The sequence below is a fragment of the Elephas maximus genome, chromosome 15 (assembly GCF_024166365.1).
Source record: "Elephas maximus indicus isolate mEleMax1 chromosome 15, mEleMax1 primary haplotype, whole genome shotgun sequence".
In the NCBI taxonomy this organism is placed as follows: domain Eukaryota; kingdom Metazoa; phylum Chordata; class Mammalia; order Proboscidea; family Elephantidae; genus Elephas; species Elephas maximus.
In genome coordinates, this window is record NC_064833.1 from 60,605,327 (window position 1) to 61,182,042 (window position 576,716).

The 576,716-nt window shown below is 40.2% G+C and overlaps 2 protein-coding genes and 1 long non-coding RNA gene across 4 annotated transcripts; 1 reads left to right on the top strand and 2 right to left on the bottom strand.

The window, feature by feature from the left end:
- Positions 1–81,114: 81,114 nt before the first annotated feature.
- Positions 81,115–90,480, bottom strand: LOC126058975 (uncharacterized). Its single transcript, XR_007513333.1, has 3 exons — positions 90,250–90,480; positions 82,532–82,650; positions 81,115–82,403 (listed from the first exon to the last, which is right to left on the bottom strand). It is a non-coding gene; the product is annotated as an uncharacterized LOC126058975 (long non-coding RNA).
- ZNF704 (zinc finger protein 704) lies at positions 89,100–390,974 on the top strand. Its single transcript, XM_049854450.1, has 9 exons — positions 89,100–89,830; positions 165,807–166,048; positions 318,861–318,964; positions 323,908–324,140; positions 360,041–360,141; positions 365,467–365,734; positions 368,498–368,602; positions 376,189–376,286; positions 377,749–390,974. Exons 1-9 carry the CDS (start codon positions 89,348–89,350, stop codon positions 377,858–377,860), a joined length of 1,746 nt encoding a protein of 581 aa, XP_049710407.1. The 5' UTR covers positions 89,100–89,347; the 3' UTR covers positions 377,861–390,974.
- Positions 390,975–530,058: 139,084 nt separating this feature from the next.
- ZBTB10 (zinc finger and BTB domain containing 10) lies at positions 530,059–569,090 on the bottom strand. Of its 2 annotated transcripts, none has more exons than XM_049853990.1 (6): positions 568,870–569,090; positions 556,554–557,442; positions 540,475–540,573; positions 535,658–535,834; positions 535,282–535,454; positions 530,059–534,998 (listed from the first exon to the last, which is right to left on the bottom strand). In XM_049853990.1, exons 1-6 carry the CDS (start codon positions 568,963–568,965, stop codon positions 534,693–534,695), a joined length of 1,740 nt encoding a protein of 579 aa, XP_049709947.1. In that variant the 5' UTR covers positions 568,966–569,090; the 3' UTR covers positions 530,059–534,692. The 2 variants fall into 2 exon arrangements, with proteins under 2 accessions (XP_049709947.1, XP_049709946.1); XM_049853989.1 differs by lacking the exon at positions 568,870–569,090 and adding an exon at positions 566,994–568,041.
- Between the last annotated feature and the right edge of the window lie 7,626 nt (positions 569,091–576,716).

Consider the following 576,716-nt stretch of genomic DNA (forward strand, 5'->3'; position numbering starts at 1 on the left):
ATATTAAATATTTACGCACCCAATGACAGGGCTGCAAGATACATAAATCAAATTTTAACAGAATTGAAAAGTGAGATAGACACCTCCACATTTATAGTAGGAGACTTCAACACACCACTTTCAGAGGAAAGGACATCCAGTAAGAAGCTCAATAGAGACACGGAAGACCTACTTACAACAATCAACCAACTTGACCTCATTGACTTATACAGAACTCTCCACCCAACTGCTGCAAAGTATACTTTTTTTTCTAGTGCACATGGAACATTCTCTAGAATAGACCACATATTAGGTCATAAAACAAATCTTTGCAGAATCCAAAACATCGAAATATTACAAAGCATCTTCTCAGACCACAAGGCAATGAAGCTAGAATTCAATAACAGAAAAACTAGGGAAAAGAAATCAAATACTTGGAAAATGAACAATACCCTCCTGGAAAAAGACTGGGTTATAGAAGACATCAAGGAGGGAATAAGGAAATTCTTAGAAAGCAACGAGAATGAAAATACTTCCTATCAAAACCTCTGGGACACAGCAAAAGCAGTGCTCAGAGGCCAATTTATATCGATAAATGCACACATACAAAAAGAAGAAAGAGCCAAAATCAGAGAACTGTCCCGACAACTTGAACAAATAGAAAGTGAGCAACAAAAGAACCCATCAGGCACCAGAAGAAAACAAATAATAAAAATTAGAGCTGAACTAAATGAATTAGAAAACAGAAAAACAATTGAAAGAATTAACAAAGCCAAAAGCTGGTTCTTTGAAAAAATTCACAAAATTGATAAACCATTGGCTAGACTGACTAAAGAAATACAGGAAAGGAAACAAATAACCTGAATAAGAAACGAGAAAGACCACATCACAACAGAGCCAAATGAAATTAAAAGAATCATTTCAGATTACTACGTAAAATTGTACTCTAACAAATTTGAAAACCTAGAAGAAATGGATAAATTCTTGGAACAATACTACCTACCTAAACTAACACATTCAGAAGTAGAACAACTAAATAGACCCATAACAAAAAAAGAGATTGAAACGGCAATCAAAAAACTTCCAACAAAAAAAAGTCCTGGCCCAGACGGCTTCACTGCAGAGTTCTACCAAACCTTCAGAGAAGACTTAACACCATTACTATTGAAGGTATTTCAAAGCATAGAAAAAGACGGAATACTACCCAACTCATTCTATGAAGCTACCATCTCCCTGATACCAAAACCAGGTAAAGACATTACAAAAAAAGAAAATTTTAGACCTATATCCCTCATGAGCATAGATGCAAAAATCCTCAACAAAATTCTAGCCAATAGAATCCAACAACACATCAAAAAAATAATTCACCCTGATCAAGTGGGATTTATACCAGGTATGCAAGGCTGGTTTAATATCAGAAAAACCATTAATGTAATCCATCACATAAATAAAACAAAAGATAAAAACCACATGATCTTATCAATAGATGCAGAAAAGGCATTTGACAAAGTTCAACACCCATTTATGATAAAAACTCTTACCAAAATAGGAATTGAAGGAAAATTCCTGAACATAATAAAGGGCATCTATGCAAAGCCAACAGCCAATATCACTCTAAATGGAGAGAACCTGAAAGCATTTCCCTTGAGAACGGGAACCAGACAAGGATGCCCTTTATCACCACTCTTATTCAACATCGTACTTGAAGTCCTAGCCAGGGCAATTAGGCTAGACAAAGAAATAAAGCGTATCCAGATTGGTAAGGAGGAAGTAAAGCTATCACTATTTGCAGATGACATGATCGTATACATGGAAAACCCTAAGGAATCCTCCAGAAAACTACTGAAACTAATAGAAGAGTTTGGCAGAGTCTCAGGTTATAAAATAAACATACAAAAATCACTTGGATTCCTCTACATCAACAAAAAGAACACCGAAGAGGAAATAACCAAATCAATACCATTCACAGTAGCCCCCAAGAAGATAAAATACTTAGGAATAAATCTTACCAAGGATGTAAAAGACCTATACAAAGAAAACTATAAAACTCTGCTACAAGAAATTCAAAAGGACATACTTAAGTGGAAAAACATACCCTGCTCATGGATAGGAAGACTTAACATAGTAAAAATGTCTATTCTACCAAAAGCCATCTATACATATAACGCACTTCCAATCCAAATACCAATGTCATATTTTAAGGGGATAGAGAAACAAATCACTAATTTCATATGGAAGGGAAAGAACCCCTGGATAAGCAAAGCATTACTGAAAAAGAAGAAGAAAGTGGGAGGCCTCACTCTACCTGATTTCAGAGCCTATTATACAGCTACAGTAGTCAAAACATCCTGGTACTGGTACAACAACAGGCACATAGACCAATGGAACAGAATTGAGAACCCAGATATAAATCCATCCACGTATGAGCAGCTGATATTTGACAAAGGACCAGTGTCAGTCAATTGGGGAAATGATAGTCTTTTTAACAAATGGTGCTGGCATAACTGGATATCCATTTGCAAAAGAATGAAACAGGACCCATACCTCACACCATGCACAAAAACTAACTCCAAGTGGATCAAAGACCTAAACATAAAGACTAAAATGATAAAGATCATGGAAGAAAAAATAGGATCAACCCTAGGAGCCCTAATACAGGGCATAAACAGAATACAAAACATTACCAAAAATGATGAAGAGAAACCAGATAACTGGGAGCTCCTAAAAATCAAACACCTATGCTCATCTAAAGACTTCACCAAAAGAGTAAAAAGACCACCTACAGACTGGGAAAGAATATTCAGCTATGACATCTCAGACCAGCACCTGATCTCTAAAATCTACATGATTCTGTCAAAACTCAACCACAAAAAGACAAACAACCCAATCAAGAAGTGGGCAAAGGATATGAACACACATTTCCCTAAAGAAGATATTCAGGCAGCCAACAGATACATGAGAAAATGCTCCTGATCATTAGCCATTAGAGAAATGCAAATTAAAACTACGATGAGATTCCATCTCACACCAACTAGACTGGCATCAATCCAAAAAACACAAAATAATAAATGTTGGAGAGGCTATGGAGAGATTGGAACTCTCATACACTGCTGGTGGGATTGTAAAATGGTACAACCACTTTGGAAATCCATCTGGTGTTATCTTAAACAGTTAGAAATAGAACTGCCATACAACCCAGAAATCCCACTCCTCGGAATATACCCTAGAGATACAAGAGCCTTCACACAAACAGATATATGCACACCCATGTTTATTGCAGCTCTGTTTACAATAGCAAAAAGCTGGAAGCAACCAAGATGTCCGTCAACGGATGAATGGGTAAATAAATTGTGGTATATTCACACAATGGAATACTACGCATCGATAAAGAACAGTGATGAATCTCTGAAACATTTCATAACATGGAGGAATCTGGAAGGCATTATGCTGAGCGAAATGAGTCAGTTGCAAAAGGACAAATATTGTATAAGACCACTATTATAAGATCTTGAGAAATAGAAAAAACGGAGAAGAACACATACTTTCATGGTTACAAAGGGGGGAGGGAGGGAGGGAGGAAGAGGGCTTTTTATTGATCAATCTGTAGATAAGAACTGCTTTGGGTGAAGGGAAAGACAACACTCAATACAAGGAAGGTCAGCCTAATTGGACTGGACTAAAAGCAAAGAGGTTTCCGGGATAAAACGAAAGCTTCAAAGGTCAGCGGAGCAGGGGCTGGGGTCTGGGGAACTTGGTTTGAGGGGACTTCTAAGTCAATGGGCAAAATAATTCTATTATGAAAACATTCTGCATCCCACTTTGAATTGTGGCGCCTGGGGTTCTAAATGCGAACAAGCGGCCATCTAAGATACATCAATTGGTCTCAATCCACCTGGAGCAAAGGCAAAGGAAGAACACCAAGGTCACACGACAACTAAGAACCCAAGAGACAGAAAGGGCCACATGAACCAGAGACCTACATTATCCTGAGACCAGAAGAACTAGTTGGTGCCCGGCCACAATCGATGTCTGCCCTGTCAGGGAGCACAACAGACAACTCCTGAGGGAGCAGGAGACCAATACAGACCCCAAATTCTCATGAAAAAACCATACCTAATGGTATGACTGCGACTAGAGGAATCCCAGAGACAATGCTCCCCAGAACTTCTGATGGCACAGGACAGGAACCATCCCCGAAGACAAATCATCAGGCATGAAAAGGACTGGTCAGTGGAGGGGAGAGAGATGCTGATGAAGAGTGAGCTAATTAAATCAGGTGGACACTGGAGAGTGTGTTGGCAACTCTTGACTGGAGGGGGGATGGGAAGATAGAGAGAGAGGGAAGATGGCAAAATTGGCACGAAACGAGAGACTGAAAGGGCTGACTCAATAGGGGGAGAGCAAGTGGGAGAAGGGAGTAAGATGTATGTAAACTTCTATGTGACAGACTGATTGGAATGGTAAATGTTCACTTGAAGCTTAATAAAAATTAATCTGAAAAAAAAAAACCCAAACCAAATCCATTGCTGTCGAGTAAATTCCAACTCACAGAGACCTCATAGGACAGAGTAGAATTGCCCCATACGGTTTCCAAGGAGTGGCTGGTGGATTCAAACTGCCAACTTTTCAGTTCGCAGCCAATCTCTTAACCACTGTGCCACTATAAACCACTGCCCTTTTTATTATTAAGGGCTTCAGGCTGAAGCATATTGTGTTTGGACTAGAGGGTGCTGAGACTGGAGCCAGGGAGGTCAGTTCAGGTGTGATGAGGGCTTGGTCAGGGCAGTGGGGATAGGAAAAAAGACACTAAATCTGGACATAAGTAAGTGGTAAAACTGAAGAGATTTGGCAACTGATTAGATATAGAGGGCTGACAGGATAGGAAGGAAAAGACCACTTGGGTTTCTGGATAGATGGTATCATTAATGAGCTACAGATGTAAAAGGAGAATTCTTGAAGGGAGGGAGATAAGGAATTCAATTTGGGCTTCAAACACCCACCTCTCCATTTCCACAACTACTAATGTAATCTTTTCCTATTTCCTTTTTTTTTTTTTTTTCATGGTTATTCAATAATATGGCTTTGAGTTTCTTAGTAAAAGATAATATCTAAAATCATGATATGGAAGAGAAAAGAAAGAAGTAAGCTCTCCAATTACAATAAATTGCAAAACTGTGGAGTTTCCATTGAGATATGATGAACCAGACATGAGCCAAATCAGTAGATCCCTCCATGTAATGACTTTCAAGCAATGGTCTTACAGAACACCCACACATTATCTTCCATTGTGTTAGTTTCCGTTAGTTCCAGCACCAATGACTAGGGTTCTGTTCTCTTGTGAGCATAGCTGATGTTGGATGATGCAGACACCTTGGAAGAAGCTACAGTCACTTGAACGAAGATTAGCTTAATAACTGAATAGAGAGTCAATAAAGTAGACAGCTGCTAAGCAATTAAAGGGAAGAAAGAATACACAGGGAATTAAACTCTCTAATGACCAATCCAATGACATCTAATTAGCATTTTTTTCATCACCTGTCTTTTCAGTTTGTCTTACTGTGATGACTTGCGTGTTGCTGTGATGCTGGAAGCTATGCAGCTGGTACTTCACATACCAGCAGGGTCTCCCATGGTGGACAGGTTTCAGCAGAGCTTCCAGACTAAGACAAACTAGGAAGAAAGGCCTGGTGATCTACTTCTGAAAATTAACCAGTGAAAACCCTATGGATCACAACAGAATAAGGTCCAAAATAGGGCTGGAAGACAAGCTCCACAATAGCCACAGCAACGAACTCAAACATGCAAGGTGGCAATGGGACCAGGCAACGTTTTGTTCAGTTACATATAAGGTCACCATGAGTTGGAGCCAACTGGATGGCAACTGACAATAACAAGCATTTTTTTAAAATGAGGTAAAAATTTTCCCACAAAAAATGCATTCCCTATTATCTCCTCTTCTCCAGTACTCATGACTTATAGGGAAGACTCTGAAAATGAAGTATTTTTAGTTCATAGATTTTTGTCATCAGTTACAATTATTGCCAGTGTTATTTTTCTAAATCATCTTCAATCCTCTGATGATATTTTCCTTCATTCATTTTTATAACTAGTTGGATAGTCAGTTCCCCTGAATTGTCCCCAATACCTGTCACTTGCTTACCATATATATCTTGTTATATAAAAAAAAATATATAGGGAAGGTTAAAACCAACCAATTGACTGTTACCTTAGAAAAATGTTAAATATTCATATCCTTTGGCATCAGTGGTTTCCCACTGAGTCCTGAAATAAAGCAATCATGTGTATTCCAGGCACCTCTTTGACTGTCTTTCCTAAACCAAATTCTGCCTCTTGGCACTAATAAATGGGAGTGTCTGCCTTTGCAATGCCCTACAAGCTTCAGATTCTTATAACCAGGCAGTAAAGATTTCAGCTAAGGTCACACTCTTTTGAAACTTAAAACTGCTCCCCTATAAAGTGGGAAGTTCAAGGTTGTTCCGCTCCTTTCTAAATCACCCATCTCACTTTCCTTTTGGCTCCCAGACCCCACCTTTACATTTGCCTCCAAATCATTCTCACAAAGCATTTATGAAGGTAGGGCCTATGGTTGAACATCGAGCATGTCAATTTAACTGCAGGTGCCCAATGCCAACTTTCTTCCTCAGGAACAGGCTCCCCATCTCTGCACTTGAACATGCAGAGCAACTCTGTTCTCAGTCCTGATGGGCTCCAGACTTTCCAGTACATATCCTGAGACTCGTTAACAGGCTCTTCAGATACAAAGATCATCTGCCCCAGGTCTCCTTCTTTGCAGCAAGCAAAGGAGCAGCAAACAGTAGCTTTAAAGTTGCTTCTTTTCCACAAAATGGCCTGATGTAGACCTCTGTCTATAAAGTAGCCACATCAAAGTAAGTCATTTAAACAACCCACTGAAACTGGCTTTGTTTCACAGCCTTTGGTGTCAAAGAACTGGTTTCAAATCCCAACAATGCTTAGAAAAAAATAAAATCCAGACTTTACCTCATGGCCTCAGTAATAAATACCTTTTTAAATTCTGTGATGCACAGATGAGCCTCTAGGGACCTCCTCACTTTCCCCTGTCCACAACCCACGACCAACTTCATGCTAGGTTCCTTTCAATCATTCATTTACCAAATGATTATTGAGCACTGAATGTGCAGGAACCGTATTTCCCACCTAAAAAGAGTCAGCCTACAGTTGTAGAGAAGTGGAGATCAGTGTCAGATTCTAAGTCTGCTTCTTAGACACCAAATGCCATTCTGCATGTCTGGGTCTGAGGATAAAGTGAGATTTCCACCACCGTCAGCTTATTCTAGAGTCTGGGTTACCCCCATGGCCACCCTTCAGGCTTCACATGCAGAACGTTAGCGCTGGAAGGAGTCTCTGAGCCCATCTAATTCATCTGCTTCATTTTGCAGATGAAGACGCAGGGGCCTAGAAAGGCCAAGCCATCTACCTCCAGGGTGTCATTCAGGAAATCATCAGGGTACACGTGTGTCATGGATTGAATTATGTCCCCCCAAAAATGTGTGTATTAACTTGGTTAGGCCATGATTCCCAGTGTTCTGTGATTGTCCTCCATTTTGTGATTGTAACTTTATGTTAAGGAGGAGTAGTGTGGAATTTTCACACCCTTACAAGGTCACATCCCTGATCCAATGTAAAGGGAGTTTCCCTGACGTGTGGCCTGTACCACCTTTTATCACTCAAGAGATAAAAGGAAAGGGAAACAAGCAGAGAGCTGGGGACCTCATACCACCAAGAAAGCAGCACCAGGAGCAGAGCACGTCCTTTGGACCTGTGGTCCCTGCACCTGAGAAGCTCCTTGACCAGGAGAAGATTGAGGACAAGGACCTTCCTCCAGAGCCAACAGAGAGAAAAAGCCGTGCCCTGGAGCTGACACCCTAAATTTGGGCTTTTAGCCTACTTTACCGTGAGGAAATAAATTTCTCTTTGTTAAAGCCATCCACTTGTGGTATTTCTGTTATAGCAGCCTTGGATAACTAAGGCAACATGCCTGAGAAGAAACTGAAGAAGTGGCCATCTAGAGGGGGCAGTGTGGGGAATGGAATGTCCACAGGCTTTGGAGTCAAAGACCTGATTTCAAATCCCAACAATGCCCCTTGCACACCACTTCACCTTCGTCAGCTTAACTAGCCATTCTGGGTGTCTCAGTTTACTCGTCTGTAAAAATGGGACAATTCTTGCCTCAGAGGATTGCATGAAGTAACGTATGAAAGCATATGTTATGAAATGTAGCATACGGAAAGCTCCTGACTCACTCTTCTCAGCACGTTTAGTTTTCTTTGTCTTTCCTTCTTCCACTGGGATAAAGAAGAGATGACGATTAATCACCACGATTACTCTTTTAATGTCCTTTTCTCCTTCCCCTGCCCAGGCATGCACACAATCATGCATGCATGTATACACACACACACACACACACAAAACGTCAGCGGTTGACTCCATCCCTGTAGGGTGTACAGTCTGGTCTGCTTGTCTGCACTAACGGTGGGCTCTCTGCTAACTTCTGGATCTGCTTTGGGTTCCCAACAACCGCCTGCCACGTGACACCCTCCTTGCTGGCACCTGCAGGGCCTGAGAGAAAATATAAAACCAGACACCACACCAGAGACACTTCCTGTCTGCCTTTAATTAATTTCTTTGTTTCACTTGAAAAGACATCTTTAGTTGTCTAATCCACGCTGTGTTTTGGCTGAAGTACAAGGCTCTAATTCAGCTGTAGAAAGTGGCTAAATTCTAATTTAGCGATTGAGAGGTGAGAAAATGGGCCCCCTTCTCCTGGGGATTTAAGGCAGGAGCAGAATGGTGAGTGTTTATACTTTTGAACCCATCAGCCAGGATTTGGAGGGATTAAAGTTTCACCACTTCTGGGTACTTGAGTCGTTAAGAAATATTTAGAAAACAAACTGCCAGAACGCGATAATAAAATACTCCCTGCTCAATTTAGAACCACTGATCTGATTTATGGTGTTTTTAGTTTAGATTAAACAATGCTAGTCATGATGAGAAACGCCACATTAGTGACTTCAGTAAGATGGATCTCTCTGAGAGTCACTAGGGAAATCTTATAAACAGCTGTCAAAAGCCAAGAAGGGGCTTGACCCTTCGACAGATAGAGCAGTCATTTGGTAAGCATTCAATAAATGTTTGTCAAATGAATAAATATCTGGAAAAATATATATGGCCTTGCCACATTACATGTATATACTCATGATTCCTGCTGTTAAAAGCTCGAGTTAAGATTACCTAGTCTCTATAACTTGTTAATTGCCATTGAGTTGATTCCAACTCATGGCAACACCATGTTCCTGGGTGGCACAAACACTTAAGTGCTCAGCTACTAGCTGAAAGATTGGTGGTTCGAACCCACCCAGAGGTACTTCAGAAGCCAGGCCTGACGATCTGCTTCCAAAAGGTCTCAGCCTTGAACACCCAATGAAAGAGTTCTACTCTGTACACATGGGGTTGCCATGACTCCGTAACCTAAGGCGCTGATTTCTAACCTGTACATCAACTAAACTAAAAACCAAAACTCATTGTCGTCTAGTCAGTTCTGACTCATGGCAGCCCCATATGTTACAGAGTAGGACTGCTCCATAGGTTTTTCTTGGCTGTAATCTTTATGGAAGCAAAACACCAAGCCTTTCTTCCACAGTGCCACTGGGTGGGTTTGAACTGCCAACCTTCAGATTATTAGTCATGTGCAGACCATTTGTGCCACCCAGGGACCTTGTACATCAACTAGTACCCAATTATCTCCCAAACATGCTAGTGGCCCTTTCCCTTAGCGGGAACTGTCGCAGAGCCTGGAAGTGGTGAAGGAGACAGCCTATTCTTTCCCTTGCCTTACTCCACACCCTCTTTTCTTGCTCCCACCCCTGCTTGCCACTTTAGGCCCCTCCAGGGCCTGGAGAGAGTGAAAGCACAAAAATGGAGGATAAAAAAAGAAAAGTTTTTTTAGTCCCTTCCAGTCACGAAAGGCATTCAAATGCTGACTCTCCTGGGGAAAAATCAGTGGGGCCTTCAGAGATGGCCACGGTGGATGTCTGCAGTGCACCTGTCACTGACACAGGTACACTCTGCAGTGAAGCTTGCCACCTGCCTCAGCTCCTACCCCCAATGCTCTCCCACAGTCTCGTACTGCGTGGGTGAGGGCCCCATTCCTAGGTCTCTTGGGCTGGCTCCTTTCAAGACAGTGCACTTTGGTGCCTTCTCAGGGTAACACTGGGCCTGCAGGCCCTCACACATCCCTGCCCCACTAAATACAGCCGCCACCCCTCTCCTCACCCTGCTGTCCCAAGCATCTCCCACCAGCCTCCCAGGTTCAGGCTGCTCAAGGCAAGAACCAGGCATTAGTCTCTGGTCCGACGTCAGCTCCTCCCAAGAACTCACTGTCCCTACCCTACGCCCCCCGCAGTGGCACTGTTGAGATGAGTGAGAATCTGCAGCTCAGCCCGCTTCCAGCCACGGAGGAAAATGCCAGCCCACCCTTGTCACAGGCCCTGACAATCTCTTCTCGGGACTGTCTTCTTCCGCAAGCTTGGGGAGAGGGGTGAATATCCCCTGCAAAACACACAGGAGGGTAAGAGAAAAACCAAGGCACTAGGCTCCTATGGATTACTTACAAAGTTCCTTAATGAATTCAGACCCAACCTTCTCTTTTGTAAACTGCTGGGCATGACAGGCACTGGGCTGGATTTGCTCTCCTTGGTGGTACAAACAGTTAAGTGCTCAACTACTAGCAGAAAGGTTGGCAGTTCGAACCCACCCAGTGGCAGGCCTGGCAACCTGCTTCTGAAACCCCTTCTGCACACATGGGGTCGCCATGAATCAGAATCGACTCAATGACTGCATCTAACAGCAGCAAAAAAAGTTCTGTGTGTATTTGCTTTTAGCACCTCTTCAGCTTTGAAGCCTGTCTTAGTTTCCTGTTGATGGCTGTTACAAATTACCAGAAACCTAGTGGCTTAAAATAACACAAACGTATTCTCTTATGGCTCTGGAGGTCAGAAGTCCAAAATAGGTCTTATGAGGCTAAAATCAAGGTGTTGACAGGGTTGGGGGGGCCCCGCATCTTGGGGACAAGTACAGAATTGAATTTATCTAGGCTGGCCCTCAGAATCCTGGTGGCGCAGTGGTTAAGAGCTACAGCTGCTAACCAAAAGGTCGATAGTTTGAATCCACCAGCTGCTCCTTGGAAACTCTACAGGGCGGTTCTACTCTGTCCTACAGGGTCACTATGAGTCAGAATCGACTCAATGGCATGGGTTAGGCTGGCCGCTTGCTTCCTTTGCTTCCCCTACGTACGTCTGTGATTGTCCCCTACTCTCGGCCAAACAGAAATGCACATGGAGTAGCCCCTTAAAAGCCAGACCTTTAACCCCCAAGTGGCTGGATTTCTTCTTGTTTTCTCACTCTGGACCAATATGATGGTGAAATTTAGCACTAGTGACTATCTTCTCCTATGCACGGTCCTGTTAATAGTAAGCAGACACTTCCAGAGAACAAAGCAGTCAATGTAGCTAATCTCTGCCACTGAGTGCGGACTAGGAGAACTACTGCACACACACAAGGATGGGACTGAACCAGATAATGCATTATGATCAAATATCACTGCTACAAATGCAGCGTCTCCCGACGCAACGGGTTCCTACAGGCTGTTATCCACTCGTGTTCTGTCTGTTCACATGGCCTTGGCTGAGAAGCAGTCAGAAGCTGTGTCTGCAATACGAAGACAAATTAGAAATTGGCTGACAAGTTCTACCTGGGCTGCCTTGAGGTTGGCATTTAGAGTTTGTAGTGAGCCAGGATGTTATTATCAGAATGGCAATCTCAAAAGAATCAATGGGACTCTTAAAGTCTCAGGTTCTAATTCACCCTGGCAATTCAGATTTAATCATCAGTTAAAGCTGATATGGTATATCTCCCATGGGGTAAAATAACAGACATACATGTAGCCAAGAGTAGCCAAAGCAGTCAGACAAAAAAAAGTCAAGCCAGTTAGATTCGAAAAGGAGTCCGTCGGAGGCACACATGGCTAATCACTTGACTACTAACCAAAAGGTTAGTGGTTCAAACCCACCCAGAGGTACTTCAGAGGAAAAGCTTCGAGATCTGCTTCTAAATGGTCATAGCCTTGAAAACCCTGTGGAACAGTTCTAATCCACACACATGGGGTCGCCATGACTTGGAATCAACTCGACTGCAACTAGTTTGGTTTTTCGCTTATGGGGTTAGAAGACACCTGTAATTTTTTGGCTACCAACCAACCACCCACCCGCCACCACCACCATCACCACCACCACACACACACTTATTGGAATCCTGTTCTTCCTCCTGGGAGGTTTTTTATTGTGAGTAGCGGGCTGGATAGAAGGCGAAGCTTAGATGGACAGATTCTTCCCCTCCACCTGAGGAAGTAGGTACATGACCAGATCTTGATCAATCAGATGCTTGCTCCCAGGATTTTGAATCTCCAGCAAAGATGGAGGGAACAATTTGAGGTCAGGTTCTTTGCAGAAGCAGGGGCTGCACAGATTTCCAGACATTTCTACAGTGTTGCCTTGTCTGCACTTCCAGCTCTGAGACCCCAGCTCCCTTGCTTCCTGAGAAGCCTTCCAGCCCAGACATCTGGCCTCCCAGACAGTCTCTGAGCCCCCGATATCCTTCCAAGGCAGAGTCAGATTCTGATGATCGGTACCAGGAGTCCCGCTAATTAACCCCTTCTCGTTGTTAGCTGCTGTGAAGTGGGCTTCTGACTTATGACAACAGAACAAAATGCTGCCTGGTCCTGCACCATCCCCATGATGGGCTCTGGATCAGACTGTTGTGATCCATAGGGTTTTCACTGGCTGATTTTCAGAAGTAGATCAACAGGCCTTTCTTCTTTGTCTGTCTTAGTCTGGAAACTGTGCTGAAACCTGTTCAGCATCATAGCAACACGCAAGCCTCCACTGACAGACAGGTGGTGGCTGGACATGAGGTACCTTGGCCCAGAATCGACCCTGAGTCTGCAGTATGGAAAGCAAGAATTATCCCACTGAACTACCAATGGCCCCTAATCTACCCCTACCTAAGGAAACATTTTTCAGTCCATTCTTCCCATGCACAAGATGAAGAAGTGAAGCTAAAACCTGCTGTGTTCCTTCTGAAAACCCAAAAACCAAACCCATTGTCTTTGAGTGGATGCCAACTAACAGCAACCCTATAAGACAGAGTAGAACTGCCCTGGAGGGTTTCCAAGGCTGTAATATTTATGGAAGCAGACTGCCACATCTTTCTCCCAAGGAGCACCTGGCAGGTTCGAACTGCCAGCCTTTAGATTAGCAGCCGAGTGCTTAACCACTGTGCCACCAGAGGTCCATCTTCTGAAAACACCCCCTGAGAATTTCACAGAGTCCTAGCTCTTGGGATTTACGGAGTTGTTCATATTTTATACACTGAAATAGAGTTTTCCTCTATTTATTCTTTTGTAGTTTGGGATGGTAAATTTGATGGCACTTAACATCAGCCCTGTTTATGTTGGCAGAGACTTTTTCAGTCATGTGTTAGTTTGTCTCTGAGTTGCAATCCAGGCAAAGTGGTGTAGAGTTTACAGTTTACTTTACCTAAAGAATTTGGTCTTTGTTCTTAGTTCCCGAGAGATAACCTCTAAAACCTTGCAATCTCCCCAGTGATTAAAATGTCTTTGTTATCTAAGAGGGCTACAGGCTTGATAGGCTATGATAATGAGATGACTGGGGTAGAGGCTGGAGAGGCCAGGAAAACTCACTGAGTGATATCAGCTGAATTCTGGGACAGGCGGCATGATTCAATCAATCATACCTACACAGTGAGGTGCCAATAAAGGGTCTGGACACAGAAGCTCCATGGGCTTCCTGGTTGGTGAAAGACATCAGTGCATGTGGGAGGGTAGCACATCCCTTTTTGGGATGTGAAAGCTTCAAATTGGGAACCTCCCAGGCCTGGCCCTATGTGTCTCTTCATTTGTATCCTTTTTGCTACAATAAAACTGTAATTGTAAGTATAATGCTTTCTTTGAGTTCTGTGAATCATTCTAGCAAATTATTGAACCCACAGAAGTAGTGGAAGCCAGCAAGCAGGGGACGGATTTTCCAATAGGCAAGGTAAGCACGGTGCTTACCTGCTTACCAGATCATTTGTAGCGAACATTTTTCACCATATCAAAGATTCTGCTTCTAGATATATACCTGGCATCTTTCTCCCAACTCCACAGCACCTTCCTACAGAATCGAAGCCTCTTTTCAAATTTACAATCCCTGATGGGGCGGGTGACCCAGTAAGCAAGGAAAGCGCAGGCTGCGCTTACTAATCAGTAGTGACGAATTTCACGTGGACTTCACGTTATCTTTGATGTGATGAAACCCATGTGAAATTGTTCACTACAGATGATCCGGTAAGCAAGGTGCTTACCTTGCTTACTGGATAACCCAAACCTTCCAGCAGGTCCGAAGTGGGAGGGGGCGGCCTGGGGACTCCCCACATTTGTGGCTGGCATCCTGAAAGTGTAGTGGGAAAACCCCAGCAGGCCAGAAGTGGAGGTGTCATGGAGACCCTGAGCTTACAGCTGGCATCTGAAGTGTTGGCAGATGTGACTGACTGAAGGACTGTACCCTTTATCTTGTGAGGTCTGACCTAGCTCCAGGGGATGGGGTCAGAGAGCGAAGTGCTGCGTGTGCAGCTGGTGTCCCAGTAGATTGAGAGTAATTTGATCTAATCAGGTGCAACCCATCTCCTTTTCACGGAATCAGAGAATTGAGTAGGAAGAAAACTTAGAGATGATTTAGTGCAAGCAACACAGTCATTTTACAAACTAAGAGCACATTTCTTCTTAGGAAAAGTAAGGAAACTCCTTATGAAGACTTGTCCTTTGCTCCAAAGTTATTCATGCTTTAAGCCTAGATTTAAAAAAAAAAAAAAAAAAAAATTCCTTTTCTCTGTACTATGGAGTGTGTCTCATACTTCATAAGATTAAGGTTTTCTAAGAGTACTATGGGGTGTGTCTCATACTTCATAAGATTAAGGTTTTCTAGGGTTAAATTACCTACAGTGTGTGCCTCCAGGCCTCACCATTTTTCACTTAATTACTGAAATGGTCTCTTAATTGGACTTTTTACTTACAGCCTCTGTACCCCCCACCTCCATCCGACCCTACTCCCCCCATCCGCCACCTCCAGCCCAACCTGCACACAGCATAACCATAGTAGTGACTCCTCTAAGTGCCAGACTGATCAGGTTGCTCCTTTCTTGGCTACTGCAGTAGCTTTCCCTCTGTGTAGGCAGAATATGCCTCCCAAGATGTCCATGTCCTAATATTACATGGCAAGGAGGCATTCGAGTTACAGATGGAATTAAGTTTGATAGTCAGCTGACCTGGAGATGGGGAGTTTAGCCTGGATTTTCCAGGTGGGCCCACTGTAATCACAAGGACCCTAATAAGTGAAAGAGGGAGGTGCCAGCGTCAGAGAGGGTTTTGATGATGCTGCACTGCTGGCTTTAAAGATGGAGGAAGGGGGTCACAGGACAAGGAATGCTGGCAGCCTCTAGAAGCTAGAAGAGGCCCGGAAACACATTCTCACTTAGAGCCTCCAGAAAGGAATACAGGCTTTCCAACACCTTAATTTTAACCCAGTGAGGCCTGTTTTAGACCCTGGCCTCCAGAACTGTAAGCTAATAGGCTTGTGTTGTTCGAAGCCCTTAAGCGTGTGGTAATTTGTTACGGCGCAATAGAAAACACATATACCTCCACATACAAGGCCTTCAATTATGAAACTTTGCTTAACGTTGCAGTCTCAGCTGCCCCCACTTCTCCTCCCCTGCCTGTCTCAGGCACACTGGAGCTGTGCTGGGGTAGTTCCCCAGGCCACCACACATACTTCAGTTCCTCCCCTGGGAGTGCCTTCCCCCCTTATCTCACCTACACAATTCCCCTTCATCCAATGGGACTCAAGCCAGACATCACCTGTAGGTCCAAGCCTAGGCTTGCTAATTCCACAGTACCCTATGCTGACCTCCATTTTGGCATTCATCACCCTGTGTGATATGTGAAGGAACCCTGGTGGCACAGTGGTTAAAGCACTCGGCTGCCAACCAAAACGTTGGCAGTTTAATCTACCAGCTGATCCTCAGGAGAAAGATGTGGCAGTCAGTGTCCATACAGATTACAGCATTGGAAACCCTATGGGGTAGTTCTACTCTGTCCTATAGGTTCCCTGTGAGTTGGAATTGACTGGACAGCAGTGGGGTTTTTTTTTTTTTTGTTTCTTTTTCGTATGATATGTGGATTGACCCAGTGGTTGCAACAATGGGCTCAAACATACCTACTATTGTGAGGATAGCAAAGGACTGAGTAACATTTCATTGTGTTATACATGGGGTTGCTACGAGTTGGCATCGACTTGACAGCACTTAACAATAGCATAACATGATATTTGGCTATTTTCTACTACCCTCAGTGCAACTGTGAGATCAGACCCAAGTCATAGTACAACAAATGATTGTTAAATGCATGATTTCCAACATAAACTCCAAGAAGATTGATATTGTGGTTTGTTTTATTTGCTGCTGAATCCCCAGTACCTGAAATAATGCCTGGTACATAATAGGTTCTTCAGTAAATATTTGTCAAATTGATGAATGAATGAACATTCATTCAGATCAAGTCTGAGCATAGTGTCTGACATGAAGTTAACGTGACCAGAGAAAACAGGGAGGTTTCCCACCCAGTGCTCTCAGAGAAGCTCCTTCCCAGACAGGTGGAAAACTGACCAGCAGATCTTAAGTTCTAAGACTGCCAAATCGCCTTAAATCTTATTCTGATGAACCCTCTCCAGAACAGCAAATACGCATACTTCCCAACACAGTTAATGAAGATAGGAAATACCTGGTACGGAGTAAGTACTTAATAATTGTTTTAATGAATCAATAAATGGATGAGTTATACAGACATTTTACCTCTGTGAAGTTTCCCTTTTTCTTTCTTGATTTCTGATCAATGGGTGGTGCTGCTGTACCTTCTGTGCTTATCCATAGATCTCCTTTGGACCCTAATGACCTGCTTCTCTTGTGCAAAGTACGTCATTTAATATCCTACTTGATCCAGTCTTGGTCTGGGAAGCTACACTGTCAGCGGTTCATCTCCTTTTTCTTCCTGCAGATATAGCCAAGCTGGAACTAAGTTCTCCCTTGTGCCCTAAGGCAAATGCATGAAAGCTAAGCTTATCTGAGAAGTTTTAAAAAATCCAAGTTGAAATTTGTATCTATTTTCTATTTACCCTGGCACTAAAGGCTTCCAAGATTTCCAGGCACCTATAAAGGTATGATTTTTCATAAAACCCCAGTGAGTTTTATTTCAACAGGTTGTTCTTGTCTAACATCCTCCCTACTACAATTTATATCACTCCCAACAGTGAAAATCAGAGTTGTTCTATTGTATCAGGGATTTCTGTAGCTCTTTCAGGTCTAGGGTAATATAATCCTTCATTCTATTCCTGGATTTCTTCAAAAACAAAACAAAGGAACCCTCATATTCTAGTCATCTCTGCCTCTCCTTGGTCACCAGCTTGGAATATTTCCTTTGCAATACATTGGAATCCTTTCCTAATGGATTTCCACCAGTTGTCGTCCAATCGATTCTGACCCATGGTGACTCCATGTGTGTCAGAGTAGAACTATGCTTCATAGAGTTTTCAATGGCTGATTTTTTGGAAGTAGATTGCCAGGTTTGTCTTCTGAGGCACATCTGGATGGAACTTGAACTGCCAGCCTTTTGATTAGAAATCAAGCACAGTAACCCTTCGTATGACCCAAGCACTCCCCCTAGTGGATTAGTAGAGTTCTATTCCTGCTGCTCTATTAAGGTAGTAGCCCTGGTGGCGCAGTGGTTAAGAGCTACGGCTGTCAACCAAAAAGGTCAGCAGTTCAAATCTATCAGCCGCTCCTTGGAAACCCTATGGGGCAGTTCTACTTTGTCCTATAGGGTCGCTTTGAGTCGGAACCACCTCGACGGCCATGGGTATGGGTTATCTAAGGAGTCCTAGTGGTGCAGTGGTTAACAGCTCAGCTGCTAATGGAAAGGTCGGTGATTTGAACCCACTAGCTGCTCCATGGACGAAAAATGTAGCAGTCTGCTTCCATAAAGATTATAGCCTTGGAAACCCTGTGGGGTAGTTCTACCCTGTCCTATAGGGTTGCCATGAGTCGGAATTGACTTAACAACAAAGGGTTTGAGATTTTTTTTGGATCTAAAGTTATGCTAAAATATGTGAGATCTGCCTAAAAGTATATATTATTCTAATAAACTTGTCTAACCAAAGTGAGAGAATTGAAATGTAAAGTGAAGTTTGGATCATGCTACTATTGTAAGAGAAAGATGAGTATCTTGGGGCCACAGCTCCTGGGCTAGAATCTACTTCTTAGATTACCTCCCAGCCATATTCTAAGCTGGTGACCATGGAGAGGCAGAGATAACTAGAAAATGAAGGTTTTGTTTTGTTTTAAAGAAATTCAGGAATAGAAGGAAGAATTTTATTACCCTAGACCTGGAAGGGCCACATGAGCATCAAAAGGCAGATCAGACAAAAAAAAAAAAAATGTTTTTTGAAAGCATGACTGAGGGTTATAAACCCTCAACCTTAATCCCGGAAAAGACAAAAGCAAGTTTCTGTGAGTGGAATGTTGGTGGTGGTGGTGGTGGTTGCCAGCAAGTTGATTCTGACTCATGGTGTCCCCACGTGTGCAGGGTAGACCTTCTCCGTAGGGTTTTCAGGACTATGACTTTTGGAAGCAAACTGCCAGGACTTTCTTCCTACGTACTTCTAAGCGAGTTCAAATTGCCAACCTTTCTGCTAGTAGTCAAGCATTTAACCGTTTGCACCACCCAGAGACTCCTGTGAGTAAAATACCAAGATAATATTATTTTTGCTTAGAATAATAATGAGGCTGCCAGGGTACCATCTAATCTGAACTCATAGGTAAATTCTGGAAAAACCAGAGAGAAAAGACCTCTGTATTCAATATTCAAAGAAAATATGTGTGGGCTTTGGTGTGTACCCCTAACCTTGCTTACATTGTAGCAAAGTAGTTTAGCAATTTCGACAGCTGGTGGAAGAGGTGTTTTATGCCAGATCTCATCGTCTTTATTCACTTTTTAATCAAAAAAAGTCACATCCTAACAATGTGCCGTGTGCTGAGCTGGGAGCTGGAAAAAGAATCCTGCAAAAAATAAAAAGGTTTTGCTCCCTAGGATAAAATTTTCAGAGAAGAAACACATGAGTCATTGGGGATTTTAAAAAGAAACACATAACATTTGAATATACAAAGATGAGAGAAAGACAGCCCAAGAACATAAAGCAAGAAAGCACGTGTCACTTAGGAGGAAGGATAACTAGCTCAGTTTTACTTGAAAAGGGAAACTGTGAAGGAGAAGTTGGTTCCACCTCCTAAAGGATTTTGAATGCTGGGCAAAGGTATTTGAATTCAATTCTGTAGTCCCTGTGGAACAAAGGAAAGTTATTGAGCAGTAGAACAAAACAATCAAAATTATGATTTAAGAAGTGCCACCTACCTGGCAGAGGAGTCCCAGTGGAATAAACGGTTAACTTGCTCAGCTACTAACTGAAAGGCTGGAGGTTCAAGTCCACCCAGAGGCACCTTGGAAGAAATGCCTGGCAATCTACTTCTGAAAGATCACAGCCATTGAAAACCCTATGGAACAAGTTCTACTCTGACACACATGGGGTCACCATGAGTCAGAATCGACTCAGCAGCAACTGGTTTTGGCTTCCTTGGTAGAAGTTTGTAAAATGGTCTAAGAGGAAGAGAAAGGTGGATTTGGTAAGGGACAAGGTAAGAGGTAATGAAAACCTAAAGTGGCGTGGGCAGAGAGAAGCAAGAGAAAGGAACCAAAGTGAGTAGGGTGACGGGCGTTGGACCAATGAAATCTAGCAAATCACAGCTATGCATTTGGCTGAGAAAGGCAGATTCTCCTTTCACATACAAACAGTGCAAGAAAAGAGGATGGAGCCCTCCCAGATTGCTCAGTTAATTAACTGGAGTTAACAGGAGACTCACACCGTGTTCTCCCTCAACAACGCAGCATCAAAATATCAGCAGTAACTGGTTTAAAAGTTCCCCGACTATATATGCCTAACCCATTAGACACTATTCTTGAGCTAAATCCTGGTATTTCGTGTGCCAAAATATTGCAAAACCAGAGCTTAAACTGGAAGGAGGCTGGAAAACCAGGAGTCACAGCTTTATAATGCTTTAGAACAGAGGAAAAAGCCATGGAACATGACCCCCTTCGGCGAATCTGGAAAGAAAGAAGATCACAAACTCTACTATTGTGGCAAAACTGAACAGCATTTTGTTATAAGAAACTTGTAGCCACCAGCTACACATTTAAGGGACTTTAGGGTTTTTTGATAGTTTGTTTTCTCTGAAAACTAGCCCCTCTAGGTTGATGGCCCCCCCTCCATCTTGTCCCCTATAATCTAACCCATGTCCACAAGCACATTTTTATAGATGTGTGAAGAAATTCTGCAGTACAATTTATGGATAGCTGAGTGAAATCACAAGTGACACATTTTTCAGAAAGCGCTTAAAGTGTGTTCTTGCCTCTTAGAGGCATTTCTTCGTTTTAGGTCCCCGGGGTCATCTAAGTCCTGACCTCCAGTGGGTGGGCTGTCCTCCTCATTCTTCATAATTCCCACTTCTTGGACCAGATCTAATTTCTCTGCTACCCCCCGCCCCGTGCCCCTCATGCCCTGAGGCACTGGAGTCTTTTCCTGGCAAAGGTCCAAGTCAAAACTGCTCTGGCTTCAAGTTATGGTTGCCATCCTAGCAGCTCTGTCCACACGCATTTCCAAAAATTATTTCTTCCACATGTAAATTCTTAATCCTGATTAGTTGCCCCTCTGCTGTGGCATTTCCATCATTATCTCTTGGCAGCTCTTCACCTCCCTACAGCCAAGCTCTTCTTCTTTACCATTCTCTTTCCTCTCCTCCTCCTCCTCCCTCTCCTTCTTCCTCAAGTTGTTTTAATCAGCCATTCCCTTACCCTCTTCACTCTGAAAGATTAAACCCATCTTCTTTAAGCTTCAGGAATAGAAAACAAATTTTACTTCACATGCCAAATTTCATACATGTTGGTACCATGGCCCTAAAATGAGAAGGACAGTGAGGCCAAATTTGTGCTCAACAAGAAAGAATATTCTGACCCATCAGTGATGTCTGGTATGGACATGAAGGTTGAAGGGGCTACACATGTGTCAGAATTGCATGGTTATTCTAACGTCATACTGCCACAGACCCTGGACAAGTATTATTGGACCTCCTTGTCTCACCGTGCCACCCTAGGCTGGGGTCAGGTTTAAATCTACAGAGGTTAATTGGATATAAGTGTGTTTTTGTTAGTTATCATGAGCAACACAAGCTATATAAATTACTCCCAGAAAGGGAGTATCGAAGACTGAATGGAAGCTCATACCTGAGGTAAACAATGAGGTTTATCATGCTATAAACAGTCTCTTCTTTCTGCTTCTGTAGCCCTGGAAGGGAAAACAAGAAGCTCAACCCAACAGGGTAGTTCCCACAAGGTCAGCGATGGTGAAGGGAAGTCTCTTCAGAGGGCTGTGCGAAGTGGGGTGCCAAGCTGGGTGAACCCAGGGAAGTTAGCCAGAAAAAGAAGTCCAAGTCATCAGACAAGGAGGGTGTAAAATGAATGGTAGTAATTTGAAACTGGAAAGTGAAGCCAAAGGCTGCAAATGCAGAGAAGACATTAGGACTTTATGCCAGAATTGGAAATGCCATTCTAAGAGGCAAGGGCAGAAAATACGTACTTTGCCTTTATGCCGATGGACACATAGAAGGCAGAGTCTCTAACAGACTTCTCTCCTGGCTGGGAGTGAGGTTACCTGACTTCTGTTCTCAAGAGAGGCACCAGCTAGCTCTACCAACCAATCGTTATCGAGCTGGTCCCAGTTCATGGTGATCCCATGTGTGTCAGAATAGAACTGTACTCCACAGGGTTTTAAATGGCTGATTTTGTGGACGTATATTGCCAGGCCTTTCTTCTGAGGCACCTATGAGTGGACTCAAACCTCCAACCTTTTGGTTAGCAGCCCAGCGCTTTAACCATTTACACTACCCAGGGATTCCTAAAATAAGACCACTCTTAGTAGGAAGCGAAGATTGGGAAGAGAAGAGAGTGGAGATATGGAAGCTCAGTCTGAGACCAACAGTCGAGGTGGAAGGATGGGGCTCTCGAATGCAACCTGGGGAAGGAACAGTCAGGTTTCTCTTCTGCTCTGCTTCTCTGGGCCTTGTGCCAAAGTCTTAGGAAGCAAGGCTGTGATGAGGAACAAAACACATTTTTAAAGTGCGCTTTTAAGGAACAAAGAGCACAAAGTAGCACTGTTCTGTGACCTTGGCAACAGAAAAATGCAGACGAGTAAAATGTTTGCTTCTACTTCATGCAAGGGAGAGAAAAAGGATGCAAAAATAGGTGCGACTTCACCTGGTTCGGAAGTAGCAAAGGAAGCCACCACAGAGTCCTGGTGGAGCCCAACCAAAAGTTGGAGGGGACCCTCGGGTCACCTGAGAGCCCCGTGGGAGCTCCTGGAAAAGGCTGTGGCACAAGAAATGGCAGCTCTTATGAGGTGGAAGAAGAGGTCGTTATGGCTGCCATAGAGCATGAGGGAGCCACCCCACAATCTCACGGTCATAGAAAGCGGGTTGTGGTTTCAGAAGCTGTACAGTGTGGTTGTACTGTAGCTCTAACTTTGTGAGGGAAACAGAAATGCTCAGAGAGGTGGCTCTGAGTCATACAGTTCGTCAAGACCATAATTTGAACTCAGTTCCACCTACCTCAAAGCCATTCCTACTAACAAAACAATGTATTCTTCTCTTTAGACAGTAAGATTATACATGGTTTTAATTTTCTTTCTTTCTCTTTCTTTTTTTTTGCTTATTTTTCCCTAAAGTTTCTACAATGACATGTGTTACTTTCTCAATTAAAAAAAAGTAAGATTCTCTAAATAATAAAATTCACACAAAAGTTCTTTTGTATAAAAACAATATATAATTTTTAACCTTTGGCATTTTATCTCTCTTGATACCAGTATAACAGCTGAAATTGGTTAGTCATTTATAAGCTTAGTATATATACATAGTTTACTCATTCTTTTACTATTTGGCAGGGTAGGGGGGGCGTTAAATACAAAATAAATGCAGAAATGATCACAAATTCAGAAAATTAAATTGGCTGGGTTTTACTAGTCTAGACTGACACAGTCTGTTTCCTGGAAATCTGTCTAAGCCTTCTGTCTTTTTTTTTTTTTTTTTTTTAACTGTTTGAGTAAAACACACACACACACACACACACAGACGGCTGCTATTCCTCTGCTGCACTGAGATACCGGAGGGATCTAGGACTCACCCCATTCCAGGGCAAACGCAACTGTGGATGGGCAAAGTCTTCACACTCAGAACATACCCACTGTGAGCCTAGTCAGAGACAAGGAGACAGAAGGTGAGGGCATGAGATGGTAGACTCAACCTGGCCCATTCAAATCTCTCGCCAGACCAGCAGCCTCTGTCTGTCAAGTTCCTTGAACTTTGAGTAACTGGCTGGGGCGCCAAGCAAAATGCTCAGCCAAGTATGGAGTAAAACTTCTTTGGTCCCTGAAGATCCAGCAAGGAATCAATGAGGAGGAGCCTGCCAATTTTCTGTCACTTGGAGAGTTTCCAAACCTAGGATCATGTTCAGGAACCAAAGTCCAAGAGACCTGTGTTTACAGAGAAAACAGGGCTCTTTTTCTGCTTTCAAAATACTTCTAAAATCGTGCCTGAAACGCTGTGAGGAAATAGCGTTATTTAGAATTTGTCAGGTCAGCACAAGCAGGCAGCTAGGGGAGGAAAGTGATCTTGTGACCTGACAAATTTTTCTTGCTTCCCTCTGCCTTTATTTGTGTTGGGGTGAATAATTTTGAACAACGTCCTCTGACTTGGAAGTTTTGAAACTTAATGGAATTCAAAGAGCAGTTGTTTGTCATTGTTTTTCATTTTGTTGTTGCTCCTCAGAGGTAACTTGGAGAGAAAAGAGTAAGGAGTTGAAAGATTGAATGCCCCACACTGATTTTTAAAGCCAAAGTTTAAGAAGAAATGTTAATTCATACGTAAACAGGGAATTTTGGCTATACCTGGGCAATTTCAATAAACTTTCTATTATGCCAGTACCTTCTTCAGAGTCCGTAGTAAAGGACTGGTTTATGGTTCCCTCTCACTACCTCATTTTTAAAAGGGCATAGTGTTGCTATGAGTTGGAATTGACTCGACAGCAATGGGTTTGGTTTTCTGGTTTACTCTATAAGTGACCCCTTTGATTGCACAAGGGATGAAACAACAGCTAGAAATAGCCTTCGAAAACATGATGATTCCACCAGAACAGGGGCTCAAATGACCTCATGGTAACCTTCGAAAGATTGAAAGCAGTAACTACAGAGTTGTTTTCTGAGAGGCTTTCTTTACTTTCTTAGATGAAAAAGCATCCATTTTTTTAAAAAAATTAGATGCTTAAAAATGACCAGGGCCGTTTGTAACTTCAGTCAGGGCTAATGGATTAAATGAAACTCTCACCTAGTTTATAATAAGAACTTAAATTTCCTGAAATTTTGTTGTAGAGGCAAAAAGAAAATATTCTACCATTTTCTGTTCCAATATCAACTATTTGAGAATTCAGAGAAGAACAAACAATCTTCTAAGTTACATAGACAGTGGTTACAGACCAGCACTGGCCAACAGAATTTCCATAACGATGGAAATGTTTAATTCTGCACTCCTGTTTCAGTAACCACTATACAAGTGGCTATTGAGCACTGGAAAGTTGGCTAGTGCAAGTGAGGAACTGGATTTTTAATTTTATTTCGTTTGAATTAATTCATTCACATTTAAATAGCCACATGTAACCAGCAGCTGCCATGTTGGATAGTGCAGTTCTAGAAGACATGAAACAGTGCAAGGGCTATAGAAGAACTTTACAGGATCCCAACAGTTTTGTACAGTAATTAGTATGGCTGGTATAATGGGCATTAATTTTACGGGTACCCTTATCTAAGCCCTGAAAACACAAGGTGTATTGGCCCTACGAGCAGAGAAGAGGTGAACACTAAGGCTGAAATGCCACTACCCAGAGACAAGTAACTGAGGAAGAGATGGGGCTGTGGCAGGCTCCAGAAGCTGTAGGCTTGACCACTACATTATACTTTCTGTTATACCTTGCTTCATGGCCTGTGTGGTCCTGCCCCAGAAACTAGCTCTTTCCCAGGTGATTAGTTCTGGGAATATTCCTCCATAGCATCTTACCCTCAGGTCATGAGAAAATAAGAGGAGGAGTTTTTGCCTCAACACCTTCTTCTATACCATACACGCATATGTAAAACATTCATCTTTAACATTTCTAAAAGTCTGGGTTGTTAGTTCTTAAATAGCAGCATCCCAAAACCCATAGCAGCGTAAGCTTTATTAAAGTACAGTATGGGTAGATCACTACGAAGTCCAATGACAGTCCTCCTCTCCAGTCCCTTCTTCACCCCGAGGTAAAGATATTCCTTCAGAGGCCCTTTTGCAGTCCTCTAGATGTTTCTATTCTCTGTGAAAAAAAGGTGGAACACACAGAGACAGCTCTGCAATAACAAGCAATATGAGCAGCACAATGCTACCACAACTATACAAAGCAAACAAGCTTCCCCAAGCGATTTCCCATTCCCAGTCATGCCCTCTCCACACCCATTTGCCAGAATGTCTCACAGGCATCCCAAACTGAAGATGATTTTTTTCCATGGTCTTCCTTACTTAGGAAGAGTCACTACTATGTGCTCAAGCCAGAAACCTGGGAGTCATCATTTTCTCCTTTTTCTCTCTCCATTCATAGTCAATCACTGTATTCTATTGGCTATCTCAGTTCCATTTGATGTTATCTCCATCTCCATCATCACCTTCCTCATATGGCTACTTCTAATTAGCCCCATCCCTCCGGTCCTGTATTCTCCAATAAGCTAGGGGCCTCTCTTTAAACCACAAATCACAGTATGCTGTCTTTGTTCAAATTCTGTATTTTACTTGTAATAAAATCTTTTAAAAACTATACATAGTCTATAAGGCCCTGCATGATCTAAATTCTGCTTAATTTCTAGCCTTATCTCATTCTCCTTTCTTCCTCACTCAAAATGCTCTGATCACATTGTCATTTTTTTTTTCTTGGTTAACAAATATCAAGCTCTTTCCTGCCTCAGGACCTTATCACATGCAGAACACTACTTAGAAACTTTATTTCTCTTGCTAACTCCTATTTCTTTAGCCCTTAAGTTCCAAGTCTCTTCCTCAAAAACAAATTCCTCCTTCTTCCTTTTTCCACTCTAAATTTGTTCTTCCTGTATATTATAGCATCGTGTAGTTAGTCTTCACACTAATTACCAAATTGTTTCTCCCATTAAACTGTAAAAATTGATAAAGACAGGAACCGTGTCTGTTTTGCCTGTTGCTGTCAAGTTGATTTTGACCCATAGCTATGCTATAGGACAGAGTAGAAGTGCTCCATAGTGTTTCCAAGGCTGTAATCTTTATGGAAGCAGACTGTCACATCTTTCTCCTCGGAGCAGCTGGCGGGCTACAACCACCAGCTTTTCAGTTAGTAGTCAAACACTTAACCATGGCATCACCAGGGCTCTACTATATCCTCCAATGCTTATCGCAGTGTCTGGCATTTATTAGGCCCTTAATTAATATAGCTGAAAATATGAATGAATTAAACGAATGCTAAATTTTTTTTTTTATTGGATGTATTTTTCTTAAATCAGTTAGTCTCAAGATCTTTTTAAGAATTCTCTTAACTTTGGAGGTTCCTTAGATATTCTGTGCCTCTATAGCTGTGGATATGTTTCAGCCCTGTTCTTTGGGGCAGCCTGGGGAGATGCAGAAGAGACTTCTCTGAAAGAAACAAAATATGTCACAGAGCCGTAGCTCCCTCCTGTGCAAACACAGAGAAAAAAACATTGCCACTGCTATGACAAATACTTTAACTCTTAATCTAAATCAAATTATTGCTTTGGGTGAGTTTATGCATATGCCTGAAGGAAGAGAGGAAACTAAAATTTACAGTTCTGCTATGTGGCCATCACTGCTCAAGGTGCTTTCACAGATGATATACTTTATTTCTGTCTTACAGCAACTCTGTTGTTATTGCCGGACATGAAATTAAGACAGAAAAATTAAGTTCCATGCCCAAGCTACAAAGTAGGAGTACCTGAACCTGAACCTGGATCTTTACTGAAGTGTAGATTGGGATGCTGTCTTCCGAAATGAAAATGCTGCTGAAAATGCTGGGCTATTTAACTTCTTGGTGAGTTGGCCAAGGCCACATTAGAAAAGTTTGACTGCATGCCTCAGAGTCAAACTCCTAGTTTCAGGCTAGAATTAAAGTAATTCACTGTGACCCTAATAATCCCCAGCATGTTTTCTCCTTTTCCAAATGGGCAACTGAGAGCTTGACTTAACTAACCCCATGATGAACCTGGAAGTTCTTCTTCTGCCTGCCTTTTCCTTTCCACATACCTCTGTTGATGACTTTGTTTTGATCTGATGCAAATAACTTTATTCTTTGCTTTGATCTGATGCTAATAACTTTGTTTTGTTCTGTCCAACCACCTGTGACTTACAATCCCCCACAGGGAGATTAAAGCCCAGATGTCTGACATGTATATCTTTAGCCTGATAAGGAGATGTCTAGCGTATGTCTCTTAAGTCTGATACAGTCTTTTGCCATTATCTTGTAATGAATAACTCCTCTGACCATGCCATCTGCAGACGACAAAGACATTTCTAACCCTTGTAAAAATCCTATATAAGCTCTAATGTAAAATTGCGTTTTGGGACTCCATAGAGACAGTCTTAGTTGCTGTCGAGGTCCCTTTAGTGGTCACCACCTAAATAATCTTTCTCACTCTTTCTGACTTGGAGTGTATGTCATTGGCTCCGGCTGCTCCAGAGCATAGACCCTAACCAGGTAACATTAACCATACGGCCTGAGCCAAGTTTCTTAACCTCTGTAAGACTTAGTGTTTTTGTTTATAAAACTGTGTCACGTGAATAGTAAGTGAGGGATCCATGTAAAGACTCTAACAGAGGGCTCAGCATAAATATAAGTGATGATGATGATCACTACGGGAAGGAATGGTGGATGTTCTTCTTGCCCCAAGCTCCTGCCGAGTGCTGCTCCTACCCATGGGCAAACCTATGCCTCCTCTGTACAGGGCAAGAGAATAAACATCCCTGTTCATTTGGAGAGACACCATCAGAGGTTTCTAAAGGGCAGCAGCACTCCCTGGAAATAAAATCAAACGGTCAACCTCATGTCAACGTTTGAACAAACGCAGGTCTGACTTCATTGCTAAATTCAAATAAAACAAGAAATCAGGTCCTAATTCAAGTCAGAAAATTTTTTAGGGAAATAAAGCAAATAGGTGCAGGTTGGGAGTTTTTGCTGAACTACCTTCTACATAATGAGCATTGGTGGTTCAGTGGTAGAATTCCCACCTCCCATGTGAAAACCAGGTTCAATTCCCAGACACTGCATCTCATGTACAGCCTCCACCTGTCTGTCAGTGGAGGCTTGCATGTTGCTGTAATGCTGTACAGGTTTTAGCAGAGATTCCACATTAAGGCAAATGAGGAAGAAAGGCTTGGTGATTTACAGGTAGTCCCCAACTTATGACTGTGGTGGATAAATTACATTTGTATGTGGCCTTTATAGCCATGGTCTTGTAATTCCCACCCAGGCAATTGTGCAATAGGGTATTTGTGGCAAACCAAAAGGATTGGTCAGTTTTGCCTTAAAAGAGAGCTAATTCCAGAGCAGGAGGAGGAACCCACCAATACCAAGGAGGGTGAGACCAGCAGGAGAGACTTGGCAGCAGGAGACAGCACAATGGACTTCCTGGCCCATGGAGAGAAAAAGCTGAGTGCCTTTTGGCAAACACTGAGGGCCAGGGAGAAGTGTGCCTGCAAGCACAGCTGGGAAGAGGCTATCCAGATGGAAGAACTATATATTGAGTGTTCCTGAGCCTGAATTATAACTGTTGCTTCCCTAATAAACCCCATAATCATGAGTGTGGTCTGTGAGTTCTGTGTGGCCATTGCAGTGAATTATGGAACCCAGTAGAGAAGCGGAGAGTGCTATGGGAGGGATGGTTGGTGTCAGAGTTGTTAAAGATGGTGGAGAGAGGAAGCATGTCTGACCTCTGCCTCATAGGAATCAGCCTTGGGCTGTTGATCTTGGTTCTCCTTTCCCCTTGTGGGGTTGGAGGAGGTCAGACACTGTCCCCATGCCATTTTTACAGTTGGCATCAGAAGCAGGATTCTTTGCAATGGCTCCAGACTCATAAAAGCATGGAACTTTGTAAGAAAAAGAATGAAGGGGCTTGGGAAGTAAAATTTTTGATTATTGGATTCTTGATTTGGTTGTTGTTACATGTAATGGCTGAAACACTGCGGCTGGAGAGGCCTGGTGCCAAAGCCAGGCCAGATAAGGTTATGCTGCAGCTGAGGGGAGAAAAGCCCCACCTGGAGTGGCCTGGAGCCAAAGCTAGGCCAGATAAGGAGGATGATTGATAGGGGGCCAGGGTCTTCTGGCTCCACCCAGCCAGAGGCCCAAGGTCATATGCACATGAATGGGAAGATAGTTAAGGTGTAGAAAAAACTAAACTGGAATGTTTTAAAAGTGTTATGTGTTTAGGATTGTGCATTTATCTGAATGTACTATGGATGTTGAATGTTTCTCCTACTTAGTGTTGTAAAACCGACCTAAATGTATGCTAGAAATGAATATTGGGTATTGTAGATCATAGGGAGTGTGTAACCCTGACTTCAGCCAATACCTGATTGATGTGCTAAAAAGGGAACTAGGATTTCTGGGAGAAACACGGGCTTTTTGTTTCAAGCTGGTAACCAAGTATAGACTGGGGGCTTAGGTTGAAAATCTGAGCCCCACCCAGATTTGCACTTGAAAGGACACGCAGAACCACTCAGAACTGCTGAGAGAACTGAAGATTTGCATTTTAAGGAAGAACTTACAGAAAAAAAATGGCGGTCTTGCTTTCTTAATTTTGATTAAGTGGTGTGCTGTTGGATGTATCAAGGCAGAAGTCAGTCCCCATCAGAAGGAACCCTCTTCCAGGACTGGAAGTTAAAGGGAGCCGAGTAGACAGCTTGGCCGGCTCTCTTGTGGTGACGAGCTGGCTTCACTCAGTGGAAGTGGGGGAAGTGCAGCAATGAAGAGATGGGCTGAGTTTGAACATGTTCCACTAGCACCCGTTGACTTAGCCCATGGGGGCTAGGGATGAAAGAGAGAGATGAAGGGCTGGCTGGCCAGAGGTAAAGGGAGTTGTGTGTGGACTCCTGAATTTATGGGCGAAACTCATTGACCCAGCCCAAGAGTGTGCAAAGGGGCTGTCTGAAAGTGATGGGAGGTGTGCCTGATCCCTGAGGCTGCCACCCATTGTGACCTAGCTTGGATGGCTATGGATGAGCTGACCAGAGCCTGACCAAATGAAGAGAAAGATGTTTGACACCGTGAGTTGGTGTAGATTTCTGCAATTTGATAGCTTGCTCTGGACTGGACTTTATGAACACAGGTGCTCACAGTTTCCAACCGAAACAAAAGATTCTTCAAGACCAAGGAACATGCTTATCTCCTCGGAGAACTGGTTTGATAGGGATGGGCAATTTAAACGTTGGCTGTGGGGGGGTGAGGGGGGAGATAGAGGCATGAAGTGGCTGGCTTACATGCTTTCACGAGTGTGCTTATATTAAACGAGGGAAACCTAACATTATGCTGATACCTCAAGAGACTCAGAGCAAGGGAATAATCTCCTCTCAGTTGAATTTTGTCAGACCACAGAGGGTGAAAACGAGATGACTATTGGAGAGCCTGACCAGATCAGTTGGAAACCGCGGCAGAACTGAATGTCTGATACCCAAGTAAACTCACCCTTTGGACTCTGCGCTATTGAAGGATTAATTGTTAATGACTGCTATGGACTGGTAACATGATTGGGAGGGGGAAGTTATCCTCCATAAATGAAAAAACCATGGTTAGAAAAGCCAGGGGGTGGCCTGTGGTAGATTAATTACTTTCGTGTGTGGCCTTTATAGCCATGGTCTTGTAACTCCCACTCAGGTGATGGTGTGATAGGGTAATTGTGGCCTACCAAGGTGACTGGCCAGTTTTGCCTTAAAAGAGAGGTAATTCCAGAGCAGGAGGAGGAGGCTCCCACCACAAGGAAGGTGAAACCAGCAGGAGAGAGAGACCCAGCGGCAGGAGAGAGAGACCCAGCGGCAGGAGAGAGAGACCCAGCGGCAGGAGAGAGAGACCCAGCGGCAGGAGACAGCATAGTAGGCTTCCTGGCCCATGGAGAGAGAAAGCGGAGTGCCTTTGGGCAGACAGTGCAAGCACAGCTAGGAAGAGGCTATCCGGATGGAAGAACTATATATTGAGTGTTCCCGAGTCTGAATGGTAACTGTTGCTTCCCTAATAAACCCCATAAACATGAGTATGGTCTGTGAGTTCTGTATGGCCCCTGTAATGAATAACTGAACCCAGCAGAGAAGTATAGAGTGCTGTGGGAGAGATGGTTGGTGTCAGAGCTGGTAAAGACAGTGGAAAGAGGAGCCATATCTGACCTCCACCTCATAGGAATCAGCCCTGGGCTGTTGATCTTGGTTCTCCTTCCCCCTTGTGGGGTTGAATGATGTCAGACACCTCCCCCATGCGATTTTTACACTGATCATCTATTTTTTTAATCTTATTAGTAACATGTACTACATACAATGTGAAAACATATCTGTAAATTTATATGTAATTTTTCTAACCCCCAAAGATCAGATTTATAAAGATACTGATAATAACAGGCAATAATAATGAAAACTAAAAAAAAAATGAAGTGTTTGACTTATGTCAGAACTGACTTACGACAGTCATAAGTAATTTCTTAGGGAAATTAAGCAGACAGGAACCCAGTTGTAAGTCGGGGACTACCAGTACTTCCAAAAGTCAGCACCAGCTAATGAAAACTCTATGGGTCACAACATTTTGATCTGCAACCCATCATGGGGATGACACAGGACCAAGCAGTGTTTGGTACCATTGTGTTTGGTGTCACTATGAGTTGGGGCTAACTTGACAACAGTTAACACCACCACCTTTTACAAAAGAAACCCCAGCCCAGTGACTTTACCCCCAGATACTCCTCCTGGGGTATGGCTGGGCTGGTCACTGTTTTGCTCCATTTGTTTGGTTGTTTTGACCATCACAAATTTCACACTTGCCTACCAGGGTTTTCTTGTATACATTTGTCTTAGTCATCTAGTGCCACTATAACAGAAATACCACAAGCGGATGGCTTCAACAAACAGAAGTTTATTCTCTCAACAGTCTAGAAGGCTAGAAGTCCAAATTCAGGGCATCAGCTCCAGGGGAAAGCTTTCTCCGTCAGTTCTGGAGAACGGTCCTTGTCAACAATCTTCCCCTGGTCTAGGAGCTTCTCTGCCCGGAAACCTTGGGTCCAAAGAACAAGCTATTCTCCTGGCTCTTGTTTCTCGGTGGTATGAGGTCCCTGTGTCTCTCTGCTTCCTTGTCTCTTTTATACCTTCTCATGAATTATGTGTGTATCAATTTGGCTGGCCATTAAGACAGGGAGCAAAGGCCCTGAGATCGGAGGGTGCCTGTTTAAGAAATAGGGAAGAGACTGGTGTGGTTAGAGGAGAAGCAAGTAAAAGAGAAAGAGGCTATACTCTCAGGGAAGTAATAGGGGGTTGAGTGTGGAACCTAGAGACTTAGTAAGACAGAGAACAGAGGGGCCCCCAAATCTGCAAAGTAACAAGAAATGGGCCAGGGCGCAGAAACAAAGCCATTCCCCAGAACAATGGGGCAGGGTATCTAAAAATAGCATGCAAACTTCTTTAAAGTTGCCTTTCAGAAGCAGCTGGAGAAAATGAGGCCCAGGGACATGCACAGAACATCCACCTGTGACCGCTGTGTGACCTTCCACCAGGGGCACTGAGGGGCTACAGCCCCAGCTGGGGAATCGAACCTGGGGAGCAAGAGACTGCACAGGCACAACACCCCAGAATAAGTCCTGCTACAAATCCCAGAGGCCTCCGGGACAGGAGCCATCTTGGAAAGCTGCAGCGCACGCACCTTAGTTAAAGTATCCCTGCCTGTGCCTATGAGTAAACGTGAATCTTTTCCAGCCCAAGAACTTCTAAAAACTCGGGCCCCTGTTTTGTCCTGTGAGATGAGGGTAAGCATTGCTCTAGGCCCTCCTCCTCTCCACTTGCAAGCCTCTCCAATAAAGCTTTGCTTGTGTAGAAAACTATGTGCCTTACCTGCTCATTCTTGACCGGTGAGAGGCAAGAACCTTATTCTGGTAACACCATGATTCTCAGTATTGTGTGATTTTTTTCTATACGTTATAAATCCTGCTTCTATGATGTTAATGAAGGAGGATGGGCAGCAGTTGTGTTAGTGAGATAGGACTCTATCTACAAAATTGGATTGTGTCTAGAGGCAATCTCTTGAGATATAAGAGAAACAAGCAGAGAGACACGGACCTCATACCACCAAGAAAGCAGTGCCGAGAGCAGAGTGCGTCCTTTGGACCCACGGTCCCTCTGAAGAGAAGCTCCTAGTCCAGGGGAAGATTGATGGGAAGGCTGACAGAGAAAGACTTCCCGTGGAGCTGGCACCCTGGATTTGGACTTTTAGCTTAATTTACTGTGAAGAAATAAATTTTGTTAAAGCCATCCACTTGTTCTATTTCTGTTATAGCAGCACTAGATAACTAAGGCATATCTCAAAAGAGATTGGTTTAAGACACAACCTAATCTTATAGATTGAGTCCCGCCTCATTAACACAACTGTTGCATGGCAAATTTTACACTTCCCAATCTGGGTTTCCTTGTTTGCACTGATCTTCAAGGATGAGTGTTAGCAGAAGCTATTGTGCCCAGCAGGAAGGGACTGCACTGGAGAACTGGAACCAGAGAGCTAAGTTCTAGTTACATCGCTTCAGCCTTACCAGGTCTCCATTTCCTTTATCTATAAATGCGGAAGTTGCTTTGAGTGACCCACTAGATTCCTCACAGAACTAACGGTCTGTGACTCTTACTGCTTAAGGACTACATTGTTATTTGCTGGGAATATAAATCATCCAACAAAATTTTTTTTTTTGGTGGCTCTGGAAAGTAGGTAGTCAGAGGTAAGGGAAGATGAATAAAGTAAAGGCAAACCTACAGTGATTTGGCAGGTAAGGGTTAATATATTCAAAATCCTGCCCTAACATTGGAAAAGGATGCCACAACATGATAATTTATTTACTTATAATAGAGAGCCAGATTAGTACAATCTGGGAATGGGTTAGCTGTTTAGGTTGTGATTACGGTTGCTGAAGAGAAAAAGCTTTAAATACTTTGGGGGAATCTAATTTGAAAGAAACAAATGGATTACATTTTCTAATTTAGCAGTCAGTTATGACTCATCCACCTCTTCCTGATCATGTGACCAGGATAGTAAACACAATATTGACAAGAAAATCTGGCCCTGGAGTTGGCAGATGCCAGCCCTCCTCATGCTGACGCAGCAGTGAAAATGTGCTTGTTTTCTTTTTCTTTGCGTAACAAAATGGCAGCCGCTGTACCAGTGTCTATTATTGTGTCCTACATGAAAGGTGAAATAGAGGGTCAGCAAAAAAGAGGAGGAGCCTAAACGAGATGGATTGACAGAGTGGCCACAACAACGGGCTCAAGCATAGCAATAATCATGAGGATGGCACAGGACTGGGCAGTGTTTCCGTACATAGGGTTGCTGTGAGTCGAAATTGACTTGAAAGCAAAAACAACACCACCATTTAAAAGGTTGATAGCTAATTCTTAATTTATGAACTGCAAACATTGTGGGGAACACTCATGCCTTTTATGACCTGCTTTTAGACAGGCCTGAGCCTACATGAATAGAGATAAAGAGGTGTTTGTCCTCTTCAGCTGGACTCCTGAGGTGATCTGCCCACTCTGGAAAATCTCCTTTCGCTTCTAGTTCCTATTCTAATTTATATTCTAGCGTTGCATCTTGCTGTCTGGGTGACCTAGGGAAAGTTACTTACCCTCTTTTACCCAGTTTCCTCACCTAAAATGAAGATAAAAATACATTCCTCTTACATGACTGTTGAATTCAAATAGTAATATTTTAGAATATTGACAAGCATGTTATCTGTCAGGTTAATATTCAAGAGACAGTAACTACTCCCACCATCATAGCTAACATTCATTGATGTAAGTTATAACTGGGAAAACAATACAAATACATCCTCATCAATGTAAGGGACAGGAATACACAGACAACACAAGGGAAAGGAACCCATGCAGAGAAAAACCACCCAGCTCCGGGCAGGGTGGCAGGCAGAGGACTTTTGAGACTCCAAGTAGAGGTTACTTAAGAAAATATGAAGCCACTTGCTGTTTTGAACAAAAAGACTCCTAGGGAAGTTGACTGTTGTCGTGTTTGAGCAATGACTTAGTAATGGTACACCAGCACTGGGGAAGCATCTGTCTTGGGCCAAATATCAAAGAACTCTAGGGGCCTTCCTGGTACCATACTGGTATGGCTGGTAGGCTCTTTGCTTTTTTAGTGGAATGAGAGAAAGAACTGGTTATAGAGTTGTAATTGTCAAGAGCATTATAAATTGAGGTATTTCTCTCCTCTTCCTCTTTCTTTCCCTCTCAGCCCCATCCTAGTAAGCCAACCTGCTACAAACTTGATTTCTGGAAACTGATGATTTATTTGTTTGTCTGGAACTCAAGAATTTGAAATCTTCCAAGAGTTTTCTAGTAAAATGAAATGCCACGGGAAGAGGTAACATTCAAGTCACAATGCTTTAAAGGAACTAAAAAATTTTAATGCGGTGCCCATATTTTTCAAATGTGAAAACTGAAATCCAAAAGGGTCTTGTGAAACCCAAAAGTCACTCCATGACCTCAGGGATTTCCTTAAAGCTACATAATGAAATGGTGGCAGAGATGGGAGAAGGACCCAGCTTTCCTCATGTCAAATATTCTTTCTGTTGTCTGTTCAGAGCCATTGGCAGCCATAAATATCTTTTAGGGGAGAGAAGTGCAAATTAGGTTATAAGACTGGTTTTCAGACTCTGTGTGGATCAGAGTAGCTGCTCTTTTATCTGATACACATATTTCTCCTACAGGACTCTGTTTCAAGAATATTCTGTGATTTAAAATATAGTTTTATGATATCCATTTACAACTATGAAGACCAGCTGGGCAAGAAGGAAACACAGAATATGTTGCTATTTGGGTTGTGGTAAAAGATGGAGAAAGAAATCCAGTCTCTGGGGAGGTGTTCTGGATTACTTTATGTCTCTGCTCCTAAATATGTGTTGAAATTCCAACCCCTGCACTTGTAAATATGACCCTGTTTGGAAATAAGGGGTTTTCTTTGTTATGTTAATGAGGCCAGACCAGAGTAGAGCAGGTCCTGAACCTAATCATTTCTAAGTTATGAAAAAGAGCAGAAAAGACATCGATACACACACAGGGAGGGCAACACCCCACATGAAGACAAATGTGTGGCAGATAGATTTATAATCCCAGGGACTCCAAGGGTTGCTGGCTACTAAAAGCTGAACTAGAAAAAGGATACTCCCTTTCCCCCCTTGTGAAGCCATACCATGAATTTAGACTTCTAGCCTCTTGAACTTAAAGAAAATAAATTTCTGTTTTTAAAGCCACTCACTTGTGGTATTTTTTGTTATGGCAGCAGTAGGAAACTAAGACAGGAAGGAGAAAAAGATTACCACCACGAGAGGTCCTAGCAGTGAGGGACCTTACCCATAGGACCCTTGAGGTTTTGGAGCAGAGGAGAAGTTAAGAAGAAAGGAGTGAGAAGAAGTAAAAAGAGGGCCACAAAAGATGTCCTTTGTTACATTTTTACTGTAAATTCATTAATATTTCAGTCTGGGTCCTTAATAGTGTGCAACAGAAATGCACTCTGGCTATTTTAAGCGAAATGGAATGTATTGTACAGATACCAGGAGCTCGGAGAATTAAGATCCCAGGCATGTTCTGCAACCTCTCTGAGCTCTCAGGGTCTACATTTATGGTAGTTGTTGTCCTTGCTGTGAAGACGGCTCTGACTCACGGTGCCCTTATGTGTAACAGAAATGTTGTCTGGTCCTGTGCCGCCTTCAGGACTGTTGGTGTGTTTCAGTCCACTGTTGTGACTACTGTGTCAACCCATTTCATTGAGTATTTTCCTCATTTTTGCTGACCCTCTACCAAACATAATGTACCTTTCTAGTGATTGGTTTCTTCCCAGGGGCAGATTATTCAATAAGCAAGTTAATCACGGGCTTACTTGTGCTTACTTACTAATCTTTAGTGAACTATTTCACATTTTTTCACCACATCAAAGATTCTGCTTCTAGGTACGGCTGGCATCTGTCTCTCTCCCAACCCCACAGCACCTTCCTACAGAATAAAAAAAAAAAAAAATTTTTTTTTTTTTTTGATTCTGTAGGAAAAAATTTACAATCCCTGACAGGGGCAGATGACTCAGTAAGGAAGGTAAGCACAGGCTTACTTGTGCTTACTTACTAATCTGTAGTGAAGAATTTGACATGAGTTTCACTTTGATATGGTGTCATCATCCTCACTACTAAGGAGCATCCTGGTTGTATTTCTTTTAAGACTGATTTGTTCATTCTTCTGGCAGTCCACAATATATTCAGTAGTCTTCATTAATACCACAATTCAAATGCATCAATTCTTCTTCTCTCTTCCTTTTTTGTCATCCAGCTTTCACATGCCTATGAGGCAACGGACAAGACCTTGGCTTGGGTCATATGTACGTTAGTCATCAAAGTGACATCTTTGCTTTTTAAAACTGTAAAGAGGTCTTTTGCAGCAGTTTGCCCAATGTAATACATCATTTCATTTCTTGGCTGCTACTTCCATGAACATTGATTGTTGATCCAAGTAGGATGAAATTGTTGACAACTTCAATTTTTTCTCCATCTATGGTATTACTTACCTCATTATATTATTAAGAAGACTAACTGGGAGAAGGCATGTACAAAGCACATGGAACAATGCCAGGCACATACTTAAAAAAACTCTCCATAAATGTCAGACATTAATGGTGATATTTATCCTCATTTTACACAATGCTACCTGCCCAACATGAAGAAATGGACTGTGCTACGTCCTATAGGGTTGCTATGAGTCAGAATCGACTCGACGGCAGTGGGTTGGTGGCTTACGCTCAACTCAGCACACTTCTCCCAATACTTGGTCAACTCACTGAGTTTAAGTTAGAAGGGATGACTGAAGACGCTGAAGTAGTCCTGCCACACCATGCACGAGTGGGACGAAAGACAAACAAAAAACAAAAGACAAGGCAAGAGAAGATTGGGAAGAAAAAAGGGCAGGAACTTTGCACATTGACATTTGATCATGGAAGATGGGCTCCCAAGTCACAGCCATGCTTCTGTTTTGGTTCCAGCATTTTCCACCAGACCTGGTGAACTAGAAGCTCTGTTAATGGGATTCCTTTTAATCTTGAGAGGAGAATATTTAATTGGTACTCTGTGTGTGAGGACTGCTAAATGAGTATTATATTGGGTGGACATCAGGTAAGATTTAAGGAAGGAGGGCCTGATTTTGGGAAAAGAGACTCTAGTGCAATGATTGGTGAATTGATTAGAGTTGTATATTGCTCAAGGAAAATCCTTTGTATTTTTGAGATGCCCTAAGTGCCTGGCACTTATGTATGAGAAAAAATAAAAACTGAGCGATTAAAGGAGTAGCAACCTTAAAAATAGCAAGATTACCAAACCCAACAGTTTGCACATTTTCAGGCTTTTAAGTAATGAGTGAAGGAGACGTTTAGAATTAGACAATTGAAAGAAGAGAAAAAAGTTCCAGGCGATGGTTAAATTACTAAACATATAACAAATTCAAAAGGGAGAACACAAAAAAAACATGTCATTTAGGAATACTTGGGTGTCTGTTGTCTTGAACATCTTTGAGATCAGCGAAGCAGAGATTCAAGGAGACAGCAGGGCTCAAAATCAACTCATCTCCATGAGCAGAATGATACTCAAAGAGGAATGGAGCAGAAGTCTTTGTTAATCATAATAAAGAATTTGCTGTATTCAAATGAAATAACAGCAAAGTGGAAGTATGCCAGGGCAATACCAGTTTTCCAAGCAGGAATAAAGGGAACGCTAGGAAATTACAGAGCCTTCATCTCAATGTCTGTAATTTGCAAAATAATGGAAACAATAGCAGGGTAAGTTTGCCAAATGCATTTACAAATGAGTATCATTCCCTTTAATCAAGCTAGAGATAACCAACAAGGCCGAGAAGAGGGTTGGGGGGTTATGAATCTCTCTCTCTCTTACTCTTTCTCTCTCTCTCTGATGGGGCTATGACACAATTAATAATTACGTATGGGTTATTGTACATTAATGTTCAGAATGTTTTACGTAGAAACTGTTTTTAACGGGCTCATTACTGAAGAAAGTAAGATAAAACTAAAGCAAAGAAAGAAACAAAGTCCTGTGTGCTGTCTGCATTATAGTGATGGGCTATTATGCATTCATTCTTTTTGCTTAAATCTAAACTGTGGCATGGAGATAAAGAGACTTTTTAAAAATCAAATAAACTATTCTCCTAGGATTGAATCGCAACCACCAGAGGTATATTTAATCCTAAACATCACAAGAGCAGGTTGTTCTCTGTCTGCTCTCTGAACCCATTCTAGTCTTTAACCACTCCTCCTTTAGCACCTTGTTTCTTACTGAGCAATTTAAGCCCATCTCCTATTGTGAAGGCATCGAACAATCAGACAAGGCACTCCTAATGCTGGAAAACATACATATTCATTTCACATATTCAGAGATTTTATTTATTTATTTTTTGCATTGTGGTGGTGGGAAGGGTAGTTGAGTCTTAGGGGAATAGGCTTCCTGTCATCTGACTGTTTTTTAAATCTGTGTGTTTGGTCACTACATAAGAACATGTAGATGAAAGATCACATACTAGTAAATAACATATGGGAAGTCTGGCCTGCCAAACCCTCTTCTCTGAGAACTCAGAGAGTTAGCCCCTAACACCATGTGTGATGCCCCTGTGTGATCCTCCCACCAAGTTGTGAGCCTCAGCTGACTCAGCAAGGAATCCACAAGGGAGGGGTATGGGTGTGGGGGGATGGTCACAGAGATTCTGGGCAGGATCCTCTGGGTCTTTGAACAGGGAGCTCAGGTAAGACCCAGTCTGGGTGTGCAGAGAGACTGAAAAGTAACACGGGCATGCAAAGGAGGCAGGGAAAGAATTTGAGGGAGTTTTAGTTAGGGGAGAAGGGAGAAAAGGTGGGGAGGATAGAGGGGAGAAAGAGAAAAGGGGGAAAGAGAAAGAGAGGAGGAGAGAGAGAGAAGGCGAGAGAGGGAAAGAAGGAGAGAAGGAGGAAAAGAAAGACAGAGGAAGAGAGAGACAGAGAGAGGCAGAGACGGAGAAACAGAAAGAGACAGAGAGACAGGGAGAAGGAGCGAGGAAAGAGACAAAGTAAGAGAGAGTGAGATAGAAACATTCTTGGACCCAGTTCCAGGTTTTGTTGAGGCCCAGCTGTACTTTCAGACTTCAGATTCCAAGTGTCCTCCTAAGGAATTCCCCCAGTTTACTTTAGCTCTTATCTATACAGCCGTGATTAAATAAAAAAAAAAAAAAAAATTCAAACCTGGTAATGCCACATTGGCTTTCTTTTAATCCCTTCCCCGCCACGTCTTTCTGGTCTCCTTCCCCCACCCCCACCCCGTGAAGCCTCCTTCACCTAGTGGTGTCTTCACCCACCACCACTCCAGTCCTAACTTCTTTTGTAACACACAGTGTTAACTTTACAAGTACTTACGTGATTCATTAACCACAGTCTCCTCAAAAATGTCTTGTTTGTAGCTATCCGTCATTGTAGGTCAAATGCTTAGCACAGCACCAAACACATAACGCACACTCAATAATTTGTTGAAGGAAGAAGGACAGGGAGGAACTATCAAAGTTGGCGATTATGCCATGGTTATGCTCAAGACTTTTTGTTAAATTCCCAAAATACCTTCCTTACCTCAACCCATGATTTACTTGACTGCTAACCTAAAGATTCGTAGTTCAAATCGACCAACAGCACCATAGAAGAAAGGCCAGGAGAACTGCTCCTGAAAAACTAGGCATTGAAAAACTTATGGAGCGCAGTTCTACTCTGCAACACGTAAGGTTGCCATGAGTCAGAATCAACTCAAAAGCAATGGGTTTTTTGTTTGTTTGTTTGTTTGGCTCCAGATTATGTTGCTGTCCACAGTTATAGGCAGAAGTCAAGCCCTCCTGGAGCATCCCTGGGGTGTTTAGGACATTGGACACAGGCGCATTGGAGACTAGAGTAAGAAAGGAAAGGGAGAGGGAGGAGGAGAGGCACCAAAGCAAGGCTTACTTATTAAAAAGAAAAAGGGAGTAAGGAAAGGAGTGAGGAAAGAAGGAAGGAAGGAAGGAAACTATCAAACAAGAAAATAAATTAAAAATTAATTAAACAAGCTCCAGAGACCTACCAAAAGAGAGGTAATTTTCCCTTCTGCTCCACCACGTCGAAATAGAGTGTGACATGGTCATCTTCTGGCAATTCTAGCCCAGTAAAAGAAGGTGAAGGAAGTACCCTCTACTTTCTATCAATCTATCAATAAGTCCCTGGAATGGCCCAAACTGCCACCTCTCCTGTGAAGCCCTCGTGATGCTTCACCTGAGACTGACAAAGCATGAGAAAGGACAGCAAGGTGTGCTACTCCTTTGCCGGTTACCAGTTGCTGTGGAAGTGACTGTGATTCCTGGCAACTCCAGGTGTGTCCCCACCCACACCCCCACCTCACCCCCATGGCTGATTTTTAGAAAACAGATTACCTTTCTTTCAAGGCGCCTCTGGGTGAAACTCAAACCTGCAAGCTTTCAGCTAACAGCAGAGCTCATTAACAATTTGCACCACCTAGGGACTTGGTGCTATTCCTACCTTCCTTTTAATTTAGTTCCTTGAATTGACTCATTGTATCTAGCTCATCCCTATCTCCTTCTCCCTCACAGAATGGGATTTTTGTGAGGTTTTTTTTTTTTTTTTTGGAAAGTCTCACTGGAGTAGTAAAAATTCTTAGATAACTGAATTGCTTTTCATCTTAGTAGATAAAGTTAGTATTTCCAAAGAAAAGATTAAATTGCTCAAGTGCCTCCTACTGTCTCCCCAGTGAAGATCTTAAAATTTTCAGTTTCTTGTTAGTGCCTTCGAGCTCCTTACTTCCCAAAAAGAACCACTTTCCCTTCCTGAACTTGATCTGTACCCTTCTGCTTTATCCATTTACTGTCTCTCTCCTCCAGGAAGTTTTCCTTTAATAAACTTAAACATACCTGAAATGGTAATGGCCGTCATTATAATCATGATGATTACATAACTCACTCTGTCTGTTGACCATCGTTGTTGTTAGGTGCCATTGAGTCAGTTCCAACTTATAGTGACAGAATGCACAAGAAAACAATACACTGTCCAGTCCTGCACCATCCTCACAATCGTTTGAGCCCCTTGTTGCAACTGCTATGTCAAGTCATCTCGTTGAGGGGCTTCCTCTTTTTCACTGACCCTCTACTTTAACAAGCATGATGTCTTCTCCAGGGACTGGTCTCTCCTGATAACATGTCCAAAGTATGTGTGACAAAGTCTCACCATCCTCCCTTCTAAGGAGCATTCTGGCTGTACTTCTTCCAAGACCAATTTTTTCGTTCTTCTGCCAGTCCATGGCATATTCCGTATTCTTTGCCAACACCATAATTCAAAGGTATCAATTCTTCTTCACTCTTCCTTATTCATTGTCCAGCTTTTGCATGCATACCAGGCAATTGAAAATACCATGGCCTGGGCCAGGTGCCCCTTAGTCCTCAAAGTGACGTCTTCGCTTTTTAACACTTTAAATAGGTCTTTTGCAGCAGCAGATTCGCCCAATGCAATGCATCCTTTGATTTCTTGGCCACTGCTTCCACAGGTATGGATTGTGGATCCAAGTAAAAGGAAATCCTTTACAACTTCAGTATTTTCTCCATGTATTGTGATGTTGCTTATTGGCCATCAGTGCTTGTTTAATTAGTTTGCAGTGTACCATTTAATGATTATAATAGTTTGTAAATATTCTTAATTGTTCTTATGTACTTGTTTCTTTATTCAGTACCTAAATTTAAGGAGAATATAGTTGTTAGTTGAGTGGGTTCCAAATCACGATTACCTTATGTATAACAGAATGAAACATTGCCTGGTTCTGTGACGTCATCGTGATCATTGGTATGTTTGAGTCCATTGTTGTAGACATGTATATATCCATGTACAATTTAATTAAATTTAAAAAGCATTTATTACACTGTATCATAAAGTATCTATCATAGTGCTTGGCTCATGGATAAGGGCATACTCTGTGTAGAAAATATAGTAACTACTGACATTTTTTAAAAATGTGACAACTCCCTGGTTTAGAAATATTTATACTGTATTTTTACGCAAATAACGTGCACATTCTAAGTTTGTTTGCCAACCACTCTCTCCCCTCTTGAGGTGTTCTTGTAAGCAAGTGATGTCAGTAAAAAAAAAAAAAAAATTAGCATAGTACTCTTACAAAAAATACTTCCAAGGGGGAAGGAGTGATTGGCAAACTTAGAATGTTTTTGTGTAAAAATACAGTAGACACCTAGTTCTTTAGGGAACAAATAAATGTGCGTCTGCCTGTGTAATATACATGTATATGCACATGCATATATGTATAAACACACATAGAAATAGTTATTTTAGCTTATTTATAAAAATATGTATGAATGTATAAAATGCACACCTATCTATATAAATAACTACAATGCATGAGTATAAGAACTACAGAAGGAGTTGGGAAAGCCTTCCCAAAAGTAGCACTTGAGCTGGGTATTGACAGATGAAGATCTCCCCAAGGAGCAAGTTCATTCTAGGCTAGGGAGTATCTGTATAAAGACAGAGGGAGATATAAAAAACTTGAGGTTCTGGGGAACAGGGAGGAGTTTGGCATGATTAACGATGTGAGATACATTTGATGACGGAAAGTCTATGAGATGGGCCTGAAAAGACAGACTGAAACCCATTTGTTGAGAAGTTTGTTCTTTATCCTACAGGCAATGGAGGGCCTTGGAGGGTTTCTAGACAGAGATGAGAAGAGAGAGAATATGTGGCTCAGCGAGACCTTGCCTGGCAGCAATTTGGAGAATGACTGGAGGGAATGTTTTGTGAAAATGTAGAGTCTTGTTGTGGTTTTAGTTGTCATCTAGTTGGCTCTGCCTCATAGAGACCATATGCCTAACTGAACAAAATGTTGCCCAGTCCTGAGAAACCTTCATGATAGTTTGTTCGTGTTTACTGCTGCAGCTATTGTGTTAATCTATTTCATTGAGGGTCTCCCTGATTTTCACCGACCCTCTACTTTACCAACCACGATGTCCTTTTCTAGTGACTGGCCTTTCCTACATAATGTGTCCAAAGTAAGAGAGTTGAGGTCTCACTGTCCTCACTTTTAAGGAGCATTCTGGTAGTAGAGCCTATCAGAGGAGCACTCTGGTACCAGAATCTAGGTGGATGATAATAGCCCAACTGAAGGCAGTGGCAACGTAGGGAGCAGAATAACAGAGAAGTGCATCTCAGAGGGGCATTGCAGAACGTTTAGGATTGGGCAAATGCGAAGGTATGGAGGAATTGAAAATGACTCCCCCAACAGTGAACAGTGGGCTGGGTGACAGAATTGCTTAACTTTTGTTATACATTGAATTGTGCCCTCCGAAAGTAGTATGTTGAAGTCCTAAGCCCCTGTAAATGTGACCTTGTTTGCAAATAGGGTCTTTAAAGATGTAATCAGTTCAACTGAGATGAGGTCATATAGGAGTAGGGTAGATCCTAATCCAATACGAGTGGTGTCTTCATAAAAGAGAAGAAACACACAGACAGAGACAGAAGGAAGACAGCCATGTGAAGACAGAACTTTGCAGCAACAGAAAGCTAAGATACGCCTGGGGCTAAATGAAGCTAGAAGAGACAAGAAACAATCTTCCCCTAGAGCCCTTAGAGAAAGTATAGCCCTGCTGATACCCTGATTCCCCACTGCTGGCCTCCAGAACTGAAAGACAAATTTCTGTTCTTATAAGCCACCCATTTTGTGGTATTTTTTTTTGTTATGGCAGCTCTAGGAAAATAATACAGCTTTTGAAGCAGTGGGTGGCTGAGTTTCTGCACCTGTTAATACAGAGGCTGCAGCCAGGTTTTGTGGGGCCTGAACTTAACCAACTTTGAGAGCTCACTTAGGAAAAATAAATGCAAAATAAGCTCAAAATCTGAGATTGGAGAAACCCTGACAGTATGGCCCCCAGACACTGTTTCAGCTCCGTAATGAGGTCACTCCTAAGGTTCATCCTTTAGACAAAGATTGAGCAGCTCATGGAACAAAACAAGACTAAAGGGGCACACCAGCCCTGGGGCGGGGACTGGAAGGCAGGAGGGAACAGGAAAGCTGGTAATAGGGATCCCAGGGTTAAGAAGGGAGAGTGTTGACGTGTCATGGAGTTGTTAATCAATGTCATAGAACATTGTATGTACAAACTGCTGAGAAACTAGTTTGTTCTCTAAACCTTTATCTAAAGTACAATTAAAAAAAAAAGCTCAAAGGTGAATATTGATTTAGAGTGAGAAAAGAAATCAAAACAGATTAAAAATAGGAAAAAGTTGACATATACCAACAAATTCAAAAGGTTGACATAATTTTGTTGTTTCCTCAATGAGATGAGTTGACACAGTGGCTGCAACAATGAGCTCAAGCATAACAACCATTGCAAGGATGGCGCAGAACTGGTCAGTGTTTCGGTCTGTTATACATAGGGTCGCTATGAGTCGGAATTGACTCAACAGCACCTAACAACAACATTACTAACTTTCTGACACACTCCTAAAATTCTTTTTCTTTCTGTTTTTTTCTGTATATTTCCCTTTTTTTTAATTGAGATAAAGTTCACATAACATAGACTTCACCATTTTAATGGAATGGGTACAATTCAGTGGTTTGTAGTATATTCACTATGTTGTGCCACCATCCCAACTAATTCCTGAATAATTCCATCAACTCTCCCCCTCAAAAAATCCCTTACCTATTATCGGTTAGTCCCAAATCCCACCCTCCTCCTCCTTCATCCCCTCAAACCACTAATCTATTTTCTATCTCTAAGGATTTGCCTATTCTGGATATTTCATGTAAATGTCATCATATAATATGTGACCTTTTCTGTCTGGATTCTTTTACTTAACACAATATTTTCGAGATTCAATTCATGTGGTAGCATGCATCATTACTTCATTTGTTTTTATGGCCGAATAATAATTCAAGTATGGGTATATCACATTTTTCAGATCTATTCATCAGTTAATGGCCATTTGGATTGTTCCCACTTTGGGCTATTAGGAATAAGGCTGCTAACATTGATGTACAAGATTTTGTTTGAACATCTGCTTTCGATTCTTTTGAACATGTAAGGTAGCCCCTGACTTACGACATATTTGAGTTACAATGAACCGCACTTACGACCATTCTTTTTTGTTGCTGTTGTTCATCTTATTATTGGTAGTATGTACTACATACGATGTTGCTATGCATAACTTGCTGATGTTATCATTCTCAGATGTTCACGCACAGATGTTCAATTTTGTGATTTACTCTTCAAAACACTACCAACACAGATTTGGTTTTCTAAACTAAAGCAGGGACTTCAGTTGCTTGAAATCATGGACACAACACTGATCATTTTGCTAAAGTCAACAGGCAGATTTGGGAAGCAGTGAGGCGTTACCACAAAATATATGAAGAAACAAAGAAAAGGAACACACAGACAACTCTCAAAAATTTCCTGGCTGGAAATGCTATCCCCATTCCCAGGGATAATCCAGATGATCCAGAACCTTCCACAAGTGGAGCTTTTACTGCAACTGACAAAATGCCAAAGTTGTGCAACTCTTCTTCATCATATGAGTAAATTTTTTGAGTTGTGTATTTTTTAAATATATGTATGTATTAAAATATATATGTAAGTTTATACATAATTTTTTAACCCTGAAATACAAATAAGATGCTGATAATAAAATGCAAAAATAATAGGAAAAATGAGGTATTCGAATTATATCAGAACCATCTTATGATGGAGTCATTGGCACAGAACCCCATCGTAAGTTGGGGACTACCTATATACCTATGAGTGGAATTGCTGGGTCATCTGGTAGTTCTTTGTTTAACTTCTTTTTATTGTTGTAAAAATATTGATAGCACAACATTTGCCAATTCAACATTTTTCATGTGCACAATTTATTGATATCAATTCCGTTAATCATGTTGTGCAATCATTACCAATAATCATTGCCAAATTTTCCATCGCCATGAACAGAAACTCACTGCTTCCTAAATAATGAATTCCCCCTTCCCCCTCCCACCCAGCCCTCATAACCCTTAATAAAACTTTGGTCTCTATACATTTGCCTATTCTAGATATTTAATATAAGTGAGACCACCCAATATTTCTCCTTTTGTGATTGACTGATTGTATTCAGTATAGTGTTTCCAAGGTTCACCTATGTTGTGATATTTATCAGGACTTTGTTTCTCTTAATGAATGAATAATAATCCATTGTATGTATATCTACATTTTGTTTATTGATTCATTTAGGCTATTTTTACCTCTTGGCTATTGTGGATGATGTTGCAATATTCATTGATCTACAGGTGTCTGTTTGTATCACTGTTGCTTTCAAGTCTTTTGGGTCTACGACTAGAATTATTGGGTCATATGGTTGTTCCCCCTGCCCCCCCGCCAGTGTATGTGATGTGGCATCTCATTACGGTCTTGATTGGCATTTCCTGAATGACTAATGATGTTGGGCATCTTATCATGTGCTTATTGAACATTTGTGTATCTTCGAAGACATACCTATTTAAAAGTTTACAGAGCAAACTAGCTTCTCATTAACAATACTTGTATTGTTTTGTGACACTAGTAGTCAACCCCACAACATGTCAACACTCTCCCCTTCTCCACCTTAGGTTCCCCACTACCAACTTTCCTGTCCCCTCCTGCCTTCTTGTCCTTGCCCCTGGGCTGGTATGCCCCTTTAGTCTCATTTTGTTTTATGGGCCTGTCTAATCTTTGGGTGAAGGGTGAACTTCACTATTGAGCTAAAATGGTGCCCAGGGGCCATACTCTCTGGGTTTCTCCAGTCTGTCAGACCAGTAAGTCTGGTCTTTTTTTGTGAGTTAGAATTTTGTTCTACATTTATCTCCAGCTCTGTCTGGTACCCTCTATTGTGATCACCGGGCACCATCTAGTTGTGTTGGACTCAGTTTGGTGGAGGCTATAATTTTTTTTTTTTTATGGTAGTTGTGCTCTGTTAGTCCTTTGGGCTGATCTTTCCCTTGTGTCTTTGGTTTTCTTCATTCTTCCTTGCTCCAGATGGGGTGACACAAGTGGAGTATCTTAGATGGCTCCTCAAAAGCTTTTAAAACCCTAGGCACTACTCACCAAAGTAGAATGTAGAACATTTTCTTTATACACTATATTATGCCAGTTGAGCTGATGTTCCCTGAGACCATGGTCCCCACAGCCCTCAGCCGAGTAATTTGATCCCTCAGGAAGTTTGGATGTGTCTATGGAGTTTCCATGACCTTGCCTTCGTCAAGTTGTGCTGGCTTTCCCAGTATGGTGTACTGTCTTACCCTTCACCAAAATTACTACTTATCTATTGTCTATTTAGTGTTTTTCCCTCCCCATCCATCCCCTCCCTCATAATCATCAAATATTGTTTCTTTTTGTGCGTAAATTGTGTGTCCTTGTACCAGTACCAGCCTGTTTTGACTACTGTAGCTGTATAGTAGGTTCTGAGGTCAGGTAGTACAAGTCCTCCTACTTTATTCTTCTTCTTCAATGGTATTTTACTTATCCGGAGCCTCTTCTCTTTCCATATAAAGTTAATGATTAGTTTTTCCATGTCTTTAAAGAATGCTCTTGGTATTTGAATCGGGATTGCATTGTATTTGTAGATTGCTTTGGATAGAAATTGACATTTTCACACCATTGAGTCTACCTATCCACAACCATGGTATGTTTTTCCATTTATGTAGATCTCTTTTGGTTTCTTGTAGTCGTGTTTTGTAGTTTTCTTTGTATAGGTCTTTTACATCCCTGGTTAGATTTATCCCTATGTATTTTTTTTTTTTTAGGGGCTATTATAAATGGTATTGTTTTCCTGATTTCCTTTTCGTCATTCTCTTTATTGGTGTATAGGAATCCAACTGATTTTTGTATGTTTATCTTATATCCTGCTGCTCCATTTAATCTTTTTATTAGTTCCAATAGTTTTCTCGTGGAGTCTTTTGGGTTTTCTACGTATAGTATCATATCATTGGCAAATTACTTCTTCATTACCAATTTGGATGCCCTTTATTTCTTTTTCTTGTCTTATTGCTCTAGATAGGACTTCCAGCACAATGTTAAATAGGAGTGGTGATAAAAGACATCCTTGTCTTGTTCCTGTTCTCAAGGGGAATGTTTTCAATCACTCTCTGTTAAGAATAATGTTGGCCATTAGTGTTGTACAGATGTCTTTTATTATGTTGAGGAATTTCCCTTCTATGCCTATTTTATTGACAGTTTTTATCAGGAATGGGTACTGGACTTTGTCAAATGCCTTTTCTGTATCAATTGTGATGATCATGTGATCCTTATATTTATGTGGTGGATTAAGTTGATTGATTTTTAATGTTGGACCGTCCCTGCATACCTGATATGAATACCACTTGGTTGTAGTGTATTATTTTTTTGATTTGATGCTAAATTCTATTGGCTACAATTTTGTTGAGAATTTTTGCATCTATATTCATAAGAGATATTGATCTCTAATTTTCTTTTTTTGTGGTGTCTTTACCTGGTTTTGGTATCAGGGTTATGCTGGCTTCATGGAATGAATTCTAAAGTATCACTTCCTTTTCTGTGCTCTGAAATAGTTTGAGTAATACTGGTGTAAGCTCCTCTTTGAATGTTTGGTAGAATTCTCCAGTGAAGCCATCTTGGCCAGGGCCTTTTTTTTGTTGGGAGTTTTTTTTTATTACCTTTTCAATCTCTTCTCTTGTTATGTGTCTGTTCAGATTTTCAACATCAGTTTGTATTTGTCTGGGTAGGTAGTGTGTTTCTAGAAATTTGTCTATTTTGTCTAGGTTTTCAAATTTGTTCAAGTATAGTTTTTCATAGTACTCTGTTATAATGCTTTATATTTCAGTTGTGTCTGTTGTAATGTTCCCTATTTCATTTCTTATTTGGTTTATTTGCATCCTCTCTTGTTCCTCTTTTGTCAATTTGGCCAGTGGGTTTTCGATTTTGTTGATCCTTTCAAAGAACCAACTTTTGGTATTGTTGATTCTATTTTTCTATTCTCTATTTCATTATTTCTGCTCCAATCTTTATTATTTCTTCTCGTAGCTGTGGGCTTCTTTTGCTGTTTCCTTTCTATTTGTTCAAGTTATGTAGCTAGTGTTTTGATTTTGTCCCTTTCTTCTTTTTTGATGTGTGCATTTATTGCTATAAATTGACCTCTGAGCTGTGCCTTTGCTATGTCCCAAAGGTTTTGGTATGATGTGCTTTCATTCTCATTTGATTCTAGGAATTTTTTTATTCCATCTTTGATTTCTTCTGTTACCCAGTGGTTTTTAAGCAGGGTGTTATTCAGTTTCTATGTATTTGATTTTTTTCCCTTGTTCTTCCTGTTGTTAATTTCTACTTTGATGGTGTTGTGATCAGAGAAGACACTTTGAATTATCTGTTTTGTAGTTTGCTGAGGGTTGCTTTGTGGCCTAAGCTGTGGTCTATTCTGGAGAACATTCCATGTGCATTGGAAAAGAACATGTGCTTTGCAGCTGTTGGGTGGCATGTTCTATATATGTTTATTAGGTCAAGTTGGCTGATTGTGGCCTTTAGATCTTCTGTATATATATTTTTAGTTTCTTTCTAGATGTTCTGTCCTTTACTGAGAGTGGTGTGTTGAAGTCTCTTACTATTATTGTGGAACTGTCAGTTTCTCTTTTCAGTGCTGTTAGAGTTTACGTATTTTGAAGGCCTGTCATTGGGTGCGTAGGTATTTATTATGGCTATGTCTTCATGATGGATTGTCCCTTTAATCATTACATAATGCTCTTCTTTGTCTTTTATGGTGTGTTTTGTTTTAAAGTCTGTTTTGCCTGAAACTAGTATTAGCACTCCTGCTCTTTTTTGGTGGCTGTTTGTTTGATATATTTTTTTCCATCATTTGATTCTTAATAAGTTTTTCTCTTTGCTTCTAAGGTGTGTCTCTTGTAAACAGCATGTTCATGGATCCTGTTTTTTTTTTTTAATCCATTCTGTCACTCTCTCTCTGTCGGCCATTTATGTTCAGTGCAATTATTGATAGGTGTGAGTTTATTGCTGTCATTTTATAGTGATTTTTTTTGTTGTACTGACGTTTTCTTTGTTCCTCTTACTCTCCTGTGCTGAATTCCTTTTGCTTGTGGTTTTTTTTTAATTTCTTGTTTTTGTAGCTTCTATACGTATTGAGACTTTGTTTTTCTTCTTTATTTTGGTGAGTAGATTTGTTAACTTTCTTTGTGGTTACCTTGAAATTTACCTGTATCTTTCTAGGTTTGAACCAGTCTTTTATTACTTGGTATCACCTTGACTTCCTCTCCATTTGAAAGTTCTATACCTACACTGTTTATTCCCTCTTTTATTGTTCTGACATTGTTGTCATTTGCAGATTAATCTCTCTGGTTCCTTGTCATAAATCTTTTAGTTTTGATTTCTCCTTGAGAGTTCATTACCTAGGCAGGTATCTGGCTGATTCAGTCTTGCATCCTAGATTCAGGCCATCGTCTGATGTTGTTAGCTCTCTAACCTAAGAACTCCCTTCTTGTAAGTTTGGTTTGGTTTTTACATATTCCCTTAATTTCTGTTTATCTAGAAATGTTCTAATTTCAGCATCATATTTGAGCAAGAGTTTTGCGAGCTATAGGATTCTTGGTTGGTAATTTTTTTCTTTCAGTGTTTTATATTTGTCATCCCATTGCCCTCTTGCCTACATGGTTTCTGCCAAGTAATCAGAGCTTCGCCTTATTGTTTCCCTGTGTATGTGACTTTTCGTTTTTCTTGAGCTACACTCAGGATTCTTTCTTTGTCTTTGATTTTAGTGAGTGTGATTATGATATGCCGTAGTGGTTTTCTTTTGGGATCTATCCTATATGGGTTTGTTGAGTTTCTTGGATGGTCAGCTTTTCATCTTTTATGATATTAGGGAAGGTTTCTGTCAGCAATTATTCAATGATCCTCTCTGTGTTTTCCATTTTGTCCCCTGTTCTGGAACTCTGATCACGTGTAGATTTTTGCTTTTGATTTTATTCCACATCATTCTCAGGGTTTCTTCATACTTTTCTCTGATTTTCCTCAAACAAAATGGTATCCAAGTATTTGTCTTCAATTTCACTGATCCTGTCTTCAGTTGTTTCAAACCTACTCATCAGACCTTCTATAACACTATCCATTTCAGAAAACCTGTTCTTTATCCTTTGGATTTTTAATTGCTGCTTTTGTATGATTTCTAGTTGTGAATTTATTTTGACATTTTGGTCCTGTACTATTTTTCCGAATTTCTTCCATTGTTTTTCTGTCTTTTCCATGATTTTTTTCTGTATTTTTCATGATTTTGTCTATTTTTCCACATTTTTGTCTGTTTTTTCCTTCAGCTCGTGAATAGCCCTGAATATTAGAGACTTGAATTCCCTACCAGGTCATTCCAGTGCCTTTTCTTCTACTGGAAGGTCACCTGGTGTTTTATTTTGGACACCTACTGGAAACATCCTGTCCTGTTTTGTTTGTTTGTTTCAGTAATTACTTTCTTTGTTTATTGATTGTAGATTTTTTTGTTTCATCCTGCTTTTTGTTTTATTTGGTTATGTCTGAGCAGGTTCGGCTGCATGGTCTTCTTTGTTTGCTTGTCTATGGGCATGATACTTCTTACTACCTTGTCCAATGGGCAGGGCCAGCCACTCAGCTATGGTGCAGTAGGGCAGATCCAGCAGAAGGGGAGGGCCTGGGATAAGTCATTTGTTGCACAGACTGGGACCAAACAGGGGGGCCGTGGGTCAGTGCAGGGCAGGTTCTGGTAGACCATGCCTGTGCTGCTTACGATGCTCAGCATACAGTGTAGATAGGCAGGCAGGAAAGAGTAGGTTGTGATGTGTGGAGCTAAGCAGGAGGCAGAAGGAAGAGGGAGGTTGTGATGTGTGAATCTAAGAGGTATGGGAAAGAAGAGAAGGAGGAGAGAGAAACAGGGGCCAAAAAAAGTGCTGAGGGAACTTGCCATTGGAGTGGTGCAGACCCAGGGAAGCCATGTGTCAGTGTTCTCTTTCCAGGCAGTGAGGCACAGCCCATCAAGAAGGGACAGATATTGCACCCACAGCTAGGTAGTTGGGAGAAAGGAAGGGAAGAAAGGGAGAGAGAGATAAACTAGATTTAAAAAAAAAGAGTGAGAGAGAGAGAGGCACACATATCCAGATGGTTGGGAGAACGGAATGGAGGGAATGTAGATAGAGAGAAGAAACTGAGAAAAAAAAAAAAAAAGATGTCAGGTGACTGGGAGGAAGGAAGATAGAGACAAGAAACTAAGAAAAAAAAAGCAGAAAGAAAGAAAAAATACCCCAAGGGAGCCCACCAGAAGTGGGTCCCCAGCCAAGCAGCACTGTACAGCCCGTCAAGAAGGAGCAGAGATAGCACATGGCACCAGGTGCTCAGGAGAAAAGAAGGGAAGGATGGTAGGGAGAGATTAAAAAAAGGAAAAAAAAAAAAAAAATCCCCAAGGGAGATCACTGGCTTGTCCTCACAGACCAGAGAAGAAGTTTCCAAACTGAGCAGCACTGCATAGCCTATCTAGAAGGAGCGGAGATAGCACACAGTGCCAGGTATTCAGGAGACAGGAAAAGAAGGAAGGTAGAGTGAGATGAGAAACTGAGACATGAAGAAAAACAAAAGGAAAAAAAATGCCCCCAGGGAGCCCACCAACATGGCAGCGCCGAATGGGGAAGTGGTTCCCCAGTCAAGCCGCACTTCACATCTTGTCAAGAGGGAGTGGAGGCGGCACACAGAAAGTAAGTGAGAGAGGTGAGAGAGAGACCGAAGAAAGCAAAAGCTGAAAAAAGGAATAACAGCAACAAAACAAATGGCACTGGAGCAGCCAGCCAGTGTGGATGGAGCCAATCCAAGCAGCAAGGAGCTGGCATGTCCTCAGCCAAGTGACCACAGCTCACCGGAAAGCAGCAGAGACCGAGCAGGGGGCCGAAGGGTGGTAGGTGGGAAAGCATGTATTGCTGGTTACCAGGTGCTCTCTCTCCTGCTGGGAGCTCCATGAAACTGCCTTTCATACTCCCTGTCTGCTGATCTCGGTGTCTGAGGAGTCTAAGATGGTGCCTCTGTGCCAAGTTAGGTGATAGGGGAACTCCACTCCATATCTCTCCTCACTCTCTGTTCTCTGTCAGTTTCTTATTCCATTCCGTGCTCAGTTGAGTTCTTTATCCCTTCATTCGACTCTTAGGGTTTCAGGATTGACGTTTGTCTCTGTTTTACTTAGCTATTCAAGTCTTTGCTGTGGAGGAATGGTGTGGTGCTTCTGTCTGTAGCTCCATGTTGGCTCCTTCCAAGATCTTTGACCACTTTTTAATTGGATTTTTTTTTTATTGTTAAGTTGTAAGAATTCTTTCTGTATTCCGGATACTAGAGTCTTAACAGATATATGCTTTGCAAATATTTTCTCCCGTTATGTGGATTGTCTTTTCACTTTCTTGAATGTGTCCTTTGAAGCACAAGAGTTTTAACTTTGATGAAGTCCAGTTTATTTACTTTACTTTTGTTGCTTGTTTTTGGTGTCATATCTAAGAAACACTTGCCTAATCTGAGGTCATGAAGATTTGTCCCTATGTTTTCCTTGTAGAGTTTCATAGTTATAGCTCTTACAAGTAAACTTTCAATCCATGTTGAGTTAATCTTTATATATACAGATTACGATGTCTGACTTACGATGTCTTTGAATTATGGCAAACTGCACTTAGGACTGTCTATTGTTGGTTTTCTTTTTTCTTTTTTTTTTGGTGCAACCTACTGTTAGTAATATGTACTATGTAAATGTTAAAATATATCTGTACATTTATATGTGAGGTTTCCAACCCCCAAAGACAAATGAAGATTGCATTTATAAAGATATTGATAATAAAAGGCAATAGTAATGAAAACTAAAAAAAAAAAGGTATTAGATTTATGTCAGAATTCATTTATGACAGAGTCATCAGAACAAAAACCCATCATAAGTTAGGGAGTACCAGTACTCTGAGCTAGCAGTCCAAATTATTCTTTTGCCTGCATATATTCTGTTGTCCCACCACCATTTGTTGAAAAGAACATTGGAATACCTTATCACCTTTGTCAAAAACTAATAAAAGTGGAAAAAAAAATATGAGTTTATTTCTGGACTATCAAGACTGTTCCATTGGTTTATAATGTGTTTCCTCATGCCAGTATCATACTTCCTTGATTACCACTGGGATGTACAATTCTTCCAAAATTGTTGTACTTGTTCGAGATTGTTATTTGGGATCCTTTGCATTTCCATATGAATTTTAGGATCGTGGTATCCATTTCTGCCAAACGAGAAAAGAAAAAAAAAGGCCATTAGAATTTTGATAGGGATTGCATTGATCCTATTGATTGCTTTGGGGACTGTTGCCATCTCAATGATAACCCATTGCTGTCCATTTGATTCTGACTCATAGCGACCCTATAGGACAGAGTAGAAATGCTCCATAGGGTTTCCAAGGAGCAGCTGGTAGATTTGAACTGCCAACCTTTTGGTTAGCAGTCAAGCTCTTAACGACTGCACTACCAGGGAGTGCTTAAATTCATGAACATGGGATTTTTTTTTATATTTGTTTACATCTTCTAAAATTTCTTTCAAAATTTTTGTCATTTTAATCCATAAGTCTTTTACTTCTTTGATTAACTTTATTACCAAGTGTTTTGTTCTTCTTGATGCTATTGTAAATGAACTATTTTTTAACTTTCATTTTTATATTGTTCATTGCAAGTATATAGAAATACAACTGATTTTGTGTATATTGATTTTGATTCCTGCAGCTTTGATGAAGTTATTTATTAGCTTGAATAGTTTTGTTTTTGTGTGGATTCGTTAGGACTCTATACATATGATCATGCCACCTGCTTAGAGAGACAGTTTTATTTCTTCCTATCCAGTTTTTTATTTCTCTTTATTACCTAATTGCCCTGATGAGAATTTCCAGTACAATGGTGAAATAGAAGTGGCCAGAGTGGATATTCATGCATTGTTTCTGATCTTAGGGGGAAAGCTTCAGTCTTTCACCATTAAGTATGCTAGCTGTGGGTTTTCCATGGATGACCTTTATCAGGATGAAGACGTTTCCTCTATTACTAATTTTTTTTCAATGTTTTTATCATGAAAGCGTAGTGGATTTTATTGAATGCTTTTTCTGAGTCTATTCAGACAATCATGTATGTTTTTCCCCCCTTTATTCTATTCATATAGTGTATTACATTGATTGATTTTCACATGTTAAACCAACCGTGCATTTCTAAGATAAATACCACTTGGTCGTGGAATATTATCGTTTCATATGCTGTTGAATTTGGTTTGCTAGTATTTTGTTGACGATTTTTGCATTCATATTCATAAGGGGCATTGGTTTGTAGTTTTCTTATGATGCCTTTTTTGGTTTTGGTACCTGTTGCCAAACTCATGGCAACCCTATAGGACACAGTAGAACTGTCCCATAGGATTTTCAAGTCTGCAATCTTTATGGAAGCAGACTGCCGTATCTTTTTCCCATCAAGCAGCTGGTGGGTTCGAACCGCTAACCTTTTGGTTAGCAGCTGATCATTTAACCACTGTGCCCCCAGGGTTCCTTCCTGGTTTTGGTATCAGGGTAACACTGCTTCATAAAATAACTGAGGAAGTGTTCCCTTCTCTACTTTGGAAAAGTTTAAGAAGGATTGGTGTTAATTTTTCTTTGAATGTTTGGTAGAATTCACCATTGAAGCCATCTAGTCCTGAATTTTTCTTCGTTGGTAGTTTTTTTGATGGACTCAATCACTTAATTTGTTATAGGTCTATTCAGATTTTGTATTTCTTCTTGAGTCAGTTTTGTTTGTTTGGATGTTTCTAGGAATTTATCCGTTTCATCTAAGTTATCTAATTTGTTGCCATACAATTGTTCATAGTATTCCCTAATAAATGAACTTTTATCTCTGAAAGTTTGGTAGTAATATAGGGTGCATTATTCCTGATTTTTAGGAATTTGAACCTTTTCTCTTTTTATCTTTATCAGTCTAGTTGAAGGATTACCAATCTTGGTGATATTTTCAATAAACAAACTTTTTGTTTCATTGATTTTTCTATTTTCTGTTTTGTTTATTTTAATTCTTTATTGTGTCATTCCTTCTGCTTGTTTTGGGTTTAGCTGACTCTTCTTTTTCTATTATCTTAAAGTGGGTGGCTAGACTATTGATTTAGGGTCTTTATTTTTTTTAATGTAGACATTTGCAGCTATAAACTTGTCTCTGAGCACTGCTTTAAGTGCATTCTATAAACTTTGGCATGTTGTGTTTTTGTTTTCATTCATCTCGTAGTATTTTCTAATTTTCCCTTGTGATTTTTTATTTAACCCATTTGTTGTTTAGGAGTATGTTGTTTAATTTTTCTTATTTGTGAATTTTCAAATTTCCTCTTGTTACTCTATTTATGTTTGGAGAATATACTTTGTATAATTTCTATCTTTTTAAATGTATTAAGCTTTGTTTTATGACCTAACATATGTTCTATCCTGGAGAATGCTCAATGAGCATAATGTTTTCAAGTCTCTCAATGTTGTAGCATGTTTCAGGACTTCATTTCTTTTTATGGCTGAGTAATATTCCATTGTATCTACATACCACTTTTTTTTTTTTAATCCATTCATCTGTTTACGAACATTTAGGTTGTTCCCACCTGGGTACTTTTGGGTAACTTCTTCATATGACAACAATTTTGTAATACAATTTTCCATTGAAAGAGTAGAATGATAATCCAGTCATTCCTTTAGTATGGTTGATAATTTTTCTTTACTGATGTTAAAAAATATACACAGCAAAGCATACTCCAATTCAAAAATTTCTGCATGTACGTTACAGTGATATTGATTACATTCTTCAAATTGTGCAATCTTCTCATCCTCCTTTTTCTGATTTGTTCCTCCCCTGTTGACAAAAGCTCATTTTCCCCTAAGCTTTCAATCTATCTTTTCCAGTTGCTGATACCAATTTGATCCCATATAGTAAGTTCTTTAAAAGAGTACAATGCTCACAACAGGAATTCTTTACTACTGAAGCTAGACTGTTGTTTCGCTTAAAGGGTTCAGGAGACATTTTTGGTTTATGGTTTCAGGGTTAAAGATGCTCTCAGGGCAGTAGTTTTAGGGGTTTATCCAGCCTCAGTGGCTCTAGAAAGTCTGGATCCTTGAGAATTTAAATTCTGATCCTAATTCTTCCCCCTTTTGATCAGGATTCTTCTTTAGAATTTTTAACCAAAAAGTCCAGTAATGATAACTGGGTACCATCCAGTTCTTCTGGTCTCATGGCAAAGAAGCAGTTGTTTGTGGAGGCAATTAACCACGCGTTCCATTTCCTCCTCCTATTCCTGACTTTCTTCCTCTGTTGCTCCAGGCAAATAGAGACCAATTGTTTTCCCTTGTATGGCCGCTTGCAAGATTTTAAGACCCCAGGCACTACGCAACAAACTAGGAGGTAGAAAAGAAACACTGAAAGCTATATTGGGCCAATTAACTGGGATGTGCCACGAAGCCATAACCCCAAACCCCCAAACTAACAAACCAAAACCCATGAGGTGTTTTGTTGTACATAAATAGCCTCAACAGCTACTTTTTTTTTTTAATATGGTTGATAATTTAAAAAAAATATTAGCAGTTTAGAAAAATTTCTTACACCTTATGAGCAATGCCACATCTATAATTTCCTCCAGTTTCTTACTCAGGCAGGGTCTCTTGCTGTAGCAAGCCTTCAGAAAACCTCAGCTCTTTGATCTTGTCTGGCATGGCCCTTTCAGCCAATTTACCTGCAGCTGGTCAGGCTCAGCCAGGCCCTTGCATTCCTTCCTCTTCCCATCTCCCTGCCTTCAGTGAGCTACTCCCACAGGACACCAGGAAACCTGAGTTTCTTGAGCAGGACACAGAGAATCCTCAGGTTCAGTTCCTTTTTCTGAGGGTCATAGATAGAGTCCAAATGTTCCCTGACAACCACCAGAGGCAGGCTGTCACAGGAGGCCAGGTAGACCTGTAGGTAGTACTGGCAGTCTGCCAATCCTGCCCATAACTCCAGGACAACCAGCAGGACATACCAAAATAGATACAAAAGTAAATATACAAACAACCCAAATATCCACCAAGTGATGAGTGGATAAGAAAAATGTGATATATCCATACCATGGACTATTATTCTGCCATAAAAAGGATTGAAGTTCTAATACATGCTACAACATGGATGAACTTTGACAAGGTTATGCTAAATGAAATTAGTCAGTTACAAAAGACCAGAATAGGCAAATCCATAGAGACAGAGAAAAGAGTAGTTGTGGCCTAGGGCTAGAGAGTAGAGACAGGAATGGGGAGTGACTATTAATTGGTGTGCTGTTTCTTTTTGGGTGAATGAAAGTGTTCTAAAATTAGATTATGGTAATGATTACACAACTCTGTGAATATACTAAAGAACAGTGAATTGTACAGTTTAAATGGATAAATTTTATGGTATATGTATTATAACTCAGTAAAGCTGATTTAAAAAAAAAAAAAGTGAATATACAGAGTGACCCCAGGTCAGAGCAGCCCTCCTGAACTCAAGCACATGCTACACTTACTGCTGCTTCTCCTTCTCTTGGGGGAGGGCGCTCAGCCTAGGGAGGGGCCTTAAAGTTTAAGCTATATCATCTTCTTGGAAGTCTGCCTTTGAATTTTTCTTTTATTGGTTGTTCATTATTTCAGGGTGCCAAAACATCTTCAAAACTAATATTGACAGACACATATTCAGTTAAATTAACATTCCCGTCTTCACTGACTCATTTGGTCTGAGCAACTCACAAGTCAAGGTAGAGAGGTGGGTGGAAAGGCCCAGGGAAATGAAACAAGGAGTGAAAGAATATACTGAAGTATGAGCAACAGCTCTTCAATTTAAAGCAACAAAAATCAATCAAACCAATCTTTTCTTTTTTTTCTTTTAACTATAGCCCTAAGACTGACAGTGACATTGGAGGAGTGGTAATCAGAAAATCAGAGTCAGCCTCAGAAACATTAGACTTAATGGACACCTTTGTAATCATATCTGAGGAATGCCTCTGTTCATGGAATTCTACCCGGACCCAACTCTGTAGCTTCAGAAATCTCCCTTGAACATGCACAGATATCTTTTCCTGATTCTTCCACAGTCATTTCCAGAACTGTTCCCATGCCTTTTGTCATGGATTGAATTGTGTCCCCCAAAAATGTATGTATCAATTTGGCTAGGCCATGATTCCCAGTATTGTGTGATTGTCCACCATTTTGTCATCTGATGTGATTTTCCTATGTGTAGTAAATCCTATCTCTATGATATTAATGAAATGGGATTAGTGGCAGTTATGTTAATGAGGCAGGACTCAATCTACAAGTTAGAGTGTGTCTTCAGCCAATCTCTTTCAAAATATAAAAGAAAGAAGTGAGCAGAGAGACATGGAGATCTCACTCCACCAAGAAAGTAGTGCCAGGAGAAGAGTGTGTCCTTTGGACCCAGAGTCCATGCACTGAGAAACTCCTAGTCCAGGGGAAGATTGACCTTCCTCCAGTGCTGACAGAAAGAAAAGGCCTTCTCCTGGAGCTGATGCCCTGAAATTGGATTTATAGCCTACTAGACTGTCAGAGAATGAGCTTCTGTTCATTGAAGCCATCCACTTGCAGTGTTTGTTATAACGTCACTAGATAACTAAAACACCATTCTTTGAGTAATTTTACTTTGGTTAACTTTTGGTTGAATCATGGAGACTTATAGTGGTAGGATATTCTGACAGTTTTGGTGAGTTCACATCTTGAACTGGGGAGCATATTTAGTCTTTTTCTCATGCATGATCCTGGAGTTTGGCAAGGCACGAAAAGGCCTGTCAAAGAGCTTGCCACTCATACGGATATCGTGTTGTGGCAAAACCTGCCAGCCAAACTCCAAGTCGGTTTCACCTTTTTATGCATTCATTGCCACCCATGTTGTTTCTCTGCCTCCTTTTAGGAATTCAGTTACACCCAGTTTCTTTCCTTCCTGAAAACCTGTTCTCAAGAACAAAATGATTAAACTTATTCGTATTGAGGTGCAAATGACTATCTCTAACCTCATTATTTCCTCAAAGGTATTTTCATTTCAGCAAGACTGAGTCTAAAGCTGAAGGATTGTGACACTGTAGATATCAGCACCACTGATCGAGGTGGGATTTTTTGTGGGGGTGGAGGGATGCTCTGAAGTCTTCCAAATGCTTTTGAAACTTGAAGAATTTTTTTTTTTTTTAAATGAGAATACCCACCCTAATCCATCTGTCTTTTGGATTTAGGTTTTCATGCACGAATTTTCTCGAAGTAGGCAGCAACCTGAATGTGGACGTGCTTTGAGCATCTCTCGCACAAAAATCGAACAAACAACATAGTGGAGACTATCTGTGTATTTGTGACAAAAAAAAAAAAAAAAAAGACCACCAAATCGAGTAAACTGCATTATGACATTTAATTCCTAGCTTTTCCTCTTGGACTAAATGAATCTATCATTTAACTATAGGGTCGCTATGAGTCAGAATCGACTGGATGGCAAATTTTTTTTTTTTTTTTAATCATTTAACTTGTTTCAGCCTGAAGGACAGGAAAACATAAGTTCCTTGACAGCAGAGGCAAAAAGCGCTGGAAATGACTCAGTGGACTATCACCAAAGTGCATGTCCACCTGAGCTAACAGGCCCGCTATTACAGCCTGGTGCATACTATTCACCTCCACGGCTGGAGCAGGGTCGTTGCTGGTACAAACATAATTTGCCACATTGTTTTCATGTGATCAGTTGGAAGCAGAGGGAGCTATCTCTAATGACAGGTCACAAACATTCACCACGCGGGCTCCTTTATGCCTGCCTTGGCGGGCTGGGCGCTGGCAGCCCTGCCAGTCAGGCTCTTGTTTTTGTTATGGAACAAAAGCCTCACTCCCAGCTGTGGCGCCAAAATCTAGCTCACACTGTACAAGTAACTGACAGCTCCAAAGCTTGGCAAAGGGGAGGCCAGAAACAGCTCCTCCAATAGCAGTTGCCTCTTTCTGTGAGCCAGGCATGTTTACAGGCAGCCTGCTGCCAGAGGGGAAAGAAGGGGAAGGAAGCGAGGGGGAAAACCAGGACATGGAGTTGGCTCGGAGTGGGTGTGTTCCCCAACAGAAAAGTGAAAGTGTACAAGGCTCACAGCTGAGCAAGATTCCACTTTGTAACCCAGAGCCTGTGGCTGAGATGCTGTGATTTTCTTTGGTCAACCCCAGCAGCCTGCAAGAAGCTTCTCTGACAACTTCCTCATGAGTTCATGTGTACAGTCTCAGTGATTACAGGGTGATGAAGCACCAGAATGTGTCCCTGCCACTTAAAAAAAAAAAAAAAAAAAAAATTTTTTTTTTTTTTTTAAACCCCTGGGTGGCACAAATGGTTAAATGCTGGACTAATAACTGAAAGGTTAGTGGTTTGAACTTACTCAGAGGCACCTCAGAAGGCAGGTCTGGCAATCTGCTTCTGCAAGGTCACAGCCTTAAAAGCCCTGTGGGGTGCAGTTCTACTCTACACACATGGGATCCCCAGAAGGGACTGATAGATAACCGTTTAAGTCCTCAACCCCCTACCAGATGCCTTGAAGTAACACAAGAGTGAGAGAAACTGAGCGTGTGGATGGCTGATATGTTAAGAGATGTTTGTATTGTTTCTTGTGCACCTTCAAAGTGAAATGTCATCATTACCGTCATCGTTTGTAGTTCGTTTCCCTAGAGTCAACTCCAACTTATGGCGACCCCACGTACAATAGAACAAAACCTTACCCAATCCTGTACCACCTTCTTCATCGTTGGTATGTCTGAGTCCATCGATGCGGCCATTGTGTCAGCTTGTCTCATTGAGGGTTTCCCTCACCTTCGCTGGCCCTTTACTTTACCATACACCATGTCCTTCTCCAGCAGTTTGTCCCTCCTGATTACCCAAAGTTATCGAGCTGAATGTTGGCAGGACTTTGACTTGCTTACCATCACCACTAAAGAAGACTTATTAAACACTGAGTTGTACTTGCTGCTACTGTGTATTGAACCAGGTAAGTGTAAAAAACTTGTCTGTGCCTTGAGTAACTAATATACAAACGTAGCAAGGAAAGTTCCAAGGGTGTAGTTTGCAACATGAACATGCAAAATCTATATCTGTTGCACTCCAGGCAAAATAAAACCAATTCATGCCTGGCCAGTGGATACTAGGAGCCTGAAAAGCATCTAACTTTGGGGGAAAATTAAATGGCTGAGTCTTGGATTCCTGGGTTGGAGCCAGCAGAGCTCAGAGGTGGAAGGCTAGCTCTGGAGCCCCACGGCCCGAGTGCCTCCACTGGGCTGCCATGAGTTGGTTCTCTGCTTTTGGACAAGGCATTTAACTTCTCTGAGCTTCTGTTTTTCTCATCAATAATATGGAGATGATACATCCAGACTTGCTCAGAATATTTAATGAGATAATTCACATAAGGTGTCTGGCATTTAGTAAGCATAAAGCAGACAAATGTAGTTATTTGATGCCAATATACAATGGAGAGTTTTCCAGAAATTATGGTATGGTGATAGAACACGTCCTTCCTCATGAAGAGAAAAGCATCTAAGACAATATTCCTGGCAGGCTGCAAGCCCTCAGTTCGTGCTAGTGATGATGATGATGATGAAATCAGACAAATCCTGGTTCTGCCAGTTGGCAGTTAGGTTTCTTAATCTCTCTGTGCCTTGGTTTCATCATTTGTAAAACGGATCTAATAACAGGACCTACCCCATAGTGCTATTGTGAGTTATCAAATAAGATAACTCATGTAAAAGCGTGGCACCTGGTGGGCCCTCAATAAATGATAGCTATTTATTGTTTTTGCTTTCAGCATCTGATGGATCATCATTCTAGAACTCATGGCTTGGTGGCAGACCACATTCTCCTCATGGTACAATTTAACTACAGGAGAATTAAGTTTTCCTTGGAAATGTGTGCCATCTTCTCTTCTGTGCCTCTCCTTTAAATCAGGGTCATCATCTCCTCTCTGGGCCCCTACTGTCCTCTTGCTGCCTGGCTGCTCAGGACTCTGCTTCTGACATCCACCAGGCCTGTCCTCACTGCAGCACTTTAAAAAGAAAAAGAAAGAAAACCTTTTATTTTGAGACAACTGTAGATTCACATGCAGTTGTAAGAAAAAATACAGAGAGATTCCATATACCCTATGACTAGTTTCCCTCAAAAGTAACATCTTAAATTAGTATAGTAGGGTATCACAACTAGGAGATGGAGATTGATTCAATCCGCCTTATTCAGATTTCACCAGTTTTACATGCACTGGGGTGTGTGTGTGTTTGTTTAATTATGTGACTTTATTACATGTGTACATTCGTGGTATCACCACCAGTCAAGATGCAGAATAGTTTTATCACAAGGATCCCTGTGTGCAGCACTTTTTACCCTACACCTTCCCTGATTCCACCCTCATCCATTTTGCCACAAAATTTCTTTCTCCTGATTTCGAAGACTTGCTAACGAGGGCTTAACCCATCACAAATAAATTCTGGCTAAGGTGTTGATGGATGCTATTATCCTTAGTTGCCCTCAAGCTGGCCCCTGACTGGTTGTGACCTCACACACAAAAGAAACAAAACACTGCCAGTCCTGCACTACCCTCATGATTGGTTGAGGATCAGACTGGTGTGATCCAGAGGGTTTTCATTGGCTGATTTTCAGTAGATCACCAGGCCTATTACCCAGGTTCCTGTTAGTCTGGAAGCTCCACTAAAGACTACACAGCATCACAACAACACCCAAACCTCCACTGACAAATAGGTGGTGTCTGCTCATGAGGTACACTGGCAGGGAATCCATGCTGGTCTCCTGTATGGAGGGTGAAAATTCTACCGCTGAACCATCAATGTCCTCACAACCCATTCCCACTGAGTCAAATCTGACTCATGGCAACTCCACGTGTGTCAGAGTAGAACTGTGTTCCATAGGGTTTTTAATGGCTGATTTTTTGGCAGTAGATTGCCAGGCCTTTCTTCTGAGGCACCTCTGGGTGGACTCAAACTTCCAACCTTTCTGTTAACAGTCAAGTGTGTTAACGATTGTGTCACCCAGGGACTCCATTGACAGAGAGTAACTGTTCAAGATAATTGTACCCTTGGAGAGAGCTTTAAAGATTTTACTTAGGGGGACTGAGCAGTAGGAGAACATTAGGGAGCAAGCAGAAGGAAATGGGGCTCAGAATTATCACCTCTTTAAATGTGCATGGAAAAAGGCGGGGGTGGGGAATAAACACGGAAGCCTCTTTTAGCACCAAAAGGGCTCCAGACTGACTCATCTAATTGGAAGTTAAAAAAAGAAAAAAGCAAAACAAAACAAAAAACCCACCAAAATACACACCTTTAAAATTAGAAACTTTTCAAAAACTTCTCCCCTTTACCCCACCTAGATCCATTGGAATACATAAGAAAAGTTGTGGTGCAGCTGAAGAACGGGTTCCCTTTCTGCTCCCTTTAAATAGCACAGGGTAGAGGTGAAACAGTGCCCAGGCTTGCCCTTATTGTAAGAGACTTGTTTGGTTTTCTGTAGCCAACCACAGCCTTTAGTGCTGAGGACCCTGGCGTATTTTACAGGGTACAGAGAGCACTTGGAGCCCTGATGGCACAGTGGTTGGTTAAGAGCTTGGCTGCTAACCAAAAAGGTCGACTGTTTGAATCCACCAGCTGCTCTTAAGAGACGCTATGGGACAGTTCTACTCTGTCCTGTCAGGTTGCTATGAAAAAAAAAAAAAATGAGTCAGAATCAATTCCACGGCAATGAGTTTGAGTTTTGTTTGTTTTTGGTAAAGAGCTCTTGCTCACAGGGGGACGAAAACCATTCTTTTTGCCAAATTTTGACATAAGTGGAGTATATAATGTCCCACAGACATTTTCCCCCCACACACTTTTGAGCACACAATCCTGGGCATGCCAAGAGAAAGCATTGGTCCTTAGACGGTTCAAGTCAGAAGATGACCCTTCTAGGGAGGAGCAGGTCTGAGGCACAAATCCTACTGGCTTTCTACTGTTACTGGCAATTAAAAAATGGGTGATAGACCTGGAAAGACAAAGGAATGAAGGAAGGACACTGCTGGAGAGGAAGTCTGTCACAGATGTTTCATATGTTCTGAAAGCGTGGCACTTGGACCAGCAGCACCAGTATCACCTTGTAACTTGTTAAGAGTGCAAATTTGAATTGAATCTGAAATTACTCCATTAGAAGTTACTCCCCTTCATGGTCTGGGGGAACATCTAGATCAATTGGCATAACATAGTTCATAAAGAAAATGTTCTACATTCTACTTTGGTAGGTGGCGTCTAGGGTCTTAAAAGCTTGTGAGCGGCCATCTAAGATACTCCACTGGTTTCACCCTGTCTGGAGCAAGTGAGAATGAAGAAAACCAAAGACAAGGGAAAGTTTAGTCCAAAGGGGTAATGGATCACAACTACCACAGTCTCCACCAGACTGAGTCCAGCACAACTAGATGGTGCCTGGCTACCACCACAGACTGCTCTGACAGGGATCACAGTAGAGGGTCCCAGAGAGAGCTGGAGAAAAATGTAGAACAAAATTCTAACTCACAAAAAACGACCAAACTTGTTGGTCTGATAGAGACTGGAGAAAACCCCAAGACTATGGCCTCTGCACACGCTTTTAACTCAGTAATGAAGTCACTCCTGAGGTTCACCGTCCACCCAAAGATGGGATAGGCCCATAAAACAAAATGAGACTAAATAGGCACACCAGCCCAGGGGCAAGGATTAGAAGGCAGGAGGGGACAGGAAAGCTGGTAATGGGGAATCCAAGGTCAAGAAGGGGAGAGTGTTGACATGTTGTGTTGACAATCAATGTCACAAAACAACGTGTGTATTAATTTTTTAATGAGAAACTAGTTTGCTCTGTAAACTTCCATCTAAAGTACAAAAAATAAATATTAAAAAAAAAGTCCTCCCCCCCCCCCGCCCGCCGCAGTCATTTAGGTCCTCAAGAATCCACAGGTAACCTACAAATACCCCTAGGAAAGGTAACCCACCAAGTTCAGTGCTTCTTAACTTAGTCTTCACTGGAACTACTTGGGGATCTTGTTAAAATTCGGATTCTAATTCAGTAGCCCTGGGGGAAGGAGAGACTGAGATTTTGCAGCTCTCAGAAGCTCCCAGGTGAAGTTGATGCTGCCAGCCTGCAGACACACTTTGAGTAGCAATGATCTAGCTCAGTGGGTCTCAATTTGTAGAGAACATCAGACTCTCGTGGGATCACCACGAGTCAGCAGCTAACAATAGCAACAGAATCATCTGGAGGGTTTGTTAACACACAGATTTCTGGGCCCCACCCTTTGAGTTTCTGATTCAGTATGTCAGGGGCCTGGTCAGAGATTTGGCATTTCTAACAGGTTCCCAGGTAATGTTGATATTGCTAGTCCATGGACTGCACTTTTAGAATCATTGCTGTGTATCAAATGCTTTCACCTTCATTTCTGTGCCAAAACCAAACCCACTGTCATCAAGTGGATTCCAACTCATAGTGACCCTATAGGACACAGTAGGGCTGTCTCATAGGGTTTCCAAAGCTGTAAATCTTTACAGAAGCAGACTGCCACATCTTTCTCCCGAGGAACAGCTGGTAGGTTCAAACTGCGGGCCTTGAGGTTAGCTGCTGAGTACTTTAACCACTGTACCACAGGCTCCTTCACTTGTATGCCAGAGAAACACTGGAGAATATCACGTAGTCCTGCAGAATGGAAACACTCAACCTTTCTTGGGAGCCAATTTCAGCTGCTCTTCCTTCAAGCCATGACTTGGACTGGACTTGCTACTTCCTCATTCATCTACGGGGCCAGTCCCAATTTCCACCACTCTCCTTAAACCCACCAGCATATCCTCTGCTCTTTCACAAAGAAAATAGAACACCTTGGGTTTGAACTGAATCAAATTCCTGTCTGTCCCCCTACAATCTGCATCTACACCCATTCTTAGAAGGCCCTTTCTCCTGCATTAGACAAATCAATGTTCTTTCTCCTATGCAAAGTCAATCTATCCACCTGAGCTCTGGATCTTATACTCCTTTTTCCTCACTTGGTTTAATGCTCTCTTGCCACTGCCTTTTTTAATAAAGAGACACACATATTCATTTTGGCTTGGGCCCCGCAAATTATGTGGCCGTGTGTGGCAGGGAATATCTACAGGCCTGAGAAACTCAAGCTGAATGCCATTCTAAAGATGGAAGCTCATATACTTAGGGCAACACTGGATTTTAGATTCTAGAAAACAGAAATCTCCTGGATAGGCAATGACTGAACTGATTATTTGCAAGGTATGTATAAGAGATACAGAGGACATTGAGAACAACAAGCTGAACATGACCTGAGATTGGGAGAGAGGTATATAAAGCTGGCAGGAAAATAGTATCACTAATAGGAATGAGGGATATCATAACTGATGTCAGATGGATCCTGGCTGAAAGCAGAGAATACCAGAAAGATGTTTACCTGTGTTTTACTGACTATGCAAAGGCATCTGACTGTGAGGATCATAACAACTTATGGATAACATTGAGAAGAATGGGAATTCCTGAGCACTTAATTGTGCTCATGAGGCACCTAAAGATCAAGAGGCAGTCATTAGAACAGAACATGGGGATACTGCATGGTTTAAAGTCAGGAAATGTGTCTATCAGGTTGTACCCTTTCATCACACTTATTAAATTTGTATGCTGAGCAAATAACCTGAGAAGCTGGACTATATGAAAAAGGATGGGGTATCAGGATTGGAGGAAGTCTCATTAATAACCGGCAATATGCGGATGACACAACCTTGCTTGCTGAAAGTGAAGAGGATTTGAAGCACATACTGATGAAGATCAAAAACCACAGCCTTCAGTATGGATTACACCTCAACATAAAGAAAACAAAAATCCTTACAACTGGGCCAATAAACGATATCATGATAAATGGGGAAAAGATTGAAGTTGTCAAGGATTTCATTTTACTTGAATTCAAAATCAACACCCATGGAAGCAGCAGTCAAGAACTCAAAGGATGTATTACATTGGCAAACCTGCTGCAAAAGACCTCTTTAATGTGTTAAAAAACAAAAATGTCACTTTGAGGACTAAGGCATGCCTGCCCCAAGCCATGGTATTTTCAACTGCCTTATATGCAAGCTGGACAATGAATAAGGAAGATGGAAGAAGAATTGATGCCTTTGGCAAAGAACGTTGAATATACCATGGACCACCAGAAGAATGAACAAATCTGTCTTTAGAGAAGTACAGCCAGAATGCTCCCTAAAAGCGAGAATGGTGAGACTTCATCTCATGTACTTTGGACATGTTATTGGGAGGGACCAGTCCCTGGAGAAGGGCATCATGGTTGGAAAAAGAGGAAGACCCTGAACAAGGTAGACAGACATAGTGGCTGCAACAATGGGTTCAAACCTAGCAGCGATTGTGAGGATGGCACAGGACCAGGTGGTATTTGGTTCTGTTGTACACAGGGTTGCTATGAGTCAGAACTGATTTAATAGCACCTAACAACAACAACAACAGTAGCAGCATAGGAGCCCTGGTGACACAGTTAAGCACTCAGCTGCTAACCAAAAGGTCGGTGGTTCAAACTCACCAGTTTTGTGGGAGAAAGATGTGGCAATATGTTTTCATAAAGATCAGAGCCCTGGAAACCCTGTGGAGTGGTTCTACTCTGTCCTATGTGGTCATTATGAGTTGACTCAAGGCCACACGCCAACAACAGAATAATATGGAAGTAGTGTTAAAAAGGAGTCCCTGGGTGGTACAAACGGTTAACATACTCAGTTTCTAACCAAAACGTTGCAGGCATCTTGGAAGAAAGACCTGGCAATCTACTTCTAAAAAATTAGCTACTGAAAACCCTATGAAGCACAATTCTACCGTGAGCTGGAACTGACGCTACAGCTACAGCAACTGATTGTTAGTTAGGATTTTTTTTTTTTAAGTCATGAAAAAGCGTGGGTGAAATGACAATGACACAGTGGTTGGAACTCTGTATTAAAGACCTAATGAAGAAGAATTTAGAAAATAACATTAAAGATCATTATATTTAAATCCAAGATCATAACTAGCTATTTCTTCTCTTCACTAAGAATTGAATAAGAAAAATAGTTCTACATTTCTGAAGGACACACTTAAGGTAAATAAACAGAACCTCTTGACTATGTGTGGATTATTATGTACAACATAGTAAATTAGCAAAGATCCGAGGCTGCTCGTAATTTTCTTGTGATGCACCCTACTTGTCCTCTGTTCCTCTTCATTTTTCTTGTCTCTTCTTAAGTTCTATAAAGGATCAAGTAACAAAAACATTTACACTAGGTTTTGTTTGAAATTTCAGTTTAGGCCAAGGTCTTAGAAGTTAGCTTTGCCTGCCATGTGGCAAGAGAGCGCCAGCCATCAGGTGGCAGTAATGGCTGTGACTGGGTGACTAAGTGGAGCCACCTTGGGACACTAGGAGAGTGGGGTTTCTATGCAGAAGGTGGTGGGACAAGTAGCTCCAGCCTTAGCTTTTACGGGGAGGACAAAAAAACATAGCAAGTTTCTCTGCATCCATGTTGAGAAAGAAATGGAAGATTACCAAGGCTGCTACTGCTCATCAGAAGGGCCCCTGATGGCGCAGTGGTTAACTGCTCAGCTGCTACCTGAAAGGCTGGCGGTGCCAACCCCCCAGCCGCTCTTTGGAAGAAAGATTGGCAGCCTGGGAAATTTAGGAGCACGGACCTGATTAAGACACTTGAAGGCCCTAAACACTGATGATCTTGGTGGCTCCTCCTCCACTTACTCACACATTCAAACAGGATATGTGAGTTATATAGGCTGGAGTTCCCATTGGCCATTTATCAAAGAGCATTGCTGGCCCTCCTGGCTGGAATTGCTGCATCAGCAGACGTAGATGTACAAGATGGTTCTCCCAAAATGGATTAGAGACCTGTTATCTATTCATGGAAACGCTGGTGACGTAGTGGTTAAGTGCTACAGCTGCTAACCAAAAGGTCAGCAGTTTGAATCCACCAGGAGCTCCTTGGAAACCCTGTGGGGCAGTTCTACTCTGTCCTGCAGGGTCACTATGAGTCAGAATTGACTCGACGGCAGTGGGTTATCTATTCATATAATCCACCCTTGCCCAGTAACCACTCGTATTGAATCCAGTTGCATATCAGGTGAAAGTAGCAAGAACTAGACTTGACAGCGCACCCCCACCTTTTGTTTATTAGAAAGGAATAGTATAGTTCCAAAGGACGCACCGAGATAAGGAGTTTCAATTACACCGGAGAGAACCGTAGGAAATATGTCAGCAAAAGTGTTGAAGTGGTAGGGGCCTCATAGCTGAAACAACCTTGCAAGTGGGCTTCCTCATGACCCTGTGTGAACTTTATTTCTGCTGACACATCCTCGTGCACTGGAGCTGGTATTGATTTCATTTAGTGTCCTACCAGTTGCCTTCCACTGTGGTGTTTGCTCGCTTTTCCTTGTGTGCTCTCCGCTTGGCATCTATGGGTCTTTGCTTTGGACAACTGGTGCCCCTGTTTTGTTGATTCCCTAATCACAAAAAAAACCTTTTTTTTTTTTTTTAATCACATGCTTACCTTGCTTACTGAGTAATCTGTCCTTGCCTATGGGGCAGTTCTACTCTATCCTATACGGTCTCTATGAGTCAGAATTGACTCCACAATGATGGGTTTTTTTTGGGGGGGGGAGGGTAATGCAATGGTTAAGTACTCAACTGCTAATGAAAAGGTCAGCAGCTCTACAGAAGAAAAGATGTAGCAATCTGCTTCCCTAAAGAGTACAGCCTTGGAAACCCTATGGGGCAGTTCTCTACTCTGCCCTCTAGGTTGCCATGACTTGGAATCTCCCCCACGGCAATGGGTGTTTTTTTGTTTTGTTTTGTTTTTTTCTGGTTTCTTTACTTCCCACCCAGCTGTCCCCCAAATATTCATGTCCCGGAGACCAGATTAACAGTTGTCATATCTACAATGTTTTTTAGGGAAAATTCTATACCCTAGTATGGTGAGCACTGAGGAATTTTTACACTATTTACAAAATTCTCTCTCATTTTCCCATCTTAACAGGCATAACAACAAAGAGAAACCTACAACTAACTTTTAAGGAATCACAGGAGCATTTAAGTCAGCATGTGCTGATGCCTTATTATGTTTTATGGCTTTCAAGACTGTCAATATGCTCCTAGGGTTAATTCAGGTACTTTCTCCCCTGGAATGGCTTGAGAATAAAACAACAAATACAGTGACTAAAATGGTATAAATAAAGATAGTACCAGAGGCAAAGGGGGTAGATTGGGAGCTTTTGAGGATTTACATCCTCGAGTCTGAAAATAGCGTAACTGTAAACTTGACGTAGGTGATACATAAGAATTATTAAATGTAAGCGAATAATTCTAAAACATTAGGTTTTTGAAATGAGGTGGTTAGGTGAGAAAAGCATAGTTACGGTAGCTTGGATTTATAGCAAAAAATCACAGCTATGATTTCTGTTTGTTAATTAGCTTAGTCAGGTTCATCTTAAAATGGCTCTGGAAAGTGAAAAGTGACCCTTGGAAGGTTTAATCCTGCACTGCCCCCTACAGTAGTCACCCGTCACATGTGGTTATTTACATTTAATTAAAATGAAATAGAGAATTTGGCTCCTCAGCCTCATGAGCCACGTTTCAATTGCCCCATAGCTACGTGGGTCTAGTGATTACCATATTGGACAGTGCAGATACAAGTCATTTCCATCATGGCAGGATATTCTACTGGACAGCACTGCACCAGCCATTTGTGTGCTCACATTTGTGTTAATGTTGAATACTTTAAGGAGGCTAGGTTTAGTATTTTGGAAAATATTGCCTGTTAGAGATATTATTATTATTCAAATTTAGAAATATTTTCTATCAGGATGAAAGAATGAACAAAGCGGAGTCCCTAGGTGGTGCAAATGGTTAAAGTGCTCTGCAGCTAACCAAAAGGTCAGATATTCGAGTCCACCCAGAGGTACCTCGGAAGAAAGGCCTGGCAGTCTGCTTTTGAAAAATCAGCCATTGAAAACCCTATGGAGCTACTCCTCACCCAGCTGCCATGTGGAGCACCCTTCTGCTCTGACACACATGGGGTTGCCATGAGTCAGAGTCGGCTCGACAGCAACTGGTTTTTATTAACTGAAATGTAGGCAGGAAGGCATGCAATCAATAACTAAGTGAATGAGAATCCCATCTGAAAATTAAATTTTAAGAATTCATTCCAGGAACTGCATATTCTGGAGTATAAGGAAATTATTATGTTAGATAAGCATATAAACAAAATAATGGTGATTGAAATGAAGCCATGCTACAAGAGGACTTAAAAAAGAAAACAGGAATTGAAGAAAAGTGATAAGGGATGAAATCTACCAGAGGTCATTAGTATAAACACTGGGAAAAAATAGTGATAAGAATTTGTAAATGAAACCAATGAAGAAAGGAAAAGAAAGCCCCCTGGTAAATCTAAAGCTTTTGGAAGGGAAAAAATTTTTTTTTTTGAAATTTAAAGACAAACAACAAAGCTATAAAAATATTTATAGAAAATATGAAGACAGGATTTTTAAATGTAGAGAGTTCACTCAAGTGGATAAGAAAAATGTGGACTCTATGAGCAAAGGATAAGAATGTGCAGAAGAGAATATAAAACTTGAACACATGGGGAAATACTTCTCTTTGTTAATGATCAAAGAAGTAAATTAAAACAAACTGAGATTTGATGGAACACTTATCAAGGTAGCAAAGGGAGGCAAAGATGGAAAGAGCAAGAAGAGATCAAAGAGGAGTGTTCAATGAAACCATCACTTTCACATGGGGGTCAGAGTGTAGCGATAGTACACTGTAGCAACTTTTTTAGGAAGCTGTCTAGTAAAATGTATCAAGAAAACGTGCACAACTTTGACCTCCACTGATACCACCTCTGCTGCTGATCTTGAGGAAAAAATCCAAAAAATGACTAGTGCTTTCTGTAAAACGTGGACAATACCCTATTTAAAGTAGCAAGAATGGTGGAATCATGGCATATCTGTTTGACAGAACATTCCAGAGTCAAAATTGATGCTATGAAGAGTTTTTACTCTTTATTGTTAAAATAACTATGTAATACAGGAATACATTTTTTTCTAAAAAAAGCCAAAAAAATATAGGAAATGGGAGGCCTCCTTTGCCTTTTCCCTTAATCCTGTTCACCTCCACAGAGGTTGGAAGGTATCCTTTGGACACTCCATCATCCATCTATCTTTCTATCTAAATCATACTACGTAGAGGGCACAGTGGTTAAGAGCTTGGCTGCTAGCCAAAAGGTCAGCAGTTCAAATCCACCAGGTACTCCTTGGAAGCCCTGTGGGTCAGTTCTACTCTGTGGTAGTCACTAGGAGTCAGAATCGACTCGGTGGCAACAGGGTTGGTTTTTTTTTTTCCAGAAGTATATCATATATTCTGTGGAGTTTTGATTTAAAAATTAATGGGCTCATGTTGTAAACACTATTTTATAAATTGCCTTTTTCATTTAAAAATATGAGCTCTTTGCTCCCCTTTTTTTTAGTTTAGGTTTTTTTTTGTGTGGTGAAAACACCACACACACGCATATATATATACACATGTGTATGTACACAAATATTGATATGGAAATTTTTTTGTTATTTATAAATTTGCCATTTCAACACTTTTTTTTTTTTACATTTACAATTCAGTGACATTAGTTATATTCATCATATTGTATAACCACGGCTCTTTCCCTCCTTACTACATAGCGATTTCCCTCACTCTTCAGCTGCTGCATAGTGGTCCACATGTCAAAGGGTCCTGTTTTTTTAGACCATACTCCTTTTGATGAATATTCACATTGTTTTCAATATGTTGTTATTAAAACCAATTCTGTAATGAGTACCCTTTCTGTGCTCCTTTAGGCCCATCTACCAATGTTTTTCTAGGATAGAAAGCCACAAGTGGAATTGCTGGCTTCAAATGGCAAATGCATTTTAAAATTATGATACGTACAGTTGAATTAGACTACAATACCTCTTTCCCCTTACTCTTGATAATACTGAGTATTATCAAAGCTTAAACATTTCTACCAGTATGATAAGTTAATATTATATCTAACTGTTTTAATACTGCTAAATTATTTGTATTTTTCTTGTTGGTTTATAGAGTTTCTGTATATATGCTAGATCCTTGGTTATATGTTGAAAATTTTTCTGCCAGTCTTTTACCCATATTAAAAATTTTTTTGGTGCCTTTTGTCATAAAGTTTAAAGGATTTTTTGTGGTCAAAAATATCACCCTTTTGCCTTGCATCCAACTTGCTCTCCTCTTTAAAATGGCTCTCCTTCTCCAGAGATAATAAACATATTTGTATATACTATCTTCTAATGTTTTCATTATTTTTTTCCTAATAGCTCTATAATCCATCTACAAGTTATATTGCCATGTGTGTGAGAGATGTTATATTAGCACTTAATATGCTTACATTATATAATTAGGTAAAATAATATAATAAAATAGCAAATCTAAAAAATAAAAAAAAATTTAATGATGCGTACAGAAGAAATTAAAATAAATATACCAAAACACTAACAGTGATTGCTTTGGGGTAGGGACTTAGATGTGAATATTTTTCCTTGTAATTGCTTGTATTTTGGCTTTAGACAGTATTTGTTTTATTTATAACATGTGGTGCCCTTTTATTTTCTTTACCTGCCCAGTACTGTAACCCTGTCTTTTCCATTTAACCCCATGGAAGTCCTCCAAGCACAGCATCCCTCACTTGACCATGAGCGTGGGCTTGTGATCTAGACTGGGCCACCCAGAGTCCTTCCCTAGGATATCTCTAAGTGCTGCTGGTGGCCTTGGTCACAGGCTGAAGCAAGTGTAGCCAGAGCTGCCTGTGAACCTTGTTCTAGCTGACCAGATAATGAAACAGGTGACAGGCAGAGAGAGAGAGAGAGAGAGAAACACAGAAGGACCACACATCACATGAGTCCCCAGATCTAGTTTTCCCCAATCTCAGGTCCATTTGTCGTTGAGTTATCCAAGCTGATAAATTCCCCTCCCCTCCCTTTTTTTCTTAAGTTAATGTAAGATTTCTGTTATTTGCTCCAAAAGTGTCCTGCATCAAAAAACCTATAGCAAAAGAAAGACAAGAAAAGCTTAAGAGATATGAAAATATCATTGGTAGGGAATTATTATACATCATAAATGGAGGCAATTCTTACTTCATGGAATCAGGGGCTTAACAAAAGTAACAAGCACCTAGGGGCAATCTCTAAATTGCTCCCACCCCAATTTCAAGAAAAATGGTCGCTAGTAGCAGCATCCTGTTAGCAGAAATGCCTTCCCCTTCCTGTCAGGTCTCGTGCTCCCTTGGACTTGTGCCCATTGCGGGGCAAGTGTCCCCCTCTGCTCCCTTCGCTATGAATCTGCATGGAAAAGGTTAATACAAAGAATATAACATAGCAACTGTTTGGTTTGTTACATTAGGGCATCTTATTACCAAAGAAATAACTAGCAAAATAAGATGGTAGCAAGCATATGCATAATTCCTGCATTTCCAACAAAGCAGGGAGGGCCCATGAAATTAAGAGTGATGCTGATAGGAACAAAAATGGCAGCCCTACTATGTAACACCTAGAATTGGCTTAGAAGAACCAAAACCAAACCAAACCCATTGCTGTCGAGTTGATTTTGACTCATAGTGGCCCTACAGGACAGAGAAGAATTGCCACATATGGTTTCCAAGGAGCACCTGGTGGAATGGAACTACAACCTTCAGGCTAGCAGCCGTAGCTCTTAACTACTACGCCACCAGGGTTTCCCGGCTTAGAAGAGGTGCCCGTAAATACATACACATATCTGCATACATTCATAGACATGCATATTAGACTGTACTTCCGGATTTTACTAATGGGTATTTGGCTTAATCTTAAAACATTCTTCAGGCCAATATCTTATATCGTGGAACTCAAGAGTTGAAAGACCTTAAAAGAGTGCAAGTCATTCATCTTAGACATGTGAGTCCTACAGAGGTCAGGTGACTTGCCGAGGGTCACATGGCTGGTAATTCCCAGAGAGGGTTTCAAACCCAAGTCCCTCAAGTGCCAGTAGGAAATGACTAAACTGATCAGAAAAAAGCAAAGACAAAATCACACACCCACTCACCAGAATAGCAAATATGTGTTACATAAAAAAGAAAGCAATTCTATCATTTTTATACACACTAAAAAAAAACCTCAAGCTTTGGGAAGTGTTATAAAGAACTATGTCAAAAGTACATTGTGTTGTTAAAGAGGGCTTAAGTTAACCACTCATAGAAGAAACACTGATTATCTGGGTAGGAATTTTTGCTTGACTTACACGGGCTCTCAGCCTAAAGATTGTAACAGATGAGAGGGCCTCTCAACTTTAATCTATTTTTCATATGTTGAAATGACAGGCGTCATAAGAAATCATTTTTAAGTTTCCCAGAAGTGTGGAAAAACTAACCTAGTCTTACTTTTATAACCTTTTTAAAGGGCAAACATTTTACTTTTAGTCTTAAAATAATTTTTAAATGGAGCTACCACACTCAAGGGATCCAACTATTTAATGTATTCAAGGACATAAAAGAGCTTTTACTGGTGGGTAAACATCTGGCGCACTTCTGCCCTGATTGTAGTTAAAAACAAAAAACCAAACCCAGTGCCGTCGAGTCGATTCCGACTCATAGCGACCCTAGAGGACAGAATAGAACTGCCCCGTAGAGTTTCCAAGGAGTGCCTGGCAGATTTGAACTGCCGATCTCTTGGTTAGCAGCTGTAGCATTTAACCACTACGCCACCAGGGTTCCCTGATTGGGGTTAGACTTCATGATTTTAGGAGCATGATACTTTTTCTGAAACCTGGTTTTAAGCAATTGAACATAATGCCAAACTGAGTCTAATTTTCTTGATACAGTTTCTCAGACACATGTAAAAAAAAAAAATGCCTTGGGTAACTTTGGGTTCAGAAATCAAAGATTTAAGAATCATTTACCATCAGAAGAGACCTGAGGTGGTCAGTTGCTCTGGATTAGGAAGTAACGCTTACTCCACAGCCCATTCTCATTCTGCTTAATCAATGCTTCTCAAACTATTCAGCCAAAGAGCCCCTGACAGAAAAGATTTCCTTCCAAGGGAAGAAGATAGAGCCTACCCACATGCCTGAAGCAGCCTACTATTAACAAGCTTAGAGCTTTATTTTAAATTTTCATTCAAATTTCACATTCTACTCTATACTGTTTTTATGTTTGTTTTAATATAAAGAAATATACACTTCTTTATATACATTTCTACCACCTCTTCTGCTTTATTTTTCCTCTATAGCACTTACTGCATCTATGAAATCATATATTTTACTTATTTTCCTTGGTTGTTGTTTACCTCCCTCCCTGGTGAGAGGAGGTACACCAAGTGCCGAGAAAAAGACTGGCACTTAGTAGGGCTCAATGACCCACTACTCAATAACCCTCAATAAATATATGTTGAGATAATTATTGTGTCTTAGTTTCTCAGCACTACTATAAGAGAAATAACACAAGTGAGTGCTTTTAAAGAACAGAAGTTTATTTTCACACAGTCCTGAAAGCTAAAAGGCCAAACCAGGGTGACGGCTGTGTGGATTTCTTCCTTGTTGGTAGCCCTGGACATTCCTTGGTGATCCTCACATGACATCTGTCTTCCTCAGTGTGCCCCTGTGCTTAACCTGCTTTTTTTTTTTTCCTAGTAACTCAAAGTGATTTAGGGCACACCCTACGCTGATATGGCCTCATTAACATAGCAAAGAAAACTCTATTCTCAAACGGGATCACATCCACAGGTACAGGGGTTAGGATTCCAACACAAATTTGGGGGGTGTCATGGGCTGAATTATGTCCCCCAAAAAAGTGTGTATCCATTTGGCTGGGACATGATTCCCAGTATTCTGCGGTTGTCCTCCATTTTGTGATTGTAATTTTATGTTAGAGGATGAGGGTGGGATTGTAACACCACCCTTACTCAGGTCACCTCCCCTATCCAAGGTAAAGGGAGTTTCCCTGGGGTGTGGCCTACACCACCTTTTATCTCTCAAGAGATAAAAGGAAGCAAACAGAGAGTTGGGGACCTCATACCACCAAGAAAGCGGCACCAGGAGCAGAGCGCGTCCTTTGGACACGGGGTCCCTGTGCCTGAGAAGCTCCTCGAGCAGGGAAAGCCCACCTCAAGAGCCAACAAAGAGAGAGAAAGCCTTCCCCTGGAGCCGACACTCTGAATTTGGACTTGGAACTTGCTAGACTGTGAGAAGATAGTCCACTTGTAATTCTGTTATGGCAACAGTAGATGCCTAAGACAGGCAGACACAATTCAATCCCTAACAGATAGAATGTTTAAATGATGATGTATTTAAACATGTTCTGTTGGCTGATGTGCCTTCCTTCCTGTGGCTGATAGGCACGCCTTCTCATCCTCAGTGGCAAGGATCCCTAGTTTGGGATGTCAACTCATTACATTCAGGAAACACAGTGGAAACAGCCTGCAATGAAAGACTCCTTTCACTTACTTGGTATTATGAAGCATTTCTTGACTTCTGAGCCCATATCATGAGCGCATTGTGTCACAAGCCCAGTATCATGAGATAGTTACGCCTGATGAACTAGGTAATTTGGTTTTATCTCCCACTAAATGTCCTCTGATGTCCTGAGACTTGTCTTCAGTGGCCTGCACTTGCCTGAATATTCTGTTCTCCCTGCCCATCTAGATCCTTCCCATTCTAAAAAGCCCAACCTGAGCCGAAGCTCTTATGGCACTAGCCTTCATTTAATGGTCCAGATACCACGGCCAGTCTTTTTCTGCCACCCAGAGGGCAGCCTCTCAGGCCCAGTGTGGCTAGGGAATAGAGTATATGGGCTTTGCTCAGGTAAGCCTGAGAGAAAGAAGAAGTTAATTTCCACACTGATTACCAAAACACAAGCTGATTTCAAAGAGTATACAGCAATTTTGAAAGAAGTACAACGGTGTAAATCAGTACAGTCTTCCACTAAACTACTAATACCAATCATTGATTGACATAACTCTGCCTTTCCTCTCAGTTCTCAGGAAAAGGTTTACTTTCTTTTCATCTATAGCAATTTCAGACATAAAAAGCTTTATCATTGGCCTGACTGCAACCGCTTGGTGAGATGTAGCTGGGCTTTAAAAGTATATTTTGCTAGTTATTACCAGTTCTGAGATTACTTTAAAGTAGCTGCCTTATTATTATCTGAGAGGATCCCAAACCACCTTGCTTATCTACTCTTTATCAATATATTCAGTGTAACAAGCTATTATGTAGACCTTACCTGGTGCCAGGCATTCTTCTAAGCTAATTATACATATTTACTTATTATCCTACAAAACAACTTTACTATTAGATACCAAACAAACCAAACCCATTGCCTTCAAGTAGATTTCAACTCACAGTGACTGCACAGGACAGAGCGGAACTGCCCCATAGGGTTTCCAAGGAGCGCCTGGTGGATTTGACCTGCTGACTTTTTAGTTTGCAGCTGTATCTCTTAACCACTATGCCACCAGGATCTCCTTATTATTAGATAGGTACAACTATTTATCTCTGGGCAACATTTTGTTTTGTTATACACAAGGTCATTATGAGTTGGAATCCACTTGATGGCAACTAACAGCAACCGACCAAACAACCTGTTGCCATGGAGTTAATTCCAACTCTTGACGGCCCTGTGTATTGCACAGTAGAACTGCTCCATAGGGTTTTCTTGGCTACAGTCTTTATGGAACCAGATCATTAAGTCTTTCTTCCATGACACTGCTGGGTGGGTTGCTGCCTATCTCTAAAATCATTTCCCAAACCAGCCAAGCTAATTTTCTTCAAATTGGGATGGAAGCACTTTTAGTGACCCTTCTCCATTTTTTTAATGAACACAAATTGACATTGATTCATTCCCTTATTGCCTGACCCCAGCTGTTCCCACTTTGATGGGACATACCCATCTCCTAAAATGCACAAAATGAACTTCATCGTGAAATATTTACAAACGAAAAGTTGAATAGGAAAATGGCATGATCAGAATGGGGTTTTAGAACCATTAATCTGATGGTGGTATTTGGGAGGTGGTGGGGAGGTGTGCTGGTGAGAAATTGGGTGTAGAAAGCTCTGTTGGAAACTTTCATATTTGTAGTCATGAAATACAGTAGGAGCTATTGGGAATGGAAAGGAAAGGGTGAATTCAAAAGGTATCTCAGATAGGGGAAGACCATGTTTGCAAGCAGCATATATAAAACAGGCTTGGGTTTGCAAATAGTTTCTAAACTCCATGAACCTACTGAAGACTGATAAAAGAAAATATAAAGAAATTTGGAATAAGCAAAAAAGATTCCCGGGTCTCTCCAGTTATCTGACTCTAGCCTTTCATTGTCTTTGAGATGTTTTACAACTCAGTGAATTACAGGTAACTGAGAGCAGTGCAAAATAATCCTTGTCCATACACATGCAAATGATTTACTTCTGGTGGAGGTTCCATAGACTTCCCTCTCAAAACCCACCACATGGATAAAAAAAGAAAAAGAGGAGAGGTGGGGCCAAGATGGCAGAGTAGTCAAATGCTTCCAGTGATCCCTCTTGCAACAAAGACCTGAAAAAGCAAGTAAAACCATTATATTTATGACAAGCTAGGAGCCCTGAACATCAAAGGCAAAGTTTGAAAACGGACTGAGTGGCAGGGAAGAGAGATGGTTCAGAAGTGGAGAGGAGCTGCCGGACCTGAATTGCTGGGAAACCTCAAGCACCACTCCCAGGAGCAACTGCTGCAGGCTGGTGGTAGCGTTCGGGCCGCATTTTCCTCAGGGAGAAACAGCCAGCCACACAGCCGACTCACACCTCTGGAACCAGAGAAGAACAGCGCTCTCAGCAAAAGCTAAGTACTTGCATATATTTTACTGCACCCCCAGCCCCCAAGCCAGCTTCAGTGGCTGTTGATTTCCCTGGGCCTGAGATACGCCCTGCTGAGTGCTCTGAGCCATTCTCCAGGCCTTGGAGAAGGAATAAATTCACAATTGGGGGAAAAGATAATCTGCCAGCTCCACTAACCTGGAGCGATCAGGACAGAAGCAGCTCCTGTCTAGGCATAAACCGTCCATGGACTTTGAATACCACCCTCGCATGAACCTGTGTGGGCCTATTTCAGGGAAATAGGCCCTTGTTGGCAGACTGCAACTGTTTCAGCTGTGCGGTGAAGAAGTGGGTGTTTGATGTTTGACACTGCTTTGCCTATTAAACAGGGTCCTCACCTACCCACATCAGGGGCCTAAGGACTGGTGGCTACACTCAGGTCACCCAGCCACCCATGACAGGGGTCCAAGGGTAACTGGTACCTCCCAGCCCTTATAACCAAAAGCATTGAGTGCCCAAGGTCCATCTGCAGAGCCCACCCACCTATGCTCTAGAGAACAGGGATGCGCGTTCCTCACAGACACTTGGGGGATGGTTGCCAGCCCCCTTCCTTGTTCAGAGCATGATCCCCTGTTGCAACCAGATACTGGTACCTACACCAATCACCCCTGCCCCTCTAAGACTATAGGACAGAGCCTGTACCACACACTTGATGACAAGCTACTAGGACACCTGAGCTGAATCCATACAAGAAGGGTGAATGGACTCCTAGGCTGATACACCTGATAACAGCTCTAGCCATCTAGCGACAGGACGTTAGAGCTTCAAAGGTGAAAATAATCAAGCTAGCTCACTTGAGCAACCTATTGGGCATATCAAAACAAAACAAAGAAGCTAGGATACAGTAAGCAAACATAAAATAAAATAATATAATAACTTATAAATGGCTTGGAGACAACAGTCAATATCAAACCACATAAAGAAGCAGACCATGATTGCTTCAACAAGCTCTCAAAGCAAAGAATCAATGGATCTTCTGGATGAAGGTGCCTTCCTGGAAATACCAGGTGCCGAATACAAAAGATTAATATACAGAACTCTTCAAGACATCAGAAACAAGAACAGGAAGGAGATAAGGGAATTTACAGAACAAGCCAAGGAACATACAGATAAAGCAGCTGAAGAAATTAAAAAAGTTATTCAAGGGCATAATGAAAAATTTAACAAGCTGCAAGAAACCATAGACAGCAATCAGAAATTCAGAAGATTAACAATAAAATTACAGTTAGACAACTCAATAGGAAGTCAGAGGACCAGAATTGAGCAAGCGGAAGGCAGAATTGGTGAGACTGAAGATTAAGGACTTGGCATCAATATATTAGAAGCAAAACCAGATAAAAAATTTTTTAAAAATGAAGAAAATCTAAGAATCATGTAGGACTCTATCAAGAGAAATAACCTACAACTGATTGGAGTACCAGTTCCACAACATAATAAAGGGCATTTCTACAAAGCCAACAGCCGACATCATCCTAAATGGAGAGAGTTTGAAAGCATTCCCCTTGAGATCAGCAACCAGACAAGGATGCCCTTTATCACTGCTCTTATTCAACATTGTGCTGGAGGTCCTAGCCAGAGCAATTAGGCTAGATAAAGAAATAAAGGGCATCCAGATTGGTAAGGAAGAAGTAAAAGTATCTCTATTTGCAGATGATATGATCTTATATACAGAAAACCCTAAGGAATCCTCCAGAAAACTACGGAAACTAATAGAAGAGTTCAGCAGAGTATCAGGATACAAGATAAACATACAAAAGTCAGTTGGATTCCTCTACACCAACAAAAAGAACATCAAAGAGGAAATCACCAAATCAATACCATTTACAATAGCCCCCAAGAAGATAAAATACTTAGGAATAAATCTTACCAGAGATGTAAAAGACCTATACAAAGAAAATTGCAAGACACTTCTGCAAGAAAACAAAAGAGGCCTACATAAGTGGAAAAACATACCTTGCTCATGGATAGGAAGATTTAACATTGTAAAAATGTCTATTCTATCAAAAGCAATCTATAGATACAGTGCAATTCCAATCCAAATTCCAAGGACATTTTTTAATGAGATAGAGAAACATATCACCAACTTCACATGCAAGGAAAAAATGCCCTGGATAAGTAAAGCATTACTGAAAAAGAAGAACAAAGTGGGAGGCTTCACTCTACCTGATTTTAGAACCTATTATACCGCCACAGTAGTGAAAAGAGCCTGGTACTGGTACAACAACAGATACATGGACCAATGGAACAGAATTGAGAATCCAGACATAAATCCATCCACATATGAGCAGTTGATATTTGACAAAGGCCCCGAAACAGTTAAATGGGGAAAAGACAGTCTTTTTAACAAATGGTGCTGGCATAACTGGATATGTATCTGCAAAAAAATGAAACAAAACCCATACCTCACACCAAGCACAAAAATGAACTCAAAATGGATCAAAGACCTAAATATAAATTCTAAAATGATAAAGATCATGGAAGAAAAAATAGGGACAATGTCAGGAGCCCTAATACATGGCATAAACAGTATACAAAACATTATTAAGGATGCAGAAGAAAAACTAGATAACTGGGAGCTTGGCCAAAGACTTCACCAAAAGAGTAAAAAGATTACCTATAGATTTGGAAAAAGTTTTTAGCTATGACATTTCTGATCAGCGCCTGATCTCTAAAATCTACATGATACTGCAAAAACTCAACTACAAAAAGACAACCCAATTAAAAAATGGACAAAGGATATGAACAGTTATTTCACTAAAGAAGACATTCAGGGTTCTAACAGATACATGAGGAAATGTTCATGATCATTAGCCATTAGAGAAATGCAAATCAAAACTATAATGAGATTACATCTCACTCCAACAAAAACCAAACCCACTGCCGTCGAGTCGATTCTGACTCGTAGTGACCCTATAGGACAGAGTAGAACTGCCCGACAGAGTTTCCAATGACCGCCTGGCGGATTTGAACTGCCGACCTCTTGGTTAGCAGCTGTAGCACTTAACCACTATGCCACCAGGGTTGCCAAAAAGCCCACTGCCATCAAGTGGATTCTGACTCATAGTGACCCTGTAGGACAGGGTAGAATTGCCCCATAGAGTTTCCAAGGAGCGGCTAGTGGATTCAAACTGCCAATCTCTTGGTTAGCAACCTAGCTCTTAACCACTGTGCCACCAGGGCTCCTTACTCCAACAAGGCTGGCATTAATCCAAAACACACAAAATAATAAATGTTGGAGAGGCTGTGGAAAGATTGGAACACTTATACACTGCTGGTGGAAATGTAAAATGGTACAACCACTTTGGAAATCATTTTGGCACTTCCTTAAAAAACTAGAAATAGAACTACCATACGATCCAGCAATCCTACTCCTTGGAATATAGCGTAGAGAAATAAGACCCTTTACACAAACAGATATAGGCACACCCATGTTCTTTGCAGCACTGTTTACAATAGCAAAAAGATGGAAGCGACCAAGGTGCCCATCAAAGGATAAATGGATAAATAAATTATGGTATATTCACACAATGGAATGGTACGCATCGATAAAGAACAGTGAGGAATCTGTGAAACATTTCATAACATGGAGGAACCTGGAAGGCATTATGCTGAGTGAAATTAGTCAGTTGCAAAAGGACAAATATTGTATAAGACCACTATTATAAGAACTTGAGGAATAGTTTAAACTGAGAAGAAAACGTTCTTTTGTGGTTACGAGAGGGGGGAGGGAGGGTGGGTGGGAGAGGGGTGTTCACTAATTAGATAGTAGATAAGAACTACTTTAGGTGAAGGGAAAGACAACACACAATACAGGGGAGGTCAGCACAACTGGACTAAACCAAAAGCAAAGAAGTTTCCTGAATAAACTGAATTCTTTGAAGGCCAGTGTAGCAGGGGCAGGGGTCTGGGAACCATGGTTTCAGGGGACATCTAAGTCAATTGGCATAATAAAATCTATTAAGAAAACATTCTGCGTCCCCCTTTGAAGAGTGGCGTCTGGGGTCTTAAACACCAGCAAGCAGCCATCTAGGATGCATCAATCGGTATCAACCCACTTGGATCAAAGGAGAATGAAGAACACCAAGGACACAAGGTAATTATGAGCCCAAGAGACAGAAAGGGCCACATGAACCTGAGATTACATCAGCCTGAGACCAGAAGAACTAGATGGTGCCTGGCTACAACTGATGACTGCTCTGATAGGGAACACAACAGAGAACCCCTGAGGCAGCAGGAGAGCAGTGGGATGCAGACCTCAAATTCTCATAAAAGACCAGACTTAATGGCCTGACTGAGACTAGAAGGACCCGAGAGGTCATGATCTCCAGAGCTTCTGTTAGCCCAAGACAGGACCCATTGCCAGAGCCAACTCTTCAGACAGAAATTGGACTGAACTGTGGTATAGAAAATGACACTGATGAGGAGTGAGCTTCTTGGATCAAGTAGACAGATGAGACTATGTGGGCATCTCCTGTCTGGAGAGGGAGATGAGAGGGCAGAGGGAGTCAGAAGCTGGGCGAATGGACACAAAAGCAGAGAGTGGAGGGAACGAGTGTGCTGCCTCATTAGGGGGAGAGCCAGTAGGAGTGTACAGCAAGGTGTATATAAATTTTTTATGAAGAGACTGACTTGATTTGTGAACTTTCACTTAAAGCACAATTTAAAGAAAAAAAAGTCATTCCTGAAAGAACGATGGATGGGACTAGTGGAGGAACTGCCTCTAGGGATATGGTACAGAAGGGAGTTAAAATACCACTATTTTGGGACTGAATGACTATAATGAGAGTAGCATTACCTGAAATAGGTATGTCAAGAAGGTAATCTGATTGAGGGAGAACAAAAAGTTGATTTAGAATTTTTGTCATCTTCCTGGTGGAAGTGTTCAACAGTTGGAGGGCACCACAGTGGAGCATTAAATGAGCCCCCATCAAGTGTCTAACAGGATAGCCAATTAACCAGTCGCCATGCAGTTGATTCTGACTCAGGGCAGCCCCATGTGTTTCAGAGTAGAAGTTTGATCAATAGGGTTTTTAATGGCTATGACCTTTTAGGAATACACTCCCAGGACTTTCTTCCAAGGTGCCTCTGGGTAGATTTGAACCACCAAACTTCTAGGTAGTAGCCAGCATTTAAATGTTTGTGCCCCTCATGGAATCCTGACTCATGGCAAACCCACGTGTTTTAGAGTATGCTACATCTCCGGCAAGAATTGTAATGAAATGGATCTGAGGGTAAGGGCAGTTTTATAGCGGCCTCAGGGTGGCCCAGGTATCTATCCCCCACAATCGTGGAATTTGGCATGTGATTTGAGTGTAAAGAGTATGAGCTACTGTATATCCTAATCCCAAACAGTAGCCAAATGACTTTCTTTGTCACACGCAAAAGTCCTTAGAAAGTGGCAAAGGCGTTAGGTCTCGGCAAATTGGCTATGTGCTTAATTTCCAGGCTTGGTCTTGCTTCATATTAATTAAAACAAACAAACAAACTCAAGCAATCTTGAACCTCTCCCTCCTGTTTGTCCCACGGCCTCAACAATGCCAGTACAGTCTACAGACTGAATGGTGAGAGCAGAAAGCCTCTTGGAATTTAGCTGTTATGATCAGGTACTCCAGCCAGAACTGTAGAAAAGAAAGCTGAAGGACTTACAGACTTAGCACAGTACTAGGGCTGCGGGTTTCTGGGTAGGGCTGCTCTACAGTTAGGGCCTAGAATGGTGTGGATGGGCCGTAGGCATGTTGAGAATTCCTCATGTTTCAAAGAGGCCGAGAGATTGGCACACCATCTCATGGAACAGTATTTCAAAGCCCAAAGACTGATGATTCCTATTAGGAACTGACCCTGAACCTCAGGTTGGTACACCCTTCCTGTCTCAGGGGAGCTCAAGGGTAGTCCGTACACATCGGTGACCATTAAGATGACTTGCTGCAAATCTCTTCGTTTAAACCAAGTCCTGATTTGACCGAACCCTAATTCTAGCAAAGCCTACCCTCCTTCCTAAGGGGATAAATCATCAATTGCGGATTAAGCATTTGCCCCAGCGGCTGGGCCAAGCGCTTTGAAGCGCGAGAATTTCGGAGGCTGTGGGTAGGAGAAACAAATCCAGTCCGGGTTTTGCCTGAACGGGCGGGGGGAGGACCGGAGGGCTGTGTGGAATGGCTCGCGAAGAGGGGGGCGGTGGTGACAAATACACAAAACAAACAGCTCGAGCCGAGGGAGGGCAGCTGTAGGCCCGGACCGCGCGGGCGCAGCGGGCCGGGAGAGGCGCGCGCGGGCCCGGCCGCCGGCCGCATGGAGCGCAGCGCGGCCCGCGGCTCCCGGGCGGCAGTGGCGGCGGCGGCGGCGGCGGCAGCGCGCCGCTCGCTCACACCCACCCCTGCCCGCGGCCGCCGCGCCGCCCCGCAGTAGCCGCCGGCCGCCGGCGTCTCCGCGGGCCGGTCCAGCGAAGGCGGCGCCCGCGCCTCTGCAGCCAGTGCCAGTTGCAAACCGGGAGAGGAGGCTCCTGCAGCCCCCTGTAGCCCCGCGCCCCGGGCGCCTGTGGCCAGAGCGGCCGCCCGAGAAGGAAGAGGAGGAGAAGGAGGTGACAAACTCTCCGGCTCCGCGCCGCGGCCGGCGGCCCCGCAGCCAGGCATGCAGGCGCGGCGTCTAGCCAAGCGCTCCAGCCTGGGCAGCCGCCGCGGGGGCGCCGCGCTGCAGTCCCCGGGGCCGGCGCCCGCGCCCGCCAAGGAAGTCGCCTTGCCCGGGCTCCCGTCCCCCGCCCCGGGCCGGGCCCCGGAGAGCTGGAGGCCGCCGCTGCCGCCGCCGCGCACCGCCGGGACCGGCCCCCCTCGGGCCGCTGGGGCCGCTGCTGCCTCCTCGCCGGTGCTCCTGCTTCTAGGGGAGGAAGACGAGGACGAGGAAGGCGGGGGCCGGCGGCGGCGGGGGCTCGGGCGGGTGGAGGAGAAGCCCCGAGGGGGCGCGGAGGAGGAGGATGACGACGAGGAAGACGAAGACGAGGAGGTGGTCGTCGAGGTGGTGGACGGCGATGACGACGACGAGGAAGGCGAGGAGCGCTTCGCGCCCCTCGGCCCCAGCCGCGCCGTCCCCAAGGGCCCAGCCCGGGGCGCGTTGAAGGTGCGTGCAGGGCGCGGTAGCGCGCGGGACCCGCCGGCCCGGGGAGGGGGACCGGCCCGGGCCCTGGCTCGAGACGTCGGCTCAGGCCGGGACTGGCGACCGGGAGGGGTGTGTCAGCGGTGTTGGCTGCAGCGCGGGTCAGGGCGAGGAAACTGTTGATTTGCTCGCGCCTCGGCCCCCTTCACCTTTCCGAGGCGGCTGTTCCCCTTTTCCTCAAAGGCCAGGTCGGGCTTGTTGGCTCCTGTGGGTCCAGGATAAGATCGGTTCTCCCTGGTGGGGTGGGGAAGTTGGAGATGGGACGAAGAAGACACAGGTTGGCGCCCCGTGGGGACGGGCGAGGTGGAGGAATGAGATTTTATTCCTCCCCAGAGACGCAGGAATGTTCCGTTTTGCTAATTTTGAGAGGTATCAAAGCTTACCGAAACTAACAAGCGGCTTCCCTTGTCAGTCTCCCAATCCCTTCTTCGTCCACGAAAGGTTGTTGATTAGTTTCAATCACATACACTTGTGAAGGAACCGGTAAACCCAGTACTGCAAAAACCAAGCCCTAGGTTCCTACATGCATTTTGCCATCAGCTTATGGCATTGCCCCTTTCCCTCCCTTGTTTAAACTCGACATTGTTTAGCCTTCTTCCTCCTTCATAACTGCAAAAGAGGGGAGAAACAAAACAAAACGGGGGGATCAGGAAAAGCGGGAGGGGGCGGGGCGGGGAGGGGGAGCTGGCATTTAAAATATATGCGTTTCTGCCGAGAATTCTAGCGAAGGCTCCCGTTGACTGTAACACCGAGAGAGCTTTCCGTTTGTGTATCTTCAGAAGATAAGGGGTTTATTATTACACAACTGACTGGTTGGGCTTTCAGGCCTGCGATTGGACAAAGCAAACCACGTTGAGGTTCATGCACTGTGTATGTTGCTAAGAAGTTTTGAGGGCAGCAAGTGGTAAGCGATGGAAGGACTGATTTTTCTTGAGTGGCTTTCAGAATCAAAACTGAATAACTACTTATTGTAGTTTTCAGAATACATGGAATTTCAGGAAGAAACATACATAAAACAAGTAGTAGATAGGGACTATTTAAAAATAATCTTTTGGGGCTTGCAAAAAAAAAAAAAAAACTCGTCAAAGCATGAAATTGCAGTTCCAAAGAAATGTTAAACATCAGCAGTTAGAGTAGACCCAGAGTGGATGTGGCACAGATTTCTTTCCTAGGCCACCCCGGAAATACCAGCACCAGGAGTGAGAAATAGTCATTTGGGATGATAGTTTTTGACAGCTGCTTGTTGGAATCCACCCCGTGACCACACTCATTACCATGGTCTGCTAAGAAGCCTGCATTATATGACTACAGGATATAGCTGTCCTTGGAATTAAGTCACATGGCATCAGTGACCCTGAGTAACAACAGTAGTGATTCCCTAGCACTTTTTTTTATCTAGAAATATTGAAAATACATCTTGTGGTTTGAATAGTGATTGCACGACTTGTGATAGAAAAATGAATAATTTGTGTTCTGTGATCAAGGAACATCTAATGTAGGAAAATAATCAAATCTGTAAAACTAGGATGTGATAATTCCCATTATAAAGAAATATTTTTCACAGCGCCAAACAAATTTGTTAGATTTCTTTAGAAATGTGCTTCATTTTCCAACACTTTGGTATGCCTACAACTTCTCAGAGACTTATGTATTGAATAGTTAGGGGTATAATTTGATCACTTTTTAACTGCTTTAAAGACATCTTGACACTGCATCTGAAGAGATTTTCCATGGAATATAGCAAGGTAATTTTTGTTATAATGCCTGTGAGAATGGCACCATCTTACGTGTTTATTTATTTAACAAATATTTATTGAGCACCTACTATTGCCAGATACTGTTCTAGAAGACAGCAGCGAACGCCTTTCAGATGCTCATATCTAGTAAGGGGAAACATGGCAATAATCAAACACCTAACTAAATAAGCATGACCCTTCAGACTGTGATATTATGCTACAAGGGAAATGCTGATGCCTTAGAGTTTAGGAGGAAGACCTCTCTGAGGTGACATTTGATCTAAGACATGCAGAGCGGAAAGAATATCTTTCCAGACAGAGGTAGGTAATAGCAACTGCAGAAACTCTTGAGATGGGAAGGAAAAAATGAGTGTACCTGGAACTTTGTAGGTATGAGATACGCCTGAGGGCAGCTGGGGTATTGAGCCTAGTGGGCCTTTTCTAAGTAGAGTGTGAAGTCTTTGGAAAGTTTTAAGCAATAAAGGCGTATAAGGTGGTTTGTATTTTTAAAAAGGTCATGCTGGATGGAGTACAGAGGACAGCATTAGAAGCAAGGAGTCCACTTAGGTGGTTGCTGTTATTGCAGTCCAGGTGCGAGATGGGGAGGACAGCTTGGACTAGTTTGCTGGGAGTTAGTAGGGTTAGAAAGTAGTGGACAAATTCTCCTAGAAGAACCCAGTGCAGTTCCTTTTAACGAGGACTTCCTCAACATGGCCACTTACTTCGCCAAGACGACAAGGAGAATCTCAAGAGCTTGTCTGCTGCTAGAAGATGGAGTCTCATAGAATGTAATGTAATCACAAGAGTAGCATACTATCACCTTTGCTATATATATTCTATGGGTTAGAGCAAGTCACACTTACAGGGAGAGATTATACAGGGGCATGGATACCAAGAGGTGAGGCTCACTGGGGGTCACCTTAGGGAGGAACTGAAGTTGTAAAGAGAAGAGGGGTAACTGCAGAAATAAAGTCCTTGGAAAAGCTATAGGGGCAGGGACCTGGAACCCAAGGAGAGGGGTTGGCCTTTGATAGAAAAGCAAGAGACCTTTTCCATTGACTTAGAAGGTGGGGAAAATGAGCCCAGACGTGGGTAGTTTTGTATATTGGTGGTGGTCAGATGAAGCAGTACTTGTCTGATGGCGCCTGTTTCCCCACATAGCAGGAGTGGAGATCATCAGCTGAGAGTGGTTTTAATTAAGGGCTGAAGGCATAAAGTAGAGTTTTCAGGGTGTGGGAGAGAAATTACCAGGGAAATGAAATAGAGTTTGTGGTTATACATTTACAGTGCAAGCAGTCTCTTTGTGTGATTTTCCCAACCTCGTTCCGTTGGCTCACGCACAGTCATAATAATAAAAATAACAGCGTTAATGTTTATTAAGTACTTGCTATGGATGGTACTAGTCTTAAGTGTATAATCTCATTTAAACTTCCCTACAGAAGCATTGGGCGGGCATGCTTCTTCTTATCCTCATTTTACAGAAGGGATAAGCAGCTGAACTTAAACACAGCTGTTAGGTGGTAGAGCAGGGTTGTGGGGCCTGGCAGTCTAACTCCAGAGCTAAACATTACACTATATTGCCTCTTGTAGAGAAAGCGGAGAGCTAGATCCAGCAGGGGTGGGGTTTAGCCAGGTGGGTGAGCAGTGGAAAGAAAGACAGGGACATTGTTGAGGGAGTTGGCATAGCTGTGACTATAATGATGGATTATGAGCCCTGGTGGTGCAATGGGTAAGCACTTGGCTGCTAACCGAAAGGTTGGTGGTTCAAACCCACCCAATGACCCTGTGGAACAACAGATTTGGTTATCTGCTTCTGTAAAGATTAATAAAGATTATAGCCAAGAAAACCGGATGAGGCAGTTCTGCCCTGTCACACACGGTTGTTATGAATCAGAATTGGCATGATGGCACCCCGCAATAACAACATCGGCCCTAAGAGAAGTGAGGACAGGAAGAGGGTGAGGGACTGTGAAAAAATCATAGGTCAGTGGATTAGAGAAATTGAAGAGTAAACCAATAAAATCATTATGAGAATGGGAAGGAGATGCATATTTGGAGTTCCAAGATAATGTTAATACAAATTAATATTTGCTCAATACTTATTATGAGCCAGGAACTCTGCTAAATGCTTTATAGGAAGGAGGATTTAATGAGAAATTACGACTTGGGAATCCACAGGGCTCCCTCATGCTCCGGCTGGGGAGACTTAGGGGTGATATTGCACGCTGGAGGCCTGTGGCCAGGTGGGGAGGCTGGGTTCACGTCTAGGCTGTCTGATGCTGTTGCCTGTGTTTTTTTTGTTGTTGTTTTAAATCACTGAACTGGAATCTCCTAAAATTTATTTCAGATTTATACTCCCATATATTTCTGGAAGGATTGGGATGGCTAAGGGAATAGAGGAATGGATCCTACTATCAGGTGTCGCTGAGTTGATTCCCACTCATGAACAACCCCATGTGTGTCAGAGTAGAACTGTGCTGAATAGAGTTGTTAATGGTTGGTTTTTTGGAAGTAGATTGCCAGGCCTTTCTGAGGAGGCTCTTGGACTCAAAATTCCAACCTTTCAATTAGCAGCTGAGCATGTTAACATTTGCACCACCCAGGAACCACAGAGACCCAACTAGGCATCTGAAATGTGTCACTTGATTACTATAATAGGTACTTATTTAGGCTTTAAATGAGACAGAGAAACTTTGTATTACATAGTTTTCAGTTTCTGGCCAAAGGAAACATACAAATTTATCTGCTAACCTCAGAGGCACTTGTGTAAGGAACATTAAGTAGCACAATATACGTTATCTTTCTCTGGGGTTTAATGAAAGAGAAAAACAAACAAACAAACAAACACAAGGACACTGCCAAACTTAGGAAGGATTTAATAAGTTGTTAGAAAGGCAAAACAATAGGGGGCCGAGATAACAAGGCCCAGGACTGTCCTGTGTGATGCTGTGGAAGAGTTGAGGGCTAAGAATCCAGCCAGATGGATCCTTTACTGGTGTAGCAAGTTGAGGAAAAAACCTGGGCACGGAAGACTGCCGGTAGTTCCATCAAGATTTCATCTATAGAAAAACTGCAGAAGAAAGGTTTTTAAATGAGATAATTTACATCTAGTACTGAATCATTATTAATCGAAAGGGAATCTGCTTCCTGAGTGTCAGCTCTCCAGGGAGAGTTAACACATCTATTAGACTATCTCTTGAATATCAGATGACTGTAAGCCTTTGGCACAGACTGTGTAGCAAACACTGAATTCCTGATTGAATTTGCTAGCGCTAATGCCAGTTGCAAATGGTCTGTGGTGTTGGCTCCAGTGAAAGGCATATGCTTAAGATACCAGACAAAGTTGTCATTCACTGAATCTTAGGCTGCCAGAGTTGGAAGGCAAACAGAGAGTATCTGGTAATCCAGTACCCTCATTTGACCAGCGAGGACACTGAATCTACGAGCGGTGAAATGTCTGTGCAGCCAGGGCTGCATAGTGAGTTAGGAGGGGCCTGGATTAGCGGCCTGGTCAGCCATCCCCAAGTTTTCGTCCTCCTTTCTGGGTTAGTTCCTCGTGCCCAGGCATGATCTGCATTCAGTCTCTTAGTGTTGTGGTAAAAAACCACAGTTTCCTGAAGTGATCTACCCCTCGCTGCTTATCGGCTTCTATTTTTGCAATGTTCCTTTTTCATAAAGTACTTCATGGGGAGGAAGCCTTACATGTGGCTGTGGTATGCTGGGCAGGACCCTCTGCGAATCCTGCTGAGACCAGTCACCCCTCCTTGTGGGGGGTGTGTGATCAGAGGATGATAACATATGGGAAATGTGGGAACCGAGTGTCCACGATCCCTGATGTGGCCCTCGTAGTAAACTGGCCAGAACAAACAAACTCACACCAGTTGCTGTCAAGTCGATTCTGACTCCTAGCGACCTCCTGTGTGTCAGAGTAGAACTGCGCTTCGTAGGGTTTTCAATGGATGATTTTTGGGAATTAGATCATCAGGCCTTTCTTGAGAGGAACCTCCAGGTGGATTTGAATCGCCAACCTTTTGGTTAGCAGCCAAGCACATTAACTGTTTGCACCATCCAGAGACTCTGCTCAGCTGCTAGAGATTAGCTGTTTGAGTCCACCCAGAGGTACCTGGGAAGAAAGGTCCAGTGACCTACTTTCAAAAAATCAGCTATCGAAAAATATATGGAGCATAGTTGTACTCTGACACACAGGGCTACCATGAGTCTAAATCAGCTTGACAGCAGCTGATTTAAAGACATAATACCCAACCCCTAGCTAGGGCCTCTCCTCCTTCACTAAAATCTTACCACTAGTTAGTCATGGAATACCCAGTAATACAAGTGTTAGAGAAAAGGAGAGAAAAAGTGAGAAATCAAGACCTACCCCGATTTAGCTAAGCGCCTCACATCCCCTTAGAAGAAGGCTCTGTGTGTGTGTGTGTGTGTGTGTGTATTTGACCTCTTAGAAGGTGGGACCCTATTCATTAGTAAAACTGTTCCAGTCAGATTGATGTGTCCTCCCAGCCTAGGAGGGGTTTGGGGAGGAGGAAGCCTTTTCCTCCCGCTGCAGTGTGCAACATCAGAACCTCTGATCTGCAGGAATAAACCGGCCTTGTCACAACAACTGAAAAGCCTGGTGGTGCAGTGGTTAAGCACTTGGTTGCTAACCAAAAGGTCGGCAGTTAGAACCCACCAGTCGCTCAGTGGGAGGAAGACGTGGCAGTCTGCTTCTAAAGGATTTACAGCCTTGGAAACCCCATGGGGCAGTTCTGCTCTGTCCTGTGGAGTCATTATGAGTTGGAATGGACTTGACAGCAACAGGTTATGGTTACGGGCCACAATAACTTGATGTAATATGTACTGAAGTCAAGGAAACTTGACCTTTTAGTTGACTGTGCAGTCTCATCATAAGGTAAAATGCATGGTTTTCATTAGACTTTCTAATATTTGGAGAACCTCACAGCCAACCTTCTGTCTTAACCAAATCTACAGTGTCAAAATAAAGGTAATTTTCTTTGGGTTTGCTGTTTGTCTTAGTTATCTAGTGCTGCTATAACAGAAATAACACAAGTGGATGGCTTTAACAAAGGGAAGTTTATTTTCTCACAGTAAAGTAGGCAAAAAGTCCAAATTCAGAGTGTCGGGTCCAGGGGAAGACTTTCTCTCTCTGTCAGCCTTCTCATCAATGTTCCCCCAGACTAGGAGCTTCTTCACACAGGGACCCTGGATCCAAGGGACACACTCTGCTCCCAGCACTGCTTTCTTGGTGGTATGAGGTCCCCTGTCTCTCTGCTTGCTTCTTTCTTTTATATCTCAAGAGATTGCCTCAAGACACAATCCAATCTTGTAGGATGAGTCCTGCCTTACCGACACAACTGCCACCCATCCTCCTTCATTAACATCATAGAGGCAGGATTTACAACATACAAGAAAATCATATAATACCGGGAATCATGGCCCAGCCAAATTGATACACACATTTTTGGGGGGACATAATTCAACCCATGACATTCCACCCTTTGGCCCCCCTAAAATCACATCCTTGCAATATGCAAAGCATATTCACCCCATCATGTCATAGCAAAAGTCTTAACTCCAAGTCCCAAATCCAAAAATTCCTCATCTGTGAAATCTAGGATACAAGTTATCTGCTTCGAAGGGCACAATGGCAGAACAGGCACAAGCTAGACATTTCCATTACAAATGGGAGAAACTGAAGGGAATGAAGGCATAGCAGACACCAAGCAAGTCAGCAGAATACATTATATTAGCCCTCAAAGCTTTGAAAATAATATTCTGTTCTCTGAGACAATTTACATAATGACCCTGCCCTCCGGACTGTAGGTATTGGCCATGGTCTCCAGGTTCTGAGTGGAGGCCCCTTGCCCCTGGGGTTCATTCAGCTCCGCCTCCAGGCCCACTGGGACAGAAACTCCTACCTAGGCTTTAGGCTCATGCACCATTCTCCTGGTCCATCTGAGTGGCAACTCCACCCTTATGAAACACCAGAGGCCATGGCTCCACCCTTTGAAACCCCTGAGGTCATGGCCATAGTTTTGAGATTATGGCAGTTCAGCTTCTTGTGTTCCTTATCTCTTTAGCTTCTGTTTCCTGGTTTCTTGGCCTCTCAGCTCTGGGGGCCCACGCCTATGTCTGTCATGCTGGGGCAAGTGTTACAAAGCTCAGTAGCTCCACCAATAAGTGCCCGGAGGCACCCCACTCTGCCGGGAAGCCTCCTACGCACAGGCATTCAGCTCTCTCGCTCCGCGGGTTGGCTCCAGCACTGTCTCCCGCTGGTCTCCTGGTTCTGCTGTTGCGGCTTTTCTGCCGCAGCAGGTTCTCTGCTGCATTAGTCCTCCGTTGTCGCAGCTCTATCCATTCACAGTTTCAAAACTCCTTCCACATTTTAGGTATCTGTTAGAGCAGCACCCCACTCTTGGTACCAAATTCTCTGTTATCTAGTGCCGCTGTAACAGAAATACCACAAGTGGATGGCTTTAACAGAGGGAAGTTTATTTTCTCACAGTAAAGTAGGCTAAAAGTCCAAATTCAGGGTGTCAGCTCCAGGGGAAGATTTTCTCTGTCAGCATTCTCATCAATGTTCCCGCAGACCAGGAGATTTTTCACGCAGGGACCCCAGGGTCCAAAGGACATGCTTTGCACCCAGCACTGCTTTCTTGGTGGTATGAGGTCCCCTGTCTCTCTGCTTGCTTCTTTCTTTTATATATCAAGAGATTGCCTCAAGAAACAATCCAATCTTGTAGATTGAGTCCTGCCTCACTAACACAACTGCTGCCCATCCTCCCTTGTTAACATCATAGAGGCAGGATTTACAACACAATACTGGGAATCCATGGCCCAGCCAAATTGATACACACATTTTTGGGGGGGGGGGGACACAGTTCAATCTGTGACACTGTTCATGTTTCTATCCATTCCCTCAGTCAGCAGGTCTTTTTTGAAAGCCACTGTTTGCTAGGTTCCTGGTATTCATGTGGGAAACAGCGGTGAATAAACCCTATTTCCACCTTTAGGGAGTTTACAGCCTAGCAAAATGCTGCCAAGTTGCTTATAAAGAGGTTGGAAACCCCTCTTCTTCATTATCCTTAAGATCAAAAATAGATAGGCCATGAGACCTTACTTGGCTACCACGATTTGGATTGTTATTTTCATACACACCCTAAAATAATTATAGCCAGATAATTCATGTGAAGTTTAGATGGTTTGTTTGGCCAGGAGGTAATTCCTGAATAGCTAGTCAAAGGGTGAGTTTAGATCACTGCCTTTGGCAAATAGCCTTAGTTACTTTTATCTACTGGATGAAATGGAACAGAATAGAACTCTGAAATATCTGTAGTGGAATTAGAGTGATTAAGCCTTTACTTCATTGAAGACAGTGCTTTGGAAAATTCAATACAACTTATGTTTAGGGAAAACAAGATTGAGTCTATGATTTTTTTATAATCTTTTAAAAATAATTTTTATTTTGCTTTAAGTGAAGGTTTACAAATCAAGTCAGTCTCTCACGCAAAAACGTATATATACCTTGCTACATACTCCTGATTAAAAAAAAAAATTGATTACTATCCCCCTAATGAGACAGCCCGCTCTGTCCCTCTGCTCTCTCTTTTCGTGTCCATTTCGCCAGCTTCTAACCCCCTCTACCCTCTCATCTCCCCTCCAGGCAGGAGATGCCAACGTAGTCTCAAGTGTCCACCTGATCCAAGAAGCTCACTCCTCACCAGCATCCCTCTCCAACTCATTGTCCAGTCCAATCCCTGTCTGAAGAGTTGGCTTCGGGAAAGGTTCCTGTCCTGGGCCAACAGAAGGTCTGGGGGGCCATGACCACTGGGGTCCTTCTAGTCTCAGTCAGACCATTCAGTCTGGTCTTTTTATGAGAATTTGAGGTCTGCATTCCACTGCTCTCCTGCTCCCTCAGGGCTTCTCTGTTGCGTTCCCTGTCAGTCATTGGTTGTAGCTGGGCACCATCTAGTTCTTCTGGTCTCAGGCTGATGTAATCTCGGGTTCATGTGGCCCTTTCTGTCTCTTGGGCTCATAATTACCTTGTGTCCTTGGTGTTCTTCATTCTTCTTTGATCCAAGAGGGTTGACACCAATTGATGCATCTTAGATGGCTGCTTGCTAGTGTTTAAGACCCCAAATGCCACTCTTCAAAGTGGGACCCAGAATGTTTTCTTAATAGATTTTATTATGCCAATTGACTTAGATGTCCCCTGAAACCTTGGTCCCCAGACCCCTGCCCCTGCTGCACTGGCCTTCGAAGCATTCAGCTTATTCAGGAAACTTCTTTGCTTTTGGTTTAGTCCAGTTGTGCCGACCTCCCCCGTATTGTGTGCTGTCTTTCCCTTCACCTAAAGTAGTTCTTATCTACTATCTAATTAGTAAATACCCCTCTCCCACCTACCCTCCCTCCCCCCTCTCGTAACCATGAAAGAATGTTTTCTTTTCAGTTTAAACTATTCCTCAAGTTCTTATAATAATGGTCTTATACAATATTTGTCCTTTTGCAACTGACTAACTTCACTCAGCATAATGCCTTCCAGGTTCCTCCATGTTATGAAATGTTTCACAGATTCCTGACTGTTCTTTATGGATGCACACTATTCCATTGTGTGAATATATCATTATTTATTTATCCATTCATCCGTCAATGGGCACCTTGGTTGCTACCATCTTTTTACTGTTGTAAACAGTGCTGCAATAAACATGGGTGTGCATATATCCATTCGAGTAAAGGCTCTTATTACTCTAGGATATGTCCCGAGGAGTGGGATTGCTGGATCGTATGGTAATTCTATTTCTAGCTTTTAAAGGAAATGCCAAATCGATTTCCAAAGTGGTTGTACCATTTTACATTCCCACCAGCAGTGTATAAGTGTTCCAGTCTCTCCACAGCCTCTCCAACATTTATTATTTTGTGTGTTTTGGATTAATGCCAACCTTGTTGGAGTGAGGTGAAATCTCATTGTAGTTTTGATCCGCATTTCTCTAATGGCTAATGATCATGAACATTTCCTCATGTATCTGTTAGCTACCTGAATGTCTTCTTTAGTGAAGTGTCTATTCATATCTTTTGCCCATTTTTTAATTGGGTTATTTGTCTTTTTGTAGCTGAGTTTTTGCAGTATCATATAGATTTTAGAGATCAGGCACTGATTGAAAATGTCATAGCTAAAAACTTTTTCCCAGTCTGTAGGTAGTCTTTTTACTCTTTTGGTGAAGTCTTTGGATGAGCATAGGTGTTTGATTTTTAGGAGCTCCCAGTTTTCTAGTTTTCCTTCTGCATTCTTAGTAATGTTTTGTATACTGTTAACGCCATGTATTAGGACTCCTAACATTGTCCCTATTTTTTCTTCCATGATCTTTATCGTTTTAGATTTTACACTTAGGTCTTTGATCTATTTTGAGCTCATTTTTGTGCATGGAGTGAGGTATGGGTCTTATTTCATTGTTTTGCAGATGGATATCCAGTTATGCCAGCACCATTTGTTAAAAAGACTGTCTTTTCCCCATTTAACTGTTTTGGGGCTTTTGTCAAATATCAGCTGCTTATATGTGGATGGATTTATGTCTGGATTCTCAATTTTGTTCCATTGGTCTATGTATCTGTTGTTGTACCAGTACCAGGATGTTTTGACTACTCTGGCTGTATAATAGGTTCTAAAATCAGGTAGAGTGAGGCCTCCCACTTGTTCTTCTTTTTCAGTAATGCCTTATTTATCTGGGGCCTTTTTCCCTTCCATATGAAGTTGTTGATATGTTTCTCCATCTCATTAAAGAATGTCTTTGGGATTTGGATCGGAATTCCATTAAATGTATAGATCCCTTTTGGTAGAATAGACATTTTTATAATGTTAAGTCTTCCTGTCCATGAACAAGGTATGTTTTTCTGCTTATGTAAGTCTCTTTTGGTTTCTTGCAGAAGTGTACTGTAGTTTTCTTTGTATAAGCCTTTTACATCTCTGGTAAGATTTATTCCTAAGTATTTTATCTTCTTGGGGGTTACTGTATTTGATATTGATTTGGTGATTTCCTCTTTGATGTTCTTTTTGTTGGTGTAGAGGAATCCAACTGATTTTTGTATTTTTTTATCTTATAGCCCGATACTCTGCTGAACTCTTCTATTAATTTCCGTAGTTTTCTGGAGGATTCCTTAGGGTTTTCTGTGTATAAGATCATGTTATCTACAAATAGAGATACTTTTACTTCTTCATTGCCAATCTGGATGCTCTTTATTTCTTTATCTAGCCGAATTGCTCTGGCTAGGACCTCCAACACAATGTTGAATAAGAGCAGTGATAAAGGGCATCCTTGTCTGGTTCCTGATCTCAGTGGGAATGCTTTCAGGCTCTATCCATTTAGGATGATGTCGGCTGTTGGCTTTATAGAAATGCCCTTTATTATGTTGAGGAATTTTCCTTGTATTCCTATTTTGCTGAGAATTTTTATCATGAATAGGTGTTGAACTTTGCCAAATGCTTTCTTCTGCATCAATTGATAAAATTGTGATTCTTGTCTTTTGTTTTATTTATGTGGTGGATTACATTAATTGTTTTTCTAATGTTGAACCATCCCTGCATACCTGGTAGGAATCCACGTGGTCATGGTGAATTATTTTTTTGATATGTTGTTGAATTCTGTTGGCTAGAATTTTGTCGAGGATTTTTGCATCTACGTTCAGGAGGGATAGAGGTCTATAATTTTCTTTTCTTGTGGTGTCTTTACCTGGTTTTGGTATCAGAGATATGGTGGCTTCATAGAATGAGTTTGGAAGTATTCTGTCCTTTTCTATGCTCTGAAATATCTTTAGTAGTAGTGGTGTTACCTCTTCTCTGAAAGTTCGGTAGAACTCTGCAGTGAAGTCTTTGGATGAGAATAGGTGTTTGATTTTTAGGAGATCCCAGTTATCTAGCTTTTCTTCTGCTTTTTTTTTTGTTGGGAGTTTTTCGATTACCTTTTCAATCTCTTCTTTTGTTATGGGTCTATTGAGTTGTTCTACCTCTGTTTGTGTTAGTTTAGGTAGGTAGTGTGTTTCTAGGAATTCATCCATTTCTTCTAAGTTTTCAAATTTGTTAGAGTACAATTTTTTGTAGTAATCTGATATGATTATTTTAATTTCAGTTGAGTCTGTTGTAATATCACCCATCTCATTTCTTGTTCAGGTCATTTGCTTCCTCTCCTGTTTTTCTTTTGTCAGTTTGGCCAGTGGGTTTATCAATTTTGTTGATTTTTTTTCAGAGAACTAGCTTTTGGTCTTATTAATTCTTGCAGTTGTTTTTCTGTTTTCTATTTAATTTAGCTCAGCTCTAATTTTTATTATTTGTTTTCTTCTGGTGGCTGTGGGTTTCTTTTGTTGCTCACTTTCTATTTGTTCAAGTTGTAGGGATTATTCTTTGATTTTGGCCCTTTCTTGTTTTTGGATTTGTGCGTTTATTGATATAAATTGGCTTCTGAGCACTGGTTTTACTGTGTCCCAAAGATTCTGATAGGAAGTGTTTTCATTCTCATTGGATTCTATGAATGGAATTCTTCTTTATTCCATCGTTATTGTCTTCTATAATCCAGTCTTTTTGAGCAGGGTATTGTTCAGTTTCCAAGTATTTGATTTCTTTTCCTTGCTTTTCCTGTTATTGATTTCTACTTTTATGGCCTTATGGTCAGAGAAGATGCTTTGTAATATTTCACTGTTTTGGGTTCTGCTAAGGCTTGCTTTATGACCTAATATGTGGTGTATTCTAGAGAATATGCCATGTGCACTAGAAAAGGAAATATACTTGGTTGCCGTTGTATGGAGTGTTCTTATATGTCTATGAGGTCAAGTTGGTTGGTTGTGGCATTAAATCTTCTGTGTCTTTATTGAGCTTCTTTCTGGATGTCCTGTCCTTCACCGAAAGTGGTGTTTTGAAGTCTTCTACCATTATTGTGGAGGTGTCTATCTCACTTTTCAATGCTGGTAGAGTTTGTTTCATGTATCTTGCAGCCCTGTCATTGGGTGCATAAATATTTAATATGGTTATATCTTCTTGGGGTATTGTCCGTTTAATCATTGTATTGTGTCCTTCCTTATCCTTTCTGATGGATTTAACTTTAAAGTCTATTTTGTCAGAAATTATATTGCCACTCCTGCTCTTTTTTAATTGTTGTTTGCTTGATATATTTTTTTCCATCCTTTGAGTTTTAGTTTGTTTGCGTCTCTAAATCTAAGGCGTGTCTCTTGTAGGCAGCATATAGACGGATCTTGTTTTTTAATCCATTCTGCACTCTCTGTCTCTTTATTGGTGCATTTAGTCCATTTACATTCAGGGTAATTATGGATAGGTATGAATTTAGTGCTATCGTTTTGATGTGTTTTTTTGTGTGTTGTTAACAGTTTCTTTTTCCCACTTAATTTTATGTGCTGAGTAGATTATCTTTATGTATGTCGTTTCCTCGTATTTGTTGTTGTTGATTTTGTTTTTGCTGAGTCTGTATTTTTCACTTGTATTTTATTTTGATGAGTAGGATAGTTTGCCTCATTTGTGGTTACCTTATTATTTACCCCTATTTTTCTAAATTTAAACCTAGCTTTTATTTCTTTGTATCGCTGTATCTTCCTCTCCATAAGGAGAGTGTATGATTACATTTCTTAGTCTCTCTTTATTATTTTAATGTTATCTTCTTTTATATAATAACATCGCTGTTTCCCTGTTTTTTTTTTTGTTGTTGTTTGTTTGTTTTAAATAATCTTGCTTTGTTTTTTTTGAATTTCGCTGTCTGGGTTGACTTCTGGTTGCTCTGCCCCGTATTCTAGTCTTGGGTTGATACCTGATATTATTGATTTTCTAACCAAAGAACTCCCGTTAGTATTTTCTTGTAGTTTTGGTTTGGTTTTTACGAATTCCCTCAACTTGTGTTTATCTGGAAATGTCTTAATTTCACCTTCATATTTAAGAGACAGTTTTGATGGATATACGATTCTTGGCTGGTAATTTTTTTCCTTCAATTTTTAAAATATGCCATCTCATTGCCTTCTTGCCTGCATGGTTTCTGCCGATTAGTCCGAGCTTATTCTTATTGGCTCTCCTTTGTTTATCCCTCGCTGCTCTTGCAATTCTCTATCTTTGGTTTTGCCAAGTTTGATTATAATATGTCTTGGTGACTTTCTTTTAAGATTTACCTTATGTGGAGTTTGAAGAGCATCTTGGATAGATAGCTTCTCATCTTTCATGATATCAGGGAGGTTTTCTGCCAACCAATCTTCAACAGTTCTCTCTGTGTTTTCTGTTATCCCTCCCTGTTCTGGTACTCCAGTCACTTGTAGGTTATTTCTCTTGATCAAGTCCCACATGATTCTTAAGGTTTCTTTATTTTTTTAATTCTTTTATCTGATTTTTTTCAAATATATTAGTGCCAAGTGATTTATCTCCGAGTTCAGAAATTCTAGCTTCTGCTTGCTCAGTTCTGCTCCTCTGACTTTCTGTTGAGTTATCTACTTCTGCAATTTTATTTTTAATCTTCTGAATTTCTGGTTGCTGTCTGTCTATGGGTTTTTCCATCATATTAAACTTTTCATTATGTTCCTGAATAATCTTTTTAATTTCTTCAGTTGCTTTATCTGTGTGTTCCTTGGCTGGTTCTGTGTATTGCCTCATTTCCTCCCTGATGTCTTGAAGGGTTCTGTATATTGAACTTTTGTATTCTGCCTCTGGTAATTCCAGGAATGCACTTTCATCTAGAAGATCCCTGGATTCTTTGTTTTGAGAGCTTGTTGAGGTGATCATGGTCTGTTTCTTTATGTGACTTGATATTGACTGTTGTCTCTAAGCCATCTCTAAGTTATTGTATTAGTTCATGCTTGCTTACTGTGTCACAGCTTCTTGCTTTGTTTTGTTTTGGTATACCCCTATGGGTTGCTTGAGTGAGCTAGCTTGATTATTTTTGCCTTTGGAGCTCTGATGTCCTGTCCCCAGATGGCTAGAGCTGTTATCAGGTACATCAGTCTAGGAGTCCATTCAGTCTTCTTATATGAATTCAGCTCAGGTTTCCAGGTAGCTGATCATCAAGCATGTGGTACAGGCCCTGTCCTACAGTTTTAGAGGGGCAGGGGTGATTGGTGTATATATCGGTATCTGGTTGCAGCAGGGGGTCATGCTCTGAACAAGGCAGGGGGCTGAGAACCGACCCCCGAGTTTCTCAGAGGAACGTGTGTCCCTCTTCCCTAGAGCATTCAGGTGGGTGGGTTTTGCAGACGGACCATGGGCACCCAGAATTTTTGGTTGTAAGGACTGGAAGGTACCAGTTATCTTTGGACCCCTGTTGTGGGTGGCTGGGTGACCTGAGTGAAGCTACCAGTCCTTAGGTCCGTGACGTGGGTAAATGAGGACCTTGTTTAATAGGCAAAGCAATGTGAAACGTGAAACACCCACCTCTCCACCGCACAGCTGAAACGGTTAGAGCCTGCCAACAAGGGCCTATTCTCCTGAAATAGGCCCACAGAGGTCCATGCAGAAGGGAAAGGTGCTCAAAGTCCATGGACTGTTTATGCCTGGACAAGAGCCACTTCTGTCCTGAGCTCCCCTGGTTAGTGGAGCTAGCAAATTATTTTTTCCCCCAATTGGAAATTTTTTTCCTTCTCCAAGGCCGGGAGGATGGCTCTAGGTGCTCAGCAGTGCATATCTCAGGCCCACAGAATTCAGCCGCTGAAGCCAGCTTTGGGGTGTGGGGGGCGTGGTAAAATATATGCAAGTACTTAGTTTTTGCCAAGAGCGCCGTTCTTCTCTGGTTCCAGACGTGTAAGTTGGCTGTGTGGCTGGCTGCTTCTCCCTGAGGAAACTGTGGCCAAAGGCTAGTACCAGCCTGCAGCTGCCGCTCCTAGAATGATACCTGAGGGCTTCCGGAGATTCAGGTCCAGTAACTCCACTCTGCTTCTGAACAGTCTCTTCCTCTTCCTGCCCCTCAGTTCATTTTCTAAGCTTGTCTTTGAAGCTCAGGGCTCTCAGCTTGCCACAGATGTACTCGTTTCACTTGTTTTTTGGGGTCTTTGTTGTAAAGAGGGCTCGCCGGAAGCATCTGTCTATTCCACAATCTTGGCCCCGCTTCCGAGTCTATGATTTTTGAAGGAGAGTCCGTAATTTTAAGGTAAGAACTTTGTTGTAATATACAGGGAGCATCATCTTGAAGTGCAGTTGTAAAAAGGCCCTGTCTGCACATTGCTCTGCACAGATTGACTTAGAATGTACTGTGTTGATGTTATACTTGACAGTTACCGGTGACACGCTGGCTTTTCTTATATTTGTGTCATAGTGGAAGGTTAAACAAAAGTAAAATCTTCATGATTTGGACTAATCAGGCAGTCTGAACCCACCAGCTGCTCCACGGGAGAATGATGTGGCAGTCTGCTTCTATAAAGATTACAGCCTCGGAAACCCATGATTCAGTTCTACTCTGTCCTACAGGGTCACTATGAGTTGGAATCCACTCTCCTGCAATGGATTGGTTTTGTAGAAATAAGTGAATGCCAAAAATGCTCCAATATTTTAAAGTAAATCCTTTCTTTTTTTAAAAAAAGAACATGAACCTTGAAATACCATTTGATTAAACCTGCGGACAGTAAAATTTCAGTCCGTTAATGTGACCTATGTTGTGGGCTTATTAATAAAATGGGAGAGAACAGACTTGAATCAAAGTAAGCGATCCCATCAGCTCCCTTCACTGCACACGCACTGTTATCTCCCTGTAGATTAAGAGGTGATACAGCATAGGCTCTGGGTTCAAATTCTGACTTCTCTACTTGCTAGTTGTGTGACCTTAGGCAAGTTGCTTAATGTTTTTATGCATCACTTTTATCAACTATAAAATTGGGGTAACATCATTGGCTGTTGTTATGGTTGGCAGTTTGCTTCCTTTGTTGTTTTGGAAAGACGGGTTTTTAAAAATCTTTGTTTGAAGATCCAGAATTCCCCTGTTATGTCGACTGTTACAACCTCCTCCTCAGTCCATGCTACCGAGGTGTTTCAGAGAGCCAGCTGCTTCCTCAAGTGACTTTGTTCATTGAAACTCTGGATGTTGCATCGTAATATGTGGTGAACTTTAATCTTCCCTCTCAGCCCAGGAAGCTGTGAGTCATTTGTCAATTTGTGCAAAGAAGACAGAGACGTTTTATCTCTCATGTTCATCAGCCTGTTCAGATCTATAGCTCTTGTAGTGGAGAATACCTGGCTACTGTCCAAAATGAGGAAGAAGACTTATGACACACACACTGAATATGTGTTGCTAAAAGCTGCTATGGAAAATACAGCAACGTCACTTTTCCAACACAACTGTAACTCACATGTGGCTGTGAGTCTCTGAGGCATGAGCTTACCTATTCCACCCTTCTCTGCCTTGATGTCCTGTTGTACTTTTGTTTGGGAGAAGTCGTTCTTTGGGTAGCTCAAAGTAGACCTCTATCCTCTTGTATCAGGTTGCCTTCTCCTATTAGGGAGATGTCCAGAAAGGAGGAAAAAGGACTGTGTGATTAAACAACTTTGGGAAATTCCAAGTTATATAAAGGTAAAAATATAAATACAGATTTTTTAAAATTATACAATATTTCAAACAGAGGAAGTTGGAAAGGAATATAACAAATACTCATATACCTATCAAGAAGTTGCTGACCATATGCCAAGGATCATATTGAATTTTTAAAAGGGTGAATATAGGTTGTGGCATTTTACATATTTATCTGACTACAGAGGCTTTTTTTTTGTGTGTACAGCAGTGGTACCCTGGGATACATTTTGGGAAATAGTGGTTTAAAATTGCTTTTCTATGTGGGGAGGCCATGGATTAGTAATTAAAACTGCATTACTAAATAAATAATCAAGCAAATTTTACAAGCACAGGAAAGGATTTGAAGCATTGTTAATGGGTTATATAGGAGTCCTGGTGGTGCAGTGGTTAAAGCACTAGACTGCTAACTGAAAGGTCAGCAGTTCACACCTACCAGCTATTCTGTGGGAGAAAGATGTGGCAGTTTGGTTTCATAAAGATTTACAGCCTTAGAAAACCTTTAGGGCACTTCTGCTTCATCCCACAGAGTCTCTGTGAGTCAGGATCAACTGGACGGCTATGGGTTTGGGTAGTGGGTTATACAAGCTTGGAAATATTTTTCTTCATAAAGGTGATATTTCTCCAGTATCAAGTTTCTTAAAAAAAGGAGTATTTCATGTGGTAAATTTTCACTTGTATATCTCTGAATACTATTCTTGGTGTGTGAAGCTTAAAAACTGGTAGAGAATACTACCTTTCTGAATAAATCAGGCTCTGTGATGGTCTGGTGGGGGATAGGAGGGTGTGAAGAGTGCTGTGGTAATAGAATTAAAAGGTACTGAGGGCACAGAACATCAGAATGTGTTTAAGACCAGGGAAATGTATTTAATAATCTTTTTTACACATTCTAAAAGAAGAAAGGGGGAAAATATTAAGACAGTCTGTTTAGACTTTTTAGAAAAAAAGTATAAATTTATTACTAGGATTGACACATTTTATGTCAACAACAGTATGACTGATGGAAATAAAGGGGTTAAGCACTGTGAACACTGAATATCTCGTATAAGGACCCTCTTTTGGGTATTGTTCAACCTTTAGTTCAGTGTTACCAGATATTTAACATGTTATAGTTTATAAACCAAAAAAACTCATTGCTGTCAAGTCGATTTGTTATAGTTTATAAAGGTCCCTTATAGCTAACCTTATTTAATCTTAATAATAATCTTGGGAGGTCAATACTATTATCCCCATTTTATACATGTGGAAAAAAGCCTCAGAGAAGAACAGTTTTTCTATAGAAAGAAATATGCATATAGTAAGGCAATTTTACACCACATGACATAGATATTTATCACATATTTCGGAAAACAGTTGGGACCGACAGATTTAAAAAATAATTGGGATTGGTACCTAAGCAACAATGGAAATTTAAGGAGAGAGGAGACTTTATTTTGGAGTAAACTATAAATTAAAACAATGTGAAATACAATTTTATATGTTGTTATAACCGCCTTCATATAGCTACATGGTTACAAGTCTGCTACCAGCACTTACTGAAGACCAAATCTCACTAATTTGCATTAATTTGGGTTAAGACCCAAAGCTTAATTTAAAGAACAACTTAAAAACTGTCTTTAAAAATATTTTCAATTAGCAGGTTTCCATACTTAACAACTCAAACTAGTCTAACAAAATATTGGGAAAACGGTGAAAATATTAGAATAAGGATTTTAGAACTTATAAAAATGTATGTGTTTGAATAGGGGGCACAGTTACAGATGCTTCCTAGACATAACCAAACAGCTCACAGGATTGGATTAAGGGGTGTGAAGGCTTGCGACCATAGTCTCACGGGACAACTTGATCAACTGGCATGACATAGTGTATGAAGATAATGTTCTACATCCGAGTTTGGAAATGACCATCTAAGATACAATTATTGGTCTCTACTCATCTGGCACAGAAGAGAATAAAAGAAACCAAAGACTCAGAGAAGAAACTAGTCCACAGAACTAATAGCCTGTATAAACCACAGCCTCATCTAGCCTGAGACCAGAAGAACTAGATGGTGCCTGGCTACCACTACCAGCCTTTCTGACCAGGGACACAATAGAAGGTCCTGGACAGAAAGAGAGAAAAATTTAGAACAAAACTCAAATTCTTAAAAAAGACCAGACTTACTGTACCGATAGAGACAAGAGGAACCCCCAAGACTGTCACCCTAAGATACCCTTTGAACTTGGAACTGAAGCCACTCCTAGTGGTCATCTTTCATCCAAACAATAGATTGGCTTATAAAATAATATCGCCTGTGAATTCTGTGCTCTCTTAAATACTGGACTTTATGAGACTAAGCAGTCAACATTTACCCTAAAACAAAGATGAGAAGCTAAGGAGGGGCAGGGAAGCTAGGTTAATGGCAACAATAACAACAAAAAAGAATGGAAATAAAATGTTGACACATTGTGAAAAAAGTAGCCAATGTCATGGAACAAGTTGTATAGTAATTGTTAAGTGGAAACCTAGTTTGCTATGTAAACTTTTACCTAAAACAAAAGAACATATTTAAAAAAAAAAAAGTGAATGAAAGAAAAATAGCTTTTTTTCATCCTTTGTAAATTGCAGTAAAAATTATCTCAGAAAAGTGGGAAAAGTGAATGACAGCCTATGTAAGCACTAAATTTTAGTATCCTAGGGTGGGAAAGAGGGAGGAGCCATTTTAAGGTTTGAAATGATCCAAGGTAGGGCTTAAGGAAAGCTAGAAGGGGCTATAGCTCCTGTTATAGTAGTGCTTGGTGGGTGTTTAAGAAGTTCTGCAAATATTGTTTTAGCCTTCTGTTGGGTGACAGCATTTCTTTTAGCTCTTGATTCTTATTCTAAAAGGGCTCTATATTTGAATACAGATTTTTGTCACTCAGATGTTTATTGCAATCTAGCATAGAGGTTATTTGGGAAAATTATCTTTACATTTAAAATTAGAATAGAAAAGATGTTTTCTGTTGGTAAACTGTGCGTATCTTTATGTGTTAAAATTGAGGTACCTTAAATATATTGGTTAAGTTCAGTGACAAGTTGATGTTTTGATTGTTTTTCAAAAATATTTTCTCATTTGGCTGCAATCTCATGGCTGTTTTGTTCAACAGATATTCACTGATCTCCTGCTCTTTACTGCCTCCAAGGACACGTGATAGAACAAGATGGGCAGGGTCCCTGCTCCATTCTAGTTGGGGAGACAGGCAGTAAAAGTTGTGAATGGAAGTATGTTACTGAGATGAGAATGCATGGAGGAAGAAAAGATTCAGGTTGGTAATAGGAATCGAGAGTTCTGTCCTACTGTACTAAATTTGAGAGCCATTAGACCTCCAAATGAAGATGTCAAGTAGGCTAGAGTTCAGTGGAGAACATAGAGCTGGAGATAGAAATCCAGAAGTCATGGGCATATGGGTAATATTGAAAGTGATGGGACTGGGTGAGAACACCCAGGGAAATAATGTAGGTAGAGAAAGGAAGGCACGTAGGATTGAGCTCTGAAGCACTTCAAATGTGATGTTCCATTTCTCAATCTTTCTCTCTCTCCTGATTTATTGTGATATAATTTACATACTGTGTAATTCTCCCTTTTAAAGCGTACAATTCAGTGGTTTTAGTATATTCACAGAGTTGTGCAACCATCACCACAATCTAATTTAAGAACGTTTTTGTCATTCCAAAAAGTATTAACCGTCATATATATCCTCCAATGCAACAGTACTAGTGTTTTCTTTATTTTTCAGTACCAATAAGTCTGATTCATTGTGTTTTATCAGGGGAAAAAAGCAGGGAGGGGGGAAGTGGGGAGATGGTTAACATGTGTTAGCAAACACTAGGGGAAGCAAATGAAAAGAAGACTCCAGTACAGCAAACTTGACCATTCAATTACATATACATGAGGGATGGAGTTACCACAGCCCATGAGGGTTTAGTCCATGCAGCTCAGGAATGAGGAGACTCATAGAAAGGACACAGACAGGTTCTTGTCCCCCTCCCCCTTCCTCCTTGTAAACAAGACAAAGTTTTGATTTCAAACGGTAAACATGGAGTTGAATTATATCCAGCCACATCCTGTTAAATAATCTTGTGTCTGTTTTGACATAAGTTTCTTGTATCAGCAGAAGAGTTCCAGAGTAACTTGGATAGACAGTTTTCTTTCCTTTGTCAGCCTTCCACTGCAAGTGTCTATGTAGAAGTTCTACCCCTAATCCCACTTCTCTCTGTCCTAGGAAGTAGTAAACAGGAAAAAAAAAAAAAAAAAGACCCACACAAATCGAGCAGTATGAGTGCTTGACATGAATTCAGTAAGGTATCAGCATGGGTTGGAGATGAGGGCTGGAGAGTTCCTAGTTTATTAAGGCTTTTCCTTAGAGCCCTGGTGGCACAGTGGTTAAGAGCTTGGCTGCTAACCAAAACATCAGCAGTTTGAATCCACCAACCGCTCCTTGGAAATCCTACAGGGCAGTTCCACTGTCTTATATAGCCACTATGAGTCAACATCGACTCGATGGCAACGGGTTTACTTAAAGTTTTTTTTTTTTTTTTTTTAAGGATTTGGAGTCATCCCAAGAATTATTTTTCAAACCATTTTGATAAAGGTGCTTTGATTGTTTAGCTTTCAAGAAAAGAAAAAGAAGTTTGTAAACAATAAATACCCTTAAAGTAACATGGATAAAGACCAATACATTATATTTGCATGAACTGGTCCATATAGCAGTCATCCAGTCAGCAATTTTTTAAAATTTTACAAAGCTCAGACAAATCCAAAAACTAGAGGGAGCATCATTTTGGGAAGATGATCTAGGATCAGGCACACATCACCCAGTGCCTTCTATTACATCAGCCCTATTTCAACACAAAGGCAGTGGTCAGCAAGGCAGGTTTACAGCGATCTCACACACTGTAAATGAAATCCGTCTTTTCTCCATTAGCCACCAAGGCACTGTTATCATCACTGCAGCAAGGGACACTGGCCCTAGCACCACTGTAAATGAGGCTCTCATTTACAAGTCCATCTGGAAGCTAAGCAGAAGTATGGTTTTTTGAAAGATGAATTATTCTGGTTTTTGCTCCAAGTATACATCCCCAGGCAGTGTGAGAGAAGTACAAAAATTTTCTTCTTAAAATCTTGCTTACCCAATTCTATCTTGAGATTTTTATGCATGCAAGCATACACACATGCACACACATACCCACACACCCTTTTATGCTCTATAGGCCTAACTTGAGCCTATGAAGAATGGTGGTTATATGGAAAGGGAGCCAGTGTCCCAGGATCAGAGGTTTTGATCAGGAATCCTTAACTATATACAGTCAGTCCTCATTATTCACAAATTCCTTATTTGAGAATTTTCCTACTTCCTAAAATTTATTTGTAACCCCCAAATCAATATTTGTGCCCCCCCTTTTTTTTAATAATAATTCCTGGACATGCGCAAAATGGTGAAACATTTGAGTTGCCCAAAATGCAAGTTCCTAGCTGAGGTTGAATGCTTTGTTTTCTTGTTTCAGCTCATACTATAAACAAGTGTTCTTTTTATGGTCTATTTAGTGCCACATTTTTTGCATTTTTATTAGTGATTTTGCTGTTTCAAATGACCCCCAAGTGTAGTGCTGAACTGCAGTCTAGTGTTCTTGAACGTAGGAAGACAGTGATGTGCCTTATGGAGGAAATTTGTTAAATAATCTTTGTTCAGGCATGAGTTTTAGTGCTCTTGGCCATGAGTTCAATATTAATGAATCAACAATATATATTAAATAAGGAGTCTTTAAACAGAAGCATGAATAAAACAAGGTCATATATTGATTGGTTGATGAAAATGTTGTGACCAGAGGTTTGCAGGAATCTAACCCTATATTACCCCTAGGGTTAGTGGTTCAGTACTTGCTAATTCAGTGTTCACAATGACTTTATAGAACATAAGTACTGAGAATAATGAATATCAACTGTGCACGTACAAGCCTTACCCACCTTATTTCTACTCTGACCCTTTCACCTATCCTACCTTCTGTTGACCTCTCTGATTCACCTTCCTATTCAGGCTCATTCCCAATCATCCAATGGAAGGAGGTAAAGTCAAAGTTGTTCTTTGGGAATAAAATTATTTCTGCTGTACAGACCTGGACCTGCTGTGGACTTATTCCTGAGATTGTGTATCTAGAACACGGTATAGGGATGAAGGCCTGGAAAACTAAAATATTCAAAATTACAAAATAAAAATATTTTAAGAAAAAAATAAAAAATTTAAGTATACAACAGGCATCATTTATACATAGCTATTTTTTTTTTTAATGCTGTTGACATCCTGGGAAGTATGACTCAGGTTAGAGCTGTCCAAGGGAGCAAAAAAAAAAAAAAAAAAAAAAAATCACAACAAGCCAGAATTTCATGGAAGTGAATCTAGGGGCAGCAGATCTATAGCCCTTTCCTCAACCCCCCTTTTACTGCTATCATAATCCATTTCTTAGGATAGTTCCTAGCACTTTGAACCAATAGTGGATTATGGAGGAGACAAGACAGGGAAAAAAAACACTGTCCTACCTTGAGGGAGTCCCTTCTACCCAAAGTAGTGACTTTTTGAGTCTATCGTTCTGTCTTATGCTTTATCTTTTCACTTTGGCGTAGAAACTATTATATATCCTTTATTTATGTACCTAATTAACAGAGCTTCAAAATAAACAAAAATTTACAGAACCAAAAGGGAATAATAGATAAATACACAACCAGCATTGGATATTTTATATTACTCTCTTAATTATTGATAATATTGGTAGACAAAAATAGAAAAAGTAAGTATATAGAACGTTTGAATAACACTTTCAACTAATTTAACCTAATTTGACATATATGGGGCACCACATCGAACAACTGTAAACATCCTTTTCAAATGCATGATGAACATTTATCTAGATAGACTCTATGGGGAGGGTGGGCAAGTTTCAGTAAATTTCAGAGGATTGAAATCATACAGCATATATTCTTCAATGACAGTGGAATAAAATTAGAAATCAGTAATAAAATGTTAACTGAAAAATTCCCAAATATTTGAAAAGTAATCAACATTCTTCCAGATAACCCATATAGAAGTTTGTGGAAGCTAAATCAATCAATTCTTAGAGAGAAATGCATTACTTTAAATCAGTGATCTAATATTCCTTTAGAGTCCCTGGATGGCACAAATGGTTAAGCCTTCGAGTACTAGCTGAAGAATTGTTGCTTTGAAACTACCCAGAGGGACCTCGGATAACAGGCCTGAAGATCTGCTTCTGAAAGGTCACGGCCTTAAAAACTATGCGGAACAGTTCTATTCTGCAGACATTGGGCCGTCTTGCCCTGAGTCAGAATTGACTTGACAGCAACTAAAAACAATAATAAAAATCTTCTATCAGAAGAGGCTAAAAAAAGAAAAAGGTAATAATAGAAACAGTGGAAAGTCAATGACATAGGAAAATGAACAATAGAGAAAAATCTATGAAACAAACACTTATTTTTTTAAAAAGATCAATAAAGTTGATAAACCCTTAGCTTAACTGATTTTAAAAACAGAAAGAGAAAGCACTCATAGCAACCCTATAGGACAGAGTAGAACTGCCCCATAGAGCTCCAAGGAGCACCTGGTGGACTAGAATTGCCAACCTTTTGGTTAACAACCATAGCTCTTAACCACTATACCACCAGGGTATTCTAAAAAAGATCAATAAAACTGATAAACTCTTAGCTAAACTAATTTTTAAAAAAGGAAGAGAAAGCACAAATTGCTACTATTAAAGAAAGGACATCACTACAGATCTTACAGGCTTTAAAAATATAATAAGGGCATATTATGAATAACCATATGATAGTTAATTAGACATGTTGGATGAAATAGGCAAATTCCTTGACAGAGAGTAAATTAACAAAACTGACCACAAGATGTATTGGGATATCTGAATAACCCACTCACTCTTAAAGAAATTGAATTTATAATTAAAAATTCTTGCATATAGGAAACGCCAGGCCTGGATGGCTTCACTGGTGAAATCTATCAAATACTCAAGGAAGAAAAAACACTAACTTGCAAAAACCTTTACCAAAAAGAGGAAGATGGAATCTTTCCAACAAATTTTATCAGGCCAACATAACCTAGATAGTAAAACCATACAATGACATCATAAGTAACACACATTATATATAGATTTTCATGTACCTATATGCAGAAATACTTAACAAAATATTAGCAAGTCAAATCTAGCCATATAAAAAGTGATAATACATTAAGACCAAGGTTTTTTTGTTTGTTTTCCTTCCAGGAATATAAGATTGACTAACTACTCAAAAATTAATCCTTGTAATTCAGTACATTAATAGATTGAATTAATACTGCATTCAATGGATGCAGTAAAAAAAGCTTTTGACAAAATTCAACACCCATTCATGATTAAAACAAAGCAAACAAACAAAAACTCAGCAAGTTAGAGTAGGAGGGAAGTTCCTCAAACTGATAAAGGGCATTCATAAGAAACCTACTTCTAACATCATCCTTAAAAGACCATTTCCCCAACTACTGCCTAGAACAAGGCATGGATGTTCACTATAACTCTTATTCAACATTGTGCTGAGGTTTTAGTCAGTGTGATAAGGTGACAAAAATAAATTAGAGTCATACAGATTAGAAAAGAACAAGTAAAGCTGTCTCTGTTTAGAGATGTCATGTTCCTATACAGAGAAAATCCTTAAGAATCAAGTCAACGAAACTACTAGAAAAATTAATGAATTTTGCAAGGTTGTAGTATATAACGCCAGTTTACAAAAATCAGTTGCATGTACTGCATTTGGAAAATGAAATTAAAAAAATAAACCATTTACAATAGAACAAAAACAACAACAAAACCTTTGGGGATACCATTAAGGAAAGGTGTTTTAAAAAAAAGGTGTGTGAAATATCTAAACTATTGATGAGAAAAATTAAAGAAGACCTAAATGAATACTGTGTTCTTCAACTGGAAAACACAATATTGTAAAGTGTCACTTCTCCCCAAATTGACTTATAGGTTTAACACGATCCAAATCAAAATCTCAGGATTTGTTGTAGAAATTGACACATTAATGCAAAATGTATATAAAACCAGCCAAACCAAGCCATTGCCATCAAGTCTATTCTGACTCATAGCGACCCTGTAGGACAGAGTAGAACTGCCCCATAGGGTTTCCAAGGAGCGCCTGGAGGGCTCGAAGTGCCAGCCTCTTGATTAGCAGCCATAATTCTTAATGACTATGCCACCAGCGTTTCCAGAATGTATACAGGAGTGCAAAATACATAAAGTAAAAACAATTTTGAAAAATAAGAAAATTGGACGACTTACTGATTTCAGGACCTACTATAAAGCCAAAGTAATCAAGATATTGTATCATTGGCATAAGGATAGACAGATTCATGCAACAGAATGTTGTTGTTAGGAGCTGTTGAGGAGGTTTTGATACATAGAGACCTTATGAACAACAGAACAGAACACTGCTGGTCCCTCCGCCATCCGCACGATTGTTGTTATGCTTGAACCTGTTGTTGCAGCCACTGTGTCAATCCATCTTGTTGAGAGTCTTCTCTTTTTTGCTGGCCCTCTACTTTACCAAGCATGATGTCTTCCTCCAGGGACTGATCCCTTCTTATAACGTGTTGAAAGTATGTAAGACAGAGTTTCATCCTTGCTTCCAAGGAGCATCCTGGCTGTACATCTTCCAAAACAGATTTGTTTGTTCTTCTGGTAGTCCATGGTATATTCAGTATTCTTCACCAATACCGTAATTCGAAGGCATCAATTCTTTGGTCTTATTTATTGTCCAGCTTTCAAATGCATATGAGGCTATTGAAAACTGCATGGCTTGGATCAGGTGTACCTTAGACCTTAAAATGGCATCTTTGCTTTTTAACACTTTAAAGAGGTCTTTTGAAGCAGATTTGCCCAAAGCAATGCTGTCATGGATTGAATTGTGTCCCCCAGAAATATGTGTCAACTTGGTTAGGCCATGATTCCCAGTATTGTGTGGTTGTCCTCCGTTTTGTTATTGTAATTTTATGTTGAGAAAATTGGGGTGGGATTGTAGCACCACTCTTACCCAGGTCACCTCCCTGATCCAAGGTAAAGGGAGTTTCACTGGGGTGTGGCCTGCACCTCAAGAGATAAAAGAAAAGGGGAGCAAGCAGAGAGTTGGGGACCTCGTATCACCAACAAAGCAGCACCAGGAGCAGAGCACGTGCTTTGGACCTGGGGTCCCTGTGCCTGAGAAGCTCCTTGACCAGGAGAAGATTGATGACAAGGAGCCTTCCCCTGGAGCTGACACCCTGAATTTGGACTTGTAATGTACTAGACTGCGAGTGAATAAATTTCTCTTTGTTAAAGCCATCCACTTGTGGTATTTCTGTTATAGCCACACTAGCTGACTAAGACAAATGCATCCTTTGATTTCTTGACTGCTGCTTCCATGGGCATTGATTGTGGATCCAAGTAATGTGAAACCTTGACAACTCCAGTCTTTTCTTTGTTTATCATGATATTGTTTATCGGTCCAGTTTTGAGGATTTTTGTTTTCTTTCTGTTGAAGTGTAATCCATACTGAAGGCTATAGTCTTTGTTCTTCACCAGTATTTCAAGCCCTCTTCAATTTCAGCAAGGAAGGTTGTGTCATGTGCATATCCCAAGTTGTTAACGAGTCATCCTCCAATCCTGATGCCGTGTTCTTCTTCATATAGTCCAGTTTCTCAGCTTATTTGCTCAGCATAGATTGACTAAGTATGGTGAAAGGGTATAACCCTGACACATATCTTTCTGACTTTAAAGCATGCATATCCCCTTGTTCTGTTTGAATGACTACCTCCTGATCTATGTACAGGTTCTTCATGAGCACGATTAATTATTCTGGAACTCCCATTCTTAACAATGTTATCAATAACTTGTTATAATCCACACAGTTGAATGCCTTTGCATAGTCAAAAAAATATAGGTAAACATCTTTCTGATATTCTCTGCTTTCAGCCGGCATCCATCTGACTTCAGCTATGATATCCCTGGATTCATGTCCTCTTCTGAATCCAGCTTGAATTTCTGACAGTTCCCTACTGATGTACTGCTGCACCTGCTTTTGAATGATCTTCAGCAGAATTTTACTTGTGTGTGATATTAATTAATGATATTGTTTGATAATTTCCCCATTCAATTGGATCACCTTTCTTTGGAATAGGCATAAATATGGATCTCTTCCTGTCAGTTGGCCAGGTAGCTCTCTCCCAAATTTCTTGGCAGAAGAAAGTGAGCACCTTCAACCCTGCATCCATTTGTTGAAACCTTTCAGTTGGTAGTCCATCAATTCCTGGAGTCTTGTTTTTCTCTAATGTCTTCAGTGTAGCTTGGACTTCTTCCTTCAGTACCATTGGTTCTTGGTGATATGCTGCCACCTGAAATGACTGAATGTCAACCAATTCTTTTTGGTACAGTGATTCTATACTCCTTCCATCTTCTTTTGATGCTTCATGCATGGTTGAATATTTTCCCGTAGAATCCTTCACTATGGCAACTCGAGGCTCGAATTTTTTCTTCAGTTCTTTTCAGCTTGAGAAATGCCTTGCATGTTCTTCCCTTTTGGTTTTCTAACTCCAGGTCTTTGCAACAGAATGGAAAGCCCCAAAATAGACACACACAGGTGTGGTTAGGTAAAGTTACCAAAGAAATTAGTGGGGAAGTCTTTTCAGCAAGTGGCCAGAAAGACTACCCACATGGAAGAAAAGAACACTTCCATCAACTTTCCCTATCTTACACCATACAAGAAAAATTAATTTTAAAAGAATCTTAGATATAAATATAATAGCTAAATCTATGAAGTGCCTGGAAGAAAACATAGTAGAATATCTTTGTAACCTTCAGGCAGGCAGAGATTTTTTAGACATGACCCAGAGAGGACTAATTATAAAAAAAGGAAATTGATAAAAAAAGGAAATTGATAGGCTATGAAAATAAAAACTTATGCTCATCAAAAGACACCATTAAGAAAATACGGTAATAAATAAATTTCCTTTGCCGCTGATTTTGTCTGAGAACATCCAAGCATTGCATTCATTGAGTGCCTACTCTGTGTCAGTCATTTTGTTGGGTTCAGGGAATATACTGTAGAACAAGAAAGATGTGGCCCTCATAGAACATTGAATCTAGCGGGAGAAATAATCAAAGAAATGAGCAATTACAATATGATAACTGCAAGGACAGTGAAAACACAAGACTTATTCTGGCTTTTATTTTACAAATGTAGAAACCTAGCAGTGGTTAATAATTTGCCCAAGGCTACATAACAAAGTTGCAAAGCCAGTCTAAACTCAAATTTGCTGACTCTTGTTCTCCATTTTTTTTTTTTTTTCCTTTGGTACCTGTTGTTCTAGGCAAGAGGAAGTGTGATTTTTAACTTAAGTGGCTAGTTTCAGGTAGAGGTTGGTATTCCAGTTTTAGTTTAGTATAAAGAGAAGTGGAATTGTAGCTATTTAAAGACATGTCATTTTAATGGTGCTGCCTTAAAAGCCTTGTTTGAAAAATAGTTTTTCAGAATATGATACTAACCTCAAAGGTAGGCAAGTTTCTCTAATTCTCTTCTCTTGCAAAGGTGTGGTGCCCAGCGAGCTGAAAATAGCCTTGCTCAGGCACTCCCTTTAATCTCATGCTTTGCTAAGTGTTTTATCCTTTAAAACAAAGTTGGTATAGTTGACAGGAAAGTCTCTGGGGAGTAGAAAAAGAATATAGGAGTAGGAGCATAGCATTCCAGAGAGAAGACTTTACTCTTTAAAGTAAATATGTAACAGAAAATGAATGCTCTCGTCGTTCTTCTTTTTACCCTTGGATTTGCGACAGCAACACACTGAATGTATCTTGCATTTTCACAGTGCTTTGCACTCTGTAGAGGCATCTCAGTATCTTAGGTATTCCTTGTAGTATCCTTGTCAGTGTTACTACAGTTTAATTGTGAGGAAACCACGGTCAGAGAGGTTAAGTGTCTAGCTCGAGATTACTAATAAGTTAATGACAGAGCAGGTTCTAGCATTTAGTTGTCTCCCTCTCTCTCTTTCTCAGAGTAGCTCATTCCTAATTTTCATAGCTGGCTCTACTTTCCATTCTTTCCCTTTTCTAATCTAATTCCCATGGTCATGATCCTGAGATGTTAAATCCTTACTTTCTGATTTTTTCCCTGTCTTTATCAAATCTGCCATATATTTATTTATAGGAGTTTTCATGTTCAAATCTTCTGTCGTGACTCTCATCTTCTGTTTACTCATGTCAAACTAGTAACACTCATCTCATTTCTCAGTGACATGCAGGCCTTCATCGTTGTCTCTCCCCCTCTCTCCCTGGCACAAAAAACACCCCATGATTCACATTTTCTCCATCATTTTAAGTGACACCAACACCCAATAAAGTACCTACACAGTAGGTGCTCAGTAAATGTTTGAATGAGTAATAAACAAAAGAATAAGTTAAGTATGTCATTTTACAAACACTCCCTGATGTTTTTCCTCTATTAACTTTCTGCCCTGTGTCTCATCTGTTATAAAGTCCTATTTTTTCCACTATGTGTTTTCATTCCTTTAGTGTCCACACTGCTTGCTTTTTTGCCTTGATTCCTTCCTTATTTAAGTCTGTTTTCCAGAGAACTGCTAAAGTAATCTTGGGTTTTACATAACTTATTATAGAAGCAATACATGTGAAACATTTTAATCTCCTGATAGGAAAAAAGAAGGACCTAATACCATCTAGAATTCCACTCATCTTTCGCAGAAAACCACCTTTCACCTTGCCATGTATTCCTTTCAGTCCCCAGGAGTGATGTTGCTTACTTGGCAAACAATTCTTTGTGACCCACCTTAAAAAATTAAGCTAAAAATGCTTGAGTAGCAAATAGATGCAAAATATGCTTGCTAATTCAGATCAGAAAACATTTATTTGTGCTGTGGTATGCAAAACGCTGTGCTGGGCACTTTGCTGTTGTTGTTGTGTGCCATCGAATTGGTTCCGACTCACAGCAACCCCATAGGGTTGTTTAGGTTTCAGCCTTTATGGAAGTATGTTGCCAGACCTTTCTCTTGTGGAGCCCCTGGGTGGGTTTGAACTACCAGCCTTTTGGTTAGCAGCTGAGCGCTTAGCCATTGTGCACCAGGGCTTCTTCCTGGACTTTTTTTTTTTTTTTTAATAATTTTTATCGTGCTTTAAGTGAAAGTTTACAAATCAAGTCAGTCTGTCACATGTAAGCTTATATACACCTTACTACATACTCCCATTTACTCTCCCCTTAATGAATCAGCCCACTCCCTTCTTCCAGTCTCTCCTTCCATGACCCTTTTGCCAGTTTCTAACCCTCTCTACCCTCCCATCTCCCCTCCAGACAGGAGATGCCAATACAGTCTCAAGTGTCCACCTGATACAAGTAGCTCACTCTTCATCAGCATCTCCTTCCAGCCCATTGTCCAGTCCCTTCCATGCCTGATGAGTTGTCTTCAGGAATGGTTCCTGTCCTGGGCCAACAGAAGGTTTGGAGACCATGACCACCAGGATTCTTCTAGTCTCAGTCAGACCATTAAGTCTGGTCTTTTTATGAGAATTTGGGGTTTGCATCCCACTGTTCTGCTCCCTCAGGGGTTCTCTGTTGTGCTCCCTGTCAGGGCAGTCATCGTTGTGGCTGGGCACCATCTAGTTCTTCTGGTCTCAGGATGATGTAAGTCTCTAGTTCATGTGGCCCCTTCTGTCTTGGGCTCATAGTTATCATGTGACCTTGGTGTTCTTCCTGGACTTTTAAAGGGCTCAAATATACAAATGATTGTTTCTTACTTCCTAGCAGTTGCCACTCCAGTAAGAAACACAAACCAACTTCCCTATTTTAAGGCTGAGTGCTGACAAATGTTATGTGGTTTCTTGGCCCACAATAAATGAACAGTTGGACATTATCAGGAAGCAGGTAAATCCAGCTACAATCAATATCCTAACAGCAGCAGTACATGAAACTGATGCGGAAGGAGGGAATGGAAAAGATATCTTAGAAAACTGTACAAGTGGACATATAAAATAAATTATAGCACTCTGGGTCCACAGAATGTAGTGGCAAGTGGCTCCTGAGGGCAAATCACTCTATTAGAGTTTAATAGCATTTCCACAGTGATGACCCTTTACTGTCAGTAGAAAGTTCATTATGCTCAATAATGAGACAGGAAAGCAACTAATACATTTTAATTTGCAACAAGAGGTATTCAAGTTTTATCAGTCAAAGGGATAAAAACTTCCTTTACTGAAAATGGATTCATGTGGCATATCTGCACTAATATTTATAGTATCACTATAGTTATCTTTACTACAAGTACAACAATATAGAAGCACATTTTCAAATAATTTCCTTTATTCCCAGTAGTTGGCTAAGAATTCTTATCATTGCATTCTCTGCCCTTCCTTTCTAGGTACAGATATTAAAAGTTCAAGCGATGAAATTATAGTCTTAGTGTCCCAAGTATGTTGGACAGTTAACATAAACTACATAGTATTATTAGATGTGTGTTTTTCAAAGGGTCTCTACTGGCTGAGGGCACTGGATTCCTTTCTTAGCTGTTGCTTTCTAACTGGGATTGCAGTCTAGATTTACTTACCAGAAAATTAAGTCCCACTCTTCATGTGGCTGCTAACATACAGGACCATGAAGGAGTATGGGTTTTCTCTCTCAGTCCTTGCTCTGTAAATGGGAGTCCAGAGAAGGCCCTGTCCAGGTCAGCTGGAAAATAAATAAATAAATAATGTTCCAGCTTTTCCCCAGACCAGGAAAGTAGACTTGCCCCTGTTTGCCAAAAACAAAATAATAACCCAGTCCAGCAGGCTGGTGGCTAGAGATGATCAGCTTATTTGAAGTAGGAATCAGGTCTATTCAACCTGTAACCCATTTCATGTCAGGCACTTGCCCATGGTCCCCACCTGAGGCATGCCCAGCAAGTAGGGAAAACAGACATGCAAGTCGGTATTTACAGTTCAGCCTTTGGAGTTCTATGATGACAAGCTCAAAAGTGTTCTGGGAACCCAGAAAAGAGAAAGTAAACTGCTTAGGGGAGTCCATGAAGGCTTTGGAGTAAATGATGTTAAAAGAGTCAAAGCTGAAAAGGAGATTGTAAAGTAGAGAATGTGGTGAACCACACTCGAGGTAAAAAATCAGATCAAAACAAAACAAAAATGCACGTAGCAAGTGCAGAGGCCTGGGGATGGAGAGGAGTCTGGTGAAAGGAAAGGATGACGGCGGTAGTGGGAGGCAGGCGTTAGTCTGGGACTGCATCAGGCTGGCTGTCTTTGCCGGTGTCCACACCTTGCCAGTGCCATGCCTTCCTGTAAGAAGCATTGGAAACAAATTTGGTGCTTTTCATCCCATGCATGTGTTACAAATGATTTTAAAGTGGTGTTCGTTAAATACAGAAAAAATTACTTATGAAAAGATCATGATAACCTGCTTGTTCTGGAAAAAAAAAGTGAAAACAGCTAAATTTCTATGTTGGAGGATACTAACAGAGCAGAAAAAAAAAAAATGACAAATTTCTGGTGACTATAATCTCATGTGGAAACCCTGGTGTCATAGCAGTTAAATGCTATGGCTGCTAACCAAAGGGTTGGCAGTTCAAATCCTCCAGGTGCTCCTTGGAAACTCTATGGGGCAGTTCTACTCTGTTCTATAGAGTCGCTATGAGTCGGAATCGACTCGACGGCACTGGGTTTGGTTTTTGGTTTGGTAATCTCATATCATGCATATGATATAAAGCAAATAACGAGGCTGTAATTTAAAAAGCAAACCACAATATAAAACGTTTAGGAGTGAACTTCTACATAGTACATGTACTTAAAAAAAAAATAAAAATAAAGGTACAAAACAGCACCATTATATTAAAATTGAGTGAAACCCTAAAAAAGTTACTCTTGCATATGAATACAGTAAAATCTTTGAGAAAAAACCTGATATGAAACATACAACAAATTTAATGAAACTCCAGTGCTAAGCTTACATAGTGCAGTAAAAGCAAATATGGGGGGGGAGTGGACAGCAGAAAAAGTGCATTCTAATATAAACATATTTCAGGTGTCTAAGCTACATAACAAGTTCCCCAAATATAAAACAAGCAAACAAATTTAAAAAAACCGTAAAGGTTTTAATCTTCATTCTCACATCTTAAAAGGCCATCATCTCTGAGCCAGGTGAACACAGCCTGAATCCGCCATACTGCTGAACCCAGGTCATGCTATGTATTTCTGGAACTCACTGCAGCAGAGATTGAGTCAGCCGTATGTGCAGAACGCAGCTCTCCAGTCTTATCCACTGCTTGTCACAAAGTTTATACTCTTAAACCAGAACTGAATTTATAGCGATGCCTTGAAGCTACGTTACAATAGTAGTCAATTTAAATCTGGATTATGAGGGAAAAAAACAGAAATCCCACCTCAGATTGGCTGTATTTGCTGCCTATGGCTTATTTCGGTGAAGAAAACATCCTGTAACCTTTGCTGGGATGTTTTTTGTTGCTGTGTTTGCCACTGAGGTGGGATGGTGGTGAGGGTATAACATAATAGTACGTGGTGACCATTAGTCGTACGTCTCCTTTGGTGGGCAACCTTCAATCCATAATATGGGATCCTAAGCATGGTATATATTTGGGGCTTAAGTCTATGCATCTGGATGAGAAGGCCCTTTCTTATGGGTTATTGCATATAAATGAGGTTACTTGCCTTGGACTTTTTCAGATGTTCAGTGGGATTGTGTGACAAACAGAAGTCTGATGCCTTTTTCTCTGCATTCTTACTATCTTTAAGTTAGAGCATATAATGCTTTGTACTTATTTCCTTTTAGTCTGTATGCCCTCAGCTAGATTTTTAGCAGCTTAAAGGTATCATAGTTGTGTTAATTCCTCATCGTGGGATAAAACAATAGTGATTTTTTTATTTTATTAAAGATTATGGTATAATGGAAAAGTCACTGTTTTGGGGAATATAAGTTTTAGAATAAGTTTGTGTCTACAAGAAAATTTGCTGGGATTTTGGTAGAAATTGCACTAAACTTATAGAATAGTTTGGGGAGAATTGACATCTTTATATTATGTTAAGTTTTCCAACGCATTCACACAAGTATCTCTGAATTTATTTAGGTCTTCTTTGATTTCTTTCATCAGGATTTTGTAATTTTCAGGGTATAGATCCTGTATATGTTTTATTTGGAGCTATTGTAAGTGATGTAGTTAGTTGCTGTTGCATTGATTTCTGACTCTTGGCAATGTGTGCAGAGTAGAACAGCTCCATAGGATTTTCTTGGCTATAATCTTTTTTTTTTTTAATTTAAAGTTTACAAATCGCCAGTCTCTCATACAAAAAGCCATACACATCCTGCCGTGCACCCCCAGCTGCTCTCCCGTTAATAAGACAGCACATCCCTCCTCTTTACCTTGTACTCCCCGTGTCCATTCAGCCAGCTCTTGTCCCCCTCTTCTCATCTCACCACCAGACAGGAGTTGCCTGTATAGTCTCATCGGTCTGCTTGAGCCACGAAGTTCACTCCTCACCAGCGTCATTGTCTGTCTTATAGTCCAGGCCAATCCCTGTCTGTAGAGTTGGTTTCGGGAATGATTCCAAGCTCGGGCTATCAAAGAGTCTGGGGACCATGACCATCAGGGTCCTCCAGTCTCAGTCAGACCATTAAGCCTGACCTTTTTACGAGAATTTGAGATCTGCATCCCACTGTTCTCCTGCTCCGTCAGGGATTCTCTGTTGTGTTCCATGTCAGGGCAGTGATTTGTGGTAGCCGGGCACCATCTAGTTCTTCTGGTCTCAGGCTGATGGAGTCTCTGGTTTATGTGGCCCTTTCTGTCTCTTGGGCTCATATTTACCTTGTGTCTTTGGTGTTCTTCATTCTCCTTTGCTCCAGGTGGGTTGAGACCAATTAATGCATCTTAGTGGCTGCTTGCTAGCATTTAAGACTTGCAGATACCTATCACCAAAGTAGAATGCAGAACGTTTTCTTAATACATTTTGTTATGCCAGTTGACCTAGATGTCCCCTGAAACCATGGTCCCTAGACCCCCATCCCTGCTACTCTGGCCTTCAAAGCTTTTGGTTATATTCAGGAATCTTGGCTATAATCTTAACAGAAGCACATCACCAGGGCTTTTCTTCCATGGCACCACTGGGTGGGTTGGAACCACCATCCTTTAGGGTAACAGTCAACCACAAACTGTGCATTACCCAGGGACCTTCTTGTAAGAAATATTATGTTTTTAATTTCAGTTTCCATGTGCTCATTGTTAGCATACAGAAATGCACTTGTTTTGCTTGTTGATCTTGTGTTCTGCAATCCTGCTGAACCAGGTATCTTTAAGGGGTCATTTTAGCTCTGAAATTCTAAAAGGATATTGACCAGTTATTCTTCATAGCTAATGCAGATGGAATGAATGGAAATTGGGTTAAATTTTCTTAGAGGGATTTAGTCCAACATTATAGAAGAACTTATTAATCAAAAACATGAACACTTCAGAAATCTCCTAGAAAAGACCTCCTTCTTTGAGAGCTCGGACAGTGCTATTATTAACTGTTTGACTTAGATTTTGTTTAGCTTTTCATGGAAGACATATTGCTTGGCTTTAGATGATGTATTTAGTCCCCTAGTAAACACCAAAAGTCTCCTAAATTCATTTTAAAATGAACTGGAAGGAACGATATCCTCAAAATAGAAAAATTAAGGTAGGTATGCATGTTGTATTAATATTAAATCTCTGGATTTTAAAAGTAGATTGATAAGTCTAGAATGTCTTTTAGTTCTTACTGTTCAAGATAAAATATCAATTGTATTTTGAAGTGTCTGCTTAGGGAATGAGTACTTAATGCTGGAAATTACATGCGAGATTCATTCAAGAGCTGCTGCTAAAAAACATCAGTTAAGAATATACAGGTATTAGTCAATGAATTGAATACATCAGCGATATCAGTGTGGCCCCGAATTACTTAGGCAGAGATGCGCATCTCCACAAAACTAAAAAGACTGATTTCATCGTGCAGGATCCATGAGCAGTATTTACTCATAAGAACCCAGGGTAGCTGTGTGGTCACTACTTCAAAATATTTGAGCATTAGAAACAATACTCAGCTGTATAGAAAAATACGCATTATTTATTTTACTTCTTTAGCATACAAGAAATTAGTAGTGCAGATAGTTTTGGGCATGGCAGAGGTACAGGCTACTGTTTTCCTTTAGCTGTTTTTATTAAAATCTTTAACTGAAGCACATGCTTCTTGGCCTCCTGCAGATAATGAATGTGGTGAGTCAGGAGCATCAGATAAGGTGCTGTGTTTGAATGTGGAAACTCTCTGACTGCTGGAGTGGTGCAAACAGTTGATATACTTGGCAGCTAACAGAAAGGTTGGAGGTTTGAGTCCATCCAGAGGTGCCTCTAGAGGAAAGGCCTGGCAATATACTTCTGAAAAATTAGCCATTGAAAACGCTGTGGAGTACAGTTCTGCTCAGACACACATGGAGTCAGAATTGTCTCAACAGCAACTGGTAGTTGTTATTATGTCATTTGGGGCCATTAGCACCTGCATTCAATGGCCCCAGGTTGCTGTAATTTTGCAGATTTTTTTTGTCTCCTGCATTTAGGGGTATTTGGGTGTGCCTCTTTTACCTTGAAATTTTTACTTCGTGTTATTGTTCTTAGGTGCTGTCAAGTCAGTTCCAACTCATAGTGACCCTATGTACAACAGAACGAAACACAGCCTGGTCCTGTGCCGTCCTCACAGTTGCTTGAGCACATTGTTCCATCTCATTAAGGGTCTTCCTCTTTTTTGCTGACCCTACCAAGCATGATGTCCTTCTCCAGGGACTGATCTAAATTCATGGTTCTGAGGATAGCTCCTTACCACTTATCTAACTGCAAAGTCTATGATCTTTAAGACAGATAGCCCCCTCACTGCTGAAAGACCTTTCAATTCTCAGCGATGTTTACAGAAGCATGTATCTACATGTGTGGAGTATTTTTCTCCTTAAAAGAAGAATGCAGAGGACTGTAGCATGCTAGCTCTTTGTGATGTGATGTAAGCCAGGCGATCAGTGTGAGAAAGGTAAATAGCACAAGGCACATCAGCATCACTTTTAATCAAATGCGGGAACTTCCTAAAAGTAGCCAGGACTTCTCTTATCAGCAGGGTCAGCTTCCTGTGTGAGGAAATTGAAGTGCAAGTGCAGGAAATGATCTGCATTAGATTTGGCATTGAACAGGCCCCACCAACAACTCTGTGTTTGTATGGAGGTCCACGTGGTACAGAATCACTGCAAAGTGAGGGAGGGTGTGGCATAAAATACCCACTGCTGTCAAGTTGATTCCAACTCATAGCAACCCTGTGGGACAGGGTAGAACTAACCCATAAGGTTTCCTAGGCTGTAATCTCTTTTTTTTTTTTTTAATATTTTATTGTGTTTTTGGTGAATGTTTACGCAGCAAGTTAGGTTCCCATTCGATGATTTCCACATAAATCGTTCAGTGACATTAGTTACGTTTTTAACAATGTGCCAGCATTCTCTTTAATTGTGTTCTGGTTGTTCAATTTCCCTGCCTCCTTATCTTTTCATCTTTGCTTTAGAGTAAATGTTGACCTTTTTGTCTCATACAGATGGTTTTTTAATAGGATCTCATGGGTAATATCCTTTATTTTGTGTGCCAATCTGCTATTCTGCCAAAAGGTGATCTCAGAGGATAGTTTCAGTTCAAGGTTTAAAGAGTCTCAGGGCGATACTCTCAGGGAGCCCCCTGGTCTCAACTGGCTCAGTTGCTTTGGACTTTTTTAAGAATTTGAATTTTGTTCTACATTTTTCTCCCATTCTATTGTGACCCTGGTCAGAAGGGTCAGTGGTGGTAGCTGGGCACCATTTAGTTCTTCTGGTCTCAGGGTGGATGAGGTTGTGGCTTGTCTAGGCTATCAGCCTTCTAGACTGAGATTTTGGTTGTCTTCTTACTCATTTGCTCCTGACAAGTAGAGACCAATTGTTGTATTTTAGATGGCTGCTTGCAAGCTTTTAAGACCCCAGATGCTACTCACTTCACTATGATGTAGAACTTGGACTTTGTGAACTATATTATTCCAATTGACTGAGTTGTCCCGTAAGACAATGGTACTAAGCTTTCAAACCTAAAAACCTATCTTGGAAGGTGTTTGGTTATGTCTGAGAAGTATCTGTAGTTGTATCTTCAGTGAATATATGTGCTTGTACACACGTATCTGTATTTACATGTATATATAGATACTTATATCTGTTCTCATATGTGTATATACCTGTACCTACCCATATAACCTGTATGCCTATACTCATCCATATGTGATCATATATACATTTTTTGGTCTTTGTTGGAGTCGTTGCCATCTTATACATGTCATGTTCCTTAGTACAGGCGTCCTTTTCTCGTGAGCATTTCTCAGCGACATCATTTACTTTGGTCATGCTGTGCTCACTGCACCCACATTCGGTGCCACTTTTCCCACAACCAAAATTAACAAGTATCTACAATCTAAAGTGTGCTTCCGCCACCACCCCCCGCCTGCCCTTCTCCCTGGTATACACCAAGGAACATTGGTCTCTTTATATATATGTATTCTTGTCTTATTATAAAAGAGGGATCATACAATATTTGCCCTTATGTGTGTTTGACTCATTTCACTTAGCATTAATGCCTTTCAGGTCCATCTATGTTCTAATATGTTTTGCAGACTCATCATTGTTCTTTATGGTTGCATAATATTCCATTGTATGTATGTACCACATTTTGTTTATCCATTCATCCATTGATGGGCACTTCAGTTTCCATTTTTTTGCTATTGTGAATACAGCTGTAACGAACATAGAAGAGCATATATCTGTTCATGACACTACTTTCAGGTCTCTAGGGTATATACCTAGGAATGGAATTGCTGGATCATAAGGTAGTTCTAGTTTTTTGAGGGAGCACCATACCATTTTCCATAGCAGCTATACCATTTTACAGTCCCATCTCCCCACATCTTTGCTGACATTGGTTGTTATCTACCCTAGGGTGTAATCTTCATGGAAGCAGACTGCCACTCTTTCTCCCATGGAGTGGGTCGTGGGGTCAAACCGTGGACCTTTAGGTTAGCGGCTGAGCATAGCAGCTGAGTGCGTAACGACTGCTCCGCCAGAGGTTCTTGGCATATACAGAAGAGCAATATGTTATTAAATAATATGTGTTATACTCTATATGTATAAGTTTTTCTTCTCATTCAAAAATTTATATATAAATTGTTTTGTGACATTGGTTGCAATCCCTGCAATGTGTCAGCACTCTCCCCCTTTCAGTTTCCACCCCAGGTTCCCCATATCCATTCGTCCAGTTTTCTGGTTCCTTCCTGCTGTCTTGTCTTTGGTTTGGGACAGGTGTTGCCCATTAGGTCTTATATACTTGATTGAACTAAGAAATATGTTCCTCATGTGTGTTACTGTTTTATAGGCCTGTCTAATCTTTGGGTGAAAGGTGGACTTCAGGATTGGTTTCAGTTATGAGATTGCAGGGTGTCCGAGGTCCATAGTCTCAGGAGTTCCTCCCATCTCTGTCAGACGAGTAAGTCTGGATTTTTTTTTGGTGAATTTGTATTTTTTTTTCTACATTTTTCTCCCGCTTTGTTTGGCACCCTCTGTTGTGATCTCTGTCAGAGCAGTCAGTAGTGGTAGCCAGGCACCATCTAGTTGTTTTGGACTCAGGCTGGTGAAAGCTGTGGTTGATATGGTCCATTAGTCCTTTCGACTAATATCTTCCTTGTATCTCTGTTTTTTTTTTTTTTCATTCTCCTTTGCTCCGAACATAATGGGACCAATAGATGTATTTTAGATGGCCACTCGTAAACTTTTAAGACCCCAGATGGTACTCACCAAAGTGGGAAGTAGGACATTTTATTTATGAACTATGTGGTGCCAGTTGACCTAGATGTACCCTGAGACCATGGTCCGTAGCCCTCAGCCCCAGTAACTTGTCCCTTAAGGTGTTTGGATGTATCTAGGAAGTTTCTATGGCTTTGCCTTAGTCAAGTTCTGCTGACTTCTCCTGAATTACGTGTTGTCTTTCCTTTTCCAAAGTTAACTAGTTAGTGATTTTCCCTCCCCACCCCACCACTCCTTCATAGCTATCAAAGGTTTTTTCTCTGTGTGTGAATCTTTCCTTGGGTTTTTATAATAGTAGTCTCATACATAGGGTCGCTATGAGTCGGAATCGACTTGATGGCACAGGTTTTGGGTAGTTCTTATACAATGTTTGTCCTTTTGTGATTGACTTATTTCACTCAGCAAAATGCCCTCCAGATTCACTCACATTGTGAGAAGTTTCATGGCTTCATCACTGTTCTTTATCATTGTGTGTATGTACCATAATTTATTTATCCATCCATTTGTTGCTGGATACTTAGGTTGTTTCTATCTTCTTGCTGTTGAGAATAGTGCTGCAGTGAACATGGGCTGTGCATATCTCTATTTATGCAATGGATCTTATTTCTCTAGGATATATTCCTGGGAGTGGGATTGCTAGATTGTATGGTATTTCTATTTCTAGCTTTTTAAGGAGGCGCCATATTGTTTTCCATAGTGGTTGTAGCATTTTACATTCCTACCAGCACAGCATAAGAGTTTCACCCTCCCTGAAACCTCTGCGACATTTGTTACTTTCTGTTTTTTTGATTAGTGACAGTAATGTCAGGGTGAGATGGTATCTCATTGTAGTTTTGATTTGCATTTCTCCAGTGTCTAATGACCATGAGCATTTCCTCATGTGTGTGTTAGCTGCCTGAATGTCTTTGGTGAAGTGTCTGTTCATATCTTTTTGCCCATTTTTTAATTGGATTGTCTTTCTGTTATTGAGGTATTGAAGTATTCTATAGATTTTAGAAATTAGATCCTTGTCAGATATGTCAAAGCCAAAAAAATTTTCCTAGTCTGTTGGTCTCTTTTTGCTCTATTGGTGAAAGTCTTTATATGAGCACAAGGGCTTAATTTTTAGGAGCTCCTGGTGATCTAGTTTAACTTCTGGTGTTTGTGCATTGTTAGTTATAGTTCATATTGTATTTATGCTGCGTATTAGGGCCCCTAGCATTATTCCTATTTTTTCTTCCATGATTATTATCATTTAGGTTTTATGATTAGGTCTTCGATTCATTTTGAGTTAGTTTTTGTGTATGGTGTGATGTATGGGTTCTGTTTCCTTTTTTTTTTTTTACAGATTGACATCCAGTTTTGCAAGCATCATTTATTAGAAAGATTGTCTTTTCCCCACTTAATGGCCTTTGTCCTTTGTCAAAGACCACCTGACCATACGTGGATTTACACCTAGGTTCTCGATTCTGCTCCATTGACCTGTGTATCTGTTGTTGTACCAGTACCAGTCTGTTTTGACTACTGTGGCTGTATATTAGGTTCTGAGATCAGGTAATGTGAGGTCTCCTACTTTGTTATTTTTCTTCAATAATACTTTCCTTATCCGGGACTTCTTTCCTTTCCATGTAAAATTGTTCATTAGTTTTTCCATCTTGTTAAAGAATGCTGTTGGTATTTGGATGGAAATTGCATTATATCTGTAGATCTCTTCGGGTAGCATCAGTATTTTCACAATGGTGAGTCTTCCTACCCACGTGCATGGTATGCTTTTCCATTTATGTAGGTCTCTTTGGGTTTCTTGCAACAGTGTTTTGTAGATTTCTTTGTATAGGTCTTTTACAACCCCGGTTACATTTAATCCTAAGTATTTTAATTTTTTAGGGGCTATTATAAATGGCTTTGTTTTCCTAATTTCCTTTTTGCAGTTCTCTTTGTTGGTGTATAGGAATCCAAATCATTTTTGTGTGTTCATCTTTTATCCTGCTACTCTAAGAAATCTTTCTATTAGTTCCAGTAGTTTCTTGTAGAATCTTTGGGGTTCTCTATGTGTAGGATCATATATATCATCTGCAAATAGGGATAGTTTTACTTCTTCCTTCCCATTTTGGATAACAGTTATTTCTTTTTCTTTCCTTATTGCTCTTGTTAGGACTTCAGCATAATGTTAAATAGAAGTGATGATAAGAGGCATCCTTGTCTTGTTCCCATTCTCAGGGGAACTGCTTTTTACCCTCTCTCTGTTAAGAATCTTGTCTGTTGGTTTTGTATAAACCAGAAAAACCAAACCCAGTACCATCGAGTCGATTCTGACTCATAGCGACCCTATAGGACAGAGTAGAACTGCCCCGTAGAGTTTCCAAGGAGTGCCTGGTGGATTGGAACTGCCGACCCTTTGGTTAGCAGCTGTAGCACTTAACCACTATGCCACCAGGGTTTCCTGGTTTTGTATAGATACCCTTTATTATGGTAAGGAATTTCCCTTTTCTTCCTTTTTTATTGAGAGTTTTTACCAGGAATAGGTGTTGGGCTTTATCAAATGCCTTTTCTGCGTGGATTGAGATTATCATGTGATTCTTTTCTTTTGTTCTATTTATGTGGTGGATTACGTTAGTTGATTTTCTAATGTTGAACCATCCTTATATACTTGGTATGAATCCCACTTGGTCATGGTGTTTTATCTTTTTGATATGATGCTGAATTCTATTGGTTAGAATTTTGTTGATAATTTTTGCATCTATATTCATGAGAGACATTGGTCTGTAATTTTCTTTTTTTTGTGGTGTCTTTACCTGGCTTTGATATTGGGGTTATGCTGGCTTCATACAATGAATTTGGGAGTATCCCTTCCTTGTCTATACTCTGAAATAGTTTGAGTAGTACTGATGTGAACTCTTTTCTGAATGTGTTTAGAATTCTCCACTGAAGCTGTCCACGCCAGGGCTTTTTCTTGGCGGAGAAAGGGAGTTTGTTTTGTTTTGTTTTTAACCCCTTCTGTCTCTTCTCTTGTTATGGGTCTGTTCAGATTTTCGATCTTAGTTTGTATTAGTTTAGGTAGGTAGTGTGTTTCCAGAAACTTGTCCATGTCCTGTTGCCTCCATAACAGATTACCACAAACTTGTTAGTTGCTGTCAAGTAGGCTCTGACTCATGGTGACCTTATGTATAACAGAATAAAACATTGCCCGGTCCTGCACCATCTTCATGATCATTGGTATATTTGAGTCCATTGTTGCGGCTCTTGTGTCAATTCATCTCAATTAGAGTTTTCCTTGTTTTTGCTGACCCTCTATTTTACCAAACATGATGTTCTTTTCTATTAGGTCTTCAATTGGTCTTTCCTGATGACTTGTACTAAAAGTTAGTGAGCCGAAATCTCATCATCTTCACTTCTAAGATGCATTCTGGTTGTATTTCTTCTAAGACTGATTTGTTCATTCTTCTAGCCGTTCATGGTATGTTCAGTACTCTTCATCAACACCACAATTCAAATGCATCAGTTCTTCTGTCTTCCTTATACACTGTCCACCTTTCACATGCATGAGGTCATCGAAAATACTTAGTGGCTTACAAAAAATACAAACTTACTCTCTTTCAGTTTTGGAGGCCATAAATCTGAAAGTGGCTTCTCTGGACTAAAGTTAAGGTGTCAGAAGGATGGTTCCTTTTGCAGGCTCTAGGGGAGAGACCCTTTCCTTGCCTTTTCTAGCTTCTAGTGGCTGTCTCTATTCCTTGGTTTGTAGCCTCTTCCTCCAACTTCAAAGTGCACCACTCCAGTCTCTTTACATTGATAATATAGCCTTCTCCTCTGCTATGAAACTGCCCTTTTATAAGGACATTACGATTACATTTAGGGCCTGCAAGGATAATCCAGGATAAGCTCCCCATCTCAAGATTCTTAATCACATCTGCAAAGTCATTTTGCTAAATAAGATAACTCACAGTTTCCAGGGATTTGGATGTGGATATCTGTTATGGATTGAATTGTGTCCCCCCTCCCCCCCCCAAAATATGTGTTGTAAATCCTCACCTCTATACCTGTGGCTAGAATCCCATTTGGAGGTGGATTGTCTTTGTTATGTTAATTAGGCAGGGTTCGGGTAGAGAATGTCTTGAGTCAATCTCTTACAAAATATAAAAGAAGCAGATTAGGCAAAAAGATATGGCGGAAGATAGACGCCAAGCCACATAAAGATCTCCAAGGAATCAAGAAACAGAAGCCGAAAAGACAAGGACCTTCCCTCAGAGCTGACAAAGAAAGTCTTTCCCTAGGGTTGGCACCCTGAATTCAGAATTCTAGCCTCTAAACTGTGAAAGTGGACCCCTGGTGATGCAGTGGTTAAGAGCTCGGCTGCTAACCAAAAGGTTGGCAGTTGGAATCCACTAACCACTCCTTGGAAACCCTATGGGGCAGTTCCATTCTGTCTTATAGGATTGCTATGAGTTGGAATCAACTTGATAGCAACAGGTTTGGTTTGGTTTGGGTGAACTGTAAGAAAATAAATTTCTGCTTGTTAAAGCCACCCACTTGTGGTATTTCTGTTATAACAGTACTAGATAACTAAGACAGTAGCTTTGGGGGCTAATATTTGGCTTACCACATCCCATATTCATTTGGTATTTCTGTTATAACAGTACTAGATAACTAAGACAGTAGCTTTGGGGGCTAATATTTGGCTTACCACATCCCATATTCATTTGGCCTCCTCCAATTCATTGTGTACAACGCAGCCAAAGTAAAAGACTAATCCAATCATGTTACCTCCCCAACCCTCACCCCCAGTTTAAACCCCATCTGTGGAATTCATGATCTTAAGATCAAGAACACAGTCTTTACTTTGTATGGCCCTACATAGTCTGGCCCCTTCTATGTCTTTGGATTCATCTCCTGTACCATACCACCCTCCACTCTGATCTCCACCCACGGTGGTTTTCTTTCAGGTTCTTAAACTTGCTGCGACCTCCTGTACCACTGGCTCTTCACTGAGTTAGCTCCACTGCTTTTCAGATCTCAACTCAATCATCACTTCTTCAGAGTTGACTTCTCAGATCCCTCTGTTTTCCCCTTCCTTTTTCCCCACCCAGCACCCCTCTATGCTTATAGCCTACCCATGTACCTCTCCATTAGAGCAGTTACAGTTGTAATATTGCATATATTTGTGTGACTCTTATTTATGCCCCTCCTATTTTTTTTATTTTTATCAACTGCAAGCTCCATGAGTGTAAGGACCTTTTTTGTGGTGTGATATACATACACACACATACATATGTATTTGTGTGTGTGTGTGTGTGGGTATATGTGTGTTGGTATGTGTATGTGTGTGTATGTATATATGTGTATGTTTGTATATGTGTGTATGTGTATCACATCCAAAAAAGATCTCTACACGTATATCTGTGTGTGTGTGTATATCAGCATTATCCCTTGTGCCCACAATACCTAATAAAATATTTGTTAAATGAATGACTACTTTTCAAACAGACACTCTTTTCAAAGGTTTACTAAAATATCTTTATTCCTTATTATTAATGAGAAAATGAGACTGGAATATGTGTGGGTTGGAATAAATATTCAAGCTTTAGAATTTTTATCTGCTTTGAAAGCTTTTATACAGCCTCTTTTATAAAGAGTTCCATGAAATGATCTTTAAATAAGAAAATTAAAAGGTATTTTAGTTAGAAATTAATGTATTAACATCTACTTAAAAATTGTGTGTTACACAGTGATACAGAAGGTGTTTATATAGTGTCTATCACTTGTCTGCTGTTTTCCTGGAAGAATGTACATGTTTCTGGCTGTAAACAATTTATTTGCCTTTTGAAGCTAGAGAATAAATGGTGGCTTATTCATATTTTACGTTCTTTTTGTAGAATATCCTTAAATAGCTAACACCAGAACAAAAGACTTAAGCGTTTTAAAACCTGAATGTATGACCTATGGCATTGAGAAACATGTTAATTATCTGCACTGTGCAGGGTCCTGTTATAAGTGCTGTTTGCTTTCCAGCCAAGTTTCATTCCTTACACTGGGTGAGGGGAAAGGACTAGAGGGCCAGGGCCCATGGTTGTGTTTGTAAGGAGAATGTTAGTAGAGAAGCCTGTAAAACTACTTATAAAATTCTACCCCCTAAAATTTTGCACTTTGAAAGTACTAAATTAAATAGCACCATCCTACCATATATAAATAATAATAAAGTTAGTCCATAAATCAAATATATGAGAAATCTTGGTGGAAAATAATTTTCTTCACATTATTTGCAGTGGCATATAGCCATAGATACATTTTAGCAACAGCCTAAATGAAGCAGTCTTTTGGCTCATTTCTTGAATTGAAGATGAAAGCAGGCTGTTAGCAGGTGAGAAGATTGAGCTGTATCTGGCTTACAGCATTGTTCTGGGTTTTTGTTAAGGTAGTCTGAGTCTAGGATCCCACGGACCTGAGGAAGATGGCTCCTGTGGCTGAATAAGCTCTGTGGGACACAGAATAAGGCGAGGAATGATGCACCATTACTGAGGACTTCCTCTCCCTGCTCCCTTATGCCTGCATCATCCGCTGTGATCCCTGTCTTCTATTCTTTTCTTGAGTCAGGTTAAAGCTCAGGAAGTGAGATGATATGGATGGTACTCAAAGAGACATTGATGGCACCACATCGGGCTCACTCCACGCAAAAGCTTTTAAGAACCTTTGGCTGCCCCTGGTGGCCCATGCCTGTTGTCTCTAAGCAGAGCCCTGCTCTCCCCCTATGGTGCCTCCTTTTGTGTATGTGTGTGTTTGTAATCTCTTTGCAAACAACCTGTGTCAGATTGCTGCAGTTCTTTGTCCTTCATTAACCATTGCATTGGATATCAGTCAGTCTCACAAACTAAATCTCAGGAAGGTATTGCCAGAAAGAAAGAACTAAAGTTCTTGCCTGTTTACCATGCATCAGGTACTTTACTAGATATTTCCCTTTGATCTCACCAACTAACCCATCATCTCTATTTTATAGACGAGGGCCATACCTTGAGGCACAGAATGGTTAAAAAGCTTCTCCCCAAATCAGTCACCCAGCAAGTGGCAAGGATGGGATTAGATTCTAGCTTTATGTAATTTCTGGCAAACATAGACTCCTTTTCTGAGATACTTATAGTTTAATTATGGCGTTGGCGAAGAATATTGAATATACCATAGACTGCCAGAAGAACGAACAAATCTGTCTTGGAAGAAGTACAGCCAGAATGCTCCTTAGAAGCACGGATGGTGAGACATCGTCTTATGTACTTTGGGAATATTATCAGGAGGGGCCAGTCCTTGGAGAAGGATATCATGCTTGGTAAAGGGGAGGGTCAGGGAGGGTCAGTGAAAAAGAGGAAGACCCTCAATGAGGTAAATTGACACAGTGGCTGCAACAATAGCTTCAAACCTAGCAACGATTGTGAGGATGGGCAGTGCTTTGTTCTCTTGTATATAGGGCTACTGTGAGTCAGAACTGACTACAAGAAGAATGGAAGTGATTAGATTAGCTAGAAGTTACTGCAGTAGTCCAAGCGAGAAAGGATGGTGACAATAGAAAAAGGGAGAAGTATGGTATTTTTATGCAAATGATAGACACCTTCTATTTTTGTTTGCCAACCACACCCTCCTCCCAGGAGATATTTTTGTAAGTGCCTCTATGCCAGTTTTGTTTTACACGTTACTGTAAAAAAATTACCATAGCGTGCTTAGGAAAATACATCACAGGGAAGGCACGGTTGGCAAACAAACATAGAAGGTGTTCAATATATGCGTAAAGAGATTCCAGGATATGTGTTGGAGATACCAAACAGAGGAGGCTACAAAGAGAAAATAAATTCAGAAACATGCTCATGTGGTAGATGCTGTAGATTGGGTCATTCAGTACCTTCTCCATCCCCTTCTATAGTATTTTCCTATGCTGCTGTGGTTAGAAAGCGGGGGGGGGGAAGTGGGAGGGGCAGGGGGGACTGCATTTCCCAGAATACCTTGCAGCTAGGATTCTGTGTATGACTTAGGTTTCACCAAGGCGATGCACACATGAGGTGTGACAAGAGGCCAAGAAAGACAGTGATGGGGTAGCCATGCGCAGACACAGTGGCAAGGGTTTCTGGTGCTGCAGGGACATCTGTGATGGAAGTTCTAGCTTTCAGTCCCTATTTTCATGGAAGCTGAGTAGGGGGAAGCAATGAAGTGACACCTTTGTTGGTTCAGATTTGTGATGTGTTTGGACTTTTTCCTGGCTACATCTAGTGGCCCTGTGGAACATCCCAGCCTGCATCTCTAGGCTTCTTGAAGATTCAATCAACTACCAATAACTCTTTTTCTGCTTAAACTAGCTAGTAGAGGATTTTATATATATATTTAGGGTCGCTATGAGTCGGAATCAACTCGACGGCACTGGGTATATATGTATATATAATTTATTTTTGCTGTTGTTGAGAATATACACAGCCGAACATACACAATTCAGCAATTTCTTCATGTACAATTAAGTGATGTTCAATGCATTATACTACTCCTTACTCACCAACTATCTCGTTATCCAACCTTTTGCATTTATGATAGTAGAAGAAAAATCTGCTATCCAACTATTTTGCTCATTAATAAGGAGCTAAGTCTAGAGGAGGAGGAGAAGGAGGAGAGTGGAGGGGGAAGTTTGTGACAGGGAAGCAGGCCACGTGGGCCACTGGCAGTTCCTATTATCTGGGTTGGGCAGAGGAGCTGGCCGGGCCTGCAGTGAGTACTGCAGAACTCAGGAAGCAGGGGCAACCAGGCCACAAGGAGGCGGTGGGATCTGTGGCCACAGGAGTTGATTGGGGAGCTCAGAAGTCTCTTTTTCCAAAGAGGCCTCTCTGCCACCTCTGCAGCCTCCTCCAGGCTCAGGTGGTGGCTGGGACTCAACCTGCCAGCAGTTCCGGAAGCTGTTCCCACCAAGGCCCGTCTGTGGGGCCAGTGGGCAGGTAGAGAGGTGAGGCACGCGGGTTTACGTGGAGGTCTGGAGTGCAGCCAGGTGATGATGAGCCCCTGCTCCTCCCCAAGCAGCAGGAAACCCCCAACTACCACCACCCCCCCAACCCCTGCAGGCTCTGTGGTGGTGGGGAAAGGGGGCCCACGGTGCCATGTATATCTTGAGACACTGGGTTGGGGGGACACCAACACTGAAGATGAGTCATGGCCCTGACTCTCTCATAAGACTGATTTTTGCATAATGACCTGATCTTTGGACCCTAACCAAGTTGACAAATGAGGAGTGGGTGTATTTAGGTTGTGCAACCATTCTTACCCTCCTTTTCCAAGTTGTTCATCCTCCATTAGCATATACTCACTGCCACTTAAGTTTCTTATCTAATCTTTCAAGTTGCTGTTGTCAGTTTGATCCCAGGTAGGTAGATCTTAAAAGAGCACAACACTCAAGTCAGACATTCTTTACTAGTTAAACTAAACAATTGTTTGGTTTTAAGAAGACTTCAGGGAATATTTTTGGTTTAAGGTTTAAAGATTACCTCGGGGCTTGATCCAACCTTCATGGCTCCAGGAAGTCAGAATTGCATGAGAATTTGAAATTCTGTTCTACATTTTCTCCCTTTTGATAAGGATTCTTCTATAGAATCTTTGGTAGAACTGTTCAGTCGCTAGAAAATTTCTGTTGTCTGCAAACAAGAATCGGGAATGGTACTGCTGTCATAAGCCAAGAAAAGATGATGCTTTAAGGAGACCAATTGCATTTGGTACTGTTGAGAATGAAAATTGAAAAGTTTATTAATGTTTATTAAATTTAGTGATATATAATCTACTTGTCACCCAGGTAAAAGCATTTTTTGTTTGTTTTGGTGAGAATAGAAAATCCTCAATGAGATGAATTGACACTGTGGCTGCAACAATGGGCTCAGACATAACAAAGATGGTGAGGATGGCGCAGGACCAGGCAGTGTCTTGTTCTGTTGTACATAGGGTCGCTATGAGTCGGAACCAACTCAATGGCCTCTAACAACAGCAACAACAGAAATAAATTTATAATAATTTGGAGAGTGAAAAGTAGGTAAGGAAGTAAAGACTGCTCACATAGACAACTCTATCGATAACTTGACTGTGAAAAGAATAGAATGGGGGGCAGTAGTTAAGCAGGATCAGGGGTCAAAGGAAGTTTTTTTTGGTTCTTAAGATAAGAGCTATGGGAGCACGTTTGAATGCTGATGGGATAGATCTAGTAGAAAGGGAGATGGAGGAAAGAGGGGGTGATGGGACAGGTCTGTGACACCTCGAGTGAACTATTTAACCTCTCTGTGCCTTAATTTCCTTATCTATAAAGCTTGGATAATGAGATATTCCTCATAGAATTTTCTGGGATTTAAGTGAGATAATATAAACAAAGTAAGGTTTAATGGGGTATCTTATGCTTTTTTTTTTTATGCTTAGTAAGGGCTTAACAAATTGTAGCCATGTTTATCATTACTGTCTTATATATGCGAGTGTTACAAATGTGGGGTATCAGTTACTTCTGTCTCCTAATATCACATCTTTTCCTTTCAGCTCTTACAGGCTGGCCCCATTGCCATATTATCTTCAAATATTCACATTCATTAAGTAAACATTTATCAAGTACCCAGTATGTGCCAGGTATGGATATATCAGATACCTGGGATGCAACATGGAGTAAAAATTTGTTCTCTGCCTTCAAGTAGCTTCTGGACTACTAGGGGAGAGAAATGGGTAAAGCATAAACAAATGCTTAGGGCTGGTTCTACATTGTATCTTTCAAAGTTCAGCCAGAGGAACAGAGACATTGGGAGATATGTGTGTGTATCTATTTATTTATTCATTTATATTTATGTTTATTATTGCTGGCTAAGCAAGCCTGAAGTCTACAGGCAGGAAGGATCACAAGCAAGCTGGAGCCCCACAAGCACCCTTATTTATCTTCAGATCTTCCTATACTCATTTATCCTGGGTTAGCCTAGTTCTCCTGTAGAATCATCCTATTTCTTAGGAAAGTCTCGATGCTGAGAGGGAAGTATCTCTCCCTCATAGTCCCATATACTCTCTTATACACCAGTTGGACCTTTGTTTTAAAGAGTTAAATTATGATGAGTAGATATACAAATTTATTCTAATATGTACTGCTTAACTTCCTGAATACACTCTGGCTGCATTTATTAACAGGTTTTATTTAGTCATCTGTGCAGCTAGTAAAACTAATTGGCTGCTTGGGAATTAAGAATACAATCCAAGGAAAAAAGTGAATTCATTAGTTTTCAACTTCAGTTTTCCGTTTCACCTGCTATTTACTGCCAAAAGGAGTGATACATCATATTTTTAAAATAAAATGTATGTTGACAGAAGAGCCCTTTAGCAATCAATATTCTTTTTTACTTAAAATCTGCTCTGAAAATTGGAGATGTTTTGTTAGACTGCGGCAACGAGTGATAAATTTGAAAAGAACTGTATTTATAGTTCTTATATTTTATTACCAAAGAAGTTAAAGGCACTGGTTTAGTCCAGCTCTTTCTGTTGCAAGAAGCTGAAATCAGCTTAGGTTTAGCAAAAAGACAGGAATGAAGGAAGAAGGGAAGGAAGAGGGGAGAGAGGAAGGGAGAGAAGGAAAGGTGGGGTGAGGTGGGTTGGGTGAGTACCCAAGTTCAAGGCATCCATGCACAGGACAGTGCCTGGAGCCAGGCTTCTCAGATGTAAACTCTGACCGGAACTCTGTCAGGAGATGAAGCATTTCTTCAGACTGCCTGAGGATACCTTGCTTCCTGTTTCTGCTTCTATCTGGTGTCTGCTCCACTGGCCTTGCTCTTCCCTGGTTTCCTCTGTGTCCTCATCTGCACATGGCCTGGCCTGGCCACCGCGCTGCCTCGGTTCCTGCTCTGTCACTGCCAGCCACCACACTAATTGACATCCGCCTCTAGATCCCTCAGTTCAGATTCTTGAAAGGAAAGATTCAGTTGGCCCTGTTTATGAACAGAGAAATAGTGCAATATCCTTTTCCAGAACTGATTTGTCTTTTTATTTATATGTGTCAGCACATTCTCCAGCTTACCAAAAAGTTGTGTTCTAACCATCTTTTTGAAATGTGTGGTGTGGCCAGAGGATCAAGTCTGGTTTGATTCCCAAGCCAGCTGCAAGTAATTGTTTAACTTGTCAAGAAAATGAACTCTAACATAACAGCCGCAATTCCGATGAATCTTGTTCCTCTGGCTGTGTGTGTTTATGCCTATGATTCAGGGCAGATGGACTCAGGGGAAGGAGCTCAGAGACCCTCAGTGGGGGAGCTGAGGGGCCTTTAGGGAGATGGGGATCAGCCCCAGGGGGCCTGTTGAAAAGGCCCTGTGAAGTTTGTGGTCCCCAGAGCAGCCCCTCTGTTAAGTGTGATAGGGCAGGGTAGGGCTTGGAGGAGGCGTGATGGTTGTGGTTGCATGCCAGCTTGGCTGGGTCATGATTCTCAGTGGTTTGTCAGTTATGTAATGATGCAGTTATTTTCCAATTTGTGATATAATGTAATCACCTCCATGAAGTGATCAGCCAATCAGTTGTAAGGGCAGTTTCTCTGGGGGCGTGGCCTGCATCTAATATATATGGATGTTCTGGCAAAGCTTGCTGGCTTTTGCTTGATCTGGTTCCTGCATCTGACTCGTCATCATCTGACCTCCAGTTCTTGGGACTTGAGCCAGTGGCCTGCTGTATTGCCTGCTGATCTTGGGATTCTTCAGCCTTCATAGCCTGTGATCCAGTAGCCTGATGTCTTACCTGCTAACCTTGGGTTCATCAGCCCCTGCAACTGTGTGAGTCAGGAGAAGCCTCCTGCCTGACACCTGACCTATGGACTTGGGACCATATGACCCATTTCCTTGAGATAAATCTCACTTTCTCTCTCTACATATATATAGGTATGTGTCTGGGAAACCCTGGTGGCATAGTGGCTAAGTGCTACGGCTGCTAACCAAAGGGTTGGCAGTTTGAATCCACCAGGTGCTCCTTGGAAACTCTATGGGGCAGTTCTGCTCTGTCCAATAGGGTTGCTATGAGGCAGAATTGGCTCCACGGCACTGGGTTTTTTTTAATGTATATATGTACATATGTATGTATTTATATATGCTTCACTGGTTTTGCTTCTCTGAAGAACCCAGTCTGAGACAGGAGGAGTATGTGGATTCCCTTGGGAGAAGCCCTAGTGGGAAAAGGTCAGAGATGGTGAAGGTTTCTTCTATGCCCAGTGACCCCATTTCCCTGGGCATGGCAGTGGCAGTCAGCGAGGCAGTGTGTGGCAGTTGCATGTATTGGTATGGACAAGTCTTTTATTGTTCAGCTGTTCCTCAGCAACACACCTGCCTGTACGCTTTCAGTACAGAGTAGAGAGTGCTTTGTGGCACAAACAGTTAAGCTCTGGACTACTAAGTGAAAGGTTGGTGGTTCGAAACTACCCAGAAACACCTTGGAAGAAAGGCCTGGTGATCTACACTGGAGCATAGTTTTAATCTATAACACATGAGATTGCCATTAGTCAGAATTGACTGAGAATCAATTCAATGGTAACTGGTTTGCTTTTTAAAAAAATTGTTTTATTTTTTGCTCCTTCAAAAATAAATTTAAACAAAAAAAAACTTTGAGTTGAGTCTGAATTCTATCTGCATAAAATTAAAAAAAAAAACTTTTTTTTTTTTGTATAAAATAGTCACTGTTAACTAAACATGGAAGAAATAAAGGTGGCGTATTATTATTGACTATTGTCATAGATCGAATTGTGTCCTCCCCAAAAATATCTGTCAACATGGCTAGGCCATGATTCCCAGTATTTGTGACTGATCACCATTTTGTCATCTGATGTGATTTTCCTAGGTGTTGCAATTCCCATGTCTGTGTCGTTAATGAGATTAGCAGCAGTTATGTTAATAAGACAGGACTCAATCTACAAGACTAGCTTGTGTCTTAAGCCATTCTGTTAGTAAGATGTAAAAGAGAGGAGTGAGTAGAGAGACTTGGGGATCTTATACCATCAAAAAAGTAATCCCAGGAGAAGAGCATGTCCTTTGGACCCAGGGTCCCTGCGCTGAGAAGCTCCTAGTCCTGAGGAAGACTGGTGATAAGGAATTTCCTCTAGAACTGACAGAGAAAGCCTTCCTGGGAGCAGATGTCCTGAATTTGGACTTCAAGCCTATTGGACTATGAGAAAACAGACTTCTGTTTGTTGAAGACATCTATTTGTGGTATTTCTATTATAGCAGCACTAGATAACTAAGACAACTATAAATATTAGAACTCATTGAGGGAGAGAATGGACCGGATTTACTGTGAGCAATAGACAGGTGGGAGGAAGTGCTTTCAGGCATAGCTGGGTACCGGCCTGTGATGTGCTCACGCTGGTCAGTGGTCTTCCCTGACACTTCACCCCATGTGATGGAATCTTCATTTTTCATGAGTTTGGAAATTTAGTAATTTTAAATATGACTTCCTTCTGAAAATATGATTTACTATATCTCTGCAAGTTTGTTTTAGATTAACCTGGTATTATTTATAGAACGAAGGTCTGTAATTCCTTAATTTGAACATTAAACCCTATTTTCTCCATTGATTTTGGAGAAGTGGAGAAAATCTGCATTTTTGGAGATAGAAGTTCTTCAGGAAATTAAGTAGAATATTTTTAAAGAAAAAAATTAAGGTGATGGTCGTTGGTAGTTACTGTTTACCAATTTCTTTTCCCAAATTCCACTGCAGTTCACCATTTACTTCTTAAGAAGCTTAGGAAATTTTTTTTTTAGATTTAAGGAATTCTGTGACCCCACACTTTGCAGCTCCAGGAATTTGACATCCGTCCTCCTTAGTAGGTGTATTATAACACATGTAGTCCTTCCTGAAAATTTGTTCATTTATTTTTTCCACAGATACTCGTTGAGGGCCCGCTATGGTTCAGACACCAAACAGGTGCCGATGATACATCAGTAAACAAAACAGTAACATACCTACCTTCATAGAGCTAGTATTCTGATGGAGGGGCCCAAACCATAAACATAATAAATAATACAGCATATGATTTATTGTAAGATGATAAGTGCTGTAGAAAACAACACTATAGAATCAGGTATACAGATGAGGAGTGCAAGGAGAGAATTGCAGTTTTAATAAGGTGATCAGTGTTGTCCTCATTGAGAAGGAGACACTCGAGCAAAGACTTGAAAGGGCGAGGAAGCAAACAATGTGGATATCTGTAGGAAGAGCATCCCAGGAAGAAGGGAGAGCCAGTGAAAAGGCCCTGAGACAGGTGTGCGTGCTTCGTGTTCAGGGCCAGTAAGTGTGAGGGTAGAGGTGAAAGTGAGGGAGAAAGTAGGAGAGGGAGAAAGATAGTGAGGGGAAAATTAGTAGGGCCTTGGAGGTCATTGTAAGGATGTTGGCTTTTATTCTATGTGAAATGGGAAGCCATTGGAGGGTTCTGAGCTGAGGAGGGACATTATCTGACTGGTTTTTAAGGGATTAATCTGGCTTCTATTAATGAGAAGGAACTGGGAGTTGGGGCAAAGATTGAAGCAGGGGTCCAGGTACGAAGCTATTTCACAAATCAAGGCGAGAGATGATAATAGCTTGACTGAGTGGTAACTGTGGAGGTGGTGAGAAGTTATTGATTCTGGATGTATTCTGAAGATAAAATCCACACAATTTTCTTATGAATTGCATGTGATTGGTTGAGTTAAACTTGGATTTATATAATCCAAATGGAATACTTATCCAATATAATAAGTTCAAATTCTATAGATTAAAATTAACTGATTTTCCATCTGTCTTTACATTTGGTTGGGAAAAAAAAAATCCAAGTGAACTTAGCTGAGCTTGACTTTAATATTGGACTTTACAGAAATGCATATTCCTATTCAAAACTTTTCAGAAAGGATTTTTTAGAAATGCCCACATTGTGTTCTCTCACTTGCATAATGTTAACAGAAGACTTGAAACTTGAGCCAAGGAGCCTTCCATTGAAGATTTTTACAATAATGTTCCATCTTACATGCACTGCAGACTAATTTGACATTAGGCAAGCCAAGTCATGATTTGTTGACGATTAACTGGTCAAGATATTAAAGATAAAACTTGCTGTAGTAAACCCAGCATTAATACCACCAATTGCTGAGATAGTGTAGTTGTATGGTTGGCATGTATGATGCCAACACCTAATGCAGGGCTTCCATACCATCTTGCTGAGTTTTACCTCTTGGCCCATCATCACCACCACCAAACCAGTCTGGTTTTTATCAGCCAGTTACTCTGTGTTGGTATAGAAAAATAATGTACTTAAGGAAAAAGTCACACACTTCCTTGGTTTCAGGGGGCTAAGGGAATAATATAAATCAGGAGCCTAGTAATTGGGAACAGTTGTTTTTAAAAGTGGTTCTGCTATAGCTATTTGTTAGAACTGGATAGATTTGCCACCAAACTTATTTTTCTGTGTACTTAGAATGAAATTTGAAGGGTTTAATTTGAAGTCAGGAGTAGGGTTCTGCTACTTTTGGATGTAGTTTTATCAGTTGATTGAAGATTCTGATCTTTCTTTGAGCATGACCCTTGGCAGTAATATTTCAAATTAATTAGGACCATCAGTTGTTCCTGTTATTAATCTAAACTTTGCTTTTACCTTTGTAATATTTTGTAAAGCTTGTGGTTCTGATTATGTGTTCCTTACTGTGGTTGCTCTGTCATTATCATCAGTCGCCAAATATTTAATGTGTATTTATTGTGGGTTATGAAAACAAGTTTTAAAAATAAATCCTAATGTGGGGAGACACAATCTGAAATAGGAAAAATTCTCTTATACAGATTGTCAGGTGTGACCTTGTGGTTTCTCTTGGGTGGATCAAAGGGTCTTAAGAGCTGCTCGTCCATGTGGACTACTTACTTGCCTCCTGTGGCTTGCTCTTCAAGAGCGGTTTTGGTGTGGCCTGAATTTCATATTATTTTCTGGAGTTTCCATACTATTTTTTTTTCACTATATAGAAAACCCCAGGAGGCAAGCGGGTTGGTATCTTAGGCTGGGCTCCCTAGAGAAGCAAAACCAGTAAGACGTATAAATATATATATAGAGATAGATTTATATCAAGGAAATGGCTCACGTGGTTGTAGAACCTGGAATGTCCCAAGTCTGTGGGCTTGGGATAGAGGCTTCTCCTGATTCATGTAGCCACAGAGGCTGGCAAACCCAGAATCTGCAGGTTGGAGAGCAGGGCCGTTGCTCGCAGGCTGTGAAGATTGACAAATCCCAAGATTGGCATCAAGACTGCAGGTAAGCTGCTAGCTCAAGTCCGAAGAACAGGAGGTTATATGAACGAGCAAAAGCCCTCAAGCCCTGCCAGAACTTCTTCCCAGATTCGATGCAGGCCACATGCCCAAGGAAACTCCCCTTCAACCTATTGACTGCTCACAGAGGATCCTGTAATGGGGGTAATCAGATATCAAATCTCAGCAGGGGAGTGACCCCAACCTCACACGACTGCCAAAACACTGAGAATCATGGCCCAGCCAAGTTGACACACAATCTTAACCATCACAGTTGGCTTTCTGCTGATTATTCCTTGAAACGCAATTAACCTCCAGAGCCAACTCCTCAAATCTGGGTTGCCATGAGTAGGTATGAGGACAGTTTCCAGTAGTGAGTGCTGACACGTGCTTTTTGGCATCTGATTACTGTAAATCCGCAGGGAGGGCATTAATGATTAAGGTGGCCTCAAGTACACTTAAGTGTAGACAGAAGGAAGGATTGGTCAAGTAAGTGGGCTAATGTCAGAAGCCACCCTGGTTCCCAATGTGCTGTTGGAATCCTATGGAAACCAGATGCTTTGTATTGAAAAAGACTGATGAGCCCTCAGTCCCTGTCTTAGAAAGTTGTGCAGATTTACAAAGGACACCATTTAGATAAATTTATGACTCAAATAATACTGCTAACTTCTTGTTTAGAAACTGTAATTTTCTGAAGTACATCATATTCTTAGACACACTTCTTATCTTCTTATTTTCCTAGAAAAACAAAAGCTGTTCATTGGAATAAAAAATCTGAGTTTTTTTTGTTAGTTGACTCCGTAACTGGGGTATTCTCATGATTGAACACTGAGCTTTGTTCCCTTGCAGGAAATTACACTGGGTAATGTGTGTGTCTGTGATGCATTAGATGAAGGCTGGGAAGGAAACATTCAATGGTAGTTATTACAGTATAACATGATGGAGAGGTCCTGATAATCAACGCAAGTAACAATGCCAGTGGATGTATTATTTTAAGTAATTCATTTTTCCTCTTTAATATATGCATATATGAATAACTGAAAAGCTGGTAGAAGAAAAAGTTATATAAATGAGACGTTCTTGACAAGCCTACTGATATACAAATTATATGGCTCTTCTCAGAATAACTTTATAGGTTTTAAAATATAAAACTATACATAGACATTATGAAAATTACAAACAAGATACAAACAAAACTTGCCTATAAATCTCCCTGCAGAGAAAATCATTGTTAACATTTTGGAATGTCCTTTCAGAATATTTTTTCTCCTTTTATATGTACACATTCCTCCCCGCCATGAAATCATAACTGCATATATTTATTTGTAACCTGCTTTTTTCAATTAATATTAAACATCCTTCTATGTCAATAAACATAGAGATATGCTTTTGCTTTTAACCACACATTTTATTTGTGCATTTTTAACCCAAACTTTTATTGATGGATACTTAGGTAATTTCCTTTTTTAAGTACTATAAGCAGTGCTGTGATAAGCATCAGTATACTTTTCTGAGACGTAAAATTGCTATGACAAGGGAAGTGTACAGTTAAATTTTGCTACATATTGCCAAGCCAGCCTCCTAAAATATGGGTACCCTTACCAACAGTGTTTGAGAGTACCAGTTTCCTCAGATGTTGACCAGCACAGAGCATTATGTTCTTTGTAATTTTTGTGACTCTCATAAACATATACAAAAAAACATATCTTTTGTTCCAATTTTTTATTTAAAAACCTTTAAAAAGTAAGAATTTCCCATAGTCTCACTACTTAAAAAGTTCCGTGTTTGTGTATGTATCAAATTATGTAAGAAAAGAAGCGAAAGAAACCTTTTGGTCCACCTAGACTTCTGTTCCATGGGTGTGCAGCCTTTTGGCAAACTACTTCATTTTTTAAATGTGGTGAAGCCATGCCTAACAGATTAGTCTGCTGCATACATGTTTCTCTTAATGAATCATGGACATATTCTGATGTCCTTTTTAGTGACCTCATGGTATGTCCACTGATGGGTGTTCTATACTTTGTTCTGCATTAAAGAAAATACGGGTTGTTTGTTCAGCAATTTCAACCTCCAGAAATTTTTCTTGCAAAAGTGCTTGCACAAGTACATGAAGGTATGTGCATGTATACACAAGGATGTTTATTGTAGCATTATTTTTAATAATGAGAAATTGAAAATTACCCCAATATCTATCAAGAAGAGATTGATTTAAAAATATCTCATGAAATGTTATACTATTAAAAAAAAAAAAGTAGTAGATTTACAACTAACATAAAAAGATGCCCATGATTTATTGTGAAGTGAAAAAAATAAGTGGCAGAATAACACACATAGTATTACCACATTTATGTTTAAAACTCCAAACTGTATATGCACAGAGTTAATGCATTTTAAGTAACCTGAAGTTTTGCAGTAAATTATTAAAAGTTGTCCTTCCTAGAGTGAAATAAGTCAATCAAAAAAAGACAAATATTGTAGGAGACCACTAGTGTAAAAATTCATCAGAAGGTTTACATACAAAAAGAAACAACCTTTGATGGTTACCAGGGAAGGAGGGGATGGGGATGGGAAAACACTAAATAGACAGTAGATAAGTGGTAACTTTGGTGAAGGGTAAGACAGTACAAAATACTGGGGAAGCCAGCACTTGTTCAAGGCAAGGTCATGGAATCATCCAAACTCCTTGAGGGACTGAATTACTGGGCTGAGGCCTGTGGGGACCATGGTCTCGGGGAACATCTAGCTCAATTGGTATAACATAGTTTATAAAGAAAATATTCTACGTTCTACTTTGGTGAGTAGCGTCTGGGGTCTTAAAAGCCTGTGAGCAGCCATGTAAGATACTCCACTGGTCTTACCCCTTCAGGAGCAAGGGAGAGTAGAGAAAACTAAAGATACAAGGGAAAGATTAGTCCCCAGGACTAATGGACCACAACTACCCCGGCCTCTACCAGACTGAGTCTAGTACAACTAGATGGTGCCCAGCTACCACCACTGACTGCTCTGACAGGAATCACATTAGAAGGTCCCAGACAGAGCTGGAGAAAAATGTAGAACAAAATTCTAACTCACAAAAAAAGACCAGACTTACTGGCCTGACAGAGACTGGAGAAACCCAAGAGTATGGCCCCTGGACACCCTTTTAGTTCAGTAATGAAGTCACTCCTGAGATTCACTTTTCATCCAAAGATTAGACAGGCCCATAAAAGAAAACAAGACTAAAGGGGCACACTAGCCCAGGGGCAAGGACTAGAAAGCAGGAGGAGACAGGAAAGCTGGTAATCGGGAATCCAAAGTCGAGAAGGGAGAGTGTTGACATATCGTAGGGTTGGTAACCAGTGTCATAAAACAATATGTGTACTAATTGTTTAATGAGAAGCTAGTTAGTTCTGTAAACCTTCATGTAAAGTACAAACAAAAGGAGGAAAAAAAAAAACTGTTAGCTAGTAAGCAAGTTCAGAAAGGTTGCAAGATACAAGATCAGTATATAAAAATTGGTTGTAACCCTCGTCTATTCCTGGTGGGAATGTAAAATGATACGGCCTCTGTGGAAAACAGTTTGGTGGTTCCTCAAAAAGTTGAACATAGAGCTACTATTAGACCAGCAATTCCACTCTTACCTGTATATCTAAGAGACTTCAAAGCAGCGGTGCAAACAGACATATGTACACGAATGTTTGTTGCAGCACTATTCACAATAGCCAAAAAGTAAAAACAATAGAAATGTCCATCAAAAGATGCCTGGATAAACAAAATGTGATGCCTCCCCACAGTGGAATCTTATGCAGCTGTAAAGAGAAAGGAATTTCTGATGCATGCCACCACAGGAGTGAACCTTGAGTGCTAAGTGAAGTAAGTCAGTCATAAAAAGACAAATACTGTATGACCACAGATATTAAATAAGCAAATATATAAACATGACAAAAATTCAAACCTGTTGCCAAGGAAATATATAGAAGCCAAATGTTTCCATGGTTACCAGTGAGGGGAGGGAGGGGGAAAGGCAGTTTTTGTTTTGGGGGCACTGAGTTTATGATAAAGGTGGTGAAATATTTTGGAAAAAGAGATGATGGTGGTACAAGATGAAAAATGTAATCAATGTCTTTGAATTCTAACTGTGGGGGTTGTTGTACTGGTGAATGTTTTGGTGTGTATATTTTCACTGCAATTAAAAAAAAAAAAGATTGCCCTCTCCAAGAGGGTGGAACTGGATAGGCAGGCTTGAGGAGGAATAGAAAGCTTTCCCCTTTTTATTTTATACACATTTTTATGGTTTTATGGAGATTTTAGCAACAAGCATGCATTTTGTAATAAACGAGCATTTAAAATGAAAAGTACATTTGAACTAAACAAAAACAGTGAAAAATAAAATGTTTCAGTGAGACTGGGCAATCTCCGGGATTCCTCTCTCTTAACAGTTTATGATTGGATGAAAACACAGTTAAAATAGAAAGTAATAAGTATTTCTTATAGATACCAAGCGTTTCATTCGTAATGTGCTAGAAGAGGGCTAACAGGAAAAGAGGAAGAGGAAGGGAGAGTAAATCAAGGTCAGAAAGAAGTTAGCCTAATGAGGCAATGGGTGCCATTGATCTGATTCTAAAGGAACACCAAACCAAAAGACAAGCCAGGTGCTGTGGATGATTCTGACTAATGGTGAGCCCATGTGTTTCAGAGTAGAGCTGTTCTTCATCGGGCTTCTAGAAGAACACAATAGAATTAAAAAAAAAAATTTTTTTTCTATTTAAGAGCAGGAACCACCAAACTGTTTTCCACAGAGGCTGTATCATTTTGCATAAGCCTTCTGTTTTCTAGACATTAATAGTTCCTCCTAATAAGATCCTTTGCCGTTCTGATCCCCTTATTGTGCTTATCCGGTTTGTCAGTATCCGTCTTGAAATGCAGCGACTGAAATCAAGTATTATTCCTCCACTTCCAATCTCATCAGTGCGAACTATCATCAGATTAGTTCTCCCTTCCTCAGCTGACACTTTTTTTCATCCAGACTAAGATTGTTCCTAAAACTCTGCCTTGATAGTCTCTCCTGAGACTTACTAGTCAACACTCTTGCTATTTTTCTTATTTGCCATAAAGGGCTTCTGGTTTGATAGTTTTATCTGGGTATCTTCTTCCTCAAATTTCAGGTTAAAGCCATTTTTTTAAGGTCAGTGAGTCTCTTGACAAATTCTTCTTGATCTCACAAGGTTCACATTATCTTTTAACAAGAGCCCATTATTCTGGTGTAGAGAATTAAGTCATTATTTTCTGACTTATTTAGCCAATTATTACCTTGCAGTATCTTCCTTTACCTTCTAAAGCTTCCAGTGGTAAAAGAAAAAAACAAAACCCTATGGGAAATTTCTAAATCCTTCCGTATTCCTGGATAAGTCTTTAAAGCTACTGGGGATAACAAGTAGTTATGTATCTATTTGCAGCTGGTGGTGGTAGGAAATTAGTAGACTTGGAAAATGACCCAGGCTCCAGGAAGACACACAACAGCCAACTTGTGAACAGCCACGTCAGCTCCACCCTGCTACTTGGTATCTCTTATGGGAGACTTCTCAGTCTCCTACCTATGCCTTATTCTCTTGCTTGTATTTATAAAGAACCCCTAAGTTGTGGGAAGCCATTCCTTCTTTGACAAGTCTCCATTTACCCCCCTAGATTTGAGCATCCTTACGTGTTACTAAGTTCTATACATGCTTTGTTCCCTCTAACTTTTCGCATTTACCAGCTTTAATCCTGGTGTTGATTTCTCTCCGTTCAGTCAGATTTTTTCCCCTTTCTGGCTGTCTTCTGTTGTTGAGCCCTCTGGCTACGTATGAGTTATGGTATCGTGTGATTTCTCAGATTGCCTCAACTTTTTCATTAACAAGAATATCAGCTCATATTTATGATTCACATAGTTAATTGATACCATCTTCAAGGACGGAAACGAATCTAGCCAAGTCCCTGCAGATCACCAGAGCAGCAGTTTCCTGTTACCATCAGGGTATCATGCAAATTGGGGAAAAATATTAAAAAAAAAGAAAAAAAACTCTTCTTCCAGTGGATCAATTGGGAAAATTCCCTTCTTCCGTGGGGTGAGGAAGCTTGGGGGCCTGGCTTGGGTGGGAATTGTAGCCCCGTCTCACAGCTTTGCAGGATACAACTGCACAACTGCTTGCAGCAGCCTATGTTTAAAAAAAAAAAAATAGATGCGCAGTCTTTGTGACTGCCTGTTTGTGGCACAGTTTCCCAGTTTCTGGTCTGAGGGTTCTTGGGATTACAGTTTCTACATGAGTTACTCCTGATTTAGTTCTTTCTTTCTTCCTTTAAAAACAAACAAAAACCAGCTCTACTGAGCTGTAATTTATATACCATAATGTTCATCCCATTGTAAGAATATAGTTCAGTGATTTTTGTAAATTTATAGTGTTCTGCAAACATCACCACAATATAGTTTTAGTACATCCCCGTTACCCCAGAAAGTTCCCTTGTGTCCTTTTGCAATCAATTCCTGCCCCCACTCCCAGCCTGGGGCAACCACTGATCTGCTTTCCGTCTCTATAGATTTGTCTGTTCTGGAAATGTCACGTAAATGGGAGCATATCTTCCTTTTGCTGTTATCCTCTGCTCATCTAACAGGGGTTCAAGCTTGTGCTCATTGGCATTAACTGTGTGTCGGTTCTGTCCCATCTAATGCTACTACCCACTCTTACTCATTTATTTCCTGTTATCTGCCTCAGTGTTCAAAATCCTCTACTATCTCCCATCGTAAAACATCCTCCCTTGTCCAGGACCTACCTCTAGCCAACACCTGTTTCTCTGGCCATTTCCTAGCACAGCTTCTCAAGAATTAACTTCATATACTTTCTCCTGTCCTATGAAATCTTTTGTTCATTTGTTTTTATTATCTTCTTAGTAAAATATTTGATATGAATAAAAGACCACAAGAAAGGGCATGTATTACATATGGGTAAGCTTTTAATCATAGTGATATAATTATTATCTCACCTGTTATCCACCAGCGCTACAAACCCAGGACTCGAAGTCTCTAAAATCTTCACTCATCTTTACAAATTTTTTGGTCGTCTTGGTCATTTCTGGTCACTTTAATTCTACTTTTAAATAAGGAGTCTGGGCTACCTTTCTCTAAAACCTATTAAAAACCCATTACAGAGCTAAAATTCTCTGATGGCTATTGAGAGATTAATTTTTTGTTTAAAATGTATTATAGAAGAGTTCTAGCTTGCAGTGTTGAGTAGTATAATTTATTATAAAGTTTTGGCTAAGAGCATGACATACAATTATAACGTAATTTCTCTAGGAAATTTATTCTACTTTGTATTAATTTGCTCTAGGTGCTATTTCCACCCCTAAAATTTTGAAGCTAAAAGCTAGACTGCCTGTCATGTTTTTCTCTCCTTTTAAACTTTAGATTGAATTCATTTAACCAGCCCAGTTGACCCCAAGGGAGAAAAGGATGTCAATTATTGTCCAGCTAATACGAATGAATATTTATATATTTAATGAATGTAATGTTTGACACTTAGAGACCAAAACCAATCCCACTGCCGCTGAGTCAATTCCAACTCACAGTGACCCAATAGGACAAAGTAGAACTGCCCCATAGAGTTTCTAAGGATCACCTGGTGGGTTCAAACTGCCAACCTTTTGGTTAGCAGCTGTAGCACTTAAGCACTACGCCACCAGGGTTTCTGACAGTTAGAGAGGAACTACTTAGGATCATCAAAACCAGCCCTTAGTTTTCTTCTTTTATGCCTGGTATTTATGGGTCACCTGTTGTAACATAGGCTGGGAGTGGGCTGCTACGGAAGTACAAAACACCTCCCTCTCACCTCCATGGAGTCTCTGGGTGGTACGGATGGTTAAGTGTTCAACTACTAGCTGAAATGTTGGCAGTTCAGACCCATCCAGAGATACCTTGGAAGACAAGCCTGATGATGTGCTTACCAAAGGTCACAGCTTTTAAAACCTTATGGAGCAGTTCTATTCTGCACACATGGGGTTGCCTTGAGTCAGAATCAACTCGGCGGCAACTAACAACAGCAACTCACCTCCATATCTAGGAAGAAAAAGTTGCATAGAATAATGATAAGCAATGGATACTTAAAGTATTTGTCGCCTCATTTGTCAGTTTTCCAAAGTACCTTTTTTTATAGAAAAATCATGGCATTTTGGAAGTTTCTTTATAGTGTGTATTCATTTCATTAAAACATAGCTCTTAAAAGCAGGCACTCATTTTTCTTGGAGCCTGAATTTATTTTATTAATGCAGTCTGAGAAATATGGTGAGTTTTTAATGAGTTATAAGTCAACCAAAAGTGGCTCCCCATTCTCCTGTGGAGCAGGGTGGAGATCTGACAGGAAGATCATGGGAAGAGGGTCCTCTGTCCTCCCTGACAAGTACAGGCCAAGGAGAACAGAGGACTCGATTTAGAGCTCCGTGTGTTTATGGAAAAGATGCATTCCAGCCTCATGGATTCCAAGGCACGAATCGTCTCTGCCTTTCTGGGCTCTGGAAAATCTACGTGGGCAGGCCCTGTGAGTCCAGTACACGTATTTCTCAGAGCTTTACTCTGAGAATTACTAGTAATTAATATCATATTTTGCCAGTTTCTGCTATCATCTAACACATGTTCTCATTTCATTCTGAAAATGCCCTAAGTTTGCAGCTTTAGCTTCTATACATATAAATCAAGTCAATCATTTACAGAAATTTAAAATTCTTTGTGATTTTTCTCCTACTTAAAAACAAAGAAGCATTTCTTTATTTAAGTGGGTAAATGAGAATTTATTGACTCCCCAACTTGACTCTGCAAGACGGAATGGATTGTCTTATAGACCTGGGAAATGTCTTATAGGTGTGTGCATTTTCAAACACCTGACACTGATTAATCTGCCTAGAGTTACCAGATGTTGTTGTTAGGTGCCGCCCGACTCACAGCGACTTTGTGTGTAATAGGATAAAATGTTGCCCGGTCCTGCGCCATCCTCACAGTTGCTGTGTTTGAACCTATTGTTGTAGCCACTGCCGGTTACCAGATAGGCTGATTCTTCTTTGTACATTTAGGACCTTAAGACAGAGTTTCCCTTGCAAAGCTGTCTCCAGGGCTTCGCTCTCACCCCTGCAAGCCCTGTGTTCATTCATGATCCAGAGCCTGCTCTGCCAGCTCAGCCTGGTGAGTCACCGAGGCTTGGGGCTTCCTGCTAGGGTGCTGGGAGCCTAGCTGGGCGCCAGGCCCCACTGAGGCGGAGGCTACAGGCCCAGTTGGGATGTACCAACAACATCTGGTAACTCTAGCCAGATTAATCAGTGTCAGGTGTTTGAAAATGCACACACCTATAAGACATTTCCCAGGTCTATAAGACAATCCATTCCCTCTTGCAGCCTCATGGATTTTGAGATGTTATTAACCTTGCTAACATTTCTTCCAAACACCCTCTCCAGTGCCTCTTTCCCTCCCCACCGCATCAGGGTCTCAGGCTGCATAGGAGCTGGGAACCTAGAACAGGCGCTCTATGTTTTGGTGCTGTCTGGTTGTCTACCCAGGGCCCATGACCATGGAGGTGACCTGTTCTTCACCGCAGCTGAATGTGCCCCTGCCAGCAGGAGGAAGCAGAGGGCTCACGGGGCAGCATGGCCCAGCTTCCTGGAGGCTGTCTGGAGACCCTCCTCGAGGGAAGGAACACTCCACAGCCCGTGGTACCATTCCAATCACCTGGTTCATGTGAAAAATAGTGGGATATTAGATTTCTTCTTATTTTTATTGTGCTTTAGGTGAAAGTTTACAGAGCAAATTAGTTTCTCATTCAACAATTTATATGCACAGATTGTTTTGTGACATAGGTCGCCATCCTCGTGATGTATCAACACTCACCCCTTCTCTACCTTGGTTTCCATGTTTCCATTCCTCCCGTTTTCTTGTCCTTCCCTTCCTTCTTGTCTTTGCTTTGGGGCAGGCGTTGCCCATTTGGTCTCATGTACATGATTGAACTAGGAAGCACATTCCTCACGTATGTTAATGTTTGTTTTATAGAACCATTTAATCTTTGGTTGAAGGGTGAACTTTGGGAGTGACTTCAGTTCTGAGTTAAAAGGGTGCCTGGGGGCCATAGTCTTGGGGTTCCTCCAGTCTCTGTCAGACCAGTAAGTCTGATCTTTTTTTGTTAATTTGAATTTTGTTCTACAATTTTCTCCCGCTCTGTCTGAGACCCTCTATTGTGATCCCTCTTACAATGGTTGGTGGTGGTAGCCAGGCACCATCTGGTTGTTCTGAGCTGAGGCTGGTAGAGGCTGTGGTAGCTGTGGTCTGGTAGTCCTTTGGATTAACATTTTCCTTATATCTTTGATTTTCTATGTTCTCCATTGCTCTGGACTGGGTGGGACCAGTAGATGTATCTTCTATGGCCGCTTGCAAGCTTTTAAGACCCCAGGTGCTACTCACCAAAGTCAGATGTAGAACATTTTCTTTATGAATTATGCCACCTGACCTACATGTCCCCCAAAGCCATTGTCTCCGTGCCTAAGCCCACTTCGGTTCCTCAAGGTGTCTGGATGTGTTTAGGAAGCTTCTGTGACTTTGCCTTGGTCACATTATGCTGACTTTCTGTATAATATGTACTCTTTCCTTCACCAAAGTTACCGCTTATCTATCTAGTTAGTGATTTTCCCTCCCCACAACTCGCCTCCTTCACAACCGTCAAAGATTGTTTCTTTCTGTGTGTAAACCTTTTCTTCAGTTTTTATAATAGTGGTTTCATACAGTATTTGTCCTTTTGTGATTGACTTATTTCACTCAGCATAAAGCCTTCCACGTTCGTCCATGTTGTGAGATGTTTCACAGATTCATTATTATTTCTTATCATTGGGTAGTATTCCATTGTGTGTACATACTGTAATTTGTTTAGCTATTCAGATGGGCACTTAAGTTGTTTCCATGTTTTTGCTATAGTGAGTAATGAAATAAACATGGGTATGCATACTATTCGTGTGACAGACCTTATTTCTCTAGGATATATTCCTAGGAGTGGGACTGCTGGATCGTATGGTATTTATATTTCTAGCTTCTTAAGGAAGTGCCATATTGTTTTCCGTAGTGGTTGTACCTTTTGAAATTCCCACCAGCAGAGCGTAAAAGTTCCAGTCTCCTTGCAGCCCCTCCAACATTTGTTATTTTCTGTTTCTTTGATTAGTGCCACTAATGTTGGGGTGAGATGGCATCTCATTGTAGTTTTGATGTGCATTTCTCCAGTGGCTAATGATCACGAGCATTTCTTCATGTGTCTGTTAGCTGCCGGAATGTCTTCTTTGGTAAAGTGTCTCCTGATATCCTTTGCTTATTTTTAAATTAGGTTATTTATCTTTTTATTGTTGCAGTGTTGAAACAATAAAATCTTAATAGATTTTAGACTTTAAACCCTTGCCGGATATATTGTAGCCAAAAATTTTTTCCCAGTCCGTAGGTTCTCTTTTTACTCTTTCGGTGAAGTCTTTTGAAGAGTATAAGTGTTTAATTTTTAGGAGATCCCATTTATCAAGTTTATCTTCTGGTCTTTGTGCATTATTCGTTACGATTTGTATCCTATTTATGCCATATATTAGGGTGCTTAGTGTCATACCTATTTTCTCTTCATGATCTTTATATTTTTAGGTTTTATATTTAGATCTTTGATTCATTTTGAATTAGTTTTTGTGTATGGTATGACGTATGGATCCTATTTCTTTTTTTTTTTTATGGATGGACATCCAGTTTTGCCAGTACCATTTGTTAAAGAGTGTCTTTTCCCCATTTAATGGACTTTGGGCCTTTGTCAAAGATCAGCTGACCGTAGGTGGATGGAATTATGTCTGGGTTCTCATTTCTGTTCCTTTGGTCTATGTGTCTGTCGTTCTGTCAGTACCAGGCTGTTTTGACTACCGTGGCTGTATAGTAGGTCCTGAGGTCAGGTAGTGTGAGGCTTCCTACTTTGTTCCTCTTTTTCGATAACACTTTACTGATCGTGGGCCTCTTTCCCTTCCATATAGAGTTAGTGATTAGTTTTTACTTCTCATTAAAGAATGCTGTTGGCATTTGGATCGGGATTGCATTATATCTGTGGATCACTTTGGGTAGAACTGATATTTCCACAATGTTGAAGAACTGATATTTCCACAATGTTGAGTCTTCCTATCTGTGGTATGTTTTTCCATTTATGTTGTTAGTTCTCTTTTGGTTTCTTGGAGTAGTGTTTTATAGTTTTCTTTGTATGGGTCTTTTATGTCCTTGTTTAGATTTATTCCTAAGTATTTTATTTTTTTTAGCCTACATGTTTTACCATAGCTTTTGGACAAAATAAAAGTTTTTATTATAAATGATATTGTTTTCTTGGTTTTCAAAGTCCTCTTTGTTGGTGTATAGCAATCCAACTGATTTTTGTATGTTGGTCTTGTACTCTGTTACTCTGCTTAATCTTTCTATTAGTTCCAGTAGTTTTCTTGTGAAATCTTGTGGGTTGTCTGTGTATAGGATCATATCATCTGCGAATAGGGGTAGTTTTGCTTCTTTCTTTCCAATTTGGATGCCCTTGCTTTTTCTTGCCTTATTGCTCTAGGTGGGCCTTATAATACAGTATTAAATAGGAGTAGTGATAAAGGGCATCCCTGTCTTGTTCCCATTCTCAGGGGGAATGCTTTTAGTCTCTCTGTTGAGAATGATGTTGGCTGTTGATTTTGTATAGATGCCCTTTATTATTGTCTTAGTTTCTAGTGCTGCTACAACAGAAATACCACAAGTGGTTGGCTTTAACAAAGAGAAATTTATTCTCTCACAATCTAATAGCCTAAAAGTTCGAATTCAGGGTGTCAGCTCCAGGGGAAAGCTTTCTTTCTCTGTTGGCTCTGGGGGAAGGTCCTTGACATCAGTCTTCTCCTGGTCTAGTAGCTTCTCCATATAGGAACCCCAGATCCAAAGGATGAGCTCTCTCCCGGCACTGCAGTCTTGGTGGTATGAGATCTCCCTATCTCTCTGCTCGCTTCTGTCTTTTATATCTCAAAAAGAGATTGGCTCAAGACACAGTCCAACCTTGTAGATTGAGTCCTGCCTCATTAACATAACCACCAATGATCCCATCTCATCAACATCATAGATATAGGATTTACAACGCATAGGAAAATCACATCGGATGACAAAATGATGGGCAATCACACAATACTGGAAATTATGGCCCAGCCAAGTTAACAGGTATTTTTGGGGAACACAATTCAATCCATGATATTCCACCCTTTGACCCCCCCAAACCCTTGTCCTTGCCACATGAAAACACATTTACCCCATCATGTTATAAGAGAAGTTTTCAATCAGTTCCAAGTCCAGAATTCAAAAATTTCTCTTCATCTGTAAAATCTGGAATATAAGTTATATGCTTCCAAAGTACAGTGGTGGAACAGGCACAAGCTAGACATTTCCTTACAAATGGGAGACATTGGAGGGAAAGAAGGGATAACAGGCACCAAGCAAGTCAGCAGAACACATTATATTAGCCTTTATGGCTTTGAAAATAATCCTCTGTTCTCTGAGACCATTTACACAATGGCCCTGCCATCCAGACTCTAGGTATTGGCCATACTCTCCGGATTCTGAGTGGAGGCCCCTTGGCCCTGGGCTTTAGTTTTACCAAGAAAGCCCACTGGAATGGCAACTGTTCCCTCAGCTTTAGGTACATTCTCCTAGAATATCTGAGTGGCGACTCCACCCTTAGAAATATCAGAGGCCATGGCTCCACCCTTTGAGACCCCAGAGATCATGGCGATACCTTTTCAGACCAAGGCAGATCTGCTTCCTATGTTCCTTGTCTCTTCAGCTTCTGCTTCCTGATTCCTTGGCCTCTGGGCCCCTCAGGACTCACCACCCATGTCTGCCCTGCTGGGGCAAGTATTCCAAAGCTCTTTAGCTACACCGATAAGTGCCTGGAGATACCCCACTCTTCCAGTAAACTTTGGCTGGAAGGCACTCAGCTCTCTTGCGCTGTGAGTCGGCAAACCTCGCTCTACTAATAAGTGCTCAGAGGCAACCTACTCTGCCGGAAAGCCTCCTGTGAAAAGGCACTCAGTTTTCTTGCTCCATGGGTCGGCTCCAGTGCCATCTTGCACTGGTCTCCTGGTTCTGCTGCTCCCAGTTCTCTGCTGCTGCTTCTCACCGTCTGTACTATCTCCAGTGTAACAGCTCTTCTCGTTTCCTTCTGAGTCCTCATCAGAATTGTCTGACATCCATAATTCCACCAACAGTCTCTTCAAGGCAACCACTTCCACATTTTGGGTATCCATTAGAGCAGCATGGAAACCCTGGTGGTGGTGTGGTTAAATGCTACGGCTGCTAACCAAAGAGTCGGCAGTTCAAATCTGCCAGGTGCTCTTTGGAAACTCTATGGGGCAGTTCTACTCTGTCCTATAGGGTCACTATGAGTCAGAATCAACTCGATGGCACTGGGTTTGGTTCTGGTTTGGTAGAGCAGCACGCCACTCCTAATACCAAATTCTGTCTTAGTTATTTAGTTCTGCTATAACAGAAATATCACAAGTGGATGGCTTTAACAAAGAGAAATTTGTTCTCTCTCAGTCTAATAGCCTAGAAGCCCAAATTCAGGGTACCAGCTCCAGGGGATGGCTTTCTCTCTCTTTTGGCACTGGGGGAAGGTCCTTGTCATCAATCGTCTCCTGGTCTAGGAGCTTCTTTGCACAGGAGCTCTAGGTTCAAAGGATGCACTCTGCTCCCAGTGCTACTTTCTTGGTAATATGAGGTCCTCCTGTCTCTGCTCACTTCTCTCTGTTATATCACAAAAGAGATTGGCTCAAGACACAATCCAGTCTTGTAGATTGAGTCCTGCCTCATTAACATAACTGCCTCTAATCCCATCTCATCAACATCATAGAGATAGGATTTACAACAAAGAGGAAAATCATATCAGATGACAAAATGGTAGACAATCACACAATACTGGGAATCATGGCCTAACCAAGTTGACAGATATTTTGGGGGGAGATACAATTCGATCCGTGACAATTATGTTGAGAAATTTCTCCTCTATTCCTATTTTTCCGAGAGCTTTTATCAGGAATGGGTGTTGGACTTTGTCAAATGCCTTTTCTGTATCAACTGAGATAATCATGTGGTTCTTTTCTTTTGTTCAGTTTGTGTGGTGAATTACGTTGATTGATTTTCTAATGTTGAGCCATCCTTGCCTACGTGGTATGAATCTCACTTGGTTCTGGTGTGTTATTATTATTATTATTGATATGATGCTGAACTCCATTGCCTAGAATTTTGTTGACAATTTTTGCCTTTATATTCATGAAAGATATTGTTCTGTAATTTTCTTTCTTTGTGGTATTTTGCCTGGCTTTCGTATTAGGGTTATGCTAGCTTGATAGAATAAATTTGGGAGTATTCTTCCTTTTCTATGCTCTGAAATAGTTTGAGTAGTACTGATGTGAGCTCTTCTCTGGATCATCATAAATGCATAATGTTGAATAACTAGACAGTCGCTAAGTGAGGAGTAGGTATAGTTTTCTGCAAATCTCATGTACGGTACCAATTACTTTCTAAAAATTTTTCTTTAACTTCAGTTTCCTCTTTCAGTTACCACAAATTCTGAATAGGATTTAATTCAGAAGATTTAATTTTATATTTGTCTTGAACCTTAATTATCATTGCATTTAGTTAAAAATGATAAGAAAATTAGTATGACTTCTTTATTATATGGCTTCAGAGGGGATGATATTAAGGCCTTAACTGAGGTCCCATTGCTGTCGAGTCGATTCTGACTCATGGCTACCCTATAGGACAGAGTAGAACTGCTCCATAAAGTTTCCAGGGAGCAGCTGGTGGATTTGAACTGCCAACCCTTTTGTTAGCAACTGAGCGCTTAACCACTGCACCACTGGGGCTACTTTAAAAAAAGAAAATATATATTATATATTGAGACAAACATTTGACTAGGTGATGCTAAATAAGCACCGTATGTACCTGTTCTGACTTACCTACAAATTTGACTTAAAGACAGACTTACGAACAGATCTCGTTTGTAACTTGGGAATTGTCTGTATAATTCTGAGTTCTCTTGTTATAAACGTAATCAGCATGAAAAATTTGAGAGTTTGTTTACTTGAGTTTTCTCAGTTCTAGAGGAGAGAACAAATGTTTTAAAATTTTCAATTCTTTTTAGAGGCTTTATACTTTTAAGTCTTCAAAGTTTTTGTGTAACTGAATGGCTTCTTTTGTGTCTGTGATGCCTCTTTGCTTTATGACAGATGTACCAACTGTGTATTACTTTGTAATGTTATTTTATCTCTGTGTTATGTGTTTCTCATTTAAACTATAAAATCTTCAAGAAGAACAGGGAAGGACAGTGTGATCTCTCCTCATAGCCATCTGCACATAACTGTGCTAAGTCAGAGTTTTGTATGTGTAAGAATTTTTCCATTTCTTTTTACAGGCAGGGAGCATTAAGCGGGACATGACCTTCACGTTTCAATCAGAGGACTTAAAACGTGACTCAAGTAAAAAAATGTCTCATCAACACTTGTTCCCCTTGGCCATGGAGGAAGATGTGAAAACAGCAGACACCAAAAAATCTAGCCGAGTCCTTGACCATGAAAAAGAAAACACTCGCTCCATCTGTCTTCTTGAGCAAAAACGAAAAGTTGTTTCTTCAAACATTGATGTTCCTCCAGCAAGGTAAGAGAAAACTAGACCGTGTATGTGTTTGTCGCCATAAGTGGGTGGAGAGCATGCAGAATCTTTGCCATACCTCTCTTCAGTATATAGACTAAAAAAAAAAAAAATTTTTTTTTTTTTTTTAAAGAGGGGTTTTTTTGGCCAAGAATTTTCTTCTGTTGCTTGTGTGAACTACAGCAGGTGGCTCTGCTTTCAGAGCTTTGAAGCTCCTGTAGTTGTAACTACTGTAGCTTTAGAAAAGAATGTTTTATTAGTTTTTGGTAAATGAATAATAAAGAGAAAGGAGATTTTTTAAAAAAGGAAGAAACATGAAATGTAGGACTGTACATAGCCACTTAAATGCAAGTATACTCAGGTCTTTCTGTCAGGGGTTGGCAAATACAACCTGCGGGTCAAATTTGATCTTTGGCCTGTTTTCGTATGGCCTGTGAGCTAAGAATGGCTTTATGCTTTTAAAAGATTTTCAAAAAATGAAAAAATATGCCACACAGACTCTAGGTGGCCTGTTGCTGTAAGTTGCTGTCGAGTCGAGTCGAGTCGACTCCAGCTCATGGAGCTCTTGTGTATAATAAAACAAAACATTGCTTTGTCCTGTGCCATCTTCATGCTTGTTGGTATGTGAGAGTCCATTGTTGAGGCTCTTGTGTCAGTGCGTCTCATTAAGCCTTTCCCTCGTTTTTGCCGACCCCCCCTTTACCAAACATGATGTCCTTTTCTAGTGATTGGTCTTTCCTAATGGCATGTCCAACGTAAGCAAGACCAAGTGTCAACATACTCACTTTTGTGGAGCAGTCTGGCTCTATTTCGTCCAAGACTGATTTGTTTGTTCTTCTGGCAGTCCACAGTACGTTCATTATTCTTCACCAACACCGTAATTCAAATGTGTCAGTTTTTCTTTGGTCTTCTTTTTTCATTGTTGAGGAGATTGAAAATACCATGGCTTGGGTCAATTGCACCTCAGTCATCAAGTGACATCTTTGCTTTTTAAGATTTGAAAGAGGTCTTTTGCAGCGGGTTTGCCTGATGCAATATGTTGTTTGATTTCTTGTCTGCTGCTTCCATGGGCGTTGAATGTGGATCTAAGTAGGATGAAATTGTTAACAACTTCAGTTTTTTCACTATTTATCACGATGTTGTTTATTGGCCCAGTAGGTGGTCTATGAAGCCTGAAATACTTAAACCTGACCCATGACAGACAAAGTTTGCTAATCCCTGGTTTATATCAAGGCAATCCTTTTTAAACAGATCTACCACAGAACTTGGCCAGGATAAAAGCTTATCTGAAATATCAACAGATTTTTATCACATTACAATTTTGTTTAAATATCATCCTGTAACAATATTATGGCAGCGTGACAATAGAATGGCAGAACATACATACTAGACCTTTTACATATTTTCTTGCTTATAATTTCTAACCTAAAATGTAAGCCCCATGCAGGCAGGGATTTTAGTTCATTTTGTTCGTGCTGTATCCCTAGCACTAGAACAGTGCTTGGTATTTTTGTTGCTGTCAGTTTCTGTTAAGTAAGCTCTGATTCATCACAACCTTACGTGTACAGAATAAAACATTTCGAGGTTCTACGTTTCTTTTTCACGCTTGGTAGATAATAAGGGCTCAATAAATATTTCCTGAATAAAGGATAGAAAAGAAATACTATAGCATGAAAGCTTGCTTACTTTGAATATTTTGTTACCAAAAATATTTATAATGAAAATTTATAAGCAATTGTTTGAGAAGTCCTGTATTTGCTGGAGCGTTTTCCAATAGCAAACTTGGGAAACAATAACATTGGAAAAGAAAGAAATTTTTCTTTTTCAGCTATTCATTTTTTGTAATCAGAATTTTATTTCTATATTAAATTAGAAGTATCATCTCTAGAAAATTACATATTATTCTACCCTGCTACCAAATTTGTCAGACTATCTAAAATTATAGGCCTTTTTGTTTTCCTTAACCTTTAATTGAAAATGTTCATATCTTCATTACTTCTGTTTAATGATTTAGAATTATTTGCTCTTCTAATTTTTTCATATAAAGTATGTTTTTTAGGACTAGTTCCTTTTGCTGGGGGCTTATTGCTGAAATATTATAAAATGTTTTATCATGCCCTGAACCTAGTAGACATCTCAGTACATATCTGTTGTTTGGTTGACCGATAAGCATACTGACACATTAACCATTTGGAATGTGAAGAACCATACTTTTATTTTCTTCCCAAGCTTGTAGGGCACTTCACAGAGTCGCACTTCACAGAGTCAGATAGTTCAATGCCAACTTGCAATTCTATAGTACGTACTTTACATGAAACTTTCAATAGACTATTTTATCTGTTAAAAGGCCTGAAAATAATCACTTCAAATTGCCATAGGTTGTTTTAGATACCATTATTCTGTAATTTCACCCCGCTCACAGTAGTTGCTGGGAATAACAATCAAAAGGGGAGGAATAAAAATGTTTTTGCTTTTCTAACTCTGGCACGTGAGATTTTTTTCTACCTTCTCAAATTCACCGATTGTACTTAAAAGAAACGAGTCAAGCCAGTGTTGTTGTGGTGTTCTTAAACAATGTGGGAAAATTAAGTTTTAAATCCATTAATGTATAGCAAAAGTTCTCCCCATGGCAAGGTATAATTCAGATTTGTTAATCTATTTGTTAATCCATTACTGATTAAAGCCTCCTTGTTTGAAGTCTCCACTAATACACTTGTTTTCATTGCTATAGTAAGAATTTTTTCATCAAAAATATGCCAGCAGTTGGTGAAATAAATTGCTCCTTTTTATATTAAAATCTTCAGAAATTATGGCATATAATCATCTAGCTCTCCATCTCTTTCTGGTCTATTTCCATTTATTGTTACCAAGTTATTTAATAAGTGTAAACTCTCCACTATCATCGAACTACATCAGTATCTTGTTTTAAAGAAACTCCTTACTTGACATGATAGGAAGAGATGGAATTTTTCTTTTGTTTAAGAAGAAATATATCTGTTGATAATATTTAAATAAGGAAGTTTGGGTAAATCTACAATATAGTGAAATAAATTGGAATAAGGAAATGTAGTCTGTATTTTTCTGCATGATTATTGCAATTTGTTCTCCTATATCCAGACTTTAAATATCGAACAGTTCTTAGAGAGGCAGGATAACCATTTTAGCGTATCACTGGTGTAGAGTTCCTCAACATTTTAAAATCAATTCCCCTATAATACCTTCTCACTTTGCCTTTTGCTTATTCCCACTACAGCCAAGAAGATTTTGTTGATTGTAAAATGGAACTTGGAAGTTTACTCTCTGTGGTTTGTGTAGTGAAGGCAATATTGTTGTCCCGTGCCATCGAGTCAGTTCCGACTCATAGCCACCCTATGCATAGCACAACGAGACACTGCCTGGTCCTGAGCCATCCTCACAATTGTTGCTGTGCTTGAGCCCGTTGTTGCAGCCACTGTGGCGATCTATCTTGTTGAGGATCTTTCTCTTTTTGGCTGACCCTCTACTTTACCAAGCATGATGTCCTTCTCCAGGGTCTGATCCCTCCTGACATGTCCAAAGGATGTGAGATTCTGTCTCACCATCCTTGCTTCCAAGGAGCATTCTGGTTGTACTTTTTCCAAGACAAATTTGTTTGTTCTTTTGGCAGTAAATGGTGTATTCAGTATGCTTGTCCACCATCACAATTCAAAGGCGTTACTTCTTCTTTGGTCTTCCTTATTCATTGTCCAGCTTTCACATGCATATGAGGCAATTGAAAAGACCATGGCTTGGGGCAGGCTCGCCTTATTCTTCAAGGTGACATTTTTGCTTTTTAACACTTTAAGGAGATCTTTTGCAGCAGATTTGCCCAATGCAATGTGTCTTTTGATTTCTTGACTGCTGCTTCCATGGGTATTGTGATGGTTAAGATTGTGTGTCACCTTGGCTGGGCTGTGATTCTCAGTGCTTATATGTGATCACTCCCTTGATTGAATATGCTGTGAGTAGCCAATCAGTTGAAAGGTAGTTTCCTTAGGGGTGTGGCCTGCATCCAAATATAAGCTGGTGTTCTGGTGTTTTTGCTCATTCTGGATCCCATGCTGCCTTCTGTTCATCTGACCTCTGGCTCTTGGGACTTGAGCTATCAGCTTATCTGCAGATCTTGAATTCATCAATCTTCACAGCCTGAGAGTGGGAGCCCCACACTCTGACCTGCCAGTATTGGGTTCACCAATCCCTTCAGCTACGTGAATTGAGAGAAGCCTCTATCCTGATACACAGACCTGGGACGTTTCAGTCTCTACAACTGTGTGAGCCGTTTCCTTGATATAAATCTATATATATATTTATACACTTTACTGGTTTTGCTTCTCTAGAGAACCCGGCCTAAGACAGGTATTGATTGTGGACCCAAGTAAAATGAAATCCTTGACAACCTTAATCTTTTCTCCATTTATCATGATGTTGCTTATTGGTCCGGTTGTGAGGATTTTTGTTTTCTTTATGTTGAGGTATAATCTATACTGAAGGCTGTGGTCTTTGGTCTTCATCAGTTAGTGCTTCAAGTCTTCTTCACTTTCAGCAAGCAAGGTTGTGTCGTCTGCATAATGCAGGTTGTTAATGAATGAAGGCAATAGTTATACTGAATATACTTTTTCATATCCCCAGAGAGGTCAGCACCTCTCCACCCCAACTAATCTATAGCGCACCATGGTTGAGCATCACTAATTTCATTTCCTTTGCCTCACTTCAACAGATGTGTATTGAGTACCTGCTCTGAACCCATTATTCAATAACGAAATGAATGAGATGGGGGTCTCAATCCTCCAGAAGCTCATAGTCTAATTTGAGACATAGACTCTTAAGTAGCTAATTTCAAGTTACAGTTCCTAATTTGTTCCCTTCTCAGTAGAACTGGATGGATTTGTAACTAAAGAAGCTCCCAGTATTAAGAAACCTATTAATTTGATAAATATGTTTAAATGCCCAATTTTCTTTTATTGGTAAGTTCTTCAAAAGAAGGGTAAATGGAACTAAGGAGGAGGAACTATATCTGAGATCTATATTACAAAGTCCCCACTTAGCCATTTTCTGAGAACCCCTTTAAAAGTTGTTAGTTTTGGAAAACTAAAAATTTAAGTAGTTAATACCGATGTGTTAGTCTGGGTCATCTGAGAAGCAGACGCTGAGACAGGATTAAACAAGCAAACATTGGGAGAAACAATTATAAGAGGAAAAGGGGAGGGAGCCAGGGAAGCTGGGAGAGATCAGACCCTTATGCAAATCTGAGCCCCAGGGAGGAAAAGAGGGAAGGTTGGATGGCCATACCTACCCTAGACCACTACAGTCTATGGAAGGTACTGCAGGCCCATCAGGAGTCTTCCAGCCGAGTCCTAGCCTCCTAGATCTGGCCTGCACTTGGTCATTGGTTGGGAATAGTGTGTGGGAATTGTGGTCTCAGACAAATGCATCAGAGGGTTTCAGAGACAGCAGCTGGGCCCTTGGTGGCTGCTTCCTATCCTTGGAGGTCTGTGAGACACATTTTCATGGCTGCCTCTGGCCCACCACATTAGTCTTTATGTATAAAAGTGCCATATGCAGTGTAGGTTTGATGTAGGGGCCTAATTTTCCTGCCCTTTGGGAGCTCTGAGATATCAGTGCAGACCAACTGGAATCTTAAGTTTTTTAAGAGGCCCCCAAAGCTTCCTATGAAAAATGGCAACTGATTATAGGTCAGGGTCCCAGGATTAATTCTTTTGAGTCATAAGGGAAAAGAAACCCAAGCTCTCTTCTCTGAGTTGCCTGGAGTTGGTAGGGACAAATCTTAACCTAGGAGAATCTATGTACTCTTGGGATATTATTTGATTGATTTTGGGAAGAATCAGTTATTCCTTTTTTTGGTGGAGGAAGGAGGAGGGTTAGTGCATTATACAGTGGAAGTACTCAAAATATTCCTGAAATTGTTGCAAGTGTTTCAGTGGAAGAAACTAGACAGAAAACAAGAGCAAAAGGTAACAAGAATGAGAGAAAGAAGGTAAGAAAGGTTTTTCTTTGAAGCTAAAGATCTAAAATTAACAAAAAGAAAAATTCTTCCCAACTTTAAGGACTGTTGGGGACCTGTAATTTGGGCTGGGGTTAATGAGAACTACAAGTGTCAGTGTCAACAATGGTGACCACAAAATCTTTAAAGGACTGAACTAGCTCTAGAGATTTCTCCACTTATTAATTTATTAATGCCTGGTTATAAAAGATAAAACATGCCCTCCTACAAAAGAGATTGTGAATTGAGAATACAAGTTATTAATTATAAATATGTAATCTTAAACATTCTTTGTTCTCTAGGAGAAAATACTGCTGAATTGATCCTTATGACAAGTTGAGGAAAACAGCCTTTAAATAAGGACGGGAATATAAAGAGTTTGGACTGTGAACTCTTGGAGAGTAGAGTCAGAGTGGAATTCCAATACTGTAGTTTGGCTTGAAAAATTAACAAGAGACTGAAGGTCAGTAACTGAGACAAAGGCCAGTCAGAGATTTCCTATGGGCAGAGCTCAGTGGTTCAGTAGCCAAGACTATAATTTCAGCCTCATGTGAAAAAAGCTGATGAGCCTGGGCCGAGATTAAAAGTGACTTAGGCTCAGCCTAGTGGTGGAAATTTGGGGAGGAAGAAAAAAAGATTTGAGACCCAGGCTAGAGAATTTACAGGCTGGCCAGGAATGTAAGTTGTCGGAGCAGTTGGAAGGAACCGATGAGTTCTTGGAATGTGTACCAAGCTGGCCAATGACATGAGACTTCTTTTGACTTGACTTGGTTGAATGTAGTTGGTAACACCAAGACCTTTCACAGTTCAAGAAATATTAGTTTACGTCTTTGAACTGACTGGGTGGGTAACTGGAGATGATGGAAAAACTATGTCAGAAAAGACAACCTAAAGGACTCAGGAGAGTCAGTTTAGGAGGAGAAATTTTCCATTTATTTTAACTGTAGGTGGTTGTAGGAAAGAGCTGGAAATGGTACTGGGTGTGGTATAGTTTTGGTTTAAGGTTTAAAGGTCTCCCAATCTCTTTTGGAAAATCAACTGGCTATATAAGTTCTGATACTGATCTATATGTCTATTTTTACACCAGTACATCACTTTCTTGATTGCTAATAGATACAGTAAGTCTAGAAATTACATAGTGTGAGTCCTCCAACTTTGTTCCTCTTTTCAGACTTTAACTGTTCTAGATCTGTTGGATTTCCATATAAATTTTAGATTATTTTACCAATTTCTACCCCCAAAAAAGCCTGTTGGAATTTTGATTGGTATTGCATTGCACCCGTCTTCAATTTGGGACGAATTGGTATTTAAAAATATTGAGTCTTCCAATCTATAAACATATGTCTTTCCATTTATTTAGGTCTTTACTTCCTCTCTGTAGTGTTTTGTAACTTTTCATTGCATACATAGGTCTTGCACTTATTTTGTTAAACTTATTCCTAAATATATTTTTAGAAACTAATGTAAATGGTATTTTAAATTTCAGTTTCAAAATCATTGCTGGTGAGAAATAAAATTGACTCTTGTGTTTTCACCATGTATCCTGAAACCTTGCTAAACTCTAGCAAGGTTGATGAATTCCTTGGGAAGTTCTACATAAATCATCACTTTACCTGCAAATTAAAACAACCCACTAATTTCCTTTCTCATTAGTATTTTCTTTAAGATTTATTTTTACTTTTTTGTAATGGCCTGGGCCTCCAGTGCAATACTGAATATAAGTGGCAAGAGTGGACATCCTTGCCTTGTAAGAATGATGATAGCTGTAGGTTTTTTTTTCTTAATGAAAGTGAGAAATTATGCTTTTATTTGTAATATGCTGAGAGGTTTATCATCAGTAGGTATTGTATATTGGAAGATATTTTTTCTGCATTCACATGATCGTATGCTCCTTTATTTTAATATATTGAATTACATTGATTGGTATTTGAACATTAAGTAAACTTTGGATTCCTGAGCTAAAATTCCCTTATATACTGAAGGGTTGATTTTCCTTAAAATTCTGTTAAGGATCCATTATTTCCATCCACTGATCTGTCATTTTATTTTCTTATAATCTATCTGGTTTCGGTGTCAGTTTAATGGTGATGTCATAAAATGAGTTGGGAAATATTCCCTCCTACTCTGTTTTCTGAGTTTGTTTTAGAACTAATCTTTCTCTTAAAAGATAGGTTCACCAGTGAAGCCATTTGGGCCTGGAGTTTTCTTTATCCAAGTGTTTTTAATCACAGATTCAATTTTTAAAATTGGTATAGGGCAGTTCTACTCTGTCCTATAGGGTCGCTATGAGTTGCAATTGACTCAGCAGCAACTGTTATTTATTTTGGTTGTTGTTTTGTTTTTGCTTTCTTCTTGAGTTGCTTTTTGTAATTTTATGTCTTTCAAAAATGTTATCTATTTTATTTAAGTTACCTGATGTGTTAGCATGAAGTTTTCATTATATTTCCTTATTTTTTTTAGTATCTGTAGGTTCTGTAGTAACATTTCCTGACTCATTTCTTTTATTGGTCATTGTGTCTTTTTTTTTTTTTTTCCCCCTGAACAGTCTGGCTAGGGGTTTATCAATTGTATGTCTCTTGACAAAGAGCCAACTTTTGTTTACATTTTTTTTCCCTATTGTTTATCCATTTTCTATTTCATCGAGTTCTTTTTATCTTATTTTCTTTCTTTACTTATTTTGAGTATAATTTCCTCTTCTTTTTCTAGCTGCTGAAGATAGAATTTTAGTTCATTGATTTTAGACCTTTATTATTATAAACATCTAAAGCTATACATTTTCTTGTAAGCGTTGTCTTACTTGCCCTTCCCATATTTTGTTAGGTTATTTTTTCATCTCATTCACTTTGAAATATTTTCTAATTTTCCTCCTGATTTCATTTCCCCCATTAATTTTTTAGAAGTATATTGTTTGATTTCCAAATATTTGAAGAAAAAAATAGTTCTCTTTTATTAATTTCTAGTTTAATTCTTCTGTATTCAGAGAATATATATTATTTCATCCCTTTTACATTCATTAAGACTTGTTTTATGGCTCAGAATATGGCCAAATTTGGTGAATGTTCCACATGCCCTTAAAAAGAATGTATATTGTGCTGTTGTTGGGTGATGTGTTCTGTAAATGTCAATTAGGTCAAGCTGGTTAATAGTGTTATTCAAGACTTCTGTATAGTTACTGAGTTTTTTGTCTGCTTGCTTACCGATTTTGCCTATATGTTTCTCTTTTCAGTTTTGTTAGGTTTTGCTTTATGAATTTTAGAATTGGTATGTGTTCTTGATGAATTGATCTCTTTATTATTATTATTATAAAATGTCCCCCTTTATCCTTGGTAATCTGATTTATTCTGAAGTCTGTCTTTTTCTGTTATTAATATAGCTGCCTTATCTGTCTTAATCTTAGTATTTGCCTGGTGTATCACTTTCTATCTTTTTATTTTTAACCTGTTTGTGTCCTTATATCTAACATTAGTTTCTTGTAGACAGAATAATTCAGCCTTGCTTGTTTTTTTCTTAATCCAATCAGACAATCACTGCCTTATAATTGGTGTATTTAGGCCATTTACATTTAATGTAGTTATTGATATGTTTCATATACATTTATTATCTTGTTATTTGGTTTCTTTTTCACTTCTGTTCTTTGCTCTTTTTCATCCCTCTTTTCTTGCCTTCTTTTGGGTTGAGTATTTTTATCTTTCATTTTACCTGGAAATCCTGGTGGTATAGTGGTTAAGAGCTACAGCTGCTAACTAAAAGGTCAGCAGTTCGAATCCACCAGGTACTCCTTGGAAACCTTGTAGGGCAGTTCTACTCTGTGCTACAGGGTTACTATGAGTCAGAATCAACATGAGGGCAACGAGTTTAGTTTTTTTTATTGTCATATTAGCTAAATTTGATTTTTTTTATAGTTGCTTTAGAGTTTACAGTATGATGCTTTACCTTGTTACACTTAACCCATTGCCATCAAGTCAATTCCAACTCAGAGTGACCCTATAGGATAGAGTACAACTGCCCCATAGGGTTTGAATCCATATGGTGGATTCAAAGTGCCAACCTTTTGGTTAACAGCCAAGCTCTTAACTACTGTGCCACCAGGGCTCCAACTTAAAGGGTGATACAAATAATATGATACCACTTTATATATAAGAACCTCACAATTGTACTCTTCCATTCCCCCTTCTGTCTTTTGTACCATTGTTGTCATATACTTTGCTTTTCTGTATGTTATAATACGCATATTACACTTATTTATTTTCCTTTATATAGGTATTTATCCATTTTAAAATATTTTTATGGAGGTATAATATACACATAATACAATTCATCTACTGAAATGTTTTTAGTATATTCGCAGAGTTGTGCAACCATCACCACAATCACTTTTAGAACATTTTCACCACCTCCCTGAAAACCTTCTTACCCATTAGCAGTCACTCCCCATTCTCCCCCAACCTTCCAGCCCTAGGCAACCACTAATCTATTTGGTATCGGCATAGATTTGTCTATTCTGCACTTTTCATGTAGATGGAATCATACAACATATGGTCTTTTGTGTCTGGCTTTTTTGAGTTAGCATAAGGTTTTCAAGGTTTGTCTACGTATATAGCATGTATCAGTAACTTATTTTTATTGCTGAATAATATTCCATTCTATTGTTATACTACACTTTATTTATCTAGTCATTAATTGATAAATATTTGGGTTGTTTCTACTTTGGGTCTGTTACGAATAGTGGTGCTGAGATTAATGGTAACCGCTCTTCCTTTCCTCTCTCCTCCTTCCTGTTTCTAAGGGTCTTAAACTGTTTAGAAAAAAGTTTCTTGCTTAACATTGTTGGACAATTAATGGGTACTTATTTCTCATTATAGACTCAGTAAAAACGTAATCATGACCTTCTGACTTTAACTCTATTAATTGGTTTATAACGAACAAAAACTAATTATATACTGTTCCATTAGTTTGTGGATGACATCTATTAAGAACTACATACACAGATAAATTTTTAGTGAATACAAATGGTGCCATGTTATTCAGTTCCAAAAAGACCAAGAAGATGATATAAATAAGAGCGATCTAGTGAAATGCCTACTCATGTTCCATCACAAGAAGGCCATTTTACTGTTTCACTTATCCAGCATATTTATTAACTAAATGGATTTTGTATGCCAGATATTGGAATACAGGGTAGAATAAATTAGACATAGTCCTTGTCCTCAAAGAATTGAGGAGAGATTCTAAACAGTAACACAAACGTAATTATAAATTCTAGTAATTTTAGCAGGTGGAACGTACAGGATATTATGAGGATCATCTGCGGAAGACTTACTTTAGATTGATGCATAGGGAAAAGCCTCTAATAGGAAAGGACATTTTAGCCAAGACCTGGAGGATGAGGAAGAGTTAGCCTCATTGACTTGGGAGAAAAACATTTTAGGTTGGTAGAGAGAACCATGAAAGTCCTGAGATAAGGAAAGAAGACCAGCATGGGGAACAACAAGAGATGAGATTAGAAAGGTGGACAAGAGCCAGATAATATTGAACTTTATAGATTATGTTAAAGATTCTTTAATTTTTTTTTAATTGAAAGTCAATAAGAAGCTTTTAAAGGATTTTAAGGAGGTGAATGACATGTGGCTTAGTTATCTAGTGCTGCTATAACAGGAATACCACAAGTGGATGGCTTTAACAAATAGAAATTTACTCTCTCACAGTCTAATAGGCTAGAAGTCTGAATTCAGGGCGCCAGCTCCAGGGGAAGGCTTTCTGTCTGTCTTGGTCATCTAGGGCTACTATAACAGAAATATGACAAGTGGATGGCTTTGACAAAGAGCAATTTATTCTCTCACAGTCTAGTAGGCTACAAGTCCAAATTCAGGGTGCTGGCTCCAGGGGAAGGCTTTCTCTGTCAGCTCTGGAGGGAGGTCCTCATCACCAGTCTTCCCTTGGTCTGGGAGCATCTCAGCACAGGAACCTCAGTTCCAAAGGACACACTCTGCTCCTGGCACTTCTTTCTTGGTGGTATGAGGTCCCCCTGTCTCTGCGCACTTCTCTCTTTTGTATCTCAGAAGAGTTTGGCTTGAGACTATCTAATCTTGTAGATCTCATCAGTATAAGTGCCACTAATCTATCTTATTACATCATAGTGATAGTATTTACAGCATATAGGAAAATCACATAAAATGGTGGACAATCATACAAGGGAATCATGACCTAGCCAAGTTGACAGATATTTTGGGGAGACACAGTTCAATCCATGACACTGTCTGTGTTGGTTCTGGAGGAAGATCCTTGTCATCAGTCTTCCCCTGGTCTAGTAGCTTCTCAGTGCAGGGACTCCAGGTCCAAAGGACACACTCTGCTCTTGACACTATTTTCTTGGTGGTATGCAGTCCCTTTTCTCTCTGCTTGATTCTTTCTTTTATATCTGAAAAGAGATTGACCCAACATACAACCTAATTGTGTAGATTGAGTCCTGCCTCATTAACATAACTACCTCTAATCCTACCTCATTAACATCATAGAGGCAGGATTTACAACACATAGGAAAATCACATCGGATCACAAAATGGTGGACAGTAACACAATACTGGAAATCATGGCCTCGCCAAATCGACATTCTTTTTTTTTGGAGGGGGGGCACACAATTCAATCCATAACAACATCATTTCATTTATGTTTTGAAAGATCACTCTGAGTGCTATGTGTAGAATGGTTTGGAAGAGGTCAAGAATGGAAGCAGGGAGACCAGTCCAGAAACTACTGCATTTTTCAGAGAAAAGAGATCATGGTAGCTAGGTCTAGGCTGCTCACAGTTGAGATGAAAAGAAGTGGACAGATTTGAGATATATTTTTGAGGTAGAACTGAGTTTCTTGAGTATAAGCAACAGAAAATATCTCTGGCTGATTTAATAAAGGATAGGAGTTTTTGAAAGACTGTTGAGTAGCTCACAGAGTTCTGGAAAGATTGGATAACCAGGCTCAGAAAATGGAAGGTGGGCAGCTAGAAACACAGCTGTATTTATTCATTCTACAGAATTAATGCCTGCAATTGGGCATTTTGGCTTCTGAAGTGAAAGATGTATATGTTAGGAAATTCTCCAGACATTGGATAGCCAAAAAAATTGACAAATGTCTTATAGTTCTGTTTCATAATTTTCCATTTTGCAAATGAGTAAACAAACTCACAAATGTTAAGTGACTCACTCAGGAGCAGATCTGAGACTTAAGAGGTAGGCTTCTGACCCCAAGTGATTTTTTGTTCCTTATCATTACCATTAGTGTTTATTGGAGAACATTAATTCACTTTTATTTACAACTGTGATGCCTTAAAATGCATTGATAGTTCTAATACTGCTTGCTCTCCAACCCCCTAAAAAGGTTCAACGATTAGGCAAACATTACTGGATAACTTGGATTATTAGAGTATGGTATTTGTTATTCTGTTTTTGCCAGACTTTTTTTTTTTTTTTTTGAGGTACTGATGCTTAAATTGGTTGGATTTCACCCAAACAGCAATTACAATTTGATTATGCAAAGTAGTAACTGTCTTCTAATTATAACTCTACAGCTAAAGAAAGCTATTAGCAAACCAATTGTAACAAGGAAAAAAGAAAAAAAATAATTGGCCAAAAAAATTTCTCAGATCTAACAGCAGTTTATTAGAATATTACAGATTGTTAGTTTGTGGTTGGAAGAAAAGGAACCATATGGTACTGTTTGTTTTTCAGGGTTTTAAAACATAGTGATGTCATATTTATCACTTGTTGGATAAAATAAAATCATCTCTTTATAGGATGCTGTCTTGAGAATTACATAATTTAAAAGAGCCTCAGAAATTTGCTGACCTTTGAGTTCAAGGTTAAGAAATTACCAGAGCTGCAAGCAATATCTCACATATACAATGGAATATTCTAAACTTAATTTGAATACTGTTTTCAATGGTAGTGTCTACATTTTTTCCTTTGTCTTTGATATAGTATATACCATTTATAGGAAAGCCTCCTGTGTCAATTTTGGAATTAAGTGACATAAGGCAGAAATGGTATCTTTATTTCCAAATCTCCAGGGTTCTAGCACTTGTTGGAGCAAATGTTTAATGTATTAAAAAAACAAAACAAAACAAAACTTCAGGCCATAAACTCTATAGCCGATTATGAGACTACTGGGGAAAAAAAGTAAAAGGTCAATCACCTTAAGCTTATGCAATATTTTCTATCTAAAAACAAATATATTGGGAGGGAAAATAAATATGAATACCTTATAATTTGTGAACTTTCCTTAACTGAAGCAATCTCCAAAAAGTAGCTCTAAAGACTTTAACCTTTTCCAGAAAACCTTTATTCAATTCCATCCATTCCCCCTGTTTCAGTGATTCAGGTTAGCAGCTAATGGTTGTCTCTGCTTTCTTTTCTCTTTACAGCAATTAGAATGATCTTTCTGAAGCACAAATACAATCATAGGGGTAGTGGGACAGAGAGAGGAAAATGATTAAAAAAACAGTTATAATTAATATTATGACTTGATGAAACAGATTGTATCATGGGTATACAATCAGATCCCATCTTGCCTAGGATTTAACTTCTGAAGTCAAAAAGCAGGTAGAGATAACATTACTGATTACAGTGTCTTAAATCACCTGTTAGCAGGTAGGAAAAATGGGATTGTTCCAAAATTCAATGTTCAGGAGTGCCATCATTCTGCTTCTGTCATGCCCTTGCCATAGGCTGCCTCTGCAGGGTTGGATTATGTTTAGATTAGATCCAACACCTTTTTTTTGTCTTTATAATAAAAACACCTGTTCAAAATTTAAACAGCAGTAGAAATAATTGGATTCCCACCCCTCACCTCCTCTTGCCAATATACTGTTTAATTACAGAAAGACAAATGATAGTTAAGCAGAATGTTGGTCATTTATTTGAACAGAATGACATTTGAGCAGCACTGTCCGATAGAAATTTAATGTGAACCACATATGTAAATTTCAAAATTTCTAATACCTGCGTTAAAGGAAAAAGAAACAGGTGAAATTAATTTTATGCTCTATTTCATTTAACCCAGTAGATCCCAAATATCATTATTAGAACCTGTAGTTAATATAAAAAGTTATTAGGTATTTTTGCATACTTTTTGCATACTAAGGCTTCGAAACCCGGTGTGTATTTTACTCAAACAGCACATCTCAGTTTGGACCAGGCACGTCTCCAGTGACCAGTAGCCACGTGTAGCTAGTGGTGACTGTACTGGACTGTGCAGCCCTTGAGTATAGCACAGGTTAGTGTTGCATTTCCAGCCCAACTTATTTATCCCGAAGGCAGTAGGTTCTCTTTTCTCCCCTCATCCAACACACTTGAAGAGATTGCCTCACGTCCACTGATAGAGGTAGAAGAAGAGTAGCTTTCTTTGGCAGTAACTGTCAAGGGTTAGTGAGGAAGGAAGGAGAAACCTGTAGGGAGGGAGACATTTCCAGCATGTGAGTCAGGAAATATTTAGTTGGAAAAAATCTGCAGCATAATTCCAGCATGTCCCCCCAGGGGAAAATGGCTCCCAGTTGTGATATGTTGTACAATTATAATTGTTATGGAAATGTCTAAATTCCGTCTAAAAAAAAAAGTTACATCAGTATAGTCACAGCTCTGCTTCTTTGAAAACATAAAAGCAGCTTTATTTCTAGAGTTCGAGAGAGCCTTTTTGGCTGTTACCAGACAGTCTGAAGTTCCCTATGATAGCTGTCCTTAGAATAGTTTAAACATGCTGAGTAAAATTTATGTTAGGTTTAGAAATGTAATAAATATATCAAATTTTATTTTATTTTTTTAAAAGACTCCTAAATACAAACAGAACCCGGTGGTGCAGTGGTTAAAAGCTACAGCTGCTAACCAGCAGTTAGAATCTACTAGCCCACTCCTTGGAAACTCTATGAGGCAGTTCTGCTGTGCCCCGTAGGGTCACAATGAGTCGGAATCGACTTGGCAATGGGTTTTTTTTTTTTTTTCCCCTTAAGTACAAATAGTTTATTTTGTCACTGAGGTAAACTGTTACTGATTCCTCTTTTAAATACTGATTTATGTTTATTCCCTTCTATAGATTCTGGGTGAGGAAGAATTAAGAGATATAAAAAAAGAGATATAAAGGCTGGAGAATTAGGGGCCTAACTTGGAATACTTTTGAAAACTAGTTTTTATCTGCTAAGTTATGGAGAGTATTAGGGTGATGTCATGGTTGGCACTCAGAATAAACATCTGGCATACTATGGGGGTGGGCTATAGAGAGAAAGTGTATATGAGCTTTGACACTGAAGACACATGTAGACATCTGAGAGAGATAATTGTGGAATCTGTAACCAGGACAAAAGCAGCAGGGTAGAAGGCTGGCTATCTATGCTATGTGAGGCCCTAGCTTGTAGAGCTTGGTGGGAATGGAGTAATGGGGAGCTGAGGAAGGATGAAGAGGGTTCTCAGAGTGGCTGCAGAAATTCTGATTTGAGCATTGGGATGGCAAAAGTGGGTGGTGATGCTGTTCAAGAAAATAAGTAATACAAAAGAAAGAGTTGATATGGATAGAGGGGAATAAGGGTTTGGTTTTATTCATGTTGAATTTACGGAGCTTTTAATAATAATAAAACTAACAAAGGCCTGCATGCTTTCAGCAAACTTTAAATGCACAGTAAGTATATTCATAAAGAGCTATATGTAGACCAATTTAAGAAGTCCTGGTTGCACAGTGGTTAAACACTTGGCTGTTAAATGAAAAGTCTGTGGTTCAAGTCCACCACACGGAGAGAAAGATGTGGCAGTCTGCTTCTGTAAAGATGGCAGCCTTGGAAACACTATGGGACTGTTCTACTCTGTCCTATAGGGTTAACGTGAATCAGAATTGACTCGATGGCAATGAGGTTTGGTAGACCGCCTTAAATAGCCAAGTGACAATCACAACATAAGTGCACTAGAAGTGCTTGCTATTTTAATAAATTTTGTTTTAAAGTAAATAACCACCTCTATACATCTTGCCACCACCCATCTGTCAGTTTGTTGTACTGTGGTGGCTCACGTGTTGCTATGATGCTGGAAGCTGTGCCACTGGTATTTCAAATACCAGCAGGGTTACCTGTGGTAGACAGATTTCAGCGAAGATTCCAGACTAAGACAGACTAGGAAGAAAGGCCTGACAGTTTACTTTAAAAAATTAGCCAGTGAAAATGCTGTGCATCACAACAGAATATTGTCTGATATAATGCTGGGACGATGAGTTTTTAGGTTGGAAGGCACTGAAAATACCTGGTGACCTCAACAGTAGACTCAGGCATACCAATGATCATGAAGATGGAACAGGACCAGGCAACATTTTGTTCTATTGTCCTTGTGGTTGCCATGAGTTGGAGCTTACTTGACAGCAACTAGCAACAACAACAACAATAAATCTTGATTTTTGTATATTGCCTTTTCTTGAGACAAGTTTTACTTGCACAGCTAAATTCCTGTATGATGAAAAGATTTTGATTACTTTCCCCCACTCAAGATTTGTTTTAACTGAGTTTGGCGTACATTTGTTTCTTCGATGGAGCTCACAAACTCAGCTTTCCTATCAGTCCCCCCAAAAAGCATTCAGTCACATATAGATTTGCCTAAATTTGCTGCTCCTTTCTAAAAATAACATCTTACAAGGTCATCTGCTATTTTCCACATCCAATTTGCTACCACATGTTAAAAAGAAGAAAGAGGTTTGTTTTCATCTACAGAATGTGTAGGTTTCACCAAATCTCAATAGAAACACGCATTTTTGTTTCATTGCATTGATTATGCCAGATAACACTATCTTTAATGCCACTTAGATGCCATCAGACTTTACCAAGTTCTTTAAAGTTCATTGAATAAAACACAAAACTGTATCCTAAGTACTGGTAATTGTGAACCGTTTTTTGGAGAAACTGTTCTCTCTAGTCACAGCTGATACAAACATTAACCATGTGGTTTTCAAACTATCACCTAAATTCTTTGCACATGGTATATAATTTCACAAGTACTAAGCAGGTAGTGTAAATGAGCATACAGAACTGTCAGTTTTGAACGTGCTAGACAGCTGCACAACATTTATAAGGCGGAACATGGCTTTTTGTCCGTACTGTGCTTCCTAACCTTAATAAAAAACATTATCCCACTCAGGGCTGTATTGAAGAATTGAGTTATCCTACATGTGTGCTTTTCAGAGCTAACAAGCTTCCCTTTTGATTCATTTCCAACAAATAAGCAATGCAGTCATGTTTTCCACATTTCTACCAGTGTGACAACTTGAAAACTAACATTGGCAGTTGAAGGGAAATGTTGCTACAAACCTAAAATGAGGTGATTTTGTGACTCACATGCAATGTGTTCAGCCTCAGATCCATCTTCACGTACAATTGATAATTATCCCTTTCTTTGTAGGCAACTTAAAACATAAATAAAATTTACAGCTTAAAAATAAACGCTGCTTTGTTTTCAGCAGAAATCACCTTGGGAAGCAGATAATTTTTAATAATAAGAGAGTCCTTGGCAAGTATGGTGTCCTGGTGGTACAGTGGTTAAGATCTCGGCTGCTAACCATAAGGTCAGCTGTTTGAATCCACCAGCAGCTCCTTGGAAACTCTATGGGGCAGTTCTACTCTGTCCTATAGGGTCACTATGAGTCAGAATTGCCTGAATGGCAACAGGTTTGGTTTGGTTTGGGGCAAGTATGTTTCTATAAAAAAACATAAAAAACTAGTGGAGACGAAGTAGCTCAGAGAATAGAACAGGCAGTTAGGAGGGAGGAATTCTGGAGTTCTGCTGTTCATGGATCTTAAAGAAGTCCCTTGACCTTCCCCCACGTATCTACAGGGCTGGGAACCTTACCTACCTTTTACTACATGGGAACCAAGCTCTCTGGTTGTGCCTTAGTTGCATGCCAGCTCTTCGTAGATTTTCCCTTCTGCCAGCACAGTTTGTCCACAGCTAGGGGAATAATCTGTTCAAGTATGAACCCATTTTGTGATTTTAAAATTGTCAACTTATTTTATTTTGCTCGCAAAGTTACTAAGTTAAATTGTCGATCTTTTTCTTAATCACAGTAAGAGGTATAAAAAGATAGGCCATTTCCCGTCATCAATGGATCTGACAATAGTGTACTATATTCACATCTAGACTTTATATAATTCAAGTGTTTTTCTATGCAAACAGAAAATGCATGAAACCAGAGCTAATACTTTCATAAACTAAGACTCCTTTCCATGCATTTATTTTTATTTATATAAGTAATTAAAAGTTTTTGTAGTACCTCCTCTCTCTCAACGTTTCCTTAGCCTATGTATTGCCTGCATTTTCTGCCCTAAGTATGGTGGTTCATCGCCCGTTGGCTAAAATTTGGGAGGGAGGTGATTATTAGAGATGTTTCCCGGTTGGTGCACCTCATGCGCAGCTACCACCTGTCTGTTAGTGGAGGTTTTCATGTTGCTATGATGCTGAACAGATTTCAGCAGAGCTTTTAGACTAAGACAGACTAGGAAGGTCTGGCAATCTGTTTCTGAAAATTAGCCAGTGAAAACCCTATGGATCACAGCAGTCCCATTTGTAATCAATCATGGGGATGTCGCAGGACTAGGCAGTGTTTCATTCTGTTGTGTATGGGTTCGCCATGAATCAGGTTGACTTGATGGCACTACCAACAGCAACATTAGAGATGTTTATTGACTGTCCATTTAGAAATAACCTTTGTTGTGTGCCGTCCCAAGGCCTATGCTACATGGAATTCAGTTAGGTTTTTTCTCATTCTTTAAAATACAATTTTCTTCCCTGGAATGGATGTTTTGTAGGAATCTGATGACATGATTCTTAGTCTATACCATTGGCTAAGAGGGCTTCCTGCCTGAGATCACTGTGGTAGACATTCATTACATAAATTGCAAAATCCACTTAATAGTGAGGAAGAGAAGCAGCTGCTAGCTGTGCCTCACTATCGCACAGGGTTACCTCTTAACCTCTGGGCAAGCAAGATGCCAGGGCAACACATCCTAATAAGAAACAAGACTGTATAGCTTTTCACTGGTGTGAGTGATGTTCAGGGTGCAGAATTTTCTGTATTGAGTGACTCTTTCTGTTGCCATGCTTGTAAACGGAGACATTATTATCTTGAAATTACGGTGCTTGCATTTCCTTCAGAATCATGCCCAGCTGAGCTGAGTCTAACGTTTACTTCCTTTGATCTCAAAAGAGACGCTAGACGAGTTTGCTCCAGCACATGCAGCAAAGATATAGAGCTTCGGCTTCAGTCATTCAGTTGATGTCATGGAAGACTGCGTGCAAAAATGAGAAGCTATTTCTTTGTGCATACATGGTGTCAGGCTGAGGACAATATGGCCCTGAACAGCAGTTGTCACATCTAGAAGTCACCCAGTGGCAAAGATGTTTGCCATGAAGGATGCAGCTCTGTCAGGTGTCGATCTTATTCTTTATTAGTCCTGGTCAAAACCAGACAAATACACTGCAGTGGCAAGGATATACCACTGGAGCAGGGGAGGTCCCTACTCTTGGTGATAGTGTTTTGGCTCCAGATTACCAAGCCCCAGTTTAGTCCTATTAAGCTTCAAAGGAGCCAGCTTTAATGGAAAAAAAAAAAATATTCCAAGAATAGAAATGAAAAACATTGAGTTTTTAGCAGGCTCTTCATTGTCCACGTGTATTGTTGCTTCATCTTTATTTTCCAGACTGAGTCATTTAATTGTGTTAATTACAATTGTCCACATTGAAAAAAATCAATGTTGATGTAAAATGGGATATTTTGTCCAGATGATACCTATAAGATTAGGTGTCAACACTGTATGTGCTGTGGATAGCGCTGAATACAATGGTCATTGTGTTATGCCAAAGCCAGGTTTTATTTCTCATAGAACGGAAGGAATTATGAGCATCTTGAAAATCATCTGGTCCATTGCCTTATTTAAAAGATGAAAAAGCTTGATTTAAAAAAAATTAGCTAAGAGTTTGGGTTTGATAATGGACTTAAACACTTTCTAAGAGCTGATTTTCAAATTTTAACACATTTTCATTTGTGAGGCAGCACTTAAAATTCATCATGCATGACTTTATTTGCTGATGTGCTAATAGTCTTCCTTCTTGTCAGAAAGGAAGAGATGCTACTTTCTGCTCCGTCCTATGAAACACACCACCTGCTTCACCAAGCTGGAATGTGGTATTTTTCCACTGAGGAGTGCACTTGTTTTTGCAGTTAGAACACAGCAATGCTGTTTGAAGACTACACTGGTGATGGCAAAGGATCAAAGGTGGGAGGCGATAGCAGGTGGCAGCTTAGGGGGTGATCAGTGTAACCAGTGTGGTGCATTGCTGTCTACAGACCCACAGGAGCAGAGTGAGAATTCTAGGGTAGGAGAGAAAAATTAAAAACCAAGGACAGGCATATTTTCATGTAAATCTGACCATTGTAAGAAAAAAAAAAACCACTATTACCATATTCAGAGTTATGATCAATCTTTTGGAAAATGAAACGCTTAATTCAATGGTTAAAACATTGAAAAAGTCTCTTTGTTTTCTTATTCCTCTAATTTTCTGACACTAAAAACAAATGAACAAATTAAAAGAACATTTAGCTAGAAAGAAAAAGATGATACAATGAGAGAGATGTTTTTTAGTTTTTAATATTCGTTTCTTGACTCTCTGAGTCTGTCACTATGTCTCATAGTTGAGTGAAATTACTTCCAAGTAACATTTTCTAGGGTATCTAAGAGTGGATGTTAGATCAAGGCTGGGTTCCCTGTGATTCCAGAATCCATAAGATAGTTGATGACTTGTCACCAAAGACCCTGAAGTTAAGTTGGTATTGGTTCCAGGTTGTGGTCTAGGGAATGCCACACAGTGTCTTAACAGAGAACAGGGATTTCTACTCAACGATCTGCAGCATCAGAAGCCAGAGGTACTAGAGATGACTTCTTAAAAGATAATGATAAGAGACAGCCCAAGATGGCGGCTTAGTCACTCACACCATGCTGTCCCCCTGCAGCAAAGAGCAGAGAAACCAAGTAGAACAGATACAGATGACAGTCTAGGAAGCCAGAACAGCAAATGGAAGGATAAAGAATTAGACCGAACATTGAAGGAAAGGAGAAACTGAGTGAAAACAGGGAATGAGGATACTTACAGACCATAGGCCCTTCTAGCTGGCCTGGTACAGCATGGCCATCTTGAAACAAAGCGAGCAGCATTTCTGGGTGAGGAGCATCGGAAGGCAACTTCATGGAATCCCCAGTAGGAGACAGAGATACTGTGTAGACAAACCCAGAGCTAAGCAAGGTGAGCAGAACATGAACTGGATCTAAGGAGGTAAAGTGCAGGAAGGTGAGTGAGAGCCCTATGGATCCAGGCAACCATAGAGCAGGGAAAAAAAAGCCAGAAAATAGGGATAGAAGTATTCGCCAGCAGTGGTCCCTGATCATTTGGGTGGGTTGGTACTGGCAGAGCGGAGGATCCTTGGAGTGGCAGCTAGAGAGTCCCCATCTGACAGGACTCTGGACAGTGCCACCCTTTGCGTTTGGTCAAGGCTGGGTCCTGATTGCAGGCTGCAACCTGGGAGAAGTGCCCTAGTGCCCATGCCAGAGACTGGGGAAACAAGCTCCTCCCCTCCTCCCTCCCACCTTTCCGGTGACCAGTGGTGTGACTCTACTCCCCCTGCCATGCCTGGTGATCTGTGGCATGTGCTCCCAGGCCATCAAACCTGCCACCAGAGGTTTGTGCCCTCTCTGCCCGCCCCGTGCCACCTGTACACCTAGTGATTGGCAGTGTGTGCTCCTGCTACCAGACTGGCAACCAGAGGTGTGAGACCCCACCCTCCCCCACCCTTACCTCCCTGCCTGCCTGGCGACCAGCAGTGCAAGTTCTTGTGCCCCTTGACCAGTGACCTGTGCATCCTCACCCCAACCACCTGACAACCTGCAGTGTGCACACACAGCACCCAACCCAGCAACTGGCAAGAATGCTCCCTGCACCCAAGCCCTGGCGACCAGCCAGACAAACACATCATCTCATCAACAGCGCCAATTACATCCTGACAGGCACCACCTGCACCTCTGCCAAACAATGAGGAGGAGATACCAGTGACCTCATCCAGCGTCACCCATCTCCAGTGTCCCACATCCCACACCCAAACAGTTCCTGCGGGCTGTTTGCACTTATCCTGAAACCCCTTAATACCCCACCACCTACTGAGATGCCAATTCATGCACACACAGCAGGCCTACCCCATACATTTGGGTAGCACTCCCTCGCAGTGGATACAGAGCATCCTGCTCTGACCTCCAGAGAACACACTAACTGCCAGCACCAATCCAGAAGGACCCCGTGGTCCCACGAGGACTGTGGAAGGACCCTGACCACTCAACACTTGTCACTCAATATCAAGGAAAGAACCTGCTCTCCCACCTCTGCTCAATCCAGTAAGGGAAGACATACGAGCCAAGCTACAGAGGCCTCACACGTGGGTGTAACCCACCATACCTACTAGCAAGAGGAAATCATGCCCAGCCAACAACCACCACCAAAGTCATGTGGAGACCAGAACCACAAAACAACATATGAGCCCCACTTGGTGCCATCTCTCTTAGCCTCAGGATTTATTTGGGAAGGTGACTGCAGGAAGGAGTGGTGAGTGAGTGATGGGGAGCCCGGTGAAAGGGGAAGATGAGAGAGTCGATAGAAGGATACACTGCCAAATAGGCCATGCCATGGGGAGATCTTGAGATGGTCTCTAAATTCAAGTGGGATATACTCAAGGTCATGTTTTGGCTCTTGTGGACTTGTTCTAATTTTCTTCAGCTTAAACTTGAGCTTGCGTATGAACAACTGATAATCTGTTCCTCAGTTGGCCTCCACCCTTCTTTTGACTGATGATATTGAGCTTTTCCATCATCTCATTCCACAGTTGAATTTGATTTGATTCCTGTGTATTTCATCTGGTGAAGTCCATATGTGTAGTCGCCATTTATGTTGTTGGAGAAGGGTATTTGTAATGAAAAAGTCATTGGCTTTGTAAGATTCTACCATGCGATCTCTGACATCATTTCTGTTACCAAGGCCATATTTTCCAGCTACTCTTCCTTCTTCTTTGTTTCCAACTTTTGCATTCCAATCAGCGGTAATTATCAAGGACTCCCATATGGGTATGACCATCATACCCACTAGTGAGAGGAAATCACACTCAGATAACAGCCGCCACCAAAATCACACATAGGCCAAAACCACAAAACAACTCAATACAAAGGAAGAAAGACACTCTAAAGAGAAAGAGAAGAAACAAAGCTCTGGATACATCAAAACAAAACAAAAAAAGATCAGCACAAGGCAGACATACATACAATCAATAAAGAAATATATAAATAAATTAATACCTTAATGCCTCAGAGAAAGCAGATGATAACAAATCATATGAAGAAACAGGATAAGATGGCTCAAACAACTGAGCAAAATAAAGGGGGAGAAAACCTTCTGGAGGAAAAAAAAGGGGAATAGAACTATCTGATAAGGAATTCAAAAGACACCTATAGGATCCTCAAAGAGGTCAAAGAAAATACAGACAAAACCCTAGAAGAATTCAGGAAAACAACACAAGAACAAAATGACAAAATAAATAGACAATTAGAAACCATACAAAACAACTAGAAATCCAGAAGATTAACAATAAAATATCAGAAATAACTCAATGGAAGGACATAGAAGTAGGATTGAATCAATGGAAGAAATAATTAGCAAAATAGAGGACAAATCCCTTAGTAGTAATTTGTTTGAGGAGCAATCAGAAAAAAAGAATGAAGAAAGCCTAAAGTTATGTGGGACACTATCAAGAGGAATAATTTACATGTAATAAGAATTACAGAAGAAGAGGAGAAAAAAAAGTACAGAAAGAATTTTTGAAGATTTATTGGTGGAAAACTTCTCTAATACAAGAAGGTTTCCATCCAAGAAGCTGAACAAACTCCATATAGGATAGACCCCAAAGGAAAGTCAACAAGACATATCATAATCAAACTTCCCAAAACCAAAGACAACTCTGAGAGCCCAAAACCCGTTGCTGTCAAGTCGATTCTGACTCATAGTGACCCTATAGGACAGAGTAGAACTGCCCCATAGGGTTTCCAAGGAGTGCCTAGTGGATTTGAACTGCCGACCTTTTGGTTAGCAGCTGAACTCTTAACCGCTATGCCACCAGGGTTTCCATTCCGAGAGCAGCTTGTGAAAAATGAAATATCACCTACAAAGGGGCACCAATAAGACTAAACTCTGATTTCTCAGCAGAAACCATGCAGGCAAGAAGCCAATGGAATGATATCTATAAAATGCTGAAAGAAAAGAATTGCTAACCAAGAATCATATATTCAGCAAAATTGTCTTTCAAGTATGATGGCAAAACTAGAACATTTGCAGATAAACAGAAATTAAAGGAATTTGTAAAAACCAGACCAACCTTACAAGAAATATTAAAAGGGAGTCCTTTGCACAGATAACCAATAACAGTAGACAACAACCTGAAATTAAGACACACGACAGCATCACCCAGATACCAATCCAGATAAAAGAATTCTTAAAGTTAAAATCTGCAAAACTGGAAACAAAACCAGAGAGGTCAATCTGTAAACAATGACAAGTTCAAAACAAAAAGGGGGAATAAATGGTGTCATTTACAGAACTTCCATATGGAGAGGAAGTCAAGGCAATATCAAGATATAACAGACTGTTTTAAACTGAGGATGCTAAAGGTAAATTTCAGGGTAACCACAAAGAAAATTAATAAAACTACTTACCAAAGTAAAGAAGAAGATAAAAAAGACTCAATAAAAGGCAATGATAATTCCATTAAGCACTATACCACTTGATTTTTCTACCCCCTTCTAATCACCATTACAGGAAATAGTGGAAAAATGAAGTGGTATAATGCAGTCCTCACACACCAGTCCACGATGGCGTTTTCAGCCTCATGGCTAGGCTTTTGCTTTAAGTCCTTTCCTACTTTTTTGGTGTTATGAAATCATTATGATAGATGATAGGTTAATTTTTAGATAAAATCAAATGTTAGCAACTCCATGTTGGTCTCCAAAAATTTTTTCTTAATTATTTTGAGTCTTGAAATCTCAAACTCTGGAAACTAGAGGAAAGAACTATCTCTAAAAGTCAAGATAAACTTAGATTCTTCCCCTCCAATGAACATGTAACCTTGGTAAATCACTTGACTTCCATTTTGTCATCTGTAAAATTAGGAACTTGAACCCATTGAGCTCTTAAATTTACTTCTGGCATGGTTAGTCAAGAAACATTAAGATTCATTATTAACCACCACTGACTATTCTGACAGGGATCACAATAGAGGGTCCTGGACAGAGCTGGAGAAAAATGTAGGACAAAATTCTAACTCAAAAAGAGAGATCAGACTTGTTGGCCTGACAGAGACTGGAGAAACCCTGAGAGTAAAGACTCCAGACACCCGTTCAGCTCAGTAATGAGGTCACTCCTGAGGTTCACTCTTCAGCCAAAGATTGAACAGGCCCATGGAACAAAACAAGACTAAAGGAACGTACCACTCCTGGGCAGGGACTGGAAGGCAAGAGGGAGCAGGAAAGCTGGTAATAGGGAACCCAAGATGGAGAAGGGAGAGCATTGACATGTTGTGGGGTTGTTAAACAATGTCATACATCAAAGGTGTGTACTGTTTGGTGAGAAACTAGTTTGTTCTTTAAACCTTCATCTAAAGTGCAATTTTAAAAAAAGAAAAGGTATAACCAAAAAAAAAAAAAAAAAAATCTTCATTAAGCATTTTTCTTTGTCTCAGGAGAAGTCAGCATGAAGTATAAACACTAAAAGATAAATCCAGTTCAACTCTAATTTATGATTTAGTTATTCCTTGCAACTTTTTTTTATATGTTATTAGATGCATACTAGAATTAAGAAGGTTAACAGTAATTTCCAAGTTCTATTTGTTTTCTAAATAAGAATCAGTTTTTGAAAAAAGCAAATGGTTATGGTTGTCCATTTAAATTTTGCAATAGCCCAAATCATTTGTTCTCGACAGATGATTAGTGTCATCATCAGCACCACCATGCCTCATTCTACCAGTAGGAGACATTTGGAAATGTCTAGGGGGGCAATTTTTGTTGTGTAAAAGAAAAAAGAAAAAAAAAAAAATGCCAGTACATCTTCACTGAGAAAACTTGGTTGTTGTCATATTTATCATAAAATGGCGGAATAACAGTTGAATATAATAATATTATTACATGAACTTCACAAGCACTATATATCAATAGTGTTATAAAACACTGAAGATAAAGTATAATCTGACCTCCAATGAGCCTTACTCTAAATCAGAACACTGCTCAGATGCAATCTTTTAAGGCATTTTATTTTATTTTTTAGCCTAACATTAATTTTTTTTTTTTTTTTTTAATGTAAAAGAGTATTTTCCATGTTCCAGTCAGTCCTGGATATATTTGGCTGATTGTTTGAAGAAACAAAATCTTCCTGCAGGCTTCGGTTATTAAAATAGAACCAGCCACCCACTCATTTTATTACATTCTGTGGAATGTTTTTGAATGACAGTCTTAAGTATTTTAATTGGTCTCCAACTGATTTATAACCCCTTGTTTTATGGTTCACATTTTATATCTCGAAATTACAAGTTACAGTGCCATTTTTATTCTGTGCCATTTAAACAGAGCAAACAGTATTTTTTTAAAAAAAAGAAAAGGCAAGTTCCATTGAGAAACCCAAGGGTCGTTCATTTGCATTGTCTCTTCATTTTAGGTGCTGGCATTTTCTCTCTGTCCCTCCTGAGTCTCCCTGCTGCTATTCTCGTATACATTCTCAGTATGTGTGTTAGGGGTCGGCGGAGGTCCTCCACAGCTGGATCCTCTCTGCTTCCAGGAGACAGGATATGTCAGTCATCTCCTGGTTTTGAACACAGACTTGCTCTTGTCAGTGTTTATACTCTGCACTACTATCTCCATGTGACGCTTCATATACCATATTTTTATGCTGCGGTGTTTTACTTTTGTTTCTGTAAACGTACATGAAAAAATTCCTCAACTTCTACTCATTAGACCATAGCGATTAGGCGGGGAAAACAATTCTTGAGTTTTTCCTTCACCTCTAAGCCTCAACTTTAGTTGTGATTTCATCATTTTACACATTTACAGTCAATGGTTCACTTATTCAGAATTACACATGTAGCTGGTGTGTACCCACCCACAGCTTTGTGTGTCCAAGCAGAAGACAATCGATCATTAACTGTGCATTTGTTTGCAAAGACCTTAGCAGTTTTACTCTTTGATCTCTTTTATCTAGGAGCTTTATTATGTTGTATAGCTTTTGCCCTGGGAATAACTTAAACATGTCAGGAAATTAAAATAACTTTTTAGTCTCTTACAAGTGTGACTTTTGTACCTCAAAAGATACCTTGCAGCCCAAAATAGTTAATAAATCTTCAGAAGAGTGTTTGTATACTGGTTGGCTGTCTTTTTTTTTTGTTTTAATGCGCTGTTTTCCTGGAAAGAGTTTTGAAATGTTGAGCTGCAAGATGAGCAGCAATTTCTTTGATAGCTTGATTTAATAATTTTCTTATGTAATTGTCACTAGAAGCAAACTGACTGATTACTATATGGGTATATTTCTTCAGAAGGCCAGTAGAACTGAAGAAACTCAACTTCCTGCCCTCAAGTTACTTCTATTCTTAAGAAACAGACCAGCCAGGCAAAAATGTCAAAACTCACCAAAGGAATATTGACGTTTCCTTAGCAATAATACATCGCTTTTCCTTTGTGGTGTGTTTGCATGTGTCTCCTTTATTTGTGTTTTCACTGCCTACCCCCTCTCATTTTTGTGACTTTGTTGCCTCTCAGTTTTGTCCAATTAATGTCAATTTTCTTATTATTTATACCAAGTATAGATTTTAGATGCTGTCTATGCAATGGTTTCTACCTCTTTTCAGCTCTTATTTATGTTGGCTTCACCACATTATTTGAAATTCTTCCATTTTCTTATTGGATACCATCCAGAGCATTTGGCAAGTAGGAATAAATCACTTTCCTTTCTTCCATTAATGAAGCGGTGACATTGCGTTGTCTTAGATAACCAATTGCTTTCTTCCTGCCAAATCACTCTTCTCAGTTTTCATCTTGCCACATAAATGGAAAACTTTTTTTTTTTTTTTACATAGAAGACAATTAATGAAAACAACGAATGAAGTCTCCTGAATTTATTGTGGCATTTTATATTGACACATCTTCCTTTGTTGACTATCCCTTTTTGTTTACTGTTCTTTTCCTCTTACCTATGCATTTAATTGTGTTCTTATTACACTGCTGTGCATAATCATTTTAAAGGATTTGTAAGTACAATTAAGCAGAAGGAAGAAAACAAAAAGCACCCCTAATCATTTGGTGATAAGACTATCATTAACACCTATATAGTGTTCCATTTATGCCTTTATTTACGTATATATAAAGCATGGAAACCCTGGTGGCATAGTGGTTAAGTGCTACGGCTGCTAACCAAAGGGTCGGCAGTTCGAATCCATCAGGCACTCCTTGGAAACTCTATGGGGCAGCTCTACTACGTTGCTATGAGTGAGAATTGACTTGACGGCACTGGGTTTGGTTTTTTTGGTTTTTTGGTATATAAAACATGTTTCTTCTAAATAATGGGATTACATGGTACATAATGTTTTGAACTTTTTAATATGTTTTAATACATTGTGAACATGTTTGGGGGAGCTCTGTGGCACAGTGGTTAAGCACTCAGTTGCTGGCTGTTCTGAAGGGAAATGCTGTTACAGTCTGTTTCAGTAAAGGTTACAGCCTTGGAAAACCTATGGGGCAGTTCTAATCTATCCTATACGGTTACTGTGAGTCAGAATCAACTGCATGGCAATGGGTTTGATTTTTTTTTTTTTTTTTTGGTGTCATTTTAAACATGTTTATATTAATAAATGTTTATCTACATTCATATACAGCATAATTTTTAATGAATGAATTGTATTTCTTCATATGTGTGTACTTTTTTACTCAACCAATACTCTATTAGACAGTTTTTTCATTTATTACTACAAATAGCACTGTAGTTAATGGACTTAGTTATCTGTTGCTGCATAGCAGATTACCCCCAAAACCTCCAGGCTTAAAACAACACACATTTATTTATCATCTCACGGTTTCTGTGGGTCAGGAATCTAGGCATGGCTTAGCTGAGTCCTCTGCTTCAGAGTCTCTTACAAGAGTACAGTCAAGGTTATCGGCCAGGGCGGGGGTCTCATTTGAAAGCTAACAAGGAAAGGATCCATTTTCAAACTCGTAATTGTTGCAGAGTTCATTTCCTTAAGGAGTGTTGGCTGGAGGCACCCCTCAGTTCCTTACCAAGTGGGCCTCCCCAGCGTGATATTTTGCTTCCGTAAAACTAGCAAGAGGAATCCTTTACTCCTGTTGGGTTAAAAGGTCTCATACATTTACTATGCCAGGGAGAGAGTCTCCTTCCAAGGTGGAAGTCAGAATATTAAATAGCCTAATTACAGAAATGACATCTCATTACCTTGGTTTATCCTTTTGGTTGGAAGCAAGTCACTAGGCCAGCCCACATTCAAGAGGAGGGTATTATGAAAGGGCATGAACACCAGGAGGCAGAATCATTGGGGGCCGTCTCAGAATATGCCTGCTATATTAACTATCTTATAGCTAGGCCTTGTGTCCATCCTTAACACATTTCCAAAAGAAAACCTGAGAAGATATATTTCTGGATTAAAGGGCATATACACTTTTTAGGGGTTTGATATCTGTTGCTCAATTGCTTTCTAGAAGTTGTTCCAGTTTCCATTCTCACCAGTGTTTACACTCTCACCAGCTCAGAGAACCTGAGAAGTTCTTTTCTCTCTCTTTCTAAAATCTTAATCATTCTAATTGGTGAAAATGGAACCACCTAGCAACTTTCCTTTGACTTTCATGGTGCAGTACCTTCCAATACTCCTACCCGCTGACCTTTTGTGTCTCTTTATTTACTCTTCTTTCTATCCCCACGAAGGATGTGCCCCCAAGGCTCTTATCTTAGTTTCCTAGTGCCGTTGTAACACAAATTCTGCAAATGGGTGGTTTTAAAGAGCACAAATTTATTTTCTCATCATTCTGGAGGCTAGAGGTCGAAATCAAAGTCTCAGCCATGTGGATTCCTTCCTTTTAAGTAGCTGAGGTGTTCCTTGGTCCTTGGCTGCTAGATAGTCCTGGCATGGCATCTGTCTTCCCCAGTATGTGTTTGCATCTGTGTTTAATCTACTCTTTTTAATAACTAAGAAGTAATTAGGTTTAGAACGTACCCTATACTGATATGGCTTTATTAACATAAAAAAGTAAACTATTTATAAACAGGATTACATCTACAAGTATGTGGTTGTTAGGTTCCATTGACTCATAGTGATCCCAGGAGACAGAGTAGAACTGCCCCATAGGGTTTTCTAGGCTATAAGCTTTACGGGAGCAGATCGCCAGGTCTTTTCTCCCAAAGAATGGCTGGGTAGGCTCGAACCAACAACCTTTCAGCTAGCAGCCGAGCGTTTAACTGTTGCATGACCAGGACTCCTTACATTTACAAGTATAGAGGTTAGGATTCTAACACGTATTTTCGGGGGTGGGGGCATAATTCAGTTTATAAATCTCTTCTTTCAGGCTTGTATTTTTCTTTTTCTAGTCATTCAGCAGCTATTGGAGGACTGACAGTGTGCTGCGCCTCCAGTGAGCTTACCCACTCTTTTGTTGTTGTTGTTGAGGATATACACAGCAAAACATACACCAATTCAACAGTTTCTACATGTACATTTCTGTGACATTGATTATGTTCTTCTAGTTTTGCATCCATTCTCACCCTCTCTTTCTGAGTTGTTCCTCCTTCATTAATATAAACTTACTGCCCCCTGAATTTCCTATCTACTCTTTTGAGTTGCTGTTATCAATTTAATCCCATAGAGATGGATTTTAAAAGAGCACAGTGCTCAAGGCAAATATTCCTTACTAGTTAAGCTAAACTATTGCTTGGTTTTAAGAAGAGTTCAGAGGATATTTTTGGTCTAAGGTTTAAAGATTATCTTAGGGAAATAGTTTCAGGGGTTCATCCAGCCTCCATGACTTCAGAAAGTCTGGAGTCCATGAGAATTTGAAATTCTATTCTGCATTTTGCCCCCTTTGATCAGAATTCTTTTGTAGAATCTTCAATCAAAATGTTCAGTAATGGTAGCTGAGCACTATCCAGTTCTTCTGGTCTCATGGCAAAGGAGGCAGTTGTTCATGGAGGCAATTAGTCAAACATTCCATTTCCTCCTCCTGTGTCTTACTCTTCTTCTCCCTCTGTTGCTGCAGGCAAATAGAGACCAGTAGCTGTACCTTGGATGGCCACTGGCAAGCTTTTAAGACCCCAAGCACTGTGCAGTTGACTAAGAGGTAGAATAGAAGCACTAATTGGTCATTAGGCCAGTTAACTGGGTTGTCATGGCCCATCAACAGATGAATGGATACACAAAATGTGGTATATACATACAATGAAGTACTACTCAGCCAGCAAGAGAAATGAAGTCTCAATACATGCTGCAATATGGATGGAGCTTGAAGACATTATACTGAGTAAAAGAAGTCAGTCACAAAAGGCAAATATTGTATGACCTCACTTATATAAAAGACAAGAAAAGGCAAATGTATAGAGATGAAAGTTTATTTGTGGTTACCAGGAGTGGGAAGAAGGTGGAAAGGGGGGTTAACGGTGATAGAAAAGGGCCTTTGTAGCAGATTTGCCCAATACAATATGTTGTTTGTTTATTTGACTGGTCCTTCTGTGGGCGTTGATTGTAGATCCAAGTAAAATGAAATCCTCGACACCTTCAATGTTTTCTTCACTTATCATGATGTTGCTTATTGGTCCAGTTATGAGGGTTTCTGTTTTCTTTATTGAGGTGTAATCCGTACTGAAGGCTGTAATTTTTGATCTTCATCAGTAAGTGCTTCAAGTCCTATTCACTTTTAGCAAGCAAGGTTTTTTTCAACTGCATATCTCAAGTTGTTGATGAGTCTTCCTCCAATCCTGATGCCGTGCTCTTCTTCATATAGTCCAGCTTCTCGAATTATTTGCTCTGCATTCAGATTGAATAAGTATGGTGAAAGGATACAAACCTGACACATACCCTTCTTGACTTTAAACCATGCAGTATTCCTTTCCTTACTAAAAAATCACATTGATTAAGGGTAGGGCTGCACAGCCAATATTGCAGTTGCTGTCAATAAGTTGTATGCCTGTATAAAGTTGAATCAGCAAAAGGTGTGTTAATATTACAATGACCAAAAAAAAAAAAAACTTCTGAGGTTGCTTATGTACATCCAAAAACCTCATGGGATTTGGTTTCTTGGTTTGGAGGGTCATGTGCTTCGATTGTAGGAGTGATTCCCCGGCTTCCCTTGGACTCTCCTCTCACAGTTCCAGCCACCTGCAGGTGTGTATGTGAAGGTCCTGGAAAATTTTCAAACTTAACCTGTCCAAATCTGAACCCATCACTTTCTTGCACCTTTCTTCCTACACACAAAACCTGCTTCCCCTCCTAGCTTTCCCTTGCTGACAGTGCTGCCACCATTCTTTCAGCCCAAATGACTACACACAGAGAGGGGGTAAGTTGGGCGAAGCCTCAGCACAGAGTAAGGAAGTGTTTCTGAGTGTGTAGGTAGGAGTCCCTTCTGAAGTAGTGGAGCTCAGTGAGTTATGTCCTCTGAGGAATCAGAATCTGCTTATAAGAATGTGATTCCTTATCCAGCTCATTCGGCATAACATAGTTTATAAAGAAAATGTTCTACATTCTACTTTGGTAAGTAGTGTCTGGGGTCTTAAATGCCTGTGAGTGGCCATCTAAGATACTCCACTGTTCTCGCCCCTTCAGGAGCAAGGGAGAATGAAGAAAACTGAAGATGCAAGGGAAAGATTAGTCCAAAGGACTAGTGGACCACAACTACCACAGCCTCCACCAGACTGAGTCCAGTACAACTAGATGGTACCTGGCTGCCACCACTGACTGCTCTGACAGGGATCACAATAGAGGGTCCCAGACAGAGCTGGAGAAAATTGTACAACGAAATTCTAACTCTCACACAAAAAACAATCAGACTTACTGGCCTGACAGAGACTGGAGAAACCTGAGACTATGGCCCCCGACACGCTTTTAGCTCAGGAATGAAGTCACTCCTGAAGTTCACTCCTCAGCCAAAGATTAGACAAGTCCATAAAACAAAACAAGACTAAACGGGCACACCAGCCCAGGGGCAAGGCTGGGAAAGGGAATCCAAGGCTGAGAAGGGAGAGTGTTGACATGTCATGGGGCTTTTAACCAATATTATAAAACAATATATGTACCAACTGTTTAATAAGAAACTAGTTTGTTCTGTAAACCTTCATCTAAAGTACAAGAAAAAAAAAAAAAAAAAGAATGTGGTTCCCATAGCCTGAGATTCAGCAGTTATGTCTCCACTAAGAATTATCCACATCCATGGGTGGCACAAACGACTCCTTAAATGTTTTCTCTTCTTATTTTTCTCTTTCTCCTTGTCGTTTGTCCCTGCTTGTCCCATGGCATCCTCCAATAATCTTAGTATCGTGCCCTCAAAGATTTTTTTCTCCCGCAAATTGCTCACTCTGCCTTTTGTGCCCCCACTTATGTCTGTACCATCATTTCACTCTGGGATTCCTGCTGTCAGTTTTCTTCTGTCTCTTAACACTGGCACTAGTTCATTGGACCCCTACCAGGGTGGGCTTGTATCATCATTATTTTCTTGCTTATCATTTCCTACCATTTGGAGTGGGGGAGAGTCTGTAAACTCATTTCATCTTTTTTTACGTATTTGAGTCGGAATCGACTCGACGGCACTGGGTATGTATTGAATGTGTATTTTATGTATGTGATTTTCCTGCAGCTTTCCAACATACCAACTCCACTATTCATCACTGTCCTTTGCCCTTGGCCATTTCTTCTTTCATCCCTTTCATGTTTTCCCTTCTAGAATGTTCATCTTCCTTCTCTCCACTGATCTATGTCCTTTCCCTTTCCAAGGGAGTTTCAACTCTGACTGCACATTAGAATCACTTGAGGTATTTTCTAAACAATATTTTACCTGGGCCCAATCCTACAACAGTTGAAACCTAAAGTCTTGGGTGGGGGCTCATGCATCTTTGTTTTTGTTTAAATTTCCCAGGTGATTCCAATGTACATTAAAGAGTTAAAACAACCTGGAAGGCATTATGCTGAGTGAAATTAGTCAGTTGTAAAAGGACAAATATTGTATCAGACCACTATTATAAGACCTTGAGAAATAGAGGGTGAGAGAGGGGTATATACTAATTAGATAGTAGATAAGAACTACTTTAGGTGAAGGGAAAGACAGCACACAATACAGGGGAGGTCAGCACAACTGGACTAAGCCAAAAGCAAAGAAGTTTCCTGAATAAACTGAATGCTTCGAAGGTCAGTGAAGCAGGGGCAGGGGTCTGGGGACCATGGTTTTAGGGGACATCTAAGTCAATTGGCATAATAAAATCTATTTAGAAAACATTCTGCATCCCACTTTGAAGAGTGACGTTTGGGGTCTTAAACGCTAGCAAGTGGCCATCTAGGATGCATGAATGAGTCTCAACCCACCTGGATCAAAGGAGAATGAAGAACACCAAGGACACAAAGTAATTACGAGCCCAAAAAACAGAAAGGGCTACATGAACCAGAGACTACATCATCCTGAGACCAGAAGAACTAGATGGTGCCTGGCCACAACCAATGACTGGCCTGACAGGGAACACAACAGAGAACCCCTGAGGGAGCAGGAGATCAGTGGGATGCAGACCCCAAATTCTCATAAAAAGACCCGACTTAATGGTCTGACTGAGACTAGAAGGACCCTGGCAGTCATGGTCTCCAAACCTTCTGTTGGCCCAGGACAGGAACGATTCCCGAAGACAACTCGTCAGACATGGATTGGACTGGACAATGGTTTGGAGAGGGATGCTGATGAGGAGTGAGCTACTCCATCAGGTGGACACTTGAGACTATGTTGGCATCTCCTGTCTGGAGGGAAGATAAGAGGGTAGAGGGGGTTAGAGGCAGGCAAAATGGTCACAGAAAGAGAGATTAGAAGGAGGGAGCCTACTGTCTCATTGGGGGGATAGAAATTGGGAGTATGTAGTAAGGTGTATGTAAGTTTTTATGTGAGAGACTGACTTAATTTGTAAACTTTCACTTAAAGCACAATAAAAATTATTTAAAAAAAAAAAAAAACAGCTTCCAGCTTATACAACCATTCTGGAAATGCTATGGCACCTATAACCACTTTCACACTGGTTTCTTTCCACCTCTTTTAACTTTATTTCCTAACCAAATTCTGAAGTGTGTACTGGCCAGTAAATATTGGTCAGATGATTGATTGGTAAGTCGCATAATTTTAATATACAAATAACACATCATTTATTTCTTCTTGACAACCTTTGTTGGGTCTGTAATCCCTATGCCCATCAGACGGAGACAGAAATGCAATGCTGAGATAAAGGCAGAAGCTTTAGGGATACTTGTAGTTGTTGTTAGGTGCCATTGAGTTGATTCCGACCATGGCAATCCTGTGCACAACAGACCAAAACACTGCCTGGTCCTATACCATCCTCACAATCATTGTCATGTTTGAGCCCATTGTTGCAGCCACAGTGTCAGTCCATCTCATTGAGGGTCTTTTTTACACCAACCCCCTGCTTTACCAAGCATAATGTCATTCTCCAGGGACTGTTCCCTCCTGATAATATGTCCAAAGTACCTAAAACAAAGTCACGCTATCCTTCTTTCTAAGGAGATTTCTGGCTGTATTTCTTCCAAGACAGATTTGTTCATTCTTCTGGAAATCCATGGTATATTCAATATTTTTTGCCAGCGCCGTAATTGAAAGGTGTCAATTCTTCCCGCGTCTTCCTTATTTGTTGTCCAGCTTTTGCATGCGTACGAGATGACTGAAAATACCATGGCTTGGGTCAGGCTTACCTTAGTCCTCAAAGTGACGTCTTTGCTTTTTAACACTTTCAAGAGGTCTTTTACAGCAGATTTGCCCAGTGCAATATGTCATTTGATTTCTTGACTGCTGCTTCAGTGGGCATTGATTGTGAATCCAAGTAAAATTAAATCCCTGACAACTTCAGTATTTTCTCTGCTTATCATGATATTGCTTGTTGGTCCAGTTGTGAAAATTTTTGTTTTCTTTGTGTTAAGATTTAATCCACACTGATGGCTGTAGTCTTTGATCTTCATCAGTAAGTGCTTCAAGTCCTTTTCACTTTCAGCAAGCAAGCTTGTTTCATCTGCGTAACGCAGGTTGTTAATAAGTCTTCTTCCAATCCTGATGCCATGTTCTTCTTAATATAGTAGTTTCTTGGATTATTTACTCAGCGTACAGGATGAATAAGGATGGTGAAAGGATACAACCCTGATGCACACCTTTTCTGACTTTAAACCACACAGTATCCCTTTGTTCTGTTCAAACAACTGCCTCTTGGTCTACGTACAGGTTGCGCATGAGCAAATTAAGTATTCTGAAATTCCCATTCTTCTCAATGTTATCCATAATTTGTTATGAGCCACACAGTCAAATGCCTTTGCACAGTCAATAAAACACAGACAAACACCTTTCTGGTATTTTCTGCTTTCAGCCAAGATGCATCTGATACCAGCAGTTACTTCATTTTATTCTTCCAGTATTTATTGTTGAAGCTGAACCACATGTTATTTTTTGTGTTTATAATCTTTGTAGGGTTCTTCATGTTTACCATCTTTTACAATCAATTTAATTTAGTCTACTATAATAGAAAAAAACCAAAAAACCCAGTGCCGTCGAGTCAATTCCAACTCATAGCGACCCTATAGGACAGAGTAGAACTGCCCCATAGAGTTTCCAAGGAGCCCCTGGCGGATTCGAACTGCTGACCCTTTGGTTAGCAGCCATAGCACTTAACCACTATGCCACTAGGGTTTCAGCCTATTATAATAGCTCATTTAAATTTAAGATATTTTCTATTTTTGCTGTTATATCATTTTAAAGATGGTAACTAAAGTTTGATGTGGGACTCAGTCATTGAATTGTCTTAGCTTGTTCTTCAATTACAAGGGCATACTTTTTTTTTTTTTTTTTAACACCATGCTGGGACACTCAAAAGTATTACATAATGCTAAACACTTGTGGAGCCTCAGAATGTCATGCCTGTTTTTAATCATTTCTTTGTTTTGAATCATCAGAAATGCTGTTTTCACAGAATCATTCTAGTTTATTTCTAATGAGCCTGATTTTGGAGTATGTTTACCTCTGGGTTCCTTTCATTTAGTATTATGCCATTGTATAGGAAACCTCACTAATTGAAATTAATGATACATATGATATTTAATTTTACTTTAATACTTCATAATGCTTTGACATACATTATCCCCCAAACAATGACAACTTCTATCTTGAAATTTTTTTTTACTGTAGTAAATATATATGTAACAAAACACTTGCCATACCAACATTCTTCACAAGTACAGTTCTTTGGCATTTACTTATGTTCGTCATACTGCTCAACTGTCCTCCTCAACCATTCCCAAATTTTTCCATCAGCCTTAACAGAAGTTTAGTGTCCCTTAAGCACTGAGTCCTCCTTTCCCCCTCCCTCCCACCTGCCTTTTATACACTTCCCTATTCTAGATACTTCATATAAGTGGGCTCATACAGTATTTGTCATTTTGTAACTGACTTATTTTACTCAGCATAACATCTTCAGGATTCATCCATGTTGTAGTATGTATCAGAACTTCATTTTTCCTTATGGCTTAATAATATACCATTGTATGTATATACCAGATTCACCTGCTGAGGGACACTTAGGTTGTTTCCATCTTTTGGCTGTTGTGGACAGTGCTATAATGGACATTGGTGCACAGGTTTCTGTTTGTGTTCCTGCCTTCACTTCTTTGGGGGTATATACCTAGGATTGGGGTTGCTGAGTCATATGGTCATACTCTGTTTAACTTTTTGAGAAATGGCCAAACTGTTTCCCATAGTGGCTGTGCCATTTTGCATTCCTACCAGCAATGGATGAGGGTGCCAGTTTCTCCACTTCTTTGCCAATACCTGCTATTTTTCTCTCTTTTTTTAAATCATAGCCACTCTAGTGGGAATAAAGTGGTATCATATTTTCCTAATGACTAATGAAGTTGAGCATCTTTTTGTTGGCCATTTATATGTCCTCTTTGGTGAAATATCTGTTCAAGTCCTTTGCCCAATTTTTAATTAGGTTGTTTGTCTTTTTGTTGTTAGGTTGTAGGAGTTCTTTATATATTCTGGATATCAAACCAGCTTTTAGGTTCTCTCTTCACATTGTTGATAAAGGCCTTTGATGTATAAGAGTTTTTTTTCTTTATTTTAATGAGGTTCTGTTGACTTATTTTATCTTTGACTGCTCATGTTTTTGGTGTCATTTAGAAACTAGATCCCAAAGCATTACACCTATGTTTACTTCTTTTAAGTGGGTATTTTTAAGTTAGTTAAGAGTGCTTAACACTGTGTGTATCAGTTAGAGTCAATCTGACAGCACATAGCAGAAACCTGACTAAACAGTGACTTAACCAAATTTGGTTCCCCCCACCTCATCTAATAAGCTTTAAAGAAGCCACCCTATAATGTAGACGGTAGCTCAGGATGTCATAGGAGGCCTATGCTCCTTTTGTCTTTTTGTCTTCATGCTTCACCTGCCTTCATAGGTGGCTGTCATCCTGTGGACTTCAGATCCCTTCTACTAGTTCTGCCATCACACTCATTTTTTTCCAGGCAGACACAAGATAAAAGCAAAGAGCAAAAGGTGGTTCAGTTGAGTTTGCCCTCTTTTAAAGAGCTTTCCCTGAATTCCCATCCTATGCCTTCTAATTATGTAATTACTGATTGGCTGGAACTATCACCTGGGTCCTTCTACAGCCTGAGAAATGTAATCATTAGCTGGAAACTTTACCATCCCAAGTAAACCAAGCTTTCTGTTAGTAAGAAAGAAAGGGATACTGATAGAGAATAGGCGCTACTGGTGTCTGCCATTCTATTCACTAATTTAGGTTTTTTTTTCCTGTTTCATTGTTACAAGTTATGAATTTTATGATTTTAGAAGAAAATGTTTATTAGCCAAAGATTAGCATTTACTAGATTTTTATATTTTTATAAATTATAAATGAGTTCAGTTCTAATGAGTGAAGTTTTACCCTGTTGGTTTTCCTTATTTTATGTTTATAAAAGTATTTAACTACTTCAATTGTTCCAATACTTTTTTGTTATGTCACTGCATATTGTGCAAAATTCTGGCTATTATCACATGTGATTTTACTAATAAAACTACAATATGTCATAAATTAATGCTGCCTGGTGTTTTGATTCTAAAATTTACAAATACACCTGAAATCCGGATAATATGGGAAAATAGTAACCTGCTGGATCACAATGGCTACAATGCGGCAAAAAAGAAAAGAAATGAACAAAACTGTTCCTCCTTCTTGTCAGAGTGGGTACTTTTGGGTGGAAATTTTATTGTAATTAATGTTTTATACAAGATAACTTTTTTCCCCAAAAAATACCTTTTATTAATTAAAAAAGCCAGATTATCAGGACAACAACAGCAATGTAAAAAGGAAGATTATTTTTTAAAGAAATAAATTGCTCTCCTCACAACATGCTGATGATGCTCGTTGGAAATTTTCAATCAAAAGCTCCACTGGGAACGAATGAACTTAGTTTTGTGCCACAGACCCAGAAGTAGGAAAGAGGGAGGGTGGAACTGAACTGTGATTATCATTACCAGAAAATATACTGGAAAGGGGTAAACACAGGGAACTAACATTTTGCCTTGCTGGTTTAAAAAAAGAAAAAAGCTGGAAGAATCAGCCATTCTTATTGACTCAGTTGAAATATAGTTTTCATTTAAGTCCCTGATGATTTCATTCTAATATGCTTGATAAGAATATACATGCAGGCTTAAAATGCAGTTACCCACTGCATGGCGGCATGGCTGTGTCTGCTGGGAGCTTAGTTTAGGAAGCTCTTTCATTTCCTAACTATTGTGAGGTTTTACATTCTCATTTTCCTGAGTAAGAATGTCTTGGTGACATGATCAGACCTTTAATACACATTTAATGAGAGTGAGGGTGTGTCAGTGCATGTATACACACGTGTCAATGTACATGTGCTGCCATGTGGATACATTTTTTTAGGAAAAGAAGAGGTAAAGAGAAAAGAAATCTGGCAGCATTTCTGAAAAAGGTGTTCAGAATTGCCTGATTTCCTTGGATGCTATCCCAGAAGCTTCTCATCAGGTGAACTAGCACACAGCATACAGCAGATGTAAAATAGCATTCAGAATCATTTCTCTGCGTGAGGTTACTGCAGTGGTTCAAATATTTGCCATAATCTTAGCAATTAAAGTTTATACTATCCACCTCTACTTCAGTCATACTTTATTCAATAAAAACAAGCCTGTTCTGTTCTCTAGTACATTTTACTTTTGCATTTAATAACTAATGGGGGCTTACTAAAAATTTGTTCTTTTTGCATAATAATAATAATCAGGAGTCATATTTATGCATTTCTTGATAGTAAATACTGGTTTTTTGGGATATAAGCACATGGGTTTAGAATATAAGACCATTTTCAAGAAGCAGCTCTTATTACAGTTTATAACTTTTTGCATTAGGAAGCTTGATTATCAGTGAGTCCAGTCTATGACACTGTAAGGGAATCTCACCTATAGCATCCAGGACAAGCCCAGGGTGATCTAGTCCCTAAGCACAGCTGTTCACAGTTCATGATTTTTCAAGACAAGCCCATTACCTTTTTTTTTTTTTTTTTAAAAAAAAGCTCCAAATTTACAGAGTTTTTCTTCACATTTACTTCAATTTTCTTCCATATAACTTACATGGCTGGCCCAGCCCTGTAAACACCAAATTATCTCTTCTATGGGACAGTTCTTCTAATATTTGAATATAAGTCTTATGTCCTTTCTAAATATTTTCTCCAGACTAAACATCCCTATGAAAATTTGAAGAAGGAGAAGAGTCCATGTGCAGTGTAGCAGGACATGTTTTAAGTGAAGGCTTGTTGGCCCCAGGCTGAGTCAGAAGCTCAATTTCATCAGAGTTGACCAGAGAGACAAATGCAACTCAGAACCTAGGAAGCTCACATGAGAAAGGGGTTCAAATCGAGATGCCATATTTATACATTTGTGTATATACAGAGGTTAGTGTACATGAATATATATTTTCACTTTTTTAGCTAGGAGGGCCTAGAAGCAACAACACTTTAGTAGCAACAAGCATACCCCCCACCCAGATTTTGGTTTCTAATACCATTCTCTAATAAAAGCAATCAGGATTCCTTGGAGAAATGGATGATTCTAGGACTGGGGCAGGAAATATTCAGAATACACTTGGAGCATCTTGTACTGCCAGAAAGTAAGGAAGTATTCAAAAACCCAAAACAACACAAAGTACGACGGTGGAGGTATGTTAGAGGAGCACAGGATCCAACTAGAAGAGCTCTAATGGCCAAAGCCGGAACAATTTAAGCAACAAAATTAAGTAACATTGAATTGTAACCCAAAGTATAAAATAAAATACCTCTAAATCCATACTGATATAAATAAATTATTTAATAAATTAAAAGGGGGAGAGAATAGATACCTTTCCTCTGCAGAAGAATTCCAAATAATTTATGTAGATATCTCCCTCTTCAAAAAGGTAGCGCATAACTCCCCAACCCTCTAAGTGTGGCCTGCACGGTGTGACTTCCTTCCAAAGAGCACAGTGTAGGAAGAGGAAAAAAGAGTAAACACTGCTTCAGCCAAGTAATTAAAGCCTACATTAACATTGATGAGTCATGTTGATTGTATGTATCCTTGATATGATGTGATGAAAGGGGCACTTTATCTGTGGGATCTCCCTCCAAAAAAACCATCACCCCAATCTAATCATGACATAAATGTCAGACATCCCAATTGAGGGACATTCTACAAAAAACCTGACCAGTACTCCTTAAAACTGTCAAGGTCATCAAAAACAAGGACAGTCTAAGAAACTTGCAGCCAAAGAAGAGCCTAAGGAGACATGATGACTAAATATAATGTGCCACCCTGGATGGTATCCTGGAATAGAAAAGGAGCATTAGGTAAAAAACTAAGGAAATATAACTAAAGTATGACTTCAGTGAATAATAATGTATCCATATTGGTTCATTAATTGTAACAAATGTACCATATTAATAGTAGGGGAAACTGGGTGTGAGGTACCCGGAAAAACTTTGTTTTATCTTCTCAAAATTTTTGTAAATCTAAAACTGTTCTAAACACTAAAGTTTATTTTGTAAAAAATAAATCCCCAAGAAAGATATGATTAAGAAATATATCCCTTTCCCTCCCTGTAGGCAAATTGAACAGAAGTCAGATTCTTGAAAGGTTAACCAGGTTGCTAAGAGAATAAGGAGTCAGAAAAAGAATGGACTTAAGTTTCACTATTTAAATGTATCAGGGCTTCAAACTCTAATAACTGAATGCTGTCATCCTTCTCAGCCATGCAAGCTTTGTCCCTGAGCAGTGCAAGACGGGTGTGGTAAATGTGTGCTTCTGTGACTCCTGTTTTTTTCTTAGTCTCTGGTAGATATACACACTTCTACCGATGCACACATTATGTTTAACCTGGGTAAATTCAGGTCTTGGTTCCAGGAGTCTATACGTATAAAAACTTTATACATTATGGCTCTGACCCATTAATGCTTTGATTTTGTAGTTTAGCTTTCAAAATATAACATTCTTCTTATTTCTAAGTACTTCCTCAAAAGTACTGCTGGCAACTCCAGCTCCTTTATATATCCTTAATAAAACATATTTTCAGGCTCTTTCTTACCCTAGTCCTCCACTCCTGTGACTAAACACCTTTCCTACTATTTTATTTTAATGTTTCTTTTAAAATGTAATGCCCAGAACTGTATGGAAGACGCTGTGTATCATCTGAACATTTCAGAGTAGAGTGGACTCTTATACTTCATCTGGACATTGTGGCATTTTGGCATTAATGCAGACAAAAATTATATTAAGTATTTCAGCAGCCCCATCTCACTAGCTGTTGTTGAGACTCTAGTCAAAAACATCCCCAAGGCCTTTGTCCTGGGAACTGCTGTATCACACAGCTGCTGGTAAATCCATCTCTCCTCCTACTTCTGCTTTTATAATTCAATCTCTTTAAATGTAAATGCAGACAATTACATTTGTCCTAGTTAAATTTCACCTTGTTATTTTGGGCCCAGAGTTCCAGCTTGTTCAGATCATATTGAATCTTGATTCTGTCTTGGATTTCTGTTATGTGTACTTGCCTATGTCTACGACCCAGGTAGAGGAGACTTGCAACTAAACTTATCCCAGCTGGGCTAACTTGAATTCTGAGGTACAGAGGAGAGCAGGAGTGATGATTGCTCAGGCATAGAGAAGGCAACCCACCATGCTGTGACAATTCTCTAGTATTTCTGGTAGCAGTTAACAATCCAACACTGTGAGATGTATAGAAAGTAATTTATTGCTGATTACATTTGCAGAACTGAAGTTTAACTTCAGTTAAACTAACTTATAAATTAGAGTAAATTTGACTATCATTCCTCCCACTGATATTCTCAGAGATAATATTTAAAAAATATATTTTATTGTATTTTTGGTGAAAGTATACACAGAAAACGGGTTCCTGTTTAACAATTTCTACACAAAATATTCAGTGACATTGGCTACATTCTTCACATTGTATCAATACTCTAGTTATTTCCATTCCAGTTGTTCCATTCCCATTAATTTACTCTCACTGCCCTCCAACCTTCTCATCTATGCTTTAGAGTAACTGTTTGGTCTCATAGAGTAACCATTTGGTCTCGTATAGATAATTTTTTAACAGAACACAGTACTGCAGGTTGACATTCTTTACTTTATGAGCTAGCCTGCTATTTAGTTAAAAGGTGACTTTAGGGGATAGTTTCGGTTCAAGGTTTAAAGAGTATCTCAGGGCGTAGTCTCAAGGATTCCTCCAGTCTCAGTGGGTCCAGTAAGTCTGGATTCTTTGACAATATGATTTTCCGTTCCACATCTTTCTCCCTTTCGTTCAGTATTCCTCTGTTGTGACCCTGATCAGAACATTTGGTAGTGGTAACCAGGCATCATCTAGCTGTTCTGGTCTCAAGGTAGAAGAGGCCACGGTTCATGGAGACAGTCCTATAGTCCTATAGACTGGTTCCTTCTCTGATTCTTGGGTTTGCTTCTTTCTCTTTTGCTCCAGATGAATAGAGACCAATGGTTCGATCTTAGATGGCTGCTTGCAGGCTTTTAAGACCCCAACCACTACTCACCAAACTAGGATATAAAACTTAAACACAATGAGCTATATTATGCCACTTGACTGAATTGTCCAACAAGACTGTGACCCTGAGACTTCCAACCAAGAAGACTAATCCCATGAGGTGATTCGTTGTATCTAAGAAATGTCAGCGCTCTGTAGCCCCTATTTGTTTATACACACACACACATACATGAGATATTCTTTAGTGATAGAAAAAGGGGCAGAATCAAACTGGTGGAAACCAGACTTTCTTTTCTTGACTTCAATCTGGAAACTGGGTTTGCTCATTACTACTCCAGAACAGTGGCTCTTAATTTACTTTTTAGCCTGCACCTGAAGAATCATGTTCCCATGAATGACAGTTCCCTAAGTACAGCTGCACATTGGGGGCCATTTCTTGTGAAGAGACTGCCAGTGTGCTAGGAATTATTCTGAGTGCATCAGATAGTCCTCCTCCTCTTTCTCTCCTGCTGGTTTACAACATGCCACTGGCTTGAAAATCTCAGTTCTAACGTTGAAAGCGGTGATTCTCGAACTGCAGCATGTTTAAGTGAGGGCTGCCAAATTGTGGACCGTGGATCAAATCTGGTTCGCTGCCTGTTTTTGTTCATTTTTAGGTAGCAGAAAAACCTCAAAAAATAATATTTTATGACACATAAAAATTATATGAAATTCAGAATCCATAATAAAGTCTAGGGACATGTTTCATTTATTTGTATGTATTGTCTGTGGCTGCTTTTGTGCTAAAACAGCAGACTTGAGTACTTGTTACAGACTTCAGGGCCCACAGAGCCTAAATCATTGACTACCTGGCCCTTTACAGAAAAAGTTTGCCTACTCCAGTGTTAAAGGATAACCTGGAGAGCTCACACCTGCATTACAGTCACCTGAGATTCTTTTGAAACTGTGGATTGAGGAGGCCCACCTCAGACCAAATTAATCAGAATCTCTGGAAATGGACCCAAGAATGTGTACTTTAAACAAACTCTTGAAGTTTACAGTTAGACAAACACTAAAACTAATGATGATGAGCTAAAGATATGGGAAAGGAAAAGATTTCTACCCTGCTTTTTCTGCGCAAATTTATTAATTATCATTTTATCCTATGTGTCACAATTTTTCTACAAACTGTATAAACTATCTTGATAAGTCTCTCAGCCCTCCTTCCAAATCAGCTCTTCCAAACTTTTCTATGGTAAAAATAATGTCTAAGTTTCTTAGGGCTACCACAACAAATTACCACAAACTGCATGTCTTAAAACAACAGAAATGTTTTTTCTCACAGTTCTGGAGGCTAGAAGTCCAAAGTCCAGTAAAGCCAAGCTTTCTCTGGGGGCTCTAGGGAAGGATCCATTCTTTGCCTCTTCCAGCTCCTAGTGGCTCTCTGCATTCCTTGACTTGTGACCACATCACTCCACTCTCTGCCTTTGTGGTCACATTGCTTCCTCCTGTGTGTCTCCTCTTGCATCTCAAATCTCCCTCTGCCTTTCTTTTATAAGGACACTTGCCATTGTATTTAGGACCCTGATCGTCTCATCTTAAGATCCTTAATTATGTTTATAAAGACCCTTTTTCCAGATAAGGTCACATTCATAGGTTCTTGAGATTAGGACACGGTCATATCTTTTGGGGGGCTACCATTTAACCCACTGAAGATGGCCATTCTTCTCCTTTTGACCCAGCAACCGATTAGTTCATAAGTCCTGAAGATTGTGTCCCTTTTTTTCCAGTCCAGCTGATACCATTTTAAACCCATTCTCTCTATAAGTATCCCTCACTTAGAAATTTCTGATGGTTTCCCATTCTTTGAAAAAATTAGAACATATTCCTAAGCCTGTAATTCAGGGCTCTCAGTGATAATGTTGCCAACTTATTTTCCATTCTCTTCTTCCCTACAAGTACATTACCCTCCAGCCAAACCATAACATTTGCAGTTATCTAAAATATAGGGTTGTCATGAGTTGGAATAGACTCAACAGCAGTGGGTATGGTTTTGTTTTTTAAACCCACACTGCCCCTTCCCTCTTCCTGAACTCATTCACGTTATTCCTTCCTCCTGGAAGATTGGCTGTTTCTCCATCCTTATCACCGTCACCCCTACCCTTGCATCACCTAAGACCCAAATGTCTTTCAGAGCCCATTTGAGGTACTACTTCCCCATGAGAGCTTCGCTGCTTCTTCCCTTTGGGTGTGCATCTCTGAAACTTCTGTACCTTTAGTGGTGTTTACTTTATGCTACCTCATGTCATAATGTCTGCACATCCGTTATTATGGCCATAGATGGTAAACTTCCTCAGTTCAGGAACTGTGAGAGACAGCATTGCCCAGTGGCTGAAAATGTGGGCTTTGCATCAGACTGACCCAGTCCTAACCCTTTACCAAGTGTCTCTGGGCAGGTTATTTAAGTCCACACTACAGTTTCCTTATCAAAATGGGGATAATGATAGTAACTTCTTCCTAGAGCCGTTGTGAGGATAAGATGAGATAATGTATGTAAAAAAAAAAAAATGTAAAGTGACTGGTATATATAGTAAGCACACAATAAATAATTAGCTATTATTTTTATGTCTTATTTGTCTCTATTTCCTGATGGCTAATAAAGGAATCCTTTAAGTAAGTCTAAATATGTATTTATAGAATGTAAACTAAAACCTGAGACCAAGCAGGAGGCCTTGGGTTTTCTGTTCAGATCCCATGTTTATCACCTGTAGGTATGACATGCCTTCAGTAAGAGCAAACATAAATAAATCAACTTTTCTGACTTTTGCTAGATGTGAGAATTCTGTTGTAATGTTCTTTTTGATACCATTTCTTTTCATCAAATGGGTAGTTGGTAGCTAAATATGATTTTCATATTTTAGTGATTTCTGTCATGGAGGCCTGGTGGTCTAGTGGTTAGAGCTTGGCTGCTAACCAAAAGGTCAGCAATTCAAATCCACCAGCCGCTCCTTGAAAACCCTACGGGGCAGTTCTACTCTGTCCTGTAGGGTCACTATGAGTCAGAATTGACTCCATAGCAATGGGTTTGGTTTTGTTTTTATTGTGCAAACTAGCTTTTAGCCAAACACTAAATCGGCCTCAGTAGCCAATGAGTGGAGGCAATTTTATGAAGTCCACTGGTAGGAGCAAGTTGAATGCCTGGTAAAAGGAAAATAACCATGTCCCTATGATACCTGACAGTAACTAGCAATTTATAGATTTCATTTCAGACTATGGCAATACTCATAAGAAAGAGTGTCGTTGTGGCAAATTCCATTAAAAATAGCCCTCACAATAGGTAAGTGGTAACTTTGGTAAAGAGCAAGACAGTACACAATACTGGGAAAGCCAGCACAAAAAATTAAAAAGAAAAAAAAAATAGCCCTCAAAGAGTTCACCTGCTTTATAATTTGAGACCCAACAAACTCTACTATGAACTGGGGGTTGAGACAGAGAGCACACGCTGTACTCAGTGGCCCAGGGAATGGAAAGGCGTAGAAGGTGGATAGTATTTAAGCTTCTTAATTCAGTTAGTGAACATGGTTCCAAAGATAATTTAAAGTGTGTTTGTCAAAACACGAGGACCTGGTGTTATGGTAAGGAGTTGTAAAGGAATGTGGGCAGATTAGAACCAGATTTTGAACAAACTTCAGAGGAGTTGCTATAATTATAGATGTTGGCAACACAGTTGGATTGCAATACCAGTTCCATCTGCATCAATGCAGAGGTAACAGTTTTATAAATTTAGGGACTTGATTAATCTGACGTTGGGTTCTGATATCAGGCTTTCTGGCCTCCCTCACAGGATTTTGCTCTTTGAATGCTCCAAGAGAGTTTACTGAGCAATCTTAGGTACATACAGCTTTTAGATATTGTTAAACTCCTTCCAGACATACGTAATATCCCCACCTAACAAATGGGTTGTGCTCATTTATGAATCATTTATTCTGGAACTCAATGCATATTTTCCCCCATGGAACCAAAGTTATTAAATTAGCTTCAAAGAATAAAAAAAAAAAGCTTAACACATAATGTAGCCAAAGGATAATACGTTAGCCATAAGAAGTATTTTTAAAAACATACTCTTCTAGTCTTTGTCACCCCCCTGCTACCCACAGGGAGCATCCTGAAGTCAGACCCCCCCTGCTAAGCATTCTGAAGTCAGACAGGCTGTCCACCCCCATAGAACCAGGAAAGGATAGCTGAGCAGGTAATCTGCATCTTTCTCTCCAAGACTGCTCTTATGTGTAGGTTTGGAAAATCTGTTCGGTTGAAAGCTGAAGCTCTTGGATAGGAATTGACCTCTCTGGGTTTTAGGGACACAATCAGATGGTACTGGTTTTTGTTTTTGTTTTTGTTGGAAGAAGTCAAGTTTGTTCCAGGGTCTCTAGTATGTGGGGTTTCTCATTCAACCCACATGTGACCTCTGGTGCCTAAAGAATAATGATTACAATGATTTAAAAGTAACTGTATCACATGTAGCACTCACTATACACCAAGCACCATTCCAAATGCTTATCTTAATTCATTTTATCTTTTTTTTTAATTTCCTGTTTTTTTTAAATAATTTTTATTGAGCTTTAAGTGAACGTTTACAAATCAAGTCAGTCTGTCACATATAAGCTTATATACACCTTACTCCATACTCCCGTTTACTGTCCCCCTAATGAGTCAGCCCTTCCAGTCTCTCCTTTCGTGACAATTTTGCCAGTTTCTAACCCTCTCTACCCTCCTATCTCCCCTCCAGACAGGAGATGCCAACACAGTCTCAAGTGTCCACCTGATACAAGTAGCTCACTCTTCGTCATCATCTCTCTCCAACCCATTGTCCCGTCATCATCTCTCTCCAACCCATTGTCCAGTCCCTTCCATGTCTGATGAGTTGTCTTCGGGAATGGTTCCTGTCCTGGTTCATGTGGCCCTTTCTGTCTCTTGGGTTCATAGTTATCATGTGATCTTGGTGTTCTTCATTCTCCTTTGATCCAGGTGGGTTGAGACCAATTGATGCATCTTAGATGGCCGCTTGTTAACATTTAAGACCCCAGACACCACATTTCAAAGTGGAATGCAGAATGTTTTCATAATAGTATTATTTTGCCAATTGACTTAGAAGTCCCCTTAAGCCATAGTCCCCAAACCCCCGCCCTTGCTCCGCTTACCTTTGAAGCATTCAGTTTATCCCGGAAATTTCTTTGCTTTTGGTCCAGTCCAGTTGAGCTGACCTTCCGTGTATTGAGTATTGTCCTTCCCTTCACCTAAAGTAGTTCTTATCTACTAACTAATCAGTAAATAACCCTCTCCCACCCTCCCTCCCTCCCCCCCTTGTAACCACAAAAGTATGTGTTCTTCTCAATTTATACTATTTCTCAAGATCTTATAATAGTGGTCTTATACAATATTTGTCCTTTTGCCTCTGACTAATTTCACTCAGCATAATGCCTTCCAGGTTCCTCCATGTTATGAAATGTTTCACGGATTCGTCACTGTTCTTTATCTATGCGTAGTATTCCATTGTGTGAATATACCACAATTTATTTAACCATTCATCCTTTGATGGACACCTTGGTTGTTTCCAGCTTTTTGCATTTTATCTTTACAACAACTTTATGAGATTGGTTATCCCAGTTTTACAGATGAGGAAACCTAGGCACTGGAGAAATTAAGAAATATGCTAAGATCAAACCAATAATAAAGCCATAATTCCAATCCAGGCCATTTAGTCCCTGAGTCCAGGCTTTACAAGATATTCTAGAATTTAGCAAAGTGACTGCAAATAAGATCAAATAAAAAAAAAAAAAAAACCAGCACCCTCTAGTTAGATAATATAATTTAATTAAAAAAAATTCTCAATACCAAAGCAATATAACTCGGAATACTGCTAATAAGAATTGTGTGATCTATATGAAGAATTTTTTTTTAATTTAGAGATACAAAAGATGATAAATAAGAGATGTATACTATTTTCTTTTAAATAATGAAAAAATGTCCTCATAAATTTATTTTCAGGTTCAGTGTAAGTTTTTTCCTGGGAATATTTTTACATTTTATTTACGTAATAAAATACTGATCAAAATTCCAATAGGATTTTGTAGATACAAGTGAGGAGAGGAAGAGATAAGGCTGGGACTTAAAAGGATTCCAAAATTTATTGAGAATAATACACAACTAAGGAAACTATGGAAACCCTGGTGGCATAGTGGTTAAGTGCTCTGGCTGCTAACCAAGAGGTCAGCATTTTGAATCTGCCAGTCACTCCTTGGAAATTCTATGGGGCAGTTCTACTCTGTCCTATAGGGTCGCTATGAGTCAGAATCGACTCGACGGCAGTGGGTTTCAGTGGGTAAGGAAACTCTCAGACAAATCCACATTAAAAGGCATCCCATGAAACAGCTGGCCTGGACTTTTAAAAAATATCATGAAAAACAAAAAGAGAAAGAGAGAGAGGGAGGGAAGAAAAAGCAGGGGACCTAGATTAAAACGACATGAAAACTAAATGTAATGAGTGATCCTCAATTTTTGTTTTGTTGTTGTTGTTGAGTGGGGGTAGCTGTAAATTCAGTTTGTGGAGCAGTTGAAAAAATTTGAATATTGACTGTATACTGGTTTATAGCATTGAGTGTAATGGTATTCTGGTTATAAAAGAGTGCCCTTTTTCTAAGAAATCCATACTAAAAGATTCAGGGATACAGTGTCATGATGTGTGCAGGCTGCTTTTCAATAATTTAGAAAATCATTGTGTATGTACAATTAGAGAGAGAGAAAAATAAAATGTGACAAAATGTTATTGGTGAATCAAGGTGAAGGATATACAGGTGTTTGAAGTACTTTTCATTCAGGTTTTCTATAGGTTTGAAAATTTTCAGAATAAAATGTTCGGGACACAAAGAATTCCAAACAGGAGAGAGAATGTTAAGGAAAAACTGAAAAATAATAATGAAAGCCACTGGCCCTGCCAGATTCAGTGTTCATTCAATAAGCAGTTATTATTCCAGGCACAGTTCAGTATTGCTGCACTTATTAAAACAGTGTGGTAATGGTATGAGGCTAAATAGAGATCAATGGACTGAAGTAGCCAGACAAAGGACATCACATAACTAAGAATTTCTTACACGATAAAGGAAGCATCAAAATCAATAGGGAAGGACAGGATTATTCATAAAATCATATGGGGGTCCACCAACAACCAGGAAAAAAAAGTATATGATTATATATGTATGCATATATACACATATGTGTATGGGTATATAGATGTGTGACCAAATATATACCCATATATACACATATAGGTATATATGTATATGCAGGTGTATGTATGCATGCATATATATTCGTATATATAATAAACTACGTAGGGGGCACAGTTATGGATACTTCTTAGACATAATTGCATACCTCACAACTTTGGTTTTCTGGGTTTGAAGGCTTAGGACCATAGTCTTGTGGGACAGCTTGGTCAATTGACGTAATATAGTCAAAGCTTATGTTCTACATTCTGCTTTGGTGAGTAGTGCCTGAGGTCTTAAAAGCTTGTGAGTGGCCATCTAAGACACAACTATTGGTCTGTCCTTGTCCAGAGCAAAAGAGAAGAAGGAAAGCAAAGACTCAGAAATTAGTCTACAGGACTAATAGTCTACAGGAACCGCAGCCTCATTCACCCTGACACAGGAAGAACTAGATGTGCCCGGCTACCACTACCAAATGTTCTGATCAGGGCCACCATAGATGAACCCTAAAAGAAAGGGACAAAAATGTGGAACAGAACTTCAAATTCTCAAAGAATCCAGACTTACTGGGCCTACCGAGACTGGACTGTTGCCCTGAGATACTCTTTAAACCTTGAACCGAAACTATCCCCTGAAGTCACTTTTAACTAAGTAACATGATAGCTCAAAAAGTAAAGAATGTCACCCTTGAGCAGTGAGCTCTGTTAAAAAAAATTATATGAGACTAAACGGTCAACAATTACCCTACAGCAAAGACGAGAAGGTAAGGGACAGGGAAACGCGATTACTGAAAACAGAATAACCAGAACAGAATTAGAATGTTGACACTTTGTGAAAAATGTAACCACTGAATAATTTGTATAAGACATTGTTAAATGGGAACCTGATTTGCTGTGTAACCTCTCACCAAAAACACAATAAGATATTATTTTTTAAAAAATCATATTGGGATCAGTTCTTAGCAATTTGCACACACTTTGCCCTTCCCTTCAAAATAAACACTGGACTAAATTATATGGTATTGGATAAAAAGTAAAAACATAAATATAAAAGTGATAAGAAATATAGCCTTATGGTGAATTACATCCTAAGCCTAGAATAAATTAAACAAGTTACAAAGAAAAGAATCAACAGTTTAACTATATGAAAATTAAAACTTTTTTACATTAAACAGCATTAAAATAATTATTTGCAAAAGCAATTTGCAAGTTAATGTATTTATTATTATAAAGAATTCATTCAATTGATAAGAAAATAACCCCCAAATTCCAGGGGATACATGGCAAAGGTCAACAACAGACAATTCACAAAAGAAATACAGCTGGTACACAACTGCTCATTCAATCATTGCAGATCAAACAATACTTCAACTCTAAAATCAACCTTTTTTCTTTTTTTAAACAGTGATTTGCTGGACAGGGCCAGAGGAGCTACCGTTCTCATAAATTTATTGGTGAAATTACAAAGCTGTACAACTCTGTTAGGAAACAATTTAACATCTCTTATTATTATTTTTTTTTTTATTATGAGTCATAAAAAATCACCCTACTATTGATTCAGTAATTCGACTGTGGGGATTCTAGCCTAAGTAAATAAACCAAAATAGTGGATAGGGTAAAAAGTATGTGCAAAAAAGATGTCACTTATGCTACTTTTATAAAAGTGAAGCATTGCAAGTGAGCTAAATGCTTAGCAATAATGGACTACTACAGGGAGTTATGGTACAGTGCCTAAGGGAATATTATGTAGCTGTGAAAAATAATGGCTATGAAGATTACATGAAAAATCATTTTGAAAAGGGAAGTTTAAAAAAGTTGAAAAATTATGTGCATATAATACAAACTATATTTTTAAAGCCAAGTTTATGAGCTACTCTACCATTAAGATAAATATTCATTTTCTTGCCCAAGCTTTTACCCTTTATATCTTTTTTCTCTCGAGGAAGAAAAATAACAATCCAATGCCGTTTGCTATCTAAGGCAACGTTTGTTTGTGTATTAGAGCAAACTTTCATTACCTGCCATTCCACTCTAGAATTGTCCAGAAAGATAAGTAATTATGTTGTTCTTGCTTTATAATTTTTTCAGTTTCCCACCCTCTCAGTTTCACTACACCCTGAGTGAATAAAGAAGATGATTAAGGAAAAATATCCTCAGCGAATGGCATATTTGGAATATTCAACTAAATAATGGTTACCATTCTAAAATTTTTACTTAGCGTAGATGTGGCCCCAGCTGAGTACAGATTGTACACATCCACCACTCTGGGCTATTACACACAGAAAAATAACTTTCTTGAAAATGTCTTTATAATTTAGTTCACCTTGAAGTACTCTGCAGTGCTTCTCAAATGGTACCGTGATAAACACAGCAAAGGCAGACCACTAGGATGGCCAGATCCTTAGCATTCATGCTTTTATCCTCCTGCAAATGGAAAAGTTAATATTTTAATTTAACAGCTATCATACGTCATGTAAATAGAGAATGAAACAAAAATCACAAAACCCGTAATCTTCCTTACATACATTATCAGTAAATGCTTTGCAGTTGAACTAAGCTAAATTTTGTCTTTATAAGCAAGATGGTTGATGCTCTGTAATTATGGTAAGAATATCAACTGATTTGTTGGGATCTGGTGTTTTTTTTTTTTTTTAACTTAAGGTGACAAAATAGTTTAAAAATGTAGCTAAGTGGGAAACTTCGGCTTCTGGGAAGATGGAGTGAACATACTTTTCCCTGTTCTTCCTACTTAAGTACAACTAAAACTCTGGATATTACATTTAATACCAACATAAATCTAATTGGTGGAGAGAAGAAAGCAGACTAGCTAGAGACCTTGGGACCCAAGGAATGACACAGTGGTGAGTTCCCTGGGTTTTTTTTTTTTTTTCCCTTGTATTTCTATATGCTAGCAAGAAACACATAGACACTGAAATTTAAAATGCAATATCATTTACAATGGCCCAAAGGAAAAATAATACTTAAGTGCAAATCTAGCAAAACATATATAGGCCTTGTATGCTGAAAACTACAAAACTGATGAAATAAAGAAGATCTAAATAAAAAATGGGGAGACATATGGATTCATGGATTGGAAGACTCAATATATTAATGATCTCAGTTCTCCCAAACTGATAACAGGTTTAACACAATTCCTATCAAAATCCCAGCAAGATTTTTTTTTTTTTTTGGGGGGGTGGATGTGGATATAGGTAAGATAATTCTCAAATTTGTATGGAAAGACAAAGGAACTAGAATGACTAAAAAAATTTTGAAAAAGAATAAAGTGGAAGGAATAAATTTCAAGATTTATTACATAGCATGTTGGAAACCCTGGTGGCGTAGTGGTTAAGAGTTCAGCTGCTAACCAAAAGGTTGGCGATTTGAATCCACCAGATGCTCCTTGGAAACCCTATTGGGCAGTTCTATGCTGTCCTATGGGGTCGCTATGAGTCAGAATCGACTCGACGGCAATGGATTTGGGTTTGTTTTTTTTTTTTAATAGTAATGCGGACTATGGAAAGGAGAGATTTTTTTTTGGAGAGATAGATACATAGATCAATGGACCAAAATAGAAGACCCAGGAAAGGGCACATACAAATATGTTTAACTGATTTTTGACAAAGGTGTAAAAGCAATTCAATGTAGGACAGATAACCTTTTCAACAAATGGTGGTGGAGCAATTGGACATCCATAGGTGCACACACACACACACACACACACACACACACACACACACAATAATAACCTCGACGTAAATCTCACATCCCTTATACAAAATTTAAAATGGATCACACAGTTAAGTGTAAAATGTGCATTTATAAAACTTTTAGAAAATCTTTGGTATCTAGGCCTGGGCACAGAGGTTTCAGTACACCAAAAATACAAACTGTAAAAGGAAAAATGGTAAATCAGACTTCAACAAAATTAAAAACTTTTGCTCTGAAAAAATATACTGCTAAACAAAAATCAGTTGGGTTTCTATATACCAGCAATGAGAAACCTGAAAGGGAAATTAGAGAAACAATTCCATTTACAGTAGACTCTAAGAGAATAAAATACCTAGGAATAAATTTCACCAGGCACAGAAAAGACTTATGCAATGAAAATTATAAAACACTGCTGAAAGAGATTAAAGACTGTGGTGTAATGAATCTCTTTTATGTGGCCTTTCTTGCCATGGTCTTGTAACTCTCACAAAATGATTGGCTGAGACTATGCAAATTGAGTGACTTATGGTCTACCAAGTGGATTGGTCAGTTCATAGTCCTGGGGCCATGACTTGAAATTGACAAAAAGTAGGCTTATATAAGAGTCCATGCAGAAGAGTCAAGTGGAGTGTGTCCTTTGGACCCAAGGTCTCTGTGCTGAGAACCTCCTAGACCCAGAAGAAAGAGCTGTAACAGAAGATGACAGGAGACAGCGAAAGACAGCAGTGGTGGGCTTGCCAGCCCATGGAGTGACAGACAGAGGCAATGGGCTTGCCAGCCCATGGAGTGAGAGTTGAGGCCTTCAGGCAGATCGCTTGCCAGTGAAGCTAAAAGAGCTGTAATATTTGCCCCATGCGGGGGTTGCCTCAGAGGATCCTGTGCAGGGGTCTTCCTGTAGCAGGGCAGAGCTGGATGCCTTTAAGCAGGAAGTTTGCCCACGGCGCTAAAAAAGCTGTAACGCTTGCCCATAAGGGCAGAGTCCTGAGTGTGCCCCATGCAGGGGCTGCACACGTCCCCCTCGTGGCTTAGAAGGGCCCTGCAGCAGTGGCTCTAGAGATCCTGTGTAAGGGTCTTCCCACCAGCAAGGCAAGGCCCAGCAGCAGAGCAGAAGCCTCTGAGCGGTGCAGGCCCCCAAGCAACGTGGTGGTATCCAGAGGCACTGGTGATGTGAACACAGCAGCTGCCTTGAACCGTGGGGTGCCTGCCCAGTGACATAAGAATGGACATGGGTAATTTGGGGAAGGAGCCCTGGTGGCGCAGTTGTTAAGAGCTCAGCTGCTAACCAAAAGGCCAGCAGTTCTGATCCACCAGCTGCTCCTTAGAAGCCCTATACGGCAGTTCTACCGTGTCCTACAGGGACACTATGAGTCAAAATCAACTCAAAGCAATGGGTTTGAGAAGGGAAGGAGAATTATGCACTAAGATTTTTACTTGTCTACACATTGTAGTAAACTAAAATGTTATCTAGTCTTATGACACAGGCTGTAGATTGTGTGCAGTATTGGTGCTTATCACAAGGTCTAGCTCATGTTAGTTTTCAATAAATATTTGTTCTATGGTTGGATGAACAGGTGATGTGCCAGTCAATGTTTAACCAACTCTCCAGAAGAAAAAAAGAGGCCCTGATTAGTAGCATTTGCCAATTTCCCTGGTATTAATAATCCCACCTGGTTGATTTCAAGCTACTAGCAAGGTGATAGGAGCCCTGGTGGCTCAGTGGTTAGGAACTCAGGCTGCTCACCAACAGGTCAGCAGTTCAAGTTCACCGGTTGCTCCTTGGAAATCCTATAGGGCAATTCTACTTTGTCCTATAGGGTGGCTGTGAGAATCGACTTGACGGCGATGGGTACCAAGGTGATACCTCTAAACACAGAGCTGGGAAGAGATGTGAACAACCACTCTCTGTGAGACAGAATAAACGGGCTGCAGCACCACTGGATGGAACTGGGTTGGATAGTGCATGATGCTAAGTGCCCATAGTTTTGATGTCAACTTTGTATGGTCCAGTTAAAATTACAGAGAAACTTGGGCCTCGGGTTATTCCCTAGTGCTATGAATTTATTAAAGTTGTTATATTGGCATAGGAGATCCAACGGGAAGCAGTAGTTGGCCCAAAGCAAATCCATGACCTTCACCTACAAAACAAAAAGAAAAAATGTATATATGGCTTCTTGGTGACTATCCATTGCAAACCATGTTGTGAAGGACAGACAGCGCCTTTATGTGGCACACTGAGCAAGGTGTTAATTCTGATTTTCTGGTGTCCAAATGATGATGAAAGCAGGCTAAACTTTCCTGCTTAGATTTTTTAATTTCTTTTTGGGGTGATTTACTTACGGGAGATGTACTGAAAAGGACAAATCATATAAAGCTTTACAAAGCATCACTTCTAACATCTGTATAATCACACTTACCCTCAGCCTGTTTTCAGTCTTGCTGAATGTTTCCGAAAACCATCTCATAGATGATATTTTCTCCTCACTGCATCCTTCAGCTACTACATAATGCACACTCAAAACTGTGTTGCAACACACATACCCTTGGGCCGCAATCTCTGCTTGCTTTGGCATGGCTGATTTGTTCCAAAGATACCTGTGCATGTGGGTTGCTATAGAGATTTCAAGTGTGCTAAACTGTCCAAGAAGACCTCAGGGAGGCCAGTTTAGTATCCTGTGAAGCACGGGTGATTAGTAGACCTAGGTATTCTGAAAATGTGTGCTTTAAGCGAAGGAATCCCCTCCCTAGGAAAGATGGTTTAATAACCCTGGTTTCAGAGAGTTTCAAGGAGAGGGTACTTTTGAAAGCAGCAGAAAGGCTGAGTAAGGAGACGTGTGAACATTTCTCTGTAAATGTCATTATAAAAAAACACCTGGGATATTGGTTAACTCATTAAGGTCTGTTTCTTTGGGGCGTTGGCTTTTAGCTACTCAGTAGTGGTAAATTTACAAAACTGATCTAGGAATTACATAAATCAAGGTCATTGCTTATACCAATATCAGAAATGAGACATGAGTGATTTTTCTTTCTACTTTTCTATATTCTATATTTAATGTGCACGTATTAGATTAATTAAAATAATACATGGTTAAAACAATGAGACTTTTTTTAAAACAAATTGTAATTGTTCTTATTATTTATGTAGCAAATATTGCAGTCGAAGTAAAACAGTTAAACTAAACCAGAGGGAAGAGAGTAAAAACAGTTCTTTTACTTAAATAAATACTGCTGACCATGTGATCCTCAATGTGGTTACAATCAGGATGAGTCATCTTATGGGTGACATCAAATACACTGTACTTAATATTTGTAAGTCATTTATTAATGAAGCTAATTACAACTCTTTGAAAGATGACTTATTTCAAAGGTCAAAATATTTAAATTAATTGCTGGGACCTAGAAGTAATGCCAGGGAACCCTGGTGATGCAACTGGTTAAGTGCTTGGCTGCTAACCAAAAGTTGGTGGTTTCAACCTACCCAATGACTCCGCAGGAGAAAGACCTAGTGATCTGCTCCCATAATGATAGCCAAGAAAACCCTATGGGGGACAGCTCTACTCTGTCATATGAGGTTGCTGTGAATCAAAATCAACTTGATGGCACCCAACAACAACAGAAGTAATGCCGAACGATGGACAGCACTCACTGGAATGGGTACCAGCATGGGCTAACATTCATCTTGGAAAGTAGCTTCACTTCTCTGGGTTGCCATTTCCTCACTGGTTAACGAGAGAGTCAGATTAAAATTGGGTAACCCCAATGTCCCCCCACTTTAACATTCTGTGATACAGCAATAAGCTGGGTGTGGTATGATTTAGCAATAGAAAAAACATTTTTGAAGAATTTTTAGACAAATATGAGGGACTCAAATTTTTCAAAACGTCAGTAACATAGATCAGGAAAGGACAATCTGAAATAGTGAAAAATCTTGACTGATACGTTAGCTAAGTCTGTTTTAATTGGAGGTGACTGAAACTGAGTTTATACTGTTTTGGGTCCCAAAGGAAGCTTCTAATAAGGCTTCTGTGACCCCAAGTAAAACAAGGATGCAGCTGGACCTTGAGAACTATAGCAGCAAGAACCGAAAGGAACAAGACTTTCCCTGTCTGTCTCTGCTTCTTTCTGGGAAGGGAATCACTGTGACCAGGGAAGTGGATCACGTAAGAAGAAGACACACTAGAATAACATATCTGGGGTTAGGAAAGTAGCGTTTTCTACTTTCCTAAGTAGAAAGGAAAGGATTGCTGTTGTTGTTAGTTGTCACTGAATTGGCTCTGACTCACAGTGACCTTATGTGTAACAGAACGAAACGTTGCCTGGCCCTGTGCCATCTTCCTCATCGTTGGTGTATGTGAGCCTATGATTGTGGCTGTTGTGTAGTGCCTTCTAACTTAGAGCGCCCATCTTCAGCACCGTATTGGACGAATTCTGGTGTGGTCCACAAGGTTTCATTGACTAATTTTTGGAAGTTGTCTTAGTCATCTAGTGCTGCTATAACAGAAATACCACAAGTGGATGGCTTTAACAAAGAGAAGTTTATTCTCTCTCAGTCCAGTAGGCTAGACGTCCAAATTCAGGGCCCTAGCTCCAGGGGGCGGGTTTCTCTCTCTGTCGGCTCTGGAGGAAGGTCCTTGTCATCAGTCTTCCCTTGATCTGGGAGCATCTTAGCGCAGGAACCTCAGGTCCAAAAGATGCAATCTGCTCCTGGCGCTGCTTCCTTGGAGGTATGAGGCCCCCCGTCTCTCTGTTCACTTCTCTCTTTTATATCTCAAAGATATTGGCTTAAGACACTGTCTAATCTTGTATATCTCATCAGTATAACTGCCACTAATCCATCTCATTTCATCATAGTGATAGGATTTACAACCCATAGGGAAATCACATAAAATGGTGAAAAATCACAGTATACCGAGGCTCACGGCTCAGCTAAGTTGACAGATATTTGGGGGGGGACACAGTTCAATCCATGACAGAAGTAGATTGCTAAGCCTTTCTTTCTAGTCTGTCTTAGTCTGGAAGCTCCGCTGAAACGTGTCCACCGTGGGTGAATCTACTGGTAGTTGAAATACTGGCGGCATAACTCCCAGCATCACAGTGACACGCAAGCACGGCAGTACAACAAACTACAAATGGGTGGTGGAAAAGAAAAGGATACACTTACTTAAAGAAGGAATGGAGTAGTAGTGAAACAAGAAAATGGTAAAGTTCACTAAACTTTGTAAAAAATCGTTAAATGAATATTTAATATTTATGTACATGCAGTAACTGCACTAATGAGCTATTGCTTGGTAAATGTAGCATGGCTTATTAATACTATGCTAGAATTTACCTGGCCCTTAGTAGGTGCTCAGTAAATAGTAACTATTATTTTTATGATCTAACCAGGGGAATAAAATCACAATTGGCGTTTCGGTATCAACTGTTTGATAAGACTGAAAAGGTCCATGACACAAAGAAATTAACTTTTTAACCCAGTGCATTAGTTATCTATTGCTGCATAACAAACTACTACAAATTTAGAGGCTTAAAGTGACATACATTTATTATCTCCCAGTTTCTGTGGGTCAGGAATCTGGGCATGGCTTAGCTCCAGGTCTCTATTACAAGGCTGCAATTGAAATGCCCATCAGAGATGCCGTCACATCTGGAAGCACAGCCGGGGAAGGACCCACTTTTAAGCTCACTTACGTGGTGGGTTGGCAGGATTCACTTCCTCTTGAGGTTGGTCTGAGGACCCCAGTTCCTAGCTGGCTATTGGCTGGAAGCACCGCTCAGATCCTTGCTACCTGGGCCTCACCAACATGGCAAATTGCATCATCAAAGCCAGCAAGGTGGAGAGTCTGGTAGCAAGACAGAAGTCACAATCTTATGTAGGCTAATCCTGGAAATAGCATCCCATATTACCTTTACCTTATTCTGTTAGTTACAAGCAAGTCACAGATCCCACCCACACTTACAGGAAGGGTTTACACAAGGGTGTGAGCACCAGGAAATGAGGTTCATTGCAGACCCTCTTAAAGTTTGTCTGCCACACCAATATCCTTTAATATGCACCACACTAAAGCTGATGTGTGGAGTGAGACATTTGACTAGTGAAAGAAATGGCTCTTTGTGGAAAAAATAGCCTGGAAAGAAAGCCTAGGCTTAGATCTAGTCTTATTCTAGAGTCCCTCAAAAGTCCATGGAGCTGAACATTTTCATTAACTGCTCAGATATCCGTAGTCCCTAATTAGTTACATTACAAGGTGTCTCACTCTTTGTGCGCCCAGCTTTCCTGCCTTGGTGCCTAGCTCATAACTGATTCCGAGTAAGTACTGAATGAATGAATGTGTACCAGTTTAGAGCATAAACTTTGGAGTCAGGAAAACCTAGGATCACATTTCTGCTCTGCCACTTTCTTGCTTTGGGACCTTGGACAGGTTACTCAAATTCCCTAAGCCTTGGTTTCTTCATGGGGGTAATACTACCATATCTTATTACATCTAAGACACCATGGATTTTAAGAAAACAGCATTGTTTTATGTGTCGCTAATAAAGAAAACTTATTGCCAGTTAAACTATAATTTAATTGAAGATACATCCTGATTTCAAATAATTCACATGTTAAAAAAGTGTGTCCTTTAGAATTGATGGAATGTGGTGGTGCCTACCTTATATGCTTTTTATGAAGTACTTTTGACCAAAGGTACTGGTCAAAATGAGAAAGTACTTTTCATACAGCAAGAGCCTAATAAGTAATAGCTATTTTATTATTATTAGGCATTATGGTCATCTTATAAGCTCCTAAAAAGAATCATTGTATTTTGTTTTCTTTTCTAATATCTTAAATCATGGTACAAAACATATCTACAAAGCCATTGTTGATTTTTGGAAAATAAGGAGTGGGCTATTAGCGAATTGGCTATCTCAGACCAGATGGTCTGTAATGAACGACCTGTGGCTCTGTCCAAAATGTTTAATAAGTGACACTTAACAAAGGCCTTTTGGTAATAAGTGTGCTTCCTGCACTTCATGTCTTAAACAAAGGCAGAATAAAGGCCCAGATTGTGCTTAGTAATTCAGCAGGTCGGGAGGCAGCATTTACTGCAGCTCTGCTCTGCTTGCCTGCTCCTGTGCTAACTGATTGTTTGGAGACTAGCTGAGCAATTGCTCCACAGTGAACTGAAGGAAGCCCTTTATGCACGAGGCAGCAATCCTTCAAAATCACAATGAAGATTAATTTGAAGCAATGTGATAGCGATATAAGTTGCTCTAAAGGCAAACACCACAGTATCTGAAGTCTGGAGAGAGAGGGTATCTGTTACATTGGCTGCAGATGTAAGAAGGAAAGCCCAGTACACTTCAGTTGTATGAAAGGACAACTGGCCACTCATTTGTCTCCTTGGACACCTTGGGAGACTTTCTGATACTTGTCCCATCATACCCCTCAGCATGCTGCTGTCCTTGCTGTTTAATTGTCTGTGTGTCCAGCTAGACTGTAAGCTCTGCCCTCAGTGACTATGTCAGTCCTGCTCCCCATTATATCCACAGTAATTAGCACTTGAAAGGTTCTAAAATCTTGTTGGATGACTGAGTGAATACTGTTTAAACTTACACAAAGAAATGAGTAATGTAGAGTGGTACCAAACATTATAGCAATTGGAATAGTGATCATTTTTATTCCATATGCAATTGTTACTATTTTGTATTCTGGTCTACCATTTCAGGTTGTTAATCCAAGTTCCTGGGACACAGATGTTATGACAACTGGAAGAGTATGTAGAGAGATTATTATAAACCACTTGTCCTTCAGTTTTACTCCATATTATGGGGCAGTATGTGAACCCCAGAGCCCTGGTGGTACAGTGGTTAAGAGCTTGGCTGCTAACCAAAAGCTCAGCAGTTTGAATCCACTAGCCACTCCTTGGAAACTCTATGAGGCAGCTCTACTTTGTCCTATAGGATCGCTATGAGTTGATTGACTTGTTGACAATGGGTTTATATGAACCCATTTATTCTTAAACATCTTCAGTGATGTTTATAGCCACGCGACAATGGGCAGGTAACTTAAGCTTGTAGTCTCAATTGCCCAATTTGTAAAATGGAAATAACCACAGTGTCTCCTAATGGGGGTGATGTGAGGACGAGATAAAATTGTATTTTAAAATAAGTGATACTATCCACGGTGTAGTAAACAGCTCACCTACCCATTGCCAGTGGAGTTAATTCTAACTCATAGCGACCCTACAGGACAGAGTAGAACTGCCCCATAGAGTCTTCAAGGAGTGCCTGGTAGATTCAAATTGCTGACCTTTTGGTTAGCAGCTGTAGCACTTAACCACTACACCACCAGAGTTTCCAGGAAACAGCTAGTAAATGGTAAATAACAATATCATCCTCATAGTGGAAACTCAGGTGTTTATATATCTGGGTGCAAAGAGACTTTGGGTGTTTTTAGGGGTAGTGAGAATATATAGTTCCCTTTAGTCTTTTTCTCCTAAGTCTGTCAAAGATTTATGTTTTGAATGTAGCCAAAACATGTTCTTTAGGGGTCCGCAGTGGTACTGTAGCTCTTCAGCTGTTTTTTCTGCTTCCATGTGTCTATAACATCCCTCAGGCCCAGTTACTCCCTGCCCTGATCCTGAATGCACACTAACCTTATGTTAGGAGTTCTGTAGGATGGCTGATTGACTCCCTGGTTGTTGGGCAGCCGAACACTCCAGTGTTGATATTAGAGCTCCAGGAATAGAATATGAAGAGTGTGAGATGACCAGTCAAACTGAGTTGGGAATGTTCTACTTTTGGATCAAGGTGGGGAAATTGCAACCCCAGTATCTGATAACGCTCATTTCAGTCAGCAACATGCTATTGCAGGGTTCTGTTGTCTTATGTGTTTCTTTTTTACCCCTGTAATATTTAATGTCTTGGGTCTCAGTTCTGGAAAATAGGGAAACTCACTCACAGAAGGCTGTGGTTCTCAACCCCGGCTGCACGCCAAAATCATCGGAACCGAGGGAAGCAATGGATTCTACCTGGAAGCAAGTCAGCCTGAATGTCTGGGGTGGGATCTAGAAGAGCACTCGGTATTGAGAACCACTGATTTAGAGATGCTGTAAGTCATTGTGCTTCTCAGCAGTCATGTCAGTTTTCCTAAACTGGACTCATACTGTTCTATTTTGTTTGCTTTGGGTTTCAGTAGAGCTGCTCAGAGATATTGTGGAAATCAATTGATTCCAATTTTCACCTGTGGTGGGACAGAACACAGTGTAAAGGAGTGTGTTGACTGAGTACCTTCTTGGTATCAGAATCTGTGCTGGACTTTCACCTAATTATTTTCTCCTAATTATTATTATAAGGAGCCTTGGTGACACAGTTAAGCACTCAGCTGCCAACTGAAAGGTCAGGGGTTCAAACCCACCGGCCACTCCGCAGGAGAAAGATGTGACAGTTTGCTTCTGTAAAGATTACAGCCTTGGAAACCCTATGGGCCATTTCTGTTCTGTCCTGTAGGGTCATTATGAGTCAGAATTGACTCAACAGCAGCAGGTTTTCATTATTATTTTTACTAATACTACTGTCTTAGTTTTCTAGTGCTGCTGTAACAAAAATACTACAAATGGATGGCTTCAACAAATGAGTTTATTCTCTCACAGTCTAGTAGGCTAGAAGTCTGAATTCTGGTCGTCAGCTCTAGGGGAAGGCTTTCTTTTCTGTTGGCTCTGGAGGAAGGTCCACGTTATCAGTCTTCCTGCGGTCTAGGAGCTTCTCTGCACAGGAATCCCAGGTCCAAAGGATGTGCTGTGCTCCTGGCACTGCTTTCCTGGTGGTATGAGGTCCCCATATCTCTCTGCTTGCTTTTCTGTGTTATATCTCAAAAGAGATTGACTTAAAACACAATTTTTTAGATTGAATCTTGCTTCATTAACATAACTTCCACTAATCCCACCTCATTAACATTATAGAGGTAGGATTTGCAACACATAGGAAAATCGCATCATTTGACAAAATGGTGGACAAGTCACATAACACTGGGAATCATGGACTAGGCAAGTTGACGCACATTTTTGGGTGACACAGTTCAATCCATAACAACAACTATATTGTTCAGGTTAGGCTAGGTTTCCTGTGGTAACAATCGACCCCAAAATCTTAGTAGATTTAAACAACAAAGGTTTATTTCTGGCTTATGCTTCATGTCCACAGAGGACTCAAGTAAACGTGGCAAGGAACAGACCATGGTCGTCGAAGCACCAGCGCTGAAGAAGTAACACGTGTCACTTTTGCTTGGGTTCCTTGGGCCTAAGCAAATCTCATGGCCGTGCCAAACTTCAGGGGAGCCGGGCTGTGCAGTCCCACCCTGGGCCTGGAAGGAAGGAGACTGGAATACTGGTGAACAGTCCTGAAGACCACAACATTAAGAATTTTTGTTTGTTTGGCAGCAAGTTAATTTTATTTGCATTTATCCATTTATGAAATCCCAAACTGGAATAGGCATTATATAAAATAATTCTGGACCTTTCAGAATTGTTAATACTTCATGTCTAGTGGATTTACTTTGTATACAAGTCATTTAATACTTTCAAGAAAACTTGTGGAGGGTTTTCTTTTTGGTTAAATATCTGTTTTAATTTTTAATACACTTTTCCCCCCTTCTATTACATTATTCTTTTATTATGATTATTGTACTTTAGATGAAGTTTTACAGAACAAACTAGCTTCTCATTAAACAATTAGTACACATTGTTTTGTGACATTAGTTACCAGCCCACAATGTGTCAACACCCCCCCTTCTCAACCTTGGGTTCCCTATTACCAGCTTTTCTGTTCCCTCCTGCCTTCTAGTCCTTGCCCCTGGGCTGGTGTGTCCATTTAGTCTCATTTTGTTTTATGGACCTGTCTAATCTTTGGCTAAAGGGTGAATCTCAGGAGTGATTTCATTACTGAGTTAAAAGGGTGCCTGGAGGCCATACTCTCAGGGTTTTTCCAGTCTGTCAGGCCAGTAGTAAGTCTGGTCTTTTTTTGTGAGTTAGAATTACGTTCTACATTTTTCTCCAGCTCTGCCCAGGACGCTCTATTGTGATCCCTGTCAGAGCAGTCAGTGGTGATAGCTGGGCACCATCTAGTTTTGCTGGACTCAGTCTGGTAGAGGCTGTGGTAGTTGTGGTCCATTAGTTCTTTGGACTAATCTTTCCCTTATGTCTTTGGTTTTCTTCATTCTCCCTTGTTCCAGATGGGGTGAGATCAGTGGAGTATCTTAGATGGCCACTCACAAGGTTTTAATACGCCAGATGCTACTCACCAAATTAGAATGTTAATACACTTTATTTTTAAGCAGTTTTAGTTTGCAACATTTATAAACCAATATTGATACATTATTATTAACTAAAGATTATAGTTTATATTAAACATTAGGGCTTTCTTTTTGCATTGTAAAGTCCTAGGGGTTTTGACAAATGCATAATGTTGTGTGTCCCTAATTACAATATCATACAGAAGAATTTCACTGGGAAACTCTGGTGGTGCTGTGGTTAAGTGCTATGACTGCTAACCAAAAGGTGGGCAGTTTGAATCCACCAGCCTCTCCTTGGAGAGCAGTTCTACTCTGTCCTGTACGGTGCCTGTGAGTCAGAATCGACTCAACAGCAGTGAGGAGGGGTAGTAGCAGTTTCACTGCTCCCAAAATGCTGTGTTTCATTCTTTCTCCCCTTCCCCTGGATTCCTGGATATCACTAATCTTTTCACTGTGTCTATTGTTTTGCCTTTTCCAGAATATCATATAATTGGAATCTTTTGTTTTAATTTGTTGTTAGAATATTTTTTACTACTTCTAGCATGGAAGAATGGCTGCACATCTGGAGATATGTTTATTCTTCTTTATATATTTGTAAGACTAGTTAGAAGTGACTATGTGAAGAAAAGACTGATCCAGACCACTAAGTGGCTTCCTGCTTGATGTTTCATTTATGGAAGATATTGGCTGTCATGTTACTAGTGTATGTATAAGCAGTCAGAGATATGACAGGGTATTGAACTAATAGAAATTTTGAAATTAGTCCAGTAAATATGATTGTAAGAAAAAACACTGGGAGACAAAATTTGGGAGAGTCCCTTTAGGTCTGGGAGTAGACGGGAGAGAGATTCATTTTGCTCACTTCTGATGTAGTTTGTAACAAGTATGTCAGACTTGCAGCTACTTGGTCAGGGTGTCTGTATCAAAGTCTCTGCCTGTGTCACTTTTCCTCCTGATGAAGAACCCTGATATTTCCAAATGCCTGGTATTCTTGCGGCAAAGCTGCAAAATGCCCTGGGGGGTTTCTAACTGGGTCTGCATCTGAGGGTCTGAGGGACCTGGTGATTTACAGTGTGTGTTCCTTTTCCATCAACTCTGTAGCTAGTTTTGGGATTTAATTTTTCTCAGTGGCTACCACAGGTTCAAGGAGCCCTGGTGAGGCAGCGGTTAAGCGTTCAGCTGCTAACAGAAACATTGGCAGTTCGAACCCAGTAGCCATACCATGGGAGAAAGATGTGGCAATCTGTTTCCATAAAAATTTATAGCCTTGGAAACCCTATGGGACAATTCTAATCTGTCCTACAGTGTCACTGAGTTGGAATCAACTCAACAGCAATGGGTTTTTACCACGTTTGGAGCCCCTGGGTGGTGCACACAGTTAACATGCTCTGCTACTAACCAAAACATTGGTAGTTCAAGTCTACCCAAAGGCATCTCAGAAGAAAGATCTGGCAATCTATTTCTGAAAAATCAGCCATGGAAAACCTGTGAAGCAAACACCAGAGAATAAACTAGATAACAGAGAGTTCCTAAAAATTAAACACTGACGCTCATCAAAGAGTAGAAAGAAAACCTACAGACTGGGAAAAAATTGGGGGGTATGACATATCCAACAAGGGTCTACTCTCTAGAATCTATAGAATACTTCAATACCTCAACAACAAAAAGACAATCCAATAAAAATGGGCAAAGAATATGAACAAATGCTTCACCAAAGAAGACATTCAGGCAGCTAACAGACACATGAGGAAATGCTCACAATCATTAGCCATTAGAGAAATACAAATCAAAACTATGATGAGATACCATCTCACCCCGACATTAGTTGCACTAATCAAAAAAGATAGAAAATAATAAATGTTGGAGAGGTTGTGGGGGAGATTGGAACTCTTATGTACTGCTGGTGGGAATGTAAAATGGTACAACCACTATGGAAAACAATATGGCGCCTCTTTAAAAAGTTATAAATACCATGTGATCCAGCAATCCCACTCCTAGGAATATATCCTAGAGAAATAAGAGTCACCACACGGGTAGACATATGCACTCCCATGTTTGTTGCAGCACTGTTCGCAGTAGCAAAAAGATGGAAACAACGTAAATGCCCACCTATAGAAGAATGGTACATACATACAATGGAATACTATGCAATGATAAAAAAATGACGAATCTGCAAAACATCTCACAACATGGATGAATCTGGAGGGCATTATGCTGAGTGAAATAAGCCAATCACAAAAGTACAAATATTGTATGAGACCACTGTTATAAAAACTCAAGGAAAGGTTTACACACAGAAAAAAGCAATCTTTGATGGTTACGAGGGAGGGGAGGAGTGGAAGTGAAATCACTAACCAGGTAGTAGACAAGTGTTAACTTGGATGAAGGGAAGACAGCACACAATATAGGGGAAATCAGCACAGCCTGACCAAGGCAAAGTCACAGAAGCTTCCTAGACACATCTAAACACCTTGAGGGAGTGACTGGGGCTGAGGGCTGGGAATCACAGTCTCAGGGGGCATCTAGGTCATTGGCATAACACAGTTCATAAAATGTTCTACATCCTACCTTGGTGAGTAGCATCTGGGGTCTTAAAAGCTTGTGCGCAGCCAACAAAAATATATCTCTTGGTCCCTTCATGTTCAGAGCAAAAGAGAATGAAGAAAATCAAAGACCCAAGGAAAATATTAGTCCAAAGAACTAATAGACCACATGAACCACAGCCCCTATCAGCCTGAGCTCAGAAGAACTAGATGATGCCCAGCTACCACCACCGACTGCTCTGACAGGGATCACAATAGAGGGTCCCAGGCAGAGCTGGAGAAAAATGTAGAACAAAATCCAAAGTCCCAAAAAAAGACCAGACTTGTCTGATGGGACTGGAGGAACCCCTGCAATTTTGGCCCCGGACAAACTGCTAACTCAGAAATGAAGCCACTCCTGTGGCCCACCTTTCAGCCAAAGATTAGACAGACCTATAAAACAAATAATAAGACATGTGAGGAACATGCTTCTTAGTTCAGTCAAGTATACAACACCAAATGGGCACCACCTACCCAAAAGCAAAGACAAGAAGGCAGGAAGAAACAGGAAAACGGAATGAATGGACACAGAGAGCCCAGGTAGAGGAAAGGGTGAGAGTGCTGACCCGGATCGGGGATTGCAACCAATGTCACCAAACCATTTGTGTATAAATTTTTTAATGAGAATCTCATTTGCACTGTAAACTTGCACCTAAAATAAATAAAATTAAAAAAGAAAAGAAAACGTATGGAGCACAGTTCTACTCTGACACGCACGGGGTTGCCATGAGTCAGAATCGATTTAATGGCAACTGAGTTTTTTTAACCACATGTTTGGAGAATCCAAAAGCTTCAACATGGATAATATTACTTTCAAGATTTCAAAACACTCTGTCCTTTTCAGGGAAATTTGCTTCATTGCTGCCTTAGCAAAATGTCTCCTTAGAGCATGGGACACATTTTAGTAATTAGAATCGAGGGAAGAAAAGCATTCTTCATGAGCCACATCCAGAGCTTCCTGCTTTTGAAGAAGGAGTGATGTTTGACACAGAAATCTATCAGTGAGGACAGCCACATTTAACTTTTGTTGTTTGGGTTCAGCACTGGAACCAAACCAGTTTTTCTTGTCCCTTTTTGTCTGAGTGGCAGAAAGCCCAGAAATATAAGTTTGTATGCCAGGAGATGACTCTAAATATAGTGCTGGGTGGGTAGGAAGATTGTTTCCTCGTGAGTGCAACTGGTGTGTGCTGAGTACTCCTCGCCACACTCCGGCAGGAAGGGGCACGTTTGGCTCTGCTACACCAAGAGCCACACACTCTCCTTCCATTGGAGGAGTTTAGAATCGCAAGCCTGGGCAGGCTCCCTTGGCACTCACATCTCTAGCCAAGATTTGCAGATCAAACAGTCACTACCTAGCTGGCTGTTTTCATGCTTTAGGATTTAGGAGTGTAATTAAATACATAACAACGGCCAGCTTTTAGACACTAGGAAGAATGCATTGTGTATGCCTTGTTTAAACATGGATTGTTTATAAAAGGTATAAAAACGTTGCTTTGTCTTGTGTTTGCTTGGAAATACAAGGGGATTTTGCTGGCTACCGTCTACCAGCCAGCTTTGAAACTTAAATACTTTTCATTTGTTCATCTGGCAGCTTTTTGGTCTTTCATACCTGTTTTTTACACGCTTGATGCAATTGAAAAGGAAATAGAGTTGGTGGGATTTTTAGAGGAGCTTGAAAACGCTCAGTGTAAAAGATTGGTTCCCCCACCCCCCACACACAAGCTTCTCCCAAAAGCTGAGCAGGCCAACACCAGGAAAAGCTTAGCTCAAAAACTCTTACTGTTCTCTTGCTCTCTGCAATTAAATGAACTATGCTTTTTGAAAGCTCAGCTTACAAATCAGATTGCCCCAAGGGGATGGAGAGAGCTGGTTTGATCATTGTTTTGGTCCAGTTACTTGATAAAGGTTTACTTTATCTCACTTTGTTTTTTATTTGTTTTTCCCCTTGGCAGTAGACATAAAATGACAGGTTGGCAGATTAATGTTGATTTGGTTTTTATGGTAAAAGCTTATGCCTAAGGAAATACTGCAGAGTAGCCAGTGCACGTTATATAATGTAATCATCTATGTCGAATGTATTAATGTTGAGTAATTAAACTCAGCATGTAGTTGGTTCTAAAACCCAGTGCTTTTTTTTTTTTTTAATAACTAGAAATCATTAACTCAATAACAAAGAAGCCATGGGAGAATTTCGTCTCAGGGGAATCCTGGCTGACAGCAGCCACACTGCCGAGCGGAGAGCGAAAGAGTGATCTAATGGTGACCAACTACATCAATAGTGATTTGTGTTACTTTTTTTTAAGACTTCTGAGTCCCTGGGTTATGCAGACAGTTAACATGCTGGGTTACTAAAGGTTGGATGTTTGAGGCTACCCAGAGGCTGCTAGGAAGAAAGGTCTGGAGATCTATGTCTGAGTAAATCATCCATTGAAAAACTTGGGGACACACATGGGGTCACCATGAGTTAGAGTCAACTTGATGGCAGCTGGTGTGGTTTTAAGACCACTCTTCAGTATCAAGCAGCTTCAACAACTCTCATGTGTACTTTTAGGTTCCACTGGTTGGGCAAATGCTTCTGAGAGAACGCTACTAGGAATTCATTCATATTTTTAGATGAACCTTTATTTTATCTATTTTATATATATCTTTCATATATATTTGGAAAATAGAAGTGCAGATATGTGGTAGACAGATCTCAGCCTCTAAAACAGCAATTGCCACATAATTGGCAGTCAATAAATATTTTTGACTAAAAATTAAGCATTATTCAGGCTATGAGGGGACCTGTGAACTCCTTCTAGGACAGAGTTCAAGTAGGACTCCTAAGGCCAGAAGGGTGGTTGCCAAAGAGTAAGAAGCAGTGATGCCAGGTCTGAGAGGACTGGATGGTGGCCTTCACCCAGCCCTTCCTTCCTGAGGCAGCTGCCTTCTATTATTGGTCAGCCTGCCTCTTCCAGGGAGTAAAGAATTCTTCATTCTTACTTCACCATACACACTTCTCCAGCTCATGTGAGAGGGGCTCTTTAGTAGACCCAGATCAGGATAATGGCCCAATTAAACTTTGTGTGGGGCCCATTTGTTTCTTGGTACATACTTGCCATTATAGGATGGGCCATCTCTATATCACAACTCCTCTCTTCTGACATTCCAGAAAGCCCCCCTGACTGTAATAAAGATGTTTCTGAAGATGGAGTATAAGTTTTGCATAAATCCTTGCCATTCATAGAAATATCGTTCTATTTAACCACTATCATAACCTACCAGGAGGGAAATGAACTGCTTTGAACATTTTTCAACATCTGTTTAAATAGTTCAAGGTTCATGTGATTGGAGCGGCTTTCATCACAATTGCTGATGCAATCAGAAGGGCCTTGAGACGGCCAGAGCGTGCACCGTGGAACGAGACTGTGCTGGATAGGCTGTGTTTCTCTAATGACATCCTTTATCCAAGCTCGTTTTCATGCCACAGTATTTGGAAAGAGTTTTAAGTGCTCAGAAAATAGTAATTTTCTAAGTCCTTGTCCTCGGCCCCATTTCCCACTTCTGTTTCTTCAGAGGTGTGAGTAATGCATAAAACAAAGCAGCAAATGTGTATCAGAAGTTTTCCAACAGTGTTAGTGTTTTCTGTACCACTTTGTAGTTCTATTTATGGTATAAGCTATGTTCAAGTCTCATAAATGAAGCCTTTCAATTAAATTAAAAAACATTCTTAAGTGTTCAGTGGGTTCCAGAATAGCAAGAAATCTTGGTTGTTTCCAAAGCCTGTTTCCTGCTTCGAGGCCAGCGTGGCCTACCACAGAGCACCACCGCAGACTGTGAATTTAGCACATCCCAGAAACTTGACTGGAAGTCAGAATTGGCCCCATATGATTAAAAACAATTTATTCAATTACTCACTTCCTGCAGGCAGAAAGCTAGAAGCACTGGGGTCTAGGAAACAGATGTGGAAAGCCCAGATTAAGCCCATGTGTTAGGAAGACAACATATTGTTAAAGACAAGTATAAACTGGATTCAGGTCTGTGCAACTATTTGCCATTTTAGTACTCTTGGCCTTAAAGTGGAAATAGTACTGCTTTTCATTATAAAGGGCTTTATGAATTAGCATTTCCTCAACTTGATTCTCATTTAATCTTAATAATATGGTCAGTTTGTGAATACACTGTGCCTCGTTTACTGCTTCAGATTGCATTTAAATGCTTTTCCCCGGAAGCCTTCTCTGACCAATTCCTGCCGCATAGGACTAGATTCGGTGCCCCTGTGGCACTAGGTCCTTACCTGTCTCACAGGACTTAGCACTCTCAGTTTGCCTGCTGCTGCCCTCATTGGACTTGTACAGCACTTGAAAGCAGAGGTTCTATCTATTTGACTTTTGTGTTCCCAGACTTAGCACAATACCCAGCACATGAGCAAAACCAGACCAAACCCATCGCTGTCATGCTGGTTCCAATTCATAGCAACCTATAGGACGGAGTAGAACTGCCCCATAGAGTTTCCAAGGAGCGCCTGGTAGATTCGAACTGCTGACCTTTTGGTTAGCAGGCATAGCACTTAACCACTACGCCACCAGGGTTTCCACCCAGCACATAGAAGGTACTAAATTGAATTGAATTGAATTGAATTATGGACAAGGAAACTGAAGTTCAGGAAAATTAAATATTTTGCCCAAGGTACTAGATAGTAAACTCCATGAGAGTAAGAAGCTGAATTCTCACATTCAGTATGGTACTCCCAACATCTAGACATATAGCTGCTACTACAAAGTTAGTGCTCAAAAATGCTGAATGAATGAATAAAACTGGTGAGTGGTAGAGCCAGGACAAATCTGCAGTAATACAGTCCTGTACTCTTTCTGTTATGTTCAAAGACATGAAAGGCAATTGGAGATATCATTTAATAAGCCCCTGCCATGTGCACAGAGTCCCTGGGTGGGGCAAACGGTTAACGCACTCAGCTGCTAACCAAAAGGTTAGAGGTTTGTGTCCACTGAAAGGTGCTTCAGAAGAAAGGCCTGGAGAACTATTTCTCAGAAAACCAGCCATTGAAAACCTAGGGAGCACGGTTCTACTCTGACACACATGGGATCACCATGAGTCAGTCAGCTCAGCAGCAACCTGTTCGGTTTGGGTTTATCATGTGCACAGTTCTGTGTAAGACACTTTTTCCTGCATGATCTCATTTAATCCTCACAGCAGTTCTGTGATCATTTGTGTTCAAGTCTTTTGTGAAGATATGTTTACATTTCTCTTGGCTAAATACCTAGGAATTTAGAGGAGATACTTAATTTTAGAAGAAACTGTCAGTTTTCCAAAGTGATTGCACTGTTTTACAGTCCTCACAACCATCCTGAGAAAGTCTGTGTTGTAAGGAAGTCAGAGTTGTACTAGGAAATTAAATCTTCCTTGCCTTGACAGAAATGTGCCTAATCAGCTTAGAGTACTCGAGGCTGTTTTGATGTCTTCTCTTATCTTCCTACAGGGCCTGCTTGTTCCTGTTTTGTACACTCTATCTGTCTTTAGCATCTGCCTGGTTCTGAGCTCATGTTCCACTTCATTTTGAAGCACAATGTTTTTGCAGCTGCAATTTGATTTGTAGAATTTGACTGTGCTAATGTACATGTACTGATGTTTTAGGATACGAGAGCACTTCTAAAATTGGAGAAAGAGGAATTGCAAAGTTACTTTTGAAAGGACGCACTTATACACTATAGGAATTCTTCCTGTTGTATGCATGCTTTCTAGGAGAACTGAGTCAATTTTATAGAGCATACTATTTATTATAAGTTCAGGTATACCCCTGATTTAAAACTTTGGTTGCAATAGATGGCCAGTCTGTTAGGATACTGGACATGGTCCACATACAGTTGATCATTCAGGAGAAAACCAAAGACATAACAGAAAAATTAGTCCAAAGGACTGATGGTCCACAAATATGCAGCCTCCACCAGACTGAGTCCAGCACAACTAGATGGTGCCCAGCTACCACCACCAACTTCTCTGACAGAGATCATAATAGACGGTCCCGGACAGAGCTGGAGAACAATGTAGAACAAAATTCTAACTCAAAAAAAAAAAAAAAAAAAAGAGAACATCTGGTCTGACAGACTGGAGAAACTCCAGGAGTATGGTCCCCAGATACCCTTTTAGCTCAGTAACAAGTCACTCCTGAGATTCACCCTTCAGCCAAACATTAGGCCCATAAAACAAAACAAGACTAAATGGGCACACCAGCCCAGGGACAAGGACTACAAGGCAGGAGGGGACAGGAAAGCTGGTAATAGGGAACCCAAGGTCAAGAAGGGGAGAATGTTGACACGTCATGGGGCTGGTAACCATGTCACAAAATAATATGTGTACTAATTGTTAATAATGAGAAGCTAGTTTATTCTGTAAACTTTCATCTAAAGTACAATAATTTAAAAAAAAAAAAAGAAAAAATATTATTTGATACTTTAAATAACATTTATGTGTAGACAATGATAAGTAGAATTTACCCTATTGGAATGGAGGTTTCTTGAATAAAAACTGTTTTGATTCCAAAAAAAAAGCAAATACTGAAAGAAAAAAAAAAAAAGTGTGGTAATTTAGAGACATTTAAGAAACAAAGATCATGTATAAACTAAGTATGCTTCATTCATTTACAGTGCTTTTAACAAACCATGATCTTCATCATTATTACTCATTTCCTTCCAAAAAAAAAAAAGATCATTCAAATTGTAAATGATTATTTTTCTAAACAACCGTAATACGTAGAATTCATCAATGCATGTAAGTGTTATTTCTGCTTGTTTATTTGTTTTTTATTGTTTTGATTTGGTTTTATAGCAATTTACTACATGGAAATAGGTCAGAAGTTGAGGAGCTAATGAGCTTTGAGAATCGATTGAAAATAAAGATGCATCTATTTATTCTGTAGTTTAAACAAACCATGTAATTAGCTACTTGAAATGTTTTTAATATTGGTTAGTTCATGTGTGTCTTCTCATTCCCTCTGGCTTCCCCAGTGGTAAGAGGTATGGTCCATTAGTTAAGCACATCATCTTGAGCAAAGATCACTCTTTCTCTGACTCTGCGCATAAATAAGTGTATTTGTGCCAGTCGAATGCATTTGTGGATTGTGATAAAAATGTCATGCACTCAATTGCAGCCAGATTAGATCATGACAAATGTAGCATGTTGCAAGGATGACAAGAAGATTTCTTGAAAGGATATTTGAAATTTCCCCATTATTCGAAAGTCCCTGAGCGCTTTGCTCTCATAAATGATTACACTCGGCAACAGGGGAGATCATACTTAATGATGTGATTAGCAGCTTGTGACATATTTGGCTTTGTGTTCCCTCGTGATTGAGTTACTCTCAAATAGTACCTTGGGGAGATACATTAACTCCTTCAGGACCCCTAGGATGTGATTCAGTGAAGTTCTTCTTTCAGTACTACATTAGTTTCTAGAACAACGCTGTCCAAAAAAAATAGTGCACACCACAAATGTGAGGCACGTATGTAATGTTAAATTGTCTAGTAGCCACATTTTAAAAGGTAAAAAAAAAAGAATGAAATTAATTTTAATAATGTATTTTATTTAACCTAGTATGTCCTAAATATTATTTCTGCATGTAATCGATATTAAAAAATATTTTTAAAATTTTTTAAATTTAAAAAAATTTTTAAATTTAAATTAAAAAAAAGTCTTCAACATCTGCTGTTTATTTAACACTTAGCAAAAAAAAAAAAAAAAAACCCAGTTGCTGTCAAGTTGATTCCGACTCATGGAGACCCCCTGTGTTTCAGAGTAGAACTGTGCCCCATGGCTGTGATCTTTCAGAAGCAGATTGCCAAGCCTTTCTTCTGAGGCTCCTCTGGATTGATTCAAACCGCCAACCTTTCGGTTGAGCGCCTAACCATTTGCACCACCCAAGGATTCTGAGCACATCTCAATTCAGATTAGCCACATTTCAGTGATGGCTAGTGGCTACTTTATTGGGCAGCAGAGGTCTAGAAGTGTCACCTTGTCCTGTAGCCTGAAAGCTACTCACTGGGTTTTGTCATGAAGATTCCTAACTTTTTTTCTTAATTTAGAACCACATTTCACTATCCTTAAGTTTATTGGAAAGGGAAATTTGACTGATTATCAAAGTTAAGACTTAATAAATTATCTGCATGTTAAACCCATTCATTATCTCATTTACCTTTCACAGTGACCCTATGAAGGCTGGCATCTGTATTCTTATTTAACATGAGGAAATTGAGGCACAGAGAGATTAATTCACCTGTTTCAGGTCACATAGGTTATAAGACGGCAGAGTCAAGATTCGGATCCGAGCTCACTGACCCAGTTTGAGCTCTCTGAGCTGAGAAAGGAAAGTGATGGTGGCAGAAACACTGAGCACATGTTGATGGTGCTGCTAAGCCACCGGGAACCCTCACAGATCTTAGAATGGAGGTGAACAGAGTGGCATCAGGCAGCTGCTAAGTCAGCTTGTGAACCAACCTGCTTTTCTGAATATACCCAGATGTATGCAACTCTTTTCCAGTCAACGTTTTAGTTCATATTTATTTAGTGGGCCATGTGAGGATATTTATCCACTAACATCAGAGAAATACATCCTTAGACATATTTGTAAATTTGCCTAAATTCATAAGGCCCGTATTGCTTGATGGGGAGAAGTCATTTTCTTTTTAGCAGGAGTATGAGTTGGGAGCTGGAACTGGGAGTCTCCCAGCTATAGACATAGGCAAGCAAGCTACCTTCCTCTCCTTCTTTGCTGCTCTCACAGGCAGTGCTTTTAATGGAAGAGAAGGAAACCATAATGGCTTCTTATCATACTTTCTAAAAGAAAGCTAAAGAGAAGGAAAATGTTTTGCAATTTATTAGATGACGTACTGTCTTCTGTTGGAGGGCTTTGCTAAGCCTCCCTGAGTTTGATAGCCTGCCGAGCTTATCAGAAGCCAGCCCTTTCCTTTGGGAGATGGTTTGGTTTCCTTTGTCCAATCTACATAGCAAGTAGGAGAAGGGGAGGAAGGGGCTTGGAGGCTCACTGCCTGCCTCTCCGTAGGGAGACAGAATGTTCCAATTAAACCAAAGTGTGGGACATCCACCTGAGCCATCTGGACATCTGCAGTATAAGAAAAAATGGAAAGAAAGGCTGTAATGGTTTTCCCTGGAATCTAGGCTTCCAAATGCCTAGGACTTGGAGAAAATGACTTATTGTGTATGACCCAGAAATACGGTTCTTAATCTTTGGTGGGATGAAACAGTCTATTACTTTAGAAATCCAAGAATTATACTCAGTGTCTGAGTGGATTTCTGGACTTGGTATTTGCTGAAATAACCCAAATTGTTATCTGCTCTTCAATCATAAGAACGCATGAAAGTAGGAATACGGAGAGCTTAAACTAACATTTCCTGCTTGTTCTACAGTTCCAGACTCTGAGCCCAGGCTCTGTTCAGTCATTCTGCTGTAGGCCCTGTCACACCTCAGCTCTGACCTCAGCATTAGGGATCGCTCACTTTTAGTATTCCATGACACACATTCAGAAGAGTGTGGAGAACTTGTGAGGAAAAAGAGTCATTTTCTTTTCAGCCAATAATTATTTGCTAAATGCCTGCGTACTACATGCTCAGGAGAGATGAAATACATAAGCTATGTTACTGCTCTCAAGGAGCCTGATTGCAGAAGTTGGATGTCCATCTGGGAAGCAAGCTACAACACAATACAATCAACCTTTGTATTATCCTTTTTAATAAGATATTGGGAATTTTATAGAATATTAAAAAATATATTTGAATGGTACCAACAGTTTCTTATTAGTACACAGTTTCAGTAAAAAGAATATAGACTCTGGAATCATTCAACCTCTTGTCAAAACCCAGGTCTTACTAGCTATATGACCTCAGACCTAACCTTTTTGAGCTATGGATATCTTATCTATAAAATAGGAATAGTGATAGTCCTTATAGGATTGTTATAAAAATTAAATAGTAGAATATATGTATGTGGTATTAAAATGTCCCCACAAATCCTCTTTACAGAAGAACCCTAAATAATATATGTACGTGCCCCTCCCTTTAGGAGGTGGAGCTTAAACTTCCCTCTCCATGAGTGTGATCTGGAAAGGAAAAATGCCAGCTTTACAGTTGGAGGAGCTTGGTAGATACCACCTTAACCAAATGATCAAAGTTAACAGCACCAGTGATCCATCATGTTGATATGCTATAAAGGGTACCTTGTGTCTTTCTTCTTTCCAAAAACCCAAAAACCCAGTCTAATCATGAGAAAATATATCAGACAAATTGAGGAAAATTTTACAAAGTACCTGAGCAGTACTTCTCAAAACTGTAAGGTCATGAAAAACAATGGAAAGACGGAGAAACTGTCACAGACCAGTGGAGACTAAGGAGACATGATAACTAAATGAAATGTGGTATCTTGGATTGGATCTTGGAAACAAAAAAAAAGGGTGTTGGTGAAAAATGGGTGAAATCTGAATAAAGTCTGAAGTTTAGTTAATAGTAATGGAATGCTGTGGCTTCTTAGGTTTGACATAGTACAGTAATGTAAAATGATAACATTTGGGGAAAACTAAAACTGAGTGAGGGCTCTACAGAAATTCTCTGTGTATTATCTTTGTAACTTTTCTGTAAATCTAAAATTCTTCCAAATATTAAGTTTATTTTTTAAAATGTCTCCAAAATCTTTGGTACACCTGACTTCAAAAGGTAGAATCTCATTGCCTTCCCCTTGGTGATTCACTTCTAATGAATAAAATGTGGCATGATGAACAATATGTGATTTCCGAGAATAGATCTTAAAAGGTGTATGACTTCCTCCTTGCTCTCTCTGTGATCACACGCTGTGGGGAAAGCCAGCTGCCATGTCAAGAAGTCACTCAAGGAACCCTGTGGCAAGGCCCCTATAGTGAGGAACTAAGACCTTCTGCAACCTGCCAGCAAGGAACTGAGACTTCCTACTAACAGCCACATCAGTGAACCTTCTGATAAAAGGATCCTCCAGCCCCAGTCAAGCCTTCAGATGATTGCAGCCCTGGCTGACATTTTGACTACAACCTCATGAGAGATCTTGAACCAGAACAAACAGCTAAGGAGCTCTATAATTCTTGACCCACAGAAACTGTGAGATAATAACTGTTTGCTGTTTTAAGCCACTAAGCTTTGGGCTAATTCGTTAGCAGCAATAGATAAACTAATAGAGTATGAAACATAGAATACTACCTGGTGCATATAAGTACTCAATAAGTTGCAGTTTATATTATTGTCCAAAACCGTTATTTTTCTTCCCCATCCAGTCTTGTCGCTTCTTCTCCACAGTGATTCTTAACCCCGGCTGCACATTAAAATCACCTGGTGAACTTTAAAAAAAAAAAAAAAACAATGCCCAAAGCCCTAAACCAGATCAATTAAACAAAAAAATTATGGGATGGGGCTCAAACATCAGTATTTTTGAAAGCTCCTTTAGTAATTTTTATGAGCAGCCAGAGTGAAGAACCACTGATATAGAATCACTCGAGTAACATTTTAATAAAGACTACTGAAATTATAAGACCTCTGAACTTAGGAGAAGAAAGTTATATTTCTTGCTGTTTCAGCAAAATATACTTTATGTGTTGGGGAAAAGGTGTTGTGGAAAAGAGATTCAAAAACTGTCTATTAAAATAGCATGTCCTTATAGCCTCCTTTGAAGGAAATGAAGCACCCTCTAACTAAAGGAGTTTATCAGCTGGTAGGCAGAGAGATCAAGGATAATTCTGTTGGCCTCACAGCAGCAAAGCAGGCTATTTGTGGATTGTATTCCAAAGGGTAATGAATGTTTTGCTTGGTTCATATACTGAACTGGAATTCCTTCCTTACTCTTTATATATTTTTTCTCTTTGTCAAGGATAAGCACCAAAGCATTTGCTGCATATGAGTCTAAGAGAATTCTCCACTTAAGGCATCTAGGTAAAAAAATTACTGATTTCCTTAAATAACCCTTATTTGACCCTCCCCCCAAAAATTCTGCATATTTCGTACTGAAAACAGGGAGCCCTGAAATAGATAACCTATAATTAACATAAAGAATTTGTCATTTCATCCCCTCACAAGGAAGGAAATAATCCATCTGTTGTGGCCAAAAGCCAGGCCTCTACCAAAACGAGTTCTGATCTTTGTATTTTGTCATCTGGGCAGTTTATTTGGCAAAGGAGTGAAGCAAATTGTAATTCCTGGGCTGAGCAGGCTCATCATGGTCCAGTAAATCTTCTTTACCTAGGTTTGGAAACTAGGTTGAATATATTTAAAATGCATTTGTTGGACATGGATTTTGTGTGTGACATTTTAGAAGATTCCAAAGGGGCTGTTCCTGCCTCATCAGGTTTGCAACATCATTGATAAAATGAAAAGCAGTATAGTAAACACTTCAAATTTTTGCATTATAAACTATGAGTAAAATATAATTTCAAATAAAAGAATGGCAAGCATGGATCAGATTTGACAGAGAAGATACACAGGAGAAGGTAGCCTTTGTGCCTCATAAATAAAGAGTGTTGGGTCCTTGATATTTGATGACCAAATCATGGGTATTGTTTGGATCGATAAAGAAAGAGAACATCTAAGTTAGAAGAGAATTGCAAAATCAAGAGTAAGCATCATGTGGGGAGTAGTGAAATGATTGGCCTAAATACAGTGGAGATTTATTTGAAAAGTAATAGGAAGTGATTTTGAATAAGTAGGTCAAGACCAAACGTTGGAGACCTCAAAGGCCAGGCTGAGGACCTGGAAGCCATTGAAGGTTCTTGTGTGGATTGAAATTAGTGGAGTGTTTATGGCGGGGGGGGGGGGGTGGTCTCTGGCTGTTGCAAATGGTTAACATGCTCAGCTGCTAACAGAAAGCTTGGATGTTTGAGTCTACCCAGAAGTGCTTTGGAAGAAAGACCTGGCAATCTACTTCTGAAAAACCAGCATTTTAAAACCCCATGGAGCACAGTTTTACTGTGACACGCATGGAGTCACGATGAGTCGGAGTCAACTCAGCAGCAACCGGTTTGGTTTTTGGTTACAGAGAGGAGGGGGCAAGGAGTAAGCAATTTTCAGGATAGCTTGGAAAGAGTAGAAAATTAGAAGGATAAATAAATCTGAGATGCGGTTGAGAAGAATTGAGAAACTTAGTAATTAACTGAAAATCTCCTCTTAGCGGCTGCGTCTCAGGCTGAGTACCAGCTTCAGGTGGCAGTGAGCAATGAATAGATAGTAATGGTGGTAAAAATACAATCAACAAATAACCTGCTTTGAAAATTTGAATCTCAAATCTGTAAATCAGGAATGTCTCCTGTAATTCAACTGGATACATCATAAAACTTAAAAGGGCAATGTGATAAAACATTCATGTTTCTAGTTTAGATAAATCCTAACTATTTCAACATGTCTATAACATATATTTTTTTTTATAACATATATTTAAAATATTCCTTTTAAAATCACTTAGTTACATCTAGGAGTTTGCTTCCTCCATTTCTAATAAAAAAAAAAAAAAGTACCTAAAAATTTGAGTTCTACAAGGCCATCAAAAGCCCTGTTCAGTTTTTTAGCTTCTCAGTTGCCTCTTCCAGGCAGCAGACATTCTAGTGGAAAAGTGGTCCCCCACAACAGGAGGCACACCTCTCTAAGTTTTCTTCTTTTGCCTTATCTTTCCTGTAAGTCTGCCTTGTTAGATCCTTGATGCCTCGTAGAATAGAGGAATACAATTTGGAGTCGAGAATCCACGAAAGTTGGAGGTGAGGCTGGTAAATGCCCCACACTTTGGATTGGGACACTGACGAGCTAAAGTAAAACTGAATTAGAAGTAGACCCACCCTCTCAGAGCCTGAAGCTTAACTTCAGATGGTTTTAGTCCATCAAATTAGATCAAGATGATCTCAGATTATGGGTTTCTAAACCTGCCAATAGGAGAGTAAACTCTGTCTCTCAAGGGAGACAATGCCATCAAGTCCTCAAATTTCTACACGTTTTCACAAACAATGCCTAGTACTCAAATAATAACAACCAATGTCGTGAGGAAATAAGACAACGTGAATGAAAAACAAGTAATGGGAACCATAATAAAGTTAGCAGACATAGACTTTTAACAGCTATGCTTAGTATATTCCAAAGATAAAAGACAAGACTGAAGATTTTAGAAGAGACATGGAAACTTTAAAAAAGAACCAACAGAAAAATCTGAGAACTGAAGTTAAAAACTTCCTGGATGGGTATCTTAGCTATTTATTGATGTTTGACAGATCACCCTAAAACTTAGTGGCTTAAAACAACATAATCATTTGCTATTTCTCGTGGTTTCTATGGGTCAAGAATTTGGGAGTAGCTTATTTGAGGCCTCTCATGGGAATGCCATCAGATACTGGCTGAGAAGACAGTCATCTGAAGACTTGGCTGGCTTGGAGCTATTTGACAGTGGTGCGCTCCATGGATGGCAAACTGGTACTGGCAAGTTGGTTCTTTTCAGTGTGGGCTATTCCAGGGTGCTGCTTGAGTGTCCTTGCAACATGGTGGCTGGTCTCCCTCAGAACTAGAGATCCAAGAGAGCAAGGCAGAAGCTGCAATGCCTTTGATGACCTAGCCTTGGAAGCCACACGTCATCATTTTGCTGTAGCCTGTTGGTCACACAGAGCAGCCCTGATTTAATGATCATGCAGGGTATGAAGACCAGGTGTGGAGGATCATTGGGGGTCAACTTAATAGCTGTCTCCCATAATGGCTTTAACTGTACATTAGAGATAGCAGAAGAGAGAATTTATAAACAGGAAAAGGAAATTAGTCAACAGAACAAAGCACAAAGCAAAAAAAAAAGGAAGGAAAGTTCAGAAGAGGGGATCTGTATAATGAGAGCTCCGGGGGAGAGAAGAGAAATATTTAAAGAAGAGAATGGCTGTGAATTTCCCAGAACTGATGAAAGATACCAAAGCACAAAATAAAGAATCCCTCTGATTTCCAAGCAGGGTTAAAGACAATGCAAAATCATAGTCTGCTCTATACTATGTTGTTGTTGTTAGGTGCCACCTAATCGATTCGGACTCATAGAAACGCCATGGGGCAGAGTAGAACTGCCCCATAGGGTTTTCTTGTCTATAATCTTTTTTTTTTTTTTTTCCCCTTCTGTGCAACCCACATTTAATGGAATTGAAATAATTAAACATCAAGCATTGGCAAAGCTACATTTGGTGGTCAGAGAAAAGGTGTTTGAGTCAGAGGGGAATTCAATAATGGGAAACCTCAAGTGACCATGGGGAAAGGGCCTCAAGTAATCAATCATGTTGGCAACCACCAACCTAGGTGAAATTCCTTGTCCAACTCATCACCAAGGAGGTCTAACCCTCCCCACCACCTCCCCACCTCAGCGGGGTTGAACCAGGCATTTTTAGCCTTCACAGGCATTTTTGCCAGGGGGAACACCATAGCACACTTATATTTTAGGAAAAGTGAGTTCTTTCTAAATTTTCAGCATTTCAAGGATCTAAAAATACTGGACACTGAGCAACTTCTGCCTTTAGTATCCATGCTCAGACACAAGAAAATGGTCAGGCTAAAGCAGGAAACCAAAGACTCAGAGAAGAAACTATTCTATAGGGCTAATATTGGCTATAATCTTTATGGAAGCAGATTGCCAGGTGTTTCTCTTGTGAAGCCATTGGGTGAGTTTGAACTGCCAACCTTTCAGTTAGCAGCTGAATGTTTAACCATTTGGGCCACCAGGGCTCCTTCTTCTACACTATATGTACATGTAATTGGTCTTTATTTAGTACCTTTAGCTTCTTTTTTGAAGAAATTGTTATTGGTTTGAACAAGGCCCTTCATTTTTATATTTTAGGAAAAGTCCTATGTTGCTGTGAGGTCAGATTTTTGCCTTGTTGTGTTTCATTCTTAGGTATTTCTAGTCCTCTGTTACTGTAACTGCCTTTGGACCAGACTGAAGCATTAAAAAAAAAAACATTGCTGTTGAGTTGATTCCAACTCATAAAGACCCTATAGGACAGAATAGAACTGCCCTGTAGGGTTTCCAAGGAGCGCCTGGTGAATTTGAACTGCCAACCTTTTGGTTAGCAGCCAAACTCTTAACCACTACACCACCAGGGTTTCCCCCTGAAGCATTAGAATAAGAGAAAACATTATAGCACAGAATAGAGCCCCGGTTAACTTGGTGTTATCTAGCTATCTAACATTCAACTATTACTAACCGGTACCTTCAGACATTTTTAAAAGGCAGTAATAATTGAAATTCATAAAGATGATTATCAAGTATTGAAATCCCATCAGAGTCTTTCTTTTAAAGTTATACTTATTACACTTTGAGATTAAATACATCCTTATGAGTTCTGATTTTTTTTAAACTTTCAAACTGATCATTTGTGTTGTTGTTAGGTGCTGTCAAGTTGGTTCCGACTCATAGCGACCCTATGTACAACAGAATGAAACACTTCCCAGTCCTGAGCCATCCTTACAATCGTTGTTATGTTTGAGCTCATTGTTGCAGCCACTGTGTCAATCTGCCTCGTTGAGGGTCTTTCTCTTTTCCGCTGACTCTGTACTCTGCCAAGCATGATGTCCTTCTCCAGGGACTGATCCCTTCTGACAACATGTCCAAAGTATGTAAGATGCAGTCTCGCCATCCTTGCCTCTAAGGAGCATTCTGGCTGCACTTCTTCCAAGACAGATTTATTCGTTCTTTTGGCAGTCCATGGTATATTCAATATTCTTCGCCAACACCACGATTCAAAGGCATCAGTTCTTCGGTCTTCCTTATTCCTTGTCTAGCTTTCAAATGCATATGATGCGACTGAAAATACCACAGCTTGGGTCAGGCGCACCTTAGTCTTCAAGGTGACATCTTTGCTCTTCAACACTTTAAAGAGGTCCTTTGCAGCAGATTTACCCAATGCAATGCATCTTTTGATTTCTTGACTGCTGCTTCCATGGCTGTTGATTGTGGATCCAAGTAAAATGAAATCCTTGGCAACTTCAGTCTTTTTCTCCATTTATCATGATGTTGCTCATTGGTCCAGTTGTGAGGATTTTTGTTTTCTTTATGTAAGAGGTGTAATCCATACTGAAGGCTGCGGTCTTTGATCTTCATTAGTAAGTGCTTCAAGTCCTCTTCACTTTGAGCAAGCAAGGTTGTGTCAACTGCATAACGCAGATTGTTGATGAGTCTTCCTCCAATCCTGATGCCCCGTTCTTCTTCATATACTCTAGCTTCTCAGATTATTTGCTCAGCATATAAATTGAATAGGTATGGTGAAAGAATACAACCCCGACGCACACCTTTCCTGACTTTAAACTAATCAGTATCCCCTTGTTCTGTCTGAACAACCGCCTCTTGATCTATGTAAAGGCTCCTCATGAGCACAATTTAAGTGTTCTGGAATTCTCATTCTTCACAATGTTACCCATAATTTGTTATGATCCACACAGTCGAATGCCTTTGCATAGTCAATAAAACACAGATAAACATCCTTCTGGTATTCTCTGCTTTCAGCCAGGATCCATCTGACATCAGCAATGATATCCCTGGTTCCACGTCCTCTTCTGAAACTGGCCTGAATTTCTGGCAGTTCCCTGTCGATACACTGCTGTAGCTGTTTTTGAATGATCTTCAGCAAAATTTTGCTTGCGTGTGATATTAATGATATTGTTCTATAATTTCCACATTCAGTTGGATCACCTTTCTTGGGAATAGGCATAAATACGGATCTCTTCCAGTTGGTTGGCCAGGAAGCTGTCTTCCATATTTCTTGGCATAGAGGAGTGAGCACCTCCAGCGCTGCATCTGCTTATCAAAACATCTCAATTGATATTCCATCAATTCCTAGAGTCTTGTTTTTGTCCAATGCCTTCAGAGCAGCTAGGACTTCTTCCTTCAGTACCATCGGTTCCCGATCATATACCACCTCTTGAAATGGCTGAACATCAACTAATTCTTTTTGGTATAGTGACTCTGTGTATTCCTTTTGATGCTTCCTGCGTCATTGAATTTTCCTCATAGAATCCTTCACTATTGCAACTTGAGGCTTGATTTTTTTTCTTCAGTTCTTTCCACTTGAGAAACACCAAGCATGTTCTTCCCTTTTGGTTTTCCATCTCCAGCTCTTTGCACATGTCATTATAATACTTTACTTTGTCTTCTCGAGACGCCCTTTGAAATCTTCTGTTCAGTTCTTATACTTCATCGATTCTTTCTTTTGCTTTAGCTGCTCAACATTTGAGAGCAAGTTTCACAGTCTCCTCTGACATCCATCTTAGTCTTTTATTTCTTTCCTGTCTTTTCAGTGACCCCTTGCTTTCTTCATGGATGATGTCCTTGATGTCATTCCACAACTTGTCTGGTCTTCGGTCACTAGTGTTCATTGTGTCAAATCTATTCTTCAGATGGTCTCTAAATTCAGGTGGGGATATACTCAAGGTCATACTCAAGTTGTTATTCCCAGCATAGTAGACTATATGATTGTCTGATTCACAATGGCCAATACCAACTCATTTCAGCTCACTAATGCCTAGGATATCGATGTTTATGGTTCCATTTCATTTTTGACGGTTTCCAATTTTCCTAGATTCATACTTCGTACATTCCAGGTTCCAATTATTAATGGATGTTTGCAGCTATTTCTTTTCATTTTGAGTCATGCCACATCAGCAAATGAAGGTCCCGAAAGCTTTACTCCATCCACGTCATTAAGGTCGACTCTACTTTGAGGCGGCGGCTCTTCCCCAGTCATCTTTTGAGTGTCTTCCAACCTGGGGGGCTCATCTTCCAGCACTATGATCATTTGTGTATAAACCAAAAAAAAAAACCAAACCCGTTGGGGTTGAGTCGATTCCGACTCATAGCAACCCTATAGGACAGAGTAGAACTGCCCCATAGAGTTTCCAAGGAGTGCCTGGTGCATTCAAACTGCCAACCTTTTGGTTAGGAGCTGTAGCATTGAACCGCTGTGCCACCAGGGTTCCCATTTGTGTATAGCATTGGTAATTGAGTATTTGAATAATCACGCTCCCGATTCCTTTGCCATGCTGTATCGGCAGGAGTGAACTTAATATGTACCTGATTCTTCTGTTTAGAAAAATTGCCAATTTTGCTTCTAGAAATTGTTTTTAAATGGCAAGCATTTAAATAATAATAATTAACAACAGGAATTCTGATTAACATCAAGCCTACCTAAATGTTGGCCGAAACCATGAAACAGTAGATGCTGTCCATTTAAGAGTTGGAATCTAGTTCTAGCTCATGACAGATAGGGATAGATGGCCACGCTAACCCACAAATGTTGATTGTGTAGCAGTCATAAGGAAGCAACTATCTTAAGTCAGATTGGGCTTACTCCCATTATTTCTTAGACTATTGGAAAATTATCAAATGAACTTGTTTCTCTTCAAATACAAGAGCATTTGAAATATGTCTTCAAGCTTCAGTTCCAGTTATCAAATTAGATGATCAGATTTGTTTTTCCAAGATTTTAAAAAATACTTTATTGTGTTTTAGGTGAAAGTTTACAGAGCAGATTAGTTTCCCATTCAACAAATTGTACACAAAGTGTTCCATGACATTGGTTGCAATCCCCACACTGTGTCAACACTCTCCCCATTTCCACCCTGGGTTCCCCATTTCCTTTTGTCTGGTTTTCCTACCCCTTCCTGCCTTCTCATCTTTACTTTTAGGCAAATGTTGCCCTTTTGGTCTTGTATAATTGTTTGTTCTACAGAGCACATTCTTTTCTGGTGTTAAATTATTTTAAATAATTTTGTTTGGCTGGAGCCCTAGTGGCATAGTGGTTAAGAGCTTGGCTGCTAACCCAAAGGTCAGCAGTTCAGATCTACCAGCTGCCCCTTGGAAACCCTATTGGGCAGTTCTCATCTGTCCTATGGGGTCAGTACGAGTCGAAATCGACTTGATGGCAACAGGTTTATTGCTTGGCTGGAAGGTGGTTTCCGGGAATGGTTGCAGTTCCAAGTCAGAGGAGTGTCTTAGGGCCACAGTCTCGGGGGTTCCTCCAGTCTTTATCAGGCCAGTAAGTCTTTTTTGTTTGTTTATGAATTTGATTTTTTGTTCCCCCACTGTGTCCAGGGCCCTCTATTGTGACTCCAGTCAGAGCAATTGGTAGTGGTAACTGGGCATCATCTAGTTTTTCTGGTCTGGGGGCTGGGTAGGCTGTGATGTATGTGGTCCGTTAGTCCTTTGGACTAATTGCTCCCTTGAGTCTTTGGTTTTCTTCACTCTCCTTTTCTCGAGCAAGAAACCACTAGTTGTATCTCAGTGTCTTTTCAAACTTTAATCAAGATTTTAGAGCATAAGGAGCTATGTCGTATTTTTCATTTCTTAGTTTGTAACAAGTTTAACTGGTAATGTTCTTATGATAGCCCACTTCATTACAGAGATTAGCCTCTCCCTAGTATAAACTACCCATCTTACTGTACCAGGGCAGAGTTCACAAGTAATTTTGTTTGCAAACCTCCAGTCTAAGTATGTGGGGAAGGAGATGCTCCCACAGTTGGAGAAAAAAATTCCAATCTTCCCTTATAAATTGAAATGTATTGTTACTCTTGGTAATTATTACACTTTATCATCTGGGAGTATAAGTAGCTAAATCTACAACTATTTGTGAAGGATTGCTAAACCAATATAGCAGGTGTTCAAATATTATCATGAAGTATGCAAGCATTTCCTGGACGCGTGTATGTTTCTCCTTTTTAGATGTAACAGAAGAAATGGTTTGTAGGGAATTATATTTTTATTCTGCTTCCTCATCATGTTACTGAAGTTTAAAGGTTCTTTCTTGGGGCCACCGTGGCATCACCCCAGGTATGTCCTGTTTCTGGCATCCTATGGCACAAATTTTGGTGCTGTTGATACCAAGCTGCGTAATTTGCTTACTAGGTGTTAGAACTGGGCTTGGACTTATTCTGTGGGCAGAAATCTTAGGCAGAGATAAGCAGCAGCCATACAGGTGATTCTCGGTGATAAGGACAATCAGAAATCTGATCCTGGCTCAAGGGGATTCCAGCAGTAATCAAAGTCTCTTCTCCATGGGTGAGATTTCATTACTCCTAATCAGCCCAGGCTTAATGAAATCTCACACATAGAGAACAGATTCTGTCTCCAACTGGAATCCCCCAGAGCCGCGATTATACTTCCGATCAGCACTACAGCTGACTTGAAGTGTTCAGTTACCTGCCAACCAGACTGCACTTCCCAGACTGGCAACTAGTGTTGAAACCAGAATGTTCAGGAAGAGGTGACTGGGAAGGAAATGGGTTCTGGTGGAAAATCTTCCCAAAAAAAATTCACAGAAAAATGATCGTTCCTGCTCAATCCAGTGAAACAGTGATTTCACTCTGTGACCCGAGAAGATGCTAGGCTTCAGGTATGGTGGCAGGGAGTCTAGGTCCCTATGCTTAGTCATTGTACTCTTTATTAAGCCTGTACTGCAGACTGCAAACTGTTCAGGGTTTTATTTGATCGTCACAACAGTACTCTGAGGAGTGTATTATCATCTTAGATAACAATGAGGCTCAGATAGCTTGAGTGAATTGTCGGAAATCATCCAGCTAGTGTGGCAGAGCTTGTACCCAAATCCAAATCCTCTGACCCTGGAGCCGCCCATTATGCTAAATTTCTCCTTTTGGAATTTCTCATCCCTCCTTTTTCTGTGCCCAGTTTTTCTTCCCATTCTTTCGTTCCATTCCCTTCATCCGCTTCTCTCCAAACCCCTGGTTCAACTGAAGAGTTAAACAAGTTATTTTGGAGTTAAGGGATGGGCTGGGGAAAACTGCAGGTGTATTCCATTTGTTCCCTTGTTTTCCTGTAAGTATTCTCACAAAGGCGACTTCTGTTCTTGCAAAGAAAAGAGAAGGAATCAGCATTTCATGACTGCCTCCTATTGCTGGGTGCTATGATGGCTGCTTTATGTCTCTCAGTTATATTTTCCTTACTCCCTCATTCCCATTTCACAGAGGAGGAAGCTGAGACTCAGGAGGATTAATAACTTGTCCAAAGTCACAAAGTAAGAGTAGGAGCAAGAATTTAAGCCCATAGCTGTTGACTCCAAATTCTGCATGTTTTACCCCAGCGTGCTGCTTTAGTATTAAAGAGACCTGCCCTTGAGCCCAGTGCTCAGAATTACTCTATGCCTTTTAACAATTTATTCCTTTTTCATTTTTGTCACCTTTGTAAGTTGGGGATAATGGTAGCTACTACATGGGATGGTTATTAAACGATTGAGCCATGTAACTTGCCTTGCAAAATGCCTAGCTCATGGTAGCTCCTTACTAAATACTACCCCCCACCCTTTTTTTAGTGTTTTTTTTTTTTTTTGCAAAATGTGGTATTTAATGAGGTGAGGAATAGCTGGCGTGGACAACATTCCAGCTTTGACTGTCGGTGATTTCTTGGTTAAAACAATCCTTCCTCCTATGTTTTATGTTGAGTTATTATTAGATACTGCTGTGTATCAGAGCTTGGCCAATTGCTGCTTTCTGTCCTCAGGTAAATGACTTCCTCTCTGGGTAAAGTGTGTGTGAGTGTGTATGAGTAAGGGTGGGGGTGTCATGCTCATCTTGTATGGTTGCAAGAGCTTAAATTAGATAATACATAAAAACATTAAACAGTTCCTATCATAAAATAAGAGCTAAATAAAGGATAATGATTTTGTTAGTATTTAGTATTACTGCTGTAGTTATGTCTTTAGACTCTTGGGCTAAAAGATTTTGAAGAAATTCAAAAGGAAACTGTCTCATGTGGATCTCATGCCTGTGGAATTAGACCCTGTTTTTGAAGAATGCTGGTGACCTTCACAGTCTGATAAGTTTAGTAATCAGTGACTTATTTACTGATAAGCCCTGTTTGCCTTTTGCACTGGAGCTGATACACATGTAGGCAGTGTGTTATATTTCCCACAACACTCTTGAATAAAATGCCATTTCCTCGGGAACAGCCAGAAATACCGAAGCTAATTTTTTCCTGTGCTCAGGAAAAGCAAGCCTGCGCTCCCACTGCAGTGGGCTGGAAGGAGCTCTCCAGAAACATTACGTCATCCTCATTTGCACTGCCAGGGGATGAGCTCATGGGGTGGGGTCTCGAGGGGCTACAGCTGTGCCAGCTCCTCACTGGTGATGAAGTGCGTCCTCCACGCTCCCCCCTCCCTTGCTACTCCCCACTATCCACCCGCTGCCTGCCTGCATCAGACAAGAGACACTGAATTATTTACAATTATTTACAACCTGAAGCCAACTCCTGCAAAATATAACCAGGCATCAGAAGGCAACAAAAAAGCGAATTGTGTGTTTGGGCTACTTTGTATGATTTTTAAAAAACAGTTGCAGAACTGCTGTTGTCAAGGAGAAGAGACTTCTGGTTCTTTTTACCTCTCCTCCTTTGTCTGAGAGCAGTATCTTTCCCCTTTTCTGCTTTAAGCAACAGCTTGATTGGTGGCTGAACCAGCGCTGGTCCTGAGCTGATCGTAAGTCTGGCCTGAGCCACGTGGCTGTGGCAAGGGAGAGATATGTCAGAGATTTTCCACATTTTTTCATCGTAATGTGTATTGGGACTATATTTATACTCTTAATAGTTCTATTTGGCAGTATAGGTAGTGGTTAAGGGTAATAGGGCCTTTCGAGTCAGGTAGCCTGGATCTGGAACCCAACATGGACATATTACCAACATTGAAGAATTATGTCACCCTCCCCCAACCTCAGTTTCTTTATCTGTAAAATGGGGATAATAATAAAGCCTAGTCAAAAGATTGTTGCGGACATTCAGTGAATATTGCATGGTAATCACTAAGCACACTGCCTGGCCCATAGAATGTACTCAATAAATATAAGTGATCATTAATAAGATAGACACACATGCTCAACTGCTTTATTAGCAGTTATAGAAAGAGAAAAATATGTATATGTAAATATAATTACATCCATTGGAAGAGGACATACAGGTATTATGTGATGTTTTCAGGGAAATTTTTCACTGATTTTTTAAAACAATATCACAAATATTACTGTTAATTTAATAAACATGGAAATTTTCAACACACACTGAAATAGAATCATATACTGAGTCCTCTAGATATCCACCACCCCGCTTCAGCAATTATCAACATTTCGCAGCTGGGTCTCATCTACTCTCCATCCTTTTTTAAGGTAGAATATTTAAAGGGCAATCCCAGACGTCATATTGTTATAACCATAATAGTTTAGTATGTATCTCTAACAGAAAAGGATTTTATTTTTAACTTAACCGTAGAAAAAAAATTTTTTTTTTTATTATGACACCCAGTAACATTAAAATAATTCCTATTGTCACCTAATATCCAGTCCATCTTTAAGTTTCCCCAACTGCTCAAAAATGTCTTTTTATACCTTTTTTGCAGAAATCACAGGTAGAAAATGTTCCTGAATGCATAGATGTTTTTTAAGGGACTTCTCAATCTGGCATGTGAATTCTTGCTTTTTTTAGAGGTGAATTTTAAGCTGATTAAAAAGCACATATATTGATAGTTGTACAGTAGGGAAAAAAAGCAAATTGTTACTTTGTCTTTTATCAGTTGTTTATCTGAATGATTTGTTTTTAAACTAAGAGCTGTTCTACTGGCTGGGGTAACTAACAGATATGCATTCATTTTTTAATCATTAATTTTCGACGTGTGATTCACTGGCCAATATTTTGATGTGCTCCTTATCTAAACCTGTGATTTAAAATCTTACTTAAACCCACACTTAGTCCATGAACAAGATCTTAATTTATTGACTCTCTCCCTGCCATAGATACTCATTAGCTTGTTTCATCTTACGTTTAATGTGTGTACATCACTACATACACTGGAAATTTGTTTAGAAAAATAGTGTTCAGTATTGCCAACAAGCTTCTCTTGGTTAAATGTCAACATTTAACTTTTGGAAAATTTATCTCTTTCCATTCGAGGACAAGCTGTGTGGCTACACATGTGTTTGGAATGCATATTATCAGTGTTAACAGTAATTCCCCAGGGAAGCATGAGTTATATCCCTGAGAATTTATGTGCACTGTACACTCTATTTTTCATACATGATATTGTCTCTTGTTTCATCGCTGAACATAAGTTCCCAGGATGACATCATATTCCTCTTTGACCAATCAAGGTCATTCGAAAGCCTCTGTGATCTGGCCCAGATTACTTTCCTAGCAATCTGTCCCATGACTTCCTCTTTTCCCCACTCCCCCATACACCTCAGACTCCAGCCATGGTGGACAATTTGACATTCTCTTTGAGCTTTTCCTTCCCTGCTTTTCTTGTTCTCAAGCTATTCCATATATCTGAGGTAGGCTTGCCAGATTTAGTAAATAAATATACAGAAGGCCCAATTAAATTTGAATATCAATAAACAGAATATTAATTTTTAGTATAAGTATGTCCAAAATATAGCATGAGATATGTTGTTAGGTGGCGCTGAGTTGGTTGCAACTCATAGCGACCCCGTGTACAACAGAACGAAACACTGCCTGGTTCTCCGCCATCCTCACAATCATTGCTATGTTTGAGCCCACTGTTGCAGCCACTGTGTCAATCCATTTCATTGTGAGTCTTCATCTTTTTCGCTGACCCTCTCTTTTACCAACCATGATGTCCTTCTCCAGGGACTGGTCGCTCCTGATAATATGTCCAAAGGACGTAAGATGAAGTCTCGCCATCCTCACTTCTAAGGAGCATTCTGGCTGTACTTCTTCCAAGACAAATATGTTTGTTTTTCTGGAAGTCCATGATATATTCAATATTCTTTGCCAACATCGTAATTCAAAGGCATCAATTCTTCTTCGATTTTCCTTATGCATTGTCCAGCTTTTGCATTTATATGAGATGACTGAAAATACCATGGTGTGGGTCAGGCACACCTTAGTTCCTAAATGTGACAACTTTGCTTTTTAAAATTTTAAAAAGGTCTTTTGCAGCATATTTGCCCAATGCAATCTGTCATTTGATTTCTTGACTGCTGCTCGCATGGGCATTGATTATGGATGTAAGTAAAATGAAATCCTTTCTCAATATTTTCTATGTTTATTATAATGTTGCTTATTGGTCCAGCTGTGAGGATTTTTGATTTATGTTGGAGTGTAATCCATACTGAAAGCTGTAGTCTTTGATCTTCTTTAGGAACTGCTTCGATTCCTCTTCACCTTCAGCAAGCAAGGTTGTGTCATCTGTATAACGCAGGTTGTTAATGAGTCTTTCACCAGTCTAGATACCGAGTTCTTCTTCATATAGTCCAGCTTCTCAGATTATTTGCTCAGCATGCAGATTGAATAAGTATGGTAAAACGATACAACCCTTGACACACACTTTTCCTCATTTTAAAGCATGCAGTACCCCCTTGTTTGGTTCAAAGGACTGCCCCTTGATCTACGTACAGGTAAGTGTTCTGGAATTCCCATTCTTTGCAATGTTATCCATAATTTGTTATGATTCACACAGTCGAATGCCTTTTCATAAACAATAAAACACAGGTAAACATCCTTCTGTTATTCTGTGCTTTCAGCCAAGATCCACCTGACATCAGCAGTGATATCTCTCATTCCATGTCTTCTTCTGAATCCGGCTTGTATTTCATGGCACGTACTTAAATAGTACTTAAATTCTATTTGTTGCTTATCTGAAATTCAAATTTAACTGGGCGTTCTGTATTATATCTGGAAACCCTAACCTAAGGTAACCCTTCATATCCTTTGTAGGCCAGCTTTTCTTCGAGAAAGCCTTCCCCATATGTCTTCCTTCTACCCTGCTACCAGCCCACTTTGCTGGACCCTCTACTAAAATATGTCAGCACCCTAACATTTTATGATTTGTACGTGTGTGTGTCTTCCCATCACCCTGTGAGCTTTTCAACACAGATATCATATCCTACTCCTAAAATTCAAAGATTTAGCATTTTTACCTGCATGCCCCCTCACCACTGCAGGGGACAGATATCACTAAATCATCACAGCAGTTGTCCCTAGTAAGCCTTATCATGGCCTCAGATTCTTCCCTAGAACCACCCTCCCGTGCCAACACCAAGTGAGTGGAGTTGATATTTGAAACGGAATCTTGTGGACAACCCTGTTATAGACACTATATGCTCCTCTCTGCTTTCCTTATAGCAAGGACCACTCAACCCCCACTCTCCGGGGCAGCCCTCTTTACTCTCTGAGACGTAGTCTGACGCTAGACAAATGCGACTCAGCATGTGTCTCAGCAAAATGGTTTTTATCTTTCCTTTCATTTTTTTGTTTGTTTGTTTTTAGTTTTCTTCATGCAAATCTATATAGCCTATATCCATAGTTACTGGTTGCTCATGGTGTACCAGGCACTGTAATAGGCAGTGGAGTTAAAGGGGTAAATAGAATTAAGTTTCTGACCATTGGGAACGCACAGCTCCTAGTCTAAAGGTAGACACACACACAGAAACTAATCATTATAGTCCATTTTAATAACTAGGTAGGTATTTTGGTAGATTTGGTTTATTTGACAAATATTTATTAAAAGCTCAGCCCCTGTGCAAGGCACTATTGTAGGCGGTGGGCATCCAGTGCACAAGGAAAGCCCGTGCCCTTCTGGAGCTCACATTCTGAAGGAGTGACCTCCTTGGTGGTTGTGAGGCAGAGGGCCAGGTAATCCTCCAAGATTTCTAACGAATAGGCTGAGTCCTGAAGTAGATTGAGAGTTTGCTAGACAGATGGAGGTAGGGAATGGGAACTCCAGGAAGAAAACTGGACATATGCGAAGGAATGGATGGTGGAAAAGCTCCAGAATGTAACCACTGTAGTTTCCACTGGATACTTTAAAAGCAATGCCACAACATGGATAGACTTGTTCATATCTGCTGCTATAAATCCAGTGCACTGAATAGTGCCTGGCCCAGGGGAAGCACTTAACAAATAGACAAATGTGTGAATGCAAACAAGCATGGGGCAATGAGAGAAGGGCTGAGTGAGGGGATGGGAGATATCACTCAAAAGGTCAACAGAAAACTGTCATGATGGACTTTATAATCCATGCTTCAGAATGTGACTTTAAGTTATAAACAGTGGAGAGCCACTGAAAACTTTTCACACCTTAAGTGGCATGATTTAATTTCATTCCTGGAAACATTACTTAGGAGGCTACTGTTTTGGGAGGAACGACTCAACAGGGAGGTATGAATTATACAGTAATTGTGAAAAATCAGAATCAGAAGGTGTGATGGTTAAGATTGTTTGTCAACTTGGCTGGGCCATGATTCTCAGTGTTTTGGCAGTTGTATAATGCGATCAGGTCCCTGCTGAAATTTAATATGTGATCACCCCCATGATAGAATCTGCTGAGTGATACTGGAGGGAGCGGGACCTGTGGCAGCTCACCGCCCCCTCAGCCTTCATTTCTCCACCTTCTGCTGCCTTCTTCCTTCCTGCTCACCAGGAAAAAGTTGTTGGCTTGTTCTGGATCCAGCAGCTGTCTCTTGTCTGACCTCTGGTTCTTGGGACTTGAGCTAGCAGCTTACGTGTCCATCTTGGGATTCCTTGGTCTTCACAGCCTGCGAGCAAGAGTCCTGTTCCCCAGCCTACCTATCTTGAGTTCACCAGCCCCTGCATCTATGTGAATCAGGAGAAACCTTGCGGTCTTGCCTGCCGACCTTCACAGCCTGTGAGCGGGAGCCCTGGTCTCCAACCTGCTCATCTTGGGTTCACCAGCTTCTGCAGCTCTGGGAATTGGGAAAGGCCTCTATCGTGATCCAAGGACTTGGGACGTTCCAACCCCTAAAATCTTGTGAGCTGTTTCCTTGATATAAATGTCTCTCTATATATTTATATATATATTTATACACGTTACTAGTTTTACTTCTCTAGAGAACCCAGCCTAAGACAGAAGGATTTTAGGGTTATTTCTCAAGTAAAATTAATGGAACTGTGGACTGATAGGGTACAGGAGTAAGGAAGAAGAAAGAGGCCTGCATGACTCCCAGGTTTCTGGGTGCAGGCCTGCAAAAATACAGCTTTAGAAGGTATGGACAGGAGAATGATTTGGAGAAATTATCCATGAGTATTGAGAGTTGGGTAGTGTAAATGGTTAATGCACAGGCACCTCAGAAGAAAGGCCTGGTGATCTACTTCTGAAAAATCAGCTGTTGAAAAGCCTATGGAGCACAATTCTACTCTGACACACATGGGGCCACCATGAGTTGGGGTTGACTTGACAGCAACAGGTTACTGAGAGTTCAATCCATGATAATGGATGAAACAGCCAGGGAGAGTGTATAAAATTAAAACAGAAGAGGGCACAGTTCAGTATCCTGGGAAATGCCATTTTGTAGGTACATATTTTTCATAAGTCAACTAAAGAAAAAAAAAATGGTTGAATCAGTTCAAACCCAGCATCAGCCTGGAAAAGGAGTACCACCAGTTGCCATCGAGTTGACTCCAAGGCATGGTGACCCCATACGAGTCAAAGTAGAACTATGCTCCATAGGGTTTTCAATGACTGGTTTTTCAGAAGTAGATCACCAGGCCTTTCTTCCTAGACACCTCTGGGTGGACTCCAGCCTCCAATATTTGGGTTAGCAGTCAAGCACCTTAACCGTTTGCACATCCAGAGACTTAGTGAGTCACCGATATGACTTTGCTATTCTAATCCAGAATGTTTTTATAAATGGGACTGTTTGATTTATTATAGACACCATCCTTGATTCCCTAAAAAAAAAAAAAAATTATCACCTTTCTGACAATGTCCTACACATTTCATCAGGCTTTGTTAAATAACAAATTGAATACAGTGGATAAAGTCCGTTAGTAATTGCATGGAAGAAAAAAAAACATGAAAATCCCAGCATCATAATTATTGATGATAATATTATTAAAAAGTAAATCCCTTATAAGAATCCTCAAAGCAGCACCATTTTTATAAACTTGCATAAATATAATGCAGTTCCACCTAAAAGGCTCGTAGCGGTTTTTGTAAGTATAAAAGCTGGTAATCAGTGTGTGAGTCACTACCAAAGAATGTTTCCCTCATTAATAACCAAATAATGAAGATAATGGTCTTCAAAACTTTAGAACGGTAGAACATCTGTTAACCAACTCCTTGGGTTAACCAGCGCTTTTCATTCTGATGCTTAAAACTCACAGCTGATTGGTACTCTCCACATCAGGGACCTTCAGAACTTTTTGCTCATGAATCTTCTACAAGAATTTTGAAAACTATGTACCCCCCTCACACGTTTTAAAGTTGACGTCTAAAATTTCTCATTGTAGCTTTAAATAGTTGCAAAGCATATGATATTGATATTTTAGTAAACTGTAGCATCTTTTTTTATCATGGTAAAAATATATATAACAAAATATTTGCCAATTCAACACTTTTTACACGTACAATTCAGTGACATTAATTCATCATGCTGTACAGCCATCAGCATTATATGTTTCCAAATTTTTCCATCACTGTAAACAGAAACTCAGTGCCCCCTAAGCAATGATTCCTTCTTCCCTCCTCCCTTCTGCCCCTGGTAACCACAAATAAAAATTTCGTCTCTATATATTTGCCTATTCTAGATATTTCATATAAATTGGATCATACAGTATCTGTCCTCTTGTCACTTATTTCACTTGGTATAATGTTTTCAAGGTTGATCCACATTGTAGAATGTTGTAACATCACTTTTAATAAGTATCTAATAGGATCTAAATACCATAGAGGTTTGAAACCCAGCATCATCCATTTTTTAAAATGCCGGAGTAAGTTCTTTTTTAACTGGCAGAAATTTTACTTGTCCTTTTCGTAACTCTATTTCCCATTCCACTTTCTGCACAGAACTCTATCTTAATATATTTGTGATTTAAAAGCTTTTATTGATCATCCTCCTGTACTTCTCTACAACAAAAATATATTTATAAATACAAATTCAAATATTTTACCTTTTCTGTGACCATATGATTCTGAGTGCTTAACATTCTTTTCTGGTATAAGTTATAATTGCTATTTCTAATAGTGCACATTTGGTGAACACAACATATATTCATTAAAAATTTCATACACAGGTGAACATAAATAAAATTTTATTAAAATCTATGTTAACAAGATAGAGGAGCTTTTAAAAATATACTTATATATGGATGAATACTATGTGTTACTGGAATGAGACAGTGTTCAGCATCAGTCTTACTTCTGCAGCTCTGTGAATTGGGAAAAGGAAGCGGGGGGAAGGTGTGACAGGAGCTGGTGAGCGGGTGTCAGGGGGACCTGGGGCATCGGTGGGCTGGGCTGTCTGCCCACGGCGGTGCAGTGTGGCCCGTTAGGGAGGCAGTGGATGGAGGTAGTGTATGGGGCAGAAGGGTGAGGGGTGGGTAAGTGTTTTTCTCTGGCGGTTGGGTCCTCTGTCTCCTTTTGGAGCTCTGTGAAGTTCCTACCCCTACTCCCTGCCTGGGGTTGTTGCTGGCTGTGTTCCAAGAAAGCGACACTCTACCGTGTTAGTTGGCAGGGGACCTCCACTCCATATCTCTCCTCTTCTCTGTTTTCCTTAGTTTCTTCTTCCATTCGGTGTTTGATCTAGTTCTTTATCCTTTCATTTGATGTACAGGGCTCCAGTATTGACGTTTGTATCTGTTTTACTTAGACTTTGGGGTCTTCGCTGCAGAGGGGGCGTCTGGCTAGGGCACCACATCGGCTCTGCCTCACGTGGCTGATTGTTTTGGGAAGTAGGTCACCAGGGCTTTCTTCTGAGGTGCCACTGGGTGAACTCAAACAGCCAAACTTTCAATTAACAGCCAAGTTCATTAACCATTTGTACCACCAAGGGACTCCTATCAAGTATCTACAACAAGCCAGACACTGTGTTAGGCTCTGGAGATAAAGCAGTGAGTAAGAAAGTGCTGCCTCCCTGATGGAGCTTATAGCCTCGAAGGGGGTGCAAGCAATTGAACCGCAATCACAATAGAGTGCGATAGTGACACAAGAGGGGTGGTGGTTGCACAATGTGAATGGTGCTTTTGTGAGTTGTAGTACTTGGCAAGCCTAGTTGGCGAACCATTGAAAATCGGCCTTTGTGCTGCCTACCCTGGCCACTGCCTGGCCCATAGGCATCTGATGCCTGGTTGGCTGATTAACTGATTTTACTAACTCCCTGGTTGACTGGCTAGATGACGGAAATTGATGGGAGTAACCATCAGGCAGTTGCTGATTACATTCTGAATGGCTGGCTGGCTGACTCCAGGGCTTTGTCCAGGGGCCTGTGGAAACATGGATCTTCCTGGTATTTCCCACTTTAGCGTTGAGGGGAATGAGAGGAATGCTCTGTTTCTTTTCCCACCCCACCCCTCATCCCCATAGCTTTGATTGCTGCTGCTGCTGCTAATGCTTAGAAGGAAAATTAAACCATAGGCAGCAGGAGACAGTCCCTTTCCTTACCCAGGCACTTAGCCTCCTTCGTGCTGAGTTACTGAAATGGAATGTTCTGATTAATACAAGAAGCGGTTCATATAGGAAGTGCCTGTGACTGTAAATCGGACTGGTGCATAAACCAGTCTTGGAAATTAACCTCATGCTCTAGCATTCCCTATGTACAAATGTTCACAAGAAGAAAATTCAGAAGTTCTCTCATAATCTGCATGACCTTGGCTGTGAAACTTGTAAACCGGTAGGAAAAAGGAAAGAAAGCAGAACAGGCTTGGTGTCTGGGACAAGAAATCATGGAGCTGACTTCCAATGGAAATGGGGCACAGAAATTTAAATCTCATTGTAGAGCGGGTATCCTAGTCTGGGGGTCTCTAGAGAAGCAAAACCAGTAAAGCACGTAAACATATATGGAGGTTTATATCAAGGAAATGGCTCACACGTGGGTCAGGCTGGAGGCTTCTCCTCATTCACATAACTGCAGGGGCTGGCAAACCCAAGATCAGCAGGTCAGACAGTAGGCCTCTGGCTCACAGGCTGCAGAGACCAATGAATTCCAGGATTGGCAGGCAAGATGGCAGGTAAGCTGCTAGCTCAAGTCTCAAGAACCAGAGGTCAAATGAACAGGGTCCAGGTACAGGATCCAGAATGAGCCAGAGCTACTGAAGATCCCGTCTTGGAGGTGATCACGTTATATCCGATCTTATCATGGAGGTGATTATACATCATTATACGACTGCCAAACTATATCATAACTGCCAAACCTGAGAATCATGGTCCAGCCAAGTTGACACACAACCTTGATGATGACCGGGGGCTTGTCAACCTGGGCAGAGGCTGACAGGAGTCAAATATGGGTGATGGGGTAAGGCAGCAAAAAATCTCCAATGGAAGGCAGCCTTGGTGTCCTGGGAAAAGCATATAGAGGCAGACAGACAAACTCAAATTAAAATCCTGGCTTTGCCGTTTAACAACTATGTGATATTGGACAAGGTCCCTGGGTGGCACAAATGGTTTGCACTTTACTACAAATCTAAAGGTTGGCAGTTTGAACCTACCCAGTGGCACTGTGGAAGAAAGGCTTAGTGATGTGCTTCCTTAAAGATTATAGCCAAGAAAGCCCTTTTGAGCAGCAGTTGTACTCTGTAACACAAGGGGTGGCCGTGAGTTGGAATTGACTCGATAGCAACAAGTTTAGTTTGATTTTGACTTTGGACAAATTAGTATTGCTTCATTTTATTCATGGTGTTACAGTAAGGATGAAATGAGACAATGTGTATAAAACTGTCACAGTGACTGTATTCTATCTGTGTTAGTTCTTTCCATTTCAAGTAAGCTAAGTGATCTCCTGAGGTTACACAATTGGTTATATGGAAGCCAATCGGAGTTGGAAGGCCAACTCAATTCCCAAACTGGAGTCTGCTTATTCTCATGTACTCAGTAACCTGCCAACTGCAGCAGTGACCTGCTTTCTTCCTGCACTCAGCTCCTAAACATTTCATAAAACCAGAGTGATAAAGCTTTTTTAAGCTAAATATCCATGAACTAGCTGAAATCTTTTGTGAAAAGGAAGAAGATACCCCCAAAGATTTATGAAAGCAAGAGGCCTTCTGAGTGCATGCTAGCCAAAACAAAACCAAACCCAGTGCCGTCGAGCCGATTCTGACTCATAGCAACCCTATAGGACAGAGTAGAACTGCCCCAGAGTTTCCAGGGAGCGCCTGGCAGAGTCGAACTGCCGACCCTTTGGTTAGCAGCGGTAGCACTTAGCCACTACGCCACCGGGGTTTCTGAGTATGTTAAAGACCACAAACCAAGTGGTAGCTTCTTTGCCCTAGTTCCTTAAAGCTTTGTGATAATTGACCTATGTCACATTTTGAAAACAGTAGCCCTGTCATTATTGGCCAGGTAACTAATAGTTATTTTTATACTGATCAGTGGTTATTCTGACTCAGGGCATGGAACCATTTCATTCCCATGATTCTTATGTATAATAAATTTAGAGAACCACTGCTGTACTAGTGGTTCTCAGAATTGGTCCTTAACCAGTAGTATTAGCATTGCCTGGGAACTTACTAGAAATGCAAATTCTCAGCAGGGATTCGAACCAGAATGAACCAGTTTGAAGCCTTGTTCTAACTTGATCCTTCCTGGAAGCATTCCCTGGAAGTTTGTTGAATAGTTTTGATTATACCACCTCATGGAGCATACACATTAGCCTTTTGATGATAACCAAGATATCATTAACTAATGGCTCCCCTCTAGATATTTTTAAATCTTAGTAAATTCTTTGTTATCCAACTGAAATCAGCAAAAATGTGTATCTCCTACAGTGTTTCAGGACGTATACTAAGGAGTTTTGGCTCCTGCCTACCAGAAGCTTAGAGTTGAGGGAGAGATACAAGCATGTGTACATGGTAAACTAAGACATAAAACAGTACAGACTCGGTATCAGTTAGTTTTTAGAACAATAACACTGAATAGCAAACCACCCCAAACTCAGTGGCTTAAAACAATAGGTTTTTTTTTTTTTTTTTGGATAAATATATATGGAACAAAACACTTACCATCTCACCTTTTTTTAAAAAAAAACAATTTATTGTGTTTTAGTGAAAGTTTACACAGCAAATTGATTTCCCATTCAACAATTCATACACAAATTGTTTTGTGACATGGGTTGCTATCGCTGCAACGTGTCAGCACTCTTCCCATTTCTACCCTGCCTTCCCTGTTTCCATCTGTACAGTTTCCCTCTCCCTCCTTGCTTTCTCATCTTTGCTTTTGGGCAAATGTTGCCTGTTTGTTCTCATATAGTTGATTGTTCCAAGGAGCACATTCCTAACAGTTGTTATTGCTTTATAGGGCAATCTATTACTTGGTTGAAAGGTGACCTCCTAGAGTAGCTTCAGTTCCAGATTAAAAGGATATCTTAGGAGAGTAGTCTCAAGGGTTCCTCTAGTCTTTATCAGTCTAGAAAGTCTGGTCGTTTTCATGAATTTGAATTTCGTTCTACATTTTTATCCTATTCTAACCAGGACCTTCTATTGTGTTCCTGGTCAGAGCGGTCAGTAGTGTTAGCCAGGTACCATCTAGTTTTTCTGGTCTCAGGCTAGAGGAGGCTGTAGTTCATGTAGGCCATTAGTCCTAAGGACTAATTGTTTTTTTGGGTCTTTGGTTTCCTCCATTTTCCTTTGTTCCATATGAGAGGAGACCAATAGTTGTATCTTAGATGGCCACTCACAAGCTTTTAAGACCCCAAACATTACTCACCAAACTAGGATGTAGAATATTATCTTTATGAACTGTGTTATGCCAGTTGACCTAGATGTTCTCCAAGAGTATGATCCTGAGCCTTCAAACCCAGTAACTCAGGTCCACGAGGCATTTGGATATGCCAGGAAGTTTCCATAACTGTGTCTCTGATGTGCTGTATCATATATGTGAATATATATGCAGCACATACCACGTGGTGACTTGGTGGCCCATGCATAAGCGTTCAGTTTCTAGTATGGCTCAGTAGCAATATACAAATTTCCACAACTATACCTATGTGGAGCCCTGGTGGCGCGGTGGTTAAGATCTTGGCTGCTAACCAAAGGCCGGCAGTTTGAATCCACCAGCGGCTCCTTGGAATCCTTATGGGGAAGTTCTACATTGCCCCATAGGGTCACTATGAATAGGAATCAACTCAACAGCAGTGGGTTTGGTTTTTTGTTTTATACCTATACATGCACACACATGTATTCCCATATGCCCCCCTATGCCTATATAGCATGCATATCTACCTGTGTAACCACTCACAAATTTTTGGTTGTTATTACTGTTGTTGCAGAACTGTATATGTTCTAGCATTTACCATAGTTGCCCTTTGTTCTTGTGTACCTCTCAGTATCTTCGTTTGCCTTGGTCACGTTGTGCTGACTTCTCTCATTTTGTGTATTGCTTTTCCCTTCACCAGAATCAACACGTGTCTACTATCTAGCAAGTGATTCTTCCTACCTCCACCTCCCATCCCTGGTAACCATCAAAGAACGTTGCTTTCTGGGTGTAAACCTATTTTTGACTTTTTATAAAAGTGATATTATATTTTCCCTTTTGTGACTGACTTATTTCACTCAGCATAATGTCCTCCAGATTCATCCATGTTATAAGATGTTTTGCAGACTCATCATTATTCTTAATTGTTGGCATAGTAATTCATTGTATGTATGTACCACATTTTGTTCATTCATCTCTTGGTGGACACTTAGGTTGTTTCCATCTTTTTGCTTTTGTGAATAATGCTGCAGTGAACATAGGTGTGCATATGTCTATTCGTGTCACTGCTCTTATTGCTCTAGGACATATACCTAGGAGTGGGATTGTGGGATCATATTGTATTTCTATTTCTAGCTTTTTGAAGAAGGGTCATAACATTTTCCATAGTGGTTACCATTTTCAATTCCCTCCAGCAGTGTATGAGTTCCAGTCTCCCCACAACCTCATCAGCATTTGTTTTCTGTTTTCTTTTGCTTTTTTAATCAGTACTATTTTTGCAGGGGTGAGATGGTATCTCATTGTAGTTTTGATTTGCATCTCTCTAGAGGCGAAGTGGTTAAAGAGCTTGGCTACTAACCAAAAATTCAGCAGTTTGAATCCTTGGAAACCTTATAGGCAGTTCTACTCTTTCCTACAGGGTTGATATGAGTTGGAATCAACTTGACGACCATGGGTAATGGCTAATAATCATAAGCATCTCTTCATGTGTTTGTTAGCCACCTGAATGTCTTCTTTGGTGAAGTGTCTGTCCATGTCCTTTGCCCATTTCTTGATTGTATTGTTTGTCTTTTTGTTGTTGAGGTGTTAAAGTTTTCTATGTATTTTAGATACTAGAGTCTTATCAGATATGTTGCTAAATTTTTTCCCCAGTCTGTAGATTCTTTTTATTTAATTTTTAAGAGGTCCCAGTTATCTAGTTTATTATCTGTTGTTTGTGCATTTTTAGTTACGTTTGATAGTGTATTTATACCATAAATTAGGACTTCCAGCTTTGTCCCTATGTTATCTTCCACAGACTTCACAGTTTAGGTTTAACATTTAGGTCTTTGATCCATTTTATGTTAGTTTTTGTGTATGGTGAGAGGTATGGATCCTGTTTCATTTTTCTGCAAATAGATATATTCAGTTTGCCAGCACCATTTGTTAACGAGACTATCTCTTCCCCGGTGAATGGACTTTGACCCTTTGTCAATCAACATTCTTATGTACAGTTTGGTGGCATAATTATTATGTTGTTCAACTATCACCATTATTCGTTTCTTAAATTTTTCCATCACTCATAACAGAAGCTGACTGTCCCCTAAGCAATTAGTTTGCCTTATCTTCACCTTTCTGCTCACCACTGGTAACCACTAATTTAGTCTGTATATGCTTGCCAATTCTAGTTATTTCATATAAGTGGGATCATACAATAGCTGTCCTTTTGTGGCTGACTTATTTCACTCAGCATGTTTTCAAGTTTCATTCATGTTGTAACGTTTATCAGGACTTCATTTCTCTTTATGTCTAAGTAATATTCTTTTGTATGTATGTACCACATCTTATTTATCCATTCATCAACTACTGGGCATTTAGGCTGTTCCTACCTTTTGGCTATTGTGAATAGTGCTGCAGTGAACACTGGTGTACAAGTATCTATTTATATTCCTGCTTTCAATTATTTCGGGTGCATACCTTGAAGTGGAATTGCTGGGTCATGTGGTAATTCTATGTTTACCTTTTTGAGGAACTGCCAAACTGTTTTCCACAGCTGCTGAACCATTTTGCATTCCCACCAGCAATGGATGAGGATTTCAATTTCTCTACACCCTCACTAACACCTGTTGTTTTCCATTTTTTTAATCATAGCCATCTTGATGTGAAATGATATCCACTGTGGTTTTAATTTGTATTTCCCTAATGACTGTGACATTGAGCATCTTTTTGTATGCTTATAGGCCATTTGTATTTCTTCTTAGGTGAAACGTCTATTCTAAATGCCTATTTTTTGATTGAGTTGTCTTTTGTTGTTAAGTTGTAGGAGTTTTTTTTTTTTTTAATATATTTTGGACAAAAAGGCCTTATCAGATACATAAAACCCAAAACCCAGTGCCCTATATGGGTCCTAAAAATTTTATCCCAATCTGTAGATTGTCTTCTCACTTTCATGATAAAGATCTTTCATGAACAAAAGTTTTTAATTTGATTAGGTCCCATTCATCTATTTTGTCTTTTGTTGCTCACGTCTAAGAATCTGTTGTTCAAAAAACAGGTCCTGAAGCACCACCCCATGTTTTCTGCAAGGAGTTTTATGGTTTTAGTTCTTACATTTAAGTCTTTGATCTATTTCCAATTAATCTTTGTCTATGGTGTAAGGTATGGGTCCAGGTTATTTTGTTTGTGGAAATCCTGGTGTCCTAGCACCATTTATTAAAGAGATTCTTCTTTCCCCATTAGATGGACTTAGCAGCTTTGCCACCCAACCTAAAAAAAAAAGGAAGCCCACTACTGTCGAGTCTATTCTAAGAGCTGCCAGATAGAGTTTCTAAGGAGCACCTGGTGGATTCGAACTACCGACCTCTTGGTTAGCAGCCGTAGCACTTACCCACTACACCACCAGGGTTTCCACCCAACCTAGCGGGCTCATATTCCAGTACTATCTCAGACGATATTCTGTTAATCTATAAGGTTTTCGTTCCCTGAATAAACTGAATGCTTCAAGGGCCAGCGTAGTGGGGGCGGGGGTTTGGGGACCATGGTTTCAGGAGACACCTAGGTCAGTTGGCATAATAAAATCTATTAAGAAAGCATTCTGCATCCCACTTTGGAGAGTGGCATCTGGGGTCTTAGATGCTAGCAAGTGGCCTTCTAAGATGCATCAATTGGTCTCAGCCCACCTGGAGCAAAGGAGAATGAAAAACACCAAAGACACGAGGTAATTATGAGCCCAAGAGACAGAAAGGGCCACATGAACGAGAAACTACATCAGCCTGAGACCAGAAGAACTAGATGGTGCGTGGCTACAACTGAAGACTGCCGTAACGGGGAACACAACAGAGAGCCCCTGAGGGAGCAGGAGAGCAGTGGGATGCAGACCTCAAAATCTCGTAAAAAGACCAGGCTTAATGACCTGACTGAGACTAGAAGGACCCCAGAGGTCATGGTCCCCAGACCTTTTGTTAGCCCAACCAGGAACCTTTCCTAAAGCCAACTCTTCAGACAGGGATTAGACTGGCCTGTGGGATAGAAAATGATATTGGTGAAGAGTGAGCTTCTTGGATCAAGTAGACACTTGAGACTATGTGGGCAGCTCCCGTTTGGAGAGGAAATGAGAAGGCAGAGGGGGTCAGAAGCTGGCCGAATGGACATAAAAATAGAGAGTTGAGGGAAGGAGTGTGCTGTCTTATTAGAGGGAGAGCAACTAGGAGTATATAACAAGGTGTATATAAATTTTTGTATGAGAGACTGACTTGGTTTGTAAACTTTCACTTAAAGCACAATAAAAAAAAAATCTATAAGGTTTTCACTGGGTATTTTCAAAAGAAATTTACCAGGCTTTTCTTTTTAGTGTGTCTTAATCTGGAAGCTCTTCCAAAATCTGTCCATCATGGGTGACCCTGCTGATACTTAAAATACCAGTGGCATTGCTTCCAGCATCATAGCAACATACAAGCTACTATGGTACGACAAACTGAGAGACAGGTGGTGGCTTCATTATATAGGATCATGTCATCTCCAAAAAGTCATGGTTTTAATTCTTCCTTCCTGATTTGGATACCTTTTATTTCTTGCTCAGTTGCTTAGAGTAGAGCTTCCAGTACAATACTGAATAGCAGTGGTAAGAGTGGGAATCATTGTTTTGTTTCTCATCTGAAAAAGAAAACTCTCATTCTTTCTCCATTGGGTTTTATGTTAGCTATATAGGTTTTTCATAAATGTCCTTTATCATACTGAGGAATTCCCCTTGTATTCCTAGCTTGTTGAGTGTTTATATCATGAATGAGTCTTGGATTTTGTCAGACACCTTCTCTGCAATGATTGAGATCATCATGCATGTGATTGTTGTTCTTTTTTCTATTTATGGTTTACATTGATTGGTTTTCTAATGTTGAACCTCCCTTCTCAATTCTCTCAAATCTCTCAATTCTCACAATGCCCTAAGAAGTCGGTGTTACTATTCCTATTTACAGCTGAGAAAACTGAGTTGGAGAATAAGTAGCAAAACAAAAACCCAGTTTTGCTGGCTACAGAGTCTGTTTGTTCCTGTCATTATCCTACTAAAGTGTAAGCTTCGTGAGCCCAGCTCTCCAATTTTCCACTGTGCCCTCAATGCCCTGCCCAAATATGCACATAGTGGAAACCAATGAATATTTTATTGAAGAAATAATTAAATGAATAAGTGATGATGCTGCATACAGGAGCGGTGCTGGGACAGAGTAACATGATACCTGAGTGCCCTCTGCCATGATAAGTAATAGTCCTGCTGTGATGCAAGGTCTGTGACATGATGGGTAGACTCTAGTTGGACTTTAGACACTCCTGGGATAAATACCATTTGATCATGCAGTATTGTTGTTGTTGTTAGGTGCCATCGAGTCGGTTTCAACTCATAGCGACCCTATGCACAGCAGAACGAAACACTGCCCGGTCCTGCGCCATCCTTACAATCGTTGTTATGCTTGAGCTCATTGTTGAAGCCACTGAGTCAATCCACCTCGTTGAGGGTCTTCCTCTTTTCCGCTGATCCTGTACTTTGCCAAGCATGATGTCCTTCTGTGGGGACTGACCCCTCCTAACAACATGTCCAAAGTATGTAAGACACAGTCTCGCCATTCTTGCTTTTAAGGAGCACTCCGGTTGCACTTCTTCCAAGACAATTTTGTTTGGTCTTTTGGCAGCCTGTTGTGTATTCAATATTCTTCGCCAATACTACAATTCAAAGGTGTCAATTCTTCTTTGGTTTTCCTTATTCATTGTCCAGCTTTCACATGCATATGATGTGATTAAAAATACCATTGCGTGGGTCAGGTGCACCTTAGTCTTAAAGGTGACATCTTTGCTTTTTTTTTTTTTTATGATTTTACATTTTATTAAAATTCAAAAAGACATTAAATTATGTATGCATAGCTGTGAACATTTTGTTCTTTTTACAATCAACTTCTCTGAGGTACCATTATTGTTCTTAGTGGCTGCTGAGTCAATTTTGACTCATGGTAACCCCATGTGTAGAGTAAAACCACTCCATATGACCTTTCAAAGCAGATCACCAGGCCTTACTTCCAAGGCACCTCTTGGTGGGTTTGAACCACCAGCCTTTTTTTTTTTTGTTTAATAACTTTTATTAAGCTTCAAGTGAACGTTTACAAATCCAATCAGTCTGACACATATAAGTTTACATACATCTCACTCCCTACTCCCACTTGCTCTCCCCCTCTTGAGTCAGCCCTTTCAGTCTCTCCTTTCTTGACAATTTTGCCGGCTTCCCTCTCTCTACCCTCCCATCCCCCCTCCAGACAAGAGTTGCCAACACAATCTCAAGTGTCCACCTGATATAATTAGCTCACTCTTCATCAGCGTCTCTCTCCCACCCGCTGACCAGTCCCTTTCATTTCTGATGAGTTGTCTTCGGGGATGGTTCCTGTCCTGTGTCAACTGAAGGTCTGGGGAGCATGGCCGCCGGGATTCCTCCAGTCTCAGTCAGATCATTAAGTTTGGTCTTTTTATGAGAATTTGGGGTCTGTATCCCACTGATCTCCTGCTCCCTCAGGGGTCCTCTGCTGTGCTCCCTGTCAGGGCAGTCATCGATTGTGACCGGGCACCAACTAGTTCTTCTGGTCTCAGGATGATGTAAGTCTCTGGTTCATGTGGCCCTTTCTGTCTCTTGGGCTCTTAGTTGTCGTGTGGCCTTGGTGTTCTTCATTTTCCTTTGCTCCAGGTGGGTTGAGACCAATTGCTGCATCTTAGATGGCCGCTTGTTAGCATTTAAGACCCCAGATGCCACATTTCAAAGTGGGATGCAGAATGATTTCATAATAGAATTATTTTGCCAATTGACTTAGAAGTCCCCTCAAACCATGTTCCCCAGACCCCTGCACTTGCTCCCCTGACCTTTGAAGCATTCATTTTATCCCGGAAACTTCTTTGCTTTTGGTCCAGTCCAATTGAGCTGACCTTCCATGTATTGAGTGTTGTCTTTCCCTTCACCTAAAGCAGTTCTTATCTACTGATTAATCAATAAAAAACCCTCTCCCACCCTCCGTCCCTCCCACCCTCGTAACCACAAAAGTATGTGTTCTTCTCAGGTTTACTATTTCTCAAAGATCTTATAATAGTGGTCTTATACAATATTTGTCCTTTTGCCTCTGACTAATTTCACTCAGCATAATGCCTTCCAGGTTCCTCCATGTTATGAAATGTTTCAGAGATTCGTCACTGTTCTTTATCGATGTGTAGTATTCCATTGTGTGAATATACCACAATTTATTTACCCATTCATCCGTTGATGGACACCTTGGTTGCTTCCAGCTTTTTGCTATTGTAAACAGAGCTGCAGTAAACATGGGTGTGCATATATCTGTTTGTATGAAGGCTCTTGTATCTCTAGGGTATATTCCTAGGAGTGGGATTTCTGGGTTGTATGGTAGTTCTATTTCTAACTGTTTAAGATAACGCCAGATAGATTTCCAAAGTGGTTGTACCATTTTACATTCCCACCAGCAGTGTATGAGAGTTCCAATCTCTCCGCAGCCTCTCCAACATTTATTATTTTGTGTTTTTTGGATGAATGCCAGCCTTGCTGGTGTGAGATGGAATCTCATCGTAGTTTTAATTTGCATTTCTCTAATGGCTAATGATCGAGAGCATTTTCTCATGTATCTGTTGGCTGCCTGAATATCTTCTTTAGTGAAATGTGTGTTCATATCCTTTGCCCACTTCTTGACTGGGTTGTTTGTCTTTTTGTGGTTGAGTTTTGACAGAATCATGTAGATTTTAGAGATCAGGCGCTGGTCAGAGATGTCATAGCTGAAAATTCTTTCCCAGTCTGTAGGTGGTCTTTTTACTCTTTTGGAGAAGTCTCTAGATGAGCATAGGTGTTTGATTTTTAGGAGCTCCCAGTTATCTGGTTTCTCTTCATCATTTTTGGTAATGTTTTGTATTCTGTTTATACCTTGTATTAGGGCTCCTAGGGTTGTCTGTATTTTTTCTTCCATGATCTTTATCGTTTTAGTCTTTATGTTTAGGTCTTTGATCCACTTGGAGTTAGTTTTTGTGCATGGTGTGAGGTATGGGTTCTGTTTCATTTTTTTGCAAATGGATATCCAGTTATGCCAGCACCATTTATTAAAAAGGCTATCTTTTCCCCAGTTAATTGACACTGGTCCTTTGTCAAATATCAGCTGCTCATACGTGGATGGATCTATGTCTGGGTTCTCAATTCTGTTCCATTGGTCTATGTGTCTGTTGTTGTACCAATACCAGGCTGTTTTGATTACTGTGGCTGTATAATAGGTTCTGAAGTCAGGTAAGGTGAGGCCTCCCACTTTCTTCTTCTTTTTCAGTAGTGCTTTGCTTATCCGGGACTTCTTTCCCTTCCATATGAAATTGGTGATTTGTTTCTCTATCCCCTTAAAATATGACATTGGAATTTGGATCGAAGTGCGTTAAATGTATAGATGGCTTTTGGTAGAATAGACATTTTTACTATGTTAAGTCTTCCTATCCATGAGCAGGGTATGTTTTTCCACTTAAGTATGTCCTTTTGAATTTCTTGTAGTAGAGCTTTGTAGTTTTCTTTGTATAGGTCTTTTACATCCTTGGTAAGATTTATTCCTAAGTATCTTATCTTCTTGGGGGCTACTGTGAATGGTATTGATTTGGTTATTTCCTCTTCGGTGTTCTTTTTGTTGATGTAGAGGAATCCAAGTGATTTTTGTATGTTTATTTTATAACCTGAGACTCTGCCAAACTCTTCTATTAGTTTCAGTAGTTTTCTGCAGGATTCCTTGGGGTTTTCTGTGTATATAATCATGTCATCTGCAAATAGTGATAACTTTACTTCTTCCTTGCCAATCCGGATACCTTTTATTTCTTTGTCTAGCCTAATTGCCCTGGCTAAGACTTCCAACACAATGTTGAATAAGAGCGGTGATAAAGGGCATCCTTGTCTGGTTCCCGTTCTCAAGGGAAATGCTTTCAGGTTCTCTCCATTTAGAGTGATATTGGCTGTTGGCTTTGCATAGATGCCCTTTATTATGTTGAGGAATTTTCCTTCAATTCCTATTTTGGTAAGAGTTTTTATCATAAATGGGTGTTGGACTTTGTCAAATGCCTTTTCTGCATCAATTGATAAGATCATGTGGTTTTTGTCTTTTGTTTTATTTAGGTGATGGATTACATTAATGGTTTTTCTGATATTAAACCAGCCTTGCATACCTGGTATAAATCCCACTTGATCAGGGTGAATTATTTTTTTGATGTGTTGTTGGATTCTATTGGCTAGAATTTTGTTGAGGATTTTTGCATCAATGTTCATGAGGGATATAGGTCTATAATTTTCTTTTTTTGTAATGTCTTTACCTGGTTTTGGTATCAGGGAGATGGTGGCTTCATAGAATGAGTTGGGTAGTATTCCGTCATTTTCTATGCTTTGGAATACCTTTAGTAGTAGTGGTGTTAACTCTTCTCTGAAAGTTTGGTAGAACTCTGCAGTGAAGCCGTCCGGGCCAGGGCTTTTTTTTGTTGGGAGTTTTTTGATTACCGTTTCAATCTCTTTTTTTGTTATGGGTCTATTTAGTTGTTCTACTTCTGAATGTGTTAGTTTAGGTAAGTAGTGTTTTTCCAGGAATTCATCCATTTCTTCTAGGTTTTCAAATTTGTTAGAGTACAATTTTTCATAATAATCTGAAATGATTCTTTTAATTTCATTTGGTTCTGTTGTGATGTGGTCCTTCTCATTTCTTATTCGGGTTATTTGTTTCCTTTCCTGTATTTCTTTAGTCAGTCTAGCCAATGGTTTATCAATTTTGTTAATTTTTTCAAAGAACCAGCTTTTGGCTTTGTTAATTCTTTCAATTGTTTTTCTGTTCTCTAATGCATTTAGTTCAGCTCTAATTTTTATTATTTGTTTTCTTCTGGAGCCTGATGGATTCTTTTGTTGCTCACTTTCTATTTGTTCAAGTTGTCGGGACAGTTCTCTGATTTTGGCTCTTTCTTCTTTTTGTATGTGTGCATTTATTGATATAAATTGGCCTCTGAGCACTGCTTTTGCTGTGTCCCAGAGGTTTTGATAGGAAGTATTTTCATTCTCGTTGCATTCTGTGAATTTCCTTATTCCCTCCTTGATGACTTCTATAACCCAGTCTTTTTTCAGGAGGGTATTGTTCATTTTCCAAGTATTTGATTTCTTTTCCCTAGTTTTTCTGTTATTGATCTCTAGTTTAATGCCTTGTGGTCTGAGAAGATGCTTTGTAATATTTCGATGTTTTGGACTCTGCAAAGGTTTGTTTTATGACCTAATATGTGGTCTATTCTAGAGAATGTTCCATGTGCGCTAGAAAAAAAAGTATATTTTGCAGCAGTTGGGTGGAGAGTTCTGTATAAGTCAATGAGGTCAAGTTGGTTGATTGTTGTAATTAGATCTTCCGTGTCTCTGTTGAGCTTCTTACTGGATGTCCTGTCCTTCTCCGAAAGTGGTGTGTTGAAGTTGCCTACTGTAATTGTGGAGGTATCTATCTCACTTTTCAATTCTGTTAAAATTTGATTTATGTATCTTGCAGCCCTGTCATTGGGTGCATAAATATTTAATATGGTTATGTCTTCCTGATCAATTGTCCCTTTTATCATTATATAGTGTCCTTCTTTATCCTTTGTGGTGGATTTAAGTCTAAAGTCTATTTTGTCAGAAATTAATATTGCTACTCCTCTTCTTTTTTGCTTATTGTTTGCTTGATATACTTTTTCCATCCTTTGAGTTTTAGTTTGTTTGTGTCTCTAAGTCTAAGGTGTGTCTCTTGTAGGCAGCATATAGATGGATTGTGTTTCTTTATCCAGTCTGTGACTCTCTGTCTCTTTATTGGTGCATTTAGTCCATTTACATTCAGGGTAATTATAGATAAATAAGTTTTTAGTGCTGTCATTTTGATGCCTTTTTATGTGTGTTGTTGACAATTTCATTTTTCCACATACTTTTTTGTGCTGAGGCGTTTTTCTTAGTAAATTGTGAGATCCTCATTTTCATAGTGCTTGACTTTATGTTAGTTGAGTCGTTACGTTTTTCTTGGTTTTTATCTTGAGTTATAGAGTTGTTATACCTTTTTGTGGTTACCTTATTATTTACCCCTATTTTTCTAAGTAAAAACCTAACTTGCATTGTTCTATATCGCCTTGTATCACTCTCCATATGGCAGTTCAATGCCTCCTGTATTTAGTCCCTCTTTTTGATTATTGTGATCTTTTACCTATTGACTTCCATGATTCCCTGTTATGTGTATTTTTTTTTTTTAATTAATCTTAATTTCTTTGTTTTTGTGATTTCCCTATTTGAGTTGATATCAGGACGTTCTGTTTTGTGACCTTGTGTTGTGCTGATATCTGATATTATTGGTTCTCTGACCAAACAATATCCTTTAGTATTTCTTGTAGCTTTGGTTTGGTTTTTGCAAATTCTCTAAACTTGTGTTTGTCTGTAAATATCTTAATTTCGCCTTCATATTTCAGAGAGAGTTTTGCTGGATATATGATCCTTGGCTGGCAGTTTTTCTCCTTCAGTGTTCTGTATATGTCGTCCCATTCCCTTCTTGCCTGCATGGTTTGTGCTGAGTAGTCAGAACTTATTCTTATTGATTCTACCTTGAAGGAAACCTTTCTTTTCTCCCTGGCTGCTTTTAAAATTTTCTGTTTATCTTTGGTTTTGGTGAGTTTGATGATAATATGTCTTGGTGTTTTTCTTTTTGGATCAATCTTAAATGGGGTTCGATGAGCATCTTGGATAGATATCCTTTCATCTTTCATGATGTCAGGGAAGTTTTGTGTCAGGAGTTCTTCAACTATTTTCTCTGTGTTTTCTGTCCCCCCTCCCTGTTCTGGGACTCCAATCACCGGCAGGTTATCCTTCTTGATAGAGTCCCACATAATTCTTAGGGTTTCTTCATTTTTTTTAATTCTTTTATCTGATTTTTTTCCAGCTATGTTGGTGTTGATTCCCTGGTCCTCCAGATGTCCCAGTCTGCATTCTAATTGCTCGAGTCTGCTCCTCTGACTTCCTAGTGCGTTGTCTAATTCTGTTATTTTATTGTTAATCTTTTGGATTTCTACATGTTGTCTCTCTATGGATTCTTGCAACTTATGAATTTTTCCAGTATGTTCTTGAATAATCTTTTTGAGTTCTTCAACAGTTTTATCAGTATGTTCCTTGGCTTTTTCTGCAGTTATCCTAATTTCATTTGTGATATCATTAAGCATTCTGTAAATTAGTTTTTTATATTCTGTATCTGATAATTCCAAGATTGTATCTTCATTTGGGAAAGATTTTGATTCTTTTGTTTGGGGGGTTGGAGAAGCTGTCATGGTCTGCTTCTTTAAGTGGTTTGATATGGATTGTTGTCTCTGCGCCATCACTGGGAAACTAGTTTTTCCAGAAAATCCGCTAAAAAAAAATGCAGTCAGATCCCTATCAGAGTTCTCCCTCTGGCTCAGGCTATTCAGATGTTAATGAAGCCGCCTGGGGAGGGCGGGGGAGGGAACAGAGAGATAGGAGAGTAGCACCTCAGAATATAGCCAGAGTTGCTTGTCTTGCTTAGAATGACTATTATATCTGAGATTCCCGCGGGGCGTGTCGCCTATGTGTGCTGGCTGTGTGGAGATTGCCCCCGGGGGGTCTGGCCCGCTGGAGTCACGGTCAGATCCTCTGCTTCCAGCCCCACGTCCAGCGTCAAGGCTCCCCTACTGGGACGGTGCACTCTCCACTCCAAAATCAGTCGCTGCCTCCCGGGGACTTCTCATCCCTCCAGCCGCGTGGCCGTGCCACACCCGAGAGCCAGTTGGGCCTCCTCCTGGGGTTAGTTCAGATGGGTGGAGCAGCTCCCCGTGCTTGTGCCGTGACCGAGTGTCCCGGCTGGGACGCTGTTCTCCCCGCTCCAATACCAGTCGCTGCCTCCCGGGGACTTCTCCTACCGGCTGCGTCCCACGCCGCCCACGCGACCCGGCTGGTCCCCTTCCCGGGGTTAGTTCAGGGGGGTGGAGCAACTCTCCGTGTTTATGCCGTACCTGCATCCAGTCCAAATCCCTGCGGGACGGTTCCCCAGCTCGGACGCTGCTCTGTCTGCTCCAAGACCAGGCGCTTCCTCCCGGGGACTTCTCCTACCGGCTGCATCCCATGCCGCCCGTGGAACCGGCTGGTCCCCCTCCCGGGGTTAGTTCAGGGGGTGGAGCAGCTCTCTGTGCTTGTGCCGTACCTGACTGGTATGCTGGCTCCAGGCTCTGGAAACAATCGCTGCTTCCCCGTATTAGTTCGTTCTCCGTCTCTAAATCTGTGTTTGTTGTTCAGGGTTCGTAGATTGTTATGTATGTGATCGATTCACTTGTTTTTCCGTGTCTTTGTTGTAAGAGGGATCCGAGGTAGCGTCTGCCTAGTCCGCCATCTTGGCTGTGCCCCCTCAACCCCATCTTTGCTTTTTAACACTTTAAAGAGGTCCCTTGCAGCAGATTTACCCAATGTAATGTGTCATTTGATTTTCTGACTGCTGCTTCCATGGCTGTTGATTGTGGATCCAAGTAAAATGAAATCCTTGACAACTTCCATCTTTTCTCCGTTTATCATGATGTTGCTCATTGGTCCAGTTGTGAGGATTTTTGTTTTCTTAATGTTGAGGTGCAATCCATACTGAAGGCTGTGGTCCCTGATCTTCACTAGTGAGTGCTTCAAGTCCTCTTCACTTTGAGCAAGCAAGGTTGTGTCATCTGCATAACGCAGGTTGTTAATGAGTCTTCCTCCAATCCTGATGCCCCGTTCTTCTTCATATAGTCCAGCTTCTCAGAATATTTGCTTAGCATACAGATTGAATAGGTTTGGTGAAAGGATACAACCCTGACATACACCTTTCCTGACTTTAAACCAATCAGTATCCCCTGGTTCTGTCCGAACAACTGACTCTTGATCTGTGTAAAGGTTCCTCATGAGCACAATTAAGTGTTCCAGAATTCCCATTCTTCACAATGTATAACCCTTTTAATATGCTTCTGGATTTGGTTTGTTAGTATTTTGTTAAGGATACTTACATCCATATTCATAAGGGATATTTGTCTGTAGATTTCTTGTAGTATCTTTGTCTGGCTTTGGTATAAAAGTAATGCTAGCCTCATAGGGTGAGTTAGGAAATATTCCTTCCTCTTCTGTTTTTTGGAAAAGTTTAAGAAGGATAGTAGTCACTTCTGCTTTAAATATTTGGTAGAATTCCCCAGGAAAGCCATCGTTCCAGGACTTTTCTTTGTTGGAAGGCTTTTGATTACGGATTCAGTCTCTTCATTGGCTATGGGTCTACTGAGGTCTTCTATTGGGTTTTTTTTTATTTCTCCTTGAGTCAGTGTAGGAAGTTTATATTTTTTAAGTAATTTGTCCATTTCATCTAGGTTATCTAATCTGTTGCTATACAATTGTTTGTAGTATTCTCTAAAACAATTATTTATTCTCACTCATTCATATGCAGCTTGGCTGGGCATCAGTTGAATCTAGATTGGATTTCTATGGGCTGGACTTAGGCTGCAGGTTGGGTTCAGGTTTCTTCATGTCAGTCTTGTGCCAGGGTATGTTCTTCCCATAGTGATGGCAAAAGTGCAAGAGGGGCAAACAGAAGTGTGCATTGCCTCTTGAGGCCCAGGTTCAGAACTGACATACCATCATTTCCACCCACATTGCACTGGCTGACACAAATCCCATGGCTAAGGCCAGCAACAGTGGAGTAGAGAAGAATACATTTAAAGGGAGGAACTACAGTGTCAAATGGGAAATGGCTTGGACACACAGAAGGGTGAAATACTGGGGACAGTAATACAGCCTACCATAGTAATATAATGAAAGTTGTAAGTGTTGAGGGACATAAAATAAAGAGTAATTTATTCTAGACTGGGAATCAGTTTTTACTTTCTGGAGAACAGGCATTTGAGAACCTTGAAGAGTGGGTAGAATTTCAAAAGCTAAGCTGAAGTTGAGGGCATTATCAGGTAGAGTGGCACCGTAAAGAACATCATAGATAATAATGACTTTAACAAGGCAGTGAAGAATCTGGGGTGGCTGAAGCCCTGGAGGATGGGATCATTAGAAGGTGAAGAGAAAGACTAGGAAGGTACAGTTTGGCAGGTTTTATATATTTGGGGGTCATTTGAAAATCTGTTGAAATTCTGAAGCTTTATCCTAGAAAAATGCACAAACGCATACTTGTTCAGCATTGCAAATATATACCAGAGAAGAAAATATGTAAATATGTGAGTTGTTGTTATCAAACTAACCCAAACCCATTGCCGTAGAGTTGATTCCAGCACACAGCGACCCTAAAAGACAGAGTAGAACTGCCCCATAGGGTATCCAGGGAGCACAGGGAGGATTCAAACTGCCAATCTTTTGGTTAGTAGCCAGCCATAGCTCTTAACCACTATGCCATCAGGGTTTCCGAGATGCTGTTAGTTGCTGTCATATCAATTCTGACTCATGGCGACCCCCTATGTGCCAGTAGAACTACTCCATAGTATTTTCAAGGCTGTGGCCTTTCAGAAAGACTGCCAGGCCTGTCTTGTGAGGCGCCTCTGGGTGGGTTGAAACTGCCAGGCTTTGGGCTAACACTTGAGCGATTAACCACCTACACCACCCGGAGACATGAATATGAGAGAGGAGGCAACAATTCTAGATTAGAATCAGCTCCTGAACGGCCTGGAATGCCACGCCAGGGCATTGGCCTTCATTCAGCCAGTAATGTGGAGTCGCCAAAGATTTGTGGTTTGGAGATGGGAAATGTCACAATCAGAGCTAAATTTCAACAAAGTTCTGTATGTGGCAATTTGAAGAATCAATCAAAGACAGTGGCTAGAAAGGGAGAAGGAAAAAAAAAAAATCTAGAGGTAGACAGATCAGCTGGCCAACTGGCAGTAATTCCAACAAGGGGACAGTAACTAGGAGTGGTGGTGTGGTGCTATCACTAGGAGAAGGAATGTAAAAAGAAGAAGGTGGATTGGGAAGAATTTACAAAAACAGAATCAAAAGGATCTAGAATTTGGTTTGGCAAAGAGGAGGCAGGAGGACTCAGGTTTTCATGTACAGTATCTCTCAATTCTCACAATGCCCTAAGAAGTACCTATTACTATTCCCATTTACAGCTGAGAAAACTGAGTTGGAGAATAAGTAGCAAAACAAAAACCCAGTTTTGCTGGCTACAGAGTCTGTTTGTTCCTGTCATTATCCTACTAAAGTGTAAGCTTCGTGAGCCCAGCTCTCCAATTTTCCACTGTGCCCTCAATGCCCTGTCCAAACATGGACATAGTGGGAACCAATGAATATTTTACTGAAGAAATAATTAATTGAATAAGTGATGATGCTGCATACAGGAGCGGTGCTGGGACAGAGTAACATGATACCTGAGTGCCCTCTGCCATGATAAGTAATAGTCCTGCTGTGATGCAAGGTCTGTGACGTGGTAGGTGGACTCTAGTTGGACTTCAGATACTTTCACGCATATGTTTTGTACTTCTTCCTTTTCCTGTCAAGGAGGTTTTACATTAGCTAAAAGTGTCAGAGAGGCTTTAAATACTGGAGTTATTTAAAGAGTATAGAAAGCCTTTGTGACTCAAAAATGGAAGTGTGATAAAGTTTAAGCAGTGTTTTAATTGGCCTTTCTTAGTTTTCCCTCAGGCAGATAAACCAAACCAGCAGAGGAAGCTGAAGTGAGCAACAGCAGGTAACAAACCTTGCTGATCCCGCACTTAGATATTGTCTCTGACAGCACATGCCTTCCATGTAGAATTTAATATAAAGCTCCTTCAGTGGGTAAGTCTGATGAAAATTGTAATCCCAGTTTGAATAAACCCTTGAGTTCCCGTTACAGACATACAATCCTGAGGATACAAACAGAAACTGGGGCCCAAAATGTAACTATTTTTACTTGAAGTTGCTAAATTATAAACAACAACAATGTAACTGACTCCGTATGGATTAGTAGAAATTTTCTGGACGTGCAATTAATTAGACGTATGTCCAAAAGCTCTTCCTGTAGATGAGGTCCTGACATAATGAGCTTCCTGTGAACAGTCTGCACCAGACACGGTTTTTTAAGAATGGTAAATGTCTTCTTGAATACCTGGGCTGGAGATGCTGAAAGCATAAGGGATGATGTCTTTGGATGATGCAAAGATAGGTTCCTTTTGTGAGTTTTTTTTTTTTTTTTTTTTTCTTTTGAGTGATCAGATTTCCTTTGACCCTAGTGAGAGAAAGAAGTATTTTAGAAAGCAGGCCGGGCAGGAGGTTGTTCCTGCTAAGCCTTGGAAAGTCTTGACCTACAAGCACCAAGGCCTTTGAAGTTAAACTCTCATAATTCCAACATGTGATGTGACTTGGTTTAACGCTCCTCTCCCTAGTGTTTATAATGAAGAATGAAGAAAGTTTGATGATATCAAGAGAGCCCTTCCAAAGAAGTCAAGTACAACAGGAGTCCCCACTCTCCTGTCATGAGGGATTCCTCACCTATTCTCCTACGAATCACACTGTGTGAAAACTCGGTAGTTCTGTTTTTTTTTTTCTTATGGTAAAAATGTATATAACAAAATATTTGCCAGTTCAACAATTTTTACATGTAAAATTCAATAACATTGATTATATTTATCATGGTTTGCAATCATCACCATTACCCTTTTCCAAATTATTCTGCCACCATTAACAGAAACTCAGTGCCCCTAAGCAATAAGTCCCCCCTTTCCCCCACCCTAGGTAACCACAAATGAACTTTGGTCTTTAAATATTTACCTGTTTCATATAAGTGTTATCGTACAATATTTGTCCTTTTGTAACTGATTTCACTCAGCATAAAGGTTTTCACGGTTCATCTATGTTGTGGCATGTGTCAGGACATCATTCCTTTTTCTGGTTAAGTAATAGTCCATCTATGAATACACCACGTTTTGTTTATCCATTCATCTGTTGATGGATGTTGAGGTTGTTTCCACCTTTTGGATATTGTGAATAGTGCTGCAGTGAACACTGGTGTACAGATTTCTGTTTGTGTTCCTGCTTTCAGGCCTTTTGGGTATATATCCAGGATTGGGATTGCTAGGTCATATGGTAGTTCTATGTTTAACTTTTTGAGAAACCACCAAACCGTTTTCCACAGTGGCTGTACCATTTTTCATTCCCACCAGCAACAGATGAGGATTCCAGTTTCTCCACATCCTCACCAATATTTGTTATATTTCATTTTTTTGATCACAGTAAAACTCAGTAGCTCTTAACCCAGGCTACTTTTTAAGAATCTTCTGGGGCAGTTTTTAAAATATCTGTGTCTCAGCCCCACTCCAGAGATTCTGACTGTGGTGGGTGGGGCATCTACATTATTTTTAAAAGTTCTCCAAGGGATTCTAATGTGTAAGGAGGTTTGGGAAAGGCAGGATTAGGCCAATGATACAAGCAAGTCTCTGGAAGGTGTGAGTGGGAGAATCTCCATCCTCACCCCCTCTCTTGGGCTTGACCCGCTTCCCCCAAACAGCCTCATATGCCCAAAGCAGAAATCACAAGGTACAGTACAGAAGGCCCAGGAATATGCCACTCCAATCCAAATAGCAAGATCACTGCCACAGATGAGTTGTTTTCAGGGAATATTGCCTCAAAGTGCTGAGCTTTCTGGAACCTGTCCTGAGGCTTGCAAAGTGCTCCTTGTCCCTGAGGGTCTCAGGGCCCCTCCCATCTAAGCAAAAGAACAAAATGCTCACTTTGGGGAACAGTGAACATATGCATAGAAGATAGCCTTATTGAAAATGAAGGACAAGGGAAATTTAATTCACATCTTGTGTGGGCTTAATAAATTAATAGTGATCCTAGAAATGCATCCTGTATTTTCTGCATGTGGGAAGACAGGAGTGAATTATTCTTTTGCTACATTATCTCATTCCCCATCCCATCTGACAGACATCAGTGCCTGAATGCAGAATATGTTTATTTGGCCTGTATTTTAATGACTAATTAAATTTGATGAGTCAGAGTTTGAGGTTTTGCAGCCAAGGAATGTGATCAGCATTCATCCATAATTCTTCTTTAATCTCAGAAATCACTATTGTTTCCATGGAATCAGTTGAATTGATGAATATTAAATCTGACTTCTCCTTGTGTGCATGGAGGCAAAATGGCAGAAAGATTAGTGGTAATAGAAAAATTTTGTGTAAAACAAAATATTTATACTGAAATATTACAGTCCTTGGTTCCATCAGCCTCCTGCTGCCACCTCTCCCGCAATATGACCTAAATTGGGACCTGTAGGTTACCCACAATTGTACTTTTGTGATGACTTATTAATCAAAGGGAAACCCGTGGCTCCTAATGGAAACTCAATTTTGGAGCCTCTTTTCTTGAAGAAAACTGCTGATGTAAACATGTGAGATCAGGAAGAAAACTATTAAAGGCAGCCAGAAAGGCTGGCTAGAGGAGATCACCAGTGGTGTCCAGCAACCTCGTGGAATGATTTGAGTTTGCCTAGAGATACCAAGAGCCTCCAGGTAGCCACTAGTAGAAGCACATTAGAGATTGGGAGTAGTCAGTGGTTCATGGATCAAGAAGGAATTAAAAAACAAAAACAAAAAATTCTGGAAAGTTTAATGCTCAGATGAACTTTTTAAAAAAAGAGTTCTGGACAAGAGAACTTGCAAAAAAGGTAAAAGTTTTGAATAGTGCAGAATTTTTCATTAATTCATTCACTTGTTCAACAAATATTTGTTTGATGCTACATGTCAGGTACTGTTTTAAGCTCTGAGGGTACAGCTACTTTTCATTGAGAATGACAGACTTTCATCTCAGAGATGATAGAAGCTCAGGAATAGGATTCACCTCTGGTTCATTTGATTTTCATTAGACACAGTAGGACTTCCTCCTAAGTCAATTATCATTCTCATTTGGCTCTAGAAACTTTCCACAAGATGGCATGGAAGAACTGTGCATATAGTGTTACTGGTGGTAAAATACTTTGGACCAACACCCTAGATGCCTGGTATGCCAGGAAACGTGACAGCAGTGTTAGCAAGCCCTCTGTAACATAACAAATTGAAGCTGTCATTTTAGGATCACAGTGTGTTCTTCTAAAACCAGAAGCAAGACCCTCTTAAGTGAAGCCCATGGCCCAGCTATCCGTATGGTGCATCACTCTGTGTGCTACTGAGCATGTCTTCCTTGATGTCAGCATCAGATACAAGGAGGACACTTATACAGCAGGCACTGAAATGAATCATAGGCATGTCTAAATGTCACTAACAGGATTCTAAAATAGCAGATAAAAATTTCTGCTAAAAGAAATTACAGATTAAAAGGATGCCCCTAAACGACTTATTACTAGAGAAGCTCACTATTTGAAATTATCTTGTTTATGAGTTTATTTCTGTATTATCTGTCTTTCCGTGCCTCCTCCATAAGGGCAGGTATCTTGTCTTATTCACCAATACCTAGATCAGTTGCTTGATTTGAAGTTTATGAAATATTTCATGACTGCCTGGCTGATATCTAAAGGATAACCTGAGGGAGATAGCAAACTCCATGACCCAAATTTCTTGACTCAGTGGAATGGCCAGCTGAGCTGGGAAAGTGACATTTAAGAACAACAAAAAGTGAAGTCTACTGTTTGGCCCTCAATTACCATCTGCACAAAGGAGACTTGGCTTAACAGCCACAACTGTACAACACTTAGGGGATTTAGTTCAATATGAGTCAACGGTATGAAAAGCAAATGCCCAACATCAGTACTAAAAGTGAGTCCCCCATTATGGTCAGTTGATTTTGACAGGGTGCCAGGACTGTTCAATGGGGAAAGAAGAGTTGTTTCAACAAGTGGTGTTGGGACAACTGGATATCCATATGCAAAAGAATGAAGTTGGGCCCCAGTCTCACACCATATATAAAAATTAACTCAAAACAGATCAAGCATCTAAATGTAGGAGCTAAAACTATTAACTCTTAGAGGAAAATATAGGAATAAATTTCTTGGGTTAAACAGTTGTTTCTTAGATATAATGCCAAAAGCATAAGTTACAAAAGACAAAATAGATAAATTGGAATAGATCAAAATTAAAAGCTTTTGTTCATCAAAGGACACCATCATGAGAGTGAAAAGACAACCCACAGAATAGGACAAAATATGTGCATATCATATATCTGATAATGGTCTAGTATATAGAATATATAAAGAACTCATCAATTAAAAAAAACAAATAAAAAATGGGCAATGGATTTGAATAGACATTTTCCTAAGAAGATATATAAATGGTCATAAACACACGGACAGATGCCCAACATCAGTAGTCATTAGGGAAATAACAAATCAAAATAACTTCATACCCACTAGAATGGCTACAATCAGAAAGATGGACACAAACAAGTGGTGGCAAGTATGTGGAAAAATTGGAACCCTCATACATTGCTGATAAAAAAAAAAAGGTAAAATGATGTAGCTGCTTGGAAAACAGTTTGGTCGTTCCTCAAAAAATTAAGCACAGAGTTACCATAAAAAACCAAAAAAAAAAAAAAAAACCTAACCCAGTGCCATCGAGTCAATTCCGACTCATAGCGACCCTATAGGACAGAGTAGAACTGCCCCATAGAGTTTCCAAGGAGCGCCTGGAGGATTTGAACTGCTGATCCTTGTTTAGCAGCTGAGTTACCATATGACCCAGAAATTCTATTCTAGGTGTATGCCCAAGAGAATTGAAGACATATGTCTATATGAAAATGTGTATATGAATATTCAAAGCAGCATTATTCATAATAGCTAAAATATAGTAACAACCCAAATGCCCATCAACTGGTGAATGGATAAACAAAATGTGGTATATCCATATGGTGGCATATTATTCAGCCATAAGGAAGAATGAAGTACTAATACATGCTGCAACATGGATGAACCTTGAAGGCATAATGCTAAGTGAAACAAGCCAGAAACAAAAGGCTATATATTATATAATTCCGTTTACATGAAATGTCCTAAATAGGCAAATCTATAGAGACAGAAAGTAAATTAGTGGCTGCCTAGAACTAGGAGGGCTGAGGGAAATGGGGAGTAACTGCTAATGGATATGGGTTTCTTTTTGGGGTGATGAAATGTTCTGAAATTAGGTAGTGGTGATAGTTGCTCAACACTAAAAATCACTGAATTTCACACTCTAACAGCGAATTTTATAATACGTGAACTCTGTCTCCCCACAATAAAGCTGTTATTTAAAAAAAAAAAAAAAAAAAAAAGCAAGTCCCCAGAACAATATCCCCCTTTACAGAGTGCTGGTCATACTATGCCTGAAATACTGAGTTTGGTCCCGGCTGCAGGGCAGTGGCAAATTGCAGCTTATCTCACCAAGGAGAGAACAGCTTGGATAATTAGGACATTTAGACTATCCAGGTAAAACATTGATAACGTTGTTGTTGTTAGCTGATGTCAAGTCAGCCCGTGACTCAGAGGGATGGGACTGTTGTGATCATAGGGTTTTCGTTGGCCGCTTTTTCAGAAGCAGATCACCAGCCCTTTCTTCCTGTTGAAGACATGTAATATTGGATCTGTTTGAAAAAGAAAAAGCCTTATAGGGAGCATTCTAGTCTAAATTTGAGTGCTAATCATGTGGGAGAAGGATTAGAATTGTTCTCTCATCCTGGAAAACTGTACTAAGATAAGGAAAAGGTTGACACTGATTCAACACAAAGGAGAACTTTCTAAACGTTGAATTATCTGATAAACGAAGGGGCTCCCTCTCGGGGTGATGAGAGCCTGGACCGGAGAACAAAGGCTCAGTGTTCACCTGGTGAGGATCCAGTGGACCACATCAGTAGCTTCAGATGACAGGCTGGACTAGCTGACCCCGGGAAAGTTTTCCTATCAGCAGATTCTATCATTTAACCCCAGGAAGCTCTCCTGGGTTGTAACTGATCACTCAGATCTTATATGCCTAGAAGTTTGTAAATTTTTTTTTTCCATAATGCATTCCTTACATCGTACTTTCCCATATTAAAGCATACCAATGTTTCTGTCCATTAGTAGACTTCTAAAATATCTCCTGAAATCCATCCTCATCAACTAAGAAGTCAGGGTCTTCTGCAGACCCAGAATTCCTTCAGTACCCTCCTTCTCCAGCTCATTTATAAAAGGCTCCTAGGCAGCAGTTTCATAGGAACCTGGTTGTTCTGTGTGATTCCATCCAGAGAAGTGCCCATTCATTTCTGCCCTTTTTTTTTTTTTTTTTCTCTCTGTATCTCTAAACTGATTTCTCTGTGACAAAACTCCCTCAATTCCATGGTAACTCTATTTTTGTTTTTTAAGTAGTCCATAAGATGGAGTCTTGTGAAAGCCTCTTTTTTTTGGATTGTAGTAAATACATATAACATTTTCCGCTTAGCCATTTTGAAGTGTAAATTCAGTGTCATTAATTACATTCACCATGCTGTGCATCCATCACCACCATCTAGTTACAAAACTTGTCATCACTCCAGATAGAAACTCTGTACCCATTAAAAAGCAACAGCTCCCTATTCTCCCCTCCCCACAGCCCCTAGGGACCTCTAACCTACTTTCTGTCGCCGTACAATATTTGTCCTTTTGTGCCTTATTTCACTCAGCGTAATGTTTTCAAGGTTCATCCACATTGTAGCATCTATTAGAACTTCAGTCCTTTTTATGGATGAATAATATTCCGTTGTACATTTATGCCACATTCTATTTATCCATCCATCGGTTGATGGACACTTGGGCTGTTCCCACCTTTGGGCCGTTGTGAATAATGCTGCAGTGAACACTGGCGAACAAGTATATGTTTGAGTCCCTGCTTTCAATTCTTTTGAGTATATACCTAGGAGTGGAATTGCTGTGTCATATGGTAATTCTATATTTAACCTTTTGGGGAACTGCCAAACTATTTTCCACAGCAGGTGCGCCATTTTACATTCTCACCAGTAATGCACCAGAGTTTCAGTTTCTCCACATCCTCGTTAAAGGCATTTTTAAAGACTGAAGAGATCACCTTCAGTGTACTTCCTCTCACAGTTGGATCCAGAGCCAAGTGTATTCTAGCCTGCTAGAGACTTCTCTCAGCAGTTACAGATAACCACAGTGTTGATGGTGCTGTGAGCCATTACCTTCACTGGTTCCGCTTTATCCACGTGCATATTTATCTCTTCAAAGAATTATAATAAATGAATTGGATATAATTTGCTGTTGCAGAAATCATATCCTTTGCTTAGTGTTCTATGACCTCACTCCTTTTAATTTCACTAGCATGAACCAAAAAAACCAAACCCACTGCCATTGAGTCGATTCTGACTCATAGTATCCTAATAGGACAGAGTAGAACTGCTCTGTAGAGTTTTCAAGGAGTGCCTGCTGGATTCGAACTGCTGACCTTTTGATTAGCAGCCATAGCGCTTAACCACTACGCCACCAGGGTTTCCTAGCATAGAAGGTAAAAAAAATCTGACAATAATTGGTGCTTTCCACGATCCCCTGGAGACCTTTCTTATAAAACAATCCGATTGGTATTCTGTCTGCCCTTTAGCACAGGGCCATTTAAAGACAGGTTATATATTTTAGGTGGCACAGGTTCTATCTTAAGTTTCTTTAAAATAGTGAGTTTCTAACTTGCTGGAGGCTACGGATCAAAATCAGGGGATCCACCAACTCACTGAAATGACATACAAAATTTTACATGTATGATATATTCATGTTTCTTTCCTGATACAAAGTTTACACCTGACCTGCTGTTTATAGTGGGTTTCTCTATTCTTGCTTAATGTGACACACACACACAAAAGAAACCATTAACCACAATATCTGTAAGGGTGCCACTATTCATTCACCTCTGTTGCCACTGCTGCTACTATCAAAACCATCACCACCATGGGGACCTTTGTCAACCACTATCTTCCCTACTGACGCTGAACCACAGTCTCTGACACCTATCACTAGCAGGTTAGAGCATGCACAACTCCCAAACTAATTTGAATTGTGGCAGGAAGTACATTAGGAACCACCGGGGTGGTGTTGGGAAGAGTTGTGTTACCCAAGGTGCGGGATTCTGTGCCTGCCAAGTCTACCTGCTGCCATCCTGACCCATTTTATACAATCTGTGTCACTGATCTCAGCTTGGTGGTATTCCAGCCTCCCAGGGGAACTAGTGCCCTAGGCCAAACTGCAACTCGTGTGTCTCACACCCTATTCACTGGCCTAATTCATGCCAACCTCCTTCCCTAGCATAGTGGGTAAAAACACATACTTTGATGCCCAATTGCCTGGGCAGGAACCCAAGCTCTGACACTTTCTTTACCTCTCTGTATCTCAGTTTCCTCATCCCTAAAAATGGGGATAATAACAGTATTGACCTCAAACATTGAATGTGAGGTTTAACTGAGTTAACGAATGTCAAGATTTATAACAGTGCTTGGCACATACTAAATGGTGTATAAACGTTAATTATTATGATGTATTTAATGAGGTATATTCCACTATTGGTCTGACCAGATAGGACTATACTCAAGGTACCTCTTTTGCAAATATTGGCAGTGGTCCTTAAACAGTTCTGGAAACAGGTAGTCTTCTAGATGCTTCACTTAACTTGACCGTCTTAATCCTCTGCACCATGAGAGCAAGGATCACCCAGGCCTGGTAAGGAAGAACACAGAGACAGAGTGCTGGTTCTCACAGGCTGTATCTGGTGAAAGTCTCCAGCCTGGAGATTTTTGAACTTGTTCTGAAAGAAATGAGATCCCTTGTTAAATTGCATTATCACCAAAAAGGACTAGCACTTGTGGTGGGCATGGGAGTGCATACCACTCAGGGCTCTTCAACGGAACCTCTTCAAGAGCTGCCCTACCTTCAGATCTGAGGTATCCACCAAGGCCATGCTTCCCTGGGGCTGCTTCCACCAGTAACGTGGTACAGTGGCAGTATCCTAGCCAGGCCATTTAGCCCACACTGGGCTCCTCTAGGGGGCAGCGTTGCTCAGAACGCCCCATCAGCTCAGGCTGACACTTTCTCATAACTGCCTTGCGGAATTACTTCCCATGCAATCCTTCCTTTCCTTGGTCCTTTCTGACAGGCATCAGACCAGCATGGCAGCTGCCTCCCTGCCTTCTCAACCTCCATCCCCATTGCTCTCCACGGGCTTCTTCCCCAGAAATTCTCTTGCACAGCCAGTCCCATCTTGGTGTCTGCTTCTTGGAGGACTCAAACTGACACAGCAGTTATTACTGCCTCTCTGAACTTTTAGGAGTTTTACCTTCCTAAAAAGGAAAAAAAAAAAAAAACTTTTTTTTTTTTTTACAAAGGAAAGCAGATGCTAATTTCTGCTATGCTAGTGGAACCTTTCTAGAAATGACACACAGAATGCAAAAAGAAATGTTAATGAAGTTAGTGACAGGTCATACTTAAAATGCCTTTTTTCCTCCATATTTTTATAATCATTCTAATTGAATTATTTTACAGTCAAATTTCAAATAAATCCAGACTCTGTAGTCAGTATGCTTGTTTAATTCCCTATCATAAACTCATGGGTTCGTTTCAAGTATGTGGAAAGGCAATTTCCTAAGCCTTCCTGATGATTAAGGAAGAAAAAAGGGAAGAAGACAGATAGGTGACCACTGCGCTGTTGACTAATAGAGGCTTATTTGCCTATGAAATATTTAGAACTTCATAATAGCATAGAATTGATAGATACAGTGAATGGTAATTCCAACACAGTTTAATCAACATGCTATTATAATCCGATGCTACACTAGGGTGACAACCTAAACGAGTGAAAAATTACCAACAGAGGTGGAAATTGCTATTTACACCTGATAGCTATATAATCATTTTTAGCGATGCTTTTTTACATTAAATATTAATTTCAGCATCCTAGGCTTATAAGCCATTTATATTGTTTTTAAAAGAGATGTGAAATAATAGTCTCGAAGCTTTGCTTTTCCTGAACTGTAGACTGCACTTGGCTTTAGCCTAAGCCGTGTTTGGCGTTACTAACCTGTATTCTTCCACCTCTTCTTACAGGAAACTGGATATGCCCTGGCTGGTAGCCACCCACCCGTGTTACTGATCTGTTGTTATGCCCAGCAGTAACCTTTGCATTGTCTTCCTGACTATATCAGATTCATCTTCTTATTCCTTTGCAGAAGTCATGTTCCTTTCTGAAGTCTTGTGCACAGAGTATAGGAGGCTAAATATGTAATTTGATTTCATAATGCTTATGTTTGTTGTTGGGAGCCCTGATGTCCCAGTGGTTAGAGAGCTTGGCTGCTAATCAAAGGTTGGCAGTTGGAATCCACCAGCCACTCCTTGGAAACCCTATGGGGCAGTTCCACTTTGTCCTATAGGGTTGCTCTGAGTTGGAATCAGATGGCAATGGGTTTTGTTTTTGGTTTGATATGTTCGTTGTTATGAACAAATTTAAAGAATGATACATACACTGAAAGTCCAAATTGATTTGTTGTCACATAGTAACTGTTGGAATTGATGGAAACATGTATCAGTAACCAAAAAAAACCAAGTGCCCTCCAGTCGATTCTGACTCATAGCAACCCTATGTAATATGGTTAAAATATAAACAAGAGAACCCAGGAAGCAGAAGTTTAGTAATGTTGTAGATGTATGAGAATCATCCAGAGGGCGATATAGAATGCTCCACTCATTTCCAAGCACCTGGACATTCCAAATGCCTTCTATAGATTGCTGACAAGTTGTGGGGCAAGGAATTCTGCCTAAAGCAATACTTGGCACATAGTAGGTATTATTAAATTGAGGCAAGCTTGTATTATGTTAATAGTACATTATTCCCAATAAAAGGCAGCTCCAGAAATAGAATTGCTCACAGTACCCACCCTAGGAAACAGAACCATTGTCTGGCTCATTGACCTGAGACAACTGACTTAATATGAGGATAAAGTGGTTCGCTTCTAGCCTGTGGAACTAAAGAATAACATCAGAGTAAGTGCAAACATCATGTTGAGCCATATGAAATTGTGGTAGATTAAAAAAATTTACTATCAGTAATTTCATATGGTTCGACCAAACAGCGTAAAACAGGTATTGGTGTAAGGGTTGCAGTTTGGGTATATGAGTTGAATTAAAATATTAATAGTTGTAAACATTTTAAGCATGTTATAAGAATTGTATTTAAAGAAAACCCATAGAGAATCCTTTTGAAAGCAAAACACTGCTTTGTAATATGAATAGTAGGCCCATAATTTAATCCATTTTTTTGTCAGCTTGATTTTTATGTTGTATTCTCATTAATATGGAATCACCCATTTTTATAAAAGGGATGATTTTCATCATAAGGTAATTTTTAATGTTGTTGTTGAGTGCTATCGAGTCGGTTCCAACTCACAGTGACCCTATAGGACAGAGTAGAACTGCCCATACAGTTTCCAAGAAGCAGCTAGTGGATTTGAACTGCAGTTGCACTCTTAACCACTACCCCACCAGGGCTCCTTTTTTTTTTTTTCTTTTTGTAGTACAGGAAAAATAAAATGGGAAATCAAAAATGAGTTTATATATATATCCATATATATATTCAATTATACATTTAAAAAAAAAAAGCTGCTGCCATGTTGATTCTGACTCATAGCAACCCTATAGGGCAGAGTAGAACTGTCCATAGAGTTTCCAAGGAGTACCTGGTGGATTCGAACTGCTGACCTTTTGTTTAGCAGCTGTAGTGCTTAACCACTCTGCCACCAGGGTTTCCAGTTATATAAATATATATGTCTTAAATTAAAACAAGGTAATATAGACAGTTATGAAAATAACAGTTATGTGTGGTATGAATACCCCATTGGACCACTGGACTAGAGCAGGTCTGACTGACTTAGAAGGTTACCACAGTGTCCTCATTTGTAAAACGGGGCAGTAATATCAACCTGCTTGTAGCAACTTAAAGTGTTCTACTTAAAGTGTGTAGCATCATGAATGCTCAATAAATATTAGCTAAAAAAAGAAATTTTTTTTTATATATTATTAGAAAGATATAATCTTTTATATATAATTTTATTTTGTTGTTGTTGAGAATATATACAGCAAAACATACCCCAATTCAACAGTTTCTGCATGTACTGTTTAGTGACGCTGATTACATTCTTCAAGTTGTGTAACCGTTCTTATCTCCCCTTTTCTGAGTTCTTCCCACATTAAAAATTCACTGCCCTCCAAGGTTCGTCCCCCTTAACATAAACTCACTGCCCCCTAAGATTCCTATGTAATCTTTTGAGTTGCTGTCGTCAATTCCATCCCATATAGATAGTTCTTAAAAGAGCATAATGCTCAAGGCAGACATTTTTTACTAGTTAGTATTTTTTGGTTTTAAGAATATTTCAGGGTTTATTTTTGGTTTAGGGTTTAAAGATTATCTCAGCACAACAGTTTTAGGGGTTCATCCAACTTTTATGGCTCCAGGAAGTCTGGAGTCCATGAGAATTTGAAATTCTATTCTGTATTTTCCCTCTTTTGATCAGGATTCTTCTATGGAATCCTTGATCAAAATGTTCAGTAATGGTAGCCAGACACCATCCAGTTCTGGTCTCATGGCAAAGGAAGCAGTTGTTCATGGAGCCAATTAGCCACACGTTCCATATCCTCCTCCTATTCCTTACTCTCCTTCTTCCTCTCCTGTTCCAGGTGAATAGAGACCAACTGTTGTACCTTGGATGGCTGCTTGCAAGCTTTTAAGACCCCAGGCAGAAGATGTAGTTATTTAAATTGCTGTATTTTTTTAAAGCTCAATACCAGAATTTAAGCAGCTTGTTGTTAGTTGCCATTGAGTTAGCTCCAACTCATAGTGACTTTATGTGTAAAAGAACAAAACATTGCCTGATCTAAGCCATCTTCATGATCATTTGTATGTTTGAGTCCATTGTTGTGGTCATTATGTCAATTCATTTCATTGGGGGTTTCCTTCATTTTTGTTGACCCACCAGTCACAAAGAATGAAGACCTTTTCTAGCAACTGGTCTTTCCTAATGATATGTCCAAAATAAACCATTCAGTATCTCAAACCGTCCTTGCTTCTAAGGAACATTCTGGTTGTATTTCTTCTAAAACTGATTTGTTTGTTCTTTTGACAGTCCCTGGTACATTCAATATTCTTCATCCACACCACAGTTGGAATGCATCAATTCCTCTTTTCTGTCTTCCTTGTTCATTAAGCAGTTTGCTGTCCAGTCAATTCTGACCCCATGTGACAGAGTAGAACCGTCCCATAGGGTTTCCTAAGCTGTAAATCTTTATGGAAGCAGACTGCCACATCTTTTTTCCCATGGAGCAGCTAGTAGGTTTGAACCGCTGACCTTTTGGTTAGCAGCCAAGCTCTTAACCATATTAAGAGGTTTAAAAGGGATCAGCTCAGTTTACATCACTTTCCAGTTCGTCCGCCTCTTCATAGCATAAAACAATGGAGGCGTCAGGCCCACCATGGATGTATCCAGAAGTGGCTAAGATCTGCAAGTAGGTCCCAGACAGTTTGAACATGAAATAAGCCAAAATTAAAAGATACAGTAAAAAGTTCCAAATTCCGTTGTAGCCTAGAGCATGTGTGTGAATTAACCCATCTGACCCTCATCTAACAGTTCTCCTCTGCCCAACTTGAGTGGCCACTCCTGGAGAGCAGGGCCTTGCCTTCAGATCTTTGCAATATGACTGCGGTGCTGTCTCTATAGTGTCTTAAGGGAGGGTGAGGCATCTCCCCTTCTTGCTCCTGAGAAAAAGCCTGTTGGCTTGGGACCAAAAAAAAGAAAACAGATATAACTGTAACTCCTAGCCCATGCTTGGGTCTGCTGCCAGCATGATAATGTCACTATTGCAGGTAAGAGACACAGCAGAAATAAAATGTTCTTTAGCCTTTTTTTTTTTTTAATTTAGGGAGAAAATCACCTTATTTTTCTTGCATTGGCAAAGCAGAAAACACCGAATTTGTTTTCTCCAACAAATCCTTGTGAAATAACTGCCTTCATGAAATAGCTATTATCACCATAAAATGTAGCTGGCAGTTCTTTACATTACTGAGGTTTAAAATGGACTTGAGGCCTCCGAGCCATAACGTAATTAACCTCACCAATACATCTGGAATGACCTGACTTGGACAGCAATGTAAGAGAGAGATGCAGTTTTGATTACAGTTTTCTCCTTGAGGATAACTCTGAACATTTATCAGGTGGACTGTTAACCTACATACTCCCCAAATGACACAGAGTAGGTCAGCCCCATTAGCCTGGGCTCACCACCCCTGTAATCACATCAGGTTACTCCCCAAGACTCTGGAACTGACTGGCGGACTGCCTGGACAGACAGCCGCCTGGCCAGATGCAGCCCAGCCACTTCCAGACAGTTTGACGACCTTGCTTTGCCTGTTGCCGAGCAGTAGGCAGATGCTTAGTGGGACAGAGAGAAGCAGGGACTTTGCCATCCCAGACAGCCAGGAAGAAAGAGGTTCCCCACCGCTGGGCAGGAGACAAGGTTCAGGGCACAGTCACCCCCAACTCCTTTCATTTCCTCCGCCATGCATAGAGACACACGCACACACACACAGAATACGCAGATACAGACACATACAGGAACCCTGGTGGCACAGCAGTTAAATGCTCTGCTGCTAACCAAAAGGTCAGTGGTTCAAACCTGCCCAGCTGCTCCACAGGAGAAAAGACCTGGCAATCTGCTCCCGTAAAGATTCTAGCCTAAGAAACCCCATGGGGCAGTTCTACCCTGTCACATAGGATCCCTATGAGTTGGAATCAACTCAACGGCACACAATAGACACAGCAAGACCCATATAGACACAGACATAGAGAAAGACACACAGTCACACAGATATGTGCACAGATACTCGCATACACACAGGACGCAGACACACGTTATCACATACACACACACAAATACACTATCAAAGGCACTTCACAAATTTGGCATGTTCCCTCTGGTCTTTTTTCGTCACGTACTGTCCCACAAGAGGGCACTTACGTGTGCACACTAGGCTTTGTGTTGAAGAGAAAGCTGCATGGATTTAAGGCCCTCCCGTGACCCCCGGGAGAATATGTTGGCTGTAATCAAAAGCGGCAAACCTACAAAGCAAAAAGGCCGTCTAGGGATGTTCACGATTCTTCCCTGAGCTGTGCTTCTCAGCCTGCTCACATCAAGAAATCCAGCTAATGACACAGAATTGTTTTCAGGGGATTTGAAACTTATTATTTAATAATGTTATTGCTGACATTCTAGAGTTCACTGATCGGTCTGTGAGCCTTTGTGAATAGAGAAGAATTATCACAGACGCTGGAATAAAATCAATTTTGCATAGACAGGCCAACATATTTTAGGGCCAGTAAAAAAATAGTCATGGGAATGATTTATTTAATAGCTGAATTTTTGAGGAATGGTTTCCCACAAGAAAAACTGAGGAAACTACCAGGTCTAATAAGCTGAGAAACCTAGAGCAGAGAACCGCTGCAAGAGAAGTTTTTCAGGTTTGCTTTCTGTTCTTCTCCCTGTCACCTTCATTATTTAATGCTTATTTGTCCAAAAAACATTTAGGAAGAACTTACCCTGAGCAAGGTTTCGTGCTAGACGTGGGAATACAGAGATGCAGGACTCAGACCTGATCTGCAGGGGAGACAAGGAGGGAGCATAAGCAATCCAGACAGCAGAGTAAGTGCATGGGACACACCTTGGAGGGCGTAAGGAGGCATCCCAGGAGTGAGAGTGAACTGATTATGGAAGAGTGAATAAAATTCAGGTAGGGAAGAGGAGGAAGCATGTTCAAGCAGGGGGCATAGTTTGTGCACAGTTTGTAGATGGTTAAAATGGTAAGCATGCTTGGTTGCTAACTGAAAGGTTGAAGGGTGGGGTCCACCCAGAGGTGCCTCAGAAGAAAGGCCTGGCACTCTACTTCCAAAAAAAAATCAGCCGTTGGAAACCCCGTGGAGCACAGTTCTATTCTGACACTCATGGGATCACCATGCTTGGAGTGGACGCCACAGAAGGTGGTGGTGGTGGATGGAGGGTAGCAAGCGCGTCTTCCTGTGGAAAACTGCCAGCATTGGGAGAGCCACAGTACAGTGTATTTGTGCTGAAACAGCAGGGGGCAGAGAGGGAGATATTGGATCCCAGAGGGCCAGGTGTTTCCTGCAGAGGAGTTTGAACCTTATCCTGAAGGCAGTGAGGAACCACCTAAGAAAGCGAGGTTCCATTTCTCTACTGCTCTTTCCTAAGCCCTCCGCTCTTGTGCTAATCCTCTGCTTCTCTGAGGCTTGTTCTACTTCTACCCGTTCTTGACTCTGCTGGCATCCTGGTCACCCTCACACTTTGTTAAAGATAAAGGCTTGAACTATCCCAGCACAGTTTTCTTCTCCGCCTCAGGTTCTGCCACTGTCCTGGATGACATCAGTGACCATCCAATAGCCAGCCTCTCCATCTGTGGTCCAGTGACCACCTCTACTACTGCGGCCACCGCTTGCCCCTTGCTATCTCCCAGAATTCTTCTGTATATGAAATCTTCATCTCCAGTATCCCTCTCCTGCTCATAACTGCTTGTCCTTCTAGATCTTTCTTTTAATTCCATTACACTTGTTTCTTGGAGCCCTGGTGGCATAGTTGTTAAAAGTTCAGCTGCTAACCAAAAGGTTGGCAGTTCGAATCTACCAGCCACTCCTTGGAAACTCTATGGGGGAGTTCTACCCTGTCCTATAGGATTGCTATGAGTTGAAATTGACTCGATGGCAATGGGCATGGTTTTGTTTGGCTCATACCTGTTTCTTGACTGCTTCAAGATTAAATCTCTCTCCGTTTGCTCCCCCATCTTTCAGGCCCCTCTCACCTTCACTTACTTCCTGATCCAGCCAAGAACGCACTGCTATCCCTCCAAATGTATTTTTACCACTACCTTCTGCTTTTTAGGGTTCTTATTCATTGAACCCCCCTGATAGCATGGTATTAGTTCAGCAGTCAGCCCTCACATGCTCCTGCTCCCAGGCTTCTGGGCACAGCCATCAGACCTCCCTCTGTGCCCGTCACTACAGCTGCAAGGTTTCCAGCCTCAGCTGAGCCCTCACTGCCGCTGACAGGCTTTTGGTGTCCCACTCAGTAACCCTGATAGTGATTTCAACCCTTCAGGACTCCAAAGTCCCCTTGCCCACTTCCCCACGGAGAAACTTATCTGCTTCTGAGGAAACAATAAAAGCAGAGACCTCCGGGAAGAAATGTTATCATAAAACCCACACCTACAGATATGCCTGCACCCAGGCCATGTTTGTTCTCTTCACTCCAGTTATAAGCTAATAAGCTCCTTTTGTCTAAAGCCGATTCCATCTGAGCCCAAGATTCTACTTTATGCTGCCTCTGTAAAGACTGCGTCCGTTTATTATCCCTTCTCTCCTGTATCTTCAGCCTCTGCATCTCTACCTGCTCTTTGCTATCAGCATTTAAATATGCTAGAGTTCCTTTGCGGTCCCTGGATGGCACAAATGGTTTGAGCTCATTTACTAACTTAAAGTTTGGTGGTTCTTCTGGCACTGCAGAAGAAAGGCCTGGCAGCCTGCTTACTTAATAGTTACAGCCAAGAAAACCCTATGGAACAATTCTACTCTGTCACACATGGGATCACCATGAGGTGGAATCAACTCGATGGCAACGTGTTTGGTTTTGGTTAGAGTTCCTTTCATCTGAGGAAAAAACAAACAACACTCTAACTCCCTCAAGGAACTACACTGTCGTTCCCTTCACGGCCAACCTTCTTTAGGGTCGTTTACAATCACTGCCTCCAATTTCTCATCTCCTGTTTCCCATTCACTCCTCAACCCACAGCAGTCCAGCTTCCATTCCTGCTAAAGTCTCTGCCAACTTCTTTGGTGCCAATTCCAGTAAACCCCTGTCTGTCCTTATCTGGCTTCATCTCTCTACTTCCTTTGGTGCTGTTAACCTGACCCTTTTGTAAAAACTCTGTTTTGTATTCTATAACCACTCTCAGGACTCTGCCCCTAACTTCTTTCTGGTCGTTCCTGCTTAGTGTACCAAAGTTCAGGTGAGGGGAAAGAAACTTAAGCATATTAGTAAACTGAGGAGAAAGAGCTAGTGCAAACAGGAGAAAGAGAGGTAGGACAAGGTCTTATTGGAGGAGGACGAAGACAGCATAGGTGGAGGTGGCAGCTTCAAAGAGGAAAAGCAACACTTTAACATACCTGTGAGAATGAAGAGGGGAGGCAAAGTGTGAGGAAGGCCAGGCCCAGAGGCCTCAATTTTCTCCATAGAGTAAGAGGTAAGAGTATGTAATGTTTGGGCTGGCAGGGGTTGAGTCTTGAAGAGAAAGCTGAAGATATAGAATAATTCTGGAAGGAACTGGAAGAGGATGCTGACCAACACAAGGCGAAGGACTAGGTGAGGATGCATCCAGTCAGCAGTCTTTTGATGTTTTCCATGAGCACTTGGCTGCGCAAGAGTGGGAGAGTAAAGGGCACATGAAGGAAAAGGCTAGGAAGGCCAGGGATTTCAGGATGCTGATGAAAGAAGAGTGCAGGTAACCAGCCAGGATTTTTCCTGACTGGTAGGAAAGAAGTAAACAGCAGCAAGCTGGTGGCCTGGGAAACAGGGAGGATTCAAGAGACAGGCTGGGTCTGGAAGATGGACACACAGGAGCAGTGAACTGAGCGGCTATGAGAGCTAGAAGAAGAAGGGACCTCAAAGTTAGGGTAGGGCAGTAACAGGTCATGGCCCAAACTCAGGTTTGCCGTTCTTGTTGTGGCGGTGTTTTTAATTTTTATTATGGGAATTTCAAATACAGGCAAAAGTAGAAGAAATTGTCTAGCTTCAACAATTGTCAACGTTTTGCCCATCTTATTTCATCCCATCACCCCTCACTCACACTTTTGGAGTTGGAGGCATTGAAAGCTATAGAATATTAAAGCAAATTCCAGTTTTCATATTATTTTCACCTATAAATACTTTTTTCTGTAAGATCCAGAGTTTTAATCTAAGAGTTCACTGAAATAAGCTTCGACAGCAGTGGGTTGTTTTATTTTGTTTTTTTGTTTAAACTCACCTATCTTGTTGTTAGGTGCCATTGAGTCAGTTCCAACTCACATGGACCCTGTATACAACAGAATGAAACACTGCCTGGAACAACAATGTTGTTGGTTGCCATCAACCAACTCATAGCAACCCCATGTGTGCAGAGTAGAACTGCTCTGTTGGGTTTTCAAGGCTGTAACCTTTTGGAAGCTGATCGCCAGGCTCGTCTTCTGGGTTCAAACCACCACCATCTTAGCTAGTAGTCCAGTACTTCACCGTTTGTGCCACCCAGGGATTCAATAATAATTACCGTTTATTAAGTGATTCATATATGCCAGATATTTTACATATATTATTGCCTTTAATTTCTCCCAAACCTTTGAGGAAGGTATTGTCTTTCCCATTTACAGATGAGGTATGTGAAGCTTTACAAGATTTGCCTAAAATCATTACATGGTAAATGGTGGTGCTAGGGATTAAGCCACAGTCTATCTGACTGCAGTGCCTTTCCTCTCAAGTTCAGCACTCTGCTGAATGTTGTTGGGGCTAAGAGAACAGAAATTATAAAAAGCTAGGATGCTGGATGCTTTTGATGCATCTCCTAGAATCATATTTCCAGGTAGGATAAAAATAAAATTGTAATCCATGTGCCAAAGTATTTGATGAATATGAGGGTAGGGGCTTGCAGACGTAGGGATGGAGTTGATGCCTGAAACAGAAAGGTAGCAATGTAACTGCATGGTCTGAGCCTCAAAGAACCAGGAGTTTTGTTTTTGTTTGTTTGTTTTATGGTGGTAAAAATATATAAATAAAACACTTCCCATTCCAACATTCTTTTACATGTGCAATTCAGTGGCATTAATTACCTTCCCCATGTTGTACAACCATCACCACCAAGCATCTCCAGCTTTTTCTATTACCCTTAACAGAAACTCAGTGCCTGGTGAGCATTAACGCCCCCTTTCTCACTCCCTCCCACCCCTGGTACCCACTAATAAACTTTGGTCTCTATGCATTTGCCTATTCTAGCTATTTCATATACACGGGGTCATACAATATTTGTCCTTTTGTGACTGACTGATTTCACTCAGCATGATGTTTTCAAGGTTCATCCTTATTGAAGCATTATCAGTACTTCCTTTCTCTTTATGGCTGAATAATATTCCATTGGCTGTAGGTACCACATTTATCTACTGAAGGACATTTAAGTTGTTTCCATCTTTTGGCTATTGTGAATAATGGTGCAATCAACATTGATGTACAAGTATCTGTTTGCACTCCTGCTTTCAATTATTTTGGGTATATTCCTTGGAGTGGAATTGTTGGATCATATTTTTTATGGTAGTTCTACATTTAACTTTTTGAGGAACCGCCAAACTGTTTTTCACAGTGACTATACCATTTTACAATCCGACCAGCAATGGATGAGGGCTCCAGTTTCTCCACATCCTCACCAACACTTGTTATTTTCTGGTTTTCTGATAACAGCCTTCCCAGTGGGGGTGAAGTGGTAACTCAGTGTGGTTTTGATTTGCATTTCCCTAATGATGTCGAATATCTTTTCATGTGCTTATTGGCCACTTGTACGTCTTCTTTGATGAAATGTCTATTCAAGTCCTTTGCCCATTTTGAACTGGGTTGTTTGCCTTCTTGTTGTTGAATTATGTTGTTGTTAAAAGCTGCTGTCAAATTGGCTCCAACTCACGGCGACCACATGTACTACAGAACAAAACGTTGCCCAGGCCTGTGCCATCTTCACAATCATTGATTGGTATGCTTGAGTCTATTGTTACTGCCACGGTATGTTTTAAGTGCCTTCCAGTCAAGGGAGCTCATCTTCCAGCACTATATTGGACAATATTCTGTTGTGACCCATAGGATTTTCATTGGCTAATTTTTGGGAGTAGATTTCCAGGATTTTCTTCCTACACTGTCTTAGTCTAGAAGCTCTGATCAGATCTGTCCACCATGGGCAATGCTGCTGGTATTTGAAATATTAGTTGCATAACATTCAGCATCATAGCAACATGCAAGCCACCACAGTGTGACAAAGTGACAATGTGTGGTGGTAGGTCTTTTTATATTTTGGATATTAAACTCTTATCCAATACTTGATTCCCAAATATTTTCTCCCATCCTATAAGTTATCTCTTCACCTTGTTGATAAAATCCTTTGGTGCACAAAAGTTTTTCATTTTGTTGAAGTCCAATTTATCTGTTTTGTCTTCTATTGCTCGTCCTTTTGGTGTCACATCCATTATCAAAAACTAGATCCCAAACCATTCCCCAGTGTTTTCTTCTAAGTCTTTGATCCATTTTGAGTTAATTTTCATATATAGTATGAGTGATGAGTCCAGCTTCATTCTTTTGCATGTAGAAATCCCCATTGAATGGACTTAGCACCTTTGTTAAAAATCTGTTGACCACAAGTGTATGGGTTTATTTCTGGACTCTTAATTCTATTCCATTGAGGGCCAGGAGTTTTTGTGTCAGAGTAAAGAGGAATGGTCTCCTTGGGGCAGCAAGGAAAAGGCCAACACCCTCTCCTGACCTGAGTGGGAGTGTCAGGGTGAGTCACTCCAATGAAAGGAGGAGTTATCCTCAGGGAGAGCTCAGTAGAGTAAATGGGGAGAAGGTAAGGACTTGTGAAAGTTGGAAGAGCAACAAAGTCTGGGAGAGAAGTCAGTGGGAGGGTCCAAGAGGAGCAGAATAGTGAGTGGGAGAAAGAGGGACAGGATAGAATGTTGTCTTTTCAGGCAAAGTGAAATGCTACTGAAAGTGTGGTCCATGGGCCAGTGCTAGCCTGCAAACTCTTTGTCACCTGTCCATGATGAAGTAGACACAGAAATTGAAAGTATGAAGTTTAGAAATCTGTATAACAATTTGACATTGATGCAACATCCATTGACCATTTTTTATTGTATTTTTACAAGAGATTCGAAAGTTCATAAAAATGATCTTTTACCACAGGTTGTTTGAGAAAGACTGGCCTATGTTGCCTTACAAAAGTGGGTCTATTTGTTCTAATTTTCCATCTTGGTTGCCCTGTTTGGTCATGCACACTAGACACTTAATTGCAATAGGCAGCTCCCTAATCTTTCTTACAGCCTGTCTTGGTCATCTAGTGTTGCTATAACAGAAATATCACAAATGGATGGCTTTAACAAACAGATGTTTATTCTCTTACAGTCTAGTAGGCTAGAAGCCCAAATTCAGGCCACCAGTGGAAGACTCTGTCGATTCTGGAGGAAAGTCCTCATCAATCTTCTGGTAGTCTAGGAGCTTCTCTGCGCAGGAACCTCAGGTCCAAAGGAACACACTTTGCTCCCAGTGCTGCTTTCTTAGTGGTATGAGGCTCCCATGTCTCTCTGCTTGCTTCTCTCTTTTATATCTTAAAAAGAGATTGGCTTAAGACACTATCTAATCTTGTAGATCTCATCAATACAACTGCCGCTAATCCATCTCATTCCATCATAGTGATAGAATTTACAACACAGGGAAATCACATCAGATGACAAAATGGTAGACAGTCATTACAATACTGGGAACTATGACCTAGCCAAGTTGACACATATTATGGGGGGGGGACACAATTTAATCAGTAACAAAGCCTTAAAAGAAACAATAGCTAAAATTAAATTAGAAGAGTTAACACAATTTTTGCTATAAAACAAAAAAAGTGTTGCCATCGAGTCAATTCCGACTCATAAGACCCTATAGAACAGAGTAGAACTGCCCCATAGAGTTTCCAAGGAGCACCTGATGGATTCCAACTGCCAACCTTTTGGTTAGCAGCCATAGCTCTTAACCACTACGCTATGAAATCAAGCTTTGGGGCTTAATTACATGTAACAGTTACTCAATCTGGTTTTCCAAACTCTTAGTAAAAGCTTTTCCAGAATTCCCAGACAGAATGGTTACTGTGGTCTTTCTAGCAGAAAAGTTTTGATTTTGAGACTTTTTTCCTTGTTTTAAGATTATCACAGTCTTAAAAAGTGATTGAACTTGGTCTAGACAGCAGATTTCTGTAGTTGCTAAGGAACTGGATTAGTGCTAATCTAAGGAATGTGTTTTTCATTTTTAGTTCCATTTGTTACTATAGCACTTTAATTGCAGATAAATGTCATTTATGGCTCTCCAGGGTATAAAATAATTCTCTCTTAGCTGGTGGGGGTAGCCAGAGGAGACCATGTTTGTATGCCCCCTCCAAGCACAAGGCATTCAGGCAAGAACTGACTCAAGAAGAAAAAGGCTTCTTGCAGCCCGAACAATAGCTGGCCTTGTAAGCACCAGCCCCGGCTGAGCACTCAGGGCAGGCCAGCCTCCCCACGCTTGAGACACGGGCCTGGGAGCTGTGTCACTGAACCTGCTCACATGCTGCTGATTGCCTCCTCATGTCCCAGATGATGTCATTCTGCAACCTGCTGTAGCAATCATCCAGCAATCAACTCCTCAGATAAAAAGATCAGTTGTCAAACCCGAGAAACTCAGTCTCTACCCAGCAGCCAGCGAGAGCTTTTTGAAAAGCAAATCTGATAGCATCGCCCCAGCTTAACCCCACTATGCTTGAAACACGTCAGTGCTTCCCAGTGCCTTTCAGATAAGGACTAAAACCCATATACAACTTCTAAGGCCCTCCAGGCTGTCTCCTCTCCAGGCTTCCGAGCCTCAGCCCTTCAGTTCCTTTTCAAGGTGGGCCTTTTCCTGGGCTGTTCCAGTGCCTAGAAGCTTTTCCACCCTCTCAGCTAGGAAATGCCTATTCTTGCTTCGAGCCGCAACACAGATCTCCCTTTAGCAAGGATTGATTAGGTAGGTCCTCATCAAATCACATAACACTCTTTCCTAGCATGTATCCCTTGTATCATTTTACATTATTTGTGTGTGTTTGAATGAGGCCCAATTGTCCATTAGACTGGAGTCCCTAGGTGGTACAGACAGTTAACATGCTCAGCTGTTAACCAAAAGCTTGGATTCCACCCAGAAGCACCTGAGAAAAAAGGCCTGGTGATCAATTTCTGAAAAAAAATCAGCCATTGAAAGCCCTACGGATCACAGTTCCACTCTGACACACATCGGGTCCCATGAGTTGGAATTGATTCAGTAGTAACTAGTAACTTTACTAGGCTAAAGCTCCGGAGAGCAGAGACTCCACCAGATTTTCTTTGAGACTGTACAGTATTCCCAGTATCAAGCATAGCCCCAGGCACATAGCAAGTGCTCCAAAAGTGAGTATTGAAAGCCTAAACTCTTAAACATGAAAATCTAAAGGGTGCTGTAGGCTTTGGCTATTTGTGAATACACCTACTCCTCACTTATCAACTATCTCATTATCCAGCGTTTTGCGCTTATGACAATAGTAAAAAAATCTTCTATTTGACTATTTTGCATGTTAATGACATATGTCTGGCAGTAACAAACTCCAGGGTGCTAGGCAAGAGTAACACTGGCTGTGATGGTTAAAGTTATGTGTCGTCTTGTCTGGGCCATGATTTTCAGTGGCTTGGCAGTTACGTAATGATGCAATTTGATAGTTATGTAATGATGTAGTCATCCTCCATTTTGTGATCTGATTGGTCATTTTCCATTTTTGCATAATGCCAATTTTTGCATAATGACCTGGTCTTTGGAACCTACTGTGTCAATGAAATGAGAAGTGGGTATAGTCCTAAAGACATGTGATGTAATGAGCTGGATCTTTGCCAGAACACTAGCTTGAAGCTCCAGTGAGTGACCCAACAGCTGCTTCTCTCTGTGCCAGTGCCACCTCTTACAAACTAACTTTCATGAAGTTATAACAACAGTTTTGCTCTTTTTGAAAGAATAACACCTCCTCCAAAAAAAAAAAAAAAAGGAAAAGAAAAAGGAAATGCAACAACTGCTAGTGCTGGTGCTGAGTAACAAGGACAAGTAATCTAATACTTTTTTGTGAGAGTTGTATGCTATCACGTCATGAATTTGAAGGTTAATAGCTAACATCCGTGGAAACTTTACTATGGGCGAGACTCTGCTGGTATTCACATAGAGTTTCTCATTTAACCCTTTAATGACCCAATTATTTTTTTCCTTTTTTTGTTAATACAGTGTGTTTTCAGAGTGCTAGTGGCACAGTGGAAATCCTGGTAGCATAGCGGTTAAGTGCTATGGCTGCTAACCAAAAGGTCAGCAGTTCGAATCCACCAGGTGCTCTTCGGAAACTCGATGGGACAGTTCTACTCCATCCTATAGGGTCGCTATGAGTCAGAATCGACTCGATGGTCATGGGTTTTTGGGTGGTTCAGAGCTATGGCTACTAATCAAAAAGTCAGCAGTTCAAATCCACCAGCTGCTTCTTGGAAACCCCGTGGGGCAATACTACTCTGTCCTATAAGATCATTTGAGTCAGAATCGACTCGATGGCAAGGGGTTTTATGTGTTTTCAGTAATGGAGGGCATGCTGAATCATTGAGTGTGTCTGAATTTTCATTAGGTAGTATGGTTTTTGTTTTATGTCTCATTATTCCACAAATCATACTCTTGGAGTCCAGAGGTACATATACATACCCCTTGTGAACACAAGTTCTATCCCTACAGTCCAAAGGTACGTGTGTACCAAATAAAATTTTTTTTCAAAATTCATGTTTTTCCTACCAAAATTCAATGATTTAGCACCACCACCTCATACAATACCCTGTAAAAACAGTAATTTGTGGCACATACTTTTTTGTTGTTTGTTTTGTTTTTTCATTTCAAACTGTTATATAGGGCCCTGCCTGCCAGCAGCACATACTGTCAGTGGGACAATAGCTTCCCAATGAACCCCAGAGGTCCAGAGTAAGTGGTAGCTATATATATACCTCTGGGCCTGAAAAGGTTACTAATCCTCTTAACAAACCTATGTCTATTTTCCTTTTATAGAAGAGGAAACAGACACTCAGAGAGGTTAAGTAATTTATCTAAGGTCACACAGCTAGTAAATGACAGAGTGTGGATGTGAACCAGGGTTATCTAACTCACTCCAGAACCTGAACTCTTAACTATAACCCTTACCACCTCTACCCAGAGAGAGATCCAGAGCCCATGCTTAGTAAATATCACAGAGGTTCTGTACTCATAGAATGAATAATATCTGTTCATAGAGGGAGAGTTCTCTCAGTCTAATACTTTGGGTTTGAATTGAGACTTTACTACAAAAATAACTGAATACTCTGCCCTTATCTTCTTCCCTTCCCCATTACATTTTCCATTTTGACACGTTTCTAAAATACAGATTAATCATGTCTCCCAGTTTTGTGAATGTTCAATGGCTTCTCTTTGCTTACAAGAGTATGACAAACCACTTAGCCTGGCACAGAGGGCCCTGTGATCTGGCCCAGACTCTGTCTACCCACTTTTCCCAATACCTCTTTCCATGTAGGACCCCTGAGCAATTTCCTAGCAAGCCAAGGACTTGGATTCTCCCATCTTGAAATCCTTTTTATCCGTCAAAGCTAGATCAACTTGAGGGCCAAATCACATACAGAGTGTATAAGGTGATAAACCAACAATTACTATTACCATATTTTTACGGGAATAACATGCGCCTTCTACATTTGTTTGCCAACTGTGCCCTTACCCTGAGAGGTATAAGCGTGCTATGCTAATTTTTTTACAGCAACTTGTAAAAAGTAATTGGCATAGCAGCAGTGCTTATGAAAATACATCACAGGGGGAGCGCACAATTGGCAAACAAATATAGAAGGTGCGGATTCTTCGCATAAAAATATGGTATTTATGAAGTAATTCTAAATATAATCAAGTTCTATAATACTCATGCTAGTCTGGAAGGAAAGATTGATTTAAAAAGGTCTTAGCCTTTTGCAAATGTGTGATTGATAAGGTTTTCCACAGAAGACTCAATTTTCAATTAAGAGAGACCGCTTAATGTCACTTTTTTTTTTATGTCTTAGCAACTCTAAACCTACCAGAAGACCTTTGCAGCAGATTCTACAAAGTGTAGCAAATTCTACTTTGTGTCTCATCTGTTCATGTTTAATTATAAGGATTTGAATTTGCAGCACCAATTAATCAGTAATTAGATAGTACTGTACCAGAAGAAATTAAACAAAGATAAAAACAAAAACACAACTCAGCACAAGGCCATATTATCCAGTAATGTTTCATGTAGCATGATAAAATACTCCCTGAGAAACGCAGGTTATTAACTGAGTTATTAGCAATGTATTCTTTTTTGTTGTTGTTGTTAGTAACCTGCAGTGCCAATGGGAGACTTAAAGGTAACCCAAATATGAAAACACTCTGATTAGATGAATGTTTATTCCTCTTTTCAAAACCCCCTGAGACCAAAATATAGAAGAAGAAGAAGGTATGATTGTATAGAAACTCCCTCTAGGAATCAGGGCCTGGGGTGGGGAGACATTCTCCATAAGAAGTCATGCCATTTCCCTGTGCCAGGTGCGTGAGCCTCTTATCTTGGGTCTTAAATCTTTTGTTAATAAGAGAAAAACAGAAGACAGTCGGAAAGAGAAGTCAGCAGCTCCTGCAATCCAACCTTGGAAGAGATGATGGAAGTGGCCTGCTCAGGTGTCCCCCATGCTGGTGTGGAATAATCCTAGCAGCTGGGCATTGGGGAGGGCAGACAGCCAGAGGAACTCCTAGGCCCCCACGGTCTTTCTTTTTCTCCATACCCAAGTATTTACCCAAGCATTTCTCCTCCGAGGTCCCCACGTTACTCCTTCCCCATGTGACCATGACTACATGGGGAGATTGAACCAACAAAACACTCAAAATTGCATCAAGGTGCTGTTTCAAGGGGCATTGTTTCTGTAAGAACCTGGCATCACCTTACTGAGTACTGGGATCTTGTACATTGTGGGTATTGTAAAGGCTGTATACAATATGCCAAATGAATGAGCAGTTTTCCCCCTAAGTATATGAAATTGCCTTGAAAACTTCTACAGAGTTATAGGAGTACTTTTAATTGCCAGTCTTTGAAACAAGTAATTTGTCTATTGATGAAATAATTTGCTGAGAAAGAACATAAAGTGCCTTGAGAAGAATTATAGAAGAGAATTTCAAACATCTCCATCTTTCAGTACCTTGGATAGAAAGAGTAAACTGCTTTGCAATGGGGTGGTATTTTCTCTGGCAGAGACATGGTTAAAAATTAGCATCATGGTGGACACTGGAGCGCTAACTTGTAATAATTTTTATAACTTCAGGGTGAACTTAATTGAGTAGTCCCAAAACATTGGGCACCATCTGATCTTTCTCCAGTTTAGGAACCTCTTTTCCACTGTGTTGTGAAGCAATTCTGTGAAGTTTTTATCCCTAAGAGCTCGTTGCTTTTACAAAGTATTCAGCACACCTGTGAGTGAAAGCCACATTTGTCAAAGTGACAATTCATTTTGTGGTTATGGCTTATTAATCCTCTGTTATGCTCCCTCAGCTGGTCCCTAATTTGAGAGGGTTCATCTCTCAGTAGGTGGCACGGTTGATCTGATGTCACTGTACTACGTAAATTTTTACCACTCAATTTTAGCTTCTTTATTGGAATAAGCTCAAACAAGCTGACTGGAGTTAACTACCATCATTATCATTATGAATCCTTAGTCTGGTTAACTAAGTAAAATTAATGAACTAGAGCAACCTCTTCATCTCGGTGAATGATTGCCAGTGGCTCTTCACTTTAACAACGTGGTAACTACTTCTGCAATCTGTATTTCACCTACTAAGGTGCAATGAAAAGAGCACTGGAGTTTAAACATCCCGAATTACATTTCTACTCCAGTCTCTCCCATCTCAGAAATTGGCTCCTAGTTATTGCTTAAGCCAAAAATCTGGGCATCATCCTTGATTTCTCCTTTTTGCTCATCTCCCATACCCAGTGCATCAGCCGGTCCTGCCAGTTCACTTTTCACTGTCCCTAGTCCCAGCCACCATTTTTCTGGACTCCTTGTTTATAATCAATCTTCTTTCCCTAAAACCTGTTCACCATACAGCAGCTCAGGTAACTTTTTAAAAAGTATTATGTCACCAAACCAAACTCGTTGCTGTCAAGTTGATTCCAACTCTTATGTCAGTAGGCCTGCCTAAAGCCTTCCAGTGACTTCTTGTTTCCCTTAGAATAAAGTCATCACTGTTATAGGACCCCATATGACCAGCTGTGCATCCCTCTCCACTTCTCACACTTTTTGGTCTGTTCTTCAAACATCCCAAGCTCATTCCCGATGACATGCCTTTTACATGTACTGTTTCTTCTGCTTGGAATATGTCTCTCTGGCTCATGATGACTGAGGCCTCCCCTCTTTCCACATCTCGTTCCGTGTCATCTCCTCAGAGAAACTTCCTGGCCACCTTAAATGCAGCCCACCAAGACTCCCTGTCACATCAACCTGTTTGTACCCTTCATATAACACTTGTCACTATCAAATTATTTGGTTCCCTTGTGTTTACTGATAACTGTGCTTCTCTCTCCACTAGTCTATAAGCTGCATGAAAGCAGAAACCTTGTCTGTATTGGGGAGAGTGCTGACACATTGTGGAGAATGCAACTAATGTGATGGAACACTTTATGTACAAACTACTGAATGCGAAACTACCTTGCTCTGTAAATTTTCACATAAAGCACACTAAAAAATTTAAAAGAAAAAAAAAAGAAACCTTGTCTGTATTTACTACCTTATCACCCATGTCTAGAACAGAGTCTAGCCCATTAGTACACTGTTAATAAATAGTTATTACATGAATGAATCTTTCTCTTCCTAATGCTGTGTGACTTTGACCAAATCATTTAACCTCTTTGGCTTCAGCTTCCTCACCTATAAGATAAAGCTAACAAATACTGGATTTTCATGCGGATAAGTTACAGAAGTAAACATAGGCAGTAGCATGTGGAACAGTAGATACAGAGTGAGCATAGTTAACACTGTCCCTTCCCATCTTACAGGAAATCTTCAGAAGAATTGGACATGGACAAGGTGACAGCAGCAATGGTATTAACCAGCTTGTCAACCAGCCCTTTGGTTCGAAGTCCTCCAGTGCGGCCAAATGGTAAGCGTGGCGTATGGGGCTTTGGGGAAGGGCCTGTCTTTGAGGGATCTATTCCTATCAAACACAATGAATATTTCATCCTCATCCATTAAAAAGAATCAAGGGGAAATGTGGCAGAAGTGGAAACCCCAGAGCCATCAGCCTCCTCTGCATCTTCCCAGAGACCCCACTGTAGCTCATTCATACATCCATTCATGTTTATTGAGCTCCATCACATATTTTCTGCCTTTCCAGAATACATCTCTGCAATAAGATCAGTCTAATGAAGTTATTTTCCCTAGCATTATTTCTGTTTGATTGGGAAGGTAAGTAGAGATCAAAGAACTCAGAAGATTAAAATTTATAAATGTTTTTTAAAAAACAATATCCCAAACTCCTTAATCAAGTAGAATTATTTCATCTATTCTTTCATTCATTAAGTGATATATTCATCAGGTACCATTCTAGATGGTTTGAATACATCATTGAAAAACAGTGTCCCAGGTAGTGTATAATCTCTTTGTAGAAAAAGACTATTTATCATAATACTTACCATATGTCAGGCACTATGCTTGCTTTATCTCATGTAATCCTCACAACATCTTTATGAGATGTTACTATCACTATTTTACAGATGAGGAAATGGAAGCACACATAGGGATTAATTGGCTTGTAAATGGCAGAGCTGAAATTCTACTCCGTATCTCTCTGATTCTAGATCCACTGTCTTAATCATGATATAATATTGCCTTATATAATTCACTATGGTAAATCAGGAGGACAAAGACTAGGGGATGAAGTCAGAGAGACTTGCAGGACATCTATCTTGAGGGGCTACATGTGCCTGGCTAGACATTTCAGCTTTATGAGAGAGCTGTTAAAATCATTTAAGTACTATAAAGTCATGATGAGGTTTATAAACAACCAACCACCACAAAAAAAAAAAAAGGGTGTCCCGAACCATGGTGGTCACGGTGGGAACGAAGAGCACATATTTGAGAAATGTGAAGAAGGTAGGGTAAACACTACTTGGCAATGGACATAGAGGGAAAGGGTGTATCAAGGATGACTTCAGCCAGTTTCCTTCAGCAAGGTGGGGCCATTCACTACTGACAGGGAACAAAGAGGACTAGATCCATTGGTCAGTGTTTGGGGCAAGAGATAACAGTTGCTGAAGAAGACAATAGATCATTTGAACTATATTTAGTTGCCAGTGCCTAAGGATCATTTAAGGGGCAATGCCTGGTGGAGATTTGGGTGCAGCCTGAAAAAGAGATCTAGACTGTGGGTGCAGAATTGAAACACAATGTTTTGAAGCCATGGGAGTAGGTGAGAGCACCCTGAGAGAGTTATGTAGATGCAGAGTGAGAAGGGAAGAGGGCTAAAGAAGAAGCCCTGAGGCACACCACCATGTAAGGGACTGGCAGAGAAAGAAGAGCCTGAGATGTAACTGGAGAGATGGAGGACAACAAGGAGAGTGTGGCAACAAGGAAGCCAAGGGAAAGATGTGTTTCAAGGAGAGAGATCTGATGCTTCAGAAGGTCAAGGGTGAAAAGGATTAGAAAAAAAATCTGCATCAAGAAGGGAGTCACTAAGGGAGTCACTGGAGGCTTGAGCAAGCACATTCACAGAGCAGTAGTAAAGGGAGACAAAAAAAAAAAATTTTTTTTTTTTTTTACCAAACCACAAATCACTGTAATGTAATTCGCTGAGACTACTTGAATGAAATGGGGTTTGATCCCAGCCAGTGCACCTCATGTACAGCCATCAGTCAGTGGAGGCTTGTATGTTGCTTTGATGCTGAACAGGTTTCAGCAGAGCTTTCAAATTAAGACATAATAGGAAGAAAGGCCTAGCAATCTACTTCTGAAAATCAGCCAGTGAAAACCCTATCGATCACAATGGTCTGATCCACAACCAATCAAGGGGATGGCGCAGGACCAGGCAGCGTTTCATTCTGTTGTGCGTGGGGTGCCATGAGTTGGGGGCCAACTCTATAGCAGTTCACACCACCAACAGCCTGAATGAAACCTACCAGTAGGAGAAAACCTTCCCTCTAAAGCCAGCATAGTCAATTATGAAACCCAGCTGTGGTCGAAGCATAATTTAACTGTAAGCATGAGGTGTTTAAATTTGTTTACCAGCCAGTGAAAACATGTTCCAATGCAATTGTAAGTGGAGAAAAATTGCCAGGGTGTTGGGAATTCAAATCAATATCATAAATCAATAGTGCCCACCATGATGATTCCCCCAAGCTGAGGTGACGCCACATCTCTAGAAGGTATTAGATAAGATGCTCTTGAAATGAGCCTATTTAATGAATGACCTGACATCCCTTCTGGGGGATGCTTGGCAAACATTTCCTGATTTATCTTTCTCAGTTTGACAGATCTGCTAAAGAAGGGAGCCAATAAAAACAGTAATGTGAAGGCACCCCCAGAACCTATTTCAGGAAAAAAGAATTGCAGAATTCCATGGAATCCTCAGAGAAAAGAAAGTATATTTCAAACGTAATCGCTGTTTTTAAACATTTTTTTAAATTGAGAACATTGTTAATGTTCTCTTCCATCGAAAGGTTAAAATTAAAAATAAGCCTTTCTGCTTCTTTGATACAAACTTTTTTAGAAAATAATTCAGTGTTCATTTATGGTTAAAAAGAAAAATGACTCAACTAATAAGCCCAAATTGTTTGATCTGGCTCATTCAGTCTGAAACAAGAAACAAATTCTTAAATAGGAAAAGCAATTTTTATAATGAAGGCATTATATTTTCAGGAATAAATGATTCTCTCCAGAATTATTATATATTAGGAAATTTATAGAAACTGTTGTGATCCTTTTCTGTGCCTGAAAAGAATCATTCTGTCAGGATACGAGTCTTCTAGGAGGGCGTGATTTCAACAGTGCCTGTCTGCATTTTTGGCAAATACTTAAGACAAGTAGAGACTGCCCCCTAAGGAATAAAATTAATTGGGCCTGATTTTTTTCTGAAAAACTCATTTCTATGTCACTTTGTCCTTTTGATTAAATAGTATTTCTAAAGGAAATGTCATTCACAAGCCGGTGAGAAAATTAACTTTCGGCATTGACATGAAGTGATGTTACGAAGTGATAACAAGTTGGTTCTCAAATTCAGGTTTTCATATTTTGCATGATTACACATCTAGCACCAGGAACTTTATAGAGTTCGTCATAAAACCCCAACCCAGTGCCATCGAGTCGATTCTGACCCATAGCGACCCTACAGGACAGAGTAGAACTGCCCCCATAGAGTTTCCAAGGAGTGCCTGGTGGATTCAAACTGCCGACACTTTGGTTAGCAGCTGTAGCACTTAACCACTACGCCACCAGGAGTTCATTGTAGCAGCTAATATTACTGAAAGCCTTACGTTAGGCTTCTCTTAAAGTCGTGTTGTATTGAATGGAACTTTCTTGTTGACAGTAGGCAACTCCAGGTCTGGTGGGTGCAGCTGTCTTCTGTGTAGGCTGCAGGGAGTGAGGGGCTAATTTGGTCCTGTTGATCTTGAGAAGGTGTGAGCCTGCATAAATCACTAGTATTTGATTCTGAATTACAATTTGATTCTCATTGCTTTAATGAGATGGGTAACTTACTCCTGCTGTTTCATTTTAAAACCTCACTCTTCTAACTGAACTTTTTACTTGACATAGTTGAAGAATATACTGGAAATCTATAATTAGGTGAAGGTAATCAGGAAGTTTTACTATGAATGCTAGCCCACAGTTCATCCTCACTTCACTCCTAATTACATATTGGTTAACAACATTTTTTAAATGAGGCATTTGGGGAATTTTTTTTCCTACTTGTAGTTAGATTATAGTTTTAATATATTCAACATGCACATACATATGGAGGAGAAATTACCCAAAAAGAAAGTAGGATTAATACAAATGCTAATTAAGAATGGGTATTTTTTATCTTGAAAGCTAAAGCAAATCCAGTGATTAAAAAAACCCCTGAAGACATTCTAACTGGGGCAAAGATCTCCCTACATTAGCAAACATTTCATGATGTTTTCCACAGTAAGTGGAAAGGTAAATTATTAGTAATTATTTCCAATACATTTTTATCTGATCCCAGCTTTGCAGGAGTGAATGCAGGATTTCAGCAACACAAGGCCAGCATTCGCTGAAGAAGGCCGATTGGCAGATCAGGGCTGGGGTCCAGATGTCCTAGGGTTGCTTACTAGTCAGTGGCCGTATGCAGGTCACTTAACTTCCCCGGTGCCTCAGGGTTCTCATCTGTACAGTGGTGATGATCCTTACTCTGAGAGACAGATGTTATGAGAACCCGTGAGACTGTCTGCGTGAATGAGTTTTGTAAAATGTAAACAACGCACAATATGCAAAGCACTCTTGTTTGTTACAATAAGCAAAGTGGTAAATGGCTTTATCTGGGTAACTATCCAGAAATTATTTCTCTTAGATTCTTAAATTTTTCTGTAAGTATATATTCAAAGGATCACAAGTCCCATGAGAAGCTGCTTTAAAAAAACTAAAATAGGGGAGGGGGAGTTCTGTGACCAGACGCTTTGGGAGAAATACTGCAAAAAATATCCTCTCAGAAATACTGCAGTCAGTACACCAACAGCTCTTGAAATTTAGAAACAAATCGCTTTTTTTTTTTTTTCCCATATAATCTTCACTGACATCCCTAGGAGCTAGAATTGCAACATAACCCACCTCAGAAGATTCTTAGAAAAACCTAAGTTACCATGTGGCTAAAATAACTAGATGTTTATAAACTACAGTGTGACACTTTTTTAGGCGTAAATCAAATAAAAACTTACATAGCCAGCTGTTGCAAATTACTGAGTAGGCTGCAGGTGCTTTGACAAGAATAGACTCGAAGTTCTCCTAGATACAAATGCCTCTTCTCACTCTGAATCGTACCTTGGCTCACATAAGAGGTTCCAGTACTGACGCTGTGTTTGTGTGAATGAACAGAGGGCCTCAGCGGATCCTGGAAGGAAGGAGGATGCGTGCCTTCCAGTACCAGCAGCAGCGGCTACTGGAGCTGGAGTGCCCCCAGCGACCAGTCCAACCCATCCACGCCATCGCCACCACTCTCAGCCGACAGCTTCAAACCCTTCCGCACCCAGGCTCAGCCTGACGACGGCATCGACGAGTCAGAGGCCAGCAACCTCCTCTTTGATGAGCCCATTCCCAGGAAAAGAAAGGTTTGTTGGATACACCGTTTTCTGTTTTTACTTACGTGAATGTGCCTTCTGTCCCACTGTGAAGAGTCGGTCTGAGCTTAGGGCTCATGTTCCTTTAACCCATGCCCCAATTTAATAAACAGAAACAGTTTACGTTCCCCTTTGATGTTCTTTGAAATTTCAAAATAAATTAAATTCCATCATCTAAAACAAAAATGATTAAGGTGTTGATATGTTTCTTCAAAGTGTACATGTCCCATCCTCTGGTTATGTCACTGCATTAGTGTAAAGGGTTAATAATATAAGGTAACCTAGAACTTCTCAGTATTTGGAAGTTAGAAAATTAGACTCCCGGCTGGGTTTGGTAATTAACTCAGTCTCTTAGTGGGACTTAATTTTTCTCATATGTAAAATGTAATTAAAAAAATTTTTTTCTCTGCTTTAATCTGCCCCGAAGTCTTGTTGGGAAGAATATTTTGTATCTCATTTTTATAAAACTGCATGTAAAATAATACATAAAAGCTGTGATATAAACACATGTACTTACATACTAAAAATTACATATTTACTAAATAAAAGTGAAAAAGGAGATCTAATTAACTTAAAAAATCAATTGTTTACATTTTTACTTAACCCTCACAGCAGTCGTCAACAATAAGTATTATTTTCCTTCTTCAGAGGAGGAAACTGAGTGTCAGAGAGATGATACATTTAAATAAACCACGTGAAGGAGGTTAGAAAGGTCCAGAACCCCAATTCAAGCCTACATCTGTCTAAACCTAACATTCACGTTCTTTTCGTTCTTATTGAGTATGTCATGGATTAAATTGTGTCCCCCAGAAATATGTGTCAACTTGGCTAGGTCATGATTCCCAGTATTGTATGATTGTCTACCATTTTGTCATCTGATGTGATTTTCCTGTGTGTTGTAAATCCTATCACTATGATGTTAATGAGATGGATTAGCGGCAGTTATATTGATGAGATCTACAAGATTAGATAGTGTCTTAAGCCAATAATCTCTTTTGAGATGTGAAAGAGAGAAGTGAGCAGAGGAACCTCGTACCACGAAGAAAGCAGCACTAGGAGCACAGTGTGTCCTTTGGACCTGGGGTTCCTGTGCAGAGAAGCTCCTATTCCAGGGGAAGATTGATGAGACGGACCTTCCTCCAGAGCCGACAAAGAGAGAACACCTTCCCCTGGAGCCAACACCCTGAATTTGGACTTGTAGGCTACTAGACTGTGAGAAAATAAATTTCTCCTTGTTAAAGCCATCCACTTGTGGTACTTCTGTTATAGCAGCACTAGATAACTAAAACAGAATTTGGTACCGAGAGAGCGGGGTGCTGCTCTAACAGATACCTAAAATGTGGAAGCAGTTTTGAAACTGTGAGTACATGGAGGGCTCAGAAGAAAGTGAGGAGAATGGTTAACACTGGAGAAGGTGCAGATGGTAAGAAGCAGCAGCAGAGGACCAGCAGCACCAGAACCAGGAGACCAGTGAGAGACGGCGCTAGAGCCAACCCACAGAGCAAGAGAGTTGAGTGCCTTGCGCAGGAGCCTTCCTGGAAGAGTGGGGTGCCTCCAGGCACTTACTGGTGGAGCTATAGAGCTTTGGAACATTTGCCCCAGCAGGGCAGATGTGGGTGTGAGGCCCGAGGGCCACGAGGTGAAGGAAGCAAAAGCTGAAGAGACAAGGAACATAGGAAGCTGAGCTGCCTCAGTCACAAAAGGTATGGCCAGGACCTCTGGAGTTTCAAAGGGTGGAGCCATGGCCTCTGGTGTTTCTAAGAGTGGAGTCATCCCTCAGATAGAATAGGAGAATGGTGTGCCTAAAGCTGAGGGAGCAGAGTTGCTGTCCCAGTGGGCCTGGAATGTGGAGCTGAAGCACAGAGCTGAGGGGCCTCCACTCAGAATCTGGAGAGTGTGGCCAGTACCTAGACTCTGAAGGGCAGGGCCATTGTGTAAATTGTCTCAGAACAGAGGATTATTTTCAAGCCCTGAGGGCTAATGTAATGTGTTCTGCTGATTTGCTTGTGCCTGTTACTTGCCCTTGAAATTCTCCCATTTGTAATGGAAATGTCTAGCTTGTGCCTGTCGTACCTGTGTTCTTGGTTTCATAGATGAAGAGGAATTTTTGGATTTTGAACTTGGCCTTGCCTTAAGATTCTTGCTATGATATGATGGGATGAAGGTTATACATGTGGCAAGGACATGAATTTGGGGGGGCCAAATGGTGGAATGTCATGGATTGAATTGTGTCCCCCCAATATGTGTCACCTTGGCTAGGTCATGATTTCCCAGTATTGTATGATTATCTACTATTTTGTCATCTGATGTGATTTTCCTTTGTGTTGTAAATCCTCTCACTAGGATGTTAATGAGATAGATTAGTAGCAGTTATATTGACGAGATTTACAAGATCAGATAGTGTCCTTAGGCCAATCTCTTTTGAGATATAAAAGAGAGAAGTGAGATGACAGACAGGGAGACCTCATGCCACCAAGAAAACAGCACCAGGAGCAGAGTACACCCTTTGGACCCCAGGGTTCCTGCACAGAGAAGCTCCTAGTCCAGGGGAAGATTGACGAGAAGGCCCTTCCTCTAGAGCTGACAAGGAGAGAAAGCCTTCCCCTGGAGATGACACCCTGGATTTGGACTTCTAGCCTACTAGACTGTGAGAAAACAAATTTCTCTTTGTTAAAGCCATCTACTTACGGTATTTCTGTTATAGCAGCACTAGATAACTAAAACAAAGTACATTTACATTATCATGTTCACTCATAACTTTTCAAAAGCATTTCTACTTCAAAGAATAAAGCAATATGACTGCTATATCTTGAAAACATTTTTAACATCATTTGAAAGTCACCATGTAAATATGAAGCCATTATTTATTGTTTTTCATTTTGGTGTAGGTAGCTTCGTTATGAATGACTATTCACGAACAAAAGCCCAAAGCAAAACCTTGAGGACTGCAATGCAACATTTTTCCCCAGTTCATTTCAAAGAGGAAAACAAAGAGATGGCATTGATCCAACATCTTCCCTCCCTGCATCTCTCTTGACATCACTCAGCATGTGTAACAGAGGAGGTTGCACAGGCATGCACTCTGGTGTGTCCATGTGGATAAGGGCTAACCTTCTGGTCTCCAACACTTTTTACCTAGGTAACAGGGCAATAATGTCCTGTCCTTTCCAGAGGCAGTGGCATGAAGGGTTGCTGTTTCTCACCACTCCCTCAGGCAGTGGGGCTGAAGTTGTTCTGGCATCTCATGGGTCCCCAAGGAAACCAGGCCTTTCCTTGATCAGTCGGGGAGAGAGGCCAGCACTGGGTTCCTGCAGGCAGGACCAAAGCATAGACCTGAAGCCTCTTCCTGTTGTTCCAAGCTGCATAGCCAGCCCTCAGCAGTCTATCTCCCTCTGGGGTCACCTGAGGGTGCGATCCTGAAGCTCATAAAGCATGGTCCAGTGTTGGGGCAAAGACCCACAGCACAAGGAATCCCCTAACCCATGTGCTTTTTTAAGGTGCATTGCTGAAAGCCCCTCACAGCCTGGCATATCTAATATAGCAGCTGAGCCCGGATTCACACTCTTACATTACAATTAGGTTGCATTGGTGAGGCTTGTATTTAAAATCTATAAGCTTCGACTAGTTTGGAAGACAGCCATATCACCAAAGGAAAAGAAAAATAGCTTCATTAAAAAATGGCATATACTTGGAGGACACAGACCAACTCCACAAGATACTAGAGAGTAGGAATGAATGAACAAGTAAGGACCATGTTTATCCTTGTTTCTTTTTGACTTATCCCTCTACACAGACCCTGATACTCACTTACTTTAGACACATATCAGGAAAAAACAATCTCTCTAGAAAAAGATATCATGTTTGGTAAAGTAAAAGGTCAGCAAAAATGAGAGAAACCCTCAGTGAGGTAGACTGGCACAAGGACCGCAACAATGGACTCAGACATAGCAACAATCATGAAGACAGCACAAGACCAACATTATGAATTGGAAAAAAACCAAAAACCAAAGCCAGTGCCATCCAGTCGATTCCGACTCATAGCGACCCTATAGGACAGGGTAGAACTGCCCCATAGAGTTTCCAAGGAGCGCCTGGCGGATTTGAACTGCCAGCCCTTTGGTTAGCAGCCATAGCACTTAACCAGGGTTTTCTTATGAATCAGAGCCAACGGCAATTAACAACACCGTCACCATCACCAAGTAGAATGAAGCTGGCAGTCACTAATTTTGAACACACGGCTCTTGCATAGACTAACCTGTTGTCTCGGCCTTTTGAACTTAAAATTACTTTGACTAGTGAGAATAACATGAAAATGGGACTGTTGCCATTCATTCTTTTTATTAAGTGAACCAATATTTATTGAGCACCCATCAGGCAAAATGCTGATGCCCTGAGAAAAAGACATAGCCCCTCTCTTCAAGGTATTGACAGCCGGGTAGGTGGAGACTAATGTGTAAAGAGCCAATAATAATTATGAGTCCTAAAAGCTGTCCCCAGGATGTAGTGGGACCACTTAAGAGGGACGCCTGACTCTGTCTTGGGGGAAATGGAAGGCTTCCCAGAAGAAGTGACATCTCAACTGCATCCTGAGGGATGAATAGGAGTTGGTCAGACGAGGAGTACATGGAAGGGTGTTTCAGACAGAAGGAGCAACACCTGGAAAGGCCCAGTGTTAGCACTTTCAGGGAATCTGAACAAGTTCAGTATGAATGGAGTATAGAAGGGGAGCGGGGATGATTGGTTGAGTAGGCAGGGAACAAATGGACAATGGGAAACTAACAAAGGGATATAAAGAGGAGAAATAGGAGAGAGATGTGAAATATCAGACAGAGTTAAATAGGAGAGAAACATGGACATTACGCATCTTAGAGACATCGTTTTCAACTGTGGAGGATGGGTCAGAAAAGGGACCTTCAGAAATTGTGGCGTTACTGCAAGTGAGAGATAATGGTGGCCTAAAACATGAGGAAAGGCCCTACATGGGTGTGTTATCCCAAAATGAAATGAATCAAGGAAAGCTGGAAGTCATCACAAATGAAATAGACATCCTAGGTGTTAGAGAGCTGAAATGGACTGGTACTGGCTATTTTAAATCCAACAATTATGTGGTCTACTATGCTGAGAATGACAAATTGAAGAGGAATGGAATTGCATTCATCGTCAAAAAGAACATTTTGATACGTATCCTGAAGTACAACACTGTCAGTGATAGGTTGTTATCCATAGGCCTACAAGGAAGACCAATCAATACGATCAGTGTTCAAATTTACGCACAAACCACAAATGCCAAAGATGAAGGAAAAAATTGAAGTTTTTATGAACTGCTGCAGCCTGAAAGACTACAACCTACAGTATGGATTGCACCTGAAAAGAAAACAAAAATCCTCTCAACTGGACCAATAAAAAACATGATAAATTGGAGAAAAGTGACATTGTTAGGGATTTCACTCTACTTGGATAAACAATCAATGCTCATGGAAGTAGCAGTCAAGAAATCAAGCTACACATTGCACTGGGCAAGTCTTCTGCAAAAGACCTTTTTAAAGTTCTGAAAAGCAAAGATGTCACTTTGATGATTAAGGTGCACCTAACCCAAGTCATGGTCTTTTCAATCACCTCATATGCATGTGAAAGCTGTACAATGAAAAAAGAATACAGAACAAGAACTGATGCATTTCAATTGCGATTTTGGCAAACAATATTGAGTAGATCACAGAGTGCCAGAACTAACAAATCAGTCTTAGGAGAAATACAACCTGAATGCTCCTTAGAAGCAAGGATGGCAAGGCTTTTTCTCACTTACTTTGGACACATTAGGAAAGACCAATTGTTTCAGAAGGACATCATATTTGGTAAAGTAGAGGGTCAGCAAAAATGAGGAAAACTCTCAAGGAGATGAATTAACACAGTAGCCTCAACAATGGGCTCAAACATCATCGGTCTGGAAAATGGTGCAGGACAGGGCAACATTTTGTTCTGTTACACGTAAGGTCACCTTGAGTCAGAGCCTCCTTGACGTCACCTAACAACAACAACATCCTTGATGTCACTGAGAGAGTGGAAAATGAAATTACTTTTTTTCTAAATTATAGTAGCCAATTTTACCAATATTTTTTACTTAGACTAGGCGCTTCATAAATGCTCAACTGCTTGTTTCTTATTCACCTGTGATCGTTCCTGCTTTCATTTTAAAAGCCCATGTGTATGAACATTCTGAATTGCTAGGTTACGAGCTTGTAGCTTCTGATCCTACATTTACACAGACATTTATTTTGGTTCATGGGTGCTCCCGATAGTGATTGGTTGTGAGTGAGGCTGAAAAGACCCAGGATCAGTAAGAACCTTCCCCAGCAGGCCACCTAAGACTGCCCATGACCCATGGTCATTTGTTAGACACTTCCTCAACTTGAAGCTGCAATGATTAAAATTATGTATGAAACTAATTTTCTGCTTCATCTGTGATACAATTACTTTACAGTTTTTAGAATATTTCAAAAGATTTCTAAAAATTAATTTGCTTAAACCACATAATACATTTTAGTTGGTAGAACTTTCTGAGTTCACTTTATTTTACTTGCCATTCTCTCATTTGATTTATAATATTCATTTGAAACCATGGGCAATTGTGTTAATCACATGCTTTGTGAGGATTGTTCAAAAATCTTCTAGATCAGTATTTTTCAGACTACGGGTCTCAACCCGATACTGGTTGAATTGATTTAATGAGTCATGAACTGTACTTTTTTAAATGAATAGGACAGAATAGAGAACATTATACGTAATAAAGGTGAGTATCATTTCTTGATATTATTGTTTCAGTTATACTCTTATGAGTAAGGGTATGTTATGGAAAATAGATTTCTTACTGTGACTCATGATCAAAAATGTTTGGAAAGCCTTTGTTCCATGTTGTAGAGAGATATCATGATATGTGATAAATTAAGAAGCCCTGATTAGAAATCAAAAGATCCACCTTTTAAACTCAACTCTGCTAGCCTCAAAACTTAAGAAAATCTTCACATCTCTGGTCACGTTTCTTCATCTATAAAACAGGCAAACACGTATTTCACACATCTCTCAGGACAATCATGACAATAAACATGATCATAAGTAGGAAAGGGCTCATAAGTCATAAAGCCCTACATACAGGATGTGGCAACATTTTAATAGACATTTTGGAACCTCTAAGCAAAAAGACCACCACTTGTCTGTCAGTTTGTCACACTGGTGGCTTGCATGTTGCTGTGATCCTGAAAGCTATGCCACCGGTATTCAAATACCAGCAGGGTCACCCATGGTTGACAGGGTTCAATGAAGCTTCCAGACTAAGACAGACTAGGAAGAAGGACCTGGTGATCTACTTCCAAAAAAACTGGCCAGTGAAAACTTTATGAAATAGCAGCAGAATACTGTCTGATACAGTACTGGAAGATGAGCCCCTCAGGTTGGAAGGCACTCAAAATACAACTGGGCAAGTGTTGCCTCCTCAAAGCAGAGTCAACCTTATGACACAGATGGAGTAAAGCTTTTTGGATCTTCATTTGCTGATGTGGCATGTCTCAAAATAAGAAGAAACAGCTGCAAACATTCACTAATAATCGGAACGTGGATGTATGAAAGTATGAATCTCGGACAATTGGAAGTCGTCAAAAATGAAATGGACTGTGTGAAGATAGATATCCTAGGCATTATTAGTGAGCTGAAATGATCTGATATTGGCCATTTTGAATCAGACAATCATATGGCCCACTATGCCATAGTAGGATTGACAAATTGATGGGTAACAGCATCGCATTCATCCTCAAAAAGAGCATTTCAAGAGCTATCCTGAAGTACAGCACTGTCTGTGATAGGATAATATCCATACACCTACAAGGAAAACCAGTTAATACGAATATTATTAAAATTTGCGCACCAACCACTAATGCCAAAGATGAAGAAACTGAAGATTTTTACCAACTTCTGCAGTCTGAAATTGATCAAACATGCAATCAAGATGAATTGATAAGCACTGTGATTGAAATGCGAAAGTTGGAAACAGAAGGATTGGAGGTTGGAACATATGGCCTTGGTGATAGAAACAATGATGAAGATCACATAAGGTAGCATGTGATCAAGAACCGATAGTACTGCACAAAGAAGTCCAAGCTGCACTGAAAGCATTGGCGAAAAACAAGGTCCTAGGAATTGACAGAAAATCAACTGAGATGTTTGAACAAATAGATGCAACACTGGCGCCACTCACTTGTCTATGCCAAAAAATTTGGAAGATAGCTACCTGGCAAGCCAACTAGAAGAAAAGGGGATTCCAAAGAAATCCAAAGAAAGGAGATTCAAACAGAATGCAGAAATTATTGAATGATATCATTAATATTTTATGCAAGTAAAATTTTGCTGAAGATAATTCAAAAACAGTTGCAGCAGTACATCAACAGGGAGTGCCAGAAATTCAAGCTGGATTGAGAAGAGGACGTGGAACAAGGGGTATCATTGCTGATGTCAGATGTATCTTAGTGAAAGCAGAGAATACCAGAAAGATGTCTACCTGTGTTTTAGTGACTATGCAAAGGCATTTGACTGTGTGGATTGTAACAAATTATGGATAACATTGTGAAGGATGAGAATTCCGGAACACTTAATTGTGCTCATGAAGAACCTGTACATAGACCAAGAGGCAGCTGAATAGAACAAGGGGATTCTGAATAGTTTAAAATCAGGAAAGGTGTGTTTCGGATTATATCCCTTCACTATACTTATTCAATTTATATGCTGAGCAACTAATCCAAGAAGCTGGACTATCTGAAGAAGAGTGCAGCATCAGGATTGGACGAAGATTCATTAAAGCGTTAAAAAAGCAAAGATGTCACTTTGAGGACTAAGGTGCACCTGACCCAAGCCACAGTATTTTCAATGGCCTAATAATGCATGCAAAAGCTGGCAATGAACAAGGAAGACTGAAGAAGAATTCATGCCTTTGAATTATGGTGTTGGCGAAGAACATTGAATATACCATGGACTGCCAGAAGAATGAACAAATCTGTCTTGGAAGAAGTAAAGCCAGAGTGCTCCTTAGAAAGGAGAATGGTGAGACTTCATCCTACGTACTTTGGAAATGTTATCAAAGAGGGACCAGTCCCAGGAGAAGTACGTTATGCTTGGTAGAGTAGAGGGTAAGCAAAAAAGAGGAAGACTCAACAAGGTGGATTGACACAGTGGGTACAACAGTGGGCTCAAAAATAGCAATGACTGTGAGGATGGCCCAGGACCTGGCAGTGTTTCGTTCTGTTGTGCATAGGGTAGCTACGAGTTGGAACTGACTCAATGGCACCTAACAGCAAATAAAGAGAGGGGATATTCTCTTTATGTGATTCTCCTCATCTTTATGGATGCTACCTTATCCTTCCTTTCTCCAACCTCCACGCCACACACACACCTTGCTCTCACCTCTTATGGAGATCCATGTTCTAGGAAGACAGTGTGACGTACATTTGCAAAGATTACGGATCATCTCTTACTATTAGTAGAGAGGAAGAAACATTTCCTAAGATGATGATGCTGACAATAACTACATTTGCAAATTTAGTTACAGTTTATAAAACACTTCTAAATGCAGCATTTCATTTAATCATCACAGAAATGTTCAACAATTTGTACAAAAAAAAATCATGGGGTATATACAACTTTGCAGCAACAGTAATAACAACTAAAAAGTGTGCTTGGTTATACAGATACATAAGTATGTATAGGAAGGTTTATATGAGTAACTGTAAGCATATGTATATATATATATATATACATGTTTGTGTGTGCTGCATATATTCTCAAGTATAAAATAAAACGCATAGGGGCATAGTTATGTATACTTCCTAGACACAACCAAACACCTCACAGGATTGATCTATTGGATTTGAGGGCTTAGGTCCATAGTCTTGGGGGGCAACTCGGTCAATTGGTATAATATAGTCCATAAAGACAATGTTGTACATCCTAGTTTGATGACTAGCATCTGGGGTCATAAAGCTTGTGAGCAGCCACCTAAGATACAACTATTGGTCTCTACTCATCTGGAACTAAAGAGAAATAAGGAAACCAAAGACTCAAAGAAGAAACTAGTCTACAGAACCAATAGTCTACATGAACAACAACATCACCTACCTCGAGCCCAGAAAAACTAGATGGTGCCCAGTTACTGCTACCGACGGTTCTAGCCAGGGACCCAATGGATGGTACACGATAGAATGGGAGAAAAATATAGAACGAAACTCGAATTCAAAAAAAAAAAAAAAACAGGCCAGACTTACTGAACCAGTAGACTTGATGAACATACATGACTATTGCCCTGAAATACTCTTTGAAGTTGGAACTCAGACCACTCCCAGAGGTCACCTTTCAGTCGAATGACAGATTGGCCCATAAAATAAATAACATCACCTGTGAGTCCTGTACTCCTCAAAATAATCATCTAGATGAAACCTGTTGGTTAACATTTACCCTAGACCAAAGGTGAAAAGGCTAGGGGGGACAGGGAAGCAAGAGTAATGGAAACAGAACAAGCAAAATGGAAATAATGAGAATGCTGATATATTGTAAATAATGTAACCAGTGTCACTGAGCGATATGTATAGAAATTGTAAAATGAGAACCTAACTTCCTGTGTAAACTTTCACCAAAAACACAATAAAACATTTAAAAATAATAATAATCTTCCTCATATTCCCATTTTGCAAAAGAGCATCCTTGAAATTAAGTGAATAGCCCAAGATCCTGTAGCTTATAATGTGGCAGAGATAAGATCAGTTTAGTTTAAATAGCACACAATTCTCTTAAGGCAAATTAGTTGAAGAAACCCACATTTCCCTCTGCCCACAGAGGAGAATACCCTGGAGAGAAAATGATCAGCCACAGCTACAGCCAGCAGTGCATGTCAAGATGGGAACAGTGTGCAAACGGCACAGAAAAAAATGGAGGCCAGAGTGAGGAAGTCCAGGCTCTCTGCTGGAGGGCACTTCCTACAGGAAGCATCCTTCAGTCAAAGGAGGTGAGAATGCAAGAAAGGAAATAAAGGCTTCTCTCTCCCAGCCAACATCATAAAGCCCAGTTCTAGCAGAATTCTTCTTCTGGAAGATCAGATGGACTGACCTCGCTGAGAAAACTGTGGTACAGCAGGAGCTAGGACTCTGGAACTTCGGGGAAGATGCAGTTCCCAGTCATGGCCACAGGGTGATGCAGTGACCCTAAATACAGCCACTCCAGGAGTCTTTGGGAGAAAATGCATTTCATGGGAAGGCCAAGAGTTAACCATCAATCCAGAAGACCCCTGGAAAATCAAACTGTGCTGATAAAAAAAAAAAAAAAAAAAAAAAGGTTATGTGCTCTTTTTCATATCAGATTCCCAATTCCATCAGGTCTGTCCATTCCTGAACATGAAATCCCAGCTCTAGTACTTACGTGACTTTAAGCAAGTCATTTGACCCCTCTGAGCCTGTTTCCTCATCTATAAAGTATTGATAATGATACCTGCATCCTGATGGGGTTGTTGTGAGGATTATATGAGAGGACATGGAAAATGCAATAAATGTTACCTGCCAGTGTTATTCTTTTTACCCTCCTGACAACTGACTAGGAGTCCCTGGGTGGCATAAACAATTAAGCACCCTACTACCACCCAGAGGTGCCTCAGAAGAAAGGCCTGGAGATCTGCTTCCAAAAGGTCATAGCCTTGAAAGCCCTACAAAGAGCAGTTCTACTCTGCACACATGGGTTCTCCTTGAGTTGGAATCAACTTGATGGCAATGGGTTTGGTTTGGTTTGGTTTTTGAACAACTGACTAATGGAAAATTGGAGAAGCATAGGCTGAGGGGAGGAGGTGCTTGCCTGCCATTCTCCATCCTGACTCCCACATTGACCATATCAATGCTGCTATAGCTCACGATGACTCTGGATACCTTCAGCCACCTCATGCTTATTTGGGGTTAATCTAAGAGACCAACCTACAATGCACAGAGTGAGGTCAGCCGTGACAGTGGCGCAAATTGGGAACACACAAGGAAATCTGACTCAGGACTCCACATTTCAGAAAGTCAGCAGCAACTCAAAAGGGAATTACAAAATTCCAACCTTCATTTTTATTTGTAAGTCTGTCAGCCATGAATAGTTTTACCTATGTATGGGGGAGAATCTGAAGTCAGAGAGGGAAGTGCTGAGTTAACGTAAGGTGCTTCGGTAATAGTAGCACAGCAGTAAACAATGAATTAGTCATTTGCTCTACTCTGCATGTTCAGTCTTTCAGAACCAAAAATCACTGAATCACTTTAAATCGTGAATGACTGCTCTGAAAAGAAAACAAACCCATAAAGCCCTCAAGAACAAGCATGTCGCAGCCCAGTTCTATACTCACTTAATTCCTAACCCACTAATTTTGAGCAGAGAGTGCCTTTGCAAGAACTGCTGCTCCAGAAATAGACCCATCTGTTAGACCGGCTGGGGAGGGCCGTGCTAAGAAAAGCAGCTCTGTGTCATACTGCACGGATTTTATGCTGATGACACAGCATCGTCAGCTGGAGCCTGGGAGCTGATTGGCCTCATAGCGAGGATCAAGGGTAAAGAAGAGTGAAATCTAGGCAATTTAGTGACAGGGTCTTAGAATAATCTGCCGTGTAGTATATTAGGACCCAGAGTATTGGAGTTGAGAGGACTTCAGAAATCACCTAGCCCAATCCCCACCTGACCAAGTTAGAGGACCCCTTGATCATGTCTAGAAATTTACAGATGTCCCCAAAGATGAGATGCACTTTCAGAATTCACTGACTGAGAAGATATATGATGACTAGGATTTACTAAGGTCTCCCTGGGTGATACAAACAGTTAAATGATCAACTGCTTGCTAGAGATTGTCAGTTCAAACCCAGAAGCACCTTGGAAGACAGGCCTGGTGGTCTGCTTCCAAAAGTCACAGCCAAGAAAGCCAGTTTTACTCTCCACATATCCCATAAGGTTGACATAAGCTGGAGTTAACTCGACAGCAACTAACAACAATAACAGGGTTCACTATTAATTCAGGAATGCTTTTGTTGTTATTTAATTCATTTTAATCAACTTTAGATAGAATTTTCCTACAATAAAGGGAACTATTTTAAATGTACACTTCAGTGAGTTTTGACTGTTTATACCTGGTAACCACCACTCCAATCTACCACTCATCAGGCCTTTTGCAGTCAAATGCCACTCCCCTCCCCCAACAGGCAACCACTAATCTGATTTCTACCATTTTAGATTAATTTTGCCTATATTATAAACAAAAGAAAATCAAATCCATTGTCATAGAGTCAATTCTGACTCAGGGTGACCAGTTTTCTTGGCTGCAGTCTTTATGGAAGCAGATTGCCAGAACTTTCTTCCACAGCTCCACTGGGGGGGGATCAAAGTGCCAATCTTTAGGACAGTAATAGAGTACAAACTTTTATTTCAAATAAATGAAATCATACAGTAGGTACCTTTTATGTACAAAATATCAATTGTGGGCAGCTGAAACTCTCATACATTGTTGATGTGAATGTAAAATGGCACAACCACTTTGGAAAACAGTTTTGAAATATCTTATGAAGTTAAATATACACTTGCCATGTGAACCAACAATTCCACTCCTAGATATTTACCTAAGAGATAAGAAAACGTGCACAAAAAAGACTTACAGATAAAAGTTAAATCTTTTTATCCATTATAGCTCCAAACTGCAAACAACCCAAATGTCTATCAACAGGAAAATGGATAATCAATTTTTGGTATATTCACACAATGGAATACTTCTCTGCAATAAAAAGAAACGAACTACTGATACATGAAACTGTGGATGAATCTCAGAACCATGTTGAGTTCAACAAATGGGGCAGGAAAAACTGGATTTCCACATGCATAAGACTGAAGTTGGACCCATTCTTCATACCATATACAACAATTAAAAATGAATTAAAGGCCTGAATATAAGAGCTAAAATCATAAAACCCTTAGGGGTAATGCTTCAGTACAATGGATTCTTATGTAGGACACCAAATGCATGAGCAACAAAAGACAAAATAGATAAATTGGATTGCATCAAAATTAAAAACTTTTGTGCATCAAATAACTTTAATTTCAACAAAGCAAAAAGACAACCTACAGATGGGAGAAGACATTTGAGAGTGATATATCTGATAAGGGTTTAATATCCAGAATATGTAAAGAATACCTACAACTATTGGTCTCCACTTATCTGGAACAAAAGAGAACGAAGGAAACTAAAGACTCAAAGAAGAAACTAGTCCACAGGACTTATACCCACATGAACCATGGCCTCATCTAGTCTGACACCAGAAGAACTAGATGATGCCCAGCTACCGATACCAACCATTCTGACCTAGGACACAATAGAAGGTCCCAAACGGAAAAAAGTAAAGCAAAACTCAAATTCCTAAAAAAAAAGGCTAGACTTACTGGACTAATAGAGACTAGAGGAACCCCTGAGACTTTCGCCCTAAAATATCTTTTGAACTTAGAACTGAGGCCACTCCTAGTGGTCACCTTTCAGCCAAATAATAGATTGGCTTATAAAATATCATCTGTGAATACTGTGCTCCCTTAAATAATCAACTATATACGACCAAACAGTCAACATTTACCCTAAAACAAAGATGAGAAGCTAAGGAGGGGCAGGGAAGCTAGATTAATGGAAACAGAACAAACAGAATGGAAATAATGACACTGTTGACACATTATGAAAAATGTAACCAATGTGATGGAACAATTTGTACAAAAATTGTTAATGGGAACTTAAATTTGCTATGTAAACTTTTACCTAAAATACAATAAAAAAATTTTTTTAATAGGCAAAGGACTTGAATAAATATTTCACCACAGGATATATACAAATAGCCAATAAGAACATAAAAAATGCTCAGCATCATTAGTTATCAGGGAAATACAAATCAAAACCACATAGAGATACCACTTCACCACCAGTGTTGTTCTTAGCTGTTGTCAAGTTGGCCCCCAACTCATGGCGACCCCATGCATGTGGAAGGAAACACTTCCTGGCCCTGCACCATCCTTGTGACTGGTTGTGGATATGACCATTGTGATCTACTGGGTATTCATTGGCTAATGTTTAAAAGTAGATCACAAGGCCTTTCTTCCCAGTCCATTTTAGCCTGGTAGCTCTGCTGAAACCTGTTCAGCCTCATAACATGCAAGCCTCCACTAACAGACAAGGGTGGTGGCTGCATGAGGTGCATTGGCCAGAAACTGAAGCCAGTCTCCTGCATGGAAGGCAAGAATTATACCACTGAACCACCAATGCCCTCTTCACCCCCACTAGGATGGCTGTGATCCTGAAAATGAAAAATAGCAAGTGTTGACAAGAATGTGGAGAAATTGGAACCCTCATCCATTGCCAGTGGGATTGTAAAATGGTACAGCTCCTATGGAAAACAGTTTGGCAATTCCTCATAAATATGAACATAGACTACCTTTTTTTTTTTTTTTTTTTACCTTATGACCCAGCAATTCCACTTCTAGGTATACCCAAAGAATTGAAAGCAGGGATGCAAACAGATACTTGTACACCAATGTTCACTGCAGCATTATTCACAAAAGCCAAAAGATGGAAACAATCCAACTGTCCATCAACAGATGAATGGATAAATAAAATGTGGTATATACGTACAATGGAATATTATTCAGCCATAAAGGGAAATGGCATTCTGATACATGCTATGACATGAACCTTGAAACCATTATGTTGAGTGAAATATCATACACAAAAGGATAAATTTTATATGATCCCACTTATATGAATATCCAGAATAGGCAAATGCATAAAGACCAAATGTATTAGTGGTTACCAGGGGAGGATCAGAGGGGGAAATGGAAAGGTATTGCTTAGTGGGTAGAAAGTTTTTGTTAAGGGTGATGAAAAACTCTGGAAATGAGTAGTGGTGATGGACATAATTAATGTCACTAAATGGGTGAAATAGCAAATGTTTTGTTATATCTGTTTCACCACAATAAAAAAAAATTATGTTGAGGAAATTAAGCCAGACAAAAATGAGAACGTTCTTTATGACTCCATTTACAAAAATATTTTTCATTTTTTTATTTACTTATCGCCACAGCATCTATATATATATATATATATGGGTGAGAGTATGTATAGGTGGGTAGTACATATAAGTGGGAGACGTTTAATCCATGCTTGATAGACATTTGACTTCACACATCACTTTGCTTTAACCTCATACACCTCAAAGATTGACAGAGCAGTGGTGGAAAACAACTAATTTATTTCAGTCTTCTCATTTTACGAATAAATAAAGTCCCAAAGAGGAAGGTTTCCCCAGTAAAAGACAGCTGGAACCCCTCCTAGCTTCCTGGCAGTTACTGATTTTTTTTTTTTTTTAAATACATTGGTTCCCTTATCAGTCCTTTGACACCTTCTCAGGGTCTGAGTGGACCTCTTAACCTTGAAACACTGTCCAAGCCTTACGGCCAAGAGGTGTGGTTTCCTTCAAAATGGAGGCAGGCTGAGGAAACAAGGTGTAATTCAGCATACTTGCCAGGTAGGATCATTGGACCCTCTCCCTCAGAGTCCCTGGGTGGTGCAAATGGTTAAGCGCTCGACTAGCTGAAAGGTGCCTCGGAAGACAGGCCTGATCATCTACTTTTGAAAGGTCACAGCCTCGGAAACCCCATGGAGTGGTTCTACTCTGCACACATGGGGTCGCCATGAGTTGGAATCGAGGGCCATTAACAACAACTCCTCCTTCCCTCAAGGACCCTGATGACTCTCTGCAGAAACTTGGATGTATGAGTATCCACCCCCCAACACACACATGCGCACACCGATCTCTGTAAAAACATATTTGAAGCTCTTTTCAGTTGCCTCAGAAAAGTCAACCTGGTTATTAACCCCAGGCTGCGCTATGGTAATATGGACAGTAAAGTGGTACTTGTGTACTTTTTGGAATATAGCTTTGATTTTTCCCTAGGCATGTACAGTGCAAAGGGTCTTGGGTTTATAATTCTGTCAAAAATGATTGATTGGGCTGCATTCTGCCCTGTGCTTGCTCTATTTTATGCACCACTCAGGGACTGGCCAGTTTACTATGCAAATAGGGTGTGTAAAACCACTCAATAGGAATGAGTGACTTGCAGGGATTAATAAAATCTGTGGTCCTGCCAGGAGGGCCATGCCTTGAAATTAATAAGGAGCTTGCTTATACAAGCAACCAAACCAGACAGAAGTTTTTAGGGAGGCAAAGAAAGACAGAGGAAGAGGGAACCTCCTAATAGAGCTGGAACACTGAGGACAACCAAGACTGCACTAGACGGCAGCAGGATATGGCAACAGGAACCATGGGACTGACAAACAGTTGCAGTGGTGCTTGCCAGCAGAGAGACAGAGCTGAGCGCCTTCGGGCAGGAAGCTTGCTGGCAGAGCAGGGTGCCTCCAGGCAGTTGTCAGAGGAGCCAAAAGAGCTGTAACACTTGCCCGAGCGGTGCAGAGGCCAGGAGGGCCTGGCAGTAGAGGCTTTGGAGATCCTGTGCAGGGTTCTTCCTGCTAGCGAGGTAAAGCCCAGCAAGGCTTAGCAGCAGAGCAGAAGCCTTGGGAGCTGCACAGAGAGCCATGTAAGCCCCAGGAAGCATGGTGGTAGCAGAAGAGAGAGAGCCGTGCACAGCTGAGAAGAACGCGTGCAACAGCAGAATGAAGGACCTGCTAGCTTGACGGAGGAGCCGAAAGAGATGTCCTGGTTGACAACTGTCCTGATTGATGAACTGCATCCTGTCTGAGTTGTATCCCGTTACTTCCAGGTTGATCCTGATCCTGAGTGGTAGTCTGTTACTTCCTAACAAAGCACTTAACTGTAAGTACAGTTCCGTGAGTTCTGAGACATCGAAGTGAATTACCAAACCCCATGGGGGAGGGAAGAGTGCTGAGTGTAGCTGGTGTCAGAGATGATGGAGTGGTACCGCAGTTTAGAGAAGTTGGAAATCTGGGACATCTTTAACCTCCGCCTCATAGAAACCAGCTTTGTGCTGATTCTTATTAAAGAAATTATTAATTTACCACATTATATAATACTTCAAGATCCAGCCATGCCTCCACTCTTGGAACTGAAGGTGACCTTCAGTGGTCATCTTGTCAGTCCTGTGTATCAGCTACAGTTCTATCAAAAAAAAAAAAAAAGAAGAAGAAGAAGCTACTCCATGTATTCCAATTATAAACCAACTTAAAAATAGGATTGAGGCTTGCCACTGGAAGGGCTAGGAGGGAGATCATCAGGGAGCCTTAGCTCAAGATTTCACTTACCTTTGGCCCCACAATATTTGGTCTTAGAAACAACCCAGAAGGTCCTGCAAAGGTGAAGAATCTCCAGGAAGCTCAAGTTGTCTGTTTATAAACTCTAGCTCCAAAGTTGGATGATTCTAAAAAGCTTGCCTGGAAGCTACTGCAAATCTCAAATTGGGCACATGTGAGATTTCACACATCTGCCTGCAACTGCCCAGAGCTTCGGCTCTCCTCCAGGGTGGGGTCATAATGTGTGTTAAATAAGGTAAATGTGTGAAAGTCCCCAGCACAGGGCCAAGTACCAGTAAAAGTTCTCAACCAATGCTGGCCTCCCTCCACCTTTCCTTTTCATCTTCAGCTTTACATCAGGGAGACCATTCTGTTAGATTTGAAGTCATTGGTGACATTGGCTTTGGTACTCAGTACAAGTGCTTTGTATTAGGGTGAATTTTTAACTGGTCTTCCAAACGGTCATGGACATTCCAGCTTTGTGAACATCTATTAGAGCCCTGAGGAAGAGCCAGAGTGGAAACACAGATGGGCACTCGGACTTGGCCCTGCTGACTCTCCCAGCAGCTTTGCTTGGTTTGGCTTCATTTGGCGAGCTTGGACCCATGCGGCAATCTGAGCATTGTTTACTTAGCTATTTTTTCCCTGTCCTCCTCCCATGGCTTGCTCTCCTTTAGTGTAACAGGGAGTAGTCTCTTTGTAGCAGGGCTTCAACCTGGTTTGTTCCAGTTCGAACCCTTGCTGAGAATTTGCATTTCCACCTTAGATATATGGAATCATAATCTCCATTTTAATGAGATCCTCAGGTGCTTCTTAATGTATGAGAATGGCCGCTCTACTAGGGGTTCTCAGAATTGGTCCCTAACCAGCAGCATTAGCATGTCTGGGAACTGGTTAGAAATGCAAATTCTCAGCAGGGGTTCAAACCTGACCGATTCATAGCCTTGGTTTGTAAACAGAGTTTGTTTCCCTTAGTTAGGGAACTTTGAAAAGTACTTAACTACCACATAAGAGACCTCATGCTTTGAAGCAAAAACATACTTTTCCTTTGTGAAGAGAAGCCACTTGATTTCATTACAGTTGAGGCGATTCTGTTAGTATACTTTTATTCTCCAAAGTTATGTAAGAAGTGTTATATAGATTGACCTCCATTTTTAAAGGAGTAGCTTTTTAAAGTTAAAAATAGGGTAATTTTAAAATTTGGAAATAGATGTAAAAATAAGATATCCCTCCCCAGTATTTCCACTATGCAGTGATACATTTGTATTTACATTACATATTTTAACCCCCCAAAATTAATGTCATTTAGGTTTTACATTAACTTTACCCAAAGAATTTGGTCTTTGTCCTTTGTTCCTGAGAGATAACCTCTAAAACCTTAGAATTTCCCAGTTATCACAGGTGTCTTTGATGAAAGCTCCAGACCAGACCTAACCTAACAGGCTATGCTGATGAGGTGACTCTTGGGAGGGAGCTGGCCAGACCAGAAAGACCTGAACATGATGTCAACCTCATGACCACCTCGTGACCTTAGGGGAGAGGGACTAGTTTGAATTATGCAATGAGGCCCCATTAAAAAACTCTGGATATGGAAGCTCCATGGGCTTCCTGGTTGGTGAAATACAACAGAGCACATGGAGGAGAGTAGCACATCCCTTTTTGGGACTAGAAGCTTTGTGTTGAGAGCCCTCCCAGACTTTACCCTAGGTGTCTTTTCATTTGTATCCTTTTTGCTATAATAAAACTGTAATTGTAAGTACAGTGCCTTCCTGAGTTCTGTGGTTCCTTCTAGTAAATTATCAAACCCAAGTGAGTAGTGGGAGTCGGCAGGTCAGAAGTAAGGAGGCTGGAGGCCCTCAAGCTTATGGCTGGTATCCCTTCAGGCTTAGGGGAAGTAAGAGAGGTGTTTCCAGGACCCAGAGGATTATCAGAACTCTGGAAATAAAGCTATAGCAGAGGCCACCCCACAGAAGTGGTAGAAATGTAGCTACTGCTCACCTGTGGCAGAAAGAGAGTCTGGGAAATAAATGCCCTTCCATCTTCCAATCTCTCCTTCTGCCTCCCAGCCTCCTGGGGCACTAAGCAGGACAGAGAAGGGTGCATATGGATCTTTTAGGGGCAAATAGGGAATATTAAGAATTCCCTTAATATGAATTTCTTTTTTCATGTCAAAGAAGTCTTTCTTACAACTTTGTTTTTAAAGCTGCTTTAATATCATAAATCATATAGAATTTATTTGACCAATCCCCATTGTCACCATGAAGTTATTCCTATTATTTCCTAGTCTAAAAATCAGTGTGATGAATATCTTTAAAAATACATCTTTGCAGACATTCCTAAAAGCTGAATTAGGTAAGAATCATAGGTATTTTTGAAGCTTCTAATATATATTTTTTTAATATGTATTGCCCCAAATATTAGAGATGGGAGATATCTGTGCATGAGCAAATTATGAAGGTAAACATCTGGCAGGCTGAGATATAATGGGATAATAAATATATTGTATTTTTTTTATGTTATTCAAAGGGAATGTCAAAAGGAAGAGGTAAGGGAGAAGGCAGAGCTGTAGGCTTTCCCTCAGTGATGGGGTTTCAGTACTGTCTCCTCACCAAAAACATGTTATAGTCCTCCCAGTATACAAAATTATGTTTCTGAGTCCATATTTGCAACCACCTTGCAAATCAACAGGAATTTTCTCTAGTTATACATCTACGAAACCCAAAACCCATTGCCGTTAAGTCGATTCTGACTCATTGCAACCCTGTAGGACAAGGTAGAACTGCCCCGTAGGGTTTCCAAGTTTCCATGGATTCAAAATGCCAACCTTTTGGTTAGCAGCCAAATGCTTATCCACTATACCGCCAGGGCCCCTGCAGTACGTAAAGCAGAGTGCATAAAGGCCTGCTATTGACCCGTGTCATTCAAAATTAGACAATAACTTTTCCTGCAGCAGATTTTCCACTCTCTTCTAGTGAACTTAGACCTTCCTCAAGTAGCTACTGTTGTTGTTATTAGTTGCCATCGACTCATGGTGACCTCATGTTTAACAAAACAAAATGATGCCTTATCCTGCACCATCTTTATCATCACTGGTATGTTGGAGTTCATTGTTGTGGCTGTCGTGTCAGTCCATCCCATTGTAGGTTTCCCTTGTTTACATTGGCCCTCTACTTTACCAAACATGATGTCCTTTCTAACAATTAGTCTTTCTTGATGATTTGTCCAAAGTAAGTGAGTCGAAGTCTCATCTCCTTGCTTCTAAGCAACATTCTCCTTGTATTTTTCCTAAGACACATATGTTCCTTCTTCTGGTAGTCCATGATATAGTTCGTATTCTTCTACACCACAGTTCGAATGCATTAATTCTTCTGTCATCCTTTTCCATTGTCCAACTTTTGCATGCATATAAGGAGATTGAAAAGACTTGGAACAGACACACCTTAGTTATATCAAAGTGACATCTTTGTTTTTTAAATATTTAAAGAAGTCATTTGCAACAGATTTGCCCAATGTAATATGTCATTTGATTTCTTGATTGCTGCTTCCATGAGCATTGATTGTTGATCCCAGTAGAATAAAATCATTGACAACTTCAGTTTCTTCTCCATTATCATAACATTGTTTATTAGCCCAGTTGTGAGGATTTTCATTTTCTTCATGCTTAGATGTAAGTCTATACCGAAGGCTGTAGTCTTTGACTTTCATCAGTAAGTGCTTCAAGTTCTCTTCATTTTCAGTAGGCAAGGTTGTGTCATATACAAATTGCAAGTTGTTAAGGAGCCTTTCTCCAATCCTGATGCCACGTTCTTCTTCATATAGTTTGGCTTCTCATTCAGCCATACATATTGAATAAGTAAGATCAAAGGATACAACCCTGATGCACACCTTTTCTAATTTTTAACAATGCAGTATTCCCTTGTTCTGTCCAAATGACTGCCTCTTGAAAGTAGCTACTAGCTCAGGGAATATAAGATTGAAGAGTAATATACTGTATAGAGTGAAGAGAAAATCATCTATGATTCAGTCCTCACCATAGAGGGCATCACCATGACCCTTTCCACTGAAAAGTTAATATACAGCCAAGTAAGATAATCAAGTGTTAATCATTCTGGGAAATCTCTGAAATTCTTGGGAAAATAATCTTTTTGACAAATGTTCTTTGAATGTAGTTCATTTACTAAGTGAATTTCACAAAACGCTTAAATAAATGTCTCAAATGTGGCACATTTCTGTAGCCACAAAATACAGCTTTCCCAAGATTCAACACAACAAATACTTTTTGGGCCAGGCACTATGTTTGGCACTGGGATAGGGTGTTGGGTAAGAAGTCATAGTGCCTACTCTCAAAGAGTTTACCATGCTAAAAACTAATCTATCCCTAACATTAATCTTCAAAACCCAGGGGGATAAAAGAAGAAGATACAGAGTTGATCATATCTCCTCATAACCATTACTCAATTTTCTTTGGACAATAGATTTCTTTGGAGCCCTTGGCAGAGGCCCAAAGGAGGCATGGGAATAGTTAAGAAGATGATAACCTAAACATTACAATTTGTAGTAATTCCAAGGTACTTATAGAGGGTATTAGTCAGTTTCATTGTACTTTGGCGGGGGTGGGGGGGTAGGGGGGTTGATATCTTTATATCATCTACATGAAATAATGAATGATAACTAAGGAAATCAGTACTAAGCTATATGGCATATTATTACAAGGAGTGGGAACAGCAATCTTATAAATGATATTTTTGTGGCACAAAATTACTACTGTAGAACATCTAGAAAGAAGATCAATAAAGAAATCGAAACCTTGAGCAACACTATTAACCTACTAGACTTAACAGACATATATAGAACACCCCATCCAACAACACCACAATATACAGCCTTCAGTGCACATGGATCCAGGATAGACCATGGTTTAGGATACTAAGAAAATCTCAATAAATTTTGAAAGGTTAAAATCATACAAAGTATTTTCTCTAATCACAATGAAATGAAATGAGAACACAAAGAAAACTGAAAAAATACACAAATATGTGGAAATTAAATAACACACTACTAAACAACCAGTGGATCAAAGAAGAAATCAAAAAATACTCAAGAGTCAAAAATGTAAGCACAACATACCAAAACCTATGGGATATAGTGAAGGCAGTACTCAGAGGGATAAACACCTACATTTAAAAAGAAGAAAGATCCCAATTCAATAGCCCAACTCTGCAACTTGAGGAACTAGAAAAGCAACAGCAAACTAACTCTAAAGCTACCAAAAGAAAGTAAATAATAAAGATTAGAGCAGAAATAAATTAGAAAATAGAAAAACAATAGAATCAATGAAACCATAAGTTGTTTTTTTGAAAAGATCAATAAAATCGACAAACGTTTAGCTAGACTGGCAAAAAAGTGAGAAGATGAAAATATCCAAACTTAGAAACAAAAGTGGGGACATTACAACCAACCTTACAAAAATAAAAAGGATTATAAGGGAATGTAATGAATAGAAATTCCCAGAAACAAAATAAACTCCCTACATTAACTCAAGAAGAAATAGTGGATCTCAACAGACCCATAAAGAGTGAAGAGATTAAATCAGTAATCAAAAACTTCCCAACAAATAAAAGACCTGACCAGATGGCTTCACTGGGGAATTCTACTAAACATTTATAGACGTAATTCCAATCCTACTAACACATTTCCAGAAAAAAAAATAGAAGAGGAGGGAACACTTCCTAACTCATTCTATAAGGCTAGCATTACCCTGATACCAAAAACACCACACACACAAAAAAGAAAACTACAGACCAATATCCCTTATGAATATAGCTGTAAAAATTCTTAACAAAATACTAGTAAATTGAGTCCAAAAATACATTAAAAGGATTATACACCATGATCAAGTGGGAATTATCCCAGGAATGCAAGAGTGTTTCAACATTATAAAATAAATCAATGTAATACACATTATAAAATAAATCAAAGAACAAAGAACCACCACCACACAATCTTCTCAATTGACGCAGAAAAGGCATTTGAGAATATTTAACGCCCTCTTATAATAAAAACACTGCCTGTTCCAGGAAGATTCTTCTATATAATAAGGGGCATTTATTTAAAAAAAAAAAAATACAGCTAACATCATATTCAATGGAGAAAGACTGAGAACTTTCCCTTTAAGATCAGGAACCAAGACAATGATGCCTACCCACCACTATCCAGCATCTTCCTGGAAGTCCTAGCCAGAGCAATTAGGCAAGAAAAAAAAGGTATCCAAACTGGGAAAGTGGGAGTAAAACTATTCTTTTTGTAGATGAATAGTCCTATACATAGAAAACCCCAAAGATTCCCTAGAAAGCTGTTAGAACTAATAAATAAATTCAGCAAAGTGGCAGAGTACAAAGTCAACACACATCAGTCGGGTTTCTATACATTAGCGATGACCAAACGGAAAAGGAAATTAAGAAAACATTACAATTTACAATAGCATCTAAAAGAGTAAAATACCTAGGAATAAATTTAACTAGGAAGGTAAAAAGACTTGTAAACAGAAAACTGTAAAACATTAAAAAACAAAACCATTAGTGAAAGAAATTAAAGAACCACTAAATGCAGGACATTCTGTGTTCATGAATTAGTAGGCTCAATACAGGTAAGAGGTCAGTGCTACCCCCCCCCCCCCAAAAAAAAAACAGCAATCTATAAATTCACTGCAGTCCCCATCAAAATGCCAACAGCTTTTTTGAAGAAGTGGAAAAGCCAATCCTCAAATTTGTGGAAGGGAAAGGGACCCCAAATAGCTAAAGCAATCCTGAAGAAGAATAAAGTAGGAGGACTCACACTTCCTGATTTCAAAACATACTATAAAGCTACATTAATTAAAACAGCCTGCTACTGGTGTAATAATAGACACATAGACCAATGGAATAAAATTGAGAATACAGAAATAAATTCGTGTATCTATGGTCAACTGATTTTTTTTTTTTTTTTTAACAAGGATGCTAAGTCTGTTGAGTGGGGAAAGAAGAGTCTCTTCAATTAATGGTGCTGGGAAATTTGGATTTTCATATGCAGAATGGCAATGATAAAAAAACAAACAGGTGTTAGTGAGAATGTGGGGAAATTGGAACCCTCATCCATTGCTGGTGAAATGCAAAATGGTATAGACACTGTGGAAAACAGTTTGGCGGTTTCCCAAAAAGTTGAACATAGAACTACCGTATGACCCAGCAATCCCAATCCTAGGTACATACCTAAAAGAAGTGAAAGCAAGAATGCAAACAGAAACCTGTACACCAGTGTTCATTGCAGCACTTTTCATAGTAGCCAAAAGGTGTAAACAAATGTCCGTGAACAGATGAATGGATAAACAAAATGGGGTATAGACATACCATGGCTCACTCAGCTATAAAGAGAAATCCTGATACATATCACAACATGGATGAACCTTAAAAACATACTGAGCAAAATCGGTCAGTCGCAAAAGGACAAAATACCGTATGATCTCACTTAAATAAGCAAGTGTATAGAAACCAAACCTTATTAGTGGTTGCAGGGGAGGGGACTTTTTGCTCAGAAAGCATTGAGGTTTATGTTAATAGTGATTGAGTAGTTCAGAAAAGGATAGTGATAATAGTTATACACCTTGAAGTATGTAATAAATGTCACTGAATTATAGATGTAGAAATTGTTGAATATATATATATATATGTCTGTGTGTGTATATATATATATTTATATACACACCCTACTGTGGTTGTCATTTCCTAAGTAGTCAGCCATTTGAGGCCTTAAAAAAATTCCTCCATTTTTGATGTAGAAGGGATTAGGCTTTATATGTTGTATAATACTATTAAATATTATGAAAGCCTTAAGTGAGTAACAGTTGGGGATCATCAAATGACACTGGACAAGTCCTGGGATTTTTTTTTTCCTGTATCTTGTCTCCTCTCTAGAAGTATGGAATACCATGTGCCTTGCCTGTTCCCTTCCTGCTCTGTAAAGCAACTATTATCTTCTTCTCTGGTCTTATACCTCCACACAGCCTCCCCTCTCTGCCCTCAGCTTTGATCTCACCTCTTACCTCACTGAAAAATTAGTAGCACTCAGAGAGAAATGCTTTTTTTCCCCTTCACCAAACTGGCAAACTAACTGCAGCCATGCTATCTGGCTTCCTCTTTTTCCAGTGGAGAGCCAGCCCTTCCACCTGCGCCGTAGATGTTACCGCCTGTCTCCTCCTGCCTTCTCAAGAACCTCACCCTGGAGTTATTCCCTCCATCTCTACTGCATCCTCAGCTTCTCCTTGTCTTCACAATCATTCCCATCGGCATAAAAACTCACTTTAGTATCACTCATTTTTACAAACCCTATCTTGACTGAAAAAATTCTTGGAAAAGTTGATTCCACTTATTCTCTCCATTTCCTTAAATCCCATTTATTCTCCAAACCATGCCAGTCTGACTTCCGTCCATCTGCTCTTGTCAGGGTCACCAGCAGCATGCATATGCCAACCCTCAGGAACACCTCCTAGTCATTCAGTACACTTGGTCACATCTTTTTTTCTTGAAGCACTTTCTTCTCTTTGTGCTTATAACATCCCACTGTCCTCATCTCACTCCCTTCTCGTTGATGGCTTCTTCTCTGTTTCCAACATGAAAAATTGGATGCTGCAGAGGCCTGGGACTTTTCATCCTCTCTAACTGCATTTCTAGATGACCTCATCCAGATTCAGGTTTTAAATATTCCTTCAGCTCTGTATTGGCTCTAGGGCTGCCATTACAAAATACCACAAACTAAGTAGCTTATAAACAGAAATTTACTTTCAGTTCAGGAGGATGAGAGTCCCAAATCAGGGTGTTGACTATGTTGATTCCTTCTGAGGCTTGAGGGACAATCTGTTTCATGCTTCTCTCCTAGCTTCTGGTAGCTCCAGGCATCCCTTGGCTTGCAGCTATATCACATGGCATCTTTCCTCTGTCTCTGTGTCTTTTTATCTTTTATCAGGATAACAGTCATATGTAATTAGGGCTCAGTATGACCTCACGTTACCCTAACTGATAATATCTTCAAAGACCCTATTTCCAAACAGGATCATAAGAACTAGGGATTAGGAAATCAACATATTTTTTGAGGAATTGTGTTCACCTCATAACAAGCTCCTAACTCCAAATTTATATCTAAAGCCCTGACTTTACCTGAGTTCCAGGCTTATATTCTCCAGTATCATACATGTCACCTGCTCTTAGTATATAATGTTATTAGGTGCCATCAAGTAGGTTTTTGACTCATAGTGTCCTCATATGACAGAGCAGAACTGCCCCATTGGGTTTTCTAGGCTATAATCTTTATGGAAGCAAATCACCAGGTATTTCTCCTGCAGAGCCATTAAGTGGATTTGAACTACCAACTTTTCAGTTAGCAGCCAAGCTCTTAATGATTCCACCACCAGTGCTCCTTTGATACATAATGCTGTTGTTAGGTGCCGTGGGGTTGGTTCCCATTCATATGAACCTGTGTACAACAGAACAAAATACTGCCCAGTCCTGTGCAATCTTCACAGTCATTGCTATGTTTCAGCCCATTGTAGCCAACCGTGTAAGTCCATTTCATTGAGGGTCTTCTTCTTTTTCGCTGACCATTTACTTGACCAAGCATGACGTCCTTCTCCAGAAACTAGACCCTCCTGATAACATGTCCAAAGAACATGAGACAAAGTCTCGTCATCCTTGCTTCTAAGGAGCTTTCTGGCTTTACTTCTTCCAAAACAGATTTGTTCATTCTTCTGGCAGTTCATGGTATAGTCAATGTTCTTCACCAACACGGTGATCCAAATGCATCAGTTCTTTTATCTTTTTTATTCATTGCTGAGCTTTCGCATGCCTATGAGGCACTTGAAAATACCATGGCTGGGGTCAGGCACACCTTACTCCTCAAGGTAACATCTTTGCTTTTTAACACTTTAAAGAGGTCTTTTGCAGCGCATTTGCCCAGTGCAATGCATCGTTTGATTTCTTGACTGTTGCTTCCATGCGTGTTGATTGTGGATCCAAGTAAAATGAAATCCTTGACAACTTCACTCTTTTCTCCATTTATCATGATGTTGCTTATTGTTCAGTTGTGAAGTTTTTTTTTTTTCTTTATGTTAGGATGTAATCCATACAGAAGGCTGTAGTCTTTGATCTTCATCAGTACATGCTTCAGGTCCACACCTATTCAATCTGTATGCTAAGCAAATAATCCGAGAAGCTGGACTATATGAAGAAGAACAGGGCATCAGGATTGGAGGAAGACTCATTAACAACCTGCGTTGTGCAGATGACACAACCTTGCTTGCTGAAAGTGAAGAGGACTTGAAGCACTTACTAATGAAGATCAAAGACCACAGCCTTCAGTATGGATTACACCTCTTACATAAAGAAAACAAAAATCCTCACAACTGGACTAATGAGCAACAACATGATAAACAGAGAAAAGATTGAACTTGTCAAGGATTTCATTTTACTTGGATCCACAATCAATAGCCATGGAAGCAGCAATCAATAAATCAAAAGATGCATTGCATTGGGTAAATCTGCTGCAAAGGACCTCTTTAAAGTGTTGAAGAGCAAAGATGTCACCTTGAAGACTAAGGTGCGCCTGACCCAAACCATGGTATTTTTAATCGCATCATATGCATGTGAAAGCTGGACAATGAATAAGGAAGACTGAAGAAGAACTGATGCCTTTGAATTGTGGTATTGGCGAAGAATATTGAATATACCATGAACTGCCAAAAGAACAAACAAATCTGTCTTGGAGGAAGAGCGGCCAGAATGCTCCTTAGAGGCAAGGATCGTGAGACTGCGTCTTATATACTTTGGACGTGTTGTCAGGAGGGATCAGTCCCTGGAGAAGGGCATCATGCTTGGTAGAGCACAGGGTCAGCAGAAAAGAGGAAGACACTCATCAAGGTGGATTGACACGGTGGCTGCAACAATGAGCTCAGGCATAACAACGATTGTAAGGATGGCTCAGGACCGGGCAGTGTTTCGTTCTGTTGTGCACAGGGTCACTATGAGTCGGAACCAACTCGACGGCACCTAACAACAACAGTATCCCCAATGTTCTGTTAAAAATGATTGCCTCCTGGTCTACATACAAGTTCTGCAGGATCCCTATTAAGTGTTCCAGAATTCCCATTCTTCACAACATTATCCATAATTTGTTATGATCCACACAGTCATATGCCTTTGCATAGCAATAAAACAGGTAAACATTTTCTGGTATTCTCTACTTTCAGCCAAGATCCATCTGACATCAGCAATGATATCCCTTGTTCCACATCCTCTTCTCAGTCCAGCTTGAACTTCTGGCAGTTCCCTGTCAGTGTACTGCTGCAACTGTTTTTGAATTATCTTCAGCATGATTTTACTTATGTGATATTAATGGTATTTTTTGATAATTTCCACGTTCCATTAGATCACCTTTCTTTGGAATGGGCACATATATGGATCTCTTCCAGTCGGTTGGCCAAATACCTGTCTTCCAAATTTCTTGGCATAGATAAGTGAGCACTTCCAGTGTTGCATCCCTTTGTTGAAACTTTTCAGTTGGTAATCCATCAGTTCTTGCAGCCTTGTTTTTCTACAGTGCCTTCAGTACAGGCTGGACTTCTTCCTTCATTACTATTGGTTCTTGATCATATGGTACCTCCTGAAATGGTTGAATGTCAGCCAATTCTTTTTGGTACAGTGAATGTGTGTATTTCTTCTATCTTCTCTTGATGCTTCCTGCATCATTCAATTTTTCACCCATAGAATCCTTTAATATTGCAAGTCAGGGTTTGAATTTTTTCTTCAGTTCTTTCAGCTTGATAAATGCCAAGCGTGCTCTTCCATTTTGATTTTCTATCTCCAGGTCTTTGCATATTTTATTATAATACTTTATCTTCTCGAGCTGCCCTCCAAAATCTTCTGTTCAGCTATTTTACTTCATCATTAATTCCTTTCACTTTAGCTACTCTACATTCAATAGCAAGTTTCAGAGTCTCTTCCAAAATCCATTTTGGTCTTTTTTTTTTTTTTTCCTTTTTTCATGATGTCATCCCACAACTCATCTGGTCTTCAGTCATTAGTGTTCAATGCATCAAATGTATTCTTGAGATGGTATCTAAATTCAAGTGGAATATACTCAAGGTCTTACTTTGGCTCTTGCAGATTTGTTTTAATTTTCTTCAGCTTCAACTTGAATTTGCATATGAGCAATTGATGGCCTGTTCTGCAGTCGTGCCTTGTTCTGACTGATATTGAGCTTCTCTGTTGTCTCTTTCCACAGATGTAGTCAATTTGATTCCTGTGTATTCTCACCAGTGAGGTCCATGTGCATAGTTGCCGTTTACATTGCTGAAAAAAGGTATTTGCAATGAAGAAGGCTTTGGTCTTGCAAAATTCTATCATGCTATCTGCGACGTCATTTCTGTCACCAAGGCCATATTTTCCAACTACGCATCCTTCTTTGTTTCCAACTTTTGCACTCCAATAGTTATCAATGCATCTTGATTGTATGTTTGATCAATTTCAGATTGCAGAAGCTGGTAAAAATCTTCAATTTCTTCATCTTTGGCCTTAGTGGTTGGTGTGTAAATTTGAATAATAGTAGTATTAACTAGTCTTCCTTGTAGGCAAACATATATTATCCTAACCCTGATGGCACTGTATTTCAGGATAGATCTTGAAATTTTTTTTTTTGACCATGGATGTGATGCCATTTCTCTTCAGTTTGTCATTCTCAGCATAGTAGACCTTATGATTGTCCAAATCAAAATGGCCAATACAATCTGGAGGGCATTATGGTGAGTGAAATAAGTCAGTCACAAAAGGACAAATGTTGTATGAGACCACTATTATAAAAACTCATGAAAAGGTTTACACACAGAAAGAAACAACCTTTGATGGTTACTGGCGGGGGGGGGAGGAGGAGGAAGAGGGAAACACCAACTAGAAAATAGATAAGTGGTAACTTTGGTGAAGGGTAAGAGTACACAATACTGGGGAAATCAGCACAACTTGGCCAAGGCCAAGTCATAGAAGATTCAGAGACACATCCAAACTCCCTGAGGGACCAGGTTACTGGGCTGAGGGCTGGGGACCATGGTCTTGGGGGACATCTAGCTCAACTGGCATAGCATGGTTTGTAAAGAAGATGTTTGACATCCTACTTTGGTGAGTAGCATCTGGGGTCTTAAAAGCTTGTGGGCGGCCATCTAAGATACTCCACAATCCCACCCTGCCTGGAACAAGGGAGAATGAAGAAAACCAAAGACACAAGGGGAAGATTAGTCCAAAGGACTAATGGACCACAACTACCACAGCCTCCACCAGACTGAGTCCAGCACAACAAGATGGAGCCCAGCTATCACCACAGATGGCTCTGACAGGGATCACAATAGAGTGTCCCAGAGAGAACTGGGGAAAAATGTAGAACAAAATTTTAACTCACACAAAAAGAACAGACTTACTGGTTTGACAGAGACTGGAGAAACCCTGAGAGTATGGACCCTGGATACCCTTTTAACTCGGTACTGAAGTCACTCCTGAGGTTCACCCTTCAGCCAAAGATTAAACAGGCCCATAAAATGAAACTGGACTAAATAGGACACCAGCCCAGGGACAAGGACGAGAAGACAGGAAAGAACAGGAAAGCTGGACACATACTGGTCCCACCCCATCTGGAGCAATGGAGAGTGAAGAAAACCAAAGACACAAGGGAAAGATTGTAGTCCAAAGGACTAATGGACCACAACTACCACAGCCTCCACCAGACAGTCCAGCACAACTAGATGGTGCCTGGCTAACACTGCAGACTGCTTTGACAAGGATCACAATAGAGGGTCCCTGGACAGAGCTGGAGAAAAATGTAGAACAAAATTGTAACTCACAAAAAAAAAAAAAAAGACCAAACTTCTTGGTCTGACAGAGACTGGAGAAAACCCCAAGAGTATGGCCCCTGGACATGCTTTTAGCTCAGTAATGGAGTCTCTTCTGAGGTTCACCCTTCAGCCAAAGATTAGACAGGTCTATAAAACAAATAGTAACACATGTAGTTCAACCATATATACGAGACTATGCAGAAGGGGACAGGAAAACTGGACGAATGGAAATGGGGAACCCAAGGTTGAGAAGGGGAGAGTGTTGTCACATCTCGGGGTTGGCAACCAGTGTCACAAAACAATATGTGTATTGTTTAATGAGAAACTAATTTGCTCTGTAAACTTTCACCTAAAGCACAATTAAAAAAAAAAAAAGGCCAATACCAGCCATTTCAGCTCACTAATGCCTAGGATATCGATCTTTATGCATTCCATTTCATTTTTGATGACTTCCAATTTTCTTTGACTCATACTTCATACAGTCCACGTTCCAGTTACTAGTGGATGTTTGCAGCTGCTTCTTCTCATTTTAAGTTGTGCCACATCAGCAATGAAGTCCGGAAAGCTTTACTTTAAACGTCCATGTCATCAAGGTCGACTCTAGGAGGCAGCTCTTCCCCAGTCATATTTTGAGTCCCTTCCAAACTGAGAGGCTCATCTTCCAGCACCATATCAGACATGCTCCGCTGCTATCCCTAAGGTTCTCACTGACCAATTTTTTTTCAGAAGTAGATCACCAGGTCCTTCTTTTCAGTTTAATGGAAGCTCTGCTGAAACCTGTCTACCATGGGTGACCCTGCTGGTATTTGAAATGCCAGTGGCATAGCCTCCAGCATCAGTGCAGCATGCAAGCTACCACAGTATCACAAACTAACAGACAGGTGATGGCCTTGCTAAATAGTAGGTGCTTAATACTTTGTTTAATTAAAGAAATGTCATTAGCAAAAATGTTTTGAATAAAGCAAAAAAGTTTTGATCTATAGCAACTCCATTCAGACAGATATGTGGACTATCAGGTACTTGTAATTTCTGCTTGAGTTCCTTAATTCCCTTAAGGGCAATGTATTTCCTACAGTGTAACTTCATAATTTAAAAATGGGCAGAAAGCACTCACAGTATGAGGCTTTGTTCATTAATATTGATAGGTCAAGTTAGGTGCTTTGAATAAAAATTACCAAGCAGAGTTCCTTTTTTGTGGACCTTGGGGCGGTGGGAAGGCAGGATTGAAACTCTCCTCCTTTGGCTCATCTTCCTTTGCAGTGGCCCAAGGAGATCAAGGAGCCTGAGCATTGTGAGCTGTCTTCTTGGAATAAACACAGACTTATCAGGAGCGTGTGCATTAAAGTCTCCTATGGAATGAACTCGACAGCATACAACAACAACAGTTCTTTGCTTCTCAGCTATCTTCACATCCCACTAACAGTTTTAGTTCCAGCTCCTGTAGCTACACCTCAGTACTGCACATTGCAGAGGGCAGTATCACTGAGCTGGTTGTGAGGCCCAGGAGTGGCAAGAAGGATGCCGGCCACCCAGGGCAGAGCCTCTTGGCCACAGCAGGCCACTGAAAGGTGGGCTTTTTCTGTTGTCACCAATCTACTCTAACAGACTGCAGCAACACTCAACTACACTTTGTCCTCTACTTGCCATGTTGAAAGAGACCATTCCCAACACACAGGACACTCCTCAGTTCTGGGAGCTTCCAGTGCCTTTTCCATTTAGAAAGTCTTCAGTGAAGGTGGCCGTCCAGTTCAGTCAACAGGATACTAATCCCATCAGTTATAGCTAGATGTGTCATCTTCTAAACATGTAAATGATTGCTTCGTAGAATCAGGATTATGACAACGGGAATCACAGCTACTCAATGGCAGAAATCCTACTAGACATGTTTAGCAAAGCTAAGTAAATCCCATCAGTTCAGGAAGGTGTCACCACTGTTTATTAGTAGGATAGCTTTACTATTTTAACAGGTTTATTGTTCCAAACTTCAGCAGCTTAACACAGTAAAGGTTTATTTCTCTCTCATGGCATAGTCCAATGCAGATGGTGAGAAGGGGCAGGTGTCTGCTCCACACAGTCCTCCAGGGACTTAAGCCCCTTCCTCCAAGGGGAGGGGTTCTTAACCCAGGGTCCACGAAGCTGTCACTTTTCTGATGAAGTAACTTGGATGGGAAAGGGGGAAGCATATCTTTATTGTCAATAACTTTCTAACTATAGTATTTCCTTCAATTATGATTGAGAGCCTCAAACCAGAATATTAGCACTTTGCAACCAATAAAAATAATAGATATTTTTCATATCATAATTGTAGCAGCTGTCATGAAGTATAATGACACCTTAATATTACTTTGAAATTATGGTAGTATTTAATATGTTAATAGAAAGTACATATATTTCTATGTCACAAAACATTTTTAGTATTTCGATAAACATATTTCAGTGTACTTGCTTTTTTTTGGTAATACTATGTATTTTATTTTGTACATTAAAAAACATTATCCTGAGACGGGATGCATAGGTTTCACCAGGCTGTAGAAAAAGTCCATAGCAAACAGAAGAACCTCTGATCTAGTGGCTCTGCCATCCCCTAAGACCTTCAGGATTTGTACATCTAGTCAGCAGAGCCAGTTGTGGTAGGGTGAAGGAGACATCAGTGGAGAAGTATTTAGGGTGAGGCTTAGGAGGGGTGTATATCACTCTTTCTGCTTTTCACCAGCCCTAATTCAGTCACATGGCCCCAACTGACTGCAAGGGATCTGGGAAATGAGGTCCAGTTGTATGGCCAGGAGGAGAAAGAAGTGGAGTTTGGTGAACATATGCAGTGTCTGTCACCATGCCTGAGGAAACAAGCAGCAAAGAGAAAGCATCCCAATGACAAGGGACCTCCCTGGAGAACACTTATTCTCCTATAACATTTAACTCCAGGAAGCATAGTCACCGTCATACCGTAATAGCCACCATTGATCGAATGCTCACTCCTGTCAGTGTTCTGCTAATGGTTCACTTCCATAACCTCATTCAATCCTTGTACTAACCCTCTGAGACAGGTACTATTATTGTTCTTATTTTATAGATAAGAGACTGATCCCCCAAGAAAGTAAGTCCAAAATCAGTGCTCTGAATCACTGTGCTGGACTGTTTTGGAAAATACTGAGACTTTGTTGAAGAAGGCAGAATTGTATACTATGGAGAGGGTGGTTCCTGGAGCCAGACTCCTTGGATTCATATCCTAGCTTTGCCACTAACCAGTTCTTTGACTGCGCATGACTTACTGAAGCTGTCTTTACATCTGCAAAATGGGGATAATCATAGTATCTGTCTTTTAGGATTAAATGAAATAAACACTTTGGACAGCACCTAGCACATAGTAAGTGCTCACTGAATGTTAAATAAAAAAGCCACCATTATTCAAGGCTAACTTACTGTGGCCAGCTCAATAAACCTGAAGTGAAACATTCCAGCTGAGCTCAGTTCTTGTATAGGATGTGGGAAAATGTCTGAGGTCATCAAGATACTCACCAGCTGGGGTATTTCCTGGAACGGTGGCCAAGTTACAGAAAAAAGGATATGAAGCTCTTACTTTTCTAATAAACATATATATGTTTGGAGGACAGAAATAAAATGGGTTAGTTTTCACTTCAGCATAACTTTCTCTCTCCTGTGTAGAACTCCATGAAAGTGATGTTCAAATGCCTCTGGAAAAACTGTGGCAAAGTGCTGAGCACCGCAGCAGGCATCCAGAAACACATCCGGACTGTTCACCTTGGGTAAGGCAGCCCTCACTGGCAAGCTCGCCTTTTAGCATAATATCCATCAGTTCAGTCTAGGGCCATCTACACCCAGAAATTACACATCACATTGTGCCTTCACAGTTCCGAGTACAGAAAAAGATACTGGGACTTGCTTGGTCTCCCTAATCAGTATATAGAGATGGCCCCATGCAGGTAATACAGGCCAATATGGCACAGTAGAAAGAATTTGAAGTTGTAAAGCCCCAATAATTTAGTTACTAAGTGATGTCAGGAAGTCACTGGTCTGAGCTTCAGTTCTTTCTGAAAAAATGAGGTTAATAATAATACAGACCCTGCAGGTTCATTTATGAGAGTCAGAGAGATAATATGAGAGTGACTTGTGAATTTTTTTTGTGTGTGTGTGAATTATAAAATGTGAAGGTAGGAGTTTCTAACCTGGGATCTATGGTTGGACTTCAAGAGGCCCTTGAACCCCCTGAAATAGTCTGTAAAATTAGAAAATTCCATGTGCTTTTTTTCTCAATGAAGAGTACTCACAGCTTGGAGTGTGAAAGGCAAGTATAACTTAAAAGGGTTAAAAATCACTGCATCAACCAACGTTGCCGTCGCTATTCCTAACATGCCTGCTAATCTGGCTCCATCAATTTGTTGATCAAATAGGCCCTCTATTTTCCTTATATTACGTAGCACTTAATTCCTCGACTGCAATAGGTACAACTAGGAACCTTTATAGAAAGCCCAAGAAAAATAAAATGAAGTTTTGGGAGCCACACCAGGGGGCAGTGGAGGGTCAGCAGTCTTGTACTTTAGTCTCTGGGTCTTTTTTGTTCTATGGTGTGCAACTTAGAAGGGACCATAAGAAGCTGTAAATTCTAGCCAGTGTACATAAGGCAAACACAAATGCATGACCAAGGCCCAACTGCTTGGCCACACGGGAGTCCTGTGTGGAGAAATAAAAGCAATAGTCACTTTACCCAGCAAGAGATAAATTCAGGGAATGCGTCATCCACAAAAAGTGGTATAGGCAGAAAACAGAAATGGGTTCTAAGGTGACGTTGCTGATCTGATGGTCAGCTCCAGCAGTGGCTGTGGAGAGAAGCAGGGATCAAACTCCCTAACCTTACGGCTGATGTTTGAGGAGACAGTCAGACGCTTCCCAAGCACTGACCCTGAAGGTCACAAAGCACTGTGGGTGCTGAGAATGTGGCCAAAGAAGCCTGGACTTCTGCTCCCCCAGCCATAGGGTCCATCTTCAAGAAACACCACATGGAATCTCTGCAGGGCAGAATGCCCTCAATGCTGTTCTAAAGCTTCTCAGACAGGCTTCCTGCAGTGTCTCTACTCCAGTCTCATCTCAGGACAATTCACAATGTAAATAGCTCAGAGTTATTTAAGGATTTAGAAACAGCTGCCTGAAGTTTTAGCCAGGAGGTAAGGTGTTTTTTAAAGTCTGTCTGCCCAGAGATTGAATCCTATTCAGTGCCACATGGAAGCACATGCCATTTAAATGTTTTTATAGATTGTTAAGTGGATACATGAATTTCCTTTTAGTTCCTGAGGTGCTTCACAGTGGGTTAAATTCAGAATGCAGCCACTTGACTTGCTTCCCTTGTTATTGTTTGTCGTTAGGTGCCGTTCAAGTCAATTTTGACTCACAGCAACCCTACGTACAACAGAACAAAACACTGCCCAGTCCTGCACCATCCTCACAATCTTTGCTATGTTTGAGTCCATTATTGCAGCCACTGTGTCAATCCATCTTGTTGAGGGTCTTCCTCTTTTATGCTGACCCTCCACTTTATCAAGCATGATGTCCTTCCCTAGTGACTAATCTCTCCTGATAGCATGTCCTAAGAACATGAGACGAAGTTTTGCTTCCCTTGCTTCTATAGAACATTCTGGCTGTACGTCTTCCAAGACAGATTTGTTTGTTCTTCTGGCAGTCCATGGTATATTCAGTATTCTTCACCAACACCATAATTCAAAGGCACGGATTCCACTTCGGTCTTCCTTATTCATTGTCCAGCTTTCACATGCATATGAGGCTATTGAAAATACCATGACTTGAGTCAGGCGCACCTTAGTCCTCAAGGTGACATCTTTGCTTTTTGACACTTTAAAGAAGTCTTTTGCAGCAGATTTGCCCAGTCTGCTCCCCCAGCATCCCTTTTTTACCAATGTGCTCTTAAAACTTGCCTAGGCATCTGAGACTTCATAGCCCTGCCAGTCATTCACAGGGATGGGCCTAGGTTAGCAGAAATCTAAGGCAGATCTGGACCTCAGCTTTCTCATGTGTCTTAGTCATCTAGTGCTGCTATAACAAAAATACCACAAGTGGATGGCTTTAACAAAGAGAAGTTTACTCTCTCACAGTCCAGTAGGCTATAAGTCCGAATTCAGGGTGTCAGGTCCAGGGGAAGGGTTTCTCTCTCTGTCAGCTCTGGAGGAAGGTCCATGTCATCAGTCTTTTCTTGGTCTGGGAGCATCTCAGCACAGGAAACTCAAGTCCAAAGGCCGCGCTTTGCTCCCGGCACTGCTTTCTTGGTGGTATGAGGTCCCCATGTCTCTCTGCTTGCATCTCTCTTTTGTATCTCAAAAGAGATTGGCTTACAATGGGTTGGAGAGAGATGCTGATGAGGAGTGAGCTACTTGCATCAGGTGGACACTTGAGACTATGTTGGCATCTCCTGTCTGGAGGGTAGATGGGAGGGTAGAGGGGGTTAGAAGCTGGCAAAATGGTCACAAAAAGAGAGACTGGAAGGAGGGAGCAGGCTGTCTCATTGGGGGGGGAGAGTAATTGGGAGTATGTAGTTAAGGTATATATAAGTTTTTATGTGAGAGACTGACTTGATTTGTAAACTTTCACTTAAAGCACAATAAAAATTATTTAAAAAAAAAAAGATTGGCTTAAGACACTACCTAATCTTGTAGACCTCATCAGTATAATTGCTCCTAATCCATTTTATTTCATCATAGTGATAGGATTTACAGCACATAGGGAAATCACATAAAATGGTGGACAATCACATAAGATTGTGGACAATCACACAGTGCTGAGAATCATGGTCCAGCTAAGCTGACAGATATTTTGCAGGAGACACAATTCAATCCATGACATCATGGAGGGGGAGAGAAAAATAGCCTTTGCCTTAATCCATGGGCTAGATTCAAAGCCTATAGGATAATGGGACATTTTTAATGAGTGTTGACTGTGTGTGAGGGTAGGGAGGGAGCATATCAAAGCCCAAAGAAAATATTTCTTGCATCTGATTTAATTGCAGTGCACACCACGCCAGTATAAAAAGTATACTGTTTCTCACTCCATTCTTGTATACCAGGGGCCGATCTTGATTTATCCCCAACTAGGATGCACGATTTCCCCCAGGGCTGTGTGTCTATTAGTAGCACTGGGCAGCCAGTTGCAACTTGGCCTGCCTTTTACTGGAAAGGAAGTGGGGACAGGAATAGAACAGACACACATTCTTCGTCCCACTCTCTGGGGTCATTAATGGTATGCTTGTCAGAAAGCCAAGCCTGCCAGACCTCATCCAGGATGAAGACACCTTCCCAGATGCCTCCTCTGGAGAGCTCAGGGGAAACAGAGCTAGGCTTGGAGACATCACTGATGTGATCAAAGAGAAAGGGCCTAGGAAGGAGGGGGGTTTATTGTAGGTTCTATGTGGGGATTGTAAGTGGGAAATTTTTTTCTTCTTTCTGAGTCAGTGATCTGCTGCTGGATGTATCTGTGAAATTCAGGGGATACCCCACAGAAGGGAGATGTACAGGGGCCTCTGCTCAGCCATCCCGTAAAGCCAGGGGGCTTCGTATGTATCACCTCTCCACAAAGTAACAAATCTACTCAGCATGTACTGAGTCACTTTACTTTCCTCAAAAGTTTTCTGTGAATTTTTTAGTCTCCATCTTCCAGATTGAAAAGTACAATATCCCATGTCTTGAGCAGAAGACTTTGAAAGCACCTCAGCAGCTTTGCTGGTTGTGGTAGTAGAGGATTTCTAATGTAGACTTTGTTTTAATAAGCAGTACAACACTTACCATGCATCAGGTACCCTTCTAAGCACTTTATAAATATTGACACACTTAATCCTCATAATAAGCAAGGAACAATAATTATCCCCATTGTATAAATGAAGAAACTGAGGCACAGGAACTACATGTAGGTTACTAAAATCATATACACAGCTAGAAAGTGACTGAGTCAAGATTTGAACCTAGGAAGTCTGACTTCAGATACTATGCATTTAACCACTGGGCTATAATGACCTCCTTTTCATTTGTTCATTCAACATTTAATAAGTACCAACTCTATGTCAAATACCTGATCTGCAGGAGGAACACGAAGATGAACAAGACACAGCCCTAGGGAATCACAGTCTTAGCGAAGGGATAACAAGGGAAGAAGCAATTACAGAAATGTGGTATGTAATTAAATAAAGGGATGAACACACTTCAAAGGGAGCACAGAGGCCCTAACAGGAGTTAGGTGCTAACTAGACAATAGCCAGAATGATCTTTTTAAAGAGTAGATGACTCAAAACCCTCCAGTGGCTTCCATCACATTCAGAATAAAGCGCCGTTATCACAGGCTACAAAGCCCTACATGATCTTGTCTCTGTCTCTGTTCCCATCTCTTCTCTCTTTACTCTCTCCCTCATGCCATGAGCTCCAGCCACCGGCCTCTCTGCCCTTTGAATTAAACACCAAGCCCACCCACCTCAGGCCTTTATGCTACTCCCTGCTGGTGCCTTCTTTCTGTAGGTCTCTGCCCGGCTTTCTCCCTCCCTTCATTCGGGTCTCTGCTCAAGCCGTGCCTCTTCAGTGAGCTTCCTTTGATGATCTGTTTAAAATTAACACACACCCCCAATCACTAACTCTGCTTATGGAGACTCTTACCACTGCTTATTTTTTCTTTATGGGACTTATCAGTACTTGATAAGTACTTGATGTATTAAATGTCTATTTTATAAAGAACCATGAAGGGTTTCTTGTCTGTCTCCCTCACTAAACTGTGAGTTCTATCAGGGCAGAGACTACACGTGCTTTTTTCACTGTAAAATTAGGAGACCCTAGAACACTGCCTGGACATGGTAGATTCACAATAAATTGTTGAATGATTTAGTAAATGAATGAATGAGCGAATTGCTTTAAGAGGTCAAGGAAGGTTTCCCTGGAAGCTCACAGTTGAGTGTTGCAGGATAAGAAAGCGTTTGCCAGCAGACAAGAGAGAGGAAGGCATTCTAAACAGAACATCCTGTGGAGGACTTTCGAAGCAAAAGGAAAGATAGGCCTGGTACAATTGCTTTGCTCTCTTTTTTGCATTAGGCGTGTTGGGGACTCTGACTACAGTGATGGAGAAGAGGACTTTTACTACACAGAGATCAAGCTCAACACCGACTCGGTGGTGGATGGACTGGGCAGCCCAGCCCCAGCATCTCCCTCCCAGTCCTTGGCTTCACCTCCTGCTTTCCCTATCCCCGATTCAAGCCGAACGGAAACTCCTTGTGCCAAAACTGAGACTAAACTGATGACGCCCTTGAGCCGCTCTGCTCCCACCACCCTCTACCTCGTGCACACCGACCATGCTTACCAGGTGACTTGCAAGGGACTCAGAGTAATCACCTTGACCCCTGACCAAAAACAGTAACATCTGACCTGTGTGAGTAAAGGGTAGCATGGTGGAAAATCAGCATCGTACAGTGCAGCTAGCCAGCAGCTGAGTCCATTTTTCTTTTTCTCTACTTACTCCAGTATCTCACACAGCTGAGACCCCAATGCTAACTAAAGCTCTGAGCCCATAAAGGTTGCTATGAGGATTAAAATTCTTATAGTATAAAGCCCAAAATGTGCCTGGCACATTTTGTAAGTATCTGATAAATAAAAAACGAATGCAAAGGTAGGCACTGGAAAACTTTTGACACAATGACAGAATCACCCTGCACCCCAAATCAGGGACTTCATGGCCTGTCTTCTAAATGGGTGATTACCTTCCCAGATTAGTGGATTTCAAAGTATCCTCCCCTGATCAGGTATCAGTATCACCTGAGAATATGTTGTATGCCCTCTAGTCAATTCCAACACAAAGGGACCCATATGACAAAGCAGAACTGCTCATGGGGTTTCCTAGGCTGTAATCTTTACAGAAGCAAGTCTTTTCTCCCTTGGAGCAGCTGGTGGGTTCTGACTGCAGACCTGACCTTTTGGATAGCAGCCGGGCATGTGTTAGAAATGTACCTTCTCAGGCGCCACCCAGACCTAGATCTGTAGCTCAGTGCTACATCCTGGTACTCTGTTGTAACAGGCCCATCTGATGCTCTCAAAGCTGAGAACTGCTGAGATAAGACATGAAAGAGGAATCCTGCAAATACAGGGGATAGGTCAAGCTCCTCTCTCTAGCAATTAACTCTTTTAAATGTTAATTTGTTTTATTAAACTTTCAACACATTCTAATTTTAAGAAAACATTTTGCCCATAATTCATAACCACTTCATGCAAACTTTTAAAGCCTCCTTTACATATTTGTAATTGTGGGTGGTATACTGGTTCTTAACCAAAAAGTCAGCAGTTCGAATCTACCAGCTGCTCCTTGGAAACCTTATAGGGCAGTTCTGCTCTGTCCTATAGGGCCCCTATGAGTTGGAATTGACTCAGCAGCAACAGGTTTGGTTTGGTGTGATTTTTTTATCCTTCTTTTATGGAGCCCTGGTGGTGCAGTGGCTAAGCACTCAGCTGCTAACAAAGGTCAGCGGTTCAAATCCACCAGCTGCTCCATGGAAACCCTATGGGGCAGTTCTACTCTGTCCTATAGGATTGCTATGAGTCAGAATCGACTCAAAGGCAATGGATTTGGTTTTGGGCTTTATCCTTGTTTTATAAAAACTTTCCATATAACTGAATAGTACTGAATACTATTAAGTAGAAACATCATAGTCATTCTTTTATTGTTAGGTATCCATTTTTCAGTCTATCAGGTATTTTCAGTATTAATAATTCTGCTATGAACTACTCTGTGCCTCTATTTTTTTTTCTTTAAATTTCCAGAAGAGTGGTTCCTGAGTCAGAAGATACAATGTGAACATTTTATGGCTTTTGCTATGAATTGCCAAAATACTTTCCAATGGTGCCAATTACAAACCCCTGTCATTGGCAAATATATATTTGTAATTAGAAGAACTAAACTTGTAGAGGAAGAAGTCGGCTGCCAATTTAGCTGACTTAAATTTAAGAACAATAGGATTAAATTGGCTGGTCCAGTGAATTTTATTCCTGACTCTTGAATGGCTTCTTAGAAATGGAAATGCTAATATACAGAATGCTAAGAATTTTGATATTTATTACCAAATTACCTTAAATCACCACTCATCATCACTATATTAAAGCTGTTATTTCCCAATTTGAGAGTAAGGAATAACATCTCACAGGTGTTCTAAAATAGGTATAGGTACATATAATAAAAATTCTTTTCAGAAATCAACAGTTGAAAATAATCTTTTATACCTTAGACAGACAGCTTGAGTATATAAAAAGTTGATTTCCAGCTACTTCGGACCCAGTTTAACTTCTTCCTATTAGGTAACTAGGTCCCTGGGTGGCACAAGTGGTTTGCACTCGGCTATTAACCAAAAGGTTGTAAGTTCTAGTTTACCCAGAGGCGCCATGGAAGAAAAGCCAGGTGATCAACTTCCCTAAGATTACAGCCATTGAAAACCCTATGGAGTGCAGTTCTACTCCGACACACATGGGGTTGACATAAGTCAGAATTAACTCAACAGCAACTGGTGACTAGGTAATTAGACTGTTATCAATACAGCTGAGACCATTTCTGAGGCCGTCTACTTTGGTAAGGAGAGTCCCTACCAACGAAGCAACGCACTGCCATCAAGTTGAATCCGACTCATAGTAACCCCATAGGACAAAGTAGAACTGCCTCACAGGGTTTCCAGGGCTATAAATCTTTACAGAAGCAGACTGCCATAGCTTTCCCCTATGGAGCAGCTATGGGTTTGAACTGCTGACCTTTCGGTTGGTAGCTGAGTGCTTTAACCACTGCACTGCCACAGCGCCAATGGGAGTCCTTAGGTGGTACAAACGATTAATGCTCTTGGCTGCTAACTGAAAGGTTGGAGGTTCAAGTCCACACAACCTCAGAAAAAAGACCTGACAATCTACTTCTGAAAAATCAGCCATTGAAATCCATTTGCAAGACACAGGTAACACACATGGAATGTCACACATCAGGTCGCCATGAGTCAGGATCAGCTCGACGCCAACTAATAGTGGTGACTTTGGTAACAGCAGCTTAAAATTCTGAGGAAAAATGTTCTTTCATAACAGTGTTCTGTTTTCTGTTTAACAGGCCACACCTCCAGTGACCATTCCAGGATCGGCCAAGTTCACCCCCAATGGCAGCAGCTTCAGCATTTCCTGGCAGTCTCCTCCAGTTACCTTCACAGGCATTCCAGTGAGTAGAAAAACAAAACAGCTAGAAATCTGGTCAAAGCCAAACATAAATTTAGAGAACAAATTGTAGAAATATGCAAGAAAAAGACCAAAGTTGGAATACCAGAAGTAATATATTTCTTAAGTGACATTTGTCAACTCAGCAGCAAGGTCCAGACCCAACTCTCTATGAAAAGGTGTTTTGACTGTGATTTTAGAAAACTAGAGCTTCAGCTGCTGATAAACAACTTCTTGGAAAATATCTAGATTTTTTGTACGTTTGTGGTATATTTATATGTTACCAAATGCTTTCTAAGCTGAACTCCGATCCTGTGCATAAAAGACGGTGTTATCATTATAAATAACCATGTAAAATTCATGACTTTGAAATTAGTGTTTTGTGGATATGTCATTTTGAAGGTTCAAAAAAATAAACCATTTTTTTCCTCCAAAGCTTGAATAACCCATGCTGGTGGATAATTTGAAAATAAGTGAGTGCTGAAATATGCAATCAAATTTAAGTAGTATATAAGAAGAATGTGATTTGACATATTAAATGATTGCTGTCTGATGAATCACCATGAATTTCCTTAATTCCTAACCCATTCATTTAAAAATATATTGGGTCTTTTATAGCTTATCACAGAATACCCATAGGCCAGCACACTGTCGATGCTCACGGTGGTGTATAACCACTGATAAGGTTCAGAAAGTGGCTTAGGATAACATACATTAACCTTATTTCCTCCTTTCCACTCTTCACAAAAGCCTCTTATTGTCAGCCAGTGGCAACTCCCAAAGGTTTCCTGCAAAGACTGAGGCCTCCTACAGAGCTGATAAAAATGAAAGTGGCTGAATCAATTATGCTGTGCTCCATCGATGAATAATTTATTAAATTCCACAGAGGAATAGCCAACAATTAAAAGCAGCCTGCTGGCAGCAATTTGGGAAATGGTGGCTTCCAGAAAATATTCCTGGAATTCCAATTTTTAACAATCCTTTGGATCTGGAGTAATTATGAAAGTTGCCTGTTTAATTGAGTAGTGATAAATACTGGTAGCTCTGAAAGAGCAAGAATGCAACGAGTGGCCTTATTAGTAGACGTTAGAAGAGAACAGATCAGACGTGTAGAAATTAGGTTTGCTTCTGGCAAGAATGGAAACCCTGGTGGCGTAGTGTTAAGAGCTACGGCTGCTAACCAAAAGGTTGGCAGTTCGATTCACCAGGCACTCCTTGGAACCCTATGGGGCAGTTTTACTCTGTCCTATAAGGTTGCCATGAGTCGGAATCAACTCGACAGCAACGAGTTTGGTTTTCGTTTTTGGTTTGCTGGCAAGAATGCTGATCTCTTGTTGCAGGTGTCAGAGGTTAACAATCTGTCCATTGCGGGACTTTTTTTTTTTTTTTTTGGTCTTGGTAGATATACAAAAAACCAAAGTGGCTCTCAATATCACTTTTGAGGCAACCCTTCTGTGTTAACCTAGAATATCAACTACACAATACAGAATTATAGAGACTTGCTACTCTGCATCCTGTTTATTTCTGTCTTTGACTTGGGAAAAACTTTCAAGAGCATAAACCGTATTTGCTCATCTGGTATAAAAACAAGTACATAGTGTGTAGATGGAACAGCCCAATTCAAACATCTTTTCAGATTACCTCTATGACCCAACCAGGATGAATTTTTTTTCCCCCTTTGCTTTTTAAATAAAATCATTACTTTCTGAAGTACGAAGAATCCCTCTGGGCGTTTTTTACTATCTGCACGTCCTCCAGAGTCTCTGAATGTCTCACACAGCAGGATACCAGCCAAACCAAAAAAAAAAAAGCAGTTGCTATAGAGTTGATTCAACTCATGGCAACCACCTGATGTCGGAGTAGAACTGTGCTCATAAGAGTTTTCAGAGGCTGATTTTTCAGAAGTAGATCTCCAAGCCTTCCTTCCAAGGTACCTCTGCATGAACTCAAACCTCTAGTCTTTTGGTTAGCAGCCAAGCACCTAACTGTTTGCAGCAACCAGGTAGAATTTAAGAACATGTGATTTTCTGCCTTCTGAATTAGTATAATAGGGTTTTCAGATAGAAGCTCTAATAGTTTTAAACTATAATAAAATTAGTATTAATGATGATTCCAACTGTATCTAAACTAAAAAATAGCAGTTTCCATTTTATAAAATGCTTTTTAAAAAACACATTACTCTGTACTCCAAAAGGAATACTCTGAGGTTGTCAAATCAACCCCATTTAGGATTTCTTTTTCTTGCACATCTTTGAGGCCTGGTATTGAAGCAGAGATTCTTTTATACACTTCCTAGCAAGACAGTGAAAATGACATTCTGAAAAAGCCAAAGGTTTTCAGGATTTTATTTATTCATTTGCCTATGCTAGATTTCCTGAACACTGGACTTTTAATAAGTTCCCTGGGTAAAACCTTTGCCCAGCGGTGTGTAGCCTGTGAGGCTGATCTGCATATTTACAAATGTAACTCCAAGTTCTGTCTTTTCTAGCCTAAGGCTGTGGAGAAAGGAAGAGGGAGGAGAGGAGACCCTTGTTAATTATAGCTTTCAGGCAACCACTCCCCCCCTCCCCATGACCTGCCTTTTCTTATAATTATCTCCCTGTCTCTGTCTTTTCATCACTAAAAGCTAAGATCTCTTGGTCCCCAAACAAGAAAAGTAGAAGCTAGTTAACCTGCTATCCAGGAGCAGTACCAGGAGGCTTCAGGCCTTCAGGAGGGTCTCTAAACTTGAAATAGAGTGACTAAATGTTAAGATTCTTAGCTGATTTGGGTTAATTTTTTTTTTATTGGTAACTTATTTTTGTTGTTGAAAATATACATAGCAGAACATACACGAATTCAACAATTTCTACATGTACAATTCAGTGACACTGATTACATTCTTCAAGTTCTGCGACCATTCTCAGTGTCCTTTTCCGAATTGTTCCTCCCCGGTTAACATACAGTCACTGCCTCCCCTAAGCTTCCTATCTAATCTTTCAAGATGCTATTGACAATTTGAGGGTTTTTTTTTTTTTTAACATCTTGAAAGAAGATTCAGAATATTATAAGAGGCTAAAGCCAAGCCAGGGGTTCTTATTTGTGTTTTTTTCATTTGAGAATGAGAAAATTCACCAAAAAATCTCTCCAACATATATACAGAAGGGCACAACATCTGTATTACTGCTCTGGTGTAAGGCTCTGATGCAGACCATGGCTCTCGCATTCATGAGCTGTGACCTCGAGCTAGTCACGTGGCCTCTCTAAATCAGTGACCTGTACTGTAATACTACCTTGTAGTGTTGTTTATGGTGTGAGGATTAAATGAGCTATGCATACAAGGTATTCGGCACAGTGCCTGGCATGTGCCTAACACTATGAAGTGCTGTGAAGCACTTACTCTTATTGTTACCTTTGACATGTCCCATTACTATAATACAGAGGATAGATAAAGTAGATCTCCCTATTTAGGATTGATTCATATAACACAAATATACTCACTCCCTAGGGGAGTTTAGTCATGATTTTTACAGATGTGGTTTAGAGTTCATTAAACTATTCTGAGGTCATACCTAATTAGTAGACAAATTATGAGCATGCAGTTCTAATAATTTTATTTAGAAATTATATACATATAGTGTTGTTCAAGTGTATTATGTACTTTATAAATTTTGACCTAATGTAGAACTTAGAAGTGGTAAAGATATTTTTTTTCATTGAAATGTGGAGACCACTGGTAGAGATAACCAAAATAATGCTTTAGGTGGAGCCAATATGGCACTAGAGACCATGCTGTACCTCTGCAGCAAAGACCCAAAAAATTAAGTAAAACGAATACAAACATCGACGTTGGAACCCTAAGCATCAAATGAAGGGATAAAAAATTAGACCATGCACCAAATAGAAGAAGAAACTGACAGAACAGAATAAGGAGAGCTGCGGAGTAGGAGTCTCCTGCTAGCTAATGCTTCGCCATCTTGGAACACAGCCAGTAACGACCCCGGACAGAGACAACAAGAAGGCAACTTCATGGAGCTCCCAACAGGAGACGGAGCACCCAGTAACCAGAGATACATGTTTTCCCACCCCTCACCCTTCTACCCTGTATGCTGCCTCTCTGCTCTCCAATAGGCACAGTCACTTGGCCAGAGTCACTGGCTCACTGCTGCTCCAGGTTCGCTCTGCTCATACTGGTGAGGTACCTCAGTGCAATACTTCTTTTTCTCTTTCCCTTTCTCCTTCCCCCCCTCCCTCCTACCTAGCCCCCTGCACTACCTCTGCCCCTCCCTGACAGGCCATGCCACATCACCTAGCAACGGACACACCAGCTTGCCACCACTCTGATTCTGCCCCATCCCCAACAGCCAGTTCCCTCAGCACCGTATATTTATTCATTTCTTCCCTCTCTCTCCCTTCCTTCCTTTCCTTTCTCCTGCCTACCTAGCCCTGTGCACTGCCTCTGCCTCTTTTTGACAGGCCATGCTGTACCACTCAGCTAGAGAGCCAACAGCACATGACCTCCCAGGGTCTGCTCCATCCCCACCCACCGGCTCCTCCGCACTGCCCTTTTTGTTTGCCTTTTTTGTTTTGTTTTGTTCTGTCTTCTCTCTTTTCTTTCTCTCTCCTACCTAGCTCCACTCATCACATTGTCTCTATCCCTTCCTGCCTCTTTGCACTGCCCACTGAGCACCGTGCCTCTGAGCAGCATTGGCACAGACCTCCAGACCCCAAGACCCCATCCTGTGATGCCCCCCCCAGCTCAGCCACACTGAGCAATGTGCTCCCAAACAGCAACAGCACAGACCCCTGGACCCTGCCCCACCAAGCACTGTACCATAGCACTGCTGTGGACCCCTGAACTCACCCCACGCCACCCCCTGACCCCACCCCATTGAATGTTGTGCCCTTGAGTGGCACTGGTGCAGAGGCCTGGACCCAGCTCCATGCCACTCCTGGCCCCACCCCAGCTAGCAATGCACCCCCATGCAGAACCAGTGCGACCTCTGGACCCCTGGCCCCACTATACCGTGCCCAGACCCTCCTCACAAGCCCTTTTCATGACACAGACAAATGACCCATCCCTGCTGCTCACCCTCCACCAGACCTGCCCTGCTATACCATAGCTTAGTGACTAGACAAGGTGGTGAGAACTATCATACCAACAGACAAGCAACAAAGAAAACATGCCCAGCCCGCCTGCCCAAACATAATCAAATATTGAAAAAAGCAGGATGGAACAAGCCAACCTACAGTCAATAAACACAGAAAATAATTTCTGAATGTCTTGGAGACAGCATATGATATCAAAACATATTAAAAAAAAAAAAAACGGGATGGCTCCAGTAAGCAACTAAAATGAAATACCAGATGACCGTCTGGTAGAAGAAAAGGCACTGAGACTACTTGATAGGGAATTCAAAAGTCTAATATTCAGGGCTGTCCAAGAGATTAGGAAAGAGATCAAGGAAAACACAAATCTAAGGGAAAAAAAATAGACAAAATCATGGAAAGTACAGTCAAAACCAGGAAAAACACACACAAAGCAATGGAAGAATTCAGGAAAATAATACAGGAACAAAACGTCAAAATAAACAATTAGAAATCATTCAAAAACAGCATTTAGAAATCCAAAAGAAACAAGAAAATTTCAGAAATGGACAATATAATAGAAGGTTTTAGGAGCAAATGGAAGACAGGGCCAGCAAAACTGAAGACAAATCCACAGCTCCCACTTTGAGAAAAATATCAGAGAACACCTATGAAGGGTAAGACTAGGCTTTGATTACTCAGCAGAAACCATGCAGGCAAGAAGGCAGTGGGTCGATTTACAAAACCTTGAAAGAAAAAAGATGGCCAACCAAAGAAAAATATGTCCTGCAAAACTCTTGCTCAAATATAATGGCAAAATTAGGATATTTCCAGATAAAGGGAATATATAAAAACCAAACCAAACATACAAGAATTATTAAAGGGAGTCCTTCAGTTAGAGAACCAACAAAATTGGAAAACAAACTGAACACAGGACACATGACAGCATCAGCCATATGCACAATAAAAAACATTGTCTGGGAAAATAACACCAATGAACTTTCTGTTACACCTAGAGAAAATAGAAAGTTGTAGGGCCTGTACATCTAAACACACGCCTTAGGAATGTTCCCATGACAGTTCATTGACAAAGCTATTTCTATGGCTGTGTTGGAAACCCTGGTGGCGGAGTGGTTAAGAGCTACGGCTGCTAACCAAAAGGTCGGCAGTTCCTTGGAAACCCTATAGGGCAGTTCTACTCTGTCCTACAGGGTTGCTGTGAGTCAGAATCGACTTGTTGGCAGTGGGTTTGGTTTTGGTTGGGTTTGGTGTTGGCTTCTAGGTAATTTTTTTTTTAATTTATTAAGCGTATGCTCTTCTGTATATGGCAATACTGTATAATTACTTGATACATCATCATTTCTTTTGTTAGGAAAATTAGTTTTTTGCAGCTTTGAGAATCCCAAGAGCTGGCAAGATATTTAGTATTATGAGAGCAGGTGATAGAAAGGGTCTAGTGAGTAGTCCAAGAGGGATCAAGGACAAGAGGGGCTCTCCTGTTAGTACAACCAAGAGCAGGAGTACTAAGGGGTGAAGCCCATGCTGTGGAGTCCACTAGAGCTGCAGTACAATGCTGGCTCTGCCATTTACAAGTTCCATGAACTGGAACAAGTTATTTAACCTCTCTATACCTTTGTTTGGAAACCCTGGTGGCGTAGTGGTTAAAAGCTACGGCTGCTAACCAAAAAGTTGGCAGTTGAAATCCACCAGGTGCTCCTTGGAAACCCTATGGGGCATTTCTGCTCTATCCTATAGGGACGCTATGAGTTAGAATTGACTCAACGGGTTTGGCTTTTTTTGGTTGCCTTTGTTTCCTTCTCTGTAAAATGGGAACGCTAATAGTACTTCTCACCACATCAGGTAGCTGTAAAAATTAAAGCTGTTACCAGCACACCTGGCACATACTGAGTGCTCAGTAAATATTACATGGATGGCATATATTCTTGATTTACTCAGGCTCTTTGCTTCCTGTCTTTATTTCTTGATTGGACCCCAGAGTCTGCTGTCAGGGTGTCTTATGCAAGAATCCATTTATTTAGTGGCTGAATGATTTAATAGAAAGAATAAACAGAAGGCCTAGGTCCACATTGTGTCATTGCCACTGACTAGCTGTATAACTGTAGATAAATCTCTTAACCTCTCTCAATAATATTTATCTCTAGAAGAGGAATCATGTGGCCTGCTCTAGCTGACAGGGTTCATAAACGAAACAAGCAGAAATATACTTTAAGGTTTAAAATATTATTCAAGAGGTAATATATTATTATGGGCAACTTGGGATGCATACATAAGAAATCATCAAGATTTTTGAAGTATTAATTGTTGCTAGGTCTTTTCCATTTGGGAATGCATTTAAATGTTGCCATAAGCATCATTCCATCTATCTTAACACGTGGTCTCTGTGAAGGAAATGGTTCATCTCTGCATCTGACGGTCAAGTACTACTATCCATGCAGCAAAGGCTAAATAAATGTATGGTGAGGAGAAACTGCCCTGTAAACTTTGTTTCCATGTGTTTACCAGGTCTCACCAACACATAACCATCTGATGGGCACAGGAGAGCAGAGACAGCACGCTCACACAGTCCTGTCCTCCCCACCCAGAGGAACCGTCAGCCTAAGGTACAACTACTTGAAATGCCACATGTCTCATCGCAAGGAATTACATGAAAAATAGAACAATGGCAAGGAAGAGAGAAACCTGAAATACAATCTTCCATAAAATTTTCCCAGAATCACTGAAATACCCTTTCTTTTGATCCCGTTTTCTTCCCCCCATTCATTCACTATTAACAAGTTTGTTGTTTTAAGGGGTAATGGTTTACAGTAAATTTTATTATTTTTTTATTGTGATGATATATATATAACAGAACATTTGCTATTTCAACCGTTTTTACGTGTACAGTTCAGTGACATTAATTACATTCACCATGTTGTACAACCATCATCACTACCTGTTTCTAAGTTTTTTCTTTCCCCTTAACAGAAACTCAGTACCCCTTCAGCCACAACTCCCATTTCCTCTTCCCCAACTCCTGACAACCACTAATAAACATTGTTCTCTATGGATTTATCTATTCTAGGTAGTTCATATAAGTGGCGTCATACAGTATTTGTTCTTTTGTGTCTGACTTCTTTTGTATAACTCAACAATATTTTCAAGGTTCAGCCATGCATAACATGTATCAGAACTTCATTTCTTTTTATGGCTGAATAATAGTCCTGTATATATACACACATACATACATCATACACACATACATACACATATATACATATACACACACACAGATATACAGCTATCACATATTTTGTTTATCCATTTACCTATTGATGGACACTTGGGTTGTTCCCACCCCTTGGCTATTATGCATAATGCTACAATGAACACTGGTGTAGAAGTATGTGCTTGAGTTCTTGCTTTCAAGTCTTTTGGGTAGATACCTAGGAGTGGAATTGCTAGCTCATATGATAATTCTATGTTTAACTTTTTAAGGAACCACTCAACTCTTTGCCATAGCAGCTGCACCATTTTACATTCCCATCAGCAATGAATGAAGGTTCCTACAGTGAGTTTTCTTGTAGAATAAATTTAAGAAAACTTATTAACTATTATTGAATTTGGGGGGTTATAGTTTACAGTAAGTTTTCTTGCAGAATAGGTAATGGTGTTTACTGGGCCTAGTTAAAGCCACGTTGCACTAACTTCTAGATTAAACGAACTACAAGATACAGTTTTAGTGCAAATCAAGGCGAACCTCTTTAGAAGTCCCTTCTCCAGAGCACTAGAAATTTGAGAAGCAAGGGAGCACTTGAAAAGCACATACTGTTTTCTACTGGTGTTTCTCTTATTTACTTGCTTAATTCAGTTTTATGAAGATGGCCAAGTGGACATGTCTACTGATGGACAAAGAGAAGCTTAAGTGTCATGAAAACATCCACCACAAGTTAAAATCTGAACCTAGAGAGAAACTCTACTACATTTCCTGACTTTTTTTCTTGCTCTTTCAAGGGATTTCAAGCTCTCAATGGAATGCCCATTGAATTCCTCCCACTAAATAAATTTTCCTTGCCTGTCTTGTAGAAAGCCCAGGGGAGAGGGCAAGAAGTGCCGGAAGGTGTATGGCATGGAGAATCGAGACATGTGGTGTACCGCCTGCCGCTGGAAGAAGGCCTGCCAGAGGTTCATTGACTGAGAGACACCACCCACCAGGCGGAGAGGCCGCTGCGCCCCAAGCTACTCCTGCCCTCTCCTTCCACTGCAGGTTTTGAAAAGCGCTTTTCCTACCAAACAAAATGCACTTAAAGCCCAGGAAAAGCTCTTCCCGGAAACTTGGTGGAATTACAGCAAAAAAAAGTCACTACCCTGACTGCTCTGACTAGGAATCCAGCCTAGAGCAGCTGTGACCTTCATTTCCTTCAAAAGAAAAGCCACCCTTTTTTGCCGTATGTCTCAGTCTTATAACTGTGAACTTCTGTAGCAATTGAACCAACAAAGCCCTTTTTTGCCTAGTAAGGAGGCGAATTTTGATAAGCTTTCTGAATAATGCCGTTTCCGACGTTTTTTGACACACACACGAAAATAAGCTACACGTTATTCAGTAGCATTTGTACAAAGAACAATACCTACTTTCCTTGTGAATAGTCATTTTCCTGTTTTCCACTCGCCTTCTTGGAGCAGTTCACATCATGATGTGTTGCAAGAACATGCCTCACTCTGGGTATCTTTTTTTTTTTTTTTTCAATGGCCCCAAACTGAACCATGGTAGAGCTGATAGCTTGGAGGGCCCAGAATGGCATGAATTCGAAAAGAGAATAATAATGGAAATCACCAGCAGACTTCAGCCTCAAGTTGAGTTCAGAAATCCAGCTGTCACTGTTGGGAAATATCTTGGAGTTTTCCATGGGTTTGTAAGAACTGCTTCCCCAAGAGGCAGCACAGCGGATTCTCTGCCTGCCTCCACCCAGTCCAGCACTGGCACGTGTAAGCCATCTGGGTAAGCCTCGATGCTTCTTTCAGGGACGTGATGCAGACCTCAGCTTGGATCTGTTTGTCACTGTTTGTCAAGTTGTTGCCAGGTGAATGGGTCCTTTCTTCAGAACTCCACCACTGACTGATTTCAGAAAGGGTCGAGAACTCCAAACTGTCCCAGCAGGTTTGCTTTAAACAGCAGAGCACAGCCTCCATTCACGTCCCCAGCTGTTCAGAAAGTCGTATTAGGTCAACAAACCAACTTCCATTCTGAGTGCACTTTTATAGGTTTTATGCTTTAGCATGTCTGGGAGATGGGTTGATGAACAATATAAACGTTATATGGATAAAGTGTTGGTCCAAACCTTTATTTTCTTATAAAATATTGGAGCTATTTATTGAGAATTAGCTCAGAGGGGAACATACAGAACACCAAAAGGAAATGCTTGCTGGTATAGGAATCTCTGTATTTAGTAAGGCCAGGGCTTGCATTGGGTTCCATTTATCAGGCTTTCTAGCCTAGTGCGTTTGGTTGGTTGGTTGGTTTTCAGTGGTGGTGGTAGGGAGGGATAGGGCAGTAGTAGTCAAGCCCTATAAAGCTCATTATCTTCTCTCAGTTGCCTGCTGAAGAGTTATTCCTCCTATACCTATGCAAAGCTGCAGGAGCACCTTATAGGACGCACTGTGTAGGGACCGGGGACATAGGATCAGCCATAGGAATGTTAAATGAACTTGCACAGAGGAAAGTTTAATATATGTTTAGAGATTGCACATATACTTTTTTTAGAGAGTGAGAAGTCATCTAATAATAACAGATGTCCTTTGTTAAATGTATGAGCTATAGTGTAACAGCCACAGTTTGTGCATTCATACCTTTTGGCAATTTTCTTTTTTAAGCTCTCACCTGACTCTTTTTTTCTTATTCCTTGTAAAAGATCCTACTTTCTTTCTTCATTTATTTTTTTAAACCACTCATTTCTAGAAAGCAGAAAAAGAACTTCATCTTATTTCACATCATGATTACCAATCAATAATGGCCAGAGCACCAGCTATAACGTATGTTTTAGTACTTACGAGGTCAGCCAGGAAAGGGCATTTTTTAAATGCAGAAATGTGTTTGTTTGCCTCCTCTACCCCAGCTTGTCCTTTCTCCCCCCCCCCCCGCCATGTCCTGTCATCTCACTGCAGTCACCTACTGCTGTGACATGATGCTACTGGCCTGGTCCAGGAGGCTCTGAGCTATCGGTGGATGGCCCAGTGACCACCTATTTGAGCTAGATCACCATGTACTTAAATGATGGGCAGGACACAATCATAGAGCAGAGGTTTTCCTCTTCAGCAAAGCTCCCTGGCCCTTGATTCTTGGATTAAGTCACTAATCACAAGAGTTTAAAGTGATGAGGAGCTAAGTCCATTCACCTTTCTTAAAACTCTGGAACAGAGAAGGGAGAGATCTTTGGTGTGGAGCAGTCCCGGGAGCAGGGCTCCATGGGTCTCACCCCAAGACATAACCCATAAGTAGTTCTGAGCTCAGGCCTAGCTGAGCCGAGTTCAGTCCTTGCCTATTTTCTAGCAAAGGTATAAGCAGAAGAGTAAAGCTGAATGCAGCTTGGCTGTGATTTGTTCCCTCTAAAGACTTCTTCACACATACTTTTCTGAGCCTCCCACCTGCACACAGCTCCTTTTTGCTGGCCAGCCGGGTGAGTACAACTGCTCAGCCTAGGGCTGTGTGTACCCTCTTCTCTGGTTCCCAGGTGCAGACAGAGGCTGATCCCAGTACCTTCCTGGACACACAGGCACCTATTCGCTCTGTACCAAGGCACATAATAACTAGGGGACCACCAAGCTTGACCTGGCTGACCTTGAAGAAAAGGAATCACACCCTCTTCCAGCCAACCAGAAAGCTATGAATTGCAATATACAGCCGCTGATTGTAAAAATAAAAATTAAAAAAGAGTTATCTTGTTATATCTGGGAGCTAAATCAAGTGCCAAATTAAGCCAGACATCCATTTGATGCCACCTCTGTGGACCAAGTCCTTCTTATATCTTCATTTTGCAGGAGAGGAAGGGAAGGCCCCCTGCAAGCTGGCTACATAACAGGACCAGCTTGATCACAGTGATCTCAGAGGCTGTTTGTACAGAAGTGGTAATACAATGGCTTCTGGTCCTGAAGGATTTCTAAATAAGGCATGGTGTAGCTTTTTTTTTTTTTTTTCTCCCTTGATAACCTTTCCCTCAGATAAGGTTCCCCATCTCTCTCCAAAGAAGGCATTTTATAATAACAATGCATTCTCCACATATCTGCAAAGCAAAGAGTGTTCATCAGGCAGTGGTTTTAAGCCTTAGTCCTTCCCAGAGGACATTGCAGCCAGTTGGTTGGAGACAGTATGACAACTAGAAGAAAATGCCCAGGTAGTTTAGGGGTCAGAGAGGACATACAAGAGGCACATGGATGCCTGGCTTCTGCTCATCTCTTTGGTGCTGGCCAACCACCTGCATGAAAGGAGCCAGAGGTTCCTGGGCGCCCCCAAGGAAGCTGCCACGTCCTCCCTCTGGGAACAGCTACCAGAAGCAAGGAGAGAGCTGCCTTAAGGGAAGTAGCTGTGGCCAGGTACGTATCTCTAGTGGACACAGACTCCTGCCTTCACCTCACATGCTGGAAACTTTCCTTCCTTGGTTGGCAACAGCCAGCGTCAGAAGAGGGCAGTGTACTTCTGACCAGGACTGAGTGCTCAGCTGTGAAGTGCCTGTCAGCAGCTCCAGGGACCCACAGGGTGCCCTTGCCCCATCATAACCATGCTGCAGATGACAATTTCCTATAGAGAATGATGCATGTTACAGTCCTTGGGCTTTCCAAAATGTTCTCAAAGAAATAGTCAAACATATGATACAAAAGATTTCTGAAATTGAAACGTCCTCCATCAAACGTCAAGATCATTAGAGTTTAAGTTGGCTCTCTTTGGTGTCACGCTAAGCCACATTTTTTAAAGCAGCCCTCGGTTGTGAGTTTGTCGGCACCACTGACTCCATTTCCCCCTTCGTCAGACTTCCTTGCAAACTGAAAGTGCAGCAGCACTCACTTGATACGAAAAATGACGAGAATTGTATATATAGTAGAGAATGCCTTGAGAATAGTAGCAAAATACTGTAAATAATATTCATTTCCTCAGGGAAAATTAAAAGGGTATGTGAAAAATAGGTCTGGAAGATCCTAAGACTAGGACAAATTTTATTATCGTTAGAGTCTTTTCTAGTCAACATTTTTCATAAGTGAACCTGATGTAATTTCAAAACAAATTTACGCGAACTGGGCAGTATCGACTTTTCTGAGGCATGGGGAAGTGCCCTGTGAAAAAGAGTTATTTCTTTGTAGTTGATCTGAAGTCAGAGGTTGATATTTGTGCCACAGGCACAGTCCCTGGTGGGTATTCATAGACTCATGTAAGGCTTTTTCTGAATGTAATTGTGAACATGAAGCCTTGTTAGTCCTTTCTGCAGTTACCCAGTTGAATGATGGTTTTTTAGCTATGAGCAGAGTTTTGTAGATGAAAGCTATTAAAGACATGCACTTTGCTCCCATAGCATGTTAAGGAGCAAACTTCCATGGACTCTTATGGACAAGGTGCTGTTTTTTCTCATACCCCTGTAGAATTTCCATCAACCATGTCTACTGTAGCGTTGACCTGTGTGAAGGCAGGGGAGAGTTTGTACATACAGATGAGTGGAAACCACAGGATGCATGAGTTGAGATGAGGATGGAGATCATTTTGGAGACTGCGCTGGGCACGCAGGTCAACTGGGAATTCCATTTCTCTAAGAAAACAGCTCTACCAGCAGCACGCACACTCTCCCCAGGTCCTTACACCTGTGGGGATTTCTCCACGTGGAAACTGTTTCATTGCATCTTTTAGCATTGTGACTAGTCAAAGCATAAATCAGTAAATGCAATGAGATGAACACTTTTAGGTACCCAATTGTATCACTGAGTAACGCACACCAATAGAGCAAGAAGGTATAAAATATATTCAAGACTGACAGGTTTGCTTATTGTGACTTTGGAAAAGCCCATATCCAAGGATATATACATGCTTTAAAAGATGTGTCTCTCACAGGACCAGGAATCAAAATGGGCATTTTGCTTCTGGTCCTGCTCTGTAAATAGTTCCTTGTTTTGAAGACAATCTCATGTTTTCTAATTTTTTTGTTATGGGGCTGAGAATCAAAACGCTAATCTGTTTTGTCAACATCTTAAGTACCATAATAATAGTGATAAGTTAATGCGTCAAACAAAACAAATTATACTGCTTAGGCTGCCACGATTCTAAGAGACGTGACACTTTTATAATCACTAGGACTTCTCAAGTTGACAGAACTGGAAATATTTTACAAGATGCAGTGTTTTGTAATCACGAAGAACATGAACATTTTGTGAAAAATGACCTTGGTTTTATACATTGTAGCTTATTTTTTAAAATGCGGCATTTTACCAGACAGGAAGTGTTTATATTCTAAACAATTCCTGCTCACCAAACAAAGGGCTATGTATGCCACCTTTAAAACAAGTGTTTGTTTGACACATGTCTTTTCAGTTAACCCTCTGCAGCAAGGGTAGAAATGCAGATCAGATGGAACAGTTATGACAAGAGACTTGAACTGGCAACAGCTGTTCCTTCTGTCCTTACCAGTGGTTTTCAAAGGATTATGGGGGGAGAAAAGATACCTTAAGAATCATCCTGTATATCTTAAATCTCGGAAATGTTAGCAGATATGCTTAAGGCCACGGGGGAAGTATCTTGGTAAATTCGTTAGTGTCAAATGATAGCTTCTGTGTCACAAAGACAAGTTTACCATGCTACCTACAGAACCATGAACCTACATTTAATGAGCAATTATCATTTGGTAGAAGTTTCTAAAGTGGTAGTATATAAAAAAAGTAAAATATTACACACAAAAAAATCGTAGTATGTAGGCCCAAAGATAGAATTCTTAGGTGATCGATAGTCTTTAAAATCATTTTGTCCACAGCACTAAAATGACTTTAATCTTCTTGTCAGGACATGTGCTTAATTTTTCACAAGGAAGACACACTGGCAGGCACACAAAGCTGTGATCAGAAAGTGACTGTGCTCCCACCCAAGAGTAGAGAACCAAGGAGGGGAGCCATGTCAAGTTTCTTAACTGCACAAATAATTCTCAACTTTGCCAAAACCATGTTATAATACTGTACAGTTTTTCAAGTCCACTCACAGTTAAAACGAGAAAGTATCTTTTCTTTCTGTGATTTTGATAAATTCAAAAGCCAGCCCGATTAGCCACTGATACAGATACCAGCAAATGAAAAACTGGGATAGGATGGCCGTGTACCCGCCAGATAGCTCCTCTGAGGGTCAGAGGTTCACGTAGACCTGGGTTTCAAATAGGCTTTAGAATCTGCACACAAGGGCTAGAAATGCATAGGGCTCAGGAAAACTGCACGGCCTCGGCTCCCAGTCTTTGAGATGAGACAGCCTGCAGATCTCTCTATCTTCATTCCCTTGGAGTATCTCCGTTGTTAGCATTAAAGTCCTCAAGAAGTATTTATTGCTGTATGGCTTCGAACCAAATGAGTCTTATCTTTAAGATCAGCTTCCTAATGGTATGCAGCAAATTCAGATGCCTTAGAAGAGCCAGGTAGGTTCCATAAATGAAGGATGCTGATCGGACACATAGAAAATGGTGGAGAGCGTGGCGAACTAGAGAACTCACTCTCCATTCGAAAGGGAATCCACACTTAGCTCTAGACAATCTGGGCCACACAGAAATTCAGGGCCTGAGGTACCAGATCTTCTGACTTAGAAATATGCTATCACTTGACATTTCAATGTTGACGGCGAACTGAAATTCTTGGCTAACACTGTACAAACCAAAGAGGACCCCGATGTGGCCAGAGGCAACCCATGACCACCAGTTTCAACTGCTGCAGAAAACATAAGTCACATCCATGGTCATTAGGTCAAGTCCCTCCCTGATCCACACAAACTCACGTGTGCTGGCACCATCTCGGCAACAAAAATAAAAGAAGGGAAAGATTTGGTCATTTCTCCCCAGAAATCATTCTCACGGAAGATGCGAATATAGAAATGTGATATTCTCAGACCAACCTTGCCTCTGATCAAAATACACTGAAATATCATCCAGGTCTCACTTTGCCACCTCTGGTGTGTCTAGGCCATGCCCCAAAGCATCACGTAACTGTAATCCTAGCTTTTTACTGTTTCCACTACCGAGACCACTGTGATGAGGGCTGGCAAAGAGAAGCCTTCAGAGAAGGCTGCCAGGGAGCCCTGCTGTTTGAAGATAGCACACGTTGCCTCCTTGTGCCAAAGCCCTTTGCCATCCCCTCCACACCCCTTCCCTCTCCATCCAGCCTCTTAAGTTTTTGTTCCAGTTTAAAATTACTGTTGTTTCACCTCTAATAGGGCAAAAATACTTGCTTCAGAACTGGGAGTAGGTACTTCCAGTATTTTGGAGAGTTGCGGATCTCCAAAAGGAAGTTTTTCCATGTAGAAAACCTTCAAGCCTTTGTCTGAAGGAAAGAACAAAATGGGAATCAATGTCTCATGGGAACCATTAAAAGTTGCTTCATTAGTTTGAGATGGACTAAGTTATTTCAAACTATCTTATACCAGAGTCTTGATAGTATTGAATTAACTAGCCCTTTCACATGTATTAAAAAAAGTATGTCTCTTTTAGAGACATTATTTTATTTGATCTTCAGAAGAACCAAGTATAGAACAGGAATATTTAGGATCACCGTCACCCAACTCAAAGGCCAACCCAGAGTTGTACTGAATCTGAGTCAGCCTCATGACTGCCTGCAAGGACCAGGGAAAGGGCTTTTTAAAGGGCAGACTGAGAACTTAGTCTTCCAGAATGAGTCTATAACTGAGAAGACCCAAGGGTCCACCACATTCTGGACCCATTCTTTCAGTCTAGTGCAGTGGGCTCCAGATGAGCGCACGTGTAACAGGTCTTTCAGCATAGAAATAAAGAACCCACTCCTTCACCTCATCAAATGCAAATTTAACCGTCCCCAACTATACCCCTTCACTGTAATTACCATGCCACTATTCCCTAAGTTCCACCAACAACATGGTAAATTACAGGATTCCTATCAGCTACTGTGATATTCTGAGCTAAATTTTGGCTCCCCGGGAAAAAAGCTACTTTTCTGCTAGCATTCAACATTTCTTATCTATGTAAACTTAAATTGATGCCAGAAAATTTAAAACCAGCTCAAATTTACAGTTTGTAATGATCAAATCAAAGAGTACAGTAAAATCGAAGTTGGAAACACCTGGTAATGTGGCTAAGTCATCTTTAAATGTGACTGCAATTTAAACAACATGGGCAATACCTCCGATTTCGCCGTTGTGACTAAAAGGCAGTTCAATACATGAATGGATTTCATCTCACTTCCTCCCACTAGTTTACCAGGTTTTGAATCTAGAGTAAAGCCACTCACAGGGAGTTTAGCCATGGCGCTAGAAGGGGCCTCAAAAAGCCATCATGTTCTGCCACCACCTTCATTAACAGGCTTTTCCATGTTACTTTTATTATGTTTTCGAAGTAATAGTGCTGGACGGGGAAGACGTTAAGGAGGAAGGCCTTTCTTTCCCTGCTAGAAAAGAAGCCCGTTTTGTAGTAGTTCACACCAGTGCAACGATGGTAGTAGAATTTAAGAGGACCCAAGCTTTAGATAACTGTTCTGAGAGAAGATAGGTATAGACTTTGAAAGAAGGTAAAGATTGTGATTAAATTGTGGTGCTCATTTTTTTAAAATGTTCATTCAGATCAGGCACCACCCACATATTTACTGTCAGCTTCCAAAGAGAAGACCCCCTTTATTTATATGATGAGAATGCTAAAAGTTAGTCCTGACATCTAAGTGTTGTCTTTTCCTACTAGGGACAATTCTCTGCATTCAGAATTTCCTAATTTAAAAGACTGGCCAAAGTAGAAAATGACAATTCCTGGAAAAGGCAAGAGAGGTGTCATTAAAATTTCCTTTAAAAAGGAAATTGAGCTTGAGAAAGAGAAGAAAAATCCCCATTCTGGTAACTATGGCAGTCTTATTTTCTCCCCTGGTGGCATAGTGGTTGAGTTTGGCTGCTAATCAAAGGTCAGCAGTTCGAAGCCACCAGGCGCTCCTTGGAAACCCTGTGGCAAGTTCTACTCTATCCTATAGGGTCACTATGAGTCGGAATGAACTCGACAGCAATGGGCTTGGTTTTCTAGGTTTTTTTTAGTAGGCAGCGACCTACTCATTTGCTAGGGAGGTGTTACTCGCCCCTTTGCCCTCATCTGCCCAAGCCAGTGGCCAGGCTGTTTGCTTCCAAAGCCCCAGACTGAACACCAGCAGCTGCAGATATTCTGTACTGCTGGTTGCTCTCTCCTCCACTAAGGTCTAAGGGGATAAATATTAACATGACTGGTAAGTCAGACTCTGTCAGTGTGGCTCCCACCTGCCTTTGGGGGGAAAAATTTCCATCTGTCTGAATTGTTTTAGATGATATTTGGAAAGCAGCTCCATCAGCGTATAACCTGCCACACTCATCACAAAAGGTTTGTTCATACTCACTGATGAAGAATGACAACCAAAGACCTAATCCTTTCACACTGATTCAAAGCCCCCTCGCAAGTCTCCTACCCGACCAGTCCTATCCTGTGGAAAGCTAACTGCATAATCAGAATCAACAACTATTATGCTGGGGTAAATGTTCTGGGGAGACACCCCCAGGCAAGGAAGAGAGCTTCGTGGTTAATTACTTCACGCCCTGACCTCTGCCCACAATAACAGAGAATGAAAACTGTATTGGCCTTTGTTCTGTGAGAAGGGAAGTGGCCCCTTCAGGGTGTAATCGTCTTAATTTTATATTTATGGAAAGCAAAAACAATGGCTCCAATCTGCTCCCATGGCTAAACACTGTTCATCCCTCCAAGGGAGTCCCTGGGTGGTGCAAATGGTTAACACTCTCAGCTGCTAACCGAAAGGTTGGAGGTTTGAGTCCTCTCAGAGACACCTCAGAAGAAAGGCCTGGCAATCTATTTCCAAAAAGTCAGCCATTAAAAATGCTAAGGAGCGGAGTTCTACTCTGACACATGTGGGATCACCATGAGTCAGAACAACTTCACAGCAACTGTGAAAGCTATAAAAAAAATTTTTTTAAATCCCTGGAGGGGAACCGCCTTCACAGGTTTCAGGCAAGATGGCAGAGGCGGAGAGGGAAGGTGGCAAAGTTGGGCCAGTGGCTTTCAGAGTTTGAATTACCCCTCAAGAATTTCCAGTGTAGCTTAGTGAGTGATAAACTACCCTCATCCACAAAAAAAAAAAAAAGATGGGTGTATCACTTTGCAGATTACAAATCCTTGCTTCTCTTTTTAAACCCTTATACTCTGCTTATTGGAAACCAGTGGCTGTAAGTTGACCAAACCCTGTGATATAACAAAGCTTCTTCCAGAGTCACCAAGTATCCCAACTATTTGGGGAACCTCCTAGATTCTGGGTAGAGAGCTCTAGATTTAGGTTTAGATCTTTAGGGAAGACTTCAATACCCCCAAAATATACTTGTTCAGTGATTTCAATAACTGAAAATGTCCTGGGTATAAAATAACCCAGGAATGTGGATCATATATGTTAAAAAAAAAAATACCATTAATCAATATTTTCCTATAACACACTCTAAAATTCCTATTTTTGTATATGAATGGTTAGACAATGGTCTGCCATTTAAACATACACTCTCTGGAGTAACCAGACACTAGTATAGTTTCCAAAGTGTTTCATGTATCAAAATCCTATATACTTAGAAGAACTCAGGATAAGAAGGAAATCGCTAGGTCCCAAAGGGTTCATGACTATCATCCAATGCAGCTGTGGAGTGGCTTATATGGTCGTGTCTTTCAAATGAGGGGACTAGGGAGGGAGAGAAAATCAGTTGTCACAAAACCTTTGTTGCCCTTAGTCCATGAAGAGTTTTAAAGAAAACTCTGCTTTTAAAAAAAAAAAAAATTAAGCCATCTTGCAAAAGGTTTCTACACCAAATCTAAAATATTAAAATGAAATTACAAAATTTTTAAAATGGGTTATTTTGTGGAAATGCTGTCAGTAAAAAGCATTGCTTTTTAGTGCCTGCTAGAACCCTGGTGGTACAGTGGCTAAGCACGTGGCTGCTAACCGAAAAGGTCGGCAGTTCAAACCCACTAGCTGCTCTGCAGGAGAAAGATGTGGCAGTCTGCTTTCGTAAAGATTACAGCCTTGGAAACCCTACAGGGCAGCAGTTCTACTCTGTCCTACCGGGTTTCTGAGTCAGAATCGACTCAATCGCAATGGGTTTTAAGTAAATAAAGGACAAGGACTCAAGAAAAAAGCAGCAGTCCTTTCTATGTAACGATAGTGTTAGAACGACAGCCATTATCACAAAATTGGGCACTAATTTGAAAGCAGCATGGCAATGCTATCCAGTTTTTAGATCTTTTGAAATATAATCTTGACCACCAATTGGGAGTAGTACTTGCTTACAAAAGTCTTTAATATTAGTGAATGAATGTATAAAGTTATGAACTATGCATTTTTCAAAGAGAAACATGTATTTTGTATGGAATCAAGTAAATTTTTTTCTTAGAGACTTCATACAACTGCAAATTATTAAAAAATAAACTTGAATGCGTGTCCTGACAGAGATGTAGGACTCCCTTCTATACTCCTCTAGCTGACACTTTAAAGCCAGTGCATTGAAACTTTGAAACTTCAGGCTTTAAACAATTCCAGCCATTAAGGTGAATACGTGGGAAATGTTTATGTTTTACTTCTTAAGCATAAATGGGAAATGCTGGCTATTACAAAACATGCCCAGTTCTTTAGAAGTGGATGTTCTAGTAACACTGGATTAACAAGCAAACAAAACTGCATAAAGTTAATGAGTGTTGGATACAGAGAACAGAGATTTTGTTTATTTTTCAATCCAAGGGGGAAAAAAAATTCTCTAAAGGCTTTGGACTATATAGTTTCAAAGAGCAAAATATAGAAGTATTGTCCAGCAAATCAAATCATCGATTTTTTTTTCAAAATTAACATGGAGATAATTATATTACATATATTTGAAAGTCCATAGACACAAATTTCTTAAGCACTTTTCTTGATTTTATATTTTCATGGAGCTTTTTTCCGCAATACTTTGCCTTTGCTCCTTAATCAATGCTTTACTGGGTTACTTGGCGTGAAAAAATATTCTTTCACCTGACCATGTGGGAGTAAGAACCCCATGTCTCTATCATTCTGGTTTTCTTCTATGTCCATTAAGAAAGTTTCTCAGTTGTTTGTATGTAAAATACAGAAAAATGCGCTTCTAAACCTGATTCTTATGGTGATACTGGATGTATCTGCTGTTTCGAAGGTGTTAAGGAGGATGTGTCTTTTCCTATGATTTTCAGCCAAATCCAGATGTTTTGATACGACATTTCTGAATACCTGTCTGACTGTAAATACAGCCTGTGAAGTTTCATGTTAACAAACCTTTTACATGACTGTTCATCAGCCTTGCTCCTTGCCAGCTTTTGGCACATTGTACATATATTTGTCGAATGTTTAAATGATGTTGTTTTTCTAAGCGCTGTTCTCTAAAACAACTTCTGAATGTTTTTTTTTTTTTTTTTTTTTTGCTTTCTTTTGTTTTGGACTTTGTGTGTTGGTTTAAAAAAAAAAAAATGTTTCCTAAATATTTAACACCAGGAAAAAAAAAAATTAAATAAACTGGTGCTAATTGAAACAGAAGCAAAATTTCAGATAGAAGATTTACAATATAAAATGTACAAACCAGTTAAACTGCACTTTCCGAAGGGGACCGCTAGCATCTACCCGAAATGGGCATCAGAAGGACCATTGAATGTTTACAGTTTCTCTGGCCCCTTTTAAGTATAAAAGATAGACATGGCTCTGTCCCCAGAGTTGAGGATTTGCTACAATTCTTTGGAAGCATTTAAGTAGAAGTAAAAGTTTATAGTAAGACTCATGTTAGTGTAGTCTCCTGGTCTTTGGACTTTCATGTTCTGTAATGCTTAGCTGTAACAATGATTATGGTGTTGCCAATCTAGTCTGACATCATCGTTGACTTGTGTTTACTGCGTGTATGGTTAAACCTTGGGTTGCACTGGCAAGTACTGAGCCAGAATATTGGACTTTCAGTAAGACTATCTGACTTCTACAGTGTCCACACACATGAATTTAAATGCACTTGTAACTGGTTAATTACCATGAAGTAAGTCTAACTTCCTCTTAATAAAAATTTTTGTGTATCTGCTTCTATTTGGGGGTTGTTTATTTTAAATGAAGAATAAATAGCCTTCCTAGGAGTCCCGGGATGGTGCAGTTATGCGCTTGGCTGCTAACCAAAAGGTTAGAAGTTCGAGTCCACCAAGAGGTGCCTTGGAAGAAAGGCCTAGAGATCTACTTCTGAAAAAGTAGCCGTTGGAAAGTTCTACTTTGACACACGTAGGTTGTCACGAGTCAGAATCAACTCAACAGCAGCAAGTTTACTGGTTAACATCCCTAAGCAACAGGTTTACTGGTTAACATCCCTAAGAAATATTCAATAGGGTTAGAGGTTTGAGGTTTTATATATAGTTGTAAACATAATTAAAAACCAAAGCCGGGGAGGCGTTGTTCCCATATCAACTGCTCCCCATCAAGGCTAATTTTTAGAAACATGCGAAGGGCACCTCTCCTCTCTCTTCAAGTATTCAGCCTTGCTAATTACCACGTAAGCCCGCCCATTCCCTTGGCAATGACTGCCCAAGTATGTTCGTTGCTTGCTCTCTTCTGCTGATTCTGTTGTCCCAAGTATTTAGACACAACCCAGCATACACAGGAAAATCAACATCCATTCCAGGGCTAAGCCATCCTGAAGACCCTCTCCCAGGTCAAATCTGTGTCCTCTAGAACTTTGTATACAAACATATGTAGCATTCAGCAAGGTAGGAGGCTTTGGAGTCAAACAGACTTGGGTACAGATCTGAGTTTTGCCTCTTACAAGATGAGCAACTGGATAAGTGATTGATATATAAGCCTCACTTATAATGAGAATGACAACAGAAAAAAGGAAAACCAATTAGTCCAGCCCAGACAATATCCATATCTACTCCTAATCCAATTAGCCTTAGATGAGGATTGAGAGGAATATGACTTATGGTCTGCTGCCAGGTTCAGAGAAGTACCTACCTCATGGGGCTAGTGTGAGGATTACCTGAAATAACATGTCACAGTGCACAGAGAAGCATTCCACAAGTGGAAACCAAAATACTCAACCATCCAGAACCCTCACACCCAGGGTGAGTGCTTTCAGTACCAGAATTCTCTCTCCAGTTTCTTAAGAAGATGCTTTCTAAAATAAACATGTCCTGCCTTATTAAATAGCATATATACAACACCTGAATTTTTTTTTTTTTTTTTGGTGACTCTTGGTCATCAGTATTTACAGCAATTAGTAGAATAAGCCAGGTAGACAGAGCTTTATAGCTCAGCCTATTTGAGAATTACAGGTTTGTACAGTGGGACACACACTGCTTTCTTCCACGCCATCCCACCCCTGGCTCCCAGTCATTGAACCACTGTGATTTCCTTGAATTCAGCACAGGGGATATTGAGCCTTTTGACTTTTCCTGAGATGCAGCTGGGCAAGAGATAGAACTCAACTCACTGAACTAATGAGTGTGCTGCGTCATGTGCTGGACACTTTCAGGCAGCAGATTTACCCAATGCAATGTGTCTTTTGATTTCTTGACTGCTGCTTCCATGGGCATTGATTTTTGATCCAAGTAAAAAGAAATTTTTGACAACTTCAATCTTTTCTCGATTTATCATGATGTTGCTTATTGGCCCAGTTGTGAGGATTTTTCTTTTCTTTATGTTGAGGAGTGATCCATACTGAAGGCTGTAGTATTTGATCTTCATCAGTAAGTGCTTCAAGTCGTCTTCACTTTCAGCAAGCAAGGTTGTTTCATCTGTATATCGCAGGTTGTTTACGGAGGAGGGTACATAGCCCTCAGGAATGGGGAGAGCAGGAAAAAATATTGAGAACCTGGTCTGTTGTCCCAGAAAGTTGTGTGCAAATTATAGCAAAAAATCACACTTTTGCCCAGTGGTTACTCTTTAAAGGGAAGCTGCAGCAAACAGCTGATGAAGCACTGAACTCTTTTCATGTAAAATCAAGTTTATAACCTTAATTTTTACATATTAAAGAGTTTCTTTATCTGAGTTTTCTAAAACAGGCAAAACTTGGAAACGTATGATTTAGCCATGTGAATTTCAGATCTTGTCGTGTTATATTTTAGATCAACTGTCACCTCCCCTGCCCCCCCGAAAGTGGAAGAGTAAATGAGCTAGAATGTTATTAAAATAAAAACTAACCTCCCCTCAGAAAATACCCTCCAAGACTTTGCATTCCCTTAAGATACAGATTATGTCTTACTTGTGGTATCCACCTTGTGTAGTTACTACCAGGCAGGAAATAGGTGACCCGTAAATGAATTAGCAAGTTGTTCAAACAGAGCACTTCTTCAGGTTTTAGATATATTCTCTGCTTTCAAATTACCAGTGCCCAAACAAAACAGAGAAGAAGTCAACATTTTAAAGGCTGGCATTAAACATGTATTTGATCTAGCTTTTCTCTAAGATATGTCAATTCTCAAAATTGCCAACTCCAAATAATCATATTGATTATATAACAATTAATACAGGACAAAGCAGACAGTAACATACAGTGTTTAAAGTAGCAATTCCTTGCACACAGTAAGAACTCAACAAATAAGTGAAAAAAAAGGAATATTTCTAAATGAAATAAATTGCAACACAGTTCTGTGCTATTAAAAACATGCAGAGTAAATGGAATGAGACCACTAGGATTTGCGTCAACACAGGAGAGAGGCTGTGCCTCTCTCTCTGTCTTGGCTGGCGCTAAGACATAATATGTTTTATAATGGAGATACAGGTATTACAGCGACTGACTTGTATCCAACTAATACATGCACACAGTGGAAAAAAAAAAAAAGTGGTGAAGAATAGTGAAGAGTTTATCAGGGACCTTAGCAGGTACCAGGTGGTGCAAAGGGTTTACCATGGACTGCTAACCTAAAGGTTGGCAATTCAAACCCACCCACCCGTCCATGGAAGAAAGACCTGGCCGTCTGCTTCCATTAAGATTACAGCCAAAAACATCCTATTGAGCGCTTCTACTCTGTAACACATAGGGTTGCCATGAGTCACAATCACCTCGATCACCACTAACAACCACCACAAAAAAGAGCACATATTGGAAGGCAGCCTCCTGCTGCACTGCCCTTTTCTACCCCTTTATCACACTCCCAGAAGCAGACACTTTCAACTTATTTAGCTGTTCCTTCTGAAACTTAACTCCATTTTTCTAAATTATATGCTTTTTTTTTTTTATCACCTGGCAAATTAGAAAAACGAGCACAGGCCAATGTATCTACAGTATCAAGAGTCAGAGGCATAGGGCACAGCCTGAGGCTGGAGAGGAACGGGCAGTCAAGGAGTAACGCACAGGGACTGGCACAGGTAAGTGCCTCCACCACAAGGGGTGCCTAGTGTACACACAGTTGCGATCTAATGTTTTGAGTAACAGGTACATCTCATGGGTACCAAGATGCTGGCTGATCCATGAATCTCTCACGAGTTTCCTGATTATGAATCAATTCCACAAAGCATAGTAAGCCCTGGGTAACCTGAAAACAATCAAGCTTCTTCGCCTTCCAGTTAAACCTACAAATTAGTCTTGGACCCCAGGCAAAAGCCTTCAGGCAGCCAGCTGGTTAGTGATTCTCTCACCATCTCTTTTAATATCACCTTCACAGCAATTGCCAGTTTTTGGCACATTCCTTGCTTTAGTTGTTTCACTGTAATACTCAGATCATCACAGGAGAACATTTCAAGTCAGGTTTTTTTAAATGGTTCAGCTGATGCAAAGGTTGCTCACTGTTCACCTGTGGCTATAGCTAAACATGCTGGAAGCCAGCGGCACGCTGTGTCTTACATGGTTAGTAGCAAGTAATAATCCCATTCAAACTAAATTAAGCAAACAATAAAACCGAAAGCCAAACCAGTTGCTGAGAATCAATTTCAAAACATAGCAACCCCATGTGTTTCCGAAAACTGTGCTCCATAGGGTTTCCAACGGCTGTGATCTTTTGGAAGTAAATCACCAGCACAAGGAAGGATTTTTTTGAAAGGGCCAGGTTATCTTGTGGAACAAGATAACACTGTCAGGGCTCTTGGAGTCCTGAACCCAGGAGCAGGAAGGACATTAAGAACAAGGAAATTGCGCTTCTCACCCTGCCAGTGCCATCCTCTCACCAGCCTTGGGGGCTGCAGGATCAGGACCCCTGTCTTCTCTCTATGGGTCTCTTTTCTTCTCGCTGTCCACAGCTGCTCTCCATACTTCTCTAGCACGCGGTAAAACATGGCCACCAGTGCACGCGTTCAACAGAGGGCTAGAATGTCAGAGCACCAATTCCACACCCAGGGGAGAATCCAATTAGCTTAGCTTGGGTGAGATATCTTCCCCTGGCTGAAGCAACTGGGCTGGAGGGAAGGGAGAGAAGGCAGTACATCAAGGATCACACGGGAAGTTTTGCTAATCAAAAGGTGTGAGGCTAACATGTATATGAGACTAAATGGGCACACCAGCCCAGGGGCAAGGACAGGAAGGCAGGAGTGTACAGGAAAGCTGGATGAATGGAAATGGGGAAACTAAGACTGAGAAGGGGAAAGTATTGACATGTCATGGGGTTGGCAACTCATGCCACAAAACAATACATATATTAATTGTTTAATGAGAAACTAATTTGCTCTGTAAACCTTCACCTAAAGCACAATTAAAAAAAAAAAGATGTGAGGTTGAGAAGGAAATGATTACTGGAAGAAATAATTAGCATTCCTTGGACTCTACGGAGCCCTGGTGATGCAATGGTTAAGAACTCAGCTGCTAACCAAAAGGCCAGCAGTTTGTGTCCACCAGCCTCTCCCTGGAAACGCTATGGGGCAGTTCTGCTCTGTCCTATAGGGTTGCTATGAGTCAGAATTGACCTGACAGCAATGGGCATTTTTTTTTTTTGCTTTGTATGGCGCTGGGTTTTTTTTTTTTTTTTATGCCTGCAAAAGTCCATTTTTCCTGCTAATATAATAAACATAAAATATTATAGCCAGAAGAGATCTTAAAGATTATCTAATTTCACTCCTTTATTTCATAGATAAAATTCATAACCCATGAATGTTAGTTACATTTATTATTGTTGTTTGATGCTGGTTTGTTCTCATTAGATTTGTGTGTGTTTTTTATGTGCTTTAGATGAAGGCTTACAGAGTAAATCAGTTTCTCATTAAACAATTAATACACATACTGTTTTGTGACATTAGTTGCCATCCCACAATGTGTCAACACTCTCCCCTTCTCGACCTTGGGTTCTCCATTACCAGCTTTCCTGGTCCCTCCTGCCTTCTAGTCCTTGCCCCTTGGCTGGTATGCCCATTTAGTCTCATTTTGTTTTATTACCCTATCTAATCTTTGGCTGAAGAGTGAACCTCAGGAGTGACTTCAGTACTGAGTTAAAAGGGTGCCTGGGGGACATACTCTTGGGATTTCTCCAGTCTCTGTCAGACCAGTAAGTCTGGTCTTTTTTTATGATTTAAAATTTTGTTCTACATTTTTCTCTAGCTTAGTCCAGGACCCTCTATTGTAATCCCTACCAGAGTAGTTGATGGTGGTAGCCCGGCTCTGTTCTCATTAGATTTTATTGTTTATTTTCTAAAAGACAAGTTTGTCTGTTTTCTTAAACATAGCCACGTAGAGCATACAGGGTAGGAGCACTGGAGCCATACTACCTAGCCATACTAGGTTGGGGTCTCTAGAGAAGCAAAACCAGTGAAACATATACATATATATGTGTGTGTATGGAGCGAGAGAGAAAGATTTATCTCAAGGAAATAGCTCATGCAGTTGTACAGGCTAACAAGTCCCAAGTCCATGGGTTGGGCATCAGGCTGGAGGCTTCTCCTGACTCATGTAGCTGTGGGGGTTGACAAATCCAAGATCAGCAGGTCAGATGGCAGGCTGCTGGCTCACAGGCTGCAGAGGCTGATGAATCCAAGATCAGCAGTCAATACAGCAGGCCACTGGCTCAAGTTCCAAGAACCGGAGGTCAGATCATGATGAGCTAGACGCAGGATTTGGAGCAAGCAAAAGCCAGTGAGCTGTGTCAGAACATCCATATATAGTGGATATAGGCCACACACCCCAGGAAACTCCCCTTACAACTGATTAGCTGATCAAATCTGATCATATCATGGAGATGATTACATTATATCACAAAATGGATAATCATTACATAACTGCCAAACTACATTATTACATAACTACCAAACCACTGAGAATCATGGCTTCCAGCACTACCTACCATCAAATCCCAGCTCCGCCATTTACTAGCTTTGTGACCTTGGGGAGGTTACTTAATTGCTCTGTGCCTCCGTTTTTTGCTCCATAAAATATGGATTATAATACAACTTGCCTCATATGAGTATTGGGAGTTCTAAGTGGGTTATATGTGTAAAGTGGTTAGTATAGTGCATGTATATATTAAGGGACAAATAATTGTTATTTAAGTCATCAGAATCATCATCATTTAAGTCACCAGAAACAAATCCATTAGCCAACAAAATCATTTCAAAGCATTAGAACAGAAATCATTAGTTAAATTGTAGGAAAGTTAAAATTACAAATTTCTTTCTAACAAAGATTATTTTCTAATTTTTTCCAATTTAGAATTCTTCTGCACTATAGAAGCACAGAAAAGTAGAAATAAAATTAAATAACCAATAATTACAACACTCAAAAGTAACCACTAGTAGATGAATGTATTTTTTCCGAAGTATTTCTGTGCATATATATTTGCATAGTTGCAATCGCACTGTATATATAATTCAGCATGTTGCTTTTATCCACTTAACATTTTAGCATATGCATTTCCCATGTCATTATATACTTTCAAATGCCTTCATTTTAATGGCTGTGTAATGGTACAGTATATACCGTATTTTTATACAAATAACGTATGCCTTCTGTGTTTGCCAACTGCTCCCTCCCCCTCCAAGGTGTTTTTGTAAGCACACTGTTTTAGTCATCTAGTGCTGCTATAACAGAAATACCACAAGTGGATGGCTTTAAAAAACCCAAAAAACCAAACCCAGTGCCGTCAAGTTGATTCCGACTCATAGTGACCCTACAGGACAGAGTAGAACTGCTCCCACAGAGTTCCCAAGGAGTGCCTGGCAGATTCGAACTGCTGTCCCTTTGGTTAGCAGCCATAGCATTTAACCACTATGCCACCAGGGTTTCCAGGCTTTAACAAAGAGAAGATTATTCTCTCATAGTCCAGTAGAGTGGAAGTCCGAATTCAGGGCGCTGGCTCCAAGGCAAGTCTTTCTCTCTCTCTGTGGGCTCTGAGGAAACCCTGCTGGCGTAGTGGTTAAGTGCTACGGCTGCTAACCAAGAGTTTGGTAGTTCAAATCTGCCATGTGCTCCTTGGAAACCCTGTGGGGCAGTTCTACTCTGCACTATAGGGTCACTATGAGTCACAATTGACTCCACAGCAGTGGATTTGGTTTGGGTTTTGGGTGGGCTCTGAAGGAAGGTCCTTGTGAGGCATCAGTCTTCCCCTGGTCTGGGAGCATCACAGCTCAGGAACCTCAGATCCAATGGACACACTCTGCTCCCAGGGCTACTTTCTTAGTGGTATGAGGTCGCCATGTCTCTCTGCTCCCTTCTCTCTTTTATATCTCAAAGAGATTCGCTTAAGACACTATCTAATCTTGTAGATCTCATCAGTATAACTGCCACTAACCCATCTCATTTCATCATAGTGATAGGATTTACATCACATAGGGAAATCACATAAAATGGAGAAGCACACAATACTGGGATAACCCATCTCATTTCATCATAATGATAGGATTTACATCACATAGGGAAATCACATAAAATGGAGAAGCACACAATACTGGGACTCATAGCCCAGCTAAATTGATATTTTGGGGAGACACAATTCAATCCATGACACACACTATGCTAATTTTTTACAGCAACATGTAAAATAGATTGGTACAGCAACATGAAAATATTTCATGGGGGGAGGGAGGAGTTGGCAAACAAATGTAAAGTCATGTGTTATTTACATAAAAATACAGTAGATATACACTGGTTTCCTGAAATCTTCCATGATTTAGAAAATGTAGATTGTTTCTAATTTTGCACTATTTTAAACTCTTACTAAACCAAAAAAATCCCAAACTTGTTGCTGTCAAGTCAATTCCAACTCATAGCGACCCTACACAACAGATTAGAACTGTCCCATAGGGCTTCCAACGTGTGCCTGGTGGATTCGAACTGCCTACCTTTTGGTTAGCAGCCGTAGCACTTAACCACTATGCCACCAGGGTTTCCAAACTCTTACTACAGGTTGCCAAATTACTATCCAAATAATGCGACTGAATTTACTCTCCCAGCGCCAAAGTGTAACAGTGTCTTAATATATACTCACCTGCAATCAGTATTCACATTTTTACACCTTTCCTAACAGATATAAAAAGGCATATTATTCTTCTTTTAATTTATATTTCTTGAATCCTAGTTTATGATTTTAAACATTTTTCTATGCCACCCATTTACAGTTTCTATTTACAATATGTCAGTTCACACCATTTATCTATTTACCTTTTGGGATGTTAACATTTTCTTATTAATCAGTAGGAGCTCTTTATATTGCTGTGATTTAAATTTCTGTCTCGTTATAATTCTCCCCAATTTATGTACATTTTAAATTCAGTTATAAGATATATCTACATGGATGATTTGTAATTTTTATATTATTAAATCTGTCAGCGTTTTCCTTTAAAATTTTGTACCTCACTGAGAACTTCCATGAGCCTCCTGCATTCGGACATCATTTTCCTTAAACTTTTATTTATTTATTTTATTTTTTGCTATCTGGAATATTTTTGGTGTAAGGTACAGATCTAAATGTATGCTTCTTTTTCCAAATAGCTGACTAATGGTCCCAACATCATTTATGATTAACCCAACTATTCTCTCAGACTTCCATTACCCTAGTTAGGTTTGTTATATTATTAGGATCTTATCTGGGCTCTTTTGTTCCTGACTTAACTCAGTCAACTCAAATTATCCCCCTTTCCTTGTTTCTTGGGACCTTACATGTTATCAGGAGCGTGGATGGTGCGGAGCAGATGGTACCTAGTCTCTCAAAGTCAAATGGTGTCATTTGCTTAACAGAAATTCATTCCATCTAGTCTTTGGCCTTCTATCTCTTCTTCCCCCTACACCCCCCACCATCTACTCTTTTTTTTTTTTTTTTGCTTCAAATCATCTTTTTCAGTAAACTCTGATGATGCCAGTGCCAGTTGCTATCAAGTCTGCGCAACTCATGGTGATCCCATGTGTGTCAAAGTAGAACTGAGCTAGGTAGGGTTTTTGGGTTTTTTTGGGTTTTTTATAATTTACTTTATTTTTGTTGTTGTTGTTGAGAATATACACAGGAGAACACATACCATTTCAACAGTTTGTGTACAATTCAGTGGCATTGACTACATTCTTCAAGTTGTGCAACCATTCTCACCCTCCCTTTCTGAGTTGTTCCTCTCCCAGTAACAGAAACTCACTGTTCTCTAAGGTTCCCATCTAATCCTTTGAGTTGCTGTTGTCAATTTGATCCCACGTAGATAGGTCATAAAAAAGTACAATGCTCAAGATAGACATTCTTTACTAGTTAAGCTAAACTACTGTTTGGTTTTAAGACAACTTTGGGGGATATTTTTGATTTAAGGTTTAAGGTTTAAAGATTATCTCAGGGCAAAAGTTTCAAGGGTTCATCCAAGAAGTCTGGAGTCCATAAGAATTTGAAATTCAGTTCTGCCTTTCCCTCCTTTTGATCAGTATTCTTCTAGAGAATCTTTGATCAAAATGTTCAGTAATGGTAGCCAGGCACCAGTCAGTTCTTCTGGTCTCATGGCAAAGCAGGCAGTTGTTCATGGAGGCAATTAGCCACACATTCGATCTCTTCCTCACTCCTCCTATTTCTGACTCCAAGCCCTGGTGACACAGTGGTTAAGAGCTTGGCTGCCAACTAAAAGGTTGGCAGTTCAAATCCACCAGACATTCCTTGGAAACCCTATGGGGCAGTTCTACTCTGTCCTGTAGAGTCACTGTGAGTTGGAATCAACCCAACAGTGACAGGTTTGGTTTTTGGTTATTCCTAACTCTGTTCTTCCTCTATTGCTCCAGCCGAATAGAGACCAATTGTTATGACTTTGATGGCTGTTTGCAAGTTTTTAAGACTCCAGGCACTTATACAAGGACCTAGAAGATAGAACAGAAGCACTAAACACATTATTAGGCCAATTAACTAGGATGTCCCATGAAACCATGACCTTAAACCTCCAAACCAAGGAACCAAATCCCATGAGGTATTTGGTTGTACGAAAGCAGCCTCATCAGCTTTTTTTTCATGGTTGTAAATACACCATGCAACTTCTGCCAATTCAACTTTTTACAAGTGTACAACTTATGAAGAGAATTTACATTAACCAGGTGTGCAACCCCCACCATCTATTCTTGATGTCTACAGTTCTGCTATGGTCTCTAGTCAGCAAAGCCCATGCCACATCTACTGATAGCATCCCCATGTCACTCCTTCCAGCCTCCTGGTTCTTAACTCATTGCTTATCTCCCAGGGTCCTGGGAGGTTCAGGGGCTATCTCAAGCCAACCTGGACCTTGCCATGCCACACTCCTTCTTTCCTTACATGGTTTCTCTGGTGCCATGATGGACTCTCCCTGAAGTATGCTCTGAAAAGCAGGGCACAGGTCTAGTCTGCTTTAAAGTCCCCCTAAACATATATGGCATTGCTAGCACCTCTCACGCCTATAGACCCTTTGGTGAGACCACCCCAGAGGTTGTTCCATGGTTCTCCTTTCTGCCCCTCTGGGACTCTTCCTCCTTCCCTCTTCCCCCAATTCGACTCTACCTTACAGTATTGTGTGTTCCTCCGAACCCAGTGTTACCTTTGGCACCAACCTCTCCTTTATTACTTGTAGCAAATCCACTATTGAGTCCAGTGGGTTTTACCTTCTAAACGTCTCTTAAAAAACTCAATTCTGTTTCCACGGCTCCCATTCACAGTGGAGCCTCCATCCTCTAGTGCCTATACTTCCTGTACTTCCTCAATGGCACCTAACCAGTCTCCTACTATTATTTTTGCACCCCTCCAATGCATTCTCAAGGAGCCCTGGTGGCACAATAGCTAAGTGCTCAGCTGCTAACCAAAAGGTTGGCGGTTTGAACCCACCAGCCATTCCATGGAAGAAAAGACCTGGTGACCTGCTCCCGTAAAGATTATAGCCTAGGAAACCCTATGAGGCAGCTCTACTTTGCCCTACAGGGTTGCCCTGAGTCAGAATCAACTGGATGGCACATAACAACAACAATGCATTCTCCATGCAGAAGCCACTGATCTTTTAGAAACACAAATTTGACTATACAGCTCCCTAGTTTACGTGCTTCAGCAAATTCCCAGGCCTTTAGGATAAAACCCAAGCCTGGCACACGTGGGCCCCTGCTCACTTTGGCCATGTCTAATGGCACCTCCTTGCCCACCACCTGCTGGCCCTCTATTCCCTTACACACATATCCTGTCTCCCATTTCAGAGACTTTGTCCTTTCTCTCCTCACTGCCTGGAACACTCCCTCTGTGTTTCACTGTTCTTTTCCCTGTCCTCACCTCTACTCCCATCCCACTAATTCTTCTTCATCACTTCCTCAAGGGAACCTTCCACCCCTGCTCCATTCCCACCAGAGGATTTAGGTCTTTATCACTGTTATTTGATGAGCTCCAGGAAGGCAAGGACTACGCTGATTTTACTCGCTACTTTGTCTCTGGCACTTACCATAGTGTCTGATGTGCAGTAGATCATGAATGAATGATTGAGTCAGTGAATTAACTAATACAAGGGAAAGGTGCTGGAGGTCCAGGCAGGAAACACAAACTCTTAGTTACCTAACGTATTTGTCTCTCTTTCAATATCAGTCGTCCTTTCTCCCAAATCATGCACCTTAGTTCATGACACTTAGCTTGTAGTTGATCAAAATTTCCTCTTGTGAATTGCACATAGTTCTTGGCTTGTATAGAATGTCATAGCCTCTGTCTAGTCTACCAAAGGCAGAAATAAAAGAGTAAATTCCAAACAAACTTGAGGGAAAAAGATCAATAAAGCCTAGAAAAAGACATACATGAAAATGTATATGAAAGTTTGTTAAATAAGTAAATGGAATAAAAACTGCAAGGCCACCTCAGTCACAGAGTCTGATCTTCACTGGGGGAAAAAAAAATGGCTGACAAAAGAAATACACAAAAAAGCAGCATCTCCCCTTGAGTTTCTTTTAGGTGGTGTAAATGGAAGGAAGACAGTTTTCTGAGTAAACTCCAGCAATAAGTGTCTCTGAGTAGAGGCTTAAGCCTTAGAACTTTCACAGTCTGATAGTCAGCCGGAAAAGCTGGATTGTCGTAAACATACACCCTTGGCAATGCCTAGGCAAAATGAATCATTTCTTCTCGAGGACGAGTGTCTACCATCTTCTGCAATATAACTCTATTTTCTAGTATACCTCACAAAAATAAGCTGTTGTTATATACGCCACAACACTTTAACATGAATTATTTACTTTTAATAATAGAAAAGTTACTTTTGACTGCCGTGAAACCATAAATCCAGCCTGTTTTGCTTTGGTTCATTTGTTTAAATGGCCATCTGGCAAGATTATTCAGCAGAGTTCAGACAGGGTATTTCTCAGTACAAGTCAAATATTTTCTATTTAAAGTTGATGTTATGCCTAAGGCTGAACTGTAATTCTTTTTTCATTTTCTTCTCTTGGCTTTTTATAGCCAAATAAAGGATTTGACTTAGAACTTCTTGCACTGCATTATACACATGATGATAAAGTAATAAAAATGGCTTCCACATGCCGCATTGGAAAATCAGTGTCATAACTTTAGAGCAACAAGAACTGACTGTAGACACTTTTGCCTTCTAGGAGAGAGGGATAATTCATCTCAAGGTAGACAGGTCTTTGGTTTTTAGGAAAACACCCCAGAGAGCTTTGCCAGTTCTTTTTAGTGGGAAGAAAAGAAGTCTTTTGGGCACAACCTGAATGGTCAATTTTTCTGCAAAATAAACAAGTAAAATTTGGACTATCCTTAGGTAGCCTTTTGGTGGAGACAGGGACGGAGGAGGACAAGGGGCCTGGGATGACGAAGGAAACAAGCAGATTTTATTACAATCCAGGTGCTGTTGAGTTGATTCCAACTCATGTGTCACAGAGTAGAACTGTGCCCCACAGGGTTTTCAAGGCTGTGACCTTTTAGGAGCAGACCGCCAGGCCTTTCTTCCAAGGGGCCTCTGTGTGGTGTAGAACCAACAATCTTCGGATTAGTAGCCCAGCGCTTAACCATTTGTACCACGCAGGCACTCCTGATTGTAGGAGATTACACTGCTGATAGGATTTGCTGCTATGATGAAAGTGTTCTGTATCTGTTATCTAATATGGTAGCCATACTGAACACTCGAAATGAGTCTAACAGGACTGGGAAGCCAATTTTTTTTTATTTCATTTAATTTTAACTAAATTGCCACATGCAGCTAGTGGCTACCTTATCAGACAGCACAGAGAAAGGGACCCTCACAGCCCCTCCAACCTTGAACCATGTGCAGCAGGGAAAGCCCAAGGAAACCAGACTGCTCCTGTGAATCTTCTAGAAGTAGGCACACTGAGCGACTTTCAAGAAGGTGATGAGTAACAATTTGAAGTTGGTTCTTGTTCTGCAATTCCCTTCTGTTGTCCCCAAACCTTCCGTAAATGTCTCTTATCCTAAAAAGACATCCGTTTCAGGTTGCCTGGACTGTCGCTTTGTACCTGTTGTCCTGATGTAATTATTAATAGTCCCTGCTTCACTCTTAGAACTATCCCATCTGGAAAATAAATCATATTTATTTTAGGGAGCCCTAGTTATATGACTCCTACTTATATGCACAGCCTGGTATTCATGGTGTCATGGGGATTCAGGGACAGGGAAGTCAAGAGAAGCATGGCCTTCCCTGTCACCTCTCCAAGGCAGCCTTGTACAGGAGTGGGGAGGGAGGGATCAGGCAGAGCCAGAGAGTGAGCCACGCGGCAGACAACGTTCACATGTGAGCAGACGCAGAGAGCGGCTGCTAAACCAAACCCTCTTTCCCCGAGTGAAGCCCCAGGTGGGGAGAGAGGTATAGAAAAGGTGAAGATTCTCTGGTTACAAAAAGAAAAGAAAGAAAAATAAAGACTTTCTTGTATTTTCAAGCATTACTAAGCAAAAATTGAGAAATTAAATGTCCTTCCACTTTCCTCTGCGTGATCCAATTCGGTATTAGTATGCAGACACTCTACCTCAGTTAAACCCGTAACAACACTTCTAAAATCCCTCAAGGCGTAACTAAAGTTTAACATAAAATTATCTGACATTTCCACAAGGGTAGGATAAACTAAGCTAGCACATGTGTGGTAAAGGAAAACCAAAAGGTCCCACGTGAGCTGGAACTAAAATACCTGAGGCACTAATTTTGTCCGTTTGTGTATGTTTTTGAAATCCTACATGGGCAGGAACATCTTGTGATTTCTTACTTAGCAGATTCGTAAATGAGAACTAAACATGTTTTACTACATCTGTCCTGAATCTGCCAGAGAAAGATGTGACAGTCTGCTTCCATAAAGTTTACAGCCTTGAAACCCCATGGGGAAGTTCTACCCTGTCCTATAGCGTTGCTATGAGTGGGAATCAACTGGACAGCAGTGGCTTGGTTTGGGTCCTAAATCCACCGTACACATGAAATATTTGAAGAACGATTCACTTTATTTTACTTCTGAGCGTATACAAAGTGTAGTTTTGTTATTTTTACAGCCCAAGCAGATAAAATGACTAAGACACATTTCACGGTCCACCTGAATATCACAGAGGTGTTGACAGCACCAAGCAGGATGGTGGAGTGATTAGAGAAGGTAGGCTCTGGAGCCAGAATTCCAATTCTGAATCCCAGTTCAGGTCTCATAACCTCTCTGTGACTTAATTTTCTCATCTGTAAAATAAGGATAATTCTAGTAATTGCCTCATAAGGCTATTGTGAGGATTCAATTAAATAATCCACACAAAGCACTTAGCACAGTTCCTGGCAAATAATACGTACTCATTAAGTATTAGCTATTATAATTATCCATAATCGTAATACATCAGCTTGTCATACTGTGGTGGCTTGTGTGCTGGTGTTTTAAATATCAGCAAGATCATCCCTGATGGACAGGTTTCAGTGGAGCTCCCAGACTAAGATAGACTAGGAAGAAAAGCCTGGTGCTCTACTTCTGAAAATTAGCCAATGAAAATCCTGTGAGTCACAACAGAATATTGCCCCATGTAGTGCCAGAAATGAGCCCCCTGAGTTGGAAGGCACTCAAAACATAAAGTGGCCACAATAATAAACTCAAGCATAGCAACGATCATGAATATGGCACAGGGCCAAGCAACATTTCCTTCTGTTGTACAGGAAGTCATCATGAGTAGGAATTGACTCGATGGCAACTAACAACATTATGATGTTAATGAGGGTGATAAAGACGATAATTATTGATTACAGGCAGTCCCTAGATTATGAACGCGTTCTCTTCCTAAATCTGTCTTGAAGTTGAATCTGTATGTAAGTCAGGACAGTTAGGTATGGTTCGCATCTAACGTCAGTTAGTAAATGTTTGTCTTAGTTTAAGCTATATAGTACACAGTGTACTTAATAGACCACAGAATAGTGTAAACATAACTTTTATATGCACTGTGAAGGCAAAAAGTTCATATGACTTGCTTTCGCTTTATTGTGATATTTGCTTTATTGCAGTGGTCTGGAATGGAACCTGCAGTATCTCCGAGGTATGCTTGTGCATGAGAGACCTCTAATTGATGATTTCTAGTAAAGTGCAGAATTCCAAAGGGGTCGGGAATGGGGACGTGAATAAAAGATAACAAAACCTTTTTTCTTCTATGGAAAAATGACCTTCAGTTAACTTTCTAGCTCTATTTGCCTGGAAACCTGATAAAAGTGAATGTTAGCTGTTACTAGGCAACACTGCATATGGTAAAAATGATCTGTGATTGGTAAGCTGCATATGGGCTGGGAGGGCCATGAATGAAAATAACTACCTGGTGAGGGGGCAGACCTCTGGATTTCCCTGAGTGCAGTGACTTGTAACTGGACACTTGACTTGCTGGAACTGTTACAATAGAAATAGGTTCCCCACATGTGGGGCTTCTAAGACAGGAAGGCTTCTGCACCCACCTGTGTGTTGAGGGGCAAAAAACCAGCCCCTGGTCTGCTGGGAGCATCCCTGCTGGTGCTCGTGTGACTGTCTACCATTTTGTCATCTGATGTGATTTCCCTATGCGTTGTAAATCCTATCGCTATGACGTTAATGAGACAGATTAGCGGCAGTTATATTGATGAGATCTACAAGATTAGATAGTGTCTTAAGCCAATCTCTTTTGAGATATAAAAGAGAGAAGCAAGCAGAGACGTGGGGACCTCATAACACCAAGAATGCGGCGCTGGGAGCAGAGTGCGTCCTTTGGATCCAGGGTCCCTGTGTGGAGAAGCTCCTAGTCCAGGGAAAGACTTATGAGAAGGATCTTCCCCCAGAGCCAACAGAGAAAGCCTTTTCCTGGAGCTGATGCCCTGAATTTGGACTGTGAGAGAATAAGCTTCTCTTTGTTAAAGCCATCCACTTGTGGTATTTCTGTTATAGCAGCACTAAATGACTAAGACAGCAGGCATGAAAACAACATTAATATCCTTGCACATCTCCATCAGATCTCTTGGGTGGCTGGGTGCATCATCGATGAGCAATAATATTTTGAAAAGAGTCTTTTTTTCTAAGCAGCAGATCTCAACAGCGGGCTTAAAATATTCAATGAACCATGTTGTAAACACATGTGCCCTCATCCAGGCTTTATTGTTCCATTTATAGAGCACAGACAGAGTAGATTTAGCATCATTCTTAAGGGCCCTTGGATTTTCGGAATGGGAAATGAGCACTGGCTTCAACTTAAAGTCGCCAGCTCCATTAGCTTCTACCAAGAGAGTCAACCCCATCCTTTAAGCTTTGAAGCCAGGCATTGGCTTCTCTCTCGCTATGAAAGTCCTAGACAGCATCTTCTTCCAGTACCAGGCTGTTTCATCTATACTGAAAATCCGTTGTTCAGTGTAGCCACCTCCGTCATTATCTCAGCTGGATCTTCTGAACAACTTGCTGCAGCTTCTACATCAACATTTGCTGCTTCATCTTGCAATTTTATGTTATAGAGACGGCTTCCTTTCTTAAACCTCGTAAACCAAATTCTGTTAACTTCAAACATTTTTTTTTTTTTTTTTTTTTGCAGCTTCCTCACCTCTTTCAGCCTTTATATTGAGCAGAGTTAAGGCCTTGCTCTGGATTAGGCTTTGGCTTTAGGGAATGTTGTGGCTGGTTTGAACTTCTATCCAGACCACTAAAACTTTCTCCATATCAGCAATAAGGCTATTTTGCTTTCTCATCATTCGCGTATTCACTGGAGTAGCACTTTTAACTCCCTTCAAGAACTTTTCTTTGCATTCACAACTTGGCTAACTGTTTGGCCCAAGAGGCCTAGCTTTTGGCCTATGGCTTTCAACATGCCTTTCTCACTAAGCTTAATCATTTCTATCTTTTGATTTAAAAATGAGAGACATGCAACTCTTCCTTTCAATTGAACCCTTAGAGGCTATTGTAGGGTTATTGATTGCCCTAATTTCAATATTGTCATGTCTCAGGGAATAGGGAGGCCTGAGGAGAGAGAGAGAGAGATGGGGGGGGCAGGGTTGGCCAGTGGGTAGAGCAGTCAGAACCCACACAACATTTATAGATTATTTGCTGTCTTATGTGTGTGTAGTTTGTGGTGCCCCAAAACAATTACAATAGTAACATCAGTGATCACTGATCTCAGATCACCAAAGCAGATATAATAATAATGAAAAAGTTTGAAATATTGTGAGAATTGCCAAAATGTAACACAGAGACATGAAGTGAGCACATGCTGTTGGTAAAATGGCACCCATAGACCTGCTCAACACAGGGGTTGCCACAAACCTGCAATTTGTAAATAATGCAACATCTGTGAAGTGCAATAAAGTGAAGCACAATAAAACAAGGTATGCTTGTAGTCTAAACTCAGTATGTATGAAAAAAACAAAAAAACTAACCCGCTGTCGTTGAGTCAATTCTGACTCATAGAGACCCTGTAGGACAGAGTAGAACTGCCCCATAGGATTTCCAAGGAGCACCTGGTGGATTTGAACTGCTGACCTTTTGGTTAACAACAATAGCTCTTCTCTCTCCTTCCCTGGACAGCAGATGTTTTCTTGTCTTGATTAGCACAATCTCATCCATCAATTGTCCCCTGCACAGAATCCTTCCATGACATTCCATTCCAAAGCTCTGAGTATATTCACATCTGATGATAAAGTAATAAAACTGTTCTTCGGAATCTAGACATGTCCAGACTCCCACCTCGTCTACATATACCCTAACCCTTCGACACAGACTATTTGTCACTCCCCCACATGCCATCATTAGAAAATACTTACACAGATTGGCTCATAAAATAAACAATATTACCAGTGAGGACTGAGCTCCTTTTTAAAAAGTCATCTATATGAGACCAAACAGTCAGCATTTACCTTAAAATGAAAATGGTGGCAGGGGAGGGGACGGCTAGATTAATGGAAACAGAGCAACCAGAATGGAAATAATGAAAACAGTGACACATTATGAAAAATGTAACCTATGTCACTGAACATTACGTACAGAAATTATTAAATGGAAACCTAATTTGCTGTGTAAACTTTCACCAAAAACACCATAAAATATTATAGAAAATAAAATACAGCCATTGTTCAGGCCTGGAATATCCTTCCAGTGACTGCAGCTAGCCAAGCACAGCCTTCAAATTCTTGAAAAGCCAACTTAACCATCACCTCTGCAAAACAACAACTGATTCCCCAGTACTAGGCTATCACTCTCGCGTCTTCTCCAGCAGCACGTTTGATGCACGCATTGCAGCACCGCCCACATGGCTGTGGTCCCCATTACCTACAGAACTTCTGCAGGAAGGCAGCGTGTCTTGTTCATGGTATTCCCTCATGTCATTCATGCATGTGTCTCTGCACACAGTGTACCCCCAAAGTCTGCTGAATTGAATGCAAGTGTTAGCATTGACCATGTACCTTAAGAAACTAGTAGAATTTCTGAGGGAAACAAGGAGAAAAAAGCCCAGAGGCAAGAAAGTGGAGCATGTTTGGGAAACAGATAGCCCAGTTTGTTGACATACAGGTAACTAGAGGGGAATAGTAAGAAAAAAGGCTGCCAAAATAGACTGGCATTACAGATTCTCTGTGATCTTGTTCCAACCTGAAAAAGTTAGCTTCTCTTCAGTAGGAAATAGTAATAACTTGCTATCGGAACTACATAAGGACTTGAAAAAAATTTGAGACATTACACCACAGTCAAGCCTCTTGATATGGCTATTTCTAAATGATAAAATGCGTTGTTATTTTGGAAACAAAAAAGGGTTATCAAAATAAGCCTATAAAAGCTAAATAAAGGATACAGTGTAAAAAGGACTAAGATTTTTCTATGTCATTCCAACCACGTAATACATAATATTTAAAATGAAGGATAACTGTCAACCTGATTACAGGGCAATATAGTATGGAACGGAACCACAAGATCTATATTAATGTCATCTTTGGCTTCAAAGAATCCCTTCATACCCCATCATCACATAGCAGCCAATCTTTAATAACAAGGTGGTGAAGACCTGCCCACTCATAGGCACAGCTGGTCTTTGAATGTCAAATGAGAGGAGCTAGGACAACCTACAGGCCAAAATAATGCAAGGCATTTGCAGTCAAGTTCAAGTATTAGAGGCTAAGAAAAATACTATAGAAGATGACCCAATGGATTCTTTCCAGTTCTCCATTTTTGGAAATGAAGAAAGCAAACATCTCTGTGTGATTGTAACTGTTCTTTCTTCCTTACGCCACCTTGCTATGAACAGACTGATGTTCCAACCAATCAACCCTAGAAGAGTTATCAAACACCTAGTATGTTCACCCCAGAATAGTTATTGAATACCTAGTGTGTTAATAGCACTCTCTCTGACATCCCTGGGCAAAAAGGGGAAGTAGACACATGAAGTTTCTGTCCTTGAGGAATAGATCTCACTGGGGAGATAAAATTTAAAAAGCCATAAGACATTGGAAATTTTCCAAAATATGCCATTGAACAATAAAAGCAAAGTGTAGACTAGCATCTATAGAGTATGCTCCCATTTGTATAACAAAATGGAAGGGATATACATGTGTCTGCAAAGACATGTTTCAGCATGGCAATTTTCTCAACGATACACAAAAAACCACTGATGGCGGTTACCTCTGGATATGCCTGCAATATGCAGATGACACAGCCTTGCTTGTTAAAAGTGAAGAGGACTTGAAGCACTTACTGATGAAGATCAAAGACTACAGCCTTCAGTATGGATTATACCTCAATATAAAGAAAACAAAATTTCTCACAACTGAACCAATAAGAAACATTATGATCAAAAGAGGGAATATTGAAATTGTCAAAGATTTCATTTTACTTGGATCAACAATCGACACCCATGGAAGTCACAAAATCAAGTGACATGTTGCACTGGGAAAAATCTACTGCAAAAGACCTCTTTAAAATTTTGAAAAGCAAAGATGTCACTTTGATGACTCAGGTGCACCTAACCCAAGCCATGGTCTTTTCAATTGCCTCAGATGCATGCGAAAACTGGACAATGAAAAAGGAAGACTGATGAAGAATTGATGCCTTTGAATTATGGTGTTAGCAGAGAATACCGAATATATCACAGACTTCCAGAAAAACAAACAAATCTGTCTTGGAAGAAGTACACCCAGAATGCCCCTTAGAACCGAGGATGGTGAGATTTCATCTCACGTACTTGGGTAAAGTAGAGGATGGATTGACACAATGGCTGCAGCAATGGGCTCAAACATACCTACTATTGTGAGGATGGCACAAGACCAAGCAATGTTTCATTCTGTTATAGGTAGGGTCACTGTAATTTGGAAATGACTCAATGGCACCCAACAATCATTACCACCTCTGGACAGTGGGTCTGGTATGTGGGGTCCGGAAGATGTTTTTAATAATACACCATTTTTATGGTTTATTTACTATGTGTAGGTGTCTTTTAAATTTTTTAACTTGTAAATACAACAAACAAAAGTTAAGCAACACAAGGTAGGAAACAATTGCATAATAAATGAATAGAAACCAATGTGTATCTCCCTCCCATCTCCCCAATCACTACCATACCATGGGTATAGCTCGGATGTTTCTGGCCCCTGCCACCTCTCCTCACGCTGTCCTACACCTCAGTCCAACCCCTAGTTGGCTCTGGCTCTGAGCTGCTTCTAGCATATGGAACGCTGCCAAATTTGTATGGTTTCCCAAGGATGGTAAATAATGTGTTGGGAGATTGAATTTAAACAGCCAAGCTCCTTTTTAGCAAGCCAATGGGTTCAATCCAGGGCTTGTAAAGTACTACCTAAATACTTTTTAGTTCCTTTGATTGCTTCTTTCATCTTGAAAACTAAAATAAACACACCCTTTCCAACTTAGGATAAACTGCTTTAAGAACTATTTACCCCATGTGGAAACCAAAAGCTTCCCTTACTTCGGTTGTGTTGATGGAAGGAAGGTAAGTATTTTCTTCTATTTATTGTTTTTTTATTAACTGTTTATTGTTAATAAAACAAATGAATCTTCTAAGAATCACTGTTATATTTTATCAAACTTATCAAATACCGCCCTCTTGTGGACTGTTTACTAAAACCTTCTGCTAAAAATAGATTTTTTAAATTTGAAGTCGTTGCCATACCAAAGCTAGAAAATTAAGTCTCAAGATGTTTTTAAAGAGCACAATATGAATACATGTGCATCTTTTGAAATTAAATATTTACCATCCAGCAATATTTTCAGTTAACAGTCTTTCACGAAGATTTGACATTGTCATCACTTCCTTAAATATTTTAAATATTCACCTTACTGGGAAATGTTTACCTCAACACACAAATATAGTCTATTTTCCAACACAGACTTGAGTTGACTTCACAAACACTCCAACAATTTTTTTTAGCTGTACGCTATTTCATAAAAGATACTTCTAGAATTGTCTGGACATGCACAATAGTTTTAAAATTAAGCATTTGCAAACTTCTTTTGCATTTTAATATTAAGGCAGAGCTAAAAGAGGAAGGACTCTTCAACAACGTCAGAGCATTTTAGCAAGAAAGGATTAGGAGCACGTGGGTTTGGTGTCCTTGCTATGAGCAAAGCTTTCTTGCCTTTCTAACTCGTTGCCTGGAAGTCATTCATCACTTGGTTTAATATAGCTAGCGACCCAAACGCACACTGTACCAAGTTTTCTAAGCTTTAAAAAATACTCTCTTTTAGCCAGCTCATACTTTACGGTATACCTTTCCCCCTAACAAGCCTGGAAGGCTTTGCTCATGCCTCCCCAGGATTCTTAACCACATTGCCACGAACCGGGGAAGAGGAGCTACGGGGACGCCAGCATCCTTTCAGGGCCTGAGGCAGAATCCCAGCATCCAGTTCCAACTCCGATTCCCATGCCTCATTCACCAGATTTTAACATTACACCCATCCAACGGCAGGATGAAAATGCATTTAAAATCTCAAAGCACGTGCAGTTTTCACCGCAGGCCCTGCTCACCTACCTACCTAAGCCGTGGTGCCCGCGGTGCCCGGCGTCCTGCGCCGGGAACAGCGCACAGCCTCCTATTGCTGACTGAGAGGAACGCTCCGAGGCCTCAGCCCAGGTGAGGCCGAGGGATGAATGAGGTCACCGCCCGACTCGTCCTCCCGGGAGCTGGCGAGGCCCTTGCAAGGTCGGCCCATTAGGAGGCGCGGTCTGGGTGAGAATACAGCTGAGCACAGCCAGTTCCAGAAGGTGACCTCTACAGCTCAAACCACGGGGCTTCACTCTCACTCCCAATCAGCGTTATTTAGCAAATCAGTGTTACTAACCCCGTTGCCGCTTCCTCCTTAAATTCCGCATTTAAAATGACACAGCATTTATATGCTTACGTATCACCGTAAAACACTCTTTGTTCGAAAAGTTTGATTTTAACACCCAAGAACGAAAGAATTAAGTTGAAAAGACTATTGGTGGTTCAGTGGTTAAGAGCTCTGCTGCTGTCCAGATGGTAGGCAATTCGAATCCACCAACCACTCCTTGGAAACCCTATGGGGCAGTTCTACTCTGTCCTGCAGGGTCGCTGTGTGTCCGAACCGTCTCCACGAGGGCACCTAACAACAACAACAACAGAGTTTGGGGAGAGATTAGTCCAAGACCCTCCCCACCACCACCATCGCCCTCTCCAAGCTCAACTCTCCCTCAGTTTCCCTGCCAAGTGTCTGTGATTATCACCTCTATTATAAAACATTCTCTCTCAACTGGCAATTATCACCCCTTTCATCTTCCTTGAGGTTTTTCCCTTTGATCCCGAATTATGTGTGGCTTCTCCCTCCTGGGATTGCCTGGAGACTCCCTAGCTGATATTTCTGCTGTGCTTCCTTAATTTTTTCCAAATACTTTATCTGTTTATTCTTCCTCTCACTTTTTCTTTCTGGGAGAAACACATCCAGGGTGGAAATGCTGTATATGAACCAAGTTTTTTTTTTTTTTTTTTTAAAGTACTAAAAATTGTGTTAAGACAGTGTGGCCTTTTTAATTTTGAAGAAAGCAATGCCTTAAAGAGGTTTTCCTTAAACCAGGAAGAAAGGGGAAGAGGGAGAAAGACAAAGAACAAAGAGAAAGCACCTGTCTTCACCAGGCTGCCTGGGGATAAAAAACAGAAACTCCATCTATCACCCAGCTACCTTCCTACCAGGACTGGCTACATACTCTGTGGGACCCAGGACAAAATGAAAATCAGGGGCTCCTTGTTTAAAATTATTAAGAATTTCAAGATGATGACAACAGAGCTTAAACCAAGAGCAGGCACTTCTGAGCTTGGGGCCCTTTGTGACCAGCCCTGTGGCTACCAAATCAATTCCAACTCATGATGACCCCGCGTGTATCAGGGTAGAACTGTGCTCCATCGGGTTTTCAATGGCTTTGAGTTTTTGGAAGCTGATCACCAGGCATTTCTTCCAAGTCCTTTTGGTTAGCAGCAGAGCATGCTAACCGTTTGCACCACCCAAATGTCCTACCGTGAATCAAAACAGCAGTCTTATTCTGCTTCCATTTGCTTTTTTTGCCACCGTGGTCACCGTAGGCTCTCCTGGGTTTAGCACTGGAAGTCTCATGTCCTGAGCACCCCTCAGTCTGAGGCAAATCAGGGCAGTTGGTCACCACCCTCTGCTCTGTGAACCCATTCTAGGGACAGAGCTGTCCTCTGATTTCCTACTACTCTTAATTTCTTCATCTCAGGACCAGCACTCATGGTGATCCCATGTGTGTCAGAGTAGAACTGTGCTCCATCAGGTTTTCAGTGGCTCATTCGTCAGAATAAAGATTACCAGGTCTTTCTTCTGAGGCACTGCTGGGTGGACACAAACCTCCAACTTTTCAGCTGGCAACGAAGTGTGTTAACTGCACCACCCAAGACTCCAAGCTGCCGTTAGTAATATACTAATACCAAAATTAGTTAACTTATTCCTCAGAGGGGTACTCAACCCTGCTTGAATCCTCATACAATTCCCTAGTATGTACTACACTCCCCTGGGATAGTGGTCTCTCCAAAACTATTTCATACTTTGCAGTCACACAGCTAACATCCCTCACTTCAGCTGATGGTCTTGCATATACTTCACTGAGAAGATAGAAGGGCGCTCCCACAGCCTCCCAAAATCAAAGGGACAACCTACCTACACCTGTGCCCTGACTCTGTGGCCCCTGCTGCCTGTTAGTAGCAACGCAGTGCCCTGGCCCTAACAGGGTCCAACCCTCCCTGATACTCCACCTTCCCTCTTCCTCCTCAAGGGCTTGCCTTTCATAGCCAAACTACTTTTTTTTTTTTAATAATTTTTATTGTGCTTTAAGTGAAAGTTTACAAATCAAGTCAGTCTGTCACATATAAACTTATATACACCTTACTACATACTCCCATTTACTCTCCCCCTAATGAGTCAGCCCGCTCCCTCCTTCCTGTCTCTCCTTTCATGACCGTTTTGCTGGTTTCTAACCCTCTCTACCCTCCCATCTCCCCTCCAGACAGGAGATGCCAACACAGTCTCAAGTGTCCACCTGATACAAGTAGCTCACTCTTCATCAGCATCTCTCTCCAACCCATTGTCCAGTCCATTCCATGTCTGATGAGTTGTCTTCAGAATGGTTCCTGTCCTGGGCCAACAGAAGGTTTGGGGACCATGACCGCCGGGATTCTTCTAGTCTCAGTTAGACCGTTAAGTCTGGTCTTTTTATGGGAATTTGGGGTCTGCATCCCACTGTTCTCCTGCCCCCTCAGGGGTTCTCTGTTGTGCTCCCTGTCAGGGCAATCATCGATTGTGGCCGGGCACCATCTAGTTCTTCTGGTCTCAGGATGATGTAAGTCTCTAGTTCATGTGGCCCTTTCTGTCTCTTGGGCTCATAGTTATTGTGTGACCTTGGTGTTCTTCATTCTCCTTTGATCCCGGTGGATTGAGACCAATTGATGCATCTTAGATGGCCGCTTGTTAGCATTTAAGACCCCAGACACCATCCTTCAAAGTGGGATGCAGAATGTTTTCTTAATAGAATTTATTTTGCCAATTGACTTAGAAGTCCCCTTAAGCCATAGTCCCCAAACCCCTGCCCTTGCTCCATTGACCTTCGAAGCATTCAGTTTATCCCAGAAACTTCTTTGCTTTTGGTCCAGTCCAGTTGAGCTGACCTTCCCTGTATTGAGTATTGTCCTTCCCTTCACCTAAAGTAGCCAAACTACTTTTAAATTGTCTCTCTTTTGTAGCGTACTTTCCTACCAAAATTCATGGCCTAGAGCAGTGGTTCTCAAAGTGGGATCCCTGAACCATCAGTATCAGCATCACCTGAAACTTGTTAGAAATACAGTCCAGACCTACTGAATGAGAAACTTGGGCATGAAGCCCTGCAGTTTGTGTTTCAACAAGCCCTCCAGGTGATTCTGACGCACACTGAAATCTGAGACCCACTGACCAGGACTGAAACTTCTCAGCTTCCCTCCACCCTACCCCACTCGTATGTGGAGGCCAGGTGGGTAGATCACCAGTGTCCTGACAAGAAAGCTCTCTGGAGCAGGCTGGAGGTGTGTCCTTGGCCCTCTCCTGAGTCTATTTTTATAAATGACTTGGATGGAGGCACAGATGGGACGCTGGCCTCATTAAAGGATGACAGAAAGCTGGACAGGGTAGAGGAGATGTTGAGTGATGACGCCAGGATCCAAAGACCCGAAGTGATGGTCAAAATCTATCAAAATCGAAGTTAATAGGGTATATTAGTCAGAATTAGGTTCAGCTTCAAGTGACAGAACCCAAAATAGTACTGGCTTAACAAGATAGAAATTTACTTCTCTTTCACATAAATGGGCTCTGGGGTATCAGGCCAGCGCAGCTGTGGTGGTTCCACTCCCTGGGGTCCTTAGGACTCAGGCTCCTCCTTCAGCTCACTGCTCCATATTCCCAAGGTATGGCCTCATCCTCAAGTCAAAGATGGTGGCACCCATATTTCACATAATAAAATGGAGGAAGGGAGAGAGAAAAGGGCACATTTAGCTGTTGTTTAAGGACTGTAAATGCCACAACATTGTGCTTCTGCTTTCATCCTCCTGCACCAGGGAAAGATTCCAGTTCTCTCTTCCTACCCTCACCTCTACCAGTTTCTTTTCATGTCAACTTCCTCTAGCAAAGCGGTTCTCAGCCCTGGGTGCTCATTAGAAACCCCTGAGGGATTTTTTTTTTTTTTTAATCCCGATATCTAGGCCTCCTACCCTAAATTTTATTTATAGGTTCAAGGTGGGGTCTAGAACTTTAAAAAAAATCTGCTCAGGTGGTTCTACTATGCTTCCAGCGTTGAGAATCCCTACTCTACCTGTAAAAGTTTTCTGGCGCTGCCTTAACAAAGTACCCCAAACTGGGTGGCATAAAACAGAAATTTATTCTCTCACAATTCTGGAGCCTAGAAGTCCAAATTTAGGGTGTTCACAGGGTCATGCTCTCTCCAAAGTTTCTAGAGAAAAATCTTTCCTTGTCTCTTCCAGCTTCTGGTATCCCCAGGTGTTCCTTGGCTTGTGGCAGCATGACTTCATTCTCTGCCTCTGCCATTAGGTGGCCATCTTCCCTGTGTCTGTTTCTGTTATGTTAGATTAAGACCCACCCTGCTCCACTCTGACCTCATGTTAACTAATGGCATTTGCAAAGACCCTATTTCCAAATAAGGTCACATTCACAAGTACTGGGGTTTAGGACATATCTCCTAGGCGGGGACACAATTCAACCCACAACAGTAGCACACTGTGGGAAAGTGGAAGTTTTGCCGCTGAAGTTTCACTTGAGTTGTCTCCTCAGATACTATCTGTGGATGTTATGTGTCCCCTTTTCAGGCTTTAATCACTGTATTGCTGGTCACCACCTGCTCCTTCGCTCTCTGTATAGCATTCAGCTTCTCTATCTAGGACCTGAGAGGGGAGGACATAGTCAAGGCACTACTTGACTACCCTGCCCTTCAGTCTCCCCCAAGTTCTCTACACCTAGTTGTAGTAGGAGACTTTATTTCACTGAAGGACTTGGATAATTTTAAAAGGGGAACACCAATACAAAGACAAAATAAATAAAGATTTGGGTAGTTATTTGCTCATAGACTATAACTGAAATCTAGGACCAAGACATGAGGAACTTCAACAACTAAAAATTCAGCAGCAAGGATTAGCTGATCAAAGAAACAAGGAGGATTACCCAGAGAGGCAGCAGGGAAACCAGGAGAGCATGGACTCCTGGGAGTCAAAAGAACAGAGGCTGAAAGGAGCAGGGACCTGCCACCACTGCTCAGTTTTTCTAGTGACCCTCCCCTGTTGTCACCTACTCTGGTGACTTCCTCTTTCAGTGAAATGTGAGATACACAGAACAATAGTCACAATGCCCCATATTCCGCACAAAGCTTTTGATATGTTGTCAGTAGATATTCAGATTTCCCAACAATAAAACAGAGGCTCATGGAAGGCAAAATAGAGACCTACGAAAGTCTCAAAAGACAGGGCTCCTGAAATCCCCACAAATATTAAATCGAAGGTCCGTGGCCCTCAAAGTATGCACTGTGGTACCCTGGGCGAGGTTTGAGATTTTTTAGGAAAATGTAGCAACATTGATGAGACACCTTAGAAACTACTACCCTTAAGTTATTTGCCCTAACTACTTGTTGCTGTGGTTGTTGGCTACTATTGAGTCAGCCCCAGATTCATGGTGACCCTGTATACAACCTGAGCCAAATGTTGCCTGCTCCTGCTCCATCCCCATCATCTGTTGTGGATCGGACCTTTGTGCTCTGTAGGATTGTCATTGGCTGAGGCTCTTAAATATATAGCCAGACCTCTTTTCCCGTCCATCTTCGCCTGCAAGCTCTGCTGAAACCCGCTCAGTATCATAGCAACTGGCAAGCCTTCACTGACAGACGGCGGTGGCTAAGATGAGGTGCATTGGCCGGAATCAAACCTGGGTCTTCCGTATGAAAGGCAAGAATTCTACCACTGAATCACCATTGCCCCCATCCTAAATAATAAACTGAAATCTTTTACATACATTATTTTGACCTGGGTCCCATGGGATGACACCCCAAAGGCACAATTATTTCTTTCTTTCTTATCACAGCTCTAAGGGAATCATTCCTTTTCAGAAATTATAAACAACCTGCGGGTTAGGTGAGATTAGAATTTACAACAGAAATTTAATCGAGATAGCATACTAAATTAAAATATTTTATTTCAAACCCCTCACACATCTGAAGAAGTCTAATTTGTACTCAGAACATTTTCAGGTTTATATGCTTGGTTTTCACTTCAAGACGGTATTTTAAATACAAACAAGCACAGAAAGCCACGAGGTCTGTCATAGGTAACATTCTAGTTTTCATCAATTAAATTCGTTTAGTTCCATGGCCAAAGAGCTAATTTTTAATTTGGTTTTATAACTGTATTAGTCAGGATAGTCTTGGCTATGTTGGATTAAGTCTCCAAAAGACGAACTCTAAATGCATCAGTAAAACCAAAAGCCAAATGTGTTGCCATTGAGTCAATTCCAACTCAAAGCAACCCTACAGGACAGAGTAGAACTGCCCCATAGCATTTCCAAGGAGTGGCTGGTGGATTCAAACAGCCAACCTTTTGGTTAGCAGCCGAACTCTTAACCACTGCGTGGCTTACCCTAAAAAAAGGTTTATATTTCACTTATTCAAAGTCTGACACAGTTTGAGTTCTTTCTTTCCCCCTGTAGCTATGTCAGCAGAAACACGTGTCCTCTGAGGTCACTGAGTCAGGGGAAAAGAGAGATAGATGCAGGAAGCACACTTATTCTTATTTGCCTCAGCCCAGGAGCAAGACAGGTAATTTCCACTCACAGCAGTCCACTGGTCAGAGCTTGTACACGAGGCACAAACGATTATAACCTCTCTCCAGGGGCCCTGGAAATGTAGGTCCTAACATGTTATTGAGGACATATGATGTGCCAGGCATTGTGCATACATTCTAACAGGGAATGCTAGACAATAAACTATATAGAAAATAAAGGGACACTCACACCATACACAAAAACTCACTCAAAATGGATCAAAAACCCAAAGGTAAAATGTAAAAGTTCCTGGAAAGATAACATCGGAACAAGTTAGGGGTCCTAATTTTTGGCATAAATACACTATCAAACACAACTAAAAAGGCACAAACAACCAAAGGTTAAACTAGATAACTGGGACTTCCTAAAAATTAAAAACTTATGCTCATCAAAAGAGTTTATCAAAACAGTAAAAAAAAAAAAAAAAAGAACCTATAGACTGGGGAAAAAAATTTGGAAATGACATATCTGTCAAGGGTCGAATCTCTAAAACATATAGCAAATTTCAACAACTCAACAACAACAAAAAGACAAAAAAGCCAATCAAAAAATGTACATGAAAGGACATTCAGGCAGCTAATAAACACATGGAGAGATGCTCGCAATCATTAGCCATTCCAAAAGGCCAAACCCATTGCCGTCAAGTTGATTCTGACTCAGCAACCCTGTTAGACAGAGTAGAACTGACCCATAGGGTTCCCAAGGCTTTAATCTTTTATGGAAGCAGACTGCCACATTTTTCTCCAGCAGAGCAGCTTGTGGGTTCAAACTATTGACTTTTGGTTAGCAGCCGAGTGCTTAACCACTGTACCACTAGGGCTTCTTCATTGGTCATTAAACCAAAAAACCAAACCCATTGCCGTCAAGTTGATCCCAACTCATAGTGACAATACAGGACAGAGTAGAACTGCCCCATAGGGTTTCCAAAGGAGCAACTGGTAGATTCACACTGCCAACATTTTGGTTAGCAGCTGAGCTCTTAACCACTGCACCACCAGGGCTCTTAATTCACCATTAGAGAGATGCAAAGCAAAACAATAATGAGATACTATCTCACCCCTGCAAAAATTGCACTGATGAAAAAAACAATAAATGCTGGTGAGATTGTGGGGAGATTGGAACTCTTACACACTGCTGGTGGGATCGCAAAATGGTACAACCACTGTGGAAAACAGTATGGTGCTTCCTCAAAAAGCCAGACATAGAAATACCTTATGATCCAACAATGCCACTCCTAGGTATACATCCTAGAGACAGAAGAGCAGTGACACAAATAAACGTATGCACACCCATGTTCATTGCAGCATCATTCAAAATAGCAAAATGATGGAAAAACCTAAGTGCTCTCCAACAGATAAATGAACAAATTGTGGTATATACATACAATGGAATACTACACAGCTACAAAGAACAATGAGTCCACAAAATATAACATGGATGAATCTGGAGGACATTATGCTGAGTGAAATAAGTCAAACGTAAAAGGACAAATATTGCATGATACCATTTTTTTAAAGAGTCAAGAATAGATATACACACAGAAAGCAATATTCTTTGATGGCTACAGGGATGGAAAGAGGCGGGAGGGAAAATCACTTACTAGATAATAGACATGTATTAATTCTGGGGATGCAAAAGGCAATATACAATATGGGGGAAGTCACCACAACTTTACCAAGGTAAATGAAGACACCGAGAGGTATATAAGAATAAAGGACAACTGTAGTAAATGCTGTAACATAGACAATTTTGCAACAATCATAACAAGCAAAAAATATATAAATGGTTACATAGGTAGATAAGTATGCTATATGGGTGTGGGAAGGTGTATGGGAGTACATGTGTGTGCTTATATAGGTATATTTGTGGGCATATGTATATATATTTCTGTATTGCTGCATATATATACATATATACAATAAAGCACGTGGGGGCACAGTTAGGGATACTTCCTAGACATACCCAAACACTTCACGGAATTGATTTACTGGGTTTGAAGGCTCAGGACCATAGTCTTGTGGGACAACTAGGTCAATTGGCATAACTTAGTTCATAGTGTTCTACATCCTAGTTTGGTGAGTAGCATCGTGGGTCTTAAAAGCTTGCAAACGTAGCAAGCAGCCATCTAAAATGCATCAGTTGGTCTCAACCCACCTGGATCAAAGGAAATTGAAGAACACCAAGGACACAAGGTAATTACGAGCCAAAAAAAACAGAAAGGGCCACATAAACCAGAGACTACATCAGCCTGAGACCAGAAGAACTAGATGGTGCCTGGCTACAACCGATGACTGCCCTGACAGGGAACGCAACAGAGAACCCCTGAGGGAGCAGGAGAGCAGTGGGATGCAGACCCCAAATTCTCATAAGAAGACCAGATTTAATGGTCTGACTGAGACTAGAAGGACCCTGGTGGTCATGGCCCCCAGGTCTTCTGTTGGACCAGGATAGGAACCATTCCCAAACCCAACCCTTCAGACAGGGATTGGACTGGACAATGGGTTGGAGAGGGATGCTGGTGAGGAGTGAGCTTCTTGGATCAGGTGGACACTTGAGACTATGTTGGCATCTCCTGCCTGGATGGGAGTTGAGAGGGTAGAGGGGGTTAGAAGCTGGTGAAATGGACACAAAAAGAGAGAGTAGAGGGAGGGAGCAGATTGTCACATTAGGGGGAGAGCAATTGGGAGTATGTAGCAAGGTGTATATAAGTTTTTGTGTGAGAGACCAACTTGATATGTAAACTTTCACTTAAAGCACGATAAAAATTAAAAAAAAAAAAACCTTGAAAGCGGCCATCTAAGATACAACTATTGGTCTCTTCCCATCTGGAGCAAAGGAGAGTGAAGGAAACAAAAGACTGAAGGAAGAAATTAGTCCACAAAACTAATGACCCACACAAATCACAGCCTCTTCTAGCCCGAAACAAGAAGAACTAGATGGTGCCCCGCTACCACCACAGATCATTCTGACCATGGCCACAATAGAAGGTCCTGGTTAGAATGGGAGAAAAATGTAGAAGTCCAAACTTACTGGACTGGAAGAAACTAGAGGAACTCCCAAGACTATTGACCAAGGATACCCTTTTAACCTGGAACCGAAGCCACCCCTGGAGGTCACTTTTCAGCAAGATAATAGATTGGCCTATAAAATAAGCAATCACACCCGTGAGGAACGTGCTGTTCTTTTAAACAATCAACTATATGAGACCAAAAGCATTTACTCAAAAGCAAAGATCAGAAGGCAAGGAGGGGCTAGGGAAACTGGATGGATGGAAATAGGGCAGGTGGCATGGAAATCCTGAGTGCTGGCACATTGCAGGGATTGTAACCAATGTCACAGAACAATGTGTTAATGAACTGTTGAATAGGAATTTAATTTTCTGTGTAAACTTTCCCTAAAACACAGTAAAATTTTTTTAACTGAAAAAAAAGAAGGAGAAATGTATAAGAAGATAATCAGATCGTGATATGTACTGTTTACTAATTCATTCAACAAATTTGTACTAAATGCCTGTTTTGTATAGACACAGTTCTAGGGCTAGGAATCCAACGGTAAATAAAACAAAGTCTCTGCTCTTACAAAGCTTTTATTTTGATTTGGGAGATGGACAATCCATAAGCAAATACATAAACAACATGGCAGGTGATGATAAGAGCAATGCAGAAAAATAAAGTAAGGGGGCTGTCATGGATTAAATTATGTCCCCCAAAAAATATGTGTATCAATTCGGCTGGGCCATGAGTCCCAGTATTGTGTGATTTTCCTGTGTGTTGTAAATCCTGCCTCTACGATGTTAATGAGGGAGGACAGGCAGCAGTTGTGTTAATGAGGCAGAACTCAATCTACAAGACTGGATTGTGTCTTGAGTTGATCTCTTGAGATATAAAAGAAAGAAGCAATCAGAGAGACGGGGGAACTGAAACCACCAAGAAAGCAGTGCCGGGAGCAGAGTGCATCCTTTGCACTCGGGGCCCCTGCACAGAGAAGGTCCTAGTCTGGGGGAAGATTGATAAGAAGGCCGACAGAGAGAGAAAGCCTTCCCCTGGAGCTGACACGCCGAGTTTGGACTTTCAGCCTACTTTACGTGAGAAAATAAACTTCTGTTTGTTAAAGCCCTCCATTTGTGGTATTTCTGTTATAGCAGCACTAGATGACTAACACAGGGGCTAAAGAGAAATAGGGTGGCCCCTCTGATATAGTGTTTGGATTCTATTGTTTGGATTCCATTAGGATGCTGGTTGGAGAATGTTTGCTATTAATAATACCATCTCCCTCTCCCATGACTGGACCCCAATGTTGGAGTTAATCAAATTTTATGTGTTAATGTCAAAAGATATCCAAATATTTTAAAATTTTAAAATTCAGGTTACAAAATGGTATGTACACAATAATTCCATCTGAAGAACTGGCCTATGTGAGAAAATACAGAAGTCTATGCATTAATGTGCTAATAGAACAATTCCCGTATGTTGAGATTATACATAAACCTCTTCTTTTTTGCATAAGTATTTTCTAATTCATCTGTAATAAATATCAGTTAGAAAACAAAATCTTTACAACTGGACCAATAAGCAACATCATGATAAACAGAGAAAAGATCGAAGTTATCAAGGATTTCACTTTACTTGTATCCACAATCAATGCCCATGGACGCAGCAGCCCAAAAAACAAACGACGCATTGCTTTGGGCAAATCTGCTGCCAAAGACTTCTTTAAAGTGCTAAAAAGCAGAGATGTCACCTTAAAGATTAAGGTGTGCCTGACCCAAGCCATGGAGTTTTCAGTCTCCTCATATGCATGTGAAAGCTGGATAATGGATAAGACTGAAGAAGAATGGATGACATTGAATTATGGTGTTGGTGACGAATACTGGACATACCATGGACTGCCAAAAGAACGAATAAATCTGTCTTAGAAGAAGTACTGCCAGAATACTCCTTAGAAGCAAGGATGCTGAGACTTCATTTCACATACTTTGAACATGTTATCAGGAGGGATCCTGGAGAAGGACATCATGCTTGGTAAAGGGTCAGTGAAAAAAGGAAGACCCTCAACAAGATTGATCGACACAGTGGTTGCAACAATGGGCTCAATCATAACAATTACGAGGATGGCAGAGGACAGGGCAGTGTTTTGTTCTGTTGTACATAGGGCCACTGTGAGTTGGAACTGACTCGGCGGCACCTGACAACAACAACAAACATAGGTTATTATATAATAATGAAAAATAAAATCTATGCAGATTCTATATTGGCTGAAAACAAAAATCAACTCATGGAAAACCCAGGTGTGTTAAAGTAGAACTTGCTCAATAGGGTTTTCAATGGCTGATTTTCAGAAGCAGATCACCAGGCCTTTCTTATGAGGCACCTCTAGGTTGACTTGAACCTCTAACCTTTTGGTTAGCAGCTGAGTTCATAAACCATGCACCAACCAGAAACATATAGGCTAAAAGGCTAAACGATTTGTGAGTTATGTAAATTATCCCAGGGGAGCAAAGATATAATTTGCTAAGAAGGTAGCCAAATTTGGAAAAGTTGGGGGTATTCTCAGAGTTCGGATTTTTTTTTCTCATGTGGGATGGGAGAGATGGACTTCCTTGGAAGAGAGAGGGAGAAAGAGGAAAGAGCGCCATGATCTATAAAAAGGGAATATGGCTGCTCTGCTGGGATAAATGTGAGAGGCTTTTCTACCTCCAAGTGCATGCTATTGCATACATACTCCTCAGGAGGAAGTGGCCCTTACCTAGATGGGGACACAATTTGGGGTAGGACCTAGAGATGCTGGAAATCAGTCTAATCCAGGAAATTCCAGGAGAATGAAGGAACCTCATTTGCTTTGGCCAAAGTAACAAGCATTACATACTACAAGATGAGCCCAGGGTCATTAATGAGGTAAACGGACATGAGAAAATGACAAACTTGCCTGGGGATTCTAAGGATTCTATCCTTATAATATCTTAATATGCTCTGTGCTAGAGTGCTTGCAAGGAAGGTCACACTTCAGGCAGGTAGCAATCGCCAGGTGTAAAGAGGAAGCGTCCTGGAAAGCATGGGTAGGGAGCCCATGTGGCAAGCAATGTAGAGTTTATATGAATAATGGAGAAGTAAGATGACTTACTATTTCTGGATGGGAAAGAATTCTTTCTCTCACTCGGGAATTCTTCACTGAAATTTAAATGAAAATTAAAGAAGTAGAATCATAAAAGAAGGCAAATGGGGCATGATCAAAAAATGGCAAGTTATCTTTGTTTTTTTTTGCCACATTCCACAAAGCGCTTGTCCCATTCCCATCCCATCTCAGGGCCCAATTCTGGGATAATATAGACCATCTGCTTTAAACCAAAATTGAGGGTCAAGAAGAAAAATGTTAGGAAGTGTATTGAACGGCTGTTTTGCAAAACACAGTCAATAGAATGTATTTGAAAAGGGAGTCAAAAAACTGCCCATTATCAAAACATTGGTATTTCTGGAGCAGCATACATAATCACACTAAATGGGGAAATGTCAAACAAAAATATTCTCATGTCAGTCTGTACCAAGTTTTGTGACTAGTGAATTCTTTCAAAACTTGGGTTTATAGAGTTTGGGGATTTGGAAACTGCGAATAAGGATTGTAAGGAGGGTTCATATTAAATCTGTAATGAAAAATTTTCATATGTGTTAATGCTTTTTCAATTAAAATATTTATAATTTTAAACAAAGTTTATAAAATTAGGAAACAGATAAAACTCTAATTTCTGGCTGATGGTCAAACCTTCTAATTGTCTTTCGTGTAAGTTCTAAACTAACAAGTTTCAGTCCCTTAAATTTGTTTCTTCTGTTTAGTTTTGATTTTTTGTGTGTGTGGTAAAACATATATACAACAAAAAGTTTGCTATTTCAACCCTTTTTAAGTGTACAAACCAGTGACACTAACTACATTAATCACACTATGCTAGCCTTGCCATGATCCATTTCTAAAAGTTTTATATCACTCCAAACAGAAACTCTGTACCCCTCCAGCAGCAGCTCCCACTCCCTCTTCCCCTAGTCCCTGGTAACCACTAAGAAACTTTTGTCCCTATGCATCAGCCTATCCTAAACATTTCCTATAAGTGGGATCACACAATATTTGTTCTTTCGTGTCTGATTTATTTCACACAGCAAAATGTTTTCAAGGCTGATCCATGTCATAGCATGTATCAGGACTTCATTTTACTTTGTGGCTGAATAATACTCCGTGGTATACACATGCCGCATTTTGTTCATCCCTTTGGTGATGGACAGTTGGGTTTGTTTTTGTTTCTTAAGTACCGCATTCACCTACTTTTCCCTCCTGGTTCCCGTGAAAAGACTTGAGTCTCAGTGGAGTGGCAGATACCTCAGCCTGGGCCTGACTTTTGCCTGAGTCTCTGTCCTCACTTCTATTAGGATCTGCACTTACATTTATGGCCTACTCTTTGTATCTGAGCTGCAACAAGGTGTTTTGTGGATTTTATTTAATGTTATTTTTTTGACAGCTTTGCATCTCCAAAAAAATGAGGCCTTCTTTTTAGACCCTGACCTTCTGTCTTGCTCTATGACATACTGATCTTTCTTAGGACTGAAGAGCTTCACCTTTTGACCTGCAGCATTTTACTTTATGCTCATTCCTTGTTTGTCCTTAAAGTCCCGTCAACAACCATATTTTAGATCTAAGAGCTGTCCCTGAAATGCTTTTGGCCCATTCTTGCCCCCTTGCCGTCAATATTTTTCCCTCTAACTAGATGATTTAACTATGATTTTACCCATCATATGGATTCTTTAATTCAGTCAAAATGCATTAATAGGACCACCCTCAGTCTAAAATCATAGTAACCACACTGAAGTAAGAGCATCGGTCTTCGAGGCCAGAAACCAGGCTGCTGGCCTACCTCTGCCTCCCACCACTGCTGTGGGCAGGAGAAAGTCACAGAAGCCATCTGGTATCTGATGTGGGGAGGTTTATCCAGGGCTTCACCCCAGTGCTTTCCCACGCTCAGCTAACGAAGCATCTCTAAAATTTTTCTACCCAAGACATGTGGGAGTTAACAGAGTGGGTCTGACCAGCAATATTCCACCAGGGCTCAAGGGGGAGAAAGGCTCATTCACAGGAATGATTGCACAACTCGAAGAATGTAATCAATGTCACTAAATGGTACATGTAGAAACTGCTGAATTGGTGTATGTTTTGCTGTTCATATTCTCGACAATAACAAAATAAATAAAATTTTTAACAAATACCAAAAAAAGATAATTTAGAAAGGAACATCTACTAGAAAAACAAGGCTTTCTCTTCCCTAATATGAACCACCTGTCATAGCAAAACTTTGAAGTATTTTTATACTAAAAGATTCACTCTGTCTCTACCTTTTGCCACACAAGATAGAGAAAATATACCTTTTGCCACACAAGATAAAGAGAGAATGAAAAGGTGGGTTTGAAGGAAAAAGAAAATCCCATCCTGCCACATCTCTAAGAGGGAAAATTAGGAACAATTTAGGGGTCCAACAGTATAGACCGAGTGAAGTACAAGAATATCTACTCAACGAAGCCATTAAAAATAATTATTATATCATATACCATATAATTATTATACTATAACCAAACAGAACCCCTACATACCAAATAAAGCACCTTGCTATCAAGGTTTGCTATCAGCAAGTGTCCTCCAAAAGAAAAGAAATAAATATAAGATGAAACCTTAGAAACCCACCATAAGCAATAGTGGCTGCCTTGAGCAGCAGACTAGGAAAAACTAAAAACCTCTTTACAGAAGGGCAAGAGAGTTTTTCCCATACAAGGTGGGGAGAGGAAGGGCTGCCAATAAGAGGTATTAAAATCCAAGAACAAGCAAATAAATTCTTGATTAAACCCTAGTAACTTTTGTTTCTATCTTCCCAGCCTACATGTTCCCACTTTTTCTGGTAACAAACCTCACCCAGTGTTCCATGATAAAGTACACATAAGCCAGGCTTGACTAGTCACGGAACCCTCTTCCTGTCAATAGTGATTGATCTAGGGGTGGGCATGTGAATCAAGTGGGGTCAACTGAAGTCCTTTGGTGAGATTTTCTACTAAGGTTAGCAGGAAAGCCTGCCTGTTCCCTCTTTGGGCATGAACCATGATCATGTAACCTCAGTTCAGTCAGCAGTCAGGCTCTGTCTTATGCAGAAGCCTGGGAGAACAATGAGAAACACGCAAGTCCTAGGACACAGGACACAACCCCAACGTGCCTGGAGCTGCCCTGGAGCCTTCTGGTCACTTTTCAATTCTGTGAATCTTTCCAATAAAGCTTTCTTTTTTCTTAAATTGGGTCAAGTTGAGTTTCTGTCACAGCTGAGAGTCCCACCTGATACCATCATCCATCTACACTTGTGGTGGCTAAATGCAGCTCTGCAATCCTGTCATGTCCCACGCTGCTTTTGCATGACTTTTGGTAGCCAATAATCCTTATGTCTGTGGTGGTCTATAGTGACTCACATATGTAGCAACTAACACAAGCCGAATCAAAAATCCAGAGAGCTAAACCAATAAATGAATTCAACAAAGTTGTAAAGTACAAGTCAAGACACAAAAATCAGTTGAGTTTCTATACACCAGCAATGAGCAATCTGAAAAAGAAAGAAAGAAAGTAATTCATTTACAACAGCATCTAAAAGAATACAATACCTAAAAGGAAATTTAACCAGGGAGGTGAAAAACTTGTACGCTGAAAACTATAAAACATTGTTGAAAGAAATTAAGGAAGACCTAAATAAATGGAAAGACATTCCATGTTCACGGACTGAAAGACTTAACATTTTAAGATGTCAGTATTACCCAACGGGAGCTATAGACTCAACAAAATCCCTATCAAAATTCCAACAGCCTTCTTTGAAGAAATAGAAAAGGTAATCCTCAAATTTATATGGAATTGCATGGAACATTTGAGGCTACAGGGGTGTCTGAGATTATGACCCTGGGCTGCTCTTCAAACCTTGAACTGAAACTATCCCCTGAAGTCACTTTTAAACTAAGTTTAACAGTTTAGTCCAAAGAGTAAATATTGTCATCCTTGAGTATTGTGTTTAAAATAGTCGATTCTGACTCATAGCGACCCTATAGGGTAGAGTAGAACTGCCCCATAGAGTTTCCAAGGAGCGCCTGGCGGATTTGAACTGCCGACCCTTTGGTTAGCAGCCGTAGCACTTAACCACTACGCCACCAGGGTTTCCATATATATGTAAGACCACAGGGCCAACAGCTATTTTAAAGCACAGATGAGAAGGTTGAAAACAGAGCGATTAAGTAAATGGAAATGAAACCATTATAACAGAAATACTGAGAACGCTGACACAATGTGAAGAATATAACTAATGTCACTGATCATTATGTTTAGAAACAATGGAATGGGAACAGGTTTTGCTGTGTATATTTTCATCAAAAATAAAATAAAATTTTTTAAATGGCACAGAAATTAAAAAGGAAATAAAAATAGAATAAAAAAAAAAAGAGAGAGAGAGAAAATTGTATGAAATTGCAAGGGGCACCAAAGAGTAAAAGCAATCTTAAAAAAGAAGATCAAAGTAGAAAGACTCACACTTCTCAATTTCAAAATACAATATAAATCTACAGTAATCGAAACAGTCTAGTACTGGTAACAGAATAGGCTTGTAGGCCAATAGAATACAATTGAGGATCCAGAAATAAACCTGTACATCTATGGTCAATTGATTTTTGACAAGGGTGCTATGTCCATTCAATCAGGAAAGAACAGTCTCTTTGATGAATGGCGCTGGGACAACTGGATGTCCATACCCAAAAGAATGAAAGTGGATCTATACCTCATACCATACACGCAAATTAACTCAAAATGGATAGGCAACCTAAATGTCAGAACTAAAACTATAAAACTCTTAGAAGACAACATAGAAATAATGCTTTGGGATCTAGTTCTCAATAATAGATTCTTAGATATGACGCTAAAGGCACAAGCAACAAAAGAAAAAAATGGATAAATGGGACCACACCAAAATTTAAAACTTTTGTTTATCAGAAGGGCTTTATCAACAAAGTGAAGAAATAACCAACAGAATGGGACAAAATATTTGAGAACCATATATCTGATGAGGGAGTGTTTAATGTCTAGAATATGTAAACAACTCCTATAACTCAACAAGAAAAAGGCAACCAACCCAATCAAATACGGGCAAAGGACTTGTATAGACATTTCAATAAAGAAATACAAATGGTCAATAAGCACATGAAAAGATGCTTAACATCATTGATCCTTAGAAAAATGCAAATCAAAACCACAATGAGATTACCACTTCACTCCCACTAGGATGGCTACTATGAGAAAAAAAAAGAAAGTAACAAGTGTTGACAAGGTTGTGGAGAAATTGAAGAAATGAGGAAACCCTCATTCATTGCTGCTAGGATTGTAAAATGGTACAGTCTCTGTGAAAAACAGTTTGGTGGGTCCCAAAAAGTTAAACATAGAATTACCATTTAACTCAGCAATTCCACTCCTAGGTATATACCCAAGAAGCTCGAAAGCAGGGACTCAACAGATACTCGTACACCAATGTTTATTGCAGCATTATTTACAATAGCCAAAAGATGGAACAATGAAAATATCTATCAACTGATGAATGAATAAGCAAAAAGTGGATATACATATATTGGTGTTAGGGCCATCCAGTCAGTTTCCACTCACAGCGACCCTATGTACAACAGAACAAAACACTGCCCAGTTCTCTGCCTTCCTCACAATCACTGCTACGTTTAAGAGCATTGTTGCGGGCACTGTCTCAATCCATCTTGTTGAAGGTCTTCCTCTTTTTTGATAACCCTCTACTTTACCAAGCATTATGTCCTTCTCCAGGGACTGGTCCATCCCGATAACATGTGCAAGCTACGTGAGACAAAATCACATCCTCCCTTCTAAAGAGCATTCTTTCTGGCTGTACTTCCAAGACAGATTTGTTTGTTCTTCTGGCAGTCCATGTATGTTCAATATTCTTCACCAATGCCATAATTCAAAGGCATCGATTCTTCTTTGGTCTTCCTTATTCATTGTCCAGCTTTCACATGCATATGAGGTGATTGAAAACATCATGGCTTGGGTCAGACGGACCTTAGTTCTCAAAGTGACATCTTTGCTTTTTTAACACTTTAAAGAGATCTTTTGCAGAAGATTTGCTCAATGCAATGCGTCATTTGGTTTCTTCACTGCTGCTTCCACGGACATTAACTGTGGATCCAAGTAAAATGAAATTCTTGACAATGATGATGCTTATTGTCCAGTTGTGAGGATTTTTGTTTTCTTTTTATGTTGTGGTGCAATCCATGCTGAAGGCTGTAGTTTTTGATATTCATCAGTAAGTGCTTCAAGCCCTCTTCACTTTCCGCAAACAAGATTGTGTCACTGCATATTGAAGGTTGTTAATGAGTCTTTCTCCAATTCTGATGCCACATTCTTCTTCATATAGTCCATCTTCTTGGATTATTTGCTCAGCATACAGATTGAATAAGTATGGTGAAAGGATACAACTCTGACACACACCCTTCCCAATTTTAAACCACTCAGTATCCCCTTTTTCTATTCGAGTGACTGCCTCTTAGTCTGTATACATATACCACATGAGCACAATTAAGTGTTCTGGAATTCCCATTCTTCAAAATTTTATCCATAATTTGTTATGATCCGCACACTCAAATCCCTTTGCATAGTCAATAAAACACAGGTAAACATCCTTCTGGTATTCTCTGCTTTCAGCCAAGATCCATCTGACAGCAATGATATCCCTCTTTCCATGTCCTCTTCTAAATTCGGCTTGAATTTCTGGCAGTTCCTTGTCCATGTATTGCTGCAACCGTTTTTTATCTTTAGCAAAATTTTACTTGCATATGATATTAATGATATTGTTTGATAATTTCTGCATTCTGTTGGATCACCTTCCTTTGGAATGGGCACAAATATGGAACTCTTCCAGTCTGTTGGCCAGGTAGCTGTCTTTCAAATTTCTTGGCATAGAGGAGTGGTGCATCCATTTGTTGAAACATCTCAATTGGTATTCCATCAATTCCTGAAGCCTTGCTTTTCGCAGATGCCTTCAGTGCAGCTTGTACTTCTTCCTTCAGTACCATCGGTTTTTGACCATATGCTGCCTCCTGAAATGGCTGAACATCAACCAATTCTTTCTGGTGCAGTGACTGTGTATTCCTTCCATCTTCTTTTGATGCTTTCTGCCTCATTCGATATATTGCCCACAGAACTCTTCAGTACTGTAACTTGAGGCTTGAATTTTTTCTTCAGTTCTTTCAGCTTGAGAAATGACAAATGAGTTCTTCCCTTTTGGTTTTCTAACTCCAGATCTTTGCATATGTCATTATAATACTTTACTTTGTCTTCTTGAGCTGCCCTTTGAAATCTTCTGTTCAGCTCTTTTATTTCATCACTACTTCTGTTGGCTTTAGCTATGTTCAAGAGCAAGTTTCAGAGTCTCTTCTGACACCCATTTCAGTCTTTTTTTTTTCCCCTGTCTTTTTATTGACCTCTTGCTTTCTGCATGTATGATGCCCTTCCATAACCCGTCTGGTCTTCGGTTGTTAGTGTTCAATGCGTCAAATCTATTCTAGAGATGGTCTCTAAATTCAGCGGGGTATTTAGAAACCCTGGTGGCGTAGTGCTACAGCTGCTAACCAAAGGGTTGGCAGTTGGAATCCACCAGGTGCTCCTTGGAAACTCTATGGGGCACTTCTACTCTGTCCTATAGGGTCGCTATGAGTTGGAATCAACTTGACAGCACTGGGTTTGGTTTTTTGGTTTTTTATACAAAAGATCATACTTTGGCTCTTGTGGACTTGTTTTAATTTTCTTCAGCTTCAACGTGAACTTGCATATGAGCAATGGATGGTCTGTTCCACAGTCGGCCCCTGGCTTTGTTCTGACTGATGATATCCAGCCTCTCCATCATGCCTTTCAACACATACAGTCGATTTGATTCCTGTGTAATTCTTCCAGTGAGGTCCACATATAGTTGCCATTTATGTTACTGAAAAAGGCATTTCCTATGACTTGGTGGTTGGTCTTGCAAAGTTTTGTCATGCAATCTTCAGCATTGTTTCTATCACTGAGGCCCTATTTTCCAACTACTGATCCTTCTTCTTTGTTTCCAACTTTTGCATTCCACTCATCAATAATTATCAATGCATCTTGATTGCATGTTTGATCAATTTCAGACTGCAGAAGTTATTAAAAAATCTTCCATTTCTTCATCTTTGGCATTAGTGGTTATTGCATAAATCTGGAATAGCTGTATTAACTAGTCTTCCTTGTAGGCATATGGATATTATTCTATCACTGACAGCTTTGTGCTTCAGGATAGATCTTGAATGTTCTTTTTGAGAATGAATGTGATGCCATTCCTCTTCAATTTGTCATTCCTGGCATAGTGCACCATATGATTGTCTGATTCAAAATGGCCAATACCAGTCCATTTCAGCTCACTAATGCCTAGGATATCAATCTTTATGCAGTCATTTTATTTTTGACGACTTCCAATTTTCCTAGATTCACACTTTGTACTTTCCACGTTCCAATTATTAATGGATGTTTGTAGCTGTTTCTTCTCATCTTGAGACATGCCACATCAGCAAATGAAGGTCCAGAAAGCTTGACTCCATCCACGTCATTAAGGTCAACTTTGAGGAGGTACCCCTTCCCCAGTTGTATTTTGAGTGCCTTCCAACCTGAGGGGCTCATCTTCTGACACTATATCAGACAATGTTCTGCTGTTATTCATAAGGTTTGCACTGGCCAATTCTTTCAGAAGTACACTGTCAGGTCCTTCTTCCTAGTCTGTCTTAGTCTGGAAGCTCTGCTGAAACCTGTCCCCCATGGGTGACCCTACTGGTATTTGAAATACTGGTGGCATAGCTTCCAGCATCACAGCAACACGCAAGCCACCATAGTATGACAAACAGACAGATGAGTGGTAGATATACATATAATGGAATATTATTCAGCCATAAAGAGAAATGATGTTCTGAGACATGCTATGACAAGGATGAACCTTGAAAGTATTGTTATGTGAAATTAGTCAGATACAAAAAGATCAATATTATATGCTCCTACTTATATGAAATATATGAAATATCTAATATAGGCAAATGCATAGAGACCAAAGTTTATTAGTGGTTACCAAGGGCTGATGGGAGAGGAAATAGGGAGTTATTGCTGAGTTTTTATTAAGGGTGATGAAAAAATTTGGACAAAGCTAGTGGTGAACAAAATTAATGTCACTGAATTGTACCTGTAAAAATTGTTGAAATTGCAAATATTTTGTTGCAGATATTTTACCATATTAAAAAAAAAAAAAAAAAGTCCAAGGAGCTGTCAGGGCTACACATAGACATTCTTTTACAAATTAACCCTCTTTTTACTCTTTGTGTCATGTAAAACCGTAATATCTTCAGAGTTTTGCCTACACAAATTACCTACATACTGTCATACAGAAATCATTCCTCTCATTTAAAAAATACTACTAACAGAAAAGAACTCAAAATTACCAGATGCCAATCCCCAGTACCAGTTTCCCCATTGCCTATGCTTGGTCTGGATTTGTCTTGCCACACAACAGGAGCTGGAGCTAGAACTAAATGGCCCTCATGGACACAGAAGTAGAGGCAGACAGCAGTGAGGAAGGTAGGCTCAGCAATTTGAAAAAAGAGTAAAGATGTTTGACTGTCCCAGGCCTTGAAACTTGGGTTCAGGCCAAGTTTGCTTAAACCCCAAGTGGCAAGCGGGAAGATAACAGAAGCTCCATATTGTGTTTTAAGTTGTAGAATTTATTTATTTAATTCAAATTTGTTATAAGTAGTTACCCCAGGGATTAAACAGTCATAACAGTTATTTCCAACACCATAGGTTGCATTAAGATTTTATACTGTCTGAACCCAAAATTTAACTCAAGGTAGGAAAAACAAAACCTGTTGCCATGGAGTTAATTCCAACTCCTAGTGACCCTAAGGGCAGAGTACAACTGCACTCTTAGGGTTTCCAAGGAGCAGCTGGTGGATTCAATCAGCTAACCTTTTCATTAGCAGCTGAGCTCTTAACCACTGCACCATCAGGGCTGCAAGGTAAGAAAGGATGGAAAAAAATGCAAGAAAAATCCAAAGAGCTTAGTTACATTTAAAATGGTTAACAACAGATACACTTCATGAATGATCACTAACTTTGATTCTAGCCATATTTTATGTCTTTCTAGAACTTTCAAAAATGTTTAATATACCTTGATTCATACATATATATGGTTGTGTGTGTGCGTACACACACACATACACCACCAATTTACATTTCACAGGAGTGAAGTGAGATTCTGGATTAAAATCATTTCACAGACTCTGTCAAAATAGGAAACACTACGGAAAGAAAACAGTATTACAGGATAGGAGTTAGAAGATCTTTATATTTAATTTTACTTGAGCCTTTCACTTCAGCCTAATTAATATCACAATGCTGGGATTTTATTTATTATTGTAGTTCCAAGTGATTTGCTTCACAGTTTCTCTTTAATTAAAGCCACTTCTATTCCTAAATGGAGTGGGATTACTGACTTTGAATTTTGATTCTCATTAAGGGAACTTACATTTTTTTCTATTTTCACAGCAAAGTGGTATTTATTTGGACTCTAAGTATGATATCTCAACTTTGATGTGCACGAAAATTAACTGGAGATGTTGAAACGCAGATTCTGGTTTTGTAGGTCTGGGGTGGGGCCTAAGATTTTGTATTTCCAACAAGCTCCCAGGTGATGCTGATGCTGCTGGTTTCAGGGCCACTCTTTGAGAAACACTGAGCTAATGTGTTTGTAATGATGAGAATCCCCTGGATTACTTTTAAAACTATAAATTTCCATGTTCCTCCACCAGAGAGTCTGATTTAGGAAGGAACCATGAATCTGTGTTCTTAACAAGTACCCCCAGATGATTCATTGAAAGGTGAAGCCCTGAGTCAAAGAGTAATCTCAGTCCTGGATGTCTTTTAAAACCCTGCATCAACACCAAAGTCTGGATCCTGCTTGGACCCACCACATGCCACCCCTGGAAGTGGAGACAAGGACTGATATATTTGTAACATTTACAAGTGATTTCTGACACTCCACCAGAACTGAGCCCACAGAGCTGGAACCCTCAGCCTCAACTGTGACCACACATTCGAGATTTTTTAAAAAGTACTATTCCCAGCCTAAGCCCAGAAGAACTAGATGGTGCCTGGCTACCACCACTGACCACACTGACAGGGATCACAATAGAGAGTTCCAGACACAGCAGGAGAAAAATGTAGAACAAAATTTAAATTCACAAAAAAAGACCAGACTTACTGGTCTGACAAAGACTGGAGGAACTCTGAGAGTATGGCTCCTGAACACTCTAACTCAGAACTCAAACCACTCGCAAAGCCCACTTTTCAGGCAAAGATTAGACAGGCCTATAAAACAAACAACGTACGCGAGGAGCATGCTTCTTAGTTCAGTCAAATATAAGAGACCTAAGGGGCAAATCCTGCCCAAAAGTAAGACAAGAAGGCAGAAAGGGACAGGAAAACTGGATGAATGGACACAGGAAACCTGAGTGAAATGGGGGAGAGTGCTGTCACATTGTGGGGATTGCAACCACTGTCATGAAACAATTAAGTGTATACATTTTTGAGTAAGAAACTAACTTGAACTGTAAACTTTCACCTAAAGCACATAAATTAAAAAAAGAAAAAGAAATTAACAAAAAAAAAAAAACAAGACACTAAATGTTTTCATGGAAGGAAAAAAAAAGAACTCATTCCCTCACCCACAAGTTGTGATTTAATTAGTCTGGAGTGGGGGCCTTCTTTTGTTGTTCTTGTTGTTGTTTGTTTCTTTAATGCTTCCCAGTAGGTTTTAAAGTTCAGTGAAGGTTGAGAACCTTGAATTGGAGTTTCAGCCTCAGGACAAATTAGAAACTACAGGAGTTCCTTCTCCCCGCAGGATTAGCAAAGCATTCCACTCCACCCTCCACTCCCTTGTCCCTGCTCTGAACACTCTTGTCCAGCAAGAGGTGCCCCTGGACCCTGTCTAGCCACAGCATCCTCAAAGTGAGTGGAAAAAGTGGCCTCCTCCATTTTGATATCAGGCCCGCACTCACTTGTTTATTCCTTCATTCAAAATATTTACCACACTTCTATTATGAGTTAGAGAAGCTCTGGTGATGCAGTGGCTAAAGCGCTCAGCTGCTAACTCAAAGGTCAGTGATTTGAACCCACCAGCCACTCTGCAGGAGAAAGATGTTGCAGTCTGCTTCCATTACGATTATAGCCTTGGTAGCAAGCGGCCATTTGAGATACATCAATTGGTCTCAACGAAGATGAAGCAAAGAAGAATGAAGAGCACCAAAGACTCAAGATAAATATGAGCCCAAGAGACAAAGGGTCACATAAACCAGAGACTACATCAGCCTGAGACCGGAAGAACTAGATGGTGCCCGGCTATCACCGATGACTGCCCTGGCAGGAAACACAACAAAGAATCCCTGATGGAGCAGAGGAACAGTGGGGTGCGGACCTCAAATTCTTGTAAAAAGACCAAACTTAATGGTCTGACTGAGACTGCAGGGACCCCAGAGGGGATGGTCCCCAGACCCTCTGTTAGCCCAAGACTGAAACCATTCCTGAAGCCAACTCTTCACACAGGGATTGGACTGGACTATAAGACAGAAAATGATACTGGTGAGGAGTGAGCTTCGTGATTCAAGTAGATACATGAGACTACGTGGACAGCTACTGTCTGGAGGGGAGATGAGAAGTCAGAGGCAGACAGGAGCTGGTTGGACGGACATGGGAAATACAGGGTGGAGAGGAGGAGTGTACTGTCACTTTAGGGGGAGAGCAGCCAGGGGTACACAGCAAGGTGTGTGTGTAAGTTTTTGTAAACTTTCACTTAAAGCACAATAAATAATAATAATGTGTGACATCACTACCATAATATTTTGTTTATGGTTGCCCTGGAGGAGGTCTTATTATCTAGTAGGGCACCTCTGTTCATTTAGAAATAAATGTCGACAAATCATTTTCAGTACTAATATGAGAATTATTGACATCAGGTCTACAAAAAGTCCTGCAGAAAAAATATATGTGTTCGCTTAGAAAAGGACTTGAAATGTTTATGATACTCAATCCTTAACTAGGAACATTTGATCAGAACTTCTTGTCAATAAATATTGCACTTTCTTCATAAATGTTTTAAAAAAAAAGATTATAGCCTTGGAAACTCTGTGAGGCAGTTCTACTCTGTTCTATAAGGTCACTATGAGTCAGAATCAACTCAACAGCAGTGGGTTTGGTTTGGGGTATTATGAGTCAAGCATCAAACTAATAAAAACCAAAACTGTTGCCATCAAGTGGATTCTGACTCATAGCAACCCTATAGAACAGGCTAGAACTGCCCCCTAGGGTTTCCAAGGAACAGCTGGTAGATTAGAACTGCCAACCTTTTGGTTAGCAGCTGAGCTCTTAACCAGTACTCCACCAGGGCTCCAACATTAAACTAGAGGTTGGAAATACTATTAAACAAGTTTGTGTCCTGTTTTCAAAGACCTTATGATCAAGTAAAAGATTGAAGCAAGTAAATGCTACTCTGGTGCATATCAACGGCCCTTTCCCTGAGATTTAAGGAGGTGGGAGGGCACCCCAAACTCCCGCTGAGGATTAGAGAGACGAAATACAAGGTGTGTGGTTTACATAGTCTTCTTCCAGGTGCCAGCTCCCCACTACCACCCTGGAAAAGGACTGTGTCATTTAGCAATCCAGCTAACCGCTAACCAGATGTGTTCTTTGAATGCAGTCTCGAAGGATCATAAAACAGCAGAACTGGGAGTTTATTTTCATTTGACATGGACATTTCTGTTTTCTGCCATTTTCCATAAACTGAAATGCCCACAGGCAGGAGCTGTGGCCGTATCCCAGAGCACAAGCAGCCCTGGTAATCAATCTAGAAAGACCACGGCTCACCAAGGGGTCTGACATTCTCTGAGCCCCAAAGCTCCAGGACAAATTGCCGCTGCTCCCTAAGCCATCTTTCCATCATACACATAAGGCAGGAAATAACAGCAACATCTCACCTATGCAGGAAGAGCCACATCTGAACTGGCCAGCAGTCCCCCACACACTGAGAGCATTCTGCTGTCTCCTTGTGGATTCCTGATATAAGAAGTCATCCATCAGCCAGCTGTTTCCATCTTCTTCCTTTTTTTTTTTTTTTTTTTTGGTTGTAAGTAAATATTTTCCAGTTCTTCTTGCCACCTCCTCTTAATAGAAACCTTTCCACTCATTACTGACAGTCCTGTTGTTAAATGGGCCACAATCAGTTGTCAGCATCTGGACAGGAGGATATTGGCTAGGAGGGTTTTAATTTAGTTAAGAGTTTCTTTAATGAATATCATTTTGGCAGGAGGAAGTCATGCCAGGCATCATAACGCCATCTAATCTACCACAACCTTTTGAAAGTGGCTGCTTTTCCCTTTCCTTAATCAATCCTGTTATTCCTCTCAACACCCCCAAAAGGTTAGGACCCTGTAGCTAGAAAAAAATTATATATTAAAAGGCTAGCATTTCTTTAAATGAAAAATGTTTCAGATTGCTTTATACTAATATACGGTTTTCCCCCTCTCAATTGTACCATCTGTTCCTTGCTAAAGGCAGAGTGAGTCTCGCTTAGTTATAACTTTTAATCCACACAGTCCTAAGGCTTTGCTACAAAGCAAATTAATATTCTAGAGAATTTAACAAGAGTAACAAGCCTCCAATTAATGCCAGCATTTGGGCTTCTTCAGCTCACTTGTGGATGAAATTTTTTTTAATTTGTGGGAAATAATTTTTTTCCCCCTGAAATGAGATTCACTCAGGTGTAAGACTAAAGTCAACAGTGTGGTTGTGAATACTGCTCAACTACTTGCTGGCTGAGGGACTAAGCTCTTTAAGTCTCAGTTTTCTCATCAGTTAAATGGGGCTAACATAGCACCAGGGATGGATTATTCCGTAAGCAAGGTATACCCGGGCTTACTTGTGCTTACTTATTAACCTGTTCTGCACAATTTCACCTGTTTCTCACCACGTCAAAGAAGTTGTGAAACCCACGTGAAATTTTGCACTACAGATTAGTAAGTAAACACAATTAAACCCATGCTACCCTGCTTAATGTAAGCCTGGGCATGTCTGGTTTACTGGCTAATCCACCACTGCATAGTTCAGATATCGTAGGGTTATCCTGAGCATTAAATGACAGCAGATCAGTATCAAACAGAGTTTAGCACTTGACCCCCAGAGTAGACATTCAGTAATAAAATAATACTATATTATCATTCTCTTTGAAACTAATAAGGAAGACCATTTGGGTTTGGATTAAGTAATACACAAGCAACTGTTTGCTTTTCTTTTGATTAATATTTCTTATCCCAAATTGTCAGATTCCAGATATCTCCTTTCAGTAGCTGGACTTTTGGGTTCATTTGTAGGGTGGTTCATAGAGACACAGACTTGCATTGCTAGCGTAAGAAAGAGAGCTATTGTTCACGCAGTAGTAACACTCCGTCATACTTCACACCAAAACAGAAAACATTCTCCTTAATCCTTTCTATAGAAGCAAAATAACAGCGTTCAGGTTAAAAAATATTATAGAAAATGTCCCCCTTTAATTGTTAAACAATGCTCCTAAATGAAAGAAGGATGGCCAACGAGTTTGAATTCCATTCTGCCACTAACTGGTGACCTTGAGATTGGGAATAATAATATTCAACTGGACTTCACCATTTGGGGGTGAGAAATTGAGTTAGTTTATTTGAAAGAGTTTTATAAGTTTTGAGTTATAATAGTTGAGAGAAATATGACATTATTAACGAATGGAACAATTCACCATTGTCTATAAAAAGAATAAATGCTATTTACCATATTGACGTTGTCCCAAATCTTTACACTGTATCTCAGGAGGAAGATGGCTCTGCAGTGCACAAAACCTTGATGCCTAGGGTTGCCTTAGCTAGCAATTCAAGCAGACGGGAAGAATTAATGGATGCTCAAAGCTGGGTTCACAACTGTAAGTGTCACCAGGAAATTCAGTGCAACTACCTAAAGACAGGGACAAAGATGATAAAAAAGAGAAGAGATAAGGCCGTCAATCCTCTAAGATCACCTCCTGGGGTCATATAATCTAAGATGAGTATAAACTGTTAATAACATCCCCTGAATAGTACAACCGAATTTGTGGATTTTTAATAAGGTGTCCAAATGGAAGTTTCTCCAACTCAACTCAAGTCTGATTGTAGCAAAAGGAAAAAAAAAGTCTCTTTCTCTTCTCTGGAAATCCCAATGGCATAGTGGTTAAGAGCTATGACAACTGCTGGCCAAAAGGTTGGCAGTTCTAATCCACCAGGTGCACCTTGGAAACTCTGTGGGGCAGTTCTACTCTGTCCTATAGGGTCACTATGGGTTGGAATTGACTGGACGGCAATGGGTTTGGTTTTGGTTTTTTTTCTCTTCTCCCTTTTTTGTCTTGCATCTTCTAGAATCTCATAGATATACATGCTTCCATGGCAATTTCTCTTTTTCCTTTGCAACACTCTTTACCTGTTTATAAAGTCTACCTTTGGAGTGTATGTGGGCTTCTTAAAGTCATTTCATAGACAAGATTCATGCAGTATGATGAACCACCTCTCTCCCCCACCAAAAAATTCTTTCACTAAAAAAAAAAAAAAGGGAGGAAATTGGCCCTGTAGTGAGGTCTACAAATTACGATGATTTTTTACACTAAACATTTTGGTTTTCTTCCTCGAAAAATTAATATGTCACGTGTTCACTTTAACTGTTAGAGAAGACACACGCTGATCCATACACCAGATAGAAGTTGTCTCTACGGCAAAATGACAGAGTGCAAAGCTGACAATCCGAAAATCAATAGGTGTATGGTGGAACCCTCATCCAGACACACCTCAGGCCCAGCTGAACCGAAGCATTTAAATAATTATCTGACTCACTGTCCCCACATCTCGCAAGCCTATATATACATATGTGGTCAAGCTACTACCAGTTCCAAATGACAGTGGCTCTTAGTCCACCAGTATAACTCCAGGACCTTAGCCTCTCCTCCCAAACCTCCCTCAATTATTTCTGAGAAGCTCCAGAGTCATGTCTCAGGCATGTCCAGTAACAAATCTACCCATGTTTTCTTGCTGTCACTTTAAGTGCCTCCTGGCTGCCTCTGACACTCCTCCGTGTAGAAACACCAATGCCTGTTAAGGGCAGCAGTGTGTGAGAGAGCAGAGCAGTGCTGGATTCTGGGAAAAAAGTGCAGAGCATGGTCTTCCTGCTTTCAGGGTACCTCTTGTCAATTAGGCCCCAAAGCTTAAGCCAAGAGTCTCTTAAAATTACCTATGAAAAGAGCTCCTTCCACTTCCACTTGGCCCCTCTCTCCACTGAGGCCTAAATCTAAACCAAGGATCTACTGCCATCTGTTTCCACTGTCCTTCCTTGTTCCTTCCATCCCTTCCTCTGTCTTTCCCACAAAAGCAGCAGAAGAAACAAACAAAAACTCTCTCCTCCAGCAAAAGAAGAACAAAAAACTCTCACAAATATATCAACCAGGATAAGCTAAGTTATGTGACATTAACAAACCAAACTGACAGTGGCAAAAAGGTTAATTTCTTGCTCATCTTACACGTGTAATGCAGGCTGCCAGGAGGTCTCTACTTATCTGAGTCACTTAAGAAACAAGTTGATGGAGGCCCCATCTCAGCACGCTCCCACGGCTTTTGTGGCTGGGCTCCTAAAGGTGTTTGGATGTGACACAAATCACTTCTAACCACATTTCACAGCCAAAGAAAGTCTCTTTGTCATGCCTAACCTCAAGGAGACAACGAAGTAAAATCCTGCCATGTGCTCAGAAGGAAGAAAACCAGAAGAGAAGGCGCTCTGGTGGTGCAATGGTTAAGCACTCAGCTGCTAACCAAAAGGTTGGAGAAAAATTTGGCGATCTGCTCCCACAAAGATTACAGCCTAGGAAACCCTATGAGGCAGTTCTGCTGTGCCATATAGGGTCGCTGTGAGTTGCAATGGACTGGATGGCACACAATCGTAACCAGTACAGGACCAGAAGGTACAGGTAACTGAAATGAGAAATGCTGCCATACCGAAATACTAATTTTCAAACTCCAAAGGGCATCAAAAAAAAAAAACAACCTGTTGCCGTGGAGTTGACTCCCACTCACAGCAACCCTATAGGGCAGAGTAGGGCTGCCCCATAGGGCTTCCAAGGAGCGGCTGGTGGATTCAAACTGCTGACCTTTTGGTTAGCAGCCGAGCTCTTAACCACTGTATCGCCAGGGCTCCCCAAGGGGCACAGTTGTCTTTAAAAAAACAGAATTTTACCCTGAAAAAAAAATTTTTTTTAACTTACTGTTGTGTGTAGTAAGGAGCCCCGGTGTCACAGTCGTAAAGCATTCAGCTGCTAACCAAAAGGCTGGCAGTTTGAATCCACCAGCCACTCCTTGGAAGCCCTATGGGGCAATTCTGCTCTGTCCTATAGGGTCGCTATGAGTGGGAATTGAGTAGGCGGCAACAGTTTTTATCACGTGTAGTGAAGCAGCCACACCTACATTTAGGAGTTATCATCCTTACTGAGCATCTATCAAAAAAACAGTTACTGTCAAGCCGATTCCGACCCACAGAGACCTCAGGTGTGCCAGAATAGGACTGGGTTCCACGGGGTTTTCACTGGCTGATTTTTCGGAAGTAGTTCACCAGGCATTTCTTCTGAGGCATCTCTGGGTAGATTAACCACCGCCCTTTAGGTTAGCAACTGAGTGTGTTAAACATTTGTATCAGCTAAGCATCTAATATGTATCATATTTAAGCATCTATCATAGGCCAGGTGTTATAATACAGTTTTTTTAATAACTTTTATTGTGCTTTTAAGTGAAAGTTTACAAGTCAGTCTCTCACATAAAAACTTATGTACACCTTGCTACATACTCCTAATTACTCTCCCCCTAATGAGACAGTCCGCTGCCTCCCTCCACTCTTTTTGTGTCCATTTCCCCAGCTTCTAACCCCCTCTACCTTCTCATCTCCCCTCCAGGCAGGAGATGCCAACATAGTCTCAAGTGTCCACCTGATCCGAGAAGCTCACTCCTCACCAGCATCCCTCTCCAACCCATTGTTCAGTCCAATCCCTGTCTGAAGAGTTGGCTTCAGGAACGGCTCCTGTCCTGGGCCAACAGAAGGTCTGGGGGAATACAGTTTTTAATTATAATGCCTCATCCTCATGACTGCTCTTTAAGGAAAAATATCTCCATCTTGCAAAGGTGAAAGAGGGCAATTCATAATTTGCTCATGTTCACCATTTCATGTACAAGTAGTCACCAACTTACGATGTATTCAAGGTACAACCAGCTGCATTTACAACCATTCTTTTTTTTTATGATTTGTGTATATTTTTTATGTATGTATGTGTTAAAATATATCTCTAAGTTTAGATGTAATGTTTCCAACCCCCAATGACAAATAAAGATCAGGTTTATAAAGATACTGATAATAAAAGGCAATAATAATCAAAACTAAAAAAAAAAATAAACGAGGTATTCAATTTATGTCAGAACCGACTAACAACTGGAGTGGTCAAAACAGAACTCCATTATAAGTGGGTGACTACCTGTATTTCTTCAATTTGCTCTCAATGGCACATTTTGTCCTTCATTGTGCACCTGTTTTTCTTCTTCTTTTTCTCCTTTGTTCTCCTGTTTTGTTTTGTTTTCTCCTAGAGAACAAATTTCCCACCTAATTCTAGTCTCTCAGGGGCTTTTTCTTCTCAGGTTTCAAGCATCTCCTGTTTGGCTCCACCCACATTTATGCTAATATGCCGGTGAGAGTCTTCTTGAAGTCTCCTGTGTTCCCTCCTGTGTCAGCATGGCACCTAACGTCCGAATACTTTAGGCTGGCAGGTGCAAACACAAATACCTGCAGGGGCCAGCTAGGGAATTAAATGACTGGTGGGGGCTGTCAGTGGTGAGGACTGGGGTGTGGGGGCCTGGAGAGCCCACAGTCCACTGAAAGAAGGTGAGGGTGGTTGCTGGTATGCAGCAAAGCTGGCTGAATATGGCCAAATCTCTGGTTCTCATGAGAAGTCAGAAGCCCCGATTTTTATACATGAAATTCCCCAACCGTTAAATGCTAGCTTAAATTTTTTAAAATACTGGACAGGTCTTTTTGGAATGTGTATCATTTTCAAGTGTTACCTGTTCAAAAATAAATAATAAGATATTTAAAAATATGTCTACAAGTAAATGTTGGGCCTTCCAACTTCCAGTTTACACCTCTCTTAAATAATGAGCAAATTATGAATTATGAAATTCACACACATTTTAGAACACCTACAGCAAGAAGGTGCTTAGCACAAATAACTATGGAACAAAGTTGTAAGCTCACCCAGTTGAAATGGAAGTGAATAAAAGTTAAGAGGTACCAGCGAAGTCATTTAATGTAGAGGAACAAGAGATGAGAAACTCCGCGGAACCAGAAGCGTGAATGCTAACCCTGCTGGGACGCTGTGGGGCCACAGAGAAGTGACAGGATCCTAGTTCCTCAATGTCTTCATCTTGAAACAGGTATTTAAAAAAATAAAAATCAACCTGCTTCAAAGAGTTCTGCAAAAAAAAAACCTAAAGAAAAAATAAAATCACTTTCACATCAAGCTTTCTCTGATTGACTAGAGAAGCAAGGGTTCTTGGATTTATAGACTGTTACAGGCTGTCCTGGATTGAATTGTGTCCCCCCAAAATATGTGTCAGCTTGGTTAGGCCATGATTCCCAGTATTGCGTGGTTGTCCTCCATTTCGTGATAGATGTAATTTTCCAATGTGTTGTAAATCCTGATCTCTGCCTGTGGTTAATGAGGCAAGACGAGATGTCAAAGAGGATTAGAGTGGGATGTAACTCCCTTACCCAGGTCACATCCCTGATCCAATGTAAAAGAAGTGGAATGCACCACCTTTTGTCTTACAAGAAACAAAAAGAAAGAGAAGCAAGCAGAGAGTTGGGGACCTCATACCACCAAGAGAGCAACGCCAGGAGCAGAGCTCATCCTTTGGACCCGGGGTTCCTGCTTGAAGAAGCTCCTAGTCCAGGGGAAGATTGAAGAGAAGGACTTTCCTCCAGAGCCGACAGAGGGAGAAAGCCTTCCCCTGAAGCTGATGCCCTGAATTTGAATTTCTATCCTACTAGACTGTGAGAGGGAACCCTGGCAGTGTAGTGGCTAAGTGCTACAGCTGCTAACCAAGAGGTAGGCAGTTCGAATCCGCCAGGCACTCCTTGGAAACTCTATGGGGCTGTTCTACTCAGTCCTATAGGGTCGCTGTGAGTCAGAATCGACTCGACGACAGTGGGTTTGAGACTGTGAGAAAATAAATTTCTCCTTGTTAAAGCCATCCCCTTCTGGTATTTCTGTTACAGCAGCACTAGATGACTAAGACACAGGCAAAAGAGATCTTAGAAATTATCCAAGAAAATGTTCTCATTTTAAAGGCCTGGAAAGACCTGGACCAGGCCACAAGGCGGGAACCCCACCAAGTCCAGGCTAGCAGGAGCAAAGGTATGACAGCAGTACAGGTGACGACGCATCTCAGATCCAACTGTAAATTCCGGGTCCACTACTTGTGAGGTGTACAACCTTGAGGTAATATACCCTTCAGCCTCTCTGCTCCTCTGGGTGTCACAGGAATAATACCCTGCTCTAGCCTGCAAAGGAGCCCCTGGGTAGTGTAAATGGTTAATGCACTGGGCTGCTAACCAAAAGCTTAGAGATTCAGTCCACCCAGAGGCACCTCAGAAGAAAGACCTGGCAATCCACTTCCAAAACACTAGCTGCTAAGAACCTTGTGGAACACAGTTCTACTCTGACACTGCGGTGGATTAATTACTTTTGTGTGTGGCCTGTTTAGCCATGGCCTTGTAACTCCCACCCAGGTGATGATGCCATAGGCTAATCGTGCCTACTGAGGGGATTGGTCAGTTTTGCCTTAAAGGAGAGCCAATTCCAGGGCAGAGAGAAGGAGCCAACCATCACCAAGGAAGGAGAGATCTGCCAGCAGGAGGCAGTGTGGTGGACTTCCGGGCCCACAGAGAAAGAAAGCTGATGGAAGAACTGTACACTGAGTGTTCCTGAGCCTGAGTTATAACTGTTATTTCCGTAATAAACCCCTAATTGTAAGTCTGGTCTATGAGTTCTGTGTGGCCATTTCAATGAATTATCGAACTCAGCAGAGTAGTGGAGAGTGCTGTGGGAGGGAAGGTTGGTGTCAGAATTAGTAAAGATGGCGGAGACAGGAGGCGTGTCTGACTTCCACCTCATAGGCATCAGCTTTGGGCTGTTGATCTTGGTTCTCCTTCCCTGTTATGGGGTTGGAGGAGGTCAGGCACTGCCCCCAAGCTGTTTTCACAGATACATGTGGGGTCGGTTCACCATGAGTCAAAATTGACTCAATGGCAACTGAGTTTTTTGGTTTTTTAGTCTGGATGTACGGGTACAGAGAAAACAGTGAATGCAAAGGGACTTCTGAACACTGGAAGGAACTACACAATTACCAACGTTAGCCTACTTTATTAGCCTCCCTGATATCTCTAAGCACCTTTCCTCTACGTTCCCCCACACCTCTTCCCCAATCATAGCCCTTATTCCACTGTATTGGAATTGCCTGCTGACTTTCAGGTCTTCCCCCAAGACTGTGAGCCCCTTAGGGCCAAGGGCTATGCCTTATTGCATTTTCTGCCCCCAGGAAACCTTAAAGAATGCTTGCTGAATGAATGAACCAAAGACCCTCTAAATCTTCAAGCTCCCCACCCAGAAGGCAGAAGTTAAACTAAACGACTTGTTTAATAAAGCAAACATGTTTGTATACATTTAGAAATGAAATCTTTCATGAGAAATGTTTACATTTTCTACTTAAAACTTGAAACACTCATTGTTTGCGGGGATTTTATTCAGCGACATGCAGAGAGAAAAATGACTAACTCAGGAGGTCTCCAGGATCCTGGTGGTGCAACGGTTAAGCACTCAGCTGGTAACTGAAAGGTCTGTGGTTCCAACTCACCCAGTAGCTATACGGGAGAAAGATCTGGCAATTTGCTCCCATAAAGATTAAATCCACTGCCATGGAGTCTATTCTGGCTCATAGCAATCCTATAGGACAGAGTAGAACTGCCCCATAGGGATTCCAAGGCTATTAATCTTTATGGAAGCAGACTGCCACATCTTTCTCCCATGTAGCAGTGGTGAGTTCCAACTATTGACCTTTCAGTTAGCAGCCGAGCTGCTTAACCAGTGTGCCACCAGGGCTCACTATCCCATAAAGATTGGAGCCCTGGTAGCACAGTGGTTAAAAGTTTGGCCGCTAATCAAAAGGTTGGCAGTTCGAATCCACCAGCTGCTCCTTGGAAACTCTATGGGGCAGTTCTACTCTGTCCTATAGGGTCACTATGAGAACCTAGAAAACCCTATAAAGCAGTTCTACTCTGTTACATGGGGTTTCTATGAGGCAAAAACGCACGTAACAACAACCAGGCTCCTAGCTTGACCAGTTTCTCTCTTACGCAAAATGACATATTCACCTAAAATCCAGCTTTCAGCTCTAAAAGCTATCTGTCTGAGGAGTTAGTCAGCACACTGAAACTGCAGATACTCACTGCAGCATTCAAGATCTTGGTGTCTTGTGGGAGTTCCATATTCACCTGCTGCTAACTATGGACACAGCAAAACTCCCCTTTACGTAAACTGAGCACTAACGCCTACCCTGTCTTCTACCTCATCATCTCTCACAGTCAAAAAATGGCAGCACAAATTCGAATTCCGAGGAAATAAAGAATATACTTATGTATTGTACAGGAATTCCCCTTCCAACCATGACCTTAAGGAAACTCTTTTGCTCTGTGTCCTCTGGGATGAGTAAAGTGGGCTGGAGAGGGAGGAGGGATGATAGCATTGCTGTGGACCCAAAAACTCGGCAAGGGTAATCTGGATGTGTCTTACCTTGTGCCCCATACCTAACACCTCTTGCAACAGCTCAAGTCCAAAGCTCTTGAAAATTTTTCAGTTTCAAATTCTGTAAGATTGAGATTTGTATTTGAATTACTCTGGTGGTGCAGTTGTTAAGCCCTCAGGTGTTAACCAAAAAGATGGCAGTTTGAACCCACCAGCCACTTGTTCAGGAGAAAGGTGTGGCAGTCTGCTCCTGATTACAGCCTTGGAAACCCTATGAGGGCAGTTCTACCCTGTCCTATAGGGTCACTCGCTGTGAGTTGGAATCCACTCCGTGACAACGGGTTTGGTTTGGTTTTTATATACGAAGAGGCAATATATCTCTGCCAAAACACATGTAAAAGTCCCCGTCTCTCTTCCTTTACTTAGCTGCCCATCTAATAACCTACTTTTATACGATACCTGTCTAGCTATAGGTTCTAGGGAAATTTAACTATTTTGAAATCTAGCAATTAAAAAACATTTAAGAAATAGTGTTTCTTCTAAACAGCCAGCAGTTCTTCAGTCAGAAAATATGGACAATGAACTTTAAATCAGAAGATTTTACCATCAATTTGAGATAAACTAACAAAGTTACTATGCACCTTAGGGAATTTTTGTTCTATGCATAAGCCAAAAAATAATGTAATCCTCCTCATTTATTCAAACAATCTTTATTAAACACCTATAATGTGCCACTGTTCTGGGTGTTGAAGATACAGCAGTAAACAAAGCAGACAAAAATCCCTGCCCTTATGGACCTTATAGCAACAGTTGCCGTCGAGTTGATTCTGATTCACGGCGACCCCTTGTGTGTCAGAGTAGAGCTGAACTCCATATGGTTTTCAGTGGCTGAGTTTTTAGAAGTAGATCACCAGGCTTTTCATCCATGGCACCACTGGGTAGATTCGAACCTCCAACCTTTTGGTTAGCAGCTGAACTACTGAAACCCTATGGAGTACAGTTCTACTCTGAAACACACGTGGTTACCATGAGTAAGAATCGACTCAACAGCAACAGGTTTGGTGTGGTGCTATGGGTTGAATTGTGTCTCCCCAAAATATGTGTTGTAAATCCTAACCTCTATGTCTGTTGGGTTATAATCCCATTTGGGACCGGGTTGTCTTTGTTATGTTAATGAGGCAGGATTAGCATAGTCACATATCTTGAGTCAATCTCTTTTGAACTATAAAAGAGATTAAACAAACCAGCAGAGAGATGGGGTAAGTCAGATGCCAAGACACATGGAGAACTCCAAGGAACCAGGAAGCAGAAGCTGAAGAGACAAGGACCTTCCTACAGAGTAGACAGAGAGAAAGCCTTCCTCTAGACCGTTACCCTGAACTTGGACTTCTAGCCTCCTAAACTGTAAGAAAATAAATTTCTGCTTGTTAAAGCCACCCACTTGTGGTGTTTCTGTTATAGCAGCACCAGATAACTAAGACATTTGGTTTTGTTTGAGATAATATTTTATTGTGTTTTTGGTGAAAGTTTACGCAGAACATTAGGTTCCCATTTGACAATTTCTATACAAATTGTTCAATGATGTTAGCTACATTTTTTACAATGTATCAACTGGTCTGGGTTTTTATGGAACTTTTATTATAGCAGGAATAGGAACAAATATAAATAAGCAAAATATATGTCAGATGTTGATAAGTCCTGTAGTTGACTGCATTAATAGCCCCAAATTTTCACTCTATCCATTTCCTTTGCCATTTTTTCTGCAGCAAGTGGGTCTGTTTCCCTTCCCTTTGACTTGGAACCTGGCCATATGACCTGCTTTGGCCCATACAATGAGGTAGAAATGTCAGTGTGCAAGATACATATAGACCTCAAGAGGCCTTTCTGATTTCAATGTCCCTCTTGCTTCTCTGCCATTGTCAGGAGAAGAACATGCCTGGACTAGCCTGCTGGTCCCAGGAGAAGGGTCAGAGACTTGGAGCAGAGATGCCCCAGCTAAGCTTACTCAGCAAACCCAGCCTAAAGCAGAGCCCCCAGAAGACTCTTAGATGCATATATGATTAGCCCAGTTAACATCAGCAGGGCTGCAGATGTGCCAGCCTAGATCAGCTGACATCCAGTGACCCACAGATGCATGAGCTGTAACAATAAGTGATTGTTGTTCTGGGGTTGTTTTAGGGTTACCTGTCAATAGCGAACCAACACAAGTTTAAAGAGGTATTTAAATAAAGCAGTAAAAGGGAATCTTTACTCAATCTGTACGCTGCACAAATAATCCACGAAGGTGGGCTATATGAAGAAGAATGTGGCAACAGGATTGTAGGAAGACTCATTAACAACCTTCAATATACAGACATCTTGCTTGCTGAAAGTGAAAATGACTTGAAGCACTTACTAATGAAGATCAAAGACCACAGCTTTCAGCATGGATTGATTACACCTCAACATAAAGAAAACAAAAAATCTCACAACTGGACCAATAAGCAACATCATGATAAACAGAGAAAAGATTGAAGTTATCAAGGATTTCATTTTACCTGGGTCCACAATCAATGTCCACAGAAGCAGCAGTCAAGAAATCAAATGACATACTGCATTGGGCAAACCTGCTGCAAAAGATCTCTTTAAAGTGTTAAAAGGCAAAGATGTCACTTTGAGGACTAAGGTGTGCCTGACCCAAGCCATGGTATTTTCAATCGCATCATATGCATATGAAAGCTGGACAATGAATAAGGAAGACAGAAGAATTGATGCCTTTGAATTATGACATTGGCAAAGAATACTGATTATACCATGGACTGCCAGAAGAATGAACAAATCTGTCTTGGAAGAAGTACAGCCAGAATGCTCCTTAGAAGCAAGGATGGCGAGACTACGTCTCACATACTTTGCACGTTATCAGGAGGGACCAGTCCCTGGAGAAGGACATCATGCTTGGTAGAGTAGAGAGTTAGTGAAAAAGAGTAAGACCCTCAACGAGATGGACTGACACAGTGGCTGCAACAACGAGCTTAAACACAGCAACTATTATGAGGATGGCACAGGGCCAGGCAGTGTTTAATTCTGTTGTACATAGGGTCGCTATGAGCTGGAATCAACTCAACAGCACACAGCAACAACAATAAAAGGGGATCGGGAGTGTGTATGTGTTAGTGGTGATGGGGATCAATTTCAAATAATCCTCCTTGTACACAGTTATTTTAAAAATATATCCCATTGTTAGCGATTCTAAAAACACTCTTCCAACAATTAAGAGGTTCTTCTGGCATCCTCATCATATATTTGGCACACTCATTCTAGTACTCCATGAGCCCAAACAAATATGAGGCAGAAAAAACTAGCTAACTTATTCTGGTAAAAGAGCCAGAGTAGAAATTATCCCATTCTCCAGCTCCAGCTCCAGTCTAGTTGAATATTCTTGCTCTTTCTCATGTTTGGAGCACAGTGCATGAACTCAAAATCTCTTCTTAATTTGGCATACTGTGGTTCTATTCTATTACTTGTCTCATAAAATCACAACATTGCAACTCTACTGCAACTTCCCAGAGGTACTGTCATGGATTGAATTGTGTCCCCCAAAATAAGTGCCAACTTGACTGGGCCATGATACCCAGTACTACGTGGTTGTCCTCCATTTTGTGATTTGTTGTAAATCCTAGCCTCTGTGTCTGTGGAGGAACACTGGTGGCGTAATGGTTAAGTGCTACGACTGCTAACCAAAGGGTCAGCAGTTGTAATCTGCCAGGCACTCCTTGGAAACTCTATGGGGCAGTTCTACTCTGTCCTACAGGGTTGCTATGACTCAGAATCTACTGGGCACTGTGTTTGGTGGTTTTTTTGTTTTGTTTATGCCTGTGGTTATGGTCTCATTTGGGAGTGAGCTGTCTGTTATGTTAATGAGGCAGGATTAGGTCATGTTAATGAGAATTAGGGTAGGATGCAACATGTTTAGTCAGGTCACAGCTCTGATTTGAAATAAGGGGAGTCTCCCTGGGGTGTGGCCTGCATCACCTTTTATAAGAGATAAAAGGAGAGAAGGGGGGGGTGGGAGGTGATCAGTACAACCAAGAAAGAAGAGCTGGGAGCTAAGCTCATCCTTTGGACCCAGGGTCCCTGCACTGAGAACCTCCTAGACCCAGGGGAAGATTGATGCCAAGACACATGGAGCTCTCCAAGGGATGCCAAGCTCACAGAAGTTAAAAGGAGACAAAGACCTTCCCTCAGAGCCAACAGAGCAACAAAGCCTTCCCCTAGGACTGCCGCCTGCTGCCCTGAATTTGAACTTCTAGTCTCCTAAACTGTGGGAGAATATTTTTGTTTGTTAAAGCCAGCCACTTTCGGTATTACTGTTATAGCAGGACTAGATAACTAAGACAGGCACCTTTTCCTAAATTATCACAAACTCCCTTCGGGGTTAATGCCAGAGGGTTTAGCAAATAGACTTTTACTGGCAATTTTAGCCAACAATTTTTCCAACCCACTTCCTGATGTAAGGAGACCACCTTTCAAGGATTCTTTTAAACTGAAAGGCAGTGCTGTTATTCTGTGAAGATCAAAGCCTTTCCAAACGATCTACCCCACCTTCTGGCAAGGTGAATGCAGGCTGCCTAACAGTCATTAAGTCTCCCACCTTGAACTTGGTGACCAGAGGGTTTCTAGCCAGCTTGGATTTCCCATCTGATACAAATGCAAAACACATGCCTTTCACCTCGTCACAAAATGATTGCTCTGAAGGAAACAAAGTCACAAGTTCCAGTACAGGGATCTGGAAGACTCTATTTGCTAGACTTGGCTCCGATACAGATTTGGCTAAAGATGATGAATGTATAAAAACTGAAGAAACAAACAATTCTTTCAAGCCCTTGTCTTCTAGAGAGTTACCTGTTGGTGGCTCCAGTGGACTGGTGGAAAGGTTTGAGAGCTTCTTGATTAAGGTATTTTCAAGGGCTCCTCAATCTGTCTTTTCAAGCTTTTCCTTTCTTTCATCTTTTATGGGTTTGGAACAACTGAGATTATATTTCACAAAATTGTGCGATCTTGGGAAAATTACTTAACTTCTCTGAGTCTCAAAATCCTCACTAGTAAAATAACAGATGGAATTATCTCTAAAGTTCCTCCCTGTAAAATCCTATAAAAAGTACACATGTTTAAGCTACTGATCCCAAATTAAACAAAGTGACCATTTTCAGGCCATTACAGGATATACGGCCTGGCACAAACCAACTGAATCAATCTCGTTTACTAAAATGCACTGGGTTAGGTCTTTGATCAGACGGTGGTTTGCTTTTAAGTCCTAGCAGTCCTCAGGCCATTTTATGTTCAGCCTCACAATTTTTACAATCAACGATCAATTTGCAAATAATAAGGATTTTTAAAAACTCTCCTCAGACCCCAACAACTTAGCTTTTTAGAGTTCTGGATAAAATGATGAGCTAAGGTCTGTAAGAGAGCATCAGAAGTCTTCGAAAGATTTTTCCATTCCATTTTACTATATATTAGCAGTGCCCAGGCTGATCGAACTTCCTCTGTGAACGCAGAGTTTCCACTAGCCCAACCTAGTGGCTACCGGTTTCCAGTCAACTGCTATTCACACGCTCACATCTGCACACACAAAGCCACTTTAAACATCATGCTGTGGGGTCCTGACATGATGACTGAGCCACCAGCTGTCGGGGCACTGCACTGAATTGGGGACACAAACCCCATTTTCCTATGTAAATTGGCTAGGACGCTCCTTCAGCCCCCAACAAAAGGGGGCAGTCCTGTTAAATGGGGCCATCTGGCCGTCCCCCGGCCCCCGGGACACCTCCAGGTTGGGGGTGGGGATGGGGAGAGGTGGAGTGATCTTCGGGGGGCCGAGAAGGTGGCGTGGCAGAGCGCAGCTGTCACCCCGACCCCGGGGGTCCTGCCTACAGAGGTTGTGGGCGAGCAGATTCGCGGTGGTCTTAAGCCTCCGGGTCTGGGGCGCCTGAAGGTCTCGCAGCGCACTCCCGGGGTGGGGGAGGGCGCGCTTTGTTCCTGGGTCCCCAGGGGGCGAGGCGCCAGCGCCTGGGGCAGAGTCGCTGCTCCGTCCCCGGGGCCCCAGGGCAGCTCCCGCCTGGCCGTAAGGAGCCGCGGGCGCCACCATAGCAACAGCGTGGGAGCTCCGCACTTCGGGAGAGGAGCAGGGACGGAGGAGGGGGAGAGTGGAGGGAGGGGAGCAGGAGCCTGGGGTGGAGAAGGGGGAGGAGCAGGGGAGAAAGAAAGGAGGAAAGAGAGGTGCAGGAGCTGGGGGAGGAGAGCAGAGAGAAGGGACACGAGGGAGGAAGACACAGAAAAGGGGAGCAAGAAGGGGAAGGGCAGGGAGGAGGGGAGCAGGAGAGACGCAGGGAAAGGAGGAAGGGAGGAGGGGAGCGGGAAGAAGGAGGGGAAGAGCCGGGGAGGAGAGCTCGGCCCGGGTCGCCCCGCCCGGCCCTGCAGGGCACGCTGCCCGGGCCCAACCATTGCAGCGAATTCCAGCCCCTGCTGCCCGGGGGTGGGAGGAGGGGCCGGGGGCGGGGACCGCGTCGCGCCCGTGGGGGACGCGCGGGGAGGAGCCGCGGGAGCGCGGGCGGACCGGAGCCTCTGGGTCCCGCCGCCGCGCCCTCGGAGCGTCCTCGGAGCGGGCGGTGCTCTCTCTCCTCTGTCTCGGTGCCACGACCCTCTCCAGCTGCACCGGCCCTCCCAGCCCCTGAGCAGGCTCCCCAGACCCGGGGCAGCCTGCAGTCCCCCGGGGATGTGCAAACCCTCGGTCCCCACGGAATGCGAGCCAGGCTCGGAGAGGGGAGGAGCTCGGGCCGCGGAGAGCAGAAAACCGTCGCCCCGAGTGTTTTCACCAGAGGCTTTTTTCGTCACGAAACCATTAGAAAAGTGATCTGGGTCTTTGAGTCCTCTTTCCCCCCATCAGGGACCTCGTAGAGGAAAAATATTACCAATATTAACCTTGGAATTTTAAACACTGTTTTCTGATCTCCAGCTGAAAATTTTGGGGAAAAGTAAAGTCACAAACAAATCATCACTCTTCAATACTATTTGCTAAGCGCCAGCTTGCACAAGACGTTTCACAAAATTGGCGAAACCATCGTGACTCTTGCTCTCGAAGAGTTTACCACAAAAACGAAATACTATCACAGTCTCAAGAGGATTATAGAATAACTTCTATGGTGTGGCATTAAATGTCTGGGGGAAAAAAACTATTTCAGGTTTATCAGTATTTCAAAAAGAAAACCAATCGATACATTGCTGTATATTTTATTTTAAACCCATTATAAAAAGTGAAGGGAGGAAAAATAAACTTTTCAATGTTCTCAGCTAACATGGCCTATGGGAAAATGAAAATAAACCTAATTGAAAAAACAGTGCTCACCATAAATAGGTTCAGCTTTCAGGCAGGGAACATCATTTTTTTTTTAAAGACAGCAGAAAATACACCAATCAGATGGAAGGTTGTCCCTGTTTCATAAAGCAAAGGTCAGAGTTCCTCTGAAGCCGTAAAGAACACAGTTTCTGCATATACAGGGAGAACTTCTGTTGTTTTGAAAGTCCTAACCTGTAACCCCTGTTTTCAGGTATTACCCAAAGGAAATTTTTTTTTTTTTTTTTGGTTTCAACTGCCCACGCACTCCCAAATTAGGAACCAGTCTAAAAGAAACAGGAAAACTTGTAGGTTTGTAACTGAATGACATCCCATCTGGTTTAAATTGTCTATGACAACCCCCCTTCAAAAAAGATGAAAAATGTAGGCAAACATCCAACTATATCTATAAAACTATGTTTACTTATTTTGATATAAAACTGGTGGCTTCTAGTTTTAGCTTCCCAAATTGGTTGATACAGAACATTTTTTCAGGGCTTACCACATTCGAGACACTATTCTAAACAATTTATAGACATTAGCATTTTATTTAAGCCTCTTAAGCTTAGAAGACAGATATTATTGTTATCCCATTTTACAGATGACGAAATTGAGGCTTAGAGAACTGCCCAGAATCACACAGCAGTCAACTGTGGGGCTGGGATAAAGACCCCAGGTCTACTATCATTGAGTGGTTTGTTTTCTCCCTGACCACACACCCAACGAGGGCAGGACATCCCTGGCATGTCATCTAGAATAATAAGGAACATAAACCGGGGCAAAAATTGCTTATGATTAATTGATTTCTCAATTTCATTCAGTTTTTCTGAGATTAGACAGATATGTAAATTCAAGAGTCATTATTTTCTCTTTTTTTTGCATGTTTTTTAGCAGTTATTAACCAAGGCTTTTTCTTTCAAGAAAGTAACAGGTTGTGAAATAATAATATTATAAAATGGCTTTGGAAGATAATTATTACATTGAATTTGACGTAGCAAAACAGCAGAAAAAGAGGAAATTTGTTTTAAGAAATCAATCAAGTAAAAAAATGCCTTTAATCAAACAAAGACGTGGGATCCTGAGTTGGCCTTGTTCTGCATCTAAGAAACCTTAGTGCATTACTGTAAATTGCAGAAAAATTGAAAGCAGCAACCCACCACCCTCAAATCTTCTAATCACAAATTGTTAATGTAGCCTTACATATTTAGAATTGTAGCAATATTAAAAATTACATATTCTGAATTCAATGTTGTTGTTGGCACCATTGAGTCGATTGTGACTCATAGCAACCCTGTGTGACCGAGTAGAACCATCCCATAGAGTTTTCTTGACTGTAATCTTTACTAAAGCAGATTGCCAGATCTTTCATTCAAACCCCAAATTTTCAGTTAGCATCTGAGCACTTAGCCTCTGTACCACCAGGGCACAATGATAAACCACATCTTTAAAACTTAGTTATATCTTGTTGCTTGTACTTTGTTTCTTTCCAAGGTCTGACCATGACCTTAAATTCTTAGGCACTTGCGAATACGAAGGGACAGACTAAGCATCACTGCTGTTGGTCTGCACATTCAACCTAAAGTGGGTATTGAGAGTTTTCTGCCGAATCTGAGTTCTATAAATAGGTAATGTGACTATATCCACCCCCAAAATCTTAATCCCCTGCATCTTTTCACCTGTCTGCATCAGTTCTATCCTCCTTCCTTTGACTGCTGGGGGAAGAACACAGCAGTGGGAACTGAGGAAAAGGAGCAGGGAAGACACAAAATGGGTACGTTCGAGACAATGTGAGCAAAGAACTAACTTCTCTCTGAACAGAGCCCACAATGCTGAGAGCTAAAGATGGACTGGGCCCAGATTGAGGGACACAGGGCCCTGTAAAGACAGGAGAATCTATGTATTGTGAGGGACTCGGGTCCGTGAGGTGAGGACAGGGAAGTCTGTGTATTGTGAGGGACGCAGGGCTGTGGGGTGAGGATAGGGGAATGGGTGTATTGGTTTTCCTCCAGCTGTCCTAAGTACAACAAACCTGGTAACTGAAAACAAAAAGTTCTTCTCTGGGTCCTGAAGTCTAGAAGTCCAAATGCATGGTGTTAGTAGAGTCATGCTCTCTCTCTAAAGAAAGACCCTTCCTTGCCTCTTCCAGCTTTTGGTTGTCCCAGGCATTTCTTGGCTTGTGGCGGCCTAGCTCCAATCTCAGCCTGTTTTCGCAGGCTGGGCTTCCCTTTGTGTCTGACTCTCATCCGCTTCTTATAAATCACATTGTATTAGGACCAACCCTACTCCAGTATGACCTCATGTTAACTCTTTACATCTGCAAAGATGCTGTTTCCAGATAATTTCACATTCACAGGTACTAGAGGTTAGGACTTGAGCAGATCTTTTTAGGTGGACACAAATCAGCCCCAAACAGTTGAGAAGGCCCATTTTTTAGGCTGAGAACAAGAGAGAAAGGCTTTTCAGGCTTTGCTTAGGAATCAAGCCTGAATTTCAGTTGATTTCGACTGGGGGTAGGGTAAGACCCATGCTAACCCAAGTGACCAGGTCCCCAGGAAGTCTCAGATAGTGGGGACTTACTCTGCTTTCTTCCTCCTGCTGAAAACTAAAGGGAAAAAAAGGGCATTTGCTCTTGGCTAGAACCATTCTCACCAGAGCCCTGTGTGCCTGCGTGGAGGCCCACGAGAGCAAGGCCAAGGAGAGGGGACCAGCTCGCTCTGCCTTAGCAGTTGCGTCTGGCTAAGCCCTTCCAGCTCTGGCTGATGGCAAATTCAAACCTTTTTCTCTTAATTTTCTAAAAAGGTTTTCACCTTATGAAAACACCCCCTCATTAACTTCAGTGCAAAGGAAAAAAATTTTCCCTTTTCCTGGAGTTTAGGGGGAAAAAATACCCTGTGACTATTTTTAACACGTGTGAGAGAGTAGAGATTATTTTCTCTTTGCTTAAATATTCTGATATTCCCACCACTGGTGACTGACATTTCCCAAAACTAAAAGAAAAATTTCCCAGTAGGGTCTCAAAGCTGAATAAGACTTACTAGAAAATAATAATGAAGGGATGGGAGTGGGAGAAAGGGAGACAGTAAGAACTTTTCGCCGGATCCCAGTTTTTGTCTCAACAAAAGTTCATTTTAATTGAATTCGTAAGCAGCGTTTTGTGGTGGTATTATTGCATGCCTTTTCCTCTTCTTCTTCTTTTTGTACCCACAGATTGATTTTTGGTCTGTATTTTAAAAGAATACAGCCGAAGGATTTTTTTTTCCTTACTGAGACGTCCAAACGAAGTCTATTTAATCAATATAGTTTGCGTCCACCAATTCAAAGTGATTAGCTGAAAGTCTAGAATTAAAATATTAAGCCTCCACTGAACAGAATACCTAATTAGTATTGATTGCCAAATAATTCCGAGCACATGTGTACATAGAAAGGAAGCAATATATTTTCTTAGAAAAAAAAAAGCAACTACAATATATCTGGACTTCATTAGCATGAGATAAGGAAAAAAAGGCCTTATAAATGCGACTTGGTGACACTGCCACATTAGAGAACAACTTTATCGGACAGGACATATTTTTTTAGCAGAACCTGCATTAGCGGTCAGGGATGGGACTTGAAAAGAGGGCTATGCTAATGTGGAAGTCTGATGGGGACAAGTGTGACAGGGTGAGTCTTCCAATTGAGCTTTTCTAGCTAGATAAAAAGAGGAACAGCTGACATTTTTTTGGAGCAAGATGCTGAGCAAGATAACTATATAAGATGCTGGGCAAAAAGATTACCAGCATTATCCACAATCTTCACGATGACCCTATGAGGTACACCTACCTATCTACTACAAAATTATTGCTCTGATTTTACAGGTGAGAAGACAAAACTTCCCCAAAGTTACCCAGATCACAAATGGCAAAGGTGGAATCCCGTCTTAGTTCTCCCTGACTCCAAGGTTCTTGCTCTTCAATCTTTTAGTTGGGAGTGGTGGGGAGAGGGGATGGGCACCTTCCAAACACCCAAGTAAAAGTGTACCCAGACAAGCACATTTGAGCTATTTGGAACCCCTGTCCTCTACTCTACATCACTTGTGTCATTGGTAAGACTCAGAGCTAGGGGTGATGTCTTAGTTATCCAGTGCCGCTATAACAGAAATACCACAAGTGGATGGCTTTAATAAACAGAATTTTATTCTCTCACAGTTTAGGAGGCTAGAAGTCTGAATTCAGGATACCAGCTCCTGGGGAAAGCTTTCTTTCTCTGTTAGGTCTGGGGGAACATCCTTGTCATCAATCTTCTCCTGGTTTAGGAACTTCTCAGCAGAGGGACCCTGGGTCCAAAGGATGCACTCTGCTCCTGACCCATCTTGCTTGGTAGTAATGAGGTCCTTCTCCTCTTTGGTCACTTCTCTTTTTCATATTTCAAAAGAGATTGACTCAAATTACAACCTAATCCTGTAGACTGTGTCCTGCTTCATTAACATAACTGCCTCTAATCCCACCTCATTAACATCATAGAGGTTAGGATTTACAGCGCATAGGATATTTGCATCAGATCACAAAATGGAGGACAACCACACAATACTGGGAATCATGACCTAGCCAAGTTGACACATATTTTGGAGGCACACAATTCAATCCATAACAGGTGGTGTTGCCTTTGCTTGTGGGGTGATATTTTGAATAATGTCATCTTTTTTACCCAGAGTCTGGCAGGAAGCAGAGGCTATCTCTCAGGCATCCAGACATACTTAGAATATCCAAATGGCTAACTATAGTTTTCAGTTTGGAATCAAAAGTTTTGGCTTCATACAAGTTTTGGCTGTCCTAGTTGAGAGGATGATAATTTCTCAGATTAATAAGATGAGAAAAAACAAACAAACAAACAAAAAACCCCATTGCCATCAAGTCAATTCCAACCCATAAACAACCCTATAGGACAGGGTAGGACTGTCCCATAGGGTTTCCAAGGCTGTAATCTTTACGGAAGCAGACTATCACATCTTTCTCCCACAGAGGCTGATAGGTTCAAACGGCTGACCTTTGTTTAGCAGCCAAGTGCTTAACCACCGCGCCACCGGGGATCCTCTAGGATGAGAATTAAAAAACCAACCAAACCCACTGCTGTTGAGTGATGCCAACTTAGGATAAGAATAAAAAAAAAAAAAAATTGAGAGAAAAATTTGTAGTCAATCAATTAGTTGAAGCTTGGAATTCAGATGCAGGAGAACATTAATACTTTAGTATCCACATCAAATAGAAGAATCGCCTTTTGTGGAATTTGCTAACTTGGAAATCATTAGCTTATTTGGCTACGGCTTGAGGGAAAAGTCAGGGACAGAGAGATAGGAAGGGGGAGGGGGAGGCCTCCCTGAGGAGATGACTTTTCATCTGCACGTTAGTTAAGAAGTCAACCCTGAGGAGTACTGGGGAAAAGGAAAGTTTTCTGGGGGAGGTGGGAAAGGAGAGCTTGCGCAAAGACCCTCTGACGATAACAGATTTGATTTTGCTGGGATTCGCCCTTTCCTCTTTTTTCTAAGAACCATTATTTTCAAACCAAGGACGTGTTTTATCTTTACTGATTTTTCCCGCTAGCCTAAATTGGACAAGAATGTCCCTGCACCTTTTTACATGATGCTTAACAATATTTACAGACAGAGGGAGCTCATTGTAGGGACACAGGCATATGTGGATACTTGATGGCACCCAAGGGTAGGAGCACCCTGGCCCCAGAAGAGGCTTGACCCTGAAACAGGAAAGCCACCAGGGGCCAGGCAGAACACCATCCTATTTCTGACTTTTGTCTGTTTCTCTACGTGAGGTTGCTTAATTTTTCACCTCTGCAGAGCAGCTTTTGTTGCTTCTCTGAGCATGTGGCTGATGAGGTCACCAAAGAGCTAAGTTTACATCACCTCAGTCCCAGGAACACTGCTATCTCAGAATCTTATTTCCAAATATGGGGGCAAAAAAATTTGACTGGCCCAACTCAGTCAAGTGTTCACCTCTGAGCTAATCATCTGTAGATGAGAATGTTGACTTCAAATAGTTGATTTTAGATAAGGAGAAAGGTACCTGTAAGAAAAAGGGACTTGATAGGAGCTAAGTAGGCCGTCTCTTGCAGAATCCGTCTGGTTTTCCACATCATGTTTTAACTCCTCATATCTTGACTTCCAGATACTCTAAAATATTAAATGTTCCATATTACCTGCTGTTTACTCCCATTGTTTTAAAAATAATAATAATCAATAGTGTTCTCTGCTTTCCCCAGCCCCAATTTCACAAATCTTTAATCCTGCCATGGATTGAAACATTCCTCCTCCATGAATCCCCTTCTCTGTTCTTCTGGATTAAGGGGCAAGAAGGCAGGCTGAATTTATTCCAATGCAATCAAGTACAGCATATTTAAAAATAGAAGTAAAAAAAATTAGTTTCTTTTTAGGATTAGGTTAAGCATCTGTTGTTTTTTCTCGTTTATCTTTGAGATCTTCTAATCCCCTCATTAAGAACCAGAGATGTTAAGGAACTGGCCTGTCGAGGGTCGCACACCTGGTTTGTGGCAGAACTCCCTGTACAGAGGTTTTTCAGTTGTAACTTGCTGCCTCACACCCATATGTATCAGGGATTAATGGCAAAGAAAGGCACAGAGTAAGAAAAGGACATAGCAGGAACCTCACCAAGCCAGTATCCCAGCTCCTTACTGATGGGATGAGCCTAGCACGTCCATGCCATTCAGCAGACATTTTGTGGAGGGCAGGACTTTGGATGACCTGGTCTGAGCAGGTGGTCTTAGAGTAAGTCTTTCTGCATTCTTACTTACATGCCTTGCTCATGAGAAAGCCCCTGTGTTGGAGTTCAGGCTACGCCTACCCTCAGGGCACAATGAACCCTGCTGTATGGGAAAAGCTGCTACATCACAGAAATGGCATATTTCTGGGAAATTACATGCAAAAGGTAATTCATTCAAATACGACGGGGTGAGCAGACCTTGTATGACGTTGGGCCACCACTTTGCTGACTCCCTCTGGACCTCCACTGTCAACGGTTGGATAAAAACAAAGTTACTTCTAAGATCCCTTCCAGCTCTGTGGTTGTTGTTGTTAGGTGCCAGCTCTAAAATTCCACAATTCTAGGATGGATAAATAGAAACAACAGGAAAAAATACATCGTACAATAAACACAAAAGAGGTCGATATTAAGACTTCAGACTAAATGCAATTTTTCAACACAAAGGCATTTCAAAAAATAACCTAAATATTTATCTGCCTAGGAATTTAAAGATAATGATCTTGTAAATAACCATGGTATAGGGAAAGAAAGTAATAATAAATTATTTTTTAAATTATGAAAACTCTACATATTAAATCTTTAGGACACAGCCAGGCAATTCCCCTCTACAGCTTATAAAGTTCTTAAACAGAGATCACCTCATTGTAACCAGCTTAGGAGCCCGCAAATACTAATTTTATAGATGAAAACACTGGGATTCAAAGAACTGGATCTCAGGCAAAATAATATGAACATGAGACCATAATCCCAGGTTTCAAGGGATGGACAAAATTGGAATTTTTTGAAAGAAAAAGCTTTATTTTATCCACTGAGCATACTTTCATTTTGATATAAAAGAACGGTGATGGTGAAACCCCAGATTTAATAGATGATACGGAATTTTTTAAACTCTGCAGTTTTACGCTTACAAACTTGAAAAGATGAGTAAAATTATTTCCTTCAAAAATGCCCACATTGATATGAAATGGACTCATTTATTTTTAGAAACTTAGTATATATGAAAGTCAAAAACTTTCTGCCATGTTTACCAATTTGAAAAAAATCCTGTTTAAGAACGTGTGCCTAGGAGTGTTTACGTGTGTGTGTTGTGTTGGTCTGTGTGAATGTGTCTGTGTAATTGTGCTGATGGGGCTAAGTGTGACTGTCACACAGAGCCATAAAGATCTGCCTTTCAGTGTGTAAGAAAACATATCTGAGTTTTTTAAAAAATGAGAAAATCCCTATTTACTTTCTCATGAAGGACTCCTTCAGAAGGAGCCATGAAGTATGAAAAGGGTGTTATTTCTAAGTTGCATTTCCAAAAGTGTAGTAGGGTAGGTAATTTTATGTGGTGTATGAATAAGCATTTTTATTTGAATAATTATGCATTTATTTTTATCGTTCTTTCTCCTTCCCTCGCTTGAATGTTCATAGCCTCAGCACTGCTGTCTGCCTTGGGATCATTGACTTTACTCACACTGTGTATTTGATTCCTCATGCCTGTCACCACAAGGCCAGGCCCCCTCAGGTCATCCCTTAGCCCCTACTCCCCAGATGACTCTCTGCACTGTCTTTTCTGACCCTATCTCCCTGCCTTTCCTAACTACAGGAACTCTTCCCAGTGCCCTATACAACTCACAATAAATCATCGGCCAAAACTCACTCTAAAGAAAGAAGTATAGCTGCTGAGATTGCAGACATCATTTCTATATCCTTTCCAATAAATCAAATCCATTCCCTGTTAACTAACAGTTATCGGTTATAAGCTGGACTCTATGAAGAAGAACGAGGTATCAAGATTGGAGGAAGATGCATTAACACTCTGCGTTATGCAGATGACACAAAATTGCTTGCTGAAAGTGAAGAGGGCTTGAAGCACTTACTGAGGAAGATCAAGATCACAGTCTTCAGTATGGATTATATCTCAACATAAAGAACACAAAAATCCTCACAACTGGACCAATAAACAACATCATGATAAATGGAAAAAAGATTGAAGTTGTCAAGGATTTAATTTTACTTGGGTCCACAATCAACACCCATGGAAGCTGCAATCAAGAAATCAAAAGACACATTGCATTGGGCAAATCTGCTGCAAAAGACCTCTTTAAAGTGTTGAAAAGCAAAGATGTCACCTTGAAGACTAAGATGCGCCTGACCCAAGCCATGGTGTTTCGATTGCCTCAAATGCTTGCAAAAGCTGGACAATGAATAAGGCAGACCAAAGAAGAATTGATGCCTTTGAATTATGGTGTTGGACTGCCAAAAGAATGAACAAATCTTAGAAGTACAAACAAAATGCTCCTTAGAAGCAAGAATGGGGAGACTACGTCTCATATGTTTTGGACTTGCTATCAGGAGGGATCAGGCCCTGGAGAAGGACATCATGCTTGGTAAAGTAGAGGGTCAGTGAAAAAGAGGAAGGCCGTCAACAAGATGAATTGGCACACTGGCTACAACAATGGGCTCAAGCATAACAATGATTGTGAGGATGGGGCAGGACAGGGCAGTGTTTTATTCTGTTTTACGTAGGGTTGCCATGAGTCAGAGCTGACTTGACGGCACCTAATGACAACATAGGTGACAGAGGTCCCTTGTTGGCAAACACAGTTTGCGCTTGACTGGTAGCAGAGTGGTTAAGAGCTTGGCTGCTAACCAAAAGGTTGGCAGTTCGGATCCACCAGCCCCTCCTTGGAATACTTATGGGGCAGTTCTAGCCTGTCCTGTAGGGTCGCTAAGTCAGAATCGACTCGATGGCAATGGGTTTTGTTTTTTTTTAACAAACAAAAAGGTGGTGGTTCAAATCCACCCAGCAGCATAGCAGAAGAGAGGCCTGGTGATCTACTTCTGTAAGAATACAGCCATTAAAAACCCTAGGGAGAACAGTTCTCCTCTGAAACATGTGGGTGGCCATGAGTCAGAAGCAACTAGATGGCAATGGGTTTATAGTTAACAGTGAATGACTTCCTTTCTGTTTCACTTATTTGTTGCTGTGTAACAAACAACCCCAAACTTAGAGGCTTAAAACAAAAACCACTGTGTTTGCTTTCTAGGTTCTGTAGGTTGATGGCTCAACTGACAGTTCTCTTGAGCTCACTCGGTGTCTTTTAAATGCTGTCTGGAGCTACAGGCATCCAGAGCCCCAACCAGGAGGCTGGCAGCCTGGGCCTCCTCCCTTCCCAAGCCAGGCTTTTCAAACACTTGGTCTCTCCATGTGGCCCCTCCAAGAGGAGAGCTAGCTTCCTCTACAGCAGTTCAGGTTCTCAAAAGGTGCAGAAAATGGAAGCCTCCAGGCCTTGTTAAGGCTTAGGCCCAGAGCTGGCACAACACCACTTCTACTCCCTTTTAGTAATTAAGCAGCCCCAGAGCCAGCCCAGAATCGAGGGGAACGGAAATGAATCCCATCTGGGGAAGGGGGGAGCGGGATGACAAAGAATTTGCAGTCATCTTTAATCTACCATAATTTCTCAGACAGGAGGGTCCCTTTTAGTTTCTATGAAGAACAACCGCATAGTTTCGGGAGTTTTAAAACCTATTTACTATTCTTTGGGATAAACTTAAGTTCCTTGGTAGGAAAAGCGTGATGTTTCCCTAAGGCAGTAAAACACTGAGGTTAAGAGCTGGGTCAGAGTGTAAGTGATTATAAAATTATGTACACATGAGTAAATATAAATACTACTTTCCTTTCAGATTGCACTCTGAAACCCAGCCACCACCAACCTCACTTTGTAGGTATTCTCATATTCTCTGTTTTCTGAGAGCTTAAAGTTTATTTTCTCATCAGTAAAGGCCTTTCTGTCCACACCTCTGAAAGTTAGAAAAAAGATTTATAAGTCTCAAGAAGTATCAACAAACCAGTTCTAAATGAGTAGGGATAAATTCTAGCCCACCCTGTATGTAGTGTAAGCCAACAAAGGACATGGTGTAAATTAACCTAGCACAGGAACCATTTCTGTTTTAATTTAATTTCACCTTCCTCTGGAAAATTTCCTAGAGTATTAGGACATTTTCACGGTAGATGTTTCTATTTCTGTTCATTTCCCAGGTTACCTCTTTTCTCCCCCCTTTTTATTTAATTTAGATGTACGAGCTCATTTAAGTCAGTCTTCAGGAGGGAAGCAGTGATGTGAACAATTCAAAAATCATTCACATTCAATTTGGAAAATATTATTCGTATTCATATTTGAATGGTTGTATGAAGATGTTTTTCAAATCAAATCTTTTAGCTCTGTGGGGAAAACTGCCAATTTTGCCCAATTGCTCCTGGGCAGTTACTCCCTGAAATTCTACCTATGCTAGAAATAGATGCTGAAAGATTTGCCTTGTCTCTGGCCTCTTCTGTAACTTGTCTAGAACTGGGCTTGATACCTGTCTGGGTTCAAAGGGCTCTTTTCTTTGCAAAGTAAATAAAAGGAATGAAAGTGTGAGGAGTGCAAGTAATTAAGTAGGAATATATCGTCGAGTTACTTGAACACAAGATTTGCCGGTCATCTTCTACCTAAGCATTACCATTCATTGACTGTATTTGTTGATACATGTGCAATGTGTAGCTCAGATGTAAACACACACTGAAAAACAGCTTCACGGCTACTTACAATGGTGGGGGAGCTTCACCAGCCCAGACATTTATCTTTAACAGCACTGTAGAAATTCTTTAAGTCAGAACTTTATGAAGGTAACAAAAGGAGTAACTATGAGCCGGAATCGACTCAATAGCAATGGATTTGATTTTTTTTTTTTTTAATAATGATTAAAACGACACATCCACAAAAAAAAAAAAAAAAAAAAAAAAACCCTTGCCGTTGAGCTGATTCCAACACATAGGGATGGTATAGGAGAGAGTAGATCTGCCCCATGGGGTTTCCAAGGCTGTAATCTTTATGGAAGCAGACTGCCACATCTTTCTCCTCCAGAGTATCTGGTGGGTTCAAACTGCTGACCTTTCGGTTAGCAGTGGAGGACTTAACCACAGCACCACCAAGGCTCCTGCATGGCAGAATAAGAACTATATGCATCTAACTAGGAGGAAAGACCTGGTGATCTACTTCCAAAAATTAGCCAGCGAAAACCTCGTGGATCACAACAGAACACTGTCCAATTCACTTGCTTTGGACAGGTCATCAGAAGGCATCAGTCACCAGAGGAGGACATCATATTCGGTGAAGCAGAGGCTGATGAGAGCATGGGAGATCCTCAGGGAGATGGACCGGCACCACAGGTGCAGCCATGGCCTCCAACGTGCCGGCAATTGTGAGGACGACACAGAACCAGGCAAAGTTTCATTCTGTTGTACTCAGTGTCGTCCTGAGTTAGAGTCATCTGGACGGCAACTAACAAGTAGTATGATTTACATATGATTACAAATATATTAATTTCCAATCTCTCTTCACGCTCATCAAAATCTCAGCCAGGTGTGTGACAGAGAATAATCCCCATCCTTGAATAGATTCTTTTCCCATATCATCCAAGTCCTCCCGGGCCCCACAGGGGAGTCCATTCGAGTGTAGTCCCTAAGACGTAGCTTGCTTAGTACAGCTTAGGACAGCTTACTTTCGGGAGGAAAATCTCCCAGACTTTGATACTCCTGGGACAGATATGCAAATTGTTTCCCTTAATTTCTTGTTCCAGGGTGTGCCTCTTGTTTGTTCTAGGCCCTGCCTGATCAGCCTTCTGCCCAGACTCTCTGAAAGTGCCCACTGTGCAGATGGGAGGAGTATTTTATTTCCTCCTTTAGGAGAATTGGGGTCTGGCTGAAAAGAGATTTCCCTGAAGGACAGAAACATGGATGCCCTGATATTTATATGAAATTTGAACTTTCTCCATCGCCTCCCCACCCCACCAATGCATGGATGTAACAATTTAACCATATCCCAGGCATTATCACATGGGCTATGATGTCGTCAACATCTGCCTAGAGCACACAGGAGGTTTATATCAGGTCACAGAGGGCAGAAGCTGTAACTGTTTAACTTGGTACAGTCCTAGCAAGCCATCACTCCTTTGATGACAGGGCTTTGTAGGTAACCATAACACACCATAGGAGGAAAAAACAAGAACACACACAGGCCAAAGATGAAACAGCTAAAAACTAAATCTGTAAATGACCCCTTAAGAAAGTAAATGGTCGTCCAAGTGATCTGGGCGTGGGGAATGACAGAACTTAAGATGCTGAGCAAATATCAAACATGGTTTCAGGTAACAAATGAAAGAATAAAACACAAGTACCTTTTCCTAAGAAAGGCCTGGTGATCTGCTTGTGAAAATCAACCAATGAAAACTCTATGGACCGCAATGGTCCATTGTACATGGGGTGACCATGAGTCTGGGCTGACTCAATGGCAGTTAACAACGAAAATACATTTTCCTAAATTAGCTAATTGCCAAAACCCATTTGTGTAAAAGATCTGACATTTAAACTAACACATTACTTTAAAAGTACAGTTAGAATAGAAACGGACAAGAGCTATTAAGCTTCAAAACAAAATGGAACGCAAATACTGACAAAAGGGGAAGAGGGTTTTGCACGCGTCATCCTGTCCTAAATATGGTTAAAGTTTTACCAGAAACTATAAAAAAAAAAAAAAATACTTTCTACTATAAATTTTGTTTGGCATAATAGAATTTCCAAAAGGAAAACATAATTATCTATTTGGAAACTCTACACACAATCATTTCACAGATATCTATATATATGCTGAGATAATGACAACGCTAAATCATTAACAGAATGAATGAGGCAAGGTTGCTTAGGGTAATTGAATCCACTTCAGCAGGCGTTGATAGGACACCTATGTGCCTAGCGTACAAAATTCTCCATACTTCCAAAAGTTCATTCAAAGTGCCTACAAGAAAATTCCCTTTCATTTCTACATGTGTATACAACATGGGCTAACTTGATAACAAACATTTTCAACAGCCTTTACGTACATTTCTGCATAGTGGGATGCTGTAATAATAAGCACGTTACTGTTACTAGAAATTATCTTTGGCTTTGCAAGTGCAAACACGATACTTAGCCTCTAGCCTTCAAAACAAGCAATGAAATTGAAAGTCAAAGCTAGAACTCTAAACACAGTAAAGCAGTGTTCCCCAAAGTTTACTCTGTGGACAATAGTGAGAACCCCCATCAAAGACTGTACTTTAAAAAATGGCTGGCGGGGATGGGGAGGGGGAAGAGGTGGTGGTGGGTAGGATTCCTTGTTTAAAAGAGTTTGGGGAATATTTTACATCTTCCCAGTTGGAGATTCACAACATGTATTAACATATTAAAGACTCTTTGTGCTCAATTGATTTTCAAAGGTGCCAAGGCAGTTCAATAGGGCACTGATAGTCTTTTCAACAAATGGTGCTGCGACAATTGGAGATCCACATGCAAAGAGATTAATTTAAGTCCTTACCTACCATCATACACAAAAATTACCCCAAAATGGATCATAGATCTAAATGTGAGAGCTAAAATTATAAAACTCTTAGAAGAAAACATAGGCATAAATCTTTATGACCTTTGGTTAGGAAGAAATTTCTTAGATACGACTCAAAAGCACAAGCAATAAAAGAAAAAAAATGGATAAATTGGACTTCATAAAAATTAAAAACTTTTGTGCTTCTGAAGACATCATAAAGAAAGTGAAAAAAAAAAGCCAGAGAGAGAGAAAATATTTGTCAATCATGTATCCGATAAAGATCTTCTATCCAGAAAACATAAAGGACTCTTATAACTCAATAGTAAGAAGATGAAGGTTGTTGCTGTATGCCATTGAGTCCATTCTGACTCATAGCGACCCTATATGACAGAGTATACTGCCCCAAGGTTGTAATCTTCCAAGATTGTCAGGTCTTTTCTCCCACTGAGCCGCTGATGGGTTCAAACTGAATAAACATTTGGGCAAAGGAGATACATGAATGGCCAATAAGCACGTGAAAAGATGCTCAATATTATTAGCTATCAGGGAAATGCAAATCAAACCTCAGGATCCCATTTCACACCCACTAGAACCGCTAGAATACAAAAGACAGGCCCTAAGCTTTGGTGAGGATGTGGACAAGGTGGAACCTTATACCCTGCTAGTAGGAATATGAGATGATGTAGCTACTTTGGAAAATTGTTCGACAGTTTCTTAAAAGGTTAAACATAAAGTTGCTGCGTGACCCAGCAATTCCACTCCTAGGTACACACCCAAGGAAAATGAAAATGCAAACACACAAAAAGACTTATATGTAGATGTTCATAGCAATATTATTTGTAATAGCCATAAAGTAGAAATAATAAAAATGCTCATAAACCTATGAATGGAAAAAACAAAATACGATATATTTATATAAAGGACTATTTGGCAATAAAAGGGTACGAAGTACTGAGACATTCTGTAAAAATAGATGAACATCAAATATAGCATGCTTGGTGAAAGAAGCCAGACATAAAAGACCAAATATTGTATGATTCCATTTATATAAAATTTCCAGAAGAGACAAACCTGTAATGCCAAAAAGTAGAGTACTAGCTTCCTGGGACTGGAGGTGGGAATAGGGGAGTAATGGAAATTGGATACAAGAGATCTTTGGGGCATGATGGAATGCGTTAAACTTGGATTTGGGGGATAGTTGCTCAACTGTGTAAATTTACTGAAAATCTCTTCATCGTTCCCTTAAAATAAGTGAATTGTATGGCGTGTCAATTTTACCTCAGTAAAGCTGTTAACAGGAAACCCTGGTAGTGTAGTGGGTAAGTGCTATGCCTGCTAACCAAAAGGTCAGCAGTTCAAATCCACCAGGCGCTCCTTGAAAACTCTGTGGGGCAGTTCTACTCTGTCCTATGGTGTCACTAAGAGTCGGAATCGACTTGACGGCAGCGGGAGTGGAGTGGAGTAAAGCTGTTAATAAAAAGGAGGGGGGTGCTGCTTTTCAAATAGTTTGGAAAACACTTTATATCCCTCCTCCTGGAGAGTCACAACATACCTTAATGTATGGAAGACTGAGAAACACTGTAGCAAAGAAACCCATTTAATTTTTTTAACCCAACATAAACCAAATTTAAATAACCATAGGAACTTTTTTAAAAATTACACCAATTAAATTTCCTTGAAACAAGTGTTCAGGGAGACATAATCTGGAATTGCTGAAGGTAATTCCCTTCTTCACTCTGTCCTTTACCTTCAAGCCCTGGGGTCCAAGCAAATCGCACACACCTGCTTAAGCCCCGAGCTTTTTAGAAAAAAATACATACAATTTATACAATTAGCAAACTCCTACAAATCAGCAAGATGACTTTCCCACCATGCCATGGCCGCCATTGTATGTATCTGACTTCTGCTGGGGTGTCAGGCTGGGAGGCTGAGATTAAACAGTAATTGTAATTGAAGCTGAATGTAATTAATTACATAATTTTGAGTCATTCAAGGTTAATTCCACTAAAATTACATCATAAAATTAGGGCATTAGAAAGGATTACTGTCAAAAGAAATGTAGGTGTGAACCAAGCACCTGACTCACGTATGAATCATGTCCAAAGCACTTGGCTCCTATCTGAATCATGTATAACAGCTGAATGACAAATAAGTACTCGCTAGATTCACCACAGTCATAATTGATGTAGCCTGTACAGAGTCCTGTTAGTCCTCCTCATAGGAACCACCCCTTGGAAAAATGTGGAAGCCCTCAATACATGTGCATGTTGTTTTGTCTGGGGTTGGGTGATGGTTGCAGCAGGAGGTGTGAGAAAAATTGATTAGAATTGTTTACATAACAAAGGCGAAGAGGAAGGTTTTAAGATACCTTAACAGGTAAGATGTGTTCTGCAAACAACTCTCATATAGCTTTTTGTCAAAGAGAGGACTGGCTGTGGGAATAAGAAATGGATAAAAGATTTCTGATACCTGATTACTTACTTTGTGAAGACTTTCTTATAACCATATTGACAAAGAACAGTTACAGCCAAATATCAGGTTTATGAAATGGATTTGTTAAGAAAACTATTCTTTTAAATGATACTCTTTGGAAAAAAAATTGGCTTCAAGCAAGGCACAGGTAATGTTATTTGTCCCTTGTTTTTACTCCAGAAACATGTAAATAATAATGATATTGATGAGTACAAAAGATACTTGTCAGAATTTCATGAAAGCTAGTTTCTTACTTGCCAAGTGAAGATAAACTTTTGGTGGAATTATTTTGAATGCCTGCAGGGTAGAAGGCAAAATGAAAATTTTAAACACCTTTTTATATAAATTTTATATTACCCTATTATTAGCTACTTGTAACTAGGATACTTTTTCTTATTGTGGTAAATATATATGTAAATATATGTAACAACACATTTGCCATTTCCACAATCTGCTCATGGACAATTTAGTAACATTATGTTCATCATGATATTCAACTATCACCCTTATCTGTTCCCAAATTTTTCCATCAACCTTAATGGAAGCTCAGTGTAGAATAATCTTTTAAACAAAAGTGTGTATTAATCAAGAAAACCAAAATCACTCAAGATTAACCTTACTTGAACAAGGCGAGAAAAGAACTTTTTTAAAAAATTTTTATTGTGCTTTAAGTGAAAGTTTACAAATCAAGTCAGTCTCTCACACAATAACTTATATATACCTTGCTACATACTCCCAATTGCTCTCCCCCTAATGAGACAGCCCACTCCATCCCTCCACTCTCTCTTTCCGTTTCCATTTCGCCAGCTTCTAACCTCCTCCACCCTCTCATCTCACCTCCAGACAGGAGATGCCAACATAGTCTCAAGAGTCTACCTGATCCAAGAAGCTCACACCTCACCAGCATCCCTCTCCATACCATTGTCCAGTCCTATCCCTGTCTGAAGAGTTGGCTTTGGAAATGGTTCCTGTCCTGGGCCAACAGAAGACCTGGGGGCCATGACCACCGGGGTCCTTCTAGGCTCATTCAGACCATTAACTCTGGTCTTTTTACAAGAATTTGGGGTCTGCATCCTACTGCTCTCCTGCTCCCTCAAGGGTTCTCTGTTGTTTTCCCTGTCAGGGCAGTCATTGGTTGTAGCCAGGCATCATCTAGTTCTTCTGGTCTCAGGGTGATGTAGTCTCTGGTTTATGTGACCCTTTGTGTCTCTTGGGCTCATTATTACCTTGTGTTCTTGGTGTTCTTCAATCTTCTTTGATCCAGGTGGGTTGAGACTCATTGATGCATCTTAGATGGCTGCTTGCTGGTGTTTAAGACCCCAGACACCACTCTCCAAAGTGGGATGTAGCATGTTTTCTTAATAGATTTTATTATGCCAATTGACTTAGATGTCCCCTGAAACCATGGTCCCCAAACCCCCGCCCCTGCTAAGCTGGCCTTCAAACCATTCAGTTTATTCAGGAAACTTCTTTGCTTAATATATTTTTCTTTTGGTTTAGTCCAGTTGTGCTGACCTCACCTGTATTTTGTGTTGTCTTGCCCATCACCTAAAGTAGTTCTTATCTACTATCTAATTAAGTGAATACCCCTCTCCCACCTACCCTCTTCTCTGTTTAAACTATTTATTGAGCTCTTATAATAGTGGCCTTATACAATATTTGTCCTTTTGCAACAGACTAATTTCACTCAGCATAATGCCTTCCAGATTCCTCCATGTTATGAAATGTTTCACAGATTCATCACTGTTCTTTATCAATGCGTAGTATTCCACTGTGTGAATATACCATAATTTACTTATCCATTCATCTGTTGATGGGCACCTTGGTTGCTTCCTTCTTTTTGCTATTGTAAACAGTGCTGCAATGAACATGGGTGTGCATATATCTGTTCGCGTAAAGGCTCTTATTTCTCTAGGATATATATATTAAAAGGAGTGGGATTACTGGATCGTATGGTAGTTCTATTTCTAGCTTTTTAAGGAAGCGCCAAATCGATTTCCAAAGTGGTTGTACCATTTTACATTCCCACCAGCAGTGTATAAGTGAAGAACAAACTTTTTGATAGTCTCTAAAATCTGAACTTGTGTTCCAAGTACACATGTAAACTTGCTCGTAACAAAAGAGCAAACCAAAAACGCCACAGGTTTGCAACCCCAGATCACTGTGAAAACCCAGAATATTATAAAAGATCAAGATAATTTATTCATCCCCTACCTGCCACCCTCCCCTCTCCAATCCAGGTTAATCTCATTTTTGTTTAAATCTAACTTTCACTTATACCAGCGCTTCTCTGTAAAGTTTATGGTTCAACTACGTCTGTTTTGCTAAACCCACTTCCATTTCTTACTGGCTTTTTTTCACTAGCTTTAAGGATTTTCCTCTCAAAACCAGTTTTACCTCTGATAACATCACATCTTCATATACTTGTCATACTTCTTCAGGTAGATATTTTGTTTTCTTAAAAACAGCTTTGTAATTCCTGACATACATGTGCTACATTCTAAATTTAAAAAAAGTAAGATGTGATTCAGACCTACTGATAAACAGAATGCCTTTTGTTGACTCCAGGTTGTGTGAAGAATTGGGGAATTGAAGGAGTTATGTGGAGAATTCAAGCAAGGAGTCTCTTCTGAGGAAAAATAGGAAGGGGAGCAGAATTCATTTGAGTTCCACTGACGGAAGTCACCTCTGTATGCCTCTTCTGTCTGAGCAGATATGACAAATGAAGGATCCTCACTGAGACTTTCTCCATATTGACGTGTCATTTCATTTTAGTCCATAGCCCTAAAGAATCTTTCTCTCCTGCTAGATTCAAGCATTTTTAACTATCTAACAATTATTTTAAATAAAATTTTGTTATAACAGTAATGGAAACTCTGGTGGAGTAGTGGTTAAGAGCTATGGCCGCTAACCAAAAGGTCAGCAGTTTGAATCCACCAGGCGCTCCTTGGAAACCTTATGGGACAGTTCTACTCTGTCCTATAGGGTCTCTATGAGTCGGAATCTATTCAACAGCAATGGGTTTTTTGGTTTATAACAGTAATACAATCACCTTACAAAATGTAGGGAAAATGAGAAAAATTAATCACCCTTTATTCTACTATCTTAATGCAACCTTTGTTAGCATTTTAATACATCTCCTTTTTCTAGAAACTTTTTTTTCACATAACTATAATCATGATCTACTTACACTTTAGAGTACTGCTTTATATAAGATTTCCCTTGTTACTAAATATTTTTCATAATCATAATTTGTGTTACATAACATTCACTTGATTGCTTATACTATAACATACTCAGCAATCTTTACTTTTTTTTTTTACATTTTTGAAGTTGCAAACACTACTGTGAGGAATACCTTTCTACATCTACTTTATCACTATTTTGAGTTTAATAATTATCTTGAATAAGCCCAGCCCTTCAGTACTGAAGGAATAGGACATCGCTTCGCTCTAGAAGAGGGCTCAGCAATGACAATGAACACCAATCTTTCTTCAGGAATTTGCACTAATTTTTTAAAAAAAAACACGATCAGGAACCGATGGTGCTGAAGGAAGAAGTCCAAGCTGCACTGAAGGCCTTAGCAAAAAACAAGGCTCTGGGAATTGGTGGAATACCAAATTGAGATGTTTCAACACTCAGGTGCAGCGCTGGAAGTGCTCACTCATCCATGCCAAGAAATTTGGAAGAAACCTACCTAGCCAGCCGGCTGGACGATATCCATATTTATGCCTATTCCCAAGAAAGGTGATCCAACCAAATGCAGAAATTATCCAACAATATCATTAATATCACATGCAAGCAAAATTTTGCTGAAGATCATCCAAAAGTGGCTGCAGCACTATATTGACAGGGAACTGCCAGAAATTCAAGTCGGATTTGGAAGAGGAGGTAGAACCAGGGGCATCACTGCTGATGTCAGATGAATCCTGGCTGAAAGCAGATCATACCAGGATGATGTTTACCTGTGCTTTTTTTTTTTTTTAATTGAACTTAAGATGAAGTTTTACAGAACAAACTAGTTTCTCATCAAACAATTAGTATACACATTGTTCTATGACATTGGGTAACAACCCCACAACATGTCAACACTCTCCGTTCAACCCTTGGTTCCCTATTACCATCTTTCCTGTTCCCTTCTGCCTTCCAGTCCCTGCCCCAGGCTGGCACTCCCCTTTAGTCTTCTTTTGTTCCATGGGCCTGTTCAATCTTTGGTTGAAGGGTGGACCTCAGGTGTGGCCTCATTACTGAGTTGAAAGGGTGTCTGGGGGCCAGACTTTCAGGGTTTCTCCAGCCTCTGCCAGGCCAGCAAGCCTGGTCTTTCTTTTTGAGTTAGGATTTTGTTCTACATTTTTCTCCAGCTCTGCCTGGGACCCGCTATTGTGATCCCTGTCAGAGCAGCCAGTGGTGGTAGCCAGGCACCATCTTATTGTGCTGGACTCAGCCTGATGTAGGCCATGGTAGATGTGGTCCATTAGTCCTTTGGACTAATCTTTCCCTTTTATCTTTAGTTTTCTTCATTCTTCCTTGCTCCCGAAGGGGTGAGACCAGTGGAGTACACAGACTTTTAAGACCCCAGATGCTGCTCACCAAAGTAGAATGTAGAACATTTTCTTTATAAACGCTGTTATGCCAATTGAGCTAGATGTTCCCTGAGACCATGGTCCCCACAGCCCTCAGCCCAACAGTTTGGTCCCTCAGGGAGCTTGGATGTTTCTATAGAGCTACCATGGCCTTGCCTTGTACAGATTATGCTGGCTTCCCCGGTATTCTGTACTGTCTTACCCTTCACCAAAGTTACTGCTTATCTATTGCCTGTTAAGTGTTTTTCCGTCCCCAACTCTCTTCTCCCCTCCCTCATAACCATCAAATATTGTTTCTTTTTGTATGTAAATTTTTTCATGAGTAGCAGTCTCGTAACATTTGTCCTTTTGTGATTGGTTTATTTCACTCAGCATAATGTCTTGTGCTGAGTTCCTTTTGTTTGTTGATTCCTTTTTCATTTCTTTTGTTTTTGTAGATTTTGTTTTTATTGAGACCTTATGTTCTTCTTTATTTTGATGAGTAGGTTTGTTAACTTTCTTTGTGGTTACCTTGAAATTTACCCTTATCTTTCTAGGTTTGAATTAGTCTGTTATTACTTGGTATCGGCACTGGGTTTTTTATCGCCTTGCCTTCCTCCTCATTTTTTTTTGCCTTCCTCCTCATTAGAGAGCTCTATAACTATATTGTTTAGTCCCCCTTTAATTGTTCTGACCTTGTTGTCGTTTTCAGATTAACCTCTCTGGTTCCCTGTTGCAATTGTTTTGGTTTTGGTTAGTCCTTGAAAGTTCATTTCCTAGGTTGGTATCTGGCTGGCACAATCTTGCATCCTAGATTCAGACTGTGGTCTGATGTTTGTTCTCAGACCAAAGGAGTCTCTTTAATAATTCTTCTAAGTTTGGGTCGGTTTTTACATAGTCCCTTAATTTCTGTTTATCTGGAAATGTCCTAATTTCACCATCAAAAATTGGTTGGCAATTTTTTTCTTTCAAAGTTTTATATATGTCATCCCATTGCCTTCTTGCCTGCATGGTTTCTCCTGAATAATCAGAGCTTAGTCTTATTGTTTCCCCTCTGTACGTGACTTCCCGCTTTTCTCGAACTACTTGCAGGATTTTTCCTTTGTCTTTGGTTTTAGTGAGTGTGATTATGACATGACTTGGTGATTTTCTTTTGGGGTCTATCCTATATGGGGTTCGTCGAGCTTCTTGGATGGTCAGCTTTTCAACATCATTCGTGATATTAGGGAAGTTTTCTGTCAACAATTCTTCAGTGACCCTCTCTGTGTTTTCCATTTTCTCTCCCTGTTTTGGAACTCCGATCACTAGCAAATTTTTGCTTTTGATTGTATCCCACATAATTCTCAGAGTTTCTTCATTTTTTTCTTCAACTCTTGGATTGCTGTGAATATTAGAGATTTGAATTCCCTATTAGGTAGTTCTAGTGCCTTTTCTTCTACTGGAAAGTCATCTGGATGCCTACTGGACACATCCTGTCCTGTTTTTTTGTATGTTTTTTATTTGTTTTGATCTCGTTGGCTGTCTTCAGGACAAGCATTCAGTAGTTATTTTCTTTGTTTCTTGATTGTAGATTTTGTTTGTTTTGTCCTGCTTTTTTGTTTTATTTGGTTATGTCTGAGCAGGCAGACCGTGAGTTCTTTGTTGTTTGCTCATCTGTAATCACAATATTTTTCACCTCTTTGTCCAAAGGAGAGGGCCAGCCATTCAGCTATGGTGCAGCAGGGCAGGTTCACCTGAAGGGGAGGGGCTGGGATGGGTTGTTTGTGGCACATACTAGGGCTGACAGGGCCGGCCAGGAATCAATGCTGGGCAGGTTCCAGTAGGCCATACCTGTGCTGCTTGGGGGTGTGATGTTCAGTACATGGTATAGGTAGGCAGGAAAGAGGGGGGACACTGTGATGTGTGGAGCTAATAGGGGTGTGGGAAAGAAGAGAGAGAGGAGGGAAAAACAGCAGCCCCAAGCAAAGAAAGAAAAAGAGAGAGAGAAAAGAGTGCTAAGGGAGCTTGCCGTTAGAGTAGAGAGATAAGAAACCAAGAAATGGAGAAAAGAAAAAGGGAAAAGAAAGAAAAAAAATAACTAGGTAAAAATTTGGAAAAGAAAAGCCCCCAGGAGTCCCAGAGTCCTGCCAGTGGGGCTGCTAAGACTGGGGGAGTGGCTCCCAGGCTGCACAGTATAGCCTGGCTAGAGGGGGTATAGATGTCGCACAGCACCAGGCATTCAGGAGACAGGAAAAGAAGATAAGTGTAGAGAGACGAAAACTGAGAAATGAAGACAGACAGAAAGGGAAAAAGAGAGAAAAGAAAAAAAGAAATGCTGCAGAGATCCCACCTATGTGGCTGCGCAGATTGGGGAGTGGCTCCTAAGCCATGCATTGCAGCCCAGCTAGAAGGGGTTCCCAAGCTGCACAAAGAAAACAAACAAACAAAACAGAACAAAGCAAAACAAAGGAAAAAAAGCCCCAGGGATCCCACCAGAGTGGCGTTGTGGGCCAGGAGAGTGGTTTCCCAGTCAAGCATGGCTTCACAGCCTTTTGAGAAGAAGCAAAGATGGCACAAGGAGCCAAATGTTCCAGAGAAAAGAGCAGGAGGTGGTAGGAGGCACAGAAGAAACCAAAGGAGATGGAAAGAACCAACACCAACTCAGTGGCCTGGCCAATGTGGGCAGGGTGAATCCAAGCAGTCTGAGGCCAAAGCAGTTGCCTCCCGGCCAAGAGACTGCAGCTGGTGGGAAACAGGCAGCCGAGGGTGGGGGGATAAGGGGGGAGGGGTAGGAAAGCATATATCGCTGGTTACTGGGTGCTCTGTCTCCTGCTGGGAACTTCATGAAGTTGCTTTCCTGTACTCCCTGTCCTCTGATCTCCCAACGTGGGTGGAGTGAGTCCAAGTGGCATGGATGCTGCACCTCCTGGCTATTTGAGCCACTGTAGCCAGCTGGGAAGCTCTGACTTAGAGCAGCGTCAAGAGAATTGGGGGTGGGAGAGAGTGTATTGCTGGTTACCAGGTGTTCTGTCTCTTGCTGGGGGTTCCACGAAGCTGCTTTCCTGTGCTCCCTGTCTGCTAATCCCTGACTGGAGCCAGGGATGGTGGATCTGTGCTGCTTTAGCTGATGGGGCTCTCCACACATATCTCTCCTCGCTCTCTGTCGTCTGTCAGTTTCTTTTTCCATTCCGTGCTTGGCTGAGTTCTCTATCTCCTCATTTGGCACTCCAGCTTCCGGGAATGAAGTTTGTCTCTGTTTTACTTAGTTTTTCAGGTCTTTGCTGTGGAGGGACGGTGTGGTGCTTCTGTCTCTGGCGCCATGTTGGCTGGATGTCCTACATGGGCTTTATTGACTATAGTAAGGCATTCGACCGTGTGGATCATAACAAATTCTGGATTACATTGCAGAGAATGGGAATTCTGGAACACTTAATTGTGCTCATGAGAACTCTATACATGGATCAAGAGGAAGTTGTTCAAACAGAACAAGGGATACTGCATGGTTTAAAGTCAGAAAGGTGTGCGTCAGGGTTCTATCCTTTTACCATACCTGTTCAATCTGTATGCTGAGTAAATAATCCAAGCTGAAGAACAGGGCATCAGAACCAAAGGAAAACTCAATAACAACCTGAGTTATGCAGATGACACAACCTTGCTTGCTGAAAGTGAAGAGGACTTGAAGCACTTACTAAGGATGATCAAAGACCACAGCTCCAGTTTGGATTACACCTCAACATAAAGAGAACAAAAATACTCACAACTGGATCAATAAGCAACATCATGATGAACAGAGAAAAGATTAAGGTTGTCAAGGATTTCATTTTACTTAGATCCACAGTCAATACCCATGGAAGCAGTAGTCAAGAAATCAAAAGACACATTGCATTGGGCAAATCTCCTGCAAAAGACCTCTTTAAAGCATTGAAAAGCAAAGATGTCACCTTGAGGACTAAGGTGCACCTGACCCAAGCCATGGTGTTTTCAATCACCTCATTTGCGTGCAAAAGCTAGACGATGAATAAGGAAGACAGAAGAAGAATTGACGCCATTGAAGTCTGGTATTGGCGAAGACTATTGAATATACCATGGACTGCCAAAAGAACGGACAAATCTGTCTTGGAAGAAGTACGATCATAATGCTCCTTTAGAAGCAAGGGTGGCAAGGCTACATCTTACATACTTTGGACACGTTTTCAGGAGGGATTGGTCCCGGAGAAGGAGATCATGCTTGGTAAAGTACAGGATCAGCGGAAAACAGGAAGACTCTCAAGGAGATGGATTGACACAGTGGCTGCAACGATGGTCACAAGCATAGCAACAATTGTGAGGATGGCACAGGACCGGGCAGTGTTTTATTCTGTTGTGCATGGGGTCACTATAAGTCAGAATCGACTCGAAGGCATCTGATAACAACAACAAAAATAAAAATGTTTTAAATGTGATTAGGAGTCAAATTTGTAGTTTGACTATCAGCAACCACTCAAAATTATAGACAAAGGAAAAAAAAAACATCAAAGGGAGAAGGACTCAGAGGGTCTTGATACTCATGTATTCCAACTGTATCAGGGAGTGTATCCCACTGCCAAGAGCAAGTAGGAATGCTACCATTTGTTCACTTGGACGAAAGGGGCATACAATCTCATTAGGCTAAGTCAAGATTCCAGGGGACTTGACAGCAGCTGTTCTTAAAGTAAAAACTAGGTAGTTTGACTTAAGGGGAAATTAGAATTTAATAGTCTTCTGTTCTTAATAATAAAAAAAAAAAGTTTATATTTTATCTGTATTGAAAGAGTCAACACAATGTTATTTAAGGTTATATGCTGCAATGTTTTCAAAGACTGAAATTGTTGATAAGCCCCAAGCTATTTTCTTCAATCTCATTCTTCATTGCTTCCTCCCAAATAATGTATTTCATTGTTAATATAAAATGTACTGTTGTTCTCCCAAAAGAACTTGGCAATTCATAAATAATGAAAAGGAAAAAAAGTATGCAAATCTTTGCCAATCTCCAAGTCCCTTAAGGTTAATTTAACTGCCACACGAAATTTCCCAGGAAAGAAAGCAGGCTGTGCCCATGAGCCAGGCAGTAAACTCACCTACACTTGCAGCATATATTTCACTCCAGTGTAATTTTTTCATCACGTTGGAATTTACTGTGTCAAAAGCATTGATACGTTGGTAACCATATTCTGGCCACACTCCAATTATTCAGTAACTTTGGGCAAGTCTTTAAATCATCACATAGCAGGTAACAGGCCCTGCCTCATAAGATCACAAAATGTCAGCATTTGATAATTAAACTTCCCATAGCTAGAGTATGATCCTTAACACATCATTTTGCCACAATCGTTTCGTAATCACGTAAAAGAGTTTTTCTGCCCCCTCCAAAAAAAAAAAACTGTGCTTCACAAATAGATTTTTAGTATTTCTGTGTGAATTTAGTGGTCTTTAATTAAAATTTTCAGGGACTGCTTGTTCAAGTTTAAGATCATCCTTCTGGCTCTACTTCTCCTTCCATTTGACCATGTTGCTTCTCACCATACCTTGATTAAGAACAGAACAGCGAAGGGAGGGACCTGGGCCTCTAACCTTTCCCCCCATTTCCACTGGCAGATGAACTAGTTGTGGCTGTTCTGGTTATCTATTGCTGCATAACGAGCTACCTAAACATAGTGGCTTAACACTACAACTATCAATTATTTTGCTCATGAATCTGCAATTTGGGTAGAGCTCACTGGGGACAGCTTATCTCAGCAATACGGGCTGGAACCGTCTGAAGATTCACTCACACGTCTGGTAGTTGATGCTAGCTGATGTCTGAGACCTCGCTGGGGCTGTTAGCTGGAATAACTTCATGTGGCCTCTCCATATGGGTCATTGACTTCCTCACTGCAGAGCAGCTAGGTTCCATTACTACCTCCTTCTTAGTGTTTTTCTAGTCCCTTCCCGCTGTTTAACCTTCCTTAGCCCTCCAAAGATGGCGATGTAGTGCCAAAGATCAGTGCACTTATGCTATATGCCATAATAAGTGATGCCAAGGGCTGCCAAGAGGACCCCATTTTGAATATCAGCGGGTTCCAGCTTGGATTCCAGATGCTAGTGTGATCTAATTAACATGCACTGCCATTCTGAGAAGTACCTTCCCCATGAAAGAAGCCCACTAAATATTCATTACTCTATTGTCTCCACTGAATCCATATAAGCCCTAGCCTTGCTTGCCTTTTCAAGTCAGCTGTTTGGACAGGCTTAGTCCCCCACTGACTCCTTTTACTTGACTCAAGCAAAATAAAGTTTGCTGAGGATAAAATTTGTCTTTCAAGTGTATTCTTACTCAGGAAAAGACAAGGACCCTTTATGTCAGATTGGTGATTGGTAACAAAAGGTTGGTAGTTGAACCCACACAGCAGCTCAATATGAGAAAAAAACTGGCAACCTGATTTCGTAAAGATTATAGCCAAGAAAACCCTATGGAGAAGTTCTGTCACATGGGGTCACTATAAGTAGGAATCCTCTCAATGGCACCCAACCAGTAACACCTTGGGAAGTCATGTATTGTCACTTCCAACTGTGTTCTATCGCTCACTGCAGTCACAGAAGTCCTCCCAGGTTAAGAGGAGGTGACATAGATGACACTATTCCATGGAAGGAGTGTCACCAATTCAGTAAAAAAAAAAAAAAAGCATGTGGGATGGGATATATTGTAGTGATCATCTTTAGAAAAATAAAATCTTCCACAGCAACTAAATAATTCAGATGGAAATGACCATAAAAAAGGAACTGCTTTTGAAAATATTTAGTGTTGTTGCTGTTAGGTACTGCTGAGTCGATTCCCTCATAGCAACCCTATGTACAACAGAATGAAACACTGTTTGGTCCTACACAATCCTCACAATCATTGCTATATATGACCCATTGTTGCAACCACTGTGTCAATCCACTTTGTTAAGGGTTTTCCTCTTTTTCACTGACCCTCTGCTTTACCAAGTGTCATGGATTGAATTATGTCCCCCAAATATGTGTGTATCAACTTGATTAGGCCATGATTCCCAGTATTGTGTGGTTGTCCTCCATTTTGTGATTGTAATTTTATGTTGAGAGGATTAGGGTGGGATTGTAACACCACCCTTACTCAGATCATCTCCCTGATCCAAGGTAAAGGGAGCTTCCCTGGGGTGTGGCCTGCACCACTTTTTATCTCTCAAGAGATAAAAGGAAAGGGATGCAAGCAGAAAGTTGGGGACCTCATACCACCAAGAAAACAGCATCAGGAACAGAGCGCTTCCTTTGGGCCCAGGGTTCCTGTGCCTGAGAAGCTCCTTGACCATGGGAAGATTGAGGACAAGGACCTTCTTCCAGAGCTGACAGAGAGAGAAAGCCTTTCCCTGGAGCTGATGCCCTGAATTTGGACTTGTGACCTACTAGATTGTGAGAAAATAAATTCCTCTTTGTTAAAGCAATCCACTTGTGGTATTTCTGTTATGGCACCACTAGGTGACTAAGACACCAAGTATGAAGTCCTTTTCCAGAGACTGGTCCCTCCTGATAACATGTCCAAAGTACATGAGACAAAGTCTCATCATATTTCCTTCTAATGGGCATTCTCGCTGTATGTCTCCTAAGACAGATTTGTTTGTTGTTCTGGCAATCCATGGTACATTCAGTATTCTTTGCCAAAACCTTAATTCAAAGGCACCAATTCTTCTTTGGTCTTCCTTATTCATTGTCTAGCTTTCACACGCATATGAGGCAATTGAAAATACCATGGCTTGGGTCAGGCACACCTTAGCCTTCAAAGTGATATCTTTGCTTTTTAACACTTTAAACAGGTTTTCTGCAGCAGATTTGCCCAATGCAATTTCTTGGCTGCTGCTTCCATGGGCGTTGATTGTGGATCCAAGTAAAATGAAATCCTTGACAATTTCAAAATTCTCTCCGTTCTTCATGACATTGCTTTTGGGTCCAGTTGTCAGGATTTTTGTCTTCTTTATGTTGAAGTGTAACCCATACTGAAGGTGGTAGTTGTTGATCTTCATCATTAAGTGCTTAAAGTCCTCTTCACTTTCAGCAAGGAAGATCGTATCATCTGCATATTGCAGGTTGTTAATGAGACTTCCTCCAATCCTGATGTTGCATTCTTCTTCATATAGTCCAGCTTTTAGGATTATTTGCTCTGCATACAGATTAAGTATGGTTAAAGGATACAACCCTGATGCACACCTTTCCTGACTTAAAACCATGCAGTATCCTTTGTTACGTTTGAAGGACTTTCTCTTGGTCTATGTACAGGTTCTGCATGAGCACAATTAAGTGTTCTGGAATTACCATTCTTCACAATGTTATTCATAATTTGTTAATGATCCACACAGTCGAATGCCTTTGCATAGTCAATAAAACACAAGTAAACATATTCTCTACTTTCAGCCAAGATCCTTCTGACATCTGCAATGATATCTGTCATTCCACGTCCTCTTCTGAAGCTGGCTTGAATTTCTGGCACTTTCCTGTCAATGTATTGCTGCAACTGTTTTTTAATTATCTTCACCAAAATTTTACTTGGGTGTGATATTAATGATATTGTTTAATAATTTCCACATTCTGTTGGATCATCTTTCTTTGGAATGGTCACAAATATGGATCTCTTCTAGCCTGTTGGCTAGGTAGCTGTCTTCCAAATTTCTCAGCATAGCTGAGTGAGGGTTTCCAATGAAGCATCCATTTGTTGAAACATCTCAATTGGTATTCTGTCAGTTCCTGGAGGCTTGTTTTTCACCAATGCCTTCAGTGTACCTTGGACTTCTTCCTTCGAGAGCATCGGTTCTTGATAATATGCTATCTCCTGAAATGGTTGAACATCTGCCAATATTTTTTTGGTACAGTGACTGAGTATTTTTTTCCATCTTCTTTTGATGTTTCCTGCCTCATTCCAATATTTTCCCTGTAGAATCCTTCAATATTACAACTCGAGGCTTGAATTTTTTCTTCATTTCTTTCAGTTTGAGAAATGCTGAGCATGTTCTTCCTTCTGGTTTTCTAGCTCCAGGTCTTTGCACATTTCATTATAACATTTTATTTTGTCTTCTTCGGCCACCCTTTGAAATCTGTTCATCTTCTTTATGTCATTATTTCTTCCACTGGCTTTAGCTACTCTAAGTTGAAGAGCAAATTTCAGACTCTTTCCTGACATCTGTTTTGGTCTTTTCTTTCTTTCCTTTTTAATGACCTCTTGCTTTCTTCATGTATGATGTCCTTGAAGTCATTCCACAACTCATCTGGTTTCAGTCCTTAGTGTTCAATGCATCAATTTATTCTTGAGATAGTCTCTAAATTCAGGTGGGATATACTCAAGGTTGTACTTTGGCTAAGGAGCTCCAGTGGTGCAGAGGTTAAGTCTTGGCTGCTAACTGAAAAGGTCAGAGTTTGGAACCCACCAACCGCTCTACAGAAGAAAGATGTGGCAGTCTGCTTCCATAAAGATTTTAGGCCTTGGAAACCCTATGGGGCAGTTCTACTCTATCCTATAAGGTCACTGTGAGTTGGAATCGACTCTATGGCAGTCTAATGGGGTCTGTTGCCTCTCATGGATTGTTTTAATTTTCTTCAGCTTCAACTTATATTTGCATATGTGCAATTTACACTGTGCTCTTCAGTCAGCCTCTGGCCTTACTCTGACTGATAATATTGAGCTTCGCCATCATCTCTTTCTACAGATGTAGTCAATTTGACACCTATGTATTCCAACTAGTGAGGTTCACATGTAAAGCCTCCATTTATCCTGTTGAAAAAACAATGAATAAGTCATTGGTCTTGCAAAATTCTATCATGCAATCTCCAGTATGGTTTCTATCACTATGTCCATATTTCCAACTATTGATCCTTCTTGTTTCCAACTTTTCCCTTCCAATCACCAGTAATTATCAATGAAGCTTGACTGAAAGTTTGATCAATTTCAGATGGCAGAAGTTGGTAAAAATCTTCAATTTCTTCATCTTTGGATTAGTGGTTGGTGTGTAAATTTGAATGATATTTGTATTAACTGGTCTTCCTTGTAGGTGTATTGCTATTATCCTATCACTGATAGTGTTGTACTTCAGGACAGATCTTGAAATGTTCTTTTTGATGATGAATGGATGCCATTCTTCTTCAATTTGTCATTTCCTGCAGAGTAGACCATACAACTAGGATATCTATCTTCAGGCATACCATTTTATTTTGACAACTTCCCATTTTCCTAGATTCATACTTTGTACATTCCATGTCCTGATTACTAATGGATGTTTGCAGCTGTTCCTTCTCATTTTGAGTTGCGCCACATCAGCCACTGAAGGTCCTGAAAGCTTTACTCCATCCACTTCATTAAGGTTGACTCTACTTTGGGGAGACAGCTTTTCTCCTGTAGTAATTTGAGTGCCTTCCAACCTGAGGGGCTCATCTTCCAACACTGTATCAGACAATGTTCCACTAGTATTCATAAGGTTTTCACTGGCCAATTCTTTCAGAAGTAGATCACCAGACTTCCTCATCTGTCTTAGTCTGGAAGCTCTGCTGAAACCTGTCCACCATGGGTGAATGTGCTGGTATTTGAAATATTGGTGGCATAACTTCCAGCATCACAGCAACACCATGGTATGAGAAACTAACAGAAGAGTAGTGATGAAAATATTGATGTTCACCTAAATATTTAGATACTAGCATTAGTATCTAAACATTTAGATACTGCCATTGGTGCTGGTATCTACCATGTTATCAAGCACTACACTAGGGTCTAGGTTAAAGAGGAATAAGGCACTATCCTTGCCTTAAAGGAGGAAATAATCTATTGGGAGAGACCCATAAGTAAGCAATTATATGTGATAAATGCAACCATGCAGATAAGTATTGATATATGAAGAGAAAATTTCATCTTATTCAATCCGAATGAAACACAGGAGACTTTTAAGCTAGCTCTTTAAAAGTATGGTAAGGAAAAAAGAGGAGGAGAATCATTCATAGTAGAGAGAACAGGATACTCCCACAGCTATATTTCTAGTGTAGACACCAACCTCAAGGCTATCAGAAATAAATGATCTTGGACTTGGAATATTCTGCTTGAATCCTTAGTTCAACTTCTTACATGTATTTTTCTTCTTTTTTTTTATTTAAGTTGTGCTTTAGGTGAAAGTTTATACCTCAAGTTAGTTTATCATTGAAAAATTTGTATTGTTTTGTGACATTGGTTGCATCATATGTTTTTCTTTTTTAAATTTTATTTTGAGAATATACATAGCAAAACATACACCCATTCAACAGTTTCTACCTGTACCATTTAGTGACACTGATTATATTCTTTAATTTGTGCATTTTCACCCTCTTTTTTTTTGTTTGTTTTTACTATTGTACTTTAGATAAAGGTTTACAGAACAAACTAGCTTCTCATTAAACCATTAGTACACATATTGTTTTGTAACCTTGGTTACCAACACCGCATGTCAAGACTCTCCCTTCTCAACCTTGAATTCCCTATTACCAGCTTTCCTGTTCCCTCCTGCCTTCTAGTCCTTGCCCCTGGGCTGCTGTGCCCCTTTAGTCTTATTTTGGTTTATGGGCCTGTCTAATCTTTGGCTTAATCACCCTCCTTTTTTGAGTTGTTCCTTCCCCATTAACGTAAACTCACTGCCCCCTAAAGTTCCTATCTAATCTTTATAAATAACTATTGTCACTTTTATCTCATATAGATAGTGCTTAAAAGAGCATAATGTTCGAGACAGACCTTTTTTACTAGTTAAGCTAAACTATTGTTTGGTTTTAAGAAGACTTCAAGGGATATTTTTGGTTTAAGGTTTAAAGATTATCTCAGGGCAATAGTTTCAGGGGTTCATCCAAACTTCATGGCTCCAGGAAGTCTGGTTGTCATGAGAATTTGAAATTCTGTTCTACATTTTCCCCATTTTGATCAGGATTCTTCTGTAGAAATTTTGATGAAAATGTCCAGTAATGGTAGCTGAGCACCATCCAGTTTGATCATGGCAAAGAAGGCAGTTGTTCATGGAAGCAATTCACCAGGCATTCCATATCTTCTTTCTATTCCTGGTTATCCTTCTTCCTCTGTTGCTCCAGGAGAATAGAGACCAACTGTTGTGACCTGGGTGGCCGTTTGCAAGCTTTTAACACCCCAGGCACTACACAACAAACTAGGAGGTCAAACAGAAGCACTAAACATGTTAACAGGCCAATCAATTGGTATGTCCCATGAAACCATGACCCTAAACCTCCAAACCAAGAAATCAAATCCCATGAGGTGTCTGGTTGTACATAAGTAGTCTCAGCAGCTACTCTTTTTGTGTGTGTGTGTCGTTGTTGTAAGTATATCTATTACACAACTTTTGCTAATTCAACTTTTTACAGGTGTACAGCTTATTGACAGCAATTACCATAAATTGGCTGTGCAACCCTACCCGTAATCAAGGTGATATCTCCATCACCATTAACCCCCTCTTTCTCCCTTAGTTCCCCTGACCCCTGTTAATCACTAACAAATTTTGTTCTCCATACATTTGCCTTTTCTTGTCTTTTTATATTAGTGAGGTTATACAATATTTGTCCTTTTGTGATTGCTCATATATTTTGAAAACTGATACCTAATGACACTTTAACATCTCACAAAACACTTTAACATCTCACAAAACAGAATGACTTGCTAAAAATGATGAATAATAGGAAATATTATAAATGCAATAACTCTAATTCCCTGACAGATTTCTACAAGACACTGGAGCACTGGCTTCCAAACCACTGTTTACCCATAAATATATGTTGAATAAATGAATAAATAGCCATTTACCATTGTTCTCAAATTGCTTTGATTCTTAAATATAAAGTATTCCTTCATTCTTCTTTAAACAAACTTAAGTCATGTTTATGTGAGAACAAAGGAGATGTTTTGGAGTTAAAAAAGAAAATTCAAATTTTTCATCTATGTATTTTAAATATAAATGAGATCATCTTACACATGTATTTCTGAGACTTTTTCCCTTACCAGTTTACAATGGATATCTTCCCGTGTCAGTTCATACAGCCTTACTTCATTCTTTTTAACCTGTAGATAGAGTGCCTTGGTATGTATGAATCATAATGTAACTATCCCCTGCTTACGAACACTAAAATGTTTCTGGTTTTTCACTGTTACAAACAATGCTTTAGGGGCCATCTTTATATGTATTCAATAAATCTAATCAAGAAAAAAACAAAAAGGAAGTCAGGAATATGAGGAGGAAATGGAATGTGTGGTTAATTGTTTCCATGAACAACTTACCTCCTTTACATGAGATCACAAGAACTGGATGGAGCCCAGCTACCACTACTGAACATTTTGATCAAAGATTCTGTAGAAGAATACTGATCAAAAAGGGGGAAATGCAGCAGAGAATTTCAAATTCTCATGGACTTCAGACTTTATGGCCATGGAGGCTGGATGAACCCCTGAAACTTTTGCCTGGAAATAATCTTTTAATTTTAACCAAAAACATCCCCTGAAGTATTAAAGCCAAACAACAGTTTAGCTTAACTAGTGAAGACTCTCTGCCTTGACATTGTACTCTTTTAGGATCTATCTATGAGGGATCAAATTAACAACAGCAACTTTAAAGATTAGATAGGAAACTTAGGGGGCAATGAGTATATGTTAATGAGGAGTAACTACCTGGAAAAGGAGGGTGAGAATGGTTCCGCAACTTGAAGAATGTGATCAATGTCACTTAATTGTACATGTAGACATTTTTGAATTGGTGTATGTTTTGCTACATATATTCTCAACAACAGAAACAAAAAAGAAATATGCAGTAATGTATAAATAAGAAAGAAAGAATGGGTGATGAATTACGTATGAATTGTTCTTACTTTTTTGTGCTTTTCTGTATTCTCCAAATTTTCACATTATAAATGATGATAATTAATATGAAAAATACATGTACATATTTTTAAGATATCAATGCATCAGATGTATAAGGTAGCCAGAGACAAATTACCTATTATATGAATCATTTCACTTTTGGTTTTAATTTTCCCTCCCATTTTATTTCCAAATGTTTGTTTCTAAGGGGAGTCTTCCAGACAAAAGTCTCTGATTGGCCCATTTTTCAGCCCTCTTTTACTCCAACTAGGCAAACAATATAGGGGTGAGGGAAACATTTTGGGTAAATAGTTGAGAACATGTTGGAAATAGCTTCCTTATTTGGACAACTTTTAAAGAAATACCTTCTAGGAAGTGGATTTATCTACTGAAAGACTTAGATGACTTCTTCATTTAAAAGTGCACCACTTGTTGTAAGTGAGGATAGTGGTTACCCGTGGGTGGGGAGATAGTGACTGGAAGGGGGCACTGGGATGGGGAATACTTCTAGGGTGTGGGAACGTTCTGTTTCTTAAAATGGGTACAAGTTACACAAAGATGCATTCGCTTTGTGAAAATTAATCAAACTATCCACGTACGATTTCTGTACTTTCTGTACGCATGTCATTCTTCAATTACAGGTTAAAAAGTAGGGTGCCACAGGGTGAAAGATGATGTAATTTTGGTGGGCCCAAAGAAATCAATGAAACAAAGGAATGAGACAAGAGGACAAAGTGCAGTCTGTGTACTGTTCAAGAAAATTCAAATATGTAGCTGATGGCAAAACTCCATCATGTCAGGTAATATTTTTACTCTTAATAATAAAGTTGATAATATTCTGCCTTTGTCTGTTGTCCCTTTGCTTTATCCATAAGGTGGTCATCATGGCAGTGACTCTCCATTTCTAGGTGAACCCTACACCTCTTACTTGACCCCTCACCCTCAAATCCACCAGCACTTTATTACATCAATTAATGATGCCCTCTCTCTGCCTCTCCACTGGTTCTTTCCCCTCAATCTATAAAAATATTCAAATCTCTTACTATCCTGGAAGGATCTCTCCATACCAGGCTCCATCCCAAACATTTGCCTTCATGTCCTATTGTTTTCTCCCCACTTGTAGTCTCCATTGGCTCCACTTTTGGCTATCCCTTAACTCCACACAACTCAGGAATGGTTCTGTTGGTCTACTACCTTATTACATTGCATTGTAATAATGCATGTGTTACCCACCCCCACACCATCAGACCAGAAGCAGGGAAGAGACCATAGTTATTCACGGTCATATTAGCAGAACCAAGTACAATGTCTTTTCTTGCTAAAACTACATTGACTATTACTGCCGGGAAACTCTTTAGCAAATGACTGCCCCAGCGCCATGATGGAAGAGCATGTTTGTCTCCTCCTCAGTCTACCACTACTCCTCTGAGTGCTTACATCTCTTCTGACTCAAGTGCCCTTAGATAGCCCCCTGCTTGTACCCAACAGGAGAGCAAGTATGGTAATTTTTTAAAAAGTCAGTTAGTCCTGTAAGCTCTGACAAGCAGGAACTGCATCTATCCTGTGTACCACCATATCCTCAATAACTGGAGAGCACCTGATTCATGATGTCGGGGGCATCATAGATATTTCTGTATTACATGAGTGAATGAATAAACAAAAAGGAAGTGTAGAGAGTGAATGAATCGAAAGTTGCTTGGCAAAGTTCTCGGGGCTAATACAGAGAGAAAACACTTCTAGTTTTCATTCTTTTGTGTACCCTGGACTAGAACTATGTTTTTCAAACTACTTGTTAAGACCAGTTAGTAAGTTGTGAAATCGATTTTGTGAGTTACAAATGACATTTAAAAATGAAATAAAGCAGGATAGACACAAAAAAGGGAGAAATAGAACAGAATAGCATAGGACAGAAATAAAAGAGCAGAATGTAGAATAGAAAGAATAGAAATATCAATGAATTGTAGGTGATAAGGAAAAGCCATATTTAACAAAACTTTTCTCAGTTGCTTATGTACATGTGCATGCCGGTTTCAGATTTCCATTTAAAATATTAATTGTATAAAGATAAAAAAAAAATTAGAAAGCTATTGTCCTAAAAGCCTATGAAGGACAGAGTTAATGGAACTTCAAAAGGTAGGTAGTAGGCACAAGAGAAATTAGGCTATCATGGAGATCAGCAAAGTTCGAGCTGCTTTTTTTTTTCTTTTTTGTTATCTTTTGGTATTTTGGCAGCACAAAGTCTTCTAAACAAGTTAATATTCAACTCAAAGGCACAGTTCATTTTGAAATGCCCAGAAATACTTCTTGAAATAGTAGATGTCATGGATTAAATTATGTCCCCCAAAAAATGCGTGTATCAACTTGGTTAGGCCATGGCTCCCAGTATTGTGTGGTTGTTCTCCATTTTGTGATTGTAATTTTATGTTGAGAGGATTAGGGTGGGATTGTAACACCTCCCTTATTCAGGTCACCTCCCTGATCCAAGGTAAAGGGAGTTTCCCTAGGGTGTGGCCTGCACAACCTTTTATCTCTCAAGAGATAAAAGCAGAGAGTTGGGGGCCTCATACCACCAGGAAAGAAGCACCAGGAGCAGAGCACATCCTTTAGACCTGGGGTCCCTGCATGAAGAACCTCCTCGTCCAGGGGAACATTGATGAGAAGGCAGACAGAGAGAGAAAGCCTTCCTCTGGAGCCAACCCCCTGAATTTAGACTTGTAACCTACTAGACTGTAAGAAAATAAATTTCTCTTTGTTAAAGCCATCCACTTGTGGTATTTCTATTATGGCAGCATTAGATGACTAAGACAGTAAGTGTTAAACCAATTATCTGTATAGAATTGATTAAAGTGCCAATATCACAAAAACACATTATAAACTTTAATCAAAAAAGTGAAGAGACAGACTACAGATTGGGAGAAAAATCTTGGGAACCGTATATCTGATAAGGGTTTAATATCCATAATATGTTAAGAACTCCTACAATAGAACAACAAAAAGACAACAACCCAATAAAAAAATGGGCATGGGCTTAAGTGGACACCTCACCGAAGAGGTTTATTACAAATGGCCAGCGACCACATGAGAGAATGCTCAGTATCATCTGTCATTAAGGAAATGCAAATTAAGGCTATAGTGAGATGCTATATCACTTCCCCTAGAAAGGATATTATCAGGGGGAAAAATAAAAAATAACAGGTGCTGGCAAGGATATGGAGAAATTGGAGCCCTCTTCCACTGCTGGTGGGAATGCAAAATGGTGTGCCTACTATGGAAAGCAGTTTGGCAGTTCCTCAAGACATTGATCATAGAACAATCCTATGACCCAGCAATCCTAATGCTAGGTGTATATCCGAAATAATTGAAAGCAGGAAAGCAAATGGAAACTTGTATAGCAATGTTTATTGCAATAGCCAAAAGTAGAAACAACCAAAACGTCCATCAACAGACGAATGGATAAACAAAATGTGGTACATACCTACAACGGAATATCACTCGGCCATAAAGAGAAATGAAGTCCTGATACATGCTACAACATGGATGAACCTTGAAAACATTATGCTGAGTGAAATAAGTCAATCATAAAAGGACAAATTACTGTATGATTCCACTTGTATGAAATAGGCAAATATAGAGAGACCAAAGTTTATCAGTGGTTTCTAGGGGTAAGAGGGAGGGGAAAAAGGGGAGTCACTGCTTGGGAGGCACTGAGTTTCTGTTAATGGTGGTGGAATAATTTTGAAAAGGATAGTAGTGATAGTTGCATAATATGATGAACACAATCATTGTTACTGAACGATACATGTAAAAATTGTTGAGTTGGTAAATATTTTGTTAAATGTATTTTACCACAATAAAAATAAATTAAAAAAACACTATGCAGAGCTTAGTGTGAAAATAATATGTGTTACTTTTTTCTTAGTAAAAAAAAAAAATTAATATATTTCAGAAATACATTTCTAAAATGCATTGAATTAGAACTTAATATAGGTCAGGAATATTTTTACTTAATTCTCAGTTCTCTCAACATGGTCTCAGGTTTGAGCCTGCCTCAGCTCCGCCTTTACATTTTCTTCATTCATTAGCAGTTTCTTAATGAACTATCAATTTATTTTAATCTATCTAATTTCCTAGCTATCTTTCCAATCAGAGTGAGCCTCTGACCTTCCTAATGACCTGTTCATTTTGATTCTCTTTGACCAAGTCATCTTATAGCTAAAAGCTACATTACAGTAACTGTGAACGGTGCTCTGGATATCCATGTCTGGCAGGGGGCAATTCCCAGATACATAATGAGAAATGAGGGTGAACTCAGGGGCTTACATCGTCACCATGGCTGGGATATGGTATATTCTGGACATTCTCGAATGACATGCTTGCCTGTAAAGGCAGGGTGGGATTTAATCTACCTAAACCACATGGACTAAGCATGGAAGGAAGGATGACATCATCAAAAAGATCTTGAAAACACAAAACAAAAAAATAGGTGTATCCCAGCTTCATGGCTCTCTCCCCCAGCAGGCTGTTCTCCATGCTTACGACTGTTGAATGCATGAATAAATTATACCGAAATGGAAAACTCAGATGCCATATATCGATATTCTATTTTAAAATTATTTCCTTTTCATATACCCTAAACCCAGATTGAGATTAAGAGAAAAGAAAGCAAGCTGCAATAGTCAAGACCCAGAACCAGGCATTGTGCAAGTAACTCCAAATACTGTCAGTTATGTAAGGGGCCACTTTTGTGATGCTTTCCCAAAACCTGTAATAATCGTAAAGTGAAGGACTATTGAAAGACTATTGACCCCAAGGGCAGTGATCTTCCCATCACTGGAAGTATTTAAGTGCAGGCCGCACGATCATTACCTGAGATATGACAGAGAAAATGCCAGCATTAGGGGCTGGGGAATGAGTCCACCGCTCCAAGCCCCTTTTACCTCCTAAAACTCATTTCTAGAAATCCTCCCAAAATACACAAACAAACAAAGGTGTTCCAAATCACTGGCACGCCTCAGGGGACCAGAGTCATCTGTTAAAGACCAAAAGCCAGCAGGGAGCTCCTTGACAGCCACCAACGTTTACAGAATGAAAAAATGCTTCCTAGGGAAGGACATGGAGCAATTTTTTCCCCTTTATTCTTTTTTTTCCCCTTGTGCTTTCAGAGACCTATACAAGAAAAAGGACTGAACTCTGCAAGCTTTTTGGATAAAAGCCCTACAAAAATGTTTCATTTTGTGTGTGTCTTTAAAATACTATTTAAGCAGGAAAATTGAACAAACTCATCTCCTTATTATTCTTCAACACTTCATAATTTCAACAAGGATTAAAAAATCAAACCAGGAGATTTGACTATGCGGTACCCTTGCCATCCTAATAATAATAATAGTAATACACCCACTCCTCACTTATCCATGTGGTTAGGTTCCAAAGGCCAGGTTATTACGCAAAAACTGGCATTATGCAAAAATGGAGGATGACCACATCCAATCACAAAATGAAGGATGACTACATATTACATACCTGTCAAATTACATCATTACATAATTGCCAAATTACATCGTTACATAGTTGCCAAACCACTGAGAATCATAGCTCAGCCAAGTTTACACAGAACCTTAACCATCACAGCCAGGATTACTCTCACCTCGCCCCTTGGCGTTCATTACTGCCATACATATGTCATTAACACACAAAATAGTCAGTAGATTTTTTACTATTGTCATAAATGCAAAATGTTGGATAATGAGATAGTTAATAAGTGAGGAGTAGTTATAAGGACCCAGACACATTGGAGCTTTAATGGTCTTCTCAAGTTGCTACCTGGGTGCAAAATACATTAGTAACCTCACTTGATATACATAATTGGAGCTAGGTGTACCCAGGAGGCGACAAGTAGCATGCGATTCTAATGAGTACCTAAAAAAAACCCAAGCCCATTGCTGTGGGGTCAATTCCAACTCTATTCAGTGTTAAATAGTGAGGGGCTTTCAGCCAGAAAAAGAAGTTGGTAAATTTTATAACATATAAAAGGAAATGGTACGGTTAGTGATAATTTGATGATCTCTTTTGCCATCTGAAATAAAGGAAAAGAGATAAACGTAAATTAGAAACATTTCCCAATTCTCTAGGTTGAAGAGTGCAATGACACTTGGAAAAACCAATTTTCATGCAAATAAATGAGATAATGAATACAGAAAACATCTGGGTGCTGGGATAATTGGATATGCACGTGAAAAAGAATGAAGTTGGACCCTTACCTCACACCACATACAAAAATTAACTCGAAATAGATCACGTGCCTAAATGTAAGAGCTAAAACTACGAAATTTTAGAAGAAAGCATTGGTGTAAACCTTCATGGCCTTGGATTTGGCAAAGGATTCGTAGCTATGACAGCAAAAGCACAAGTAACAAAGGAAAAAAAAATAGGTAAGTTGGAATTCATCAAAATTAAAACCTTCTGTTCTTCAAAGGATGCCATCAAGAAAGTGCAAAGACAACCCACAGAATGGGAGAAAATAGTTGCAAATCACATATCTGATAAGGACTTGAATCTAGAATATATAAAGAACTGTTAACAATTCAATAATAAAAAGATAAACAGATCAACTAAAAAATGGGTAAAGGATCTGAATAGACATTTCTCCAAGGAAGATATACAAATGACCACTAAAAAAACAAAAAAACCCAGTGCCATCAAGTCAATTCCAACTCATAGCAACCCTATAGGACAGAGTAGAACTGCCCCATAGAGTTTCCAAGGAGCGCCTGGCGGATTTGAACTGCTGAACCTTTGGTTAGCAGCCGTAGCACTTAACCACTATGCCACCGGGGTTTCCAAAATCACCACTAGGCACATGAAAAGATACTTAACACTAGTCATCAGGAAAATGCAAACCCAAACCACTTTAAGATACCATTTCACACCTACTAGGATGGCTAGAATCAAAAAGTCAGATACTAACAAATATTGACAAGGAGTTAAAGAAATTGGAAACCTCATACATTGTCGGTGGGATTGTAAAATGGTGCAGCCACTTTGGAAAGCAGTCTGGCAGTTCTTCAAAGGATAAAACATAGAAATACCACCCAATAGAAATGAAAATATATACCCAAACGGAACTTTATACACAGCATCATGTTTATAAGCAGTGATGTTTATAAGCAGCTTTATTCATAATAGCAGGGCTTCTAACTGGTTCATTCTGGTTCAAACCCTTGCTGAGAATTTTCATTTCTAATAAGTTCCCTGCTGAGAATTTACATTTCCACCAAAGATATACTGAATCAGAATCTACATTTTAACAAGATCCCCCAGGTGATTCTTATGTATAACTTAATGGGACTTTGTTTAAAAATGCAAATTCTCAGCAGGGTTTCAAACTGGATCAAGCTGGTTCAAAGCCCTGCATAACAGACAAGTAGAAACAACCCAAATGTCCATCAATAGATGAATGGACAACAAAAGTGTGGTATATCCTCATAATAGACTATTATTCTGCCACAAAAGGAATAAAGTACTGATATATGCCACAATTTAGATGAGCCTCAAAAACATCACGCTAAGTGAAAAGCTGGTTACAAAAGTCCACATATTATATGATTCCACTCACATGAAAGTCTAAAATAGGGAAACCAATAGAGACAGAAAGTAGATTAGTGATTGCTTAGGGCTTGGGGGAGGGGGAAGAAGCCCTGATGGTACAGTGGTTAAGGCACTGAAAGGTCAGCAGTTCGAACTCATCAACACTCCTCTAGAGAAAGACATGGCAGTCTCCTTCCATAAAGATTTACAGCCTTGGAAACACTATGGGGTCACTCAGTTCGGAGGCAGTGGGTTTGGTTGGTTTTGGTAGGCCTGCGGTGGGAGGTAGGGTGGGAGGATAGAGAGTAATAGCTAAAGGGTACAGGATTTCTTTCAAAGGCGATGAAAATGTTCAAATATCAAATACTGTAATGGTTGTACATTATCTGTGAATGTGCTAAGAACCATTAAATTGCACACTTTAAAAGGGTGAATTGTATAAAACTGTTTAAATACATGAGTGTGTCTATGTACATATATAGTGTGTGTGTGTGTGTGTGTTTTGCCCCACTACCCCATAGTGAGGGAGAGGGAGTTTTCATTCACAGAGTAAGAATCATAAGTAACTTTTTTCTAATAAACATGTTCCTCTCTAAAGCTGAAAGACTATCTAAATGATAAATGAGATTGGTACATGATTTTGGTGAAATTAGCCAAGATAATTCAGACTGAAATTAGCTACTGAGATAATTAGCAAATTAAAGAAAGAAAACATCCAACCCAGAACTGGACATAGAGCATGGCTGTCGGTCTCTTTTATTCCATAACGTATCCCAAGCACCTAGAATACAGTGTGACATACAGTAGATACTCAATAAGGCGCCCTGGTGGCACAGCGGTTAAGTGCTCGTTTAGGAACTAAAATGTCGGGGGTTCAAACCCTCTGGATACTCAATACTTGACTATATGTCGAATGAATGAATAGTAAGGGCTCAATACCAGCTGCTGTGGAGCCGACTGACTCATGGTGACCCTGGTGACCCCAGGTGTGTCAGGGTAGACCTGTGCTCTATAGGGTTTTCAGTAGCTGATTTTTCAGAAGTAGATCAGCAAGTCATTCTTCCAAGTCACCGCTGGGTGAACTTGAACCTTCAACCTTTCGGTTAGCAGCTGAGCGTGTTAAATGTTTGCACCACACAGGGACTCAAGGGCTCGGTAGCTAACAATGCCTTAGACTCCAACCTGAAAGAAAAAGAACTCAATGGATAATGTAACAAAGTTGACAAAATTGGAACGAGTTGCAGGTCAAGATAAGAAGCACAAGGAAACCGCTGCTAAAACTTCAGAAGCGCTTAAAAAGACAGCGAAATCTGGGAGAGAATAAATACAAAAGAGGCAGCTTTTAGAGAAAGTGGCAAGAAGCGGGCATACACTATGCTGATCAGTAGTAATCATTCCCTAAAGCTCGCCACTGTCAGGCTCTCCCTTTTCCTAGGACCAGATCCTCTCTGCTCCTTTCATCTGGTTTCTCCAGAGTTTTAGGTATTATTTTAGAGCCTGGGGCCGCCTCCTTACTCCTGCCACCTGGAAAGACTCAGGCCAGAAGGACAGAGGCATCTCAGTCCTGGGAGAGCAGCATCCAGGGACAAAGTATAGAAAGCAATGACAGTGAGCCTGACTTTTTCCAGTATCGGGTGAAATAAACATCAAGACACCATCAGTCACAGTTTTGCTCCAGTATTGCAAGCACTCCCTCTACAAACACGCATATTCTGTTGAAATACCAGAAATATGCACTGACAAGTTACCAGATAGTTCACAGTTATCAATTACGGGCCTGCATCATGACAAGCTGGGGGGAGTGGTACCAACACTGAATAAATTCCAACTCTGTACAATGAATTCCAACAAGTCCGAGGCTTTGGAGAGCCTGCCGTCAGTGCTTTAGCCACAAAGCCTCTCTTCCTCTTCCTCCACAGCCTCCACTTGGTGATTAATCATGGTCTTGAATTGCTTTCTTTAACTGTAACTCTCCTACCGTTGGTTATTTTTTCAATCACCTGTGATCGAGAAAAGAATCCCTGCTGGTGAAAAACTGAAGCACTGGGCTGCTAATCAAAAGAGTAACAGATAGGAACCCACCCAGCGGCTCTGTGGGAGAAAGACTTGGTGGTCAGTTTCAGTAAAGGTTACTGCCAAGAAAACCCTACGGGGCAGTTATACTCTGTGACATGGGGCCACTGTGAGTTGGGATCGACTCGACAGCACAAAACAACAACAAGAAATTGAGAAGAACTTTACTTGGCTTCTTTATGTCCCCTTTCCACCTAAGATTCTGCGTGGCACTTGGTCAAGGCACAATAAAAATATAGCAACAAAGACTTTCTCAACAGGTAAATTTATGGTACAGATATTATGCATGATTATTGATTTAACAAAAAAAGAAAGACAGAAAACATCCAGCCCAAAACCAGACAGGAATATAATATATAGTAATATAAATATATTATTATAGTAATATAAAAAGATGTGTACTGAAAGCCCAGGGAAGCCATTCCAAACTTAGGCCGCATTAGAATCACCTGGAGCGCCTGTTACAGCACAATGATATAGGTCTGGGTGGAGACAGAGAATTTACATTTCTAACAAGTTTTGGGGGATGCTGATGTACTCTTTGAAAATCACTGCCTTAGGGTAATTAAGGAGTCCCTCCCAAAACCCTAGGTGGTACAAATGGAAACCCTGGCGGCGTAGTGGGTAGTGGTTAAGTGCTGCGGCTGCTAACCAAAGCATCTGCAGTTCGAATCCGCCAGGTGCTCCTTGAAAACGCTATGGGGCAGTCCTACTCTGGCCTATAGGGTCGCTATGAGTCGAAATTGACTCGTCAGCACTGGGTTTGGTTTTTTCGAGGTGGTACAAAGGTTAAGTGCTTTACTACTAGCTAAAAGACTGGGTTCAAACCCACCCAGAGGCTTCTTAGAAGGCAGGCCTGACGATCTGCTTCTGAAAGGTCACCTCCTTGAAAACCGTATGGAGCACAGTTCTACTCAGCAACAGGGTAATTAAATGTAGCAACCATTTGAGGAGAAAAAAAAAAAAAATCAAACCCATTGCCTTGGAGTCGATTCTGACTCACAGAGACCCTATAGGACAGAGTAGAATTGCCCCACAGGGTTTCCAAGGGGTGGCTGGTGGATTCGAACTGCTGACCTTTTTTGGTTAGAAGCCAAGCTCTTAACCACTGTACTACCAGGGCTTCCGTTTGAGCCAGGGGAGGAGGTGAAGAAAAAAAAAAAAGGATGTTCGCTTGCCTGGCTGCACCAGCTGATTCAAATGTCCCACTTAGAAATTCGTCTCACAGATCCCAGGTCCACCTGTGCAAGGCTTTGGGCTTCTCCTTATCAGCTGTGAGAGAAACACCTCCACCATTGTCCTTCTCTGTCAGAAGAGTTGGCAAAGGAATACAATACGGGCTCTAGAAAAAGTACTTCTTTAGTGAGAAAAAGTGCTCTTTGTTATTAGTAAAACAAAAAAGGTGTATTGGTTAACAGAGGAGAAGGTGATATTCTGAATCTAGATGCAATTAGTGTTCGTTAGATGTGCCATCTTGATGACATAGCATTGGGTTAGGGTTTCTTCCTGCCAGTCTGCCAACCCCGAGTCTCAGCCAGCCAAGAGGGCGGGAGCTGCCTCTTTAGTTTGCACTGGTATCAAAAAACCAACCAGTTGCCCTGGAGTTGATTCAGAGTCATGGCAACCCACTGTGCGTCAGAGTAGATTTGTGCTCCATAGGGTTTTCAATGATTTTTCCAAAGTAGATTGCCAGGTCTTTCTTTTAAGGTGCCTGTAGATGGACTTGAACCTCCAGTCTTTCAGTTAACAGCCTAACGGGCATTAACCACACATACAAGCCAGGGACTCCTCACACTGGTTATAAAACCACTGGTATAGATGGGATAAAGCGAATGTGGTGGAGGGTGTCAAAGGTTTCGGTTTGTTGTTTAGCAGCATTATCCTGCTCCTTCCTCACAAAGAAATCTTGCATGGATCCCAGGCACTGGGGTTGGACCACAGGAGAGGTTAAAAACTGCTCTCTAATCTTTTTTTTTTTTTAATCCTGAGCTGAGAAAAAGAAATTAACTGGTAATTTGGTAACTCTAGCATCTGAGAGGCCCCTCAAGGAAGTTCCAGGAAAGACACTTGGAAAACCATCAGTTTCAGTGGCTTAAGGAAGGACACTGCAGCCAGACAGACCTGGGTTAGAATTTAGCCCTGCACCTTATTTGCTGTGAGTTTGGAAAATACGCTTAACTGCTTAGCCTGTCTTCCTTATTCTTGACTGTTGGACATGGAGGTGGTTTTTATTTGTCACAATTGTGTATAATACTGTGATCAATATCTAAACACACATCCTTGAATTAATCTACGTTTGTTTAGAAGAGATTCCTAGAAGCCACAACACGTGGCCAAACTCCAGAAAGGTTACAGCCTTTTTATTTCTGTTGACTATTTATGGGAGTGCTCATTTCCCAGCCTCCTAGAGTCCTGTGATCAGGAGATGGGCTGCTATGATTGGCCGGATCTGAGCTGGGGTGATGGAGAGGAAGGATTCTGGGGAGCCAAACACAGTGGTTACCACAGTGCACTGGAGAAAGGCAGAAGCAGAGCTGTGGTGCGAGTTTTTCCCCAAGTAAACTTTTTTTAATTGGAGTATAACACACATACAGAAAACACGCAACTTTTAAGTATAAAGTTTGATGAATGTTTACAAAGTGAACACTCGTTTATAACCATCACCAAGACCAAGAAATGCAACATTACGTTCGGATTTTTGAGAAAATACACTGAGGTCTTGACTGGCTTCATTTGACCACTTTTCAGGCCAGTTTGTTACATGTGCTATCTAATTAAAATAAGTTTGCACAAAATAGACAAAATTATAATTACCATTGGTTGTAATCAAAGAATTGATTCAATTTCTAAGTAATAAATTCAATGCAGGAATCTCTTGGTTTTCATGGCCCTTCTCTCACACTGTCTTCCCTTGCGAGGGGTGGGGGGGTGGAGAAGAAAAAGGATGCGAAACAATCCTGAGGACTTTTGTTTCTTCCCATCATTTCACAATAACCTGTCTGCTCTTTGTTCCTGTTTTCTAGGATCTTCTTGATCGCCTTGTTCCACAGTACTATAGGGTGAACTAATGGCTTGATAATTGTTTTTTTCTGTATATTTTGCCATACTTTTTTGCTTTTACTCAAAAATAAAATTATTTCAGTTATATCAAATAATGTCTATTCCAATGCGTTTTAGTAAAAGGGAATAGGTCAAAGTTTTTTCCCCAAAAATAATTATTTTCTAATATAAAAGCAATAAACATTCATTGTTGAAAACTTGAAAATAACCAAAGAAACTCAAAATCATCCATAATCCTACAACTGAGGAATAACTGCTGTAAACATGATCTATTCCAGTTTTTTCCTCTGAACATATGTTTTTCCTCTTTTTCATAAGATTTATGACCTGCCAGTTTTGTATACTGCTTCTCTTCCCCCTTACCTTTAAAATCTCTTGGCTTTGTGTCTCTAATCAGGAAAACACATAACAACAAACTTAAGTGAAATTAAATTCACACACTGTCGTTGTTGTTAGGGGCCGTCGAGCCGGTTCCAACTCACAGCGACCCTATGTACAACAGAAAGAAACACTGTGCCATCCTCACAATTGTTATTATGCTGGAGCCCATTGTTGCAGCCACTATGTCAATCCATCTTGTTGAGGGTCTTCCTCTTTTTCGCTGACCCTCTAATTTACAAACATGATGTCCTTCTCCAGGCACAGGTCCCTCCTAATAACATGTCCAAAATACATGAGACAAGTCTCCCATCCTCAGTTCCAAGGAGTTTTCTGGCTGTACTTCTTCCAAGACAGATTTGTTTCTTCTGACAACCTAATAATGGCTTTGACGGCTTTAAATGGTTGAGAAAAAAATAAATAAATAAAAGAATAATATTTTGCAACATGTGGAAATGATGTGAAGTTCAGACTTCAGTATGCATAGGTAAAATTTTGTCCACAAAATTCCACACCCATTCCTTTAAGTACTATTGATGGCTGCTTTTCTACTACAATAGCGGACTTGAGCAGTTGGCAGCACAGTCCACGTGGCCCACAAAGCTGAAAATATTTACACTCTGGTCCTTTACAGAAAAAGTTTGCTGACCACTGGAAAGTAATATAAATGACTATTTTAATAATTTTGAAAGCCCTTCTAAAGAGACAATCAAATAGAGTAAAACCTGCAAAAGCCAGAACCTGTGTAAGGTAGAAACCTGTCGGAGAAGGAAAATGCAAATATTTCCCACTAATAGAGAGCAATAGAAAAGTGGCACCCTGTCAAAGACAGAAAACTTGCAAGACACAGAAAAACAAGGCAGTCCCGTCAAGTTCCACCACCTACAGGTTTCACTGCACAATATGATTGTTAAAAAGGATGAAGTAGACTCACATTTTTATTAACCTAAAAAAAGTTACTATATTGTTAAATTAAAAAAAAAAAAAGACAAATTATGAAGCAGAACACAGCATGATCACATTTTTTAAAACACAGAAATAGGTTGATATATAGGAAAAGAGTGATAGTCAACATATTTCACCACCAGTAGACATGGACAAGGAGCGCTGGTGGTGCAGTGGTTAAGTACTCGGCTGCTAACCACAGGTTCGAGGGTTTGAACCTACCAGCTGCTCTGTGGGAGAAAGATGTGGCAGTCTGCTTCCATAAGGATTACCACCTTGGAAACCCTCAGGGGCAGTTCTATTCTGTCCTATAGGGTCGCTATGAATTGGATTCGTCTTGATGGCAACTGGTTTGGTGTTTTTGGTGTTTTAGACCTAGACACCAAACAACCAAACAGGTGCTGGCTATAAATAACTGATACGGTTATCTACCAGTGTATGTCCCTGAAGGCCAACCCTGTATGCATAAAAACAATCCGGGAGAATACACACAAAATGTTAGCATTGATCATCTCTGGGTGGTGGAATTATGGATAATTTTTCATTTTCCTTTTTTATTTACTCATACTTTTCTATATTTTTAGATTTTTTAAATAACAGCATTATTAATCTTATAATTAAAAAAAAAACTGTGTCTATTTTTTTCTATTTGGAAAATGAAAGAAAGCAAAGGAGAAAAAAAACAACCAACAAAGCAACCAAATCACACCATTTCAAAAAATTTTGAAATGGAATAATTATATATTTAGTGCTTTAAAATAATAATAAATGCAAGTGCCCATCCAAGGTACAGACATGGGATTTACCTACATAAATAGAGGAAGAACAGAGCCAGGGACAGAAGAAGGAAATGGAATGTGTGACTAATTGCCTCCAGGAGCAACTGCCTCCTTTGTCATGAGACCAGAAGAACTCCATGATGCCCTGCCACCATTACTAAATGTTTTGATCAAAGATTCTATAGACGAATCCTTATCAAAAGGGGGAAAATGCAGAACAGAATTTACAATTCTCATGGAATCTAGATTTTCTGGAGCTATGGAAGCTGTATATTTATATGGAAGCTGGATGAACCCCTGAAAATACCACCCTGAGATAATCTTGAAACCATAAACCTTAAACTAAAAATATACCCTGAATTCTTCTTAAAACCAAAGAATAGTTTAGCTTAACTAGTAAAGAATGTCTGCCTTGAGTATGGCACTCTTTTAAGATCTATCTATGTGGGATCAAGTTGACAACAGCAACTTTAAAGATAAATAGAAAACTTAGGGCGCGGTGAGTTTATGTTAATGGAAGAGGAACAACTTGAAAAAGAAAGGTGAGAATATTGCACAACTCAAAGAATGTAATCAATGTTACTGAATTGTACAAGCAGATACCATTGAATTAGGGTATGTTCTGCTGTATATATCCTTAATAACAACAGCAAAAATAACCAAAAAATTAATTATATAAAAGTAAAAGATACATATTTCACCATACTATTCAATCTGTATGCTGAGTAAATAACATGAGAAGCTGGACTATCTGAAGAAGAAGGCAACATTGGGATTGGAGGAAGACTCATCAATAACCTGCAATATGCAGATGACACAAGCTTGCTTGCTGAAAATGAAGAGGCCTTGAGGCACTTGTTGATGAAGATCAAAGACTACAGCCTTCAGTATGGATTACACCTCAACATAAAGAAAACAAAAATCCTCAAAACTGGACCAATAAGCAACATCGTGATACAAAAAAAAGAAAGAAAGAAACCCATTGCCATTGAGTAGATTTTGACTCATAGAGATCCTACAGGACAGAACTGTCCATAGGGTCTCCAAGGCTGTAATGTTTGTGGAAGCAGACTGCCACATCTTTCTCCCGTGGAGTGGTTGGTGGGTTCAATCTGCTGACCTTTCAGTTGGTGGATTCAATCTGCTGACCTTTCAGTTAGCAGCGTAGGGCTTTAACCACTGAGCCACCAGGGCTTCAACATCATGATAAACGGAGAAAAGACTGAAGTTGTTAAGGGTTTCATTTTACTTGGATCCACAATCAACACCCATGGAAGCAGTAGTCAAGAATTCAAATGACCTAGTGCATTGGCCAAATCTGCTGCAAAAACGTCTTTAAAATATTAAAAAGTAAAGATGTCACCTTGAGGACTAAGGTGCACCTGACCCAAGCCATGATATTTTCAATTGCCTCATATGCATGCGAAAGCTAGACAATGAATAAGAAAGAACAAAGAAGAATTGATGTTTGCAAATTATTGTTTTGGCGAAGAATATTGACTATACCGTGGACTGCCAAAAGAACAAACGAAACTGTCTTGGAAGAAGTACAGCCAAGATGCTTCTTAATAGGGAGAATAGCAAGACTTCGTCTCATGTACTTGGACATGCTATTAAGAGGGGCCAGTCCCTGGAGAAGGACATCAAGCTTGGTAAAGTAGAGGGTCATCAAAAAAGAGGAAGACCTTCAGTGAGGTAGATTGACAGGGGCTACAACAATGGGTTCAAACATAACAACAATTGTGAGGATGCAGCAGGACTGGACAGTATTTCGTTCTGTTGTACATAAGGACACTATGAGTTGGAAAATCCTCAAAAAATAGGAAGAAATGCTCTGATTCTTAATTCTTATAGTATAACTTTCTGGTTAAATAATACTTATTCAAGAAAATCTGAAAAAGACAGTAAAGGATAATAAAAAAATCATTATTAACAGTTAACATTTTGGTATATTTGCTTTATTTTTTATATAAAATTGGGATGATATGTAATATAGCTTTGTCTTATTAAAAAATAAGGCAGACATTCTTGCTAAGCTAAGCTATTTTTTGGTGTTAAGAAGAATTCAGGGTATATTTTTGGTTAAAGGTTTACCATTTCAAGATTATCTCAGGGCAGTATTTTCAGAGGTTCATTGAGCCTCCTTAGCTCCCGAAAATCTGGATTCCATGAGAATTGTAAATTCTGTTCTGCATCTTCCCTCTTTTGATCAGGATTCTCCTATACAACCTTTGATCAAAATGTTTAGTAATAATAGTAGCCAGGCACCATCCAGTTCTTCTGGTATAATGACAAAGGAGACACTTGTTCTTTTTTTTGAATGGAGCCCTGGTGGCACAGTGGTTGAGTGTTCAGCTGCTAACCAAAAGGTCAGGAGTTCAAATCCACCAGCTGCTTGTTGGAAACCCTATGGGGCAGTTCTATAGGGTCTCTATGAGTTGGAACTGACTTGACAGCAATGGGCTATTTTTTTAATATTCAGACAAGATACTATACCATATTATGAAACATTCTTTGAAAATATTATTATTAGTGGGTACCTAATATGTGGACCTTGGAGGCCTGGTGGCACAGTGGTAAAGAGTTCAGCTGCTAACAAAAAAGTCGACAGTTCGAATTTGCCAGCCATTACGTGGAAACCATATGGGGCAGTTCTACTCTGTCCTATAGGGTGGATATGAGTCGGAATGACTCGACAGCAACAGATTTGGTTTTGGAATATGTGGACCTAAGGTATTAGTGGTGCAGTGGTAGAATTTTTGCCTTCAATGCAGAACACCCGGTTTCTATTCCCAGCCAATGCACCTGCCTCATGTATAGCCATCACCAGTCTGTTAATGATGGCTTGCATGTTGCTCTGATGCTGAACAGATTTCAGTAGAGCTTCCAGACTAAGACTGACTAGGAAGAAAAGCCTGGCAACCTACATCAAAAAAATCAGCCAGTGAAAACCCCCTATATGGATCAGAGCGGTCCAATTCACAACATGTAATGGGGATGGCGCCGGACCATGCAGCTTTTAATTCTGTTGTGCATGGGGCCGTCAGTTGGAGGCCAACTCAACAGTAGCTGAAAACGTATATGCATCTACCATAATTCATTTCCATATTATTGAAAATAGGTTATTTTTAACTTTTCTCTGTCATAAACACCACCTTATAAGACATCCTTGTATAAAATTCATCTCTGTCTTGGAACTGTCTTCTAGCAGTACATTTTTGGGCCATGGACAATTTTAATGACTCTTAAAACGTACCACCAAATTGCTTTCCCAAAAAGCTCTCCCAACAGTCCCAGTAGTCTCACACCTCATACTTGGCAATTTAGAGTATTATAATTTTTAAAATCAACATTGTCTGCAGAACAGAATTTCAAATTCTCATGGACTCTAGACTTTCTGGAGCCATGGAGGGTGGATGAACCCCTGAAACTATTGCCCTGAGATAATCTTTAAACCTTAAGCCAAAAATATCTGCTAAAGTCATCTTAAAACCGAGCAATAGTTTAGCATCACTAGTGAAAAAAGTATGCCTTGAGCATTATGGTCTTTTAAGAACTCTCTAGATGGGATCAAACTGACAGCAGCAACTTGAAAGATTAGGTAGGAACCTTAGGGGACAGTGAGTTTATGTTAATGAGGTGGAACAACTCAGAAAAATGAGGGCGAGAATGGTTGCACAACTCAAAGAATGTAGGCAATGTCACTAAATCGTACATTTGGAAATTGTTGAATTTGTGTGTGTTTTGCTGTGTATATTCTCAACAACAACAAAATAAATAAAATTTAGAAAAAAACAACATTGTTCATTTTCTAGGATATATTAATTTATATTTGAGAACTAGTTACATTGGATTATTTTTGCATGTTTATTGACCACATAAATGGCATTCTGAATATACAAGCTTCTTGAAGATACCAGCATTAAAAAAAACACAAAAACAGCATAGCACTATATTGATGACAGTAACCCAATAAATGGAGCTCTGGTGGTGCAGTGGTTAAGTGCTCAGGTGCTAACCAAAAGGTTGGCAGTTCAAATCCACCAACTCCTCTTTGGAAGCCCTATGGGGCTCTTCTACCCTGTCCTATAGAGTCACCGTGAGTCAGAATAGGCTGTATGGCAACGGGCTTGGTTTGGTTTTTTGGTATCCAGTAAATAAATTATGGGCCAGAAATTTTATCAAAAGGTTTAAAAAAATTTTTTAATCATAGACTCTTCTTTTTTTTATATTGTGCATTAGGTGAAAGTTTACAGAGCAAATTAGATTCCCATTTGATAGTTTGCACAAAAAGTGTTTCATGGCCTTGGTTTCATTCCCCGCAATGCGTCAGCACTCTATCCATTTCCACCCTGGTTTCTGTTTCCTTCCGTCCTGATTTTCTACCCCTTTTCCTGCCATCTCATCTTTGCTTTTGGGCAAATATTACCCTTTTGACCTTGTATAATTTATTGTTCTAAGGAGCATGTTCCTCTCGGGTGTTATTGTTTATTTTATGGGCTTGTCTATTGTTTGCTGGAAGGTAGCCTCCAGGAATGGCTTCAGTTCAGGTCAGAAGGGTGTCTTAGGACCATAGTTTCTGGGATTCCTCCAGTCTCTGTCACACCAGTAAATTTGGTCTTTTTTGTTAATTTGATTTTTTGTTTTACAATTTTCTCCCACTCTTTCTGGGACCCTCTGTTGTGATCCGAGTCAGAGTGGTTGGTAGTGTTAGCTGGGCACGATCTAGTTCTTCTGATCTGGCCGTGTAGGCTGTGGTTCATGTGGTCCTTTAGGCCTTTGGACTTTGCTTCCTTGAGTCTTTGGTTTTCTTCACTCTCCTTTGCTCCTGACAGGAAGAGACTAATAGATGTATCTTAGATGGCCACTCGAGAGCTTTTAAGATCCCAGATGCTACTCATCAAAGTAGGGTGCCGGACATTGTCTTTAAGAACTACAATAGACCTTTAAGGAATAATTTTGTCTGTGACTTTTATTTCTGTAAATTTGTTTTCCCCCAAAAAGTAATGGTCTTGTATCAATCCACAAAATGAGGAATATTTTGATCTTACAAGATTTTTATTTCTGTTAAAAGTAGTAGAGTTTTCAGTATCCACATTACGCCCATATTAGAATGATTCTGCTAAATCATTAAGGATAAAAAAAGAACTATATTCAGTTTCTAGCTCATGATATTTGCCACTGAAATGTTTGTAAATTTAATAGCGTTAAAAATCTTTTTATTTCTATGGAATATTTTTTATTCAATGGGTTTTTTTGGGTATGTGGATAAGGTAACTGTAATACATACTCACTTTTTTAAAAAACAGAACTTTAACTTTTAATGCTTAGGCTTAGATGCTTTAATAAACAGTGACTTAGAAATATCAAGAGGAACAAGCTTTTGAAAGAAACTGACATAGCTGAACCTTTCTCATCAAGCCTGAAATGCTATCAACCACCTTTTAATATAATCATCTCCAGTCGTAAATATAATGTTCCTGTCTACATTTCTGGGAAACTTATCTTAAAATCCCATAGTTCCTTGGCTGGCCTTTTGATCTCTACTTCATGTGAGTTGCAGATTCTAATCAAGGCTCTTATAGGTAATTGAATCATTGGCTTTAGTTGTCTTTTTTAGCAAGGTCTGAGCAGCTAGGAATAGGACACTTACAAATGAGTACTCTGTTTTCTCTTATTTGACAGAAGCAAAAACATGGAGAAAAGAGGCATGTGGAGCCAACCTGGCCCTGCAACCACAGAACTTTTCAATACTCTCATCAGTAGATGATTTTTTAAACTCTTTTCTAAAGAACTTCCTAGTTAGTAGTACGACCTAAGCGTCATTGGACTCAATCAGTAATTTCTAATATTACAAATAATTGGAAAGAGAATGCATCAGAAATAACTTTTAGGAAGAACTTTTTTATTCATATAGAGAACATTTAAGACATATTCAAACATTTTCATGAACAAGGGTTTATTAGATTCCATGAAAACTGTCATATAAGGATGATTCCAATACAGTAATGTATATGCTGAATAAATGTTAAATCATTTCATAGAAGAAGGAATGTCAAGATTTCAATACCAGCTTACAACATCAACAGGAAATCACTTAGGAGTTTTTTGTGTGTTTAAAATCATAAATTACTGGCTACTAACTCTCTATATATGCTGTATTGGAAAAATTGGTTGGAACTGACAGGTAATTTCATAGCAGGTTCCTAAATATAGCCTTGGGCCTCTTCGACCTGTCTTGGTTAGGAACTCCTATGAGTCATTTAAGCAGTCTTGCACCTAACAGGAAAAACTTTAATTGCACCCAGCTTTCCCTGGTAAGAATGGACAAAGCACAGAAACTACACGTTAGTTCTGGCAAGAGCAGCTGAAAAATCAGCTGGGGGTTGGGTGTGTGTGTTTCTTTTTTAAATGTTTGGGCATTCACCCAGTCCTGTGGCTATGATATTCCTGGACTGGGCATACTGGTAGTGGAAATAGTGAAGGGTAATCAAACCACGAAATTCTCTGCAATACAGAAACTTACTCCAAAATAAGTTCTCCACCCTCTCGCTTACCACCCCGTGTCTAAAAGATTAGGTCTCAGACTATAAATTACTGTAGGTCTTTATTCTACTAGGCACCCAAAGGGAAGCTTAAAAATCCTAATCATCTTAAGGATTGTATTGTGTATATAATTATCAAGTCATTGATTTATATAAATTACAAATATAAAAATACAGAAACAAAACTTCCCTGTTAGAACTTGGTGAGAAGGAGGATGATACAGTTACGGGTTTTAGTTCATAAAATAGCTTCACAGTGAAAAATTACATCTGAGATCAAAGATAATTTGGCGTTTTCTACCACTGATATAGAAACAAGCAATTGGTAACACGTTTGGGGTTGGGGGAGGGTCCCTAAGCAGGAGTGTGGAGTAACAGTTATCTCACTTTAAAGTAGAGGAATTCATAGGTTTCATAGGTTTCACCTTGAGGGCCAACACCAAGAGATTAGGGGTGCCTTCCCATAGCGCCTTGTTGAGAAAGAGTGTAAGGCTGCTTCCTCAGTTAGCTCTGACGGTCTCAAGCGCCGGAGTAAGAGGTGGTGGCACGCTTACCTCCTCTCTGCCCTTCCTGGTTTAAATTAAGACATTCATTGGCACCCAGATTTGAGCCCAAAGTCTGCCACTTGGTAGCTGTGACCCCTTGGACATGTTACTTAACCTCCTTAAACCTCAGTTTCTTCATTTGTAAAAGAGAAGTGATAAAAATACTTCCCTTAAAGGGATATTGTTTTTCAAGGATTAATAATGTTCAAAATATTTAAAGCAGGGCGTGGCACATGATAAACATTCTATAAGCATAAAGCTACTATTATTAATATCATTCACGAATGTTTTTTAATTAAGTCAGCCGTTTAATTTTTTCTTTTTTTTAAACACTGGCCCTTGGAAGCATAACAAGATAAAAGCGAAGCTTTTGTAGCTGAGGTTTGGCTATGCGCCCAGGGCCCCACCTACACTGCTCAGCTAACCCCGCGCCCGACACCCAGCGAAGCATCTTCAAAGAACCCCTAGGACTCCGTACAGCACAGTCTGAAAATCCCTGAAGAAGGTTATTTAGAAGTGAAAACAATGTTCCTCTTTTGAGGTTTGCTCGGCATTTGTAAGCCAGTTAGGCTTAAATAAGAAAGGTCATAGTCCGGGCAAAATGGCCAAATTTAAGGCTGAAAAAAATACGCCGTGAAGAAACAGTTTCTGAAAGTAAGGCTTTTTAAAAATCAGGTGGTAAATTTACATGGCTTTCATTAGAATAAAAATTTTTGCATCAAAATTATTGGTTCATCAGTTATAGCCAATGTTTACCACACTAATGGAAGATGTCTATAAAAGGCGAGGCTGTGTGCAGGGGGACAGAACTATATAGGAACTTTCTGTACTTTCTGTGCAATTTTCCTGTAAACCTAAAACTGTTCTAAAAAGTAAATTATGTTAAGAAAAAAAATTATTTTTGGTAAATAAAATAGGATTAAAATTCACTTTAGGCTAGTTTAAGGATAAAGTGGGTCCTTAAGCTTTGTCTTTATATCTAAAACATGGTTAGATTTAGATTTAAAAAATTTAGGCAGAGAAGATAACTCCCAAGATTTAGCCAAAGATCAGATCAGAGGGAAAAAGGGGGCTAAAGTAGCAACTCATTAACAGACGAAGGTGGGGAATGTGTGGATTATCCCTGAACTTCAAACACAAAAAGGGAAACTAAAGTACTCAAATAATGCATTCAATTTTAAATTCACATAAATAATTTCATTAAGTTTTTTATAAAAAATAAATATTGTTACTACTAATGATTCTATCAAAATACATTTTCTCTTTCAGGATGGATTTTAAAATGGCGATAACTTGTATTTGATTAGCTTATGTTGTAGAGTACGACTGCGTATACATCAATTTAAATCACTGTTTACTGAAGATAAAGCATTTCTAATAGCATTAAATAAATACACATGATCTGCATAATAACAATAGTGACCTAATACACCAAATGGTCTGGACACATTAGAAGGAAAAATTGTTTAATTATTCACCAAATTTACTGCTCAAACAAGTAAAGCCAGTTCATATGAAACTCCAGAGTTTATACTGAAACCTTTCTAAATCACATCCACGAAATGGTGGGAATTCTGCTTGAGGAATCCTCTTTTGAAAATATTGTCTCATGAAACTTGCAAATAATATTTCCCCTTCAATGTCCACAAATGAGAGAACCACGTTAATAAGCTATAACTATTACATCTTAGAAGCCTTGGAACACTCCCAACTCGGAAACTGAAACGTAAAAGCCTTAAGTGTACACCATGTTCTAATTATTAACCTCACAATGAAAATACTTAAATTATTGTGATGGGACTGAACTACCTAGTACATTAATCTTTAGTTCCAATCCTTTTTTTTCTTTAATGGCACAATTAAGTTTTGCTTTCTGTGTGTGCATGTGGCTAAAAAATGAAACTGTCAGTCTCCTTTCTTTTCTTTTAGGATACACAAAACGCCAGATTCTGCCTTAGCAGTTCTCTCTCACTAACCATCTCCAACAAGGAATTTGTTACTAAAGATGAGACTATAAGAAAAAAGATGCCTTGAAAAGTAGGGCCTTAATGGCAGTATGATGAATCAGAAAAATTCTTAACTGGTTTTTCAAATCACTCCCATCATATATGCAGAACATGGATTTTGACAATGGCAAACCAACTAATGCATATTTATCCATTTTCTGCTTGCAAAAATATTATCTGTATGCATCATTGGCACCTCGTTTCCAGAAAAGGCCATTTCGAGATTAGGTGAGTGTTACAGTGATTATTACAAAGAAATTGCTTGCATTAAACATAAACATTATAACAAATTGGCATGATGTCAGTGATAAAAGTTTAGAGAGTAAAAACATTCCCTCTTTTCCTCTCATATCCATAAATTGTTGAAATGGAAAAAAAAAAAACCCATCACTTACACAGGCAAACTGTGCTAGGATGCGCAGCTCTCTCATATTCTCGGATTTAGTGCCCAGAGAGATGGAAGCTGTGGTGGTAATTTCCAAACAGCATGCAATAAACTTTATAGAATGCATTTTGGGGGGCTATTATGGAATTTCTTGACTCATATTTTTTTAAATAATTTTTATTAAGTGAAAGTTTATAAATCAAGTCCGTCTCTCACACAAAAACTTATATACACCTTCCTGCACACTTCCAATTTCTCTCCCCCCTACCCACTCTCTCCCTCCACTCTCTCTTTTCGAGTCCATTTCGCCAGCTTCTAACCCCCTCTACCCTCTCATCTCCCCTCCAGGCAGGAGATGCCAACATAGTCTCAAGTGTCCACCTGATCCAAGAAGCTCACTCCTCACCAGCATCCCTCTCCAACCCATTGTCCAGTCCAATGCATGTCTGAAGAGTTGGCTTCGGGAATGGTTCCTGTCCTGGGCCAACATAAGACCTGGGGGCCATGACCACTGGGGGTCCTTCTAGTCTCAGTCAGACCATTAAGTCTGGTCTTTTTACGAGAATTTGGGGTCTGCATCCCACTGCTCTCCTGCTCCCTCAGGGGTTCTCTGTTGTGTTCCCTGTCAGGGCAGTCATCGGTTGTAGCCGAGCACCATCTAGTTCTTCTGGTCTCAGGATGATGTAGTCTCTGGTTCCTGTGGCCCTTTCTTGACTCATATTTTTAAAGTTCAAACTTTGAAAGAAATATTACGCTAAAGAACATTCAATAATATTTAGGACTTAACCAGCAAAACTGGATGGTACCCGGCTACCACCACCGACTGTTCTAACAGGGATCACAATAGAGGGTCCTGGACAGAGCTGGAGAAAAATATACAACAAAATTCTAATTCACAAAAAAAGACCAGACTTACTGGCCTGACAGAGACTGGAGAAACCCCAAGAGAATGGCCCCTGGACACCCTTTTTTTAAAAAAAGTTTTTATTGTGCTTTAAGTGAAAGTTTATAAATCAAGTCGGACACCCATACGAAAATTTATAACTGCCTTGCTATGTACTCCTAATTGCTCTCCCACTAATGAGACAGCACATTCCTTCCCTCCACTCTCTCTTTTCATGTCCATTCATCCAGCTTCTGACCCTCTCTACCTTCTCATCTCCCCTTCAGACAGGAGATGCAAACATAGTCTCATGTGTCTACTTGATCCAAGAAGCTCATTTTTCACCAGTATCATTGCCTATCCCATAGTCCAGTCCAATCCCTGTCTAAAGAGTTAGCTTTAGGAATGGTTCCTGTCTTGGGCTAACAGAAGGTCTGGAGAACATGACCTCCGGGGTCATTCTAGTCTCAGTCAGACCATTAAGTCTGGTCTTTTTATGAGAATTTGGGGTCTGCATCCCACTGCTCTCCTGCTCCCTCAAGGGTTCTTGTTGTGTTCCCTGTCAGGGCAGTCATCGGTTGTAGCTGGGCACCATCTAGCTCTTCTGGTCTCAGGCTGATTTATGAGGCCCTTTCTGTCTCTGGGGTTCATAATTACCCTGTGTCTTTGGTGTTCTTCATTCTCCTTTGCTCCAGGTGGGTTGAGACTAATTGATGCATCTTAGATAGCCTCTTGCTAGCGTTTAAGACCCCAGGCGCCACTCTCCAAAGCGGGGTGCAGAATGTTTTCTTAATAGATTTTATTATGCCAATTGACTTAGATGTCCCCAGAGACCACCCTTTTAACTCAGTACTGAAGTTACTCCTAAGGTTCACCCTTCAGCAGAAGATTAGACAGGCCCATAAAACAAAATGAGCTAAATGGCCACACCAACCCAGGGACAAGGACAAGAAGGCAGAAGGGGACAAGAAACCCGGTAATGGGGAACCCAAGGTCAAGAATGGAAGAGTGTGGACACGTGGAGGGATTGGCCATCAAAGTCACAAAGCAATATGTACATTATTTAATAAGAAACTAGTTTGCTCTGTAAACCTTTATCTAAAGCACAATTAAAAAAAAAAAATTAGGACTTAAAGAGCCTACCTAACAAGGACAGTATCTCCCAGGGCTTTGAACCATTTCATTCCAGTTTTGCATTCCCACCCCAGGTATACTGAATCAGAATCTACATCTTAACAAATCCCCAGGTGATACTTATGTATAATAAATTTTGAGAACCACTCCTATATTAGTGGAACTGTTGGTGGTGTAGTGGTTAAGAGCTACGACTGCTAACAGAAGGTCAGCAGTTTGAATCCATCAGGCAGTCCTTGGAAACCCTATGGGGCAGTTCTACTCTGTGGTATGTGGTTGTTATGAGTCGGAATCAACTCAATGGCAAAAGGTTTGGTTTTGGTTTGCTCTACTAGCGGTTCTCAGAACTGGCCCCTAACCAGTGTATTAGCATCTTCTGGGAACTTGTTAGAAATGCAAATTCTCAGCAGGGGTTTGAACCGAAACTAACCAGCTTAGACACCAGGGCTTCCCTACTAGGTCCTTATAATCTTTTTCAAAGTAAGTATAAAAACAATAAAGCAGCCATAATTATAAGTCTATCCTGCTGCTGAAGGAATGACTTGAGTCTAAAGATACCTTAAGTTCTTCAAGAATTTTATAATAAAAATTAAAATATTTCTGCTTTCTTTTAGAATATGGTCTAAAATGCAATTGAAGAAAAACATTAACTCACCTTCTCTGTAATAGGTTTTCTAAAAGAAGTTGAATCATAAAATTTATTAATGTTAAAAATTTACTGCATTAAAAAAAAATTTATTATGAAATTCCTGAAAGCCTGAGGTTAAGCAACATTTAAATTTTGAGATCAAACTGCAAATTTAATCTTAACACAGGGTTAAACTTGCTTTCTCCAAGATAAATATTATACCAGTGCCAGAAAATTAATATTTTAGTTTACAAGAAATAATTCTAAATATTTTTCTTTAAAATCTCTTGGATGTCAGTTTTTCATATTAAATATTCAATTCTTAGTCTTAAAGAGTGAAACATTGAACTGGGAAAGGATGAACAGCATGGGTTTCTGATACACCTATAGAAAGGAAAATGTAGACTTTTCTAGGCATGGAAAGATTTTAACGTCCCAAGTACTTCTCAAGGAGCCCTGGAGGTGCCATGGTTAAAGCGCTTAGCTACTATCCAAAAGGTCAGTGGTTGAAGCCCACTGGCCGCAGGAGAAAGATGTGGCAGTCTGTGTTCTACTCTGTCCTATAGGTTTGCTATGAGTTGGACTTGACTTGATGGCAATGGGTTTGGTTTTTTGGGAAGTATTTCTCAAATACCATATAAGCACCCACCCCTCCAATTTCCACAGTTACATACACCATTATGGAGGAGGATCAGACTTAATCTGTGTGGCTCTGGAAGATGGAATAAAGATCAACGTGTGGAAGTTGTAAGAAGACGGATTTCAACTGGACTCAGCCAAGAACTCTGATAGGACCCCAAGCTATTCTGACCTGCTGTGTGAGGTACTGAGCTGGAGGTGATTATTTATGGAATGAGTTCAAGCAGAGGCTGGACAACTATGTGTAGAGGTATATCAGATAAGTAGTTGTTTCTAAGGTCCCTTCAGCACTAATATTCTATTAGTTTATGATAATTACTAGAGATACATACATGTGGTGACATGACAAAGTCAGCTAGATACCACCTCATCAAATAATGTGTTAAAGGGGCTGGCATGCATTAAATATCTTCTGAAAAATAACTTTTCTAAAGGTGGCTTTGCAATGCAATATCAGGCCATGGTGAGACTCCATATGGTAGAATGCAAATCTAAAGACCCTAAGAAAGACATAAGAGAAACTAAAGAACTGTGACCCAAATTAGGACTGTGATTAAAAAAAAAAAAAAAAAAAAATCCTTTTTACATCAAATGACAATGAATGATGTCGTTTAAGCAAGTATTTGTAAGCCCTAAACAGAGGTCAAGGCCGAAAGTCACCAGGGTTTAAGTGACTGTGATCATTAGCAATGAATAAGAACACCTAGGTAAAGAACACATGGAAAGAAGAGTGCCAGCAAAGAACTAAGGGAAAGCCAGTGCTTACCAGGCGAAGTAAGAGAGTCACATGAAGGATATTAGTTATTACCAGTGCCAAATCCTGTACGGTGGGGTAAAGATTTGGCAATTACAGTCATTAATGGCCTTTATGAGGGTCTAAACCAAACCAGACTCATTGCTGTTGAGTCAATTCTGACTCATAGTGACCCTATAGGACAGAGTAGAACTGCCCCATAGAATTTTCAAGGCTGTAAATATTTACAGAAGCAGACTGCCACTTTTCTCCCGAGGAGCAGCTTGTGGATTCGAACTTCTTACCCCTGCCCATCCCCTCACCCCCCAAAAAATCCACTGCCATCGAGTCAGTTCTGACTCAGCGACCCCATAGGGTTTTCACGGCTGTAAATCTCTATGGAAGCAGACTGCCACATCTTTCTCCCGTGGAGCTGCTGGTGGTTTCCAGCCACTGACCTTTCAGTTAGCAATCGATCGCTTTAGCCATTGTGCCACCAGGGTTCCTTTTATGAAGGTAGTTTCATTCAAATGTTGAAGTTAAAATCTAGATTGCGGTGGGCAGAGGAGTGAATGGGACATGAGGTAGTAACCCTGCGGTATTCTTAACAGATGTCTCTCTCAGAGCTCCACCATCACGTCATTTCTGATTATATTTGCTATTTCCCACTGGGTATTAATGAGGTACCCAGTGGGATAGTATCTCATTAGACAGGAAGAGCAATACTTTTTTTTTTTTTTAATCCCTTAGACTAACCTCCGATTGTGATTAATTTCAACCTTATAGTTTTTTTTTTTTTAATAAGGAAAAAAATTGGAACTAGTTTAGATAGATATTGAAATAGTGTTTTAAATTGAGTTAACTATAAACAACTATGTTCAGCACTTGGTTCATTTGATACATACTTATTGAGAGTCTACTATTGTAAGAAACTGAGCATCACAAAACCCCCAAGATCGTCCTCAGTAGGGCTTAAAATGGGGAATCAGTGTTTGAAACAATGATACTGACTTCTGATTTAGTTCTAGTCTTTGATCTTGGGAGTTTATCTCTTCAGGGGCTTGAGGGAAAGTGTTTTTCAGGTTTGGTATTTTAGCTCAATAGCCCACAAGCTTAGCATTTTCAAGCTATGCTCAAGATGGCTGGAAAATCCAATTTATTGGCATCTTTTATGAGTGTAGATATTAATGGAAGACTCCCAAATAGTTTACTTTCTAAAGGCTACAGAATATTCAGTTAAGATTGAAATCCGATCTAAATAAAAAGATCTTTTAAAACAGGATAAAGTGGCAATAAAAACGGTCTAGATTAGAAAGGTACCTATTTTAATCAGCAAGTAAAATTCTCCTCTCATGAACTCTGAGTGTATTTCTGAATCTAATGTATTCCTTATTTCTTTTATTTAGGAAGCAGAGTATAAAAGAGATGGAAACAGCTTGAGTACTGAGATGTGTGTATAAATGAAACCCTATGAAGGTCTTATTGTTTAATCAGAGCTATCTGAGTAAAGTTGTTCTCCTTCTGGACTAAAGTATAAGGCCCGCTGTTAGTCCAGATTTGTACATCTGGAAAGGAAGTAATTCACTGATGTTAACAAGGCACGTCGTTATTCACTGTATGTGCTGATCGCAAGGACCAAGCTGAGAGGGAGGGAGAAAAGTGTGACAGAGACCATGTGGCCCATAGAGCCAAAACTATTTATTATCTGGCCCCTTACGGAAAGTTTGCTGACCCTTACATTATTAGAACCCTGATTAAAAAAGCTAAGTGCAAAATTCACACACACACACACACACGACATGAATGAGACAATTGGGTATAATTTCTGTGTTTAAAAAAAGAAACATCAAAATTATCATTTTCCTTGAGAATAACTTGAAAAAAACGACAGATGCTTGTGATTTCACCCTTTGTAAAGATATGATATTCCTTCTCTGCAAAAGAAATATGTGATACATTAACCCTAAGGGCCTGCAATTTTACTGAACTGCTTTATTAGTTGGCAAGTCTCCTCTAGGTCAAAATGCCTTCATCGTCTAGGCCCTCCAAACAGTAGGTAGGCTCTAGTAAGGTGTCAGTTTCTCAAATGCATACTGAGTCTTCTGAGAAAAGAGCTTTGCTAATACTACATACTTGTTCAATATAAAAAAAATATATATATGGGGTAACAAATCTTTTCCTCAAGACTTTAAGATATATATTCAAGGTAAAGGTATTCTTTCTTTTATTAAGTTGAAGGGGACATCTTAACTCAGTCTGCACCGTTTTATATTTGTAGTCATCCTACTTCAGTTTATTGTACTGTGGTGGCTTGTGTGTACCTGTGATGCTGGAAGCTATACCACCAGTATTTCAAATACCAGCAGGGTCACCCACGGTGGACAGGTTTCAGCAGAGCTTCCAGACAAAGACTAAGAAAAAGGACCTCGTGGTCTACTTCAGAAAAAAAGTAGCCAGTGGAAACCTCATGAATAGCAGTGGAACACTGTCTGTTATAGTGTGAGAAGCATGAGACCCTCAGCTTGGAAGGCACTCAACAGATGACTGGGGAAGAGCTACCTCCTGAAAGGAGTCGGTCTTAAGGATGGGGTAAAGCTTTTGGGGCCTTCATTTGCTGAGACGGCATAACTCAAAATGAGAAATAGCTGCAAACATCCATTAATAATCAGAACATGTAAAGTACGAAGTATCTATCAATCTAGGAAAATTAGAAGTTGTCAAAAACAAAACGAACCACATAAAGATCAATATCCTAAGCATTAATGAGCTGAAATGGGCTGGTACTGGCCATTTTGAATTAGACAATCATATGGTCTACTACGCCAGTAATGACAACTTGAAGAGGAATGACATTGTCAAAAAGAACATTTCAAGATCTATCCTGAAGTACAATACTGTCAGTGATAGGATACTATCCATATGCCTACAAGGGAGACTAATGAAAACAACTATTCAAGATTTTGCACCAACCACTAAGGCCAAAGATGAAAAAACTGAAGATTTTCACCAACTTCTGCAGCCTGAAATTAATCAAACATGCAATCAAGATGGATTGGTAATTACTGGTTATTGGAATACAAAAGTAGGTAACAAAGAAGAAGGATCAGGAGTTGGAAATATAGCCTTGGTGATGGAAATGATGCTGGAGATCACATGACAGAATTTTGCAAGACCAACAACTTCTTCATCTCAAATATGTTTTTTCAACAATGTAAATGGCGATTATACACATGGACCTCACTGGTTGGAATACACAGGAATCAAATCAGCTACATCTGTGGGAAGAGAAGACGGAAAAACTCAGTATCATCAGTCAGAACAAGACCAGGGGCTAAAGTCGAAGCTGAAGAAAATTAAAGTGAGTCCACAAAAGCCAAAATACAACCTTGACTATATCCCACCTGAATTTGGACCATCTCAACAATAGATCTGATGCACTGAACACTAATGACCGAAGACCAGACAGGCTGTGGAATGACTTCGAGGACATCATACATGAAGAAAAGCAAAAGGTCATTAAAAAGACAGGAAAGAAAGACAAAAATGTATGTCAGGACAGAGGCTGAAACTTGCTCTTGAACTTAAGAGCTGCTAAAGCGAATGGAAGAAACGATGAAGTAAAGGAGCTGAACGGATTTCAAAGGGCAGTCTGAGAAGATAAAGTATTATAATGAAATGTACAAAGACCTGCAGTTAGAAAACCAAAAGGGAAGAACACACTCAGCATTTCTCAAACTGAAAGAACTGAAGAAAAGATTCAAGCCTCGAGTTGCAATACTGAAGGATTCTACAGGGAAAATATTGAATGATACAGGAAGCATCAAAAGAAAATGGAAAGAATACACAGTACCAAAAAAAAAAAAAATTGGCAAACATTCAACCATTTCAGGAGATAGCATATGATCAAGAGCCAATAGTCTCGAAGGAAGAAGTTCAAGGTGGATTGAAGGCTTTGGCAAAAAACAAGTCCTCGGGAATTGACAGAATACCAGCTGAGATGTTTCAACAAACAAGTGCAATGCTGGCAGCACTCACTTCCCTATGCCAAGAAATTTGGAAGACAGCTACCTGGCCAACCAACTGGAAGAGATCCATATTTGTGCCCATTCCAAAGAAAGGTGATCCAACAGAATGTGGAAATTATCAATCATTAGTATCAAACAAAAGTAAAATTTTGCTGAAGGTAATTTGAAAATGGTTGCAACAGCACATCAACAGGGAACTGCCAGAAATTTAAGCCGGGCTCAGAAGAGGATGTGGAATGAGGGATATCTTTGCTGATGTCAGATGGATCTTGGCTGAAAGTAGAGAATACCAGGAAGATGTTTACCTGTATTTTATTGACTATGCAAAGGCATTCAACTGTGTGGATCATTAACATATTATGGATAACACTGTGAAGAATGGTAATTCTAGAACACTCAATTGTACTCACGAGGAACCTGTACATAGACCGAGGCAGTCATTCAGACACAGAAAAAGGATACTACGTGGTTTAAAGTCAGGAAAGCTGTGCGTCAGGGTTATATCCTTTCACCATATTTATTCAATCCGTATGCTAAGCAAGTAATCAGAGAAGCTGGCCTATATGAAGAAGGTGGCATCAAAATTGGAGGAAGACTCATTATCAAAACCTGTGTTACGCTGATGACACAACCTAGCTTGCTGAAAGTGAAGAGAACTTGAAGCACTGCTGATAAAGATGAGACTACAGCCTTCCGTATGGATTACACCGCAACATAAAACAAAAATCCTCACAACTGGGCCAGTAAGCAACATCATGATAAATGGAAAAAATACTGAAGTTGTCACGGATTTCATCTTACTTGGATGCCAACCAACGCCCATGGAAGTAGCAGTCAAGAAGTCAAATGACGTATTGCTTTGGGCAAATCTGCTACAAAAGACCTTTGAAGTGTTAAAAAGCAAAGATGTCACCTTGAGGACTAAAGTAAGCCTGACCCAAGCCATAGTATTTTCAATTGCCTCATATGCATGTAAAAGCTGGAGAATGAAAAAGGAAGATCAAAGAAGTGATGCCTTTAAGTTATGGGGTTGGTGAAGAGTATTAAATATACCATGAGTTGCCAAAGAACAAAGAAATCTGTCTTGGAAGTAAAACCAGAATGCTCCTTAGAAGAAACAATGGTAAAGTAAGAGTTTGTCTCCTGTACTTTGGCCCCTGGAGGACATCATGCTCAGTAGGGAGTAAATGAAAAAGAGGAAGACCCTCAACGAGATGGACTGACACAGTGGCTGCAACAATGGGCTCAAGCACAAGGATTTTAAGGATGGTGCAAGACCAGGCAGTATTTCGTTCTGTTATACATAGGGTCGGTATGAGTTGGAACCAACTCGAGAGCACCTATCCTCCACCCATACCTGATTTTTATACTTGTTGAAAGATCGTTTTGGTAGGCAGTTCTCTACTTGTCTAATTTCCCATCTCAAGTGGCTTGCAGTAGCAGAATAATTGAGAACAGCATATACAGTATGACCTTATTATCCATCACAAGGCTTAATCATTTTTTGACAATGAGCATTCAACATGCGTGTGTTAAATGTCTGACCATAGAAGAGTCCACAGACTGAAATGGGAGCTCATATGGGGAGCATAGTGTTAAGTCACCGGTAATAGCAAAGAAGGGCCAACAAATACAGACTAGGGTGCCAAAGAGACAGCGACATTCAGAAGGCAGGAATAGGGCAAAAATAGGGAAATTTAAGAGTACCAAGGAAAGAAAAACTCTGACAGCATATATATATAACTGGTTGTTTACTCTTAATAATTTCCTCAAGTTTCTTTACTATAAATGAGGGTTATAACCCTGGACTAGTATACTTGCTACACTGCCATTTTTGGGAATGTTAGTCTTATTTAATGATTTAAGTGGCAACTATCTGAAAAATTAGTGTGACAAAACTTTCTTTGGAGAGTTATCCACATCTCCATGTAAATGCCATCACCCCAATTTAGGAATCAAGATGCTACCAGCTGACTTGGGGATATGAAGCGGGTTGATTAAATCTTATCTTACCTTTCACATGGACACATACCTTTCATATGATAAAATATAAATGCCAACACTCAAAATCCCTCTTCACAAATACAAAAATCGTATGGGCAATTAAAACATTAAATCCAAAATCTTTATTAACGCATTGTTTTACTCTACATCAAAGAGTAAACTCAAATATGGCTTTCTAGTTTTTAACATCTTCCTTATATACACTCTGAATGTTAGACATTTAGATGTTATGCCAGTCCATTATTTTAAAACAAATATTTTGCCACAAACAGCTAATACTTAATCTCCTATTTTGAGTTATGGAGATGGTATGGGGGGTGGGGAGGAGGAATCACAAAATAAAAGGCTATCTGCGTTGAGATCTCTATATGATACTTGGTCATTACATCTTGAGCTATGGTCACCTATGAGTGTGAGTACTTGGCAGCACAAAACTACTACCCCTAAATGAAACTAGTTTGTTTGATAGCTACATACCATACTAGTAGGCAAAATCCTATCAAAAGAATTGCTAATGTCATTAGTCATTTACTTAGTAAATACGGAGCATCAATTATCTGAGTATACTTTGTAGTCTGTAATTTCCACGTTTTCCCCAATCTTACACAAATTTCAAGACCTTGCTAGAAAAAACACGATTTGAATGACAGTTTGATACAGGGAAAAAGATAGTGAAGTGGAAGTACAGGAGCCCTGGGTACTAAAACTGACTGACAATGTTGCTGTATTAACCTTTCTTGGCCTCGATTCCTCATTAAATACTCTTAAGGTCTCTTTCAACCTAAAAATTTCTATGATTATATTGAAATTGTTTGATTTATTGCTCTCTCACCAACTGTTGGGATACATGTCAAGAAGTTAGATTGTCTTTTGTGTATCTTCCACTAAGATTTTAAAACATACCTTTCTAGTTATGCTTGCGAGTACTATTTTCTCACTGCCAAACTCGTCTCAAAAAACATTCTGCCTGACAGTGAAAAAGGTAATATTAATAGCATTTAAAGGCACCATGCAGAAGAGCCTGTTTTTCATTAATTTTAATAGATTCCCTGTAGTTTATTTTCTTTAGTTCAAACTTCAGAAAACATTTATGCCAGAGACTAAGTTTTGAAGGACCTCTAATATTCTTATCTAACAATAGATCCAATAATTCAGTTTGCTACACTTCTCAATGATTTGTAGCGAAAACACTGTACTTCTGTACAATGATTTGTAGTGAAAACAAGAGAGAGGAGCAAAAAACCGCAATTAGTGAATTCTTCCATAAAGCTTAATTTGATATCTAAATCCCAATTTTTTCTTTTTTGGTGACAAATTACCCATTATGGAATTTTTATTACTACATATAGTATTAATGTTCTCAGTAAGCAAAATAAAAACATGAAGGCCCACCCCATCAAAATAAAACAAAAACCCTCTGAAACAGAAATGGTCAACACTGCCTCAGCCAAGGCCATCGCCAGGTAGGCTCCACTTTGTCGTGAACATGTGCTACAGTAAAGAGATTCGGTCTCCTCTGAAGCAACTCCACTTCACCTTCGGTTGTTTAAAACTTGCTTTTTAATCTTGAGCCAAATGGTCCCAATTCTAACATCTTAAAACCATATACAATATATAATTATTCTGCCACATGACAATTCTTCACATTTAAAATACCCTATGCAGCTGCTGCTCTTTCCTTCACCTTTCTCCAAACTAAATCAACGTTCTTTAGTCAAGTCTGAATAGATGGTCATTCTGGTTTCCTTTGTTCTAGTAACTATTACTAACTTAAAAAGAGAAAAACCTAGAAAACAAATTAGGTATTTTTTTTCCTATATTAAATTTAAATATAAAAACTTGAAACATTACATATCTGTATGATGGTTATGTGTTAACTTGGCGAGGCCATGATTCTCAGTGGTTTGGCAGACATTATGTAATCATCCTTCATTTAGTGATCTGATGGGAGCAGCCAATCAGTTGAAAAGGGAGTTTCCTTGGGGGTGTGGCCTGCATTCAATATGTCTGTGAATGTTCTGGCAAAGCTTGCTCTCTGGATCCTGCATTCAACTTGTCATCTTCTGACTTCCGGTTCTTGGGACACGAGCCAGCAGCCTGCTGCCTGACCTACTGATTTTGGGTTCATCAGCCCCCACAACCATGTGAGTCAACACAAGCTTCCAGCCTGGACCTCACCCACGGATCTGGGACTTGCCAGCTTGCACAACTGCTCGAGACATTTCCTTGAAGTAAATCTATACATATTTAAATTGATACGCTTCATTGGTTTTGTTCCTCTAGAGAACCCTGGGACAACTTGTAATTTGTTAATCTTCTAATAAGTTATTTACAGGATGAAGCAATAGTTTATCTTTGCTTTTCAGCCCACTGGCCCAAAATTATGCACCAGGGTAAATGACAGGGAAATATTTTTTAAAGGTTTTCAAAATCCTGAGTAAAGATGAAAGACAGATGATACTCATCACAAATCACTGCTATCTATTAAAGCAACTCTCCAAGGATTTACTTATTACGAGGTAGTCTGTGTCATTTATACACTTTCATATAAAAACATACAAACAAAAAACCCTTACTATATTCTATAATTCAAACTACAAGGCAAACCTTACGTACAAAGATATCTGAATTACAGGCAAGTCAAAATTTACAAAGGTGTTCCCCTACTCCAATTATTCTAAATTAGTACACTTACTTTAAAGGCAAAAAAATCTGAATTAAATGTCAGAGTCAATAAAATTCACAAAGCCAGAAGCGGTTTAGTGCTCACAAGTTTATATTTTTAGGTTTGATAAAGATTCTTGTGTATTTTCTAAATACACAGACAAAACAGTTTTGGAAGTTTACATACATGTCTGAGGACACTTATACTAGGTAGGTAAATTACATTAAAAAAAAAAAAAATTGGTCTTCGTAAAAGATCTTACCAAAGAGCTTTTACAAACAGCAGGCAGAAGAAAGTATTCTTTTATGTTTACAGGGTTTAAAATGATGATTCTCCCATTTCATAACGGCCTCAACCATCCCCCTCCTCAACCCAAATATTTTGTTCTCAATAGCCAGTGTACTCCAAATTTAAGTACCCAATGTCATAAAATTCAAGGCTAGAAATCATTTTTTCATGTGTGCTTATCCCTAACACATTTTAAACTACCTAGAATTGTTCACTTGAATGCAGGGATATTGCAGGAAAAGAACTTCCCATTTTAAATCCTAAAGTCACTAAGAAAAAAACACCTGCTAGTTCTAAGCACATATTTATGTACCATAGTTAAGTTTAAGGATCTGGGTGACTGAACGGCACAGACAAAACTGGGGTTCATATCTAGTTCAGTTAAAAACCATCCTTTTAAAAATGAAAATGCTACAGCCAATTAATAGCATGTGCTACACTGTGTTTGGGTACCTTATTACAGTCAAGTGACAAAACAATTGCTTTATTGGGAGGGAAGAGTAGTAAAGGTATTTATTTGGGGGAGGACAGATCAGACACCCAAATTTCTAAAACAGCTGTATGGGCGTTTTATAGGGGAAACGTCTCCATAGAAAGACTTCTTTAAAGAGCTGAAATTCTACAAAAGAGCTATTTAATGAGGCAGAAATAGAGCCTCCTGGAAAGATACGGGCATCAGAATCAGACCTGATTAAATCCCAGCCCTAGCACTTAGTAGTGGAGTTAAATCAGGCAAATTTCTGAATTTCTTTGAGTCTTTCCTCATCTATAAAATGGAGACAATAGCACCTACCTTATAGGGGTTTCAGTGATGTAAAGCGCAACAAACGGCACAAGTAGGCACTCCATGTGTACCAAAAAAATGGTAGCTTTTGGAATCACTATTCGGAAAAATAAACCTAAACCTTTCACACCACGTTCAGAAAATCCTAAAAATATAAATAAAGCTCAATGTTTTTTAGTTTAAGATTTTTAAAACTTATTTTCTATCACATTCCCCCATACTATGCTACTCCATCTTTAGGCCTCCTTTTACGCTGTATTGTATTAATACAAATTTCCAAGCCTTAATCCTTGCATTTCCTATTTTCTCCCTCCCTTTGCCCTTTTTATGATTTTCCCCCTTCTTGGTTCACATCTATAAGTAAACAGCTAAGATGTAGTGTGCACTTATTATGTAGCAGGTAGTGTTCTAAGTGCTTTCTCACTCTTCATCAGAATGGCTCCACCTAAACCAGCTAGTGTTTTACCCCCAAATTTCAAAGCTACTCATTACTGTTCAGTGTCCCCTTCCTAAAGTTTTTCTTTTAGCTCTAAATTGCTCGGATGCTAGAATTTAGCAAATATCTAGTGAATATGAAAAATATGGCCAGTTAACAATGACAAAGATGGGACCATATGGAAGTAACTGTCTCTGAGAATCATAAAGAACGAATACATGATCTTGATTTATGGGAGGGACTGCTACTAGAGAGTGAATATGAAAGAAAGTTTATACTCTTCCCATTCATTAAAATTAAAAGCTCTAAAATATATTTCATTTAAAATATAAGTTACAAGAGAAAAATTCAACAAGTGTGTACCACATAATTCTGCCAGGGCTCCATAGACAAAATTATGAGTATTCCATTGTTACCTCTGAGACCAATCCTAAGTTCTTAATATCTGTCAACTTCCTGAAATTGTACTGTAAGTCAGAAAAAAGAATATACTTAAAAAAATAGAAATGTCCAGTAGTATACCTTAGTACTTAAAACTATTTTTTAAAAAAGATCTAGAGGAAAAAGGCAGTCCCTCAAGATCATAAAACAAAATAAATTAGGCAGTCAGCAAGTAGAAAAATCTGTCAATTTTGTTTCTGGTAAAACGTTTACTTTAAAAGAAGAAATTTTATATAGGCTGAGGCTAATATAGTCAAGAGTATAAACATTTTCCTTTGGATTACCTTTCTAAAAACAAACCTTTAAAGTATTATATTTCAGTTGACTAAAAATATAGCCAAATCTGTCATAACACAATATAAAAGGTAATGGACAATTATATTTTAAATTAACAGTAACAACCCATCTACATCAAACCTTGTTTCCAACTAAAACCAAAACAAAAGCACAACAATCCTGTAGTGTACCAAGTGTATATTTCAATTTACTGTATGCAATCTAACAAAAATTTGGTCATAATTTACCAGATATACATAAATGATTTAAGTAAAAGAAAATTCAGTTTCAAGAGAATAAGTTCATATCTTAAAGAAAAGTAAAAGTACATTAAGAATGTAAAGCCAAGTCCAGTTTCTATGCAATAAGTGAACTGTAGTCTAATAAAGCAGATTTAGGTGATTTTCAGATATATATCTTTTCTCTTTAATATATATTTATATATAGACAGATCTACCAATTGTAAACTATGGTTTATTTTAAAGGAGGGGGATAAATGGGATGAAAGAAATCTTTATACTATACTTACATATTCACAAAGCAGAACATTGTACGTTTTAAAATACTTTCTCATTCATAGTATCTTTGCCCAGCTAATTTCTACTTTGGACCCCACCAGAATAACATTTTACTCATCTGACTAGAACACTGAGAATAAGATGTATTCTTCAGTTTTCAACAAAAATGAAACCAAAGCTAGTCACCTGTCCAGTTTATAGTTATGTAGAAACTATAATAACGTTTAGATGTCCAAAGATGCATCTAGCTGTGTAACTGTAATTTATCTTTGATTTATCCAAGCAGAAACGCCAGTGTCTAACACATCATCAAACCATCATTCTACTGAAATAAGAGACAATGACAACACTTGTCTCTTCAAATATACCAACTTATCAACTTTGATCAGATGGAGCACCAAAAGGATTTTGTCTGTCAAAGTACACTTTGCAATTTTTTCCACATGACTAGCATAATTTAGTTACCTGATATAAAATAGGAAAATATACTCAATTTTTATTTAAAAGAAAGTTGAAAATATGATGTCCTTCAATCTTATATAATATACAATATGTTCCTGATAAATGCTGTGCATGTTAATATTACTATGCGAAATGTTGCTGTGAGTTCAATGATCTAATTAGCTAATTCATCTGCCACCAGGTTAAATAAACCTGATAGTTTTAGCTTAATATATTTACCCTTTGTACCCTGAAGAATTCAGTTAATAAAACAATAAATCGTAAAGCCTCTCAATATTTTATTTGTAAGATTTTGTAGATTGTTGAATCCTGGTTACCAGTAATAAGAGTATGTATCAAGGTATGGTGACTTTAAGGAATTGAAAAATTAATTATCCACCAAAATTTTAAAACAATATCCTGGGTAAGTATGAAACAAAAGAGAAGGCAATTTTTGTGTTAATTTTAATGATAAAAAGGGCACAGGAATAAAAACCTGATATTTCACTTATATTGCATAACAAGCTAACCAAACTGGACATGGAGGATAAATTATAAAACATATCATCTTGCTTATTGTTTCTGTGACTTTTGTTTCAATTAAGATTTATGTCTTTCAAATAGGACTGAGGTATAGTACACTGGCAAAAAAAAAAAAAAAAAAAAGGCTTAACAAGAATAGTGCCAAAGTAACAGATACCCAAAACCGAGAATGCCATGTCAGAAAACGTCATATAGTAACCATTTATCAGATTAAAGCAGCAGGAGAAAGTTACTTCTAAATCATAATCATTTTAGTGGTATTTGTCAACTTCACCACGGTAACTTTGCAACATCATTCTACATTTGTGAAGTAGTAAAATTCATGTCAAAAAGGAAAGGGGGAGTGGAGGAAGTCAGTTAGTTCATTCCAATAAATTACCTCTCCAGTTCTTATAAACATGCCTATCAGCACAAAATTGAGAAATAATACCTATGACTAGAAGAGACTTGGTTTAAGTTATGAAGCAAATTAAATTGGGAAATACAAGAAAGTAGAACCAATGGGGTTGGAAAAGCCCCTCACTGAAAATCTTATTTAAAAAAAAAGAAAAATAGAAACAAAACTCTACTAGTACAAACTAGCCTGAGTGGTTTGATGGACAGAGTGATTGGGTCAGCTGTCACTGTACTTCCATAAATGGATTTTCTTCATTCATGTTAAAGTGGCACATGAATGTAAGTTCTACAAGGATACGTACTACATTTTCATAGGACCCAAAGAGTTACTGTATATCTTATAAATAAAAAATATTTTTACTTTCATAACTGACTGAATATGTGGGGACTTCATGTAATCCAACCACAAGGTTGTTTGCTGTACAGTCCTGTGCAAATATAAAAAAATTTTTTTGCTATAAGGCTTTGACCCTACAGTTTTCACAGCAACATAACTACCATATTATGTACCATATTATGCAAGCCTTCAAGTTCAACAATTCAAATTGTCGATTCATATTATGTCCAAATGCAGCATCCTTGAGGAGTATAGTAGGTCAGTTAATCATCTAGAGACATACAAACATCTCCAGATTCATCCCATCGAGACGGGTCATTCTGATCTTCTCCATCATCAACCAGCTCTTCATCAGCTTCTCCTCCTTCATTCTCTTCATATTCCTCATCCCGAGGGAAATCTGTGTCCTGTCCCTGATCGACACCCTCTTGCCCTCCTGGTTGTGATTTATCTGCACAGTCTACACAAACACCATAGCGCCGAGATCCATGTCTTATTCCAACACTGGCTGCTAACATGAAGATCTTCTTACACACCATACATTTGTATTTTTTATCCTTTTTATGCACCTAATTGAAGGGGGGAAAAATCCAGTATAAGGATAGTATGCATAGACAATATAATGCATTTGAACCACTCAGATTAAACCATTCATTTAACTATGAGTGAATACACCATTGTTTTCCTGAGTGGAGTTCAGTATCAGTTCACATATTGCATTCTTTATTTACAGCAATTTCTCTAACAACCAACCTTTCTTAAATATGCAAGTTACAATATTAAAACCGCTTTAAACTTCACTGACATAAATACAGTTTATCTCAAGGATCAGTTATATTTCAAGTTACTTACCAGGGAATGTCTTTTTACATGTTCTCTTCGAGTAAACAGCTTTCCACAAATATCACAGCTAAATGACCTCACTCCTGTATGAATGAGCAAGTGCCTTTTTAGTGTTCGTCTGTATTTGGCTACATAGCTACAATGAGGGCATTTTAATTTGTTCATGGTTAGAGATGATTCACCTTTGAGAGAAAAAAACAACACTTATTATACAGTAAACAGAGTATCTGTTATCAAAAGTGTGTCTTTAGCTTCTTCTGTCTCTGAAAACAGCAACAGATATAGAGTACTATATCTGATCTTTTTAAAAATCAAAACCATGGAAGCTTTTAATCTTTAAAAATTATTTCGGAATTCTGTAAATGTTTACTTGACTAGTACTTGCCATTTTCCCAGGTTTCTTGTTTTGGCCAAGATTCGGGCAATAATCCATATTTGAAGTCGTTTGAAGCACCCGGTATCAATCCATATTTAAAATCATTTGAAGTACCCGGTATCAATCCATACTTGAAATCGCTTGAAGGGCCAGGCATCAACCCATATTTGAAATCATGCGAAGTACCTAATACAATTAAAAAGTGATTTTGAAGTAATGATGGTAATTAAGACCTGTCTCTTAGTCAATAAAAATAAATGAAGTCTTCATACTTTATTACCACAACTATAATATCCTGACTGGTAGGGACCTTATAAAAAACTATTTGAAAGTTTAAAACGGAATTCATCCATAGGAAAAATTTCAATAAAAAAACGAAACTGAACACTACATTAATTGTAGGTGAAGGTCACAAGAAACCACCCTGTTTAAACACTGGGTTTTAAAACATTCTAAAAACAGAACTGTCTTAACAGCTGTTATCCCTAGCTATTCTATCACTTGAGACATTTACCACCCTGAAGCCCAGCTACAGAATGGCACAATCTCCTTACTGCACCCAAGACAATCACATAGGCTTGTTTTAAGACTATCAGTACAGAAAAACTAAAGATAAAAAATATAAATATGAGGAACTACAAATTTAAAGTACTTCTATTACTAGACCCTTGTTTGCTGTTTCAGATACTTTGGAGCAGGTAACTGAATGCCCTCGCGGGGTTCATGGAAACGTCTCCTCTTTCTTTCTAACCCCATCTTTAAATAAAAGGCCAGAAGGTAGAATCAAAATAGAATAGTGAATATCCCTTAGGGAATTTGTGCCTGAGGACCTTCAGACCAGCTAGAACAGGAATGATCACCTTTGAATTTAATTACACCTTCAGTTTGTAATTCCTTAGGTCTAGGAATCATTTGGCAATATGAATATATCCAGAATACTCCATGGTTATTACCACCCTGGTCTAGTCAACCACCAACTCTTGCCTCTGGACTATTTTCAACAGCCAGCAACTTCCCTCCCTGTTCCCACTACTGCCTTCCCAGAGTCTATTTCTCAACACAGCAGTCAGAGACTGTCACTATTCTGCTTAAAAGTCTGCAAGGACTTCCCATCTCACTCGGGTATAATGAGTATCTTATAAAGCCCTACATTTTGTGCTCCCAACCACCCTTGGTCACTCCATTCCGATCACACTGGTGTCTGTGCTTTCCCCACCATGGTAAGCAGGCCTCTGCACTTCTTCTTTCCTCTGCCTAAAACATTCCTCTCCAGGATGTATGAATAGCTCATTCCTACAGCTATTTACTAATTTTCCTCCCATGGACACTGTGGTTTTATAAAGGAATGTTTGCCAAAATGAACTTCCTAAGAATTCATTCCCAAGTATCTATTTACCAGAAGCACTGACTCTCTTAAAAATTAAAACTTAATATTTCTACTTTGGTGAAAATACCAATACCTAATAAGGCAAAAAGCTCTTTAAAATATTTAAAAATTGTACTTCATTACTTACTATTAATGTACTTGGAATAGTAATGATTTGTACTTTGAATAACTTTACCCATTTTTTAATGCAAAGAAAACCTATACTTATATAATTTAACTATGTTTTATAGTCTGAGGAAAAGTTTTCAAAATCCTAAAGCGAGAACATTTTTGTGTGTGTGATGGCAACTGTGATGGGCGTGGTGTATGCAGGGTAAGTTTATCAATTTTGCCCAAATCCTTGAAAAAATAAGGAAGCTCCAGGACAGCAGGCACTGTGCTTGTCTCATCATTGTATTTCTAATGCCTAAAACATATATCCTTCAATTATTTATTGAATCCATGTATATAGCAAATGCTAACATGTATATGATATTTTTGACTTGCTCAAAAAGCCTTGGAAAACTAATGTCGGAAATCACGTTAAAACCAAAACACCTTTTTATAGAGTAATCATCCACAACGTGGATGAACCTCGAAAGCATTTCGCTGAATACAATAACCCCAATACTGCACTCGAGTTGATTCCGACTCATAGCGACCCTGTAAGACAGAGTAGAACTGCCCCACAGGGTTTCCAAGGCTGTAAATCTGTACGGTAGCAGACTGCCACATCTTTCTCCTGTGGAGCAGGTGGTGGGTTCAAACCACCAACCTTTCAATTAGCAGCCAAGCACTTAACCACTGCGCCACCAGGGCTCCTGTTAATATTTGCAACTACATATTATTCACCATGTATTAAGTATAAGGAGACAGAAGAGATAGTTTTTTTTTTCTTGTGCTTCAAATTCCATCATTCTCTAGGTAAGCTATAGTAAAAGAATAAAAAACATCCATGTTAACAGCCAAGAAACACCTGACATCTGAAATAATTCAAACTAAGAAAGCCTCATCCCAAAAGTCTTGCCATCTCTCCTAATTCTTATAACTACAGGTAGTCCCCGACTTATGATGGCACTTCATTCTGATGACTCACGTGTTAAGTTGGTTCTGATGTAGGTCAAATACCTCTTTTTTTACAATTTTCAGAGCCTGCTATACGGTAGTGTTTTGAACAGTAAATTCTAACACTGAACATCTAAAAATGACAACAGCAGCAAATTATGAGCTGCAACACTGGACGTAGAACATTTAACTAAGATGTTTAGAAAAAGAAAACCCAGACGGTTGTAAGCGTAGCTTGTCATAACTCAAACACAAGTCAGGAACTATCTGTAGCAGAGGTAAGAATTAAAAGACTAAGGAACTAGAATAAAGGTATCGCGCCTTTGTGATTCCATACACGTTAGGGTTATTAAGGATCTACTTCAAAACTGTGCTTACTGTCCAATACCATCCTTCTGGGTACGCTTTTTCATAATGGCAACTAAAAAAAAAAGCAATGTTTTTGAAACCCAAGTAATCTAATCGTAAGACAGAGGCTGATCTCAGTTACAAAAATACTAATAGATCAAAATGCTATCTTTAAAAATGAAGACTCTGAATCAGAGATTTGTTTTTTGAGAATGAGAATAACGCCAACCACCTCCCCTGAAAATGTGTATATCCACTAATCCCAAAGTTTACATACGACTCCGCATAGCCCATTAAACCCACTACTGGAACAGCATTACTGGAAAGCCAGGATGATGAAACACCCTTGCACTTGTTAATGATTTTCTGTACAATCAAAAAGTCTTCACAATTCAACCCATTAAGATCTGTAAACCACTTATTTCAAATGATTTTGCTTTTTTAATCTTTTCAATAGTCAGGGTAAACTACCTTAGCAGTTTCTTCAGAACTACGGCTTAATTTTGGTCAGCGCACACTTTATTCAGAAGTCCCAACAGCTTTCTGTAAGGACAGCCTTAACTTATCAAGAATGTCAAAGCTACAGAGAAGTTGAAAGAACCAATGTATCCATATCCCTTTATCTATCTTCAACAAATATTAGTTTTGCGACATGTGCTTTCTCTATGTGTAAAATGTACATACTTTTTTTGTGCTATTTGAAAACAACTTGCGGACTTATCACTTCATCCCTAAATAATTCAGCACGCATCTTTAAGGACATTCTCCTACATAACCACAGCACCACATTCAAGAAACTGATTCACTAATACCATTTAACGTATACTCCATATCCAAATTTCTAACTGTTCCCAAAATGTCCCTTTAGTCATTTTTTAGACCCAGGATCTAATCAAGACTGATATGTGGCATTTAGTTGTCTCTTTGGTCTCCTTTAATCGAGCAGTTCCCTTGCTTCTTGTCTTTCATGACCTTGACATTTTAGTCTGGACCAACTGTCATATAGCTGGATATCTAGATCTGATTTTTTCTTCATGACTAGATTCAGGTTAAACATTTTTGGCAAGCATACTCCATAGGTGATGTCATAAGCCTCAGTCTATCGTATCAGAAGACACGTAATTTCAGTTTGTTCTATTATTAGTGATACTAAGTTTAATCACTTGCTTACAGTGATGTTCATCAGATCTCTTAATTGTAAAGGTATCTTTTTCCCCTTTGTAACCGGAGTAATCTGTGAGACCATGTGACTATCCTTTCCCCCAACAACAGTGGGCTTAACATCCACTGATTTACTGTGGATGGTTGCAAATTATTTACTGTGGGGGCTGCAAAATATATTTTTCAATTCTATCTATATTTTTTATCTTGACATTTTTTCTGTAAAGAAAGTTTTTCCCCCTTCTATTTTACTCATAAGAGATTCATAGATTCTTTGTCTTTATAAGCAACAAGCTTTCCTCAAAGTACAGTCGATATTAACATTACTACTTAAAACTAATTAACATTTGCTAATAATGCCATAAAAACATTGTTTTTAGGACTGTGGTTCATTTTTTCGAGGCAGACCTTGTGCCAACGATCCCTTTCCTTTCTGTGAAAGTTTAAAATGCATTGCTTCAGGCTTAACAATTTTTCCAAAATAATTTTGTAGCCATCAAAATTATATTTTATATCAAAACTAATTAAAATACATTAGTCAACCGCTATCGTAATTACCATTCCCATTCCATCTACATACCAGCAGGAAGCCATAAACTCTATTAACTTTAATTATCTTTGATATTTATAACATTTTTTCAAAAACGTCTCTGAACAATGGCTCCCCCAAACAAACAAAACCAGAAACATCTATCCATTTGTATTTACCAAGCTTCTAATATCTGTCATCATAAACACAACTACCACAGATTGAAGTATTTACACATAAAACTCTCCCTAAAGGAGAGCAACTGCAGCGGGCCCTTAATAAGCATGTAGATAAACATTTCTCCATCTTCAAACCCTCTTACATATACTTGCTAAAATAAAAGCCTACAGCACCTACCAGCATCATTTCCATCTTGACTGGTGCTGGCTTCAACCAATAAACTTGCATTCACATTCCTATCACAATCTGGCCCTGAGAGTAGAGCACCATCCAAATCTGAAAAGGAGACATAGAATAATGTTACTTACAAACCATGCTCCACACACCACTTCCTTCTTGGAATTGTTTCTTATGCAGATTAAATAGAAGGGATATCTATAGGTAATGATTATCTACTATATGTCCAACACTATAAGGTACAAAAAAAACCTAAGACGTGGTTCTCAACCACAAGAACAGGTACACACTCAAAACAATACAGTTGAGTAATGGGTTAGGAATGGGCTTTGCAGCCAGTGCAAATTGGGTGCCAATTCTAGCACCATCTATTATTGGCTATGTGATCATGTAACTTGGTTTCTTCGTTTGCATCCACCTACATCATAGATTTCATGTAGGAATTTAATTAGATGTAACACAAGCCAAGTGTTACAGTATGGTTTCCGGCACCCAAAATATAGCTGCTAATGCTAATTCTAACAAAAAAAAAAAAAAAAACTACTGGGTGCTAAATGTATGAAACAGATTACTTTCTGTATTGATTCATAAGTGAAAAAGACCAAGTAAAGTTAGAATATTATAGGAAGACTTCAGAAAAAAGCTAATTCCTGACAGCTAATCTTGAAATAAAAGAAGTCCTGGTAGTGTAGTGGTTCAAGTGCTCAGCTGCTAACTGAAAGGTTGGAGGTTTGAACCCAACCAATTGCTCTGAGCGAGTAAAGACCTGGCAATATGCTCCCTGGTAAACCCTATGGGGTCAGTTCTAATCTGTCATATAGGGTGGCTTTAAGCTGTAATCGACTTGTTGGGGTACAACAACAATCTTGAAATATGGTAAAAACAGGGAGAAGCAGCTTAAAAGAAAAAGGCATACTCTCAGTTTAAATCTGTAAATAGTCCTTGAATCTGTTCCGTGCCTTCCACTTCTTTACCACTGCCTTAAGTCAGGCACTCATCACTCCTCTCCAATCCTTTCAGATTACTGAAACGGCTTCTGAGTTTCCTTGCCTCCGGAATAGTGCTCACATCTCAATCTACTTCCTACAATGTTATCAGAAAGATCTTTCTAAAATCTATATCTTATGTTGCTCCCTTACTTAAAATCTTCAGTGGTTCATACCACAGCTTTCAGGATAAACTTTAAGCGCCTTAGTTTAGAATTGTTAGCTGGTGTCACGCTGGCCTCCAACTCGTGCTGACTCCACGCACAACACAACAGAGCACTGTCCGATCCTGTTCCACTCCCCATGACTGGTTGCAGATCTGATCACTGTGATCCATATGGTTTTCCTTTGCTGATTTTTAATAGATCATCAAGCCTTTCTTCCTAGTCCGTCTTAGTCTGGAACCTCTGCTGAAACCTGTTCAGCATCACAGTAACACACAAGCGCCCACTGACAGGCGAGTATGGTAGCTGTGCTTGAGGTGCATTGCCTGGGAATCTACCTAGGGTCTCCCACATGGAAGGCAATAATTTTACTGCTGAGCCACTACTGACCCATAGTTTAGAATACAAAGCCCTAATAATATCAAGGTTCCTGCTTGTGACTTCTAGCATCATCCTAGTGGTACTGTCCTAAACCCTTCTCCACTCTCTCAAATGTCTTGAGTCCCTGAAGACATTTTTTAAAATGCCATTTTTGTGAACACTTCAAAGGCCGGTGTAGCAGGGGTGGGGGCTTGGGGACCATGGGTTGAAGGGACATCTAAGTCAACTGGCATAATAAAATCTATTAAGAAAACATTCTGCATCCCACTTTGGAGAGTGGCATCTGGGGTCATAAATGCTAGCAAGCGGCCATCTAAGATGCATCAATTGGTCTCAACCGACCAGGACCAAGGAGAATGAAGAACACCAAAGACACAAGGTAATTTTAAGCCCAAGAGACAGAAAGGACCACATAAACCAGAGACTACGTTTGCCTAAGACCAGAAGAACTAGATGGTGCCCAGCTACAACTAACTGATGACTGCCCTGACAGGGAACACAACAGAGAACCCCTGAGGGAGCAGAAGAGCAGTGGGATGCACACCCCAAATTCTCATAAAAAGACGAGTCTAAATGGTCAAGCTGAGACTAGAAGGACCCCGCTGGAGGTCATGGTCCCCAGACCTTCTATTAGCCCATGACAGGAACCATTTCCAAAGTCAACTCTTCAGACAGGGATTGGACTGGGCTATGGGCTAGAAAATGATGCTGGTGAAGAATGAGCTTCTTGGATCACGCAGACACATGAGACTATGCTGGCATCTCCTGTCTGGAGGGGAGACTGAGAGGGCAGAGGGGGTCACAAAAATAGAGTGGAAAGAAGGAGTGTGCTGTCTCATTAGTGGTAGAGCAATTAGGAATATATAGCAAGGTGTACATAAATTTTTGTATGAGAGACTGTCTCGATTTGTAAACTTTCACTTAAAGCACAATAAATTTTTTTTAAATGCCATTTTTGTGAACAATTTATCCTCCAACACCCATTCAAGATTCATCTTTGGTATCACCGTCCTTGACTACGTACTGTCTTCCAAAAATCCAAGTTAAAGCAAAAACAAAAAACCTTCCTCTGTGCATAAGCAGATATTCACTCAAAAATATTTACAGCAGGCAAACAAATTGTGGCATATTCATAAATGAAATACTACACAGCAGTGTTTCCAGTAGGAAGTTATAAAACCCAAAAAATCATTAAACAAATCTGATACTGAAATACTGAAAGCCCTGTGGGATTTTATTACTGTATGATGACTGAGAAGGTAGAATAAAATGAGATGGTCAAGTACAAAAGAGTAAATGATCATGCAGAGCTTTGCAGACCATGTAGGATGTAGGATGCTGGCCTTTATTTGAAAAGCAATAAAAGGATTTTAAACAGGACGTTATCTTATTTGCCTTTTAAAAAAAATCACCCCTGATATTATACAAACGAATTAAAGGAGGGCAAGAAGATATGTGGGGAGACTATCTACCTAGTAGGAAGGTATTATAAGCAATCCAGTTGAGAGCTGATGGTGGCCTTGATTTGGCTGATTACAATGGCCAATAAAAAAAAGTGGGTGAATTTCAGAAAGTTTTCTGGGGCAGAACTGATAGAGTAATGGTAAATACCTCAGGGTAACGAGGGAGGTTCCTAGTCTATTTAATGACGGTAAACCCTGGTGGCATAGCAGTTAAGTGCTACAGCTGCTAACCAAAGGGTCAGCAGTTCGAATCTACCAGGCGCTCCCTGGAAACTCCATGGGGCAGTTCTACTCTATCCTATAGGGTCACTATGAGTTGGAATCGACTTGATGGCAATGGGTTGGTTGGTTTGTTGTAGGAAACCCAGGAAGAAGACCAGGTTTAAGGGAAAAGACAATATAAGAGTTCTGATATGAACACACTGAGTCTGAAGTACCCAAGACGTAGGTAGTATAATGTTTGGGGTTGGGTGGAGTGGTGGGTTAAACGGGTAAGCTCTAGAGTCAAAATGCCTTGGATCAAATTCCAGCTCTGTGACAGCTGAGTACTAGTTACCTTGCTTCCCTAATGCAGTGGTCTCAAAGTGTGGTTCCTAAACCAGTAGCATGAACATGATCTAAGAACTTGATGGAAATGCAAGTTCTCAGGCCCCACCCCAGACCTACTAAACCCGACACTTTGGAGGTGGGGTACAGCAATAATACAATTTAACAAGCCCTCTAAGTGGTTCTGATGCTCACTAAAGATTGAGAACCACTGCTGCACTGTAAAAATGGGGAAGAGTTTTTTAAGGACCAAATCAGATAAATGCAAGGTGCTTGGCTCTTTGCCTAGTGCATAACAAGCACTTGAATTTTGACTAATTACTGTTTTTTCATTTGAGCTTTGAAGGAGAAATTTAGTACCAAAGGTACAGATCTGGTGCTTGAGCTGGAGATAAAAATTTGAGTTGTTGGAACACATTCAGTGAATAAAGCTCTGGGAGTGAACAGATGAGACTGTGAGAAAAAGACTTATGCCCAATTATCTTAGGAATCCTAGCATTTAATGAGCTTAAAAGGATATAAAAAGACTTTTCAACGAAAAGAGTGTTTCAAGAATGAAGAAGTAATCCACTAGTTAATGTTGCCAAGAACTTAAAATGAGGACAGAAAATGTGCATTACTTTCATTCAAAATTGAGCACTTAAGAGAGGACTGGTGATCATAGCGAGAGTAATGCTAACAGATCAAATGGGGCAAGGAGGAGTAACAGTAGTCTAAGCTGCAGTAAATGGATGATAAAAGGAATCAGAGGAATTAGAGCTAGAATACAAACGTTTTGAGAAATTTGGCTGTAAAAGGAAAGAGAAATGTATTTAAATACTGACAAAAAGTAATCACTAAGAACAAGAGAAGTTAAAGATGCTGAAAATGTACAGTAAAGAGAAGGAATTATCAACTATGTACGATTTCCAGAGTCGGGATCTAGATGCACAAGTTTGGGTACTTAAGAGAGAGAACATATACAGGCAGTCCCCGTATAACAAACAAGATCCATTCCTGAGTCTGTCTTTAAGTCAAATCTGTAGTTAAGTCAGAACAGGCCCAGTCAGTCAAATGTTTGCCTTAGCACACAGCATTTATTTTACCCTTCTATGTATACAAAACTTGTAATATTCCCAAACTGTGTAATGTTTTCACGAGCATCACAAAGTTGTGTGTGTGTCAACAGGCTTTATGGCAGTCTGTTCTTAAGTATGAATTGTCCATAAGTAGGATGTTTGTAACCCAGGGGCTGCCTGTAGAGAGGTTTGAGGACAGGAACTAAAGGACATTCCAGCCTGTTGGCTTCTATTTCTTCTGTACAATAGAATTGTAGAATGTGAAGTTATTCCCTAGAGACTACAGAGCTTGGAAGTCAGGAGAATTAAGAAATAATAGTTCACGCTGGAAAGAGAAACAGTAAATGTTTCTCTAATTTGCCTCCTGTATCCATTCCCTGAGAGCAGGGGTACTGTTCAGGTTTTATTTTCCCAGTAAATATCACAATGCATGGCAAAGAAAAGGCTTTTAACAAATGTTGGCTGAATGAAAGAGAATCATTTTTACCCTAAATGTCATCTAGGTATAATCTCTCATTCAATAAAACCATCACTTGTATAATATTTCAACTTGACTATTCTGCCCTTTCCAACCGTATTACTGAACAAAGTTTAGTTTTAATTAACTGTATCCAAAGAATAATTTCTCAGTTTGTTGGTTTACAATTAACACTAAAACACAGCCATAGACTGAAAATAAGTGATTGAAATTTAGGGGCCTTGTTTTCCTATGAAAAGTCAAATGCATTTCAATAATCAAAAATTAAAATTATTCAAACAATTTTACTAGGTTTCACAATGTCTTTTTAAAAAAACCATTATTCTATAGTGTGCAGTCTGTTCAGAGGGCACTCATGCAATATAGCCAACTGAGAATGTAAATGTAGGGTATTTCTACGTAAGTAACACGCTACGGTGATTTGCTGAATGCTTTCCTCAGCCAGTTCTTAAAACAGTCATTTCCTGTCTCTACTCCTAAAGTATTAGAATTTGTGATTTTGTGATCTTTAATCCTATATGAAAACAGAGTATGGAACACTTCAGCCTAAAAGCATACTAGATGACAAACTTATATTCTTCCTGTGTACAACAGTTCCTTCTGTACTATTTTGTACTAAAAACATAATCATACCCATGCTGCAGATATGAAATTATCTCTTTTGAAAGGCATTAATAGTATTTGGCTCTCAAAAACAAATCCCAATAGGTCAATATTCCAGGGTTAACAATAAACTTACATAAAGAGTATGTTCAACTTAGGAATCAATATATCATATATCACTGCTGTACATTACTAGAAACCAGCCAAACCACCCAGCAATTCATTTTTGATCAGTTATGTTGATGTGAGTGGGACAGAGCCAATCAACCACTGACTTGACACAGAAATGAATTGTGCTTCATTTAGAAAGCATGACCAGAAACTCAGTCATGTTTTCCCTAAAATTATAAAAAATAAACCCTAATATTTTTATGACATTCATGAACCTCCCAGGGAAATCTTTCGCTTCATTTAAACAAAGAAGGGCTAATTTTTCAAACAACAAAAGACCTTTCTGAAGCACTTACTAGAACATTAGCTTCTCAAGTGACTGTTATTTTTATGAATGACAACAGGTATATGAGTGGTATGTTTACTACTATTCAACTTAACAGCTAATGAGAAAGTGAGTCATTTCTTCTAGTTTTACAAATGCCCTTCTCTAGTAGTCAAATAATAGCCCCAAAACCAAACCCAAATCTGTTGCCGATGAGTTGATTCCGATTCATAGTAACCCCGTAGGACAGAGTAGAACTGCCCCATAGGGTTTCAAGGCCGTAACGGCCACTCTGTGGGAGGTGAGTTCAAACAGTAGACCTTTCCGTTAGCAGCCAAGTGCTTCACTTCACCACTGCACCACCAGAGCTCCTTGGTCAAATGGTATCAGCCAAAACAATTTCTGTGCATCCTGTCTTTTAATACATATTATTTCATTTAATTTTTACTACTTATTTATGTAAGAGCACTAAGAATGTTCTTATCCTCAATTTTACAAATGACGAAACTAAGGCTGAAAAAGGTCAAACAAGTGGGTCATCGCCACAAGTCAGTGGCAGAGGTCTGCCCTTAACTGTATTATAATGCCTCTTGATAATACATTAAGAGCGTTTATTTTTTATTATGGGCATGGCCCATAGCAGGCAATCAAAAAAAAAAAAAAAAAAAAGTTGTATAATTTGCAATGTTGGGAATGACAGTGAAGAAGTAAAGTGTACTCATCTTAAACTTATTTTGCTGGTGATAATTAATATTACTTTTATTGCTAAATAAACCTTAACTCCACTATGCTAAACCGGCAACTACTTTATCACCTTCCCTTTTAGTTAACAAAACCATCTCCAAAATCTAAGGTACCCAAAGTATAAGCTATCTTCGCTCTTTACAGTAGTACACTTATCTCTATCTTCAGAGCAACAGTCTCAGAATTCACATTTCTAAAAACGTATTTAGCTCTGTAATCACGTGGTTCAAGGAGTCCTGGTGATACAATGGTTAAGCGTTCAACTGCTAAACCAGAGGTTGGTAGTTCAAACCCATCCAGAGGCTCCATGGAAGAAAGAACTAGAGATCTGCTCCCATAAAGATTACAGCCTAGAAAACCCTATAGGGCAGTTCTCTTTGTCGCATGGGTTGCTATGAGTCGAAATTGACGGCACCTAACAACCACCATGTGCTGCATTTTTAAAAAATATTTTATTCATGGATTAAGAAAAATCTGATTAATGATGGAAAGAGAATGGGATGGTATTTAAAGACTGTTAAAAATATTAATCTCCATCCTTCTCCCCGCCCCCAGAAAAAAATAAAACCCTCGATGGCAACAGGTTTTGGATCATTTTCTTCACATGGAAAATAGTAGTAATATTTACCCACTTCACAAAGTTGCTAAGAGAAGTGACATGAGTAAATTATAAAGTTAATATAAAACCAATTATAAGTCAGGTTAATCTTGATCCCTGGGGTCACAGTAGATTTCCTCTTACACCAATGGGCTGGCCACTTTTTCCAATCATTCGGGAAGGGAGGAGTACAACAACTGGCAGTAAGTGCTGAACAAGACTGGTTAGGGAAGGTCTCCCTGACCATTTGCTCCTCGTTCTCAAAATTCCAAGCATGAAACAGGTGCAGACTAATCCAGCTTTTATTAAAATACAGATATTCTTGAAAAGGAGGTATGAGAGAAGACACCAAAAATGGACATTTTAGAAACAGCTAAACTCCACTGTACAAAAACTCTTAGAGACCCAGTAAAATCTATTCAACTTTCATGTGCATATAAATATATACTAACACCAAGTTTCTCTTTTCTGAAGATGGTTTGGGAAATAAGTCTTCTGTTCTTCAAAAAAAAAAAAAACAGATTTTTTTCCCTCTTCATTTCACTGCAATTGGCTTTTCTCTCTCAATGGAGAGTAAATTCAGTTGCCAATGTATTACGTGAAGCACCCATAACAGTTCACAAAGCAGCCTACAGACTCAACAAATAGTTTTCCCTGCACCTCTAAGCTCAATGACTCAAGATTCAAATGACTAGGGTCCACCACTTTCTTTGCACTATTCCAACAAGACAGCTATCTCTGCAGACTAATCCCTAACAGATCCCCCCCAGTTACCCACCATTCCTATCCAGGGACAACACTGTCCACAGCACCCTCACCCCACCCCCACCTCAAATGCAAATATAAACAGATCAAATCTCTACTTAAAAACCTCTCATTGCCTCAGTCTACAAAATAAAATTCACAACTACCATGGCATACAAAGCTATTCACAATCTAACCGTTAATGTATCATCCCAACCTCATCTCCCCACTGTACTCTCCCCTTCTTTCACCTATGTGTTCTAATATTCTGACAGTCAGTATTCTTCTCCCACTCCTGACAAATTCCTACACAAGATCCAGCTCTAATATGACCTCCTCTATGAAGCTTTCTTCAACTCTTAAGTTAGGAACCTCACACTCCATCCCCTGCTGTTCTTCTTGAATACCCTTATTTTTAACATTTATTATATTGTACTGGCCATCCTACTGTGAACAACTTTCAGGTTAAGGAGCTCTTCTCAATCTTGACTGCAACATTATCTGGCCTTCTGCCTAGAGTTTCTAGGGGATTAAACAAAAATGTATTACCAAATGTTTCAGAATAAATTGTACCCCCCAAAGAGAAATGTAGAAGTCTCAACCTCAGTGTCTGCAAATATAAACCTATTTGGAAATAGGGGTTTTATTCTTTAATGTTAACAAGGTCACACCAGAGTAGGGTGGGTCAAAACCCTAATCACTTTTGAGAGGTGTCTTATCAAAAGAGAAGAATAGGCACAGGCACACATAGGGAGAACGCAGATATCTAGTGAGGACCCATTTATAAGCAAAGGAATGGCCAAGAATTGCCAGCAGACACCAGAAACTAGGAGAGATGCTCACAGAAGGACCTTGATTTGGACTTTCAGCCTCCAGAGCTGAAAAAATAGATTTGCTTTTAAAGCTTGTGGTATTTTTTTGTTGTTGTTACCAAAGCACTAGATAACTCAGGCACCAAATTTCCTTATATTATTAAGTGGAAAGCTATCCTCGAGTCCCAGGAAAGTAATCTTTGGTTATAACATAGCTTCTCTGGGGAGGAAAACTCCGAATAAATATGTCTTGAATGGAATTTTCAAACTATCTGCTCAGCTAGTATATGAAGGTTGTGTCAGAAACCAAAAACTCAGTTTGTAAAAACTCTCAGACTGATGTTTACAGGGCTTAGAAAATATACTTAGCAGGCAAAAAAGTCACAAAAATACTCTTCTAACTGATCCACATAGGCTTCTTCAGCTCCCAGCCTTAGTACTGCCACAGCCTCTATTCCACAGGGTTCTTAACGTACAGGTCATCTTTCGGGTCAGAGACAGCAGATGGGGGAGGGGAAGGGGGGGAGAAAAGAGTATTTCTATGATACCATATAGCTGCTTACTATCACCCTTTTTAAGATTAACTACTGAAGACTCTTACACATTTATGCATTTTACAGCGTGTTAGGTGTTGGTGGACATTTCTGTTTTACAAATCAGCATCAGGCCTTCAAACTACCATTTCTTATCAATTTGCAAGTTTCTAAAGAAATGATTTAACATTTTGACTTGCAGCGCATCCCTCATAACATACTACATTCCATCAAAAGGATGCCTGAAAGGTATTGCAAAAAATCTGAAATCCCCTAAAAGGAAAATAAACTAATCCAGGTCCATAAATCTACTACCTTTACCAGGGCTTCAAACCAGTTTGAACTGGTTCTGTTACAGCTGACACAGTGGAAATGGAACAGACACGAATTTTTACAATATGTGTGATCCGCAATGATAACCAGAACAGGAATGGGAGATTCGGAGAGGCGCAGTGAGCCCCTCCAGGTCCCTGATGCATGAGACTGAATTACTGACCGGACCGTGGGGAATGACACATACTCAAAGTGGAGCAAATGGCCACCATCCTTATGCTGCCCATGTTTTCTAAGAGGGGGATTAGGTTTCTAGCAGGGCTATGACCCGCCATTTTTCCCATTCTGGTTACACTATACTGGGTCATGGAGGCTTTATAGACACATCCAAACTCCCTGAGGAGACAGAGTTACCAGGCTGAGGGCTGTGGACCATGGTCTTGGGACACATTTAGCTCAACTGGCATAACACGATTTATAAAGAAAATGTTCAACATCCTATTTTGAATAGCGTCTGTGGTCTTAAAAGCTTGTGAGTGGCCATCTAAGATACTCCACTGGTCCCACCCTGTCTGGGGCAAGCGAGAATGAAGAAAACAAAGATATGAGGGAAAGATTAGTCCAAAGAACTAAGGCACCACAACTACCACAGCCTTCACCAGACCAAGTTCAGTACAACTAGGTGGTGCCCCGCTAACACCACTGACTGCTCTGACGAGGATCACAACAGAGGATCCCGGACAGAGCTGGAGACAAATGGACAACAAAATTCTAACTCACAAAGAAATATCAGACTTACTAGTCTCACAGAGACTGGAGAAATCCCCAAGAGCATGGCCTCCAGACACCCTTTTAACTCAGTATTGAAGTTACTCCTGAGGTTCACCCTTCAGCACAAGATTAGACAGGACCACAAAACAAAACAAGACGAAACGGGCACACCAACCCAAAGGCAAGGACAAGAAGGCAGGAGAGGACAAGAAAGATGCTCACAGGGAACCCAAAATCGAGAAGGGGAGAACTGATACGTCATGGGGTTGGCACCCAGTGCCACAAAACAACATATGTATTGTTTAATAAGAAACTAAACTGCTCTGTAAACCCTCCTCTAAAGCACACACACAAAAAAAAAAGGGCAGAAGGACTGGTTAGTAGATAATGCTAATTAAAGAGTTTACAGCAATTAGAAGTAATAATTTCTTCAAATATACGCCTCATTAGGATTCCTTAAGGAGTGCCTGGGTGGCCCAAATGGTTACGCATCCTACAAACTGAAAGGTTAGCAGTTTGAACCCACCAAGACACGCCTCGGAAGACAGGCCTGGCAATCTGCTTCTGAAAGGCCACAGCCTTGAAAACCCTATGGGGCAGTTCTACCTGACTGCTACCAGCAACTCCTTAAAGCTATCTTGTTTGAGTAGTCTTTTCTCAAATAAAACTATTTTCTAAATAATTGAATTACATGCTTTTTAATCAAAAAGGTAAGTATGCAAATTGAAAATGTAAAGTTTGAACCTGATTTCAACTCTACTTTTAAGGATTAATAAAAATCACCAATGCTGTAAAGCTACTTTGTCATCAGAAGTGTAAATGAAAGAAACTTGAGAATATCTAAAAGAATTCTAAAATATGTTCTTTGATCAAGTAAAACCACTTTATTTCTGAATGCTTGTATGGCATTAAACACAGTTTGAAGATTCATCATCATCTACATGGAGTTATATTAGCTTTCAGCAAAGATAAATATAAAAATCAATTATATAATAATCTGCATTTACTAGAAAATGCTTTTGAGAATACTGTCCATCATACTACTCAGTTTCACTGACATGAAACTCCACTGGAGAAATTCCTTTCAGAAATAGGTACCAAGAAAAGTTTTATCATCCTGTAGGATCCTCCTTTTGAGAGACTGTTTAGTAGCTCAGAGCCAATTTAGTAGCTCAAAGCTTAATTACAGCAACCATATTAACACCAAGGCTGGCACTCTTTTTTGTTGTTGTTGTTGTTAATTGTTTTAAATAAGCAACGGTAGAATGTGAAGTTACTGCCTAGAACACTTTTCTTTTGTCAGTCATTTCAAACTCTTTTTTCAAGATGAGATATTCAAGCGCAAATTAAGTACATATACACGTAAAGAGGACAGATACTTATAATGGGTGGAAATTGCTAGTGTGACTGGCATAATATAAAAATCTAGACTCAGAGGATCATGTTTTCATCTCAGCCAGCACATCAAAAGATCAAAAACAATTGAGGCTTTAGTTATTTGTATTTCTCCAACTTAATTTTTGATCTTAGATTTCTACCTACTTTATGTGACTGAAATTTACATTTTCTGGTTGCACATCAGCAAGGCAAGAATTAAGGTTTTGCATTAATTTGATTACCCAGGCTTTAGTTTTTGCTGAGAGTTTCAATTGCCCCACAAAACAAAATTAAACAGTAAAAGGACAGAAGTTCCTAACCTTTCCTGAGTTCCATTTTCAAGTATTATTCTGTACCAAAAAGGATTTGAACCAATTCCCAGAAGTGAGTCAAAAACACATATACTAACTTCTTTTTAAGGTTAAAAATTACCATCTGAAAAAAGTCTCTAACAGTGTGGGTATATCTCTATATCTTACAGCAGATTTTCATGAGGCATCCTAACACCAGCTTCAACATTACCAGCAAGAAAATATTTTTAGAGTCACGGTTTACAAACTGTGGGCTTAAGACCCTGGGGAAGTCACAGTTCCTACATGGGAACCACAAATCCAAATATGTCAACCATTGTTTGCAGATGGACTAATTCACTACGACTTTTTTTTTTTTTTTAAATTGGGCCCTACTAAAGATCTCTTTGAAGTGTTAAAAACCGAAGTTGTCACTTTGAGACCTCACCCAAGCCATGGTATTTTCAATTGCCTCATATGCATGAGAAAGCTGGACAATGAATGAGAAAGACTAAAAAGGAACTGATGTCTTTGAGCTATGGTGTTGGTGAAGAATACTGATTGTACCATGGACTGCCAGAAGAGCAAACAAATCTGTCTTGGAAGAAGTATGGCCAAAATGCTCCTTAAAAGTGAGGACAGCGAGACTTTGTCTTACGTACTTTGGACATGTTGTTATCAGGAGGGGCCAGTCCTTGGAGACGGGCATCACGCTTGGTCAAGCAGAGGGTCAGTTAAAAAAAGGAAGGCCCTCAATGAGATCAAGATCAACTTTGGCTGCAACAAGGGGCTCAAAGACACCAACAAAAATTGAGGATGGCGAAGGAACAAGGCAGTGTTTCATTCTGTTGTACATAGGGTCACTATGAGTCGGAACCTACTCAATCGCCCCTAACAACTAGTTTAGTGGTTAACTGCAAGGCTTTCATGTGAAACAGTCCGAAATATGAAATCAGCCACTCTACTTTTGCTAGCTCAACAAGGAAGTCTTCAACCTTCGTAAACTGAATACTATATGGGACAGAAGGTGCCTGGAGAGTTATGTTCAATTCTGTGCACCAAAATTTCAGTGTAAAGCAAACTATACGGTATGTATAACTGTAAGAGAGATGGTAAGAGTGTTTACAATTCAAATGTGGGAGGAGCAGCATTTAGCCTAGAAAAAGGAGGTTTAGGGAGAATTTTTAAATGTCTAGCATTTGAAGGGGCCCTGGTTGAGTGGTGGTGAAGAGCTACAGCTGCTAACCAAATGGTCAGCAGTTCAAATCCATCAGCTGCTCCTTGAAAACCGTAAGGGGCAGTTCTACTCTGTCCATAGGGTCACTATAAGTTGGAAACAATTTGACAGCAATGGGCTTTTGGTTTGTATTTGAAGGGTTAACAGGTAAACTAGAGCGATTAATTAGAAGTTAACTCATACTGTACTACTTCAGATGGCAGAATCAGGACATTACAGAGTAGCAAATTTTGGCTTAATAGAAATAACTTCTACATAACCACCGTCCTGCTACACTGGAATAGGCTACAAAGTAGTATGCACAAGTATTCAAGCAGAAGGTCAAGCTGAGGCTGTAAAGGGGAAAAATAAATAAAGCGTGTGTGCGTGTGTATAGAAAATACACTGCACTGGAAAACTAAATAACCTCAGTAGTCTTTCCCAACTTTAAGGGGGATTGAGATGACCATGATATTTCTTGTGCTTTTATGTTTATCATTTAATTTCCACAATAATCCTGCAAGTATCATATTTTAAAGACAATGAAACTGAAGAAAAAAGTTTTACTTAACTTGGCCATGGTTACATTGTGGCAGAGTTGGTTTTTAAATCCCTATTTCTGACTCAAGGTGAGCTTTTTCTCCTCTGTATCAGTGGATCTGAACCTTGGCTCACAGTAGAATCATGTGCACAGTTTTTAAAAGTACCAGCATCCAGGCCATATTTCAAACAAATTAAACCTAAATCACTAGCGGAGGAACTCCTTAAAGCTTCCAACCAATTCCAGTGTGGCTGCAATGGTTAATACCCACTGCTCTATACCAAGAGTTGGCAATAAAATTTTACTGGAACACACCCACATTTCGTTTGTTCACACATTGTCTATGGCTGCTTTCACAATACAATGACAAAGTTGAGTAGCTGACTGCAAACATTTACTCTTTGGCCCTTTTACAGTAAAAATTTGTCAAACCCTGCTTTATATGACATTACTTTCTAATCATAATGCTCACAAGATTCATTTTCTGCCACAAAATGAAGATGGTTTTGGAGGCACAGAAAAGTTGAAAATGTTTAACAGTTGGAACACAGCACATGACTGATACAACCATCAAATCCGTGATATAAGCAAGTTTCATCAGATATAAAAGGAATACGAATAACATAAGGATAAAATTCTCTTTTATGAGATACAAAAGAAAAACTGAAAGCATATTAGACAATCAAAACTTAGTGTAAGATGGGCCTAGTCCATCGATACAGTCATAGCTAGGGGTGTTTGCTAAGATAATCATTAGTAATGTTATTTTTGAAAGTACATATTTTGGTCCAAAATGTTAGCATTTTTCTTTTCTTTGAATCACTCTAATAAAATAAACCAGGCATTTATGTTAAGAATGGGGTTAGCTCTGATTAGTTTTGCCATAAATCAAATGCTAACCAAAAGATGTGCTTATTCCTTAAAGGAAAACAATGAGTGTGTGTCTGTATGCATATGTACTTAAAAAAAAAAACACTACAGGGTTCCCACTATACTGTTAAACAGTATTAATCCATGCAGCAGAAAGACAATATAACAACATAACTCTTCACGGTCTTCTATATTAATAATTAAGCAAGATAGTACTAAGGAGGTCTAGCTACCCTTAATACTTTGAAGAAATTGCTTCAAGGATTTTACTGTTAAAAACTTAACAAGTAAGAAGGTATGAAAAATATCAGCAAATAAGTGTTCATTTATACACATATGCTGATTTTCAAATAAGTAAATTATTACAGTGGTGGACAAGCCTGGGGTATACACAGGAAACCTCAAACCCACTGAGCTGTTTTTTCAAACAATATGAAATTCGGCACAGGCAGATTAAACTGAAGGTAAAGGAAGCGCAAAAATCTAATCTTTCTACTTATGCCCTTCAACGATGGTTCTCCAACTCACGTTAAAAATATCCCCACACCATAAATGTGATATGCTAAGATTTGTATATGCATTCCTTAGGCGACAGATTGAAAAGTCTCAGAAGCTCTCAACTAATGCTAACAAAAATGAAAATAAGAGGATGACAGTGGGACAAATTTAACCCAGCTTCTGTAACATTTGCGGTGAGAACAGCAGCTCTAAACACATTAGAATAATCCCATTATAATATGCAAAATCCTATAAAACAGAAAATTTTCAAATAGGAAAAATTGAGAGTAAAGAATAATAAGAAGGTGTTAAAAACTTCTAAAATGACATAAACTGATTGTGTAACTTATTACAACTAAAGATTTTATCTTTTCCGTTGCTGGGTCTAAGAAAGTGAGCTCAGAAGCTAAACGTATGGGAAAGTTAAAGAATCACACATGCAGTAGAGTCCACTCCATACAGCAATATATACAATGTCTGGGTGATTATATTAACTTATCTTTTGAGAAACCCACTTGCATATGCCTGGAGAAAAAACAAAGACCAAAAATATTACATGCTTGTCTGAGTGATTCTCCCCCATTACTTTAATAATGACAAAAAATTTCCATTTAAAATATACTTCAAGTTTATATCCAACTAGAATTAAAATGAAGTAGCTTCAAAATCAAGGTACCTTTGAATATACAGTATTTACCTGGTTCTTCCTTGATGAATGACAAATCCTCTTCCGGATAGGCAACAGGTGGCTGCATCACTGAGCAATCTTCTAAATTTGTTTCGTTATTAGGTGGTACATTATAAATAAACCTCTTTGTAGTCTGGTTTTTCCTCCTTGTTTTGCCAGTCTCTTGAATTCCCTGGGAGCCCATATCATTCCAAATAAACACTTTTGTTTGACCTTGAGATTCACTTTCAGCCAATTCAGGAGAGCCATCCTGGACCCAACTACTGTCGTTCATCTGGTAGTTATCTATTTGGCCCTCGTCGACATTACAACCGTCATTTTCAATTTTTACATTGCTTGCCAAGTTGGTAAGATTCCGTGTTGCCCAAAAACTGGCAATTTTTTGATCCCGTGACGAAGACAGACCATCTCTGTTAACTGGTTTTCTATTATTGTAGTCCACAACTACAGACTCCGGAGCTTCCGACTTAATGCTTATATTTAAGGCATCTTTAATGAAATTTCGGCAAGTTTGAACAACTTCACTCATTTGAAGATAGCTGGCCACTGTCATCACTTCAATGGCATTTTGGCTTGTGAGCACCAGGTTACCAGAATACAAGAAGTCCAAGATGACTGAAAAACCTTGAACTGCAGCAATATCTAAATGGGTAGTATTGTTTTGGTTGGGGCTTTCTTTGTTTGAAAAGCAATATAAAGTCTTAAAGAAACGGCTGCCTGCAACCAGGATGTTCTTATGAGCTTTAAAGATTTTTCCACTCACCACAATGCTGACATCACAAAGAATACCTTTTTTTCTCTGTTCATTTAGCTGTCGAAGAAGTTGATAGCAATAAGAGTTCTCATTTGGCCTACTATTAAAGTCACAGTACCCCTCCTCTGATGGTACTTCTGACTCCTGTAATTGGATGGAAAACATTAACATTAAATTTTATTTACTTTTTAAAGTCCCCAAACCAAGGTAAACAAGTATCATCTTCGTCAGTTTTTAAAAAGCATTATTCAGATATATTGTTAGTAATCATTACATATTTTGAAACTTAAGTGTTTATGATCACAAATATTGAGAACAAAGGAATGAACAGCTTGGTATGATAAAACCCAATGCTGTTACTAAAAACTAGTTCAAATTAAAACAGCAATTATTTTCTTAACAAAAACTTTTATCTGTAGGAATCAAATTAGTTTGCTTTATCTCCTTAAGTGACAGGAATATATCAGTCTCCCTCTGACTGAACTTATTCAAGTGACAATACGCTGCGCACTATTTAAAAGGCGGAGGCCTGGTGGCACAGTGATTAAGAGCTTGGCTGCTAACCAAAAGGTCAGTGGTTCAAATCCACCAGCCACTCCTTGGACACCCTGTGGGGCAGTTCTACTCTGTCCTACAGGTTCGCTGTAAGTTGGAAGCGACTCAATGGCAACAGGTTTTTTTTAATTTAAAGGTAAATTTTAAGTATTGGTAAAAAAAAAAAAAAAAAACCTCAATCAAATATTTTAGGTCAATGCAGTTAATTAAATCTAATTTTTTTTTTAGAGATAAAGTTAGTTAAGACCCTAAGGAGAAAATGCTTCAATCACGGAAATATTCACAGTGACACAAGCCAACGGTCAGTCTAATATAATCAGATTTTCCCATAACATAGAGTTATCAAGGATTTCAGGAGAAATCAAGGCAAACCTGAATGTTAACGGAGTTTCAATATCCTACAGCACTTTATCTGGTTATTCCTTAAAATGACATCATCTTAGAAAGACAGTGATACTAATGAATTTGAAAGACTCTGCAAAATAGCCTCCACCTTAATGTGGATTAGATAATGGAGGAGTCATCACAGTATTTAAGAATTTAAATCCAGTCCTCCAAACTTTCTTTCATTATCAACAAAAATCCCTAAATCAACTTTCAAAATGCCTTCTCTTTTGCATCATACTACTTACTATGTTATTAATTCCTGAACTCAAAATTCTTAATGTTTATATATTTCTTCTCTTATCAACTCTACAAGTTTTCATTATAGTTCTATACAGCAACACTGAAGTAATTTCCTATAAAGCAATTAAGGTTGTGTTGCATAAGAGCAAGAATAAAAGAGCATTATCTACATTTCAGAATGCTGTCTATAGCAGTTATTCACTGCATGTCCTTGGACAAATCACCATCCCTGAGCCTTTTTCTTAAATTATAAAGCAGTACCACAAAGTTACTCTATCATTGAGAACATTATGACTTTCTTCATACAGTGAGTAGGTGGGTAAGCTCCCTAAAGGCAGGGATGTAGATTTCTGACATCCTGAATAGTGCCTGGCACATGTTTTGTGTAATAATATCTCTAAATAACAGGTAATCTTTCTTTCCCAAAAGAAAAATTGCTTAAGCATTTGTAGCAGAAAACAAGAAAGAAAATGATGACTTCAAGTACGAAAAATTTTATATTTTCTTCAGCATAAAATATTAAATTTAGGCCAATAAAATAATGTCTACAAACATACACATATATATGGATCTATGATTATATGAGCATGGAGAAAAACATGGGAAGATACATACTAGGTTGTAAACATGCTGGGAGAGCCGATATACTTAGAAGACAGGAAGCGGTAATCAGGACGAAAACTAGGTGAGGGGAGCAAGACAGTTGAGACTGCAATAGAATTCTCCTACATGGTGGTGAGATTCCTGAACAATCACAAGATTCCACTTACCCCAATCACAGGTATGGCTTAAATTATAAAAAACACTAGCTTTAATTCGACTCTTAGTCACAGGAGGCCATATACACAATAACCCCAATTCTTGGAAACTAACGTCAGGCCACACAGTCCATCTAAGAATTTGTGTGTTACTTCCAGGTATGAGAAATCAACTGAAAGAACCAAAATACTGACATCCAAGATATTTAAAAGTTTCAACAGGGATAATGGAACAGTATGCAAAAAACTGATAAAGCAAAACTTTTAAACACTGATCACATTTGCCAGCACGTCCATGAAGTATTTGCGGAAGCACTGAATTAGCAATTTACAAGTCGAGAACTGTCAGAAGTTTACATATCTTGCAGTTCAGTACATTTTAAGGAGGAGGTGGCTCTGTCTAATTGTAGCAATCATTCTAGGCTGTGGTCACTGTGACCTGTATTTTCCGGGCCAGTCCCAATTTCCAAAATTCTCTGCCATTATCAGACCAAATGTCCTAATTTTCAAAAATAGCTGACAGCCTATCCAGCAAAACGTTTGCCCATTTTGACAAAAACTATACAAATCAAACACAACTATTCAATTCCTATTTTTCTCATTACTGTTGTACTACAACAGTAACATCCCCATTTTTATAAGCAACACCAATGACTTCTTTGTCACAACTGATTAGCACACTATGCCATGTGTTTATGGACCCCTAGTAGTGCAGTGGTTAAGCGCTCAGCTGCTAACTGAAAGGTTGGTGGTTTGAACCCCTCCATAAGAAAAAGACGTTCGGCAGTCTGCTTCCATGAAGATTTATGGCCTTGGAAACCCTGAGGGGCAGTCCTACTCTGTCCTATAGAGTTGCTAGGAGTATAGATGGGAGGGCAAAGGTGGGTTTTTTTTGCCCTGTGTTTGAGGTAGCTATTAAATATGCCCAGGGCGAGAATATGTGTACTCTCCAAGGAGTGTTTTTTTGTGGAATTCGGGTAAAACACACCACACAGCACTAAAACAGTCAATATTATTTCTTGAACAACAACAACAACAAAAAATACAAAATCCTTAGTAGTAGAGACAAAATCTTAAACTCAAGGGATTTGTGTCATTGATTCCTTCTAACATTCTAAGTCTACTCTTAGTATAGTAACATTAAGTACTACTGATAAGTGAAGGTATACTGCTGAAATGTTTAAGTATTTCTACAACTGGTCTTTTCCAATGTAGAAAAATGTTTCTAAACCCCTTCCCAAACAGGAAGGCACAACTTAGCCCAAACATTAGCCTAAACTGGCTACATAAGGAGATTTTAAGAAAATGGATTTGAAAAATCAGACAACTTTTTACTTCTGAGGTTCTATAAAACGTTAAGTCTTGAATTTTACCATGAAAATGCTTGTAAGGAAAACTTCAATTGTAGATATTGGAAGGGCCTTTTAATCAACTAGTCCAATTTTTACAGAAAATAGAAAAGTGTTCATTTAGTTAAAATTCTCATAAATTATTACCTTCATATTTATTTCCAGACATAATCAAACAAACAAAAAAAGTAATTATTTTACTCACAGGAGGAAAGGCTCCTAAAAGCTTAAAAACTCTGACTTCACTTGTTAACTTAATAAGCATTAATTGAATACCTACTTTAACCAGGGTCTGCACTGGGGACTAAAATGAGTAAGTATAGTCCCTCAATCAAAGCTTTGGCTACTGGGGAAGACTCTTAGGGTACTGAAGAATATAAATAAGGTTGTTAGGAGAGCAGAGAGATGGTGTGTCTAAATCTGTTTTTTGTTTTTTTGTGGGAGATGGGGGGATGCTTTTTGAAGACAAAGTATGTGAGCAGAGCCTTAAAAGGATATAAGATTGGGTCAGCGTGTGAGCATTCTGAGAATAGACAGCAGAAGCAAAAGCACTGAGATGGTTTGTAGCATCCTGAGAGTTGCAGATTTATGAATGAACTGCAAGGTGATCCAAAAAAATCCATGAAATGTAAATATGCACTTATGTACATTTTTCTGAGATAAGTGTCTCACTTTCATCAAATTATCAAGAGATGTGAATCCCTCAGAAGATTAAAAACCAGTGCTGTAGGTGCCTTATAAAGCTATAGAAGCAAAGAGCAATCTGATTAGATTAGCAGACAGACGAGATGGCTGTGGTAGCAGAAGATTAATCAGGGTGGCACAGCGATTAAAGACCTTGGCTGCTAACTGAAAGAGCAGTGGTTCAAACTGACCAGCGCTCCATAGGAGAAAGATGTGGTAGTCTGCTTCCACATGAAGATTACAACCTTAGAGACCCAACGGGGCAGCAGTTCTACTCTTTCCTATAGGGTCATTATGAGTTGGAATCGTCTCTAGAGCAGTGGGGTTTTTTTGGTTAAGACTGGAGGTAATGTAACCAGCTGGAAAGCTACTGTAACAGTGCAATATATCTGCAAGAAAGAAAAGCCTTAACTAGGGAAGGGAAAATGGTAAGGGGGGGGTAATGGAATATGCAAAGCTTGGAAAAATATCTGGAAGGTAAAATGAGCAGAGCTTGGTGATTAACTAGCTGTGGGAGGGAGGGGAGAATATAAAGAATCATGGAAGTCTTCAAGAATTCTAGCTTGGGGAACTAGATAATGCCACCAACTTGTAGAGAATACAAGAAGGCAATCCAGTTGTTCAATCCTTTGAGGGGGAGAGTGAAAGAAAAGATAACTTCAGTTTCAAGTGATGTAACCCTCAAAGAGCTCACTTGCGGTCAATCCATAAAAGATATAGAAATGCTACTTAGCTAAAAGCCAACAAGTATTTATATTTACTTGCCTACTCAGAACTAGTTCTTTCTCAATAAATGGATTAGCAGGAAAAAAGACATTTACAACACAAAAATCAAAGTGTGAACTAAAAAGAGCACTAAAAACATCAAAATCTCTACTTTTTCAGCAGCAACTCCCTGCAAGAATATATTAAAAGAAAATATTCATTTCCACTTCCAAATTAAAAATTGTGAATTCAGAAAAAGTCAAATTTAATGTACAGAATATGAGGACAAATAAGGCTACAGCACATTTAATGTCAAATGCCTACTAGAGGTACTGAAGAATTAATTATGCAAATAGTTGGTAGAGAAAGACAGGAAGGTCTCCTCTGCAGTCTTCCATTCTCATCACCTCTCTGGTCTCCTTACATGATAGCATCTTCTCTTGTGGCCCCCCACCCCTGCCCCCCCAAAAAAACCTGTTGCCATCAAGTGGATTCTGACTCATAGTGACCCTATAGGTCTGGGGTAGAAATCTTCAGGGGATTATAACATTCAGCCGACTTTGCATATCAAAGATATGCTTTATTACCAGCTCTCTCCTCAAAAGCTAAACCCATATATGCTGCAGAGACAGGTACCTCTAAACATCAATAGATACACATTTCATAATGATTCTCTCCTGCTTAAAAAGGCTAAATAGCTGCTCATTTGTAAACAGAATAAAATGTAATCTTTTTAACATTACAAGAAGTCTTCATGACCTAAAATCTATCTACCTCTTCCTACTTAATTTTTCATCTTGGTCGGCAACCCAACTATCCATTTCTCTCAGACACAACAGGATACCTTTTTTTCATTTTGCTGACACTTCTTTCAAGTCAATGTCCTCTTCTGCATAGTCAACACCTATTCTTACAGTAAAATTAAGTTCCACAGCCAGTTCTATGAGCTTCTCCTAACCTTCTCAGGTAGAATTATTCACTCCCATCCTTCAATGTCTTCACTGTACCCTGAACATACTTCTAATATAGTGCCTGTATTACTTTATTGCCACGTCTGTCTCTCCTTACTAGACTACTATTAGTTTCTTCAGGACAGGGAAAAGGTTTTATTTATAGGTCTTTATCTCCAGGTTTCTGCATCTACCTAATTTAAGAGGGAAAGATGCCAATCCCAGATGCGGTATAACGTGTAAGTCAAACACGCAACACCAAAAATTGGAAAAACACAAGGAAATGACCCAGCTCTTACCGAATCAAACACAATGACTAAACATTAAAGCCTATATAAACAATAATAATTGTACAATGTTAACTTAATGGGCCACAGACCCATCGTTGTTTCATATCAATTTCTCCAACTTGGTGAAAGGTCTTTCAAACTTTCTTCCTACACTGTCAAGAGCAAATAATCAAACATGTCAGGCCTTATTTTGCCAAATACAGGTAGACATGCCTTACCTTCTTTGCTCCAAATGCTGGCATTAACATATTTCAATCAGATTGTTTGGATGAACTCAGTATTTACTTTCTGAAAAAGTTAACTTTGTTTACAGCATACATTTATAAGCATGTTTTAGGCTTAGAAAGCTGCAGAGTTGATAAAATGAGTAGCTTAGACTACAAAAATGTCCCAATTGGACAAAAAGTGTTAATCAGTTATTAAAACTACTTTTAAAGTCCTCTGCACCAAATGGTCAAATCCCAAATGAGCTAAGAATTCAACTCAACTCTGAAGATAGCTATTACTCAAAATAAAAACTATGTATCATCACCCACATCCTTACAAAGAATACATGGATATCGCTAAAATACAAGGCTCAGAAAGCATGTTTAAAAAGAGTCTCCCACAAGCGGTCCATAATAACAACCAATATCCAATTAACAGAATATCAAACCTTTTAAGAATATGTGCTATTTTTTTTTTTTTTGGCCACGATCAAGGAATTAATGAAAAAGAACATTTCTTACACAAAGCCTAAGGAAAACAACCCTTAGTAACATACTTAGATTTGGCCAAACTTCACTCAAAGAATACACCAAAAGGGGGCGGGGGGAGGGGGAAGGGGAGAAAATAGAGTGAACTACCTATCCCTAGTATCAAACTGAATTTTTGTCTGCAGAATTTCAGAACTCTCATTTCAACGTTTTTAAGCTAGGAGAAAGCTAATGCCAGATAATCTTTGCGAAGCTGAGAAATACTACACGCATGACAAAAAATAATCTCAGAATGTTCAAAGAGTCTGATGGCCAAAGTCTCTGAACGTACAGAAAGGAAAATTGGTTTGCTAGCTAGAATCAAGAGTAATTTCACAAGACAAAGTGGTTTTCAAACTGACAAAATTGTTGCCACTTGGACATACGGAACAGGGCCATAAAAATCACACCTTGTTACATATAGATATCTGTGACGAAGTAATGATAATAAATAAAGGCTATAATTTGCTAATATATTTGCATGCATTAAATCCTTAAAGAAATCCTGTATTTTACCTGAGAAAATTAGAATCAATTTGCCCAAGGTCACACCACCTGCAAGAAAGTAGAGGCTTAGGGCCCAGGTCCACCTGACCTTAAGCTCAAGAATTCTCTTACAGGCTGTGTTATACTGCCTCCTACAGGAAATCGAAGGCTGCAAGGTAGCAAGTGAAAAAACTGACCATACAAGAAGTCAGTTCATTAACCTGTCACGAAGAAGGTAAAAAAGATGAAGGTGGTACCTGGGATTAAAAATAGCAAGACATCCCCTGAACTAATTAAGGTTAGTTAGAATGAAAATACAAAGGTTATCAACTAAAAGATTAAGATCAGTTCAGAGTGGAAACACCCAAAATCCCATCAAGGAGGCCAATACAGAGCCTTAGGCTGGCTAAACTGTGTTGTCCTCAGTCTCCTGAAAGAATATTCTAAGAGAACGGAGATGGCTTGTGGGTTTTAACTGTAAGAGGAGAGTTCAAGGGTGAAAAGGGAGGGGAGGATGGTTTAGACAGTAAGTTTAGAAAACAATTTACCTAGGAATGAATGTCCCCATCTAGATTTATGCCAAAGGGAGAAGAAGGTACCACTGCTAGAAAGTATACCATTAGGTTATCCAACTAATCCCCCTTCCTCTGATTTCAGGTTCACCAAGCTCTGGTGGTGCAGTGGTAAAGCGCTCGGCTGCCAACCCAAAGGTCAGCAGTTCAAACCAGCCATGACTCCTTGGGAGAAAGACGTAGCAGTCTGCTTTGGAAACCCTATAAGGCAATCCTACCCTGTCCTACTGGGTCACTATGAGTCTGAATCCCGATGGCAATGGGTTTAAGCAGCTACCTAACTAAAATTTGCGTTCCCATTCAGATTTGCCTACAGGAAAGACTACATCAATAAGAGGAGTAACTGGTCCACTGTAGGTTAAGAAAATTCATTCTGTCTTTTAAAAATTTTTCTAAATAACCAACCTACCATTATTTGGAAAGCAAGTATTAATTTCATAAGCCCCCCCCACTCAACCATCTTACTAAATAATTTTAAAAGTAAGTTATTAAAGACTCAGATTCCTCTTCTGTAAAATGGGAATAAAACTAAGTACAGAGTAAGGTAAATGTGTGCTTGGCACACGAAAGACAAGGAAATGTTAGTTTTATTTCACTCCACCGCCCAAGTTCATAAAGCTAATAACTGCAGAAAGCTGAGACCTGAATCCAGATTTACTCCAAAACCCATTCTTTCTCCATTACAGCATTCCTTGTAGGTTCTAGTCGGACAATTCACTTAACCTTTCTGGGCCTTATATCTTAACATGACTTCTCTTCCAGGATTCAAGCAACTAAAATTTGTGCAAAAACGACTGGACTGTCCACTGGGAAAAGCACAGCCCTGTGCTACAAAGTTAAAGCCTTAACTTCTGAGATACTCCTATGCTTAAGGGCCACTGGATGGTGCCTAATTAACTTCAGTAAAAGTTCGCTGAATGGCAAGATCACTCCAATAAAAGAAAGACTATGAGAGCTGACTTTCTAAAATCAACGACTGGCTACCAATACAAAGAATGAATTACATTCACCAACTCAAGTTATCTAAAAAGACTGAAAGATCTATTTGGCTTGAAAAGGGTTATCAAAATGGTAAGACTACTATCTTTAGGCTGGAAAATGTCAAAACAAGGACTAAGAACAGCTTGTTTTATAACTAAGGACTTATGATTTCTGGTAGTTTGGTAAATTCTCTTACCAGTTCAAATCATATAGTTGATGCAAATAACTTCACATTAATGCTAAGGATTAATCCAATGCTAAGTTTTTTTAAAGTATTTAATGTAAACTGCATTTTTAAGCAACTTGTTGAAAATTAGAATAGCTCAACCCAAGAAATCTAGATAGACGCAAACAAGGTAAACAAAAACTACAATAGTTAACCAAAAGCAAGCCTTTTTCCCTCTGCAAGAAGTTCAATGGGAATGAATTTAGTAAAATTATTCACGAGAAAGGAGTGTTATCCAAAATAGCTTCCTCTACATCTATACACCTCTCATATTTCACAATATCCTGACCTGATATAAAGAACTTTCTGGTTAGAAGTTTTCCGGAAAGGGGTGCACCAAAGGTTTAGGAAAGTGTTTAATTCATTCTTCAAAGAGTTGCCAAATTTGACTTTCACCAGCACACAATCTTAAAGGACTATGAACATAAGGCGCCTTCTCTAAAACCACGGCTAAGAAAGTCTTTCAGCGCCAAGTCAACCTTTTACGTTAAAAACTTCAGTCTCACTTTCTCAAACTTTCGATTCAATCTCATGACGCCAAAAAAAAAAAAAAAAAATCTGTGTCACAAAAAAATAAATGGAGAAACACACTCTGCGCCCCCACCATCACCACACACACAAACTTTGAAAACTTGTTCCCAGGCTTTCCAAACCCCCACGCATAGGCTCCCCGCATAGCTGTTAACTGGAACCATGCTTTCACACAGGAAAACGGGGTTTTTAGCTGATAAGCCTTTCCCGAAGCAATCTGAGAAAGTAAAGGCAGGATATACTCTACCTGGGCGTTGGCTTTGTGCTCGGTAGAGACGTGGTGCCTCAGGAGAAGGGTTTTCTTGTAGTTGCGGGTCCCTCGCGAAAGCTCATCATGCCCCAGTTGGGGAAGGTCCCCGCTTCCCCCGTCCTCAGGGGTCTTTTGGCACCAGCCGCAAGACATAAGGCCAGTATCCTTGGAATACCGCAGCCAAGGAAAATCTTTGAGCCAGGAGCTCTGGAACGAGCAGTGTAGCTTTTGCATTAGAGACTTGGGTCGCGCAAGCGGGAAGTGCTGGACAGTCTCTCCCTCGCCAGCTCCCACGCCGCTGCCCTCGACTTCGTCCCCGCCATCGCCGCCAGACCGCCTGCTGCTGCCGCAGCTGCCGCCTTCCGCCCCGCTGCCGTCGCCCAGGCTCGCCCCCTCCTCCTCGTCCTCCGTGCTGTCGCTCAGGGACGCGCCGTCCTGCATCAACTCCTTCCCCTCCAACGCGTCCAGCTCCAGGTCCACAGTCGCCGGCCCTCGCCCATTGAAATGTCTCAGGCGCCACGCCGAGGTCTCGGGGCGGCAGCGGCTACTGCCATTGTTGCCGAGACCCCCGCCGCCGCCGCCGCCTCGGAAGGCCAGAGTCCGACGGTTCCTTTCCGCTAGCAGGGGCCCCCCCGCGCCACCGCCGCCCAGCGAGGTGGGGCCGCCCGCGTCTTGCGGGAGCAACAACTCCTTGGTTTCCTCGGCGGCGGCGGCGGCCGCCCCAGCGGAGGCCTCCAGGTCCTGGGGCTCCAGGCCCTCCAATTCCACTTCCTCGTCGGCCCCCCGCCCATTGAGCTGCTGAGGCGCTGGCGGCGCTGGCGGCTGGGGCTGTCGCGGCTGGGGCTGGTGAGGCCAAGTCGAGGCCTCCCCGCCAGCGTTATTGTTCGTGGAGCCGCCGCCGCTGGCGGTGACCAACCCGCCTCCTCGGAACGCCAGCGTCCTGCGGTTCATTTCACTGAACGACATGGCGCGCGCCGCCGCCGCCTCCCGGTGCCCCGGCTCGCGCACGGCCTCGGGCCGCGTCCCGCGCGCTCCCCCTCCGCTTCGCCCCCGCCCCCGGCGTTCCGGTCTCGCGGGGCTCGGCCTCGCCCTCCCGCCCGGCCGGTTCTCGCTCGCTCCCGGCTACCTTTCGCGTCCGCCGCCGCCCGCCGGGCCGCCGCCTCCGGCCGCTCTCCTCGTCCTCCACCCCCGCCCCGCTGCGCGCCCGGCAGCGTCCCGCGCGGAGAAGGGGGCGGGCGGCGGAGAGGTGAGGAGCGAGCCGGGGGCGCGTGGGGCCTTCGAAGTTGAGAGGCGGAGTGCGGAGAGACCCTCCGCTGCCTCTTCTTTAAAGCCGCGCGCACACACAGACCCTCCAAAACAGATATCCTTCCTCCGGCGCACCGAGGAGTCCCAAGGCTGCCGCCGGCTGCCGAGGCGCCGAGGGCGAGGAGCACATTAAACTGCTGGGCTCCGCCACATAACGAACCGACAATAAAGCCGGCGGAGCGTTTCCGTCCGACCAGGCCCTGGCGGAGGTCGAATGGCAAATGAACAACGGACCGTGCGCCCACAATGCACCGGGGTAGCAGTAACCGCTGGAGGGGGAAAGGGTGGGGGCCGGGCTGGGGGAGGGGGGCTGGGCTTGGGGCTGGGCTGGGGTAGGGTGGGGGCGCCAGGGGACCGGGAAAGGGGCCGGGCCGCGCCTCCGGCCTGGGGGCGGGGGTGCGGCTGCGGGGAAGGAAGTCGGCCGAGGGCGGGGGACAAAAGGCCGGGCAGCAGGCTGGGGGTCTCGGGGAGGGGGCGGACGTGTGCAGCCGGGGCCGGGCTACGCGGAGGACAAACAGCTGGCGAGTGTCAGGGTCTGGCTGCCTCCCCGCTGCCCACACGCACCTACCCGCGCCCGGGACGCACATTTTCCTTCTCTCGCTACGAGTTCACCTGGGACTTTGGAAATAACTGTGCGGTGGGAGCTGCGCTCCAGCCTTGTCATTTGGTCGGGGGTGGGTGGCGGTGCCCAAGGAAGTGAACTTAATTTTGTTCCTTCACAAAGACTGGACCAGGCGGTGCCTTTCACGCGAGGAGGTTACAACCGTGGATACCTCCTCCTCTGATGCATTGTGTATGCGAGCAGCAACTCAGGCCCAAGGCAATAATCATTTCACAGAAAATGCACCGCCCCGAGTGTCTTATTGCTGTGATGAAATGGAAATTTAAATAAAAGGTCGAACACGTGCGTTCACTGGGAAGTATTGACATGAGTGTTACATCACCAGCAGCCAATCAGATAACTCCAGTCGTGTTTATACTTCTACAACCACCTTGTGAGTATTACAGTATGTCATAACGTTATAAATATTAGGCAGGGTTTTCCCCAGGAGCGGGGAGGAGTCTGCTTATACGGATGTGGTGCGACTCCGAAGATTATATGCTTAAAATAATTAATTTTTAATTTTTTTAACTGTTTACATTATATGTGGAATTTAGAGCAATTACAAGGACTGATTGAGCTGGAAATGAAGCTTCCATAATTAAAATCTTGGTAGAGTTAAAAAAAAAAAACTTTGAAAAAGCTTCAACTCAGAGCCCCACGCTCATTTTAAAATTCCTTAATACATTACATTTAGTGAACGCTTAAATATTTAGAGTCCGTTTAGGATTTTACAACGTAAGGTAAATTTTAAACTATTGTTTTCAAACTCATTTCAGGGGAAAAATGTTCTCAAACTATGGAAGGGCTTTTTACTCTTTTAGAAAATATGTTTATTAGAAGTTGAATAAAAAAACATAAAATGTGTCCAAAATACATAGTTGACTGGGAAAAAATACTTAAATGGTAGGATACGTTTTTTATACTAATAGTAATACATATATTGGGATGTGCGTAGAAAAAAATACACACAAACTATAGTTAATAGCTAGTGGGAGGAGTTAAGCTAGGAACTTTAACTTTCTACATAACAAATATAGTAATATATATAGTAGTTACGTATTTAGAATATATAATTATATTTTATGTGAAGTTATGTGTGTTTTATAAAGACCATGTATTACAATGTTTAGGCTCTGACGGCGTAGTCATTAAGTGCTATGGCCGCCAACAAAAAGGCCAGCAGTTCGAATCCACCAGGCACTCCTTGGAAACTCAATGGGGCAGTTCTGTTCTGTCCTATAGGGTCGCTATGAGTCAGAATTGACTCGACGGCAGTTTTATGCTTCTTGTTCTTTTTAGAACTTAAAATATATATTGATTTATTTTTCTATTTTTAGAATAACAATATTGCATACTGTCACTTAGTCTTTAAACATATAATGTATGTATGCTTTATTTCTCAAAAATTTTAAAAGATTTTCCAAGATATTATGAAATATTATTTGTATGAATATTTTTAAATGGACTACGTATACGAGTGCAGAGAGTGATAAATACCAGTGATTGTAAATTTATTCAAAGCAACTCTGAATTAATTGTAGTTTTAGTATGTGTGTAAATGAGCAGTGTTGTATATCAAACAAAAAAAAATTAGCTCTACCTTATAGATTAAACGTAATTTTAATGTAAAGAATGGCACTACTAACCTGCCATGAAAAGATTTTGCTTTGAGTTATTTTTCTAGTGATGATCATATGTACCCCTTACCCTGGCCATCCATATTCTTACCAGGCCACCAGCGATCAACAGCTTGAAATTCTGTTATGAAGTCCTTGGGTTAGTATATTTTTGGGGATGTTGTCTTGCTTTATTTTGTTTGTATGGAAGTTTAAGACGGTGGAATCTGTGACCTTGACTTAATTTGTATCCTGTAGAAATGAGAAGATTCTACTCACTTGACTGTATATAATACTATGTGCTTCCATGTAGTATTTGGAAGAGCGTAATAATAACATTGTGCCTTCTCCTTAAATGAGTTATTGTTTTTCTTAATTCAAGGCACTTTGCAAATAAATACATTATTATATTTTAACTACCACCATCCTACCACCCCATCTCCTGTAAAAAGAGGGAAAAGTTACTGAAGTTAATTACTTATCAAAGATCGTGGGAAGTGAAAATGGACTTCAGAATTTTTATTTCAACATTAAAATCCGTTTCCTTCCTGAAACTATTAACTCGAATCTTCTTTTCATCTTTTATGCATAGTACATAAAAAGCAAAAAAAAACAACTTGTTGCTGTCAAGTCGATTCCAACTCATAGCGACCCTATAGGACATAATAAGCACTATGTGAGTTTATGCTAGTATTATTATTTTTGATTTCTGGTAGTGACAGATTAACCAGAAATGGTATTAATTATGTCAGGACTGCATTTGTCAGACATATATCATTGCCTTGTATTTGTTAGATCCACGTTGTCTTCTGTCTGGAATTACGTTTAAACTTGGACTAATTAGAAATGAATGACACTAGATTCAAACAGTACAAACAAAACGGCCTGAATCCTAGGACCACTGAACTTGTAACAGCCAAACTGTTCGTATTTATATTTCTGCATTTATATCTATTTCTGTATTCAGTTGTCTTCCTCTAAACCCTGAAGGAAGATCGAATCAGAAACAAAGATCAAGGGAATAGTAATCACAAATGTCTCAGAATACCCTTTGAGTAACAGAAGGGGATCTCCTACTGTGTAAGTGGCGTTCTTAGGAATTCCCCCACTCCTTTCAGTCTCCTACTACCCAGCAGGGATCTGTTCTCCCCTCTAGCCCCTATATTTACTCTTGGGGGTTCTACCATATTTAAGGGAATTCCCCCTTATGCCTACCAGGGGAACCCCTCAAGAATGGGGCATCCCCAGCCAATTTGTCCCCTAATTTCACTTTAGGCTGCTGTAGGTCATCTTGATACTCGTTTACCATAACTCTGGGATGGGGCTGACTCAATTGATCTTTGATGTTGGAACTTGACTGTCGTTAACTATCTTAGTAGAGGAATACTTTGCCTTTTCAGGTTCTAGGGGCAATAGCCTATCATTCTGTCTGTGGAACTAACATATATATTATCCATCAGAACGAAGTACCTTGAGGCTAGGAACCATATATTATTTATACTGACTACCCCCACCACTTCACCCAGCCTGTCACATAGTAGGCAATTAGTAAAATGTTGAACCCTGAACAGTTTAGTATATTTCTCCTTACAATCTATTTTGGTAAGCAACCTGGCAACCTTTTCGTCTGTTTCCTTTTTTTTAATTTTTATTTTTTAGTTAAGTAAAATATAATATTTTTAATTATTAAACTAATGTTTCTATTTATCCTAATAATTTTTAAATGAACTAAATACATGAATGCATATCCAGACTTGTAAATACTATGGATTGTACAGATTTATTCAAAACAATGCTCACAATAAAAAGTAATAATATATTATGCTGTCATTAGCTGCCAAAAGTTGGCCCCTTACTCATGGTGACCGCAGACACAATGGGATCAGACCTTTGTGATCGATAGGTTTTCATTAGTTGACTTTTCAGAAGTAGATCACCAGGCCTTTTTTCCTAGTCTGTCTTAGTCTGGAAGGTCCGCTCGAACCTGATCAGCATGACAGCAAGATGCAAGTCTCCACTGACAAATGAGTGGTGGCCGAGTGTGAAGTGCATTGGCCAGGAATCAAACCCAGGTCTTCTGCATGGAAGTCAAGAATTCTACCACTAAATCACTACTGTCTTCTAATTATGTTATTGTTGAGTATAAGTAATACCTTCTTGTATTATTAGTGCCATTTTCTATGTAGTTTACAGTGAATTACAAACATTTAGTTTACACAACATCCTTGAGAGATAAATCAGCATATGTATTATTATCCTATACCAGCGATTATCAAGATGGCACAGGACCATTCTGTCATGAGCCAGAGCCAACTCTATGGCAACTAACAACAACAACAACGACACTATTATCCTCGTCTAGCAGATAAGGAAACTCAAATATAAAAAGTTTAACCGATTTGCTCTAGCTTATCGTATGAGTAGGGCCTTTAAGGTTGTTGTTGTCAGGTGCCGTCGAGTCGGTTCCAACTGGTAGCGACCCTGTGCACGACAGAACGAAACACTGCCCGGTCCTGCGCAGTCCTCACAATCGTTGTTATGCTTGAGCCCATCGTTGCAGCCACCGTGTCAGTTCACCTCGTTGAGGGTCTTCCTCTTTTTCGCTGACCCTGTACTCTGCCAAGCATGATGTCCTTCTCCAGGGACCGATCCCTCCTGACAACATGTCCAAAGTATGTAAGACGCAGTCTCGCCATCCTTGCCTCTAAGGAGCATTCTGGTTGTCCTTCTTCCAAGACAGATTTGTTCGTTCTTTTGGCAGTCATGGTATATTCAATATTCTTCGCCAACACCACAATTCTTCTTCTTTTCTTCTTCAGTTCTTCTTCAGTCTCCCTTATTCGTTGTCCAGCTTTCACATGCCTTGTAAGGTTATCAACTAGGTAATACCTTTCAGTCTAAGGCACCCTTAGCTACTAACAGACACACAATACACTTAACAGTGTTATGTCTGCATAATTACAAGCTACACTAGTTTTTCAACTTTTTTTTTCTTTTTCAAACGTTCATAGAAGAAAACAAAAATACTCAAAAAGAAAAAAGATCATTATTTCCACTACTCATAGATAACCACTGTTGTGTAAATACAGTTTTCTTTTCTGTGCCTTGCTAAAAAAAAAAAAATTTTTTTTGTATTTATAAGATGGATTCTACCATATGTGTGCTTTCAGTTATAATTAAATATGTTTTAATATCATTAAATATTTTGTAGTATCATTTTAATGGCTATGAATATACCACAATTGATTTAACCAGTCTTCCGTTGTTGAAGATTGACAGTTTAAATTTTAAAACTTCTGTTTTTTAAAAACACAATAAACAAAAGTTTTCTTAAAAGTGACATAGGAAAAAGACATTTAGTATATGAGCAGAGAAAGGCTTAATATCACTAATACACAAGATCTCTTATAAATCATGAAGAAAAAAACAAATGTAACAGAAGAACAAGTAACATCAAAGGGCATGTGTTAGAAATTCATGGAAGAAATACAAGTGATTATCCAGTATAAATGATGAGTAAGCATGAAAAGATGTGCCAACTTCGCCAGTAATCAGAGAAATGCACATAAAAAACACCTGTGATAAATAATTTTTTAACCCATCAGTGCTAGAGGAAAAAGAATATAGTTGTGAGTGTAGATAGGTATAAATTTTCTGGCAGGCTGCTCGGCTGTGTGTATCAAAATGTAAAATATGGATACAGTGAAACCTGTGAAAGGCAGAGCTCAACGGGACTGCCTCGTTTTTGCCAAGTCTCAAAAGTTTTTCGACTTTGACAGGGTGCAGTCTTACCACTTTTCTGTCATTCTCTATTAGTGGAAAATATTTCAGTTTTCCTTCTCTGACGGGTTTCCACCTCAAAGCTTCTGGCTTTCACATGTTTTACTGTTTATCTCTTTACCCAGAAATTTCACTTCTGGCAATCTAGACACTTGTATCAAGATGTCTGTGCAAAGATATTTATTGAGCACTTTTTATAATCCCCACAAAAATGGGGAAAAACATGAACTTCCATCATACATACATATTCCTATAGTGAATTATTGCTCAGTCATTAAAAAGGATGATGTGGCATTATATAAATCCAGGGCTTGTTGTTGAGTGAAAAAACAAGTTATTAGCATGCATAATAATAAACTGTTATTTTTGAGTTGATTCCAACTCATAGTGACCCTATAGGACAGAGTAGAACTGCCCTATAGGGTTTCCAAGTCTGTACACTTTGACAGAAGCAGACTGCCACATATTTCTCTTGTGGAGCGGCTGGTGGGTTCAAACTGCAGATCTTTCAGTTAGCAGTCAAGCACTTTAACCACTGTGCCACCAGGGCTCCTTCAGCATATATAATAGGAATAATTCATTCATTCAATTAATATTTATTAGCCACCTACTTTGTTGAAACCAAACCAAACCCATTGGTTCAATCCTGGTGGATTCAAACTGCTGATCTTTTGATTATCAGCCAAGTGCTTAACTGCTGCACCACAAGGGCTCCTACTTTGTTAAGCGCTAGGCATATATGTCTAGTATATTGCATTGGGCAAATCTGCTGCGAAAGATCTCTAAAGTGTTAAAAAAAAAAAAAAGTAAAGGTGCTGCTTTAAGGATCTAAGATGCCTGACCCTTGCAAGCCATGGTGTTTTCAGTTGCCTCACATGCATGTGAAAGCTGGACAATATATAAGGAACACCAAAGAAGAATCGATGTCTTCGAATTATGGTGTTGGCAAAGAATACTGAACATACCGTGGACTGCCAAAAGAATGAACAAATCTGTCTTGGAAGAAGTACAGCCAGAATGCTCATTAGAAGGAAGGATGGTGAGGCTTCATCTCACATACTTTGGACATGTTATCTGGAGGGACCAGTGCCTAGAGAAGGCCATCATGCTTGGTAAAGTAGAGGGTCAGTGAAAAAGAGGAAGACCCTCAACAAGATGGATTGACGATGGTGGCTGCAACAATGAGCTCAAGCATGACAACGATGTAGGACCAGACCGTGTTTCACTCTGTTGTTATGTAGGGTTTCTGTGAGTCAGAATCAACAGTACCTAACAACAACAGGCGTATATGTATTGCTGAACAAAACAGCCATGGTCTCTAGAGGATGTAAAATCCCTATGTAGGGACAGGCATGTAGAGAAGTTTAAAGGAAAGTTCACCAGAATGGGGGCAATAATTATCTCTGTAGTAGAACTTGCACTTTTAAAAAACTTCCTTAGCTTGTCTTCTGTACTGTTTGAATGTTTTATATTGAGTATATAATCAAAATCAATAATGCTGTTCTTATTTGCGGGGGAAGTGGTTAACAATTAAATTTGATAATAAATGACATGTTTTTTCCCAGAACTTTCAGGGTAGAGTACTGTTTGTTTTTGTTTTTTCCACTTATTATGAGCCAATTTTGCGCCCCCCCCCCCCGCCCCGGAAAAGAAGAAAACACTTTTCAAAAGATAAACCATGCTATTTCTTTTCTTAGAAAATTCTAATTCCTTTAAAACATTGTTTATTGTACAAAATAGGTTTACATGCATATTTTAAGGGAAGCATCTGTTAAGATATACCATACATTCTGGCCCTACCCTCCAATCCTCGTTCTCCAGGAATCTCTTCAAAATGAAAATCTGGTCCCGTCATCCCACCCACACTCATGATTCCTGATCCCATCTCTCATGCTTAAAATTCTCTCAAGGTCTCAGGTATTTTCTCTTGGTTTATGTGTCAAAACAATACCTTTAAAATGCCTACAGAGCCCAACAAGTTCTGATTCCCATCTGCCCCTTCGGCCTCACCTCATGCTCACTCTTCCCCTCCTCCAACACCTTTCCCTCCAGCCACTGGCCTCCTTCTGCCCTTCATGTTTGCTTTGATCCCTGTCTGGCCTTTGCACAAGCTATTCAATGTCTGTAATGTTGTTTCCTTCTGTCTCCACATTTATCCTTAGATCATTTCCGTAGAGAAGCTTTCCCTCACCACCCACACCCCAGCCATTCAAATATTCTGGTACCAAATCCTCATAGCATTCTTTAACTCGCCTTCACAGCACTTGACACAACTGCAGTTTTTAAATATGTGTATTTGATTATTGTGTATTCTCCATTAAATTGAAAGCTGCATCGGTACAGGGACCATTTCTGGGTTCTCTCAATATTGTATTTGCTGTGTCTAGAAACAGTGACTGGGGCACAGTGGATAAA

Excerpts from the sequence above, each read along its gene's own strand:
- ZNF704 (XM_049854450.1), top strand. The coding sequence starts at position 89,348 with ATGCAGGCGCGGCGTCTAGCCAAGCGCTCCAGCCTGGGCAGCCGCCGC. Across the intron at positions 166,049-318,860 it reads ATTGATGTTCCTCCAGCAAG|GAAATCTTCAGAAGAATTGG; the intron begins GTAAGAGAAAAC and ends CCCATCTTACAG. Across the intron at positions 365,735-368,497 it reads ACACCGACCATGCTTACCAG|GCCACACCTCCAGTGACCAT; the intron begins GTGACTTGCAAG and ends TCTGTTTAACAG.
- ZBTB10 (XM_049853989.1), bottom strand. The coding sequence starts at position 567,962 with ATGTCGTTCAGTGAAATGAACCGCAGGACGCTGGCGTTCCGAGGAGGC. Across the intron at positions 557,443-566,993 it reads AGCACAAAGCCAACGCCCAG|GAGTCAGAAGTACCATCAGA; the intron begins GTAGAGTATATC and ends ATCCAATTACAG. Across the intron at positions 540,574-556,553 it reads ATTCATCAAGGAAGAACCAG|ATTTGGATGGTGCTCTACTC; the intron begins GTAAATACTGTA and ends TCTCCTTTTCAG.